We start from the raw sequence: 576,716 nt of genomic DNA, 5'->3' as shown, positions 1-576,716 counted from the left end.
GTGATCAACAGTCTCTCGCAGCAGTTACGGTGGAATCCCATCACCGTGTTCGTGTATAGTGGCCTTCAGATCAGGTAGACATCGAACGTGTCCCTGGTAAAAGAGTCCGTTTCGATATCTACGGAGCGAAAAGTTCAAAAAATGGGTCAAATGGCTCTGAGCACTATGGGACTCAACATCTGTGGTCATGTCCCCTAGAACTTAGAACTACTTAAACCTAACTAACGTAAGGACATCACACACATCCATGCCCGAGGCAGGATTCGAACCTGCGACCGCAGCAGTCCCGCGGTTCCTGACTGCGCGCCTAGAACCGCTAGACCACAGCGGCCGGCGGAGCGAAAAGTCACATGGATTCAGATCAGATGATGTTGCAAATCACACGTCTGTAAAACCTCTGGAGGTATCAAGTTCGTGGTTGCTTGCATTAAACAGATCTTTCACTTGGCGAGTGACATGGGGTGTTGCCACATCTTGCATGACACCAATGTTTCCACACAGTTGTACTCTTCCAAACTAGGAATCACATGTTGTAATAGGTGGCCTCCACAACGAGCGTACGTCACGATACACCTGACAAGCCCTCTGGGTGTATTCTCTTGAAACAAGAACGAACCGACGACTAAGGTGTCGGTATATCCTCACCACACACTCACATACGGCGAGTGCAGTGGCTCTCTGTGCACCACACACGGCTTAACAGTACCCCGAATTCGGCAGTAGTGTAGTGTAAGGTGTGCCTCTTCACTCCATAGAACATAGCACGGCCACATGTTACCAATTTCGATCCGTGCCAGAATCAGAGGAGCAATTTCACAACCTTTTTGCGGATCACTGGTTTCAGTTGCTGCCCCATGTGGATCTTGTGCGGATACCAGTGTAAACTAGATCGTAAGACTTCCCGTGCTGTTGATCGTGGGATGGACAACTGTCGTGACACCCCACGAGCACTAACACTATTCGGGACACGTGTTGCATTGTCACTTACAGCAACAGCAGCCCCGTTAATGGCTTCCACCGGGACAGGACGCCTTCCTCTTCCAGGTGCCACACCGAGCTCACCTGTGTTTTCGAATTTCGCTGTCATCTTCTTTAAACCATCTACTGACTCATAAAACAGGTTCCGTAGCAGCACATGGTCACTATTGCCACCAAGAATAACTCCCAAAGTATGATAGGAGCTGAAACGTTTGTAGGACAAAAGTTGCATGAGACAAGGAGGGCCATAATATGACGTTGGTTTTTGTTGATGGGTGGAGTGACTTCAGAGATATGAAGATCAACTTTGCTTTTTAAATGGGATTCTATAGTTTGTTACTTATTTTCTGGTAGCGGCTATAGAGACGAATCTAATGATGCGTAACAGTAAGCTCTTTGAGCGTCAGAGAATGTCACAAAGGTGGCATGAACGTTCATTTACAAAGGGTGTTCGAAGTGATGAACATTTGGTCAATGCAATGTTGGCAATCTTCTTATCATAGATTGAGTGGTATTCCTTACCACATCAGTACTTACCGCAGCACATGCTCTGACAATTCTCTCTCACATATCTTAAGGTGTAGTTGAAACGTCTTTACAATGTCTTTTACGAATCCCTACAAGAAATAATCCAGAGGCATCAAGTCTGGTGAACGAGACGCCTACGACACATCTTCTCCGCGTCCAATCGAGCGATATGGGAATTGTCTTTGCAATTTATTTCTAGCCATTAGCGAAAAATGTGCCGGACACCTATCATGTTGATACCACATTCTGCTCCTTGTTCCTAAAGGTATTTCTTCCACTAACAGACATAATGTTTCTTGCTGGGATGTGGTGTATCTACATCTACATCCATACTCCGCAAGCCACCTGAAGGTGTGTGGCGGAGGGTACCCTGAGTACCTGTATCTGTTCTCACTTCTATTCCAGTCTCGTATTGTTCGTGGAAAGAAGGATTGTCGGTATGCTTCTGTGTGGGCTCTAATCTCTCTGATTTTATCCTCATGGTCTCTTCGCGAAATGTACGTAGGAGGGAGCAATGTACTGCTTGACTCCTCGGTGAAGGTATGTTCTCGAAACTTTAACAAAAGTCCGTATCGAGCTACTGAGCGTCTCTCCTGCAGAGTCTTCCACTGGAGTTTATCTATCATCTCCGTAACGCTTTCGCGATTACTAAATGATCCTGTAACGAAGCGCGCTGCTTTCCGTTGGATCTTCTCTATCTCTTCTATCAACCCTATCTGGTAGGGATCCCACACCGCTGAGCAGCATTCAGTTTCACTCCAGAATGTTTCTTTTATTGCCATTAATGCTTCTTCGATGTAGAGATTGAACAGCAGAGGCGAAAGGCTACATACCTGTCATACACCCTTTTTAATCCGAGCACTTTGATCTTGATCGTCCGCTCTCATTATTCCCTCTTGGCTCTTCTATATATGGTATATTACCCGTCTGCCTGTATAGCTTACCACTATTTTTCTCTGAATTTCGAACATATTGCACCATTTTACAATGCCGAATGCTTTTTCCTTGTAGAAGAATCCTATGAATGTGTCTTGATTTTTCTTTAGTCTTCTACATCTACATCTACATTTATACTCCGCAAGCCACCCAACGGAGTGTGGCGGAGGGCACTTTACGTGCCACTGTCATTACCTCCCTTTCCTGTTCCAGTCGCGTATGGTTCGCGGGAAGAACGACTGTCTGAAAGCCTCCGTGCGCGCTCTAATCTCTCTAATTTTACATTAGTGATCTCCTCGGGAGGTATAAGTAGGGGGAAGCAATATATTCGATACCTCATCCAGAAACGCACCCTCTCGAAACCTGGCGAGCAAGCTAAACCGCGATGCAGAGCGCCTCTCTTGCAGAGTCTGCCAATTGAGTTTGTTAAACATCTCCGTAACGCTATCACGGTTACCAAATAACCCTGTGACGAAACGCGCCGCTCTTGCTTCCATTATCAATCGAAACGTCAGAATTACTTCTCTGGTGCTTTGCCTTTCTATTCTTCTGTATATTATACTCAGAAACTTGCGTGTATGAACATGTTAAGCTGATTGTTCGATAATTCTCGCACTTGTCAGTTCTTGCAGTTTTCGGAATTTTGTGGACGATATTTTTCCGGAAGTCAGATAGTATGTCGCCAGACTCATAGATTTTGCTACCTCCCCCAAGGATTTTAGAAATTCTGATGCAATGTTATCTATCGCACCCACCTAATTTGGTCTTAAGTTCCTCCAAAGCTCTCTTAAATTCTGATTCTAGTACTTGATCCCATATCTCTTCTAAACCGACTCCCGTTTCTTCTCCTATCTCGTCAGACAAATCTTCCCCTTCATAGAGGCCTTCAATGTTTCTTTCCATCTATCCGCTCTCTCTTCTGCGTTTAACAGTGGAATTACGGTTGCACTCTTAATGCTACCACCCTTGCTTTTAATTTCACCGAAGCTTGTATTTCTTTTCTTACGCATGGTTTCTTGGCAGTTACCTTCTTTGTACCTATGTTTTCCTTTCCAACTTCTCTGACTGTCCATTTTAGATATGTCCATTCCTCTTCAACTGTACTGTCTACTGAGCTGTTCTTTATTACTGTATCTGTAGTCTTAGAGAACTTCAACCGTATATTGTTATTCTTTAGCACTTTCATATCCCACTTCTTTGCATATTGAACCTAGAACCAAGAACGTTTTGATTACTTTTTAAAGACCCTACCCTCTTTTTTTGCATTTTGTTCGTTGTATTTGGTCATAGTGGACGTCACATGACATCCGTTGAAGTTCGTTGTTGAGTCTTTCACTGAGTTTTTTATTACAGAGGCCAGCCTGCTCTCTGACCTAACACGCTGAGGTACTATGCCGGCACCCCTAGACCCAGATGCCCACTTCAGAGGCGTTGTGGTTTTCCAAATGACGGTGTAGACGTCGTACTGTCATACAAACATCTTACAGCGTTAGATTTGCACCTCATGGTCAAAACTGCAAATAATTTTTTTCAGTGTAAATCGTTGTCACGTTAACACAATTGCACTCTACCACGTTTACCTGCCGTCAGATAATTACAGCCACATTGGATCTCCGTGAGTAACTGCGCTCTGACTATAACCACCCGTTAGCATTACGTGGCGCGCTGCGTGGCCGCGCGGTTTGAGGCGCCATGTCACGAACTGCGCGACCCCTCCCACGGGCATGGGTGTATGTGTTGTTGTTAGCATAAGTTAGTTTTAGTATTGTGTAAATCTAGGGACCAATGACTTGAGCAGTTCGGTTCCTTAGGAATCCAAACACATTTGAACATTTGAGCACTACGTCCGGTAAGTTTCGCGTGTCCTCCCAGCTAAGCCGACACTGAGACGCGTTTAGGATGTGACGAGACACGGGTAGAGCTGCGCGGGCTGAGACGCGTATGACTAGTGTGCCCATCAGTCGCATGCCAGACGCCGCTAACTGACCTACTGCTTGCCAAACTGAAAATGTGTGGTTCACCAATTAAAGAGTTATTATTATTAGACTTGAGTTTCGTATCGGAATCGGATACTACTGCTGAAGTCGAAGTATTGCTTTATTCATTAATGAACAAAAAAATTTAAATCAGCAGAATGGCTAGAAAACATTTTTCAATGAAGTACATTGTATCACGTAACCCAACACTGACACAAATGGATATAATGCACAGGAACCGATTGCATTTCAACAAAAATTGTCAGTGTTTTTGAGATATGTGATGTTCACTGACATCTATTGTCTTTGTGTAAAGAATTATTTTCAACCCCCAACTGAAAAGGTATCATAAAGCTCTATACATTCCCACACAATATCTATTAATTTTTCTTCTGCTATTGTGAAAAGTAAACTATTCATTCACCGCACAACAAGATGGTCTGTGTACTTTCAGTGGTATGGAAGCTAGCCAGGTGTGCTTTGTGAGGGGAAGAGCTCACGTCGTTCTTAAAAAATTGTCATGAATGGAGATCTGCCTTTGTTAGCAACACTTTTCAACAAATTACATATATCAAACAACAAGACCCTTTCAGGATATCTTAGTTATGTAAAGTTACCGCCGGCCGCGGTGGTCTCGCGGTTCTAGGCGCGCAGTCCGGAACCGTGCGACAGCTACGGTCGCAGGTTCGAATACTGCCTCGGGCATGGATGTGTGTGATGTTCTTAGGTCAGTTAGGTTTAAGTAGTTCTAAGTTCTAGGGGACTGATGACCACAGCTGTTAAGTCCCATAGTGCTCAGAGCCATTTGAACCATTTGTAATGTTACCGACCACGTCTTCATTTATGTAGTGTGTTATATAACTAATTTATTAATGCCGATACTGTGTCTGCAACAACTGAAACTCTTTCCCTCGTCACGACGAGCCCATTAAAGCGGTCATTTGTGGAGGTTCCTCTACTGTTTCTAGCTTTCAGTGGAAATGTGACGTACACATGCATGTAGTAAAATGTCTCTTATTAGATTCATATCCAAATAATCCAGTGAAACTTGTATACTTCAGATCTTGGACGTTTTTTACCAGGCGCATAAATTGTTCACACTTGTGGAAATTAACCCTTTTCGAATTATTGTAGCAGATCGTGGAGATACGCCAGCGTAACAGGCCGCACGTAGTTAACCTTCTTTTACTTTCCTGCCTTGCTGTTCGATCACATTCTTTTAAAATATTCTTTACTTTTTTTATTCACTACCCTCACGATGACTTGTCTGTCCCTTCGCGCAATCTGAAAACATTGTGGAGGCAGAAGTTATAATCCTAGTGGTAAATGACTCACCAGTTATGGAACTGTACATTATTATTGACAAAAGAAAAAAACAAAATATACTGATAAATAACTGAAAAACGTAATGTGTTAACGAAAAAAGACGTAGCGTTTAAACGACGAAAAACGGAACACCACTCAATGACAGTAAAATTCAGCGTAGATACAGCTATAATTTTCGGACTGCCAGTACCGGTACTGCCCTTATGCACGGTGACGCAGGTAGCATTTGGCAACACTGTCTTCGCGCTCCGCGCAACCCCCTGCCGAACTGCTAGTTATCGTGGCGCGCAGCGCGAGAAATTGTGCCACAACCACAACGCCTAGGGACCTGGCGCGTCCCCATGGCAACACGTCCCAATGTCCGTGGTCTCATTTGAACCTGCTGAGTTACAAAAACGCTCGCTGCACTGCTCCACGCCACACGCGCGATACTCGTCTCTATTTGCGCCTAGCATTGAGTCATCAGACACACGTTCTATGGTTTTTTGGCTGATATTTATTATTACCTCCCCCCCCATGAACCATGGACCTTGCCGTTGGTGGGGAGGCTTGCGTGCCTCAGCGATACAGATGGCCGTACCGTAGGTGCAACCACAACGGAGGGGTATCTGTTGAGAGGCCAGACAAACGTGTGGTTCCTGAAAAGGGGCAGCAGCCTTTTCAGTAGTTGCAGGGGCAACAGTCTGGATGATTGACTGATCTGGCCTTGCAACATTAACCAAAACGGCCTTGCTGTGCTGGTACTGCGAACGGCTGAAAGCAAGGGGAAACTACAGCCGTAATTTTTCCCGAGTACATGCAGCTTTACTGTATGAGGAAATGATGATGGCATCCTCTTGGGTAAAATATTCCGGAGGTAAAATAGTCCCCCATTCTGATCTCCGGGCGGGGACTACTCAGGAGGATGTCGTTATCAGGAGAAAGAAAACTGGCGTTCTACGGATCGGAGCGTGGAATGTCAGATCCCTTAATCGCGCAGGTAGGTTAGAAAATTTAAAAAGGGAAATGGATAGGTTAAAGTTAGATATAGTGGGAATTAGTGAAGTTCGGTGGCAGGAGGAACAAGACTTCTGGCCAGGTGAACACAGGGTTATAAACACAAAATCAAATAGGGGTAATGCAGGAGTAGGTTTAATAATGAATAGGAAAATAGGAATGCGGGTAAGCTACTACAAACAGCATAGTGAACGCATTATTGTGGCCAAGATAGATACGAAGCCCACACCTACTACAGTAGTACAAGTTTATATGCCAACTAGCTCTGCAAATGATGAAGAAATTGAAGAAATGTACGATGAAATAAAAGAAATTATTCAGATAGTGAAGGGAGACGAAAATTTAATAGTAATGGGTGACTGGAATTCGAGTGTAGGAAAAGGGAGAGAAGGAAACATAGTAGGTGAATATGGATTGGGGCTAAGAAATGAAAGAGGAAGCCGCCTAGTAGAATTTTGCACAGAGCACAACTTAATCATAGCTAACACTTGGTTTGAGAATCATGAAAGAAGGTTGTATACGTGGAAGAACCCTGGAGATACTAAAAGGTATCAGATAGATTATATAATGGTAAGACAGAGATTTAGGAACCAGGTTTTAAGTTGTAAGACATTTCCAGGGGCAGATGTGGACTCTGACCACAATCTATTGGTTATGACCTGTAGATTAAAACTGAAGAAACTGCAAAAATGTGGGAAATTAAGGAGATGGGACCTGGATAAACTGAAAGAACCAGGGGTTGTACAGAGTTTCAGAGAGAGCATAAGGGAACAATTGACAGGAATAGGGGAAAGAAATACAGTAGAAGAAGAATGGGTAGCTCTGAGGGATGTAGTAGTGAAGGCAGCAGAGGATAAAGTAGGTACAAAGACGAGGGCTGCTAGAAATCCTTGGGTAGCAGAAGAAATATTGAATTTAATTGATGAAAGGAGAAAATATAAAAATGCAGTAAATGAAGCAGGCAAAAAGGAATACAAACGTCTCAAAAATGAGATCGACAGGAAGTGCAAAATGGCTAAACAGGGATGGCTAGAGGACAAATGTAAGGATGTAGAAGCTTATCTCACTAGGGGTAAGATAGATACTGCCTACAGGAAAATTAAAGAGACCTTTGGAGAGAAGAGAACCACGTGTATGAATATCAAGAGCGCAGATGGCAGCCCAGTTCTAAGCAAAGAAGGGAAGGCAGAAAGGTGGAAGGAGTATATAGAAGGTTTATACAAGGGCGATGTACTTGAGGACAATATTATGGAAATAGAAGAGGATGTAGATGAAGACGAAATGGGAGATACGATACTGCGTGAAGAGTTTGACAGAGCACTGAAAGACCTGAGTCGAAACAAGGCCCCCGGAGTAGACAACATTCCATTAGAACTACTGACGGCCTTGGGGGAGCCAGTCATGACAAAACTCTACCAGCTGGTGAGCAAGATGTGTGAGACAGGCGAAATACCCTCAGACTTCAAGAAGAATATAATAATTCCAATCCCAAAGAAAGCAGGTGCTGGCAGATGTGAAAATTACCGAACTATCAGTTTAATAAGCCACGGCTGCAAAATACTAACGCGAATTCTTTACAGACGAATGGAAAAACTGGTAGATGCAGACCTCGGGGAAGATCAGTTTGGATTCCGTCGAAATGTTGGAACACGTGAGGCAATACTGACCTTACGACTTATCTTAGAAGAAAGATTAAGAAAAGGCAAACCTATGTTTCTAGCATTTGTAGACTTAGAGAAAGCTTTTGACAATGTTGACTGGAATACTCTTTTTCAAACTCTAAAGGTGGCAGGGGTAAAATACAGGGAGCGAAAGGCTATTTATAATTTGTACAGAAACCAGATGGCAGTAATAAGAGTCGAGGGGCATGAAAGGGAAGCAGTGGTTGGGAAAGGAGTGAGACAGGGTTGTAGTCTCTCCCCGATGTTATTCAATCTGTATATTGAGCAAGCAGTAAAGGAAACAAAAGAAAAATTTGGAGTAGGTATTAAAATTCATGGAGACGAAGTAAAAACTTTGAGGTTCGCCGATGACATTGTAATTCTGTCAGAGACGGCAAAGGACTTGGAAGAGCAGTTGAACGGAATGGACAGTGTCTTGAAAGGAGGATATAAGATGAACATTAACAAAAGCAAAACGAGGATAATGGAATGTAGTCAAATTAAATCGGGTGATGCTGAGGGAATTAGATTAGGAAATGAGACACTTAAAGTAGTAAAGGAGTTTTGCTATTTAGGAAGTAAAATAACTGATGATGGTCGAAGTAGAGAGGATATAAAATGTAGACTGGCAATGGCAAGGAAAGCGTTTCTGAAGAAGAGAAATTTGTTAACATCGAATATAGATTTATGTATCAGGAAGTCGTTTCTGAAAGTATTTGTTTGGAGTGTAGCCATGTATGGAAGTGAAACATGGACGATAACTAGTTTGGACAAGAAGAGAATAGAAGCCTTCGAAATGTGGTGCTACAGAAGAATACTGAAGATAAGGTGGATAGATCACGTAACCAATGAGGAGGTATTGAATAGGATTGGGGAGAAGAGAAGTTTGTGGCACAACTTGACTAGAAGAAGGGATCGGTTGGTAGGACATGTTTTGAGGCATCAAGGGATCACAAATTTAGCATTGGAGGGCAGCGTGGAGGGTAAAAATCGTAGAGGGAGACCGAGAGATGAGTACACTAAGCAGATTCAGAAGGATGTAGGTTGCAGTAGGTACTGGGAGATGAAGCAGCTTGCACAGGATAGAGTAGCATGGAGAGCTGCATCAAACCAGTCTCAGGACTGAAGACAACAACAACAACATTTATTATTAGAATTTTATAACGCATAGGTGGAGTCTGGACAAATAAATTACTGTTCATCACATGTTTTATGGGACCGTCATTGTCATAGTAAAACGTTGTTTCTCGTCGTAGACAAAATATTTTTTTAAAGTGGGATTCTATGTAAACTGTTGTTCGCCACTTACTCCTTATCCGACTATCCCCGTCTCGTGTGCCGGCGCGTCCTGCGCCATGTTTCTGCTGCAACCATGAAGCAGCGCAACTCAACCGTTACAGGAATTCTGGCTATTCCTCGTGTTTCTCCGTCATTTTTAGTGCATGCATGGTGTGCGTACTGTAAGACCTTCGGTACACACACCATCAGATTATTTGACTTGTCGCTCTAACGAAGTAGGCGAGTGTCAGAAATATGTCTCGTGGTCTTATCGTGGCGTGTTTATCTTCTGCCGTTAGGTCAGACGATAGAAATGCCACTTGCACTCTTAGAGTAGCAGATTGACGGTGACCAACTTTAAACAGGACTTTATTAATTTTCACACACATTTATTAAAATAGTAACAAGCATAAACCTTATGTAACTTGATTCTGGACGCTATTTACAACTGACAATCTGAAATTCCTTTGTTTCTTGGTATGTTAATCTTATTCTCACATATCTCTGATACTTGACAAAGTGTCTATACATTTCTCTTCATGGCTATGCACAAAAATATGATAATCTTATTAGGTGCAGAGTGAAACTTGACAATAGACAGGTACAGACTAATGCAGACTGACTAATCGGATGTCTGTACACTCGCTATAATACCTCACGTGTTCAGGTATCACTGTGTGAGTGTGATCCGTGAGGAGAAAAGGTTCTACGTTAGCAGCAATCTCATTGGCTGCATTACATATTAATATGCGGATCGGCGGAAGCAGAATTTGGTCCGTCTCTAAGGCAGCGCCATCTCGTAGTGCGGAGACGAACGAGCGCTGAGCCTGCGCTGTTGTGCTAAGCGGGGCGCGCTCTAGTGGGAAAGTTGTGTACGCGCTGACTACGCGAAACTATGTACACAACACCGAGTAAAAGCAAGTATAACATCTGCCTGAGCATTCTTTCTTTACGGGCAAGTAGAACGCTGTTTCTCCTGGCTTCCTGGCCACTCTTGTCGATCATTGCTTATAGCTGTCGCTATTGCGTGTACAGCGCCGGTTTTCCTGTTTGTGAAGGATGAGAAAAGTTCTCCAGCCTGGATATAGTGCACCAGTCTCTCCTTAATCTGGGTAAATCAGTGGTGGCCTGGGACGACTATGCAATTTTCAAAGCGAGTGGTTTCCGTTGGATGGTTGGTATTCCTGGAAGAGGCAGCTTGAAGCAGCACCTGCCCACATTCTACCCAGGAGGCTGACTGGCCGAAAGGACTACATGTCAAAATAATGTTGTAGAGCTGTTTTGTAACCCCCAAAATCGTGACCAGCCGGCAGCCGCTGGGAGGGTAGAATGGGAGAGGTGGTGCTGTGGAGCAAATACAAGTAGGGGTGGGAAAAACTGACCGGTCTAAACCGATAACAGTATTTCAGTTCTCAATGACTGACATTTTTTTATATTTATTTGTCTCGATTGTAACAGGGTCTTTCCAATTTTTACTAATGACTGGGTAAAAAAACGGCATATCAGTGCGCTGTAGTAGCAGTGCCTTCTGGGTTCTAAATAATACTTTTTTTTAAAAAAAAAAGAGTGATGTTTATTCGTAAATATTCCATCGCCCTCAAATACTGGATTGTTATAGAAACTGTGTTAAGCGATCAACACTATTTTAATACCAACACCCACAATTAGAAATTAGCAGCAAACACATTACATAAAAATCGTTACGGCACTACAGAGACAGTAATGTACCTGTTACAGTGTGGCGTGGCATGTAAGACAATGCACTGCTCGTTATTGTGGCAGCTTTTGCCACTGAATGCATCAGGATGACCACATGTAGCGGGAAGACCTCAAATGTAGCGGGAGGGTGCCAGGAGTTGCCATATTAAAACTCGGCAAACTAGCTTTCCCTATGCTGAACGGTGGTGCCGCTACATCGTGTACGTGCTGTGTGCAACACTCGCCCCCGCCTGGTCTATACGGTAATTTCTCGCTGCCGTCCTCGGACATCAGGTGAATAGCAGAACGGTTCCACCCGTAGTTTGAAATGCGGTGGCAATATAGTACAATGCTCCATTTACTTTTTAATATTAACAACGGGAAGAGACAAGAAGAGAAAAGAAAAAGAAACGTCAAATGTGCGTGAATTTCAAACGTGTGTGAATTCCTAAGGGACCAAACTGCTGAGATCATAGGTCTCTAGACTTATACGCTCCTTAAACTAACAAACCAACTTATGCTAAGAACGAAACACACACACACACACACACACACAGACACAGCCATGCCCGACGGAGGACTCGAAACTCGGGCGGGAGGGGCCGCACAATACGTGACATGGCGCCGCAAACCGCGCGGCCACACCGCGCGGCAGGAAGAAGGCACAACGAACTTACGTCGTCATATAAGAAACAAACGTTCACTATTCTTCTGGGATGAAAAGGTAATCTTCATTGATATACGTATAATAGAACTGCTTGCCAATGGTCTTGCCGCAGTAGTAACACAAGTTCCCTTTAGATCATCAAAGGTAACCGCTGTCGGGCTGGGATAGCACTTGGATGGGTGACCATCCGGTCTGCCAAGTGCTATTTGGCAAGCGGGATACACTCAACGCTTGTGAATCAAACAGAGAAGCTACTTGATTGATTAGTCACGGCTCCGGTCTCGGAAACTGACTTAGGGCCGGGAGAGCGGTGTGCTGACCACATGCCTCTTCATACGAGTATACGCATCCAGTGACGCCTGTGGGCTGACGATGATACGGCGGCCGGTCGGTACCGTTGGGCCTTCATGGCCTGTTCGAGAGAAGCTATAATTGTACTGATGTACCAAAAAAATGGGATAATAACTGAACTCTTCATTTCTTTGTCACTTCATGCCGGAAAACTTATCATCCAAAAGTGACGTTGTAGGGAAGTCGCTCTCGTTGCCGCCGCGTCTATCTCCTTCAATTTCGCAGTCTTTGCTGCAGATAGTGAGACCGATTTCCGTCTTAACTTTAACCTCACACACATTGTGATCTCCTATTCCTTCATCTTCATTAGAATTTTTTAGTCTTTGTGTGAAGTCTCCTTTTACTACTGGAAATAAGAACAATAAAAACCGAAAATCGATTATTTCAGAAATTGGTTATTTTGAGCAGTTTTAACAGTTGGGTTAAAATAGAAACCAAGTGACCGGGTATAACCAAAAACTGGCTGTTTCAGCGGTAACCACAATTCCTAGTAGTGCGTCCTTGGTGAGTCTTATTAAAGGTAAGGCACAGCCACTACTTTTTTTTTGCATTCTGCGACTTGAAGCAACGATTGCTCCCACAAGAAAGAGGATAGGCACATTCGAAAGGGTCGGGAGTAAATTTGTAGCTCTGCTTGGTTTAGGTAGCATCATGCAGTGGATGAAGTGGAAACGTGCGTTCGTTGGCGAGGCATACTTTTCTAAAAGTCGCTCAGTCATCGCCGCGGAAGGTGCATTCTATTACTCACTCCAATTTTGCTCGTATTCCTGACTGAAAGATCATTGTTTCATGGGTAACTGACTTCAGGGGAACTGGTGGTTAGAACAAAAAAACGGAATGCGGATCTACTGTTTAAAGTGGAATCTAAACCACGAGTTGTTTCTGCAGACTTCTCATATCATTGCGAGGTAAAAGCTAGTTTAAAATGAAGATTGAGAAATCCATGGTCTGACCGTGTTTCTATTCCGCTATCTCTCGGTTTCAAAACAAGCGCTTTATGGCTAGACTAACACGTACTACATACAGACAGTTCATCTCCAGGTTTTAATGAGTGACTTTGAGAGTACCGAATGCTGCATAAATGACCGTATTTTTCGACAGCATTGTCATAGAAGCTTAAATTTATTACAGCACCAGTGGACCGTAGTCCTTAGTGTGTGACATTAATATCAAACTCATACTTTTCCCCCTTTCTGTGAAAAGGAGTCTTAACAACTGGACGGACAGACAGACTGAGGGGCAACAAAGTGAACCTGTAAGAGTTCCGTTTTCACCGGCTGAGGTACGGAGCCGTGAACTGTGGACTTCCACGAACAGCAATGTCATTGAAAAAGGTTTTCTGCACTGCGGTCGCCTCGGTGCTCCGCCCGCAAACCTGCAGATGGTGTTGGGATGTCAGCTCGTTCTGCGAGGCAGATCGTTAATGAAGAACTAAAATTTGATATATACAAATTTTCACGGAGCAGGAACTGAAGCCATTCTATTTTGTTGCTCGAGAAAATGCATGTGGAGTTCTTCTTGGTATCCCTCGCAACACTCTTGTTTCCTTCAGTGATAAGGTTCACTTCCATCTGTAAATAAACAGAGATCTGAATACAATTTCGAAATAGTTGGACTGCCACAGAGCTTTGGTTAGTGGTATAGAAGAAGTGATAATTTTAAACCTGCCCCGTGGGCTTAAGCGAAGCTGGTGCCCTTATTTAGCATAACGGTACGGCAGTGTGGCAGTGTATAAAAGTAATCTAGGTCCGCCAAGCAATACGAAGCACGATATGCTTGCGCTTCTCAGGTCGCTAGAAGTGCGTGGACTCTCGTCGGGACTACGTAATCTCCGAGACGGCTTTCTTTTTTTTGTCATCAGTCTACTGACTGGTTTGATGCCGCCCGCCCGCACTTGCAACCTACGTCCTCAATTATTTGCTTGACGTATTCCAATCTCTGTCTTCCTCTACAGTTTTTGCCCTCTACAGCTCCCTCTAGTACCATGGAAGTCATTCCCTCATGTCTTAGCAGATGTCCTATCATCCTGTCCCTTCTGATTCTAAGTGTTTTCCACATATTCCTTTCGTCTCCGATTCTGCGTATAACCTCCTCATTACTTACCTTAGCAGCCCACCAAATTTTCAACATTCATCAATAGCACCACATCTCAAATGCTTCGATTCTCTTCTGTTCCGGTTTTCCCACAGTCCATGTTTCACTACCATACAATGCTGTACTCCAGACGTACATCCTCAGAAATTTCTTCCTCAAATTAAGGCCGGTATTTGATATTAGTAGACTTCTCTTGGCCAGAAATGCCTTTTTTGCCATAGCGAGTCTGCTTTTGATGTCCTCCTTGCTCCGTCCATCATTGGTTATTTTACTGCCTAGGTAGCAGAATTCCTTAACTTAATTGACTTCGTGACCATCAATCCTGATGTTAAGTTTATCGCTGTCCTCATTTCTACTACTTCTCATTACCTTCGTCTTTCTCCGATTTACTCTCAAACCATACTGTCTACTCATTAGACTGTTCATTCCGTTCAGCAGATCATTTAATTCTTCTTCACTTTCACTCAGGATAGCAATGTCATCAGCGAATAGTATCATTGATATCCTTTCACCTTGTATTTTAGTTCCACTCCTGAACCTTTCTTTTATTTCCATCATTGCTTCCTCGATGTACAGAATGAAGAGTAGGGGCGAAAGGCTACAGCCTTGTCTTACTCCCTTCTTAATACGAGCACTTCTTTCTTGATCGTCCACTCTTATTATTCCCTCTTGGTTGTTCAAATGGCTCAACTGCTGTGGTCATTAGTCCCCTAGAACGTAGAACTACTTAAACCCAACTAACCTAAGGACATCACACACATTCATGCCCGAGGCAGGATTCAAACCTGCGACCGTAGCAGTTGCACGGTTCCGGAATGCGCGCCTAGAACCGCGAGACCACCGCGGCCGGCTCTTGGTTGTTCTACATATTGTATATGACCCGTCTCTCCCTGTAGCTTACCCCTATTTTTTTCAGGGTCTTGAAGAGCTTGCACCATTTTATATTGTCGAACACTTTTTCCAGGTCGACAAATCCTATGAACGTGTCTTGATTTTTCTTTAGCCTTGCTTCCATTATTAGCCGTAACGCCATAATTGCCTCTCTCGTGCCTCTGACCGTCACCTAGCGCATTCTCAATTTTCTTTTCCATTCTTCTGTATATTATTCTTGTAAGAAACTTCGATGCATGAGCTGTTAAGCTGATTGTGCGATAATTCTCGCACTTGTCAGCACTTGCCGTCTTCGGAATTGTGTGGATGATGCTTTTCCGAAAGTCATATGGTATGTCGCCAGACTCATATATTCTACACACCAACGTGAATAGTCGTTTTGTTGCCACTTCCCCTAATGATTTTAGAAATTCTGATGGAATGTTATCTATCCCTTCTGCCTTATTGGACCGTAAGTCCTCCAAAGCTCTTTTAAATTCCGATTCCAATACTGGATCCCCTATCTGTTCTAAATCGACTCCTGTTTCTTCTTCTATTACATCAGACAAATCTTCAACCTCATAGAGACTTTCAATGTATTCTTTCCACCTATCTGCTCTCTCCTCTGCATTTAACAGTGGAATTCCCGTTGCACTCTTAATGTTACCACCGTTGCTTTTTATGTCATCAATGGTTGTTTTGACTTTCCTGTATGCTGAGTCTGTCCTTCCGACAATCATATCTTTTTCGATGTCTTCACATTTTTCCTGCAGCCATTTCGTCTTAGATTCCCTGCGCTTCCTATTTATTTCATTCCTCAGCGACTTGTATTTCTGTATTCCTGATTTTGCGGAACATGGTTGTACTTCCTCCTTTCATCAATCACCTGAAGTATTTCTTCTGTTACCCATGGCTTCTTCGCAGCTACCTTCTTTGTACCTATGTTTTCCTTCCCAACTTCTGTGATGGCCCTTTTTAGAGACGTTCATTCCTTTTCAATTGTGCTGCCTTCTGCGCTATTCCTTATTGCTGTATCTATAGCCTTAGAGAACTTCAAACGTATCTCGCCATTCCTTAGAACTTCCGTATCCCACTTGTTAGCGTATTGATTCTTCCTGACTAATTTCTTGAACTTCAGCCTACTCTTCATCACTACTATATTGTGATCTGAGTCTATATCTGCTCCTGGGTACGCCTTACAATCCAGTATCTGATTTCGGAAACTCTGTCTGACCATGATGTAATCTAATTGAAATCATCCCGTATCTTCCGGCCTTTTCCAAGTATATCTCCTCCTCTTGTGATTCTTGAACAGGGTATTCGCTATTACTAGCTGAAACGTGTTACGGAACTCAATTAGTCTTTCTCCTCTTTCATTCCTTGTCCCAGGCCCATATTCTCCTGTAACATTTTCTTCTACTCATTCCCCTACAACTGTATTCCAGTCGCCCATGACTACTAGATTTTCGTCCCCCTTTACATACTGCATTACCCTTTCAATATCCTCAGACAATTTCTCTATCTGTTCATCTTCAGCTTGCGACGTCGGCATGTATACCTGAACTATCGTTGTCGGTGTTGGTCTGCTGTCGATTCTGATTAGAACAACCCGGTCACTGAACTGTTCACAGTAACACACCCTCTGCCCTACCTTCCTATTCATAACGAATCCTCAGACAATTTCTCTATCTGTTCATCTTCAGCTTGCGACGTCGGCATGTATACCTGAACTATCGTTGTCGGTGTTGGTCTGCTGTCGATTCTGATTAGAACAACCCGGTCACTGAACTGTTCACAGTAACACACCCTCTGCCCTACCTTCCTATTCATAACGAATCCTACACCTGTTATACCTTTTTCTGCTGCTGTTGATATTACCCGATACTCATCTGACCATAAATCCTTGTCTTCCTTCCACTTCACCTCACTGACCTCTACTATATCTAGCTTTGAGCCTTTGCATTTCCCTTTTCAGATTTTCTAGTTTCCCTACCACGTTCAAGCTTCTGACATTCCACGCCCCGACTCGTAGAACATTATCCTTTCGTTGATTATTCAATCTTTTTCTCATGGTAACCTCCCCCTTGGCAGTCCCCTCCCGGAGATCCGAATGGGGGACTATTCCGGAATCTTTTGCCAATGGAGAGATCATCATGACACTTCTTCAAGTGCAGGCCACATGTCCAGTGGATACACGTTACGTGTCTCTAATGCAGTGGTTTCCATTGCCTTCTGCATCCTCATGCCGTAGATCATTGCTGATTCTTCCGCCTCCAGGGGCAATTTCCCAGCCCTAGGACAAGAGAGTGCCCTGAACCTCTATCCGCTCCTCCGCCCTCTTTGACAAGGCCGTTGGCAGAATGAGACTGACTTCTTATGCCGGAAGTCTTCTGCCGCCAATGCTGATTATTTATCAAAATTTAGGCAATGGCGAGGATCGAACCCGGGACCGAAGACGTTTTGTTTATGAATCAAAGACGCTACCCCTAGACCACGGAAAGATGGCATGCCACGAGGAATGTTCCCCTATCGTGCACCTAACAGTATTTATCTTCAAATTAGTACTGTCCCAGTGAATTGCGAGAACCACGTTTTCTCATTTATCATACTCAGTTTTCGGTTCATCCGGTGTTGTTTAGAGCAATGGCCAATGCACGCCATCTTTGACTGTCTTCCGTAACTCGAGTCTTAATGACCTGCGGTTCCTGGATAAATTGACAGGGACTTCTAAGTCGGCAAGTCGACTGTCAACCCTACCAAATCATTGTATTCGTGATAGATGATGACGGTAGATGTCCAGGTCATGTCTTCGGAGACGAAGCAGATAAGCAGCAGCGTTGTCAAAGCTTCATTTCTTTAGGTCTGCTTCACTTCTCTCTTTGGAGGATATTTCTTTCTAGATTTTCTGGATTTTTCATTGCTAACTGTGGTGAAACACACTCTATGAGCTGATAGCAAAATAAACCAGGGCATTGATGCACCTCACGCGATTTAGAAGAACATCCCCCGAACAAACAGAGAGGCCACGCGGAGTAATCATGGTTTGAAAAGATCCAACAGACAAATATGTCACCATCTGAAAAGTAATTCAGGGAGCTGCAGTAGATGGACAAGCCAGGCCATGCTCCAGGAAGTCTAAAAATGGTTCAGATGGCTCTGAGCACTATGGGACTTAACGTCTGAGGTTATCAGTCCCCTAGAACTTAGAACTACTTAAACCTAACTAACCTAAGGACATCAGACACATCCATGCCCGAGGCGGCGAACATAGCGGTCCCGCGGTTCTAGACTGTAGCGCTTAGAACCGCTCGGCAATTCTGGCCGGCTTGGCGAGTTAGATAGTCAATATCACGAGTTGGTTGAAGGGCCCTGTTTATAAGTTTCCAGTCGTTGTCAGTTTGGGAGTGACCCCATGATCTAGCTGGCCAAGGTAGAATTTGGCAAGCAGGAAGACACGCAGTAGAAACTCTCGCTTTGTGAGGGCGGCCACAATCTTGCTGAACCACAAACCGAGAATGGCTTGCCATGAAGGTCAAAAAAAACAGGGCGTATATTATCGTCGGCGTACCGCTGTGCAGTAAGGGTTCAGCGGGTGACAACCAAAGAGGTCCCATCTTGACATGAAATGGCACCCTAGACTATCACTCATGGTTGTCAGCCGTATGGCTGGCAACTGTCAGGTTTTCCACCGTTGTCCAAATCTACTCCAGATACGTCTTCGGCCTGGAATTTCATTGACTGGAGCGGAATTGACTTGAGTGATGATTTCCGCTTCGAACTGAGCCCGAAGACCATTCTGGGGACGCCCTTGGCAGTGGCGGGACACCAACCTGATTGTCGCCCGCCACACGGCCCTGAGGTGATGGTCGGGACTGCTGTTACTTTTCATAGCAGGACCCCTCTGTTTGTCATCTGCGGCACCCTTACAGCACAGCGGTGCGTCGTAGATATTATTATGTTGCCCATGACGCCAAGTCATCTTGGGTTTACATTGCAGCAAGATAATTCCCGCCTGCACAGTGTGAGAGTTTCTGTTGTTTCTCTTCGTACTTGCCAAGACTTACCTTGGCCAACAAGATCACCGGATCTCTCCCTAATTCAGAATTTTTGGGCTTTATGAGGAGTGCCCACAGAATTTGCTACGACATCGCTCACGAGGACATCCAGCAACTCTCTCATTCGACACCATGCCCAATAACTGCCTGTATACTGACTTGTTCAATTTTTGTTCATTTTCATGAAGAAATCATCCAATTTTTCTGCAGTTGTGATCGTTTGTTTGTCTGTCTTTTTCCAATTTTATCGGTATTATATTTTATTCCGGAAAACTCTAGCTTTAGGCTTATTTTTTAATGCTTTGAGTACCAGTTGTTTCTGCGGCAGACCACCATTTCATTAATATATTTCTTTGAAGTACCAGTGTCATTCGAATAAAACCACCGATGTTATTGCAAGACTAAGACATTTAGTTGTACACTGAGGTACTTCTACAGATGTACTGCTCGGCAACAGTCGTTTGTATCGTTCAAAGGCAACAGTCGGCCCGTAGATTGTGCTAGGTGGAGAAGAAGATAGTGACATGTGGTTCCGTTTGTAGTGATCACATACAGGACAACATTGACAGTGGAAGAAAGTACATCTATTTACTACTATAACGTATATTTCAGTTTGTATTACTTCTTTTATAAGTTGTATCCAAATGAAACCATTGAACCAGTATGTACTTTTCATATGATTTTAATAAATTTTAGGCCAATTTTTTTTCGTTGTTTACGACTAGAGTTTGTGTAATGTGTCTTATGCATTATGAGTTCATGGGAGTTTCGAGACGTGACCTGGGACCTAGCAAAAGTCCGAAATTGCTTTTAAATTTATTACATGTCATGACTGGTCCTTGAGAACTGTATGTCGCTGTAGTTCCGAAGTTAAACCACCTGCTTGAAGCAATTGATTGTTTAGTTTTCGCCAATTTCGTATTGTATTCGTTGCTTACTATGATGATAAAGGTTAGTTTTTCGAAAAAATTTAAAATTAATTCCGAAGTGAAATCACCTCCTTGAAACGTTACTGTTTGTTTCGTCTTGTATTCTTTGTTTACATGTTATGATAAGCCTAATTTTCTGAAAAATTTTAAAATAATGTTTCTTTTATATTTTTCGGGCTCAGAGGGTTAAATGGTGGTGGTTAAATGTTGGTCGCAAAGCGGCGCACTTTGTCCACTGCCATGACCATTAGGCATGTCACTAGCCTCTCAACTACGTTTTCTTCATACGCCAAGTCTACAATCCATCCGTCAGCATACAATACGGCTCCATTAGCGGAACTTGAGGATCCAGCGAGTACCACATTTGATGTGGTCCCCTTCTACTGAAAAAAGCATCAAGCTGTTAAGAAATCGGAAGCAGACAACTGACGCAGATGTTAATTCATCATCAACAGTGAGGCGACTTTGTACCGCTGACAGGACACACAAAAAATGAAGCTGTAACAAGCAGAGTCGCGAACCATGAAATTCGAGATGAAGGCAAAGAAAAGAATGACAGATAGGTTACGTGCACATTCATTAATAGGTAAGAAACTCTGAGAGACTTTCCGTAATGGTCGCATTTACACTGCACGAAAGTTTCTTGTCGAAAATTCAGCCTCGCTGGAGACTCAAATCTCCAGAGTGAAATCCTATTCACCGACCGCCTCCTGCAAGCCAAATTTCTGCTTCTAGAGAGAACAAGCTTCGTAAGCTTAAGAGTAAACAGTCTTCCGCAAAGCAGTTTGAGTAGATTTTTCGCTTGCGCCTCTATTAGCATGGGCAGTAAGAAAGAGTTCCCGTAAGGAGCCCGCATGCTGGAGCTTATTACAAACATCTGTCTTTCTAACGGTCTCTGCAGACACACTAGCTGCAGCGCAGGGCACTTTCACAGACCGGGCACTGTTCCAGAGCGCTTCCGAAGGCCATTACTGTGTGCTGCGACCGACACATAGTAGGAGACCAGTTCTTTCAAGCATATTTGCATTTTTCTTCGTTGCAACACATGACTCGTCTTCACACTATCAATTACGCTTAGCTCAACTTCATTAAAAGAGACCAAAAACATTTCTTTCGCTCGTGTTTGGCATTGTAGAACGTAATTATTCAGGGCCGATTCTGCCAGGTACCAAGTCGTGCAATTCCGATCTCGGCTCGTAGTGCTATTAAATTACAACAATGCTAACGCAACACTTTTTCTGACCTCGTCTTACGTGTTGGCATGTAGCTGGAAGTTGCTGCTCCAGTCTCAGGCAGAACAGAGTATATTAAGAATATTTCTACTTAAAAGTAAGATGGATTCAGAGCATCTTGACGGCTGCCGTTGCAAATCGTTTGAGCCACTGGTATCATGATGTTCCATAGAAATGGTACGTGCTGTCCTATAAAATGCTATATGAATATTGTTGCTGTTGCTGTTGTTGTTGCTGTATTGGTCTTCAGTCCGAAGACTGGTTTGATGCAGTTCTCCGTCTACTGTATCGCGCGCAAGCCTCTTTATCTCCGAGTAACTATTGCAATCTACATTTGCTACCTGTATTTGCTTACCGTGTTCATCTCTTGGTCTACCTTGACGATTTTTACAATTCACACTTCTCTGCAGTACTAAATTTGTGATCCCTTGATGTCTCAGAATACTAATTATAAATGATGCTGTCTTATATATTAGATTAACAGCAGATTTTTATCCCTTTTCCTCAAATAACAGAAGCATTGCAATTTGTCCTCTGATCATGTAATCAACCCTAAAAACGTCCTCAGTTTTTTAACTGACAGAAAAAGAGAAATTTCAAGAGGTAGGAAGCTAGTTATTAACAGTTACACAGGGTGTTTCAAAGTATTTGTACCAAATGTCTAGGGCTGATTGATCACGGCCTCATAGGGAAAAACTTTTGTTGGAGACGAAATGTTACCCGCGGCTTTCCACGGAGGCTGGGCTTACTCTGAGGCCGCGGTGCATATGAACTCTACAGCGTGCATATACAGTGTCTGTTGACTATAATCCAGTTACCTGTTCCATGTAAAGATCGTGAGTGGAACAAAACTGGAGTGCTTGATTAACGTTTAAAAACCGTTCTTAACACAGAGACACTCAATCTAAAAGTTTTCTTGTTGTATTCTATCAATTTACAGGGATAGATAGTATACAGAGACAGCGCAACTGCTCTGTAGACCCTGCTAGTTCGGTGAACCCTCGTCATCCCAGAAAATTCAGTGCAAACAGCTCACTTATTCCTACGAGATCTCCTTGCAGCTTTCCTCCTTCAAGGCTGCTTCTTTCCACTAACTTCCCGTGTGCTAAAGTGAATCCGTAACTTTTTCTACTAGAAAAGTAATTCTTCCGACAGTTTAAAGCAAAACTCTCCGGAATACCAGGATAATTTCCTCTGAATGAAATCAACAGATTGACTTCGAAACCAGGCATTAGGCTCCAGTTTAAGCACTGAAAGTCGAAACAATTTCACCATGTCTTTGCACTACACTAAGGTAACGAAAGTTATGAGATAGCGATTTACATATTGTGGGACATACAGATGGCGGTAGTGCCGAGTAGACAAAGTATAAAAAGGCAGTGCACTGACAGAGCTCACATTTGTATTCAGGTGATACATGTGGAAAGGTGTCCGAGGTGATTATGGCCGAATGAACGGGAATTAACAGACTTTGAATGCGGAATGATAGTTGGAGCTTGACACATGGGACATTCCGTTTTGCAAATCGTTAGACAATTTAGTGCTCCACGACTCACAGTATCAAGAGTGTTCAGAGTACCATATTTCAGGCATTACTTTCACTACGAACAACGCTGTGGCTGACGGTATTTAATTAATGACCGAGACAAGCGGCGTTTGCGTAGAGTTGTCAGTGCTAACAAATTAGTAACAATGCGTGAAATAACCACAGAAATCAATATGGGGCGCACAATGAACGTATCCGCTACGACAGTGTGCCGAAATCTGGCGTTTATGGGCTATGGCATTGTATGGCTATCTGGACCACACATGAGAAAACCGCTTCCTTAAAACAAGCGATGCCCCAGGACACAATAAATTCATGACAAAAGGAAAGAAATGTGCCATTCCTGGGCTCGTGATCATATCCATTAGACGCTTGCTAAGACGTTCCAATATCAACTGGTAACAGCTGATGATAGGGTTCGATGATGATCAGCAAGGCACTGTGCAACAAGGCAATGTCAAAAAGGCACTGTTGGTAGCTCCGTAATGATGTGGGCTGTGTTTCTTTGGAAGCGACTGGGTCCTCTGCTCCAACTGAACCGATCATTGACTGAAACTAACTAGAGACCATTTGCAGAAAATTCACGGACTTCATGTTCACAAACAACAATGTGCCACAGTTGTTCGCGACAGGTTTGAAGGTCAGCCTGAACAACTTGCGTGAGTGATCTAGTCACCCATATCCCTATACTTACAGCCCATCGAACATTTGTGGAACATAATTGAGAGATCAGTTCGTTCACATAGTCTTGCACCGGCAACACTTTCTCTATTCTGGATAGCTATAGATGCAGCGTGGCTCAATATTTTTTCGGGGGGACTTACTGAGTTCATGCCACATTCAGTTGCTGGGAAAATGGAAGGTTGGACACGTCATTAGGAACTATTCAATGATCTTTGTCACCTCGATGTATGGCTATCAGAACCACACACGAAAAAAGCGCGTCATTAAAACAAGTGATGCTCCAGGACGAAACAAATTCGTGAAAAAACAAAAAAAAACATAATTTATATTTTGTCGCAGCTAATGTATTCCTTGTGTCCTTGCTGCAGAACATTTAAAGAAATTAAGACATATGAAACTCAATATAACTATGGGAAAGGAAGTGTCACGTTGGTATACAAAACTTCCAATCCAGTCGTACACTACAAATTAGTCCATTTGGCTCTCGTCCACAAATGAAAATAAATAAAGCAGGTGCTCAAAGTGATGACCTGCTACGTAATTATAGGCATCGCAGTGCCGGTACAGCGTCTGGTGGACTCTCTCAAAGATATCAGGAGTCGTATGAAAGGGGTTACATGCTGCCTGTAATCGTTCGACGAGAATCTCCCGTTGTTCTACGGGCATACTCACAGGAAGAAATCGATTGTTGTGAGGTAGCATTATCTTTGTGACCATGGCACAGGACCACGTTACCCAGTCCAATTCACACTAAACGTGGCAGTGAGATGTTGCCGCTCAAAACCGTTAAAATGTGACGAAGCACCATGTAGCTAAAACCTCATATTCGCTCGTACGTCCACTGGACACCTTCCAGCAGTGTGAGTGCGTCATTTACCAGAACATTAAAATACATCTCGCTGTCAAGATAAGCTGAAAGAATACCGGTCAAATAATATGGTAACCGACTATACCAACCCACATCTTTTCTGAAAAGTGTTGGTGATCATGTACGGTCATGACGGAACGCAGGCTTTCTTCTGCTCACACATGGTTGTCGTGCGTATTTATGTAGACGTCTCTCATACAACATGCTTCGTCTGCAAACACACACCAGACAAACACTGGCTTAGCAATGCATTGCTGCAATAAATTGATATGTTTTCCAAAAAACTTTATTTAACGTTACTTGATCTTATAGAGCTTTCTACAGTCATTTTTTTCTTGATTAAGAGAACAAACGGAAAACAAATTACAGCCTGTAGCGATTCTGTTTTTATAGCTCCGTATTCAGGCCACGAGTGGCCTACCGGGACCATCCGACCGCCGTGTCATCCTCAGTGGAGCATGCGGATAGGAGGAGCGTGGAATCAGCACACCGCTCTCCCGGTCGTCAGATAGTATTCTTGACCGAAGCCGCTAATATGCGGTCGAGTAGCTCCTCAATTGGCATCACGAGGCTGAGTGCACCCCGAAAAAATGGCAACAGCTCAGGAATCGACTGAAGCTTCATGCACTTTCCGGACTCGCTTCTGAACCTGTTCTTCCTAACATCCACATTCTTAGGAAGGTAGGTAGGTAGGACAACAGGTACCTGAATCTGAGCCACTGTATCACGTAGACAGAGAAGAATATGATTTAGAATACCAATGGAATGCCATTGTTGGAAGATAAGCATTCAGACGGGGACCAGCTGTCTCGCAGCTTTGTTTACGGAGGGAAGTGTAACATCAGCAGCGGACAGCTGTTAGCAGTCGATAACAGAATGAATGACAGCGAGATAACGGACACTTATTATCGTGTGCGACCAGACACTGACACAGAGACCAGAGGGGAGATAAGGGCTGAAATGGAAGCTCTACGTCACGCTTGTAAGAGATCAACAGTGCCCCAGTAGCGACAACTCTTTTCAGTCAAAAACGTGCTATTCTCTTATACATGACGATTCTGTAATTGAATTTACAAGCGTAGGATAATAACTTCATATCATTTTGTTGTGAATTTTTCAGTTGTTAGGTCTGAAACAATTTTTTAAATCAGACGCTCTTCTTTAGGTACGTAGTACTTTTTTATGATGCCAACATAGCAGTTAACCCTATGTCGTAAGTATGTATACTGATGCATTGCGACTGCACTAATTATCACGCCTAACATGAACATCTAATACACGATTACAATGTTTCGAGAACGTAATGTGTCCATCAACAGTGTGAAGCCAGTTACCACCTGTTCTCAAATATTCGCGGACAACAAACGCCAACTGTCTGAGGGATACCATTACGTTACAATTTGTTTCTCAAAACGAACGTCTACAATGTTTCCATTTAAAAGGTCTTATATCCAAAAGGTTGAGATCAAATAAATGACAAAAGGAATCTCCATAGATTCTGTAATTAAAATGCACATATACAGTATCGAGATAGGACTGTACTCAAATTCTGAGTTGTGAAATTTAAAACTCTATCAGCTTCTCTTAATCCTGCGTTAAGCGTAATGAAGGAAGGAAAGAAGATCGACGATTCATGACTGTGCGGGTCGTTAGATACGAATCACAAACTTCAAGTGGAGAAGGATAACGAAGAAAACTGGCTTGTTGCTTTTCTTCTTCTTTTTTTTGTTTTTTTTTTCTTCAGAGTCAATCATGCCGGCACTCACCTAAATCAATTTAATGACGCTGAAAGGAAATATCAGCCCGGATGCCTGATGAGGATTCAAAGCGCGCAGTTGCCGAATATGAGAGCAGTTCCTTACCCGCTGCACTAATTCGTTGGAACTGTATGGCATGAGCTTGTTACCCAAAAACCAGGCAATCAGACGTGAAGAATTTAGAACCATTATTGTCGTCTGTAGGCTCTGAATGTCACTATTATATCTGTTTCGAATGCTATCAAGCACAACTGGGTCACGAAATAATGAAATCGTTCCTGCACATTTATCAGCGTTCCTCACAATAAGCTGTTACTTTTTTGGGTGACACTCAGCCACGTTTTATGCAGTGCTGAGTGGAAGTGACTTAAGAAACTTGCGTTTAGCTACCATTGAGCGGACCTGATGGATGAAATTTTTCTGCCCACTGACCACTGAAGCTGGAGAAGTACGGAGGACAATTGTTCTGCAAGCGATGAAGGCAGAGACACTACCTACTCCGGCCACCAAAGGGACTGCACTCAGAACTCTTCCGATGTCGATCTGTTTCACGGATTTGACAGCTGTGGCTGCCGGCAGTCAACATTGTGTATCATTACAATAATTAGTTATTGATTTTCTTTAGTTGACATACGATGTTATTACTATGCATCATTGCAATTATAATGCTTACACATTCAAATACGATCCAATAACAACTATTTGTGACTAAATTCTAACTGTTATTTAACGGCTACACATACAGCGAGTGGACCAAAATATGGAAATACCAAAACCGCAACATACTACCGCCCCTCTCACAGTGTAGAAAAACTGTTGGCGTTTTAAACAGCTTCCAGTCCTCTCTGAATGGATATACAACACGAACTGTATGGTTTTCAAGACAATCCTATTACATTGTTCTTTCAAACTAGTGACAAGGTCACGAAACAGTAAGGGGGGTGATCAAAAGGTTTCCGTTCTGAGGCCACAATAGCTCCTTACCTAAAAGACGGTCCTTGCATATCCGCATCGGTTTCACGCTGTGTTACGTAAAGGCTGCAGCAACGTACTCAAATGGAAACTTCTTAATTGCCCCTTATGTGATACAATGACGCTCCCTTGTCTCCAAAATACACCACAAAGAATTTTGAGAACTGGTGCCTTTAGTGACTAGGGGAGATTTCATCCTTGTGCTCAAAAAACCAGTTATCGTCGGTGTCAGCTGTCATCTTGGAAAACAGCATCATCAATGGGGATGGACCGGATCAACCAAAATGATCATATAACCTTTGGCAGTGATGCGGTCTTGCAGAGTACCCATAGCGTACCATGGACTACCATGATATGACTTCCCTAATCATCACCGAACTTCCACCACGTTTCACACTTAAGGCGTAAACGCGGGCAAAAGTTGGAAATAATGTGAAACAGAATTCATCCGAAGAAATAACATTCTTCCATTACTCCATACTCAAGGTTTTATGGCTTCACTCCATGTTTTCGTGTTATGGGCATTTGCATCACTGATGAATGGTTTCAGAATTTCGGCTCGCCCCGCAGTTCCCAGTCTGTGGAGCGCCCTTGGATTGTTGATGCTGACAGGGTTCGCGAGTTCGACATTCATTTGTACAGTGAATTTTTTAGCGTCATTCCTTTACTTTTGTCACACTTTCCGTCAATTACCGTTTGCGTCGATCAGTCAACACACACTTTCGTCCACGTTGTGTCTTAGCGAATGATGCTTTCGCTGTTTCTCTGTTCCCACTATAAAAGCACCAACAATTTGCCCACATTCGAATTCACATACTCCGACATAATGCATACACAACTACTCAGATCACTGTTATGACCACAACCGACACATGCGACATATTTGGAACACTGCACAGGTTCCGTTGGTTCAAATGGCTCTGAGTACTATGGGACCTAACATCGGAGGTCATCAGTCCCCTAGACTTAGAACTACTTAAACCTAACTAACCTAAGGACATCACTCACATCCATGCCTGAGGCAGGATTCGAACCGCGCAGGTTCCGTTGAAGGTCAAATACAACAGTGCATCCTGCAGGCTTGGCTAGTATCTGCATTTGTGTTCAAGCATCCATTTCTCGCAGTGTTTCCCCCCCGACTCCTGCATATGGTGCATATTTCTCTTAGTTCCGTTCCGTTTTCGAAGTGGCCAGCAGCCCCTCCCAAGTTGCCTACACGCAGGTGACTGGCTACACTGACAGAATGACGTAACCCTCGCCACTCTTAAGCCAAGTCCTCTTACTTGAAATACGCCAATAGAGATGGTCTAAGAAAAAAATGAATTTTTTGCTGTCCCAGTCTCATCTCTATCAGTCGGTCAACATGTAGCCCAAAGCTAACATATTGTCAGCATTTACAAAAACTATACCGCCAGTGTAACAGGCACAGACAGCTTTGCCAGTAGTTGCAGAATACACACTGAGTCGTTAGCATTTATAGAACGCACATACAGTTTCGCCGCTATTCACACACACTATGCAGATTTGCCAGTACGACACACGCGAGTACGAGTACACACACACACACACACACACACACACACACACACACACACACACACACACACACACATGAAGACACACACACACATACACATATACACACTTAAATCTCCCAGTCACAAATACTTTACCCGACTTTAAAACGAAACTGCCAAACAGTATATACCTCCGAGTTGGCCGTCGTACTCTCTGTGCCCCACGAGGCAACTATTTAAGTTCTATCATTGTACTTCACTTGATGCAAGAGATAATAGACCCTGGAATTAATTATAACAATGTTATTTCCATATCTAAACTGTATGCATTATTGTTCTGTAAAGTACAAAACACATGTGGCTCACTTTCTGTCACTACTGATGTAACTTGAGGTTAAGGTACTCTTGACGCCTAAAGCACGACTGCAGACCGTCAAATTAAGCACCCCGTGTTATTTCCATATCTATAATGACTATAACATTTATCGCAGTAAGTAAAGATATGTTCCATTGGTGTTACAAAAGCAAACTTTCATCACCTGACGAAGCATTACTTTAGGACGGGAAGAAGCTAACAAATCATGTTCTAAACTAGAAAAATATAACTGACATTACTGACTGGCTAGTTTACCTTTTTTTGTTGTTTTTTTATATCAGGCTTACTTGAGTTTATGTTTTCCTTTCACAATCTGCTACTGTATAATACCAAGCTCTATAGCGTCTTTAACTGCGAACATCTCATTTTACAACGCTTTCGCACAACTGATCATACTAAAAATGAAGCATTCTGGAGAGATCTTTAATGTTGTGTCTCACTTAAGCCACATATTTTCGCAATACCCAAGCAGAACTACAGGAAGCACCAAATACGATACCTTAGATTCATGAACACTTTGGTCAGCATGGTGAGTCTTCAGTTTCCTTTTATCAAAGACGTTCTACGTCCTTTTGGGTGTTCTACTACAAATCTCAGGAGTGGTAACTTCTTCGTAAAAGTTTCCACACATGAGAAAGTTCGATATCTGATCGTGGATGAATATAGTTCGATCTTTGCGCCACAGTAGTATAACACTTTAAGAAGCCAAACAAATTGTCTCTATTATTTTTCTACAACAGTGCAAAACACTCACGGTTCAATGGTTCACTTACAGGCACTTCTGATCTGACTTACAGGTTATCGTACATTCATCAGTAACAGTACTTCGACATTGGAGCAACTTAAAAAATAGTACCAAAAGTTGTATAATACATCAAAATACTTGAAGATTACTACAACAGTGCAGAACACGTGTGGATCACTTATGGCACTACTTTTTTAACTTACAAGTTTAGGTACAATATACGACGAGCATAATTCGATTTTTGTACCAAACTAAAAAAAAACCTGTCTGTGCCATTTGTCAACACTACAAAAGATCTGTCCTATCCCAAAACACATCCACTATAGTTTGATCTTGTAGGCACAATAGGCACTCAAAGTGAGTGCCTCAGTTTTATTCACACTGTGCTCACAGAGCATGATAGTGTATATGATGCAACAAGACCGAAGAAGGAGCCTGTGACCACTAGTGACAGTGCCACAGAATACGTGCCATATTTTCCACATAACTCCACAAGATGATGGACGTTTAACCTTTCTAAACAAATTTTTAAAATAAATAGTGACTGGAAACAATAAACCTGTTGTTTCACTCGATATCAATAAGGGTCTCGATAAAGCAGCGCCAAAATTCTTTGTAACTAAATATATTCGCTGATTTCAGTCCTTTGGCATTATCTGCATTTGGTGTAGATAAGCTACTTATTAGTGATACATGCAAATTGGTGCCGGACTGGGACACGAATCTGGATTTTCCACTTGCCACAAGCCATCGGATTAACCATTTCGGCTGTTTACGCATGCTCCTCAGACTGAGCCGAATCTCCATATGCTACACTGTCTACATCTACTAATGCTCGCAACTTTACTTCGATTCCCGCATTACAGTGAATGAGACTACATGACTACACGCTCAGTGCTATCACTATTGTGTCTGTCAAGGTACATGTTAATAGTTTTATTTAGAGACACGTGAGAGGTTTGAAGGAAGGGAGCGACACCCTTGAAAATTTGTAAACTGAAAGTTTTCTGTTGATCTGTAAGGTGTATTTGGATGGCTTACCTGGCAGCGTACAGCTCATGGAAGTCCAGAGTTTGGCATTAAGTTCTACTAAGGCGCACAGTTTAACTTGTCATACATTTAACCCATCACCCAGGTTAACTTGTCAAGCAGTTTAACTTGTGGCACAGTGTAGCTTATCATACAGATTAAATTGTCATCTAGAATAACTTGTCAGTTAGCTGTCACACACTATATTCAAACTATATGACTGAGAATCCAAGCACTTCAAGAACTTTACTGGAAGCAGTGTTCAACAATACTTTTGTCTGTGACACATGAAAGATCATATTTACATTTCAGTGGTAGCTAGTGATGTTTTCTGTGTATTAGCTTTTCCACGATTTGCAGTGATCAGTGCTTGGTCTGTTTCCATTTCATGTTTTCGAATGTCTCGCTTCAAGCTTCATTTTCTGTGACATTAATTTATAGATCTTGTGGTAGACGTAATGTTCTACACACCATTTATTTATTTACTGTGCTTTTGTGTGGGAAGACAACTCGCTGCACTGTCCAAAACATTTATACGCGACTACACATGCACACAGAGAACACTGGTTACGCACTAGACAACGTGTAGCAGTGTCGGTACGAAAAGAGCATCACACGTCCCACAGTAAATCTGCAGTCCTTCTCACACGATTCTACAGGAACTGTTAATTAAAATAATTCGATTTTTGCGCTACTTATGGCTTTGTATGTCAGCTTCATGGTAAAGTGCCCATCGTTTTGTTAATGGTCGTAGCTATCGTTATATTTCGTATTTAAGTAACACACTGTACGAAATATGAAAATCGTGGAATGAAAACAGGGGTCGCTATGGTTTTGCATTTGGTACATATTAGATTATCTAACACATTGACTTTTTCTTTTAACTTGGGAGAAGATCTATACGTACGTCTAATCTCAAGAAAATGAATTTTATGTTGTGGGTTCACTTACGCACACGTGCACTACGACACGGATAGATTGAAATATTCGTAACATTCAAAGAGTTTTTGTTTAATGATAGCATAATGCACGTGGCTAGGCCAGGAGACCCCCGTGGTGGAGGTCTTTTCAGTTGACGCCACTTCAGTGACTTGCATGTCGATGGAGATCAAATAATGATTAAGTTAACGCAACACCCAGTCCAGAAGTGGAGAAAATCTCTGACCCTGCCAGGAATCGAAGCGGAGCCCTCGTATGGCATTCTGCCGTACTGACCGCTCAGCTATGGGGCGGACAATGATAGCATGCAAAGAATATTTTTCCATATGCATAACATACGGAACTTTTTTATCTATCGCAGTACACAAATAACTGCAGACTTTCTCTGTGAAACAATTTAGTTTTCTAAGGGTAATCGATATCTGGTGTAACGATCATTAGTGTAGCTTTACAATAAAATAAGTCGAGAGATTACAGGTTTCTTTGTATACCGAGGGTGCGCTTTTTTTGTAAACTATTATTAGTAGTGTATCGGCCAACCGCCTGTCAGATCTGCAATCAATGTAACATCTTGGTATGCAAGCGGCCTGACCCAGAAGGAGTTACGTCAGCAGATGTCAGAATTTCAAGCACGCTGATTACGCCAGCAGGTGGCAGCGCGAATGCCGCTAGAGGTCGCCAGGTATGCGGACCTGTTTGATCTTTCTTCTTCCACGGGCCACGTTATCGCAGATAGTTCCTCTAACATCTCTACGGGGCCTGGATATTGAGGATAGCGCAATGACGCTCCAAGCGGGTCTTCTGTCAACCTCGGGGCTAAGCGTCGACTGCACCCGCAGTTCTTCAGAGTGCTGTTCCGAATCATTGCTACGTATGAAGCCCTGGAACATCAGCAACAGCAAACTGTGAGAGCAACGAGTGACTAACTTCACCAAAACCATGACAGAGCCTCGTCATCAGAGGCCAAAATCGCCTAAATAATGTACTATGAACTAGTAACTTCTGCAAAAACTTGAAACAGAGTTTCTTACTGGAGTCTAAAAATGTCTCTAGCTAACAGAAAACCTCATTTGCAATAAGGTAAGTGACAGATGTCATGTTTACTTTCGTGTTGGAGTCTCATTCCGGCGATTTTGAATTCGTGCGTCTGCGTGCTAGCTCCACACTTGGAAGGTGCTGATCCGCTGATAGCCGCTAGACTAGCGTGATCGCCTTCTCTGCTGGACATGTAGCGTATGGTGGAGGCGAGGAGGAAGTGATTAGTGTTCAACATCCTGTCGATGACGAGGTCGTTAGAGACGGAGCACAAGCTCGGATGGGGAAGGATGGGGACGCAAATCGGCCGTGCCATTTCAGGGGAACCATCGCGGCATTCGCCTGAAGCTATTAGGTAAATCACGGAAAACCTAAATCAGGATGATCGAACGAAGGTTTGAACCACCGTCGTCCTGAATGCGAGTACAGTGTGTGGAGACGGGGAGGAGTCAGCTCTGTGACTTGGTGTCCTTCAGACCTTCTGGTCTGATTACTGCGTTGTGTAGCTCGGGCATAATAGGGAAAATAGTTAGTGGTTGGTATCCCTGTACATCAATACTCAGCAGAATTTGAAAATGCATATTCCGCACGAGTCATCTGAATTACCAGTTTGCAATGATTGTATTACAATAGTGTGTAGGTTCGTTTATCCAAAATGCGTTATCCAGCTATTGAATAAACGCCGTCCCTGTATGTGGAGTTTGGTTTCTGTTTTACATCTACTGTTAACTGTTACAGTTAACGGCGTTGTCGTAGTAACTGGCTGCCTTTTGCAGGTAGCCTCTTGTGGACGAAATCGTGAGTGGCGTGCAGCTGGATTTTGTTCCATCGTTGCTGTTATTGCGAGCTCTTTGGTTCGCTGTTTTGCCGAGTGTCCACTATTTGCTTTGCGAAAGAATCTTGTAGTGAACAGATGTGCTATGGTGTGCAGTGGTCAGGACTGGAATTTTATGGAAACATTTGGACAGCAGACAGTAGAAACTAGTGCACCATCTAAGGATCAGCGTTGTCTGGATTGGTGCGAAGGGCATGCATGGAGTGTGGCTCACGTCAGTACGTTATTGATGCTGTTCGGTTTATTTTGCTATAGTATGTAGTGGATTATTCATAATCCCTCTCCGTGCTGATAACTGTAAGGGCATTCTGTAGGAACGTTTTACACTCTTGTGTGGGAGAGTGGTTCCAGCTAATCATGAAATATTGGAAGCAAGGGGTAAGGATCGTTGAGAAATCTTGATTTCTGGCCCCACAAGGATTTGTGGTAATGCAATGGCGAAAGTTGGAAATTTGTGGTGGACCAGGACTCGGAATCGGATTTGCCACTTCTCATAAGCGATTGCCTTAACCGCTTCGGCCATCTGGACACGGTCCCTGACTGACTCAGTTTCACATTGCAATGCAGCGTCCCTCATCCATTAATTTCTCTACTCGCAAATTCTGACTCCCGTACGAGTTCGGACGACACAAACGTCGAGTAGCCACTACCTTCTTTTTCATATATAGACAAAGTGGTTCAAGAATTAACGCATGTACAGGGATTGTGCACGACGTTATTGTATTTGGAATTCGTGTTGAGATTAATTTTTCTGGCATCACTCGCGGAATGAAAGCGTGGGGTTTGCCTGTTAGCAGTAGTGTCTGTCAAGGTTTTATACACTTTTAAACATTCTTGTGAAAAATGCCAGGTAGTGCATTTTTTATTTTGCCACATCAAGTGTGAGCAAACAACAGATGATTTTATAAGTTGTGATAAAGAATTTGAACAAGAATTTATCTTGCGCCTCAATAGGACCGCACCCTAATTCTTAGTTTACATATCATACACTACGGTCACAAATGCAAGTATTTGCAACCTAAAATAAGCGATACCTACGATAGTCTAAGGTTTTTTGAACTGGATTGCTTTAGAATAAATCTATCTGAAGGCGCCTAAACTGTTTCAATTGCTCTGCGCACAAAATAAATTCGTTGGGCTGCTGGTGCTTTGGGGTGTACAGAGAGCGCACGTAACGCTACACAGCTAATTCTCCGCGCTGGGCGCTAGTAGTTTTGTCTTATACAGAGTGAAGTGAAATTCGCACACTCGGGCTTCGCAGTTCGACTCCTCACACGCCAGCGATAAAAAAATGTCACTTACAAAATGTCGTCCTGTGAGTACATCCGGCAGATAAAGGACGTTAAAGAGTGACAATCTGGCAACACTGCAACCACTTGTATGCTAAATAACTCTCTCAGCACATCTTTATACTGCTGTACAGCTGTTGCAGTGGATAGAGTTTTGGGTTAGCATGCAGGAAGTCGATGGTTCAATCCCAGGTTGAGGCATATGTTTTTTATTTGGTAAATGTAGTCCAGGGGGGACGGTATCTGGTGTCTTAATCGTCAACAGCGATTGCAGCGGGTCCTCTAGAAAACATTTGCACTTATAAACTACAATCATAGAAATGAAAGATTGGTTAGCCCTTTCCACATCGTGGACATGAATTTATTCGCACCACTTCATCTACTAGATGCGAAACTTATTTTCTTTGTACCCTCTGCCAATGGTCCCATAGATCAGTACCAACTATTATTCTTGCCTCGTTTAGGTCCATTATCTTTCTTTAGGGCCTACGTTACCAGTAGGACTAGCAATGTGATTTGTGAATAATATCCAAACTCGGTTACTATTTGTATGTGTTATCACCATCGTCCCGCTAATTATGCCTTACAACATTGAGTCTGGTAATCGCATGCTGTTTAGTATGTATCTCAATGCATTAATATTATTAGTGTTACTATTATTCTATCGATGGAATTGTGGACACATCATGGCTATTACCGTTAGGGAAATAGTGTAATTCGAAACCGAACATTTCACAGTCAGCGGTTTTGGTATGAATCATGGAGAATCTGTCAGACGGGTAAGGCACGTTAGGTGGAACAGCCCGCAGGGCTGACGGCGTGTTTATACTGTATGCGCTCTCCACCAGATAGGGACTAGTTGCGAGCGGAGTAACTCGCCTGTAACACACTCCAATGATCATGGGTACAGCTATTGAATTTTCTCATTGTAATCCTCGAAACCACCGTGGCAGACGTATGGTATGCACAAACGATGAATATGTGGATATACTTCTGGTCATTGGTGCATCTGACATTGGGCCGCTGTTGCCGCTCGTGAATATGCTGCTACATATCCTCACCGACGCCATCCGGACCAAACTGTGTTTCGTCGTCTACAGCTGCACCTTCGGGATTCAAGTTCTCTCCTTCCACCACTGCATGGCAGAAGTCTCCACGGACTCGCCGTACTCCAGCTACTGAGGAAGCTATTCTGGAGGTCATACAACAAGAACCTCAGCGAAGTACACGCAGTGTACCAAGGCAGCTGCGTGTCTCGCGGCACACTGTCGTTACTGTGCTGCAAGAGCATGCATGGGCTGCACCCCTATCATTATGCTTTCACGCAACACCTGCATCCCACAGATCGCCATCAGCAGACGCAATTCTGTGAATGGTTCCAACAACAACGGGTAGCCAACTATGACTTCGTGAACACTGTCATATGGTCAGACGAAGCAGCATTCCCTCGTGAGGGTGTCTTCAATGTGCACAATGCCCATCATTGGTGTGATTTTAAGCCACACGTCACCCACAACCGAGGATATCAAGTTCGCTTTGGTATCAACGTCTGGGCCAGAATGTTGGGCGACAGGTGTTTTGGCTAATACATGTTGCCTGACGAGCTGGCTGCACGATGATATCATGCATTCCTCTTAAACTATCTGCCCGATGCGCTGTAAGGTGTTCCACTACATGTTCCGGCAGAGAATATGGTTCCAAAGTGATGGTGCACCTCCACACTGTGGTATTACTGTGCAACAGTATTTGGACAGAACATTTCCATGGAAATGGCTCAGATTTGGAGGTCCAGTTGTATGGCCACAGCGTTCACCCGACCTAAATCCAATGGATTTCTTCCTGCGGGGACATCTGAAGCAGCACGTGTATTCTACTCCGTCAACGAATGTGGAAGAATTGGTAGCGCGTGTTCATGCTTCTCTTGTTACTGTGGACGCTGCTTTGCTGGAAAGGGTCCAGAACTGTATGATCCAACGGGTTGTGCAATGTTTGGACATGCAGGAAGGTCGCTTTGAGCATCTTTTGTTCTGAGGACAACGTATTCTGTTGAGAAGGTCACGCAGTCATTAATATGAACATTATTATTGTCACTGGTTGCTAATGTGCGAATCTGAGTGCTCTTATTACATGTAGCATAAATGATAAGTAGACGTTGTGTTATTGTACTGGGGTATCATATTTAGCATCTCGAAATTGATATTGTATTTGTAGTTTTCTGTCCTATAACAGGTCATTTGTTTAAACTGTTTATTTATTTGTCTAACCATACATTTGCTACATGCAGTGTAACCAAATGTTGAGGATACATGTGAGCTAAGAAACGGTGTATATTGCAGTATGAAATGTCAGAATGAAATTAGGAAATTAAAAAAATAAGAGCCAACCCAGGATCGAACCCTTGACCTCCTGCATGCTAAGCCAAAACTCTAATCTACCGCATCAACTGTACAGCACTACACAGTTTTGCTGACAGTGATACTTATCATTCATGTGCACATGAGGTTACAGTGTTGCCAGATTGCCACTGTTTAACTATCTTTTTCTGCCGGATGTACTAGCCGGACGAAATTTTGTGAATGACGCTCTTTTATCGCCGGCATGTGAGGAGTCGCTGCTGCGAAACCCCACTGCACGAATTTCGCTTCATCTTGTATGTGCTGTGCCCCGTGGTGGCTTGTGATCAGAGTTCATTGGTCATTTGATGTAGATCTAAATTGTTATCAGGGAGTGAATTTCGTCAATCTACATGAACTGTAGATTCACTTGCCTTTGATTATTGTATGACGGTAGCCTGGTGAAAGAGATAGTTAAACAACGTCAATAATTTTAAAAAATTGCGTATGTTCTATCACATAGTTAAAGTTCAATTTTTTAAAATAACGTTACAATCTGGAGATCATTTTGAAATTTCTTTTTTTAGAATAACAATCTGCAGATCTTTGAGTGCTTTTTAAATTATTTTATTTCGTCAAGGCTATACAGTTTTTTTTATTGCAAGATTACAACAGTCAAAAGATTAAACTTTAATCTTGCAATACAAAAAAAAAACACTACAACGCTACAGCAGCGTTTGAAATCAGTGTTGAAATTTTTTATTAAATCAGGATCTGTCTGCTAAACTTGCAGGACTTTCAACCCTGGAGTATTGCGGAGATTTGCCTGGGAGGTGGAGGGGGGGGGGAGGAGTTCCAGAATGAAATGTTCAGTCTGCAGTGGAGTACGCGCTGATACGAAACTTCCTGACAGATTAAAACTTTGTGCCGGACCGAGAGTCGAAACTAGGAACTTTACCTATTGCGGGAAAGTGCCTTCCAAGTTGGCTGTCCCGGAACCATGACAGAACCTCAAACTGTAGCCTGTAAAAGTATTGAGGCTCTCGCAAATAAGCATTTCAGTAAATGATATTCACCTCAACCGTGTCAGTGAATGAAAAAGGAGCTTTCCACCCCCAACCACAAAATTCGGTTCACGAGCAGATTCTGCTTTCACTAGCTGTCAGTGGAAAGATTACACTTCTATAAGGAAAAAAAAAGTCAAAACTGTAACTGCTACTGTATCACCGAGTATAAAGAAGTGTTGTGGATTAATTATGTGCCAAGGTATTCTTCTCCTTGTATGGTATGAATTGCCAAAACAACGTTTTAGGGACCTGCTACACAAAATCTGTTGTTTTTACTTGGGGTAGATACACATTTCCTCAGTAGTTTAAAGAAAATTATGTTAGCTATATTCCATGTTACTACAATGTAAGATATGGTACGCATCAATGAAGAAATGATAGCGACCTCTATTTTTCATTAGAAACTTGTCGAATTTTGCACAGTTTGTTACTTAATTGCGAAATAGCACAATAACTACAACCATTAACGAAATGATGGGCACTTAACCACGAAGCTGTCATATAAAGCTACAGCTAGCTAGCTCAAAAACCAATTTCGTACCCAGTACTTCCTCCAAAATCGTATTTTTTCAGTGCAGCACGTTGTCCACTGGTGGTGCAGCCACTGGCAAACAACATCTCGAACATTGCTGCTCGCTGGCAAGCACGTATGTGCACTAGTAGGAGCCGCAACCCGGCTGTCATTGGTGCCGTCCCATTAGACAAGGTGGGGTCATTCTTCGAACAGGTTCAAGTTGTCACACGCTGGCCACTTTCCACTTTCTTTGCGGGCTTAAACCCTTAGCCTATACAGAAAATGACAGAATCAGAAGCGGATAAAATTATACCCCAGCATTGTGCATATAAGAGTGGCATAAACGATTAGATGACTCCTAGAAAGTGCATCTGCATGTTCTAAGATATTAGTGATTAACTTTTCCAGTAACAGTAGTTGTGGCGTGTTAGCTCTTGGTTAAGCATGTAGTGTTCATTTCAGGTGTCGATTAATTAATATCGAATTCATTAAAAGTATTTAAGACTAATTTAGAACACTAACGCTGTGCTGATGCATTTGTAGTGATTGCAGCAACTGGGACATGCTTCTCCCTCAAAGTAGTTGAGCGAGTAAGCATTGTTCACTCCTTTGGGTGTTATGGGCTTGTTAGTTCTGGCTTCGTAGGTACCGGTTGTAACGGAACATATTAAAGGCTTTACTTTACCGAAGTGTGCGATTCACTCCAAATTCAATCAGTTTAGCGAGTATTTATGATTATAGAAAAGTTACTGTGTATGTTAACAATGATTGCATAACATGTCTCCATAAACAGTCGACCCCTTAAATTAAACTAAATAACTAACCCACACAAAAGTTAATATCACTTGATCACTGATACAGCAAATGTCATCATGTAAAAACACTAAGTTCATCTTAAATAATTAATGTGAAGTACGAAAAATAGTGGTCAACTTACGTATTTTGGGTCTCCTTAAATAAAAATCACCCAGTGAAACCTATTTGTTCACTGGGACTGTTTTCACTCAGTATTCACGTAATCACTCCTATTTGAGACGAAAACCAATGTAAATCTTAATAATTCATGTTATTTACTTATTTATGAGAATTAGAGAAGTCAATTGACAAACTTCTAAAAAATGGCCTTTTTGTAGTAAAGAATTATTCAGTCAATTCAACAAATCTGTCTGTCTTTTTAATAACATGCTAAATTATGTCTCTTGATGTAAATTAATAACTTTTCTGCACAAATTATGATAACAGATATACATGTGACTTATAAACTATATCTCTTTTTAGTAGTTCTTTGACAATGTTATAAATACAAGCAGGAAGAAGGGTCGGGACGCAGTCGGAATATCACTTTGGTAAAGTGTGTACTATGTGTGTTATTGTTTGAGATGAATAAACAATGCAAATAGCATGTAAAAGAAGTACTACTTTGTGTTGTGTCATTGTCTTTGGTGGACAGTGGAATTAAGATGGCCACCAGAGTAATAAATATTTGAAGTTTAAATATTTGTGGGTTTCGCTCGTTATTTATTATCAAAAGCATATCAAAAATACGAGACTTCATCTTTTTACCCCTAGACAACCAGATTTAGAGCCAGCATCAACATAGAGACACAGCAGCGATCCAGCAAGCAGCAGCGATTACTACAAGGCATTTTAATGGTGCCAGCCTAACATCAAGTGCTAACAAGCTCCGTAAATGGGAGTGAAATAGTGCGATTACAAATGGTTCAAATGGATCTAAGCACTATGGGACTTAACTACTGTGGTCATCAGTCCCCTAGAACTTAAAACTACTTAAACCGAACTAACTTAAGGACATCACACATACCCATGCCCGAGACAGGATTCGAACCTGCGACCGTAGCAGCAGCGCGGCTCGGGACTGGAGCGCCTAGAACCGCACCACCACCACGGCCGGCAGAGCGATTACAGCAATTAGCAATATTTACGACCAGGCGACCTTTACACGGTGCAGGAAACTGAGGAATGGGCCCTCCAGTATCACTTCAGTAATAGTTACTCGGCAGGAACATTGTATATTACTTTCTGGACACTGTGCCATATTTCGTCAGCTGCAGCCCATGTGGCGTACGTGGAAGGTAGGCTGTGACTGGCTTATGCTGAGACAGTGGCAGCTGGTGGTCAGCAGCCACCTTCTGATTCACGAAATGCGTTGGCAGCTGTGAATATGGATAAACATGATCTGTACAATGGACTGAAGATACTGAAAATTTGTGCCGGACCGGGACCCGAACCGTAGTTCTGAAGTCCACAGTCACTGCAGTACCGTACTTCCTGATTCAGTTGTGTGTCGGCTTTGAGGCGTGACACTGCTAGGTGACTTCACTGGAATGCACAACCGGTGGACTGTGGAAGCTGGCAGAAGACACGCAGGCTGCACATGCAACCCAGTACCCTCGTAGACTGGCTGGAGAGTCGGACAATGGCATCCACTGGGTGGCTGCACCTCTGGGTATCTAGCTCGAGGTCCAAAACCATCAGGCCAGCTTCGCCTAGTTTCTGTTGCCGCTCGATGAGGCTGCAGTACACTAGCTGTACATTCAGTTGGAGACTGGACTGAAGACTGCATCAACTGAGAGCCCGGCTCCTAAGGAGGGCTGCTACCGGCTGAGCAGGGCCGAAAGCGTTACCACAGGTACTAGCTACTGTCACGTAGGTGGTTATGGAAAGGCCTCATTGTGCTACAGTATGTAGAACCCAGCCACGAGGCATGAGCACTATTGGGCCGACCACCTGTAGAATTATTTCGATTATTGGCCAGCATACGTGTTGGCTAGTTGCAAGGCTTCCCTGAAGTTCGTGCCACAAGAGCTTTAATACGCTGCTGCTGTATGGCGGATGAAAGTAGAGTTTTGTGCATCAGTTCTCAGTAACAACTATCTGTTGGCTTTCTCATCGATGCTCATCATCTCAGGCTTGAACTGACTTTGAAGTAGACGCTTTCCCCCAATCTCTAATAGAGGAGACATCATCGAAGGCTAGACAGTTGTGTTTGCCTCATGTTTATTCTCGTAGCTCTAGTGTTGGTACTTCACTCAAGAGATCTCGCCCCGTTAGTGGCGAATGCTCCGGGACAACCTTACACATACCACCACAGAGACGGAATATCCACTAACATAGTCAGGCACCAACAAGCATTAGAGTTGTAAATAAAAATTCGGAGTATACAATCTGGTACGCAATACCAGCATCAGGCTGTCTACCGCGAGAAGGATAGGGCCAAGGGAGATTGAACATCATTCGGGTTGTGAACTTCCTCTTTGTTTTAACAGTACATACTAAGTTTGAGTTATGAAACATCTATTGGAAAAATACCTACAGTTGCACTGGCTACTAAGAAACAGAATAATTTATAATAATAAGACTATACCAAATTGATTAATAGCAAACAAATTAAATAAAATAATAAAAACTCTAATAATGCAATAAGAGAGCTAAAAATTGTTTCTCGAAAGAAACTTTAAGATTTACAGTCCAAAATAGAAATATACTCCGCTGATAAGAACTATATAAGAAAGTTACTATATCGCCGGATAGCGAGAGTGCGCAAGGCACGCCAAAAGATATAACCAGACTAAACGGATGTTGAATACTGCGCCCTTATAGGTACAAATAGTCAGTGAGAACCTTGGTGAAATTAACAGATCTTAAATCTCCTAGTTTCTGGCCAGTTCAAAAACGACCAGTGCATACAATGAGTAAGTTTAATAACCATTCAGTTGTCCGAACCACACTTGCATAAACACAGTTAAGTAAATAAATCAAGTAATTACTCAATTGGCAAATTATCCAGTTAACACTTCAACAATTTACTTGAGCTAGAAATAAAAAAATTAAAAACAGAGCTGCAGTACACGCGCAATGATTAACGCACAAATAAATACATAAACGTATCGGCCAGTATCGGCAACGCGTAGTCGGCACGAAAAGATTAAATGGTGCAGGACCACCTGCAACCGGCTGGCCGTTCGGTCGGGCGCCAACTGGTTCCTATTTCGGACGTTGTGCCTGCTCTATCAGCCAGGCAGATTTCACCCTTAGTCCCACCAATAGGAACACATATGGTAGCCTAAGCAGCACAGGACTGCAGAATTTAGTACAGGAACTGGGCCAGGCGTCTGCAATAAACCTAACGCCGCAGCACGGCAGTTGAAATGATAGGAACAAGAAAAAAAAATGTGAATAATTTTTCAATGAGTTAACGGAGTCAGATGAATGAGGCTTGTTGTTGTTGTTGTGGTCTTCAGTCCTGAGACTGGTTTCATGCAGCTCTTCATGCTACTCTATCCTGTGCAAGCTTCTTCATCTCCCAAAACCCACTGCAACCCACATCCTTCTGAATCTGCTTAGTGTAGTCATGTCTTGGTCTCCCTCTACGATTTTTACCCTCTACGCTGCCCTCCAATACTAAATTTGTGATCCCTCGATGTCTCAGAACATGTCCTGCCAACCGATCCCTTCTTCTGTTCAAGTTGTGCCACAAACTTCTCTTCTCCCCAATCCTATTCAATACTTCCTCATTAGTTATGTGATCTACCCATCTAATCTTCAGCATTCTTCTGTAGCACCACATTTCGAAGGCTTCTATTCTCTTCTTGTCCAAACTATATATCGTCCATGTTTCACTTTCATAGAACGCTACACTCCATGCAAATACTTTCAGAAATGACTTCCTGACCCTTAAACCTGTACTCGATGTTAACAAATTTCTCTTCTTCAGAAACGCTTTCCTTGCCATTGGCAGTCTACATTTTATATCCTTTCTACTTCGACCATCATCAGTCATTTTGCTCCCCGAATAGCAAAACTCCTTTACTACTTTAAGTGACTCATTTCCTAATCTAATTCCCTCAGCATCACCCGACTTAATTCGACTACATTCCATTATCTTCGTTTTGATTTTGTTGATGTTCATCTTATATCCTCCTTTCAAGACACTGTCCATTCCGTTCAACTGATCTTCCAAGTCATTTGCTGCCTCTGATAGAATTACAATGCCGGCCGCTGTGGTCTCGCGGTTCTAGGCGCGCAGTCCGGAACCGTGCGACTACTACGGTCGCAGGTTCGAATCCTGCCTGGGGCATGGATGTGTGTGGTGTCCTTAGGTTAGTTAGGTTTAAGTAGTTCTTAGTTCTAGGGGACTGATGACCACAGCAGTTGAGTCCCATAGTGCTCAGAGCCATTTGAACCATTTGAAGAATTACAATGTCATCGGCGAACCTCAAAGTTTTTATTTCTTCTCCATGGACTTTAATACCCACTCCAAATTTTTCTTTTGTTTCCTTTACTGCTTGCTCAATATACAAATTGAATAACATCGGGAACAGGCTACAACCCTGTCTCACTCCCTTCCCAACCGCTGCTTTCCTTTCATGCCCCTCGACTCTTTCAACTGCCATCTGGTTTCTGTACAAATTGTAAATAGCCTTTCGCTCCCTGTATTTTGCCCCTGCCACCTTCAGAATTTGAAAGAGAGTATTCCAGTCAACATTCTCAAAAGCTTTCTCTACAAATGCTAGAAACGTGGGTTAGCCCTTCCTTAATCTAGCTTCTAAGATAAGTCGTAGGGTCAGTATTGCCTCACGTGTTCCAACATTTCTACGGAATCCAAACTGATCTTCCCCGAGGTCGGCTTCTACTAGTTTTTCCATTCGTCTGTAAAGAATTCGCTTTAGTATTTTAAGGTTGTGACTTATTAAACTGATAGTTCGGTAATTTTCACATCTATCAATACCTGCTTTCTTTGGGATTGGAATTATTATATTATTCTTGAAGTCTGAGGGTATTTAGCATGTCTCATACATCTTGCTCACCAGACGGTAGAGTTTTGTCACGACTGGCTCTCCCAAGGCTGTCAGTAGTTCCAATGGAATGTTGTCTACTCCGAGGGCCTTGTTTTGACTCAGGTCTTTCAGTGATCTGTCAAACTCTACACGCACTATCGTATCTATCATTTCGTCTTCATCTACATCCTCTTCCATTTCCATAATATTGTCCTCAAGTACATCGCCCTTGTATAAACCCTCTATATACTCCTTTCACCTTTCTGCTTTCCGTTCTTTGCTTAGAACTGGGTTTCCATCTGAGCTCTCGATGTTCATACATGTGGTTCTCTTATCTCCAAAGGTCTCTTTAATTTTCCTGTAGGCAGTATCTGTCTTACCCCTAGAGAGATGAGCCTCTACATCCTTACATTTGTCCTCTAGCCATCCCTGCTTAGCCATTTTGCACTTCCTGTCGATCTCATTTTTTAGACGTCTTTATTCCTTTTTGCCTGCTTCATTTACTGCATTTTTGTATGTTCTCCTTTCATCAATTAAATTCAATATTTCTTCAGTTACCCAAGGATTTCTACTAGCCCTCGTCTTTTTACCTACTTGATCCTCTGCTGCCTTCACTACTTCATCCCTCAAAGCTACCCCGACTAAATTCTGAACACACAGGAAGTTGGACTGCCAACCACAAATTGCATCAAACTCGTGCCACATGGGCGAGGGGTAAACAAGTAAACAAGGAACACTGAATCCCAAGGTAACACGTTCGATTAACTAACGAACCCATGGCTAAAAGAAGACAGGACTGAACGTTCTGGATAACGTTACAGCCATATATAAGATAGTAGTAATAAAGGCAAAATTAAGTCCTGAATCAGAAGCCCCACCCTTACAACCAATTTAAAGAAAAGTGCAGTCAAACTTGATAGTGTTAACACCCAAGAATACAACAGATGAAATTGTGCGCTCCGCTAATGGTACATGTAGGATTCACATGAATGGAGCCCACTTAATATATACATGCACGCCGTCATAAATATGACGCCTCATAGCAAATTACACTCTGACTGGAGCATTAAATAAAAAACAAATTCAGTATTTCTATAGGAGGGCACACACAATTCTCCTGCCTAGAGGCAGAAGTGTCATCAATAGCCAGAAGGGACCTGACGTGAAACCGAAACAACAACCAGAAAAGTAGCGAGCTAAACAGACGCAGTACCGGTACAGGACCTCAATTATAGCTGTGGTTACGCCGATACTGGACTCACTCGCATCCGATAAACCAGATCGCAGGCTCACCGTATATCTCCGTACAACGATCCAGGAAGGACAGCGTAGAACCGACACACAACTTCAACTCAGCGGCGGTCTGCCGACCGTCTCCAGAACCGGTCGGTCGCCGGAGTACACAACGCACTTCTTCCCTCGGTACGCGGCCCACACGTCGAAACCTTTACAGCCGGCCGCAACCGCCGTAATAATGGTTCGCATTCCAGAAACACGTCTGAGTGTGTGTCTTCTAGTGTCGCTGCTGCGCTCAGAGCCTGTGACTGTTGACTGCCGAACTTGTACCAGTCATCAACTGCCGGCACGCTACTCGCCTCACCGCCAGGTTCGAACTCGACGACGTCACACAGAGCGAACTGTTTTACCTTCCCGGTCTCAGCCACTGCCCTCGCCTCCGATCTCCGATGAGTGAACCACACCCCCCTAAGGCAAAGATGATCTACCAGAGACGTGGCGCGACCTGTCGACCGCGCAACTGTTCACAATCCCTTCTGGATTGTCCAGCAGTAATCACAATGTAATTACATTCACGGTTAGCGATAGAAATAACATGGTAATAATCTAATTACTGCAAAAACATTTTACATTATGAAGGAAAAGCAGTATCCAAACTCAACACAATATCAGGAAACGTAGATCGAACGACTCAACGAAAACGAAAGGCCAACTCCACTGTAATCATAAACCTGCCGTCACATCATTAAGGAAGATGCTGTGATCGCTTGAGATGATGTACATTACATGGCGCACAACGCTAACTAGAGGAGACTATCAGACTTCATCCACTGCAAACCAACTGACACAGTGCAGAAATCAGCCCCAGTACCAAGAATTGATTTATCAGCACAAACAGACGCAATGGAAAAGCCACCTCGGAAACCAGCTGAAGGATGATATGTTGAGTAAACAGTATAAAATACTGACAGAGGAAATAAAAAATTCCAACCATTGTATACACAGTGAAAACCGAACATGACTCTATGAACTGTGGATGAAGACAGTCAGCAGAATATCTGCTTGCCATGCTTCTCACGGACGACGATCAGGATGATAACCGAGTCCACAGGCGGTTCAGATACGCGATAAACAATAAATACAACAATAATTAAATAACAACACCTTTCGCTGAAGGAGAAGTAGCCATAGACGTTACAAAACTGAAAAACTTAAAAGCTCCAGGAGAACATAATATTAATGCCGTAGTTCTCAAACAAATAACAGTACAAACTGTTCCATTTCTAACCACACTACTGATGAGTTCCTAAACAGTGGGTAAGGTTCCTGTTAGCTGCAATTTAGCCAAAGTTGTTGTAATAAATAAGTCCGAAGACAAAGACCTTACTAACCCCTAAGTTATACACCACTACGTTTGTTTAACCGAGCTGCGAAGGTTCACCAGAGGTTTAGGAAAGGCTCCTGTGTGGCAAGATACTCACACAGGAAGCTTCATGGACTTAATCAGTATTAGGTCAATATTAGTTGGCATTGCTGAAGCTGTTGATAATTTACGGTGGTCTGCCTAAACAACGATGACACAGCGTCCTAGATTTCAGCAATTAAAAGAGCTGCCAGTGTGTGCTCATACTGGTCGAATTGCGGGCCTGTATTTTCGATTTAGCAGTTGTACCCCTCCAGTGCCAATTGCAAGAATGTAACCAACTCGATTGGGTAGTGGCGTATACCAATGATGTCTTCGCTGCGGTGTCGCGAAACGTAAAAAATGAGTTAAAGGAAATAGCAGTCACCTACCGGATACAGCGATGGTGCGTAAACATCAAATTAACCATATCTCCACAGAAAACAACAGGCACTCTCCTTAAAAGTCAATTTCGGTACATAGAAATCCTACAGTTCAAAACAGAAAGCATATCTATCATCAGACAAATAGCCATGCTGTGTTTTGGAGTCCAACTGCACGGAAAAAGTAATTTCACTCAACATATTCAGACAGTAGCACACAAAGTGAGCGAAATTATGCATAAAATTTTTCGCACCTTAAAACTGACTACGAACAACCTCTGCATGTGAAGAGAATCTGTCAAGATGGCATTGTCACGCTATCATTGGCTGCATAGCAAATGTCTTGGCGCTCATACTCCGGTGAGCGTGAAACAGGCAAATTCTGCGACGTGAACAGAAGGTTGTACTTCTCATTCACAAGGTCCGTTGGCACCACGCCTACCAATGCTTCACTGGTGATCCTCCGAATCTAACCAGTAGATTTTACTGTAAGATGTCTTGCAGCTTCCTACTCGTTCGGGAAGGGGATTTGACGAAAACTCAACAAATCTTAGACCAAAGCATAACAACCAACGCCCAACTCCTGAACTGGTGAATGGGTACATGGCAGAACGACTGGGAGAGTAGTGACATGGGGCGAAGAGTTTACCAACTGTTCTCGCGCATTCGAGAACGCGTCCTTATCAACCGCAATCAAGCACATTACCTAGCAGAACACGGCCCACATTCAGTTTAGATACACAGGTTCAGCAGCAAAGACGACTTCAGCCAGTGTGGTCATGCGGGAACACCCAACCACATGGTCCTTCACTGGGCCATAAAGTAGGGAGCCGACAGTGTGTGACCGAAACTATAGGAACATTTAATTATTTATGAATTTTGGATAATAATCTTGCTATATTAAACCACACTGCCTGACAAAATAAGTGAAGCACACTCAGAGAGAGAAGAAATGAAACGAAACTTCATGGGTTGCGAGGATGTGACGTTATGTCAGTGATTACAAACACGATTCAAATTTACAGACAATCTGGCAATATGAGGCCCCTTTTCTATGTAATGTTGCACAGCCTCTAGCATGGATGCACGCACTGATAAGGTTGGGAAGATTTTCACTGGGCTCTTGCTTCCTCTCCTGAGGCAATCTGGCCAATAACTTTTATAAATGGTCCTTGATATCTTGGATACGGTCACTAGGATGGAGTTGAAGTTCGAGCTGGTCCCACAATGTCCTATTGGGAACAGATTTGGGAATGGCAGCCATGGGAGTACCTCAACGTTAGACAGTTCATAGAGGCATATGTCATTTATGGATTTGATTGTCCTGTTGAAAAATCATACTACTGTCGCCTGAGAGGTGACACAGGATGTCCGTGATATACTGTTGAGCCATCAAAGTTCCCTCACCCTCCACCAGTCGTAAATTTAAGTCATTTCCGACGAACCCCCACATGAAGACGCCAGGAGTAACACCACTATCGTGTCTAAAGTAGGACGGCAGTACAGGTTTCTGTCAAATTAATGATTTCATTTTAAGGTCACTAATAAGGACTTCGATTGACTCATTGCTGTGTTAAACACTTGGGCGACTTACAGTCGAGGTCACTCCCCCACTCCCCTCCCTGCGGGGAATCACCGGCAATTGATCGAGGTCAACCAGAGGGATTCATAGACCTCCCCTCCTCCCCTCTCTCCCTCCCAACTCTTACCTGCTCCTGAACCAATGAAACTAAAGCACTGCTCCCTTGGGCAACTCGAGTGGGTGGCTTAACTCCGGCGTTGGACAGCATAGAGAGAGACTCAGGCTGTATCTGTTTGTTAATTACAAATTAATATTACACGATTTCCATCATTCAAGATACCAGCAAAGGTCACACCCAGGCAGATTTGTAAGTACTCTCATTACTTCACAAATTACGTATTTTTCGACATTTTTCGTATTTTTCAACATTTTATCCACTTACGCTAGTTCCAGCCCAATGCTCCCGATGTCATGTCAGCACAGCATCACATCACGTCGCATCGTTTTGTGACACCACTTCGTCACCAGAGCATGTGCAACATGTGTTAAAAACGAAGACATTGGTTGAAATAATGACTTCATGACATACTATGCAAAATGGCTGCAAATATTTATGTAGTTTATGGTGTAAGACCCTACGGTAAAGCAGTGTGTGGTTAAACTTACGATGTCACAATATATCATAAATTATAATTTTTAGCACAGCTTATGGTGTAGGTCACTATGACTATGAAGTGTGCGGCTGGTTTGATACCGTCACGAAATACTGTCGAAAATGGCGGAAAACATTTATGCGGCAAGATGAAACACTCAAAAATGCTAATTACAAAGTAATACATTGTTTCTAAATTTGGTTCTTGCGTGTTATTCGATGTTTTTGCGAAATGTTAGTCTATGCATGTATCTAGATGAATTATGTGCGCCCATCACCTCTGTGAGGTTAGCCTGATGGGAACACCGAGCAGAAATACCAAATCTCGATGTATAAATTCTTGCAAATAATGTCATTGCATATTCCAGTAAATGTTAACAAAAAGGTATGACACTAGTATGTTACATCGTAGCAAAATTCTACACAGATCAAAAAAAATTTGCATCACGTCAATTCCGAGAGCTCCGGAACTTGTACAGAAAATTGGAATAGAGATCAACATAAACATCGTTTCCGCGCTTTTTATTTCTCATTAAATCCACATATTGCGTGTTGTACCACCGTACAGCGAGACCGTCAGAGGTGGTGGTCCAGACTGCTGTACACACCTGTACCTCTAACACCCAGCAGCATGTCCTCTTGCATTGATGCATGCCTATATTCGTCGTGGCATACTATCCACACGTCCATCAAGGCACTGTTGGTCCAGATTATCCCACTCCTCAACTGTGATTCGGCGTAGATCCCTCAGAGTTTGTTGGGTCACGTCGTCCATAAACAACCCTTTTCAATCTATCCCAGGCATATTCGATAGGATTCATTTCTGGAGAACATACTGGATACACTAGTCGAGCGATGTTGTTATGCTGAAGGAAGTCATTCACAAGATGTGCACGATGGCGGCGAGCACTGTCGTCCATGAAGACGAATGCCACGCCACTATGCTGCCAATGTGGTTGCACTATCGGTCGGAGGATGGCATTCACGTATCGTACAGCCGTTACGGCGCCTTCCATGACCACCAGCGGCCCCACATAATGCCACCACGAAACAGGACGGAACCTCCACCTTGCTGCACTCGCTGGACAGTGTGTATAAGGCGTTCAGCCTGACCGGGTTTCCTCCAAACACATATGTGACGGCCGGCCACGCTGGTCTAGCGGTTCTAGGCGCTCAGTCCGGAACCGCGTGACTACTACGGTCGCAGGTTCGAATCCTGCCTAGGGCATGGATGTGTGTGATGTCCTTAGGTTAGTTAGGTTTAAGTAGTTCTAAGTTCTAGGGGACTGATGACCACAGATGTTAAGTCCCATAGCGCTCAGAGCCATTTGAACCATTTTTGAACATCTGTGACGTTTGTCTGGTTCAAGGCATATGCGACACTCATCGGTGAAGAGAGCGAGGTGCCAACCTTGAGTGGTCCTTTGGCATGTTATTGAGCCCATCTGTACCGCGCTGCATGGTGTCGTGGTTGCAAAGATGGACCTCACCATGGACGTCGGGAGTGAAGGGTTCCTCCAAATCACAATCTGTAGGTAGCGGTCATCCACTGCAGTAGTAGGCTTTGAGCGGCCTGAGCGAGGCATGTCATCGACATTTACTATCTCTCTCTATCTTCTCTATGTCCGAACAACGCTGTGGTTCACTCTGAGACGCCTGGACATTTCCCTTGTTGAGAGCTCTTCCTGGCACAAAGTAACGATCCGGACGCGATCGAACCGCGTATTGACCGTCTAGGCATGGTTGAACTACAGACAACACGAGCCGTGTACCTCCTTCCTGGTGAAATGACTGAAACTGATAGGCTGTCAGACACTGTCCGTCTAATAGGCGCTGCTCATGCAGGGTTGTTTATATCTTTGGGGAGGTTTAGTGACATCATTGAACAGCCAAAGGGACTGTGTCTTTGATACAATATCCACAGTCAATGTGTATCTTCAGGAGTTTTGGGAACTGGGGTGATGCAAAACTTTTCTTTATGTGAGTATAGGCGCATCAGTTTTACCGAATTCCAAGACTGTCGACCAAAAACATGTATAAATACGGTAGGGACGTTATCACACTGCTACGAATACGCCACTAGATTACAAGGAACTATCCCTGGAATTCGTCAAATGAGAGAAGTGGGATGCCGGCAGAGTATGGAATTTCTCGAGCGGCTGCAAACTAGAGAATTCCACATTACTGTCCAATAGAATTCGAGACCACCTCTCCAGGAAAGGCAAAGAAATTTGCATTATTTAAATTATATGTAAATACCAATAATGAGTAAATATCATTTCAAATTGAGCTACATGTAATATTTCTGTGATTTTTAACTGTGTATGTTTCATCTACGGACTGAACACAGCGTCAGCTGCTGGCTAAAGTTGACTGAATTTTCTTTATGTCACACTGATTTTCAGAAGCAGCTTTGGTTGTTTTAATGTAGGAAAACATTGACTAGACAGAGAGTTTACTAATTTTCCATGCGCCAGGGGTCTCTCTTTCTCGGGGCCCGCAAAGCAATGGCCCAGTTGCCAGAGCCTATTTAAACCCCTGCCGTTTTCCTTTCCCATCTTTCCTGAATCTGTGCGTGTCCTCCATCTCCAATAGCCTCTTTCTTCCTTCTTGCTTTACTGCACTCCACCTAGCTTAGCAAATATTACCTTACGTTGTATAAAATTTGCAGTTTCTAGTTTAATGTATCTGTAAAATCGTATATGTAATTTTCTTTATATTTTTTCTATGTTTAACCTGTAGGAGATCGCGAAATTTGCGTACATTTGGCTTGGTGGCAGCGGTGAGTTTGACACCTGAGAAATTGTGTGAGAATTCTTAATATCATCTGACAACAGCGTGCACGTATTGCGAGTATATAGCTGTACGTTATCGTGTATAACTTAATCCCTTTGTCTCTCAGGAGAGAACACTCTCTCCAGGACCGTGATGAATATCCAGAGAGATTCTCCGGTGATAGGGAAACTTGTTACGGTAATTCCACTTAGGCCGCACGGTCTCCCTACCCTGCCTCCTTCCGAGATCATGGTGCACAGATTTACGAACTTCTGGCTCGTTGGAAATTGCTCTGTAGGGAGCGCTCGTGCAGTCTCCTGCTCCGGATTTCCTCGCCAAGACGCTGTGAACAGCTCATTAATCACCAGCAGCAATTATTTTAGGTGCTTGCTCGGAGGTTAGCACACCTTGAACAGCAAGACTTGATGGAGATGACCCACGTGTATTCCAAATGTAAAGGTAATTTGTTTATATTCAATTTTTGTAACACCAGAACAAATTGGCACTAATGGCATGGCATGTATTGGTTGCTTAACCAGCCACTGATCTCGTTGTTTTATTCACGATCTCTTTGAATGTCGGTGTAAGCAAACGACGCCTGAGAAGTGTGGGCGCTGTAATTCGACTTGCAAAAGGGACAGCATTTCCCAAATTTAATGAGGGGTTTTTATGGGACTATGGCAACGAATGAAGGAAAGATTAGACAATGCAGTCGAGACTTTCAAAGTGGACGTACAGATATGTATAGCGAACAGCGGGGTGGCACGGCCAGTATCGAGACCGGAACCGAGCGAGGTGGCGCACTGGACTCGCATTCCTGAGGACGACGGTTTAAACCCACGCCCGGCTATCCTGACTTAGGTTTTCCGTGGTTTCCCTAAATCGCTTCGGGCAAATGCTGAGATGGTTCCTTTGAAAGATCAAGTTCCCATTTCCTCCCTTAATCCGAACTGCTGCTCCGTCTCTAATGACCACGTTGCCGACGGGACGTTAAACACTAATTTCCTCCTCCTCGAGACAGAAGAAATCGTGCAACAGACGAAGGAAATACTGTGATCTGGCCGACGATTGATGCTCATGATTATGAATTTCCTCATGTTCCACGCACCGTACTTGTCACGGAAAATCCGGATATTACAAACTGAGTGTGAGCTGGGTACCAGAAATGATTACCGACCCACACACTTCAGATAACGTTAAAAAGATAGACGCTTTTAGAGCCCTGTCAGTGAGATTATGATTTATTTTTACACATTTTTAAGGCAACGTTAACTGTGATACCCTACATCAACGCAGAACGAGAACATCGGTATAGTGGCACCATTCATTTCCGCAAAACAGAGAAACCAAGTTACCTCATAGCTCTACTCGTAAAACAATGGATACCGTTTTCTGGAACAATAATTGCTTTCTTTTGGTAGGTTTTTATGGTATGAGATTCAGCAATTACAGCTGATATCTAATGCGAAACACACGTAAAACAGAGACCAAAGATCCAGCATATTCCACCTCCACACAACTATGCACTTCGTCACATCACTGCCTATACCAAGGATAAGATACAGCATTTCCATTCGGAACCCTTTGACCATCCAACACAACTCTTTTTACATCTGAGACCATAATGAACGACAGGTAGACGATGCCGAGGAATTCTAGACAACCGTTGTCAACTGGTAGCTTTCGTAGTCAATAAATGTCAGTGCAGAGAGAACGAAGGAGCTGGTGAAACATTACAAAAAGTGCTTAAAAAGGAACGCTGATTGCTTGGAAAAATAAGATTTCTAAGAAATTAAAACAACCAACAAATTCATTTTCCAAAGTGTATGCCAGAAAAGTCCTTACTTTTCCAATACGCCTCGTAACTACAAGGCAAAATGCATAATGCACCATACGATCTGATCGTAGTGTTCTATGTGCCTTTCAAAATATAAATGAGAAGGGATACGCTCTAAACTGCCAGAAATGTGACATTTGTTCTGGATGGTGGACTGTTAGGCAACAGCAAAGGCCTTTTTTTTTGGTTTGTTTCAAGAAATTCGTAAAGACTGCCCACTAAAAATGGAACGTCATCTTTTTGTTCCTCGCATCCTCCAGTTTAAATGAAAATGAACTTACACTTGTGTGCGACAGTTAATAAAATAATACAGATAATTCTTTAAAGCTATAATATATGCACCATTATTAGTGGAACATTTGTGCTAATACATCTTTCTTCTGTAGTGGACTATGCAATTACAAAAATCCATTTTTCTTTGCAGTCGACTGTCATTTCTGTTATTTTTGTTGTCTGGTATTGGAACTCGATAATACCTACTTTATTAAAGACGCTAATGAGAAATAATTTGGAGTGGAGGTAGGAGTTAAATGTGGATGAAACATTGTAATCAGATACTTCCACAAGTCAGAGAAAGCTTGTAGAACATCGCGAGTAAAGTTTCCTGACGATTATATTATAATAGGAGGTGATTTCAAACTACCAGTTAAGAATGGAAGTCACGCTAGTAGCCTAAGGCAAATGCCCTGAGTGAAAATTCTTATCAGCTAGTCTTCCCTAAACTGTTTATTAGGAACCGCCTCTATAAGGTAACGTATTAGGTCTCCTAAAAATAAGTTGAGCACTACATATAGATTTAGTTACCTTTATGGTGTGAATTAATTACTTTAAGTCACTTACAGAATTAGCGACTACGGTATTAAAATGAATAGAAAGACGGACAATCATGTGGAGTTTAAACAGATAAAATTCAGAAGTGTTGCACAAATTCTTTAGATATGAATGTCGAGAAACGTTATGAAGGATGGGGAGGGTCCACCGTTGTACAGTAGCCATACAGCCATGTTAAAAGTTGATTACGGTATCAAGGTGCATTCATAGAATTGAGGAAAATCGAAGTCTTATTTACAAACAAAAGCTGAACGAAGCCCAGAATATCGTAAGGAATGTAATTCTAGAAGCCTTCTCTGAAACCGAAAGTAAAATTTTACCTTGTGATTTCACGAAGCATTCAAAGTAGTTCTCTTACGGAAAGTCAGTACACGAATAAAAATCGCCAGTTTAGTTATTGTCATCTGAAAGGAGTACGACAGAGATAAGACTGAAACACTGAATTCCGAAATTACTTCACATCGACAGAACGTAATACTGTTCCTCATTTCAACCACCGCACGGACGTCGAAGTGGCTGGTATGTGACCGCAAGAAACACAATCAACTAAAATCGCTCGACGGACGAAAGGCAACGGGCATGATGACATACCTGAAGGACGTTATGCAGATTATTTTTAAGACCTAGCCCTCCTTCTAACAGCAATTTAACGTAGATCACAGCAGCAATTAATGACGCCAAGCTCTTGGAAAAAAGGCACTTATGATAACAGGTGTAACCAGTTCGGATTCGTGTGCCTTGACTTCCAGAAGGCATCCGATACAATTCCGAATTATCACCTAGTGAACGAAGTACAAAATTACGAAATATCAGACCAGATTTATGGCAGGAACCAAGACTTTGTAGGACGGACCTCAACACGTTTTCTTAACAGGACGAAACTTTAAACCTAACTTCGTGAGTACTGCACTCCAAGGGAGTCTTAGAGAGCTGTTTTAAGTCTCAGAACGTCATTCATCCCGAGGAATTGCTTGCCATGCCTGAAACACACACAGTGTTGATGACGGCTGATGAAAGAATAAATCTTCTCACCACATGCCAGACGTGATCTATGGGTGAGAAACCAGGGCACCGCTTAGCTTATTGAAACGTACATTCTCAAGCTGCCTGTGTAAGTTGCATGAAGCGCCCTGCAATACACCGCTGCAATATGCTGTTTGGTACCCTGAAATATAGGACAACAGGGTACCACTCTTGCCGCACGTTAGGGAACATTCAGCCTCCTTTTAACAATTACCTAAATAGTCCTAATGTCCAACAGTTTCCCAAACCATGATTTTGTGAGTTGGAGAGGCATCAGTCTCGAATAATTACCGCTTCCTCTGACCTTTCACCATATCGTCTACGGTTATGCTGGTGTTCAAACAGAAGCGAGACTCATCGCTGAACAAATAATGCCACTCAATGTCCCAACTGAGTGGCTCTAGGCAAGCAAGTCTGCGTTGTCTGTGGTGTGCCGCCAGCTTCCAGTAATGTGTTCCCAACGGTCTGTGGGAACACTCCATCTGTGACCTCTACCCCGTCTTTCATCCGTCTGTTCGTCAGAGGCTGTCGAACAATCCTATGTTGGTGTCGGGGTTGTGTAGTCCTTGTGAAAGGACGCGTACCTAGTTTTCTTCGCGCACTTGTCCTAAGTGCATTTCGTCACTATTCGTTTGGTCAAAGCTTTCAAGGTGTAACACTTCCCATTTCCGCTAGTATAAGAAAATCGCAACAATAAAACAAGCTACCGAAACGTATGAAGACTTAGAGGATTAAGCTTATGCAACGACTGTAATTCTGAACGTACAAAAAGGTTACATATTGCACATAATTAAGGGAAAGGATTAATTGCTAATCGAAACCATTGGAAACAGTGAATTCCGAAAAATATAACTTTGCCGATCTAATGTCGAACAGCTATATAAAACTAGGAGTAGTATCATTTGGATAATCGTAAGAAAATATAATCCACCTACGAAAGAAGAACATCAAATAAATTCTAAATTGAGAATGACGACTACCATTAGCTGTACAATGGAATGGCCACAATGAAAAAGTGTGCCAGATCGGGACTCGAACCCGGTTGTCGCGAGCGGCCACATCACTTTTTGGCTATCCGTGCATGCCCGACGTCTAGATCCAAACTTCCATGTGTCGTCAACCACACGCCTGCGACCTCAACTCCTACATCCATTATGTATATTCCCGTTCAGAACAGACATTGTACTTGAAAGTCGCTTGCCCGGTAGAGGCACATAAATACGATATTGCATTGCCTGTTTCATTCTGATTACGATACAAAGTTCCTTTGGACATGCATGCATGCTTACAAAACAGGCGTTCGACTGATTTTTGTGTATTTCTTCTTAGTCTGAGACCTCTCAGGAGCAGTTAACAGAGGAGATACGGAAGATCCAAAGATGAGCTGCGTGTATCGTTACGGATTGGTTTAACAACCGCGAGAGTGTTACGTAAAACACTGATTAAACGTTCGCTGGCAGACACTACAAGAGAGGCTTTGTGGAATACAGAGAGGCTTACAATTCCGATAGGAGATGTTTCAAGGACTCGGACAAAAAGACTATTTTCCGTACATAAACCTCGCTAAATGAACATTACGGGAAAATCAGACGTCTGACCGACAGTTGTCTTTCAGAAGCTCTATTAGTGAATGACCCATGAAAGGGCTTGATGTGAGTTGAGGGGGAGGGGAAGGAAGGTAGGGGACGAATTCTCCTCCGAACACCGAGTGTAAATGCAGATTTGATGTTCTCCTTTTCAGTTCTATTTATTAAGTCACTGAAAATCTAATCAGCACTATTTGTTCATGAGTTGTAGTCAAATTCCCACAACTGTTTCACAACAGAGTAGATCGCGTCCGAGGCGCCCCACATATCAAGGACGCCTACAGTTTTTCATAAACATTATACGAATATGAAACACAGCTTTTCAATAAGTAGCAATACGAAAAGTGATGAAAATTTTATTATTGGTTAACATTGGTAATACTGATATCCACTGACACAGTAAAGTAACTGCTTCTTCTAAAGTAGGAAGAAACGCACTATTTTTAAGCCGCGTTCGGGAGTTATTTAAAAGATAAAAAGCCTGTGAAAGTTCACAGTGAGACATTTCTATGTGAGAGACAAGTAACGTATTAAGTATGGTAAAAGTAAGGCTTGCAGTTGAGAACAACTTCCGTCGCGATACTTAGTGTTTCAAATGGTTCTCAGCACTATGGGACTTAACATCGAGGTCATCAGTCCCCTAGAACTTAGAACTATTTAAATCTAACTAACCTAAGGACATGACACACATCCATGCCCGAGGCAGGATTCGAACCTGCGACCGTAGTGGTCGCGCGGTTCCAGACTGAAGCGCCTAGTACCGCTAGGCTGCAGCGGCGGGCTTGGTGTTTCCATGGCAATAAACAACGCTCTTTCTGCAGTATAAGCTTTCAGATATGGAATATTTCCTACTGCATAATTAACTAACTTTATATTACTGCACATGTATTTTCAGGAAATCTAGAACACCACGACAGAAAATACACTCCTGGAAATTGAAATAAGAACACCGTGAATTCATTGTCCCAGGGAGGGGAAACTTTATTGACACATTCCTGGGGTCAGATACATCACATGATCACACTGACAGAACCACAGGCACATAGACACAGGCAACAGAGCTTGCACAATGTCGGCACTAGTACAGTGTATATCCACCTTTCGCAGCAATGCAGGCTGCTATTCTCCCATGGAGACGATCGTAGAGATTCTGGATGTAGTCCTGTGGAACGGCTTGCCATGCCATTTCCACCTGGCGCCTCAGTTGTACCAGCGTTCGTGCTGGACGTGCAGACCGCGTGAGACGACGCTTCATCCAGTCCCAAACATGCTCAATGGGGGACAGATCCGGAGATCTTGCTGGCCAGGCTAGTTAATTTACACCTTCTAGAGCACGTTGGGTGGCACGGGATACATGCGGAGGTGCATTGTCCTGTTGGAACAGCAAGTTCCCTTGCCGGTCTAGGAATGGTAGAACGATGGGTTCGATGACGGTTTGGATGTACCGTGCACTATTCAGTGTCCCCTCGACGATCACCAGAGGTGTACGGCCAGTGTAAGAGATAGCTCCCCACACCATGATGCCGGGTGTTGGCCCTGTGTGCCTCGGTCGTATGCAGTCCTGATTGTGGCGCTCACCTGCACGGCGCCAAACACGCATACGACCATCATTGGCACCAAGGCAGAAGCGACTCTCATCGCTGAAGACGACACGTCTCCATTCGTCCCTCCATTCACGCCTGTCGCGACACCACTGGAGGCGGGCTGCACGATGTTGGGGCGTGAGCTGAAGACGGCCTAACGGTGTGCGGGACCGTAGCCCAGCTTCATGGAGACGGTTGCGAATGGTCCTCGCCGATACCCCAGGAGCAACAGTGTCCCTAATTTGCTGGGAAGTGGCAGTGCGGTCCCCTACGGCACTGCGTAGGATCCTACGGTCTTGGCGTGCATCCGTGCGTCGCTGCGGTCCGGTCCCAGGTCGACGGGCACGTGCACCTTCCGCCGACCACTGGCGGCAACATCGATGTACTGTGGAGACCTCACGCCCCACGTGTTGAGCAATTCGGCGGTACGTCCACCCGGCCTCCCGCATGCCCACTATACGCCCTCGCTCAAAGTCCGTCAACTGCACATACGGTTCACGTCCACGCTGTCGCGGCATGCTACCAGTGTTTGCGATGGAGCTCCGTATGCCACGGCAAACTGGTTGACACTGACGGCGGCGGTGCACAAATGCTGCGCAGCTAGCGCCATTCGACGGCCAAGACCGCGGTTCCTGGTGTGTCCGCTGTGCCGTGAGTGTGATCATTGCTTGTGCAGCCCTCTCGCAGTGTCCGGAGCAAGTACGGTGGGTCTGACACACCGGTGTCAATGTGTTCTTTTTTCCATTTCGAGGAGTGTAGATTGATCCACTTTCTTAACATTCCTACTTTGTTGAGAGCAAGGAAAAAATTACTACGCACTTTACGAAATATAGACTTGTCCCTTTGCTTAGTGTTGGTTAAAGCTTAACTTCACATCTTGGAGCCGTTGGTGAAATAATGAAGGCATTGACTTTACCTGGAGCGCACTGTATGCATGACAGTACGATGAGGTGAAAGCAGGACCGGTGAACCTAATAAGTAAGTATATCTAAAATGAACTGCTGTAGAAATATATCCAATTCAATAGCGAAAAATATTGGGTGATCAAAAAGTCAGTATAAATTTGAAAACTTAATTAACCACGGAATAATGTAGATAGAGAGGTAAAAATTGACACACATCCGTGGAATGACATGGGGTTTTATTAGAACAAAAAAAGAAAAAAAATCACAAAATGTCCGATAGACAGCAAAGCGTCAGAGACTGCGCATGACAATCGTGTACAAAAGGAGCTGTAATGAGAGAGAGAATTAGATGCGCCAGCAGTCACAACACGTTGACGTTACCTGAAAAGGTGATTTTAGTGAAGCTGTATTATCAGAATGGGGAATGTGCTAGTTCAGCGTTACGATCCTATCGCCATAGGAAGGGGGTTCGAATGGGTAAAGGTCCGTTGACAAATGCAGCTGTGGCGACATTGATTTCGAAGTTGGAAGCGACGGGTTGTTCAGACGATAGGCCATGTAGTGGCCGACCGAGCACAAGGCATAATGCTGCTAAGACAGTTAGGGAAGAAATGGATTGTAGCGGGTTCGTCTATGCATGGGGAAGTCAGCGCTCGTGCAGTCGCACGTCGCACCGGCATTCCATACACTACTGTCTGCTTGACACTTTAGCGTACCCTCCGATGCTATCCGTACAAAATCAATTGGCATCATGAACTATTACCTGGCGATTTAGTGGAGCGGAGGGCATTTGCGGTGTGGACGTTCCAAAAGCTGGCGGAAGATGACGATTGGTTGACTAACGTGTTGTGGACCGACGAAGTTTCATTTCAGGCTCCGATGGTCTGTCAACGGCCACAGCTGCAGAATTTGGGCTACCGAAAATCCTAGAACTGTCGTGGAAACTCCACTGCACGACGAGAAAGTCACGGCATGGGTTGAATTTACCACATCTACCGTTATCGGGCTTTTTTTTTCTTTTCGAGGAAATGCATGATTCTGGTTTGGTAACTGCTACCGTGACGGGTGACAGGTACGCCGATATGTTACAGAATCCTATCATCCCCAGCCTGGCTGATAAACACCTGCTGGAACGGACGATGTTTATGCAGGATGGTGCTCCACCCCATACTGCTAGAGGCGTGAAAGATCTCTTGGGCGCGTAGTTTGGTGATGATCGTGTGCTCAGCCGCCACTTTCGTCATGCTTGGGCTCCCAGGTCCCCAGACCTCAATCCGTGCGAGTATTGGCTTTGGGACTATCTGAACGCGCAAGCGTATCTAGGTATGCTGAAAGACAACATCCGACGCCAATGTCTCACCATAACTCCTGACATGCTTTACATTGCTGTTCACGACATTATTCCTGGACTACAGCTATTGTTGAGGAACTATGGTGGACATATTGAGCATTTCCTGTAAAGAACATCATCTTTGCTTTGTCTTACTTTGTTAATTATTGCTATTGTGATCATATGAAGCGCCATCTGTCGGTTTTTTTTGGTTCCAATAAAAACCCATGTCATTCCAAGAATGTGTGTCAATTTGTACCTCTCTGTATACACTATTCCGTGATTCATTCAGTTTTCATATTTAAACTGAGTTTTTGATGACCCGGTATATGACTCTTTGTTGCATAATGGTTGAGACTTAAGCTAACCGCTCAAGAAGCATCGGGATAAAAAGTGATTACGCTTTCGTGTTTGCTCCGACCAAGTAATAGCAATTTTTACTTTACGGGCCAAGCATACAATTTAAAAGGCAATATTAAGATGTTTACTGTTAATATGTGCCAACGAATAAAAACTACAAACAATCAGCTGACGTTAGCGGTATGGCTCCAATATTACTAGGAAAAGAGTCTATAAAAGTAACTTTTTTTTAATTAATCTGTATCCTTTGATTCTTTAGTTGCGCTCTTTAGAAACTAAACCTTATATTTTTTACTGATAATTTGCTGAGTGAAGTATTCGTACTATTCCTGCTTCAAAACGTTTCTAATTTCCAACTGCGACTGCCTACAAGCGTCCGAAGCTCGTGGTGTCGCTGTAGCGTTCTCGCTTCCCATGCCCGGGTTCCCGGGTTCGATTCCCGGCGGGGTCAGGGATTTTCTCTGCCTCGTGATGACTAGGTGTTGTGTGACGTCCTTAGGCTAGTTAGGTTTAAGCAGTTCTAAGTTCTAGGGGACTGATGACCATAGCTGTTAAGTCCCTTAGTGCTCAAAGCCATTTGTCTACAAGCTGTTTGCTACGTTCCGAGAAAAATCTTTGTTTCCGCCTTCTGGATGACGATGACCTGCCGTTTCTGACGTGACATTTTTGCCGCACTTCTCTGTACCTCCGACCCGAAGTAAACGCATCCAGAGAAGCAGTGGACCAGCAGTGTGGACCGCCGCGGACATGACGAGGAGAGAGGCCGCGGCGGCATCTGCAGGAGGTGTCGGCTCTGTTCCATCACGCAGGGCACTGCCGGAACTGGCGACCACCACTCTGCCACTGTGCGGCCTGATTTTGGAGCTATGAGGCCAGAACGACGTTATCCTGCGCCTCACACGGCAGCGCCGTGGACGCGAGGCGAGCTGCCTCCCCCTCCATGAGCGGAGCCCGGTGGCGCCTCCGGGTACGCCCACTCATCCCGATATCTGCACGGCGTGACTACTGCGCTCCCGTACCGAGAGAGATCTACGAGAGAGCTAAACTCATTGCGCAAATGGGGTGTGAGATACTTTATGAAAGACCGGTGTTGTTCTCATAAGAGTAAGTAATGCCCTGATTGCTTCACGGAAAAATTTAAGTAATTATTTTTATCCATTTCTTTCAAACAATAAAGCTTCCAGTTAACCTCTCCAGTCTTTTCATTTCACGCCACTTTCATTCTCCATCTCTCAATTATTGGTGCTCTGTCCAGTTCTTCTGCCCTTTATCTTTCTCGCACATCCCACCCACACAGACACATGCATACACATAACACAAACACACACACATCCTCCAAACACCCCTCGCCTCATTGTTGTTCTATTACAAAAAATATAAAATACATGGTCAGATGTAAGAGAGCGTCTCATGGCCCTATCTAACGTAACATATCTACACAGCAACAAAACATCTTTAAATTTTTGTGGTGTAACATTATAAATTCTTCCACATACATTATTTCATATAAATTTAAGTTATGTACAACTATACTGGATCTCTCTCCTCTGGGCCATCAAATGGTTCAAAATGCTCTGAGCACTATGGGGCTTAAATTCTCAGGTCATCAGTCCCCTAGAACTTGGAACTATTTACACCTAACTAACTTAAGAGCATCACACACACCCACGCCCGAGGCAGGATTCGAACCTGCGATCGTAGCGGTCGCGCGGTTCCAGACTGTAGCGCCTAGAACCGCCGCGCCACTCCAGCCAGCCTATGGGCCATCAGGCGCATTTTTTCTGATGTTCTACATCTACATGGTTACTCAGCAATTCCTGTGCCCGGCACAGGGTTCATCGAACCATTTTCATACTAGTTCTCTACCATTCCACTCTCGAATACTGCGTGGGGAAAACGAACACCTAACTCTTTCCGTTCGAGCTCTGATTTCTCTTATTTTATGATGATGATCATTTCTCCCTACGTAGGTGGGTGTCAACAAAATATTTTCGCATTCGGAAGAGAAAGCTGGTGATTGAAATATCGTAAATAGAACTCGCCGCAAAGAAAACCGCCTTTGTTTCAGTGACTGCCACGCCAACTCGCGTATCGTATCAGTGACACTCTCACCCCTACTGCGCGATAACACGAAACGAGCTGCCCCTCTTTGCACTTTTTCGATGTCTTCCGTCAATCCTACCTGGTAAGGATCCCACACGGCGCAGCAATATTCCAGCAGAGGACGGACAAGTGTAATGTAGGCTGTCTCTTCAGTGGGTTTCTCGCGTCTTCTAACTGTTCTGTCAACAAAGCGCAGTCTCTGTTTCGCCTTCCCCACAACATGATCTATGTGTTCTCTCCAATTTAAGTTGCTCGTAATTGTAATTCCTATGTATTTAGTCGTATTAATAGCCTTTAGATTTGTGCGTATACCCAAAATTTATCTGATTTCTTTTAGTACGCATGTGGATGATCTCACACTTTTCCTTTTTTAGTGCTAACTGCAGCTTTTCGCAGCATACAGAAATTCTCTCTAGATCATTTTGTAATTTGAATTGATCGCCTGATGATTTTACTAGACGGTAAATTACAGCTTCATCTGCAAACAATGTAAGGAGGCTGCTTAGATTATCACCTAGAACATTTATGTAAACAAGGAACAGCAGACGGTCTATGACACTACCTTCCGGAACGCCAGATATCACTTCTGTTCTACTCGACGATTTACCATCTATCGCTACGAACTGTGACCTCTCTGAGAGGAAATCACGAATCCAGTCACACAATTGAGACGATACTCGGTATGCACTCAATTTGTTTAATAATTGCTTGTGAGGAACGGTATCAAAAGCCTTCTGGAAATCTAGGACTGTGGAATCGATCTGAGATCCCTTGTCGACAGCACTCATTACTTCATGGGAATAAAGAGCTAGCTGTGTTCCACAAGAACGATATTTTCTGAATCAGTGCAATTTCGTTTTCGCAACGTGTTTTTGGTGTCAGCCGAAACTAATCCTGCTCCAAATGTGTTTCATACGACGCCCAACGCCGACAGAGTGAGTCGGTTTGTTTCCCGTTTCAAACTAAGTGTTTTTTAAATTGTAATTATATTTTCCCAAGAGATGGCACTAGATAGCGGGCCACCAGATTAGTGTAGTGGGAATTCGTTTTACCGGTATCTATCAACAGCAACAGTAAATCACGGACATTAACTAGTACTTCAGCAGCGACTGAGCAGCGCGCTTCTGTCTAGCAGCAGCAGGCACCGCAGGCCAGGGCGGTGCTGTCACCGCTGGAGTACTGATTAATCTCTCTGTGTTTTACTGTTTCTGTTAATAGATATATCTGAAACGAATTTCCACTAGACTAAGCTTCGACCGCTCTGTCGAATTGGTCAGTAAAATTCCATTTTAAAAATCATTTTGATTGTAAAAACGTGATGAGCAGCATTTGTCTTGTCGGCTCTGAGGAGAGACACGTTTTACATAGACTACTCTAACTGTAGTAACAGGACTTGTATAGAGATACATCAAAGAGAATTGTAATATATATTTTGGTGTACAAGCTTACCCTGAATAACGTCGATTGTCATGTACCTCTAACGCGGGAATATATAATAACGTGGAAAACGAAAAAAGTTAGCACGCTTGCTAGAACGTACTGAGAGACATATGACACAGCCTGAAGAATGTCTCCAATGGAACAAGAAGTAGTGAGCGTGGGCGCTCTGCGGGATCAGAACTTCCTGTAACCAATGTGCAGTGAGTTGTAACAAATCAGTAAAAGACTCATCAGTGGTCTGCAGTTATCAGTTTGCGCCAACTACGACACGAGTGCACGGATTAGAGGCAGTGAGGACAGTGCTCTCACAAAAGCGAAGCTGATCTGCAATGTAAGGCAAGAAGAATATTACCGCAAAAGTATTGTGGACGGTTTTCGCTCTAGATTCTAACTGCTAGTCTCCAGCATATTATCTTCATCACGCACAGCAGGAGAAGAATGAATGCACACTATGATTCTTCAAGAGGATAACATCCATACCAGTACATGATTTGTATTGCATGGAGCCATATTCAAGGGCAGTCACAAATTGAGCATAGAATATGTGCCGTACAAAGGATAAGACCTAAACATTTAATAGCTAATTTTAATAACCATTAATTTTTGCAACAGAATGGCCTTAAATGTTTTGCTAATTTGAACCATATAAACTATACAGTTATTTAGTGTTGGTCGTTTGACGAAAATTTACCTGTTAATCCTTTCACTTATCTAATTTTGTATATGAGTAGAAAGAGCTTTATTTACTTAAAAAGTTAATAGAGGTGATCATTGTGAATCATTTGGTGAAAAACTGTGTTGATCACTTAATAAATTTCTTTATCACGTCAATACAGCCAGTGCTATCGTCAGATATCTGCAGTTAAGTTAAAATTAACTTAGAGAGCAACAGGCGTTTGTAATACATCAAGCTACAAAAGATTAAAAATTCCAAAGATAAAAGGTGTTTACAGAAGTCACTCATCGCAGATCAAGAATCTGAAGAACAAGGTTCGGAGTCAGTATTAAGAACCGGTATCTACTCGAGGCGACAATTAACAACATGCTTCATAAATTTTATAAAGCTGCACTTTTTTTGCCCCTATGCGCAACTAGTGTGGGGAATGTATTCCAACTTCCACTCACTTTATTTTTATTTCATCTTTTATTCTCTCCTTCATATTTATAAAAGGTCATATGATCTTCGAATTATAAACATTCAAATTCAGATAAAAAGTAATTAAAACATGATACAAATGAGCATAGTAGCGTACTCATAAATTTAGTCATTTCTGATGGCAGCACCAAATTCATATGGAGCTCATCTAAACTTGGCAATAATTGTTCATTGAATCTACTACATCATAGGAAAATCATACTTTGAAATAGTGTGGGAACTAGGAAAAGTTAACAGATAGTCAGATAACTGGCAAGTGACCACAAATCGCTTTCTGATTTCGTAGAGTGAGTAGAAGATGATGACAACTGATGCACTAATGAAGACCAAAGACAATATAGGAATATGACACTATGATAACATAAGGCACTAGGAACAGTCGGTGAGTTAATATGATGCGACGATGTGGAGCAGGAGAATACTCAGAACGAGGTCTCAGTATTTATGGTAACCACAGGGAACACGCGTATCAGGGAAACTGAAGGACAGACATGTCATGAGCCTACAGAGTGCCGAAAGGCCAAATCCTCACATTGAATAAAAAGAGAATACATAAAGCTGGGATAAGGAAACGAAATAATAACTGGTTTTACCAAAAAAGAGGAACCAGAAACTAGGTATATGATTACACGTTAGCTGCAGCAGCTAAAGAGGATAAATATCAGTCAAAAGACTCTACAGTACAGGAAAAAATACACAAAAATAGGCAAAGTGGGGAAGGTGGCAAAGTAGTAAACGATAAGGAAATAGAAAAGGGGGATGTTTCATGGAGTTCGTTAGTGAAACAGCCTAATGAAGAGTAAATATAGGTGACAGCCATAAATAACAGAACAGTGTAGTCACCCACAATGAGGAATATTTTGAGAAGCTGGGGTAGATGTGTTCAGGTTTATAAGAATGGAAATCAGAGAGGAAGGTGGAAACAGAAAGAGACTGTAGCAGTGTGAGGAAGACACAACCAAATTTAAGTGTGAAAGAGCAAAAAAAGTAGGAAGAGTGGACAATGCAGTGATACATGTTGATAAAATTCAAGAGTATGATGCCTTTCATGAAATATAATACAGCACTGATCCACAAGCAAGTTGAGGAGAGTGAGTTCAGCAAAAGTTAATATGGAGAGGTAAAATTAATACAAAGCCACACAGTTACAATATGTATCAAGTAAAAGCAGAGATGAGAACGAAAGTCGTAAAAACAGAATTCAGTCTATAATTTCCATTAGCGAGTACCAGAATCATTTGCATGTACTATTAGACACCAGAGCACAGGCGAGAGTGGTGTGGAAGTATTTTTGAGGTATTTAAAGATCAACTAGAAACAGATAAGATGCCTGTGACGGAGGTAAAGGTTGCAGAACACCGAGCAAGATGAGTAAACCAATTGAGTATTAAATTCTAATGGATTTGTATGTAATTAATCGAATAAAGTTCCCTCAAGTGTTTCTAGTTGCAACTAAATTACATGCAGGAGTATTTGGGATTGACTGGTTGGTTAAGGAACAAATTATTATTGACTGTAATAGAAAACTAATTAAGACTGAAAGTGTAAAGCAAAAGCTTCAAATAAGATTTGAGGAAAATGATGATGAAGAACTAAAGCAGATAAAACCATCAAGGTTAACTGTGACTCCATCTAACAATAGCATTAGAGATGGTTCAGGAAACTATGATGTTGAGAAGTATGGGAATAGAATATAGGAAAGATGATTTTAGGGGGATTTTCGGTCAAATACTATAGTTTTCATCTAGACAAAAATCTGAGTTACATGAAGTGCTAGAAGCAAAACGGAGAAAGTTTTCAGACAAACAAGGATTAGAAAAATATTATGAACATCACTTAGATGTAATTGAGCATAGACAATTTTTTGTTGCTCCATATTCTGTACCAATGTTTCTGTGCCAATATCTAAAAGACATGGCGTACAGAGAGAAATACAATAAAGGAATAGGGAATTCTGGAGAGAAGTAATAACCTATAACACAATTAACTGATAGTCGTTGAGTAGAAAGAAGATGGTGAACCAATTGTTAAGGATGCTCGAATGTTGAACGAGGTAGTGCAAAAGGAAACTGACAGATCAGAAAATGTAGACGAATCTCTTCGGAAATTTCATGATACTAAATTTGTAGTCAGTCTGAAAGCTGGATACTGGCAGGTGCGTCTGCCATGAGAACTGACAAAATTCACAGTTTCTCTATTCCTAGGAAAATGTTATCACTACGTAAAGTAATGCTGTTTGATCTGAGTATTTCAGTTTCTACATTCACCCAAGCACTCGATACAGTGTTAGTAAAGCACTTAAGTTCTTACATAGCACAGTATGTGGACGATTTGTTGGTTTCCATGAAAACCTGGAAAGATCATTTAGAAATTCTGCACAAGATCTTTAAGGTCATAATTAATCGAGGAATACCATTAAAAAAGAAAAGAGTATGAATTCCTAGAGAATTAAATTAAACTTTCAGTACAGATTATTTCGACAAAAAGAATCATGAAAGATCCAGCTAAAATTGAAACGATTAAAAAATTTCCCACCCGAAAGTCTAAACAGCAATTGAAAACGTTCCTCAGTTTAGCCAATTTTTTTGGAAATTATGGAAGGTCAAGCATTAAATGATCCTAATTTGAACAATCTTGTGAGGAAAAATAGTGTATTCATATGGATGAAAGCATGTCAGTCAGCATTTGAGAAAACAAAGGAATGCCTGTCGGAAGAGAAAATATTATACCATTTATGGTACAAATAGCTCTGAGCACTATGGGACTTAACTTCTGAATTCATCACTCCCCTAGAACTTAGAACTACTCAAACCTAACTAACCTAAGGACACCACATAAATCTATGCCCGAGGCAGGATTCAAACCTGCGACCGTAGCGGTCGCGCGGTTCCAGACTGTAGCGCCTAGAACCGCTCGCCCACTCCGGCCGACATTATACGATTTAGATTTTAGTGAACCTTTTCATATAAGATCGGACGGTTACGATTCTGGAGAGGGACCTTCTCTATTTCAAGAAAATATAGAGGGGATTCAAATCAACAGTTGCCTATTGAATCTACAAATTAAACAATCTCAGTAAATAAAGCTTTGAGTAAATTGTGGGGGTTCAAAAAGTTGGTAAATGGAAATGATCGTATGGCGTTGTTGGCCATAAGGCCCAATTCGGGGGAGTTCATCCACCATATTACAAATCTTTTTAGATAGCGCCACATCAGCGACTTGTGAGTCAATAATGCTGATGATGAAGGACACACAGCACCCAGTCCCAGGCCAGAAATCTAACCCGGGCCCCCTGCGTGGTAAGCAGTAACGTTACCGCTTCGCTACGTCTTTCTTTTCATAAATAATAGCTCGATGTTTGAATATGTTTATATTATGCTTTACGAAATCAATTAAAAATAAGTTGATGAATTACTTATAGGGACATTAAACTATAAAACATACAGACCACAATAGGCTAATTTTTCTGAAAGACTGTAGATTACTTCATGGGCTTTTAACATGATGGACATTGTTCTTACAACAACTTAATATTGAAATTCAATTCTTAAAGGTATCGAAAATTGTGTAAATTATGCATTGTTGACGCCATCAGAAGGGGCAGAAAACGAAAATGAAGCTACTCTCCAGATAAGCTATATCAGCTCAGTAGAAGGGAGGAGGAAAATAATACACAGTTGTAAAAACATTAGATACTAGTAGAATAAGCACAAATAACCCCACATTAGTAAAAACAGATTATTACAGTAAGGATCCAGAAAACCAACTAACGAATTGTACTTTATGTAAGAAAAAGTGAAGATTCAGAAAAGTGGCTGTTACATTGGCCTATTGAATATGTGAATGATATTCTTGATCATATCCACACACCTTATGGCCACTGTGGAGCTTGGATATTTGAAGACAAACAATCAGGAGTTGTTTTCCATAACAATTATGCTAAGTAAGTGGCGGAGTGCATGAAATTGTACGACTTGCGTCAAAAGTCAAAAATAACGAATGCAATTAAAAAAAGTCTAACACAGTCTATCAAACTTTAACATATTCTAGAATTAATTGCAGTCGATTTCTATGGCTCATTGTCTAGAACAACCAGAAATTTTACATGCATTGTAGTGGTGTTTGACGTTGTTCTAAAATTTACAATATTATACCTACCAAGGAAACTCACCATGAAAGCGCTCTTTACTAAAATCACAGGAGATAATTTGGAAAGGTGGGAAACTGAGAAAAACTTGTTGGACAATAGACTCCAATTCTGTTCTAAGATACAGGAACAACGGATGAAGAAACAAGAAGTTGAAATTATCCATATCTGGCTCATCAGTGGTCGAGAACCCTAGGCGAGCGTTACATATGAGAGACTGCTGGGCCACACACAACTTACGGTCACGAAAGTCATAATAAAAAGTCAAAGTCATAATATTTCAGAATTCGAACCTCATAAAGCCTGACCGTACGGGCATCACAGCAGAAGAATTGTTTTTGGCCAAAAGTATAAAACATGAGTATCCTAGACCTGCTAAATGACTTGGCTTAAGAAAGCGATTCAGGGGGTATAATGCCAGAACCGACAACGAAATTGCGTGAATGCAAAACAATTTTTTATTTAACCATTTAAATATACTTATGATGCATGTACTTAAGTCTGTATGATATGATTTAAACATTGTTAGAAGTAAGGGAGCATTTACAAATATTTCTACCTGAATTTGAATATGTGAAATGAAATGAGACAGGTGGAGAAAAAGTAAGTAAATGGTTTATCGTTTTAAAAGCAATCGCTGTAACTGATAATACGTTTATCCCACTGTGAAGTACGACGATCAGTGCCCTCATGGAAAAATAGTTGCCGTTGCTTATGGAAACATATTGTACCCAAATGTGCATCTCTTCATCTTAAGCAAATCAGCAGCCACGAACGTCTTCCTTCAAGGCACTAAGAGTAAGGAAATAGCACCAGGAAAGGTCGCAGCTGTATTGAGAATGCATAAGGACTTCTAGGAAAAGCTTCTGCAATGTGCTCGAAACAACATTGGCAATCTGAGGGCAGGTATTATCCTGCCACAAACTGTGTCACTTGGTGCGTCATGCACCAGTGTGACACAAGGTAGTATAGTAAGACTGCTTAGAGCCTTGTTACAACTATTGATTAAAAACAATGTTGAAAATTTTATTTGTGTTTTTTTGTAAAAGTGTAAGATAACATTCTTGACATGATCCATATGCTGCATTGTTTTGTGAGAATTACACTAGATAATTTGTAAAACTATGCATGTGCAATTTAATATGTGTAGAAAGTAATCGTTTTTTAATACAAACTAAGAAATTAATTGAACAAAATGTCATACATACAGTTGTTATGTAATAATTACAAAAAAATTGTTGACAATTACACTACATAATTTGTAGAACAATGCATGTGCAATTTAATATCTGTAGAAAGTAATCGTTTTTTAATACAAACTAAGAAATTAATTCATCAAAATGTCACACATACAGTTGTTATGTAATAATTACGAAATAATGTGTTGACTGACGCTCAACTACATAAGTTGCACATCGTTATATTACCTTGTAGAAAGTGTAAAAGAAATGTGGGACATGTGTAACTGATCTACACTAATTAACCTTTAACGTTACCTAAGATAGCTCCAAATTTTTCCTGTGTGTCTTTAAAAATATTCTTATATAATTTCATGTAAATTCAAGATAGGCGCAGGTGTATACTACTGTATGAATTGTATACAGATAAATCAAAGAGAATGGTAATACAAAATTTCGTGTAGAATCTTATCCTGAATAGAATCGATAGTTATCTATGTCTGATGCGAGAAAGTACTGATGATATAGAGGCTGCAAAAAGTTAGCGAACATGCCAGAACACAGAGAGAGAGCGTGGTGGCTCAGCTGTCAAAATCTTGAATGATTAATAGTCTGATTATAAAGAAATGTGCAATGATTAGTAATAACTCAGAAAAGCACTAAGCAATAGTCTGTGACTTTTAATTTGTGCTCAAAATCAATATAGGGTAGCTAACGTATGAGTGCAATGGTTAAAAGTATCGTGACGTGTGCTCTCGTGAAAGTGTGGCTAGTCTACAATGTGAGGCAAGAAGAATATTGGAGCACAAGTATCGTGGAGGCTTTCTGCTCTTAATACTAATTACTAGCCTCTTTTAAATTATGTACTTTGACTGTAGCCGGAGGTGTGTAAAGAATATGATGATACTTCAAAGGGATAATGTTCATACTAGTATATGACTTACATTGCATGGAGCCATATTTAAGGGCAGCCACAAATTGAGCGCGTAACTGGCCGACAATAAACACCAAAAGGCAAGGATGCAGACAAATAGGTTTTGCTAATTTCATCAGTAGATGTCATAAATAAATTTAGTGTTTATCATTTAGTGAAAACTAATCTGTTAATCACTTAACTTACATAACTTAGTGTGTGATTAAGAGGAACTTTATTTTCCTAACAAGTTAAGAGATCATTAATACTGCTTCATAGTAAATGCGATAATCTGCGTTTTTCAGAGTGGTTAACATTGCATGTGTTTTGAAAACTGATCCATATACCAAAGGCCTTCAGTCATTCAGCATGACAACACTTTCATTCAAAATCTTCAAAGCGAGAAGCAGTTATTTTCATGAATTTGCTTCATGTTCAGACAGCAAGTACAGTAATGAGTATTTTATTTTAAAGCATCTGTCAGAAACAATGTTTTCCATTCCATTATCAGTGTTATAGCAGAAGTGGTTACTTCACTCTCTATTAAAGCTGATGACAGTTATAACGGACGCACACACTATTATTTGACAGAAGATATGTTAGCTATTGCTTTTTACTGTCAGAAATTATACACTAAAGATAAGTAATTTAATTATGACAGTAAAATAATGAAACTTTGTTTGATATTGTATTAAAATTAATGCACCCACAGTTGCTGAAGGTACTGTATGAATGTTGCTTTTGCTTAAGCATGACACGTTGTAGTGACTCTCAGAAAGTGTGTGAAGTACAAGTGTTCTTGTAGCTACACTTTCTTAGCTTTGTTAGTAAATACAAAATGTCAATAGTTTATTAAATTCATGCAGAAAGTGGACTTCGGTTGTTTACACAGAATTTGCATTACTCTTCAAATTAAAGTTAACTACTACAGTCAAATTCTGGCACAGTCACGGTTTTCAAGTCAAAATTTTTATGATATCTTTAGCAAGATTAAACTTTTAGGTGGATGGTTTAATAACAACTACCGGCAACCATTTTTATCTTGAAACTCTTCCATTGGTCTGTGTTTGCATACTAAAACAACATTACGGGATTGTGGGTCCTCCTTGATGCAAAACATTTTTGTTATTTATTAATTTACTCCCTGAAATTAGTATCAGCGACAAATATCGCCATTTTCAATGGGTTCTTTGATTCTTATGTACTATGCGTCAAAGCATGATTTATAATTGTTACCGCTCTTTCCGGTATATTTCTATGTTGTTTTTTTATGCCACTTTTCTCGGCAAAAAGAAAAGCCGGTAGGAATTGACGCTGTGTGTTGTGTCTTCGGGTACCGATTTCCTATGTGTTGGCTGGGTAGCGATCCTTGCAAACTGTAATCATTTCGTGGTTAGCTGCTGTGGGCAAGAATCTGCTCTCTGGTATTTGGTTACTGTTACAACCTGAATAGATTAACTGCATTACATTTATTATTTTATTAAACTAAGTGGTTTCTTAAAAACTACTTTGTAAAGGCTTGCGTGTATTCAAATTAATGGAAGTTTACTCAATTAATTAGTTAACTGAGGTTGAAAGATAATAGAAATCAGTATTAAACTGAACATCAGGTATTAAATAACAATAGTTAGAGTCGGTTTCCCGGTGACAAGGCTTATTATAAATTACATGAGAATGATTAGACTTGTCGTCGAGCTGACTGACAAAACTAATTACAAAGTTTGGTTACTGGATTTCTCATAGTAAACTTTTATCTCACCCAGAGGCCACAATGAGAAAGGAGAACGCTGCTCAATTTCTACTCTTGACAAGAGAAATTCTTTGACACAATGAGATTTCATAACAAACACTTCGTTTGATGGAAATAAAGGTACGAACTAAAAACACAGAATGAAATAAAGGCCAAGGAAAATTTCGTTGCACTTAGGTGGAAATGAGGGAAATTATTTCTGTTCTGACATCAGACGAACTTCCTGTGAACTTCAGGTATGGGCCGTTATTTCTTTTTGAACTGAAAATTCCTTAACCTTTAACATAAATGGAGTGGAAGGACTTGACCTATACAGTGACCATTTCATTTCAACGTATTTATTTGCATCATAGATAAATCATTAAGAGAATTACAATCATAAAGCAGATAATAATTTCTTTAAGAAACGCCGCTCAGGCAAACCTTAAAAACTGCTTGTTATAAAACCACAAATGAATTAATATCTTTGAAAACATTTAAAAACCCGTCACTCAGGCAAATTTTACAAACTGCTTGTTATATGAAACCACAAGCGAATTAATCTGTTTGCAAACATTAAAAGAAAAACGACATAGATTGAAAAGCAGCCCCCCCCCCCCCCCCCTTCGGGCGAGATATTACCAAACAACCTCACAAGGTTATAGACAGTTTTATCAGTGATTACTCAATTATTTCCCCATCAAAATTGATATACGCCACTAAGGCTGAATTGCACCGCAATTTTAAAAAACGGTTTCAATTAAGACAAATTCTTGTAGAAATTCCTAAAAATTCTGAAGACAAATATTTGAGACAATTAACCCGGGCAACCTTGCAGAGCCACCACAAGCTTTAAAAAACTGCAGCTTGTACAATAACTGAGACCCGAGATTGTGAGGCCACGGCTTGGCCACGAACTGTGGAGACGACTGAGTACTTATCTTCGAATTAAGATGTGGACTCCGTTTGTACTTCCAACCCGTTCAGAGCGCCGAAATCGGAACCAAACAGCACACGCGGGCTCAGGCGATGTCCACCGCCTGTACGCCCGCTAGTAATTTAAAAGCGGAGGCTCTGCACTTCGGTTGCCCACTGCTTCCGATCTCTGAAACATAAATCAGAAGCGACAACTGGGAACCAAACAAACCTTCCTTCACCTTAATACTCAAACTTATACAGAAAACTACTTCGATAAAATTGACAATAATAAAACTAATTTCATTAAGAAGAACCGCGGACACTAATGATGCAAACGGAACTGGCTCATTAAAACCCAGCATCACATGGAGCACATTATGTGGGCCTGTAAGGTACCACAACAGCAATCTTTAGACACAGAATCCCAGAAGATAGATCGCACGGTAAGTCTGCGTACACGTATATTTTTTTTTCTTTTTTTGACACTTGCCAGCTGAAGTAAGAACAATACTATTAAGGAGCGAAGCACACACTTAATAAGAGGCATGAAATATCACATCACAGTCCTTGCAACCCTTTGGTGCCTCAAGAGCAATCATCCTTATATTTCACTAATCGTTGGTAGGGCTTGAATTACTTAACTTGATGCCAGCTGCTGGATCGATGTGGCGAAGACGCCAGACGTTGTTTAGTCCGATAGTAACAGCGTGTTCCTTCACGGAAGCGAGCGCATGCATAGCTTCACGAAGAAGCCACAGCGCCGGCCCGCTGTTTCTGACCCCAGTACGATCAAGCACTCACTGCCGCCCGTACTCAGGCACACTGTGCTCCCTGTTGTCTATCCAACGTCTCGCTAATACTCGCACTTCCGCGTGCCGTGCCCAACATCGTACACCCCGTTCCACTCGGCACTGCCGCTGTATCCTGAGCCGGCCCAGGCTCCAAAGACAAACTTCTGGCAGAGGGAATCGATAGTGCCTAAGCCAAAGATATCCCTGGCACTAGTCCCGCCATGGCTCAAGGTATGCAACTGAACACTTTCCTATTGTCGTCAAGAAGGCGCTATTGAAGAAGGAACCACTCTTCAGAAGTGTGATGTCCTTAGGTTAGTTAGGTTTAAGTAGTTCTAAATCAAGAGGGATGATGACCTCATATGTTAAGTCCCTTAGTGCTCGGAGTCATTTGAACTACCGAGCGAGGTGGCGCAGTGGTTAGCACACTGGACTCGCAGTCGTGAGGACGACGGTTCAATCCCGTCTCTGGCCATCCTGATTTAGGTTTTCCATGATTTCCCTAAATCGCTTCAGGCAAATGCCGGGATGGTTCCTTTGAAAGGGCACGGCCGATTTCCTTCCCCATACTTCCCTCACCCGAGCTTGCGCTCCGTCTCTAATGACCTCGTTATCGACGGGACGTTAAAAACTAATCTCCTTCCTTCCTCCTTCCATTTGAACTATTTTTAGTGGTCAATTGTGCCCCACATATATATACGATGTAATTAATCTCGTAGTTTTCTTTCACAGACAAGTCAAGTCAACGATCAACTATGACTATGTTCGATGTCATGCCGTAACCCTCCCTCAGCAAGACCGGACTTTTCGCCGTGACAGGTACCGACTGCCTCGGTGCGAAATGACTGTCTTTCAGCCATAATTATAGAGAGTGTTTGTTTCCTTATGCAGCCGACAAACCTTCAGGACTTAATTAACAAGAAGAACTTGAATAGGAGTGCTTGATATTAACAGCCTTCTTTTTACAAATATAGTTACCCACTTTTTAGTTGTTTACTGCATTTGTTTATGTCTCCTAAATTTATTGCCTTGATATATGACTGATTTCTTAATCAACCAGTAGGTTCTCCTTACACACGAAACTTTGGTTGCCAGTTCGTACACTCAGTTATACTGTGTAGTGACAGAATCAGCGAACATTGTTGGCGAAGCCGTAGCTCATCAAATACAAAATGCAGCACGTTTTAAATGATTTGTACTATGAGAGGTAAAAATTTGCGAACGAGAGAGTGAAGTTATGATCCGATGAAGAATATTTCATGCATATGGGTGAAAGGAGTAGCAAATATGAGGGAGGGTGGAGGGGAGGCGGGCGGAGATAATGAAGACTGAGGAACTGGTCAAGCTGAGGAAGACAGTGCCTTGTGAATGAGTGACATTCAAGTGTTCATTTTTCCCACGCGCTTTCGGTGAGTGGAACGGTAGAGAAAAAGTCTGAAAGTTATTTGAAGAACCTTCTGAGATGCACTTAATTGCAGAACAGTCATGTAGCTATAGCTGAATGATAGTTTGGTAATATAACTGGTCAATATGCACGGTACCCGAACAAATAAGCGTCTGCCGTTGATAATGAAGCATATGAAATGACTTGTTCCTGTACGTGAATGTGTTAACAATGTTAGACATTCAATACCTGACGAAAAATCATTACGGGCAATATAGTTACATTATTGTGACACTCTCTGACCTCTCTGAGAAAGTTACCATTCAAACAAGTGTCGGAAATAACGCACGAGAGGACGTAACTCCTATGGTATATACGCATAAGACACCGAAGGCTCTAGCAGTCTACGAGCTTTGAGCTCGATTGGAAACGTACGATAGAAGAAACGGCTACAATTTTCTTAAAGGCACAATATTGATGGTTTTTGCCTGGAATGATGTAACAAAATAAAAGACAAACTAATTCAAGTCACAGTTGTTGTTTGTTGTTGCGTTCTTCAGTCCTGAGACTGGTTTGATGCAGCTCTCCATGCCACTCTATTCTGTGCAAGCCTCTTCATCTCCCAGTACCTACTGCAACCTACATCCTTTTGAATCTGCTTAGTGTATTCATCTCTTGGTCTCCCTCTACGATTTTTACCCTCCACGCTGCCCTCCAATACTAAATTGGTGATCCCTTGCTGCCTCAGAACATGTCCTACCAACCTATCCCTTCTTCTGGGCAAGTTGTGCCACAAACTTCTCCCCAATCCTATTAAGTACCTCCACATTAGTTATGTGATCTACCCATCTAATCTTCAGCATTCTTCTGTAGCACCAAATTTCGAAAGCTTCTATTCTCTTCTTGTCCAAACTATTTATCGTCCATGTTTCAGTTCCATACATGGCTACACTCCATATGAATACTTTCAGAAATGACTTCCTGACACTTAAATCTATACTCGATGTTAGCAAATTTCTCTTCTTCAGAAACGTTTTCCTTGCCATTGCCAGTCTACATTTTATATCCTCTCTACTTCGACCATCATCAGTTATTTTGCTCCACAAATAGCAAAACTCCTTTACTACTTTAAGTGTCTCATTTCCTAATCTAATTCCCTCAGCATCACCCGACTTAATTCGACTACATTCCATTATCCTCGTTTTGCTTTTGTTGATGTTCATCTTATATCCTCCTTTCAACTGCTCTTCCAAGTCCTTTGCTGTCTCTGAGAGAATTACAATGTCATCGGCGAACCTCAAAGTTTTAATTTCTTCTCCTTGGATTTTAATACCTACTCCAAATTTTTCTTTTGTTTCCTTTACTGCTTGCTCAATATACAGATTGAATAACATCGGGGAGAGGCTACAACCCTGTCTCCCTCAGTTCCCAACAACTGCTTCCCTTTCATGCCCCTCGACTCTTATAACTGCCATCTGGTTTCTGTACAAATTGTAAATAGCGTTTCGCTCCCTGTATTTTACCCGTGCCACCTTTAGAGTTTGAAAGCGAGTATTCCAGTCAACATTATCAAAAGCTTTCTCTAAGTCTACAAATGCTAAAAACGTAGGTTTGCCTTTCCTTAATCTTTCTTCTAGGATAAGTCGTAAGGTCAGTATTGCCTCACGTGTTCCAGGATTTCTACGGAATCCAAACTGATCTTCCCCGAGGTCGGCTTTTAGTATTTTTTCCATTCGTCTGTAAAGAATTCGCATTAGTATTTTGAAGCTGTGGATTATTAAACTGATTGTTCGGTAATTTTCACATCTTTCAACACCTGCTTTCTTTGGGATTGGAGTTATTATATTCTACTTGAAGTCTGAGGGTATTTCGCCTATTTCATACATCTTGCTCACCAGATGGTAGAGTTTTCTCAGGACTGACTCACCCAAGGCCGTCAGTAGTTCCAATGGAATGTTGTCTACTCCCTGAGCCTTGTTTCGACTCAGGTCTTTCAGTGCTCTGTCAAACTCCTCACGCAGTACCGTATCTCCAATTTCATCTTCATCTACATCCTCTACCATTTCCATAATATTGTCCTCAAGTACATCGACCTTGTATAGACCCTCTATATGCTCCTTCCACCTTTCTGCTTTCCCTTCATTGCTTAGAACTGGGTTTCCATCTGAGCTCTTGATGTTCATACAAGTGGTTCTCTTTTCTCCAAAGGTCTCTTTAATTTTCCTGTAGGCAGTATCTATCTTACCCCTAGTGACATAAGCCTCTACATCCTTACATTTGTCTCCTAGCCATCCCTGCTTAGCCATTTTGCGCTTCCTGTCGATCTCATTTTTGAGACGTTTGTATTCCTTTTTGCCTGCTTCATTTACTGCATTTTTACATTTTCTCTTTTCAACAATTAAATTAAATATTTCTTCTGTTACCCAAGGATTTCTACTAGCCCTTGTCTTTTTACCTACTTGATCCTCTGCTGCCTTCACTACTTCATCCCTCAAAGCTACCCATTCTTCTTCTACTGTATTTCTTTCCCCCATTACTGTCAATTGTTCCCTTATGCGCTTCCTGAAACTCTTTAGAACCTCTGGTTCTTTCAGTTTATCCAGGTCCCATCTCCTTAAATTCCCTCCTTTTTGCAGTTTCTTCAGTTTTAATCTACAGTTCATAACCAATAGATTGTGGTCAGAGTCCACATCTGCCCCTGGAAATGTCTTACAATTTAAAACCTGGTTCCTAAATCTCTGTCTTACCATTATATAATGTACCTGATACCTTTTAGTATCTCCAGGCTTCTTCCATGTATACAGCCTTCTTTTATGATTCTTGAACCAAGTGTTAGCTATGATTAAGTTGTGCTTAGTGCAAAATTCTACCAGGCGGCTTCCTCTTTCATTTCTTAGCCCCAATCCATATCCACCTACTACATTTCCTTCTCTCCCTTTTCCTACACTCGAATTCCAGTCACCCATGACTATTAAATTTTCATCTCCCTTCACTATCTGAATAATTTCTTTTATTTCATCATACATTTCTTCAATTTCTTCGTCATCTGCAGAGCTAGTTGGCATATAAACTTGTACTACTGTAGTAGGTGTGAGCTTCGTATCTATCTTGGCCACAATAATGCGTTCACTGTGCTGTTTGTAGTAGCTTACCCGCATTCCTATTTTCCTATTCATTATTAAACCTACTCCTGCATTACCCAGAATTGATTTTGTGTTTATAACCATGTAGTCACCTGACCAGAAGTCTTGTTCCTCCTGCCACCGAACTTCACTAATTCCCACTATATCTAACTTCAACCTATCCATTTCCCATTTTAAATTTTCTAACCTACCTGCCCGATTAAGGGATCTAACATTCCACGCTCCGATCCGTAGAACGCCAGTTTTCTTTCTCCTGATAACGACATCCTCTAGAGTAGTCCCCGCCCGGAGATCCGAATGGGGGACTATTTTACCTCCGGAATATTTTACCCAAGAGGACGCCATCATCATTTAATCATACAGTAAAGCTGCATGCCCTCGGGAAAAATTACGGCCGTAGTTTCCCCTTGATTTTAGCCGTTCGCAGTACCAGCACAGCAAGGCCTTTTTTGTCTAGTGTTACAAGGCCAGGTCAGTCAATCATCCAGACTGTTGCCCTTGCAACTACTGAAAAGGCTGCTGCCCCTCTTCAGGAACCACACGTTTGTCTGGCCTCTCAACAGATACCCCTCCGTTGTGGTTGCACCTACGGTACGGCTATCTGTATCGCTGAGGCACGCAAGCCTCCCCACTAACGGCAAGGTACATGGATCATGGAGTGTTAATTAACAGTGTTAACAGTAATTAGTGTTTATTCCAAGTACCGCCATGCCAGGTTTGTTATGTTGTATCCTCAAATGGTTCAAATGGGTCTGAGCACTATGGGACTCAACATCTGAGGTCATAAGTCCTCTAGACTTAGAACTACTTAAACGTAACTAACCTAAGGACATCACACACATCCATGGCCGAGACAGGATTCGAACCTGCGACCGTAGCACTAGCGCGGTTCCCGACTGAAGTGCCTAGAACTGCTCGGTCACATCGACTGGCGTTGTATCCTCAAATAAGCGATAATTACCAGATTTTATCCTTTTTTCGCGAACTGCAAACCGATGTAGAAACTTCTATATGATGCTGGAACAAGAGGGGACACATGCAAGAATGGCGTGGCGTACAAGGTAAAACGATTATCAGGTAAGATACTCGGACATAGGCTTCACATGTTGCTATCCAAGTTGTAAATTTTACGCACAAGGAAAACTTTAGAGAAGCGACCTTACGTAATTACAAACGCACGTGTTGTTCGTTGTGTTACAAAAGGAAGCAAGAGATATCACCCGTCCGGATGGTGTGACTACATCATAATCCAGTCATGAAGCGGAGACGCACGCAAACCGCTGCCAGCCGAGTGCTGACATCGCAAGACGCTGTGTGTATTTCATTTCCACAATCAAATGGTACAACATTTGCTACCTCGAAGTTTTTGGACATGTGAATCATCCCATTAGCAAAATTAAGAATGTCTCTGCTGGTGAACCTCTTACGTTATTTTATTTTCAAACAGCTGAGCAAAACTGAACGTACTCACACATTTCTCTCTTTATTTATTCTGATCAACACTGAACTGGCACATAATAATTTTTAGCGCAACGCAATCTTTCAATTATCCCTACAAAACAATGGCCCTGACTAACAATAACCTACACCTTTCATGAATTACTTACCTCACGAAAATCTTCGTCACTCGAACTACTGCAATACAGTGAGCACCAATACTGCCAGCTAAATAAAAATTCTAACTACTGAAGGCACTAACTACTGATAGGCATAGTTAGCAAATGAAAGATTTTGATGGAGAACAAACAATGTATTTACCTTAATCGTGTTCAAAAGTCATTCCTTTTTCTGACGGACACACTATCAGATCGTCCGCTCTCAAAACTCTGCCATCTCTTTCCCCACATCCACTACTGCTGGCGGCTCACCTCCAATTGCGCAACGCTATGCGCTGTTCACATCCAACTGCCCAACACTACAATAGCAAATATTCCAACAATGTAAAGCAGCCACATACTGTACATAGCACAGTCAGTGATTTTCATACAAAGCGCTACGTGGCGTTGCCAACATAAAAACCTAAAGAGCCTACTCACACATGGCTGCGTGGTCAGCGAACGTTTACAAAGTAAAATTAAAGCAATAGCAGCCCTCGGTCGCAAAAAAGGAGTCTTTGAGAAAGATTTCGGCACTAGTATGAGTCACTTCATTATGTTCACCTGCTAAAAAGTATGTTTCTCCGTCTTTGGAACGAAATACGTCACTGATTCTGCGCATCACCCACCTCCACAAACCTACCAGCGAACTGTCGGATCCCAGATAGGACAATCCGCTGGTAGGTTACATTAGATTTACATCAGGCGAATTAGATTGCCGAGACATCATCGTGAGTTTGCTATAACGCTCATCAAACCACTGAAGCATGATTCTGGCTCAGAGGCAAGGAGAATTATCCGGCTGCCAGATGGCATCGCCGTTGAGGAAGACATCAAGCATGATGGGATGCAGGTGGTTTGCAACTGTCAGGGTGTCTTCTATTAGTCCCATGCAAATACAGAAGAATGTCTCTCATAGCATAATACGGCTCCTACCAGTCTGCGTCTGTGCCATGCTCCACGTTTTGAGCTACAGTTCAGGTCGATGAAGGTCTTTGTGGAGACGACCATAATACACCTAGTGTAGCAAAAATGTGATTCATCCGAAGAGTCGACACGTTTCCATTGATCGACAGTCGAATCCCGATGGTCCCGTGCTCACTACAACCGTAACTGACGATGTCGGGTCAACATGTGAACACGCTGGAGTACTCTGCTACAGAGCTCTATGTTCAACAATGTACGTTGAACTGCGTGCTCCGGAATACTTTTCCGTGCAGCAGCATTGTGCTCTTCCGGCAGACATACCACAGATCATCATCTGTCTTACTTTCCAGAGCACACAAGCCTCTGATCCGCACGTCCGAGGATTAAGCGCCTAGTGGTAGTTCCACTGTCCTTCTACCTCTTTCCGTAGACGCTCCAGACAGTAGCACGTGAAAATTCGATCAGCTTCACCGTTTTCGAGATACTAGTTCACAGGTTCTGCTTAATAATAATCTATCCTTTCTTGAAGTCGCTTATCTCAATGGATTTTCCCATTTGCAACTCTTACCTTCGCTATGGTGATGCCCCGTCTCTGTCTGCTCCGTTTACATACCTTTGTTACAGCTTCTCGTACCCGCAAAACCACCTTGCGGCTTCCAACGTCGCGGTGGGCAGTGGTCATAATGTTTTGGCTGATCAATGTATATCACATCAGGGGGAACGGCCGAGAAGAGCTCGGTTGGAATTTCGGGGTTTGGCACACGAGGCGGTTGAGAGCTCGAGGGAATTTTGTTATATCGTAGCACACAAGGCTTGAAAATGTGTGGAAGTGATTGATACTGTCGCAGGAAACCGATTTTAGATTCTTCAGCACGGTACTTCCATATATGCCGCGTAAGTAAAAGCTTGTATTTCCGTAGAGGGACGGTACTTCATTATCATGCTTATTTGACAATTCAAAGTGAATCTACCCATTACAAAAGGCTCTAACTGCCTACTGCATAGCGATACGTCATTAAGAATTACAGAGATTTATTTATTTCAGCGAGATGACGCAATCTCACATTGGGTGTATGGAAGTTCGTACATTTCTAAACACACATCTACCAGGTTGTTGGATCGGTCGTTCTAGATATGATGACAATGTGTTGTGCTCTTGGCCACCGATATATCCGATCTGATACCCATGGATTTCTTTTTATGTAGCTATGTGAAGCATAGGTAAGACACAATTCTAATTCCCATATGCACCGTCGATGATTTGAATTATCGCTTGGACGTTGTCGATGTGGCAAAGGGAAGTCATATAAAATAACTATAAAGTATGTAAAAATGTATTTTCTTTTAGATTCTTGGTAATTCTTATCCAAGTAGCGCTAACCATTAAATGACGATAGTCGTTGAGTAACTGCTATTCCGAAACGCAGACGTTGACACAGAGGAACTCGTGGCGCGTCTCGTTACACCAGTCAGAAAACTGACCCCAAAAAGTCGTTTCTAATAGCTGTATTAATTTTGAATGACCCTGTACGTTTTTCCGAACATCAACAGGAATTTTCATAAAGTACATTCACGTATCCAGTAAAACTTTGGAGGTTATTGGACAAAGCAATATCAAAAGAAAAAAAATCAGAAAAACGTTGCACAGAGAACACTGACAAAATTGTCCACCATCTGTGTGAGAGGCAGTAATAAACGTCACAAGTGCTGATAGATGCAAAGCAATCATCATTATTCAGTCTCGATATGATTCAACAAGACAGCTGCCGGTCGACCAAAGGAAGTTACAAACGTCCCCTGATTACTATTGGTAATGGAACTATTACAACGTGCTCTGCTGGTTTCTTAGTTACGTTACACTAGAGAAAAGGGACAAATTTCGCTGCATCTCCTTTTCACACAAAAATTTTCTACTGTCTGAAGAGAAATTTACTTTATTTTTGTCCATGTTCTTGGCGTCATCGATAAATTACAGCTTAATTCCTGAATGAGGTGTCCGATGGGTTTGCGGAACACTCTGTAACTTAATGCCAAGCCCTTTGGCATACAACGTTTCCCTAATCATGTAGTTAGAAAAGTACTGAAACTGAAGATAATTTTCAAAAATTATTTAGAAAGACTGTAAAAACCATACCACAACCAAAAACGCACTTAACAGAGGATATGTTCTCCCCTGTCTGCTAGAGACGCTCGCTAAAGATATGACACGCTAGAGCAGGCTTGCTCAAACCGAGCATTTCGTCTCATGGGCGACCCTCTGTACATGGGCGGGCAGAGGAGTTGGAATCTTGGCTGCGAAAACAAACCTGTTGCCTCACTAGAGTGACAGTTGGTGCTACGAATACAGATTCAGCTGAGAAGAAACCACATTCTAATGCAAACAGCATGCAGCAGGAGCCCCAGTGGGGAAGGCAGAGGTTTTTTATGCCAATTGGAGAACGTGCTAAATGTTTAGTATGTGGACATTGCATTACAGCAAAAAATTTTGCGTTGAATGACACTTCAATTCAAAACATTGTGACATGTATGACAGTATTCTTGGAGACGAGCGTTTGCATCAAACTACAAAGTTAAAAGAAACCATTGGAAATGAGGTGAGCTCTTTTATTTCGATTAACTTGATATCAACTATTAATACAATCAGAGTTATATTAAAAGTTTATTTACCCGACAATTTCATTTCTAGGAATTTGAAGCTACAAACTACGGTGTAAGGAAGGCAGGCTTTAAAGTTGCTCACCTAGTTGCTCGGGAAATACGACAACTTCCATTGATTTGTGAAAGATTGTTTCGACATTGCCAGTGAATCGGTATGTCCTCTAAGGAGACCACAATGTAATGCATTTGTCTGTGACATTATACAATCGTACGCCGCGTAGAAGACCTTAGTGCAGATGTTGGACGACAACTAAATGTTGAGAAAGTAACAGTTCATTGTACTTTCTATGTGCCTCGATAAATTATCGACATCGTTGAAACAGAACAAATGGGTATTTTCGCCCGAGGAGTGGGTTTAGAGCTCGGTATCACTGAAGAGCTTCTGGATTTAATCCCCATGAAGATATATTTCTTGCTACTGAACATGCTCTTGAGAATATGAATCTGTCCTGGAGTAAGCCGCTTTCCGTAGCCACTTGTGCAACTTGTAAACATTAGTTGGATCCAGGACAGAAATTTCACTCAGCGTCTTATATGATTCACCAAGGGACACTTTTTATCAAGACAGTGCAATTTGAATGGTTATGAATGTTGTTACTGCGACTGTAAATTTCATATGATCTTCAGGATTGAACGACATTATTCCAAGAGCTGTGGGTTAACGAGAATCTGATTTCAGTTACATACACTATCTCCGTCAGATAAGATAGCTACGTATTGGTAAAATCTTTGAACGTTTTCTCCTTTGCTTGACCAGGTAAATCTTTTTATGGATATGAAAGGAAGGTCTATTTCTGCGCTTTCTGACCCTCAGTGGATTGATGACATTGCATTTATTACGGAAATAACGAGTCAAGCTTTTTTGAAGTGAAGAGGTCAGTTAATTGTATCTCTGCTTTACAAAATTCGAGCAATGCAAATGAAATTGGAGACACGGAAAAATTAATTCCAGGATGGTAATTTCACACATCTTCCTTACGTGACGAAATTCGCCCCTAACATTAATAATGACTTTCTTGAGCCATTCGTTCACTCTCTCTATAATTTAGACGTAGCTTTCGTGAAAAGATTCGAAGATTTGAGGTCGCTTGAGCTGGTTTTCCAGATCTTCATGTCATGACGTTCAGCTGAAGTCAGAACTGTGTCCGCAAAGGACCAGTTAGACTTAATAGATTTGCAATGAGATCGTTTCATTAAGGTAAAGTTTAGAATCGCGAATGATATTATTCAGTTTTATTCTTACCCTTCATGGGATGGATCTCCTAAACCACATACGAAAGCGGCAGCTGTAATGCGCATGTTTGGTTCTTCATATTTATATGAGCAACTTGTCTTAACCTTAAAGCTTTGTAAATCTAAACATCACAAATGACTGATAGCCACACCACTAATTTGTCCAGACATTCCCTCGCTTACAGTAAACCATGGGAAATCATAATATGTATAAATGAAAAATAACAGTGGCTTCATTTTTGTATGCAATGTAAACGCATTGTAAATAAAGAAAAAGTATTGGACTTAACGTAAAGCCACTGAAACCGCATCACGTCCAGGGATATGACACACTACTTGTAAAGGCTGCCCGGTTAGGCTGGGCACGTTCTCTCACTTCGTCTCGCTACCGGGGCCCACGAGAAAGGCCGCTGTGCGTACGGAACAGCACGTGACACTGCATGTGTTACTCGCGCCAGTAGCCGTCTCTGGTGGGGAGCGAGTAACTATTTCTGACGAGTTTAACAGTTCTAAACTGCGCGTTTCAATGCATGCAAGCTCTCGATAGCACATGACAAAGTTAAAATCTTTAGTGGGTATCTTTCCATTTACATTTTCTGTAGGCATCGCGTGGAGCTGAGAGTTGCGAACTATGGTGGACAAGTCGATTACAGTCATGTCGAATGTTCGTTGCGGAGCCCCCATTTCTCGTGGGCCCCGTATCGCTGCAGTGTGACGTATGCTTGATGGTGAGCTGCCCGCATTTACGTCAGTCCTGCACGGCTGCCTTGGGCTAGGGTGAACTGGTGCCCAACTGACCATCTCTATGCTAGTGTATGAGTTTGTCTATGAGTTCTATTGCCAGTATATCCTAGTGCTGACAGACAGTGCTCAGGGGCTTGGAAAAGCCCGTGTGGTCGCACGTGAGATGACGTTTGTCGCTCCAACGCGTAGCAGACATTTGCTATCAGATCCACTTTCGGAGACCTCACTGGCCAGCCCGTGTATTGAACATTTCCATCATCTCCATGAGGACAGGCAGCCCAACATGTGGTATCACGACGTAAACAGTTTTAGTGCTACCAGCAGCAAAGACAGTCTCCGTAAGCATCTCCACCGTGATGGCATCCCTCACCAGGACCTTTCCATTACCAAGCAGCTCACTTTGCACAACATTCCTATGCTGCCATATCACCCCCCCCCCCCCCCCGCGCAAGCAATATGTGCAATATGTGACGACAATTACTCAGCCGTGAATGGGACCCTCACTGCCGGACATCTGGCGCTCAGACCAGCTTGTTTGAGACTGCGATGTTCAGTTTAAAAAGAAAATGCGGTTTTTTAGTCATCTGAAAGCTCTCCGGACTGTCTTGGACATCACTGGATTTTGTCATGCTGTTAAGAGCACCGCTTCACCTGCTGTGTAGAGGCTGCACATCCTGGTATTACCTCACAACATATATGCGTCTGAGAAATTACCAAGCTTTGAAATTACGCTATGTGTTAAATTCAACGACATCTAACTAATTCAAAGCTGCTAAGGATTCTCACATGTAAAGCAGAGTCCAAATGGTGTATTTCTGATTGCACTGTGCTCACGAAAAAAGTGTTAAAATAACTAACGAGGAGAATACGGCAAGTTTCATACCTCGATTTCCCAGAAACTTCGCTCAATGGAAAAGGAGCCAAAATAAACAAACATGTGTCTCGGCTTATTCGCAGATTCTCGATCGCATCTGAGAAAACGAACGTCAAAGTTTTCGTAGTAATTCACATGTCTTTTAGCCACCAACTAGTGGTATGGTGGCTGGCGTTGCCGCCTCTCGCTTTCTGCGTTCCATGTTCGAAACCCAATTATTATATTTATTTTTATTTTTTCATTCATCTTTCCATGTCCGTGGAAGGTTACTACATGAACGTTTCTTATCATGTTAGGGGATACGAGGTCGTCATATCAATCGCAAAATTACAACTGGGTTTCACAGTAACTATCATACATTTATTATACACGGTCAGCATTAATAAAACCAACAAACGGCGGCGACGGATTCCTGACTGGAAATGGAAAAAAGGTCCTATGAACATTTGTCCGGGAATGGGCGGAGTGGATCCAACGACAGCAAATAGTCTCGGAATATATCCCGTAGAACTGGGTCCTGAAAACCTGGTGTGTGGACAGTCTGCCGCCTCCATGCACCTTCGTTTTTCTGAATGGACCCATGTTCACACAAACGGCCAAAGAGGCCTTGAAATGTTGTGTGACGTGGTTGGTGCCTGTGGGGGTACTTGTTTTCGTATAGTCGTGCTGCCTCTCGACCGTTTCCATCAGCTTGACTGTACGCATGCAAACACCATCTCTGCTTGTTCCCGACATGAACACCGGACCATTCTGCTGCTCTCAGTACGCTGCGTCAATCACACGGCCTGCAACACACAAAAAACACGTGACTCGTGGTCATTCGTTCCATGGCAACAATGCATTTCCAGACAATTGTTCAGAGGACCTTTTATCCTGCATTTCCAGTCAGGAATCCGTCCCTGCAGTTTGTCGGTATTATTAATTTCACCCTAAGCAATATACGTGTGTATTGCACTTTCAAGGGCTGTTCTAGGCTCTCAGTCCGGAACCGCGCAACTGCTACGGTCGCAGGTTCGAATCCTGCCTCGGGCATGGATGTGTGTGATGTCCTTAGGTTAGTTAGGTTTAAGTAGTTCTAAGTTCTAGGGGACTGATGACCATAGATGTTAAGTCCCATAGTGCTCAGAGCCATTTGAACCATTTTTGCACTTTCAAGGGCTACAATCTTTATAAATTCTTATTTTCTTATATTCAGTTCTTACATCAGTTCTTAATTCTTATGTTTCTTCTTCAGGACCATGTGATGCATTCACTTGTACGACATCGTACAAACATTCTAAACATAGAAATTCCGAACTCCACGAGCATCGCGCGAAGACAGGTTTGCCACAACGATGTTTCTTCGTATAAGTGTCACTCGGAAAAGAAACCTCGTTAATATTGTTGCAGATCTCACGCGTTGGCAATAGTTTCGCGACAATCCAGACTAACAGATCACTTTTCCGAAAACTGGAGCTTGGAACTGATTATGAATCGAGATACACTACAAGAATTCCACCAAAAACAATTCCATATAATTTTGCCACTCATTTTTTTCTCTCTTTTTTTAAATTCATTCATCATACATATGAATAATAGACGAATAAGAATATAGTTATTTTAGTATACACTGAATGACATTCATACCGTGATCCTGCTTGGGGGTTTGTAGTACACAATGTGTTACGCGGAAGCGTGACACAGGAGCTCGCGTTTGGAGGGTGAGGTGTTACAAAGAAGTCGTTAGAGTGAATGAATAAATGAAACAGAGAAACAAAATTAAAAATAATAATAGTGTTTCGAATGCGGGGCGCAAAAGTGTGAAACCGAGACGCTAACTACTGGGCTGCCGCTTCGGTTGACCTACAAACCAGCTAAAAGGCACATAAAGTACCTCTAAAACTCTGACCGTCGTTTTTTTCATAACGGTCGAATATCTACGGATAAGCCTAGGCACGTGGTCGCCTATTTTGACTCCTGTTCCACTGAGCGAAGTTTCTGGGAGAGTGGGTTATGGGACTTGCAGTGTTCTCCTCGTCAGACGTAATGGGTCTAATATACCGATTTTTCGTTTTCTGATGGCGAGCAGCGAGTACTCTTCCTATGCAGATATTACATTTTATGTTTGTGGAAAAAATTGTCGTTCGCCGAACGTTATTATCTTTTTGCTTTCATTTTTCCCGGCGGAGTCTCGAGTCCTCCCTCGGGCAAGTGTGTGTATGTTTGTCCTTAGGGTAATGTAGGTTAAGTAGTGTGTAAGCTTAGAGACTGAAGACCTTAGCAGTTAAGTCGCATAAGATTTCACACACCTTTTCTTTAGTTTTTCCCTTTTTTCCCAGTTGTACTGAGCGCTTAAATACAGAGTGGATTGTCAAGAGGTTAAACGGATGAATCTCGACCACACCCGCAATAATTCTCCTCTGCCAGCCGGCCTGCTCTGTTATTTGGCCGGCATCGCTGTAAGCACGCGCTAGCGTCACCGCGCGTGCCTGAAGCTGTGACAGCAGTCAGCGGCTTGTAGGGCTGTATGTGTTCCGCGGGCGTGTGGCGCAGGAGCTCGCGTGTGGAGGGTGCGGTGTTACCAGGAATCCGTGACAGTGGACGCCAGTCGCCCTCTGACCGCTGATGCTCCAACACTACAAGCAGAGTGAGATTTGCAGGGGGAGGGGGGGATTTCCCCCCATCTGCTTCAGACCATCCCCTCCTCTGGTTTTAGTTTATGCATCCCTACCTGGGATGTTTATTTCCCACGCACTGGAGTAAAACTTTACATATACCTTAAATTTGTGGAGCCGAACACTGAAAGTTTTTAATACAGTCTTATTATTAATACTATTAATATGTTTGTTTATTAATTTTGAATAAGTGTTATGTAATAAGTAAGCATTTCAAAACATTTAGAACAAACGACAAGACGACGCACGCCACATTTCCGTAGCATGCCACAACGTTGCAAGACGTCACCCCAGCGTACACGAGGCTGTAGAGCCAGATCTGTATTGTATGATGGATGTGATGTGCTGAGTGCGAAACTAAAACCTGCAATCAGATCCAAACGTCGTGGAAAACTGTGAAGAGGTGTGATCCTGCAGCAAGATAACGCTCTCCCACATTCTGCCAAACGGACAGCCGACGCAATAAAGGAGCTGAGATTCGAGGTGCTGGAACATCCACCATACAGTCCAGACCTGGCTCCAAGCGATTTTCTCATGTTTGGACCCTTAACGGAAGCACTACAGGAAAGAATATTTGAAAGTGATGAAGACGTCATTGCTGCGGTGCAAAATTGGTTACAGATGCAACCGACAAACGTATTTTCTGATGAAATGATAAAACTCGTAAAACGTCGGGAAAACTGCATTATTAAAGTCCAGGGAGGTTACGTAGAAGAATAACGCATGTTTCAGTTTACTGTCATCAGAATAAGTACAGCTTTTCGCAATTGTGCCTTTACTTTTTGAATTCCCCTAGTATACCTGTATGTAGATGATTTTGTAAAGAAGCTTTACCTATAATGTAGTTTTTAAGATAGACCCCCCCCCCCCCCCCCCCCCACTGGTAAAATCAGTCCACATGCCAGCGAGTACATGAGAACGGCTGTAGTGTGTTAATGCGCGCTCGACGCTGTGAGGCAATCTCGTCTGTACCAACCTCGTTGTTACTCATTAAAAATGCTGAATTATAAATCCCAATAAGTCTCTCTCAACACATATAGAACTCTTAAAAAACAAACACAATGCATGAAATTCAAAAAGTGTCGTGGCTAGAGGCTTCTTTTTCCCAAGTAATTTTCTAACTCCTGCACCTAGTTATGTCTTCGTAAGCATTAAATAGTCTCAAAATATGCCCTATAATCAGTTTCATTTGCCTCCAACAACGCTTCACGTTACCAGAAAACGTTAATATTCGTACTTATAGATTTTTTTTAATCATATGTGTAGGAAAGGCGGTAGAGCCGTAGGGAAAAAGCTGTTGCAAGCTCTGGCGCGGACGTGATATCCTGTTGACAAGTGTTGCTCTGTGCTGATATTGGCCGGCAGAATTAGTATGCGATCACAATTCAGGTTGGAAGGATGTGACATCGGCTGAAGGCATTACTGTCATTAGTGTATATGGTGAATCACCTAAAATTTGCACCGCAAATATTCCTGAAATGGAGATGCTATTGATGTGCGATTTTCAAAGAATGCATTATCAGTCAGGGGTTCGTATTGTTAGCCAATGATCAGATTGTAATAACACTTAGAAAGTGTATTATCTGTGCAAAGATACTCTTTTTTTAAATTGAACAATGCCTATTGACGTTAACAAACTAATAGTAGGGTAAATTAGAATGTCAGTAGTTTTTCTTGCAGGGTTCTAGTGTGAATCGCTTACGAGATGTCGCATTTTGAGAAGTTCCCAAACTGACACGTGTACAATACCTGTGGTACCACACACTACTGATCTACACAAGCGTATACACTACTTATGTGTTTTCTGACCAGTAACGAAATAACTGATCATTACTGCCACCGGCAGTGGCAATACACGATTCCACTTTGGTATGCTACGACTGCTGCATACGTGTTAGCATTACAGCGGATAATGTCCGAGCAACCTGCAGTTACACGTCCTTGTCTATGATCGGATGTAGCTTGTAGACAGCCTCTTTCAGCTTTTCCCACAGAAAAAAGTCTACCACGGTCAGATCCGGGGAAAGTCCGATTTGCGATTTGGAAACAATTCGTGAAGACATGCTGAAGTACTTTGTGCACTATCGGCTGCACAGCCGTCATGTTGGCATCGCAGTTTCCTTCTTGTCTGCAGAGGAAAGTCTTCTAGCATCCATGGAAGATGGTCTGTTAGGAGGCTGTGATACTGGTGCTGGTTATGAAGGGCCTATGAGCTGACGATTCACTATTCCACACCACTCGTTTACTCTCCGAGGACGCTGATGTCCCATCCGACCAAGCCAATGAGGATTGTGAACAGACCAACGGTGCATGTTATGATTGGTAAATGTGGCTTCATCACTAAACAAGATACATATGGAAATGGAAATGCCGTGTGGCTAGGGCCTCCCGTCGGGTAGACCGTTCGCCTGGTGCAAGTCATTAGAGTTGACGTCCCTTCGGCGACTTGCTTGTCGATGGGAATGAAATGATGATGAAAGGACAACACAACACCCAGTCCCCGAGCGGAGAAAATCTCCAACCCAGCCGGAAATCGAACCCGAGCCGTTACGTATGACATTCCGTCGCGCTGACCACTCAGCTACCAGGGGCGGACAACAAGATACGTGATAGATCTAGTGTGTCCTGTCTTAATATCAATGTACAGAAGTTAACACGATTCTCATAATCGTTTCCAAGCAGCTATTGATGTTATCAGGATGGAACCTATATCGATGGAGAACGCATAGAACACTTGCCTGACTTACGCCGCTTTCTAGTGCGATCGGACAGGAGCTAACGTAAGGATCAATTGCAACAGCAGCTACAACATTTATTTGCCCTCTTCAGTCGTCTCTTACTTTCTTCTGTTGTATTGTCTAGATATTATACAACCTCCTTCACGTAACTGGTTGAAGAGGGTGATAAATAATTGCCAAGGTGGTTGCGTCTATGTGGATATCTTGCCGTATACACCGTACAAAAACGAACAACGTTTTTTCTACATTCTCCTCACACTATCCATGAGCATGTCGGCTTTTTCTGCGTCGGTAAATCCTTTCGTCCACTCACGACCTGCTGTTTGAATTTTCACACTAAGTGACTGGCGCCGGTCGCTGTGACCGAGCCGTTTTAGGCGCTTCAGTTTGGAACCGCGCGACCGCTAAGGTCGCAGGTTCGAGTCCTGCCTCGGGCATGGAAGTGTGTGATGTCCTAAGGTTAGTTAGATTTAAGTAGTTCTAAGTTCTAGGGGACTGATGACCTCAGATGTTAAGTCCCATAGTTCTCAGAGCCATTTGAACCATTTGAACTGACTGGCAACTCGCATTGCACTAAAGAAGCACACGAGCACACTATAAGCAAATGTAACAACATTGTACCTAGAAACTACGCACACTGAATGGCACAAATAAGTGTCGGAGTGGAAACTTTTCCAAATGCGATATCTCGTAAACGACTCACATTAGAATCCTGCAACAAACACCACTGTCGTTCTAATTTACCCTACTTTTAGTTTATTAATGTCAACACGCACTGTTCCTTTGAAAAATGTGTATGTTTACACGAAAAATACACTTTCTAATCGTTATTACAATTTGTTTATTTGCTAACAATACAAGCCCGTGACTACCAAGCCATTCTGTGAAAATAGCACACCAACAGCACTTTCCATTTCCAGAATATTTGCGGTGCAAGTTTTAGGTGATTCGCCAGAATACGACAAATAATCACAGAAACTGTTGAATGGAAATCAACAAACTATTGAGCAAAGAATATCGATTCCAAGAAACACAGAAGTATTGGGCAGCAGCCGAAATGGGATAATCGACAAATTTAACATCAGATCTCGGAACCACGTAGTAGACGCATTGAAGGAATTCTGCTACACACGAACCAAAATAATTCATGATGGATGAAGCGAGGAGGATACCAGAAGCTGGTTGAAGTTATTAATATCACACATGGGCCTTAATTTGATAAATAAATTTCACACAATATTCTATAGAAAGGTATCGTTGACAGTGGGAAAACAGGAAAAGAAGAGAAACAAAGTGTTTGAAATGTGACGTTTTTGACGTTTCGGACCGATATTGAAACCTGTGTGGACTGATACGATAAGAAATGAAGAAGTTCTCCGCAGAATCGGCGAGGAAGGGAACTCGTGGCAGACAGTCATTAGCAAAACTGCCAGTATGACTGAACGTGCTTTAGACGTTACTGAGTAGCTTACATGATGTTAGAGGTAGCCATTGAGAGCAAAATTGTAGGGGGAGACAAAGATCGTAATACATGCAACAAATAATTGAGGACTCTGAATGTATGTGATACTGTGAGGTAAAGAAATGAGCGCAGTACGAAGACCATCCATTTTACATTGATTTCGCATACAAGGGCTTAGTAAATTGCGTGGCCGATTTAGTAAGTTCGAAGGCTGTGTTCTTATCTAGGAAGCGGCCACACTCTCATCGCAATGGCTGGTTACTGAGCTGCTAACATCCAGATAACTAACTGGAAACTGCAGGCTGGAAATGGTTGGCGATGTGAAAATGTTGTTAGTACAGTATGGGTACCGTTTAGTAAATAAAAATGATTATTTCACACTTGTTAACTGCTGTGAGCGCAATGACAGGTTCATTCGCGAAATCGATGAAGAACACATCAAGTTCTGCACATCACGCTGCTGATCAGAGTTGGAATCTGAAAACATCAGTTGTGGAAAACGTTTCTAAGTCCACGAACCTAAGCATAAATTTTGCATGTTCGAACCCTTAATGCATGAAAATTTGTGACGGTGTCTGACACACCGCACATCCGCATAGCTCTTGCTTCTACGAGCTCGTTCAACCTAACGATCATGGACAATAAGGCCGCCATCTATAACAGCCTTCCATCTGTCGTTACAAAACATACAAAAACGCATTTGCTGTACATATTATCGCTAAACCATAAATACTTAGCAGAACTCGTGTGTGTGCACTGATACGTTTGACAGGCTCAAATATTCCAATTGCATGGCATTTTTAAAGGCAAATCGCTTACAATGTCCTTCGTGATTACACACGCACTCTTCAAGGAATAAGAAAAATGTATCGAACTTAAAAATATAGTACATATCGTATAAACCCAGAATTTCACAAGTCTTACATTGTGAAATTACTTTCCTTCTGGGAAATTTGTTTGTGAGATATTTGTAATTCCTCAGGACAAAGTAGTTAATATTAGTGTCATTCATCATTAGAAATCTAAACTTAAAAACTATACTTCTACACTTAGATACTTTTCTTTCTTTTAGTCGTCAGTCTTCTGACTGGTTTGATGCCCCCCCCATGAATTCTTCTTTATTCCGCCCCCCCCCCCTCCGCAGAGTAGCAATTGTTGCAACCTATGTGCCCAATTAGTTGATGGAGCTATTCCAATCTCTGTCTACCGTTTTCACCCTCTACAAATCCCTGTAGTACTATGGAGGTTATTCTCTGATCTCTTAACACATGTCCCATCATCCTGTTCGTTCTTCTGCTCGGTGTTTTCAATATATTCCTCTCCTTGCCGTTTCTCCGGAGAATCTCTTCAATCCTTACTGAATCAGTCCACGTGATTTTCGGCATTCCTCTATAGCACTTCATCTCAAATGCTTCGATTCTCTTTTATTCCAGTTTTCCTGCAGTCCATATTTCACTAACATACAATGCTGTGCTCCAAACGTAAATACTCAGAATTCCGTTTTCATACAAAGACGTATATTTGATGCTAGTGTAAGGTTGGGGGTTTTGTCTTTTGCTTGCTTATCCTAGTATTGAGAACAACTGTGTGAGGTGAAATTACAAGTTTACTGTCGCACTATTTCTCAGCTTTTACACAGTTTTCAACTCGCCAGCATAAAAACAGTGCAATGGATAACACATCTTGCCAACTCAAAAAGTGAAATAAGTAAATAAGTTTATACACAACGATGTGCATTATTAACTTTCTGAAAGAACATTAATCTTAAGCATAATATTATTAAGGTTTAATTGGAAGTTTCTTTACGTTAATCCTAAGCACAATACTATGAAAGTTTAATTGGATATTTCTTTACAAAATTGCTCCTACACATACATTATGATGTTGGTCAGTACTACGAAAATCGTCCGATCCCGGTTCAAAGTTCGCTACTAATTAGGATGACAATCAAGTCTACCGTAGATGGTTAGTCAAGTGACAAATTTGAGCGCAAGATTCCCCAAGGCTGCTCGAGTTTACAGTGGACACAAGTTGGTGAACCAACTAAGTTTATGCCTCTGCATGCGGTATTTACCTTAAGCTGCGACGTGCTACTGTCTGCAAGGTCGATCTCTGCCACTGAAATTCCTACAAAACTAATCTTTCCTTTGCTGAACTTTCCAGCAGAAACTCTCCCTATGTTTCTCGTTATGCGAGAAAACATGTACCCAGCCCTAGTCTTATTATGTGGCGATATACACGCGCATGGTTGGAGCAGCGTGCATATTATAGTGCCCTCTCAGTTCTCGCAAGAACAATGAACTCATATCGCTGGTTCGTTTCCCCACAGTTGGAGCTAAACGTTGCTACAGCTAATTTTAGCTGGACTGCAGCCGTTGTGAACACAGTGTCCACACCAATTTCTTCTCTGCATTGTACGGCTGAAAAATTTCTCTCTTGTCATGGCAGAACTACCTCCCTTCACTGGGGTTCCTTTTTCACGTCACGGCTCTTTTCGACCAATAGGAGCGTTCCTCTTATTTTGTAGAAAAACACTCTACCAATCGCAACGTCCCTTCTATCAAACCGTGTCAAAACTTTAGTATTTTTCTCCTTCCTAGTGCGTTTCCGCGAATCGGACGCTTTGTGCCCGTTATAGGCGCCCTAAATTACATTGACCTTTCCGTGTTCACACTCGCTGGACGAAAATGTGTCACTTGCTTTTGTTCATATCCCGAAGAATTCCGAAACGAAGTTTTCTAAAGCTTCTTCTCTGCCCTTACAGATCCCTCGCTACAGGCGGTCCTCTGGTTTGAATCGCATGGTCCAGGTCGATGTCACCCTTCCTGCCACCCCTTTAAGTGATTTCCGGCGTAACTCCCATACTGCGGCTTCGCTACACTGTTGTGGAGATGGTTTTTCAAAACGAAAAGCGACTCGACTCGTGTTGCCTGTTCTACCTTCCGCTCAAAGACATGCATTGTATAGGAATGGTGTGTCGATTGAGTGTCACCCCTTTTTGCATTACATATTCATAGACAAATGTTCTCATAACTGCCGATTTACGTTAGATGTCATCCTCACCTTCTCATTGCGATTTGTAAAAGACTCATGTAAGGTGCGAATCTGAACATTTATTGTGCCACCTTACACCAACAGACTTCTGTTGGCCAGGAATGCCCTTTGTGCCAGTGCTAATCTGTTTTTATGTCCTCCTCGCCCCGTTCGTCGCAGGTTATTTTGCTGCCTGGTAGTAGAATTTCCTAACATTCGTATACTTGGTGATCTCCAGTTCTGATGATAAGCATCTCGCAGTTCTGATTTTGGCTACATCTTACTACTTTCTTCTTTCTTCGATTGATTCTCAGCCCTGATTCTGTACTCATTCGACTGATCATTCCACTCAACAGACCCTGTAATTCTTCTTCACATTCACTGAAAATATGTCATTGATATCTTCTCACTCTGAATTTTAATTCCACTCTTGAACCTTTCTTTTACTTCCGTTATTGCTTCTTCGATGTACTGACTGAAAAGTATGGGTGAAAGACTATATTATTGTCTTACAACCCTTTTTGATCTGAACATTTCCTTCTTGATCTACCACTCACATTCTTGCCTCTTCGTTCTTGTACGTATTGTCTATTACCCGTCATTCCCTACTGTTTACTCATACTTTTTCCACAATATTGAATATAGTGCACCATTTTACACTGTCGAACGCTTTTTACTGGTCGAGAGATCCCATTAACATGCCTACTTTGATTCAAGCTAGCTTCCATTATCAAGCGCAACATCAGAACTTCCCCTCGTGACTTTACCTCTCCTAAAGTCAACTGGTCTTCATCTAACACATCCTTAATTTTCTTTCCCGTTCTTCTGTAGATAATTCTTGTCAGAAACTTGGATGCATTAGCTTTTTAGCTGACTGTGGAATAATTCTCGCGTTTGTCGGCTCCCTGTTGTCTTCGCAATTGTGTGGATGATGTTTTTCCGGATGTCAGAAGCTACATCGCCAGTGTAATACATACTACACCCCAACGTAAAATGCCTTTTTGTTTCCACTTCCCACCCTCCTCGCACCCCACAGAATGATTTTAGAAATTCCGATGGAATGTTGATCTTAAGTCATCCAATTCTATTTCAAATTCCAGTTACAAAATCAAATGGCTCTGAGCACTATGGGACTTAACATATATGGTCATCAGTCCCCTAGAACTTAGAACTACTTAAACCTAACTAACCTAAGAACATCACACAACACCCAGTCACCACGAGGCAGAGAAAATCCCTGACTCCGCCGGGAATCGAACCCGGGAACTCGGGCGCGGGAAGCGAGAACGCTACCACACGACCACGAGATGCGGATTTTTAGTTATAATAATGGATGGCCTATCTCTTCCATTTCGAATCCTGTTTCTTCTTCGTCAGTTCACCAGTCAATTCCTTCCTCTCACACAGGCCAGTTACAGATCACACGTTCTGTGGAGACACATTGCGTCTAGTTTATCAAATGGTTCAAATGGCTCTGAGCACTATGGGACTAGTTTATCAGCCTATCATGACTCTACACTTATTTATTCTAATTATTTTCCACTTAAATTCCTTTTCTGATCCTCAGACTCAACATTCCGGCTTGTTACATAAATTTTACTGTTTTTATAAAAAAATCTGTTAAAGTTCGATGGAGCTATTCAAGTGCTGTCAGTTTGTTTCGATTGCTTACGGCAGTTTGAAATTTCAAGATAAAAGATATATATACTTCTTTCACTGCCTCCGGCTAAGATACATTGAAGTGCCAAAGAAAATGGTATAGCCATGTGTATACAAAAATAAACAGACAGAATACGGCGCTGCGGTCGGCAACGCCTATATAAGACAAAAATTGTTTGGTGCAGTTGTTAGATCGGTTACTGCTGCTACAATAGCAAGATATCAAGATTTAAGTGAGTCTGAACGTAGTGTTATAGTCGGCGCACGAGCAATAGGACACAGAATCTCCTAAGGTAACAATAGCTTCCGGATTTTCCCGTACGACGATTTCACGAGTATACCGTGAGTATCAGGAATCCGGTAAAACATCAAATCTCCGACATCGCTGTGGCCCGAAAAAGATCTGCAAGAACGGCACCAACAACGACTGAATAAAATCGTTCAGCGTGACAGAAGTACAACCCTTCCGGAAAGTGCTGCAGATTTCAATGTTGGGCCATCAGCAAGTGTCAGCGTGCGAACCATTCAACGAAACATCATCGATAATGGCTTTCGCAGCCGAAGGCCGTCTCGTGTACCATTGACTACTGCACGACACAAAGCTTCACGCCTCGCCTGGGTCCGTCAACAACGGCATTGGAGTGTTGATGACTGGAAACATGTCGCCTGGTCGGACGACTTTCGTTTCAGATTTTATCGTGCGGATGGATGTGTACGGCTATGGAGACAACCTCGCGAATCCATGATCCCTGCATTTCAGCAGCGGACTGTTGAAGCAACTGGAGGCTCTCTAATGGTGTGGGGTGTGTGCATATGGATTGATATGGGACCCCTGATACGACTCTGACAGGTGACACGTACGTAACCATCCTATCTGATCACTTGCATTCATTCATGTCCATTTTGCATTCCGAGGTACTTTAGCAATTCCAGTAGGACAATGCGACACCCCACACTTCCAGAATTACTACAGAGTGGCTCCAGGAACGCTATTCTGAGTTTAATTCCGTCCGTTGGCCACCAGATGCCCCGAACATGAACATTATTGAGCATGTCTGGGATGCCTTGCGACGTGTTGTTCAGTAGAGATCTCCACTGGCTCTTCAGTGTGTATTTTTATCTATATACACTACTGGCCATTAAAATTGCTACACCACGAAGATGACGTAACAGAGGCGAAATTTAACCGACAGGAAGAAGATGCTGTGATATTCAAATGATTAGCTTTTCAGAGCATTCACACAAGGTTGGCGCCGGTGGCGACACCTACAACGTGCTGACATGAGGAAAGTTTCCAACCGATTTCTCATATACAAACAGCAGTTGACCGGCGTTGCCTGCTGAAACGTTGTTGTGATGCCTCGTGTAAGGAGGAGAAATGGCAACCATCACGTTTCTGACTTTAATAAAGGTCGGATTCTAGCCTATAGCGATTGCGGTTTATCGTATCGCGACACTGCTGCTCGTGTTGGTCGAGATCCAATGACTGTTAGCAGAATATGGAATCGGTGAGTTCAGGAGGGTAATACGGAACGCCGTGCTGGATCCCAACGGCCTCGTGTCACTAGCAGTTAAGATGACAGGCATCTTATCCACATGGCTGTAACGGATCGTGCAGCCACGTCTCGATCCCTGCGTCAACAGATGGTGACGTTTGCAAGACAACAATCATCTGCACGAACAGTTCGACGACGTTTGCAGCAGCAAAGCTATCAGCTCGGAGACCATGGCTGCGGTTATCCTTGGCGCGGCATCACAGACAGGAGCGCCTGCGATGTTGTACTCAACGACGAACCTGGGTGCACGAATGGCACAACGTCATTTTTTCTGATGAATCCAGGTTGTGTTCACAGCATCATGATGGTCGCATCCGTGTTTGGCGACATCGCGGTGAACGCTCATTGGAAGCGTGGATTCGTCATCGCCATACTGGCGTACCACCCGGCGTGATGGTATGGGCTGCCATTGGTTACACGTCTCGGTCACCTCTTGTTCGCATTGACGCTACTTTGAACAGTTTACGTTACATTTCGGATGTGTTACGACCCGTAGCTCTACCCTTCATTCGATCCCTGCGAAACCCTACATTTCAGCAAGATAAAGCACGACCGCATGTTGCAGGTTCAGTACGGGCCTTTCTGGACACAGATGAACTGTGGTATCGTGTTGAAGCTGCATGGGCAGCTGTACCTGTACACGCCATCCAAGCTCTGTTTGACTGAATGCCCAGGCGTATCATGGCCGTTATTACGACTAGAGGTGGTTGTTCTGGGTACTGATTTCTCAGGACCTATGCACCCAAACTGCGTGAAAATGTAATCACATGTCAGTTCTAGTATAATATATTTGTCCAATGAATACCCGTTTATCATCTGCATTTCTTCTTGGTGTAACAAGTTTAATGACCAGTGGTGTAGTTGGGAGGGGGGAATTAGTTGACCTTTCTCGCCTAGTTTTTCCTTTTTATTTGGCGCCGTTACCGACAATTTAACGTATTTTGTATTGACTTTAATCAGGCAGCGGCCTTGTAACAATAGGTGGCCTCTGATTTTTCGCCATATGGACTACCACATGCCACGCACCGTATTGCAACAGCCACTCTTCTTGGGAAATCCACCCGTAGTAATCTTCAGTTAACCTGCTAACCTTCTGACAACAGCGGATTACTTTGTGGTAGGTACATACCGGGAATAGCAGAGACAAAGATGTCCTCTGCTGTAATCTGACAGCAGGAAGCTACCACTACGCATGTCCGCCTGTGTCCGGGATTGCACCGCGTCTCTCTGCCATCTCACAAAGAGAACCAATTGTGGCGCGCTGCATGAAATCGGTCAATAGGTTGATAAACCAAAAAATATTATGCTAAATTTAGTTATGTGTGTTCGACTCATACTTAGCTTCTAACGGTCCAGAATCGAAACTAATAATGATGTATACAAGCTGCTTGACTAATAACTCACAGAGATTTCGAAGGTCGTTTTCGAATAACGATTGTAATACTTAAATGTGATCTCCTTTGTTTAGTCGATGGCCGTGTAGCCTGTGGACAGTTTCCTCTCGCTTCTCTTACAGTATCTGTCGTTTTACAGGGCTGATGTCATTTACAATCCGAACACACTTCAGTGGAGTAAACACAACCCTCTGGCGTCGCCTCATATTAAAAAAAGGGGATACAATATCCGGGAAACAATACTGTTGTAACTTCCTTTGGACGTTTTGTTATTCTTTAGTGGGCACAGGAATGATGAATTGATAGGAAGATTTACAATTCAGTTAGTCATCAATACAATAACCATTCCCTAGATGACGAGACCTGACCGCTGTGGAAGACTATAAATGTTATAAAACAGCAAACGCACAAAATGTGGGCTGTGCATCGATGTTTGAAGTTAAGTAGACCCGCCACTGGAGCTCCGGAGAGGCGATGCTTGCGTCTCATTGGCAGCGGCCCAACCGACCGCGGCAACAACGTACTTGTGCCGCTGTGGCGGCTGTAGGAAAGGCGGCGGCGTGACAGGCGGCCCGCGTGTCTCGAAGTGCGGCCGAGGGGGTGGCGGCCGATGCCGCAGATATGACCGCTGTACAGGTAGGCGCGCGGTGCGCTCAGGCCGTTGCCCTGGAGGTGTTTCATAAACGGCGTTCAGCATTTACTGCGCTCATTTCACTGGAGCACCGTCCTCCGTAAAGCTGATAGGCTCCTGTTAGTCTTGAAACAGTTGACACCTGTTCGGGGAAATGTCGAGGTACATCGATGTTATGATGCTCCTTTTCAGGAAAACAGACGCGAAATGATCGACTTACAGGGCAGGCTCTCCACGTGCATACTGTGAATGGGAAACGCAAAAAGTAATCTCGCTGGAGAACATATTTATTATTTCTGTAAACGCTCACAACGTACAATTTTACATCTGTAAGGTCTGTTTGCATGTATAGTTCACAGTGGCTGTGGATTATCAGTTTTACATTCTTGTATTCGAAACCAGTTCCAGCAGTAACAGTTCCCAGGAATTTCGGCATCAGCCTCCTTTTCTCTGTTGCGATCCATGTGTCAGCTTGAAAAGTCACTTAGAAAACAAGCTACTACTCAATGATCTCGAACCCTTATTCTTTGCAACAAGTATATTAAATTCACGTTACACGTATATTTTGCACTTAACAGTTGCTTACAGCGTCGAGCTACAAAAAAATGGTTCAAATGGCTCTCACCACTATGGGACTTAAATGCTGCGGTCATCAGTCCCCTAGAACTTAGAACTACTTAAACCTAATTAACCTAAGGACATCACACACATCCATGACCGAGGCAGGATTCGATTCAACAGTTTCAAAAGGAAAACTTCAAACATTAACCAAAAATTGTGAAAAAATATAATATAAAATAAAAATATCGGCAATCGTTATTGCCTTTTGATATCGATATATCGTGGGGGAAAATATCGCCGACATATATATCGATATCTTTTTGATAAATATACTAAGACCTCTATTGAAAACGCATAACAGTAGGAAATTTTCTACAAAAAGATTCAGTTCATTTTTTCTGTAAGACTAGTAGGCTGCGAATAGCTAGCAATAGAATACAAAAATCTTGCACTTGGTGTTTGAGGCGAGAACTGTTTATACCATAAAACACTTCTAAACTCTCCTGAACAAACGCCGTTTTACGAAGATTTCTTGTATTACACAATTCAGCATACCAGCAATAAAAATTTCTTTTCCTCACATTCGTCCTAGCGAAGTCCTCTATCACATCCTGGAAGTCAAGAGAACAGATTACCTCATCTTCAATTTATAGCAAGGCGAGAGTGGGAAAGCATTCTATCGCGTAATTTTTTCTTGATACGGGCTACCTTGGAGAATTCTCTCTCAGCTCCACAATTCGATTGTGAAATTGATACTGACAGGAAACTTCGGTATGCAACCATCACATTTTGCAAAACATCACCAAGATCATTTTTAACCATGAAGTCATAAAATTCGACAGCTGAAATGTTTAGCAGACTTTCTTTGAGGGAAATCTTCAAATATTCATTACAATAAAGAATTCCACAACGGAAACTTTCTTCATCTAGATCATCACGGTATTTTTCAAAAAATCTTCTACTGTTGGATGGCCATGACGTTTTTGGCTTTGCTGTTGGATGTGATGTTTCAAAAATGGACTAGAATGAGCAGTTAGTTCAAGGGAACCTAAAAAGTAACCATTATTTCGTACTCCAAACATTTCGTTATCAACACGAAATGCAAATCCACATACTGCCAAATGTTTAACTGTTTCTACCGCCCGCCGAAGCACTTCTTGCCAGTATTTCTTCTCTGTTTCAATCATATGCTGCAGTTCGCTGTCGATACGTCTCTTGTTCTTCGATCGCAGAAGCCACGTCACTAAATTTATGCAATGATTAGCGCTGTTTTCACGCGATGTCACTTTTCTACCTTCTTCTTCCAGTCAGAAAATTCACGATCCGGAAACGGGGTACGCATGTTGTCTAAGTCCACGTTGTTACTGAATATTTTAAAGGAAAATACAAAATACATTTCCTTTAGATTCGGAATTTTCTTCTTCTTTGATTTTTCTCTTCATTTAGTAGTCTAAAGAATAAGTTTTTGGATGCATATCCTTTTTTGTGAGTTGTAGGTACGTTCAGATTTATTGCATCATCTAAATTGTTCTTAAAAGAGTCTAAACCTTTCACTAGACTCAGTTCCATGAACTCGTTTTTCACGTTCTTCTATTTCGCGCAATCTTTCTCCATTGTTGGATACTTAACTAATTCTCTATCATACTGGCACTGGTTTCGGTTTTATGATCGCTTAGTTCAACGTTCGCATTCATCACCGTCTCACTTGTAAAATACTGCTCCACAACAGTTTCAGATTCACCAGAATTTGTCAAACACTCTTTAGGAGAAGTAGGCACAGGTGCAGGAGGTTCTGGTTTAGTACAATGTTCATTAAAATTACCAGTGGAATAATCTTTCTTCGTAAAATATGTTTCTTCACAAATTTAGCATCATTGGAAACTTTCTCACACGATTAGACTTCATTTAGAATCCCGAAATCCAAAAGTGAAACTCAAATATTAGTTAGACGCCAGTTGATTAGAACAAGCAATTTCACTCCACGTAATAATAACAGCCAATCTGCAACTATACTGCATATTACAACGCTCTGAACAATACTGCCAAACGAACAAACACTTCAGCTCCACAAAAATAGACAAGCTATAAAAGCAGTGAACTAACGAAGAATGTGACGAGATGCATCTCAGAGCGCACAAAACAATTTGAAGTACCCCCCCCCCCCCCCTCTTGTTGCGGTCAAAAAATTCTGCCCGACTCCACTTACACGGATTTTGTAAATAGACGGAACTTGTTGGCATTAAAGGAATTTATCGTATTGCGCAACTAGCAGTTACTTAATTTTTCGCTGGTATGAGTTTGAGAGTTCTGGAACTATGTGAAACTGCAGACAACTTCTATTCACGGAGAAAAGATCAACATGATTATCACGCATTATGTTCGATCTTGTTTTTAAAACTGATTTACGATATTTTATTAGGACGATGGACGTAACAAGCGGAGAAATTTGTTTCACATTTTTGTCATATTTTCTCCTTTGATGACGACTGTGACTTGAATAATCCTTATTAGACAGATAGCTGAGAACTCGATCAGTATGGAGGCCCATCTTCCACCACCTGGAGGCCCGGTCTGAAGCCCCCTAAGGTTCCCCATCCCTCTTAATCTATCCGTGCATCAATCACTTTTACGCACTGGCATCAGCTTGGGAGCCAATATTGCGTGAGGATTAGTACGCAAGCCCCTATACGAATCAGTTGACACCAGTTCTACTTTAGTTACAGATAAGCCATATCACACGTATAGCAGCTCTCGCACATGTCACAATGAATTATCGAGCTGATAACCGGTTGCGTTAGATAAAAATTAAATCCTTAGAATACGCTAGTCATGTGAAGCTGGTACCCGCATTTCGAGAAATATACATTTTTTCAGAGTTCTCTGTACAAAATCTAAGTACTTCGGTAGAATTTCGCGAAGAAAATAATAATGCTTGCGATAGTTGTAATCTTGTAAAAAAATTAATTGCTGAATTTGCGAAAAAAAATAATAACCGCTATTCTGAATAGCTCTCCAAGTGCTCTACAGAAAACTTTAATGCTAATTTTTGGGCAGATAATATTTTGTGTGTTAATTGCAATAATGAGGGACCCGTATCCTCAGTCATGTGAAGTTGGCACCCGACTACGAGAAAAACACTTTTTTCGATGTTCTTGGTAGCTATTCTATAGTTCTATAGTACTATGTAAAAAAATTTAATAGTTCTGTAAAATTTTACAGCAAATTTTGATCACAATTCTGAATAACTGAATATCTGTGAAGTTGGCGACCTGAAATAGAAATTTTTTTCATAGTTCTCTATAGATAATGCTGCTTTTCTAGAGTTCTCTGTAAAAATTTTCAGTAGTTCTGTAGAATTTCGCAAAGAAAAAATTTTGATCACATTTCTGAATAGTTGACTAGCTGTGAAGTTGCCACACTACTTTCGAGAAACATAATTTTTTTCAGAATTCTTGGTAGATATTCTATAGTTCTACTGTTCTCTCAATTAAATTTCAATAGCTCTCCGAAATTTCACGAAGAAAACACTAGTAATCGAGAAAATTTTAATGTTGTAATAAAATATTTGCCGATTTGTGAAAATAAAATTGTGATCACAATTATGAATAGCTCTCCAGGAGTTCTGTAGCAAAACCTCAATTAGATTTTTTTTGTACAGATAATAGATAATAGATAACTGCAAAAACGAGGAACCCATTTTCACTACAGAAAATATACGAAATCGCATTAGATTACTGATGACAGTTCCACCACAGTTCTAGATAACAAGCCAAGTGGTTTCTTGTTGCAATATAAGGACAACTAACTCAGCGTATGATGTGCTCTTACTGCTATTAGACTGTTTCATGTTTTCAGTATTTTCTGCTTGCTTAAGCCAGTATTATGAAGTGTCCGTCTCGATAGCTGAGTGATTGTGCCGTCCTTAAAAAAATGGCTCTGAGCAATATGAGACTTAACTTCTGAGGTCACAAGTCCCCTAGAACTAGAACTACTTAAACCTAACTAACCTAAGGACATCACACACATCCATGCCCGAGGCAGGATTCTAACCTGCGACCGTAGCTGTCGCATGGTTCCAGACTGCAGCGTCTAGAACCGCACGGCCACCGGGCCGGTCTGTCCCGCCCTTAACACGTAGTCTCTTACACATTCTCCGACCAGCTTCTTTCGATCCACCGATCAATGTGGCATGTATTTCTCCTTTACTGTACCATGTCGCCAATAGTTTCATAGCACTCAGCTACGTTCGGACCGATCTTCCAGTCACCCGTCCTCCCCGTACAAAAGACTAGTATCGTTTGTTTATGCTGTCCAACCCTTGCGAGCCCATGGTGCTACAGCACCGTGACATTAACCGGGGAACGGTTTGGGTGTGTGTGCATGCACCCTTTTTACCCTGACTGTCAGCTCGAAGACACCGACCAGCACCGTCCTACATGCCCCCTAAAACGAAACGTCTGGCTCCTCATCCAACGAATCGTGGGGTTTTACCTCCGTCCCCCGCCCGCGACGATAACCCCAGATTTCTTGTTGTTGCCCCACACATTTCACTACCCTCTTGCTAAGCACCATATACTCATCTGGTTTCGAGGACAGACTTTACAATATCTCTTTCAGAGTGGTCAGCATCTGGTACAACGTTGTGACCGCGCATAGCACCCTCACCCGAAGACCATCTTACCGACAAACTTTTGCCGGTTATCTCCACAGCGTCTTCCTTGACCCCCCTCAAAGTTGGGTGTGCCGTTCCTACCCGTCACATGTTGCAACGTCCTTATCCACGTTCTGATGCATAAAAATTAAAAAAAGACAGAATGAGTTATATTTTGTTGTACTTAATGTTTTTCTGACATTTTTGTTAAACTAAGAATTATTTGTAGCTGTTTAAATTGTACCTGTTGTATTGTGTATACATATATACTGTTAGTTTGTTCAGTAAAAAATGTCGGTAGAGCACTTGCCCACGAAAGGAAAAAAAAAGTGGTCAGCGCGGCAGAATGACATGCAAAGGGGCTCGGGTTCAATCCCTGTCTGGGTATGGGATTTTCTCCCTTCAGGGACTGGGTATTGTGTTTTATTCGCCATCATCTCATACCCATCGACGTACAAGTCGCCGGTGTGGTGTCAACTAAAAAGACTTGCACCAGGCGACGGTCTACCCGACGGGAGGCACTAGCCACACGATGTTTCATTTCATGGTGTTAAGTAGCTTGTTCCGAAGTGTACAAGTCAGCTATGGCGTATTCCTTTCTCGTTAAATACCATGTATGACGTGTGAGGTTGTCACAACGGATATTTTTACACTGTGAAGATGATCAATGATAGAAAATGGTTGTGAATAAACATATTGTGGGAAGCACAGTGTGTACCATGCATTTCTAGTTTCCATAAGTTTTAAACACATGTTTAGTTGTGAACAAAATACAATGCAGTTACATTTTGACACAGGATCAGAGTTGATTAATTTAAAAACAATGTCGTAGTTAAAATGAAATTTGATAAGGATTTTTCACATTGAAATGATTCTGAAATAATTAATTTTTGGCATTCATAAAGCAGTGAACATATCTTGTAGCTACGAACAGTTGTTAACTCTTTAGCCTATGTATCTTTGAGGCGGTTTACAGATGAATAAAAGGCTTTTCATCCATGAGATTTATGAAGGCAAAAAAAACATAAGGATAAGCATTAAATTAACTGTATGCAAGGTTCCTGAGCTGTAACAGATGTTGTTTAAATACATTAATTAAATCATTGAAAATGATAATTAAGTCTAGAAATAATCTCTCCTTCAGGTTATTAACCATCGACAGGGACTGCTTCTGTTGAGTAGCGACAACAGCACATTGAAGCAAAGCAAGCGCTGTATCATGTATAAGATACAGAGGCGAGCGAGTGCACGGGACTTGCCCTAGTTCACTGCTAGTAGCGTCACGTCATCGTAACGCGCCTGCATATAGTATTGCACCACATTTAACATAAAAGTAAAAATTAAGATTTGTGTGTAAAACTTTGTTAAAGTATAGTTCTATGTAATAATGTTTCAGGTAACAAATCTTAATGTTATAAAATTAGTAGTTTACGTAAAATTCACGTTTTGAAAGAAAAATAGGAGGCGCTAAATAATGACGCTAGGAAGCCAAAATTTGGTGAGAAGGTGCAGTAAGAAGTCATTAATGAGTGGTGCTGGTTTCCAAAACCATAAAACTAAAATTGACTCCAGAATCCGCGTTTTTCGGAAAAATCAGAGGCGCGAAATAATAGAGCTACAATATTGAAAATTGGTAGGATGCTTCAGTTCACCCTAATAATAATAATGGAAATACCACAATCAGTTACCTCTTCTAGTTTTTTAGTAATTTAGTAAAAACTACTTTTGTGAGTAAAATGTACATAAGCATTATAGATTAAGTACTTTAAATTTTAATGATAAAACAAATTCTTTAAGACCAATGATCAGATAGGACAATTAACAAAGCTACACCAAGTTTTAGTCTTGTAGCATAATTAACAGCGATACAAGTCTTGATAAAGCTATGGTTCAGAGGTAACAATCTACCGTTAGTTCCATTGTAAAAATTCTAGAGAGTAAAGTTTTAATTTTAGCGGGCTGAGATTTTCTACGTGCTTTTGTACTGCTCAGATGTATGTATACAAAAATTGAGAAGTTTGTAAAGCTATTATTAAATGTGATATTTAAGATTATGTGCCTGAGATAGCGATCATTTGGAGGCTGCAGGCATCTGCATAGGAACGGAAAGAACAGATGCTCTCTTGGCGGTACGCGCCGGAGCTATATAAAAAGAGCGGCAGAGGCAGTAGTAAGCTCACTCCGCATTAGACCAACGCCTAGTCCACGCGAGCTTAACGTCCGATCGCGCCTCGCCTCGGGTGACGTCATAGCGGGCTGTGACATGCGCGTACTTAGCAATGTAAACGGACATTGAAAATCGCGAGGACTGTACACCGTCCTGGATCGTTTAGACTTCGGTAACAAACTGTTATTGTGCCGTCCGTGTGAAGTATAATTCCGCGTGGCAAGTGGTGACTAACTCCACTTTTAAGGCGAGCATTAATCTTTTTTTTAACATTATTGCGAACTATTAATAGAGCACCGTTAGTTAGAGTAATGAACTATTCGGGAGGAACTTGCTGTAGAAGTCGCCTCTGAACTATTAAACGATTGGCTGAATTAACAATATTTAATGTCTTTAGCATTTTCAGAAGTTTCGAGTAATTTGTGTGAGCCTTTAAGATAATAAAATCTTGTTTCGAAATTTAAATTTTATTGAAGCAGCCCTAATCCCGTGAAGAACTATGGATATTTTTCGTTTAGCTGGGCTGTACAGGAATGTGGCCGTGCAGACTGGGAACTAAGGTCAGTAAGTTTCCCTTCGCTTTCTGACTGGCCACCAAATTAGTTGCCAGGCTCGCGTGATTTAAGGTGGCAATGTTCAACTTTCATTCAACATTAAACAACGACTTCTTCGCCGTCCCACATATGTTGCATCGGCAATAGTCTGTTACGTGAAATGAACATTCAAACAACTCATTCGACAACTTCTTCGCCGCCCCACAACATGGAATTATAAATATGAATATTGTTTCTTCTGCTGGACTTCAGCACTCACTGTTGCATTGTCGCAATGCCCTGTGCAGCTAGAAGTCGTTCCTGTCTCTTTCCCGTCGCGTTTCCTTTCCATTTCCTTTACCTCAATTATTCCTGCAACACACAGTGCTAATGCTCCACGCAACATGATTCATAAGATATACAACGATCTAAATTTGAAATCATGGTATGTGCCTAAGAAAAACGATGTTTAAGTAGACGAAGCAAACCTACATCCATCTCTGTCATTAGTTTCCCAGTAAAACTGTTACCTTTCACGTGAAAAAAACCAGGTTTGAGATTGCGCATTTTCTCCGCTATCCAGTTTATCTCATTCGATTTTGAGGAAATTGTGTGGTAAAAAAATTATTTTTCCAAATCTTATAATCTCACATCACAGGTTGATAATGAACTGGTTTTCTTTTTGTTATTGGCTATATTTATTGTAATATTTCACAAATAAATAAACTACTGGCCATATTTTGGTAATACATCACTGGCCATTAAAATTGCTACACCACGAAGATGACGTGCTACAGACGCTAAATTTAACTGACAGGAAGAAGATGCTGTGATATGCAAATTATTAGCTTTACAGAGCATTCACACAAGGTTGGTGCCGGTGGCGACACCTACAAAGTGCTGACATGAGGAAAGCTTCCAACCGATTTCTCATACACAAACAGCAGCTGACCGGCGTTGCCTGCTGAAACGTTGTTGTGATGCCTCGTGTAAGGAGGAGAAATGCCAACCATCACGTTTCCGACTTTAATAAAGGTCGGATTGTAGGCTATCGCGATTGCGGTTTATCGTATCGCGACACTGATGCTCGCGTTGGTTGAGATCCAATGACTGTTAGCAGAATATGGAATCGGTGAGTTCAGGAGGGTAATAGGGAACGCCGTACTGCATCCCAACGGCCTCGTATTACTTTATAGCAGTCGAGATGACAGGCCTCTTATCCGCATGGCTGTAACGGATCCTGCAGTCACGTCTCGATCCCTGCGTCAACAGATGGTGACGTTTGCAAGACATCAACTATCTGCACGAACAGTTCGACGACGTTTGTTGCAGCAGCAGGGCTATCAGCTCGGAGACCATGGCTGCGGTAACCCTTGACGCTGCATCACAGGCAGCAGCTCCTGCGATGGTGTACTCAACGACGAACCTGGGTGCACGAATGGCAAAACGTCATTTTTTCGGATGAATCCAGGTTCTGTTTACAGCATCATGATGGCCGCATCCGTGTTCTCTTTTTTTCAAAAATACGCAAATAAAAATGAAACCTTCAATAGACGGCTTACAAAAGGTACTAATTTATATATTTATGATAGAATATTGCATTAATTAATATTTATTACGCAAAAAACACTTATCTTTATGCTAGCTCCGAATATGCACAACGCCGGCTGTTGTGGCTAAGCGGTTCTAGGCGCTTCAACCTGGAACCGTGTGACCGCTACGGCCGCAGGATCGAATCTTGCCTCGGGCATGGATGTGTGTGATGTCCTTATGTTTGTTAGATTTAAGTAGTTCTAAGTTCTAGGGAACTGATGACCTCAGATGTTAAGTCCCATAGTGCTCAGAGCCAAAATGCAGAACTCGTTAAGCAAAGATCTTCCGTAGGCGTCAAGTATTTTGTTGAGATTGGCGTTCAAAACAATTTCGATATGTCAGCAATATTTCTTATGCACAGATCAGCGTCTACATTCTTTGCTGCAAATTTTACAGAGTAGGCTATAGGTAGTATGTACACTTCTGGCCATTAAAATTGCTACACCAAGAAGAAATTCAGATGATAAACGGTTATTCATTGGACAAATATATACACTAGAACTGACATGTGATTGCATTTTCACGCAATTTGGGTGGATAGATCCTGAGAAATCAGTACCCACAACAACCACCTCTGGCCATAATAACGGCTTTGATTCACCTGGGCATTGAGTCTAACAGAGCTTGGATGGCGTGTACAGGTACAGTTGCCTATGCAGCTTCAACACGATACCACAGTTCATCAAGAGTAGTGACTCGCGTATTGTGACGAGCCAGTTCCTCGGCCACCATTGACCAGACGTTCTCAGTAGGTGAGAGATCTGGAGAATGTGCTGGCCAGGGCAGCAATCGAACATTTTCTCTATCCAGAAAGGCCCGTACAGGACCTGCACATGCGGTCGTGCATTATCCTGCTGAAATGTAGGGTTTCGCAGGGATCGAATGAAGGGTAGAGCCACGGGTCGTAACACATCTGAAATGTAACGTCCACTGTTCAAAGTGCCGTCAATGCGAACAAGAGCTGACCGAGACGTGTAAACAACGCACACTCGAAGCATGGTTTCGTCATCGCCATACTGGCGTATCACCCGGCCTGATGGTATGGGGTGCCATTGTTTACACGTTTGGTGATATTTGTGATCAGGCTCTGTGATAGTTGAGTGGGCATTGAGTTTGTCATCTCATGAAGGTGTTGAGATTACTCCAGGTGCCGAATTGTGGACTTGGAAAATTTTCTAGTGTGTCGCCAGTCAATATTCACAAGCATTTTCTAGCTGTGGACTTAAGAGAATTTTTTCGTCAGGGGACTACTGCGAACTCTGAAATTTTTCTGAACCAAAATCGTGGCTTAATATTTATACACCAGCGTAAGTCTCATATGTCATATCAAGTATATTTGCTTCCTGATCAAGTAAAAATATAAATCTACTGATACACACAAGTATTGTGTGTGAAACCACTTCTACATTTTATCAGTTTTTCATTTCTGAAATTAGGTTTTCAGGTCACACACATGTTTTCGCATAAATTTCACTATTACCATGAAAAACATTACTTTTGGTGATATGACTAAATTTGCCGATTTCGCAGCACGGGATATACATTCTGCCATATAGTTCAAAAATGTTAGTCTTTTTCACAATTTTGGTTTCATTATCTGATAATTCTCTAAAAGCTCTATCCACTGACACTTCGTTTGTCAAAATCAATGTAGTTGTCACCGAGTTACAATTTTTTTAAAGTTCATACGGTTTTTAATTTGTTTAGCACAGTATAAAATAAAAACTATTCATCGCACCAAGGACGCACTTATTCCCACGCTCTTGATATAATTTTCCCTTTATTTCCATGGTACTGGCTTTCCAGTATCTTATTAGAAAATATCTGATTTTTCAGCTTTTAACAAGAGCCTTTAGTTTCTCATGGCGGCCCTTTCCACCATTTTTATCCTCAACGGCCACATGCCTTCAAAGTGGGTTAGTCATCTGTTAGCATGTGAATTTCTCAGACATGGTGTCTGCTCCAGTAGCAGAGTTCGAAGAGCTCAGACATCTGGCAGACGAGTTATAAAACTATTGCAGCTAAGCCAGCACGTGGTTTGTTGCCAACCCCTCTTATCTGTCTTCTTAACCCTTGCTGACGTCAAGTATATGTCAGAACGCCAAGGGAAACTAATTAAGTATTTTAATTACAATTTCCGTAACTGATAACAATCCTCAGTCATTCATAAATTTCAAACTCAATTTTAAATTTGATAAACAGCATACGTTCTCCACCTCTGTCGATTCAAAATTCAAATCACATTATTAAATTCTAGTCTGAAATTCACAGCCCTAATCGATCAACAGAACCTGTGGACAATTCCAAAAAACTGCGCAGCATAGAAACATATTTGAATCGCTCCATTCAGAAAGGGCTTCAGTCACAAAATTGTGAAAATGAAATTATGATTGAAATCGTATCTTTGTGGCCGTTCCCATCATTCTGAGCAAAATTGTATTCCGTCCAGTTCTTGGATGTACACAAACTGAAGCATCTTGTTTTGAGTTATGTGCAGAAAGGAATTCAGTCGAGGACTGAAGCCCTTCTTGCTAAGCAACTGCATTTCAGCCACGAACTTCGACACTTCACACGGAAATGTTAACTTCAATGTGCAGAGAATGTTGGCTAACCTGCACAACTTACTCAATGGAGGGAAACAGCTGAAAGTGTACGTTGTTATCCTACACATTCGTTTGTTGACAATATATCCAGTTTTATTTCCAAAAGCGATGAAAGGCGCCACTGCATCACGACAAGTTTTTGCCCTCTACTGCTCCCTCTAGTACCATGGAAGTCATTCCCTCATGTCTTAGCAGATGTCCTATCATCCTGTCCCTTCTCCATATCAGTGTTTTCCACATATTCCTTTCCTCTCCGATTCTGCGTAGAACCTCCTCATTCCTTACCTTACCAGTCCACCTAATTTTCAACATTCGTCTATAGCACCACATCTCAAATGCTTCGATTCTCTTCTGTTCCGGTTTTCCACAGTCCACGTTTCACTACCATACAATGCTGTACTCCAGACGTACATCCTCAGAAATTTCTTCCTCAAATTAAGGCCGGTATTTGATATTAGTAGACTTCTCTTGGCCAGAATGCCTTTTTTGCCATAGCGAGTCTGCTTTTAATGTCCTCCTTGCTCCGTCCGTCATTGGTTATTTTACTGCCTAGGTAGCAGAATTCCTTAACTTCATTGACTTCGTGACCCTCAATCCTGATGTTAAGTTTCTCGCTGTTCTCATTTCTACTACTTCTCATTACCTTCGTCTTTCTCCGATTTACTCTCAAACCAAACTGTATACTCATTAGACTGTTCATTCCGTTCAGCAGATCATTTAATTCTTCTTCACTTTCACTCAGGATAGCAATGTCATCAGCGAATCGTATCACTGATATCCTTTCACCTTGTATTTTAATTCCATTCCTGAACCTTTCTTTTATTTCCATCATTGCTTCCTCGAAGTACAGATTGAAGAGTAGGGGCGAAAGGCTACAGCCTTGTCTTACACCCTTCTTAATACGAGCACTTCGTTCTTGATCGTCCACTCTTATTTTTCCCTCTTGGTTGTTGTAAATATTGCATACGACCCGCCTCTCCCTATAGCTTACCCCTACTTTTTTCAGAATCTCGAACAGCTTGCACCGTTTTATATTGTCGAACGCTTTTTCCAGGTCGACAAATCCTATGAACGTGTCTTGATTTTTCTTTAGCCTTGCTTCCATTATTAGCCGTAACGTCAGAATTGCCTCTCTCATGCCTTTATTTTTCCTAAAGCCAAACTAATCGTCACCAAGCGCATTCTCAATTTTCTTTTCCATTCTTCTGTATATTATTCTTGTAAGCAGCTTCGATGCATGAGCTGTTAAGCTGATTGTGCGATAATTCTCGCAATTGTCAGCTCTTGCCCTCTTCGGAATTGTGTGGATGATGCTTTTCCGAAAGTCAGATGGTATGTCGCCAGACTCATATATTCTACACACCAACATGAATAGTCGTTTTGTTGCCACTGCCCCTAATGATTTTAGAAATTCTATCCCTTCTGCCTTATTTGACCGTAAGTCCCCCAAAGCTCTTTTAAATTCTGATTCTAATACTGGATCCCCTATCTATTCTATATCGACTCCTGTTTCTTCTTCTGTCACATCAGACAAATCTTCACCCTCATAGAGGCTTTCAATGTATTCTTTCCACCTATCTGCTCTCTCCTCTGCATTTAACAGAGGAATTCCCGTTGCACTCTTAATGTTACCACCATTGCTTTTAATGTCACCAAAGGTTGTTCTGACTTTCCTGTATGCTGAGTCTCTCCTTCCGACAATCATATCTTTTTCGATGTCTTCACATTTCTCCTGCAACCATTTCGTCTTAGCTTCCCTGCACTTCCTATTTATTTCATTCCTTAGCGACTTGTATTTCTGTATTCCTGATTTTCCCGGAACATGTTTGTACTTCCTCCTTTCATCAATCAACTGAAGTATTTCTTCTGTTACCCATGGTTTCTTCGCAGCTACCTTCTTTGTACCTATGTTTTCCTTCCCAACTTCTGTGATGGCCCTTTTTAGAGATGTCCATTCCTCTTCAACTGTGTTGCCTACTGCGCTATTCCTTATTGCTGTATCTATAGCGTTAGAGAACTTCAAACGCATCTCGTGATTCCTTAGAACTTCCGTATCCCACTTCTTAGCGTATTGATTCTTCTTGACTAACGTCTTGAACTTCAGCCTACTCTTCATCACTACTATATTGTGATCTGAGTCTATATCTGCTCCTGGGTACGCCTTACAATCCAGTATCTGATTTCGGAATCTCTGTCTGACCATGATGTAATCTAATTGAAATCTTCCCGTATCTCCCGGCCTTTTCCAAGTATACCTCCTCCTCTTGTGATTCCTGAACAGGGTATTCGCTATTACTAGCTGAAACTTGTTACAGAACTCAATTAGTCTTTCTCCTCTTTCATTCCTTGTCCCAAGTCCATATTCTCCTGTAACCTTTTCTTCTACTCCTTCCCCTACAACTGCAATCCAGTCGCCCATGACTATTAGATTTTCGTCCCCCTTTACATACTGCATTACCTTTTCAATATCCTCATACACTTTCTCTATCTGTTCATCTTCAGCTTGCGACGTCGGCATGTATACCTGAACTATCGTTGTCGGTGTTGGTCTGCAAGAGTAAAAATCTATTTTTGTCCATTCAGAAAGGACTTCAGTCCTTCACCTAAAAACATTTTTTCCTAAATTAAAACACTTTAAATGGCTGTTAACTCAGCAAAGGGCATTGATACACGTTCGATAAACAACATATATATTTTCTCTTTGCTTTGATCTCATACTCTAGTGTCTAGATCGTGTTTTCTCGAATCTAGGTATAATGGACCGAGGTCCCTTCTGCATGGAGCGATTCATTTTGAAAACCTGTCCCATATGTTTGATGATCTTTTCACTTTCATGAGTAAGTTCCGTATGGAAACTAGTTAATCATTAGTTTGTAGCATTAAAGATATTACACTCTCAAAACAGTCAAAATTTCAACTTTACACAAAATTAACGTCATAACGACATATCATTCTCTCTCTCTATCTCTCTCTCTCTCTCTCTCTCTCTCTCTCTCTCTCTCTCTCTCTCTCTCCTGTTTTTCCAAAACGTTTATAGTTGTATTTGAGACTATCGCAAGTAGTAAATACAGTATTTAAAATACAATAAAAATATGCTTGAATAAAATTTGTGAGCTAAAAAATTTACTTTCACTTGTATTAAAATTACTTCACTACAAATGGGGACTGTACAAGCAACATGATCGTGTAGCAGCAAGACTACATACATACATATACGTTAACAAGCTAAAACAGAAATTCCTTGTCTGACACACACAATATGTAACAAAATGAACCTGTATAATGGTGAAGTATCATTAATTCCAAACTGTGTCTTAAATAAAGCCCTCCGAATATTGTGATAATTATTGTTATTATTATCATAACTGTTGTTATTAGTATTAGTATTATTATTACTATTACCAGACTATCAGTTTTCTTCCTTCGGCTATCAACTAGGGGCAAATAGACATACTCGCCATGGCACTGGAAGACGGAGAGGGGGTGGGGGTTTGGATTGTTTGGGGAAGGAGACCAGACAGCGAGGTCATCGGTCTCATTGGATTAGGGGAGGACGGGGAAGGAAGTCGGCCGTGCCCTTTCAAAGGAACCATCCCGCCATTTGCTTCGAATGATTTAGGGAAATCACGGAAAACCTAAATCAGGATGGCCGGACGAGGATTTGAACCGTAGTCCTCCCGAATGCGAGTCCAGTACGCTAACCACTGCGCCACCTCGCTCGATCTGGAAGGCGGTGTTTTAACTAATAACTAATAATCCATAGAATTCCAGCGGCAATGTAGAAAATCAAAAGGGAGGAAAGACATAAATTTTTCGTCCTGGCAGCGAAAAATCAAAAGAGAACTGATCTGTCAAAGATGTCCTAATAAATGTAGATACGCTTTTTCTAACGAGTTTTCAACTAACACCTTCCATGAGCGAAATTAGATCTTAAAGTCTGCAGGATACCTGCCAACAGCTGACACTTTCCGTTCATATGACGTAAACTATTTACCAGATCAAAACTTGCATAAATCTCTAAAAAGGCGGACATCAGACTGTAACAAATTAATTTGGTGAATGGAGTAGAGATGTCAGTTCTTGTGGGGTTTTTTTTTTTTTTCGTACTGATATTTCATAACACACTCTCAGAAACATAATATTTATTTATCTTGATCACAAATTATAGTTCAGATTGAAGGTTTCGATTTTTACATGATTATCTTTCGATCATAAAACACTGGATTCCAGTAGGTAAAACGTTTTAAGCTGTATTTACACATAATATATAATTACAAAATTAATAATGGCACTACTAGTATCTTAACTGTAAATAAAATGTGCTCTTAACGTATATTATTGAGCAACATTTGCTAATGTGATAAGAAAAGGAATTTGTGTTATGTTGACGCCATCACTGTGCAAGGATTGCAAACGCTTGACTTTGCAGAAGTAGGGATATTCCATATACGTTAGTCTGCTGTAGATCGAATATGACCTCAAGCTTCTGCATAGAGCTGCGATGCAAATCCGTAGCCGAACATTTTGGGTAGGAATTGTAGAATACAGTACATTCATACTGGTGATGTACTTGACGCAAGGTTTTACTTAGCCATATACTTGTGAGCTAATTACTTTGAACGAAACGAAGACATCTTCGAAGAACTGCGAAATATGTTGAAAGTTCAAAACGTCCTTAACACATATCCTGTAGTTATTCTATTCTTAATAACTAGTTATTCTTTGGCATATGTGTTGTTGAATAGGTGGAAAGTTATGAGCAGGGAAAGTTCTACCGGTTCTGCATATTTTTGGAAACAGACTCAGAGGAAACAGGAACCACCGCTAAATCCAAGGGAGAAAGTTTTACCGAAATTTTTCGTTAGAGAAAGCAATACGGCAGCGCAGTGGTAGAACTGTATTTCCCTCTAATGTGTTTCGTACTCTGGTTTTCGCAGTAATGAAGAACGGAGTAAATCTAAAGCTTTTCCGGAAATCAATTACAGGACTTTTAGTTCAAGGCGGGCGAACTAATATCAGTTTCCAGGAACGAACTACAAATAAACGCAAAGAAAGAACTGAAGTAATTTAATTTAAATTTTCTCTCAATGTGTAACCTTCAGACAAAAATGAAAGGATGAACTTGCTACAGGAATAAGTTTATTCAACGTAAAACTGCTTTTCATTTCACTATTAGCACAGAACATATAAAACTATAATTCGTGCTTTGAAGTTGATTTCAAATACAACTGTATCCTTAGTGTGCTGATCTGGATTGGAACACGAATGTTAACCTTCCCGTAATATTCCTCGTATTAACTGTAAATATATTTCTTGCTGCATTTCTGTGATGTGGTGAGATCGGTGTTTTTCTACGACATACGCGCTATGAAGTTCACAAGATGATTCGTTAACGTAATCTGCACGCATTGACCTACAAATGATCAAGATTTCATTCTAAATGACAGCTTTGCCGAAAATTACCCCATTTTCTTCATCACAGAGTAGCAGAGAGAACTGAGAGTCATGTCCTTGTACCTGTACCTTTCTGAGGGATTTGTTTCTGGGCTAAAATTTTCATAAGTTAGAGAATACATAAGTTTAATTTTGAGTTATGCTAATGTTTAAAAACAGTTAAAGGTGTTTGGTACTGCGTTATTTGCAGAAAAATGATTGACATGGGCTGTAATACATCCCAGATTCTCTTGGAAATTATTGTATTTCGTTTCATCTTTGCTCCTTTTTAATTTACACTGAAAAGCCAAAGAAAATTATACACCTGCCTAATATCGTGTAGTGATCCTGCGAGTTCACAGAAGTGCCGCAGCGCTATGTGGCATGGACTCGACTAATGTCTGAAATAGTGCTGGAGGGAAGTGATACCATGAATCCTGCAGGACTGTCCATAAATCCCTAAGAGTACCAGTGGATGGAGTCATCTTCTGAACAGCACATTCCAAGGCATCCCGTATATGCTCAATATTGTTCATGTCTGGGGCGTTTGGTGGCCAGCAAAATGTTTAAACTCAGCAGAGTGCTCCAGAAGCCACTCTGCAGCAATTCTGGACGTTTAGAGTGCCACATTGTCCTGCTGGAATTGCCCAAGTCCATCGATATGCACAGTGGACATGAATGGATGCAGTGTAACGTCACGAGTCAATACACGATAACTTTATTGCAGTGAGGTACTTTTCAGAACATCCTGTAGCATTGGAGCCGTTGGCTGTGAAGGAGACAGCCAGTTGTATCCTAGCAATGACTCATATGCAACTGTCGCTATGTTGGCCGTGGGAAGTGGTATCTGTCACTTCGAGAAACTGAATATTCAAACCCCTAAGAATCTAAATAAACTATATTAAATATTATTCAATCATTTTGAAAATTGGTACACTGTCTTTTGATATTCAAGAGAGCATGGTATAAAAATGTAAAACTTCTATCTGTCATAGTTTCGGAGTTAGAGGAAATTACCTAAAACACCCCAAACTGACTCTTACACCAAAAGTCTGTCCTTTAGCATCATTTGAAATCATTACTGTAGTTCAAAAAATGTCAGGTCAATTTATTTGGATTTTCATATTAAAATCGTTAACTCCTTTTCATTTTCGTAACTTAAAAATCAGATAAAATTCTTATTTGCGTCTTATGTTGTGGAAATAAAGGAGAGTATATGTGACAGTGTATGAGAAGCATACGTTAAATTTCAAGGTTAATTTTATGTAATGCAGTACGTAATCATAGCGTGGGAAAGATGTTGGTATCCACATTGCTGATGACGTATGTCTAAATGTACTAGCTTTTGTATGGAAGCAGCCAGAATATCGGTATAAAGTAAAATCGATTTCTAAATTTATTTCAAGATTAATTTTCTTTTCGTTGGTTTTATTAAATCTTATATTAGTATTTGCATATTGGAATGACGTAAATGAACCTGTGAATAGTTATTAGCGCAGGCCAGTTTTGACGCGAGAATGATCTCGAACAATTCTTCTGATTGGCCAGCCAAAATGATCGGCTAGTCAGAGTTAAGCAGTTCCCGCGCATTGCTAGACAGATATGCTGTGGTAGAAGCAGCATACAGGAGTCGCTGGTTAACTGTTGAATGGGCAGGTTATGTTGAACGTTTCCGTCTGCATGATGTGTAAAATGAAGAAGTTATTGGAATTTCGCGGGCAGATTACGTTTCCTGTCGTCTATGGTGCTCCATGTAACCATGAATTATCACACAGCAGCAGTGAGTCAGTATTCAGAAGACCACTACGTTTTCGTATCGCCGCAGGCTACAAGTTGTAATGGATGGAGATGGATGGATGGATGGATGAGTGGATGGATGGATAGGATTGTTTGGGCGTACTACAGCAAGGTACTTAGCGCCCATACGAAAATAATAAGGGACGAGTAGCAGCAAAATACACTAAAAAGGAGTAGAAAACAGCAACGTAAATCAAAAGTAACAAACTAGCGGCAGACCATGTATGCGTCCACAATGAAGCAGGAAAAGAAAGGAATTCGGTCTTGTAATCATTAACACTTTGACTAAAAGAGGAGAAAGTGGTAGGAAGAGTTAAAACAACGTAGCAGATGGCCGTGGATGGCCGATCGCAGGAAGAATGAGGATGAGCCAGCCACTCTGCAACACTCTAAAACCGCCAGCATAAAAGCTGAGGTCAGAACCTGTACCCAGCTGAGAAGTTGGCACAGCTGATACACGATTATTTGTACTTTCTCCAATGGCGGGGGAAGAAGGTGTCATTCTGCTGGATGCCAGGGTATGTCGGGATTTGGGTAAATAAAAATCCAATCGGGGCAACAAAGAGGCGGACTAAGAACCCATGTGTAAGGGGACAGTGCCCACTTGGAGGCATGTAAGTAACACTTCATCCCATCTGAGTGACTGACGGGAGGAACACTAAGAATGTGTGATTTCACCACCCACAGACTATTGTTTGTCACTGTCGACCGCTGCTCCTCCCACAACTGCATGGACCACTGATGTAGCACAGAAACGAAAGCCTGCCGGGAAATAGCGCAGATTGTCAAGTCATGTCCGCTGCAGGCCTCCTTATTGGCCCGATTCGCTTTTCCATTTCCCCAAATGACCACATGCCCCTACAGCGACTTCAGGACCGGATCGCGTGGAGCTCTCCTGAAAATACGGTATAGGAATGGAGAAGGAGAATATTGATAACACGGTCGGGCAACACCATGGAACAACCAAGGGAGTCCCGCTGCTTGCAGACGTCAGTGTACACCACAGAAAAACTACGGTGCCTATCTGGATTGGTAAAAAATAGGGACTGAATCGTAAAATCTGTGTTACAATCGTTCTTAAAATTCGTCGATCTAAACGACTGGGTCTCTGGAGGAGTAAAGGTGGAAATCTGCTCCAAATCCGATGTAAAGCATTAAAACGAGCCACAAAAGGCAGTCCTTCGTTTGAACTCCATAGTGCCTCGTCGCTCGTTGCTGATTACGGAAAAGCCTATCCAGTAAGGTCGAGAATGTGTATGCTGCGCAGACGTGTACGCAGCAGACAGTGCTTTATATACCTGGCGCTCCATGAGCAGCTTTCGCCTGGTATGAAGCGATGGCTCGGCAGCCTCAGCGCAAAGGCTCGGTATAGGGCTCGTTCGAAACGCCCCTGTGGTCAGCTAAATACCTGAGTGGTGCACCACATTCAATATCTTTTAATAGGAGGTTCTTGCTAACCCATACACTGAGCATCCATAATCAAACCGACGTCACATCTCATCTCAATAATGAGACAAGTGCTGTCTGCCCCCCCGCCCCACCATGATGTATCACTAATACATTTTAAAATACTCAGTGCTTTGAGTGCTTCTTAGGTCCTTAGGTGTGACAACCATGAAAGTTAAGAGTCAAATGGGAGGCCCAGAAACCTCAAAGTGCCTTGAAAATTTGAAATTTAAGAACTGTGCCCCACATCCTCAGTTCAGGAAAGTTTAAGGCAAAACTTAAGTGGTTGGAAAGAACGTTCACAAATTTCTCAGCTGAGAAGAAGGGTCTCTTCTCCACCCATTCATCCAATCGTCGAATAGTTAGTTGCAATTGACGTGTTGTCGTTGTAAGGCTTGAAGGGGAAAGAAAGACAGTGATTAATGGCAATGGCAATTAGTGTAACGCATAAAACATTACTTAAGGGACACTGTTCTCCTGCTCAAAATGATCAGAGAGGACGTCACCGACTATATATTGAAAATAAGTTGGCGAGAGGAAGGACCGAATAAAAACGGGAAGACACCCACGGAAACTTCATTTTCGGAGCTGCCCAAGCATGCAACGCCTCTAAGTAGTTCCATTGACCTTCTCGCAGCAAAAAAAAAAAAAAAAAAAAAAAAAAAAAGAAAGCTACCCAGCAGCTGAAGCCAGCTCAGAAAATCCTGCTGTGCAGCCGCCTCTAGGAAAGCAGGGCTATCAACGGTGGAGCAATACCTCCTGAACCCACACTGAAAGCGACTATGGAGCTGCGTGAATTCTAAGATCCAGGCAGGGCGGCAGTTGATCATCCATTCCAAGGTCTCCCCAAGCCACGCAAATAGTGAGGGCAACACTACGATAACTATTCAGGCATTTGCAGTCTTTCCTGGGTTTTAAAAGAAGAATTAAAATGCCTCTTGCCACAAAATGGTAAAGTCACCTGTCGCCCAAATGACATTAAAAAAAGGCAAGGAGGATTTCAGGATTTCTTTACTTCGCACTGTGGGGTGCCATAGCATACTGGGCATCTCCCACTTCTTCCAGAAATCCTCCTGATGGTCCCAATATAACACTACTCCACATGTAACGGTTATTGGTGGTCAGAATCAGTTGCCACGATTTCATCCTGCTCTCTCAAATAATCAGGCTACATTTATTCTTAGACCAAAAGTTTCTGTGCTGTTGGCCGGCACTTGGACCTATGCACAGCCACCTTCCTGGTGCTGATTGTAGAGAGGCAGTCGTGGCTCCACCAGGGGACAGGGAGCCTTTTCAATTGTCCAGAAAACTGTGGAATGGATCATCTACGTAATATGAATCACGAATTCCTCGACACTGACACACATGGATACTGCGACTCCTTGCAGGCTGATCGTGATGGAGACAGCAAGAAGTGGTAAGCAGGGTTGACAAAAATACCCACTCCTCCTCCTCTAAGATCGTCCTGTTTGTGGAGAACATAGCCACATAATGCAGTTTTGAAATGAGTATCCTGGAGACGTATACACCGCAGTCGACCCTGAGCAAGCAGATGTATTTTCTCCACACATATGGAACTCAACAGTGATGTCTTTACCCCTGTCGTTATGCCATGAAGGGGAATCTGCATCAGGGCCTAGGTCACCAGGTCCGATGGCTTCAGAGCGGATTGTTCTACTCTGTTGGTCCTCTTCCCCAGCTTGTAGTTTGGGGACAGTGGCAAAGCTGATGTAACAGAAACACTGTGCTGGTTCTCATGCAGTGTTTGCCATGAAGGGTTGCTATCTTGGCTGACATTATGTTCAGCAGCTACTAACCATTCAGCAATGGGAAGGTTCGGCTGCAGGACAACGGTGCAAGTCTGGCAGCTGCATTTACACGTGCACAAAGATGTGCCCTGCTCAGCTGTCACAGTATCAGTAATAATACTGATCTTCTGGACAGGCTGCTTCAGTGCCGAGGCAAATGACTTCACAAAACATGTTGGCTGAGTGAGCTTAAATTATTTCTTCACATCACGTTGGGTGACCATTATCTCCTGAATCTTATTTTCTTTGGTGCTCGGAAGAGGATAGACCTGGGAGCAATTAACACACATGGGCACGGCAGTACATTGATAATCTGGTCTGTGGGCTGCAGCGCCTCATGGTACTCATGGACCCCAATCGTTACAACCCATAGTGGTGCAACTGATGTGTTGATACCTGAAGCAGCGCATTGGATTTTGGACAGAGCATCTAACCCTAAGGCGTTCAGCAATATACTCAGGAAACTTCGGCAGATTGAATGACAGGATAAAAGGAACATTACAATAAAGAATTTTCTCCCATAGATGTGGTCCGCTGCCGTTAGTGCTTTACCTGACTTTCAAAGATGATTCCAGTGGACCAGCCGCACAAGGTTGGGTGTTAATACAGTCCAATGGATCACCCTAAACGATGGGAGTAGAAACGTTAGGTCTAGGCTTCATGGAGTTCCGACGAGCAGCCAAGGAAGGAAGTCCACCTACAGTGCTGCTTTCCTGGGTTAGCTGTATGGAGCTGAGGTGCGGTAGATTCTATTGAGGTTGTCTGCTAGCGACATTTCGTTCTCAACAGCGATGCATCTCATCAGCGAGCAGCTCACCTTGAGATTGAGGTTTTTTTATAGATGTTTTTACCAGCCCCGCGATCCGGGCTGTTAAGCCAAGTTTCCCGGTTCCCATGACACACAGTGTTCCACCGTAGCGCCGCACGGTGGTCGCTGAAGCGTGTCCAGAGTTTACCGTGATTGAGGTTTGGCGGCACTTACCAGTCCCCAGCTCAGGAATCTCGAGATCGACAAGTCCGTACCGAGAAATTGAACACTGAGCCTCTGAGGGTGGCTACAGGTAGCCGCTAGGTAGATTACAGCATGACTCGTTCTTTACTTCGCATCTTATAGGCATTTAATGTTCCTGGATTCCATCTCCAGGGCCTTAGCAGAGCATTGCATCACTTTTCTAACACAATGAGAAGTATTCAGTTTTTCGGCTTCGGCGAAGACAAATATGGCCTTTTCTTGCTTGTTCATTTAGCCCCTGACGGACAGTAGTATGCTCAGCAACAATTGCGATAATGATATCCTGTGACAACTGTGACTGTACCCCTGATTTCATTAACGCTGTAACACACACATTTAAACAAAATCTGTTCAACTCGTGGGTAAGTGCCTTAAATACTCTTCTGCAGCAGAATCCTTCGCTTACTGCAGCGCAGTGTGATCAAACTGGTACTCAGTCATACCTAACATATCAGTTTAGTAGTGTCACATGGAACTCTTCCAGTACATCATGATATGTTAAAAGCCACATTGTTCTGCTGTAGGAGCAGTGTCTGGATAGCCAGAGAGTTTTGTATCAGAGCTAACATTCCACTTTCAAAATTTTGTGCAACGTCTATACACTGAAGCCAGAAAAATATGACCAAAATTTTTTCGTGTTCTGATAAATATCTATTGATTTCTCATCGACACATTTCAAAAGTATGATCTGACCACATTGCTCTTCTTCAAGACATGGCTTTAAAGTCGCCGCTACGTAAGGAGCTTTTTTCGGAACGGCCATAGCCAACTACAAAGTCACAAAATGTGTGACAGTCCTTGCGCGGCAACTACCGTTAGTAAGCGATATTACGTTAATGAAACGGGTGTTCAACCTGCAGCTGAAGGCGCTAGAATACTTCGGTAAGGTGACTCAGACTGAACAGCAACTTTATAGCCACGTCAGCAGCGCTTTTCTCTGGCAGTAGTACAAGGGAACATATTTAGCGTGAATGCGGTACAGGCGCCGCACATTTTAGTTATATCACAGAAGAATTACTTTCAATTTTATTGAAACTTGTTACAGCGAAATTTTAAAATGTTTGCATTAGATCACAGATGAGCAAGCAGTCAGTAAATGAATGAGCGGCGCCTCTTCCTGTAACCCGTTACAGATGCCGACTATTCTCGAGGAAGAAGTCACATGTAACATAATTAATAACAAAATCAGTTTTAAGCTGATTTCTTCAATTTTAATGTAACTGAGCATTACAACATACAACTAGACATTTATATGGGTACAACTGCGTATAACATGAACTGAATCATAGTTTACAACATTAATTTATGTAATATTTTAATTTCTACGTACAGAGTACAAGGTATAAATTTATATAGCTCGTTAGTTACTGCTTTGTTCTCTAGCATCTCACCTGGCACAATCTACACACATGTGCACGTATCTAGAGCTTGTTTCGGGTAGCCACTGGCTGAAACTCACACGCTGGATCCAGTTACCTTTTTTGCGGTTAGGAAATAACTTTCTCAACATTCACAGCAACAGTGGCTGGTTTCTCAATTTATTGATTTCTTTCCAATTTCTGCGATGGTCGTCATAGCTAGTCGTATCCTGCCTCCTGCACAGACGGTTGATGTTGTTTTCACCTTTTCCTTCTGCCTTCGTTCCTTTGTTTCGTTTTGCCTTTGTTTTTCACGCTTCTCTCCAGTATTTGTGGCATCCGTCAGTAAACGCTTTGGGTTGAGCTTTCGTCTTACTGTCGTTGATTTGGGAAGTTTTGGTACCGGGCTTATTTTTTGGAAACGTTTTGTTGGTGTCATTTTATCGGATGACGTACAAGATGTGGAACGTTGTGGACAGTTCTGGGAAGAATCAGAGGGACTAGGTGTAGTGTCGATAGTGTGTTGTGCTGATGACGATGGTGATGATTCACTTGAGAATGAAACTGAGAAGCAGTGTTCAGGTCCTCGGTCTCAGTTAAAGCAATACATGCTCTTGGCTTTAAGGCTACTAAGCGTCATTCCTACAGACGTTGCTTTGCTACAAACTGCACCGACTTGTTGATCCACTTGAAACTTTTTTTTTTTAATTTTGGGCCATCAGTCCCCTGACTGGTTTGATGCGGCCCGTCACGAATTCCTCCCCCGTGCCAACCTCTTTGTCTCAGAGTAGCAGTTGCAACCAACGTCCTCAGTTACTTCCTAAAAGTATTCCTGTCTCTTTCTCTAGAGTTGTTGAGTCTTACAGTTCCCTGATCTCTTAACAGAAATCCTATCATATTGTCCCTTCTCCTTTTCAGTGTTTTCCATATATTCCTTTCCTCTCCGATTCTGCACAGAGCCTCCTCATTCCTTACCTGATCAGTACACCTAATTTTCTAAATTCGTCTATAGCACCACATCTTAAATGCTTCGACTCTCTTCTGTTCTGGTTTCCCACAGTCCATTTTTCACTACCATACAATGCTGTGCTCCAAACGTACATTCTCAGGAATTTCCTCCTCATATTAAAGCCTATGTTTGACACCTGTACATTTCTCCTAGACAGGAATGCCCATTTTGCCAGTGGTAGTCTGCTTTGGATGTCCTCCTTGCTCTGTCTGTCATTGGCTATTTTGCTGCCTAGGTAGTAGAATTCCTTAACTTCACTTACTTCGTGACCATCAGTCCTGATGTTAAATTTCTCGCTGTTCTCATTTCTGCTACTTCTCATTACTTTCGTCTTTCTTCGATTTACTCACAATCCACATTCCGTACGCATTAACTGATCATTTCATTCAGAAGATTATATAATTATTCTTCACATTCACTCTAAATGCAATGTCATCAGCGAGCCGTGTCATTTATATACTTTCACCTTGAACTTTAATTCAATTCCGGGACCTTTCTTTTATTTCCATCATTGCTTCTTCGATGTAGAGATTGAACAGTAGGAGCGAGAAACAACATCCCTGTCGTATACCCTTCTCAATCCGAGGGCTTCGCTCTTGGTCGTCCACACTTCTTATTCCCTCTTGGCGGTTGTACATATTTTATATGACCCATCTCTCCCTATAGCTTTCCCCCATTTTCCTCAGAATTTCCATATATACAAATCCTATGAACGTGTCTTGATTTTTCTTTAGTCTTGCTTCCATTATCAACATCATAATTACCTCTTCGGAGCCTTTACCTTCCTCAAAGCCAAACTGATCGTCATATAACACATCCTCAACGATCTTTTATGTACTTCTGTATATTATCCTTGTCAGCAACTTGTATGCATGAGCTGGTAAGCTGATTGTGCGATAATTCTCGCACTTGTCAGTTTTTTCAGTCTTCGGAATTGTGTGTATGATATTTTCCCGAAAGTGAGATTGTATAATACCAGACTCATACATTCTACACACCAACGCGAATAGTCGGTTTGTTGCCTTTCTCCTAAGGAATTTTAAATTCTGGAGGAATGTTATCGATCCCTTCTGCCTTATTTGATCTTAAGTCCTCCAAGGCTCTCTTAACTCTGATTCTAATACTGGATCCTCTTCTAAACCGACTCCTGTTGCTTCTTCTATCACATCAGACAAATCTTCCCCCTTATGGAGGCCTTGAATGTGCTCTTGGCACCTACCTGCTCTCTCCTCTGCATTTAACAGTGGAATTCCCGTTGCACTCTTAATATTACCACTTTTACTTTTAATTTCATGGAAGATTGTGTAAGTAGGCTGTTTAGTTTCTTTTATTGGTAACGCCACGTAGCGCTCTGTATGAAGATCACTGGCTGTGCTGTGTGCAGTCTGTGGCTGGTTGGCATTGTTGTAATACTCGCCATTGTAGCGTTGGGCAGATGGATGTGAACAACGCGTAGCGTTGCGCAGTTGGAGGTGAGCCGCCAGCAGTGGTGGATGTGGGGAGAGAGATGGCGGAGTTTTGAAATTTGTAAGACTGGATGTCATGAACTGATATATATAATATGACTTTTGAACAATATTAAGGTAAATACATCGTTTTTTCTCTATCAAAATCTTTCATTTGCTAACTATGCCTACCAGTAGTTAGTGCCTTCAGTAGTTTGAATCTTTTATTTAGCTGGCAGTAGTGGCGCTCGCTGTATTGCAGTAGTTCGAGTAACAAAGATTATTATGAAGTAAGTGATTTGTGGAACGTATAGGTTAATGTTAGTCAGGGCCATTCTTTTGTAGGGGTTTTTGAAAGTCAGATTGCGTTGCGCTAAAATTATTGTGTGTCAGTTTAAGCACCATCTTGTGTAATTGTTCAAAGGGGACGTTTCATATGGCGACCCTGCCAGGATTCGAACCTGGAATCTTCTGACTTTGTTTGAATTTCTTAATTTGTTCGAACTCTTCTGTGTCATTTAAGACTAACGGTTTTGTGTCATTCAGATTATCATCTACCTTCATAGATAAATTATTTAGCTGATATGAAAGTTCAAATACTTTCTCTGATAATGAACTGATTTCCTCCATGTATCGTTCTGAACCAATTTTCAGAGTTTCTACTGTGTCCTTTAAGTTTTCCTGAGATTTTGCAAGTTGTGTAACTAAATCTGTAGATGCAACTGAGTCAATTTTAGCTTTCAAGGTCTCATGATTTTCATGAACAATAGTCTGTAGTTCTTTTATGGCTGCTTCGTGATTCTGTAACGCATTTTCATGCCGCGAAAAAATTGGTTGGAAATGCTCACAAATTTGTGTTTTTATGCCATTACAGACTTTTTGACATTTCGATTCGATTTTATGTAATTCAGTAGTTAAATCTTCACGTGTTTGTTCAATCGTATGTTCCACTGAGTCTAACATTTGAAGCTTTTGTTCCATTGCGTCTAACTGTTGCTGTGTTTGTCTCTGGTGTTGCTCCATTGTGCCTAACTTTTGAAGCTTTTGCTGTGTTTGTCTCTGGTGTTGTTCCGTTGTGTCTAACTTTTGAAGCTTTTGCTGTGTTTGTCTCTGATTTTGTTCCATTTGTTGCATTAATTGCAATAATAATGTATTAGTGTCTGGAATCTGTTTCTCTATGCTTTTTGGCAGTACATTTTTACCAACAACATTCACATTTTGACAAGCAGAAAATGTGTCTTGACTCATTTGAGAAAACGGTGAGGACCCAAAACCTGAATCCACAGTATTTACAATACTCTATTCTGTCATTTCGGATTCCTGAGGCGAGCTGTTGCCGACCGATCGATCGATAATGCTTCCCTGTTCACTAATTGTTTCACTGCCTACACCATTACTTGCAGCCCACTCCATTTCCCTATGCACAATTACTAAATTACTACTTTGAACATTAGTTAATTCATTACTCGGTGGCGCTAACACACTGCTTTCGTCTTCACTGTCATTTCTCAGTTTAGTTTGGAGCCTAGTATTACGTTTTTCACACGCCATTATTGTCACAATATTTCACACGACAACACATAAAAACACAATTTGAAGAGCAAAAATAAGAGAACACTTTAACATAGCACTGAAAATAATATCTAGTTAACTGCAAGCGCAGCTGCGAAATACTTGGTGCAAATCTACATGCATGCCACAACCGTTTTACTGTACAACAATGAAAAACTACAACTACAAAGGAAATTCTCTCTATAATTACGCGTTAGCAATAAACAAAAGCTACACTGATTACACAAACTACAAGAAAAAATCAGAAGATTCCAGTGAGGTAGCCTAGGCTAAGGGTCACATATGAAACGTCCCCTTTGAACAATTATACAAGATTGTGCTTAAACTGACACACAATAATTTAAGCGCAACGCAATCTAACTTTCAAAAATCCCTACAAAAGAATGGCCCTGACTAACATTAACCTATACGTTTCACAAATCTGCCAGCTATATAAAAGATTCAAACTACTGAAGGCACTAACTACTGATAGGCATAGTTAGCAAATGAAAGATTTTGATAGAGAAAAAACAATGTATTTACCTTAATATTGTTCAAAAGTTATGACATCCAGTCTTACAAATTTCAAAACTCCGCCATCTCTCTCCCCACATCCACCATTGCTGGCGGCTCACCTCCAACTGCGCAACGGTACGCGCTGTTCACATCTTATCTGCCCAACGCTACAGTGGCGAGTATTACAACAATGCCAACCAGCCACAGACTGCACACAGCACAGCCAGTGATCTTCATACAGAGTGCTACGTGGTGTTACAATAAAAAACCTAAACAGCCTACTTACAGTTGTTTTGATTTTCCTGCATTCTGAGTCAGTCCTTCCGACAATTATTGCTTTCTCGATTTCTGCACATTTTTCATGCCGCCATTTTGTCTTAGCGTGCTTACCATTTCGTCTTAGCTGTATGGAACATTTGATATCGAGTGATTTTCCTTTGACTGTTCTGTGCAACCCACGCTAAAGCTTCTTTCCAGAAAAATGCTTTTAGAGGCTGGAAAAATGACAGGTCCAGAGGCTACAAGGCATGACTGCAGTGACTAAGCGCACACATCTTTATCACATCATTGTCAACAGTTGTCTGAAAAGCTTTTCCCGATGGCTAGTGTTTCAGGAAATGAACCCTGAACCACATTTAGAACAAATCTGTACTAATGTACAATGACTTTAGGTTCATGTAAACCTCAGGATCTCAGGCACAAATTGGCCTGCAGCATTACAAGAACTGAGAGCAGTTTCATTTTCGCCTTTCTCCTCTGACGTTAGTACATGAACAGATTTGATACCTTTTTCAGTTGTCACAGAACCAGATTGGTTGTTTGCCTGCAATCCGGACTCATCCATGCCAAAAATCCTTTCTGGCTTATCAATCAAATAATTTTCCTTCAGTACTTCAAAATAATTGCCTACAATTTCCTTACTGATTCTTGGCGCTCTTGGTAAGGAAAGACTCTCAGTATGGCATAGACTCAGTTCTGGATTTCCATGGTGGAAATAATTTAACCACTCGTAACCTGAAGTTTCAGAGTCGAGTCGTTATTGAGTTTGTTTATTAGTCCCACTTCCTCTGCCATTCGTTATGTAGCTTTTCTCACCGACAACCTGTCAGGCGCAAACACAGCTGCTGCAAGAGCATTAATATGGGCAGACAGTTTCTTCTCATTTCGTGGTCGAAATAAACCTAAGTTTGTGAAAGAAAAAGGAAGTAAATAAATTTATCGAACTGGACTAGTTATAAGAGATATTATTTATTTAAATGTCATTAATGTTTATTTTGATTAAATTTAAAGGTGTCACTGATTATTAATTGCATGATTATTCAAATAGCTATACCTGCTGGACCCAGGGTGCCTTTTTCCAAAATTGCCGAACTCCATTCTTCGTCTCAAGGCTTCTACCGGAATACCTCCATGAACAGTATTTCCTTTCCTTTCAGCTTGTCTACAGCTTCTCTTAAATCTTCCTCTGCCCACTGAGCTCTCTTGGCAGTGCCCTTCCTTTTGTATTGAGTCTCAAATATATGTGTGTTTTTACAAATAATAGAATTTACATAGTCACAATGACGTTAATAATGTTGGAAATAAAATAAATTAACAAAATCATGAAGTAATACTGGTATCATTTGGTAGTATGGAACGTTCTGAGATCACTTATAAAATCTTGTAGCAATGAGGCATCTCTACCACATTACTGTGCAGCGAATCTCCCAGTTGTCAGGTAGAGACGCAGCATCCTCCTGTTGTCGTATCTCAAGGCTAATACGGCCGAAAATAGGCTTACCCTGTACTACAGTCACGCTTATGACTTCTTCTAGACTAAGAATGGCTGAATCCAACTTGAAATACAATATATGAACACAAGGGATAACTTTGTCTGAAGGATACATGCACTAACCTCTATATATCGACTACAATCTGCGTAATATCCCAGCAACTTGAACCACACCCGCAGACAGTGATCATTACAAAGAAACCACCACAGCATTCACACTGCCGTCTAGTGGTCACTGTTGAAAACGTCTGTGTACAGAGATGCATCTGTACCGGATTTACCCTAATTTTTCCTAACAAGTACCATGAAAACAGTGAAAACTCTAAGGTGGTTGACTGAACTGTAGGGCCTAGACTGACGTTTAAAGTTAATTATAGAACACCAAACATACAAGATTACTATACTTTATGCTTTATGTCGTTTTCAAGCAAGCTGACGATTTGGACGATATGGTAAGCGGGAGCGAATTAAACGATAATTTAAATTGTAATGTTCCTCAGAAAATATACGATACTTCTACCACAGGTTTGACCGTGAATCTTAACTTGAGTTACACGTCGCCCAGAACATACCACTACAACGCCACATTACACGGACACCAAAAAGGCTCACCGAAGCTATGTAGTCTTGATAACAGGCAGGTGCCTTAAATGACTCTGAGCACTATGGGACTTCTGGGGTCATCAGTCCCCTAGAACTTAGAACTACTTAAACCGAACTAACCTAAGGACATCACACACATCCATGCCCGAGGCAGGATTCGAACCTGCACCGTAACGGTCGCGCGGTTCCAGACTGTAGCGCCTAGAACCACCCAACCTCTCCGGTCGGCAACAGGCAGGTGCGTTAATCCTTTCACTTTCCCGGTAAAGCAGTTGACATCAGGGTGCATGAAATCCAGAGCTAGACGTTGCTGCGTTCAGGGCCATACGGTAATGCCGATAACCACGTAGATGACTCCCCTACGGTGCCGGGTGGCCAACTGGCCGCAGCCTCGGCACAAGTGGGCCCCCTGTTCGCCGCGGTTTCACTTCCTGGCGTCTGGCCGAGCCCTCGTTACCCAACTGCCCGCCGCCAGACCGCACAGCCGTTATAACCACGCCTCCTCTGCGCACGACCTCCAGCTGGCACGCGTGGAGCTCAGGGCAAGATAACAGTCCCGTGATAAAAAAGATCGGTAGGAGCCTGCTCGGCTCACAAGACACAAATTTTCATATTTTGAGAAATATTTTTGCTTGTTCTTCAGCTCTTGTCCTGCCTGTGGAGGCAAACAGTATTGATCACCGAACACCACATACATGATACGTCAATTATTCCTGTTTATGTTCAATGAATGAATTACCTTTGTCGCCACAGTCATTGCCCGCATCTCGTGGTCGTGCGGTAGCGTTCTCGCTTCCCGCGCCCGGGTTTCCGGGTTCGATTCCAGTCGGGGTCAGGGATTTTCTCTGCCTCGTGATGGCAGTTACGTTTAAGTAGTTCTAAGTTCTAGGGGACTGATGACCATAGCTGTAAAGTCCCATAGTGCTCAGAGCCATTTGAACCATAGTCATTACTTATCGTAAAGGAAAAAACCGTGAGCTTCACTTATTTCTGTATCTTATAATCTGTTCCTTATATGACATTAAACTCGCTACGCGATCAGATTCTAAACATGGAGCTTACAGAACGAGTTAAAACAAGCGCAAGAGACTGGTCTCGCATTCGGAAGATCTGCCTGAGGGGAAACTGGGTATGGTATGGAAGGGCGCGTGGAGAACATACCTTTCTCCATACCGTTGCCACAAGGGCCTCTCCGTTTAGATTTTCTGCAGTTTCAAATCGCTTAAGGTACATGACCAAGCCGGCCGCGGTGGCCGTGCTTTTCTAGGCACTTCAGTCCAGAACCGCGTGACTGCTACGGTCGCAGGTTCGAATCCTGCCTCCAGCATGGATGTGTGTGATGTCCTTAGGTTAGTTAGGTTTAAGTAGTTCTAAGTTCTTGGGGACTGATGACCTCAGATGTTGAGTCCCATAGTGCTCAGAGCCATTTGATTTTTCGTAAATGCCCAGAGCGGGAACATTGAAACGTACACAGTTCATTTTCTTCTCTAGCCTTTTCTAATCCTGCTTCGCATTCCGTCACTACTAACTTCATCCCTGACGGACAATAAACTCTAATCTTCCTCCCTTCCTGCATCCAAGTTCTGCAGGCCGACCGCCGTGTCATCCTCTGCCTGAGAGGAAACTGGGTATGGTACGAAATGGAACGTGGAGAACACACAGTTCTGCATGCCGTTGCCAGTTATACGTTACTTTTTAGTCAAGAAAATCCTTACTATCATCAGGAGGCCGATGGCAATCCGATCCATTTTACGCAGGAAAACATCTAGCAAAATAGAAACCGAACCCTATGCTGCAACGCTCTTCTTCCTTTGTTGGTTGACTTTGAAGGAAGGACCGGGCCTTAACGGAGTTGAACATCATTGGTAACAATTGTACATATAAATATTTTTAATAAAGTCACAATTTCCTTATTACTGTAAAGCTAACTTAATTGAGAAAATGATTAAGCAAAACTGAATATTAATTTTAACCAAGTAAGGAAGCAACCTTAAACCTTTGTGCCCCTTCTTTCTTTTTTACAAAAACAGATGAAATAAAAAGTCAACACAAACAGAAAATTAAGCAACCTCTTAAAATTTCACAAGTTAAACAAAGATTTTGTATCCTTTTACAATTTCACAAGTTAAAGAGAAATTTTCAACATTTAAAGCATCAGTTGACCTAATCAAATTAATTCATCAAAAAATTTAGAACAAATATGGAAGTTTCTATCAATACTATGTAAGGTAAATGTTACAAAATGATATAAAAATGCTCAGGAATAGAGGTACACCACGCGATCAAAGCTATCAGAAAACCCCCAAAAACATACGTTCTTCATATTAGGTGCATTGTGCTGCCACCTGCTGCCAGGTACTCCAAATTAGCGACCTCAGTAGTCATTAGACATCGCGAGAGAGCAGAATGGGGAGCTCCGCGGAACTCATGGACTTCGAACGTGGCCAGGTGATTGGGTGTCACTTGTGTCATACGTATGTACGCGAGATTTCCACACTCCTAAACATCCCTAAGTCCACTGTTTCCGATGTGATAGTGAAGTTGAAACGTGAAAGGACACGTACAGTACAAAAGCGCACAGGCCAACCTCACCTGTTGACTGAAAAAGACCGCCAACATTTGAAGAGGATCGTAAAGTATAATAGGTAGACATCTATCCAGACAATCACACGGAAATTACAAACTGCATCAGCATCGACTGCAAGTACCATGACAGTTAGACGGGACGGAACCGCGCGACTGCTACGGTCGCAGGTTCGAATCCTGCCTCGGGCATGGATGTGTGTGATGTCCTTAGGTTAGTTAGGTTTAAGTAGTTCTAAGTTCTAGGGGACTGATGACCACAGCTGTTAAGTCCCATAGTGCTAAGAGCCATTTGAATTTGAAGTTAGACGGGAGGTGAGAAAACTTGCATTTCATCGTCGAGCGGCTGCTCATAAACCACACATTACGCCGCTTAATGCCAAATGACGCCCCGCTTGGTGTAAGGAGCGTAAACATTGGACAATTGAACAGTGGAAAGACCTTCTGTGGAGTGACGAATCACAGTACACAATGTGGCGATCCGACGGCAAGGTGGGTATGGCGAATGCCCGGTGAACATCTGCCAGCGTGTGTAGTGCCAATAGTAAAATTTGGAGGCGGTGGTGTTATGGTGTGGACGTGTTTTTCATGCAGGGGGCTTGCACCCCTTGTTGTTTTGCGTGTACTATCACAGCACAACCGTACATTGATTTTTTAAGCACCTTCTTGCTTGCTACTGTTGAAGAGCAATTCGGGAATATCTATTGCATTTTTCAACACGATCGAGCACCTGTTCATAATGACGGCCTGTGGCGGAGTGTTTACACGACATTAACATCCTTGTAATGGACTGACCTGCGGAGAGTCCTGACCTGAATCCTATAGAACACATTTGGGATGTTTTGGAAGGCAGACTTCGTGCCAGGCCTCACCGACCGGCATCGATACCCCTCCTCAGTGCATCACTGCGCGAAGAATGGGCTGCAATTCCCCAACAAACCTTCTAGCACCTGACTGAACGATGCCTGCGCGAGTGGAAGTTGTCATCAAGGCCAAGGGAGGGCGCCATGAACTTGTAATTCATTTTCAGTCAGGTGTCCGGATACTTTTGGGTACATAGTGTACCGTCCCTACGTCACCGGAAAAATTCGGGACCCGTTACAGCACGGGAAACCTGGAAGAACGGGGAACTCCCGCTTCTAAAACATACAGCAGAATATCCTTTAAATACGGTGATTATCGGTTTGCAAATCGATTTGTTCGAAACATAAATCGGAAGGCGTATACTCAATTGCTACAAAAATGGATTTACAAACATATCAAGTATTGGCTGCAAGTTAATAATTTCCTGCAACGAAAACAAAACCAAATGTTAATAAATGAAAGTAATGTATGAAGTCGCTCTGAAGTACTAAAAGGCGTTACGTTTTTCAGTCAAAACCATAGCAACGTTCTGAAGAAACCACTTTTAAAGATCTGGATGTCTTATGGAAGTTGAAATTTATATATCCCTTAGGGAAGTGTTACGTACTTTTCTCTGAAAGGTCGGTTTTGAGGAGCTGACGTTTACATTGGATATCTTTTATTTTGTCGACAATGTAGTTGAGGAGATTATTTTATTTTCGAATTTTCAGACTTTAACCTTATAGGAGAGCCATAATGTCTGCTAAAAATCCTAAATCAAGTACAAATTCAGGATCACACTAAAGTGGCTCCGGATGTCCTTGTCCTTCAAAAATTGAGCCACGGCGTCGCTTCGTCGAAAGTCGAAAAACTTGGAAAATTATTTTTCCTTTGCTCGACCAGCGTGCCTCAGCGTGATGAGGAATATCTGGATATTCCTCTTCAAATTAAATAAAAAATACTTTGAACTGACGATGAATGAGCCCATCAGAACGAATGTAGTTCACAGTACGCACCATTTCGTTCATCAAGTCTTGAAGACTGATAACTCTTACGCAAGGAGCCCCTTGGTGTTAAAAACAATGAACAGAAAGTAATTTCGGCATGTTAAGCTTTTTCCGCAGAAAACTCTTTTACTTTGCCGCGCATTGCACTGCATTGTTACGGAAAACAGCTTTCCCCAAGTAAGTCCTGTTTCCTCAGCTGGCATTTCAACGGCTTCTAAAATATCCGTCCCTGTAGCAGTGTCCTTTATCGAAACCATATCCAGCAGCTTTTCCTTAACACGAAGGTCACTGTCCACGCCACGCAGAAAAATGGCTAAATGAGCCGTGTCGATAGTATCCTTGGACGCATCAGTCTGGATGGAGTACGCAAGGAGGTTTCAAACTTTGGTTGCCAATTGCTTATGCCAGCTCCAAGCAATGTCACCGATTCGCCGAGATATTGTGATAGTGGTTAGTGGTAATCTGGTGTATGCGGGAGCTAACGAGGCATTAATTGTCTCTACTATGTCCAACAAAACACTCTTTGTTAATGACACTTCCACAAAATGCTTCTCACCTCTTGCTAAAAGTAGAACAACTTTACAACCAGCTCAAAGAGTCCTTTCTCACCATCTTTCATCTTCTTCTCCACAAATTAGAGAAAAAAGATTCTGTTAGTAATAATATGAGCGAAAACGAAAACGAATACACATTTGAGAGAAATGTAGACAAAGGTCTTTAACAAAAATAAACCTTCTGAAGTACTGGTTCCAACCTCATTTGTAGATGCAGAATTCTCTTCTGCAGGAGTCTGCAACTTCCGTAATTCTTCGTCTCTGACATTCCCTACGATTTTACGATACTTTTATGACTGCAGTTTGCTGTAGTGTCTTCCGGTATGCGGCTTTCTTACACACGTAATCAATGTACTGCAGATTAGACACTTGGCTTTATCTTCACAACCAACAAAAAAATTAAAAAGTTCAGACTCTGGTTTAAATGGACTTTCGAAAACTTTTGCTTTTTTTCGTTGCAAGTTCTTCCATTATTCTAGCAATTTTTTTGCGCTGAAATACTTCAGTGTTAAATAACCGTCCATCAACGCACTCCGAAGCGCACCACAGCGGCATCACCGTGCAAGCCGAGTTGAGGCGAATTAAGGCAAGTTGGACCGGTGCCCAATGCAGACAGTCTCTGCACCTCGATTTGCATTCGCGCCATTTTCTGTTTGTGAGAGGCTCTGACTTAAAGGTTCCTCAAGGCCAAACTATACAGGCTTACCAAATGAGAGGCTGAACAGAGCACCAGGCATCCACAGTCAGTTTCAACACAACACAAAACAATGTAACACCGTGCAAAAGTGCGCAAGGGAACACGGCACTGAAACCACTCAAACGGCAACGAATCGACGGACAGGCTAACATCGCGTGTTCCCCAAAATTTTGAGAAGGCTGAGCAGCTTGCGAATCACCGAGCAGTACATTACAACCTGCTCACCATCAGAGGCTGTGGAGATGCTCAGACACACAAGTCAGGACAAAACCGCGCAGCGGTTGTAATGGACACTGGCGCTAGGAAGGCACAGTTGACAGCAAGAAGCCACAGCGGAAGACGGCTCAGAACTTCACTGGGCAGGTGCGAGAAAACCAACCCCGGTCGAGGCAGCCTTTCCCGCGTACGCAAGGAATGACCCGCACGCCTCGACACAGTAACAGACTGCCGGCGCCGCACAGCTAAGTAAGGGTAACGCCCCATTGTAATCCCCCCCCCCCCCCCCCAACCGGATTTAGTGGTAAGATGGCCCATTGGATAGCCCGTCAAAAGCTGAACACAATTCAAGCAAGCAAACAGCAAGAAGGTGTAGTGAACTGTGAAAATAGAAGCAAAATAGAAACAGTGAACGGCCCAAGGTCAAAATGTGCAAATTAGAGCGCATTGCCCGAATCTCAGGGTCGTCTTTGTGTGGTCATGATGCTGGACAGCAAAGACTCCCTCGTGATCCACTTTTTTTCACAAAATTATCAGCTTTCCGTCCTATATCTGAGGCGTCTGTCATCCTCCTGTAGTCTTGGCTGTTCTTTATAGAATATGAGTCATGCGACAAGAACGTATTTCCGTAGCAAGTTAATGTGATGGATAATGAGAACAGGCGAAATGTCGCACAGACCTCTCACATAAATGAAAACAGCAAATAATAGCATGCGAACTACGTTACAGCAAAGCATTGCAAGAGTCAAAACTTCAAAACGGAATGCAAGAGTGACAACATGTGGTACTTGTGTAGAACAAACAGGAGGTACGGACGACTGTAGGTTCCTTCCTTACATCTCGCTGTTGCAGACGGACGTTACACCATGACACAGATCCGAATTTGAACTCAGTAAACAGGCACGTTAATGGCCGGACGAAGTTGGACGCACATTTTGAGCTTGTACCATTCACTGTCTCGAGTTTTCCTTTTTTTAAACATTTCCGTGTACTCTCTTCCCGTTTTCAAGCTTGATCTGTGTACAGTTTTTGACGGGCTGTCCACTCGGCCACCTTACCACTCAGTCTGAAGGGAGTGCGATGGGGAGTTTCCCTTGTCAGCAAACACGCCTCCGTCACACTTCCCAGGAAACAATCGTCCACCACCTCTGCTTGCTGCCCCCCGGCCTCTTCCACCTCGCTTAAGCAAAGGTATCATTTAAGGCGTGATGTGGGGAAGTGAGATGGCGGATTTTTGAGAGCGGATGATGTGGACGTGTGTCCATCAGAAACAGTACATTTGTAAGAATGGATGTCATGAACTGCTATATATATTATGATTTTTGAACACTATTAAGGTAAATACATTGTTTGTTCTCTATCAAAATCTTTCTATCGATGTTCGTGGCACGTATCAGATACACTCAGCTACGGTGGCTACACTCGTCCATATGAAATCCAATTCTTTTTTCGCAAATTGTTCCACTGGGAGAGATCGAAATACTCTTTTCAATAGTCGCACGATCGCCAAACTGAGAGATATCAGTACGTGGTCGTCGACGGCGAGTGTTCATCAGAGACTAGGGTAGCGTCACGAGCCCCCAGGGAAGTGTGATAGCACCGCTTTTATTCTCTATACACAAAAATGACGTGACGGGCAGGATGAGCAACAATTTACGACTGTTTGCTGACGACGCTGTGGTATACGGCAAGGTGACTGAATGTATAAGTATATACAAGATGACTTCGACAAAAATTTCTACTTGGTGTGATGAATGGTAGCTTGCTCTGGATGTGGAAAAATCTACGTTAATGGGGATGAGGAGGGAAAACAGCAACAAAGCAACATGAACTGAAATCAACACGCTAGATTGGTAGTACAAATGGCGATTGCTCGACCAATTTATTGAGAAAATCTAGGGCAATTGTAACTCATCCATAAAGAAGACGGCATTCAGAACGCTAGTGCGACCCATTCTTCAGTTGTGTTCGAGTGTTAGGGATCCCACCAAGGCGGATTAAAGGAAGACATCGAAGCATTTCCGAGGCAGGCTGCTAGATTCGTTGCCGGTAGGTTCTACCAGCAGGCAAATCTTACGGAGATGTTTCTTGAACTGAAATGGGAATCCGTGGAGGGAAGATGATCCTTTTTCCGCATGGTACTATTGCACAAATTTAGAGAACCGGCATTTGAAGCCGATTGCAGGACGATTCTACTGCCGCCGACATACATTTCGCGTAAGGGACACGAAGAATATATGAGAGCAATTACGGCTCGTACAGAGGCTTTTAGATAGTATTTTGTCCCTCGCTATATTTGTAAGTGGAATAGGAGAGTAAATATTCAGTAGGGATAGAAGTTACCCTCCTCCACGCACAGTACAGTGGTTTGTGGAGTATTTATACAGTTGTAGAGGGCAAAAACTCTAGAGGAAGACAGAGATAGCAATACATCCAGCAAATAATTGAGGACGTAGGTTTCAAGTGCTAATCTGAGATGAAGAGGTTAGTACAGGAGAGGGATTCGTGGCGGGCTGCATCAAACCAGTCATAAGACTAATGATATATATATATATATATATATATATATATATATATATATATATATATATATATATATATATATATATAAGAAAATCAACTAAAATCGCTCCCTCAAAACGAGGAACATGAATGGACCTAATGGGATACGTCTATGATTTTAACTAGACAATGAAAAACAACTTCCTCTTTTAGCAGCAGTGTGTTGCTGGAGGAACGAATCATTCCAAATGATTGCGACAGATCGAGGAGGCGCAAGAGTTAGCAAACTGCATCCGCATTCGGGGAGAAGACGCTTCAAATCCATCCAGGCATTCCGATTTAGGTTTTATACAGTCTGAGCTTCTGCTCAGTCTCTAATCATCTCGTTGTCGACTGGACGTAAAACTCTAAGGTTCCTTCCAAGTGACTGGAAAAATGAACACGTCATTCTCATTTTCAAGATGGATCGTAGATCTTTAGAGCTACACTATGTGATCAAAAGTATCCGAACACTTGGTTGAAAATTACTTACAAGTTCGTGGCGCCCTCCATTGGTAATGCTGCAATTCAATACGGTGTTGTCTCAGCCTTAGCATTGATGACATCTTCCACTCTCGCACTCATACGTTCAATCAGATACTGGAAGGTTTCTTGGGGAATTTCAGCCCATACTTCACGGAGTGATGCACTAAGGAGAGGTATCGATATCAGTCGGTGAGGCCTGGCACGAAGTCGGCATTCCAAAACATCCATTCTGTAGGTTTCAGGTAAGGACTCTGCGCAGCCCAGTCCATTACAGGGATGTTATTGTAGTGTAACCACTCTGCCACAGGCCGTGCATTATGAACAGGTGTTCGATAGTGTTGAAAGATGCAGTCGCCATCCCCGAATTGTTCTTCAACAGTAGAAAGCAAGAAGGTGCTTAAAACATCAATGTAGGCCTGTGCTGTGATAGTGCTGCGCAAAACAATAAGGAGTGCTTGCCCCCCTCCATGAAAACCACGACCACACCGTAACACCACCGCCTCAGACTTTTACTGTTGTCTCTAGAAACGCTGGCAGATGACATTCACCTGGCATTCGACATACCCACACCCTGCCATCAGATCGCCACATTGTGTACCGTGATTCGTCACTCTTCACAACGTTTTTCCGCTGTTCAATCGTCCAATGTTTACGCTCCTTACACCAAGCAAAGCGTCGTTTGGCATTTACCGGCGTTATGTGTGGCTTATGAGGCATGAAATCCACGATTTCTCACCTCTCGCATAACTGTCATAGTACTTGCAGTGGATCCTGATGCAGTTTGGAATTCTTATGTGATGGTCTGGATAGATGTCTGCCTACTACACATTACGAACCTCTTCAACTGTCGGCCGTCTCTGTCAGGCAACAGACGAGGTCGGCCTGAACGCTTTTATGCTGTAGGTGTCCCTTCATGTTTCCACTTCACTATTACATCAGGAACAGTAGACCCAGGAATGTTTAGGAGCGTGGAAATCTCGCATACAGACGCATAACACAAGTGACACCCAATCACCTGACCACGTTCGAAGTCAGTGAGCTCCGCGGAGCGCCACATTCTACTCTCTCACGATGTCTAATGGCTACTGAGGTCGCTGATACGGGTTACCTGGCAGTAGGTAGCAGCGCAATGCACCTAATACGAAAAACGTATGTTTTTGGGTGTTTCCGTATACTTTTGATCACGTAGTGCATATTGCTGACGTCAGTCTGTTCTATAACTATGAATTACGTTTTACATTCGCAAACTGTCACCTTTCTAAAGGGATTAACATGGATTTTACATACAGTGATCGTGTAAACCCAGCTTGCTCAGTGTATACACAAGGTCCAGAAGAGCGCAGGCACTGGCGCTCTGGTGTTTACCGTGTTCCTTGGCTTCCGGAAGACGTTCGATGCTGTTCTGCTTTGTTGCTTAATGATACAAAATATTTTCGTACAGAACATCGCACCAATTTCGTAATTGAATTAAAGTGTTCGTAGCAAATAGAACACACCATGTCATTATTAACGGAGGGAACTCTTCTATCGTAAAAGCCTTGTAAGACTGTTACTCTTCATAATGACCTTAGTGGTTAACGACGGAATCACCCTCTGGCTATTCACGAATGTTACCATTGCACAATAAGAAGTTTCAACGCTTAAAGATTGTAGTGGTGTCCAGTTTATCAACGACTAGTACGGAGATGAGTGGTTCATCCTCAACATTGAAAATACGACGTACTGTGAACACAAAAGAGAAAAAAGTCATTATTGTACTATTAAATAATTTCAGAACAATAACAGGAAGCAGTCACATCCATTAAATACTTTGGAGAACGCGTATAGAGCGAGTTAGGATATAAATCGCAGGTAAAGGTGGTGCTAAAGCGAGATTCATTGGAAGAATTCTAATCAGTTACAGTCTCCTCACGAAGGAGGTACATCAAAAAACCCATGTTTAACCGAATCTGGGAACCTTTACCAGATGAGATTGATTGAGGAAATACGGAAGACTTAAAGTGAACTATCACGTTTCGTCACAGTTTCGTTTGATATACGTTAGTGTCAGAGATTCTCATCAACTCCAGTGGCAAGCGTTGTGCATAAGGGTTGTGATTTACTATTAAAATTTCCGATATCTTACGTGCCTAGAAGGGTGAAACAGTATATAGCTTCCTCGTAGATACATTTCGCGAAAAGACTTGGAAAGTAAAAGTAGAAAGATTCGAGATGACACAATCGTTCTTCCCGTATGTCATTCCCTACTGGAACAGGAAACAGAGGAACAGATACAGGAATTGACAGTGGTACACAAATCACAATGTAAGGTAGACAGAAGGATGTACATGTAAATTAAGTATGTGTATATCCGTATTCTACTGTACACCTGTTGTATTTCTGATGCTGGGAAGTGTAGTAAACACGCAGTTTCCATACCGATGTGGTAAATTGGCTTGCAGGAATAAAACGTGGTAAAACTGATAGGTGTAACGGCCGTAAATCCATTGTGCACAATCAATGCGCTTCTTGGTCTTGTAAACTAGTGCGCTGCTCCATAACCTATGCGATTTGGTTTTTAATAAACATGTAAACATCCTCAACATGTTGTGAAAAATTTTCTTATTCCTTACATTATAAGTTTTGGAACTCAGTTTTATTGTCAGAAACATGATTACATTCCCTTACGTCCAAAGATGCTTATCAAGCTTAGTTTGAGTACAGGTAGTCATTGTCATGTAGCTGCCGATGTTATGTTGTTTCCATTATAACCATTTCTGGTTATGAGCACACAAAAGAATAGTATGTCATACTTATTACAAAAGAAAGTACTAGTAAGGAGTGAGTCTGAAAGTTAATCACTCAGTAGATAGTAATTTCTTTTTTAAGCACTTTGGATTCCGTTAAAAAACTCCTGGAGTATCCCTGTTGTCAGAAAATGATTTATTGGGCTTTTCTTCGTATAGCTAGGTTACATAAAATCAGTCTCGTACATAATTCAAACAGCACTGCTTCAATCACATCTGATTAACGGAATCAGTGAAGTGAGATAAGGAAGCCGTTAAGACGATAACAAATTAATCAAGACTTTTCAGTGGCATAATTTAAAGTTATCTGTGACATGTGGTAGGTAGTGACGCGGAGAATATCTGAGAAAGAAGCTGATACCAGCCAGTAATACGCTGACTCGCGAGGAGGCGTCAGCTTTTCGTCTAGAGTGCAGTGGCGAACATAGCGCGTGGCTGCAACGACTCTTCGCAATGTCGCTGGAAAAGGTGGACCATCTGGAGAAAATGGAAAGCATAACAACAAACGGAGAAAGTGCCGATGCGGCGGCCAAGGTAAGTCATAACGTTTGACACTATAATAAGCAAAGTAGACAGTGATATGCTGATACAAAACCATTCTATGTCTTTGGATACATTGATCAGTAACAATTCCACTGAGTCATCTCACTTCAAAATCGACACCAGTGTGCTTCTTGTTATGTACTGCCCCATACTTGTTAATATGATAAGTAAATATGTTTTGTTTAAGAACAAACTGATTTGTACATGAAGGTAGTAGATGTGCATACGACCAATCGAGATTTACCTATCAAGCCCTCACTACACATCCTAGCAGTAGCACGATTACTGCTGTGCGAGATGCTTAGAATGTGTACGGAATAACGTTTTCACAACAGACACAGAAATACAACGCTATAAAAACGGGGCGGGGGAAAGATACGGTTCAGCACACACATAGATGTTGGTCAACATCTCGAAACTTGCATAGCACAGAGGACGAATATCACAGCTAGTTCAAAACTATACGTGGTCAGGGCACTGCACTTGTAATCAAGAGACGGCGGTTTAAAATCTGATTCCCGTCATCCATTTTTATGTTTTTCGTGGTTTCTATAAATAGTTTAATAGAAATACCGGAACCTTACCCTCCTCATCTTTTCCTAAATGTGAATCCGTGCACCACATACCTCGTCGCTGAAGGAACGTTACACCGAAATCCTCATTTCCTTTCGGATGTTGTATATGATGCAGAGGGTCAAGGACGTTGCATCGAATGGTACGTAGGAACCTCGTAATATTTCGACCGGGCATGCAATCGTCGTATTAAGGGCGCTCGTGCTACCTTTTACCATCATCATCATCATTATCATCATCATCATCACCATCACTAAAGCCTCTTACACACTTAGCAACAAACTCGCGCAACGCTGTTTACGGACAGTCCCTACTGATTGTATCGCGATAGTTACTATAGAAAGTAACGCACCCACTCTCTCGGAGTTGTTCCAAATTCTGTCATCGGCAAATGTTAAAAGAAGTTACAGCTGGAATCAAGCGGCAAAGATAAATAACAAGAATAACAGAACAAAATTATCTATTACAACGTGTGGTCTTAATATGCGGATGAGGGATTTCCAATAAAAATTGTAATTTTTAGTCAGACAGCAAAATGTCGCCTAAGATTGTCGAATTTTCCTCGATTCGATAGGGAAACCTGAGACATGAGACTGAGACTTGCGACTTCCTTATCTCAATGGTCACGGAACAAGAGAAAAATGTCGCGGAACACCCTTAAACTTTTCCCGCGGCTCGTGTTCCGCGATTTTGTTGCTAGGTATGCACTAAGATAAGTTTCAGCGACACCATTCGACGCAGTGCCCAAGTATTTCATAACATAATGTTTAAATTTTTGATAGTTCAGACTGGACCTGTCTAGTTCGCAGAATGCTTGTGAAGTTGATGAACAAATGTGGATGACAGCAGAAGAAACTTTGCCTGTTACCATCAATCTTTCTTTAGACATGTCATATAGCATTTAAATAAATCTAAATAAATTTTTGTTTATTCCGGAAAATATATTTTATAATTCCTAAGTGCATGGAGAGTAATGGTTAGACTCTTTCTCTATCTTTCACATTTATCTATGAGCTTTTATTGCCTTTTGTGCCTGTTACAAAGACTGCGCCACGTGACACGTCGGCGACGCTCGTCCCAGTTACATTTGATGATTATACGGTTGTGTCTCAGTTAGCGATATTTCTGCTCCCCTTGTTGAACGCCAGTATTGATACTTTGTTCACACCAAATAGTTAGCAACAAAAAGCAGAAGTAGTTGTTGCTTTTATTATGTTGTTCGTTACACTCACAATTTCTTTGAAGCGACATTTTCTTTAGTCTTAAAGAATATCGTATAAAGCTACAATACATTGCTTCGCTTCGGTCATATGTACTAGCAACCACATTCTGTGAAGTAGAGACCGATTCAGGCAAGCAGCGTCTTTCAGCATTGGAGATAAAAACTAAACTCCTCCCGAGCAGGCCATGAAGGCCCAAGGGAACCGATCGTCCGCCGTGTCATCCACAGTGACCATTCATCTGACAGCAATTACGAAAAATAATGAGACTAGGCAGCCGAGGCAGTGGTTGGAACAATCAAGTAGCTACAAGTTATGCCCATTGTTGCCCAACCATTAATTCCATGTCCTAAAGGAGAATAGATAAAAACTACACCAAGGTAAAAAACGGTTTTTATCTTTGCTACATTAGGACATGGAATGAACGGTTGGGCAAGAACAGGCGTAACTTGTAGTGACTTAATTGTGCCACGATTGTCTCAGTTGCCAGGTCTCATTATTTTTCGTAATTGTTGTCAGATGTATGGTCACAATTCCCATTATACAAGGTGCAACAATAAAGTAATGAGACTGTTTTTCTTTGCAAGATGTCGTAGCCCTGCAGGCTTGTGTAGGTACAATAACTTTGACCTTGGTCTATAAGGTGCTTCTAGTCCAAGCAGCACATCGATGCAGCTGCTCAGTCGGGAGTTGTGCTGTAATAAGTTTACACGTGTTTGTGTCTCTCGCCACGAAAATGCAACCGCATAATATTTCGCAGCGGTATGGCATTTCTTTTTATCTTAAGTTGGGTGAAAACGCGACGACAACTAACGATAAGCTTCAGAAGGCTTTTGGAGAGGAAGTTATGTCAAGAGCTCAACTTTTTCGTTCGCATAAAATGTTTAGTGAAGGCAGAATGAATGTTGAAGATGAAGACCGCAGTGGACGACCATCAACCTCACGGACGGATGTCAACTTGGCCAGGGTGCGTGAACTCGTACTATCTGATCGAAGATTATCCGTGAAAATGATTGCAGAAGAACTGAACATCAGTCGAGAAACGGTTCGTGTAATAATAACTGAAGATCTTGGTATGAGAAAGATTTGTGCAAAAATAGTCCCCAAAAATCTCACACCACAACTGCGACAAATGCGGAAAAATGTGGCAGCCGACCCGTTAGAGCAAACGGAAATCAATTCACAATTGTTGAGCCGTGTTATCGCTGGTGCAGAAAGTTGGTATTTTGAGTATGATCCACAGACAAAACGTCAAAGCTGGCAATGTTGCTCACAGGGATCACCCAGACCAAAATAAGCTCGCATGCCAAAGTCAAAAGTGAAATGCATGCTTGTGTGCTTCTTTGATTCCAAGAGAATTGTTCATTAAGAGTGGGTGCCTCCTGGACAAACAGTTAACTAATAATACTACACAGAAGTTTTAGAAAGACTTCCTAAAAGAGTTCTTCGTTTCCGTGCCAACATAGCTGATAATTGGATTCTGCATCCGATAATGCCCCGTCCCCTACTGCTCTGTTAGTACAGCAGTTTTTAACCTCTAAACGAATTTCAGTACTACCACAGCCACGTTATTCACCAGATATCGCCCCGTACGACTTTTTTCTATTTCCAAGAGTCAAAACGGCGGTCAAGGTATACCATTTTCAAACAACCCAAGATGTCCAAAAAGCTGTGACGGGAGTCTTGGAGTATATGACAGAAGATGAGGTCCAGAAATGTTACCATCAATGGCAAAGGGCTGGAAAAAGTATGTGCAATCAGAAGGGAACTACTTTGAAGGAGATAACACTAAACTTGACTAAAACGGCAAGTAACATTTTTTTCACATCAGTATGCACCTCGTATATTCTCCAACTGATGGTTTACATTATAAAATGACGACGTAATTCGTTGAAACCATAAAATAACTCCTTTTTTTTAAAAAAAAAAGTTTTATGCACTGTGACTATAGCTTCACTATTGTACTGTCAAGTAAACATTTAGCTTATAGTCACACTCCTTTACAATTACGTCGGAATATAAAGGCTTTCTTCTGTACTAAAAAATCATGTCAACTTCATCTTTGACTTAATAACTCCAAATTTTTTAATTGTGGCCTTTGGACATGATAAACTCAGCTAATTTCCTAGACGTGCTACAGATTATAAATAGACCAGCTAATTCAAGGTCCTTGCCGAAATGGAGAAGCATTTACCCTACGACTGATTTGGCAGACATTGATGTAATGTGGTACTACTGTGCTGTATACTGTTATATATTTTGTTTCAACAATCGCCCCACTCAACGTTGTGACAGTTGTTACCCATTTACTGGAAAGTAGCACATGAACCCAACATTCTTTGCTGCTTTGAGTGCAGGTCAGAGTTACTGCTGCAGTAACCTCAGGAGTGGCTCAGATGAGGCAAGAGAACTGTTGCTGCGCCGCTTCATTGCCGAGTCGTTAGTTCTCGCCGGAACTCTTAACAGTTATCGTCAGCTGAGAGAGAAGTTTCTCGCCGCGTGTCGTACCGCATTGATAAGATATCCGTTGTCCACTGTCCGCTGTGAATGAGTTGGCACAAAAAGCAGTTGGCGAACAGGAATCGCTGATGACGCAATAACACGTCACTTTTTGTCAACCGACACATCCCGTTGCTACTGATAACTTAATCTAGCCAAATAAGTAGCGTATAGAGGAATAAGATTGAAGGAACTTTAACTACACTAATTAAAAATCTGTCCTTATGCTGCTGTTTCGTTTTAACACCACAATTCTTTACCAGCCGTGGTATAACTGGAAGTGGTAAGCCCTTACCTTACTCTTACCTGCATTTCAGTGTGGACTCTGAACCACAGTGCAGCTTGGCGCTTTCCACATATGGAAACCATTAACGGAGATAAGTTATTGTTAATGCACCGTAAGTGAAGGCGACTCAACCAATGGTCGCAAACTGCTTGTACGATGATGAGATTTTCACTCTGCAGCGGAGTGTGCGCTGATATGAAACTTCCTGGCAGATTAAAACTGTGTGCCCGACCGAGACTCGAACTCGGGACCTATGCCTCTCGCGGGCAAGTGCTCTACCATCTGAGCTGCTTCGGTAGCTCAGATGGTAGAGTACTTGCCCGCGAAAGGCAAAGGTCCCGCGTTCGAGTCTCGGTCGGGCACACAGTTTTAATCTGCCAGGATGCTTGTACAATGTTTGTTCCGTGTCTCCCTAAGTGTTGTTTGAGATTGTGAAAGTGTAGAAAAACTGATGAATTAAAGGAAGAAAAATGATAAATGAATTTTCGCTAACGAAGTCAGCACGTAACTTTTCCACAGTCACAGACTTTTCTACATCGTATACAACTGAAAGAAGATGCGATATACTATTACTGAAATACGTTCAGAATTTCATAGAAGTTGTTCATTACGTTGTCCAACACTGGGATTTACTAGTACACGAGCAACTGTGTAGCATAAGGTATTATTAGGTAATTGTTACAGACATTCCGATGACTTCTTCATTGTCAAAATGTCTCCGCAAATGTTAGTGTACTTTAGTTGTAATACAGGAATTAGTGACTAAATCACGAACACAGTTGGGTATAGATACAGTTTCCAGTACATGTGCTTTAAGCAAGAGAAGTCTGTATTGATTCAAAATCAAAATGGTGAATAAAATAAAGACCTAACGTGAAAACAGCATACAAGCAAGAACTCCTTATGTAAGTAAGAATATCAGAGGAATTAGAAACGGAAAGTACGCTTTTATTCAATAAAATGATGACGTGAATTACGGAAGAAGCAGAGATAGACTTTAAATTAAGCAATTTTTTTGTATAGTATCTACATATACCATGGTAGAACAATTAAAGAACTTCTTAAACAGAAGATTTTAAAGAGTAAATTTGATTGACGTAAGGAAGGCGCCACAGAATTTAAACACGGCGTTAACGCCAGTATCGCCTACCAGCATTACGTAGAAAATCTCCTTAGCGTATCAAAGTGGACGACTCATATTTGAATACCAACTTTGAATTTTAAATCGCTAACGAGCACTTTTGTGACAAACCATCACCAACATGATTTCCAGGGGAAATTTTGAGCAACATTTTAATGATGTCTCTGCATCCGTTTCATTAACTTTTCCGGATTTCTACCTTAACACTGTTTCCAAATTTAAGCAATAAAATTGCAGCTGTACAGCAGTATTTATGCGTATTGTTAACTGTTGATCTGTGATACTAGATATATTTCATCGTACTTACACCTCATTCCTAAAAATAAGAAAAAGTCTGAATTTCGTATTGTGGTCCCACGTTCTTTTATTCCTGTGCAGTAACTCAGAGCGGTTTACGTTCCCCCAGCACTTAATTGACAGGAAATGAACCACATGCGGAGCTTACTACCGTGTCTTTCTGCAGGTCGCTTTTCATATTTTCGGCACTCACTGCTTCGTATACGCAAATGTTGATACATTCAGGGAAGACAACTCAGCCCCTGTGGAAGGCCCATTACTTCCACTCTGGAACCGTGACTTCCTCACCGACGCTGTGGCCCTCAGAGAATACTCAGTGCGCTTTTTTCGTGCTCTCCCTTTCCCAAATCCATTCGTCTTATTTCAGCTTAACGAGCTGGAACTTGTTTCCAAGTAGAAATTCGTCATTTAGTAACAGTAATCCGCTAATACTAGGCTTCTTAGCTGAACTAGGTCTTTTTTAATATTGGTGTTTGTAACAGTTTTAAATTTTGAATTGACACTCCGTGCGTTTCTGGAAACAACGAACTGACAGACGCAATCCATAAATATTACAATTTTATTGGTAATCATCCACATAGAACGTTAGTTTACTCTAAGACAGATTGTAAACTTGTTCTTTATAAACAGATATTTTGAAGTTCAACCTGTAGATACTGTTCAACTCAATAGTATAAGAGCAACAGCTTTAACACTGTAACAAAACACCTTACATATGCGTGCACTGTGAAATATAAGGTATTTGTCTAATCCTGTGCAGGAGTGGCCCTGGAAGTTCCTAATGAGCCATAGTGAAAAACAGAATCAATATTAAAACAATCTGTTTATTACAATAGCACAAATAGCAGACAATAACTCATCCTTACTTACGTTCTTATGAAAATACATGAGTGAAAATGATACATGCCCCCTAAATGAAAGGTACAATATTCATGAATGGGATTTCGACTAAAGTACAATCTTCTCTTTTCATACTATTAAATTTAGCCCCATTAATATTAGGCATAACCATTCTGTAAAATAAAAAAGGAGATAGATAAACGTTATGATCGAGTTTTCGCTTCTCAGAATGACGAAACCTAATCATCACGACGGTTTTATTCAAAATGAAAAATGACAGTCAACTTCATTTTCTTGAAAGAAGTAGTTCTTTGAGTCATTGTCCAAAGTTTCGATGAAGAAGATACAAATTTCGTCTGCAGCAAGATAGTTACGTAAGGCTACTTTTAACAGATTGTACCTACATTTTACTGCTGTGACGCTTGTGATGTGGCTCTGCTGCTTCAGTTAATTAATTCATTAATTTATTGACATGAACATATCTGAAAAACTCAAATGTCGCAGCAAACTGCCGTTACAGGTAAAATCAACACACATACCTCAAAATTTTGCATAAGGCAAAACACAAAAGACTACTTTTATTACAATGAATATGAACATCGCATGTCATTGTAAAAGAACACCAGTCTTAAAACCATGTTCAGACATAAAAAAGCAAAGAAAAATATGTCCTATACGTAAGACTGCACTAGGATCACAAGTAGACTTTAACCCAATATACAAAAGACTAGCTTCACTCAAAATTCTTCATCTTTAGGTTTATGTGGTTTATTATTACCAGAAAATAGTATTTTCGTGAATTCATTATCTGACATAGTATACAAAATTAATCTTTTTCGGTTGCACCCCCTACTTTTGCAGTGCATTTTCACGAAACTATTTCTCTGTTCCATGTCACGTTCTGGTGAACCACAGCTTCTGTATCCAAATTTCCCTACCACTATCTGCTAAACTATTGCAATAAGCGGACGACATACGCCTCTACTCAATGGATACCTGCCATCACACTTGAGGTCTCACTAATACAAAATAGGTTAGCAGCCGCATATCTGAAATCTCAGGTAGTGTTCCTCGAAAAGACAGGACGGGCAGAGCAACTTGCTTACTTAGAAATTCAATTTAAGAAATACAGATATATATTTATTCTTTGAACAGTATGAAATAAAATATTTAATTGATGATATCAGGGAGACGGCCTCCATTACTCTCAATCTACTACGATAACCGAACTCGGAGATTTCGGTCATTCTTTCCAGCACACTGACTGGTATGTTGGCAACAGCTTGAATAAAATTGTTCTTCGTGTAGGCCAGGCTCCTAGCCCTGTTCTTGTAAACACAGGCGACCGTGCTGGCCAGTGCAGGTCGCTCCTCTAGGAGATGAGGCGCCCTGGTAACTGTTGCTGCAAAACAGTTATTGACACTCGCGCTGTGTGTGTCGTGGCACCGTTCTGCTGGAACCATACACGTCTCACATCCATCTCATTGAGTGTTGGCAGGAATAGTTCCTGAAACTTGAGGACATCATGGTCAAAAAAGTACGGACCAATTTTTACAATTCGCGATAGTGCATACCAAACAGTTACCAGTTATGAATGTAGTGGGCTCTGATGAAGTTGTCTTGGAGTATCGAGGCTCCAGTAGCGGATGTTCTGCTTATTTATAGATCACCGAAGCCCAATCACTGAAGAAAACAAGTGTGTCGTTAGGCATGTCAACAAGCGCCTCACATGTTTTCCCTCGAGCAACAAAATCGCGGGGATTAAGTTCCTGCACGCTAGCTAATTTGTAGGGACGAAATTTAGTTATTCATGAAGAATTCGCCTTGCAGAACAAGCGGACAACCCATACCAAATCAGAAAGCCTTATTATGTCAGTGTTTTGTGGCGACCTTATTTTCTTAGACATCCAGTTGTGCCGGCCGCGGTGGTCGCGAGGTTCTAGGCGCGCAGTCCGGAACCGTGCGACTGCTGCGGTCGCAGGTTCGAATCCTGCCTCGGGCATGGATGTGTGTGATGTCCTTAGGTTAGTTAGGTTTAAGTAGTTCTAAGTTCTAGGGGACTAATGACCACAGCAGTTGAGTCCCATAGTGCTCAGAGCCATTTGAACCATCCAGTTGTTTTTCACGTCACTAGTTTCCCAGAAATTGTTTACCGATGAAACAATCGACTGCCGGTCAGGAACACGACCACGGGGTCCAATATTTAAATGGGTAAGGAATGCACGTTGCGTGGAAATGACTGAGCGACTGCATGATGCTACGCAAACCAAGCGGAGCCACAACTTTATGCCTCGTCCCTTCGAATGTGCTTATGCCCCCCTTCCTCGGAGCAACTCGTTTCAGGACACCAAATTCAAGTAAGCAAGTTTCTCTGCCCCCCCCCCCCCCCGCCCCCGTCCCGCTGTATGTTCTGAAACGTCCCCTTTGAAAAATTTTACACGACTGTGCTTAAACTGACACACAATATTTTTAGCGCAGCGCAATCTGACTTCCAAAAATCCCTACGAAAGAATGGCCCTGACTAACATTAACCTATACGTTTCACAAATCACTTACCTCACAAAAATCTTCGTTACTCAAGCTACTGCAATACAGCGAGCGCCACTACTGCCAGCTAAATAAAAGATTCAAACTACTGAAGGCACTAACTACTGATAGGCATAGTTAGCAAATGAAAGATTTTAATACAGAACAAACACTGTATTTACCTTAATAGTCATAATATATATATATATATATATATATATATATATATATATATATATATATATATCAGTTCGTTACACCAATTCTTACAAATTTCAAAACCGCCATCTCTCTCCCCACGTCCACCGCTGCTGGCGGCTCACCTCCAACTGCGCAACGCTACGCGCTGTTAGCATCCAGCTGCCGCTGCCCGACACTACAATGGCGAGTATTACAACAATGCCAACCAGCCACAGACTGCACACGGCACAGCCAGTGATTTTCATACAGAGCGCTACGTGGCGGCGGCGTTACCAATAAAAAAAAAACTAAACAGCCTACTTACAGTTCTACAGTTTGCACTGCGGGCAATGTAAGGACACCATGAGGTAATAAGATGGCTATTCGGAAAGTAACGTCCAATCGGTCATGGAATGGAAACAACAGTGAAAATCAAGAAACGTTTTATCTGCAACAGTTAGCTACACCTTACAGCTACTTTTCTACACAGTCGCCTCTCCGACTTAGACATTCGTCGCATCGTTGTACCAGCTTTCCAATACTCTCGTCATAGAAGACAGCCGCCTATCGTTTCCACTATCTGTCTACGCTGATCTACAGCTCACTGTCTGCGCCAAAATGTTGTCTTCCTAGGGGGAGCCATTTGTGGGCTGTATTGTGAGTGATCGAACACTTCTCATCGGAAACGCCGCAGCAGCATCTCCTTTGCTGCTGCAGAGTGCGACCGAGAATTGTGTTGAAGAAGGAAATGCAAGACAGCTATGTTATATGGACTGGATGACGTCAGACGAAATCTCTGACTAGGCCCTCGTACGAGTCGGGAGACATTACTTTCTAAGCGTCTTTGCGTACTCACTTGCTCTCAGAACTGACGCGACGTGATGCGATAGACGGGCATGCTAGAGACATTGTCCAACACATCTGTACAAAGCTTCATCGCATTTTCGCTGTGGTTTCCATTTTGCGCCCGATCGGACCTCACTTTCAGAACAGCCCTCGTGTATAGTACCGTAGCGTCGACTGCCCGACTCACGACTACGACTGCGATTCCAACGGGCGACCTTCAGAAACTTGCTTCCGAGGCCGCAACATGCCGTACGCGTTCTCGGTGGGCTAGCCCATTGCAGGCGTGCACATTCGGCCACAATGCCGATCGATGTGTCGACCGATGATGCGACTTCAACCGGACTAAGCTATACTTTACCTCACTAACGTCAAACTGGCCTTTACCAAATTACACAAAATACAATTCCTCTGCTCTCTAATAGGATTGGAGTGAAACCTTCACACCGACTACTTCTCTGGTATTGCAAGCAAGGAACATTCTATTCCGTACTTGAAACCAGCACCTTTGGATAAATATAAGCTGCGAAGAACCCAAACCCTGGAGCTCTGCATCGGTCAAAAATTAACATACCTACTCTATGTTCTTAGTACAAATTAACATTTCTTTATTGAAACAAAGTTACGCAACTAAACTGTAACCACAACTTAACAAAAGCGTTCCTTTACTACATAGTGTAACCGAGCCGTTCTAGGCGCTTCAGTCTGGAATCGCGCCACGGCTACGGTTGCGGGTTCGAATCCTGCCTCGGGCATGGATGTGTCTGATGTCTTTAGGTTAGTTAGGTTTAAGTAGTTCTAGAGAACTGATGACCTCATATGTTGAGTCCCATAGTGCTCAGAGCCATTTGCCGTTTTTCACTACACAGTTTGTCGGACAAACGATCCAATTATCTTTTCTCTGCTACTCACTTCGTTCAACGGACGTACGCTCTCCAAGCGAGATGTATCAGACACTGGCGTCATATGAGATCGGGATTAAAATATTCACTGAGGGAACGAAAATATCTGATTAACCAGATTTGGTTAACGGCTTCTATTTTCCTGAGCTCCGAACAGAACGATTGCACGCGCTCCCTCAGAACGCGCCAGTATTTACCGCGCAAGCAGTAACTATCAAGAACGCTCTCTAGATCGTCACACTCCCTCGACAGATCACATCTAGACCGCTAACGGTACTATCAGCTCTCAGCACCACAACAAAACGGAGGCACATGTTTGTCTTGTGAACATAACGTAGTTAGTGTCAGAGTTACCTTCGGCGTACCTTCTCTGGATAATGTTGCACCAAGTTCTCCAACAAAATGAGTGCAGGAAGCTCCTAACAAAAGACCTCGCGCACAATGAGCACTGCCGTCAATCTGATTTCCGTTAATTCGTCTCTAAATTTAAACCGAGGGAATTAAAAGCGTAGCTACAAGAGTAATTATTTCGTGAGAGCGCTGTTGTGGTTAGAACGTCAGTCTAAACAAAAGGTGTGAGGTTTCGGTGTCCTCATACGTCGAGATAGGAGAGTTATGACTAGACAGTGGATTACTAGGTCGTTAAAAGTGCATTTTAGACGCCTAATATATGCTCTTTACTAACTCATTTAGGTTACATAAAATCTAAAACTGACCCTAAAAAGTATTACACAGAAAAACTAAACTTAATGTAAGATACACAGTAAAAAGTGAAGTCATGTGGTATGAATTGCTGGGAGATCCCGAAGACTAGGATCGGCCTCCTAATTGGTGCCACAAGCACCTTTCCTTCACGAAGTGTATGTAATCATATCTGTGAAGTGTAGGTGACTGCAATAGATGTGTGAGTAGTGTAGTGTTATGTTCGTGTGGAAGCAGATGAGAGAAGGGAGAGAGTGAAACCCGGTGCCGGCATATAGCCTACTTTTCTCGAAGAACGCCAAGGTAGCCGCCTAGCATGACATCCCCATCCGACGGACGGATGACCATCGATAGTGTCACATGCCGTCACTTCATGAGACACTGCAGAGAGGTTTGGAATTTAACAGAGGACATTGGCGCATAGAGTGATGATCAGAAACGTTATGGCGCCACCTCTCCTCCTGCTGCCGGCCAAATACTGAAAGTGAAAACTCCATAACAAGGATTCGAACCAGCTTTTTCTCCGGGTCGAGTGACACCTCACAATCGTGCGTTGGCGGGCTCGGCTACGTAAGCGGTTAATACACAGCGTTTGACATATGAGCGTATTATTCTTCATTAAAAACAAGGAAATTGAAATTATGCACAGTTGCACAACATTTTTAGGTTTTCAGATAAAAATACAACACAAAACACATATAACCATATGTTGAAATACGTGTTATATGAATTTAATAAATGCTGGATAATCTAGTGGTTTCAGACATTCAAACCATAGCTGGCGTCTCAGTAAATAAATAAAACTTTTCTAGGTTTTCCAGAGCAAAAGTATGGCACTTGTCAGTCAGCATTAATTTATAGGCCGAAAAAGGAAATTGGAAATTTGTGGTAAGGTCTTATGGGACCAAACCACTTAGGTCATCGGTCCCTAAGCCAACACACCACTTAATCTAACTTAAACCAGCTTACGCTATGGACAACACACACGCCCATGTCCCTGGGAGGACTCGTTCCTCGAACGGGGAAAGCCGCACTGACCGTGACAAGGCCCCCTCGACCACGCGGTCACCCCACGCGGCCCGAAAAAGGACATTCTACATCAACGGATGTGACAGGGGCTAACTGCATCGCATGTTGGCGAGCAATGCTGTAATCTGAGGATCTGGATTTTCCACTATCTATATATGCTGCTCATACAAGTCCTTCAGGTCGGTGTTCTTCTGCAAAACCTTACGTATTTTTCGCCGGCCGCAGTGGCCCAGCGGTTCTAGGTGCTTTAGTCTGGAACCGTGCGACCGCTACGGTCGCAGATTCGAATCCTGCCTCGGGCATGGATGTGTGTGATGTCCTTAGGTTAGTTAGGTTTAAGTAGTTCTAAGTTCTAGGGGACTGATGACCACAGCAGTTGAGTCCCATAGTGCTCAGAGCCATTTGAACCATGTGTTAAATCCCATACTACTCAGAGTTTTTATATTTTTTTTATATGTGCCGGTACTGTTATGTCCCATTTCAAGTCGCGCTTCATTAATTTTCTTTTTAACTTCCTCCAGTACAGAAATGTTGTAGTAGACTGAGCCTTCTAATTCGTAAATACGAGGGTCAGTCAAAAAGTAATGCCTCCTATTTTTTTTCTACGTTTAATTGTCAGGAAATTTAAATGCAATTACATAGGTTGAAAACCACAACATTGAGGATCATTTTGTCATTTTTCAATGTAATCTCCGCCCATCTCTACAGTTTTGGTCCATCTTTGAACAAGGGCATGTATCCCAGCACGGTAAAAATCACAGCTCTGCTTCCTAAGCCATTGACGCACGGATGTTTTGACGGCCTCCTCATCTTCAAAATGAATCCCACGATGAGCTTCTTTGAGTGGCCCGAACAGATGGAAGTCTGATGGTGCCAGGTCAGGGCTGTATGGGGGATGAGGCAAAACTTCCCATCCAATTTTGACAATCTCGTCAGAGGTGTGACGACTGGTGTGTGGTCTTGCATTGTCATGCAAAAGAAGAACATCTGCCATTGATTTTGTTGGGCGAACTCGCTGAAGACGTGCTTTAAGTTTTTTGAGGTTTGTGACGTATTGAACAGAATTTATTGTGCATCCCTGCTCCAAAAAATCAACCAGAATCACACCCTCTGTGTCCCAGAAAACTGTTGCCATAACTTTCCCTGCCGATCGCACAGTTTTGAATTTTTTCTTCCTCGGCGAGCTTGTGTGACGCCACTCCATTGACTGCCTCTTTGATTCGGGTTCAAAAAAATGCACCCATGTTTCGTCCCCGGTCACAATTTTTTTCAGAAACTCATCTCCCTCCAAACGGAAGCGCTGCAAGTGTTGGGAGGCTATTGTTTTCCTTGCCTCTTTATTCTGATCGGTTAACATTCTTGGAACCCACCGTGCACAAACTTTTGAGTACCCCAATTGTTTAATAATCGTGATCACACTGCCTTTACTAAGAGAAATAATGCGACACACTTCATCTGCAGTCACCCGACGGTGACCACGAATGTTGTCATCAACTTGCTGAATGTTGTGTGGAGTCACTGCACTCACCGGCCTGCCGCTCCGCTTTTCGTCAGTCAACGGTGTTTGCCCTTCAGCTTCCTTACAACGACGAACCCATCGTCTAACAGTGCTGACATCCACTGTCACAACACCATACACCTTCTTCAGTCTTTCATGAATGCGTATGGGCGTTTCACCTTCTGCATTCAAGAATTCAATCACACAACGCTGTCTCAAACGAACATCGATGTCGGCCATCTTACAAACTTCTGCTGTGCTGCCACCTGTTGACACAGAAAGTTACTACTGCAGTGGATTGCAGAAGAAGGTTTGAGGAATGGCGCCAAGTTCAAATTTTTCACTTAACTTAATTTTTTTAAGTAGAAAAAAATGGGAGGCATTACTTTTTGACCGACCCTCGTAATTCTTGTCATAAACGTGTAGTTGGCTCTAATATAAGCCAAATTTGGGTTAAGGCATCTTTGAGTAACTGTTTTGCTACAGTTACAGAGGCAGAATCGTCAGTTATCTTGAAGACTGCCGGTAGATGCTTACTGTAATATTTCGCTTCTCCTAACCACGTGCCTCAGCAGGTAACAGTAGATCCAGGTGGTAAAAAGATATCTAGTAGTTGCTCTTTGAATGCCTTAACAAAAATTTTATTTAACGTCGAGACTAATTTATTTTCCGTATGGATTCCTAGCCTTGCCTGCCCTGTTATACGATTGATACCATGTGCTACACAAGTTACATGCAGCATCACAGGTTAGAATGCTTGAAGCAATTGAGACGGTGCAACCATATTGCAGTGGCATCTATGAAAGCTAGAAGCACCTTGCTTTCATTCCACGCCATCTGGACAGTGAGGTGAAGGTGCTCTGTCCAGATGACGTGAAATGAAAGCAAAGTTTGCTGATTATCTGTGGCACACTTTTGAGCAAATCAAATAAGCTCTGGATGGTGCATCTTGTTCCAACTTGCCAACAATCTGATTCGCAATGTACCGGCCAAGGCCGTCAGTAGCTTCAACAGAAATCCATGTGCAAGACTCCCCAATGTTACCTCGGATTATGTGCAATGCATCAGTTTAAGTGGAATCCACATAATTTTTACGAAATACTGACTCTGCAGGAGCAGACTGATGATAGTACCTCTAAAGACAACTTTTGATAACAGCCTGGTTTTCGAAAACGGATATTTGCGCTTCACAATAGCGTGACACAAAATGGCTGCAGCATTGATTCTTTTTTGAAGTTTACTTAAATATCTTAATTAATAGCGTTTGCGTTTAACATTTGCTCCGTCTGCATGCTAAGTAGGACTTTTAATGACTAGAAACGTAATACAAGACGCAGTATAGATGTGCGTATAAAAGTTGTTTGGTATTGTTGAGGGACACCGGTACATAATTTTAACAACTAGAAAATATTTTGAACATGTCACATTTTATACATCGATCGGTACGTTACGTTCTGATTTAGTAAGGCAATAGCCTCTCTCTCGTGCAATGAGAATCCATGTGTAATCGATGAGGCGGGTGATTATTTGTTATTACAATGCTTAAACAGCTTCAACTCTCCTCTGGTGTACGTATTTTTCTTTTACTATGAGATCAATTCAAGGGCTTCTAATGTCTTTCTGGTCAATTCAAGGCCTTCGAATGTATTTCTTTGTGGATATAGACAGTTGGCCAGGATTCTAAGAGCTACGATATAGATTTTTTTCAGATATCGCATTCAGTCGTCCCGCCTTCAGTTCTTGTAAGCAGTTGCACTGAAAATGCAAGAATTTTATTTTACGTTAAAGAGATAGATAGTTTTTAGGGCTGCAAAGTGAAATAGACAAAATTAGGCGTTAACATTGAAATAGACTGTTTTCGGTGCTATAAACGGAACGGTTTCGAATTTGATTAGTCATGGAAACGCATAAGTACAAGTTTATTTGCAACTAGGAAGTCAGAGAAAGAATAGGTTTTAAACTAAAGACCACCGGTCTATTTATGACATACCGTACAGCCCCAATAACAAGCCACCGCCGTATACAAGCCTCACACGTAAATTTCGAGGAAGAAATTTAAAAATATTTGCGAAAATAAGCCGCAAAAAATGTGAAAATAAGCCGGACACTGATATAGAGGAGAAAAATAACCTAAACTTTACTTGTACATACATGTAAGGTGTTATATGCGGTCAACAGTTGTTCTAACATGCTGTACAACACATTAGCACCTGGCATGCCTTTACCATATTTCGTCTCACCCACTTTCATCACTATCAGTCTCAGAAGTCATTTCATCACTCTCACCCTCATCATTTTCGTTCTCTTCCTACAGTACATCATCCTCGTTGCCATCCAGCGCATTCGATATGTAGAATTTCTTGAATCCCTTAATGATGGACTCTTATAATATAATGAATCATGAAGCAAGGATCAACCCGCAGAGAATGGTGACTAATATTTTCTCAACCTTATCAGACCCGCGCCAACCTAAATAAATTTTCCGGATGCAGTCTTTGAACGGCTTGTTTATGGCCACATCTAACATCTGTTGTTTTGAGAACGTTTTTCCGGGTATTACGACAAGGACTGCCTTTTATGCAGCAATTTTACCTTTTAATGCAGAAAATCTGTAATGGTTCCCTCAGGTGCCTCAGGTCTGCGAATACAAAAAAAAAAAATAGACAGCCAATCAACAATCTGTTGCATTGTCATCCAGCCCTTTTCTTGGCAGCGAATCACTAAGGTCTTTAGAAAATTTCCTTTGGTAAATAAGGGGTAGCTTTTCCCCATCGGCAGTAACAGCTAACATAGCACTCACTCTATTTTTTCATTCACGGTTCCGCTTAATGGAATACTTGATGCGCCTTTCATATTTACTATCGTGTTGCGCAGCATTTCAAATAAAACTAGCGTTCCGTCAGCACTGACAATTTGATGAAAAGGTTATGAGTGACACTTTCGAAGGTGGATGACACACCGCTCGAAGTTAACCAGTTTTCCTCGAAATCTCCTGACATTCTCTGTGCTAATGTACTGCTTTGTTGGAGAGCAAGGTCATTTTTCCGCCCAAACCGAGGAAATCAAGCAATACTCGCTCGGGATTCTCTTACTGATATTTTAAGGAAATAACTTTAGCTGCAAGGTCCTCTGAATTAATTTCTCGTTGAAATAACCTCCTTTCGTCTTTCTTCTGAAGTAACCCAACGTCGCACATTAGATTTGACCAGTCCTCCGTTGATTGAGGTTCTGGCGTAACACACAACTGTGAGATTGGAGCTTGTATCCTAACTACACCGAATTCCTTGTCTTGTTGATTCCTTTCTCTCTACATAGTAATTCATATTGATATAAATCAGTCTTCCTACCAGTATCCAACTGAAGCTGAATTATAAGCTAACGAAATAATATTGATAGAGCTACACAATGTTTACGCCAGTGAACCATCTGTAAAAGTTTGCATTGTTACGTAATAAAACGACTCGGCGGCAGTTTCTGTTACAGACGCTAGTTGTCTTGTGATAAATTTTCACTTCGTTTTTACAACGCGGATATAAGCCGCACTCCAACATTTATAGGATGTAATTCGGATAAAAAGTGTGGTTTATTTTCGGGCTAGTCTGGCAAATGCGATATTTTTTATTCTATCTATTCGTTCATTTGTATCTCTGGTGAGTGGTGTGTCGTATCTGTCAGCCATTTATTTAACATTAATGGAATGTGGATTAAGAGTGTTGTGCGCAGCTGGCGAGAGCAGCAGCGTCCCGAAGTCAGCTTTGCCAATTTGGGGGTTTCCCCCTAAATTCGTGGGGAATCCGATGCCTTAAGGGGGAATTATAGGAATAAGTCCTTCAGGGGGAGTGCTGCTCCTGCAGCTTAAAGTGCTTTTGAGTTGTGGAGTACCCTCATTACGGTCACTTGGGCTCCATAGAGAGAGGAAGCACAGATCAAATAAGTTAGTAGCAGACGATCAGCAAAAAAGGAACAGTACAGTGAAGTTTGTGAACTGAGACATGAAAAGTTTTAATTGTATGTGTATATGCGTTAAATTAAAATAGCGCCCAGAGACAAAAAGAATTCCCACTGATACACAAAGATGTGGGAATCAGATCCGTTGCTGAAAGGTACGTTTATCTCCGGTTGTTTGATTTTAAGTGTATAGCTGAGCAGTGACGATGTTTATATAGCTTGTCCTGTAGCCTATATACCATGTGAAAACTAATGCTTTTTTTTATCAAATACTAAAAGTTTGCTATGTTTCTCCTAAGTACTTAACAAATGAATTCAGTAATACGTCACTCGACAAGATTTTAGCGAATATACCAATTCCAGCTATCTACGTGTTTAATGTGATGTTATAAAAGGATTGCTGTTAATTAGTAACTGCCTCCCCCCTTCAATCGTTGCTTTTCAGACTGTTGACCGCTGACACGTCTGATCAACAATCTGGAGCCTTATGCAAATATCGCCATTTACGCTAAAAGTACATAAAAACGATATACTAGATCATGCAAAAAATAAGAAGCACAAAGAAAAACGTAAAATGAATAAAATATCAGTGTCATTCCAAGCAATAAAGCCTCTACAAATCAATAACAATTTTAAAAGGGCACAATTAAAAATTGTCATTTATTATTTAAAGTGGAAAATTGGATTAGGATTGCCGTTTGCCTTTCGCTTCATTTTTGTGCAGTAAAAGGTGCAGCAATCTTCCCACGTTATTTGGAATTTCTTATGTTTTGGTTTTACAGACTAAGAGGCTGCCTATACAAACAGTTGTATAAAACTATGAATAATAATTGCTATCCTAAAAAAAAGTATATCAGTTTTGCAGAAAATAATAACACTTCACTCTTCCACTGCGACTTCCCAGCAGAGACCTTTTATTGTTCCACCTCTGTCTAACTTTAGAAGTTCGAGGGCGTGCTGAAAACTAATGCCTCCGAATTTTTTATGTGAAAGCTCTTAAGGATTATCAAATTCAGCAAACGTTAGTAAAATTCTATATATTTATTCTTAATCTGTACATATTTACTTCTCAACATAGTCACCCTGGCGACGAACGCATTTCCCTCGACGACAGGCCTGTTTGTTGGTACCACCGCTGCAGGACCTCCCTCTGCAGCGCTTCATCACTATGAAAGTGCGCTCGTGTGTGGTGCAGCACCGTCATGTTGAAGGAGAGGGTGCTCCATGTGTGCATAAACTCTTTGAATTCGAAACTCGATTACAGCTCGCTGTTCCTCGCATGCTGGCATCGTTATAATTTGGCGCCCTCTAGTGCCAGAGACCTGCAAATACGTAGACGCGAAGAATAAAGAAGTAGAATTTTGATAACGTTTGTTTTATTTAAACTGATTTAAGAGTTTTCACATGAAAAATTCGAAGGCATTCCGTATCACCACGTCCTCGCACAAAGATAACTGGTAAAATATATAGTATCATACACTACTGGCCATTAACATTGCTACACCACGTAGATGACGTGCTACAGACGCGAAATTTAACAGACAGGAAGAAGATGCTATGATATGCAAACGATTAGTTGTTCAGATCATTCACACAAGGTTGGCGCCCGTGGCGACCACTACAACGTGCTAACATGAGGAAAGTTTCCAACTGATTTATCACACACAAACAGCAGTTAACCGGCGTTGCCTGGTGAAACGTTGTTGGGATGCCTCGTGTAAGGAGGAGAAATGCGTACTATCACATTTCTGACTTTGATAAAGGTCGGATTGTAGCCTATAGCGATTGCGGTTTATCGTATCGCGACATTGCTGCTCGCGTTGGTCCATATCCAATGACTGTTAGCAGAATATGGAATCGTTGGGTTCAGGAGGGCAATACGGAACGCCTTGCTGGATCCCAACGGCCTCGTATCACTAACAGTCGAGATGACAGGCATCTTATCCGCATGGCTGTAACGGGTCCTGCAGCCGCATCTCGATCCCTGCGTCAACACAAGGTGACGTTTGGAAGACAAAAACCATCTGCACGAACAGTTCGACGACGTTTGCAGCAGCATGGACTACCAGCTCGGAGACCATGGCTGCGGTTACCCTTGACGCTGCATCACAGACAGGAGCGTCTGCGATGGTGTTCTCAACGACGAACCTGAGTGCACGAATGGCAAACGTCATTTTTTCGGAAGATTCCAGGTTCTGTTGATGGTCGCAGCAACATGATGGTCGCATCCATGTTTGGCTACATCGCGGTGAATGCACATTGGAAGCGTGTATTCGTTATCGCCATACTGGCATATCACCCGGTGTGATGGTATGGGGTGCAATCGGTTACACGTCTCGGTCACCTCTGGTTCGCATTGACTTTGAACAGTGGACGTTACATTTCAGATGTGTTACGACCCGTGGCTCTACCCTTCATTCGATCCCTGCGAAACCCTACATTTCAGCAGGATAATGCACGACCGCATGTTGCTGGTCCTGTAAGGGCCATTCTGGATAGAGAAAATGTTCGACTGATGCCCTCGCCAGTGCATTCTCCAGATCACTCACCAATTGAAAACGTCTGGTCAATGGTGGCCGAGCAAATGGTTCATCACAATGCTCCAGTCACTACTCTTGATGAACTGTGGTATCGTGTTGAAGCTGCATGGGCAGCTGTACCTGTACACGCCACTCAAGCTCTGTTTGACTCAATGTCCAGGCGTATCAAGGCTGTTATTACGGAAAGAGGTTGTTATTCTGGGTACTGATTTCTCAGGATCTATGCACCCAAATTGCGTGAAAATGTAATCACATGCCAGTTCTAGTATATTTGTCCTATGAATACCCGTTTTTCATCTGCATTTCTTCTGGTGTAGCAATTTTAATAACCAGTAGTGTATTATGTAAATTGAAGGTGGAAAGGTGAGAAAGGAAAGGAATTATTGATATCAGATACATCAGGACTTTGTTCGGCACCAGCGGCGATGAGTGAAAATGTACGTCGGTCTGGTATTGTACTAGGGATCTCCTGCTTACTCGCAGTTGCATTAGCAACTACGCCACCTGGACACAATGTTTATCACAGCAGCGCAGACTGTCTCAGCAAGCCTTTCGGCAGACCCGCACTCCCTCCTAGCGCCACCTACCCGCAGCCCCTGTCCCATGTCCTCCACGCTCGCTATTTAGAGATTCCCATAGGGGGTCGGACGTATCCGCACTGAATGCAGTGTATCCACTGTCCTTAGAGACAAACGAATTACGTGAATGCGTGGTATCTGCTCTTTCAGATACGTCCGAAAGAACAGTCACCACGCACTGATATAAAAGATAACACAATCTCAGAATGCCAAATAAACAGTAAAAAACCGTTTCAGATGTTGTAAGTTTCTGAACAGAGGTTTTGCAAGATACAGCTGGTAATTCCCGATTTTGGAATGCCGGCAGTTTTGCAGCAGGGTTACAAAAATTGCCTCTGTCAAATGCTGTAGTTGAACACGCATTTTCAGTATTTTTTCGCATGAAAGATAACCTCAGGAATATGTTCTCTATACAGTTAGTAAATGGTTTTCTAACCACAATATATTAGCTAAAAAGAGAAAGCATATGCTGTATTCGTTTTGAACCGTCCTCCAAAATGTTCAACGTATCCACGTACGACTAAAAACAAACATTATTAAACAAAGCAGAAGTAGAGATTCTGGAAGACTTTAGAGACTTCTAAAGACTACCAACTTTCCTTTGTGAACTACGCAAAGAGAAAATGATTTGTAAGTAATTTAAAATATCGTTACAGTTGTTGTTGCGTGGATAATGCATGATGGGAATTTTGTGATTACTCTTGGAGTAGTGACACACGGTATTCAAAACACCTCACTTCTTTCAGAAGGACTGCAACAACTCAGTTCTCTTGAGATGTTTACCACATTCTAATCCATTATAATGCTTTGCTAAAATTTACACATTGCTAGTGCCGTTGCTATCATGGTATCGTTACTTGCCACTCAAACATGTTTACACTCTTGAAGAGAGAGCCAATGAGCTAGAATTTGCATATATATATTATATACCTTGGGTGTTATCATAGGTATTACTCTCTCTAGTCGGAGACACTGTTCGTCCTACTGAAAAGAGTTAAATTCCATACTTCCTGCAGAAAAATCACCTCCACTAGTTACTGGAAACATCAAAATTTGGGACTGGTATCTTGCTTGTTTCATATGGAGTTCATCTGAAAGGTAACACAAACGCGGTGGAAGATGCTTATAAATGTAATGATTTAAACACTGAGGGAGGTCCTGGCATTTTCTGAAAGCTGAATCACCTAAAAATTGCACAGCAAGTATTCCGGGAATAGAACGTGTGCTATTGACTTTTTTTTCTCTGAATGGATTGATAGACAGGATCTCGTATTGCTAGACAATAAACAGATTATAATAACACTTAGAAAGTGTAATTTCGTACAAGGGTATTTACGGGCTTTTGGCCCGGTTTAGGGGGATTTAAAATGCGACGTAGGGGGATATTTTGCTTCAGAGGTGGCAACACTGCCTGTAGTACAATACAGTACATGTCTGTTCACGGCAGCGATAGGTACAGTTTAGAATGGGATGACGATGATTACAGATATGTCATTAATTAAGTTTATGGATGCGTTGGAAGTAAATTCAGTGTGCATTTGACTTTAATTTCAAAGGAATCCTATCCTGCTCATTCCGAACTTAAACAAGAAGAGTTACAATAATGCATAACAAATGGAGTCACGTTCGTTAGCTATGGAAGGCAAGGAATTAAAAAAGCACTTTTCAGCTTGTGATAAAGACAGGTAACGTTATACGTGGCAGAACCGAAACGAGGACTACGATGTGTAAACACATCTTCGAAGACGCAGCAACAGAATTCTGTCAAGTTTTATTAAAATTCTGCAGCCACGCACGAAACATTAAAAAGAAACAACCATGAACAAGGAGTGAACAGTGAACTTTCATTATTGGAAAATAAATTTAATTTTTGACAGTGTGTGTCGAGTTTCAGCCTAAAAACAAAGATCATTAATCAAAACGAAACTGTTGAAAGTTACAGTCTAGTTCAACGGTGTTCAAACTGACGTGTGATGAATACTATACAGAGATGTTACTGAAAATGTCTTCCGTTTACGTTACGGCATAAGTGCCTGGTGTTGATTATCTGATACACTCAAAACAACCAGCAGTTTCATAAATGATGGCTGCAGTTTCAGCCAATCGGGCAAGCAGCTCGTCTGGAGAGTGTGTCGTTGTCTCCCAAACCAAATACTTCATCTTCGTCCACGAAAGGAAATCCGTAGATCAGCAGCATCTCTAAAACAATGTTCATCACACAGCTCTCTGAACACCGTCTCTGAACATCAGCTAGTGTCAAAATCGTCATGAAACCTCAGCGGGATACATTTTTTGATATTGTTCGTTTTTTTCGCATAAAATGAATGTTTCTTCTTTATCTTCTCTAATCACTCTAAAGTTTTGATACGTATTTATTTGTACCGTATATAGACAGTTAACATTGGCATAGCTGTTATTACTGAATTAACAAACAGTGATTTTACGGCATTTAGTGCGTTTTTGTTTACTTCAGATTAATTCATATTTACTAATTAGATCGGTCTGAAGTGACAGATGAGTTGGAGTTAGGAGTACTATGAATTTGCATCATCCTTAGAGATCGATTCACCTTGCGGGTTGTAAATACAATTAGCCAGACGTCTGGCAGGAATTACTCCTAAGGTACTTAACAGTCTAGGTAGGCGTCAGAAGCATGTATCTACAATATTTTACAGTAGGGAAAGTAAAAACGTGCTTCGCAATTTTTTATGTTGTATGCAGGTGTTAAAGAAATAGTTCGGCCCTTGCATCGATTGAACGGTTCAGGTTGAAGGACGTCGAGCGTTATTGCAGGTAGCTTCAGCCTCGGTGTCATCCTCGTAGTTCCGCATGAGAACAGAGTCACAGCGAATACGAGGTTTAATAGGATTTGCAAAGTTTGGTAATGTAACGATATTCCACACGTGACGTAACAGAGTTACTGTGGTAGGGACGGGCCAGACCCTGCAACACACGAGTTCCGACGAGCTTAGGCCTACTAGTCGGGAGCCACTCAGAGGCTACTCCCGCGAATGGTTTTATTAGTTCATTAGGATGCCTTTTCGAACAAAATCGACCTCAGATGTTTTATCGCATGATCCGTTTTGAAATAAGGTAATTTTATGTATTGATCCCAGAGAGCTAATGGTTTTCGGGAAATAGACGGTTTGGTGATTTGCATTAGTAGCAGAATAGTCGAAGACGTAAGGTCTAGCTGGATGGTGGCCAAGTGGCTCATTGACTACGTATAGATCACAGTTTAATTTCGTACATGTTTCATCCAAGTCTCCTCGTAAGTCTGTCCTGTGCAAGCATTTCATCTCTGCATAACTACAGCTTCCTACATCCTCTTGAATCAAGCCGGGGTGGCTACCATTTTTATCCCCCTGCTTCCCCCCCCCCCCCCCCCTCCCCCATGCACACGCACTTGCGATCTGCTCTTATCAACAAACTGACTATTCCTTATCCTCTAAGGATGTGTCCTATCTCTTTTTCTGTTCTACCACACATTCCTTATCTCCTTATCTTCTAGTTTGATTGGCACCTCCACTTTAGTTATTCAACCTTCTGTAGCACAACTTTCAAAAGCTTGCGTTCTCTTCTTTATATATTTTTTATAGTCCAGGTTTCTCTTACATACAAAGGTACAGTCGACTCAAATACTTTCGTAAAAATTTCCTAAATGTCGGTGAAACTAAAAATAGCAAAAGTGTAGACTCCGTACCGTAAAACAAACACATGTTGTCAAAGTTCATATGCACTTAAGCTGATATCATTTTCCCTTGTTCACAATATATTCATACTTACTTAGAATAACAATTTATAATTTCACGTCACAGTTATCATTGCGTTGCCAATACGCAAAAAGTTATTGCAATAATCGCGATTCGAACCCAGAAGCATGGATGGTGACTGATCTTCACGCAGACCTTACAACACTTGGCGACTGTCTCAGTTGCAACGTCCTTCCTCCTCACACAGGCTATATACCAGCTGATCACACCTATTAGAGGGCATTTAATGTGGGACGTGCTCACAATTCAACTTGAACTCTGCTAGGAACACTTTTAATGAGGTGTCTCAACTTCAGTTGGGAATAAAAAGCCCATCCTTCCTCTGGAGCAGAAACCACAGGAGCTAGCGGAAACTGGAAATTTCTGGTAAGTTCCTGTGGGACCAAGCTGCTGAGGTCATTGGTCCCTAGGCTTACACACTACTTAGAACTACTCTAATTTAAACTAACTTCGCTAAGGGCAAAACACACACACACACCCATGCCAGAGGGACGACTCGAACTTCCTACGGGGGGAGCCGCGGGAACCGTGGCAAGGCGCCTTGACCCGTCGGCTACCGAGGGCGGCACAAAATGTAGCGATGTTGGACGCTGGAGTCTGTAGCGACTTGATGTAATGGCTAATCCCAAAGGTGTTCCGCTGAAGACATGTCGGGACTTTGGTTTCTCCAGTTCAGGAACATTATGGCACACAAACCACTGCTTCAATGTCAGGTTGTATCGATGTGCCGATGACAGTTATCTCCAATAAACTAAGCTACTACTGTACTCAGTACATAATGCTATAAAATGTGTTCATATCCTTCCCAATTACGCTTCTTGTCAAACACAATAAGAGGACTACTTCATAACCACAAAAGCCATTCCACACCGTAATAGTACATTATCTGTAAGCCTACTTCATTGTTGGCACTACAAATGATGCCGGAAGCGTTCTACAGACAGTCCACAAATCTCTCCATTACATCGGATTGACACAGGGTGTAGCTTCATCCGCTGTCCAACGAAATCGCTCTTTATACCACCTCATGCGTCATTTAACACTAACTACAGAAATTTGTGTTTTTATTGACTTCCAACGATAGTCAGTACGCTAGCTGGACGGCTGGCAGCACTTTAGAACTCATTAGTTATTGTTTTCGCTGTCTGCATGTGAATTCTTACAAACCCTCTTGGCAATGCTCGACGGCCCCTCTTTGTCAGCACTTGAGACTGCCTTGTTTTGGTTTAGCTGTTGTTGTTCCTTCACGTTTCCAACTCACACTCGCATCATAAGTAGTTGACTTGGGTACCCTTAGAAGGATTGAAGTGCCCCTCATAGATTGGTTACTCTAGTGATATCATATAACTAGTCTAATTCGTTCTGCTCTCCTGACCGACCCAATCTGCTGTTTCTCTATTGAGAACCCAAAACTCCCCGTCTCTTCCGTCGAGTGGAGATATTAAGCACAGTAGAACCTCCTGTACTAGAAAAAGCAAAGTACAGACCCTAACCAGACTTAACAACTTTCATCTCTTACCATCAGCAATGGACTCTACAAGCACCTGTTCCAATCATCCCCGCTAAACAGATGTACCAACACATACATTTCTTACCATCAACAATGGACTCTACAAGCACCTGTTACAGTCATCCCCGCTAAACAGATGTACTCACACATACATCTCTTACCATCAACAATGGACTCTACAAGCACCTGTTACAGTCATCCCCGCTAAACAAATGTACTCGCACATACTGAAGGATGGGTATCAATAAGTGCGGGAGAAGAAAGCTTTGTTACTTATATGGCTGGACAATCCCTTGTTATTAACGGTAGCCTGTCAAACAGACTATTGTATTGTTTGACTGGGTGGAACGACTAAAAACTGAGAAGGAACTTTTCAATGAAATCTATGCTGACAGGTAACCATCAAATGACATTCGGCATATAATTCTTAATTCTTATAAGAACTAAGTTTAATGTTGTACGTGTTTGTAACCTTATAGTTTACTAACTTTACTTAGTCTCACATAACCTAGATTTGCACCTACTTTACATACACTTAGGTGACAAAAGTCATTGTATAGCTCGTAACATCGGTCGGAGCATCGTTTGTCCGGCGTAGTGCAGCAGCTCGACGTGAAATGGACTCAGTAAGTGGTTGGAAGTCCCCTGCAGAAATATTGAGCAATGCTGCTTTTAAAGCCGTTCATAATTGCGAACATGTTACCAGTGCACGAGTTTGTGCACGAACTGATATCTCGATTTTGTCCCATCGATGTTCGATGGGATTCATATTAGAGTATCTGGGAGGCCAAATCATTCGCTCGAATGTCCGGAATGTTCTTCAAACCAACCGCGAACAATTTTGGCCCGATGACATAGCGCATTTACATCCACAAAAATACCATCGTTGATCGGGAACATGAAGTCGACGAATGGCTGCAGATGGTCTCGAAGTAGCCGAACATAACGATTTCCATACAAACACAGCTTTCACCGTTATGGACCCACCACCAGCGTGCGCACTGCCTTGTTGAGAACTTGGGTCCATGGCTTCCTGGGGTCCCCGCCACACTCGAATATTACCATCGGCTTTTACGAATTGAAATCGGGACTAACCTGACCACGTTACGGTTTTCCAGTCGTCTGGTGTCACGAGACCAGGAGAAGCGCTGCAGGCGATGTCGTGCTCTTAGCAAACACACTCGGGTCGGTCGTCTGCTGCCATAGCCCATTAACGCCAAATTTCGCCGCATTGCCCTACTATATAAGATTGTCGTACGTCCTACTTAGATTTTTGCTGTTATTTGACGCAGTGTTACTTGTCTGTTAGCACTGACAACTCCATGCAAACGCCGCTGCTCGCGGTCGTTAAGTGAAGGCCATCGGCCACTGCATTGTCCGTGGTGGCTGCTAACGCAAATTTAGTATTCACGGTATACTGTTGACACTGTGGATCTCTCAATATCGAATTCCTTAACGATTTTCGAAATTGGATGTTCCATGTGTCTAGCTCCAAGTACCATTCCGCGTTCAAAGCTCGTTAATTCCCGTCGAGCTGCCTAAATCACGTCGCAAGAATCATCTGAGTACCAATGACAGTTCCGCCAGTGGACTGCCTTTTTACAGCTTGTGTGTGCGATACTACCGCCATCTGCATATGTGCATATCGCTATCCTATGACTTTTGTCAGCTCAGTGCAGCGTATTAACTCTCTGGTTGGAGGAAATCAGTTGACTGATATGGATTCTCTGGCAAACTACAGTGATACTGTCTTAGAGGATGAAAATATTAGCTCGTGTTTGAATTGTAAATAAGACACTGGGCATGTAAACGGCGTTCAAGTTGATTCCGTCTTCCTTGATTTCAGTAAGGCATTTGACACCGTCCCGCATTGCCGTTTAATGAAAGTAATATTCAGAATACCACAGGGAAGCGTGAGCGTGATAAATTATCTGGCAGAAAGCGTCGGATGCTCTTCAAGGCTACTCGCAGATGCAGTTGTCTATACCAAAGTATCAACACCAGAAGATGTTATAATTTGAAGAACGACCTCCAGAGACTTCTTGAATGGTGCAGACTCTAGCAATTGACTCTGAACGTAAACAAATGTAACATATTGCGCATGCATAGGAAAAGAAATCCACTACTGTACAGCTATACTATTGATTACAGACAGCTGGAGACAGAGTGTGCCGTAAAATATTTAGGCTTAACTATCTAGAGCGATCTTAAGTGGAATGACCATATAAAACAGAGAGTGGGAAAAGCAGACACAAGACTCAGATTCATAGGAAGAATCTAAAGGAAACGTAACTCACCCACGAAATAAGTGGCTTATAAGACGCTTGTTCGCCCGATTCTTCAGTATTGTTCGTCTTTCTGGGATCCCTATCAACTAGGACTGATAGAGGAGACAGAGAAGATCCAACGAAGAGCGTTGCGTTTCATCGCGCGATCGTTTAGCTGGCGAGACAGCGCTTCTCAGGAGGAGTCAGACAACATACTATCCCCCCCACATACCTCTCGCGTATTGACCACGAGGAAAAAATTCGAGAAATTAGAGCCAATACAGAGGCTTACCGACAGTTATTCTCCCAACGCACTATTTGCAAGTGTAACTGGGTTGGAGGGATCAGACAGTGTTACCGAAAGTACCCTAAGCCACACACCATTAAGTGGCTTGCGGAGTATGATGTACATGTAAATACACTTCCTGATAAAGAAAAGCGGAGGAGCAAATGGATGATGCTTCATTCATTAAGAGGGTATGTGATGCTATTTTGGTCATTATAGAATCGAGTCAAATTTACAACGAACTTGGCAGTACGAGCTCACTGATCAGTATGACGTTGCAACTCCCTGGCCTTGATGTATGCATGGTTGTTTGAGAAGAGCCTCTTGAAGCCGTTGTATCCTTTCCTCAGCCAAGGTGACACACAGCTCTTGAAGTGGTCCTTGATAACCTGGATACTATTACTGGAAGGGAGTTCAGGTCTGCACTGATTCCCGCACATCCGATATTGGGGACAAATCTGGGGAATATGTTGGCCATGAAAGTCTCTCAACATCGTCCCGGCACTTCATACAAACAATCCTTTAAACGAAAACTTTCGAAAACTGTAGGAAGAAGCTAATGACGTAGTGAATAGAAGCAGAGATCGTAATAGTAAATGCATGCACAAACAGCTCTAATACAGCTTTTATCACTGCCAAAGAATTTCGACGAGTCACGCTACCAGCAACATGAGCATTAGATAGGAGTACGCGCTGAGAAATAGTATAGGTGATAAGAACTGTTAACATCCTACTTGTAACTAAGAAATAAAACGAACATTGAAGATCATGATGATTCAGACCCACAGCAGAAGCACAGCCGATATAGCTAACTCGTATTTGAAAAAAGTGGGTTCCTGTTCCACTCCACCCACCTCGCCTCTGTTTGTTCTTGGTTTACCTAAATCATATCATCCCATTCCAATAGTTCCCATGTACTGTATGGCCTTCCAAAGCTTCATAAGAGGAGCACATCCCTAGGTCCCATTGCGAGCGCCATTGGATCACTAACTTAAAGACTCGCAAAACACTGGCCAGCCTCTTTACTCTGCACGTTGCTCGTTGTGTGCACCACATCGAGAATTCGACTGAGTTCATCAGACGAATTAAATGCTCACGTCTTGAAGAAGGAGATACGATGGATAGCTTTGTTATTCACGCGCGTTTCCATCGAACTTTCTAAAGACCTGCTCTCCCAGTTATTTGATGACACTGCTATTTACTTAAGTACAGCCTGACATCATCGTACTTTTTTGTATGATGGAGAATATTTTAACCAGACGGGCGGCATTTCGGTGGGAAACCCGTTAGCTCAAGTTATAGCCAACGTGTTTCTGGAGTACTTGGAGGACATCGCCTCGGTCTCGGCTCCTGGAAAACCTAGCAGCTTTTATCATTACGTCAACAACGCGTTTGTTGTCTGCTCTCATGAACATGAAAAACTGGTAGAATTCTTGGATCACATTAGCAGCATCCAAGACAATATCAACTTCATTATCGAGGTAGAGGCAATGGTGCCTTGCCTTTTCTTGTCGTCTTCCTAAATGGTAAAGATAATGGGCGTCTCAGCCACAATGTTTACCGGGAACCTACTCACACAGATCGATATCTGACTGTTATCAGTTTCCACCATCCTTCGCATCATAGGTCTCTGTTTTGAAGACCTTGGTGCATCGAGCGGAAGAGAAAGCCTTGAGAAGGAACTGAGCCAATTACAAGGAGTATTCAAGGAAAACCACTACAACAACCGCTAGATATCGCAAGCCGTCTTGCCGAAGTAACGTATGCAGAAGGCCACTTGAGGAGGACACGAAGAAGCTTGCGTTTTTTGCCGCCTGTGACTCAGTAAAGGCCGGCCGATGTGGTCGTGCGGTTCTAGGCGCTTCAGTCTGGAGGCGCGCTACCGCTGCGGTCGCAGGTTCGAATCCCGCCTCGGGCATGAATGTGTGTGATGACCTCAGATGTTAAGTCCCATAGTACTCAGAGCCATTTGAACCATTTCTGAACTCAGTAAAGGGAAAGATTTGCCTGCTCCTAAAGAGGCATAAAAACGATTCAGTCTTCACGACCCCAGCTAAAAATTCGACAACTAATGAGGCCTGTGAAAGGCGACGTAGGTCTCGGAACGCCAGAAGTGTATGAAATCCAGTGTAGGTACTGACATTTCTGTGTCGAAACTACTGAACAGCGCCGCGTTGAATACGGAAGCTTTTTTTCTTTTTTTTTTCTTTTTTTCACCTACGATATCCTGAGAAATCAGCGGTAGCTGAATATGCCCTTGTAATCGGACACCGCATTGCATTCGCCGTGTCGTCATAAATGAAGCTATCGAGTTAAAAAGTTCTTGACAGCACGTTCAATAAATACGGTGGCCTACAGCTAAGCACAGCTTGGAACCCGGCCGTCGGAAGGCTCAAGCGGGAGCGGCAAGTGCGCAACGAAAATATTTCTACATACGGCGCTGGAGCAAACGCCAGTGACATCCACATCCATACTCCGCAAGCCACCTGATGGTGCCGTCACTGAAGGCAGCGCTGCTGTAAAAGGATGGCAGCAGCAGTCATCCTACAGTCACCATTCGTCGATGGCCGAGATGCACTCGACCGAAAGTTCGGCGATATTAAACCACTTGCGACGGCTGGAGGCCTGAGAAAGTTTTATCAGTATACAGGGTGAGTCACTAGCTATTGCCACTAAGAATCACTCCGAAAGTATGATAGTAGCTAAAAAGTTTGTAGGACAAAAGTAGCAAAGGACAAGGAGGGCCATAATATAACATTGCCGGCCAATGGTGGCCGAGCGGTTCTAGGTGCTTCATTCTGGAACCGCGTGACCACTACGGTCGCAGGTTCGAATCCTGCCTCGGGCATGGATGTGTGTGATGTCCTTAGGATAGTTAGGTTTAAGTAGTTCTAAGTTCTAGGGGACTGATGACCTCAGATGTTACGTCCCATAGTGCTCAGAACCATTTGAACCATAATATGACATTGGCTTCCTTTTTCTTTTTTTTTTCTAGGTGGGGTCGCGCCAGAGATATGAAGGTAAACTTTTTTTTTAATGGGATGCTATAGTTTGGTACTTATTTTCTGATAGCGGCTATCGAGACGAATCAAATGATGTATAACAATAAGGCCTTTGAAGGTAAATCAGTGCAGTGCTGCAATCTTCTTATCGTTGATGGTATTCCTTATTACATCGGTACTTATCGGTACTTATCGACTTTATAAGCAATGTCTTTTACGAATCCCCACAAGAAAAATTCCAGAGGCGTCAAGTGTGGCAAACGAACCGGCCACGACATATCGCCTCCGTGTGCAATCCAACTATTGGGAATTGTCTATGCAACTCATTTCTAGCCATCAGCGAAAAATGTGCCGGACCCCATCGTGTTGATACCACGTTCAGTTCTTTGTTCAAAAATGGCTCTTATCACTATGGGACTCAACTGCTGAGGTCATAAGTCCCCTAGAACTTAGAACAACTTAAACCTAACTAACCTAAGGACATCACACACATCCATGCCTGAGGAAAGATTCGAACCTGCGACCGTAGCGGTCACGCGGTTCCAGACTGTAGCGCAAACTGTAGCGCCACTCCGGCCGGCCTTTCTTTGTTCCTAAAGGTATTTCTGCCAATAATAGACCTAATGTTTCTTGCAGGAATGTGGTATACTTCCTGCCATTAAGATTTTCTTCGACGAAATAGGGACCTATAATTCTATCCTCCAGAACCCCACAGGATACATACACCGACCACGGCTTTTGGTGTGCAACTTGCCGCAGCCAACATGGATTTTCAGTTGCCCAAAATGTATTTTGTGCTAATTAACATTTCCATGGATCGTGAATGTAGCGTCGTCCGTAAATCAAATCAAATTAATAAATGTGTCATCCCTCTGAATCTGAAGTTGAGCCCATCTTCAGAATTCAATGCGACAGATACAATCCGTACCAGTTAATTCTTGGTGGAGACTGATATGGTAAGGATGATATTTATGGCGATGCAGAACACGAACAACACTACTCTGGCTCATGCCATATTCCCTTGCGATTTGACGCGAACTAACACAAGGATCTCGAACCACAGTGGCAAGAGTACCAATTTCCGTTTCCTCGCTAGTAATTTTCCTTTGCCGGATATCTTTCCGATGCGTTAAAGAACGAGTTGTTCTCAGTTTATCATACATATATTTAAATATACGACGGGTAGGGTGAGTACGTTGTGGATCTCTCACTGACTACCGTTGGCATTCTCCTTAAATGAGAAGCATATCGACTTGTTCTTCGAAGGAATACATCGTTCACATTCGCTTTATTCGACAATACTAGCCTTACCGTTCCTATTGGTGTTGTTTTGCAAAACCGTCTAATGGTGTTTACATATCAATTGTACATTAGATGGATACGCCGAATACGGTGAATATTTACTATTTGCACGATATACGAGAGTAAGTTGTCAGATCATGTGCTTCGATAAGAACCAAAGTGATAAGGAATACCACTCAATCCATGACAAGAAGATTGCAGCACTGCATTGACACCAATGGTCATCACTTCGAACACCTTCTGTAAATGGACGTTCACGCCACCTTTTTGTCCATCGTTGACCTTCAAGGACCTTACTGTTACACATCATTGGATTCGTCTTGATAGCCGCTATCAGAAAATAAGTACCAAACTATAGCATCCCATTAAAAAAAAAGTTGACCTTCACATCTCTGAAGCGACCCCACCTAACAACAAAAAATCAGCGCCATGTTATGGCCCGCTTTTTCCCAACATTTGTCCCACTACCTTTTCAGCTGCTATCAGACTTTCGTAGTTATTCTAGGTGGCAAAAGTCAGTGACGCACACCTCACACTGTATATCGCCACGAAACTGTGGATTCGTATATTCCCAATCGCAGTTTACGAAAACTGAAGTGTGCATGTCAGATCCGATTTTATGGAACCAAGGTTGGCCCACTACACGTTCTTCTCTACTTATTGCTAGCTACATTATCGTTGGAATCATCGCTTCAGGTAACGATCCGAACGAGTGTCTATATTTCTCTGGCGCCAACAAACAATGGAGAGAAAGAGAGAAACAGAATGAGAGAAAGAGAGAGAGGGAGAGAGAAGAGAGAGGGAGCGGGGGCGGAACAAACAGACTTTTCCTACGTGTGAACAATCAACATACGTTTTTCAAGGGTTCACCAGCATTAACACCTTACAGTCCTTTGTCTTCTGTTACTTAATTCGTTATTTATAAATAGTAGAAGAAAAAATACGTTTATGGAGGGATCAATGAAGACATGCCGCAACAGACACTCTGTCTGCTTTCTATTTCATCTGCAAGTAATCCTGAACTTACTTTCGGAGTTTAAAGTGAAGCCGCGATGCAAAATGCATCTGTGATGTGGACTGCACTTCGAACTCTAAAGGAGAGCAGCTGCATTTTGCGATGGACGCAGATTTTCACACAAGAGGGCCTGTGCAATTATTCTACAACGAGGGAAACAGTTTTCACTTTATAAGCAATACCACGGTAATTCGAGATCTTGTCGGGGAATTAAGAAGTAATATTAGCAGATTGGACCAAATCTATATTTGAAGCTGGTATCAGCCAAAGAGATCCTTGAAAACAGCAGAGAGATTGACAGAGAGAGGATCCTAGGTATGGTCACACTAGAGATAACATACCCTCGTCTTTCATCGACCTTTGAAGTGAGCTGCTTAACCGGTTACTTCGCGACTTGCAGTTTAACTTATACTCCTAATCGCGGCGTAGCTACCTGAGAACGCGGCGCTGGGCAGGTATGTATTTGTTTCAACTATCTATTAGTCCATCTCCTCTTCCTTCTCTGTCCATCACCTCTTGCCCCTTCTCACTGTCGATCTCCTTCTCCCCTCTCTCCCTTTTCATCTTCTACTCTTTCCTTTCTCTGTCCATTTCCTTGTCTCATTCTCACCGTTCATCTCCTGCTCCCCTCTCTCTGCGTATCTCTTCCTCCCCCTGTCTCCGTCCATCTCTGTTCTTTCTCTGTCCACCTCCTCCTCTCTCTGTCAATCTCCTCCTTCTCCCTCGCTGTCTGCTTCCTCCTCCACCATTCTCTCTCCGCGTTATCACGATCACTCCAATATGACGCTGGTGGTTCTTACCCTCACAGTATTTCTTCTTAGATTGTCACTAATATTTACCCAAATATGGCTGAAATTGTTCCAAAGGTTAGGATGAGATTTATACCCGTGGCTTTTCCCACGTACGCACATGTCTAATATATTTAACATATATTTAAGAAAATTCACATGTATTTGTACATTTTCTATATTCTTTACTGCAATTAGTAGTAAAGAAATAATAAATTAAAACGTCACGCTTCACGGTGCAGTTTTCCTGTTTTTCTTCGCGTCATTTTATGGAGGTTGTCAGAGAGGAAAAACTTTCGTAATGGTTTGAAATTGTGTGTAAAGTTTGTTCCAAGCCACTAATTGCTCTAATTTTGGAATGCTGGATAACTAAAGTACGGCTACTCGCGCATCGTTTGCTACACTGCTCTTTTACCCCCACCCCCCACCCCTTTGATACGTAGGTAGTTCTAAACCTTACAGCAATTATTTCCAGACAGTAGGTCTAAATTGGTTGAAATCGGTGCAGTGGTTTCGAAGGAGATGTAGAACACACGTAGATACCTACATGCAAGCTTACATACATGCATACATATCTATATACGTACATCCTTTCAATAATATTAATGGATAACAGTGTCTGAGGTGGAAAAACGATGATATACATCGTAATATCCTATTACCAACCGAGAATATAATCCCGCATGTTCATATTTGTTTACTAATTACTGACATCTCAACCTAGAATCCAAAATATCAAAACAAATCTCAATAACAGCTCGTTAACCGAGCAATTTGTGACTGTCTTTTCGTGATCGTACAGGCGACCTTAATATTGTCGCAGCTGTTTCTTTCTTAGAGACGGGTTGCCATCTGAACAATGCTCAGGCATTAGGAATATTATCGCACTGATTCTCAACGATTTATGATTCATAACGGGACACAAAGTGAAGTAGAAAATTATTACCGTACACATCTTTTTCAGTTACACAGTTTCATATAGTTCCTCCCGGTTATTTGCAGTTGCCACAGCAGTTGAGTGACGTTCAAAGAAACGTAAAATGACGAAGGGAAACATAGCTGTTATTATAAATGCGTTATCGTCTTTTTATTGAGTCTCTAGCCCTGTGTGTTGAAACGGGATCATAAGCAAACAAAGATATTATACAGAAATTCGAAGCCAGGAGTCATCTTTTTACATAATGAACCGGTTCTTGGGTGAGTACTTTTGACTGGGATCATGGCAACATTTTGTGATTTCAGATATCAGTTTTTTAAGGACTTTGTATATGTTTACTAGACCGGCGAACGTTCTCTGGCTTAAGTGGAACATGAATCGTGATTAAAGTCGTGCCGTTTATGAAGAATCGATAGTGAGTATATAACAATGGGGATAGTACTTCGAAGTTATCAATTACCGATATTCACATTGTTCAAATTAAGGCATAAACGTAGAGTGAATCAATGAATTTTTAATTTGGAAGCACACTCTGTGTGATTATAATTATTTTCGTTGTTAATGCCTTTCGTTTCAAGGGTAATGTTCCATTTCTATTTCTCTTACTTTTTATATTCAAGTTTTTGCTTAGTCTTCAAACATCTTGCGATTTCTGCAATAACACCACGATAAAGCTGACGCAAAATTATATGCAATATCTACAAGCAGTTGAAATTTGATTATAGCAAGTGCACATATTAGAAGAGGTGGCAAACATTTGTTCTCCCGGAACATGTCAACGTGGTAGATGAATTTATACCTTGATCACTGCAGGCTGTTGACGTCGCAAAACATTACACCTCCTGAATACATTACAGTTTGGTGTAATACGCCAGTACACATGATAGGAACCAACACATAACCACCATTCCCTAACAGAAATTTCAGTTTTTTAAAGTTAGCTTAGTATGTAAGCAGCGCTCATTTTATTCTTCATTTTCTTTCCATCAGACTTGAATAAACGTAGTCCGTTCACAATTATTTCTTATGTTTATTGCACGTCGGAATGGCAGGTCAGTAAACCCGATTGTATTTATGTCTGAGTACTTACGAAAAACTTTTGTTTACGTAAAACATCGGCGCCTTCTAAAGAAAACACATATTTGCGACTGATTCAAAACGTTCCTGACAAACAGAAGAAACCATGTGAAATTCCATTGAAAGTCATCTGCTGACACTACATAACATCTTGTGCCAAACCTACATATCTTATTCTGTAATCTAAGAGTTACTGATAATCGTATCTTTAATAAGTTAGTTTCCAAGCTAAAGCTCGTCGCCTGGCCAAGTCTGACCATTCATTGTCGACCTGCTGCCGTGTATTTTAATGAAAATGTGATGGTTCCTATCATTTACAGTTGGTATCCTCGTCAAAACAATCATTTTCGTGATCAAAATTGAGGCTTCCTTAGGATTATTTACTTTCCATTATCCAATATGATTAGACACCACTAAGGAACCTACGCGACTTTTTCGTCCAGGATACAAGCTGGAGACGAAAATACTTATTCGCCGCTCCATGGTCTCCGTAGGACGAGCCCACCACGTGCCACCAGATATACTAAATATGCCGTTATTGTGGTATATTCGTTACGGAAAACAAAATGTTGGTTGAACTGCAAGAGATAGCGATAGCTACACTGAAACGCCTAAGAAACTGGCATAGGAATGCTTACTCAAATACAAAGATATGTGAAAAGACAGAATACGGTGCTGCGGTCGGCAACGCCTATACAAGGCGACAAGTGTCTGGCACAGTTGTCAGATCGGTCACTGCTGCAGCAGATTATTAAGATTTAAGTGGATTTGAACATGGTGTTATACTCAGCGCACGAACGATGGGATACAGCATCTCCTAGGTACGACCATTTCAAGACTGTATGGTGAATATCAGGAATCCAGTAAAACATCAAATCTCCGACATCGCTGCAAAAACGAGACCAACGACGACTGAAGAGAATCGTTCATTATGACAGAAGTACTACCCTTCCGCAATTTGCTTTGATTTCAATGCTGGGCCGTTAATAAGTGTCAGCGCGCGAACCATTCAACGAAACATCATCCGTATGTGCTTTCGGAGCCGAAGGCCCACCCGTGTACCCTTGATGACTGCTCAACACAAAGCTTTACGCCTCGCCTGGGCCCGTCAACATTGACAATGGACTGTTGATGACGGAAAACATGTTGCCTGGTACGACGAGTCTCGTTTCAAATTCTATAGAGCGAATGGACGTGTACGGGTATGGAGACATCCTCATGCATCCAAGGGCCCTGCATGTCATCGGGGTACTGTTCAAGCCGGTAGAGGATCTATAATGGTGTGGGACGTGCGTAGTTGATGTGGGACCCCTTTTATGTCTAGATACGACTCTGACAGGTGACACGAACGCAAGCATTCTGTCTGATCACCTGCAACCATTCATGTCCACTGCGCATTCCGACGGACGTGGGCAATTCCAGCAGGACAATGCGACAGCCCACACGTCCAGAATTGCTACAGAATGGCTCCAGGAACACTCTTCTGAGTTCAAACACTTCCGCTAGCCACCAAACTCCACAGACATGAACATTACTGAGCATATCTGGGATGCCTTACAACACGGTGTTCAGAAGAGATCTCTACCCCTTGTACTCTTATGGATTTATGGACGGCCTTGCAGGATTCATAGTGTCAGTTCTCCCCTCACAACCAGCACAACTCCGGAGATTATTGCAGTCCACGTCACGTCGTGTTGCGGCACTTCCGCGTATTCGCCGGGGTCTCACACGAGATTAGGCAGGTGTACCAGTTTCTTTCGCTCTTCACTGTAGTAGTACATTTTGCAGACTATGTTAAATGTTCAAATATACAGAACAGAAAAGAATTTCATCTTGACATAGAGCCAGGAAGGCCTGTAGATGTCTAGATTTTGGCATGATTTGGAGCTGCAGACTTATTCGGATCGAAATCAGATGTATTGCCTGTAGCTAATTCCCTGTGACCACATAAAAACAATTTCACCTTTTAATCTACTGTTTCCTGAACCTTGGAGAAATCAGTCTTCATTATCTTTTGCAGGGAATTCTGTTGCTTGGACTAATAAAAGAGAGTGGACAGAAAACAAACTAAATACATTCAAGACATAAATACATAAATCGGAGGTACTCTTGTCGCAAAGGATGGATTTAGCCAACCCACAAATCGTGGAGAGATAGAGCTGTGGAAAAAGATGAATATACATGAAAACAGTGACAATCAAACTAGAAACAACGATAACTCGTCCAGTCCGTAGAGAGGGAGAGTAACAATCGAAAAAATAGAGATGAATTTCGGGAACTGAGAGCCACGAAAGTAGTTAGCCATGAGGTGTCACGTAATAGTGTCACGAAACACTAGCAAATAGACAACGCAAAACAACAAACTTTGCCGTTTTAGAATTAATGAATTTGTAATGGCGGTTGTTCATGCCGCCTCCTAATCATGGCTGATGTTGCAGCGACCGGTCTACAGCGAAACATCTTTACTTAACGTGATTGAATCTACTCATGATTTCTTCCAAAGCGATGGAAGAGAGCATATGTACAATAAAACAGCAGCAACTCTCGCACTGCTACTAATACTGAAGCGCAGGAAACCATGAACTACAATGAAATGGGGCTGGAAGAGTGTTTCTCCATAGTTTTGTTGCCTCGGATGCAGCACAGCAGTGTGCTTTTATAATGGTTTAAATCCAGTATTATCGTTATTAAAACTGAGTGCGAGAAAGAACGTGAAACCCCACATTTGCACAGAACCCCATTTTTTTCCCCCTGAGTCGGTTTTAACAGAATACTTATTCTCTGATATTCGAAAAGATGTACTGTATGTGTCGGTTCGAATTTTTCTCGACAGTATCGTGTAAAAATTTATAGCAATTCGGTCGAGAACTATTCGAAATTTTTGCTAACAACTTTTTCCTACATATAGCCTATGCCCGTCCATATGTATTAAAAATATGTAGTCTGTTTCCGTCTTAACGTTTGTAGGAGTATTGTGTAAACATCTGAAGGAAATCCGACAAATACTTCTCGAGATTTTTGGTAACAACTTTAAACAACAACTTGTTGTTTTACGCATATCTATACAGATGCACTCTCAGAGTTTTCGCAGATGTCACAGTTATCCATGGTGAAACTCTATTCAGTAAACTTTGCAGAAATATCCAACTAGCTCTTAAAGAAATATCTGCCTAGTGAAAACTCTGTCAAATGATCTTAATGTTGAAGAAATGCATAGTGTTGCATTTTATGAAACGTAATATCGTGGTATCCTATTACTACAGAATTTAGTCACACTAGAATAAGTTATGTCGTACAATTAGTTGCAATTAACAATGTGTAGGGACAGGATGTGGCACCACCAAATAGGTCTAGTAGAAAGTAAATCAAATTGCAGTCTACGATTCATTGATAGCATATAGGGAAACTGCTGTTTCCCTACAAAACACGTTATATGCAGAACGCTTCTAGGGAACGTTACGAGCGTCTGTCTGACTTCTGTAGTAGTGTGGGGGTGGAAATTGCATCTTGCTGGAGCCACAGGGTAAAGGGTACATCTCAAATTAATCCGTTGCACAGAATAACAGAACCTCAGACCAACTCCACGCTCACAATGTGTGTTAGAGCACATCAGCAATACAAAGCACAGATTCCATTTCTGTACCACAACAAATTTTTTTTTGTCACTTGCCCATTCTTATTTCTTATTCAGACATAATGCAGTATGCTGCCGGTAAATAATAGAGTATGTAACCACAATTGTGTAGTGCCGTTACTCCACCACATGAAGCTGATATCACCAGATATGTGGGAAATATACATTCAGATATAACTTCCGAAAGTAGCTCTGATTAGCACCAAAAACTCACAAAGAAAAGCCCTTTACTTGTTACATGCAGGTCTGCAGAGAGTCCTTCTTCGAAATAATGTGCTTAACATGAGAATATTAGGGTTTCCAATATAGCTAAGAGAATGCACTATGCAGGTGTTGTGTACATAGTTCCACGTAGTTAGCACATACACAACTTTCCCACTAGAGCGCGCCCCGCTAACCACAACAGCACAGGCATAGCGCTCGTCCGTCTCTGCACTAGGAGATGGCGCTGCCATAGAGATGGACCAAATTCTGTTTCCGCCGATCCGCGTATTAATATGTAATGCAGCCAATGAGATTGCTGCTAACGTAGAACCTTTTCTCCTCCTGGATCACACTTGCGCAGTGATACATGAATGCGAGAGGTATTATAACGAGTGTACAGACCTCCGATTAGCCAGTCTGCATTAGTGTGTACCAGTCTGTACGAGTTCCACATTTGTCTGTACCAGTCTATACTCAAGTTTGAGTCTGCGCCTAGTAAGATTACCATATTCCCGTACATAGCCATGAAGATAAATGTATAGACACTTTTGTCAAGTATCAGAGATATATGTGAGAATAAGATTAACGTACCAATACCAAAGCAACTTCAGATTGTCAATTGTAAATAGTATCCATTACCAAGTTAACTAATATTTATGCTTGTTATTATTTTAATAAATGTGTGTGAAAACTAATCAAGTTCTGTTTAAAGTTGATCACCGTCAATCTGCTACTCTAAGCGTGCAAGTGGCATTTCTATCGTCTGACCTAACGGCGGAAGATAAACACGCCACAATAAGACCACTAGACATATTGCTGAGACTCGCCTAGTTCACTAACGCGACAAGTCAAATAATCTGATGGTGTGTGTACTGAAGGTCTTACAGTACGCACACCACAGCAGGAATCTTCACCGATCTGCGCATGCGAGCTGGCTAGCGATCACGCCTGAAGAGCGAACAACCGGCCGGCTCACAGCGAGTAATGGTCGGTGTAGGGGAGGGAAGGGGGGGGGGGGGGAGGAATTGGAACAAGACAGCTCGACTCGAGAAGCTATTATCAACGAATCTGTGCTGAGGTCACTAATGTTAGTTCCACAGAGATGTATCTCTTCGCAGTGACGAATTAATGCATTTCAAGCCAAATTTAGCTCATAAGACTGTTGCCCTGATGAGGCAAAGAACTTGGGGCAGCTGAGTACGAAACCTGACACTGCTTACGACTGGTGCATCCCTACGATGAGTGTCGTTTCGGACGAAGTTTTTACTAAGATTTATATTTAGGGATTAATACTTATATTTAGTGATTAAACATAAAAACATTGTATGTCAACGGATGCTACATACTTTGCTTTTCACTAAAGTATCAATGTCTGGTGCCATTTTCCGACCACTGCTAATTCGAAGATAAGCTTTTAAGTTGTAGTCTCAGAGTGAGCTTCTTTGGAAGATTTCGTTCCCGACATCACGGGAAAAAGTTTTTGCCACAAGTACGTAGACGCAAACATCGACGTAATTGTACATGCAACCTTCTGAAGGGGTGGGAATTTATGTTGAGGAGAAATTTAATATGATTCTACAAGACTTATTTTATTACGAAATTTATCACCCAACTTCCGATCACACTATAGGTCTATAAGCTCTAATTATTGCTAAGCTTGCTGCACCAACGTCTTGTAAATTGATTTTTGTGTGCCCGATGTTCGCTTTGAAGTTCCTAAGCGGCCACATTATGCTGGTTTTCATCAATTTAAAAGGAGTTACGCTCCACTTTAAGCACTACGCCGTTAAATATAAACACGCTTGCGTCTAAGGCAAGTCTGTGCTTTAATCCATTTGAAAGTTTTCTTTCGCTCCTAGTAATTTAGAGCATGCATCGTTATGTTGCACAGTGAGCAACGCACTGGTTTTGCATGGTATTCCATGTCTCCCTGCCATAAGTCAAAGTTTTGCATGGTATTCCATGTCTCCCTGCCATAAGTCAAAACTCGTAATACAGGCAGATTGTAAACAATGCGTTTCAGACGCAGCGGAATCTTCACTTTAAAATTCCGTTTAACCTCTCAAGACATTCCAGGTCATTTTTTACTTTCATATATATTTATTATCCTATTTATTCACGCTTTCTCTTTAACTGTCCATTACACTGCAGTAAGTCGCAACTGGTTATACAGACACATGGTCATTCCTCTGAAAACAGTGCACAGTTTGCACTTCCCCTCTGCTAAATAACGACATTTAACCGTCCCATTTTTCCGCTAGTATTCAGCACCCAGGCGACAAGGGCGCATATGCACTCGTGCTAGCCTGAACAGGGCAGCATTGTAGAATACCAACGTCCTCAACAGAAGCGCAGATATCGACAGAAGTGTTTTTTCGCTCGATATCAAATAAGCTGTAACTACTAGTATTATTATGTTAGCTTACCTGTCACATTACGCTGTGTCAGAATCTAAAATAGTATATCTAAATTTTTCAAATGTTTGTAAATGCTATGTCCATGCTTACCATCTCCTAGAGTTCCATAAATTCATTTTACCAGAGGAGATGATGAGATATTAATTTATTTTTCTGATGTATCCCAGTCCATTCTGTTGTACGCACTCAGCTACTGTACAAAAATGTTCAGTTACAGTCTGCAGATCGCTTTTCTTTGTTTTCAAATAACTGGTTTCGGTCCAGATGCCCATCTTTCGATCTGTTTGACAAAAATAAATATCAATAGATTCTAGACTTACATTTACAAAACTTCATAATTTTAACTAATTAATTACATAATTAATTACAGTACAAAACGTACCATTTGTTACAGATACAGAGTAACTTGTCAATACAGAACTGCAAATTAACTGTCGTAACTAAACTCATACTAAACCCCTAATTTTTAAGAAACGTCGTTGATGCAACGCTTGTAGCGCTGAAAAGTGCCCTCAATCCGCAGAAAATGGATTGAAATTTAAAAAATGTTCCTAAATATACCACATAAACAATGTTGTTATTGTTGTTGTCTTCAGTCCTGAGACTGGTTTGATGCAGCTCTCCATGCTACTCTATCCTGTGCAAGCTGCTTCATCTCCCAGTACCTACTGCAACCTACATCCTTCTGAATCTGCTTAGTGTACTCATCTCTCGGTCTCCCTCTACGATTTTTACCCTCCACGCTGCCCTCCAATGCTAAATTTGTGATCCCTTGATGCCTCAAAACATGTCCTACCAACCGATCCCTTCTTCTAGTGAAGTTGTGCCACAAACTTCTCTTCTCCCCAATCCTATTCAATACCTCCTCATTAGTTACGTGATCTATCCACCTTATCTTCAGTATTCTTCTGTAGCACCACATTTCGAAAGCTTCTATTCTCTTCTTGTCCAAACTAGTTATCGTCCATGTTTCACTTCCATACATGGCTACACTCCAAACAAATACTTTCAGAAACGACTTCCTGATACATAAATCTATATTCGATGTTAACAAATTTCTCTTCTTCAGAAACGCTTTCCTTGCCATTGCCAGTCTACATTTTATATCCTCTCTACTTCGACCATCATCAGTTATTTTACTTCCTAAATAGCAAAACTCCTTTACTACTTTAAGTGTCTCATTTCCTAATCTAATTCCCTCAGCATCACCCGATTTAATTTGACTACATTCCATTATCCTCGTTTTGCTTTTGTTAATGTTCATCTTATATCCTCCTTTCAAGACACTGTCCATTCCGTTCAACTGCTCTTCCAAGTCCTTTGCCGTCTCTGACAGAATTACAATGTCATCGGCGAACCTCAAAGTTTTTACTTCGTCTCCATGAATTTTAATACCTACTCCAAATTTTTCTTTTGTTTCCTTTACTGCTTGCTCAATATACAGATTGAATAACATCGGGGAGAGGCTACAACCCTGTCTCACTCCTTTCCCAACCACTGCTTCCCTTTCATGCCCCTCGACTCTTATTACTGCCATCTGGTTTCTGTACAAATTACAAATAGCCTTTCGCTCCCTGTATTTTACCCCTGCCACCTTTAGAATTTGAAAAAGAGTATTCCAGTCAACATTGTCAAAAGCTTTCTCTAAGTCTACAAATGCTAGAAACGTAGGTTTGCCTTTTCTTAATCTTTCTTCTAAGATAAGTCGTAAGGTCAGTATTGCCTCACGTGTTCCAACATTTCGACGGAATCCAAACTGATCCTCCCCGAGGTCTGCATCTACCAGTTTTTCCATTCGTCTGTAAAGAATTCGCGTTAGTATTTTGCAGCCGTGGCTTATTAAACTGATAGTTCGGTAATTTTCACATCTGTCAGCACCTGCTTTCTTTGGGGTTGGAATTATTATATTCTTCTTGAAGTCTGAGGGTATTTCGCCTGTCTCATACATCTTGCTCACCAGCTGGTAGAGTTTTGTCATGACTGGTTCTCCCAATGCCGTCAGTAGTTCTAACGGAATGTTGTCTACTCCGGGGGCCTTGTTTCGACTCAGGTCTTTCAGTGCTCTGTCAAACTCTTCACGCAGTATCGTATCTCCCATTTCGTCTTCATCTACATCCTCTTCTATTTCCATAATATTGTCCTTAAGTACATCGCCCTTGTATAAGCCTTCTATATACTCCTTCCACCTTTCTGCCTTCCCTTCTTTGCTTAGAACTGGGCTGCCATCTGAGCTCTTGATATTCATACACGTGGTTCTCTTCTCTCCAAAGGTCTCTTTAATTTTCCTGTAGGCAGTATCTATCTTACCCCTAGTGAGATAAGCTTCTACATCCTTACATTTGTCCTCCAGCCATCCCTGTTTAGCCATTTTGCACTTCCTGTCGATCTCATTTTTGAGACGTTTGTACTCCTTTTTGCCTGCTTCATTTACTGCATTTTTATATTTTCTCCTTTCATCAATTAAATTCAATATTTCTTCTGTTACCCAAGGATTTCTAGCAGCCCTCGTCTTTTTACCTACTTTATCCTCTGCTGCCTTCACTACTACATCCCTCAGAGCTACCCATTCTTCTTCTACTGTATTTCTTTCCCCTATTCCTGTCAATTGTTCCCTTATGCTCTCTCTGAAACTCTGTACAACCTCTGGTTTTTCAGTTTATCCAGGTCCCATCTCCTTAATTTCTCACATTTTTGCAGTTTCTTCAGTTTTAATCTACAGGTCATAACCAATAGATTGTGGTCAGAGTCCACATCTGCCCCTGGAAATGTCTTACAACTTAAAACCTGGTTCCTAAATCTCTGTCTTACCATTATATAATCTATCTGATACCTTTTAGTATCTCCAGGGTTCTTCCACGTATACAACCTTCTTTCATGATTCTTAAACCAAGTGTTAGCTATGATTAAGTTGTGCCCTGTGCAAAATTCTACTAGGCGGCTTCCTCTTTCATTTCTTAGCCCCAATCCATATTCACCTACTATGTTTCCTTCTCTCCATTTTCCTACACTCGAATTCCAGTCACCCATTACTATTAAATTTTCGTCTCCCTTCACTATCTGAATAATTTCTTTTATTTCATCGTACATTTCTTCAATTTCTTCATCATCTGCAGAGCTAGTTGGCATATAAACTTGTACTACTGTAGTAGGTGTGGGCTTCGTATCTATCTTGGCCACAATAATGCGTTCACTATGCTGTTTGTAGTAGCTTACCCGCATTCCTATTTTCCTATTCATTATTAAACCTACTCCTGCATTACCCCTATTTGATTTTGCGTTTATAACCCTGTAGTCACCAGACCAGAAGTCTTGTTCCTCCTGCCACCGAACTTCACTAATTCCCTCTGTGTCTAACTTTAACCTATCCATTTCCCTTTTTAAATTTTCTAACCTACCTTCCCGACTAAGGGATCTGACATTCCACGCTCCGATCCGTAGAACGCCAGTTTTCTTTCTCCTGATAACGGCATCCTCTTGAGTAGTCCCCGCCCGGAGATCCGAATGGGGGACTATTTTACCTCCGGAATATTTTACCCAAGAGGATGCCATCATCATTTAATCATACAGTAAAGCTGCATGTCCTCGGGAAAAATTACGGCTGTAGTTTCCCCTTGCTTTCAGCCGTTCGCAGTACCAGCACAGCAAGGCCGTTTTGGTTAATGTTGCAAGGCCAGATCAGTCAATCATCCAGACTGTTGCCCCTGCAACTACTGAAAAGGCTGCTGCCCCTCTTCAGGAACCACACGTTTGTCTGGCCTCTCAACAGATACCCCTCCGTTGTGGTTGCACCTACGGTACGGCCATCTGTATCGCTGAGGCACGCAAGCCTCCCCACCAACGGCAAGGTCCATGGTTCATGGGGGGGAAACAATGGTGAAGGACATACTCAAAAAAAAAAAAAAAAATTTAATTTAAAATTTAAAATAATTTTTAAAAAACAGTTTTTACAAGATTTTGAAAAATGCATCGTCGCGTCTTTCCATTCAATGAAGGTAGAAAGAGCCTCCCCTGTGCCATGCTGCATACAGCGCCACACTGAAGTTTCTTCTGCTGCGTCCAATTCGCCGTTGCCATTACGCTAATGACAAACGTGTCTAGTTTTGATAAGTCAACTATTGCGTAAGTCAGATTTACAACTCTTGGACATGAACATATTCTACTTGCGAATAACGTTCGAAACATAGCCCAGAAATGACTTATATGCCATTAACAGAAAAGTAAGTAGCTTTGGCAATGTGACCGAGACTGATGGTAGATTTATCTAATATTGAATAATTCAGACAGCATTAAGGTATTTGGATGTTGTACTTATAATCAATTAATTACTTGTCCATATCGTCAGTCACATAGAGCTTAATGTAAAACAAACAGCGCCTCACAATAAAGTCAATACCGAAGTACCTGTGTATAAAAGTGTGAGCAAAGACTAACTTAGTGCAACACATTAAGAGGCTTGGAGCCTAAAGCTACTTAAAGCAAGAAATCCCCAACAACTTCATTGAGAAAGAAACAACCAAGACCTATATCTTACACATTTTAAGTTAAGTAGAAGCTTGGCACGTTTATTATTTACTTGTGGTAACACTTTATTAGACCAGTGTACCTGGTATACTACTCTTGAAATACATACTAAACGACATTTGTTATGTTAACTGAAGTGCAATGACCTGACGTGAAATATGGAACACAACAAGCACTCAAGTTTTTATAATGCACTAGGAGCCTCAATAACATCCAAATCACAAATGCTGAAATAGACCTACTCAGCTAATACAATATATAATATAGACCCCCTCCCACATAATACATCTGTAAAACATCTAATAGCAACAACTAAGGTTCAAATAGACACGCCAAAATTGTCTATCTGAAAACAGAATGAGCTTATGACAAAAATAGCAAAATTCAGAGAAAGAGAAACTCAAAACAGAAAATGCTTGTAGAACTACACACAATGAACATAATACACTTGAAAATATAATTAATAATCTGACGACATATAATGCAATAACACTGAATTCAGGTAATGATAATACTGTGGTTACTATGAAACATAAAAATTATTTACACAATGTCACAATAATAAAACACAATCCAACTAACAGATTCAATGTAAAGGTCAAACAGCAGTGAAAAAACGTAAAGTACTCTTCTCAGATTGAGAAAAAAATCACGCAGTGTTATGATCGCACAGTCAAATCTTCACAAACATAGCTCAAAATTTATAAATTTTCCATTTCAGTAGGACCTATAACCAATTGCATTGATAGCCCAACCCATAACATGTTATAAATCAGTTTATATACACACATTAAAAATACACTGCAAAAGTTGTAGGGTTCTGGTTCACGCTATGAAAGACATAAAGATACTCCAAAAAGGAAAATTTGTATCTTTCAATATAATCAACCACTAAACAAATATATCAGTGGCCGAAACAATCAAGAAGGTAAAATAGAACCATACAGGCCACGTGAAAGCATCCATTGTCGAAGTATATGAAATAACAGAAATACTGGAACATACCCTATCACAAAACTACGTTGAATTCAAAAACTACACTTGTAAGGAATGACATGGAACAGCAATTTCATTGCAGGCACAATTTCGCTGTTTATTGATACATTGAAAGAAAAAAAATCAGTTCAAACCATCTATTAACACAGATGACACCTTACTATTTGTAAATAGTAACAACAATGAGATATTAATGGTCCACCAAAACTTCAGCAGCTTGGACCATAAAATCAAAATCCAAATACAAGTAGACCAAAATAAGTAAATACATTTTTTAAACTTCACAAAAAGCATTTATAACAACTAAAATGGAACAAATGTTAGTACGGCATTGATGGCCAGATGACACCACATGGGGTGCTCTGACCACCGAAATGCAAGTCTTCCAGATGACGCCACACTAGGCGACTTGTGTGCCGATGATGGTGGAATGATGATGAAAACACAACACCCAGTCTCTGAGCAGACAAAATCACGAGCCCAGCCGTGCGGGCCCACTGCATGGCAGTCAGACGTGCTAAATCTCAGATAAGGTGGTGGATTAGAAAAGCTTTCATAGTCTGAGAATGGATAGGAAACCTTCCACGACAGATATTATTATTAATAATCGCTCCTGCCCTCCAAAATCACATAAACGCGCATTCTTCAAATCAATGACAATCGATTTACAAATTTACCACTTGACATTAATTCAAATGGAGAGAAACAGAAACATACAATACATAGCATAGCGAAATGCTTTTAACCCTGCAATAGTTCTCAGACTATATGATCAATGCACACGATCAAAAACACGAAACATAAGTACAGAAGTACCACTAACAAAAGGGAAATAAATCACAGAAAAAGTTACTTTGTTACAACATCATACGCTAGCTATATTTCAGGCAAAATCTATAATCTATATAAAAGACGAAAGTTAAAAATGGTCATTCGTAGAAGTAATACTTTACGTACAAAAGCACAATCAGGACAAACTAAAATCCCAATTCCCCGAATTCAGAAATATATCAGATCTGTTGCTTGAGGATTTCCCGACGTACGTGCTGTATATACGGTTCTCGGGCGGTACGTCAGATGTCATAGTGAAAACTCCACAATATTTCATCAGCGCAGGTGGCAGACATCTTCAGGTGCGACGGACACGCTGCTTAGGCCTGACTAGGGCCCTCTGCTTATGCCAGTCTTGGGCAGGAAGTGCGTATGCATGGTTGCGCCAAATACGATGTCCAATAGCGACGATATCAACCGATAGCTGGAAGGACAGTCGGCTCAAGAACTTACGACTCGCACCATCAGATGGAAGTTTTGACGTAGTCTCACTTTTTACTCGAGTACCATTGCAGGAATCGTTGTTGCTCGTTCACGAGAAGCTGGATGGGAAACTTTTATATTTATTTCAACATGTGCTCACCTCGACGTACTTTTTATTTAATGGAAAATGCTTTGAACAGACTGACGGCGTCACAATGGGTAGGCCCTTGTCACCCATTGTGGCTAATCTTTTTATGGAAAACTTCGAGGAGAGAGCACACCAGTCGTTGGATTTTAAACCTATGTGTTTTTGGCGATATGTGGAGGACACTTTTGTCATCTGGCCTCACGGCACTGCATCACTGAATGTATTTCTTAAGCATCTTAACTCGCTTCATCCGAACATCAAGTTCACTATGGAGATGGAGAAAAACGGCGAACTTCCATTCCTGGACGTGTTGGTACGGAGAAAAGAAGATGGCACATTAGGTCACGTAGTGTACCATAAACCAACACGCACGGATTTATACGTACCAGGCCACCAGATTTCACCATCATTCGCAAAAGTGGCGTATTTAGGACGTTGGTTCACAGAGCACGAGCCATATCAGAATCTGAAAGCTTATCCAATGAGCTACTCCATCTGGGTACCATTCTCCAACAAAATGCATATCCCGAACGGGAGATTCGCCGTGCCTTACACCCGGAACTGGTTACCCAACGTGAGGAACTGGAAGAAGGCGAAGAACAAAGGGGAATGGTCATCTTTCCATACATTGGCGGCGTCTCTTAAAAAATAGGAAGATTATTGAAGAGGCATAAAGTTAAATGTGTCTTTCATCCGCCGGCAAAACTTAGAGCTCTCTTGGGCTCATCTAAGGACAGCCTTGGCCTACTAAGATCCTGTGATTACGAGATTCGGCATGTCGTACATCGGACAAACTTGTCACGCTGTAAAAGAGAGATGTACTGAACACCGACGCTACACTCGTTTGGAGCACCCAGAGAAGCCTGCAGTGGCCGATTATTGTCTCAGTACAGGCCATTCTATGAAATATCAACACACCAAAATTCTCACGTCGACGAGTTCGGACTGGGACAGGGTTATTAAGGAAGCAGTGGAAATACGTAGCTCAACGAATCTTGTAAACAGAGACACGGGCTTTCAGCTCAGTACAGCTTGGGATCCAGCAGTGGCCATATTGAAGTTGCATCGAGCAGAGAGGAGTATTATTGGTCATACGACGGATGACGATTCGCCAGCAACATAAATATTCTGTTGACAATGGGAGGATGGTCACGAGCCAACGCGGACGCACATTTTTGCTTGCGACTTCCGACAGAGGTCGCTGGGGCGGCCGATGGCAGCGCAGAGTAGCAGAGGCAGCCTCCGCGCGTGCGCCGAAGTCTTTGGTTCTTCATCTTGCAGGTAGCGTTGCTGTCCGTCTAGCTATCGGTTGATATCGTCGCTATTGACCATTGAATTTGGCGCCTCCACGCATGCGCACTTCCTGCCTAAGACTGGCACGAATAGGGGACCTTAGTCAGGCCTTTGCAGTGTGTCCGTCGCACCTGAAGATGTCGGCCAGTTGCGCTGATGAAATATTATGGAGTTTTTACTATGACATCCGACGCCTGGCCCGAGAACCATATATACTATATCAGATCCCTTGTGATGACTGTAATCAATTTTACATTGGACAAACAGGTAGGAACTTCACAATTATGTTCAAAGAATCGATCTACATTTTACATGCGCTTACCTAACCATAAATACAAAGCAGAAGAAATAGGAAATGCAGTGGGTATTTTACATCGTGCACACAAAGGAAAGAACTCGAGATTTATACCCGCACAGACGCGTATCCAGAGGGAATTCTTAATGAACAATCAGAACTAAAGCACAAACAATATTTACAGATCTTCATTGTCTTCCTAATGAAAAAATAGTAAATTTCAGCGCCTCACAACACCGGGAAATAACTAAAAAATAGGAGAACTCTCAACCCAGTTATATCTTTGCACGATACATATAGAAACGTGAACTTCATAATGTAATTTCATATATGCTCCGCGGAGTGGACCTAGAGTGAAGTTTTTCTGTAAAACGAATGTAGACGCAAATAAAAAGTGAGCTTCATATTTTAAGTTCTGATAAACTGTAATCGCACGAAAACTGAGAAAAACTCATGAGGATTCCATACTAAACAAACACCGTCCGAACAGGCCCTGAAGGCCCAATGTGGCTACCGGGTTCCGTGTCACCCGCAGTCCCTAGGCGTGACAGGATGTGGTTACGGGGCGACGTGGGATCAGCACACCGCTCTCCCGGCCGTTATCAGTTTTCGTGACCGGTTCCGCTACTTCTCAATTGACCTCACGAGGGCTGAATGCACCCCGCTTGCCAACAGCATTCGGCAGACCGGTGTGTGACCCATCCAGTGCTAGCCTACCCCGACAGGGCTGAACTTCGGTGATCTGATGGGAACCGGTGTTACCACTGCGATAGGTCGTTGGCTAGGATTCCGTATTGTGGCATCTAAAAAGTAAAGCCAATTGTTAATAACATACGCGTAAGCTTTACTTTTATAGCTTAATACAAAATGTTTTACGACCACTAATGTTGCAGTCTCATTTGAAAATACTACAATAGCGTAAACAAGATTCGTCGTGTGTAATATAATGAATGAAATCAGTGTACAACCAAAACTAGAAAAATACATATCAAGGCATCAAAACGTTTCCTTTTGAGGGCGTTGCAGCAGCATATATGCAGCCCTATGCAACCCCGCGATGAGGGTATATACGGATCGACGTATACCTAAGGAGTTAGTATGCCCTTCGAATCAAGACTTTTTTAGCTCCCCTTGTACTATGTCATTCACCCCAGAGAACATTCGCTGAAAATAAATATAAATCGAATGTTCCAAACTTAGAAATTCTTGTCTGCCGATGACTGCCATGACAGTTATCTTGAGGTTTGCTTCACGTACTTAATAAATTAAGCTTCTTTCTTATAATAGCATTTATGGACTCTCAGCTACAATGTACGCCAATGTCTGACCTCCATTCAAGACAGAAATCATCTACATGGCTCACACATTTTCTGTTTAGCCAAAGCAGGATTTTAGTTACAACCCATCATTCTGTTCGTATCTTCAAAAGGACCAATACACCATTATCAGCAAGAACATCTAAAACAATAATAGAAGCACTATTCAGAACGTCTCGAAAATTGCTGTCGAGAAGGTCCTCCACTAACGCTCCAGCGAATCAAGGATCACGTGCTGTGTTTCTTGACCGCAGGTAATTTGCCCCTTATCTACCTCAGCTCCCTAACCTATGGCACGATTCGATCGGCTCACTTCAGAACTAAATAAGCAAGTCATTCTTTGTACAGCATATGTGACATTCCAGGAACCAAGGAAAAAGGCGACGAAAACAAAAGACAGCACCTACACAACACTAGAATCCCTTAACACTCGAGCTCTGTCGGCCGCGCCCGTAACAAATGAGTTTTCGCGAAAGCCGGCTTCCAGTACATTCAAGAAATACAGTACCATTCCCTAGTCTTTGTTTGCAGCTCCTGCTGTAAAGTCTGTTTTAACTGCATTTTAATCATTTATGACTTCTTTGTTTCCATTATTCACCCGAGAGTTGTGTTAACAATTTTTGCTGTCTTATAGCGCACACACCAAATTATCTTGTTGCACTGCCTTGGTTGTTTAGAGGGGGCCATATCTATAAACTACGACTTGCGTAAACCTAGCCTCAAAGAGCAGATAAACCACTCTGTATAATAAGTGAGAACACCGGCCGTCGCATGTCCGTGTAACACACTGCATCTGGGGGAACTAATTTTGTAGACTTAAAATGTAACAGTGGACAGACACTGACAAAACGAGTTCGTCCAGGCTCGGACTGTCAGACAAATATTCGCTACATATTTTTGTAATTGGGCTTCTTTTCACTGTCTCGTGTAATCTAGGATTAACATACTGTTTCTTTTTCATTTTTAGTGGTTTCAATAGGCGGATCACACGCTCTCTTCTATTTGCCAGTTTGTTTGCTGGAACGCACCAACTTCTTCGTATATGTCAGGCCCTCTTTAATGAAACTATTTTTTCTTCTCTTCCTTACCATATTTCCTCCCCAACAAAAGCAGACGAGCTAATTGCTCACTAGAGAATTTTTAAAGCATGGATCTGCGTGGATCCATCAAGCACGCGGAAGTAGAACTTCGCGAGTTTTTTATACGACATAAACTATAATTTTAATGTAGAGAGTCAGAGAAAAATATTTATAGATTTATCTCTGAATGTTTTAAGACGAACCGCTGTTAACAATATAACTGAATATTCCAGTCACTGGTATGATGTCCCCCATACAAAGTCCTAAATTTTTGATGCACTTCATGGCCTCGTCGTTATTTTAATGGTCTCTAATCCAAGAAGTTGAATGGCTTTTTTGTGGGGGGAGGGGGGGGGGGTGGAGAGGGGGCACAATTCGCTATTCACTACTGCTGAAGATAAGAATCTGCCCAAATTCGTCCTAAAGTTCATTCTTTTCTTTTTGTCTTTCAACGTGCTACATGCACGGAGGAGTCCAGAAAAATGTAGACAGTATTGATAGTCAATAGTAATGGAACAATATGACATACAGTTACAACGGGCCGAAGGTTACTTTACGTGTTCAAAATGGCCCCATTACCAGCCACATAACGTCGATGACTGAACTACGGCTGTCAATGTTGCTGGTGTGATAGCCGCACAGGGCGCCTCGATGGTTTCTCACAGCTCGTTCAGTGTAGCTGGCTTCTGTTGATAAACTATATTTTTCAAGGTCCCCCGTCGGTAAGAATCAAGAGGTGTAAGGTCTGGAGACCGTGGTCGGTACTCAACACTCTTTTTCAATCTATCCATTGTCCAGGTAGATTTTCATCCAAGTAGGCTCTGACATTGCTGTAGTAGTGAAGCGGAATTCCATCTTGTTGTAGGTAAAATCTTTCGTTTCCAAACACCTATCGATGGCAGGCAAAATCGTTGTTTGCAGCATATGAAGATACACCTCACCAATTTCGGTACCTTCAAAGAAGAATGTGCCAATCAAACAGCACGATGACAAATCACACCACACGTTAACATTTGTCAGATTAACATGTTTGTCCTCGAGAAAGTGAGGATTTTCAGGAGCCATTTTAACAAAGTGTGGCGGTTTAGAGTACAGTTCAGTTTGAATTGCACCTTTTCAGAACAGATAAAACCATCCCTGCAAACCGTTGATCCTCGAGAAGCATGCCATCAAACCACACGCAGTACTCCGATTCGGGCCGTCCCCGTTCATAGCCCGCAGCTATCTTGGAATGTGCATTTCCACTTTGTAGCCTTCAGAATTCATCGTTGATCGGCACGTGCACTCTGCTAAACAGATTTTTGAGGTGACCCAGTAAAATGTAGCAAGACAGCAACGCTGGAAGCTGGACTTGATGATGGGTTTGGTCTGCCAGACCTTCCATTATGCACATGCTGAACAGCACCGTCATCTTAAGATTTATTCCGAATACGATAAATTCTTGTACGTGTTGATGGCTGAGATTCATTCTTCCAGTACCACTTTAGTGCGGCCTTGTGTTGCTCAAATGACAATCTTACTTCATTCATTGCTGTACTGTCATTTGCTGAAGAACGTAAGCCAAGATCTGTTGAGAAAACAATGGACTACGCCACCAAACAAAATTGCAACATACGTCATTTTGCTCCAAAGATATTAACTATGAAAGAGTGCATACATTTTTAGGACCCCTGTATATATACATAAGCACGAATAAACAAAATTTTAATCATTATTTTTCAAGCTGTTCTTAGACATTTGGTAACTCTGCAACTACCCACACATTCCTTTGTGACCTACAACACTCTCTTCTCTAGAATGTCATTTGTGACTTGTCCATGAAAGTTATTAACTCCGAAAAATATAATTCCACTTGCGATCCAATGTCCTTATTAAATTGCACTAATTAAATCTCCCTGTTTCTAGCATTTTAACGTGGACGGTTTCAGTCACATGGTAAAGGATAAGCTACCAGCTTTCAATTTTCTTGGAACATGGCACCAACATTTAAGACCTGCACACTGAATGTGCAAGCATATTGTCTTGAGTATGCACTGACCATTGCTGCTTTTTTTCTCTCACGGCCACCTACTTGCCTCTTATTCTGTTATTTATTTTCTTGTGTTCCGTTTCTCCTTCATCTTGGTAATTTTTACTCACACCTTCCTGCTTTACGAAGTATTTTATTTATTTATTTAATCTTGTTTGATTAGGGCCATCACGCCCTCTCTTACATTGGACCATGGTTTCACACTTTACTTTTTTTACATCGTAGTTGCTTAAGAAATATGACAAATAGTATTAAAGTGATTTGAATGTGTATAGCGACAATGTGAGTAAATAATACTGCCTATGAACTAATAAAGTAAATGCTGACGATGCTCGCACTAGTACCGCTGCTGCTACCACTTATAATAGTAATGATAATAATAGTAATGACAATAATAACAATAATGCTAGTGCCAGATATAAAAACAACATGTAGGTGTGCAAAATAGATGTTTTCTGATAGTTCTGGGGAAAAGAAACTGAAAGAGGCTACATCAGCCAAGAATACTGACAAATGAGGAAAATCTCTTTGGAAAGAAAGATGTGCAACGGTAACGAGTGTGCACAGGGATAACAGTAATCATTATTGATGATTTAGTAGCTGTGTCATTAAATATCCTCTGAGACTGGAGATGGTATTCAGTCGTCTAATAATCTGAACATCTGTAAAAGCAAATAAAACTAGTGAATCTATTATCTCTATGTAACAGTATCTACAATAAACTGTGTTGTTCATGGTAAAAATAACATATGTTGTCTGTCCAACTCATTCTTTCTGAAGCAATAAAATTATTTGTGGCAAGATCACCTTTACAAATATAGATTGATCTAAACCTGTATCAACCTAACATAGACTTTACATTTTTCTGCAAACCGTTGAACATTCCCCAAATGACAGAGCTATACGTATTACATATCGCTACTATGTTATGATGATGTCATTTTAATCCAATATCAGTGTTTGACCAGTCACATTGAACGTATCTTATCAGGGACTGAATTTATGTGTGCAAGTAACTGATCAGTTTTGTTGCTTGTTTCATCTCTTATTCTATTACTGTAACGTGTTCAAGGTGGCGGGTAGGAATTACTTCCTCACATTTGTATACAAATACTTATAAAGCTTTAGCATAAAGCCATATTTACAAATTAATTTGTGATGTAAATGTAAAATGACTCGTTCCCCATCGTTATAATTTATCATGCAAATGATGCATGGAACATGAAACAGATTGACTAACTCTATGAGATACATGATACCGTCCATATCTCTAATCCCATGGAGGATGTTGTACCAATTAGGCAGTATTTTATTAAATATGATACGTTGTTCATGGTTCACATGTATGTCCCATATACTGGGGACCCCATTGGTAATCCTTCACTTTCTAAACAGAATTCCTTATTGAAATTGAAATAGTTATGAACTTTTATTAGCTCTAGCAAATTGACTGTTTCTTTGATGCATTCATGTAGCAATTATTTTCTTCTATGATGTGGACTGTTTCTGTTATTCAAGTATAAGGGCAGATAATCTCTGCATCAAATGGGAGGAGGGTGTCTGTGTCTGTAAGCTGCATTCCTTTATGTATTGAGTCAAATGCATAGTGTTTCTCATAGCTCTACCCTCTTGTATTTGTAGCTTTGTGATAACATTTTCTACATGCGTTATGCAAGTGGGTATGCCGGAGCAGTTCTATAGGTCACAATAGGTCTCGTTGCCAGGTCCTTCTTGTGTAACTCTTGTCGGCACTGGAGGTAAAGTAGAGTAGGATCGGTGAAACTTTTCTTTTTCAATTGTCTTCTGGTGTGTGTCAGATGTCTTTCAGTGTTCTGAACTTCATCTGGAATCTGTTAGTTGTATCTGATATTGCTTTTATAGTTTTATATTGTGTGACGGAATCTTGTGTCTTGTTAATGTACAGTCTTGCTTGCTTCTTGCTCCTGAGAAACGTTGTGTTTCCTTTATGTACTTGCATAAGATGGTGTTATGTTCCAAGGCTTCTTTTTGAGTTTTGTCACTGTTTTGGTTTACAGCGTTTCTTCATCTGCGTTATTACGCGTTTCATTTCACTGCTTACCAGCTCTCCTGCACGACGTGTCTGGTGAAAAATACTCCGTAGCTGTTCTGAGCTTAAGACACAAAAGCCAATAACAGTTGATAAATAATAGGCGTTGTGGAGGATGCCCGCACAAACAAACATATTACAATTTAATTACATTCCTGCAGCTGAGACAACAAATCCGATTTTAATTAATGGGAAATGCCAAATTTCAGGATTTTATTTCTAATTAATAAATTTCATTACAGCAAATTAATTTGTCAAGCTGGGTAATGTAATAGATTTATACCATATAAATAGCTTCCCAATCTTTACTGAGCTTGCCACTGATGATACATTAAAATCTGAACTGTTCTCTCTTGGATATACAGCTTAGTCCGGCATTTTCTCTTTTTTTTTTTCGACTGATGTCTTGGCTGCCGCTATTTTTACGCTTTGGCCACGAACTCTGTCCTCTTGTCGAGTCATGGATCGGGATTTTGTATTCGAGGTCCCACACTGTTTCAAATGTTTCTCCATGTTTGTTAAATACATGCCTGTCGTTTTATTACTCATAAAATAAACAAAGACTCGACTGATACACTTTCTGAGCCCAGAACGTAAATTTACTTCTCTGGATACTGAGTTACACTGTCTGACAAAACCCGAGCGAGGTGCCGCAGTGGCTAGCACACTGGATTCGCATTCGGGAGAACGACGGTTCAATCCCGCGTCCGGCCATCCTGATTCAGGTTTTCCGTGATTTCCCTAAATCACCCCAGGCAAATCCCGGGACGGTTTCTTTAAAAGGGCACAGCCGACTCCCTTTCCCATCCTTCCCTAATCCGATGAGACCGATGACATCGCTGTCTGGTCTCCTCCCCCAAAAAACAACAACGGTCAAACAAAAGAAGATGAAACACCCAGAAGGACGACATCGCAACCCATTTGACCTTTATTTGGTTGGGAATAGTCTAAAAAGCCTTTCTAAACTATCCTGAGGCATGTTGGCACTTAAGTGTTATAACTGGTCCTTGATATCCTGATACTACCACTGGGATGGAGTTGACATCCGTCCGGTACTACACATGTTCTACCAGAGATACGTGTCAGAACGTTTCTGGCCATAGGACTACCTGAACATCACGAAGACAGTTCATAGAGCCACTTCTCAAGTGTGGATGAGCCTTGTCCTATTGAGAAATGGCACCAGGGTCCGTAGCATGAGAGGTAACACGTGAGGACACAGGACCACTGTGACGTATGTTGTGCCGTCAGTGTTCCTTCGGTCACTACCTGCCACGAAGTTGTCCAGTTATATTTGACAGCTCCCCACATACTGAGGCCAGTAGTAAAAAACACAGCTCTCCAAAACATTGGAATGTCGGGCTTAAAACAAAGCCGCGGTTCATTGCTGAACACACTTCGACGCCATTCAGCAGTTCATGCTTCCTGGCTGCGCCACTTCTCCAGACACAACCGTTTGTGTTGTGGTGTTAAGGATAGCCTACACATGGGACGGTAGGTAGTCCTTTACTTGTTCTCTGCTGACAGACGAAGATGTGAAGGGCCTACAATGTGCTTGGTGCACAATACAGCGATGCTCCCTTGTGATGGTCAGATGTAGTCGCCCAGACATGGACGACGATTGCTCTTGCGCTCACCTTCCGAGCCAGCAAAACATCAAGCCACTCACATCCAATGCACAAGAAATCTAAATAATGCACGATACGGCCAGCCAGCCAAATGGAGACCCACAATGAGGTACCTTTCAAACTTTTAAAGGTGCTGATCAAACAACTGCATGGCATCTCTGTTTTCCTCATATTGATCGCTCAACATGTTAAGCTGTACACATCCCTAATATACTCTACCACGTCTGGTAACAAAACTAAATATGAACAACACTGATACACCGTGGTGGCAATTCTGTCTCAGAGAACTGCAACTCTCATAATTTACATAACCGCCCATGGTGATGATGTGTACCAAGTTACATTGATATCCGACTAAGTCTTCTACGTGTTTCACTTCTTCTTTCAGGCAGTGTATGTTCTACACAAGAATACAGCGCAGAGTTGTGTCTTTTTCGGCAAATGTGTTTTGTTCGATGTTGGTTCTGTTTAGATATTCTTTTCTTCCATCACAAGTCTTTTACTAATATTAGAGGCTGTTCCAAGACTATAGTCCGTCTGAACAGGCCTCGCGAGGCCCAGCAGTATCGACCGACCGCCGTGTCATCCTTAGCCCATAGGCGTCCCCGGATGCTAATATGGAGGGGCATGTAGTCAGTACACCGCTCTCCAAGCCGACATCAGTCTCCGTTATCAGAGCCGCTACGTCTCAGTCAAGTAGCTCCTCAATTCGCTTCACAAGGGCTGAGTGCAACAACAGTGCTCGGCAGGTCCGCATAGTCACCCATTCAATTGCTACCCAAGCCCAGCAGTGGTTAACTTCGGTGATCTGACGCCGTCTGTTCCAACAGAACTACAGGAAATGTGAATATCTTCCACGGAAACAAAACAATCATCGATTGTAAGATAATCGCTCTTATAATCTAATTCGGTGGCCAAGTTCTTCACGACTAAGTTCTTTTCATGACTCCCGACTAGCTAGCGTCAGAAGTGAAATAAAAAAAGACGATAGTACACCAGTAACTGCAAGAAATGATCCTGTTCATCCGCCAGAAGAGTAGTGTAAACAGTACAGGAGGACAATGCGGCCGCTGCTGTATCCACCTGAAGCAGTCGCAGGGATGCACACGCTGGGGCACCTCCGTGCGCCGAGTGTCAGCCGTGTGGCGATGAAGACGTGTTGGAGAGCGCCGAGGCACCGCGAAGCTACGGCGGGTCTACGCTGCGGTGCTAATCACGGTGAGTATCAGTTTCAATTTCTTTGCACTGCCGGAATAAATATTTGCAACTGTAAAAACACCTGAGTGTGCACTGCTAACAGCGTTTTATTTTGTCGGTTTGTCTTACATTTGCGACTCTCCGCGTAATGGGCACATACAACTCATGGATTTATTCCAGAGTAAAGTTTCATAATGTCTTGCGTTATAGAGCACAGGTTCATCCGCTATATTAAAGCACAAAATCTATTGACTCACATCATGATTGCAAACCATCCTGCAGGACATCATTCTCAGTTTTATAATGCGTAACCAAAATTATTGGAAAAGTGTTGTACTGAACAAAGTGATTCTACGGAATGAATCATCCCTCATGGACTAATGTAATGTTTCGCATCCAACAGGATCTACACCGCAGCTGTACGAGTATAGTAACACAGAAGATAATTTCAAAATAATGTTACAAAGCTGAACATCGTGACTTTACACGTAAGAGAGAGAGATTACAAGTTACTTTTGTCTACGGAATTAAAACCGTAAAATTGCTTCCATGTGCTGTTATAAAACCGAATCGGCCACAAAATAATGAGAATGCAACACAAGAAGTTGACGTTTAGTCTGTGTAGCTCTGAAGCATAGGTAAACCAGGGAAGAAATACTCTTGTCGGAACACATAAAAGGCGAATACTTTCCTCTTCAAAAGACTTTGAGAGAAAAATGGAGAATCTGCTTCCTTAATTGTCATTCCGCACTCCACACCAAAAATTTTGAGATGCGAAATAATCGTAATCTTTTATCATAGAACATGCGAAATTATTTCATCCCGTTTCTCTTTGTAGTTAAGTCGTCATACTCAACATCTCATCTCGCTCTCTCTGTCTAAATATGTCTCTCTCCGACTTCCTTTTTCTCCCCTCTGCCAATACCTTCTCTCTCACTTACGCTATCTCCTTTTGTCTTTGTTTCCCACTGTCATTGTCTCCATCATTCGTCGGCAGCTCAAAAATTCTGGTGGGGTCCAAATTACTTTTCCCCTATAGCAACGTGTTTAAAATTTCGGTCCAAAATGCGCCCTCCCTACACCTACGCGTTAAAGTTCGCCGTTCTGGGAGGGTCCTGATCCCCTAAGCTTTTTTGTGGTTTCCATCCATGTGTATTTTTCATTTTCACTATCTCATTTATCTTTTGCTCCCACTGCTTCTGTCTCCACCTACCTCTTTTTCTCTTTAAGTGCCACTGACCGTCAATATCTCCTCTCTCTTTGAGTCACACTGCTATTGTTTTCATCCATCTCTATTTCTATTTCACTGCCAGTTTCTCTTTCCCACCACCACTGTCTTTCTCTTCCACTGCCATTGTCTTGTTTCTCTTCCACCGTCACTGTCTCTCTGTACTCCCAGCACAAAAAAGCGCGAATACTGTCGCATGCCACAATTTTTGGTGAAGAAGGCGGAATTAGGATACAGGCAGCATATTTACAGTTTCTACGAGAGTCTTTTAAAGAGGAACATATTCACCTATTTTGTGCTGTGATAGGAGCATTTTTCGATGGTTCCCTTCTTTTCCTGCTACAGCAGTGTATGCTGCTTATGGAAAATGAATTCTATTGGTCATAAAAGTTTTGACAGTATATTTACATACTTCGACACATCTGTATACTTTAAATCATATTCACAACAAATAAATACACAGAATATAAGGTTATCACAGAATCGTTTGCTTTATATTTTTCATGTATAAGTATGGTAAATTTGGACTTCTGGATGTCGGTAACGGATAATGATATCGTAAAAGTTACAACGTTCCCCTAAAAAGTCATCTTATGAACATATGGTAAAAATGTCGACAACCTGCACGAATATAAATTACAGAAGTGGGTATCACCACGGTACTTTTCGCACCCAAAAACATAGTTTCATAGGAATTTTCTCAGGGACCACCCATGAAAAAATTGTCCTCTTATAAACCACCAAAGTTCGACCCTAAACCACACCTAAGGCACACGAACCAACCTCAGTTTCTCTGGGCTGGAGGGAATGTGTAACGTTTAAATTTTGGCTCTGTGTTGTAGGATAGCTACAGTAAGATTGTTCTTCAGATAGGAGGACAAATGGTCGTTAGCCAGGGGCTATCCAAAACACTTGACCCCTTATCTCTGTGATCAATAGAACCCGAGATATGACCGCCTGAATAATCGCATTTTCGCTCGTGGTATTTTGGAACATATTGGTACAGTGCGCTGTCATTCACGGACCAGTACGAGCAGCGTTCATCAAATGCATGAAGAAATCTGTGACCTCACCATATCTTGGGATACAGCAGGTTCAATGCGGCCATCTAGGAACACAGAAGACAAGCTTCTGTATTACAGCCATTCTAAGAGGGGCAGGACAATAGTAAAGTTTTGCTAGACACCACGACGTACTGTGAAATGGGTTATGGCGACTCGTGCCTGATTGGTGATCACAGATCAAAGATTCTCGAGCGACCAAGCCACACCTAGCGGTCTGATGGGCATCATATGAAACCAGCCAGCGCAGGATTAGTCGTGTTCAAAGATTTGTCGAAACATCGATTAGTAAAGATATTTCACAGAGTTGGATCTGTGCAATACAAACGAAGTTCTTCAGAACTAAATGATTTAATCGGAAATGAAGTAGAGGAATAAGGTACGGACTTGGATGTATGTAGAAAGTAGTTGTACCATTTAACAATTGAGACCAGTATGTCAGAAGCATCTGCTAATAGATAAGAGTAGAACCTCAACGTGAAGACTTACAAAGATATGGTAGTGTACAGAGTGGCCAAGTCAAGTACTGTTGCGGCTCTGGGATCAAAACTTTATACTAAATGAGGCACGAACTATCACATGAAGTATCAACATATGGATCAACAGGAAGACACCCAATCAAGGATCTCATTCTAGGGCCTAAGCGTTAAATACACGCAGCTAAGTCCAACACCGTAAGTGTACACCAGACAGACAACATAAATGGACAGACGCAATCTACAATAACACATTTACTAAATCTATGGCCTATAGCAAGGATATGAAGTAGAGAAAAATCAGCCTTATGCCTAACATATAATTTCAAGTCTAAAAGTGAGCTCACCACATTTTACCAAAAATACAATTCAACGAGACGCAGCACAGCTCTCCGAACTCCAGATCTAACCGTCTCCTTGCCATGTTTCACCATGGTAAACTTCTGGTTTTAGAAGAATGGCCGCTCAATGGTTTTCACAACCACTATACACTGTCTTCCACTTGTCACAATGGAAACCACACTTGAGCTAGCAGTTCCTCGCTCCCACCTTCATTATTTCCCTCGATGTCTCCTGGAAGTTTAAAGGCACACACCAACTGCTATTTCAGCTGGAACGAGGTCTCGTATTGACAACAATCAACACGCAGCCTAATGCCTTGCTGCTCAGCTCCACTACCGACTCCACCTCCAGACGGTTGCTTTCAAGCTCCACTTGCTGGATGTTTCCACCTTCGCTGGCCAATTCCAACTTCCTCTGCTCCACGACAGCTGTCTGTCCTCTGCCTACATGGAACAGCAATGACACCAGCGCATCCTGCGTTAGCCACACCGATATCCAAACAAGCTTGGCTGCCATACAACACGTGACCGCGGCGATGTATAGTGCGCGCAAAATGTCGTGGCCGCTTGACGCGCAGTCGGCCGGGGAAGCGTGGGGACAACGGCGGTACTGGCGAGTCGCTCAGAGCGGTGTAGTGAAATGTAGAGAGCTGGAGTGGAAGTGCCATTCTACCTGAAGCCTACGCTCACATTTTTTGTAGGCATTAAGAGGGGCATCTCCTTGCTCACACTTTCACGGTGACCATTCAAAAAGATCTACTGTCATCTCTGCTTTCATTAGTATCTAACAAGAATTCCACCGAAAATGCAACGATTTATTTTCGCCTGGCCTGTTAACCATTTGTAACTTTGAAGGAAGCGTCAAGAGTGGCGAATTTTGATTAATACCTAGAGATTTCTCTGTGTGTCATGTCAAAACTTGCTTCCTTTGCCAAAACACAGCAGGATTACACTCTCACCTCGCTAGCATATTGTTCAAACACAACTGCGAGAGAATTCTGAAACAGTGGTTTATTAAGGAACTGAGAAAAATTAAAGTCAGTAGGTAACGAAAAATCACATCCTCTGTACAAAAGAATCCGTAATGTCTTCTTTTGTTCCAAAACCCGTAGCATTTCTCGTTTCACCAGCTATCGATGGCCCTTAAAACTTACGTTCTTTCACCAAAAAAGTCTGTAGCTATTCGAATAACATGCAGATAATGAAGTTTTATATAATAGCGATATAGTAAAACACTCTCCTCTTTGCGTGCTATCATTTGCCAAAATTGTATTTCGATATCCGAAACCGTTTGTGAAATGGAATGTTGTGGATATCTCGCTCTGGCTTCATCGCTGGCGTCAATGTGTCACGTCAAGCCAATCTTCTCTAGATGGTGGCAGATAGATACCTCTACCCCAATCTAAAGAAAAATTGAATATGTTAGCTAAATTTCATATGCAACAAAATATTAGGGAAGTAATATGCACAAAAAACAAAATCATAGCGAACCCTGGTTTTCATTGCAGACTTTTCAAAACTTCGTGCAGTGTCTTACTTTCGATTAAATATCACAATAACAATGACTGTTAACGAAATAATAAAAACATCATCACGAATCTGGCATCCCAAGCTATCAGCAAAGCAAAAATGATTTTCTTTTTTTACCGAATAGTTCCTGTAAAATCGTTTGAGAAAGACTGCAGAGTGCACGCCTCGATTCTTTCATCTGTGACCGCCCGAAAGGTGTGAAACACTTTCCGGCCTCCCCTTCTGAACGAATGAACTCGCCCAGCGCTTTGGACGAAAACTGGTAACTGAACATCGACCATCGTATCCTGCGCGAGCTGTACTGAAGTCAGCAACTGCTCACGGCTGCTCGCCGCTGGCTCCAAGTTGAAGTAACCACTTCAGTTCCGTTCACCAGACTCCAATTCGTTCTGACAGTACGCCTCTTCTCACCTCACCTCCAAGTTACTCTCGAGGACTAACTGATGCATGCACTCTCTGGCATGTCACGAAAGCACGATCAGTGCTACATGGGATGGAAATTTAACTGTGGCGTCAGACTGCTAACTCACAGCACAACACGTTTTCACCCTTCAATGTCAAACGTTTCTCCCAATGATGGATGACTTGGTGCAGGCCTTAGTTGTAGAAGTCTGCATTTTGGCTGCTCTAGAAACGTTCCAAATTCAGAGCACCTCACTGTCATTATTGAAATTTTTGCATGCAATGGTTTCTTCAACCAAGGAAAGAAAAAGAAGTCACAGGGTGCCACATCACAAAAATACAGGGCTTATAAGCCACAAAAGCAATTCTGATTTCCTCCTATGCAGAACGAGGTGGGGTATTATGGTGAAGCAAAAAAAAAAAAAAAAAATCTGTGGACAGATTCCCAAAATGTTCCATTTTGACAGTATCCTACAAAACTCCTTTGACAGTTTGTCCCTTATGAACATAATGCATTAGCACTCCACTGGGACAGTCCCAGAAAGCTCTTGACATCATATTTCACGTTGACAGTTGATTCCTTGTCTTTTATGATTTACTCCTTTGCCCAATGATATTGCGACATATGATTGAAGAAGTCAAATGGATTAGCATGGCACAGCTGCAGTATTCGTGTTGCTGCCGCGATTCAGGGATCTTTTCGAATTGGTGGAACTGTAATGGTGTAGATGATTGGTGGAGGAGGGAGAATGTAGGTATCCAGTGACGAAGCTGTTTATTAAATTTCTCGAAAGGTATAGGAACAGTGTGCCTACTGGAGGCGAGAGGTAGTCGGCAGACAGTGAACCTCAGCATGGCGCAGAGCACCAGTGTCACTATTTCTCATCTGCATGGCTTACCTGCGACGTTGCTGGCAGCACATTGTAAGTTGCCCTATGTTGTGTAAGGAGAAGGTCCATGAGCAGTAGCTGTGCGTAGAGCGAGCCGACAGCTGGGTCCAACGTAGCAGGCTAAGTTTCCCAGGGTGAAACCCTGGATCAGTGGTTGGAGTGTGGCAGCTAAACTGGCAGACCTCAGCGGCGTGAGGCTGGGAGGATCTTAGTTTGCCCTTGCCCCACAATGGCTGCATCTGAACCACCAAGCTGGCGGTTCCATTGAGATATCTTCGAACGCTGTTGGACTCGTGGCGGAAAGTGAGAAAACGATGGCAGTGTGTGACCGATGCTTCGGTCATCTACCTGGCTGGATGGTCAGTACTTGCACATCCAAAAAGCGGGTCTGCTGTAGCGTTGGGGTGTCTGAAGTCAGGCTTGGCCGCATTCTGAAGGGATTCGACTACCACAATAGCTGGGGCAGCAGCTACAAGATGATGTGATGACACTGATTCGGTGAACTGTCGCAAGTGACATGCTTACAGCACCAGTGCTGTCATAACTGATCTGTGTCGCTTTAGTGAAGTCATGGGACTCAGCAGGCGACTAGCTATGTCATGTTCAAAATCTCGTGCAAGATGTTAAATTATTCCATTGATTTACACTTTTTCACTGCCGCTTGGATTGAGACACGATGGTGTGCAGTCAAGGTCATTTACTTATCTTCCGATTCTTCACAGAGATCGTCGTCATTCAAATTTTTCTACACTGAGAGCGTCTTCACCACCTAACCACTGTGGTATGCGATGGTGCTTGTTGCCATAAACTTCCACCAACTATCACAGATTGTTGCATTAGTTGTGCCGTTCAAATGCGACAGACAATTATTTCGCAATAGTTCACTTTATTAATGGGTCAATGGGCTCCACCACTTTGTTTCGGCATCCCTTGCGGTATGCTATGGTATAGTGGCATATCTGGACTATATACATATAACAGCGAACAATTAAAGAAATATACTCCTCATCATAAAAAGAGCTGCACCCAAAACAACAATGCAAATTGTGATCACTGTTAGCAGGCAGGTAGATGATACCATATATATGAAATGATTACACTTTCAACTAAGAAACAACATGTACATGTTAGTATGGATTCAGGACCCAAACAGTTGTGCATACAAGCGTCCAGGCGTTACGGCGTTGCGTTGCACAGGCTTTGGATGTAGTTCTGTGACATTTCATTCAACGCTGCTTGCATCTGGCGTGGATATCCCATAGATTGGTGGATGGTGGTGGAGTCCTGATGACATGCCACATGGCGCCTCACACATTATCGATCGCGGAGAGATTGGGCTATGTCACTGGCCATGGCAGCATTCACAGCAGCAGGGCACGCTCGGGAGACGGCAACGGTCTGAAGACGGAAGTTGTCCTGCTGAAATAAGGCATGGGCTTAAGCGTTCACGAATGGCAGAGCTACAGGTTGCAAGACCTCCCCCATGTACTTTGCGGCTGTCACAGAGCCTGGTAGGAATAGTAACGGGGAACAGACACTGTGCGATATCGCTACCTGCACCATCACGCCAAGCTGTCAGGACGCTCTCCACTGCGCTTCTGGGAATGGACCCTGTGGTTGTTGGCTCGAAGACAGAAGCAGGACTCGTTACCAAAAATGATTCGCCGCCAGGCTGCAAGGCACCATGCCTGTCCTTACGACACCAGGAGAGTCTGGCGCGACGCTATGGAGGGTGTGAATGACAGACGTCGTAACGGTCTGCATGCAGGGAATCCCGCGTCGAGCAGCCGCCTGCGAATGGCCCTAGCAGACAGGCCCCTATCGTTGCCGTTAGATCTGCTGGCTCGTGACGAATAATCCGTCGGTGCTCCCTCCTTGTGGACCCTGTCGGACGTCTAGATCCTACACGTATTTATGCCTTTCTGTATCCACTGCCAACAAAAACGGACAAAGGTGGTGTCCGTACGATTGGAGCACCCATCCTCCGGCGGCCTAACTCGTATAGCTTGGCAGGTGCGAATGGCACTAGCAGACAGGCCCCGATCGTTGCCGTTAGATCTGCTGACTCGAATAATCCGTCGGTGCTCCCTCCTTGTGGTCCCTTTCGGACGTCTAGATCCTACACGTATTTATGCCTTTCTGTATCCACTGCCAACAAAAACAGACAAAGATGTGGTCCGTACGATTGGAGCACCCATCCTCCCGCGGCCTAGCTCGTATAGCTGAGCAGGTGCCGTCGAATGTGTCGCCCGGGCAGAGTGCACACTCAGGTGACGCTCTAGTGATGATGTCAGTTGACATACTGGACTGCACCGCCGTTTGGGGCTCCCCTGTATCAACCGATGGGCACAACGTCACGGCCACACTCACGCTTCCCGAGTGCGCAGCCGACCCTGGAATAGTAATCACTGGCATAGCTGCTGGCATGCAGCATACCTACCCAGTTTACAATTAATCGGCCTGGTCCTTCTGACTGGATCTCTTGTTGTGATAATGAACGTAACTTTATTTTTTCTATGTTATAATTAAAATTTTACTGCTACGTCACATAGGATATATGGGCGCAGCCTGAGAGTAACAGAGCTGAGAGAAGTTCCCGAAGACCAGCCATGGACAGAGAGCTAATGTCACGACCAGACAGCGGCGAGCGCCGCAGCCGTAGTGGCCTCGGCGCGACCCACGCGGCCTCACTCCAGCCTGTTTGTTTGCTCGCCGCGGTTAATCGCTTCTGACGGTGCAGAGCCTCAGTGCAGACGCGATCATTTGGATAAGACTGAGCAAAATCACATATCTCATAAGGATATTTCAGTGTGTCTGTAATTATCCATTGTGTGCAGCTATCGTCTACAAGGAGACCGCAGTGTAGTTGTTGGAGATGTTTATTAAGTTGTGACGTCTCAGCTGCCTCGTTACCACTAATTTATTTCTTAATCATTCAGTGGTTCAGATTATGTACGATTGGTTACCATTTCTTATTACTTTAGGAAAAGACGAAAAGATACTAGCTTGACATATAGATGGCGTTGATACGAACAAAGTTTGTTTCTGATATGTTGGTACAGTTTACGCGGTAAACTATGCCGCATTCCAACTAAATCTACAAGTTAGTCTGTACACATAGCTTCTTCATTAATGAGCGTTTCGCTTAAATGGATAAACGAGAATCCATTTTCGTCATACAGCTCTCAGATTCTGACGGTTTATCGTCAACGAAGTTATATTTTAAGATACTAAACGTTTATAAGAGGTATGCTTTCTCATTGTTAAGTATTAAAATAAATAGCTAACTTGAAACGTGCAGTACTTTCGTTCCTTGACAGAAATGTTCTTTTGATAATAGCTAGGACACATGATGACAGAAATTAAGTAAAAATAATTTACAAATTTTGAGTTTCATTAACAGTGGAATCTGTTTCAGGCAGGGCAGGAGAAAGAAAGGAGAAAAGAAATACGTTGACTTTCTGTACCAATATTCTCGACAATCTACAAATTCCACTTCCCCTACAATGTCTCTTTTCTAGGAATATCAGTATTACCTAGTTGCTCCTTTAAATATTAATATAGCTTCGTTAACTTACGTCTTCCAATGGGAAGACTTATTTCGCCCTCAATTATTACCATTTCTCCAGATTATTTTTTTCTATTTTTAGCATTGTGATGGTATTTAGGATAAATCTATCACGACACAAAGTAATTTAAGGTTTAATGAAATTTTTCGGAGACTGCAGTTGTGTGCCAGAACGGAAATCTGACTGAGACCCATGGGTTTGGGGAAAATGTTGTCTCCAGCTGAACATCCAGACACACCTCACGCTCGTACCCAGACCTTCAATGCTTCAGAACTTCCACAATGTTTTAAGAATGTGTTATTAAGTCAGTGATTCACTTTCATAACAAAGATCTGTGTCTCAAAACACTTAAAGACGCGAAGGATATTCTAACAGTAGCAAAGAACATGCTGATATCTAACAGAGCAAGTTGTCGAAGACAGAAGTTTTAATCAGTGAGTCCGATAAAATTCGTTTCCTTGTAGTAGACTTTCTAGACAAACTTTTCTTCGAAATTTTAACAGAACCCCCTTGTAAATGGTTTTAGCCGATTAATCGAGAATTATAGGACGTTGTCTCCAAAACACATGCTGCCGACATTCGAAAAGCAAAAGAACAGTATACACTGACTGTATAATTAAACTGAACAAATTTACCACGTAATTTCCTTTAGATGAAGATTTTACTATAGAACATAAGTACGTACAGGGAAGGAGGTGAGTGCCTTAAAGTAGCTTATCCTCTACTTGAAAGTAGATAAGAAGCCAGATTCAATACTCTGCCATCAGCCCAACGAATTCAACAATTTAGTAATGTATACGTGTGACAAACTGGAACACCCATGCACTAGATCAGACCAGTACTTTCAATGCACACCAGTGTTCAACCGTTCAGAACTCTCTTCGTGTTCGAACGAAGGCAGATTGTCACTTAATATCTATTAAACGACTGCTCTGGATGATAATCATGGAGAATGATTTCGTCTATTTCCTTTTCAAAGAAACTTTAGCCTCAGTCAGTTTAGGGATACAGTGAGAAATCTGCACGCGGTGGGCTGGTCAGGGATTCCAGTTTCGCTTCTCACGAATGCAAGTCCAGTACTGTAAACGCAGCATCAGAATATATAGCACTCATGGTTCAGATTATATATTCCTTGTTACGACTTGGAGCTCTCTGAATATCCACACTCCCATTATTTCTGGGATTCACCTCATTACTACATTTTCTACCTTCTTCTTAAAATAGCGGGTAGATGCCAAAATTAATACAATAACTGAAAAACTGAAATAACTATAGCAAAGTCATTACATTTGTATAATTCTTTTATCAGTTTATGAAGTCCTCTTTCAGTTCGATTTCCGTTTCATTTATTAGCTCACTATTGTTTCATGTATTTTTCCTTCTACAGCAGCACCATTTTGTAATACTGCCACAGGGACGTTTTGTAGTGAGAATTTTTTAAATTATATACCTTTTTTGTACGCAGTTCTCGAATTCTCAGTTGCGGAAAGAAACTCTGTTCTTACATAGTGAACGAATTTTTGGTTAACGACTGCAGCGCTACGTTTGGCCCATTTCCATATTTATACAAAAATATAGCACTGAAATTACTTTCTATTGTGTCTTCATTTCGACAGTATAAACTTTTCTCAGTATTACATAAGTTTATGGCTTTCACTTCTGAGTTGGCTGGTATACAAAGTATGGGAGAGTGTTTTACCTTGAAGGAAAGTCGTTTTGCAATTTGTTTTGATCTTCTGTTGACCTCCCTAGGGCTCGTATTGTCTCCTTATTATAGATAAGGAACATCAGAGGGATTGTAACACTACCTCGGAGAACGTAAGAAATCACTTCTGTTTTACTCGATGACTTCCCGTAAATTACTACGAACTCTGACCTCACTGACAGGAAATCACGAATCCAGTCGCATAACTGATAAGATATTCCATAAGCACGCAATTTGATTACAAGCTACTTGTGAGGTGTGGTGTCGAAAGCTTTTTGGAAATCTAGAAATACGAAATTAATTTGGAATCCTTTGTCAATAGCAAAGAAGCAGGAGGGTTTCTACCTTCCATAACACGTCCCAGGACGCCGCACAGGTCTCTAGAAAAGCGTTCCGATGTGGAATTCCTTCAGGTTTATGCATCAGTACGACAAGAAAATGGGTGCCTATAACAAACTTGTGAAATGGATGCATTGTACGAGACAGTGTCAATGTACTGGGCGATATAACGCTATGTGGACACATAAACCTCCGTGTCCCACCACCAACAAATGATGTGTACGTACACACGCCCTCCATATGAGCTCACTCTATAAGAGATCGAAGTTCGACTACAGCGTGTTGGCCCCGGGACGAAAGTCTCCAATGGTAAACAACTCTGTGTGAGTCCCACTCGACCTCACTTCGTCATTCACATGTAATCTGTTTCGGGTGTTAGCGGAACGTGTTCCAGTGTTCGCAGTCCTCCCCCACATAACCTTTGCGGCACTGACACCAACTCAAAAATTCGAACTGAGATCACTTTATGGAGCTTTTCCGATTACTGTCAACAGCGTCGCAAATCAGTTTACTTGGTGTGCTGTTGCTTGAAGTAATAACAGTCCACACTGGCGTTACTTACTGTACCGTAACAAAGACATCAGATACCATGTTTCAAACTTGTCCACAGTTGGAACATAGATATGTTATGCATTGTTTTTCATATGTTTTATACTTGTACCACATACCATGAGATTTGATTCCAAACAGTATGAAACTTCCGGGCATATAAAAACAGTGTGCCGGAGTGGGACACGCATCACGACTCACGACCCGCCCTCACTCCTTGACCTCTCTGCCACTCTGCGAATTTCCCGATTATCCTGCGTACCTCGTTGGACTAGCACTCCTGGCGAGAAAGGTAATCTTTCACTCTGTTGCGAAGAGCGCTCAGTTTTTGTGATTTGTAATTCTGATGACCAGTGTAATATGCGTACCTAAAGCACTAGTAATCAATTTACATACAACAACATGTTTATACCTCTGACGATAATCCGAAAAATAAACTTCATGCGGCTCTCGGCAAGACTGTCTTACGTCATACCACCGGCAAAGTGTGATAGTTCCTCCAGTTGAGACGTCTGACGTCCTTGGATGTTGTCGCGGAAATTTACCAAGACGAGACAGTCGCGTAAGTCTCGTTGATTTATTGTGAGGACTTGGAGTCTGACAATACTTCCCATTGTCTAAGCCTTGTCAGACACCTCATTCACGATGAGCTTTTTTAGAATGCGGTGGATCTTCTAGTTCATTAACAAAGTTCTCATCATTACTCAGGACTCTAGAATCGCCTACCACCAGATCTCGTTTTATACTTTTTGAGCAGGCGGTAGTTCTGATCTATGCTCCATACGACATTTCATCTACATCGTATTGGTATATTTAAGACTGCCTCGTAGCTAGTTCACTGGCTTTTTAAACCTCAGTTTATGTGTCACTGAAGTTAGCGATTCCTTTCTTAACCAAATGAATTCTAATTTAATTTTCAAAGAGCCTTAAGAGGAGGCACCAAATGTTTTACCTAGGGGAGACCATTATACCCAGAGGATATTGTACCTACGGACATAGGATGTTTTTTGGATGATACTTCCGTGTAATAACTGATTTTAGAATCGTGTGAAAGAATGGGCAATAAAGAACACTACCCAGTTTCCGCTATTTTCTACAGTTGTTGAAATTGTTAGACATGAGGATGTCTTTTTTTGCAACGTTCGCAAATATTTCGAGTTCTGCACATTTAAGTGTTGTATGAAATAATAAAGCCATTCGAAATATACTGTTGACTCTTCAGTTTCAGATTTTTATCGCAAGAAAAATTCTGTAGATTTTTAAGTAGTTACATAACGTGTAGATTAGATTAGATTAGATTAATACTTGTTCCATAGATCATGAATACGACACTTCATAATGATGTGTAACGTGTCAGGCTAATAAAAGATGTCTGTACAAGATATTGAATTACACAAAAATTGCATGACGCTAATGTTTAATGTCCTGCACCATCTTGTATCTTGAAACATCAGAATGTCTATAACTATGAAACGTGTAATATTTGCAAATTAACTGAGTTTCGTTAATTTCTTAATAATTTTACCTATCTCCAAAATGGAAATATGTGCTAGTTTTCAGTAGCTTGAATTTCAAAACGTGTTGAACTTGTAACTGGTTTTAAGAAGACTTCTGCTTAGTGTGATTTCACTTATAGGTATGTAGCACAGTAACACGAGGGTGGTTTCATAAGTTTGGTAAATTTCCATTAAACAATGGAACATTTTTATTGGGTCTTCATGGTGGTCAGCTTGATTGCTCCAAGGTCAGTACAAAGAACTTCAACAATGCCTAGCGTACGGTCATCGTTGACAACCGTCTGAAGTGGTCAGTGTTTCAACTGTGATTGAAAAATGGGGGTAAACAAGCTTCGTGCTGTTATTGAACATTTTCATTTGAACGGCTGGACTGCCGCTTAAATCGCAAGAGAACTTTATCAAGTTAACACAAATTCGCACCATCATTGGAGACTCTTTTTTTTAAAAAATTAACTAATGTCAACGTGGTCGGACAAGTATCAATGACGAAGCGCGTTCTGGCTGTCCAGTTGCGGTTAGCACAAGGAAACCACTAACAAAATCCATAACTTGGTAATGCAAGACCGCAGAATAAAAATTTGTGAGATCGCTGAGACTGTAGGCATCTCAACTGCAAGAGTGCATAATATCCTGCATGAAGAATTGTCTATGAAGAAACTGTGTGCGAGGTGGGCCCTGCGATTGCTTACAGTCGACCATAAGCGCATCCGGCGCAACATTTCAACGCAACGTCTGGCGATGTTTAATCGGAATCTTCAAGACTTTTTGTGTCGATTTGCGACTGTTGATGACACCTCGATCAATCATTGCACATCAGAGTCAAAAAGGCAGACAAAACAATGGACAAGGAGAGGAGGAAGTGCATCAAATAAGGAAAAGACCGTTTTTTCAGCTGGTAAGGTAACGGCTACCGTCTTTCGGGATTCCCAAGGAATAACCCTCACAGATTACTCGGAAAACAGCAGAACCATAACTGGACCCTATTATTATTCATTGATGGATCGTTTGAAACTTGCGTTGGATGAAAAAAGACCAAACGCTTCACACACAAAAGTGTTCTTTCATCACGATAATGCACCGTCCCACTCATCAACCATAACAGTCGCGAAAGTTCATGAACTGGGATTTGAATTGTTTCCTCATCCACCCTATTCACCAGAATTAGCCCCAAGTGACTTCTTCCTGTGCCCCAACTGAAAATTTGGCTTGCTGGGAAGAAATGTCCATCAAATGAGTAAGTGATGGTTGCAGTTCTGCTGATATTTATTCAAGTGATCAGCAGGCCATGACTTATGCGCACTACGATACGTGGTAAATGATGTTAGCATTTAGAAACTGTTTATTACGAAATACTGTGTTTGTTTGTTGGTGTTTTATCTGTGTCGTGGTAGCGAAGAGGCAGACGCAAGGGTGACGGAATTCCGGGCACAGGTGCTGCAGACTGAGAGACTGGTCATTATTGTCACGCAATCCACAGCCACGCACCGGGGGAAGAAGTCGTCGGCATTGTGGAAACCTCCTGGCACTGTAATTCAGATACAAATTGGTGTTATTTTTATTTAACGAGAAAATGTTATGTATGTTTTATTAAAGTCAATTGATGTTTGTACCTTAACATGATTACAGGCATCATGTATGTCAGTGTTAACATGTAACAGCATATGCAATGAAAAAGTGTAGAACTGTTATGGGAATCATTTCCGTGATTTCTATGTTAATAAAGGCGTTGAATCGTTCTACGGAAACCTATTATCAGAAAGAGACGCATGTGCGATACTTCGAGTGATGTGTACTATAACGACATATGACAGATTTTAAAAAAATAATAGCTACCTGGACTCCAATTTATGTGATGTGTTATCCTGTTTGTGAATATATTTGATACGGAATCATTAATTGATTTAGTGAAAAATGTTAGTCACACATACCCTCCTCGTTCAGATGAAATGTGTTTAAAATATGCAAAAATTGCATATTAACCATAGAGTTTACGGTAGCAATTTCAAGCTTTAATGATTTCGACCCCCCCCCCCTCCTCCCATGAACCATGGACCTTGCCGTTGGTGGGGAGGCTTGGGTGCCTCAGCGATACAGATAGCCTTACCGTAGGTACAACCACAACGGAGGGGTATCTGTTGAGAGGCCAGACAAACGTGTGGTTCCTGAAGAGGGGCAGCAGCCTCTTCAGTAGTTGCAAGGGCAACAGTCTGGATGATTGACTGATCTGGCCTTGTAACATTAACCAAAACGGTCTTTCTGTGCTGGTACTGCGAACGGCTGAAAGCAAGAGGAAACTACTGCCGTAATTTTTCCCAAGGGCATGCAGCTTTACTGTATGATTAAATGATGATGGCGTCCTCTTGGGTAAAATATTCCGGAGGTAAAATAGTCCCCCCATTCGGATCTCCGGGCGGGGACTACTCAAGAAGATGTCGTTATCAGGAGCAAGAAAACGGGCGTTCTACGGATCGTGGAATGTCAGATCTCTTAATCGAGCAGGTAGGTTAGAAAATTTAAAAAGGGAAATGGATAGGTTAAAGTTAGATATAATGGGAATTAGTGAAGTTCGGTGGCAGGAGGAACAAGACTTCTGGTCAGGTGACTACAGGGTTATAAACACAAAATCAATTCTGGGTAATGCAGGAGTAGGTTTAATAATGAATAGGAAAATAGGAATGCGGGTAAGCTACTACAAACAGCATACTGAACGCATTATTGTGGCCAAGATAGATACGAAGCCCACACCTACTACAGTAGTACAAGTTTATATGCCAACTATCTCTGCAGATGATGAAGAAATTGAAGAAATGTACGATGAAACAAAAGAAATTATTGTGATAGTGAAGGGAGACGAAAATTTAAGTCATGGGTGACTGGAATTCGAGTGTAGGAAAATGCAGAGAAGGAACGTAGTAGGTAAATATGGATTGGGGCTAAGGAATGAAAGAGGAAGGTGCACAACTTAATCATAGCTAACACTTGGTTTAAGAATCATGAAAGAAGGTTGTATACATGGAAGAACCCTGGAGATACTAAAAGGTATCAGATAAATTATATAATGGTAAAACAGATATTTAGGAACCAGGTTTTAAATTGTAAGACACTTCCAGGGGCAGATGTGGACTCTGACCACAATCTATTGGTTATGACCTGTAGATCAAAACTGAAGAAACTGCACAAAGGTGGGAATTTAAGGAGATGGGACCTGGATAAAATGAAAGAACCAGAGGTTGTACAGAGTTTCAGGGAGAGCATAAGGGAACAATTGACAGGAATGGGGGAAAGAAATACAGTAGAAGAAGAATTGGTAGCTTTAAGGGATGAAGTAGTGAAGGCGGCAGAGGATCAAGTAGGTAAAAAGACGAGGGCTAGTAGAAATCCTTGGGTAACAGAAGAAATATTAAATTTAATTGATGAATGCAGTAAATGAAGCAGGCAAAAAGGAATACAAATGTCTCAAAAATGAAATCCACAGGAAGTGCAAAATGGGTAAGCAGGGATGGCTAGAGGACAAATGTAAGGATGTAGAGGCTTATCTCAGTAGGGGTATGATAGATACTGCCTACAGGAAAATTAAAGAGACCCTTGGAGATAAGAGAACCACTTGTATGAACATCAAGAGCTCAGATGGAAACCCAGTTCTAAGCAATGAAGGGAAAGCAGAAAGGTGGACGAAGTAAATAGAGTGTCTACACAGGACGATGTACTTGAGGACAATATTATGGAAATGGAAGAGGATGTAGATGAAGATGAAATGGGAGATATGATACTGCGTGAAGAGTTTGATAGAGCACTTAAAGACCTGAGTCGAAACAAGGCCCCGGGAGTAGACTACATTCCATTAGAACTACTGACAGCCTTGGGAGAGCCAGTTCTGACAAAACTCTACCATCTGGTGAGCAAGATGTATGATACAGGCGAAATACCCTCGGACTTCAAGAAGAATATAATAATTCCAGTCCCAAAGAAAGCAGGTGTTGACAGATGTGAAAATTACCGAACAATCAATTTAATAAGCCAGAGCTGCAAAATACTAACACGAATTCTTTACAGACGAATGGAGAAACTAGTAGAAGCCGACATAGGGGAAAATCAGTTTGGATTCCGTAGAAACACTGGAACACGTGAGACAATTCTGACTTTACGACTTATCGTAGAAGAAAGATTAATGAAAGGCAAACCTACGTTTCTAGCATTTGTAGACTTAGAGAAAGCTTTTGACAATGTCGACTGGAATTCTCTCTTTCAAATTCTAAAGGTGGCAGGGTTAAAAAAAAAAGGGAGCGAAAGGCTATTTACAATTTGTACAGAAATCAGATGGCAGTTATAAGAGTCGAGGGGCATGAAAAGGAATCAAGGTTGGGAAGGGAGTGAGACAGGATTCAATCTGTATATTGAGCAAGCAGTAAAGGAACCGAAAGAAAAATTCGGAGTAGATATTAAAATCCATGGAGAAGAAATAAAAACATTGACGTTCGCTGATGACACTGTAATTCTGTCAGAGACAGCAAAGGATTTGGAAGAGCAGTTGAACGGAATGGACAGTGTCTTGAAAGGAGAATATAAGATGAACATCAACAAAAGCAAAACGAGGATAATGGAATGTTGTCAAATTAAGTCGGGTGACTGAGGAAATTAGATTAGGAAATGAGACACTTAACACAGTAAAGGAGTTTTGCTATTTGGGGAGCAAAATAACTGATGATGGTCGAAGTAGAGAGGATATAAAATGTCGACTGGCAATGGCAAGGAAAACGTTTCTGAAGAAGAGAAATTTGTTAACATCGAGTATAGATTTAAGTGTCAGGAAGTCGTTTCTGAAAGTATTTGTGTGGAGTGTAGCCATGTATGGAAGCGAAACATGGACGATAAATAGTTCGGACAAGAAGAGAACAGAAGCTTTCGAAATGTGGTGCTACAGAAGAGTACTGAAGATTAGATGGGTAGATCACATAACTACTGAGGAAGTATTGAATAGGATTGGGTAGAAGAGACGTTTGTGGCACAACTTGACCAGAAGAAGGGATCGGTTGGTAGGACATGTTCTGAGGCATCAAGGGATCAGCAATCTAGTATTGGATTGCAGTATGGAGGGTACAAATCATAGAGGGAGACCAAGAGATGAATACACTTAGCTGATTCAGAAGGATGTAGGTTGCAGTAGGTACTGGGAGATGAAGAAGCTTGCAAAGGATAGAGTAGCATGGAGAGCTGCATCAAACCAGTCTGACTGAAGACCACAACAACAACAATTATCTCGACTTATGACATAGGGTCTATGGATATCCTAGCAGTCGATAACATTGAAACTGTATCATGTAAATTCTTAATGGGGGACCGGTACTAAAAGAATATTTCTCTTAATGCTGTTAGGTTGGTTTATGGCCTTGATCGGTTAAATATAAAGAGTTAAAATTTCTCGATGAGAGACAGAAGCCGAAGGGTTGAAGGTTTGCACGCTATAACCCAAGACGATGTTTAGAAATAGACATCGAAGACATAATTGATAGAGAGAAATCTTGGATGTATTTGGACTCACTAGATACAGCTTCGTGGAACTATCCAGTCCGTGTAAATGCTATGAATCTCCAACAAGTAGTTATACGTATACGGCGAATGTAACCAAAGCAAGTGCGGACGGTTAGCACATACGACCTGATGGATACTCTACTATGCGCAACCGCCGCATTGTCAATGGATATTTTGCAGAGTTTTTTACAGCACCTTTTTTCCGATGGGATGAAGAAGCTGGAGGATCACTGGACCAAGTGCATATCTTTCAAGGGCGACTGTATCAATAACTAAGATTAGCTGTTTACGAACAAACATTTTTTCTTGCTTTTGGACAAGACTTGCCCACACACCCTCGTAATGTAAGAGATGGAAGACTAAATATAGGATCTTATCGATTGCAGTGCTTTTAAATTGCATTCGAATATCTGTTCCTAGATACATGTACTTTGGAACATATGTTCATATTTGAAAACCTTAATTTCCAGGAGTAATTTTTATAATTTCTGAAAAAGACGACATTTCATTAAAAATGGACACCATCATCTAAAAACGGAATAAGAAAATACCTTAAATTTCATTAGTGGGCTGGACAGAGGCGAAGGGTTGAAAATTGTTCCAAGTGAGAAATGCAAGTATGTAAAAAGTTTAATTTCACGTTTAACGATTTTCATGAGTAAACTGTAATAAGTTAGTAAAAGTTGTTGAATATGTACCACATCATCATAACAGAATTTTGTGATCAAGTGTTTCGGGTTACTTGTTGAAACCTTCTTCAGGGAACTGGCTGCGTACGGTTTGTACAGCGTCCAATCAGTTCCCTGAAGAAGCTCGAAATGTCGGATCGCAAATTTCTTCAAGAATGATGCGGTATCAGTACCAAAGAACACTATCATAGACAATCGCCATAAAGTCCTGGCTTATTAATTAATTACTATATTTCAGTACACTATATTCTATCCTGTACTATATTATACTATGCTATATACTTTTACTGTACTATATACTTTACTATACTATACGTCATTATAGAACGAACTGACTGTGATGCAAAGATACGTTTGAAGCTGGACGAGGAGACGTATCAAAACTTATCAAGAGACCAACATCGAGAATAACGACTAGGATATCGGAGGGAGCTTCTCAAGCTGTCGTCACTGGAAGAAATTATCGTTAAAAAGCTCCTCCTTCAGTCACCTCGACTAGCTACATTGTACGGGCATCCAAAAGTTCGTAAAAAGAGCGAACCTCTACGTCCCATCGTTAGCGTCATTGCATCACCAACTTACTGACCCGCGAAACATCTGCCCAGCGTCCTTGTTCCGCACGTTGGTCATTGTGTACACCACATCAAGAATACGACCGACTTCACCAGCCGATCGTTCCTGCAAAACTTAGTTGGTTTTATCGTTACGTCGACGACACGTTCGTTGTCTGGTCTCAAGAACGTGTAAAGCTGGGAGGATTCTTACAGATGGTTCCTTGCCTTTTCTTGATGTCCACGTCCATGGTAGAGTAAATGAGTGTCTCAACCACAGTGTTTACCAGAAACCCATCCACTGGGACCGATATCTGCATCCTGCCAGCTACCAACACTCTTCGCAGTGAAGTTCTGTTCTGAGGGCCTTCGTACGCTAAAGAAAAGTCGTTTCAGACGCTGAAAGCTTTTCAAACGAACTGAGCCACTTGCGAGAAGTATTCAAAGAAAACGGTTACAACGACGACCAGATTTCCCAAGCCATCTTACCGAAGAAACGTAGGCACAAGGCCACCTAGGAGAACACGAAGAAGCTTGCGTTTTTACACGTCTGTGGCGCACTAACGGGAAAGATTAGTCGACTTCTAAAGAGGCATAAAAACGATCTGGTCTTCAAGGCCCCAACTAAAATTCGTTAACTAATGAGGCCTCAGAGGTCTCCGAACGCCAGTAGTATAAACAGTAAAATACCGTGTGGGTGTGGTCAATTTTGTGTCTGACAGACTGTACATACTATTTGGATACCGCCATGTAGAACATGAGGGATTTTTTCGCCTACGGTATCCTGAGAAAGCAGCGGCAGCAGAACGTAATCTAGAAAACGGACCCATTATTGCATTTGCCGAGATATCTCTCATTACATGGACTAATAGTTTTGGGACAGCGTAATAAAACAAGCGGGCAAGACAAAAATTTGTGGCGACACACTTAATAAAGACGGTCGCCTGCAGCTAAGCATGGCTTGGCCCTGGCCATCGGCAGCCTGAAGCGGCCGCATATCAATGACGTCACTAAAGGCAGCGCAGCTATGTATGTACGGCAACAGAAATCATTCTACAGTAACCTCTTGATAATGGAGCATTCGGCCGAAAGCTCCTGGATTTTAAACCACTCCACGAAGCTGATAGCTCGAGAGCTAATACACACATCATGGAAGAGTCTAATTTTTCAGCTGAGACGTTGTAAAGAGCTTCTTTGTCGACTACCCCTACTTCCTATCCTGCTGAAGGCTTTTCGAGAACGTAGCCGTTAAGTCTGCGAAGAAACTTTTGGCAACCTGTCGCATTTCGGTTAATGAATATGAGTACATGTGCAGAGTGTCTAAGACAATACATAGTTAGAGCAAAATACGTATTTAATTAGTTACATGCGCTATAGATGACATTCACAATGATACTTATGATGCAACATGTGCTACTTGAGTATCAGTTGCTTACAGTGAATCAAAATTGTACTGTTCGACATGTCCATGTTTGGAATTAAAAACTGACTTCCATTCAGGAATTTCACTAAGATATAGAAGGAGCTGTTCTAGGATAAACGATTTTTTACTGTACCTGAAGAAATTTATGCTTTCTGCCAAACATGGTATTTAACATTATTTTGTAAGATTATGGAAGGTCTTTACCACGATGTTTCATATTTGTCTATACCAGTGTGACATTCACTAACGAGACTTGGGGATCGGATCGTTTTTCTATTGTTGTATTTGTCTCTCACTATTTCAATTGAATTTCCAATGAATCTTTAACAACATACTTCAACAAAGAATAAATGTAACAAAAAGCTGTAGCTGACATTCCACACTTTTCAAGCACATGTCTACAAGACAGACTTTTATAAGTTTTGTGTGTACTTCTAGCCACGTTATGTTCTGTAATGAATGCTAAGTGAGATGTTACCCTAAAGTATCATCCAGTAGGAAGACTATTGATTGGATGCAGCAAAAATATTAAACTGCTGAGGTTGGCAATAATTCTTCTAGTCTATGCAGCCGACTCTAAACATTTTAGCTAGATTGCTAGTACCTTATTCAGTCCGTTTCGTTACCAGTAACATCCCACAGATAGTGTCGCAGAGTTTTGCCTGTTGAGCATGTGAAAAGCATGCATTACTTAATGCCAGATGACTCATGATAGGAACACGTGAATGGTCGTTTCGGACAATTGTGTGGTGAGTGAACCATCAGAACAAACACCACAGAATTATTCAAAGCTATGACTTACCACAGCCTCGTCTCCATACCCTCAGAACCCCTCAGCGGCTCTGTCATTATACGTAATATAGGGTTAGAAGCGGAGAAAGAATGGCTACAGCTGCGAGTTGGGATTAAGCTGATATACAATTCTGTAAATAATATTGCTATGAAGACACCAAGTTTCGAGCCAAAATTCATTCTTTTAGCTTGTTAGAAAGTCAACTCAGTGTACTCTCCGACTAGAATGCAAAATGTTATCCTCTGTAACTGAGTGAATACTTCTTCTTTATTTAGTTAGTAATGTGAAATAGTTGAATAATTTCTGCTCCCATGATAATGAGAACGTACTGAAGCTAAACACTTCATATGCCTCTTAAAGACTGTCCATAACAGGCGGTCGTTTTATTTGGGTGTGTTATGTCAGACCTCTATTCTCTCTGTTAGTACGTGATTCATTAAATGAGTAAATGTCTAGTCAATTAACACGTATCACTTAGTACAATAATATTCCTTAACCGATAATGGCTGCACGCTCGGTGTGCTCTGCATAGAACATTCTTGTTGGGTATGTGGCCAATATACTTGATCGTCTCCAACAATTGTAATAGAGATGCATATGTTGGCTTAAGGACGAAAATATGAGTAATAAAACAGATACAACGTGACAATGGCGAGGGTAGAAATAAGAAAAGAATAAAAATCATCTCCTACAACAAGAACGAGACGGTGGCGCTAAGGGAAAACGTGAGAATGCAGAAAGGCTTTATGAAGGCAGTGATGGATTTGACAGGTGTCAAAAATTGACCCCAAAGAAGTTTGGGTGGATGGAAGGAGAGAAGACTGGGAGCAGCTGAGCATTCGGACAAAATGCAGGAAAACCACAACAAAGACATCGACAGCCATGGAGGGCCGTACTGAAAGTATTTGGCAGTCCGGAGGGTCTCATCGAATAAACTAATGTGGATATTTATGAATTAGATTGAAGTCGCAGGTAATATTGTTCTTCATCTTCCTCGCCGATTTGAATGATGGGTGCTGAAAAGCTACCTTACTCCCAGAAAATTTGCAAGCCTCTTGATGGCGTTTCATGCAAAATGAAGTTTATTGTTGTTGCTCATATATAAAGTTGTACGAATATTTTTGTGTATCAAGTGCTCCAGCCTGACTATAGAAACTCAGTAAGCTTTATCACAATACCTGCAATGCGTATGTAAATGGAAAAATAATTTTTTTATCACTCACAACTCTATAAAAGTTACAGTTTTGCGTGTTCAATTAAGCGGGAAGTATGTGTCGCAAATGGACCCAGTGATAGTTGTATTATAGCTTCTGACGATGCGACTACGTGGTTCTAATATTTTGAATTGCTCAAAGTCGAAGGAAATAACTTATCTGGAACTGTTTGCATTGCTTACCATGGACCCAACACCTGGTGAGTATTGCGCTATGTTTAGACAATACTGAAAGAAGCCCCTTGGCTATTGGTTATTTTCACAGATCACACGCATTAAACACATGCTCTGATTTAACGAAACCACATTAATAGTTCGGACGAGCATGGACCAGAATTGTGCAGGAATATGAGTACCTTCTCTTCCGCATTCTTTCTGCAAGGATAATTAGCAGTTCGCTGTTAGTTTGAGACTGCTTTTGTGGTATGAATAGTTACTTATAAAGATTTTAATTTCTATGTTCCGTAGATCATTGACTAGATTTTTATCGAAATAATGTAGAAGAATTCAATTTACAAGCTATGTACACTCAGTTTGTTTGTGTTTTTGGCTACAGGCTGTTTACACGCTACTGTACAGCACAGCTCTATAAACTGAATAAAACTAAACTGAATGATAGTTGACACGATTGATACTACCAGTGAAGCGTACATAAATTAACAATGGAAACAAATAACTGCTTCTTCTATACAACACATGTTGCAGCAATGACATATTGTGCCACCTAGCCGCAAAGTACGTGGAAGCACGACCGCAGCTGGTCCAGCCCTCTGGCAAAGAGAGAATGTCCACACAAAATTCAATTAATACTTTTGCTGGCAGATTCAGATTTCTCTGTAAATTACGAGTCGATTTGTCTTTAAATTACGAGTCGATTGATTTAGAACACGGGCTAAAAGGCCGAGGAGTTTGAGAGTTTATTTAATTAAATGCCAGTGAAATCGTATCAAACGAATTTTCCGCAGCAATTCGGGACTTCCATAGCCTTTCACAACCAGAGGACTCCGGCTCAAGAAGATATCAAAATTTCCTAGTGCCTAATTTAATTAATACAGACTTTGTAAAATATAGCGTGTTTCTGTTCTGAATTTCAGTCCTTCGCTAGTGGCAGAGGAACACACCCAGCTCGCCGTTTCTGCAGAAGGCCCCACTATTCCAGGTCTCCCAACTTGTGGACTGCAGACACTGCCTTCCCGGGCTGGAACAACTTCTCAAGATGCGCAGCTGTTAGGTTAGTCAGCGAAGGAGATGCCGCCATTATGCATGGGTGTGCACGCTTGTCACATCGATAGTGGCTATCGATCACGCGATTCGCTACGGAGTGGTCACTAATTAGTTCCCTAATCGGTAATAATTCCGACGTGATGCAATGACGTGTGCACTGAACAGCAGGAGCGGTGATCGTATCGTTTCCGGCAAAAGCAGTCTAAACTGCCCTGCCTGGACCGGTCTCAACAATTCTCATAACTATTTGCATTTAAGGATCTCTCGGCATACTCTCTCCTTAACTCTTTCCCTCTGTAACCATATAACAATTAACCATAATTGTTTCCAGTTTAATTGTTTTAGTCTTCACGTGCAGCAAGACTTACTGTCATCAGTTTCTTATCTTAATTTGTTTGCAGTAAGCTTTATTCACTTGTAAAAAGTTACTTCACATTTAATGTGTTCTTCTGACAAAATATATCCAACATTTCAAAAGATTTGTCCCTTTTTCCTTGGTTAGTGGTTCCCCCTGTTGCCTCTTTTTACTATCAAATCAATACTGAAACCCCAGCTAGAGGTGATGGAGCCTGATGCCGGCTTTGGTTAGGGCAACAGCAGAACCACAGGTGAGGTTTAACATGGTCAGCTCATTAGGAGAACAAGGAAACTGATGTTGTTGTTATTGTTGTTGTTCAGTCCTGAGACTAGTTTGATGCAGCTCTCCATGTCACTCTATCCTGCGCAAGCTTCTTTATCTCCCAGTACCTACTGCAACCTACATCCTTCTGAATCTGCTTAGTGTATTCGTCTCTTGGTCTCCCTCATCGATTGTTACCCTGCACCCTGCCGCCCAATACTAAATTGGTGATCCCTTGAGGCCTCAAAACATGTCCTACCAAACGATCCCTTCTTCTGGTCAAGTTGTGCCACAAACTTCTCTTCTCTCCGATTCTATTCAGTACCTCCTCGTTATCCTCATTAGTTATGTGATCTACCCATCTAATCTCCAGCATTCTTCTGTAGCACCACATTTCGAAAGCTTCTATTCTCTTCTTGTCTAAACTAATTATCGTCCATGTTTCACTTCTAAACATGGCTACACTCCACACAAATACTTTCAGAAACGACTTCCTGAACTTAAATCTACACTCGATGTTAACAAATTTCTCTTCTTCAGAAACGCATTCCTTGCCATTGCCAGTCTTCATTTTATATCCTCTCTACTTCGACCATCATCAGTTATTTTGCTCCCCAAATAGCAAAACTCCTTTACTACTTTAAATGTCTCATTTTCTAATCTAATTACCTCAGTATTACCCGACTTAATTCGACTACATTCCATTATCCTCGTTTTACTTTTGTTGATGTTAATCTTATATCCTCCTTTCAAGACACTCTCCATTCCCTTCAACTGCTCTTCCAAGTCCTTTGCTGCCTCTGACAGAATTACAATGTCATCTGCGAACCTAAAAGTTTTTATTTCTTCTCCATGGATTTTAATACCTACTCCGAATTTTTCTTTTGTTTCCTTCACTACTTGCTCAATATACAGATTGAATAACATCGGGGAGAGGCGACAACCCTGTTTCTGATAGGCAAATTAATCATTGTTCATAGACTTTCCATTAATCTCATTATCTCACGCAATTACAAAATGCACTGGAGCCAGGGACATGGCGACCGGTAACAGGGCTCTTTAGGATTCAGTGATTTTAGATTCGTGTAGCTGTCTTGCTCACGAACTTCTTTAGAGTTTTGCCGTTACTACTTCCGAGTTCTTTCCGTTAGCCACCACTAGTCGAGCACTAAGTACTGTATGTGGTGTCGAGATTTCCTTAGCCCAGTCGCCGAGAGAGAGATAATTATTGTTGCTAAACGCAACTAAAAACGTCGTGAGACAGCGACTGTGATGTCGGGCATGCGGTCAGCAAGGGGAACCTATGCGGGCTGCGGCCCCGGGCAACGACCTTCCGGCTGCCACTGAACGCCAAGAAGCCACCTCCTTTGTGCCGGCAGCGAGTACCATTACGGATTCGCCAGGCAACCGACCAACCCCGTTCGTCGTCGCAACGAGAGAAGGTGCTCTCAGCGCTGAATTTGAGTCTGAAGAGGAAAACATGCCAAACAACAGCGCACCGAACCGGCGGCGGAGCCGAAGCCACCCCTCCCGCCAAACGATAATGACGCCGCAGATACCATAGTCTCCGTGGAGGCCGTGAGCTTTGGGGCAGTCCGTGGTCCAAGACTGAATAACTTAGTGCTAGTAACATTCACAAGCCGAGGATCGAGATTCGAGCACCAGCCCACCATGAAGTACCAAGCAAAAAATATTGATTTGTTTACTTACCTTGGTTCTACGCAAGTAAGTGGAGAACAGAAAGAGGAGTGATGGTAAATTACTGTAAGTGACCGACAACGTTTTCCCATAATTATCTATAGAGGAAAGAAGTACTTTCAGCGTCCAGCAGCCAATGGAATAAAATAATGTATTACGTCTTTAATATCTGAGTCAGTTTTGCACTTTCGTTGATAGAAGAGCAAAATTTTAAACTTAGTACCGTAATGACGTTATTTGGAATCAGTTTTGCGATGCAGAGTCGTCGAATGACATGAAGCGATTCAAGCACAGGCAGAGGTTTTGACAACGTGGAATGTGTAATAAAATGACATTTCGACACGGAAGATTTTTCTCTTTAGTCAATAAAAGATCGACCAACTGCAGTCACATCGCAGTATAAGGGGAGACGATGAAATCTGGTATTATCTGGAAGAGTGCTGCTTGCACAGTTTAGAGTTGCATTAGTCTTATCATTTTTCCGACAAACTGTGTTTCGGAGGCTCAAGCAGTCAGTCTGTAAGGACCATGTTAACGACAGTGAGCAGAAGCTTAGATTTATTGTGGCGCCAACAGGTTCGAGATTAGACCATGAATAAATGGAGGACAGTGCTCCCACGTATGATTTCCACTTAGGTTTACAGGATTATTAAGAGCGCAGATTCTTCTGTAGGGAGTATGGTAGCTGGTAGAAGACAGTAGTAACGTGGAAACATACCAGTTTGATGGCAGTGGAATCTTGGTCTGAGGGGTCACGATGTTGATGAGCGTGAGATGCTTCATACGCTCGTTGTTTCGATGAATACTGTTCAAGCTCACATGTACATCGATGATGTACAGCAACTTTGTTAGGTAAATATAACGTCTATTTATAGTTGTTGTGGAAGAGATTTTCCAATGTTGTGACTTCTTTTTTCTATGGGTCTCCGGTTTCGAAATATTTATAGGTACACGCATTAGTCACTGTTGTATCGGAAATGTCTGCTGATAGATCTTCACCACGTACTACAATCCTACATACGCATTGCGGACGAAATGTGATCTCTCTTCTTGATTTCAGTGAACTTTTACCCAGTAGCCTGCACAAGAATGAATGTTATTCATTCGCTCTGGTTGTCTTATAAAACTGGCTTTTGATATTTACTCGTAAAATATATGATTAGCGATGTCACTAGTACAAAACTTTTTCTCATCAGCACTGAGGTAGTGCCGTTTCTAAAACGTTGTTATGAGCCTCACTACTGCATTCCATCTATCAATTGTGCTTACTGTTTTTCTGTTGAGAATTCGGCCACTGCAATTAAATAACCATTTTCATTGCATAAATTTATTATTAAAGGCATTTAGTATGTAAGGTTCGTGTTTAATTGGATGTATAACACCTCTTATGTCAAACCGAGGAAGTGGGGCAGTGATTAAGACATTGTATTCGCATTCATGGTGATCGGGCTACAGTTAGCCATCTGCCTATACAGATTACATATTTTATCGTTTACCTAAACAGCTTGAGGCAAATGCCAAACTGGTCGCTTTGAAACGCACGCGGTCCATTGCCTTCTTCATCCTTCCCCAGTCCAGGCTTATGTTACTTATTGCAAGGTGCCACTGGCGTTATGGAAATTCCTTAATGTATTGCATCAGTGGTCTGTATCGAGCATACGCTCTCGATACGCAAATCGCTCCACTACAATTCAGATGTATGACAGTGAGGTGTGCGCAAGGAAACGGGGCAGGTGAGAGACCCTGACAAGTGAATCATAGTTTGTATTAAATTAATAGATATGAGTGTAAGGGAAGGTAAATTCATCTACAGAAATTAAAGTGGAATTCATTAATATCATTATTTACTGACAAAGTTTGGCTATATCTAAAACAACAAAGAAGAAGTTGCAGAGCTGGTTCTCTCACAAACCAGAGATGAGTACAGGACGGAATACGAATTCGTACAAATTAGTCTCTTAAGACACTGAGTCGTACAGGTTACACCAGGGAGGAATAGAAGCAGCTCTACCTAATGCACCTAACTGAATAAAAAATGCAGCGTCTCATTGATCCTAATGATTGCATCGATTACGAAAAGGGAAGGGGACAAGCATGCATGAAATCCAGATAGCAAAGTCATGGGCAGGACGCCACCTCATGATGATTGACCGATATAAGTCTCTAGTTATGTGAAACATACAAAAGCGCCAATTCCCATGTCATTGTTACTGACTCCCCTCATTGCTACATGGAATTACATTTAATATGTGGAGTTGGATAGTGAGCAGGCGCTGCAGCAGACAGTGGACTGCAGAAGGGCATTGCGCATATCTTGCATGATGGACATTGAAGCCTGAAGCTCTTACCTGAATCCGATGACATTTGTTGCACGTTAGAATCTAGCGTTGCCCAACATTGATTCAGGCTGCAGCTGACAAACCTAGGCTTGTATTTATACAATGAAGGCTTTCACGACCGGATGTTTCAGATGTCGAGAATTCTTCCATGCTGTATGGCCGTGGTCCATGGAACTCTTCTATCCCTGACGTTTCGTCCGAAGTTATGTTGGACATCTTCTTTTCGGAGGTGCTCCTGGTTGTGCTAAGTCTTCTTAATTTTCCCCTAAGTTTCCTTAATAGCGCTATTTCCAGTTTTTCAGCTTAGAATCCATTTCCTTCGCTATTCTAGTATTCCCCATAGTCTCTGAATCCATCCTCTTTATTTTCTTGGCATTCTCTTTTGCGCCATAATCCACTCTATTTAGCTCGCCCCTCGTTTCCTCCATTATTGTATTTCCTCTTTTGTATCCGAATCCATCCTCTTCATTATCTTAGTATTCTCTCTACGCATGTGAGTGTTCCCTGGCAGTATAGCACTGTGTTCTCTGAATGTGGATAACGATGATGAAGGCGAGAATTTTGTAGAGATGTGTTAGATGTTTGACTCGATTCTGAACTACAGCATCAAACGGCAAGGAACTATCGCATCCAGATCGTCATCAACTTCCTCTCACTTTCCACCAACTGACGAATCGTTATCCAGACTGACTGCAAGCACACTGTACATAAAACCAGAGATTCCGTCTGCAACGAGACCAGATCTCTGAAAACTGCCATTTCCACTCTATCACGATTCCCTTCTATATTCATCTGACTATTAAGCTTTAGAGCCCTCTCTCGTCTCGTCTGACTATGGGTTCGCATCCAACTAAGAAAATACGAAAAACTTCGCAAAACACACTTAATCCCTCTCGTTTCCTACTTCAGCTTACACTGACATTCAAGACACATAACATGAACCTCTCTAAAATCTCAATTTAATACAACGCTGTTCAATAACGATTGGAACAATACTAGAAAACACTGAACCTGTAAGGAAAACTTGTAATTAAGAAATTTACAGCCATCTAAATTAAATTTCTCCACACCTTTACGAATTACCGGAATAATTTTCTCCTTCCTTTGCTTTTCAAATTTGAAGCAATCCCACCATCACACTTATTTTCAGGCCGGCCGGAGTGGCTGAGCGGTTCTAGGCGCTACAGTCCGGAACCGTTAGTTCTAAGTTCTAGGCGACTGATGACCTCAGAATTTAAGTCCAATAGTGCTCAGAGCCATTTGAACCATTTTCAACTTATTTTCAACGCAGCCATCAAACTGATCTGGACTAAGTGAACGATAATTTTAAATGTAAGATTTTACTTTCTGAACTTGATTGGAAGACTAACTGCCAGCAAGATCCTTGGCAAGAGTCGCTATTTTAATAGAAGACACCACTGGGGTCATGGGAATATATGGAGATACTAAATCATTGATCTCTATCGAGCATCCCATCTCGATATGCAAATTACCCCATTACAATTCAGATATATGATAATGAGGTATGTGCTAGGAAGCAAACAAGTGGATGACCCTGACAAATGAATCATAGCAGAGGGTCTTGTATTAAACTAACAATTATAGGCGTAGGAGAGCGTACGTTCATCTACAGAGGTTAACGTGGAATTCATTAAAATCCTGATTTATTGACAAATTTTGACTGTAAGAAAAGCTACATAGAACATGAAAATGCATGTCTGATTACCTCACAAACCGGAGACGAGTGCAGGACAGAATCTTAATATGTTTAAATTAGTCTCTTACGATACTTGGTCGGACAGGATACCCCAGGTTGAAATGGAAGATATTTTGGTAATAAACTCGCGATGTCCTAATTGAATAGAAGATGCAGGGTGACATTGCTCATCATGAATACGAAAAGTGAAGGGCACAAGCTTACACAAAAACCGAACAGGAAACCCATGAGCGGGATATCGACTCACGATGCATGACGTTGTAAGCCCCTAGTTGTATGAAGCATAAGATTGCCTCATTGCTGAATAAACTTACTGTGGCTGGATGGTAAGGTGGTAGCGCAGCAGATGGTGGCCCGCAGGAGGCCATCGCACAGGATACGTTCAAGTCTCCAAGCCCAAAGCTCTAACCCGAAATCTGAGATGCCTCTTTCGTATCCCGAATCGTAACTTCAACCTAGCATCTCGAATCTTGAAACGCGGATAAAGATAAAACTTGCGCTCTGCCGTACCTATGTTCACGATTCATCCAAAATTATGCGTAGGCAAATTTGAAGGACTCTCTCAATCACAGTCTATGAGAGTCTATACCTCTGGCAAAGCAAGTAGAGGGAATCTGCTGCTTCAGTAACGTGCGAGCTCCAGCTAATGGCTGAACTCTTGTTTCGTAACTTCACGAGCTTCGACCAAGGAGAACACGGCCTGGTTTCTGTGTTCAGAACTACACGTAGACTGTCCGTAAACAGAGGCGCCAGCAGCACATTGGCAGACAACAGCGCTGCTACTTAATGGTGGTACTATGCATTTCCAGCGTCAAGAAATGACCTTATCGAGCTGGGCAGGCCGTAAGCTTTTCACAGACCGGCGTCCGGTCGCCCCCCCCCCCCCCCCCACCTTCCATGTCGTCGCCTGCAGCCATGAAACGTAATGTTGAGAAATGCCATAGCCTCGTGTGTGTGCTTCTGGCAGTAAGAGGACCGCGCTAGCTGGGTGTCCCCAGTTCGCCGAAACCTTAATCCCTTCAAACGGTGCTTGAGACCGCCCACCAGAGCGGACACTACGACACAGCGGCTGGCCACAGCCACAAATTAGTCCAGATCTCGGCCCTTTTGGGAACGCCAGTCCTAACCTGCCCCTCCTGCTGTCCTAATGGAAACGCCTTGGCCACGGCCCAGCTGCTATAAGTAGTAACTACATACAGCCTCACTATAGAAAGAAACATTACAAAATAGGGACTGATCATCGCAGTCATCATTCCTGCGTAAAACATTAATCAAATACTCATTACGGATGCGTTACTTATCACCAGAAAATCTGTATATCACATTACGAAATAAATTCAACTGATAATAAATGAACGTCAGTCTGGGTATAGCCGGACGCATTTCAATATCTAATGACCCCTCTCACTGTCGGAAGTTAAACCTTTATTTCTTCCAATCTTTTTAAAGTGAAATGATGAACTCAAAAGTAGATACCTTATTGCACAGTTTCAGTAGTCTATCAATACACACGAACACCTGAAGTATGTTCTCTGAAAGAATTAACTGGTAGAAATAGATACGAATGTATCTAGCATCCATCGCTTTAGTAAGATCTCTGACTAAATGCTGCACAAGTGAGCAGTCATTTCTAAGGTCTGTTCTCCACAGTTAGCGGAGAGAAACTTCGATGTTGGAGACGGCATGGCACGCCTAACGGTATACAACTGCCACTGTAGAAGGTGGGATACTAAAACATACCTGCTAATTTTCTTATTTCCCTCCAATAAAAACCCTTTCCCTCCTAACATTAACAATGACAATGCAAAATATTTCTGTCAGATGCATTTATCACAACACAGACTTACGGACAGAGGGTGCTACGTCACAGACTATTCTCATGCTGGTAAGTTTTTTCCCGGAATTCCGGCGCAACGCATACTTTTTGTGCAGCTTATACGAGTTCTGGGACTTCATTAGTTCGTTCCATTGAATAATATCATTATCTACAATCAATCAAGGCCTCCTGTTTAATGGAAGCGAGATGTAACGAAAGAAACCTCTCTTTCTTCTCTTTTTATTTTCAGTTCAGTTCTAGAGTTATCAAGCGCGTAGTCCAAGATACAATATATTAGATCCAGTTAGGTTAGAGATAAGCCCTCGAAGTGTTGACAATGGTGCCAAGCAGCGTTTTAAGCCTCTAAATGCAGAACTTTTCAAATTGTTCCTCATGGCGACGCCCTTTACGTGTTGCCTCAGGGGCAACGAATATCTGAGGACACTCGCACTCGCATCCGACGAGTGAAACTAGGCAGTAAACAGAATAATACTGTGACCTGTGGTGGTTTTATCTGTATGTTAAGGACGAAACTGTTTCGCAGGAAGGCTGATCCGACTGTAGTGTATGTGTGTGCGTGTGTGTGTGTGTGTGTGTGCGTGTGTGTGTGTGTGTGTGTATGTGTGTGCGTTCAGATCACTTCTATGACTGTCAGTATTCACATGCTAAAGTGCCTTATATTGGAACAGTTAACAGACGCACCACGTAGGAATTACAGGAATGGGACGGAAATCAGTGGAAGTGATGCACATGTAAAGACATCTCTCTCTCTCTCTCTCTCTCTCTCTCTCTCTCTCTCCTGAAGAAACAAGTGAAGCAGCAACCTCGACTTTTAAACTGGCACCCACGACTTGCTGCCACGAAAACAACTGCCAGGCAGCACGCCGCGCGTTATCGGTACGGGAGTGAAGGTTGCGTCGTGGTGGTCTCCCCTGCACGCCGTCCGTGCCTCGCTTACTTACCGCCTCACGAGGAAACAAAGCGCTTGCCTCTGAAAACCGGATCCCGAGATGCGCCGGCTGCGCCGAACAGCTGCAGTCGGGACCTTGCTTCAGCGTAAGACGTGAATCCCCAGCTCCGCGACTGAGGCGTAACTGATGCCTGAATGTATCACTGATACGCACATGACGCTAATAGCTACCGGGAGGTTATAATTACGGTCCAGCTCCTCACAGCGGTCCAGTGTGGGCCATAATTCGTGTATGACAGCAACTTGGTAGATATGCTGATGTGTTAATGCAGAACCGATTTGTGCTGACAAAAAGATTAGTTCCAAATTCAGACACTGTGTGCAAATCTGGCGCTGTACAGCATCTCGTAGACGTTTCCGGTGTACCATAGTGATCAAATTGTTTAAAAGGTGGTTAATAATAAAATCAACATTAAGCCTTTCTCACTTGTTTGACCTTTTCTGCTCACGTCCATTTCTATTGGTCACTCTTTGCTTTCCACAGCGCCAGATCTGCACCTCGTAGCCAAAATTGGAACTAATTTTTTTACAGCGTAAATGGGTTCCGCATTAAAGCAGTAGAATATCTAGTTATTTTTGCTGCCATACGGTAATTACAGCCCATACTGTACCTCTGTGAGTAGCTGCACTTTAATTACAACCAACTGGTAATTGGATTCAAACGTAAGCGTAATGAGAGTGAGTCAAGTCGATACCTTTGACTCAAAGCAAGGTCTGCAGCATTGAGAACTACAAATAACACCAGTTAGAATTTTTGAAAATTTGTAGTAAGTTGCTATGGGGCCAAATTGCTGAGGTCATCGGTCTCTAGACTTGCACATTACTTATTCCAACTTAAGCTAACTTACGCTAAGGACAACAACCACAGACCCATGCCCGAGGGAGGACTCGAACCTCCGACGGGAGGAGCACGTGAACCGTGGCAAGGCGCCTCAGTCCGCCCGACTACCGCGCACGGCAACACCAGTTAGATATTGTGGGTACCATGAAGCTAAACAATTTCGAAAACCATACCGATCACACTCGCTGTGAAATCAGGCTAAGCCTCCCAAGGTACATAGCGTCAATCTTACCGAATAGTGAAAACAAGAACGGATAAAAACATACAATAATAAAAATAAAATCGTTCTAGTAAGCATACACTATGTGATCAAAAGTATCCGGAAACCTGGCGGAAAATAACTCACAAGTTCGTGGCACCATCCAACGGGAATTGCTGGTATTCAATATAGTGTTGGCCAACTCTTACCGTTGATGACAGTTTCCATTCCCGCAGGCATACGTTCAATCAGGTGGCGAATGGCAGCCCATTCTTCAAGGAGTGCTGCACTGAGGAGAGGTATCGATGTCGGTCGGTGAGGTCTGGCACGAAGTCGACGTTCCAAAACAAAAAGGTGTTCTATAGGAATCAGATCAGGACTCTGTGCAGGCCAGTCCATTACAGGGATGTTACTGTGGTGTAACCACTCCGCCACAGGCCGTGCATTATGAACAGGTGCTCGATCGTGTTGAAAGATGCAATCGCCATCCCTGAATTGCTTTTCAACAGTGGCAAGCAACAAGGTGCTTAAAACATCAATATAGGCCTGTGCTGTGGTAGTTCCACGCGAAACAAGAAGGGGTGCAAGCCTCCTCCATGAAAAACACGTCCACACCACAACACCAACGTCTCCGAATTTTACTGTCGTCACTACACACGCCGGCAGATGACGTTAACCGGGCATTTCCCATACTCACACCCTGCCATCTGATCGCCACATTGTGTACCATGATTCTTCACTCCACACAACGTTTTTCCACTGTTCAGTGGTCCAATGTTTATGCTCCTTACACCAAGCGAGGTGTCGTTTGGTGTTTACCGGGGTAATGTGTGGCTTATGAGCAGCCGCTCGACCATGAAATCCAGTTTTCTCACCTCCTGGCTAACTGTCATAGTACTTGCAGTGGATCCTGATGCAGTTTGGAATTCCTGAGCTAGAAATCTGTATTCACAAAGGTTGTGCTGCTTTGCCACTCAAGATGTCCTCAATGTCTGAGGGAATCCTATATAGTACTGTCTGACGCTTCTGAAAGTCTGTCGCTGGTGGATGTTCTGCCGCAGTACGTATCCCTGCATAACCTTTCCCTTGGTTGTCTCTAGGCCTTGTAGACTGGCAGTTCATGACCTAATATTTTGGCTGTCAGCGAGTTCAGTTTGTGCCACAGCTCCTCATTCCTTATTATGTTAAAGACTCTTGTAATTTCAAATACGTCGCTATCCTGGTCGGTGACGTCTTGTCTACCATGTGGTCAGGAAAACCGATCACTCTACATCACAAGTGTCGGTGGTGTTGTATCTTCATTAAGAAGAGTATGGACCATGTCCCGACAGCCAGAGTGCAGCTGCCTTGGTCGGAAGGAATGTTCACACCCTGGATCTTCCTTTTCTTTATTTATTTTTTTATCGTATGGCGACAATAGCGAAATTTATGAAATAAATATAGTTTGCAGTTACACGTTTAAGGGACACAAAGCTAATATGTTTAAATTCTGAAAATTAATAACTTATTAATGCTAACAAGGAAAAGATTTAAGCTAGAAAATTAGGACTGTTAATTAAAATAGATATATTCAATCAGTGTTCAACATCTACGGAATGAAGCCAATTGATATGAGAGGAAGCAGCATTAATAAAGTCACTGAATAGTCCCGAATACTTTCTCAGAGGGCACTCTGACAATATGCAAACTGGTATGTTGCAAACTGGAGATTTCGGAGCCCCCCCTCCTCTCCCCCCCCCCCCCCCCCTCACTTGCGCATCATACCATTGCATCTGGCGTGACTACTTCTTATCCTGTTCAGTCTTGTCTACCCACTTCTCTTCTAATCAAATCTTGGTAGGATGACAGATGGACCATGAACATGTTGATGTTTTATTGTTGCAGCATTGCATCTCTTGCTCCACTCTTCACTAACATCTAACTTCTTGTTGTTTCTTCCACGTAAGAAAGGAACAGGCAAGTTCTCCTCCTTTTTTCTACCCTGTCTCAGACTTCTAGGCATTCTCTATAAGTGCATGTCTTTATTTCCTTATTCGATGTGACTCTTGTGCCCATTATCCCCTTCACTTTATCATATTCGCTCTTTTTGAGCCAATATTGTGCACGTCCAGAAGTAGCAGCGGAGCTTCAGTCGGTGGTGTACTGTACGCGCCTGTCGGGCGTATTAGTACACTTCTCTCCGTGCTCGCCTTAGAGCCTGTCTTGTACTTACTTCTCTGGCCATATGGGTCCAAACGCACCACAGTAGCCCACAACAGCCATTTAGACTGTGTTGTGGTACGTTCCTATTGGACTTGGAGGCAGCTGAAAGCTTCGTTGGTTAGTTACTGATATTTTGTTCACGATTTTAATGCCTCTCCTGCAGACGATATCTACGTGTACATCAGAGAATTAAAGATCAACCTGTGAAAAGGAAAAGAATTGCATAGGTAAGTTGGTATAAATATGGACGAAAATTAAAACTTTCATGCACATGTAGAAGGAAAATATGGTTATCGTGCTCTTAATGTCACTCTTCAGGGAAGGTTCCAAGAAAAGCTGCGTTTTGTTTATTTTTTAATGGTGTTTTTCAATGGGAGCTAAGAATGTAGAAGACGGAGAGGAAATAAATTAATTCCAATAAGAACAAAAAACGATTCTCCATGTATTTTATGAATCAGGAACTGACAACTGATTTGAAATTTACTTGCAGCTAAATGATTGGGGGCATATGTTCATTTAGGAGAAGCAGCTGTCCCGTTTCAGTGAGGCCTGAGTACACACAGCGATTTTACTACTCACTTTTGCGTGATACGTACGATTTCCGGAAGTGTTCTCGGCACTAAATGGGGAATGGAACCCAGTAACTGATGAAAGACATGTGTTGTGTGTAGTGTGTGGTAAAGAACATAATGTCCAGAAAATTTAGGAAAACTATTAAAAACGGGTTGAGGGGGCGGGGGCGGCGTGGTGGTGCGCTGGGGTTCTGGATGAAATATATGGGAAATCTCGTTAAACGAACCATCTCGTCATTTACGGACGTCGGTGACTAAGGAACGTGGTGAATGGCTAGTCTAACAATCGAAATAGACTACCTGATCCGATAACGCCTATGGCCCATGGAATACGACGAGAAAATCAAATATCGTATTCCATGATGGTGCATTTCCGACCTGTGGTCATCTGGAATATTTTGCTAGATTGTATGTCTCCTAACCACTCTAATCTTGTTATAAACGTTTTTTCTCCACCCTTTGCAGTTCTTAGGTCGATCACATATTGTACATACCAACATCATAAATAAAGACAGCCGCTAGGAACATTCCAAATGTAAATTGTTATAAAATAGAGGTTAACCTCCAAAGATTCAGTATAGCGAAACGCATAATTCAAAAAACTGATTTATTTGCGTCCTTCACAACTAACTTATTTTTGTGTTCTTATTTCAGTTATCGAGCGCATTTTTTTTCCTTTGTAGTTTTGGCAGCGTCAGCTTTGCCTCGATTGCTGACACTCTGCAGTCGTTATTCAGTTTTATGCCCTCTGTGCTCTGTAGAAGTGAAAGTTATTTTTATTGGTTTTGTACGCTGAGCGAAAATGTCTGCTAAAAGAAGATTGTACCGATAATGAAAGACATATTAAGCACTGATTTACGTTTGTTAAAAAAGATGGCGTCCATCTGGCACAGTGTGTAGCGTTTCATAATGTCCTCAATAACGACTCATTATACCCTGAGCGTTTGGAACGCCATCTAACAACAGCTCACCTGGCGTTGAAAAATAAACCGAAAAGGTTTTCTGTCGGAAAAAGAAGTTATTTGCATCGCATGAAATTGGACTCTACTGCAACCTTTCACGAGGAAAATGAGAATTTTATTGAAGCATCACACGAAATTTCTCTGTCAACAGCAAAATAAGCAAATGACATGTATTGGTGACACGTTACTCAAAGCTTCCAGTCTTAAAGCAATCATAATTAAATAGATAAAAAAATTTAACGTAAAAAACTTTTGATGTCTAGATCGCGATTTTGATTGGAAAGTGAAAGTAGAATGGTTGGTTTCGGTTGCTTTCTACAGCCATCTTCATATCGTTCGAATCGTAAAAGAGCAGTGAACGTGTATTGAAAAACATTATCATTATCTGTAGTTATGTAATGACATGCATTCGTATTATTGGCCAACAAGACTATAACAGTACGTAGTTAAAAACCAGATTGCAAGCCATTTTCTCACAAGATGACGGTAATAAAGGAAGAAAATGGCCAGATGCATTAGTAAAAATTGCGTCAAATGCCCACTGAAACAATGGGCGTCGTCAGGGCTTCTTTCCGATATGAACTACCGAAACTACTTCAAAAAATGGTTCAAATGGCTCTGAGCACTATGGGACTTAACATCTATGGTCATCAGCCCCGAGAACATAGAACTACTTAAACCTAACTAACGTAAGGACATCACACAACACCCAGTCATCACGAGGCAGAAAGAATTCCTGACCCTGCCGGGAATCGAACCCGGGAACGCGGGCACGGGAAGCGAGAACTCTACAGCTCGACCACGAGCTTCGGACCCGAAACTAATCATAGTGCTTTAATCGTATACTGAAAATGACGTTCGAGACGTCAATTTCTTTTACCTTAAAATAGTTTATTTAATGAATTACATTAAGAGCACCGTCTCCTCCCTTAAATTTCAGCCTTCACTAGTAACGAAAGTTGTTTTTGGAAAAGACAAGTCAGTGAAAAATGGACTAAACACGTCTTTCAAACAACATTGTACTAAGTCTGATCGAAGAAATGGCCAATGAATGTGAAAGAGCAGCCTAGCTGAAACACAAAAGTTCTGTATTACACTACATTTGATTAGCCACTTTTACTAAAATGTGGATTTTAGATTACTGTTGAACAAATATTTTCGAACAAAAAAAAAGTAGTAAATAAACATGGAGGACTTGAGATGCTCTAGGGTTACATAGGGGGCACCAGATAGATAAGGTTGGGAACTATTGATCTACGAGGTGTGGCTATAAAATAACGGGACTGAAGCAGTCACTGAGTAAGAATGCATGCGCCAAAGATGAAAGACCAATAGCTGTGAAGCCTTATCTTTCGAATGAGGCACCTATATTCTCAGTCGGATGCAGCACTTCTGGTGTCTGAAGACAGATCAGTGTGAAAGTGAACTTTGTTCGTGTAAAAGCTGTTACTTTATTTTGCTGCAACAATGATAAGTGTAATAATAAAGCGAAGAATTGTCATGAAGTTTGACATGAAACTTGGAGAAACTGCTATTTTTACTAAAAGAAGTGTATGGTTCAAGCGTTTCCAAGATCGCGAAGAACAGGTTGAAGATGACTCACGCGTGGTACGCTCTTCGACTTCAAAACCGGATGAAAATATCGAAAAACTAAGTACGAGTGTTATGATCCGATCTGACCGTCGGTTGAGTATTCCATTTATTGCTGAAACTACGAACTGACAAAGAATACGTAAGGAAAATTTTACGTAACGAGTTTAACATGAGAAAAGTGCATCGAAACTGGTGAAGAAACTTCTCAGGATCAAATAAAAAGAACCTGTGAAAGTGTTTGTACTGACACTATGAATGCCACTGAAAATTATCTCAGTTTCTTGGAAAGAGTGATAACGTGTGACGAATCTTGGTTTTTCACTTATGATCCAGAAACCAAACGCCAATCCATGCCCTGGAAGGACCCAACTTCACCGAGAGCGATAGAAGCTCGAATGAGCAAATGAAGGTTCAAAGCGACGATGATTGTTTTTACGGAATTGTGTGTCTTCACTGGGTTCCTGGAGGTCGAACTGTTTATCAACATCACTACCTTGAGGTTCTTACTCAACTCCATGATAAAATAAAGAACAAGTCATGGGTTCTGCATCAAGACAATGCATGGGCGCATGGCGTGTTATCTTAAAGAGGTTGTTAGCCTGACCTAGTACAATGTGACGTTTTCTAGTTCCTAAAAATCAAATGTGCATTAAAAGAACAATATCTCAGTCCGTTGAAGCAGTGAAAGAAAAGGTGATACGCATCACCATGGAGCTCACAGGGGAAGACTTCCATCACTCTTCCCATCAATGGAAAATTCGTATCGGTCGTTTTAGGGATATAGGAGGGGAGGATATTGAGGGTGACAATATGTATGTTTTGAAAGAAAATGTTTTACAGCAATAGACCCGTTATTTTGATGTTCACACCTGTTCGTTCGGGAAGTGAAACACCGCGGTCTTAATTGCGTTTTCGCTTTCGCACCTGAAGCGTATCGCAGACACTCCCCGTTCCGATGAAGCGAGTAAGAGAACGTCAAGGTCTGAGCCAAGGCTGGCACCGGCTCGGAAGGCAGGGCAGGGCAGGGCAGAGCGTGGAGTCGCCGCGCGGCCAGACGGCCTCTCTCCGCCGCAGCCGCAGCGAGGAATGCCACGTGTGCGCCAGCCGCCGCACACAAAGACCGCTGCAGCCGCCGTCACAGTCGGTGTCCCCTCCCGACCTGCCTCGCGCGACCGCGGCGTGTCGCACACTGTGGTAAGTTGACAAGCCGGCGCATGTGCCCAGTCACCAGTCAACCTCTAACCTGCCGTCCCACTAACACACACTGTCTCCGAATAGTCGCAATAATGAGACAGTACACTCCTGTACCCAAGTGTAATGTGTCATATGTTTGTATGTGATTTTTCAGGATGTCTGATGCCCGCCTGTGCCGTGTGTAGTGTTTTGTTGTGCTTCTCTTGTTACAGCAAACAATGCTGTAATTCAGTGCCCTCGGCAGTAGCAAAGCTCTATCCCAAGTGTTTCTTGAATTGACGAAAACAGTCGAGACAGTTTCTCACTGTCGTCTAGGAAACAAAATAGGAGCTTATGGACATTTTGACCACGTATGTTGCATGATCTGGAGCAGGTAATTCCGCGACATTGCTGCTATTCTCTTCCCGGTGACATCAACGTTGGCACTACCTTTTTAGATAAAGTTTGCAGTGACAAGCTGACCTCTTGCGCGGCGCGACACATAGGTCACGTTAAAACATGAGTTGGCTGTTAAAGAGGCTTACGAATGTGTCTTGCAGCAATCTTTTAAATGTAATATGTCGGCAGCAACTTCTCGATTGCCCGGAATAATGCGGACGTAAGATTTTGAGGATAACTGAAAGTCGCACATAATCCGAAATACAGTTTTGTTACCGGAAAATTCTTGTTCACTGTATTTCCAAAATATGCTACATCTCACATTTGAAAGTAGTTTGCAGTGACAAGCTGACCTCTTGCGCGGCGCGACACATAGGTCACGTTAAAACATGAGTTGGCTGTTAAAGAGGCTTACGAATGTGTCTTGCAGCAATCTTTTAAATGTAATATGTCGGCAGCAACTTCTCGATTGCCCGGAATAATGCGGACGTAAGATTTTGAGGATAACTGAAAGTCGCACATAATCCGAAATACAGTTTTGTTACCGGAAAATTCTTGTTCACTGTATTTCCAAAATATGCTACATCTCACATTTGAAAGTCCACTGCATTATTTACGCGTCATTCGCCGAAAACGGACAGTTTATATACATTACGCCTAGAACACACTGCACTTCGTATCTCTTGCTTCAGTGCACTTTCGGCGACTTATTGTCCATTCTTTTTATATGTTTAAGTTTTTCACTCGTTTTTTGCTGACGACTGCCCTCATTTTCGGGTGAGTTAAAACATCGATACATACAAACGAATTTTGTTCTGTGTACTTTAATAACGGATCAGTGGATTTCAGCGTCTCGTTTTGTGTGATGAATTGTTCCTCAATCATCTTGTTTTCGCTCTCTTGCTGTTCCGAATACACGTTGTTCATTTTATCCTCGTTACTTAGCTGATCTCATCCTGATTCACAGAAATTTAACTACTAGAGTTCCTTTTTATCCTCACCCTTGTAACCTACGTATTCTAACCGAAAACATTTGCTCTAATTGTAACAGAATAGGCAAACTTCGTTTTTTAATGTTTCAAACAGCATTAAACTGCACACGGATAACTTGCAAGCCGAATAACCTGCACCTGGGTAATCGTAAGTTTGCGCTCGCTCTCTCTCTCTCTCTCTCTCTCTCTCTCTCTCTCTCTCTCTCTCTCTCAAAAACATGCACGCGCACACACACACACACACACACACACACACACACACACACACACGCACGCACACACCGTGCATTCCATAGTTATCAGCGTCCCCGAGAAAACCTCTGATTTTTTTTGTTGCTTTATTCTGATATTTTAAGTTTTCAGTGTGTTTTAAGACGATAATAACAAAAATTACTCCGCCGAAAACTCCTCATATTCCCAGTGGTTTTCCAATCCTTCGATAATTGAAATATGCGGGACTGGGTGACGTCATAGTGTACTGGCTTGATGAATAGTTTTTCACCGGTCCAAGCTGACAACTTGAATCGTACTCGACACTACTTACGCCTGACCAAACTCTCTGCGCTGTAGCAGTGGTTTTCGTGAATTACTTGAATTGGTGTGTGCATCTGTCTGCCTCTACATCTATACTCAGCAAATCAGTATAAAGACACTATGTGGTAAATATGAAGGAGATTTCTCATTCTATTTCCCAATGGAATGCGGGAAAAAACTGCTTTCTTGCCTCCGCGAGGCTTCTTATAGTTTTAACTTTACCTTCATTGCACTTTTCGTAAGGCGTTCATAAAATTCTGGAGAATACACGTAGAATCCTGCCGCTAACCAGTTTTCCTGCTTCTCTAAATAAAATTTCGTAAAAAGTTAACCATATTTCTTAAAGTGAGGGCCAGTTTAGATGTTTCAGAACTTACGTTTCTGCGAGCAAGTAAGTCTTCTAAAATTAATATACTCTCTTCCGGTGATTAGGATGACCTACTGTGGTTATCAGAAGCTATTGCCGCATTTCTGTATGTGCAGCATAGCTATTTCACAAGCAGCCTCATTCTTCGATAAGTTACATCTTGCCCATTATTCTATCTATGAATCGAATCATGCAATTTTCAATGCCATAAAACTGGTACAAAGAGTCATTTTTCTTTCATATCCCCATGTGTATTCCCAGGCATTTGTATGATCCTAAAATCAGATGTAACTATATGGTGAGGCCCGAAACGGACTGAAAAACTTGTAAGGATGTTGCAGGACAGGTTGTGCTGAGAATTAACAGTTAAGTAAAAATTCGATACGTTGCGCCGTTTCCGAGTTAAATAGTATTGAACTCAGCCAATTAACCCGCTGCGCGCGAAAATTCAAGTGGCCCGCCAGATACGAGCAACACACTGAATTTTTTTTTTTAACTATTACTTTGCAACACCACCCACCCTGCGTTATTCCCCCAACCAGTTCAGACTGCTTTTGGCCACCGTGTATTTTAGGTTTCGTGAAGAGCGTGAAGTAACACTTCACTACATTAATAGTGAGTTGCATGTCTTTGCACCAGATGGTAATTACGTCTAGAAGCGATGTTATTTTTTCCCCATAATACTTTTCACAGGCTACAGCTTCAACGGCGAAACGTATGAGACTGCGTTTAATATTATCCGTTAAGTTGTTAGTATAAAAGTCATCAATAGTAATTACTCTACCAGCCACAAAAACAGATTGTGTTGGTGTGTCTGTGGATGACCATGCAGTGTACTGAGCTGAATTCCCCCTACCGCTGCTGCTAACAACATAACGAGAAATTCTGGACTATTAAGTGTGGGCAGAGACCAAGCATGTCGTGTTATTCCAGTCATAACTATAACTGTGGAACATCAGGCATAACGGATGTGTTGCTCATTAACAGTTAGTCTTAGACGTCGTCATTTCATGAAGGGCAGTTAATGTAATAACATGCGCAGCGCGTCTTTGTTGTGGATGCCAAGGTTTTCTGTTTATTCAATGTAAACAACCAAAAAAAGTCGAAGTGGCTTGCGGAGAACAACGATGTAAATGAAAGGAAGGACAGAATGAAAGAGACTTTCATGTATCGTAGTCTCTACGAGTAGTATCGCAAGGGCGACCGATCTTAATGTCACGTAACGGTGGAAGAATGGCGACCAGCGGTATCACATGCACTCATACGAGACTCGGCGAACAGAGTTGCGATCACACTCATTGCACTGACGTTTGGTATGGTTACAGAGATCGGTCAACCGTCACGTCTTCTCCGCTTGTCAACCACATGCTGGTAACGAACAATTTTTCCGCTACCAAGGCTCACCCTGGCTACCACGAAATTGAAGGCCAGCCACAAACATTCGTAAAGACTCAAGTTGCCAAAACAAATTTCCAAAAACACAAACGGTGTGGACAATTCTACACTCCTGGAAATTGAAATAAGAACATCGTGAATTCATTGTCCCAGGAAGGGGAAACTTTATTGACACATTCCTGGGGTCAGATACCTCACATGATCACACTGACAGAACCACAGGCACATAGACACAGGCAACAGAGCATGCACAATGTCGGCACTAGTACAGTGTATATCCACCTTTCGCAGCAATGCACACTGCTTTTCTCCCATGGAGACGATCGTAGAGATGCTGGATGTAGTCCTGTGGAACGGCTTGCCATGCCATTTCCACCTGGCGCCTCAGGTGGACCAGCGTTCGTGCTGGACGTGCAGACCGCGTGAGACGACGCTTCATCCAGTCCCAAACATGCTCAATGGGGAACATATCCGGGGATCTTGCTGGCCAGGGTAGCTGACTTACACCTTCTAGAGCACGTTGGGTGGCACGGGATACATGTGGACGTGCATTGTCCTGTTGGAACAACAAGTTCCCTTGCCGGTCTAGGAATGGTAGAACGATGGGTTCGATGACGGTTTGGATTACCGTGCACTATTCAGTGTCCCCTCGACAATCACCAGATGTGTACGGCCAGTGTAGGAGATCGCTCCCCACACCATGATGCCGGGTGTTGGCCCTGTGTGCCTCGGTCGTGTGCAGTCCTGATTGTGGCGCTCACCTGCACCGCGCCAAACACGCATACGACCATCATTGGCACCAAGGCAGAAGCGACTCTCATCGCTGAAGACGACACGTCTCCATTCGTCCCTCCATTCACGCCTGTCGCTACACCACTGGAGACGGGCTGCACGATGTTGGGGCGTGAGCGGAAGACGGCCTAACGGTGTGCGAGACCGTAGCCCAGCTTCATGGAGACGGTTGCGAATGGTCCTCGCCGATACCCCAGGAGCAACAGTGTCCGTAATTTGCTGGGAAGTGGCGGTGCGGTCCCCTACGGCACTGTGTAGGATCCTACGGTCTTGACGTGCATCCGTGCGTCGCTGCGGTCCGGTCCCAGGTCGACGGGCACGTGCACCTTGCGCCGACCACTGGCGACAACATCGATGTACTGTGGAGACCTCACGCCCCACGTGTTGAGCAATTCGGCGGTACGTCCACCTGGCCTCCCGCATGCCCACTATACGCCCTCGCTCAAAGTCCGTCTGCTACACATACGGTTCACGTCCACGCTGTCGCGGCATGCTACCAGTGTTAAAGACTGCGATGGAGCTCCGTATGCCACGGCAAACTGGCTGACACTGACGGCGGCGGTGCACAAATGCTACGCAGCTAGCGCCATTCAGCGGCCAACACCGCGGTTCCTGGTGTGTCCGCTGTGCCGTGCGTGTGATCATTGCTTGTACAGCCCTCTCGCAGTGTCCGGAGCAAGTATGGTGGGTCTGACACCGCGGTGTCAATGTGTTCTTTTTTCCATTTCCAGGAGTGTATTAGGATTTCATAACGTGTTCTTAAATTTGGGAAAGTAACACTTTTCGAATACACTTCTTAGGTTCCTCTTCACACGATTTGAACTTGGCCAGGCTGTAGCTTGTAAATTAGCTTTTCTTCAACCTGTTGTCTTAGTTTAGTTGCACGTTCGGTACTGCTTCGCGTGCTGTTACTTTCCTCCGAAAAGCAAAACTCATCAACCTTAAAATCGGCATCTTCCATTTTTTTCTTATTTCTGTAAATCATTCGTGTAACTACTTTGCAACCATGACTTATTAAACTGATGTTCTGGTATCTAACATTCATGGTGGTGTTGGGTTGTTCTATATCGTTTCTCCCTACCACTTTCGCGCAACGACGCTCTGAACGTGTTTTTTAGGGAATTGACTAGTTTGAACCTGGGACCTGTTGCTGGTAAGGAGACGCCAGACCACACATGACATGTAGAATTCAGAAGAGTTCAGTGAGACTAGCGATGACATAACCAAATACTTAATGATTTCAGCGTCAGCTCCACTGCACTGCCTGTAAAAGAATCTTAATATTAACTAAATTTAGTGGAAGGGGTTCAAGGCTTTCCTATTTTTAGTTAGCTGGTAAAATAACGTCGAAAAAGCAGTTAAGTTTACCATTGGTCACGAGACCAGGAGAAGCGCTGCAGGCGATGTCGTCAGCAAACACACTCGGGTCAGTCATCTGCTGCCATAGCCCATTAACGCCAAATTTCGCCGCATTGTCCTTTTTTTTGTCATCAGTCTACTGACTGGTTTGATGCGGCCCGCCACGAATTACTTTCCTATGCTAAACTCTTCATCTCAGAGTAGCACTTGCAACCTATGTCCTCAATTATTTGCTTGACGTATTCCAATCTGTGTCTTCCTCTACAGTATTTGCCCTCTACAGCTCCCTCTAGTACCATGGCAGTCATTCCCTCATGTCTTAGCAGATGTCCTATCATCCTGTCCCTTCTCCTTATCAGTGTTATCCACATATTCCTTTCCTCTCCGATTCTGCGTAGAACCTCCTCATTCCTTACCTTATCAGTCCACCTAATTTTCAACATTCGTCTATAGCACCACAACTCAAATGCTTCGATTCTCATCTGTTCCGGTATTCCCACAGTCCATGTTTCACTACCATACAATGCTGTACTCCAGACATACATCCTCAGAAATTTCTTCCTCAAATTAAGGCCGGTATTTGATATTAGTAGACTTCTCTTGGCCAGAAATGCCTTTTTGCCATAGCGAGTCTGCTTTTGATGTCCTCCTTGCTCCGTCCGTCATTGGTTATTTTACTGCCTAGGTAGCAGAATTCCTTAACTTCATTGACTTCGTGACCATCAATCCTGATGTTAAGTTTCTCGCTGTTCTCATTTCTACTACTTCTCATTACCTTCGTCTTTCTCCGATTTACTCTCAAACCATACTGTGTACTCATTAGACTGTTCATTCCATTCAGCAGATCATTTAATTCTTCTTCACTTTTACTCAGGATAGCAATGTCATCAGCGAATCGTATCATTGATATCCTTTCACCTTGTATTTTAATTCCACTCCTGAACCTTTCTTTTATTTCCATCATTGCTTCCTCGATGTACAGATTGAAGAGTAGGGGCGAAAGGCTACAGCCTTGTCTTACTCACTTCTAAATACGAGCACTTCGTTCTTGATCGTCCACTCTTATTATTCCCTCTTGGTTGTTGAACATATTGTATATGACCCGTCTCTCCCTATAGCTTACCTCTACTTTTTCAGAATCTTGAACAGCTTGCACCATTTTATATTGTCGAACGCTTTTTTCAGGTCGACAAATCCTATGAACGTGTCTTGATTTTTCTTTAGCCTTGCTTCCATTTTTAGCCGTAACGGCAGAATTGCCTCTCTCGTGCCTTTACTTTTCCTAAAGCCAAACTGATCGTCACCTAGCGCATTCTCAATTTTCTATTCCATTCTTCTGTATATTATTCTTGTAAGCAGCTTCGATGCATGACCTGTTAAGCCGATTGTGCGATAATTCTCGCACTTGTCAGCTCTTGCCGTCTTCGGAATTGTGTGGATGATGCTTTTCCGAAAGTCAGATGGTATGTCGCCAGACTCATATATTCTACACACCAACGTGAATAGTCGTTTTGTTGCCACTTCCCCTAATGATTTTAGAAATTCTGATGAAATGTTATCTATCCCTTCTGCCTTATTTGACCATAAGTCCTCCAAAGCTCTTTGAAATTCCGATTCAAATACTGGATCCCCTATCTCTTCTAAATCGACTCCTGTTTCTTCTTCTATCACATCAGACAAATCTTCACCCTCATAGAGGCTTTCAATGTATTCTTTCCACCTATCTGCTCTCTCCTCTGCATTTAACAGTGGAATTCCCGTTGCACTCTTAATGTTACCACCGTTGCTTTTAATGTCACCAAAGGTTGTTTTGACTTTCCTGTATGCTGAGTCTGTCCTTCCGACAATCATATCTTTTTCGATGTCTTCACATTTTTCCTGCAGCCATTTCGTCTTAGCTTCCCTGCACTTCTTATTTATTTCATTCCTCAGCGACTTGTATTTCTGTATTCCTGATTTTCCCGGAACATGTTTGTACTTCCTCCTTTCATCAATCAAATGAAGTATTTCTTCTGTTACCCATGGTTTCTTCGGAGCTACCTTCTTTGTACCTATGTTTTCCTTCCCAACTTCTGTGATGGCCCTTTTTAGAGATGTCCATTCCTCTTCAACTGTGTTGCCTACTGCGCTATTCCTTATTGCTGTATCTATAGCGTTAGAGAACTTCAAACGTATCTCGTCATTCCTTAGAACTTCCTTATCCCACTTCTTAGCATATTGATTCTTCCTGACTAATGTCTTGAACTTCAGCCTACTCTTCATCACTACTATGTTGTGATCTGAATCTATATCTGCTCCTGGGTACGCCTTACGATCCAGTATCTGATTTCGGAATCTGTCTGACCATGATGTAATCCCGTATCTCCCGGCCTTTTCCAAGTATACCTCCTCCTCTTGTGATTCTTGAACAGGGTATTCGCTATTACTAGCTGAAACTTGTTACAGAACTCAATTAGTCTTTCTCCTCTTTCTTTCCTTGTCCCAAGCCCATATTCTCCTGTAACCTTCTCTTCTACTCCTTCCCCTACAACTGCATTCCGGTCGCCCATGAGTATTAGATTTTCGTCCTCCCTTACATACTGCATTACCCTTTCAATATCCTCATACACTTTCTCTATCCCTCTTCAGCTTGCGACGTCGGCATGTATACCTGAACTATCGTCGGTGTTGGTCTGCTGTCGATTCTTATTAGAACAACCCGGTCACTGAACTGTTCACAGCAACACACCCTCTGCCCTACCTTCCTATTCATAACGAATCCTACACCTTTTATACCATTTTCTGCTGTTGTTGATATTACCCGATACTCATCTGACCAGAAATACTTGTCTTCCTTCCACTTCACTTCACTGACCCCTACTATATGTAGATTGAGTCTTTGCATTTCCCTTTTCAGATTTTCTAGTTTCCCTACCACGTTCAAGCTTCTGACATTCCACGCCCCGACTCGTAGAACATTATCCTTTCGTTGATTATTCAATCTTTTTCTCATGGTAACCTCCCCCTTGGCAGTCCCCTTCCGGAGATCCGAAAGGGGGACTATTCTGGAATCTTTTGCCAATGGAGAGATCATCATGACACTTCTTCAACTACAGACTACATGTCCTGTCGACACATGTCATGTGTCTTTAATGCAGTGGTTTCCATTGCCTTCTGCATCCTCATGTCATTGATCATTGCTGATTCTTCCGCTTTTAGGGGCAATTTCCCACCCCTAGGACAAGAGAGTGCCCTGAACCTCTATCCGCTCCTTCGCCCTCTTTGACAAGGCCGTTGGCAGAATGAGTCTGACTTCTTATGCCGGAAGTCATCGGCCGCCAATGCTGATTATTTATCAAAATTTAGGCAGTGGGGAGGATCGAACCCGGGACCAAAGACGTTATTGATTATGAATCAAAGACGCTACCCCTAGACCACGGGTCGCGGTGAAGCTTTATGCGCTCAATAATGCGGCATCGCATGCGTTCATTACCTTGTCGGTGTTTAGGCAGCGTCAGGGCGGCGGCCGGCGCACAGCTCAGCTCACATCGCCATCTCGGAAGCAACTCTCTTCTCCTCACTTCTCATTACTACCATTTTACAGAAGTTGGTTTTAAAAAAAACTATCTGACTGGGTTTTCATCTAACCAATCAGAGTCTCAATGTTAACCTTAAACTCCACCTACCAAAATTCTGTCTATCCAATGAGAAACGTTATACTTTTCGTGGTGGGGCAATGTTTTTAAAGTTTGCAACGTAACAGAGACGCGAAAAAGTCTCACGCTAAAACGTGCGGGTGGTGTGGTCTTAGCGGTAGGCTGGCGACGTGGGTGTCCAGTCCGTCCCTTATCGTAGGGCCTTCTAGCTTAACACGGTTCTGCTCTCGGCTTCTGTTCTCGTTTCTCCCCTCTGAACTGCGCCGGTTTCACGGTGGGCAGGTATGACATGCATTTAGGCATTCTTGAGTTAGTCTGTGGTATTCCATTTGCTCACTCGTTTCTCGTATTACTTTGGTTAATTTAATGTCACGATTTATTCCTAGCTATGTGACATACTGCTGGATTTGCTTATCATGTCAGGTTTTTCATGGAAGGTTTTGGATTTGCCTGACACCTTACAGGTAGTATCTTGTAACATTCAGTATCCAACTTTTTTGTGAATGATATTATTACATTTCTATTAAAGGCTGAGGATATTTCCCCTGTCTTATCTATCATGCATACCAGGTGGAATGTTGTCTACTGCAAGGTCTTTGTTTCGACTTTGGTAGTAACATTCGGTACGGATTTCCTTTCAATTATAATATTTAGTCTGGTTTAGTGTTATAACATCTGCATGTTCAAAGCAAAAGTTATTGACTACGGAAAAGTAATCGTACGACTCTCAGTGCTCCCACGGCGCTGAGGGTTGTAAACTCTGTAACAAAAAATCTCCACCCGTGGCAAGCAGCCAGGCCGCAACCTTGACCACTTTCACTCTCTGTAGCCCCCCCCCCCCCCTTTCTCTCCTGCATAGTCGATCGTAATGGACTCACAGTGAAGTAAAAATTTCTACCTCAGTATCACTACTCCACATCAACCTCAGCACTGAACAAATTGCCCTGAACAACAAAACCGAAAGAAGCCTCTCGACTTCGTGGAAGAAGATGAGTTCACATATAGGCGAATGAGACGAAGAAACTAATAAAAGTTGAACTGAAATAATTAACTACAGCCTACATAGTCGGCTCGAGACGATCAGCAACTGCATTGATAATTAAAATAGTTCTCATTTATTCTTCAGTCACAGCTGCACATTTTAATTACGAGGTGCGTTCAGTAAGTAATGCAACAAGTTCTTTTTTCTTCGAAAGCAGATTAGTTTTATTCAGCATTCTAATCGCATTATTCCCCACTCTTTTGTCTACAAAAAGCTGTTCTGTATTCAATGTGACAGCCCTACGCCACCTTACTGGAAGGGCCTGTGTACTCGCATGGGTACCACTCTACTAGTCGGCGTCGGAACGAACGTGTTGCTGCATCAACAAATTCCTCGTCATCCACGTACCGCCTCCCGCGGAGTGCGTCCTTTATTGGGCTCAAATACACTGAAGTGCCAAATAAACTGGTATAGGCAATGCGTATTCCAATATAGAGATTGGGCCAAATACACTGAATCGCCAAAGAAACCGCTATAAGCATGCGTATTCTAATACAGATACATATAAACAGGCACAATACGGCGCTGTGGTCGGCAACGCCTCTATAAGGGAAGCGTCTCGCGCAGTTGTTAGATAGGCTGAAACGTCCCCTTAGAACAATTATACATGACTGTGCTTAAACTGACACACAATTTTTTTTAGCGCAACGCAATCTGACTTTCAAAAATCCCTACAAAAAATGGCCCTGACTAACATTAACCTAAACGTTTCACAAATCGCTTACCTCACAAAAATCTTGGTTACTCGAACTACTGCAATACAGTGAGCGCCACTACTGCCAGCTAAATAAAAGATTCAAACTACAAAAGGCACTAACTACTGATAGGGATAGTTAGCAAATGAAAGATTTTAATAGAGAACAGACAATGCATTTACCTTAATAGTCATAATATATGTAGCAGTTCATGACATCCATTCTTACAAATTTCAAAACTCCGCCATCTCTCTCCCCACATCCACCACTCCTGGCGGCTCACCTCCAACTGCGCAATACTACGCGCTGTTAACATCCAGCTGCCCAGCACTTCAATGGCGACTATTACAACAATGCCAACCAGCCACTGATTGCTCACAGCACAGCCAGTGATTTATCGTACAGAGCGCTATGTGGCGTTACCAATAAAAAAACCTAAACAGCCTACTTACAAGGCTACTGCTGTTACAATGGCAAGTTATCAAGATTTAAGTGAGTTTGAACGTGGTATTATAGTCAACGCATTACCTACGGGACACAGCATCTTCGAGGTAGTGATGAAGTGGAGATTTGCCTGCACGACCATTTCATGAGTGTACCGTGAATATCAGGAATCCGGTAAAACATCAAATCTCCAACATCGCTGTGTTCGGAAAAAGATCCTGCAAGAACTGGACCAACGACAACTGAAGAGAATCATTCAACAGAAGTGCAGCCCTTCCGCATATTGTTGCTTATTTAAATGCTGGGCCTTGAACGAGTGTCAGCGTACGAACCATCCAACGACACATCATCGATAAGGGCTTTCGGAACGGAAGGCCCGCTAGTGTACCCTTGATGACTGCACGACACCAAGCTTTACACCTCGCCTGGTTTTGTCGCAATCCTTGCGGCTTCCCACTTCGAAGGTTTGAGCCCTCCCTCGGACATGAGTGTGTTTGTGTTGTCCATAGCATAAGTTAGTTTAAGTTTGATTAAGTAGTGTGTAAGGCTAGGGACAAATGACCTCAGCAGTTTGGTCCCATGAGACCTTACCACAAATTTCCTAATTTGCCTCACCTGGGCCAGTCAACATCTAAATTGGACTGTTGATGACTGGAAACATGTTACCTGGTCGGACGAGTTTCGTTTCAAATTGTATCGAGCGGATGGACATGAATGGGTATGGACACAATTTCATGAATTCATGGGCCCTGCGTGTATACAGGGGACTGTTCAAGCTGGTGGAGGCTCTGTATTGGTGTGAGGTATATGCATTTGGAGTGATATGGGACCCCTGATACATCCAGATGCGACTCTGACAGGTGACACATACGTAAGCATCCTGTCTCATCACCTGCACACATTCATGTCCGTTGTGCATACCGACGGACTTGGGCAATTCCAGAAGGACAATGGGACACCACATACGTCCAGAATTGTTATAGACTGGCTCGAGGAACACTCTTCTGAGTTTAAACACTTCCACAGGCCACCATACTCCCCAGACATGAACATTATTGAGCATATCTGGGATGCCTTGCAACGTTCTGTGCAGAAGAGACCTCCATCTCCTCATACTCTTACGGTTTCTGGACAGCCCTGTAGAATTTATGGAATCAGTTCCCTCCAGCACGAATTCAGACATTAGTTGAGCCCACGCCACGTCGGGTTGCGTCGGCAATTCTGCGTGCTCGCGGGGACCCTACACAATATTAGCCAGGTGTACAAGTATCTTTGGCTCTTCAGTGTAGATGATGGAAAGTGGGAGATCCGGGCTGTAGAGTGGCTGAGGAAGGTCCACTTAAGTTTTGTGAGCTCCTGTCGGATGAGCAGACTTGTGTGACTCTTTGCGTTGTCATGGAGAAGCAGAAGTTAGTTAGCATTTATGTGGCGACAAACACGCTGAAGTCGCTTCTTCAGTTCCCTGAGGGTAGCACAATACACTTCAGAATCGATCGCTGCACGATGATGGAGGACATCAAACAGTATGACGCAATGAATTTAACGTGACGGTGCGGCTTCGAACATGTTCTTCGGAGGAGAGGTGGGTGGTGCTACTCCATGGATTCTCGTTTTGTTTTCGGTTCGAAGCGATGATGAAGCCATGTTTCATCCCCTGTGACAATGTTCGACAAAATGTTGTCACTATCAGGCCCGTAACACACAAACAGTTCGGCACAGAAGGTCCTTCGGTGCTCGTTATGGTCTTCTGTTAGGCGGCTAGGAAGCTTATGATGTTTGGTTTGTGGAGCGCTGAACTGCGCGGTCATCAGTCCAAGTTTTTACACAGTCCAGTCTAGTCACGAATGATGATGATGAAATGATAATAACAACACAAACACCCAGTCTCCGGGCATAGAAAATCTCCAACTCGGCTGGGAATCGGACCCGAGAACCTGTGATCCAGAGGCGGCAACGCTAGCTAAGGCAGCCACTAACCTCTGAGTACTTCAAGTGGTGGAGAAGTGTGTGAGCACTTTCAATAGAGAGTCCAGTTGAAGAGCAAAGCGTTTGATTATGATCCATGTATCACCTCGAATGAGAGTGTGAGCGTGTTCCATTGCAGAGTCCAGTTGTGTGAGACCAGCTAGCACGGGGGAGATCGGACAGGTTTGCGCTACCATTTTGCGATGATGAAGTACGACTCGTCCAACGGCTCACCTTCCTTTTTTCAGTGCCAGTTCTCTGTAGACATTCTTCAAACGCCTATAAGTACCTGCGGTACTCTCGTTTTCCGCCAAAAGAAACTCTCTCTTTGTAGCACATCTCCATTTCTGACGCCATATTGAAGGCTACGTATAGCGCCAACACCTATCTGGCTGAAGGGGGAATATTCCGCTATGTCCCACAATAAACTCCACATTTTTTCAACCGAAACTGGCCCAGAAGAAAAAGTGTTGCATTAGTTATTACTGAACGAGCTTCGTACATTATATGCTACGATCACTATGGAGTATCTCCAGATCTAAGAACGAGTTGCGTCAGTAACTCTTCTTGTTTGTTAAAAACCTCATATCAGTTTCTGAAAAGGCAAGACGGGCTGCTGACGCCACCACTTTTATCTGAAGATGATCCAGAGTGATCGAAACATGTTATGTAATTTAAAATGTACAGCTGAGACTGAAGAATAAATGAGAATTATTTTAGAAATAATTAAGATTTACGTCTCCAGTAACAAGCCACAACGAAGACAGAATCGCTCAATAGGTATTTAATGTAGCTAAGTCCATAGGATGCAATTAATCTTTCACAGTTCTACGTAGTCAGAAAGTTCACATATTTGAAATTTCTTCATATCAATTTTGGCGAATTGATGTCAGGCACCTCCATACTTGCTTTTACAATGTTCCCCACATGTTCAATGAAATTTTACAACAGACATTGCGTGCAATTCAACAACAGCTTAAAGAGATAAGAAAATTAACTGTTCCAATAAGATTTTTAAATTCCTAACAACCATGTAAAGCAATTCTGCATCATCGCTACAGCATTAACGTCAGTTAATAAAACTTTCGCAGTAAGTCTTTGAATCTAAAGGGGTCGTTTCAAAAGATTGGCGGTATTCTCTTCCCCTACGTGGCGCGGTGAAAGGTAGCCATCTTTACTCGTGCTCGTGCGCTCTGGACGTTACGAGCTGGGTTAGCCCGTATTTCTGGATGGAGCCTCCAAATCGGCAATGGAAGCGTCGCCTCCAGTGGCAACGTCAGCTGGGGCAGGAGTCGCAGCTTTCGTCGCTGAGCCACGTCGTGAAACCTACTGCTGGCCGCCCTGTCTGACTCGCATATGGGTACGCGAGACAGCCAGCCCAGCAGTGGGTTACACACACAAACCTCTATGTCTGGCAACCTTCTACCTGCTTCAGTCTCACAAAGGATGCACTCTAGCGTCTATTCCACCGCTTGTGCCCCCGCCAAGAAACACACACACACACACACACACACACACACACACACACACACACACTCACTCACTCACACAAGCCTCTGTGTCTGGCACTATCTGCTTCCGTCTGACAAAGGACGCATTCTAGCGCCAATTCCATCACTCCTGCCCCCGCCAAGAGACGCTCTCGTTGATAGTGTTTCAACCTGCTTATTGATTTCACTATTTCTGGATCCTTGCGTGGTTGAGAATATTACAGAAACTTAGTATTCATTTTCTTTATTCAAAATAAAACATTACACTCTTATTTGGTAGTAAGCAAAATATCATAAGTTTTATAGAATAACATAAACAAGTCTTGTTTGAATTTGCCTCTTGGTTCTCCACCAATGACAACCTTCTTGTATGATCTTAGTGGCACTCGTCCCTCTATGTCTTTGTTCGTAGCGTAAAGGCGTCCATCTTTGTACCCTTCAACATTGTTTCATCACATCAGATAACACTCACCAAAAAATGTTACATCGATATTTAGCAGAATCGTTACTCCGTCATTCAGTGCTCTGACAAACTCTACTCAAGTATCATACCTACCATCTCATCTTCACCTGCTTCCTCTCTGTTTCTATAATAATGTCTTGTATTTCATTTCCTTTGTACTGCCCACCTGTAGAATATATTCCTTCCACCTTTCTGCTTTCCCTTCTTTTTCTTAGTGCTGGCTTTCCATATGAGTTCTTGATGTTCGCAAAACTAATTCTTTTTTTCTTCAAAGGTCCCTTTAATTTTCCTATGTGTGGTATCTATCTTCTCCATAGCTAGGCATGTTTCTATAGCCTTGATTAGTCTTCTAATCATTCCTGATTTTTCATTTTGCACTTTCTCTCAATCTCTTTTTGGAGGTCTGTGTGCCCTTTTGCCGGCATTTTTGTATTTTCTCCTTTCGTCGGTTAAACTGAATAACTCACATAATTTCCAACGATTGTTTTATTCTCTGCTGCCATCGATATTTATCTCTCGAAGCTAACCATTTGTCTTCTATTGATTTCCCCTGTTTAAGTCGCTGCTTAACGCTCGTCACCTAGGAAATTCTCAAGGCGTCTAGTTCTTCCAATTTATCCAGGTCCATCTCCATAATTTCCTGTCTTTCTCAAATTCCTTCGTTTATGGTTCAAATGGCTCTGAGCACTATGGGACTTAACTGCTGTGGTCATTTGTCCCCTAGAACTTAGAACTACTTATACCTAACGAACCTAAGGACATCACACACATCCATGCCCGAGGCAAGATTTCAACCTGCTTCCGTAGCGGCAGCGCGATTCCAGACTGTAGCGCCTAGAACCGCTCGGCCACTCCGGCCGGCTTTCTTCGTTTAAACTTTGCTTTTCATAATCAGTAAATTATGCTCAGGGTCAACATCTATCCCTGGAAGTATTTTCCAGCTTATAGCTGTTTCTAGTCTCTGTCTTACCATTAACAGGATGTAATCGATATTTGTTTACAAAGTACCACAGTACTTTACAGGTAGTCGAAGGAACGAAGCAAGGTTAGTGCTTAACATACCATCGACAGCTAGGTCATAACAGACAGTGCACAAGCTAGAATTAAGGAAAGATGGGGGAGAAATCAGCCGTGCCCTTTCAAAGAAACCATCTCAGCATTTGCCTTAAGCGGTTTATAGAAATCAAGAGCGGAAGTCGAGACGAACAATTTTGTACAAGGAGGGTCTATTAATTTGGGAGAAAACGGCAAATTGTTCTCTATTCTAAAACTATTAATCCTAATTGTAATTAAATTTTGCAGTTGGATACGTTTCCGCTTGAGAGCAAAGCAGACCTAATACGGGAAATAATTCGTGTAGTCACACATTTTTGTACAGTAGTAGTTGGAAGTTCCATGAACAACATACTAGAATACATTAAATGTATTCGCAATTGCGAATATGGCCAGCCATCAGCTACAGAGTGGAATGACGATAATGAAAAGGGCCGGCCACGATGGCCCAGCGGTTCTAGGCGCTTCAGTCCGGAACCACACAGCTGCTACGGTCGCAGGTTCGAATCCTGCCTCGGGCATGGATGTGTGTGATGTCCTTACGTTAGTTAGGTTTAAGCAGTTCTAAGCTTAGGGGACTGATGACCTCAGCTGTTAAGTCCCATATTTCCTAGAGTCCTTTGAACCATTTCATTTTTGATAATGAAAATTTGTGCGGTACCGAGACTCTAACCTGAATTGCGCCTGTGTTAATCCGAATTGCGGTGCAATGTTCCTTCACACACATGCACTATTATGTCGTATTTATCCGCAAACACCACGCTAGGGACTTTCAAGTGAACTGTCTCACCTGTACGGGAATACACACAGTGGGTGTATCAGTACAGGTTGTAGATTCATGGTTGGTGACTTACGGGTGTTTTGATCTGGCCGTGAGCTGCGCACGAATAACCAAATGGTAAGGCGACAGCTTGCGATAAGCGAGGAATCCGAATTCGAGTCCCGATCCGGCACAAATTTTCTTTGTCATCATTCCATTCTACAACTGACTGTTGTCCATATTCGCAACTGCGAATACATTTAATGTATTTCATAACGGCTGTAGTCACCGCAATGTCTTTTCCTTTGGACATACGTGCATGTCCAAATGGACTTTGTATCGTAATTCTGAATAACACAGGTACTATAGCGTTGAATATACTAAAGGTCCTGACCGGTGAGGAATGAGTATGAGTGTGTGTTCGTCTGAAGGTCAGTTTTATACGTTTTTCTTGAATAGCTCGAAATCTACGACCTCAAGCGAAAAACCTGCAGCGAAAACCCAAGTCCGCACAAAATTAAACTACGTTGAATTTCCTACAAAAGCGTCTGTTCACATTGGCTTTAGGACTAAAAGCTTGCACTTACAGAGGGATATAATAAAAAAATCTTGGGCGAAAAGCGTGCAGCATAGCATAGATCGTTTTCGTAGACCAGTTTGAGGTACTTTCCTGACTACTTAAATCACAAATGTCCTGTGTAAAATTCGTCTCGACTTCTTCTTCACCACTGTGGTATGTTGTAAACAATTATTGCTAACACCCCATATAATCTATCTGAAACCTAATGGCCTCTCCTGGTCGCTTCCAAGTATACAACTATCTTTCATGACTCTTAAACCAAGTGTTGCATATACATACTAAACCATGTCCTGTGCAAAATTCTACCGCTTGGCTTCGTCTTTCATTCCTTTCTGCCAAATAATGGTTGCGTACTGTTTTACTTTTTCTTTCTTACACCATAGTCAAAATCCAGTCCTCCAGGACGATTAAGTTTTTGTATATGTTAAATATTTTAATGATTTCTTGTATCCCATCACAGATTCTTACAATCTCTTCATCTGTGGAGCTAGTAAGCAATAAACTTGTCGCACTGTAGTGAGTCTTGAACGTTCGCTTTGTGTCAATCTTTGCCACTATAACGCCTTCACCATGCTCTCCATAACAGCTTATCCCCATTCGATTTTTCTTAGTCATTAATACGCCTAGTCCTACACTACACTAGTTTGATTTTGTATTTGTGACCCTACACTCACCCTGACCAATGGTCTTGTTCTTCCTGTCACTGCAGATCTCTTAACACCCACTATATGTAACTTCAACCTATCCATTTCATTTACAAAAATTTTTAACCTGCCGAGCCGATTTAGGGATTTAACACTTCACTCTCTGACGCTTAGAGTGCCAGTTTTGTTCTCCTTGATAGCAAAATTGTCTTCAGTAGTCTCAGCAAGGAGATCTGAGCGGAAGACTATTTTATTTCCGTAAATTTTTACCCAAGAGGACGCCATTATCCTTAAGTTACAGCTCCATGCCCTCGGAGGTATAACGGGTATGGTGCCCACTTGCTTACAGTAGTTTGCTGTACCAACATGACAAGGTCATGTTGGTTAATGTTACCATACCGTATCAGTTAATTATCCAAACTCTTGTCCTAGCAAGTACTGAAAAGTTTGCTGCCCTTCTTCGGTAATCATATGTTTGCTGGCCTAGAGAAAAACTCCATTCACCACCCAATGTTATTGCACCTGTGGTACACTGTTTTCAGTGAATGAAGAAATATTTTCGGATACTGTAGTTTAGGAAAATGCAGAATTTCTTGGACTACGTGAAAACACTGCAAACACTACAAATAGATTTCTCTAACACACAACAAGCAACAATTTGGAGAAATATTGTTGGTTCTATTTGCCACAACTTACAGGAGTGAAACTAGATATGCAACTATGATAGCAATGAAGGAAAAAACGACTGAACTTGGTACACGATGTACGATGTGCGTTGGCCGAGACCAAACTGCATATATAAGAACAATACCAACCATTTCATTGATTTTCATTACTTCTTGGTAACTCAAAAACGTGAAAGTTTTAATTGTTAAACGCTAATGAAATATTATAGATTTTCCTGTAATTTTAAATACAAGGATGTTATACGACCTTCCTCCAGCATAAATTTTATTTAGATACTAAGCTGACGTTTTCAAAAAGGTTGTTAACCACTGCTTTGATGGCTTTCACGTTATAGAATAAACTAATCACGTTTGATTTGTTTGGCACCTCTCGAGGGGGCATCGTTCTGAAGACTGCTTCACAGCTGGCGTTTGCTTGTGGAATCCTTTTCAAGCCAGAATATCACCGTCAAATAAGTGCACGTTTGTATGGTCCCACAGTCTTGTAAAGTTAAAACTATTGTGTAGAATTATCCATCAGATGCTCAAACAAGCTTGTAGAAAATAAATGATTGGAAAGCTTGCCTCGGAGTGTAGGCAGTACTGGAGGTAAATATGGATACCAGGCCGTTCTCTCGCCGTTAATGTCGAATATCTGGACCGTAGTGTCTGCATCTCATTCTAGCAGCCTTCAGATGCCCTATAGATGCTGAACGGAACTCGTTCCACTCCTCCAGGCATGGAAATTTCCTTAGCAGTTGCGCTGATCTAAGTGGGTCACCCGTGCGCCAGGCAGACGAACTTAGCTCTTGGCTAGAGATGCAGATGGAGCTGCAAGATCGCCTTAGAATTTGCATGATATGGTGTCCAAAGTGATGTGCTGGTTTAATAGGATTAATCCTCGAATGAACCAAGGCTATATTACAATCGTACGATTAAGCACAAATTTTCAAGCACGTTGAAATACTTGTCGGTATGTTCGTTTTTGGCACGACAGGCATTCAAATTTTCGTCCGATCGATCGTCATAGGATGATTTGAAGATGTTACCCTGGTACCTCGCCAGCTGAAGAAGGCCGGGCAGTCGGTCACAGCAGTCTAAACCGGCAACTATAGCACTTGTGAGACCTGAGACTGAAACACATACGTAAAAAAAATAATTACAAGACGGTAGCTGCCTAAGGCAGTCTGCCTAATCTGTGGTAATCAGATTTTTCTTCCTGCGTCCCTTCAGGCGATTTCCAGAATGATTGCTTCAACTACGCAACCGTCCTCGTCTGAGCTCATAACCTGCCCTTAATGATCTCAATGTGCACACAAAATTAAACTCATTCCTTTTTTCAAGTAACGTTAAGAGTATCAAATGGTTCAAATGGCTCTGAGCGCTATGGGACTCAACATCTATGGTCATCAGTCCCCTAGAACTTAGAACTACTTAAACCTAACTAACCTAAGGACATCGCACAACACCAAGTCATCACGAGGCAGAGAATAGTTAAGAGCATCCCATCCATTCGTTGTATCTCTCACTTTTGTAAACTACGTCAAACAATTTTCCAGGAAGAGTGTAGTTCGACTTAAGTGGTTATGACGTAACTCTCTTTGTTCGTTGTGTTCTTGCGTAGTGGTCATAACGATCGCAGTAGCCACACGTGGTTGTTTATGGCGCACTTACTCTTTTTGCAGCAGCATGAATCAGCGCCTGTGGCTCAGATGATGAACAATACGAGTACACGCTGCAGGGTCGTGCTCAACACACAGCGACATCCGACATTGTGTCACGTACGGTCCTAGGCTTCGTAAACTGAATATGCTTACCTGTTTCACGAATTCTTTCAAGAGGCTTGTTGCGAATCAGTAGCACCTTGGCTGGAAGTATCTGACATCAAGTAAAAACCTATAACGCATCGATATGAAGCATTACATCCCCTGTCTCTGAATTATCTCACAAAATAAAATCTTCACTGTGCATATGTAGCATTAAGACAGATGCACCCGCCAGTGACTTATGTGGCGTCATGAGCTCAGTTACCGCTCGTACAGGATAATCATTGATATTTTTTGTGACACTCGCAGACGCTCTTGCCGAATTCGTCGGTGTTCCCTAAAACGAAAGCATGCTGCGTGATTGTATCTTGACACCTAAGAAAGAATGAAGATAAAAGACTTAGCGTCCCGTCGACGACGAGGTCGTCAGATCCGAAGTACTATCTCGCACTTGGGAAGGATTGTGAATGAATTCCGCCAACTTTTCTTAAAACGCATTTGTCTAAAGCGATTTGGGGAAGCCACAGGAAAAGTAAAGCTGGGTGGTTGCACGGGGATTTGTGCCAGCGCAACTGCGCCAGCTCGCTCGATGATACCGTATAAATAATTTTTATAATATTATAGAGTCTGTCTCATTTTAGAATAACAGTGCTATAGTTTGCCTAAGGAAGAAACATCGCTGAAATGAAAGATAGTCTTTTGGTTATTTTCTGGAAAAAATTAGAAAGAGGCCTTTACTGCTAAAGATGTTTTGGCAGGATTGCGTAAGAGAACATACCTCATTGACGTTCTCACGGGACAATGCCGCAAACAGACACCCCGTCCCCTTCCAACCCCACCCCCACCTTCACTCTGGCATATTATTTCGCTTCACTGCCAGATGTCACTCATAAGTGTTCCTGGTGTGAGAAATCAGGTTACCGCTGTCTCGCATTGAGTGTTTATATATATCACAAAATGTATCAACAAAAATTGTTAAAGGCGGAGCAAGAGTGAAACGCAAATGTTACATATAGAGTTCAAAAGTCCAAGCAACACAACTGCTTCGATCTGTTTCTTTACGTCGCCTTACTGAGAATACCACACACTTGAACAGTTCTGGAGACTCTAGTCCGATATATTTGATTCCGCAATACAAATACACAGAATATATGGAGTATGTGCAGTACATATGAGGAACCTGATTCACCATTCCCCAAATGTAAATGTCAAATTTAATCGGGCTATTCTAACCTATACGATACTCTTCAATAATCAGCAGCACGTCACCAAAAAGTCTAAAAGTGCTTCCCACCACATAAGACTGACACACAATGAGAACATTATCGACTCACGCACATTACATTTGGTTCTGATGAACGGCTGCAGTCTAGATTAACGTCGAGATCTGTTGCCGTTAAGAATTTAGACTCCATACTATGAATCTGCATTATATGGCCAAAAGCCTCCAGACATACTACCTCAAGATTCCAAAGAAGCCTATTGCGTGTAAAACCACCTTCGCCGGCCGCTGTGGCCGAGCGGTTCTAGGCGCTTCTGTCCGGAACTACGCTGCTACAACGGTCGCAGGTTCGAATCCTGCCTCGGGCATGGATGTGTGTGATGTCCTTAGATTACTTCGGTTTAAGTAGTTCTAAGTCAAGGGGAATGATGACCTCAGCTGTTAGTGCTCAGAGCCATTTGAACCAAATTCACATGAAGCCAGCAGATGCTCAAATTCATCGAACAAATATTAAGATTCAAATTGGCTTTGATCAAGGCAGGTCATCAGATTCGTCTGGTTTCTTCAAAGCATCTTACAGTGCTATCTAATCGACAGGAGTATTATAATATTGACACAGAAAAAAAAAAAAACAGATTCAAAAGGGCGAGACAGAAAGAGAACAATTTATTGAACCAAAGTTCATGAAAATGGTCCGCGAACCAAAAGTAAATGTTGGGGACAATCATACCGCTTGCCCACATCATTGTCACAGTTCAGGAAAATACTGTTCACCAAGCAGCCAACATTTTCACACATGTCCATATCAGTGCTCGAAGTACATGTTACATATATTCTGTATATTTCTACTTTGGAATCAGTGATCAACTTGCACTGTGATTCATCGCTTCATGGGACCGATGACCTAGCAGTTTAGCCCCTTCCCCCTCTTTTAAGCCAACCAATCATCACTTCATAAAAGCTATCTGTTCTCCAGACCAATAACGGCGTTATTTCATAGTACCCTTATAAATTGCTATACGCTTTGTGTACAGGGGGAAAGGGGGGGGGGTTGCGCATGTCCGTGCGCCAATACGTGTATGTGTGTTCATTAGAAAGTTCATCGTCCTTGTTACTCTGTTTTTTTCTCTTTATAGTAAGTATCCAAGAGGATGACAAAGGGATACGAATTTCGTTAGGTGAAACGTTAAGTAGAGGTGAGAATGGACAGAAGCCTGAACGTTGATGGTTTGAGAGCTGCAGAAACGTACGAGAGGTAAGATGAGGGCTTACTAGTTTGGGTGGATTTATCATGAGCGAAGTGTGTGTTTCCATTCTTCAGTTCCAACTATTAGTCAAAGGCAGATGCTAGACTCAGAACCACTGGGAGAATCCTCAGGAAACGTAGTTTACCAACAAAGGAGGTAGCTTACAAAACCCTCGTTCGACCAATACTTTAATACTGCTCGTCAGAATAGAACCCGTGTCAGACAGGATGGATTCAAATGGAAAGAACAGATTTCAGTTGTTTGTTACAGACAAAATGTGAAAGATATAAACACTATGTGCATGTCACTGGATACAGAAGGATTCAGAGTATTATTTTAGCGCAGACACTAGACAATCCTCTCAACATCAGGACCTTACGGTAGTCAGTTTCAATCCACACACGAATCAACAGATCCCTGTTTGTTAAAGCAAGAGCTTCAACACTTCGATTTCTCAGATCTTGAAGACACTGTTTTTTTACGAATAGGGTCTGGTGAATACAGGGTTATAAATACAAAATCAAATAGGGGTAATGCAGGAGTAGGTTTAATAATGAATAAAAAAAATAGGAGTGCGGGTAAGCTACTACAAACAACATAGTGAACGCATTATTGTGGCCAAGATGGACACGAAGCCCACGCCTACTACAGCATATATGCCACCTAGCTCTGCATACGACAAAGAAATTGATGAAATGTATGATGAGATAAAAGAAATTATTCAGGTAGTGAAGGGAGACGAAAACTTAATACTCATGGGTGACTGAATTCGATAGTAGGAAAAGGGAGAGAAGAGAACATAGTAGATGAATATGGATTGGGGGTAAGAAATGAAAGAGGAAGCCGCCTGGTAGAATTTTGCACGGAGCTTAACTTAATCATAGCTAACACTTGGTTCAAGAATCATAAAAGAAGGGTGTATACATGGAAGAAGCCTGGAGATTTTAGAAGGTATCAGATAAATTATATAATGGTAAGACAGAGATTTAGGAACCAGGTTATAAATTGTAAGACATTTCCAGGGTCAGATGCGGACTCTGACCACAATCTATTGGTTATGACCTGTAGATTAAAACTGAAGAAACTGCAAAAAGTGGGAACTTAAGGACATGGGACCTGATTAACTGACTAAACCAGAGGTTGTACAGAGTTTCAGGGAGAGCATAAGGGAACAATTGACAGGAATGGGGGAAAGAAACACAGTAGAAGAAGAATGGGTAGCTTTGAGGGAAGAAGTAGAGAAGGCAGCAGAGGATCAAGTAGGTAAAAAGACGAGGGCTAGTAGAAATCCTTGGGTAACAGAAGAACTATTGGACTTAATTGATGAAAGGAGAAAATATAAAAATTCAGTAAATGAAGCAGGCAAAAAGGAATACAAACGTCTCAAAAATGAGATCGACAGGAAGTGCAAAAAGCCTAAGCAGGAATGGCTAGAGGACAAATGTAAGGATGTAGAGGCTTATCTCACTAGGGGTAAGATAGATACTACCTACAGGAAAATTAAAGAGACCTTTGGAGAAAAGAGAAACAACTTTTATGAATATCAAGAGTTCAGATGGAAACCAAGTTCTAAGCAAACAAGGAAAAGTAGAAAGCTGGAAGGAGTATATAGAGTGTCTACACAGGGCGATGTACTTGAGGACAATATTATGGAAATGGAAGAGGATGTAGATGAAGATGAAATGGGAGATATGATACTGCGTGAAGAGTTTGATAGAGCACTTAAAGACCGGAGTCGAAACAAGGCCCCTGGAGTAGACAACATTCCATTAGAACTACTGAGAGCCTTGGGAGAGCCAATCCTGGCAAAACTCTACCATCTGGTGAGAAAGATGTATGAGACAGGCAAAATACCCTCCGACTTCAAGAAGAATATAATAATTCCAATCCCAAAGAAAGCAGGTGTTGACAGATGTGAAAATTACCAAACTATCAGTTTAATAAGTCACAGCTGCAAAATACTAACGCGAATTCTTTACAGACGAATGGAAAAACTAGTAGAAGCCGACGTCGGTGAAGATCAGTTTGGATTCCGCAGAAATGTCGGAACACGTGAGGCAATACTGACCCTACGACTTATCTTAGAAAATAGATTTAGGACAGGAAAACCTACGTATCTAGCATTTGTAGACGTAGATAAAGCGTTGGACATTGCTGACTGGAATACTATCTTTTAAATTCTGAAGGTGCCAGGGGTCAAATACAGGGAGCGAAAGGCTATTTACAATTTGTACAGAAACCAAATATCAGTTATAAGAGTCGAGGGGCATGAAAGGGAAGCAAAGGTTGCGAAGGAAGTGAGACAGGATTCAATCTGTATATTGAGCAAGCAGTAAAGGAAACGAAAAAAAATTCGGAGTAGATATTAAAATCTCTGGAGAAGAAATAAAAACTTTAACGTTTGCTGATGACATTGTAATTCTGTCAGAGACAGCAAAGGATTTGGAAGAGCAGTTGAACGGAATGGACAGTGTCTTGAGAGGAGGATATAAGATGAAAATCAACAAAAGCAAAACGATGATAATGGAATGTTGTCGAATTAAATCGGGTGATGCTGAGGGAATTAGATTAGGAAATGAGACACTTAAAGTAGTAAAGGAGTTTTGCTATTTGGGGAGCAAAATACACTCCTGGAAATGGAAAAAAGAACACATTGACACCGGTGTGTCTGACCCACCATACTTGCTCCTTACACTGCGAGAGGGGTATACAAGCAATGATCACGTGCACGGCACAGCGGACACACCAGGAACCGCGGTGTTGGCCGTCGAATGGCGCTAGCTGCTCAGCATTTATGCACCGCCGCCGTCAGTGTCGGCCAGTTTGCCGTGGCATACGGAGCTCCATCGCAGTCTTTAACACTGGTAGCATGCCGCGACAGCGTGGACGTGAACCGTATGTGCAGTTGACGGACTTTGAGCGAGGGCGTATAGTGGGCATGCGAGAGGCCGGGTGGACGTACCGCCGAATTGCTCAACACGTGGGGCGTGAGGTCTCCACAGTACATCGATGTTGTCGCCAGTGGTCGGCGGAAGGTGCACGTGCCCGTCGACCTGAGACCGGACGGCAGCGACGCACGGATGCACGCCAAGACCGTAGGATCCTACACAGTGCCGTAGGGGACCGCACCGCCACTTCCCAGCAAATTAGGGACACTGTTGCTTCTGGGGTATCGGCGAGGACCATTCGCAACAGTCTCCATGAAGCTGGGCTACGGTCCCGCACACCGTTAGGCTGTCTTCCGCTCACGCCCCAACATCGTTCAGCCCGCTTCCAGTGGTGTCGCGACAGGCGTGAATGGAGGGACGAATGGAGACGTGTCGTCTTCAGCGATGAGAGTCGCTTCTGCCTTGGTGCCAATGATGGTCGTATGCGTGTTTGGCGCCGTGCAGGTGAGCGCCACAATCAGGACTGCATACGACCGAGGCACATAGGGCCAACATCCGGCATCATGGTGTGGGGAGCGATCTCCTACACTGGCCGTACACCTCTGGTGATCGTCGAGGGGACACTGAATAGTGCACGGTAATCCAAACCGTGATCGAACCCATCGTTCTACTATTCCTAGACCGGCAAGGGAACTTGCTGTTCCAACAGGACAATGCACGTCCGCATGTACCCCGTGCCACCCCACGTGCTCTAGAAGGTGTAAGTCAACTACCCTGGCCAGCAAGATCTCCGGATCTGTCCCCCATTGAGCATGTTTGGAACTGGATGAAGCGTCGTCTCACGCGGTCTGCACGTCCAGCACGAACGCTGGTCCACCTGAGGCGCCAGGTGGAAATGGCATGGCAAGCCGTTTCACAGGACTACATCCAGCATCTCTACGATCGTCTCCATGGGAGAATAGCAGCCTGCACTGCTGCGAAAGGTGGATATACACTGTACTAGTGCCGACATTGTGCATGCTCTGTTGCCTGTGTCTATGTGCCTGTGGTTCTGTCAGTGTGATCATGTGATGTATCTGACCCCAGGAATGTGTCAATAAAGTTTCCCCTTCCCGGGACAATGAATTCACGGTGTTCTTATTTCAGTTTCCAGGAGTGTAACTGATGATGATCGAAGTAGAGAGGATATAAAATGTACACTGGCAATAACAAGGAAAGCGTTTCTGAAGAAGAGAAATTTGTTAACATCGAGTATAGCTTTAAGTGTCAGGAAGTCGTTTCTGAAAGTATTTGTATGGAGTGTAGCCATGTATGGAAGTGAAGCATGGACGATAACTAGTTTGGACAAGAAGAGAATATAAGCTTTCGAAATGTGGTGCTACAGAAGAATGCTGAAGATTAGTTGGGTATATCACATTACTAATGAGGAGGTATTGAATAGAATTGGATAGAAAAGAATTTTGTGGCACAACTAGACTAGAAGGAGCGATCGGTTGGTAGGACATGTTCTGAGGCATCAAGGGATCACCAATTTAGTATTGGAGGGCACATGGAGGGTAAGAATCATAGAGGGAGACCAAGAGAGGAGTACACTAAGGAGATTCAGAAGGATGTAGGTTTCATTAGGTACTGGGAGATGAAGAAGCTTGCAGAGGATAGAGTAGCATGGAGAGCTGTAGAAAATCACAAGGTGTGAGGTTTGGTGACCGGGGAGGCCAAAAACAATCAACAAGTACTTGTTTTCCATCTCTCCCAAACCAGTGGTGTGGAATAGTGTTGTTAAGATAACGCCGCACCTCAAGGTGAACGTGAGGTGGCGCGCCGTCTTGCATAAAAGTGAAATCACTGGAATCTTCGTGAAGCAACCAGTTTTGCAGCATGTCCAGATAAGACATTCGTGTTACAGTTTCCTCCACGAAGAAAAAAAATCATAAACTCGATGAACAGAAACGACAAAAAACATTCATTTTCGGTGAGCGTCTTTCACGTTCGACGACGATGCCAGGATTTTGTAAACCCCAAATTCATACATTATGACGGTTTACTTTACCCGATAGATGAAACGTTGATTCGTCAGAAAACACGAGTTGTCGGGAAAAATGTCCTCAGCTATCTCTTGGAGAACTGAAATTCAAAATTCTTATCTTCTGTTATGGTTGACGGAACAAAATTGCTGCAGTAACCGCAACTTGTAAGACTTCATATGCATGTGCCATTTCAGACCACGCCACACCGTCGTCTGAGAAAGTTGAATTTCCTGGCCTGCCTTCTTGTAGACTACCGAGGCCTCCATGTGAGTGCGTCTCGAACACGATCGACATTTTCACCAGACAGGCATAGCCAACCAGTGCTTTTCCGTCTGCATATGCAACCAGCTTCCATGAATTTTGTATGCTACTCGTAAAAATCTGGCTGTGCAGAGACGGCTTCTTGCTGAATCGACGGCTGACTGGACGCTGCACATGAGCAGTGGATTGACTTTGCACAAATTCCAACAACAACAACAACAACAACAACGACAACAACAAAAATTCTCTTGCGGTGTAGTCGTCATTTTACTACAAACAACTGCGCAGCACTGTGAATACTTTGAATCTTCCACTCTTGAGTGACGTGCACAACGTGTTTCTGTACTTTACGGGTTTTTTGTAGTAAACAATTGAAATTAATCTTTTTTTTAATTGCCCTGTATAGAAGATCCAAATAAGAGCGGCGCGCATCGTTACAGGTTCCTTTAATAGCACGGAAGCGACATAGAGATGATGAGTCCACTCCCGTGGCAGTCGCTGCAAGAGATGCGTTCTACATAACGATGCCGATTATTATATTTAAGTACTGAGAGCGTACTTTTGTAGAAGAGTCAACAAAAATTTTGCTTCTTCCTGCGTGTATCTCGCGGGAAAGACCATTAAGATAAAATTAGAGACATTCGAGCACACTCCGAGGCTTACCGACAATCTTCCTTCCTGCGAACTATTCGCTATAGGAACAGGAAAGGGGGAGAACTGGCTGAAAATGGCTAGCAAGTTCGTGGTACCCTTCGTCGGTAATGCTGGAATTCAATATGGTGTTGGCCCACCCTTAGCCTTGATGACAGCTTCCAATCTCGCACGCATACTTTCAGTCAGGTGCTGGGAGGTTTCTTGAGGAGTGGCAGCCCATTCTTCACGGAGTACTGTACTGAGGAGAGGTCTCGATGTCGGTCGGCGATGCTGGCACGAAGCCGGCGTTCCAAAGCATCCAAAAGGTGTTCTTTAGGATTCGGGTCAGCACACTGTGCAGGCCAGTCCATTACAGGGATGTTATTGTCGTGTAACCACTCCGCCACAGGACGTGCATTATGAACAGGTGCTCGATCGTGTTGAAAGATGCAATCGCCATCCCCGAATTCCTCTTAGCAGGGGGAAACATGACGGTGCTTAAATCATCAATGTAGGTCTGTGCTGTGCTAGTGCCACGCAAACAACAAGGGGTGCAAGTCTCCTCCATGAAAAGCACGACCACACCATAACACTAACGCCTGTAAATTTACTGTTGGCACTACACAGGCTGGCAGATGACGCTCACCGGGCATTCGCCATATCCACACACTGCTATCAGATTGCCGAATTGTGTGCCGTTATTGGTCACTCCACACAACTTTTTTTCACTGTTCACTTGTCCAATGTTTACGCTCCTTACACCTAGCGAGGCGTCGTTTGGCATTTACCTGCGTGATGTGTGGCTTATGAGCAGCCGATCGACAATGAAATTCCAGTTTTCTCACCTCCCGCCTAACTGTCATGGTAATTGTAGTGGATCCTGATGCAGTTTGGATTTCCTGTGTGATGGTTTGCATAGATGTCGGCCTATTACACACTACGGCCCTCTTCAACTGTCGGCGGTCTCTGTCAGTCAACAACGAGGTCGGCCTGTACGCTTCTGTGCTATACGTGTCCCTTCATAGGAGTGTGGAAACCTCGCGTACAGACGTATGACGCAAGTGACACCCAATCACCTGACCACGTTCGAAGTCCGTGAGTTCCGCGGAGCCCCATTTTGCTCTCTCACGATGTCTAATGACTACTGAGGTCGCTGATATCAAGTACCTCGCAGTAGGTGGCAGCACAATGCACCTAGCATGAAAAAAGTATGTTTTTGGGCGTGTCCATATACTTTTGATCACATAGTGTAGACGTAGACGTCGATGTAGAATAGGCGAGCATGGAAAGCATCATGAAAACAGTCTTTCACCTGAAGACTACGAAAACAACTACAGTGTAATTTAAGACTCATGCAACGTTTGAAGCTGTTGAATTGTGGAATGGGTAATTGGTGAAAAAAAAGAAAAACGCGTACAAATCTTCACCTTTATAAAGCAAAAATCAGGGAGAATGAGAAGAGAAAACACTTATTGTTTTTAATTTGTACACTGTGTAGGTCATTTTTGGCTCAACGTACCTTGCTTTCAGTATGTTCCTTGGATATAATTCTCCTGACTGTACGTATGATATGGACACTCCTTAAAAAAATCTAGATAAGATGAGATTAGAAATTAGTCACACAGAATTAGGGTAATTCATTCTTTATCCAGTAAGATCGTTGACTTGAAAGCAGTGAAAATGCTTGTGAAAGTCGTGGAAAAGGCGAAATCAATGCAACGCCATCTGACTTTTCAGAAGTACTCCAGTTTTAAGCCTGGTTCATACAAGCAACTAATGTGGCGCCACAGCTTACATCATTCTGTAGTGGCATTAGCTACCGTTCACACAGAACGCCAGAAATTCTTAGTTGCAGAGCTTTCAGTACGGCATCAGATGAAATGACATGTACGGGTATGAATGTTGTAGCACGGATTATGGCATTAGAGCTGTGACAAGAGTTAAATACAAAGAAGACGAAACTCAAATTTTGGATCTGAAAGTAGATTAGGCTCGGAGGGCCCACGAACACATTTATAAAACAAAGAACATTCGTAGGCGAAAATGCTGTCTGTAGTGGCAAACTAACCAACAGTTGGCATGTAAATGTCATCTATAGATATGCCCCTCTTCCAAGATTTTAGAATCTTATTGTATTCGTTGATATAGGCATTTAGAATAATTAATTCTTAGTTTCACAGCTGCCACATCACACTCTGGAGCTAATCCCTGCATATAAGCCACAATTTATACAATGGTCGCACAGGTCTCGAAATTTATACGACTCATTTTTTTGGTTACATAGATTAATTTTATTTATTTATTCATCCAAAAATCTTGAAAGATTGTGGGATACATCATTGGTTTTCAAATAGTGCCCTTCGCCCCCCCCCCCCCCGCCCCCCTCAGACTCTCCCCTCGCCCGCTCCTGCCGGCCGGAGTGGCCGAGTGGTTCTAGGCGCTATAGTCTGGAACCGCACGACGGCTACGGACGCAAGTTCGAATCCTGCCTCGGGCATGGATGTGTGTGATGTCCTACACACACACACACACACACACACACACACACACACACACACAGAAAATTAGACATTGGATGCTTTTCCTGCAGTTCCAGAAGGTACGAAAGTGTACCTGCCGACCACTGTTTTCACTTTTCTCGGTAATAAAATGAAAGCAAACTGAAATCGAATGGGGTACAGCAGCTGTTACTCAACGATAACTGCGACGGTAAGCTCGTGTTTCGAAATACTGCCACCAGGGAGCAGTGGTGGAACGAAAGTGTTGCAGCAACGTACAACTAAGTTGAACTTTTTATGGCATGACAAAAGCTGCATCTCGTAAGTTGCGCCACTAAACACTGGGAGTTCAATCATGCAACGAACTGCACTGCAACTGCTTTTGTTGCATATATGAACCCAGCTGCATGGTAGTTTACAGTCTCTTTGGGGTTACTATACACGGTATGGAAGATCGACTTTGACAAATGCAGGGAAGGATTCGGCAGTGCCTTGTTCTCACTGTAAATAAAATAAAATCGGTCATTCGCCTCATGTGATTCATAAAAATCACGAGCAATTTACAGCAGTAAGACTGGATGGGGTTTAAGCCCTACTCCCTCGAATGAGTGCCTATTATCGTAACCACTGCTTTTCCTGGTTCCGTTTGTATTAACGGTTCGCACGGTACTAGTCGCGAACACTGGCGGCGGCCTATGCAGTCCGTCTGCTGTTCGAGGATTTTCCGCTGCGCCTGCAGTGTAAGGGATTTCACGAGTCACACCGCCTCGTTGCCTCCAGCGCCGCGGCACACTAGCTCTCGCTTCAGGTGTGGTGCCGTGTTCGCACATTAATGAAGCAGCGCGCGTATTTCGCTTCCGCAACGCCGGTGTCCCGCGTATACTTGTGCTCGATGCGTTCGTTGCGGCAGTGTTGGCAGCATTGTGGCCGAGACCTTGCTCGCTACAGAAAGGACCTGCCGGATAGCTGGGAACGCGTGGCGGAGCGTGGGATACTCTTCGCTGGCGCAAGTCGTTACGTGGACGACAGTAAAATGCTGACCGCAGTTCGCTTTACCCGCACCTACCGCAACAGAAAGACAGTGGAGGCAGAGGGGTTTCCCCCCACTGCGGAGAAAGTCTCTGGCCGCGAATCAAGTACTGTAGTCTGTTGCGACGTCTCAGTTCGAAAGGAGCGTCGGGTCGAACTGCCAGCTAAGCCTGCGACCGGAAGGACTTTTGTGCGCTACGGATGTAAAGGTATGCGTAATACTTCACTTTTAACCCTCGTTTCAGCATGTGTCCTGTTGCCTAATAGCGCGGGGTCCGCCATGGGCCTTGATAACATGCTCCATGCGTAATGACATCGACGCGTATGAGGCGAATTTACCTGCTTCGAAAGTTCATTATCGTCTATGTCACCATTCACGTTTCTTCCATTACGTGCATACTGAACTCAAAGTTATACGTCTAAAACGTCCCATCATTCCGTTAGGTCGTAGGCACGCACCTTGTGTTCGCGCAAAAACATATTCGTCAGATTTTAGCGTATTTGCTGCACTATCATTGTGTTATCCATAAACGATATCAGGATCAAGAAAATATTCCTTTGGTAATCGTTTGATACAGGCTAGTCAAGTTGTACGGCGCTTTTTTTTTGGCTTAGTGCTTAGCAAATTGCAGGACTTATTGAAGGCAGGGATAGTTGTATAATACGATCACGGTCAGAAAAACTGAACACCTTGAACGACTAGAAATAGGACGCTCACATTCACAGGACATGTACATTAGTATGTTCTGCAGAAATGATTAGCATTTCAGTTACCTCGTTTCAGCATGTGTCCTGTTGTCTAATAGCGCGGGGTCCGCCATGGGCCTTGATAACATGTTCCATGCACCGAGCGAGGTGGCGCAGTGGTTAGCACACTGGACTCGCATTCGGGAGGACGACTGTTCAATCCCGTCTCCGGCCATCCTGATTTAGGTTTTCCGTGATTTCCCTAAATCGCTTCAGGCAAATGCCGGGATGGTTCCTTTGAAAGGGCACGGCCGATTTCCTTCCCAATCCTTCCCTTGCGCTCCGTCTCTAATGACCTCGTTGTCGACAGGACGTTAAACACTAACCACCACCACCACCAACATGTTCCATGCGTGATGGCATCGACGCGTATAAGGCGTATTTACCTGGTTCCAAAGTTCATCTGTGGTGGGTGGCATCGGGTCACAGCGCTGCACCCGTCGTTTCACTGTAAACCACATATTTTCGATTGGCGACAAGTCTGGTGGTTTGGCGGGCCGAGGCAAAAGGCTGACATCCTGTGACACCAAGAATGCACGTGCTCGTGCAGTAACATGTGGTCGTGCATTGTCTTGCTGAAAAATGACGTCTGGGGTGCTGTTCAGAAAGGGTATGGCTGTGGGTCGCAGGATGTCATTCACGTAGCTCACAGTGCACACAGTGACCTGTACACGCACCAAATGTGATCTGTGGTTGTACTCAACAGCACACCACACCATAAGGCTTGGAGTTGGCGCTATATGTCTTTTGCGAATGCAGTCACAATGATGCCGCTCCCCGTGTCTACGGAGAACCAAAATGTGGCCATCATTTTCAAGCAAACATTATCTGATGCCATTCCTGTCCTCAGTGATGTCGTTCCATACACGTCTGCCGTTTAGTATGTATCGGCACATTCGTCAGTGGTAGGTCCGGAAGCAGACGACCCGCACATAACCCATGCCATTATAAACGGCGAAGGATTGCCACCCCTGATAGTATACGATGTGTTCCACTGTTGCGCCACAGTCGAGGAGAACGCAGATCTGTCCTGGCATGCCATTCTGACGAGGTGTCGATCTGCCCGGGGGGAGGATCCCACACGAGCATCAGTTTTCTGGATGGATGTATTACATCTCTCATGCTTGTAATGCACCCTCTGAAAACTCACTGATTTGACAGTTCGTGCATACGTCTGCGAGGCATCCTGCACAAGTCACACTGAATCATTATCTTCGGTTTGTAACAAACCTTCGTTTAGCGGTAGGGGGTGTTGCGCCGTGATGTCGATGTTGACCTTGAACCCGCGGGCTTACAAGGTTCAAATGCTAATCATTTCTGCAGAACATACCAATGTACATGTCCTGTGAATATTAACGTCCTATATGTAGTCGATCAAGGTCTTCTGTTTTTTTCTGAACACGAGTGTATACACGTAATGCGTTACTTTCATAACGTAAAGATTCATGAGGGAGTATTCAAGGTATAGCTATGCATCAGACACTGCTAAAAGTTTAACTGCAGTCGAAAGGCTACGTAATTCTGTTGAAAAAACAAGTGTACGAAAATGTATTATGTGAGATGATTCAAATAATGATTTTGTGTACGGCGATTTGTACAGGGCTAAAAAGTAGGTGTTCTTTAAGAATGTAGTATGTGCATTAAGAATATCAGATTAAAAAGAAAAATTGGGAAGTTCCGTTAACGTCTCAGCATACATAACTAAAGATACAACTTTCGTCTGTATTGTCTTGTTGCCGTCGCTGCAATTCATTAATGACAGCGCTAAATTGTTTATAGATTGCGCAGTTCGATTCCATGTCATAAAATACACTTTCGAAACAGTCCTATTTGTATCTTAATTTGGAAAAACTGTTGTCTCATTCTTATAGTTTGTCATTTAAAGACCTAAAGATTTTATTTATTTAATTTTTGTAGTCAAATTTTTTGAAACAAGTTAATAGAAGAGTTAAACTTCTACATACATCCGACCACGTTAGTCGATCGCTTGCAAGTAGTTTCATAACAATTGCAACCTCCATCTATTTGAAACACTCACTATATTCAAGCATCAACTACATGTACACTTCTTACCCTCCACTCTCCTATATTACTAAATTAATTATTCCTTGATGCCACCGGATGCGTCTTTTCAACGTGTCCTTTCTTTTAGTTATGTAGTGCCACATAGCTACCTTCTCTTTTATTCCCTATTAATAGGCCCAATCCCACCATTAGCTAGCAGCTCTAGTCATCTAATCTTCAGCTTCAAAAACCTTTATTCCCGTCTGTACTTTACGAGTGTATGGTCCATGTTTGTTTGAAAAGTTACTGCATTTACAACCTACTGAGAAGGTTTATTTCTGGTGAAACGCCTATCCACAACTCTTTTCGACTGTTTTAATCGCTTTCATGGTATAAAGAGCTATATTAGTGAATTAATAAACTTTCCTGGTTCTACTGTACGTGACTGAGATGTAACACAACGTCGCTTCCAAAATTCCCGTCAAGACGGAATCACGAATTACGCCGTTCTTGGTCATAAAAATGACTTTCTTGTGGTGTGAGCTGTTCCATTGTTTTCTTTGCTTTGTTTATTTGTTTTGACTGTTGAAGCGATCTATTGCGACATTGGAGAACAATCGTTCTACCACGCATTCGCTTCCGCGTTCACGAGAGTGATTCAGAGCTCACAGACAACTGAAGAAAAATGAGCGAGGCGTGTCAAAAAGAAGCAATATTAGAGTCTGACGTCCAGTTAATGACTTGGTCACTGTTGACAGAACACAAGCTCAGTCTAGGAAGAATGCCCCTCACAAAGGAACCATCCCGACTGTCATTAATTTAGGGAAATCACGGAGAACCTAAATATGGCTGGCCTGACTTAACCTAACCTAACCTAACCCATGAATTCGAGGTGATGCACTCCCGAATGCGAGTCCACTGCCATACTGTTGCATCACTTCGCTCGACGTAGGAGGTGTGTGAGAATAGTAGTGAGATTAAAGTTTTATCTACCAGTATTTTTATTTTGTCAGAAAACAGTATTGTCTCCTTCAGAGAAGTTCGCTTCGGCAGATACACACCGACGGAGTCGTTATACCAGCCTTGGTAGCGGCGCTGAAAGTCTTCAGTTGGTACAGCCTTCAACATGTCGGTCACATTCTTTTGAATGTTCTCCAAAGTCCCGAAATGAAGACCTTTTAAGACGTTTTTCGATTTTGGAAAAAGAAAAGTGTTACAGGGACTCAGGTCAGGTGAATAGGGGGACTGTGAAACATCAGGAAAGCCTTTTGACGTAAAAAATTCGCTGGTGGAAGTGGCCGTGTGACATAGGGTGTTGTTATGATGCAGCATCCACTTGTCTGGGATATCAGTTCTCACACGATTCACCATTTTTTTAAGTCTTTCAAGAAAATCTTTGTAAAATATTTGGTTGTCAGTTTTTCCTGAAGAAACAAATTCATTAAGCACGACACCGCTACTGTCAAAAAAAAGCAAATCAGCAGTGTTTTGATATTTGATTTGCTCATTCTAGTTTTTATTCGAACGAGGAGATGTCTTAGTGTGCCACTCCTCACTTTGCCGCTTTGTCTCAATATCGTACGAAAAAATCCAGGATTCATTATCTGTGATCACACGGCTGAACCATTCGTGGTCATTCGCGGCCCTCTCATGAAGATCAGTGCACAGGTTCCTTCTATTGTCCTGCTCAGTTCTTAGCTTTTCAGCGCCATTTTGGTACATACATTTCATATGCGCAAACCTTCGGTCAAAATGTGATGTACGGTAAAAGTATTTAAGTTTAATGGTCACCCGTCATCCTCATCATTAACCGTCAGTCTGACCTTACAAGGACACGCACACGCTCGTCGATTTCGTCGGCTTCTGACGTTGAAGTCTCGCTGAGCGAGGTTCATCTTCAATATTTTTTTCTGCATTCCAAAAATGATTTGTGCGAGCGAGAAACTCGTGCTCTTGATAAGGAATGTTTCCATACGTCTGTTTCATCTTTTTAAAGGCCACACCAGCAGATTCCCCTAATTTAACGATATACTTGATTGCATAACGTTGCTCTTAATTCCGTTGTTCCATTTTCGTATTACACTGTAAAAACGCAACGTCAATGATGACGCTCTCAAAACTCACACGGTGGCTGTATGGAGCTGAAACTCGGATTAAGCTTCTGGAAGGGATGAACACACCGGTCTACACAAAAACGACAACACAGCGTTGCCAGATCGACCACAGTGTTGTCAGTTTCATTGCTTTTCTCACATACCTCGTATCCACGTATCGGAGGCTCTGTGATTGTGATTGTTATACTGCAAATACCACTTCTAGCTAAGCGCATGCGAAGATCACAAAACGGACTTGTTAAGTAATGATTTACTCCGTGCTTCTAAATTATCGTTGGCAGTACTGAGGGCTCCTATTTAGGACTGATTACATATCATTTCGAATAGGAACTGCATTGAGTGAATGTTCCGACTTTGTAACTCACGAGCATTCATTTAAAATAATGTATTGCACTGTTATGCGTCTACTGTGAGAGTATACAGCTACTTTAATAATGATTGCATCTTCCACAAGTTAGCAATGTGGCAACTATGACTAATGTTAACTGATATTATAATCGAGAAAAAGGATACGGATCATCTGTGGAAGCAGATATTCTGATTCTATAATGTGATACATGAATATTACTATATATTTATGTTGTTTCCTGACATAGTCAGATTGGAGATACGCATGCTATGATTGTTAAAAAGTTATGGAGTCTTATAAATAGCCCTTTATTAGCCAAAATTGAAAAAATTATTTCGGCTTACACAGCTAACTATCCTCATATCTTAAATTTTATAAAAAATTGCAGATGAGGTAGAGTAATGTGACACAAACTGTCATGACAAAAGGTTACGCAGTCAGTAGAACAAACATTATTGTGTGTGTGATTCTTGAGTTTCTCCCGCCGTATTTGATAATCAAAATATCCGCGGATGTAGTGCCGGTCTACAATATTTCGCCGCCGCGACAGAACGCAGTTCCCCCTGAGCAGCCTAGGCGTACGGATCTCCGTGCCGGCACATTCACAGGAGCTCAGTCCGTCAGTTCACCTGATGATGGCGACATGTATGATCGCCGAAATATTGTGCCCGTTGGACACTGTAGACCGGCAGTACACCCGTGGATATTTTGATTATTGTGTGTAGTCGCCAAGCCGGTAGGAGACATACTGTGATCCTACATCGATCTGCACTTGTACAAAAAGTTGGCCTACGAACGCTATTAAGCACAAGAATGAATTTTACTGATGACAGTATGTCTACTACCGGTCTGGTGACTGCATACGGCAATGTTTGTCGTACTTGGTATGTACTGACTTTGCGCAACATTTGTCATAATGACAGTTCGTGACAGACTACTCTCAGTCATGTGCAGCTGTCTGTAATATTTCAGATCTGAAGATAGCTAGCCGTTTTAACTGAAACCAATTATCAATGATTATAAATAATTTTTGCAATCGTGGCTAGTGAAGGATTATTTATAAGCGTCCATAATTTTTTACCATACATTACATAAGCCCCTTACCATTAGATACAGTTATTACATTAGTTAGGTGCAAATGTGAGGAACCCTTGTCACAGGAAATAGCTACTGCTGTCTCATCAACGAGTAACTGTGTTTTGAAGTTCAGTGGTTACACTTCGTAAACACTGTTACTAAAAAAAGCATAGATAGTTTTTTGGCGCCTCCATCTACAAGACACTAACATCTGAGTGAAGACAGTAACAATGCAAGCTATTTCAAGTTATCTGAGTAGTAAATGAAGGTCCTACAAAGCCTAAACAATTATTAATTCAGGCCGGAATGAAATAAGACGCCACAAATTTGATGAAATATATTCGGACAAGAAAAGTATTGTGAGCAGCTTTTGTGGTTTGCATCAACAGATGGAATCGAATTCCTATAATTTGTTCTGAAAAGATGGCTGCTGTCAGAGCACAGAAAAAAATGAAGTATGATGAATATATTTTGAAGGTCCGAAGTGTCACTTAGTTGATTGACAGAATCGTTGCATTCTGTGGATATGATGTAACTCCCACTGCTGCCAATGTAAACAACTCTTGCGCGATACAACCACCTGTGTAGCAGCTGATTTTAACAGCGCTCAGCAATATATACGCACGTGTAACGTTGTGTACAGTTACACAACTTTATACCAGCTGTCTCTCGGCTGCCCTCCCCTCCCCATCTCTCTCCCTCCCTCCCCACCATTCTACTCCCTGCCACCGCGAATACCGACGCATAACGATCTCCTGAAACAGCTGGGACGTAAGTTTTCGCCTCATCCTTGACCACAACCCTTACATGGGCGGCGTGGCCGCACAGAAGGGCTGCGACGCAAACTGATGGTGCTGTTGACTCCTCTGGAATCAGTGTGCCACACGCAAATGTTTTTTTTCCTAACATTTATCCATTACAATGATTGGACAAATGTCTTCGCTACCCTGACCAAAACTAGTTTTTTTAAAAATAGACAGTAAGAGGCGTAACTTCAAGCAAACGTCATAAGTGTAGCAGAGTGAGGCAGTAGGTACTCCCACGGAATGCATCCTTCACCGAGCCAGACAGATGGAATTCGGAAGATGCGAGATCCGGACTGTAGGGTGGATGAGGAAGAACAGTTCAGTAAACTTTTATGAGCTGCTGGTGGACAAGTGTGTAAGCAATGCCAACAGAGACATCCAGCTTCTAAATGAGGTGTTTGTGATCCGTCGGTCACCTCGAATAAGAGTGTCCACACGTTTCAACATTGTACGAGTCACAGGTGTGTGGAACCGGCCTGTAAGGCGCTAGATGAGACAGGTCTGTGCGACCTTGCTGCTATGATGACAGCCGTCTCGCCCAACGACTCACCGCTATTTTGTTCACTCCCAGGTCTCCGTAGACATCCTGCAAGCGCCTATGAATATCTGCATTGCTCTGGTTTTCCACCAGAAGTAACTCAGCGACAGCTTTCCTTGGACCGCACCTCTGTTACAGACGTCATATATATGGTTTATATGGCTCTGAGCACTATTAGACTTAACATCCGAGGTCATTAGTCCCCTAGAAGTTAGAACTATTTAAACCTAACTAACCTAAGGACATCACACTCATCCATGCCCGAGGCAGGATTCGAACCTGCGACCGTAGCAGTCGCCCAGTTCCGGACTGTAGCGCCTAGAACCGCTCAGCCACCGCGGTCGGCTTGCATACGTCGTTTTGAAGCCTACGTGTAGCGCTGCCACTTACCGGAACTTAATGGAACTATGGGGGCTCAAGCAGGAATATTTACGATGCCCCACAACAAATTCGGCATTTTTTGAACCGAAAATGGCGGAGAATAAAGGTATCCCATGTATTGAACACCCCTCATAAAGTTGCCCGCGTCCGGCCATCCAGATTTAGGTTTTCCGTGATTTCCTTAAATCACTCCAGGCAAATTCCGGGATGGTTCCTCCGGAAGGGCCGGCCGCGGTGGTCTCGCGGTTCTAGGGGCGCTCAGTCCGGAACCGCGCGACTGCTACGGTCGCAGGTTCGAGTCCTGCCTCGGGCATGGATGTGTGTGATGTCCTTAGGTTAGTTAGGTTTCATTAGTTCTAAGTTCTAGGCGACTGATGACCACAGACGTTAAGTCGCATAGTGCTCAGAGCCATTTGAACCATTTTCCTCTGGAAGGGCACGGCCGACTTCATTCCCCATCCTTCCCTAATCCGATGAGACCGATGACCACGCTGTCTTGTCTCCTTCCCCAAACCAGCCAACCAACTAAAGTAAGTTGTAAGAGGAATCACTTTCAAATCTCCCAGTTCACAGCACGCACACAACGAAGAAAACGTGTTCTGACCTATGTTCTCTACAGGAATTCGTCACGTGGCGACCCGGTTGTTCCTTGCACCAGGGGCAAATGGGGCGCATTCATCCATACAAACGCTCAAAAAACCCAAGCGTCCTTTAAGCACCAAACTCAATCCTCCGAGCTGCGAAGGTACCATTCTATCGAAGTCGTTGTTGTAGTCGGACAAAAATAGTATGTCATAGACTGAGCCGATTCGGAAAATATTCTCGATGCACACGTTGAACAGCTCTAACATTACGCACCGTACCCTGAAGCGGCAGATTTTGAAGTAATCCGATCTTCAGTCTAAATTTATATGCAAAGGGTACATTTCTGAACTTAGGTTCCTCCTCCAAATTTCATCTACTGCCCCTGCTATGGCCCATAGAACTCTGTAATAGTAGTGCGGAACACTAAGTACAGAAAACATCATCACAACTTCTAATAGAGCTTTTGGAGTTGAGACTGAGACGTTTCAACTGAAGAAAATAAAAAACAACATAATTTTATAAAAAGAATAGTTGTTTTTCTCTTAAGTGAGATACAGTTTTTTGTTAATTGAGAAATTAATTTTTTACACAGTAGCAAAATATTCGTTTACAGTATAGACAACCTCTTCATTCGATGCTAATTCATTCCCTCCAAACAGTTTTCTTGACAGTTTGAAAAGAGTATCTTGCGTGGAGGCAGACCTTGAAAATGATGTGGGTGTGGAACTAATTCAAAGCACAACACACGGATGGTACTGTTACAATGGTCAATGTGCAGCGACGTGAATTGTTATGGTGGTACCCTTTTATTTGTGTTCTAGTTAATCAAGTTTGCTTCAGCTTTAGTTCCGTACATTCGTGTCAAACAGCAACTACTGCATGAATTTCTCCTTTTTTAAACATACGTATAGCTAGATTAAGTGTTAGCTAAAGGATACAGTGCGTAGTGGCTCCATTTAAGTGAATTAATGTACCGTCTTGCTGCGTACGAGCCTTGTTTCATTATCAGTGACACGCAGTGTGTCATATAAATTGCTTACAAACGGTACTCCACCACACTGCTTATGTACCGGGTGGTTATAATTAATGTGTAGCTACTCACAGAGGTCCAGTATGGGCTGTAATTATCTTGTTAAGTATGTGGGACTCAAGCAAAATAGGACAAGTATGGGATATCAACGTACACAGCGAAAGGCACCGGCACCCAAATGGTCAAAGAAGTGTTCGACCCTTGCAAGAGTATCACGAAGATGCTGAGGAAATTGGAGGTAGACAAACTATTCTCTGGAAGTCTACTTTCAAAGTTTTAAGGACCGGTTTTAAATAATGACTCTAGAAAAATTAGAAACATACTATTACGCCTTTACGTATCGGCCCCGAAAGGATGTTTGTTGTTGTGGTCTTCAGTCCTGAGACTGGTTTGATGCAGCTCTCCATGCTGCTCTATCCTGTGCAAGCTTCTTCAACTCCCAGTACTTACTGCAACCTACATCCTTCTGAATCTGCTTACTGTATTCGTCTCTTGGTCTCCCTCTACGATTTTTACCCTCCACGCTGTCCTCCAATGCTAAATTGGTGATCCCCTGATGCCTCTGACCATGTCCTACCAATTGATCCCTTCTTCTTGTCAAGTTGTGCCACAAACTCCTCTTCTCCCCAATCCTGTTCAATACCTCCTCATTAGTTATGTGATCTACCCATCTAATCTTCAGCATTCTTCTGTAGCACCACATTTCGAAAGCTTCTGTTCTCTTCTTGTCCGAACTATTTATCGTCCGTGTTTCGCTTCCATACATGGTTACACTCCACACAAATACTTTCAGAAACGACTTCCTGACACTTAAATCTATACTCGATGTTAACAAATTTCTCTTCTTCAGAAACGTTTTCCTTGCCATTGCCAGTCGACATTTTATATCCTCTCTACTTCGACCATCGTCAGTTATTTTGCTCCCCAAATAGCAAAACTCCTTTACTACGTTAAGTGTCTCATTTCCTAATCTAATTTCCTCAGTCACCCGACTTAATTTGACAACATTCCATTATCCTCGATTTGCTTTTGTTGATGTTCATCTTATATTCTCCTTTCAAGACACTGTCCATTCCGTTCAACTGCTCTTCCAAGTCCTTTGCTGTCTCTGACAGAATTACAATGTCTTCAGCGAACGTCAAAGTTTTTATTTCTTCTCCATGGATTTTAATACCTACTCCGAATTTGTCTTTCGTTTCCTTTACTGCTTGCTCAATATACAGATTGAATAACATCGGGGAAAGGCTACAACCCTGACTAACTCCCTTCCCAAGCCGCTGCTTCCCTTTCATGCCCCTCGACTCTTATAACTGCCATCTGGTTTCTGTACAAATTGTAAATAGCGTTTCGCTCCCTGTATTTTACCCCTGCCACCTTCAGAATTAAAAAGAGAGTATTCCAGTCAACAATGTCAAACGCTTTATCGACGTCTACAAATGCTAGAAATGTAAGTTTGCCTTTCCGTAATCTATTTTCTAAGGTAAGTTATAGGGTCAGTATTCTCTCACGTGTCCAATATTTCTACGGAATCCAAACTGATCGGCTTCTACCAGTTTTTCCATTCACCTGTAAAGAATTCGTGTTAGTATTTTGCAGCTGTGACTTATTAAACTGTGAGTTCTATAATTTTCACTTCAGGATACAGAGAATAAAATTAGATTAATCACAGCGCGCACAGAGGCTTTCTGTGTTCCGAGCGTGAAAAGAATTGCAAAGAGCCCTAATGACTGTTACAGTCGGATGTGTCGTATGGCATGCACGTCGCAGTGTTTTGCATAGTATAGATCTAAATGTAGATGTAGTCCCAAACATCAAGAATGAACCTGGAATTTTTGCCTTTCGCGTGCAAGCGCTGTATCGTCTACGCTGCCGAAGCAAGTTTCATGAGTCTCCCGACGCCCTCCAAGTCTTCCTCACAGCACACCTTTTGCCAGTACTACCCTCCTGCTTCCCTTAACTTCATGGTCTCTTGCCTAGCTTTCAGCACTAGGTCTCCTGGAAGAAGGGATACTGCGGAGAAGTTTCCGATCAGAGAACTCTCCGCTAGAGTTCACATTCATGCTGGAAACAGTCCTGAAGTCTTGGCTATTCCAACAAGGTACGCAGGATAAATTCTGCGAAGCGTGCAAGATAGGAGAGAGTTACCGGCGGAAGTGAAGCTGTGATGGTGGGTTATGAGTAGTTCTTGAAAAAGCCTCTCGGTAAAGTACTTTCCCGCGGAAGGCAAAGATGCCAGATTCGGTTTCTGGTCTTGCGCACAGCGTTAATGTGCCAAGAAGCATGCTCAGTCGATGTCACGTCAGCAGATGCCGCAGAGCATCCCATTCAGTTGAAGCCTAATCCTGAAATGACCCTCCGAGGCATGCTGAAAAACTAAATGGTGTACCCAAGTCGAGCTATCATGTTCACGATGGGAGACACAGCACACACTACTGAGAATGCTCGTTTACTATTACTTTCATTACTGAGGTGGCCGTACGTAGTGGTTTCCTCTGCTCATAAGAGTGTTGAAAAAGAGGTTTCTCATCAAGTAGAGGTTAACTGAGGGAAGGACAAAAATTTTTGAGCTGTTTACGTAAGTCTGATAAGACGATTCAGCAAGACGACAGACACCAGTTTAGTACTTATCGATCTCATTATTACACTCATTTACAGAGGAACGCGCGGTAGCGTTCTCGCTTCCCGCGCCCGGGTTCCCGGGTTCGATTCCCGGCGGGGTCAGGGATTTTCTCTGCCTCGTGATGACTGGGTGTTGTGTGATGTCCTTAGGTTAGTTAGGTTTAAGTAGTTCTAAGTTCTTGGGGACTGATGACCATACATGTTAAGTCCCATAGTGCTCGGAGCCATTTGAACCATTTTGAACCATACAGAGGAACGGTACTGATACAGTGTCTTCATACAGACACGATTGGCCGTTGCTTCATATGGGAACATTACAATTTGAAAAAATCACCAGCAAGGTATGGAACAGAGAACTGCAGCGACTTCGTTAATGTGCTGCTTCGAATGGTCATAAAAAAGGTAGAAGCCATATCGACGTCAGGGTCTCTTTTCTTTCGTTATTGCACACAACATTTTTAATGGACATTAATGTGGAGATGAATTCGTGGTGGGCCACATCAAACCAGTCAAAACACCGGTCACTCAAAAAATATGGCGGCTTGAGCTCTACTGGGGACACTTTCAATGAGTTGTCTCAATGTCTTCCTCAAAAACCGAGACCAGAGATGATAGTGATGTTGGACTCCGGGATCTGGAGGGAGTCGACATACTAACTAATCCCAAAGGTGTCCCACTTGGTTCAGGTCGGGACTGTGGGCAGGTCAGTCTGTTTCAGCAATATCATTGTCCATAAATCATTGCCTTATAGAAGGTGTTTTATGACAGGGTGAATTGTCATGCTGGTACCAGGTATTTCTTTACTGTAGCCAAAGACAGCGCTGTAACATGTTTTCTTAACTTTCCTCATTTAAAGTTTTCTTAACGGCTATAAAGAGACCACACACTATCCACGAGAAACTCCCCCATACTGTAATACCACTCCCTCGGCGCTTCATCTGACACTACATATGATGGCAGGTAAAATTCTCCAAGCTTTCGCCAAACCCTGATCCTTCCATCGGATTACCACAGGGTATAACGCGATTCATCACTCCAAATCACTCGTTTCTAATTATCCGCTGCTCAGTGTTTTATCTGTTTACTCCAGCCTGGGCGTCACTTAGCATTAACTAAAAAAATGTGCGGCATATGAGGAGCTGCTGTCAGTAAATGATGTGTGCCTAGTCTTCGTTTAGTTCTGCTTGTTCTTTCACCATCCCACTTTATGATCACATCAACAAAAACCGACTTAGGCAGTTTTAGAAGGATTGAAACGTCATTGACGGAATTGTTCACAGCTGTTATCCAGCGAGTAGTATACGGTCGAAATAAGTGAGTTCACCTGACTGACCTGTTCTGCTGTTATTTCTTCTCTACTTACAACACAGTAGTTCCCACCATCTTTCATACTGGCGGGTCCTACTCTCGAGACATCTAGTGGTCAGTTCCGTAAAATGTAGCATTATTCAAATACCTTTCATCAGATTACGTATGTGGAGCTCCAAAACAATACTAATATTTGTTATACGTGCCATTCATGCAGTCACTATTTTAGAGTTTTACATCAGTCAACATTATCAGCTGAATTAAAGTACTATCTATTTCGACATAGTTAAAGTGTTGCTTTGAATTCCAATAAAAGGGGTAAAAGCCGCATTGACGTAAGTATCGCTACTTTTTGATAAGTGAAACGTATACCTGCCTGCCTTATTACCCGTGTGGTTGACCTATGACTACATTCTTTCGACTTAGTACTGTATTTTATTTTATTTCGTCCGACTGCGTTTTCAGAAAAAAATATGTTCTGAAACATTAAAAGTCATTTGTATCACAATATCACAACACTAATTAACACACTGTAATCGTGTAGTCTGCTTTTATGAGAGCATTTATAATATTCTTCAGAATCATCAGTACCATTTCCATCACAAAGCGAACAAACAAATAACATTTCCATGTGTTCAGCATGACCGAAGATGTGCATAAGTGGGTTAAATACTTGAGGTTCCACAGAGCGGTCAGGCTCGTATTTTTTTAGGTTTAGCATTGTTAACTCGTATCGTGGAGATTCGCACGTTCGAGTGTCGCCTCGGTTACATGCGTTGGTTTGAAAGGCGTGGTCAATATATACGTCACGTGAACACGAAAGAATGCAAATCGTTTCTTACGTTGACCTAGAATGTCATGTAGATGCAGCGTGTAGTATGAGCGTATCTACAGATGGCGGAAATACGAACACCATTGTGTATTACCAAGGAATCGAAAGGTAAACAGAAAATAAAACGGAAAGAACTGTGAGACTTCATGTTTTAAATAAAGTCCTGCGTCATTCAGTTAGTAGAATAGGTTGTGTTGCTCAAATGTTTCACACTTATACAGCTAATACAGAGCTGGGAAATGACTGCATCAGACTCAGTTAGCCGTATTTCCACATCCAACTAAATTTGAACATAAGTTTATATGAACTTTTTCGGTCTTAACTGCCTGTAAACTCTACTCTTAAAGTCTTTACCACAACTCTTGAGGCACCTTGTGCAGTCACACATTACACTCTCTTGCCCCAAACATGAGCCAAGCAGCTAGAGTCCATATAGCTATTACTGCACTCGTATCATCGATTTCTTGAAAACTATGACTCTTGCAGCTGTAGCATAAAAATTATATTTGCGTTGTTAAATATTGGTAAATTTCGGTGACACGTTAAACTACTCAAAAGCTTTCAACTCAGCTAATAAGGATTGCTATTACGAGCAACTTAAATTGGAACGATCACATAGAAAATGTTGCAGGTAAGGAGAACCAAACACTGCGTTTCAATGTCAGAACGCTTAAAAGATGCAACAAATCTACCAAAGAAAACGCCTTCACTTGACTTGTCCGTGTTCTGCTGGAATTTTGCTGCTCGCTATGGGATCCTTACCAGATAGGGTCGATGGAAGACATTGGAAAAGTTCAAGGAAGGGCAGCTCGCTTTGTACTATCGCGAAAAAGAGAAGAGAGTGTCATTGATATGATACGTGAGTTGGTGTGGCAATCGTTAAAACAAAGGCGTTTCTCGTTGTGACGAGTTCTTTTCACGAAATTTCGATCATCAACTTCCTCCTCCCTATGCAAAAATATTTTGTTGACTCCGTCACAACAAGAGATATCAGAGCTCGAACAGAAAGACTCAGTGTTAGTTTTTCCCGCATGCTATTCCAGAGTAAAACTTTAGAGAAATAGTCTGAAAGTGGTTCGATGAACCCTCTATTAGGACTTAAGTGTGAATCGCAGATTAGTCACGTAGATACAGATGTAGATACCTGGTAATTTTAAAATTGCTATAATGATTTTTAACAGGTGTGGCAGACAAAGGAAGTAGATTTTCATAGGGACTGTCACTCTCAGCCTGGGTTTATTTTCAACAAATAAACCTGTGGAAGAAGGGACGAGGGGCAATGCCAGTGCATACCCTACTCCTCTCTTAACAACATGAAGACGACCACCGGGCTTAACGTCCCATGCGACAGATGGATCACCGTCAACAGTGTCATACACTATGTGATCAAAAGTACCCAGACAACCTCAAAAATATACGTTTTTCTTGCTAGGTGCACTGCGCTGCCACCTACTGCCAGGTACTCCATATCAGCGACGTCAGTAGTCATTAGACATCGTGAGAGAGCAAAATGGGGTGCTCCGCGGAGCTCACGGACTTCGAACGTGGTCAGGTGATTGGGTGTCACTTGTGTCATACGTCTGCAAGCGAGATATCCACACTCCTAAACATCCCTAGGTCCAGTGTTTCTGATGTGATAATGAAGTGAAAACGTGAAGGGACACATGCAGCACAAAAGCGTATAGGCCGACCTCGTCTGTTGACTGACAGAGACCGCCGACATTTCAAGAGGGTCGTGATGTGTAATAGGCAGACATCTAACCAGACCATCATGCAGGAATCCCAGACTGCATCAGGATCCACTGCAAGTACGATGACAGTTAGGCGAGAGGTGAGAAAACTTGGATTTCATGGTCGAGCGGCTGCTCATAAGCCACACATCACGCAAGTAAATGTCAAACGTCGCCTCGCTTGGTGCGTAAACATTGGACACCTGAGCTGTGAAAAAATGTTGTGTGGAGTGACAAATCACGGTACACAAAGTGGCGATCCGATGGCAAGGTGTGGGTAATGGCGATTGCCCGGTGGACGTCATCCACCAGGGTCTGTAGTGAAAACAGTAAAATTCGGAGGTGGTGGTGTTATGGTGTGGTCGTCTTTTTCATGGAGGAGGCTTGCACCCCTAGTTGTTTTGCGTGGCACTAGCGTAACACAGGCCTACATTGATGTTTTAAGCACGCTTCCCACTGTTGAAGAGTAATTTGGGGATGCCGATTGCCCCTTCCAACACGATCGAGCGCCTGTTCATACTGCACGGCCTATGGCGGTGTGGTTACATGACAATAACATCCCTGTAATGGACTGGCCTGCACAGGGTTCTGACCTGAATCCTAAAGAACACCTTTGGGATGTTTTGGAACGCCCACCTCGTGCCAGTCCTCACTGACCAACGTCGATACCTCTCCTCAGTGCAGCACTCCGTGAAGAATGGGCTACCATTCCCCAAGAAACCTTCCAGTACCTGATTGAACGCATGCCTCGGAGAGTGGAAGCTGTCATCAAGGCTAAGGGTGGGCCAACACCATATTGAATTCCAGCATCACCGATGGAGGACGCCACGAGATTGTAAGTCATTTTCAGCCAGGTGTCCGGATACTTTCCATCACTTAGTGTATTTCCTCACTTCATGAGACATTGCGGAGAGGTTTGGAATTTAATCCAGGTTGTTGACACAAAGACAAGTCATCAGGAACTCGACGCAACCACCTCTCCTCCCACAGCCGGCCAACAGACGTTAGCGACCCTGGCTATGAAAGCGGGTTTGAGGGATTGTCGGACGTCGTTGATTGGACACCAGACACTAGAATAACTCTCTGGCCTCCAGTTTCTTTCCCATTTGTCCTCACGTGAGTGATTGGACGCCATTCCTTCCATTACGAAAGCAATCTCAAAGCTGTACTGGCACGCCTTTACATACGGAGGCAGACATTATCAGAAAATCAAATTTACCTTTTAGATATACAGCTTAGGGAATGTACATCGTGTACAAGTATTATTATTCAGAAAAGACAAATACTTCTTCTGAGACTGTAGTATGATGTTTATGAAATGGGCCGCAAGGCTTGTTATTCCATTCATTGGAAGAACATTGCGAAAGCATTCAAAAATGGCTCTGAGCACTATGGGACTTAACATCTGTGGTCATCAGTCCCCTAGAACTTAGAACTACTCAAACCTAAATAACCTAAGGATATAACACACATCCATGCCAGAGGCAGGATTCGAACCTGCGACCGTAGCGGTCGCGCGGCTCCAGACTGAAGAGCCTAGAACCGCTCGGCCATTTCGGCCGGCGCGAAAGCATTCTGACTGCGCAGAACAAGGGGATATTTTAGGCGCTATTCCTTTAGAGATCTTGGCAAAAAAGGGAGTATGGCGTGCCAACATCAAAGTAATGTTATGTTAGTCTCTGAAACACCAAGAGAGATATTCATTGATTTGCGAAACGCTTGGTACATAATCAGTGCTTACCTCACCATAACAATGGATCCGTTTGTAGCTCTTTAATGTTTACAGCTTCACTGGATTAGCGCACAAGTTTCAAGCCCAGCCCCTGTGGTAAGTGTTTGCAAACAGCGTAATAAATTTTGCTATAAAGTGGCTGCAGCCTGCTGTACTTACACAGTGAAGTAAGGAATAATCAAATATACACATTCGTGCTGCAATCTCTGTGGCATTGTGCAACCTTGGCTGTTAAAGTACCGCATAGCAGTTAGGCCTGTGACCTTGCGGGTACTGTGTTTAGGAATTATAAACATCCGGTAAAAAACAATACTGAGAGAGGAGTAGTCAACGGTAGTTCGTGGAATGGCAAAACCCTCTTCTCGTGGGAATACTAGTACTTTTACGGGTGGACTAATACAGGAAAAAAACGAAAGCAACTACTTGAAGTTACATTACTAAAAAGGTCTTCTTTGTATTTTGTATCATCGTACCCTCTGGTGAAAAGTTCTTGCTGAGATGCTTTTTTTTTCTTTTTGCTGTCCAAGAAGAAAGTTTTTATCGCTAAGTTCGAAGTGCCGAAACAAAAAAACTTAAACGTAACTTGAAATCGATTTCTTACACGTTATGTGTAGTTTGTAGTTTATTTAAGGATCTGCAAAAGGCCTACAGTCTTACACTTTGTTCCATCTTCTACGTGGTCTCTGAAAATTCATTTTCCTTGTCGAATGGTATGACAACAGTTGTTTAGGTAATTTACCATTATCCATCAGCTCCAAATGTCTTGTCATTTCTCTCTCTATTTCGGTACTATGTCATTTAAAATATATACATGTAATTCTTACCTTATGTCCTCATTCTGCCTTGTGGGTTGCACCGGGCACTTCTCTCACCCATTTGTAGATTATTTCTGAAAAGGGACTTACTTTTCCACCACATTCAAAAATCTAACAGCGGAGACGGTATTATAGAATTCTAGCGGTGTGTCCCTTCTGGTCTTAATAGTTAATGTTCTCTGCATTGCATCAGACACATACTGAAATTATATATATATATATATATATATATATATATATATATATATAGTTTATGTCTCGCGGCTGTGGTCATATTCTAAATAGTTGAAGTGTGACATCTGTTCTGTCGTGACAATCAGTGCAGGTATTTGTCTTGATTATGTATATTCCTTTGAAACCTATTACTTTTGGCTTTTCTTTTGACAATTTTCAGTTGCATTTTTACTCACTACACTCAACTGCTTGAATATCATCTTCATAAACGATAATTTGATCATAGGAGAAGTAGAAAAGCGCTGATATATCTTAAACTTGAGCTGGATAATATCACATTATCAAGTTTTAATGTACAAGTTACAGTTCCCATTCTTGAGTCTTAAGCGTTGTACATTGTGCACGTTACTTTCAAATGTGAAGTCGTTAGTAGTCCTCCCTCCACATCGTATCCTATTTTCTGCAATTGACTGCTGTTGAGTATCGGAGTAAGAGATCCTATATGTTCCCAAAAATGGGTTGCATCCCAGGCTTGACAAATATAAGAAGTCCTGAGAGAGAGAGAGAGAGAGAGAGAGAGAGAGAGAGAGAGGGGGGGGGGGGAGAGAACGAGAACGGAAGACATTGAGTCTTTTTCGACATCAAGATTCTGACCATTAAATATAGATTTTTGACGTGTTTTCTTTTCATCAAATCAGTAGTATTTATCATATTTTTTTCTTAGATACAGGACAAAGAAAATTATGTCTCGTAATGCATTATGTTATTTTTGTTGTTCACCTTCTTTATAACTGATATTTGGATGATTACAGCAAATAAAAATGTTCTTGGTACTTGCACCTCAATTTAATTTCTTCGCTGCCTCCCCCCCTCCCCCCCCCCCCCCCCCCCCCGGTGTTACTTCCTCAGTTTCTTTACGTAACACTGTTCACTAAAACATACTGAGCAAGTGTTTGTCGTGAAATATTTATCTGCATCATACGTACATAGATAGTTTGTTACAATTAGTTTGTTTTAAGGGTTCTTTTATCGGAATGATGTGAAATGAGTCGGTTTACAGGATATTTGTAAATAGTTAAAGTTAACATTAATGAATCCATTACTTTTAGTACTACCCATGGAACTATATTTAAAAACAACGTTTACTTACTTTTTAAATAGAAATTCGTCCTTGGAATAGAAAGAGTTGTCCAGGAGAAATGATTTTAGGTTAGATTTAAAGCTTGCTTTGCTGCCAGTTAGACATTTTATATCATTGGGCAAATGATAGCAAAATTTGTTGTCTCATTTTGAACTCTTTTCTGAGCCGTTGACAGCTTTTAATAATGGTTAATAACGGTCATTTTCCCTCTAGTGTTGTAGGTATGGACATTACTGTTATTCTCAAAATGTGATCGTTTATTTATGACGAATTTTATTAACGAATATATGTCTTGTGACAATGCAGTGAAACTGCCTAAGTCCTTGAATAGGTACTTACAGGATGACGGCGGGTGAACACCACATTATTGTTACAACTCGCTTTTGTGCAATCTATACTTTCTTACTAAGTGGTGAGTCACCACAGAAAATTAATCCAGTACGTTATTGATTCCGCCGCAACAAAAAACGCCTTTGTTTCAATCATTTCCACCTCAAATCCTGTATCATGTCCGAGACACTCTCTTCACTATTTCTCGATAATACAAAACGTGCTGCATTTCTTTGAATGTTCTCGATGTACTCCGTCTATCCTATCTGGTAAGGATACCGCGTCGGGTAGGAGTCCTCCAAAACGGGACGGACAAGGGTAGTGTAGGCAGTATCTTTAGCAGACCTTTGCTACTTCTAAGTATTCTGCCAATAAAACACAGTCTTTGGTTCGTCACCCCACAAAATTTTCTATGTGTTCTTTCCAATTTAAGTTGTTCGTAATTATAATTCGTAGGTATTTAGTTGAATTTAAGACCTTTAGATTTGATTGGTTCATCGAGTAACCGAAGGTGAACGGATTCCTTTTAGCACTCATGTGGATTACCTCACACTTTTCATTATTTAGGGTCGATTTCCGACTTTCACACCTTACAGATATCTTATTTAAATCGTTTCGCAATTCTTTTTGATCTTCTGATGACTTTATTAGAGTACAAACAACTGCATCATCTGAAAACAACCTAAGATGGCTGCTCAGATTGTCTCCTAAACAAAAAAAAAAAAAAAAAAAAAAAAAAAGATCAGATGTGTGTGAAATCTTATGGGACTTAACTGCTAAGGTCATCAGTCCCTAAACTTACACACTACTTAACCTAAATTATCCTTAGGACAAACACACACACCCATGGTCGAGGGAGGATTCGAACCTCTGCCGTGACCAGCCGCACAATCCTTGACTGTAGCGCCCAAGACCGCTCGGCTAATCCCGCGCGGCCTCCTAAATCGTTTATATACATAAGGAAAAGCGAGGGCTCATAACAAAACCTAGTGGAACACCAGAAATCACTTCTGTTTTAATGATGACTTCTCATTAGTTACTACGAACTGTAACCCTTCTGACGAAATTACGAATCCGGTCACATAACTGAGACGATAGATACTCCATAAGCACGCAATTTGATTACAAGCCACTCGTGAGGTACGGTGTCAAAAGCCTCCTGGAAATCTAAAAATACGAACTAAATATGAAATCCCTTGTCGAGTGCACTCAACACTTTGTGTGAGTAAGGAGCTAGTTGTGATTGGCAAGAACGATGTTTTCGAAACCCGTGTAGACTGTGTGACAATAGATCGTTCTTTTCAAGGTAATTCATAATGTTCGAACACAACATAATATTCAAAATTCCTGTTGCATGTCCACCTCAATGATATGGGCCATTAATTTAGAGGATTACTCCTATTGCCCTTCTTCAACACTGGTGTCACCTGTTCAACTTTCCAGTCCTTAGGTTTGGGTCTTTCGCTGAGGAAACAGTTGTATATAATTGTTAAGTATGGACCTATTGCCTTAGCATACTCTGAAAGGAACTTAAGAAGTACACAGTCTGGGCCGGAAGACTTCCTTTCATTGATTGATTTAACTTGCTTCACTACTCCGGTGTTATCTACTTCTAAATTACTCATGTTGGTAGCTGTTCTTGATACGAATTCTGAAATATTTACCTCGTCTTCCTTGGTGAAGGAATTTCCAAAGGCTGTATTTAGCAACTCTGCTTTAGCAGCACTGTCATCGATAGTATTAATTTTCCGTTGCTGACACCCAGAGAATGCATTTATTGTGTCTTGCATGCTTCAGATACGATCAGAATCTCTGTGGATTTTCTGCCAGGTTTCCGAGACTAAATTTCGTTCTGAAAACTATTACAAGCGTCTCATATTGAAGCCCGCGCTAAATTTCGAGCTTGTGTAAAAGATAGAAAATCTGGGGATTTTGTGTTTTTCTAAATTTGACATGCTTTTTCCATTGTTTCTGCAAGTGTTCTGACCTGTTTTGAGTACTATAGGGGATCAGCTCCGTCTTTTGTTAATGTATTTGGTATAAATCTCTCAGCTGCTGCAGATGCTATTTCTTTCAATTTAAGTCATATCTGGTCTCTACTTACACTGTTAATTTAGAAGACGTGGAAATTATCTCTCAGGAAGACGTCAAGAGAATTTTTACCTGCTTTTCTCAATAGATATATTTTTCGTTTGTTTTTGGTGAATTTGTCGTATTCAGCAACAATCCTGTGCTCACTGATTCCTACGCTTGTTTGATCCTCGACTTTAGCTCAGGATTATTTGGTAAGAAGTCAAGTTTACTATTTTAGTGGGCCTGTGATCTAACTGCTAAAAACAATTTCCAGAGAAAGCGTTTAGCACAATTTCAGAAGACGTTTTATTTGTACCTCCGGATTCAAACATGTATTTTCGCCAACATATCGACGATAAACTGAAGTCACTACCAACTATAATTGCTTGAGTCGGTGTTTGAAATTACATTCAACATTTCTTTGAACCTTTCAGCAATTGTAGCATCTGAGTTGGGAGGTCGGTAAAAGGATTCGATTGTTATTTTGTTCCAGTTGCCAAGAATGACCTCTACCATACTAACTCATCAACTTCAGTTTCGCTGCAATGTAAACCATTGGGCATTACTTACTGAATTGGAACATTTTAGAATTCTATTTGAAACTCCGTCGACACTATACGATTATCTGTTTTTAGAATGTTAATAAATCTATTAATGTCAGTGAAGGAAGTTCGTGTTATTTCTAGCTGCTTAACATTTTGCGGCATGATATTAAAAACATATGTTATTGCCTCTTCAATTGAACCATTTAATCCTATTTTTATTACTTCATTCGAAAGTGATTGTTAAAAGCACTAGCAACTTGTGAATTGTCACTCACAACATTGTCACTGAGTTTCATTATTTTGTTGTTTCGTGCATAAGGCAAAAATTAACTAGTGTGGAGGAGCAACGATATACTACAACCACTCCTTCACATATACGAAGTCCATGCACATTATTGCATTTTTATCACATACTAAGGTGAAAAAATCTTTACACTGTCATTCCTGGTTTAAAATACTTGTTGTCCCAGTAATCTCTTTGAGATTATTGTCTTTAATGTACTGTTTTAGCTTCACAATAATTCAGTCGAAGTTAGGAATCAAGAAGCAGCTACCTTGTATAGCGACAAAATTTAAATCAAATGTGCAAAAATGGCTAACAAACTACCATCTGTTGCAAAGCATATTTTGTACGATGGATTGTTTGCAGCAGTGAATGACGATGATCTCAATGACAATTTTGTTATTTAAATGCGTAGTTATGGTGATGAAATATCTGGCATTTAGAGCTGGAAATGGACTGACGTCCACCTGCTGTACAAAAACTGAATGAACAGATTACGGGAATTAGTGTTTTCACTGTCATTGCCCGTGAATAAAGCGTTTGACGCACCTGCAACTCCTTTCCGAATACACATTCTACTTCTTTACATGTGAGTTACCTCACCGTAACAATATTACCCAACACCTACATTACTCTGACACACATTCCTAAGTTCGTCCTTTTTGGTCAGCTACAGTTCTTTCATTCTCTCTCTAGAACCTAATTAATAACTACCGTACGTATGCAAAATTAGAGCTGTTGTTATTCTTGTAGTCGGTTCCGTGGTAATGAATTTTTTTTACTAAGGTTTAACAAAAATACTTGCTATGGCATAAATACTCGTTACTTCTGTTAAGTTCATAATCAGATTTGTTACTGCTGTTGAATTCATCATTAAATCAAATACATATTGTGGCACAGCTGAAAAAATAACATCTACAGCTATCGGTATTGCTCACAACTAGCAGAACAGCAACACTAATTATAAAACTACTTTCAGGCGACATTATTGTTACAAAAATAGTCGCCTGTGCCTGTCCATTTTGTGCTGGCGAGCAGTATGCCCATTTTGTTGTGACGGTTCAGTGTTTGTGCGAATTTATTACTATTAGACGAACGTGAGCCGGGAGAATTCCGCGTTTAAGACTCATAGGCAAGTAGATGACAATCCCATCTTGGTTGCCAACGTCGTGTAGCGCAAATACGCGTGCGATAACGAGTTAAATGCAAGCATATGACTTTCACGTGAATGGATGAGGTACGTTCCACAGCTCTAATTATAGGTCGAAGATATTCTGGGTGACTAAGCGATATAAACAGATCGATTAAAATCTGAGTTCGATTGAGGATCCAGTCTATGTAACTTCTTCGACGATAAGATCTACTTATTCATTAGGAGTTCTGCTGCAGTTAGTCGTAATCTAAGGAATTCATCCGTCTGAATACAGATTTCACACTCTACGCATTGCTATATGATATCTACAACGGAAAAGTTGTATATGAACTACAATTGTTACAGCATACTGCCTGCAATGCAAATCACGAATATGATATGGTCAGGACCTTGGGTACCTGAAGAAGTTTACCTGTTTAAATACGTCCATTACAACCACAGATTCAGCAGATTATTGAAGTTCCTCCTCAGTTACGAAAAGTTTTGTGATACCAGTAATTATGGGCAGATGCTAGACACGTCTCAACTTTTCTTCAATTGATCTTTGGGAACGATCAACACAAAAGTGTGGAAAGACCGTCCGGGTTTGGTACATTGATACGTTATAGCGAAACAGAACAGCGAATTTCCTGGTAATGGAGCGCTGCCTATACAGTGTCGCAAATCGTTAGGGTCAAAATGACACAAGTTGTAGACGATCCTAAACTGGGTATGAGGTTACGAGAAAGTAATGATTGGAAATGAATGTTCAATTTTTATTGATATTAACTCCGTGCACAAACAATTTCAATGCATCCGTCACAATGGAGCATAAATATTGCCACACTCTCACAAGTATCCATGTTTGTTACACAATGAGACAGGCACATAGTACAATACTAATCAGTTTCTCTTCAGTTCCTAAAGCGGTTTTATATGACAACTATTTCATTTAACACACAACTGTCGTAACTGCCATTGACATTGACACTGACACATCAATCCTAGGACGCAGGACGAAATACATGGGGTATGCAAGTCACATAGGGTGGTATCCGGCCTGTAAGTAGGATGTTCCAGGACCTCCCATAGAAATATTTGAAGGAGCTCGAGCGTCTTCTTGGCCACATACACCCCGCCTCATAGCGTCGAGACCGCTGAAATATTGCACATAATTGGAACGAATTTATCAAGCAACGAACTGTGGAAGCAACTCTCCAGAAATGAGGAAATTGCTGCGAAGCCGTTAATTCCGCTTGTGCAACTGGGATTACCACCACCACTCTGAAAACACATTCTTCTATTGGGATTACATACAACGTGGCTGCAACGAAGGTCTCCATTTAAACTTTACATCCCTAATATTTTTACAATGTGTACAGCTGTAATATGTATAACGAAAAGTATATTCGCATTAAGCATCAACTGTTGTATAAACTTCCTTAAAATGCCTTACTAGTTTCGGTGTAAATGGACCATTTTCTAGTAGTGGACAAAAAGTCATGTTAGCATCTTGCTTCTGATATATTAAATATAGTTGCCTTAATATTGACGCAAATAGGCAAACATGAGCATTTACTTCGTGCAAATCCATAGGAAAAAATCAATAGAGATGCGATATGATGCTCGCGCTGGCCATTGGACAGTACTATCTCTTCAAATTCAGTGATAAAGGTATGTGTTACCAAGGCACTAACGAACACTAACATCTGAGGGAGCGGTGCATAGTCGTGTTGGAATCCATTCTCTCACAGGCAACAAGTGGGAAACATTCTCCAATAACTGTAGCAGCTAATCTCAAACTAGTAGACTCTGCAGAATTCCAGCTCATAACTTAATAGAAAATCGTTACTGGCGAATGAGAGCAGTGTGATGTATGAATTTTCATTACTCCAATCGTGGCTGCTATGTCAGTTAAAACCATAACCATGGTTGGAGTAGGCCTGATCTGTGAACAACATGAACTGTTGGAAGTTCGGCACTACAGCAGTGCGTTGCACAACTGATTGATGGAACTCAGCTCTGGTTTCAAAAGCGCTTCGTACCATTACTAGTGCGTGTTTTCTACGATATGTACTGTGCGTTCGATATTTTGTCGAGAAACTGGACCGGCTCTCTCTGGCTATGTCGGGCACATTTATCCAGACAAGCAGTGTGCCTCAGGGTTCCGTCCTCTTTGCTATCGCTATTAAGCCTATAATGGTCTGTCTCCCGCAGGGCATCTTCGGCTGCCTTTTCGTTGACGATTTTGCGATCTATTGCAGGTCTTCACGGACTTACCTCCTTGAGCGGCGTCTTCAGCGATGTCTTGGTCTCCTTTACTCATGGGCCATCGACAATTTCCGCTATTCCACTGACAAAACCGTTTGTATTTATTTCTGGCGGGGCAATGGGTTTCTTCCACTGCCTTTATATCTTGGGCCTGTTGTTCTTTCGTTTGTTGAACCTACGAAATTCCTGGGGCTCATGCTTGATAGGTAACTTTTTTGGGCCTCCCACGTGTTTTACCAGGCCGCCCACTGTATACGGTCCCTCAATGTCCTACGTGGCCGGCCTGGGTGGCCGTGCGGATCTAGGCGCTACAGTCTGGAACCGCGCGACCGATACGGTCGCAGGTTCGAATCCACCCTCGGGCATGGGTGTGTGTGATGTGCTTAGGTTAGTTAGGTTTAAGTACTAAGTTCTAGGGGACTGATGACCTCAGAAGTTAAGTCCTATAGTGCTCAGAGCCATCTGAACCATCTGTCCTACGTGTCCTCAGCGGTACTTCCTGGGGAGCGTATCGGACCACCCTCCTCCGTTTGCATATGTTCCTTGTCCGTTCGAAATTATACTACTGGTGTTTCGTTTATCCATCTGCACGTCCGCCCTCTTACGCCGTCTCAATACTGTCCACCATCGCAGCATTCGTTTGACCACTGGCGCCTTTTACACTAGTCCGGTTGAGAGTCAGTATGCAGAAGCTGCCGAACTACCGCTGTTATACCGCCATGACTTTCTCCTCAGCAGGTACGCATGCCGTTTGTTTGCCATTTGTGGTCACCCAAGCTATGCTTCCTTCTCCGTTTACTCCTCTGATCGCCAGTATGAGGCGCGTCCATGTTCTCTGTAACTTCCTGGAGTTCGCTTTCGGCTCTTGCTCGCAGCTTAACTCCATGCTGCTTGCCACTTTCCCTATGAGTGTGAACCCTTTATCATCGTGGCTTCGTGCGGCGGCCCGTGTTCACCTTGGCCTTCATTCATTTCTCAAGGACACTACTCCAGCCTCGTTCCATCACCGTAAGTTTCACGACCTTCGCACGGAACTTCGCGATAGTATCTTTGTGTACACCGGTGGCTCTCAGATTTACCGAGGTGTCGGGTGTGCCTTCGTCATTGGTACCGACAGTTTTCGGCTCCCGGAACACTGCTCAGTATTTACAGCGGATCTTTTCGCCCTATATCAGACCACGCAGTACATCCGGTGAGACTGGTTTTTCAATTGCGTCATCTGCTCCGATTCCCTCAGAGCCTCTGTGTGCTGTACACCATCCATCGGGTACCTGGCCACGTCTGTCTGACAGGGAACGAGGCTGCTCACGCTGCTGCCAAGGCTGCAGTCCTCGTACCTCGGCCCGCTAGTTCTTCCATTCCGTCCGACGATCTCTGTGCTGCCTTGTGTCAGGAAGTGGTGTCCGTTTGAGTGTCACCACTGATCTTCCCATCATGGAAACAAACTCCGGGGAATTAAACCTCTCCCAGCGGCTTGGAGAACCTCCTCTCTCGACACTCGCAGCGATATCGTTTTAGCTAGGTTATGTATTGGGCACTGTCTTTGTGGCAATTGCCATTTGTCAAGAGGTGCTCCCCCACTACTTTGTGTTCATTGCCCTCAGCCTTTGACGGTTCGTTATTTTCTGATGGAATGCACTTTTTAACCTCTTACATTCTAATTTAAGTTTGTCGGCTGAGTTACTGATCGTTTTAGCGAACGGCGCGCGGGCTGTAAACAACGTTTTACCTTTTTATCCGTCACAACAATATGGCGAGGAACATTTAATCTTCAGTTCATGACCTCCATTTCTCTATGGCGTATTTTATGGAACCGGGTCCCTGTTTTTAGCTACCTTTCCTTTCGTTCATTGGGCTTAACGTGTAGTCGTTTTTAACTCCATTTTTGTCTTTGTTTTCTACAGTTCTGACATGGGCGGGTATGACCCTAGTTGTTTTTGCGTCGTAACACAAAAAGCAAATCTCTGTGGCTAGAACGATCCAGTTTCTCGTTCAAATGTCTCTGAGCACTATGGAACTTAACATCTGAGGTCATCGGTCCCGTGGAACTTAGAAGTACTTAAACCTAACTAACCTAAGGACAGCACACACATCCATGCCCGAGGCAGAATTCAAACCTGTGACCGTAGCAGTCGCGTGATTCCGCACTGAAGCTCCTAGAACCGCTCGGCCACAGCGGCCGGACCAGTTTCTCGCAATTTATATCCATGGTGATAAATTTCTTCCATATATAATATGCTGGTTGTAAACCATCTGTCGGCACATTCATTAAAGTTTGCCTATCTACATACTGCTGCATCATTAAATGTGAGTCTGTAAGTTGCTGTAAGAAGTGATAGTCCATTTTTCACAAGCATTCATCATTCAAGACATCGCACCGCCAAAAATATTCATATTTGACTGTGGATTTCTGATCTCAATATACTTGATTTAGAATATTCCACCATCTGAATACGCTTGACGCTGAATATCTGGGACGTCTTGGAGATAGGCCCCAGTAACTGTATTGGTAGTTAGAAAGCGAAATTTCAAGAGGTTTGTTGACAAATGATAGCCTGTTCCAAAAGTAAGGACCAATGTGGGCGGGGGGGGGGGGGGGGGGGTGGAGGCCTGCTGGAACTGTGGGAAGCATGTTGGTAAATCAAGTTGAGGGCCTCCAGTTGGACAGCAGACTGTATGGCGAAAGAGACACACATTAGGGTAAAATACCGTGTGTCTCCAATTATTTAACAGCAGTTTAGAAAGTGGCAACTAAACTCGGATGATTCCATCTAAACTGCATAATTTGCTGGAGCAGGCCTGTCGTTCACTGTATGAAACTGTCCGAACAGACGTCGGAAGACCCATCGGTACCAACCGACCGCCGTGTTATCCTCAGACGCTAGCGTTACTGGAGCAGGTGGCCACAGCCCGATTACAAACAAACGAACACCGTCCGAACAGGCCTTGAACGCCCGATGGCAGTGTCTGACAGCCGGCATCCTTAGCTCTTACCGAGCGAGGTGGCGCAGTGGTTAGAAACTGGACTCGCATTCGGGGGGACGACGGTTCAATCCCGCGTCCGGCCATCCTGATTTAGGTTTTCCGTGAGTTCCCTAAATCGCTCCAGGCAAAAGCCGGGATGGTTCCTTTCAAACGGCACGGCCGTCTTCCTTCCCCGTCCTTCCATAATCCGATGAGACCGATGACCTCGCTGTCTGGTCTCCTTCCCCAAATCAACCAACCAACCTTAGCTCTTAGGCGTCATCGGGTGCGGGTACGGAGGGGCGTGTGGTCAGCACATCGCGCTCGCAACCATTGTCAGTTTTCGTGACCGGAATAGCTACTTCTCAGTCAAATAGTTCCTCATTTGGTCTCACAAAGGCTGAGTGCACCCCGCTTGCCAATAGATCTCGGCAGATCCAGACGGTCACCTATGCAAGTGCTAGTCAAATCCGACAGCTCTTAACTTCGGTGATCGGAGACGGGAACTGGTGTTACCATTGCGGCAAGAACGTTGGGCGTCGACTGTGTGGCCTGTCAGTTATTAGAACTACTCTCCTCGATAGTGCGATTCCAATGTGGTAACCATTGCTTACCAATCATACAATTAATGACTAGGTGTAGGGCAGTATAACTACCACCACTGATGAGACAAAACATTATAACCATGTGCTTAATAGCGTGTTTGTCCCCCTTTGGAACACAACAGATTCTGCATGGCATGGATTCGACAGAAGTATATGGCACCAGCTGTCTATGAATAAGTCATGCAATTCCCTTGTTTTGTGGGCGTAGAGTTGGCACTCGATAGCATCTCAGATATGCTCCATCGGGTTCACATCATGCGAATTTGATGGCAAAGACATCAACATGACTTCATTATCACGCTCCTCAAATCACATTTCCGCTATTCTGGCATTATGAAACGAACAGTTATCCTGCTGGAAGGTGCCACCGCTGTCGGGTTCCGTAATAATATGAACCTTCTTCACAGCTGTCTTGATGGTTTTTATCACTTTCTCATTCCCAGGCAAGCCCAGATGAATGTCCCCGACAGCATAATTCTTCTTCTACAGGCCTGTACCCATGACATTGCGTATGTTTCGAGCAACTGTTCACCTGGGTGACGGAGCATCTGAACACGAATCTCGATTTGGTTACCAGATGACACTTTTCGATTGATCCCCAGTCCGATCTCGTTGATCCAGTGACCACTGCAGTCGTAGACGGTGATGTTGTTGGTTCAAGGTGGTATAACGTGCGGTTTTGTCTGTTTTTGCAGTTTTAGTTGACAATGTCGTTGCATCAAGATGGTAACACATAGGAGTCGTCTGCTTTACACAGCGAGCAAGCCTCCACATTCTATGATGAGGCCTACATATAGTTTCACCATTACCGCTTTCCACAGTTGCTCATACCAGATGCACGCGAACAGCCGATTAGGTCCGCCATGTCTGGGTGCCTAGTTCTCAGGCGCCAGCCTTTGTCAAGGTTGCTTATGTCATTAGAGTTTCCCATTTGTCCGTATGGTCGCTAGAATGATTGCGTGTTCGTGTACGCACCGCTTATGCGTACCCTTCCCTTACCGCATCACGTGGTCGTAACGACTCTATGTGGGATTCAGTTTGACGTCGGCAGTGCTCATAAAGTTTTGGCTTATCAGTGTATGATGAACGGGAGAAACAATGTGGGACAGCTGGGTGTCATCTTAATATCGGTGCCTTGGATTAGTGACTCTTCTTCGTATACATATACTGCAGAATGCAAACACAGTTGACAATAGATGATTCAGGCAATAGGAGAAACCAATACCAGCAATAATGTATCAAATGGACTTTTCTCTTTCTTTTGGGCCATCTGTCTTCTGGCTGGTTTGATGCGACCCGCCACAAATTCCAATCTCTGTCTTCCTCTACCGTTTTTGCCCTCTGCAGCTCCCTCTGATACCATACAAGTCATTCCCTTCATGTCTTAACAGATGTCCTATCATCCTGTACCTTCTCTTTGTCAGTGTTTTCCATATATTCTTTTCCTCTCCAATTCTGCGCAGGACTTCCTCATTCCTTATCTTATCAGTGCACCTGATTTTCAACATTCGTCTGGACTTAGCACCCAAGTGTGCGCCGTCCATTCTCGAGGAGCTCACTTATTCACCTGATACGAATGAATCGAGAACAGTGCTACGAAAAAGCTAATAATGAGTGTTTGGCATTGGTGGGCGGGAGACCCCTCGCGGGGCGGTTCGGCCGCCACGCAAGTTCTTTAATGCCACTTCGGCTACTTGCGGTGAATGAGGATGAAATGATGATGAAAGACGCACAACACCCAGTCATCTCGAGGCAGAGAAAATTCCAAGACCCCTCCGGGAATCGAACCCGGGTCGCCGGCTCGTGTGGCCGAGCGGTTCTAGGCGCTTCAGTGTGGAATCGCACGGCCGCTACGGTCGCAGGTTCGAATCCTGCCTCGAGCATGGATGTGTGTGATGTCCTTAGTTGGTTCGGTTTAAGTAGTTCTAAGTTCTAGGAGACTGATGACCTCAGATGTTAAGTCCCATAGTGCTCAGAGCCATTTGAACCATTTTCTGAACCCGGGTCCCCGTGCGCTGGAAGCGAGAACACTACCGCAAGACCACGAGCCGCGGACACGAAAAGCATAAATCAATCCAATGGCTGCTTATGATATAATTGCTTAAAGTATACCTCGCTCTACGCTCCATTTCAGTGATTGTTTCTGTTGAACATTTGGTAGTCAGCACGCATCTTGTTAACAGCGTCTTCGTGTAAGTAGAAACATCTTACGGCGTCGTGCGTCATCGGCATTATGCGAACGAGATTCAACATTTTCACCTAAGACTAGAGCTCATTTTCGTAAACCCACCTTGAAGAAAAAACAAAATTTTAGTGACTGGTTACGTAGTGTTTTAGTTGCTATAGCAGATATAATACCTCTAAGTTCTTAACTCAATTTTTTAACTACCAAGTATTAATCCGTTGCACTTACACCTTATTATTCTGAACTCTAATTCTACCTTCATCATTATGATTGGCATCTTCAAGCTGGTCAGTAAAGTTCTATGGAGAATGGCATGCTGGTTAACGCCGTTAGACATTGGTTAACGTCCTGTCTATAATGATTTTAACTTGCGAACAAGTGTACAGCGTATCCGCAGAATATCCCCCCCCCCCCCCATAAGAATAAGTTTATTACGTTGCTAACATTATAGATATCGCGGAATTTTTATTCTACAATACACAAATTTTATTTCAAACTAAATTTCAATTGACGTTTAGTAGCCAGAATTTGAAACCGGGCTGCAGGGCTGCACTACTTACGAAACGTGACGATGTTTGAAAATCATATTCCATCGAATTACACTATCTCTGGCATCTCAGGCACATTGTTTTGGTCTTAAAAACCTACTGTCTTTCGTGTTATAGTTCTGTAACTGTTGAATTTCTGCGATAAAGATGAAGATGTAGCCATCAGCGCAAAGAATAGTGTTTTTCCAGGCATTATTTTATTGAAGGTGGTATGCCGCTGGTTTGCTTCGGTCTGTGTCCGCCTGCGTAGCTGGGTGGTAACGTGTTCGCCTCCCACGCAAGCGGGCCCGGGTTCGGTTCCCGGACGGGTTTGGAGATTTTCTCCGTTCGGGGACTGCGTGTTGTGTCGTCCTCATCATCATTTCATCCTCATAACCGGCGCGCACGTCGCCCAATGTGGCGTCGGCTGAAATAAGGCTTGCACTTGGCGGTCGAATTTCCCGGACTTGGCCTCCCGTTCAACGATGCCATACTCTCATTTCATTTCATTACTTCGTTATGAATTGGCCCCCCAAGCGAGTAAATGTTTTGTTACGTAGAACACATATACACTTCTATTTTCAATTTTTCAACCCATCAAGCAATTCCTGAGATGAAATTAAAAGAAGTGGGCTATCTAAGGGCTCAAAAGGGAATGGGGTGCATTATGAGGAAGAAATGCTGACGAAAGTTACATGGAGCACAACTCAATCATTTGTTGTTGTTTGTAAGCCTGAACTGAAATTAGCCAGAAACCCTTACCATTGCCACCATACGGCGTGTGGTGAAGGATGTTTAGTATGTCGGTATCTCCCTCCCATTACAATCCTTAAGCTTTTGATAAACAACTGTTGACGCACATTCGTGTAAGTTCGTGAAAATATATTTTTCTAATATGATTGCTGTGTTCGTTGGAGGTAGCACAATTTTCTAACATAGTCTCTCGCAATTGTAACACAGAACGATATTCTGTAACAGTTCCCACTGGATATTATTCAAAATGTTTATAACAATCTCACTCTTATCATTTAAACCAGTTCTTCTCAAAATCTTACGTTAATCCATCTCGTTAAGAATCCCAAAGCGATTATTTCTCAAAATTTGATCTGATTCTCTTATAGTTATCGTAAAAGACTCAAAATCAAGCATTCTGCAAACGGTTATCGCAGTGATGTAGGCTATACAGTGCCGGAAACGAAGGAAATCATTCTAACCATGTGATAACGACACGTGCAAGAAGTCCCCCACTTGCTCTAGATTTCCAGGAACATCTCGGTTTAGACAGCGAGTCCGTAGAGTATGGCATAATGAGAACTTTAGACTGGCCGTACTTTACCATCCCAGTTTTTCGCAGATTAAAGCAATCCGTTCTTAGACCATCTTCGTGCGTCGTCGTGTAGGATTCTTTCTGCCTGTTTTGTCGAGAACCTTTCAAAGTTTATGTCCCTCGCAGAAGCAGTATCAGCGCGGGTACTGGAATATGATTCCTGACAGTGTGCGTTCTGCAGTACCGATTTAGTTAATCAATGCTGCGTAGTATCTGCAGGCGCGATACAAAATTCTAAAACTGGAGAATAAGTAAATAAAATTTGGCTTGAACAAAATGGGCGCCTTACACTCTCTCTTTCTTTGTCTCCTCCTTTCTGTTTCCGTTTCTTTTATTTAACGGAAAGCCAACCTACCTGCAAATATAAGACGAGAGATTGACAGGTAGTTGGACAACTCGACGACCGGCAGTGCCAAGCAGCGGCTGATCACTTGAAGAAGATTGTCCTCCCTGTCACCAAGTAACTGACAAGCGTTAAAGCGTGATGTGCTAGAAATGAGAATCAACCATGTGTAACTGTAAACAAGATCGTGTCGTATGTCAACAGAACCACTTAGAGCAAATAAAATTCTGACGCACTTGTCGCATCGGTGTCATTGCGATATTGAAATGTGTGCCCCCTCGTTGATTTCGCACGCATTCGTCATTCTCTCTGTCGCATATTACATCGCCGTTTCCAGGAACGGCACGTTGCAACAGTCAACGATAAATATCCCCACCCATTTCCCCGGCTGCTTCCCACAAGACTGTCAGTTGTACCGTGGCGTCCCTACACGCTGTAGCCGCAGGTAACATAAGTGTAAGAGTGGGGAGCCAACTGTTGGCATAAGCTATCTGTAATATACTTCAGTCGTGTTCCGCTTGTTTTTGTGTCAAACAGTCACATTTTGGGTGTTTGTGGAACTGCTCCATTATCTGAGTGGTTTGATTCTTAACTTTATTGGTTGAACGGGCATATATATTTCGTACTTTTGAGAATCATCTTGTCTCCTAAACAAACTACTAACATCCTGATATTTCCAGCTCGCCAGTTCAGGCATCTACGAACGAGAAATTAATGCGCTAATCTCTAACAACGTTTTATAGTAATGATTACGTTAGGTTAGAAATGCGAATTATTACAAAATATCGACACTAGTTGTCTTTAAAGAAATTATTTCGTCGTGGAAATATGAAAAATGAGCATATCGGTTAACGGTGAAGTGATAGAGGCAGGAAATGGCCTTAGCTTTGTCATATCATGATTAACAGCAAGTAAATCGTGAAAATCACAGGGAAGTTAGATCAGCTGATCTTCAATTGAAACCAGCTCCTAACTACTGACAACTAGTGTATGACGTAGTTTTTCGGTTGGCACCATTTAGTAAAACAGCGTATAATTGTGCGTTGTCTAGCATGCTGATTGTATCGCAAATTGAAGGAAGGCAGCCAGTGCACGGATGCTATGAGAAATGTTGTATCTCTGACTTTATCTGCGTGACACTTATTACTTCTTTTCAACACGGGGAAGATAAGTCCATTCCGGTGGAGAAACGGTAGAATTATGGCACGTTAAGCCCTGTATTGGACTAGCATTCGAGAGGAGCAGGCTTCATGTCCATGTTTGAACAACCGCATTTGACTTTCCGTTGCCCTCTAAGTTGTTAAACGCAAATGCCTTTGAAAAGAAGACGGCTGCAATATTCTCGCCTCCCCCCCCCCCCCCCCCTCCCAAGTGAGCTTTTCCTTCGTCTCTAATGACGCTGTCGTCGACGGGGTCTTAAAAGCCGGACTCCCTTTCCGTTTCTATTGACATGGATGTCGGCGGTAGGCTAAACTCTAACATAACGGCACTTTCTCTTTCCACTTCAATTATCTCTGAAAGTTGCATGTCTACTACGCAGCAATAACGTCGCTCGCGTTGCATAAACCGCTTCCCGGGCGTTGGGAAGTTTTCGTTGCAAAACATAACGCCTCGAGGAATCGTTTCTGTCTTCGTCGCCATTCTCTGTAGTCACCTCTTACAGAAAGTGGGTGACCGTTCATCTACTGTGTAAGCAGCATATATTCGATGTTCATTTAACGCTACAACTATAGTGCGTTAAGCACGGTATTGGTCTCGCATTCGGGAGGTGCAGGCCTCGGATCCCTGTTTGACAAACCACTTTAGACTTCCCGTTGTTGTCTATGTCCTAAAGGCAAACGTCTTTAAAAAAGACAAAGCTGCCTATGTCTTCGTCTGCTAGTCCGCAATTTTTCAGAAGCTGTTGTTTTTTATTTCTACTTATCACGGACTATTCCTCTTTCTTAAAGTGTAAAGAGCTATCTTCAGACACATACTGGGTGGTTATAATTAAATTTTCCCTATTTAACACGTTATAACACGGAAACTAATTACCGTACGAAGACCACATTTGGTAGTATTAGTGTCGTGGACATGGAGAGGAGAAATAATACAGAATCAATTCAATTGAAATACTTTTAATGTACTGCTACGGTAACCATACCATTACATACCGGTGCGGTGGCATTACTGCTACAAAATGGGCTCAGTATGGGACCCACCACTCTCCAGAGGAGTCTGAAAACTCAGGACTGCATTCTGCACAGCAGAACGAAGCATGTCCGTAGGTATGCCGGCCGGCCACTTATCGTGATATGCTGCTTCAGATCAGCACATATGTGGATGTTCCCCTGGTAAACTCTGTCCTCAGGTAGCCCCACAGCCAGAAATCACACTGAGTGAGATCAGGTGATCGTGCCGGCCAAGCATTTGGAAACGATCGGCTGATAATTCGATCGTTTCCAAATTTGTTTCGAAGAAGCAGGTGAACTTCACGAGCTAGATGCGTTGGGGTCAGCCACATCTTCCATGAAAACTGTTGAGTTCAATGCCTCTCTCTCCTGTAGAGCGGGTACGACATGCTGGCAAATCATATCGCAGTAACGTTGACCAGTCACGCTGCACGTCTTTGGTCCTTGAGCGCCAGCCTGTTTAAAAAAGAATGGGCCAATGATGAACGTAGCCGTGAAGCCCCACCATACGATGACACGTTCCCCATACAGAGGAACTTCATGCACTGTGACTGGAGGTGAAGATCCCCACACGCGGCAATTATGTGTGTTCACCTCACCCGTCAGAGAAAAATGTGCTTCGTCTGTCGATAGGATGGTCCAGGACCAGCCCTCGTCAACTTCAACCCTTGCGAGAAAGTGGAGAGCGAAGTCAAAGCGTCTTTGTGCGTCCTCTGGTGAAAGCTGCTGTACGATATGGATCTTGTATGGATATCATTTGAGAAAGGTTCGAAGCACCTTCCAGACAGTGGTTCACGGCATGTTCAACTTTTGCGACACAGCACCCACGAGCCTGACGATCGGGAATTGTGCGCATCTTTGTCTGCCGTAGCAACAGCAGCCGCGCGGTATTAGCCGAGCGGTCTGAGGCGCTGCAGTCATGGACTGTGCGGCTGGTCCCGGAGGAGGTTCGAGTCCTCCCTCGGGCATGGGTGTGTGTGTTTGTCCTTATGAAAATTTAGGTTAAGTAGTGTGTAAGCTTAGGGACTGATGACCTTAGTAGTTAAGTCCCAGAAGATTTCACACACATTTGAACATTTTTTAGCAACAGCGAATAAATCGACCACCTGTGGTGCAACCGGTGTCGGCCTCCTCTCGGAGTGACGCCCAGTTCTCCAGTTGATTCGAACTTCATATACTCCGCACAGCAGGTGAAGAGATAGGACCCTTCCATAATCCTTTCAGCCGGCGATATTTTCGAAATGCAGCTGCAACATTACTGTTGTTTTGATAACAGAGCTTCACCAATAATGCCCTGCTCCTTTTGTCCAAGCTCATACTGACGCGGCAACAAATGCACTGCCATCGGTCAGACGTGTGAATCACAATGACTAATCACGGAACCTGGTGGCCATAGTAGGAACTGGACGGTGGCGCTGTGACGCATGGAAATCATGCAGCCCGTACTCTGGACATTAATGCTACCAAGTGTGGTTCTCGCACGGTAATTAGTTTCCGTGTTATAACGTGTAAAAAAGGGAAAGTTAATTATAACCACCCAGTAAATGAAACTGACCAGGTTGAACCTGCGGACAGAATTATCAGCCATAGCTCTGTCACCTCACATGCCTGGTAGGGTCCGTCGCACTTACACCAAACCCTTGTTAGCGAATAACGCCCTAGTTCCACATCTCCACTCCGAAAACATACCAAACAGTTACAGCACGCATTCGAATGACGCTTAGCCAGCGTCTGAATATTGACTGTGAACTGGATGTGTACTGATTACAGCTAAATTAACCTTTGAATAGCAGCTTGTATATTTGCGTGCAGCTGCACATCAAGTCTTGACATCATATGCATGTTACAGATAAATTGTCACTTACCGATCATTTGAAAATCGTCGTTGTGGCCGTAATCAGCTACTATTCTCTGAGATGGAGACTTCTGTGTAATTAGTAAAGGCAATGAAAGAGCAACGTCATTTACTGACAATGAAAATAATTTAAAATACTCATTAACATATATCGTACATGACTTTCCCTCCAATCTTGAGGTAAATGACACTGTGGTGCCAAGTGTGAAAGGAGGGAGATGGGTTGTGGTTGGAGTGGGGAAGGGGGATGAGACACATGTAGAGACCACTCGTATTTATTTTACGTCTGTGCAAGATGATATAATTCTGCCATTGGGGTATCGTAGCTAACTGCTTCGATACGTATCACGTCATCTTAAAACTATCAAAGTATTTTTACCATTTCTTCAGCAAACGCATTCTTATACCTAATTTTATACTTCGATAGTTTTAGGTTTTTTGTCGGGGTATTCATCATCAAGTGGACAAATCACAGCATCTACTTGTCACACTCTTCTAGTCGTTAATAACTAGATACGGATTAATAGATGCACTAAGTAACACATTCGATTTACGACTCATGTCTTTTTGTGTCTTACTCCGCATTGCATAATCGATACCATCATATGAGAACTGTATTGTTATTTAAGTAGCGTCGGAGCAAGCATGAAATACAGTGTGGTTGTAATTAAACTTTCTCTGCTTGAGCCAGTGCAGACGAAAAACTATTTACCGTATAGGTATCCAACTTCATACGAATGGAGCTCAGGCTATGTGCTGCAGGGTTTACATTAAAGTAGTGTTCGTTAATGTTACTAGTTGCCGTTAAGCGGCGGTACTTGTGCGGCGACATAGGATTGAAACGTAAGCATTAGTGTGCATTACAGTTGGAGATAGGCAACATGGATCTGGGCAAGGTGAGCAGGGCTTTACCCGTCAAGGTGTTTTACTAAAACAACAGCAATAGTGCTCTTCACGAGCATCGATATCTTAAAGTGATCCGTGGAGATCCTCTTTCCGCACCAGAGTTGAAGAACATCATTCGGATGTTCTAATTAACTGGCGACTGGGGAATTTCTCCTGGCAAGAGCCGACGACCATTTTCGCCACGAATTGCTGCAGTTAATGTTGCTATGGCTGAGTATGCTCGACGCAAAAAGTGCTGCGAACAATTGTGAAATGGTACCCTTACAAACTTTCAGGCTGTCGTGAATTGAGATGGTTACCACATTGAGCGACGTTTTTAACATAGAACGTAAACAAGGCACGCAATTAACATGTGGAAACTGGAATGTGCTTCTTTCAATGGTTGTTATTTCTCTTCCACATGTCCTTACAAATGTTTCCACAGAATTCCATTGTTCCACGATCTCTGGATTTTCAAGGGGGCCCTGTCGTGAAACGCAAGTTTAGTTATAACCAGTCTGCACTGATAGTGTCTGTAGTCGCTACATTACAGAGCTTGCTATCGAACTAACGAATTTACACTCCTGTCTGCTCTCGTATAATGGGCTGTCACTAATTGTAACAGGTAGATCCAGAATGGTTTTGTCTCCCTAGACAGAGTGAAACCTGTTACTGAAGGCTTCGTAATGAACTGGGTAGGCATAGAGTCGTCCACGGCTCGGGAATAAATATTCCAATCACGCGACTATTCATCCAAGCTATGTGGGGCATTACATACGTCGTTCTGACAAATTACGTTATCTCCTCTGCCATCACGTAAGGTCTCCATACTGCACGGAAAATGAAAAGTGTACACCGTGAAGCGTGAAGTGATTCAGGGGGGAATCTCTGTGATTCTTCGGACCTTTGACACTAACAATGAGCATATTGCTGACACCAGTTGTCTAACGTTTTGAACAGTTCCTCTAAAAGACCATCCATTGTCCCGGAGGTCCAGTGGAGTCACCGGCGCTGGCATGGGACACATAATATTTGCTGGTCCACTACGATCGCCGAAACAAGTGATTATTATTTCAACATGTAATTTCGTTAGGAAGTGGAGTCGTGAGCGATACCCGTGAAAAACAACCGCCAGACTCGAGTTCCAATACGACATACAGTTTTAATGTATCAGCAAGTTTAACAAAATGAACTCTTCACTACAGAGTCAAACATTCATTCTGGAAATGGATCACAAATATTTATGCTCAGTGATTTCAAGCGCAGATGTTTCTCCAACACTGTCCAGATGAAGGGAGCATGAATCATGGTCTTCATTGCACTCTAAGAGTGTTCCGTACAAATTTGCCACGTCTGCTTACTGCTTAGAGGCATTTAATTTCTGTTATACAGTGTGCTCCTAGTACAAACGCTGCTAGGTGCGCTAATTGGAGCTATATTTTATTTACGTTAGTATACTCTTATTACAACTGTGTACTATGGGTTTACAGCAGCCTAGACACCACTGGCTTGTTCGGCGTTTGGAGAAGATGTACGGAACCCAGAAACAGGGGTTAAGTCATTTTGCACAGTGTACATCATTTCTCTGTACGCATGGAACCTCATTTGGGAACGACTATTGAATGATACCCACCAGCCCGCATACAGCCAACAGTGTACACTGAAATGCAGACTTTTTTTCCCTTCTCTCTCTAGCGATGCACCGTTTGGAAGGAATTCAATGCCGATTAGTCAGTTGCGTAATTGTGATATTTTCCTACTCCTTCTCGTTGAAAGTGTTATAAGGTCTCACTCCAAACGTTTTACAATTATATACCGTCAAGAATCAAGCTTCTTGATCTTAGCACAGTGCTGCTGCCTCGTAAATTTCACTATAAAATTGCACTAAATTGGCCTTGAGTCTTATTCGTTGAACTGTAGCTGAAGCGCAAATAAAAGATAATTAAACAACGTAGTAAGTGGCTGGAGAGGTTAAAAAACGTAGTAAATAGCTATAGAGGTCTTTGGATTAACTGTTTCGAATAAAAATGTGTCTCTTAAGTGATGCGTCTTTTATTACATGCAATTCTTCTTATGCAACAAATAAATGCTGTTCGAAATAAAACGAGGTCGTAGAGGCAAGGTTTGTGATTGTGTGATAAAACTTATTCCAATGCCTTGTCTTATTAATAGTGTATTTTAAATGCCTGTCGTGATCAAATTAGTAATCACCTGTACATTGTTTCAGCATCCTGTACGTGCGGAGGCAGTGAAATATACTCTGGGAGTGATCGTTCAAATCTACGCTGCTTCTGAGACGCGCCACCGTACGAACTAGAAAATGTACACACTTCTGACGAGGGAGCAGCGTGAGGTGGAAGAAAATAACAATGATAGCAAAGACAAGGACACCAACGACGAGGACGTGGATGGGTACGACAGCAACAATAGCAACGAGTACCGACACGAAGGGGGCAACAATGAAGATGAGGACAATCAGGTATGGCCACAGTTCATCACTCTCACGAAGTGTTTTCCGTAGCTCCCACATTTCTCATCATTCATCGACTGAATGAATGTTCTTTTGTTCTTCTCCCCCCGTCGGAGGTTTGAGTCCTCTCTCGAACATATGTGTGTTATCCTTAGTGTAAGTTGGTTTACGTTAGATTGCGTAGTGCGTAAGCTTAGGGACCTATGATCTCAGCAGTTTGGTCCCATAAGACCTTACCACAAATTTCAGTTTTTGTTTTGGTTCATGCATTATTTCTTGTAACAAAAGGTAAGTAAATCAAACTACCTAATGTTATATGTATATAGACATGACTTTGTTACTCAGCTGTACAATCTTCGTTAGAAAATAACGTGACTTTGCCAGACAAATGTAACTTTTTAAATTACGGTGTTTACTGTCAGAAACTAATAAAAATGGCCCCGAAAAGTATATTTAGAGACAAATAATTTTGTTTAATCCATTCGTGGATCAGTTGACAAGATGAACCACAGCATCAACATTTTCGGGAAAGAGCAGCAGCGTACTTATCTCATTCGATCTTAGACGAGTTCATGAGATGTTCATTGGGCAGAGAAATTCAGCAGAGCTAATAAAATTTTCTGGCCACAAAGGTCACCTGATTTCTCTGCCTTTGATTGTTACCTCTGTGGGGAGCTCAAGACCACGGTACTCAAATAATCCTCGCCTACGAGAAGCGCTCCAAGAAAACATTGCTGCCATTCCTCAGGCAGGGCTATTACGCTTGTCTTATAGTTTGATAAATTACGTACAGCGCTCCTATGACGATGACTGGAGACGTTTCCAATATATTCTGTAAAGAGCAGTTCTCTTGTTCATAATGCAGAGTACCTCATTTATGTTAGATTAATTTAACCCCAAGGTCTTTTGTATTGTTGCCAACCTGTACTTGTAATTACCGTAAAGGAAAGGCTCGTCTTATACACTTCTTTATTTTCAGAAACCCGAAAATAATGGCTATTAAGATATTCGTTGGCATTTAATATTACCATCACGAAACAGTTGCTTATCTAACTTTAAATACATCTCCGATGCTGAAGAGATTCAAGAATTACTATAAGAAGAAAATTGCCCAAAAATGTCATTTTTAACTTACGTTTCGATATATAAGATTTATAAAGTATTTCATAACCTCTGTATCTCAGACATGAAGTTCTGAATGTTTTCCTTTACGATCACTGCATATATTGCCTTTGCTTTGATTGACGTTTATTCTCATGGGATATCTTTTGAATTACAAAATTGTCATTGGTCGTCACGATGATATCCTTTAATTCTTCTCCCTAATTTTCTACACCACCAACTCTGGTCATCGAATCGATGCGTCATGTCATACAGAAAAAACTGCAAGAACTCGAGATTTTCGGTGCCACAACTCGAGAAAAAGATATCTGTAAAATCTTTATTTGCTGCAGATGAAGCATATGAGACTTCCCAGTTAGGCAACAGTATCATGGTGAATCGGAGAGACCAGAATGAGGAATGCCGTAACTACACAGATTGTTCAGCGGACCGCAGCAGGCTGTCTTTCATCCTTAGTCATTCTTTCTCCATCACAATAGCAACCTGACTGCCTGCATTTGAATATCCAAATCGAGGTTCAATGTTTTGCCTGCAGACTTCTTCAACCCCCTGTGAAATTCACCTGTGGCAAATTTCTTTCCTTGATGATGCTCCTCTACATAGAAACTGATAAACAAGCATACAGAGTGTAAGTAGTCTTCGCAGGTTTGCTGCCAGATAACGTTGTGCAAATTGCATAATATTTCATCGGAGCTACTGTCAGACGTCTCCCGGTGGTTATTGCTGGGGGATACATACGACTGACGGTATCCGCACATAGATGCCTCTGTACATAGAACACGCAGGTGCGGAAATCACCTATGCACATTGATTTGCAGACAGATGGCGCCGTACTCAAACGCCCTCTGCCGGAAATCGCAGAGCGGCCCTCTTGCGCGTGGGCTGTACGCTGCGTTTACTAACAATGCGGCCAGGCTTAACTCACTAAAAAACCATACTACACCAATGTTACGACGGGCCTCTTATTGAAAAATCTTGGTTTTCACGTCGTGGTTTAATAGCAGCCAGTGTAGGGTTCCAGTCTGTGCTCAGTTGATATCCCACATGCCTATTCTTGAGATTATCAACTGTACGGATATGTATTGCTTCCGTGATTAAACACTCCCAGAAAGATGATGCCGGGATAAACTTCCGTCTTGTCATAAATCATGCGATGTCCTGTATTCAGACAGTGTCTTGCAATTGTCGACTTCTCCGGTTGGCGCAGGCGTGTATGACGCCGGTGTACATAGCAGTGTTCTTTCATGGAGGGCTTTGAAGAAACAGCACTACACTCAGCCATTATCAAACTCCCTTGTTTTCTGCGGATGATACATTTGTCGTGTGGCCACATGGACTTGATACTCTACCTACATTTCTTCAGCATTTAAATTCGCTCCAACCGAATATAAATCTTACAATGGAACTGGAAAAAGATTGTACTTTACCTTTTCTTGATGTTTTGGTGCGAAGAAAAGCAGATGGAACCTTGGGACACAGCGTCTGTCTCAAGTCAACGCATACAGATCTATACTTGCAAGCCTCAAGATGCCATCACCATGTACAATGCGGTAGTACATTACGTACGTTTGTTCATAGAGCGCATGTTGAATCTGATCCTGAAAGCCTGTCGACTGAGATACAACATTTGAAGACGGTGTTCGAACAGAACGGTTCTCCTGAGAGACAGATACGTAATGCACTCAGGCCCAAGCGAGTTTGATCACTGGAGCAAAATGAAGATAAGAAGACAACCACCACTTTGGCCTTCTTGCCGTATTTTGGTGCCATGTCGTAAAGAATCGGATGAGTCCTCGGATGCATTGACATTAAGTGTGTCTTACGACCATCTGCAAAATTGACGAACCTTTTGGGTTCTGTTAAGGATGATCTTGGCCTGAGGAAACTGGAGTGTATAAGATTCCTTGTCAAAGTGGAGCAGAATATATAGGCCAGACATGTCGCACACTACATGAACGCTGCGACGAATATCAGCGTCATACACGCCTACGCCAAACGGAGTAGTCGGAAATTGCAGAACACTGAGTACAGGACACCGCATGATTTCTGACAAGACAGAAGTTTTATCCCCAGCATCTTCTTTGTGGGATTGCTTCATCAAGGAAGCAATACACATTCGTATTGCTGATAATCTGAAGAACAGGGATGTGAGATTTCAACTGAGCACAGCCTGGAACACTGCACTGGCTGCTACTAAATCATGACGAGAAAATCTAGATTTTTCGATAACACACCTGTCATAACATTGGTCAAATATGGTTTTCTAATGAGTAACGTATGGCCGCACTGTTAGTAAACATAGCGTACAGCCCACGCGCAGGAGGGCCGCTCTGCGGTTTTCGGCAGAGAGACTATGAGCATGGCTCCATCTGTCCGCAAATCATTGCACACGCGCCATTTCCGCGCCTGCGCATTCTTTGCGCACGTGTTCCACATACAGGGGCGTCGACGTGCAGACACCGTCAGTCGTACCTAGCCACCAGCGAGGTTCAGCCACCTGAAGATGTCGGACAGTTTCTCTGAGGAAATATGCACAATGTTATCCGGCGGCAAACCCGTGAAGACTATTTACAACATATCCACCGGGAAAGCTTGATGAGTCACAAGCATGCAGAGTCTTAAAAGGAGCTACCACGTCTAATGGCCAATTTGTCAGTCAGATACAGTACACTACTGCTGTCTATGCTATGCACCTGCCGTTCGTTCATCGTTAATATGGACTCAAGGGATACTTGTACCATGACGCTCGACTCATTCTGGTGCACGAAGGAATATCTGCTATCGCTATTTACGAAGCGAATGAAGGTGTGCCTACAGTGTAAAATCACTTACCGTCGCTATTTAAGTCAACAGATTAGATTCCAAATTTATGCACTTCGGATGAAATAATCTACCATGGTGGATCTGTCCATCGGATGGGCACTTCAAGTACAGCTGGAACAAGGATCCACCCTGACTCCCTCTCGTCGTCAGCAGCACACACTCTTCTGGGTTCTCTCGTCACGAGCAACATCGTATGCGCGTGCCCCAATGTGTGGCTTCCCTTGTCTAAACGCTATACACTTACGTTACTCTACAGGCTGCGTTTATGAATTTGTGTATTGAGTTCGGATAGCTTACAAACTGATGCTTTTCCACAGCTTCCTTATACGTCTTACTGCTTTCCCGCACGCCTGCGACAGTGAACTTTTTTTTTTTTTGACCGTGAGCAGAGACCAAGATAACAACATCGGCCTCCAAAGCAACACTCTGTCTGGCGCCGGGTGCAGGCTGAGATAAGCTCTGCCGTTTGCCCCTGCTACCTTTCGCAGTTTGCGCTCCCACTCAGAACGCTAGCAAAGTGCTACGCCGGAGCTCTATATTCACTTCCATATTGCTCCCTTCTGCCGTTCTGAGACCCGCCTCGCGATGGAGGCGAGGTAAAATATCATATTGTATGCTTACAAAGGTTTCATGGGTTCAACGAACTACACGAGCAGCTATTCGCAGCGTTTACACAAAATGTGACACACATTTTCTTGCATGGAAATTACGCTCTTGGTACCAGAACGAATGTAAATAATTTTTAGTTATAGGCTAATTAGTTATTTCAACAAAGCTCCTTAAGTTCTGTCAGTCCATCACAAATCGAGCGCTGCTTATAGTATCTTTTATCGACGACGTGTTGTTCTCTCTTGGAAGCATTCGAAGCGTCTATGCCTGTAATTTATGTACTCGACAAGCTGTGAAATAATGGCATAACCTTAGCGCCACATCCACATGTGTATACGCGATGATAATAAATGACAAATATTTTACCAATAGGATTACTAATTAAACAACAAAGAAAATCGCTTTTTCCTCAATAGTTAGCCAGTCAGCTGAATTTCATAACATTGACAAATGTGTCGGAACCTTTCTTCTATAGGTGTGTTCCATAGAAACTAGGTTGAAAATGTGGCAAGGCTGCACAAATGTAGTGTGATGTATAGGTTAACATGCGAGCGATGTGTCGTTGCAGGACGATCTGCATGAGTGAGTGAGGGCAAGGACAGCATTCACTTATCTAGTTTTCCTCTTCAGCTGGTCTTTTGTAGTGGTGCTAGCTGGTAAGGGGAAGGAAACTCGTTTATACTGAATGTGTTTCTGTTGGTGTTCATGTAAAAAACGTAGACAAAGAATCACTATACAAGATACAAATAATGATTTATCTCTCGGCTAAACAAAACGATTGTGGTAATCGTCGCCATTATCATCAGCCATTTGACATCCACCGCTGAATAAATACCTCATACAGATTTTACGGTGTTTATGGTTTTCACCTATACGCGTCCATATTACTTCCGGCATGTTTTGTCATGTCATCTGCCCGTCTTCGATTTTTCGTAATCTTCTGGAATTCAGCACTCAATCCCTTTGGTTCATTTACCAAACACTTGGCTGACTACAAGTTCTACCACTTCTATTTCATTCTGGAACAGTCATAATTACTTCTTCCACTTCAGTGAATTCCCTGATACATTTGTTCGTTTTACTGAGCCTCCCAGTAATTCCCGTATCGCATCATTTGAATGTTCGTTGACAAGCTCATGCTTTTAGAATGGTTATCGCAATAAAAATCAGTATGTCTATGTCATGAGTAAAACATTTTGATGAGCACTGACTATAGACTTCCCTTTTCTGAAATACAGAATCTTAATTTATAAAACCTTATTTAATTAACAAAGCCACTCTAAGCTTCTGGTTATTTCTGTTACCGTTAGTACGATTTGCTATTCGATAATTTGGAAATACGTTTAGTCTTATTACATCTAAAATGACGCATTAATACAAGAGTTGAATAAACCTCAGTCGGAAAACCTAGACAAAAAAGTTATTCTTTCTCATTATCCTAGTGAGAATGCTTGTTATGCAAACACTGCATCAATCTGGAAAAGTTGCAGCTCTAACACCAACTGCTACAGGAATCTTCCTATGAATGATCCCACCACCGCGCATTGCACTGATGATCATCTAATGCCACTAGTAAACATTAACGGGAGTGTTTCCATCTTTCGCTTTTGCCGAGAACAATTTCAATGAGGCTTGAGAATGTCTGTAGAGGAATGGCAGCCCATTTTTCCTGAAGAGCCGAAAGCAGAGATGCTGAACGCTGGGGCCTCGAGCAAAGTCGGTGTTGTAACTCATCCCAACGATGTTTCATTGGTTTCATGTCGTGCCTGTGGTCAGACCACAGGCTCCTCAATTTGGTCCTACGGAACTTGACGTGTAAATAAATAAAAAAACTGTGATACTTAAAGAATCAGTCATTGTCTCTGAACTATTCGTGTACTGTACACAGTACACAATGCCGTGAAAATGTGTTCATATCCTTCCGCATTTAGCATTTCCATAAGTGGGATGATGGAATCATACCCTAACTGCGGAAAACATTCACTTAATGTAACACCGTCTTCTCTGTCTGTACCATACATGGTGGTGGGTAACGTTTTTCAGGCATTCGCCAAACCGAAAACCTTGCACCTTATTGCCACAGAATATAACGCCACCATCGTTCCAGAACATTCGTGTCCTGTATCCACTGTCAGAGTCGTCGCCCTTTACATCAGCTCAAGCGTCACTTACCTTTGACTGCAGAAATGTATGCAATTGTATCCTATTCTTTTTAACTCTATGCCGGCCGCGGTGGTCTCGCGGTTCTAGGCGCGCAGTCCGGAACCTCGCGACTACTACGGTCGCAGGTTCGAATCCTGCCTCGGGCATGGATGTGTGTGATGTCCTTAGGTTAGTTAGGTTTAAGTAGTTCTAAGTATTAGGAGACTGATGACCACAGTAGTTAAGTCCCATAGTGCTCAGAGCCATTTGAACCATTTATCTCTCTGCACGCAGTCCTTGTGCTAACTGGACTGCTGGCAGCACTTTGTAATTCACGAATGAGCAGCTAATTTCATCTTATTTTTTACATCCAGTCCCTGCAATGTTCGACTTACCCTGTTCGTTAGTGCGTGAGGTCTGCCTGGTCCTCCACACGTGATAGCCGCGTGGTTTCAGACGCTATGTCACGGTTCGCGTGGCTCCCCCAGTCGGAGGTTCGAGTCTTCCCTCGGGCGAGTTGTCCTAAGTATAAGATAGATTAAGTAGCGTGTAAGCGTAGGGGCCAAAGACCTCAGCAGTTTGGCCCCACAGGTTCTTACCACAAATACCCAGATTTCCTGGTCTTGATTTAGCTGCGATTCTTCTTTCACGTTTCCACTTCGCAATCATTAACAGTCGTATTGGGCAGCTTTAGAAAGGTTGAAGCGTCCTTGATCTATTTTTACCCAGGTGACATCCAATTATTAGCCCGTGTTCGAAGTCACTTAGCCCTCCCGAGCGACCCATTCTGTTGTTAGTACTTCTCTACTTTTTTATACTGGTGGCTCCACCTCTTGTGACATCTAGTGGTCAGTTCCACATCATATAAGGATGCTTGGATAGTTTTGATCAGATAGTGGATGTATCTCTTAAAGATTGTCTGTTGACGGAAAATGGCATATTTTTAATCGAGTGAACAAAAAGTACTTGATCCAATAGAAAAGTTTTCAGGAGACGCTGCACTCCCAAATTAAATTAAAAAAGGATGATTTTTTCGCTCTGCAGTGAAGTCTGTGCTGATATGAAACTTCCTGGCTGATTAAAATGGTTCAAATGGCTCTGAGCACTATGGGACTTAACGTCTGAGGTCATCAGTCCCCTAGAACGTAGAACTACTTAAACCTAACTAACCCAAGGACATCACTCACATCCATGCCCGAGGCAGGATTCGAACCTGCGACCGTAGCGGTCGCGCGGTTCCAGACTGAAGCGCCTAGAACCGCATGGCCACACCGGCCGGCTCCTGGCTGATTAAAACAGTATCAGATCTCGGGATCTTTGCAAGTATCGAAGGAAAACTTTTGTGATATTTGGAAGGTAGCGGTTGAGGTATTGGCGGAAATAAAGCTGTGAGGGAGGGTCGTGAGTCGTGCTTGGGTAGCTCAAACGTTAGAGCTCTTGCCTGCAAAAGGCGAAAGTCCCGAGTTGTTGTCTTGGTCCGGCACACAATTTTAATCTGCCGGGAAGATTTAAATCGAAACATTCCTACATCCTTTCTCGACTTCGCGTAAGTAATTTTGTTCTTTCTCATTCTCATGTTTCCTCGGTTCGGGTTTTTGGTTCGAGGATACAGCATGATAAACAAGTTTCAAAGGTGTTTCAGAACGGGTTCCGCCTCCTGGCGTTTCGTAACTGTTTAATTTATTAGGCGATGTGAGAGGAAGCTGAAGATGGTGTGACAGATACTAGACTTGTCCTCGCATAGGAAGGAACTGACCGTGGCCTGATTTTCCATTAAGAGGGCTACAGCCGCATTCCAGACTCAAGATTACTGCAATACCTAATATACACCTCATAGCACAAAAACAAACGCACGTGTAGTACGAGCAAGGTTCTTTTACATAATACATCTCATGGAAACAGAATACACTTCCTGCAGGATACACAGGCATGCGTGATAGTGAAACTGAGTTAGGATCTGCAGGACACGTTATATTCTTGGCCGTAATAGCTGAAGTAGCGGTTCGAGATTAATCTGGTTACCAACGATACTGTAAGAGAAATTTGAGGGCTAGTGATATCAACATTAACCTTGTTTTTATTTACTTAAGTTAATCTTACTCATTTGGACATTGTGTTTTAGTTTTCATTCTATACTGCAAGCTGTAGAGGGGGCTGTTTAGCAACAGTTTCTTTGTAGTGTCTCAGTTCTTTTCATCTAAGTGGCAGACAAGCTGGCAGGGAGCAGGGCGATCCCAGTAGGGAACAAATTTAAAAGTAATCTCGAATAAGTGAGAATATAAAACAAATTACATAAAACCGACTGAAAGAGAACAGGACAGAATAATATAACGTAGAACTATAACTGTCAATGGACATAAGAGTGAAAATAATAATAAGGACCAAATTAATAATAAACACGAGATAAATGAACTTTTTCGGCGTTAGTAGTTTCCTCCATTGTTTCTCGGAAAAACAGTCTCATATTTAAAGGGTGAAAAGTAAACAAAATTCGTTTTCGTCCTTTTCTTCATTTTCCGTCGTTCCTCGGTTGCTTCAGAATTCATGGAGGTGTGTTCCGTCTATGTATTTAGTTGCATACACGTGAACATACCTCCATAAAAATACGTTTTGTTCTACTTATGAATTTATTTCATTTTATGGGTCTAAATGTAAGAATCAAAAACTGCAGTGCATTAGTAGGCGTGGTCCTATTGGAGCTCATGTTATCCTACCTGTTTTCGACCTATGAACTGAGTTAACCAGTCGCAGAGGAACCCACGTTTTAACGTGGTTCCCTAGACCATTGTGTAATTTTCATTCTTTTATATTAGCAGAGCTTTGCTAAACATGAAATGACACGTGACAAAAAAAAAAACGACAATCATGGCTTATTAGTAGCGATCATTCCAGTGTTCACCTAAAATAATTTTGGAAAAGCGAAACCAGGGTTTCTGTGCTTGGTAACGAACACACTCTCCGTCTTCAGCCACGAGTGGCCTACCGGAACCATCCGACCGCCATGTCATCCTCAAGGAGGATGTGGATAGGAGGGGCGTGGGGTCAGCACACCGCACTCCCGGTCGTTATGATGGTATTCTTGACCGAGGCCGCTACTGTTCGGTCGAGTAGCTCCTCAATTGGCATCACGAGGCTGAGTGTACCCCGAAAAATGGCAACAGCGCATGTCGGCTGGATGGTTACCCATCCAAGTGCCGGCCACGCCCAACAGCGCTTAACTTCGGTGATCTCACGGAAACCGGTGAATCCACTGGGGCAAGGCTATTGCGCGCCTGGTAACAAGCTTGCATCTCTTTTCACTTGACCAACTTCCGTACTATCCAATGACTTAGAAACGTACAGTAATTTTTAACATGGTCAAATATACCCCAGATATTCTAATCCTGGTATCCCGACCTAAAGGAACTAACGCTCCGACTCAGACGTCGATACTGAGAGAGCACAACCGATGACACCTTGCGGCACGCGCTTCGAGGTGCTTCCAACACGTCAAGTGCTTCCCTCAATTTACAGCGCGTGGCCAGTATACAGGTTGATTCCCTGATGCTGGAAATGTACTAAGGGGTGCTAGAAAATAATGCCTCCGATTTTCTCCGTGAAAACTCTTGAAGATTTTCAAATAAAACAAACGTTATTAACATTCTGCATCTTTATTCTTCATGTCTACATATCTTTTTTTAAGCAGTCACCCTGGCGAGGAACACATTTCTTCCAACGAGAGACCAGTTAGTTGATACCGTGACTGTAGAATCACCTCTGCTTGCACTATTTTACCGCCGTCAAAGCGATGTCCTCGAATGTGCTCTTTAAGTTTTTGGAAACTTCGGGGTGATAGAGAACGGTAAAAGTGTGAATCCGAGGTAAAGGACCCTGGTCCAAAATGACCAGATAGGAAGTTAGAAGCGAAAATTGTTCTGATACATCTGACATTGGAGTAAATGTACAGGTACTTAGGGCAGGCAACTTTCCAAGGTAATAGTAAGAACTTAAACAAGGAAAAAATGTCTAATAAACATGGGCTCTAAAATGTGTACCTTAAGAGGCACACGTTTAGTAGCAGGGATGTGTTTCATACCAGCGAGTATCAACAAGTGCTCTGATCTCTTAAGCTAAGCACTTTAGAATCGTTGTTGACAGGACTTTTTTTTTCTTACTTGGTCCAAACTACCACCCCTATAAGCTGCGAACCGGTACTTGCATTCCGCTATCAGAAGTATCAAAACAATGTTCGCTTATAACTTCCTATCCGGTAGTTCTGGACCAGGTTCCCTTACCTCAGATTCACACTTTTACCGTTCTCTATCACCCCGAAGTTTCCAAAAACGTAAAGAGCACATTCGAGGACATCGGTTTGACAGCGATAAAGTAGTGCAAGCAGAGGTGATTCTACAGTCACGGCGTCAACTAACTGGTCTGCTTAAAAAAAGATATGTAGACATGAAGAATAAAGATGCAGAATGTTAATAACGTTTGTTTTATTTGAAAATCTTCAAGAGTTTTCACGGAGAAAATCGGAGGCATTATTTTCTAGCACCCCTTAGTACATTTCCAGCATACATTCTGTGTGGGCGACCAGGAGGATACCTGCTCTCAGTTAGCGCCTCGCTTGGAAGTTGCTCAAGGTCGCACGAGTGCGGCACGGCAGGGTCTGCTGGTGACTGGAACTCGCCATCTGTCAACGCTGACTGATCCTCGCTTCGGTTGACAATCGAGTACCATACATATATGTACCAATTCAGTGTCACGAGACGGGAAGGAGACTGATAAATATGGCTCGATATATACAATGACTGTCGTAATTCTCATCATTTGAATAAGAAGTAATGAGTTGATCGGACTGCACGTTAATCAGTGTCTGATGTGATTTGCATATAAAGAAATGAAAAGTGTCAGACTGGGAATGGCTTGAAGCATTTCAACGCAAAGCTTGTGCAGATTGGCACTGCGTGCACCAGGGAGCATGTAATGCACATAGGTCATCTGTTAGAAGAGATGTTCCACAGACTGACCATTGCTTGAATTTTGTCTGCATTGAAAGCCAGTCGCTACTTCAGGGATAAGAGCTCGGATAAAGTGCTAGAAGTTCCCACGCCATCTGAACGCCTTGTCGTCTGTATGCAGTGTGCGCTGGATGCAGTCAGTAACTGGAACGTCGGCTGTGAAAAGAATGTTCACGATCGGCCCCAGCAGCGAGAATTGCGGCACACCGGCATTAATGCTGCTGTCTGAGAACATACCATTCAGAACACGTGTGTAAACTGTTCTTCTTTGCAAATATACCCAGAAGAGACATCCTTGTGACGTGGACCCTTGATTCGAAAGTTTGAAGAGGAAGCCATCATTCCATACCTTGTGGAAGAAACGGGAGGTGTCCAGGATGATGTTTCAACGAATTCCAGCTTTCTGTTGCGTCCATCACCTCCTTCACCAACAAAAAAGTTGATGAGTTGTAGACTGCCCGTGCATGACCTACAATACTCTTCAGGGATAAGATTTTCTGCTTACGTATTTCACAGTAGTCCACACATCTATAGTCTCTCAAATAGTTTAGAGGTCGTCAGTACTAGGGTGCTTACTCCCTTCATGATATGCTGACTACCTCGGTATGTTTTTATGCATGGTACAGTGCCCATTCAGTCTACGTCACTGAAGGGAGCTGTGATATAGAGGGCAGAGTTCAAGGACAGTAGCCTTAGGTCTGTTAGTCATGTCCTGAATCCTTTGGGATCTCAATACGCTGAAGCTTGCGGTCCATGTCTTTGGGTGTAATTGGGTCAGTTGCATCACTGACGTCCCGTAAAGCCAGAAAACATAAATGGTTCGAATGGCTCTGAGCACTATGGGACTTAACGTCTGAGGTCATCAGTCCCCTAGAACTTGGAACTACTTAAACCTAACTAACCTAAGGACATCACACACACCCATGCCCGAGGCAGGATTCGAACCTGCGACCGTAGCGGTCGCGTGGTTCCAGACTGTAGCGCCTAGAACCGCCCGGCCGCTTCTGCCGGCCAGAAAACATAGCTGCTAAATAGACTACTGTTCTACCTCCCCGCACATGGTTTTGTTTGCTACGCTACTTAACAGTAAAGACCGTCAGACTGTGGTCACAACGGTAACATCTGATACATGTACGGGCAATATTGTTGGAAGGTTGAAGTGGAAGGCGCTTATCGTAGTAGCAGCAAGTAAGAAGGTAGGTGCTGCGTATTGCTGTCAGCACAGATGAAGACGGAGAATTCTTTGCTCTCTGTGTTTCTGAAGCATATCGCCTTCAGTTGTATATGAACCATGGCCGGTTTCGTGACGTCAAATCACATCTTCAGGTGTACATCTACAAGAAACGATACGTGCAACAGATATATACGTATCCTAATAATCTGTTGTCTATGACAACCAACATAAAAAACTCACAGGTCAGTAAAACATTGAAGTCCTAAAATGGGAGAGAGGGGAAACCAAGATTTTCAAAATAAAGTACCATTACCCGCAATAAGGAGGGCGTCATAGTCGAAATTGACCTGCTGAAAAACTGACATGTTAAAAGCGCGTTTAGCTACAATGTAAAGAGCAATATAAGGAAACAAGAAAAATTAAAATGTCCCAGCTAGCAACAAGGAAGTTCATGGTTAACAAAATTCATTCCATAACAGGAAGCGGCGGACAGCAAACCTACAAACGCATCGTCGTACAGGGCCACACTGCTAGTCAGTATACCCATGCGTGTCACAGAGGCATCATACACATAGCGGGGAAAGTTACAAGCATTTTCCCGAGTGTCCAGATGTGATGGGAATGACTCAGACCCCCGTTACACAGCACACTCATATAAACTATAAAATACTTAAGTGTAAAAATCATTAACATTAAACAGACCAAACGCAACAGCATGTAACAACCATTCCAGGAGCAATAACCACGCGATGGCATAATTACAACGTTATCTCCTTGAAAAGCAGGCAGAATTCGACAGTATACTGTAATGTCGTAACTCCACTGACTGTTAAGGGTTTGTTAGAGGTACAGCTTTAGATGCTGCATAATTTCAATCTCTTCCAGAATGTGTAAGATCTTCTCGTTTACTTCTCTGTGTAACACTTTTAAATTATTAACTACGCCTGTCATGGAATGGCCAGAATGACGTAAGTGGCTAAGTAAACTTCGAACTCCTCTGATTCTAGAGTTCTTGGATGCCAATACCATACCCTTTGCCAGTCTGCCCCAAACACTTGGAAGGATAATTGTCGCAACTGGTGCAACCTTCTTTGGTCAAGATTCTGTGGGATAAAAAACGATGGTTTTATCTTTTTTGTCATTAACGCTTTGCATACTTTCTGTGAAGTCGTGCCAAAGTATAGTATCCCATGGTAACCAATGAAGTCGTCTTCTTCCTCGTCCAACCTCCAAAGTGTGATTTCATTTCACTAACGTTTGACCTCTGCCTATTCCTAACGAATTCTTCTGTACGCAGTATACCATTATTAATATTATTTATGTCAGTGGAATCGTATCCATGGACATGTATAGTGTGCAGAATACACTGAAATTATCGATCATGTGTCTCCTTAGACAAGGGTACACTGTCAAGACGATACATCATTAATCTAGAAGCTGCCATCTTGTTCGCAAGAGGGTTGATTAGAACTGCGGTGTATGACAGCATCCGTCATTGCGGCCTTTCTAAAAATGACATACTCAATCCTTGTATCCTGTAAGGAAATTTTTGGTTCTAAATAAGGTAGCCATCCTTCCTCGCGGTGTTGTGGTAAACTGGTCCTTTTCGTGTACAAAATTCATTTTATCAACAAAATCACAGCAAACCACCTTAGGACCGTTGTACAGCATCTGCATCATAGTACAATTTTGCTAGCGTATGAGGGAAGCCGACCAGCAATATCACTTTCAAACTTAGTCATAAATATATTAGTAACCCAATATAACAACTGTGAGTCCATGGGCAGACCATGCTTCCGAAAGATTTATTTCAGAATCATGGACTACATCAACTGCGGTTATAATGAACAGAAAGCTATTTGACTTGGGTCTCGTGCCACTTGCTCCAGCTGTTGCCTACCCTGGTAACTGGCAAATCTGTGGTAACCAGAGCAATGGGGCCCTGTTTCTGCTTCTGACTCTCTCTAGATAGATTTGCATGCTTGATAAACCCTCTCTGTCGCTTGTTAACATAATACCGCTCGTGTTTGCTTTCATGTCCGCCCTGATAATCGCTATACTAATGGCTAGAGCGTTACGTGATAAACCGCTCATTGTTATTGCGCATAGTCGTGCCACCCTCTTTGTTACGTGCACACCACTATAGCCTAGAACAACAAGCGGCGTTACTGGTGGGTCCGGCGAATAGTGGCGCCTTACAGCCTAAAAAGTGGAAGCTATTAGCCGCCGGCAGCTAGCGACGCCACCATGCTGCTTGTGGCGGGGTCCGACCATTGCCCTGGCAACTTGGGGTGTCCGAAAACCGTAACATGGCGTTGCAGTGAATTCAACGTGAATGACGGGTGGCGCCATTACTCGATCCATAGGCTGCGCGTGGTCAGCCCTATTCTTCAATAACTTGTCTTCTACAATACGGTGTAGAGAGTGCTTTTCGTAGTGCGCTAAGAAATTGTTGTATTTTTTTATAAATATGGGAATAGCAGATAGTACTGCACGTTTTAACATATCAAAATTGTACTGTTTCTTGCGGTATACATAAACATATTCAAATAAATATTTAGTTGTTTTACCCACCTGATTTAGTACTTGTTACCGGTATGTAACAATATTTTTCAAAAACTGTCAACAGCCAGAGACTGTGGTGATGTGTGTGTGAGTTGAGATTGCGTGAATGTTTTTGTGTTTTTGTGTGTGTGTATGTTGTCTGTTTTCGACGAAGGCCTTGTTGGCCGAAAGCTCGCTTTCCTACAGTCTTTTCGTTGTGTCTGTCTGCGACTCGGCATCTCCGCTATATAATGAATAGCAATTATCCTTTCCATTATAGCGTCACATCCAGTCGTGAACTTTCCATTGTTTGATCTAATTAATTACAGAAGATAACTTATAATAAGTGAAGTAACGACTAATACATGAATTACCTCTCACTTTCCACCAGTCTTTTCGTTGTGTCTGTCTGCGACCCAGCATCTCCGCTATATAGTGAATAGCAACTATAATTTTCATAATAGCGTCACATTCAGTCCTGAATTTTCCATTGTTTGATCTAATCAATCACAGAAGATAACTTATAATAAGTGAAGTAACAACTAAAACATGAATTATCTCTCCGCCCGTTGTAGCCGCTCGGTCTAGGGCGCCTTGCCACGGTTCGCGCGGCTCCCCCCGTCGGAGGTTCGGGTCCTCCCTTAGGTGTGGGTGTGTGTGTTGCTCTTAGCGTAAGTTAGTTTAAACTAGATTAAGTAGTGTGTAAGACTAGGGACTGATGACCTCAGCAGTCTGGTTACATGGATACTAACAACCAGCACCATGAATTACCACAGTCCGTGTACCAAGTTTTCTTCTGCTGAAAACCTCTTGTTTAGTTCTTTGTTAATTCACATTATATCTTATTTTATGTAGCCAAGCCAAGCAATAAGGATTTTGACATTTAACTGAAAAGTGTAGTTTCAACCTCACTTAGTCAAAGTACAGAGCAATTAAAAATTAATGTAGGCATTACAAAGACCGCCTAAGGGGTGACGAAAGGGTTGCCTAACACTATGGCGATAGAACAGTAAGGGGCTGCATTGGTGTCTCAGTTTCTGACAGGCATATTTTGAGCGTGTTCACCAAAGGTGCGTGGCTGTCACAGTGCGTGTTGCTGAAGTGAGGGATCTTAAAGAGACCGTCTGCCGTTTTACTCACGCACATGTTAATGTTGCATCCCCCCTCCCTCCGTGATCACGCCACAAGAGGGCGGAAAAAGCATACGCACCCATTCCTGCTTCGGATCACGTTCAGATTTCGTCAAATGGTTTCGAACGGTCGCTAGTGGTTCATTGAGGATGCGGTCCCATAATGCTCTTAGAGAACGGTTCAATCACTCAACGGTGTTAGCAGTGTGATAGATTGTCCAATACGTCTTCCTGTTGCTCATCGCACTACGAAGTGACTTTTTCACCCGCAAAATATGTGGAAATCACCGCCCAACTCCATGAGGCATTTTTGTGTCGATTCTGAGCGGCCACGTGTCTGAAATGTTTTCCGCGGCCATCCATAAGAAAACGCTGGGTGTCGCTGTTCTGACCTCAGTCCCGGATTTGTTTTCAGCATAGGAGGCAGTATGTCAAAACAAGGCGTGAGACGTGGATAAGAGGCTCTTTGACGACATTCTCATCGTGCAACATGTCCACCGTTGTGTTGGACAGAACTGTGGTGAGATTTGGTGCCAACGTGAGATCATTAACCTACCTTTTGTTGCGAATAAATTTTGGTTGTAAAGAGGTAGTAAAAAAAAACCTTGCAAGACGCTGAAGATTTACAGCATGAAAACGGCATTTGTAGTAAGCGATAAACATTTTTCCTTTTATCATTTTCTGAGGGGTTCAACGAGAAAAAGTACCGTAATGGTTTGAAATTATGTCTAAAGTTTATTGCAACCCACATAGTGCCTCATTCTCAATGGATGAATAGAGTCTGGGTAATTTGCGCGCTTGACGTTCCACTGCCTCAGGACGTATATATAGTTTCCAGCTGTAATACTTGTTTCGCTGTGATGAACCTTTAATGTAAAGTTATACCACTTAATGAGTAGATTACATAGCATTTTAAATTTTTAAACTCGGTCAATAAGTATATTAAATATTGAAAATATTTCTCTTTGTTACCCCTTGAAGTTATGTAGCCATTTAGCAATAGCGATACCTCTCGTCTTGTTCACACGGAAAATACTTAAGCAACAATCCATTTCATGCAAAAAAAATGGTTCAAATGGCTCTGAGCACTATGGGACTTAACATCTGTGGTCATCAGTCCCCTAGAGCTTAGAACTACTTAAACCTGACTAACCTAAGGACGTCACACACATCCATGCCCGAGGCAGGATTCGAACCTACGACCGTAGCCGTCGCGCGGTTGCAGACTGTAGCGCCTAGAACCGCTCGGCCACACCGGCCGGCCACTACTAGTCATAAATGTAACAACAATCAAATCATTGGATGGAAATCGACACTGTTGCACTAAAAAAGGCGAAACTGGTTTGATATGCTGGCACACACTAAGGATACAAAAAGAATCGATTATCCTTATTCATTATCTTCCAAAAGATAAAAAAAGTACTACGTCAGTCAATTGGACCCACTGGATGAAGAAAAGCGGACGACACTTCGACTCTAAAATAAAAACGTCACTTTTATCATGACAATACACCTCCTCACAATGTTGCTTTCTCAAAGGGAAATGTGATGTATACACTGTCCGTCCAAAAAATTCCGAGACCGACTCTGTTCCTTGTATATAGTGGACCCCAGCGCAGTAACTATCGAGGCAGCTTGAACTAAGAACTGTAAATAGTGTGCATTCATATAGTCAGTTGTGAACCGGCAGTGTTAAGTAATGGACGTGCGGCCATAGCATGTCAACGTTAATGTATCACTAATCGCAATGGTGCAACATCTGTAAATCAAGTATTCAAGACACTCTCCAAACTGTTTTGAAGGAGAGAAAAGTGTGTACAAAGTTTGTACCATAGACCCTGACTGCCGAATAAAAACAATTATGTGCTGGTCGCCTGCCACGACTTGACTGAAATACAAAGCACTGACAGTCACGAGTAACGAGGCGTGGTGGTATCAGTACAAACCTATCACAAAACAACAAAGCGCTGAAACTCACATGAAAGGTCAAAGCTTTGACGAGATAACAGACATAACCACCATCTTAAATTACCTCCGTTTTTATAAATCTAGTCTCGAAAGTTTTTGAAATGATTGAATATGAAGTATAAATTAATGAAACAGCAATCCCATTCTGATTTCCACTTTTTTCCACAACTCAAGAAATTTGATGCTGGAAAAAAGTTCTGAGCCCATAGGAAAGCTATAGAAGTCCTTGGAATCTTGAAAATGTGCCAGAATCGTTCTTCACGTAGTGTACCTACACACTCGAAAAACAGTGGACGAAGTACATTTAGTTGACGTCGAAAAACAAATGCAATTGGGCCTACACGGCTGTTCTGACACCGTAGGAACTCGGGTAGTATAATTCTAGTCATACCGTGACGGATCTGAAGACAATCTGTCGGTTTAGTGGAGCCATTTCCCTATAATAAATTCATCATTATTTCCTACCCCTATCTCAAACACGAGGAAACCTGCTCTCCCCTTTATCCGACATACACATCAGCTGTTCTAGCGTTAGGTAGGAGAGCGCTCTCCCGCGTCATAAACTTTAACGTAGCATTGGGCCGCTCCATAGACTTTAATGTAGTGGTAATACATGTCGGAATTTAAAGCTGGTGTCCTCAGATCTAAAATTCTCACACTGTTGTAACCGGAATATTTTTATCAGTGCGACTGTGAGAAGACTGATTAACTGAAGTATTGTGTACTACAAATTTACAATTTGAGAAGTTCCTGAAATTATATCAAACTGAAGCAGGACTTTAAGCCTATTCGAGGGGTCGTCATGTGATCAGTGGCTGATCAACATTAATGATTTGATTGTTATTCTTGATATTTTATTGGGTAATGAGTATTCTATACAATTTCGGGATTGTACCTGGATGATGTCGACATCGACGTCAACGTCATCCAGCTCCAGCCCCGAAACTTTATGGAACTGTTATTTCATTGTTAGTCTGGTCCTGGGAGAAGGGGGGGGGGGGGGGGGGAGAGGACTGTGTTTAATTGAGGAGTAACTGAAAATGAGAGGCGTTGAACGAAACTAAATTTCTTGTTGTGTATATTTCCTTTACGCTGGGTGTCGTACAAGATGGCAGTTATCAGATATCCTGACGTTCTTTCCACTGTTGTAGATGGAAGCTGGTAGATTTATTTGTATAATGCAGCGATTGTTCTGACTTTTAATCTGGACGAACAAAATTTGTTTCCTGTAGCATCCAATACATTATATTTCGTCCAAATTTATACTGTCAATAATCCTTAATTTCCTGATTTATTATTACGACTTTCTTCGGTTGATGTAATTGCATTTTATCATTACATTTTAAAATACTTTCAAACTTTCATGTGATAATTATGACAATAACAGCGGTGACCACTCTTTAAGTTGCCATAATAAATCGAAGTCTACTTGGGAACAGGAAAAAGAAGCGACAAAAATTACAGAAGTGTAAGGTTATTAACAGTACCATTGTAGGAAACACAGAAAGTCATAACATCATGTAACTGATACATACAGGTACCGCAAGGTGCAGTTTGTTAAAAACGGTAAGAATGATACAAAATTAATTTAAAAATTCTATGGATGGTTAGCTTTGTATCATTCATACTACTGTTGACGAACTACACCTTACGACGCCAGGTATGTATGTGTTACATAATATTTCGATGTTTTTTATGCTTTCTCTGATGGATTTGTTTATAATCTTACAGTTTTGTAATTCCTGTTGCCTCTATTTTTGTTCTAATTAGCCCTGAAGATGAAGTAGCGGGCTGACGCCTTGTCATACGATCCGTGAATCTTTGATTATAAAAATTAAATGATCGAGCCTTTTTTTCATTTTTTATTACAAAGAATCACGGATTGTATGACAAGGCGTCAATATTTAAATTGCTTTGGACACTCCATACTCTGTCAATGAATGTATTGGATGATATGCCTTCTTGCTTTGTTTCTCAAAGAACCTTCAAGTTGAGACCAGTTGGTTTTTTAATTACATACATCCGGCTTATTCTCGGCCGGGTACTTTTCCTCAACATTCCAAGAGTATGAGGGATTCTTTCAGTGCCTTTCCTCTTCTCACAATAAGACACAAATAGTTGTGATTTTCGTTGTTGAGATCTATTTCATTCAGAACCGAGCCAGATGATATCCTCGGAATTAACGATGTTCTCAGGACTCATCTTTAGATATAGAATTTGTACGTGTCAGTTCTTCGACACTTTGTCCGTATCACTATCCAACTTCCATGTCAGAAATGGAACAGTGCATCCCTGTTCGGACCATCGTTTACGTTGAAATTTCATGGTTACAAGTACGATGCCCACTGTTCATTAACCCCAGGAAGATTATATGAGAATTCGCTTCCACTCATTCCCATTCTATTTTAAACCTTCAATTGGCTCTGGCGAATTGCGAAAGAATGAAATTTTAGTTCCTTGTACGCTGAAGAAGAAAAACGCAACATCAAAAAATAATCGGAGTAATAAAATTTTGGAAATACATTTTTCTAGGTAACATAATAAAGTGATTAACATTGCAAGATCACAGGGTAATGTAAGCGCGAGATACGCCGCTGCAAAATCGAAATGCTCGAACATTAATAATCGGTGCAAACGCCACAATGTCGAGCGCAAGCATGCAGTCATGCATGTATTGTGATATACAGGTGCCGGTTGTCAGTTTGTGGCATCGGATTCCATTTCTATAGCATTTGGTCAGACAATATAGGGACGGTTAAGGTGGTTGTGGAGGACGCTGGAGTTGTTGTCTGCTAACGGCCCATAGTGCTCATCTGGAGAGCGATCGAGCATGCCAAGGCAACATGTCGACACACTGCAGAGCATGTTGGTTTCCAACAGCGGTATGTTGGCGAGTGTTGTCCCGTTGGAAAACACTCCCTGGAACGCTGTTCATCAATGGCAGCACTACAGGTAGAATTACCAAACTAACGTACAAATTTGGAGTCAACGTGCGTAGGATAACCGCGAGAGTGCTCCTGATGGCATACAAAATCACATCGCAACCATAATATCAGGTGTAGGTCCAGTATCCAGCATGCAAACAGGTTGTTTGCAGTTTCTCAACTGGCTTCCTCCTACCCAACACAAGGATGTCACTGGCACAGAGGCAGAACCAGGTTTCATCAGAAAACACAACGGACCTGCACGCTGCCCTCCAATGACCTCTCGCTTGACACCACTGAAGTCGCAAATAGCTGTGGTTTGGGTTCAGGGGAATGCACGCTACAGGGTGTGTGGCTCGGAGCTGTCTTTGAAGCAACCGATATGTAACATTTCGTTGTGTCACTATAGTGCCAACTGATCTCAAGTTGTTGCTTCAGATGCGGTACGGCCAGAGCCAAACGCCGAACACGATGGTCTTCCTTCTCGGTAGCGCCGCGTAGCCATCCGGAGCCAGGTCTTCTGGCGAACGTACATTCCCGTGACCACTGTTGCCAGAAGTTATGTACAGTGCCTACCTTCCTGTCAAGTCTCGTTGCAATATCGCGTAAGGAACTTCCAGCTTCTTTCAGTCCAAATTCCCGACCTTATTCAAACTGATTGAGGTGTTCATAATGGCGACAGTGTCACCTTAAAGGCATTCTTAACTAACATCAACTCACCGCTTCCAATCTCGAAGGTAACTGACGCTCACGTGCGCTCCAGCGTGTATTTAAAGCAAACCTGATTTACGTCTTCATAGTGGCGCCACTAGCACGACTTTTATGAGAGTGGAGCGAAATTTGAATAGACATCCTGTTTCACATACAGACACACGTCTACCAACTTTCGTTTATGTCACACGACGCCTTCTTGGTGTTGCGATTTCTTTTCCGTCAATGTGTTAGGATACTTACACGCTTAATAACATTTATCGTGTAATATTGATAATGATAAATGTCCGCTCTATCTAATCATTTCGATTACTATCACCAATTATCAAATGAGTATAGTTCTTACCGCCTCCGATCCATGCTCTACACGAGGCACAATGCGCCTAGGGAAAACAACAGGCGCGCCCTGTGACGTCAGAGCCTAAGCCTACAACGTGCAGTGCTAACAGAAGACATTCACCATTCGGCTTCCAGATATAATTTCTTATGCAACGCCACAATGAATTACAATCGCGGCAAGCATTATTTGTGTTGAGACACAAGCGGTCTGAGGATGCTTAATAGGGGGAAGGTGGGGGAGAGGGGCGGCAAGCGCCTGCGCAGGACGCAGACGCACAAGAAGGCGTGACCGCTCTGTTGTGCCTGTACATCTTCGGCGCGCTCACTCCTCGCCGGTGGCTCCAGAGACAGTGGACGCTGGCGCGGAGGAGTAGCCTGCCCTTCTGCTAGTGGCCTGATCACCATTGTCGTCTAAAACTGTCATTGACAAGCTGCTAGCTGATATTTCAATTTAGGAAACGATATAAGGAAGATATCGTAAAGCAAAGGTAAGTGGACTAACCAAATTAGTTGCAAGGTACATGCAAGTGTGTACTATGAGACAACAGCATCTTGTGTTATTAGTTTTTGCCAGACTTCCATAAGAAAACCTACTCGTGATGAACTGCAAAAGATACGATCTGCTTTCTTCCTGTAGTCGTGCATGAAAAGTCTGCTTGCATAAACAAAAAAATTGTTGTGAGACCCCCTGTCACCCGACATCAGTCACATATGTGTCTGTTTACACGTTATTAATACCGTCCAAGCAATAATCGTAACTACAGCCTTTTTTCGAGGTTTATTCCAAAAGCAAATAAATCACAGAAAATATATTTATACCTCTATACTCAAGTATTTTGTCAGTTGTTGTTATGAATGTACTCTTTATTTTATTTTTCATACAGTCTCTGCAGATAACCATACTTTTCGTTTTTTACGCGAATACAGAAAGCCCAGGTTCGTTTCCCGTTCCGAAACCCAGTTTTAGCTTGCAAGGAGAATTGATTAATGTGTTCGTTACAGTGCAGAGTGATGTACGCACGGATAACAGCCTGTTATTAGATGAAACATTGAACTTTATTTTCTATCGGTTGCTTCTTTTCTGTTCATGTCGCTGAAAACTGCTCGCGATCAGCTGCAAAAGATATTATCTGCTTTGTTCGTGTAGTCGTGGCAGAAAAAGTCTGCTGTTATCATAAAGATATAATAAAGTCAGTTGTCAACCGTCTTGAACAATGTTTTGAGGAAAAAAATATATATTGGTTACTTTTCATTGCACCAATAGGATTCTGATTGCTTTCCGGAGAATATACGAACAAGCTTTCAAGTTCACTTTTATCTGTCACACATCTTTGTCAATAAGTTAACAGTAAAACAAACTGCTAGTAGCATCAGTCTCCCTTTCTGAGCTAAAGTTGATTTTGATGGAGACGGGGGAAGATAATTGCTTGTTTCGATATTATAACTACGAAAATCGTTATTACATCTAAACCATAATGGCTTACACTCAGCTTCAGTCATCAGAAACCTGATTACGAAAAGTAATAGTCTCTAAGACGATCATGGATATTATTATTCTTAGGGCGCGCTTTTTTCAAATGAAACATATCTGCCTTAAAAGTGACATATACTGAAATATTTTCTATAGGAAATTATTGAATAAAAATCAGCAATCCACCTAACTTCCTGATTTGTGTCCCTGTGCGAGTTGGAATTATGAGAACTGCAGAACTGGTTGACATGAGTTGTTAAACTAATTCCAAAATACGGCTTTTTTCAGTTTAAATTCTCATCTAAAGTTTTTAAGATCGTGCTCTTAATGCATTGCATCCCACAGTGCGCTGAACGGAGTACTCTGTCTAACTTAAGTATGTATGAGGCCACTTGCAGAAAATCAGTCAGTCACTATTGAAAAGTCCAATTTATAAGAATTAAATTAAGCTCTGTGAAAGTTAACAGATTAGATTAGCGTGCCTGGCTAGGACTCAAGCACAGGTCCTTGCTCGCAACAAAGGCATCCCAACAGTACTTAACATGTCAGGCACTTGTACGTACTTCAAATTTCTTCTACTGATGAATATCTTCTGGGAATGATTATAATGCTCTTTTCATTTGCAAAAAAGAGCTAAATATGCTGTGTATTAATTGGAAGATCATTTACACAGATCAAAGACAAAAATAACGAAGGATTGTGCGTTATGGAATGCTATTAATGATTACAGAAAGATCTTGCCTTCTACGTTTGTTGGACAACGTAATTATTTTCTTTGAGTTTGATGTGTGCCACGAGTCAGCTCCACCAATAATTCCAAATAGAACGAATACAACAATATAGAAACAATGACTGGTGTCACATTGTAATTTTAAATGAATGTTTGGTAAGTGCATGAATAAATAAGAGATAACGGAAGTACAGAAAGTTCCACAAATGAAATGTAATGTCAAAAAACAGAAATTTTTTCATAGTTCTGTCTTCGTCCACGTTTTTGCATTCCATTTATAGCTCCTTTCCGGAGACTTTCTCCGTAGTCAATAACTTCTGAGCACTTTGCTTTCAGTGTACATCGCTGGACAGAATAACTGTAAATTTCATAGCCACTTCACAAACTGGGAGAGGACAAAGATGCAAACTCAGCACATTGCCATCTCCAACACGATGTAGTAAACCAATTGGCACTCAAAACAGCTTTCATCCGTCTCAGAATGGATAAATAAAGGTCCTGTGTTGTTTTTAAGGGACTCTTATGCCAGCCTTCCTGCAAAATAGTGGCAAGTTCAGGTAACGGCTATGGAGGTGGATAGCGATCACCCGCCAAACTGTCCGTAGACGATCACAAAAGTTCGACAATACTGGGATCTGGTGGTGACGAGGAGGGGTCGAGGGAGGGGAGGGGGTTGCGACATTTCATCTTCGTGCTCACAAAACCAGCCCTGGACGAAGCAAGCTGTGTGAATAGGAGCGCTGTTGTCTTGGAACACGGCATCACCTTTGGGGAACAAACATTGTACCATGGGATGGACCCCATTAACCAAAATGATCGCATAATGCTTGGCAGTAACACAAGCATGCAGAGTAACCATGGGGCCCCATGGAATACCACCATATGGCTGCCCAAATCATCAGTGAATCCTCGCTGTGTTTCATTCCTGGGTCGCAGACTCGACCAGAAGTAGGAAACAGTGTGAAACAAGACACATCCGACCAAATCACTTTCTTCCATTGCTCCATAGTCCAGATTTTTGATGTCTTCGTTACCACGTTCCCGTTAAAGACATTTGCATCACTGAAGAGTGGTTTTGGAATTCCAGCTCACCATGCAATTCCCTGGTTATGGAGTTACCTTCGTGTTGTTTGGGTGCTGACATTCAGTTCAGCAGTGACTTTTGCAGATGTCGTCCTCTTATTTTTGGCCACAGTTGACTTCGCGATCACTCAACACGCACTTTGCGCAGTTGGGTCGACGTCGTACAGTGCCGCTTGGAACACCAAACACTTCAGCAACCTTGGTTATGGAAGCTTCCATGATACAAGCACCAACAATATCCCACGTTCGATTTCACTTGGCTCCTAAACAATACACTCACAGCTACACAGAAAATTATTCTGCCACGACTGACATTTGCAATTTGTTGAGGTCATTGCACAGATGCCGTTCATGGTGAAATATAGTGGCACAACCTGTAGATCTGTCTAGCATTTGCATTTACGTCCAAGCATGCATTTCTCACGGCGTTTCCGTACTTTTGTCCAACCCTTGGACACTACAAAAGAGAGCTGTCGTTCAGCCATAGACGCAACAGCTATATTTCTCTCTACGTAGTGCTACATGTCAATATTTAAAGTACACCAGTTATGTTGTATCGCTCTTGATCTTTTTTTCACAAGTTACTGTGACATATACAGCACATGTATGTATGAGGTTTTCTGTCGGTGATGAACCCAGTGCTTTGTTGAAGAAGGCAATTCTCAGTACAGTTCCGTCGTTGGAAATGAACTTTATGTAGAGACTGGTCCGTAGTTTGTAGCGATGATTACATTGTGGGTATCTACACCGGTATCCACGTTGACATGAGACGATCACCAAAATGCAAATTATAACGAAAGTAAAACGTATGAAGACTCGGGAAGTTTGTATGGTAAATTTAACCAAAGTAAGACAAGACCATTGTTCACTTGCATGAATTCTATCGGAATACGTCCGTTAGAAAGGGATAACATTCTGACTTTCTGGTTTCAGTTTCAGTATGTTATCAGTTCCAAGGTATACCTAACATGTGTAGAGCTACCGCAGAGGTTTGTGAATGAAACATTCTTTTGATAAAATCTGATCCAACAGCACGATGTCAAGGCATTTCTTGACGGCGATCATACTATTACACTCTCGAGTCCGTCAAAAAAACCTATGTTTGCCGCCAAGTAGTAACGTAGGTTAAACGAGCAGGCTCCTAAAATAAGATAACTTGTTCACAGAACACTGATTCAGTTACACAACGTTAGGAAATTAAATACCGTAAAACTTTTTCTTAGTAAGCCACAGAAAGATCTTTCCTTTTTAGAAAATTATACACTCATAATATATAAACTTGCACTAGCACAGAATGACAACGCCCAGAATTTTTCTGCGAATAGTAGCACAGAAAGAAGCAAGCTGTATGCTGCATTGGAAACAACTGTACCTTTGTGTTGCTTGAGGTTCTCGGCTACACTTCGAATGTTCTTCTGAGACACCCCACAGTATTTCATTAGCGCGACTGACAGGCGTCTTCAGGTGTGACCAACACACAGCTGAGATATGGCCGAAGCCTCCAATTTAGGCCTGTCTAAGAAGGAAACGGGATGGGGTGGAAGTGCTAACTTCGGTACTCAATAGCGAAGATTCCCTGGTCGGTAGCGGAGAGAACAGCTACGCTATCTGTCGGGCGATGATCCAAGGACTCTGGCGCATGAGCAAAGGCTGTTCCTGGTCGCCGTCGTCAGTCAGCCCAAAGCCCTCTGGCGGAAGCCGCGATCTGAAATACGCGTCCTTCGTCGTTGCCATCGGAATATTCGGCCACCACCGAAGCGTCGTTCCTTACATGACAAACAGTGTTCCTTCGTGATCACCCACAGCTCCGGATACGATTATGTGTTAAATTGTAAACCTGTATCTCTTATCACAAGATTTGTTGATTTGCAAATTTTCACCTCCTCTTTAACTACACTGGGTCAGTACGAAAACGTCAACTCCGTTGTAGGCCATATTGTGCCCCGCACGGAGACAATGCTCGGCCACTAGCAGATTTCTCTGGTTGATCCAGACATTTGTGTCGTCGACGTTCGACGCATCTGTCTTCCACAGTGCGACAAGCTTGTCCGATGTATCACTTCTTGCAACTGCAAGGAAGCTTATAAACATCGGGCCTTGTCAAACCAAGACTGTCCTTCAGTGAGCCTAGAAAAGCTCGGAGTCTCGTCAGAAATAGAAACATATAGTTAAATGCGTCATCCGTCCGTCAGTGAAACTCAGAGCTCTTCTATGCTCTTGGTTTGAGAAGGTCCGTAGTTAATAAGGTACCTTATTGTTGCTACAAGTCATACTTCGGTCAAACTTGTCGCACAGTGGAAAACAGCAGCGTCGAAGGAACAGCCAGAGAAATCTAGTAGTGGCCGAGCATTGTCTCACTATGTGGCACAATATGCATTACAACAGTACCAAAATTCTCTCGTCAACGTCTTCGTTCTGCGACAGTGTAATAAAAGAAGCGGTGGAAATTCGCAACTAGACAACTCTTGTGAAAAGAGGTACAGGTTTTGAACATAGCACAGTATGGTTCCAGCGTAGGCATCTGGGCTGGCAGCGGCCATAATGGGAACTATCAGCGATCGAAGGGATGACGCATCGGTGGAGACACAGATATTCGGATTGCAACGGGGAGGATGGCTACGGCCCAGAGCGGATGCGTACTTCGGCGTTCGGCTTCCGGGAGAGGACGGTGGACTGACCGACGGCCTTTTGCACATGCGCCGGAGTCCTCGGATCATCGTCTGACAGATAGCGTAGCTGATCTTTCCGATACCGATCAGGGAATCTTCGCTATTGGGTACCGGATTTAGTTCCTTCACGCCTGCACGTTTCCAAATTAGTCTGGAATAATGAAGGGGCTTCATTCATAGCCAAGCAGTGTGTCGACGCATCTGAAGATGTTGGCAGTTGCGAGGATGAAATACTGTGGGAAATTCAGAATGTTGTCCGATGCCTCACCCAAGAACCTTTTCTGCAAGTTTGTCTCTCTTTTCTACCGTCCTACTGAAGCAACTACTTCTAAAAAAAATGGTTGGTTCAAATGGCTCTGAGCACTACGCGACTTAACTTCTGAGGTCATCAGTCGCCTATAACTTAGAACTAATTAAACCTATCTAACATAAAGACATCACACACTTCCATGCCCGGGGCAAGATTCGAACCTGCGACGTAGCGGTCGTTCGGTTTCAGACTGTAGCGCCTAGAACCGAACGGCCACTCCGGCTGGCTTAAAAAAATAAAGCGACATACTTTTTGACATTCTATACCTTTTCGGAAAACAAGTTCAGCAAGTTTGGTTAAGATTTACAGTGACATTTACGGCACGAAATCACGAACTTTCGACTGAGACATTAATGTTTGATGTTAACTGCAGATGCATGCTAACAAGAGTAAAATCGTTTTGTTGTTATGAAACACTAAAACAACCATTTAACCTAAATGCATTTTAATAGTCCTAAACAGAATAGTTGCAATGGAGGTCGAAACTTCAGTTTTACAATTGGCACTGCCTAGTACCCGAAAGAATTTTGCTCATATTGACACCATACATCAAACAAGTCCTAAGTTCTAAATATTGTAATTTTTCATAATCTGACTGCAGGATTTGATATTTAGTACACTACCCACAGAAATGGTTACAATTCACATTCAAAATCCGAAGTTGAACCTGTATTTCCGTACATTATGTAACTACCACGAGAGACTATACATAGTTTTGAGAGATTGCCTAACAATTCATCCGTGTGAAAAACAGAATCTCTTATACAATTCCGTAAATATTTGAGATGGACAGCTTAGTGAAATAGTACTGTACATCCGTATTCACAGAGTCACAATTCCGTAAATATTTTAGATGAACAGCTTAGTGAAATAATACTGTACATCCGTAATCACAGAGTCACACGCGCGCAGATTGTGTCTTGGAGGCCAATTTCAGTATTTTGTGCAGCCTCGTCTAGCTACAATTCAGTCCTGCAACCGTGCACAGAGATGGCCTCGCAGGAATCAGATGTCATCGTAAAATGTAGAGTTACCTCTACTTCCACTTATTCAACTGATAAATTAATTAACTGTTAAAATAATGATTTCGAATATTAAAACGATGATGTACATTGTCCTAACATAAATGACATGCAAACTAAAAACATTTGTTATTAGAGTAAAATCGTTTACAGTGTGTTATGTAAGCTTACATTAAGACACCGGGTTTCTATACTCTATTTGAGAGGTCTCTCAGCAATAATTTTACCTGTAATTGCGAACAAATAAATTAGTTCATTTACTCATCTTTTGGATCTGCAGCTCTCGTCCTTACCGTCCGCATTTTCAGTTAAAGTATGGGGCATGGGTTCCGCCTTTTTGCAAACACACACCTTTTTCTTTTTCCTAAATATGTTCCAGCACCTCTTTGCCGTCATCAGTGGGTTCTCTGTTTATCGAAAAACGCTGTTTTACATTATGTGATTTTGCAAGACCAACTCCATAATGTCCTGCACTGATGGCTTGTCATGTTTTGTTGTGACTGTTCCTTCTTCCTTTTGATTCCGAGGACACTGCACACACATATTAATGTAATTTATTTCTTTATAAACTCCTTTTTACTTCGCAAGATGCGGTAAGCACAGTTTTGTGTTTACTAACCCCGTTGTGGAAACACAACATAGTTCTCACTGCATCTTGCGAAGTAACAAGACGTTTATAAAAAATTACATTAATATGTGTATTCAGTGTTCTCAGAATCCAAAAGGAGGAGGATCAGTCACAACAAAACACAACAAGGTATCAGTGTAGGGCACTATAGAGCTGGTCTTGCAAAACATATAATGTAAAACCACGTTTTTCGATAAACAGAGAACCCACTGATGACGGCAAAGAGGTGCTGAAAAATGTTTGGGTAAAAAGAAAAAGCAGTAGGTTTGCAAAAAGGCTGAACCCATATCCTAAAATTCATTTACAATTCTAAATGTACGAGAACAGTCAAAAACTCGTTGATGTTGGTTGGGTTCTGTGGGGGAGGAGACCAGACGGCGAGGTCATCGGTCTCAGCGGAATAGGAAAGGATGTCGGCCGTGCCCTTTCAAACGAACCATCCCGGCATTTGCCTGGAGCGATTTAAGTAAATCACGGAAAACCTAAATCAGGATGGCCAGACGCGGGATTGAACCGTCGTCCTCCCGAATGCGAGTCCAGTGTGCTAACAAATGCGCCACCTCGCTCCTCGTTGAAGTATCAAAAACTTCAGCAAAAAGTGAATAGTTAGATATGGTGTCGATTTTTCTTTAGTGGAACTTGTACGTTTTCTGTATTAAATCTTGCTTCAGTCTGGTAAGACATATCCCCTTGCGTACATGGTATCATTAGCTAGTTGCCAAAATCCTGTACCGAGTACGGGAGCAGAGTCGTCAGTTAAAAGCAACAATTAATACTGAAAACAAAGTTATTACCATAACACATCGCAAGGTACAGACTAAATTGAATAGATTCTTGAACAGATATCTCTCTCTTATTGATATACGACATTGGATTTTCTCGCTTCTCTACAGAAATTTCCTTAGCAAGAAATTTTAGCAATCTTCGAGAATCCTTAAATGTTCCATTTATTTTAGAAAAACGGCAGGAGGTCGGAACCGAGTCTGAGGCTTGTAGCCAGCCAGAGACTCAAACCGGTACGATCCACGTGTCGATGAATGGGCAGCAGCAGTACTCGTGATTACGACCACGGTGCAAGGGCGTTCGGTCTGCTGGCATCCATTCGGTATCTGTTGTGCAAGACGAGGCAACGGCCGTCATAAATTCTCGCTCCCTGCAGCTGTCGTCACACGTAATTGGTTTTATTGGTATAGACGGGAGTACGTGGAGCGTCCTTCTGCTGTTCCGAACGTATCGGAAAAAATCTTACCTCCAACATGTGTCTTTGACCTACTTTGACGCTAGCGGAAACGATGTGAAAAAATGTCTAACCCACTCGAAAAAATAAGATATTATCACAGTCTGCTGAAGGTCCTAGCGCACATTGGAAACGCTGTAAACCTACTCGTTTGTTCCGTTCATGGACAAGAAAAATGTTACCTGAAGATACCCACTGCAAGAACAGCACCGTAGATGTTTTGCAATAGGGCTCATCAACCAAATAAAACCTGCAAAACTGTCTTGTAAAGTTTTTTCCTCACTGCATCTGTTTTTCTTGTTGAGAAGTCGCTGGGAACTGGAAGACGCGTTTAACATCGCATGGAGCTCTGCATGGTTACAGATATCTGAGGATACTGGCAGTGAAATTAATATGTGTATAAAATCCTGCGCTGTGCAGATATCTGCAATGTACCTGTGGACATCAACGAAAATGATTGCGTTTATAAATGCTAGTATATATACATTACGATTTTTGTCTATTACAGTTATATGCAGATAAATAAGATTTGGTATAGTGTGAGGGATTTGTCAAAGTTGCTCTTTCATGCATTTATAAGTAAAGAGTGCAAGTCTGGTAAGTCATCAACCGTTTTGGTGAATAAACATGTCTTTTATGAACGAGCTATGTGGCTAGCCATACGACCAGATGCAGAGACGGACAAGTGGAGATATGGTCACTTTCTTATTATCACGTGTGGAAGCCCTGGGAAGTTCGGAAATCTCTTCACAGACTGCGTACAGGAAAAACAAAGTCCAAAGTAAATCTTCTAAAATGGAGACGCAATGGACCATCCACCGTGTCAAGTTGTGATGAGGGCCAGGTATTCCTGCCCCGATCGCCCCAACCACAATAGCCTCATTCACAAAATCCTGATGTAATTGACGTTGCCTGCTCCTGAACTAAACTAACAAAGATTGTTTGTAATATATCACTTTTAATATTTAATTTCTGTAGCAAGCTTTGTGAGTGTAAAACAGTTCTATTTCCGAAACCTGTACTTTCTTTTTCATTTTTTAATGTGTAAACTGTTTCTTCTGACGGGAATAAAAATCGATGTGGCAGAACATTTTCTGTTTTATCCATTACAAATAGTTGATGAAAGCCTGCTGCTGTAAGAACAATGGATGTGCTTGTAAAATAACTTTTTATGCTGTGAGTCACGATTTTCTTTTTATTTATTCATCTCAGGCACTATGTGTTTTTTGAAATGATTCGCATTTTCGAAGCTATAAATTCAACTAAATACTTAGGGATTACAATTACAAATAACCTAAACTGGAACGATTCGCATAGATAATATTGTGGGTAGAGCAAACCAAAGACTGCGATTCATTGGCAGAGCACTTAGAAAGTGGAACAGGTCTACTAAAGAGACTGCTTACACCACGCTTGTCCGCCCTATTCTGGAGTATTGCTGTGCGGTGTGGGATCCGCATCAGGTGGGACTGACGGATGACATCGAAAAAGTACAAAGAAGGGCAGCTCGTTTTGTATTATTGCGAAATAGGGGTGATAGTGTCACAGCCATGATACGTGAATTGGAGAGGCAATCATTAAAACAAAGCGTTTTTCGTTGCGACGCGATCTTCTCATGAAATTTCAATCACCAGTATTCTCCTCCGATTGCGAAAACATTCTGTTGGCACCCACGTACATAGGGAGAAATGATCATTACGATAAAATAAGAGAAATCAGGGCTCGCACAGAAAAATCTAATTGCTCGTTTTTCCCGCGTGCCGTTCGAGCGAGGAACGATGGAGAGATAGCTTGAAGGTGGTTCAGTGAACCCTCTGCCTGGCACTTTATTGTGAATAGAAGAGTAATCACGTAGATGTCGATATAGACATATGTCTTTTTCATGTTCCACTGAGGATGTAGTCTTCTGGTGTAGACTGTGGCAGGAACTTCGAATTCCACCATATTCCCCTATTACTGTCAGGAATGTGTCACCCACGTATCTGCTATAAAATATAATTTTCTGTAGCCGAAGTTCTTGCATGTCAAGCAATTTTTGTATGTCAGCTATAGTACCAGGTATACGTACATGATACCATAGGTAGGCCATCTGACTGGTTATAAACGGTGACATTAAATGTAAAATAGTTGTAACTTAGGGTTAGCTGAAGGAGTTCTGTCAATACGACATTATCTTTGTGTGTAAGTTCCTTATGTTTCGTAAGGTTTTTTTGGGTTACTGCTAAAGCTCCCGACATAGGTATGTTTGAGTATAGACTGGCAATGTTCAGTGATAAATGGTGAATTGGGGACGTTTTGCGGCTTATAGTTTCCAAGTAATGCGATGATGGTTTTTATTGAATCTGTAGTTTCATATGGATAATTTTTCATGAGTATTTTACTTAGCTTCTGTGAAAGTATGTATGCTAGAAATTTTTGGAAATTTGTGCTAAGTTCCTATGGAACCAAACTGCTGAGGTCATCCGTTCCTAGGCTTATAGGCTCCGTAATGTAACTTAAATTAACTTCCGCTAAGAACAACACAACATCCATGCCCGAGGGAGGACTCGAACTTCCGACGGAGGAGTCGCGCAACCGAAGCAAAGCGCCCTAGATCAAGCGGCTACCCCGCGCGGCATGTTTGCTGGTCTTATTATCGAGATGACTGCTGGTTTTAGTAGATATCCTTCTTTGTGTGTTTGTGGCTATGCTCTTAAACGTGGTCGTTTTGGGTTCACAAGGTAATATATTTCTTTTCAGTTCAGGTGAAGAGGAAATGTGTGTTCTTTAAGTACTTCTTAATTTTACTTTGAAATTGTTTTGTTGGGTCTTGTTTTATGAGCTGAATATTGTTAGTATCAAAGAATTCATGTGCGCTTACTGTGTCTGCCTTCATAACAATGGCCTGAGTGCTTTTCAGTTTATTATTTATGAATTTTAAGGATTTTGGATCTTTTTTTTGTATTTTTATGTCTATACATTTCTTCCTAATTTCTTTTTCATCATGCTTGCGTACTTTATGACTTATTGCTGCTTTTGTATTCGCATTGAATTTAGCAGCCTCATCTGTATTTTTCGTTGCAACTATGATTTGTTTTGGTAGCCTATATGATTGTTTAGACTCGTTCTCATGTTGTATCGTAGTCCTTCATGAAGTGCCTTTATGTATGTATGTGTGTGTGTGTGTGTGTGTGTGTGTGTGTGTGTGCGCAAATTATTCTAACTATACACCCTCTTCCTAACAGAGTTGTGTATCGTCCTCTGTGGACGATATATAGTGCTACCTCTGTTGACTTTATGAAAAATATTTCTGTGGCTGTTTGGTTTTTGTGCAATTGGTGTTTACATACGCATACTATACATCGCAAATTGTGTGAATGTTGTTCAATATGATTGAGTTTCCGCTTAAGTGGACTAAATGAAAACGGTAAGTAAAAGCTTTTTTCTCAAATTTGCCGTTGACTCTGTTAGATAACATCGATCCTTACTTAGAAAATTGGACACTTTTATATATTACAATAATAGAAAGCAGAACAACTCAGCACCTCACACACAGAAAAATTTCACGAATGAATGAAGCACTTTAAAATGGGAATCAATCCTATAACGCATGGTGCAAGAGATAAATAAATGAAAAGAAAATCGTGACAGGCAGAAGAGAAAGTTACGTTATGAACAAAGTCTTGAAAAGCTATTATGGAATTCAGACAGCTGTCTCGATTTCGTTCTTCACTACGAGTGAGTGTGGTGTTATCTATAATTGTGTCATCCTGAGCTAAGAAGGAAGATAAAAAAAAAAATATATCATGTTCCCTAGAGAATTCTCCAACTATCATCCATGGCCTAGATGGGCACAAACCTGTTCTTTTAGTAACAGTGAGCAAGTGATTCAGGTAGAACCTTAGCCTCAGCAGGAACCAGAATACCTTGGCCCCCTGGTAGCTTTGAACTGTCTATGAAAGATGTGCTACCCCATCTTCTCAGTGGTATATGCTAGCTCGGCTAACTCTGTCGTTATCTTCTTTGAATCTGTTAATGGAGTGTGAATTATGTAACTGTCACAAGTAGAAAGGAATATCAGAGCTCAGTGACCCATCAACGTCGAGCACTCTTGCACTCTGGTGAGTGCTTATGGAGTGGAGTACGAATTGTGTTTATAACATTAGAGCAAAGTAATGGATAAAAAATTAGTGGCTATCGTATTTCCTGGAGAACCGGACAATACCAATGTAAACTGTGAACTTGGTATGTCCATCCGATGGACGAGCGGGAGAAAGAAGCTCCTTTTGCCCTCTATCCGCAATAAAGTGGAGAGAGGTCTATAACTTAACCATGTACGTTGACACATAATCTACTGAACAAGAAAAAGAGGAAATAACACCACAGTTTTTCGTTCTATGCTGGGACATTTTCTGACGGTGAAAACTTCTTTTAACACCAGCTCTCGAGCCAGTTACAGAACCTTCGTGATCGGATGACCCTGTTATATCATGATTTAACTACGTCGTCTCCGTGGGCTGGCCATATTAAGTAAACCGCGACTACACAAAATCTAAGAATCATCGGTATGTCGCTTTTGGTTTGTCTTAAAGAAATGATTCCTCTATAAGTTATCGCTATGGTGATAGTTCTCAATCAACGCAAGTAAGTATGAATGAGTTCCGCTGAATAGCAGCCGATAACACGATATTCTTGCAGAAGCACGAATTATGTAGTATTTAACTGACTGCTTGTTCTAGGATGTGTATTTCTCTGCAGATCACATTTATGCAATGAAACTTTCGGAAGAAAATTCAAATCATTTCAGATTTAAGTTTGTGTATCACATCTCATGGTTTAAACAAAAACAGTCGCAAAACCATTGATAACAGAACGTGCATTGAAACATTTATCCTTTTGACGCGATCCTTTACACTCCAAATACTTTTTGCCACTCTACAGAGAATACTCTTTTTTTTTAATTTTTGTCATTATATTATACACATATAAAATTCCATAAAATATTTCTGTCATTTTTGCATCACATTCTCCACACCTCCAAGAATTCGGCTGCAGCAATCAACATTATTTGGGAAATGGCTCTACCTACTATTTGTAGATTTGAATAAGGCATTTCACATTCAGTACAGCGATGACAGCGTTAGGAATCTCGCAAAAGATCATCAATTAAGTAAGAGAGAGTTATAGGAATTCAGATCCCATGGTGAGCAATAGTATATGATTTTAGGTACGTGCGTAAACAGTACAAGATTTACTTGCTCTTCCTGATGACGTTTCTTCTTATGCTGAAAACTACGGAGAAGACGTTACGATCCAACCGAACAGGTGTAAATGAGGTCTCCATAACACTCTCAAATATCTAAACTTTTAAGACATTCAACCTTTTCTCAACACGCTCCAAAACATGACATCAAAACGTAAAAATCTCAGCAGAAAAATACGCAGTAGAGCCTAAGATAAACGTCAGAAGTATCGAAGAAGTGTTAGTAAACAAAACAGAAGAGGAGAAATGCTCAGATACTTGGAGTTAGTCTAACCTTTCTACTAGTGTGATACTGCTAACAAAGTGCGATGTCAAATGCAGAGGAAGTAAAGCACGAGTTCTCACGTCAATCTTGAAGGTCGAGGGTGCTAAGCAGGACAAAAAGCTCAGCATTTTCTGAAATAATGCTCATTTCTTATCACTCTATAGCTGTAAATCAGTTAAAGTAACGAAAATACTGCGTCTTTTATAAATAAATGTCTCCGTTCCATTGGCTGTGTGAGGTGTCAAAACCTTGTATAAAACGGAAAGCCCTCCATAATTATACAGAGCGATTTAAAGAAATTATATCGATAAAGAGCAAATGTCTGGGGGGTGGACATACTGTAGCCGAGCGGGCTTAGCCGAGCCGTCTGAAGGCGCTGCAGTGATGGACTGAGCGGCTGGTCCCGGCGGAGGTTCGAGTCCGCCATCGGGCATGGGTGTGTGTGTTTGTCCTTAGAATAGTTTAAGTTAAGTAATGTGTAAGCTTAGGGACTGATGACCTTAGCAGTTAAGTCCCATAAGATTTCCCACACATCTGAACATTTTTTAACATACTGTAAGAACAACCACCTCGGGGTTACTTCACTAAACTTAGATTCGGTTGGGACTACACGAAGGAGGACAACTGTGACGAAAATCAAGGACGGTGGCAATACCTGAGCAGATGTCAAGACCTTTGCACAAGACTGATCCAGGTGGAAAATAAACTGATTTGTGTTGCTTCGTGATTAACCATTTATTCATATGCTCATTGCCAGTTAAAATGTGTCTTTTTCGGAAGTGATAAATTTAAGCTAGGTGCACAAAAGCTACATTTGTTCGCTCTGAGGAAACCAAATGAAGAAAATGTTTGGCGACACTTTCTGTGACAGGCTGCTTGAATTTGCGCGCGTGACGTTCTGATTGGCTAACTTCAATGGTAAATAATTAGGAAACGGTGCAACGTATCGAATTATTTTATTCACAGTTGTTTCTCAGCATAGCTTACACCGCAATACACTTTCAAGCCTTTTAGACTGTTTCTGACCACGCAGTATAGTTGTACACGCAATTATTATCTCAAAATCGGCGCGAACAATATTTTGTGTTGTGTATCCAGCCACACAGATTACATTTTGGTTTGGTCTCACATAAATCCAAAGTATTACTGAAGAATTACATGTCACTACTCACAACTTTTCTTGAGAATGTATGCACGATAAAAGTACCATTTCATTATCTTCACCACGTGTGTGAGGAATTAACTAATTAAAAGCTCACACACAGTTTACTCCGTCTTTCAGCTTTGTCATTGTTATTGGTTTCTGTCGTGACGTATTTCTGTGCTAATACAATTATCTTGTTGTGGTACGGTAACAGACGACCATTCATTCTCTTTAGGAACCGCAGTCGTATTTCTTTCAGCCTTGGTGTTTTTATGTAATGCCTCGTGATACTCTTCCACTGACTTCTTAACAACCACTTAACTTTAGCAAGCGTCCCCCTCATAGTAAAACCGTCTTCCTGTAAGGATTATTGGCCGTTGGCAGTGAAATATCCGCCATTCGTTTCATGTTTTAGCCTGCAGAGAAAGATCAGCTACGTTTTTACGTCGTTTGATTGGTATTGAATAATGCTTATTACACAAATCTGTATTCAAATGCGACAATGACATAAATCGTAGTTGTCGATTTATCCAGTATTGGGCCTTTCTTGGTATCAGTCAATCGACCGCTCTGACACAAATTCATACTTCCTCATTCTTGTGTCACTCTCCTCTGTTACATATTTGAAATCTTCGTCAGCCTCTGTAAATTCTAGTTTTATTGCTTCCTACAGCACTAGATTAAGCATGTCTGTCACGTCTGCATGTTTCAGTAAAATTAAGTCGATTGCTAAGTTTGATAAACAATATGCGTTTATTGATTTGAATAACAGAAAAAATCCTTGAGATAATCTCCCCTGAGCTTGATGTATTATGGCCAATAAGATTAAAGCTTTTTTCAATATGTATAATAGTTGTTTGCCACTCAATACATCCCTTCATTCGACAACTTTATATTTGAGGTTACGAAATAAAAAAATGACAAATGGATGACAATTGGATGACAAATATCGAAGTTGTGTTAGTGCTCTTTTTATGACGTGTTCAATGTAGAAACGGAAGCACTGTCCGCGTGCAAGAACACATTTATGTCCCCCCCCCCCCCAAATTCAGGTCGCTTCTACTTCAATTCATTATGCAAACAATCCAACAGCGTCCCACAATTAATATAGTTAGAATTATTTCGGAATGCTGGTCACTATCCTGCCGGGTTTTAATGATCCCCTCACAAACCTACCTCACATTCACCACTACAACAAAAGAACTGATGGAATGTAGGACATTAACTGCGGTGCCGAAGGGCTCCTCATCTTTCCTCATGGAGTAAATCACCAATTCTATTTGATGTCATTCGGCGATGAAATAATGTATAATAGCAGATATTGCAGCAATTTGAGCCGGCGTTCCAGTCATTGTAACAAGACAGCAGCAAAAGACAAGAGAAACCCTAAATAACGAGATAACGATTGAAGAGGAGGCAAGAGTTTCAAGCAGACTATTATAGAATTATGAGATAATATGTTTTATACATTTTTTTTTTATTCTTTCGAGAGGGTGTGCAATGACATAGTGAACATTTGATCAGAAGGACCATTGATTACAAGACCTCAACATCTGCTCAGCTCTTGCTAGTGTCCTTGATTTTCGTCACACTTATCCTACTTCCTGTAGTGAGACTTTTATTGTTATGGAACTTTTATGTCCTCAGTTATTTGCTGGATGTATTCCAATCTCTATCTTCCTCTACAGTTTTTACACTCTACAGCTCCCTCTTAATACCATGGAAGTAATTCCCTGCTGTCTCAACACATAGCCTATCATCCTGTCCCTTCTTCTTGTCAGTGTTTCCCATATATTCCTTTCCTCGCTGATTCTGCGGAGAACCTCCTCATTCCTTATCAGTCCATCTAATTTTCGACATTCATCCGTAGTACAGCTCAAATGCTTCGATTCCCTTCTGTCACAGTTTCTCCGCAGTCCATGTTTCACTACCCTACAAGGCTGGGTTCCTATGTTTGACACTAATAGACTTCTCTGGGCCAGGATTACCCTCTTTGTCAGTGCTGGTCTGCTTTTTATGTCCTCCTTGCTACGTCTATCATGGGTTATTTTGCTGCCTAGATAGCAGACTTTCGTAACTTCATCTACTTCGTGATCACCAGTTCCAACGTTAAGGGGCGTTAGAACGGAATTTTTTTCACATTTTCGGATTTTTATCTCCTTATAAAATTTTGCAATTTTGCGAATAAAATGATACATTATAAACAAACATGGAAAGTATTATACTTTGTTTTTTAAATATAATCTAATCCAGTTGAAAGTTTAAAATTTTTACGTGCATTACTTCAAGACCTGATAAAATCGGCAATTTTTTTTTTATATAGAAGGCTGTGGATTGCTCTTTTATAGAGGTTAAATTACGTGTTTCTATTGGTAGCACTGTTAAAAACAGTATCGTATCGTTTCACAGTATAACAGGCGTTGTTTGTCGAAGTGCTGACTTTTTTCCGGGGAAAAGTGATGAATAGAGTAATAAATCTCTCAAAAAGTAAAGTATGACGCCAAAACGAAGTTTTTTTAAGAAACGTGGGTTTCATGGTAATAGATCTTCGAATAAAGGGAAACATTTTGTTCAACATGTGGCGTGTGAAGTTACAGACAATGAAATACAGGCAAACTCATCAGTATCTAGAGAAACACCCATTAGTGCTTCGAAGATTAAAATAGAGCGTTGTGATACGCAGTTTTCTCAAAACGAAAGCGATGTAAATGTTAGGTTAAGGTATATTCTGATAGATTTACACATCCTAACAAGGGTGTTACGTGAATGTGTGTGTTGTAAAACATGTGGAGGGCCAGTTGGTTTACATGAAGACAATGAACTCTAATTCACTAGCCAGGAAACTTATCATTAATTGTGCCAGTTGTAAATATACTCAATCATTTTGGAATTCTGATAAGTGTAAAGATAATTATTTTGAAGTAAATGTTAGGTGGTTTTATGGATTGAGAGCTACTGGCGAAGGACACACTGCAGCAGAAACAATGTGTGCTGTGATGAATATGCCACGCCTTGCTAGTGAAATTGACAAGAATGCAAGATCTATTGGAGCTTCTGTGGAATCTGTTGCACGTGCGCCAATGAAGGGTGTTGCAAACGAAGCTGTTGGAATAAAAGATGGTATGACTGACATACCAGTAGCTTTTGATGGCACTTGGTGGAAGTGTGGCTACAGTTCTAAGAATTCTGTTGCTACGGTTACCAGTGTGGATCTGGAAAGGTAATAGATTTCCAGATTTTAACCAAAGATTGTTATAAGTTTAAATCAGGGAATGAAGAAGGGCATATCTGTGACAGAAATTATGAAGGAACAGGTGGTGGTATGGAGGCCTCTGCAGCTATTGAAACTTTACGACAATCTGTGAACGAAAGGGGAGTGTTTTACAATAAGTTCTTAGGTGATGGAGACTCTAAAGCATTTAATAGTGTAGTAGCCGCTCAGCCTTATGGTGAGAAGATTATCACAAAATTGGTGTGTGTTGATCATGTCCAGAAGAGGATGGGCACCAGGTTGAGGAAGTTGAAACAAAGTTTGAGAGACAAGAAACTTTCTGATGGTAAAACCATAAGAGGCAGGGTGACAGACAAAATGATTGACGGACTACAGCAGTATTATGGGATGGTCATTAGAAATAATACTGAGGATTTGTTGACAATGAAGCAGGCAATATGGGCTACCTTCTTCCGCAGACGGTCAACTGATGAAAAACCAGTACACCTCCTTTGCCTTCCTGGACCTTATTCATGGTGCAATTACTGTAATAGCCAGTACTCAAACAGTAAATGCAGCCAGAAACATTCCATCCCAGCAGCAGTAATGGATATCATAAAACCTATTTACAGGGACCTGGCAAATCCTTAATTACTGAAAAATCCCAATGACTCATTGAATAACACTAGTTAACAAATTTAGACTTTTTTTTGCATCTGGTTTGTAAATGGGTGGATTCACCTAATTTTGGGGTGCTGAATACATTTTTCTCTATGACGTCATGTTTCCTAGATACACAGCAGAATAAAAAATGGTAATAGCGAAAATTGACACAATTAAGTCAAACAAAAATACACATTCAGAACGTTTGAAATCAATATTATTTTGTATGTATATATGGGCCTGGTGCCAGTAAAAGGTCCAAATTAGTTCAGAAGATGCTTTCACCTTTAATCGTCTTTGGTTTTTGAAAACTGCGACGATGGAGGTCTTCTTTTGTTTGCCGTTTTATCGCTCTCCCTAACAAGACTCCGGCAGTAGTCACCCATCATCGAAGGGTTCCAGTGGCCTTGGTAACGGTGTTTCATGGTAAGATTGTCTTGGTGAAGGCGTTCACCATGCTCATAGTTTACGACTCCCAAATTTTCCGCGAAGAAATCAAGGTGATAATGTAAAAAGTAAATTTTAAGCGCCATTCTATACCCCATATAGTTGTCCGACAGATCATTCACAATGGTAACATAGTTTTTGTCTTTTCTGTTACCAAAAAGGCCTTCACAATTACTTTAAAAGAAGACGAAGCAGCTAATTGAATATCTATGAGTTTGGTATCAAAGGTTGAATCTTTCAGCAATTTTCTTATTTGTGTTCTAATATATATACCCTCTTTCAGCTTTGCCTCATTTAATTTGGGAAACTTTTTTTTTCTTTTAAGTGATTGAAGGCCTCACTTTCTTTATCCACAGCTTTTACAAAGTTCTTGATAAAGCCCAACCTGATATGAAGAGGAGGCAAAATGATTTTATCAGGTTCAGCCGATGGGGTATTGTTCACATTTACGTTTACAGGAATATATGAATTCCTTATAGGCCATTCCTTGACTGTATAGTGGTTCTTGATGTCACGACTGCCCCAAAGACACAAAAACCAGCACTATTTCGTGAATCCAGCCTGTAAACCTATATGGAGTGCAACAACTTTTAAATCACATCAAAGCTGCCATTCATGATGCTTATATTTGATTGTCACTATCAGCAATGCCATGGTTTCATAAGTTTCCTTCATGTCTACTGCGTATGCCAAAGGTACCGATGGAAATACATTGCCATTATGCAATAGTACTGCTTTCAACCTGGTTTTACTGGAGTCAATAAACAATCACCACTCCTGCGGATTATGTTGTACACCTAGCTGCATCATCAGAGCATTGACATCTCTACAAACACACACTGAATTCTGCATGTCGAAATACTGAGCGAAGGACTCTTGATCTGAAACAGCAAATTTTCGTCCCTGGAGCTAGAAGGTTCCGTTTTTGCAGTCTCGACACCAAGAGTTCAGCTTGCTGTTTCGGACGTTTTAGATCGCGAACAAAATCGTTCAGTTCCTTTTGATTAATGAGCTGAGGTAAAGTGTCATGATAGTGAGGGCAGTACTCTTCTATGTGTTCAATACTTTCTGATTCACTTGACATGGTGTCTGGTTCCGTGGCTTTCAACTTACGGACAGGAACAGGCAACCCCTCATCACGAGGCACAGGCAGATGCACTGAAGATACATCTGGATACTTCATTTTATGTCTAGTTTTGCTTGAATGTCCCGAGATATTTGCAAGACAGAAGTAACCGTCTGAATAATGGTAATTAGGCTCACACAACGAATGGCATGCCTCGGCATTTTCCTTTCAACCACTCGGTTAAGGTTGTGGTACAGGTGATGCAAGCGATATTAGGCGCAATATGTTTACCTTGATCACCAACAGGACAATCAAAATACAGTTTATATGCCTTCTTAATAAAAGCAGTGTTGGTTTTCTTTGGGCTTTTGGAGTGAATTTCCCACACACATAATAAAAGTTATCGGGGTGGTTTAGACAGCAACGAGATTTATCAGTTGCCATTTTTCTTAGTGTAAGTTTTAAACACAAAAAGTTTGTACTATCTTTCACTGGAAACTGGATTACCGCACCAACCATTTACTGACGATTTGTAGATCTTATAGCTCTCCTATGCAAATCAAAAACAAACAACTGAACATCAAAACAGAAGGACAGCAAAAAGCGAAATACTGAATACGAAAAATAAAAAACCTTTAAAAACTCAAAAATGGTACGTGTTAGAACATTTTTCAAGGTTTATTCGGGTTCTACACACCAAAGTACATACTATTTGATGTATCACATACCAGATGTAAAATAGCTGTTGACTAATGTAATCTTATATGGACTCGCTTACAAAAATATGTTTTTGTTGGAATTAAGACACTAAAGTGGGGAGTCAGTGATGTTGTTATTGCTTTTAATGATGGCAACATTGGGGTGAAAGTGCTACAGCATATGAGAATTAATCCTGGAGCAAACTGCATCAGAGAACTTGAACAGATAGACAAGGTTCGCATTGATAAAGCAGAGTAAGCAGCACAGTTGGCCACTAAGGAGTCCAGAGAGAAGAAAAGAAGGAAAAACTTGGAAAAAGATCAAGAGGATGATATACAATATGATGCAGGGTACTTCTGAGTGAGTTACAGTCTTCTGAAACTTTGGAAGCCGTTCTTGAAAATTTACATTTTCTGTTGCATTTTTCTGTACGTCTCAGAAACCACTTTTACTAGAGTATTCGAATTTTCAGGGAGTAATAACATACGTATCTTGAGTCTACTGAACTAGAAGAAGAACATAATCTTGTGAATAAATAAAACTATTTATGATAACGTACAAAAAAGTACGCAAAATTTCAACCGAGTAACAAAAAAATTATATTTCCGAAAGCAGTGGCTGAAATGCAATTATTATAGTTCAGAAGACGCAGAACATATAGATTAATGTCCTGTAAAAGTTTCATACCAATGGCTACAGCGGTTCCTGAAATACAGTGATGCCAAGTCACCAAATTTAACATTGTTGGGATAGGGCGTTTCAACTTCCCTTAAGTTTTTCGCTTTCCTCATTTCTGCTACTTCTCATTACTTTCGTTTTTCTTCGATTTATTCACAGTCCATATTCTGCACTCATTAGACTGTTCTATTCAACAGAACCTGTAATTCTTCTTCACTTTCACTCAGAAATCAGAATGACAGTTTCATTAGAGAATCTTATCACTGATTTTCTTTTCCGTTCTTCTGTATATTTTTCTTGTCAGCAACTTTGATGCATGAGCTGTGAAACTGGGTGTGCGATTATTCTCGCACTTTCGCCTCTTGCTGTCTTCGGAACTGTGGATGATGTTTTTCCGAAAGTCTGATAAAACATCGCCAGCCTTCTAAACACGTGCATAGCCGTTTTGTTGCCACTTCGTCCAATAATTTTACAAATTCCGTTGGAATTTTATCTACCCCTTCTGCTCTATTTGATCTTATATCGTCCAAAGCTCTTTTAAATTCTGGTTGTAATACCGGATCCTCTATCTCTTCCCTGTCAACTCCTGTTTCTTCTTCTATCACGCCACCAGACAAGTTCTCACCCTCATAGAGACATTCAGTGTAATCTTTCCACCTGCTCGCTCTCTTATGTGCATTCAACTTTTTTGTACTCTTTCGTCGATCGACTGAAGCATTTCTCGTTACCCATGGTTTCTTCGTAGTTACCTTCCTTGCACCTATGGTTTTCTTTCCATAGTCTGTGATTATTTTCTACATACGTCCATTTTCAACTGAACTGCCTTCTAAGTCATTCATTATCGCAGTATCTATAGCCTTACAGAACTTCCAACGTATCTCATCAATCCGTAGTACATTCATATCCCACTTCTTTTCGCATTGATTCTTAACTGACCAGTCTGTTAAACTACAGCCTACTCTTCATCACTACTAAATTGTGATCAGAATCTATATGTGCTCCTGGGAACCCCTTGAAATCCAATATCTGATTTCGAAATCTCTGCCTGATCATGATATAATCTAACTGGAATCTTCCTGTATCTCCCGGTCTTTTCCAAATATACCATTTCCTCTGCTGATTCTGGAACAGAGTATTCGATATTACCACCTGAAATTTACTGCAGAACTCGTGTAGTTTTTCTTCTCTCTCATTTCTGTTGCCAAGACCATATTCTCCCGTATCCTTTCTTCTGCTTCCTTTCTTCTATTTCCTTTCCAGTCCTCCAAGACTATTAGATTTCGTCTCCCTTTACGAACTGAATTACCCGTTCAATATCCTAATATACTTTTTCTGTGTCTTCATCTTCTGCTTGCGACGTTACCACGTACACCTGAACTATTGATGTGATGTTGTTTTGCTGTCCACTCTGACGAGAACATCCAATCAGTGACCTGTTCACAGAACTCACTCTTCGCCGTACCTTCCTACTCCGAACAAATCTTACTGTCGTTATACCATTTTCTGCTGTAGTTCATATACCCTGTACTCATCTGACTAGAATTCCTTGTCTTCTTTGCATTTCACTTCACTTACCCGTACTATAACTAGATTGAGCCTCTGCCTTTCCCTTTTCAGATTTTCTAGCTTCCCTATCGCGTTCAAACCTCTTTCATTCCACGCTCCGACTCGTAGAACGTCATCCTTTCATTGGTTATTCAATCTTTTCTCATGATCTCTTTCTCCTTGGCAGTTCCCTCCCGAATATCCGAATGGGGGACTAATACTGGATCATTTTCCAATGGAGAGATCATCATGATAATTTTTCAATTACGGGCCACATGTCCTGTGGATATAAATTATGTGTCTTTAATGCAGTGATTTCCATTGCCTTCTGCATCCGCATGCCGTTCATTATTGCTGATCCTTCCGCCCTTTAGGGCCAGTTTCCAACCCTAAGGGCAAGATAGCCTTGAACCTCTGTCTGCTCCTCCGTCCTCTTTGACAAGGGCTGCGGTCCGGGCGGCTCCACCCGTCGGAGATTCGAGTCCTCCCTCGGGTATGGGTGTTTGTGTTGTCTTTAGCTTACGTTAGTTTACATTAGGTTAAGTAGTGTATAGGCTTAGGGACCGATGAACTCAGCAGTTTCGTCCCTAAAGAATTCACACACATTTGAACATTTTGAAAAAAGCCGTTGGCAGAACGTGGGTGACTTCCTGTCCCGGAAGTCTCCAACCGCCGTGGCTGATGATTTTCATTCACAATTTAAGCAGTGGTAAGATTCCAAACCGTGACCGAGGATGTGTTGATTAGTAGTCGAAGAAGCTATTCCTTTTTTATCTCATTTTGTTCGTTGTTGTTCGTTCTATTTATTAGGGGCGGACGTCCCATGGCGCTTGTTCAAGTTCATCGTTGATCCATTAACCCAGGTTTTTATATTGCAGAGGGCAGCTAACCCTCTGACCGAACACGCTGAGCTACCGTGACCCCTAGACCACGCGTGCGCCTCCAGTGAACTGGCAAAATTGAAGGTGTGAAGTTTCAGACATTAGGAAATGGCGTTGATTCAACCGTTCTTAGTACATTGAAGACGACGGAAGTCAGTGCTACAACTCCCATTAGACGCCACATTGACATTAAGATTCCATATCACCATAACTATTAGTAGTCATAGAGAAGTTTTTCACAACTTTAAACTGGAACAGTGAAGAAGGACTAGGTTCGATGGGACAAATGTGAAACTCCTACATATTGCTGCCGACTTTGCACTGTTCGCATCGTGTGCAAATAATTTTCAACAGCGATGGAAAACGCTAACACTAACATTTGAAATTTATCCTGCAAGGTAAGATTAATATTACAAGCAAAATGATGAACACATTGAAATTAAACTCGGAGGCTTATCTCCGATCAATCGCTAAATTAAAGCCACGGTGAAAATCTGGTGAAGTTTTGCACAGATGTAATTCCGTCATGAGTTGACACAAACGGTGTCTACTAGTAAACCCTAAAGACGGAAACTGTAAACGTAGCTAAAACATTGGTTTCTCTAGTATAGTTTTTTTTACGCTATTAAGTGATACCAGAAAACGTTTTTGTCAATTACACAGGTGTGTTGCGAAGTGCCTCTAATATGTCCGTCTATCGCGTCATGTCGCGTCATGTCGCGTCATGTCAGTTCACGCTGCACAGCAACCACATAAAGGTGCTTCGAAAAATTTGTCTCCTCTCATGTGTGAAATCCTGTTGAGGAGTTTCGTCTGATTTCATGCAGCCCACATAAAGTAACTGTCTTGACTTTCCATCTTCATGACAATTCTCGGCCGCGCGGGATTAGCCGAGCGGTCTCAGGCGCTACAGTCATGGACTGTGCGGCTGGGCTGGCGGAGGTTCGAGGCCTCCCTCGGGCATGGATGTGTGTGTTTGTCCTCAGGATAATTTAGGTTAAGTAGTGTATAAGCTTAGGGACTGATGACCTTAGCAGTTAAGTCCCATAAGATTTCACACACATGTGAACATTTGAACAATTCTCGTCAGCATACTGCAAGCGCAACGAAGACGCTCCTGTTGCGTTATCGATTGGACGTGTTTGATCACACACGGTACAGCCCGGACTTGGCTGCCTCTGATTTTCATCTCTTCGTTCACACGAGCCGCTGGATGAGTTAACAGCATTTTGGCAGAGACAACAAGCTGCAGAGCAGCGTACGGAATTAACGGAAATCATAGGCGGGTGCTTTCTGTGATGAGAATGGCGGGGAGTTGGTACCACGCTACCACGCTACGACAAATTTCTAAGTCAGAGCGGCGACTATCAAGACAAAGAGCCGGAAGACATAGCTAAATGTTGCTAATAAAATAATTTTTATTTCCACTGCGACTTCCATTACGCGACCGATCGGTGACTGGAAAAAAATAGCCCTTGTACTAAGAATTTACAACAAAGTTACAGAACCAGCTGAAGAGTTTTTGTATTCGGAACAGTTGAAGAGAACGGGAAAGATAAAAACATGAAAGTAAGAATGGTCCGAAATTCTCTTGAATAGTTAAATAAGGTTTCAAAGCGGAGAATAAGCGCTGTCTGAGACGAATAGTTTACAATCAGTCTGTACTACCAGTTTTGACTTATGGCAGCGAGACATTTAATTACAATACGAATACCATTCAAAACCTGTGGGTTTCTCACCGAGCAACATATTGATGCTTGTTGTAAATTACTAGGACTGACAGGAAAATTGGCCGGCCAGTGTGGCCGAGCGGTTCTAGGCGCTACAGTCTCGAACAGCGCTACGCTACGGTCGGAGGTTCGAATCCTGCCTCGGGCATGGATGTGCGTGATGTCCTTAGGTTAGTTAGGTTTAAGTAGTTCTAAGTTCTAGGGGACTAATGACCTCAGAAGTTAAGTCCCATAGTGCTCAGAGCCATTTGAAACATTTGAACAGGAAAACTTGGATTCGAGTGGAAGTCGCAATTGTTACTACAATAAAAATAATATTAATTTGATCGGGGCATGCAGTCAGACAAATGTATACTCACTGAATCAAGTAAGTTCTCTCGACGACGTAGTGGATTATGGGTAGGCCACATTAGAAAACATACGACAGCAACATGAATAATTACCGGAAGACTGTAATGCGAAGGATGAAAAAGTTGTTTATTTCAATTATAGCTACAAAGTAATAAAGTCATGACTCAGTAGCTCCATTAACGGCTACTTTAATATCTGTACTGGTTCGTTAGATTCTAACACATAACACTAGTACTGTGCATAGCAGCTTCAATATTAAAATACTGGACTGCATCTCTCAAACCTTTCTGTCTTTATAAAACATTTTCCTTTTTAGATTTTGTTTGTAACTAACAATATTCCAGCGATATTATGCCTGCCCTTGAATGCTAAGAAAGTACAACTGTAAAGTTATATATAAAACGCCAGCAAGATACAAGGGCGTTATATTTCGGCCAAGGATGCTCGCCTACCACTAACGAAATGAATGAGTATACAGAATATCACGTACATGCGGACAGTAATATGTGGGCACTCTGAAGACAGCCTTGGATGACAAACGAATACATGAGAATAAAAAAAAGGGAGAATTCGTCTATCAGCTGTGGTAGAGAGCACTTTGCAATCAGGAAACCACAGGAGACAGTGTGATAAGACAGAGATCCTGGTTTCCACATGCGAGTACTTTGATAAGCTCCACAGAGAAGCAACACAGATTGCTAAATTCGACAAATTATTCTTTCGGAAAGAGGAAGATGTTATATTCAGCGGCACATGATTTTCAGTAGTGAAGTGGAAGCGTAGTGGTCTCCATCCAAGCAACGATAGCAGCAGTGTACGATAACAACCGACAGCAGCCAGCTGCATTAGAATTTCAAAAACATGTGACATCGCGCCTCTCCGTTGATTCAACTCGCTGCGGAATTTCAGCTCAGTCTTTAGCGAGCCGTTGTGTGCAGTGGATGAAAGCCACGACTCCTTCCCTGAAGATGTTCTTCGCATGTGGGTAAGAAGCTTTGAGTTTTTCAAAAAGTTCACCAGGCATAATAGCTCGGGACATTTTCATAATTGTGGGATATACTGTGCTGAAAGCTCTAATTTTATGATGCAAGTGCCACTGTCATTTTCCTCTTTTTGTGTCCCGTGGTGCTTGGGAAGAACAACTAACTATAAACTTTCGTATGAGCTCTTCAATTTATTTTATTATTCTACCGCATATTCTATCGATTTGTATTGCGCTGTTCTGCTTGGCGCGCTTGAGTGTAACAAACATAAAGTGCCAGTAAATAATGCGCTACAATATTACTAGCAGGATTGGCTACCCGTAGATGATGATTCTAGATATCTTTGGCTGCACCATAACAGTTGTCCGTATGTTATGGTACGGCAGCTTTCTGCACGTGAATTACTTTTGGATGTAATCTAGTGAACTATTGGGTTATATTTGTGCTATACGCGCACAGGAAAGGAATGGGTGCCTTTACAAATGTACTGGCTATTTAGTCGGATGCGATGTGAAGCTTGAAGCTTGAGGCTTGTGATAAGTATGAGTAACTAACTTCTTTTATGAAGTATACATGTATACCAGACGTTCTCTGTAGACAGACAACGTATAAACCAATGTCACAATTTTGGTGGATGTATTTCTGATGCTTGAAAATGACTGACAGTCGAAGTTAGCTAACAGCACGGACAATAAATGTATTCCAGCTTGTTTGAACCATGTTTTCTTCCTCAAAAGTTCCAACTTCCCTTTGTGGCCATCACATTGGAACTAAATGATGTCAGTATCTCCGTATCTGTTCTTTCTAGCATAAATACTCTCGTAGCATTCTTGATGAATTTATTAACTGTAATAACCATTGTCGCTAAGACCACCTCATAATCACTAACCCCTGTCTCTATACTGACACAGTCGATAAGGTCAGGCCTGTTTCTAAGCTACGAGATATGAAATATTTCCATTGCGCGTGGGCAGTCCAACGTACACGAATATCGACAACACCCAATAAATGCTAGATTGTGCTAGTATCAGGTGACCTGGAGAGCCAAGCCATGGTCTTGAGATCACTGGAATGTTCATCAAGTTACCTCCGTGAATCCAAATAGGTTTTACATGTGGCATTGTCCTGTTGAAGCATGGTATCTCCAACAGGCTACTCCAGTACCAGAAATAGGTGCCGGTAGTTATCAAGACTGTCTACATAACGTGCCTCTTGCTTTGTCTCCTGCAGCCTGACAACGGGACAGTTCTGGGACCATGTGGACACGTAAGACCTTGCTGACACGCAGGGAGCATAGATATATGGGACACACGCCTCCCTCTCACGAACCCGTCATCTCTGTTCAACTGAAACCGTGGATCATCGGACCATGCTACACGCAGCCACTATTCCATGGCCCATGCCAGTCGTTGATTTCTGTGTCGAGGTTTCATCAAACGCACGCAAGGTAGCCAGCAGCTGCTGAAGTCTATGCGGTGCATGTGCTTCTCTACAATCCGGGTAGAAATTGGTTCCTTATGCTCCACGTCCAAATCGGCAGCGATCAGGCACTGCAGACCGTCAATCGGGCACTCCAGAGGCGACGTAACGTCCATTCGTCAAACACTTGTGGTCATTCTGTGCAGTGGTTTACGCGTGTAAGAACTTTGTCTCTGCGATACTGAAAATCAGCACTGGACACTGTTGACCTTGAAAACCAAAATTCACATGTAATCTCCGATACATAAGGAGGCAGTCAAAGGACAGCGAGACTGATGGAAAAAAGTAACTAAACTGATAGTTGTTTCAAAAGTAATTGCGTAACTATTAATATAATTATCGCACTGTGAGACAAGACGGTCAATGCCTTCACGCAAAAATATTTGCGGTTGCCTACCTAACCATGATTGCAGCCGGGCGTGCACCTCTCCGTGCGAAGCAAATCGACGGCCACGAATATATTTATGGAGGCGTCCAAAAATATGGATATCGCTTGGGGAGAGATCGAGGATTGTATAGAGGATGTGTAAATTAAGTTTACTTACTGTTTTCCATCTATCTCGTTTTCAACTGACTCCCCCTTTCACTATGATCCATGAATCTTGCACTGATTATCCTTCCTTCGTCCCAACTCAACTAACGCGCGACGTGTGCAGTGTTCATTGCATACTTGTTTTAAGAGACTGCTCATATACCGTGCTACGCCGCATCTCGCAGCAACATTCCGGTGTCACATAGGGAACATTTCCACATGGTATAACCATTAGCGAGACTTTTGAACACCAGTTTATATTCACCTTTTTTTTGTTTGCGTTTTAGGCACATCAAACTAAGTTACTGTACCTTACAGGGTGAAATCGAGTATCCTCACTTGCTTGCTCATGCGTGAACACCTTACAGTAACGGTATTCTATACACAGGGTAGGCGAAATAAAACTGGCCCAGAAAATATTAAATGCACCTTAAGATAGGCAATCCATCATACGTCATCTACACATGAGGCTGATTGTGTAAGTTGAGTTGCCTATCTTATGGTGCAGGTAGTACTTTCCGGACCAGTTTGTTTTAGCCACACTGCATATTGCCTCAGTCTTTATCCGAAAGCCGAAATTCACATCATTCAGGTGCATACATTTTATGACGTTGAAGTTAAAATTCAGATTGCAAATGTAACACCTTAGGGTTAATCCTCACTAGGTCCTAGAATTTTCTATGTCAATGTATGCACTGGGTGGTTACAAATAAAGTGCAGCAACTCACATAGATCCACTGTGGGCAGTAACTATCGTATGGCAGAAAAACTTGATAGATATTCTAATGCTTTAACGAAGAACCGGTTTACACTGAAAAGGTAGTTCCAGTTTTGAACACCACGCGCCACAACTGGGGCTGTACAGCATTTCGTCGACGTCTCCAGTGCTCATATTGACCAAACTTTATAATCAGTGGTTAATATTATCAACATTAAGCGTTTCTCACTTATTTGCCCTTTTCTACCCATGTCCCGTTCCTAACGCATTACATTTCGAAACATTTCCACACGTCTATGTTGTATTCACAGCGCCAAATTTGCACCTGGTGGCAAAAATATGAACTAACTTTTTCTAGCATAAATCTGTTCCATACTAACGCATTAGAATACCGACCAAGTTTAATCTCTGCCCGTGCTGTCTCTGTTTCCTAGTGTTTGTTCTGCGGAATAAGATCCACTGTTTTCATGATATGGCAAATCACTTTTATTTTGCCCTTTTTGCCTAATGTCCTGACCGCTGCCACGGTCGTCAGTTAACCCAGGGGAAGGAAATTGTTTGCGCTACCTGTCTGTGAATCGTATAAATTTTGTTCTGTGTGTTACCGTATTTTAATTATTCGTGGATCGTATTTTCCGAGACGGTCTAGGGAACAGCTCAGTATTCGCCTAAAAGAGCATAAAAAACCGGCTAAATGCCACACTTAGGCTGGCATATGTGCGAATGCCATAGAAATAAAAATAAATGAAGAAGACGTACATGTTGCACAGTTATTCGTAATCTACAGTAGATGGTGGGCTCTTAACAGACTGGGTAAGCCAGGTTGGATAATGGTAAGTGCATGTCTCGTACAGCACTGTGGTCTTCGAACCTACTTTGGCGTTGATGATACCTTTACTTTTCTCATGTATTTCTTACTAAGTACATAAAGAAACATCAACCATAAACCGGTATAATTACATATAGTGCCCTTATTTAAGCATTTCATTGACACTGCCATTCGACTAATGTTTTTCACCGCGCCCTAGATCGATCAGAGAAGTGGTGGAGATTTTATAAAAGCAGAATTATAATTCTCTTTTGTACTTCAGTAGTAAACACGTCTCATAAGTGATGTTCAGTAAAATGAGGGGAAGGCGTTGTTCCTTTTGTTGATGCCATTTCTGAAATAAGCACTCACAAAATTAAAAACCTTTTTTGAAGGAATTAGGCGTGGTTTTCTCTTTCTCAGTTCGGACTAATGTTCATGGAAATTTTTCACTGATTCTATGTAGCTATATGCAGGTCAGGGACTCCGGGTTCTATTAAGAATGACGAATACGCTAGCAAACAAAAAGGTGTAAGCTTCCGTTAGTGATCGTAGACACTTTATATTCAACGTTTTACGGACGAAGCAGCAAATACGCAAAATGTTCTTTAATTTTAATCATTAACCACGTAAGTAACTAAACTTTCACCTCAGCGGCTGCGTTCTATGGACATAATATCCTTGAGACAGAACGTTAGGCATAGTTTATCCTTTACAAAACACGCTGATACTGATACTTTCCTGAGGTTGAGAACTGACCCTTTCTATGATTTCCCGATCTAAAGTAACAAACTACCAGAATGAGATTTTCACTCTGCAGCGGCGTGTGCGCTGATATGAAACTTCATGGCAGATTAAAACTGTGTGCCGGACCGAGACTCGTACTCGGGACATTTGCCTTTCGCGAGCAAGTGCTCTACCAACTGAGCTACCCAAGCACGACTCACGCCCAGTCCTCACAGCTTCTCTTCTGCAAAGGTACCGAGTTCGAGTCTCGGTCCGGCATACAGTTTAATCTGCCAGAAAGTTTCAATAAACTACCAGTTATCGTACCTGTACAGGCAACGAAATTAGAACAACAATGTTGGCGAGTATGACGAGTAATACCTCAGTACCCTATTGAACAGATCTAGAGAAAGTAATAGATAATCTAATAATAGCAATAATGTTCGAAAACAAAACTGTTGTCGACAGCAACATTTCCCGACTACATTTTTCACTTTTTCGCTTGTTTCAAGAAACGAAGCACATCATTCCTGCGTAAGTCTATAAATGGAAGTTAAAGTGTTGACACAAAAAAAACTTTGCTGAATATGGTAAATGTGAAAAAGCATCATTAATGTAGAAGTTGAAGCTGTCCTTAGAACAACGTTGGTTTGAAACGCTTTACTAGGCATGTTCAATTTGGAAGTGATATGTTTTCTTATTCCACCGAACTGTTATCCGACTTTTACTTCATTATGCATAATAGCCTACAGTATCACGTGAAAATTCGAATTACCGTGCAGCCGACCATTTAACAAACAGATTCAGCAATGTCGATGATTACACAGTCGACAAAACTGCTGCTTTTGTTGTTGTAACATGTCAAAATATTTCACGGAAGAAAGCTATTAATTGACGATAAATTAGGAAAAGTCGACGTTAATGAAGAACAGAAACAAAACTTGAAGAAAAAATCATGAGCGAGAAGCTAATATTGTACACTGAGTACTTGAAAGCCATAGAAAATCCAGTTGTGTTGAAGGAAGTGAGAAAAATATTTATGAGGACTTTTCTTGCTGTAGATAGCATCGTATTTATAGAAATGATAGTAAGAACTCCTCTCTTCTTGTCCTGGAAGGAACAACAAATCTAAAGAACCTTAGATGATACAATTAAAATATTGTTGCGAATCTAAGTATTATAAAGGAGAAAATTGGTTTGGAAGCTGTTTCGAAGCCCAGTTGCTGACGCAGGAGCACATTCTGCGTACCAGTCGTAATCTATTTGCTTCAGGTGACTACTCAAACGGTTCAGTAACTCTGCACAATAACGCCCGATTACTGGTTTACCGATTTTTCTGATAGTCACTCATTATTTTAAGATGGGACACTGAAATAAAAGACGCCACCACTTTTATTATATTTCCCGTCGAACAAAGGCTTTTACATTTTTTCGGTAGTTTCACTTTCGTAAATCTATTTTTATTTAAACTTTTCCTCCACGCCTTAATAACATATCCGTTTTCTTCATACAGCCAGTTCTTTAGATTTTCCTTTATCTTTACTGAAATAAACTTCCTTGAGGATTTTTGGTCTGGGCCTGACAGGCTCTCTTTAATCATTGCGGAACACCTGTCTCTACACATGTGTATGAAACTTGTGACAATAGTCACTTAAAATACCTGTCAAATAAGAACTACATGCTGTTTAGAAGTTTGTGCAAAGCCTTTACGAGATCTCTCTTTTCAGAAACCATGCTGATTAACAAAATTTCCGACTACTTCGTAGATATTTCCACATAAGTTTCTATTCACTGCCCACATACGCTGAATAATGGAATAGTTTCTCCATTGTCATTGCCCTTTCGTTTCTCCGTTCGTGTAATCACCGAAACAGTGCTCTGCTTTTGATAATCTTGCTGCCTGTAAGACGTTTACGTAATACACCGTTGCCTGGCTTCTGACCTTTTAAGAGCAAGAGAATTGAACTTAAAGCTGCCAACTTGCCGTTGAGAATCATAAATACTAAGAAAACTCTTCTCCAAAATTACATGCTTCTTTTTAAACACAAAATTTCTGCCAATTCATCCAGAGAATTTTCTCCGTAGTCTGATGTTGATAAAAATTCGGCCAATACGAAATAAAGAACAGTAAGGTCACTTCATGTGTTAATATTGCGGAGTTTACACCGTAATATAAGGTGCTATTGGAATCGAGCACAATACAGTAATCCATACAAGTCTACGGCAAGAGCTGACATTCTCGCCAGCTAATGGAGCGAGGCGCTGGCGTTGCTACCCCCCGACTGATTCGAGCGACACACCGCCAATTGACCCATAGTTCAAAGCTTCGATATGTCTGGGAGCGCCGGTCCATCAGTTCGATTGCCTTGAGCCCTTGAGCTTTTGATTCGCTTCCATTCTCTCATAGTCCGTACAGCGCGCGCAAGGCGCTACAAAGAGCTCGCCATAATACGACAGCTCGTGTCTGAGACAAACGTCAGTCGACAACCAATGAGCATCTGATCGATGGTGGTCAGGGACGTAGATTACGTCACGGTGACGCCTTTCAGTAGTAAATACATTGTGAAAAGGTCGTGTCGGAAGTGTATATCTGTTGCTAAACAGCAAGTGGCCCCATACCTTGACGTTGGATAAAATATTTTTAAGACATTGGTGCTGATAATGAAGACCAGCCTCGATTATGCTGCGCCAGCTTTTCTGCTCTAAAGTAACAAGCATAAATAGGCGAATGACCTGTCATTCTATGATAATGCGATTGTCGAACAAATACTAGAAACTCTCACATCCACTGAATATCTGGCGGTGTGCGTAATGAGCTATTTAAAGTACAACGAGCACATAAAATTAACTGTAGGAAAGGCAGCTGCCAGAGTGAGATTCAGTGGAGGAATCTTAGGGAAGTGTAGTCCATGCACGAAAGAGGTGGTTTATAAAATCCTCGTTCCACGATAGCTGAGAATTACTCGTCTGCCTGAGACCCTTCCCACATAACGATTGACCGAGAAAATAGCAAAGATCCAAAGAAAAGTGGCGTGTTTCGTCACAGGTTCATTCAGCAAGAGTTACAGAGATGCTCATCCAATGATAGTAGCAGATGTTACAAGAGTGGGACGTTGTGCATCCGAGGGCGTACGTTTTTAAGAGAGCCAATCAGTGCATATCTCGCGAAATGACCTTGAAGGTATGCCGCGCGGGATTAGCCGAGCGGTCTGAAGGCGCTGCAGTCGTGGACTGTGCGGCTGGTCCCGGCGGAGGTTCGAGTCCTCCCTCTGGCATGGGTGTGTGTATATTTGTCCTTAGGATAATTTAGGTTAAGTAGTGTGTAAGCTTAGGGACTGATGAACTTAGCAGTTAAGTCCCATAAGATTTCACACACATTTGAATATTTTTGAACCTTGAAGGTATAGTAGGAGAGATTGGAGCTTACTCGGAGGCTAACCGACCACCATTCCTCTCGCGCACCGGTCGCGACTGCTACAGAAGGGGGAAATGACAATGACACCGGAAGTATCTTCGTCTCATACGATTACTTTGCTTACTGAGTTTGGATGTAAACGTAGGTATAGATATAGGTCCCGTTATTCTGCTAATGGGAAATCTCTGGCGTTAGCAGGGATAAAACAAGGTCTTCCGTGTTACAATCGTACATACCTTCCGCTCAGCTAGGGAAATGGTATTAGTTTTCTGTAATATTCAAAAATAAATTTAAAACCCAATTATGTGACATTATGGGCGTTGGAAAGAGTACGTCTTTCTTGCCATGTATGTTATCCCCGTTTCATTCACGGATGGTATGTATGAAGGGTGTCAGATGTAGTCGTTTTGAAACTACCTTCAGAAGTTCGTCGGTGGTCTCATAAAAAGTTACACAGTACTCTCAGATTTTACACTAAATATCGCCTTTGTCTGACATCTGCGTCGTTCCTTTTCTGAATACTTCCTGTGACAATTATGAGAAAAAAAGCCTCTGGCCAACAGTGTGCCGTTTTCCATTATCCTCCAAATGACCGAAGCGCTGAATTCGCTTTGCTCATGTCCTGACCTATGTGTTAGACGGAGTACCATATTCCTGTGCACTAATACTCTCAAGAATTCGTATAACGTGACTGCATCCGATGTAACTCATTAATCTTACATCGGAAGGGTACTTCCTTTTCACCTTTAACAAGCTGCATTATCCTTCGTTCAAGCCACTTGTCAGGCCGAAATACAAACACTCCAGTGTCATGCTGTTTTGTACAGATAACACTTCGTCAAACTACATGGCGCAAAACTGAGACGTTAATACCACATAGGATGGAACTAAGACACCATCCCGCTTCATTATGGAACACTGAAATTACTATTAGGGGACGGTGAAAGTTTTGCGTCATAACATAACAAAAAGTTATTGATATCACGAAAAATATTTTTCTTACGTCGACACGTAATGCCAGTTGGACAGCAGAAGTCTTTTTTCCTTTATCCTTCTTTTTAAGATAGCCACGTTATATGTCTTTCGTTTAAATGAATAAACGGGTATAGGGGTTGTTATAAAATTCTGCAATTCCAGACAACGGATTCCACCTGCGTGGAAATATCAATGGAAACTACATGAAATCAAGTAACTAGGTTTACACACATTGCTTAACACCTTTAACATACAAAAACTTTGGCCTTTTCATGTAAATTCGACTAGCAGGAAAAATATCAGCATGTCGCTCTTTAAGACTAAGAGTTCTCACCTTGACCGAAAGCGCTGAAAAGATTTAACTGTTGACGCCTTCAGGAGAAGCGCAAAAACGCAGCTCATATTAAAGTATGACTTCCTTCGTCGTTTTCACGTTACATATTGATATATAGATACTGAGTTTTCTGTTCTTTCGATTGACAAATATGTTTTCAGCCTTACGAAGGTTCAGCAAAAGTCAATCACTAATTTATCAGTGCCACAAATGACGTTATGTATATCACCGTCACCGAACACCACGCGACACGAGCAAACAATATCTAAACGGCGGATTTTGATCGCTGTTGGAGATACTTCTTTTCCATTTCCATCTATTTTCCGCGATTTCCTTAAATCACTTCATGTAACTTCTGGTACGGTTCCTTTGAAAAGGACATGGCCGATTTCATTGCCCCATCCTTTCGTAACCCTAGCTTGTGCTCCGTCTCTAATTACCTCGCTGTCAACGGAACGCTAAACTCTTCTGCTTCCCTTTTATTTGTCTGCAGCTAAGAGCTTTCTACAAGGATTTAAGATCTCATTTAAGGAGTTTATTGACTTTATCGCTTCCCTTGCCTGAAGTTCAAGTGTACCCAGAATCGTAAACAAGGTGTCCCTGGATTCAAGGCGCACCTTCCAAGCGATATTACTGCTGATACCTCGGAAACATAGTTAGTAAATCATTTACTTCATGTGGTAGTATCTGTTCCAGTATCGTGCGTCCCTATTTTCAAAATAAGAATTCTAATAATTATACAGGATAACAGGAAATTTTCCATTGAACTCATTGTGTAACTCAACTGCCTCCATACCCGCAAAGAAATCGAACGCCTTTACGAGGGTATGTTTTCCTAACCGCTTTAGTCGTTTGCGAGATTACTTCCTTATTTACACGATGCACATGACGTTCATACCTACACAGGGCTGAGTAAAGAGCACTGTGCATCACTGCAACCAAAAAATGCTGAACGACAAACTAAACGAAAGCACTGCGAATCGTGTATCGTTAACTTGTTAGCGTAACTACTAGACGGATCTGGAGTCTTTGCACCACAACATTCTCATACACAAAAAACCACCTGCGTAAACTTCTAAGTGGTTTAAATCTAAAGATCGTTGTGGCAACGCTGTCTTTGAACAATCCCTCAGGTGGATGGCTATTCCTCACAAATTTAGTGTTCCATAGCAACCCAAAACCCCTTGCAGCCAGAACGGTGTAACGACTACAAACATTCCTCCATGAAAGTGTTCTGTGTTCATCAAATGCACTGAATCTCGCCAAACGATTTCCACCTGATTCATCTGTTGTTTTATTTATCCGTTCATTTTATATTTATGCTTGTATTTTTTCGCGAAAAGGTTTTGCTAATGATTAGGTACCGCAAACATCGTTCAGTAAGTTACTGAGTTCAGATAATTGGCTTCTACCTCTGAGAGAAGTGATAAAGTTAGCTACATGCTTAATTAAGTTATAAGTGCACAACATTTGACGTTTGGCATTTGCGGAATATTTTACACATTCTGTTTTTTAATACGTGGATGTGCGTTTGCCACTTAAAGGCGAATAAATAAAATGTATAATCATTAAATTTCGGTCATACAACCGTGAATTTACGTGGTTGCATGCTTTAAATGTAATGGGTTATTCGTTACGTTGTGAATCTTTGAAAATGCTTATCAACGTACCAGTAAACAAAAGAGTGATAATTATATAGTATATTAGTATTAATTTTGTTCCAAAATAAAAATACATTAATGGAACAAGATAATTTTTCATTTTGTTTTTAAAATTAGCTTTACTGTCCTTAGGTATACTCAAAATATTCGACTATCCAAGTAACGTAAAAATTTGTATTCAGCTTAATTCTCACTTTCTGGCCAAAAAGTGAGTATCACCTTGTCATCCAATATTTCTTTTCAGCTAAACTGCTGTTTTGAATGAAAAACTTCTTAAGATCGAGGTACTGCTGTTTCGTTCCACAACGAAATCAAACCTTTAAAGTGTAACAACTTTCATACGCGTTTGCCGACAAAACTTCTACACATTATCAACAGTCAAAAGTGAAGAAAAAGAAAAGCCTTGCCTTGCATAACAATTGTTCACATTTCAGGGCAAGAACTGCCGCACTTGTTATTGGACATGTCCAGGGATCGATCTTATCTATGAGGAATGAGTAGCCAATGAGAAATCAAATCACTGAAGATATCTGTAAAACAGATCTGCAGAAAAGAAGTATTCACAGTACTGAACGTTGTGACATGAGAAAAAAATATCGATGGCAGTGTATAAGAAACTTCAAGTAGAACACACTGGCCTCTATAAAAAGTGGAGGGCCAGAGTTGGCGATGAGGCTATTGGTCACAAATCAGTGTTGTTACAGCATTTCTTGCTTGCTGAATGAACAGCAGAACCAACCTTCATCTTGATGTGGACTAGCACTTGTAGCACAACCACTTAAGTTCCCTAAATTAACAAATGCGAAGCTATGTCAGGTCACTGCAAATAGGAAACTAACAGCTGAATAATTACACTGCTATTTATGTTAATTACAACACCTATAAAGGATTGTGTCTAGAACGTGAAATCTGTAGCATGGAAACGTATCAAAGACAGATATTAATAATCATCGATAGTTTCGCTGTTAACATCAAAAGTCTGCAATGAAGATAATGACTGAGCATTTCTGTTAATTCAAGTACCAAATAATAAAGTTTTTATATGAAAACATATCGCCGTTGGGAATTTTTTATTTTCTACCAACGGCTTTTGACTGGACAGATGCAACATTCTTTCGGAGCAAATCAAATTTTATGACACTGAATGCGCACATAATGCTAATTTACATCATACGTAACTAACTGGAAAGAGTGAATCGAGTAATATAGCTCATCATTTTGGATAACGAGTGATATCCAGGTGAGACAAATCTCTGCTAGTCTGCCACAGGCCCCGATGTTGGGTCCAGTGCGATTCTTGTTACATTTGAATAGCCTCCCGCCTTATACGGATGAAGTTGAAATAATTCTCCTGGCTGACGATCTAGGCGTTATGAATCAAGGTCACCAGAGTTGTACTGACCGAAAGAGAACTAAAGGAAATTTTTATGAAAATAGGCTGTGTGCAACTGTGGCAATAAGAGTGGAGTATGATGGAAAGACAGCTTGAAAAACAGAGGTCAGTGTATGTGTTACCGGCGTACACCACTGAAAAAAACATCTCAGTTTTCTAGTTTGGTTATTCTGCTGAGATACTGTGACGTTGCGACTTGTCATACTTGTCATCCTTTGACGAACGTCGCGGTATCCCAACATTGCCACCAGGCTGGAAACTCAAATGCTTTTAGTCAGTGAAACACAGAATATTCGAAAACGTTAGAAACAATGTCTTCTGGAACAACTGTGACTTCTTTTAAACATAACTTATCAAAAGACAGTAATTTATTTTGTTTCCCCTTACGGTTCATTGGCCCATTTCCAGCCAGTGATCAGATAGGAGACCATCACTGCTACACCTTCATCAATTTTTAATGATAACATTGTTCTATACATAATTATATAGATTTAGGCTATTTAAACACAAATGCTTGTTAGAATGACAGAAGTGTCTGGAAGTACGTATTCTTTAAAAACTTGATATGGGTTGACAAATTTTGTTTTACGTGTGATAGCTGAGTCTGGGGATTAAAATGTTTAAAATGTGGTTTACTTTGGACACTTTCCTTCATTAATATCAGATGGGATAGTTATTTACGGCGATTCTGTATTTGGACATAGAGAAAAACAGCACAAAAAATTCTGTAATGCTTACATATGACACACTTCACGGCTTCTGTGTACTGTTTTAGAAGCAACTGCACGTACTACAACAGTTCCAAATTCCTTCCTGATTTTCTCGTTAACAATAGTTCATAACTTTAAAGCAACAACAGTATTCTTGAGTATAGCAGAAGAATAAAAATTACTTCCACAATTCTTGACTTAACTATTGCACAAAAATGTACAAATTGTCACATATGTTATTAGTGAGCTGTAATACTAATCATATAGTGTGGCTCATAATCTTATAAAATCCTATTACTAGGCGACGCGTCGGCAGCTAGCGTATTATTGGTCTTAAATGCATGTGTGGTAAATGCAAGTAGAATTTAGTGACTTGTTTCAATAAATGATGACGAAAGAATGTTCAAATGTGTGTGAATTCCTAAGGGACCAAACTGCTAAGGTCATCGGTCGCTAGACGTAACACACTACTTAATCTAGCATACGCTAAAGACAGCACACACACCCATGCCCGAGAGAGGACTCGAACCTCCGACGGGAGGGGCCGCGCAATTAGTGGCATGGCGCCTCTAACTGCGCGACTACGACGAAAGAGCAGGAAGAGGCTAAAATACGGCACTTCACACGCCTCCTCCTCTGTAATTGTTTTAAGATGGTTGGCGAGACTTATATCCCTATTTGTCAGATCGATTTCGACCGACATTGCAAACTCTGAATGTCGTATAATATCGTTGAACAGATGTCAACTATACCGGGCTATATGATTCACATAGTCCATTAGTATTTTCTTTCGTAAGGATCGGTACGATACTAAATCGATAACTTTTTGAAAATATAGGGATATCAAATCATCCTTGTTACGTATATCTGTGGCTTAAGACATCATTTAGGAAGGTTGAGGACCCACCCTTTACCGCCAGCAGGAGCCGCAAATTCTGGCTTCACGTGGTACGGATTTCGGCGGGACGGAGATTCGCTGTAGAGGAAATAATGTCAGTGAGTGGACGCACGAAACGAAATGAAGTACATATTTCATTTCCTCGTTTTGGAAGCAGTTCTGAACCGATATTGTGAAGTTAGAAATATATGTTTCTGTTGACATGGTTTAGCTTATAAATTACGATATTACATACTATTATTTTTCATACGAAATAAAGAATTACTATTACGTAACGCAAGGGGGACATGTTACTACATCTCAGGTCTAGAAAGCAACTTTCAGCTACACTCCATAATAAAATATGACTGAATCGATCAGTTCTGTAAAAGTGAGTGTATACGTCAACCAAAATACATCGTCAGAAAATTAAGTAATAAATGAAGAAAGGAAGTGACATTTTGATGAGATGAACTACATCTTATAATTCTACATTTATAATACAGTATCGCTTAAATTTTTTTTTATCTCGTAGTAAACGCACTTATTCGATAGTCCATCATAATGAGAGGCTTCGTGTTGTGGACAAGCCCTTGTTGGTTCGTCGTTGCTTAATGGGTTAAGAATGATTTATACATCGGCGTTTATTTTACTAGATAACATCTGGTGGTAGGTGATGAAAGGAACACCAATCCGAAATCCTACTGGCTTTCCTAAGCTTCCTCCCTCATTCCCGTGGATAGCGAAACGGTAGTTAGAACGCCACATGTCTCGCGGCTTGGAACTCCCTAACTCCCTCCCTTCCATGCCTGCCTCGGGTCACGCCACCCAGCCGGTTACTCTCCCCCTGGCTTTGTGGCCGAGGGAACCCCGCGCTTGGGGATACTGGCGCATCATGGCGGCCACAACTCGCAGTCATGTAAGTAGCACGCTCATTTCTAGCGTTTCTGCTCGCCACAGATATCACACACGGCAAAGAAACGACTAGGCGTTTGCCTTTATGCCTCTAAGAATACCGATGTAATTCGTATGGTATGCCTGTTGCCATTAATGGTGAATATGAATAGTGCATTTTTTAAAGCAACAATTTTACGGAAGTTGCCGCATCGTTTTCTTAACTTAGACACCTAGATATACCACACGTTATGAATAACGCGACGTTTTAGGAGTTAAACGTCGCATGCCGGCTACACGCAATATTGTTAACGTAGTTTCCTTTGTAGGGAGCGTGGAAGCCACCACTTGGTTCTTTACAAGGAAGAAAATGGGCTCAGGCCTATATGTCCGCGTTACGACATGGAAGTCCTTCGGCTATGTGAGTTAATTTTAGTACCGTGTAACCACATCTTAAACCCCAACACTGTGTCCATATTTCTTACATTATTTATGGCACAACATTTGCGTTAGAAATGCCTGTGTAGCCTTAGCCTGAAAGAACAAAAATACACCACAGTGCTGACTTTTACCGAACTCCAAAGGTTGGCGCACAAAAGGTTTGTGGGTAAGGTCAGGGAAAACAATCGGCTATAGTGTAATGGAAGGAACAATCTCAGAATATATATAAAATCAAAGTGTGCACTCACAATTACCTATATTTCACTAAGCATTTGTATTGGTCTGTGCGAACGCACAAATACAGGAAAGGGGGGAGGGGGGGTGCTGTTCCTTTCAGTTGTTCCCTCCTGTATTCTGAGTAGTCAATCTTTGTTATTTGTGTCTTAGTTTCTCTTTCTGTGTTTTTCATCCAACTTCCAGTGATTTGCTGAATCTAACAATGGGCTCACGAACTGAGTTGTTGATAGGTACGATCCGCTTGTGAATCGGCACCTTTACGTCACTGCAATGTTTTCTGCAGTCAGACCGCAGGCCCATCCACATGGAAAAGCGAGTGAAAGGTTTCCTGCTTCAAAAACAGCTGTAAATTTTCTAGAATTGCTTGCCATTTTCATGATATTTTGTTTTCGTATTAATTTATTCTCCAAAATCTGAGAAATTCGGAAACTGATGCATGTTAAAATACTGACGCTTTTTGTAATTTTTTGTTCGGGGAGAGGGTAGGGGGCGGAGTGTCACAGTCCCTGGACTGTCACGATCCGTTGACTTCCGATATCTCCCCACCCTCTCCGCCCTTGGTGCCGCTCCTGGATGCAGTCTTTGTACCGAAGGGTACGATATTTCGTCCGTCAATTGTCATCGTGCTATTCCCGACCAGGTTTAAAGAGACCTTTTCACTGTTACTGATTTCTGATTCCCTCGTATCTCGCTCTCATCTCTCTTCGTCGCGGCTCATCAATAATCTCGCTTTTAATATTTTCCTTCAGTTATGGTTGACATCCTCTCAACTAACATTAATGTCACATTTACTTTATCTATGACGTGCTTGTGGTCATATCAATTTTCATTTATACCAGTGATCGGCAAACTGTGAATCGTTAGCCACATGGGGCTGTCTGGCATCATGAGTGTGACTCTTGCACAAAATACCACGTGCTGGTGTGATACACAGTGAGTTTGCAACTTCGGTGCAAAAATCGATTTTCGACCTGGGCGAGTCCATTTATTTTGTTGTAGGCGTCACGTTTCATCTAAATGAACTTTATTTGAAACTACAGGAAAAAAGAAACTCAGTTTTGTTAATGTTACAAGAAGCTACTCCATTTGAAAACAAATAATCTCTTTTTGCTCAAGATTTTGAAAAAGAAACTTTCATTCACTTTCCAAGCCTGTTAAAACCTCGACAAGAAAATAACGTCACATTTACTTAATCTATGACGTGCGTGTGGTCATATCAATTTTCATTTATACCAGTGATCGGCAAACTGTGAATCGTTAGCCACATGGGGCTGTCTGGCATCATGAGTGTGACTCTTGCACAAAATACCACGTGCTGGTGTGATACACAGTGAGTTTGCAACTTCGGTGCAAAAATCGATTTTCGACCTGGGCGAGTCCATTTATTTTGTTGTAGGCGTCACGTTTCATCTAAATGAACTTTATTTGAAACTACAGGAAAAAAGAAACTCAGTTTTGTTAATGTTACAAGAAGCTACTCCATTTGAAAACAAATAATCTCTTTTTGCTCAAGATTTTGAAAAAGAAACTTTCATTCACTTTCCAAGCCTGTTAAAACCTCGACAAGAAAATAACGTCACATTTACTTTATCTATGACGTGCGTGTGGTCATATCAATTTTCATTTATACCAGTGATCGGCAAACTGTGAATCGTTAGCCACATGGGGCTGTCTGGCATCATGAGTGTGACTCTTGCACAAAATACCACGTGCTGGTGTGATACACAGTGAGTTTGCAACTTCGGTGCAAAAATCGATTTTCGACCTGGGCGAGTCCATTTATTTTGTTGTAGGCGTCACGTTTCATCTAAATGAACTTTATTTGAAACTACAGGAAAAAAGAAACTCAGTTTTGTTAATGTTACAAGAAGCTACTCCATTTGAAAACAAATAATCTCTTTTTGCTCAAGATTTTGAAAAAGAAACTTTCATTCACTTTCCAAGCCTGTTAAAACCTCGACAAGAAAATAACGTCACATTTACTTTATCTATGACGTGCGTGTGGTCATATCAATTTTCATTTATACCAGTGATCGGCAAACTGTGAATCGTTAGCCACATGGGGCTGTCTGGCATCATGAGTGTGACTCTTGCACAAAATACCACGTGCTGGTGTGATACACAGTGAGTTTGCAACTTCGGTGCAAAAATCGATTTTCGACCTGGGCGAGTCCATTTATTTTGTTGTAGGCGTCACGTTTCATCTAAATGAACTTTATTTGAAACTACAGGAAAAAAGAAACTCAGTTTTGTTAATGTTACAAGAAGCTACTCCATTTGAAAACAAATAATCTCTTTTTGCTCAAGATTTTGAAAAAGAAACTTTCATTCACTTTCCAAGCCTGTTAAAACCTCGACAAGAAAATAACGTCACATTTACTTTATCTATGACGTGCGTGTGGTCATATCAATTTTCATTTATACCAGTGATCGGCAAACTGTGAATCGTTAGCCACATGGGGCTGTCTGGCATCATGAGTGTGACTCTTGCACAAAATACCACGTGCTGGTGTGATACACAGTGAGTTTGCAACTTCGGTGCAAAAATCGATTTTCGACCTGGGCGAGTCCATTTATTTTGTTGTAGGCGTCACGTTTCATCTAAATGAACTTTATTTGAAACTACAGGAAAAAAGAAACTCAGTTTTGTTAATGTTACAAGAAGCTACTCCATTTGAAAACAAATAATCTCTTTTTGCTCAAGATTTTGAAAAAGAAACTTTCATTCACTTTCCAAGCCTGTTAAAACCTCGACAAGAAAATAACGTCACATTTACTTTATCTATGACGTGCGTGTGGTCATATCAATTTTCATTTATACCAGTGATCGGCAAACTGTGAATCGTTAGCCACATGGGGCTGTCTGGCATCATGAGTGTGACTCTTGCACAAAATACCACGTGCTGGTGTGATACACAGTGAGTTTGCAACTTCGGTGCAAAAATCGATTTTCGACCTGGGCGAGTCCATTTATTTTGTTGTAGGCGTCACGTTTCATCTAAATGAACTTTATTTGAAACTACAGGAAAAAAGAAACTCAGTTTTGTTAATGTTACAAGAAGCTACTCCATTTGAAAACAAATAATCTCTTTTTGCTCAAGATTTTGAAAAAGAAACTTTCATTCACTTTCCAAGCCTGTTAAAACCTCGACAAGAAAATAATTTGGATATAGACATTTGTTACTTCAAAACAACACTTTTAAGTATGAGGCAAACGTTTCTCAACAAGTTCCTGGGATTCAGAAACCTCAAAGCGACATTAGCCTTTGTTAAGAAAAATATGTTGATGCTGCTGTAACAGAATTAATTTTTTTTCCCTTTAATATTGACATTTGGAATTTTAAATTGTACGCGTAACTGATGGATTAAAAACAAAAAAATGTGAAGCTAGAAATTTGGACGTCTTTGTGCTGATGCAGAAACAATAGCACTCCGTCTTCAGGCCACGACTGGCCTACCGGGACCATCCGACCGCGGTGTCATCCTCGGTGGAGGATGCGGATGGGAGAGGCGTAGGGTCTGCACACCGCTCTCCCGGTCGTAAGATGGTATTCTTGACCGAAGCCGCTACTATTCGGTCGAGTAGCTCCTCAATTGGCATCACGAGGCTAAGGGCACCCCGAAAAATGGCAACAGCGCATGGCCTGGGTGGTCTCCCATCCAAGTGCCGACCACGCCCGACAGCGCTTAACTTCGGTGATATCACGGGAACCGGTATATCCACTGCGTCAAGGCCGTTGCCTGCAGAAACAATAGAGAAGAACAAATCCGAAATTAGTACACAGCGCAAGGGGTCTGCTTTGAAAAACCTGGAGAAGGAAGATGTGTTGATTTTTAATACCTAGAACAATATTCCTGACAAAAAAACTAGTGTTTGCTTTTCTTTCCTCGTTCGAATCTACATGTTCATGCGAACAATCATTTCCAATCACAAACCTTGTCAAGAGTAAATTGGGAAGTCATCTTATTGATAAGAACCTGGAGTCGTGAGCACAATTAAAACCAAAAATATTCAGTTTGCCTTACCGAAACTTTCCACGGGGTTCCAAGGCCACTGTTCACATTGGTATCTGTCAATATTGTAATGATTTAATTTTATGGATACGTTACTAATTAATTTTATCAGTAAAATATAATATTGTTATTAAGTACAATATCAAGTTTTATTCGACACACCTACAATTTAACTAAGACGCAAAACTTTAATTAAATTTTATTACCTTCATTTTAGAGGTCGTTGTGAAGTGAAAGAAGTTCTAATGTTGAGTACTGAGAAAGTTACGTTGCGATGGTCTGAACACGGAAGATGAATAAAGGGGAAGCAATTATACGGGACGTGCGTCGATGGAAGAGTGGGAAGGTGTCGACATCAACAAACATACCTCAGTCAGACTGAAGCTGTCTTTAGCATACGCCAGATTAGGAGTACAACGGTGTACCTGCCTATATAGCTCAAGTTCATAAAGTTTGGCTCTCAAAAGAAATTTCATTCTTTGTACGACTGATATTTGGCTCTGTTGACTAACGAGTTTCCCGGCCACTGATTTGAACCAATTTAGACTACTAAATCCTGGTCTTAATGTCATATGCCCTGTTATTTTTAGAGGAGTGCACCAATTTACATTCTTATAGTATATAATAAGTAGCCACATTCGATTAAATACGCTGCTCATTCCGTAGGCCATTGCGCTTAAGTTCCTTTAACAGGTCCTAAGTGTGGTTATTATAAAAGATAAGTAATCGTAGTTGGTATACACCTTTCTCGAACAGATTTCTCTCACCACGCTTTTGAACTAAGAAAACTTTTGTTTGGCGTGATGAGATATCCCAAAATCCACCATCTTATGATGTTAATGGGCTGAAAGTAAGTATAATGTACAGGCTTGTGATATCCAGAGCGCGCTATTCTCGTAAAGACCTCATAAAAATTCTCATATTTTACCAAAAATTCTTGTAAGTTTCGAAAAATGTTTTCATGGTATATTACAGACTACATGTACTGCCTAAAAAACTTATTTACAAGATAAATAGAACAAAAATACAAAATTTTTGTACCTGGGATTTAATTTTGTAGTACACTTCTTCTTCTTTTTCTTCTTCTCCCGTTTTATACAAAGTAACCGAAATTATTTTCTGGTGCATTTGCTGTGTTGGTTGGAGGGTCATACTTGTGTCGTTTCTGGGACCTCTTTAATACATTCTGAGGCAAGAAGTACTCCATTCAATGGGTTAGTTTCCACGAGGTCTACCTGAAATTTAACATAAAATGTTAATAACCTAAGAAGCTTGGACACGTGTTATTACGAGGTGCATTCAATTTCTAAGGCCACCGAAATCGATGAAAATGGCGTTACTTCTCGACGTAATCGCCCTGCTGACGTACACATTTTTCACGACGCTGACGCCATTATTCCATGGCAGCTGCGAAGGCTTCTTTAGGGGTCTGTTTTGACCACTGGAAATGTGCGGCCACAGAGAGTGTCTTTCATTGTTGGAAAAAGCCAAATGTCACTAGGAGCCAGGTCAGGTGAGTAGGGAGCATGAGAAATCACTTCAAAGTTGTTATCACGAAGAAACTGTTGCGTAACGTTAGCTTGATGTGCGGGAGCGTTATCTTGGTGAAACAGCACACGCACAGCCCTTACCGGACGTTTTTGTTGCAGTGCAGGAAGGAATTTGTTCTTCAAAACATTTTCGTAGGATGCACCTGTTACCGTAGTGCCCTTTGGAACGCAATGGGTAAGGATTACGCACTCGCTGTCCCAGAACATGGACACAATCATTTTTTCAGCACTGGCGGTTACTCGAAATTTTTTTGGTGGTGGTGAATCTGTATGCTTCCATTGAGCTAACTGGCGCTTTGTTTCTGGATTGAAAAATGGCATCCACGTCTCATCCATTGTCACAACGGACGAAAAGAAAGTCCCATTCATGCTGTCGTTGCGCGTCAACATTGCACGGCAACATGCCACACGGGCAGCCATGTGGTCGTCCGTCAGCATTCGTGACACCCACCTGGATGACATTTTTCGCATTTTCAGGTCGTCATGCAGGATTGTGTGCACAGAACCCACAGAAATGCCAACTCTGGAGGCGATCTGTTCAACAGTCATTCGGCGATCGCCCAAAACAGTTCTCTCCACTTTCTCCATCATATCGTCAGACCGGCTTGCGCGAGCCCGAGGTTGTTTCGGTTTGCTGTCACACGATGTTCTGCCTTCATTAAACTGTCGCACCCACGAAAGCATTTTCGAAACATCCATAACTCCATCACCACATGTCTCCTTCAACTGTCGATGAATTTCAATTGGTTTCACACCACGCAAATTCAGAAAACGAATGATTGCACGCTGTTCAAGTAAGGAAAACGTCGCCATTTTAAGTATTTAAAACAGTTCTCATTCTCGCCGCTGGCGGTAAAATTCCATCTGCCGTACGGTTCTGCTATCTCTGGGATGTATTGACAATGAACGCGGCCTCATTTTAAAACAATGCGCATGTTTCTATCTCTTTCCAGTCCAGAGAAAAAAAATCGGAGGCCTTAGAACTTGAATGCACCTCGTAATCAGTTTATGAGTTTTAATCATGTACATACTTTAGAAAAATCTGTTTTGCAATCAGCATTTGAATGCGGTAAACTCAAAACTGAGAGGACGAAATCGCTTAGTTTCTTGAATTTTTCACTTTTATGATTGCTCCTTTTGGAGTGAGTATGGGAGTCAAGCCAAAATCAGGGGGAGACGCATCTATTGGTTGTCTGTAGTTTTTGCTAAATCAAAATTGTGGGAGGAATAATACGTGGCAATAGTTTTTACAATGGCATAAGCGAAGATCTTATATCTCTGAGATTTTGTGACTGAGCATTTTTAGGATTCAGAACTGCTAGTTTGGACAGCACTTTACCACCCATATCAAATCTTACTTTGATCTCGCACGAAGCTGTCTGTAACATTTGAGAATTAATAGTACTAATTAGGTGTGCCAGATATAAATATACAAATATATAAAAAAGACGAAACAATAAAAATATAAAGTCACGTATGAGCAGCTTTTATATCTGCAAAGATCATGTTATTCATACCTACACGAAAGGAGAAACATTACATTGCAACTAAACAAAATTCTTTGGGATATTTTTGCTTGAAATTCATTGGAAGATAAAAATGAACTTACCTCATTTTCTATAAACTCTTGATAAAATAAAGACACAGTGTACTCACCACAAAAAGTCCTATATCGATGATAAAAATCCTTAAGGTGTTGGTGATTCTTTATTGCAGTGCCCCAATGCTCTTCAGAATTTTTGCATCTAAGTACAGCTGTGATTCATCCGGATGATGAGCTGCATTTTTTGGGTCAACATCATTCGGATTTCTTCCCATGACATAATAACGTTTCATCAAATGCACAAGTATTTCTCTATAGAGAGTTCTAATCGTGCCACGAAGATTAACCATACTACTGTTGCAGACTGTAAAAATTTGTTGAAATTAGTAAATTTTGGTAGAATACTCTCTAAGAACATATAGGCATTGTGTAAATAGTTAAAAACTTGTTCATCACTTATAACTCGCTCAGAAAGCTATTTTTGTTTAAAAAAACAGCATTAGAGCATCCCATTTTACAACACTTTTATAACAACCGGCATCATTGTAGCCAACATGTCTGCGAAGGATGAAGCAATTAATGTGGTTCCTAGTTTAAAAACACTTGGAAAGAAGCATTATGTTTAGCCGATTTCCACTCAATATGACGTAAAATAAAATGTATGGGATACAAAATGCTGCAATATCTGAAATTCTTTGAACTCCGCCTGTCTCTTGGCACTAACTTGAAAAAAAAAAAAAACGTAAATATTCCGCGCGAGGTATTCACAAGCCCTTGGAAGGTTTTTGCGCGTCTTCCTTGCGCATACATGCGCCGATTGACAAAGCAGTTCATTGCAAAACTTCCCGGGCAAGTATCTTGGAATATGCTTGCCACCGAATTATGAACTTGCCAACATCGTATGGCAACTATATACTGCAAATCAAAAAACATTTCCAAATTAAATGTTTGGCTGTTGGAACATTTATTCTAGACCATTGTAAAGATTCTCTGCAGTGGAAGTTTTCTCAATATTTACGTCTGCATCATCGTTAACTTCAAAATTTTGTATTTGTGAGTATTCATATAACTCCCACAGCTTACTTTCAGAAGTGAAACAAAATTAAAGCTTAGGAGAAACTTTTGTTCTGGAATTTAGTTGATCAGTAGTTCAAGAAAAATTCTTATTATTACCCACCTGAATATCTGTCATAAAAACGGACCATTGCACAGTAATGTTCTGCAGTTCGGACATTGGTGGACTCGTCCGCCATTATGGCAAATTTGGCATTCTATAGCATTTTCACCCTCACTTCTGCGTGTGCCACTTTAATCAGATTAGAAGCTATAGCCCATGCTTCGTGCCGTTAAGAGTCATGGCCCGTGTAATAACCGAGTCTGGAAACGTTTATTTCAACAAATAGGATAAATGATCAACTGCTAAAAACACCAAATTATGTTCTTCTAAGAATGCTGAAAATTTAATTTCAGCAATAGCAACCTTCCTCTTAAATGGTTGCGCGTTTGAGACAAACTGAGAAACTGAAGGTCGTCGTGCAGCAGCAAACTACACCACGTTAAGGTACTTCTTACATTCTGAATGGCTTTTAATGTTCTGGAGTTCAGAAACCAAACTTACATCGCGCTCTGTACAGATCATATCAGCCAATTACGGAATTCTTGTGTATTTCGTGGTTCTCGAAATTTTTGCAATTTATGCACAGGACGTTCAGTTTCAGAGATTTGCCTCTCTTTAGCCTTTTATTCGGGCGTGCGCGACCGCGAGGTGCTTCTGTTTTCTTCTAACTCACTGTCACTTCCCATTTTTGCATATATCTCAGCAATACGCAACGAAATGAAGCACTTCTTTTGTAGTAACTGGACAGTAAATGAAAGCAGCTGAGCGTACAGTGACTGCGAAACACTTGCTAAGAGTAGCGTTTGTTGAAGTCCAAACCATCCATCATGATGCAATGTCATTATAAAGTTATTATTACTATGACAGTTGTTTATATTTAACAATTCCACTAGGGACACCCGGGTATGGCAGGGCAAATTACTGTTCATTGTTTTCCAATTGCATGAGAGTATCGTCTGAAAACATTTTAGCGCTTTGAAATTTAGGTGGTCGCTCTGTTTCGGAAACTTAGTTCAAAATTTTATACAAAACAAAAGTGATTCGTTATTGTTAGCGTTTTCTAATTTTTTCTAGGGTCAGGCTTTGAAGCTTCATTCTAGACTTCGATTGTTGAGCCAGGATTGGCGGCTAGGCGGTGAGTGTCTCTGGCTGAAGCTGATGAGAGGGACCGTATTGTCCTTAATCATGCCCATTTCATTAAATATAAATATTTCTCCAACAAATGTGCATAATGTATAATTGGTAAGAACTTGGGCAAAACGTTTGGGTACGATATTCGCTTTTTCCTCGTACCTCATACGAACGATGAAATTCTCATATGCCTACGAGAATTCTCTAGAAATCACAACGCAGATATCTCCAGATATCACCTATATCTGGCAACATCTGCATTGTTGTGGCACGTCGACAGTTCACTGGTATGTTCCTCCTAACTAAATCTTTTGTCGAGTTGCAATTCGAGTTCTCTGTCAATCTCCTCTGTGTACTTGTCATCATATTTGACGCATATGTTTTGTGAAATCCTCTTGCACAATTTTGCATATTGTATTTTGACTTTTTAAATTGGCAAGAAATCATTTATTAATGTGCATTACCAGCTCTTTCTAAAATTATATTTGGTTTACTGTTCACTGCTGCCTCTGTGTCACTCTCAAATAAAACAAATTTCACGTCTGTGGGGTACTGCTGAAGAAGCATTAATATACAGAAAAGTTTAAGGGCTCTTACATGGAACGTTATGAGGCACCCACGTAATTTTTTCCCATCCTGATGACGATTGATGCTTAGTCTCCCGTTAGATACATGCAAATTGAATTATTTCAAGACATTTCTGAGACACAATAATAATTTAATTTATTTGCTTCAAAGGATGTTCTGATTTACGCAATGAAATGCATTCAACAAATCATAGGTTTTGGTGGTAGGCTATAATTTATAGTCTAATGGACTAAGATTATCATCACTGTGTAAACAGCCTTCTCAGTACAAAATTTCAAATTGTGATTTAGAAGCATATTATTAACCTTTAGATGATTAAGGAGCCACTCATACATTTACTTTTCCAAAAATTGTGACAATTCTGTTAAATGTGAATTCGGTGCAGGTTTAGTGGTATTTCTGTATACTCGTTCTTATACAACAGCTGAACTTAAGTATAATTCAGTCACGAAATATCCTGCTGGCAAGTGGTTAGTTACGCAAATAACTTAAGACGTTACTAAAATCTTGAGAAAGTTCTTCATTTAACTTCGCCGATAGTTCATGATAAGTACTAGAGTTGTTTGATTTTAAATATTTTAAAGCAGTCATTACTTCTTCTGAGTGACAGTCATGTTCGTGTTAATGATCTTACCTTGTAAAGGCTGGTCTTGTAATGAGTCTCAGGTATTCCAGGACAGCATTTACTGCCCCCTGTCAAATCTGTCTTGTTCATTACCGGTGTGAAGTGCGGGCTAAAGAGCTTTGGGACAGTACACACATTTGTTAGCAAAATATCAGCTACCTTTAACCCTTTTAGACATGAATTTTTTCTGGAGGAAAGAAAATGTTTCTTTATTTGTTAATGCTCTTAGGTGATTTTGTAATGGTTTTAGGTGCTAGATATAAATAAAAATATGTGCCTGTTTTTAAAAAGTGCTTTGTACACCTGGTTTCATTTTATGGACTAAAAACCTAATTACTAAATATTCTGTATTGCAGTAAAAAGAAAATGATCGTTCAATAACAACCTTGCAAAATAACAGAATTTCACTACACAGTGGAATATAGCGAACCAACCACGTGCATATATTCTGGTGGTCACGAGCTGCTGCGCTCTCCTATATTATATTCACTTGCTGATATTTTCATAGTAATGCCGGACAGTTGGCAACACTTCCACATGATAAAAAGGTTGAACAATCGCGAAAGTGAACCTCAGATTTAAAATGGAGAAAAGACCCTTATATTGCAACTAATACACAGTAAAAGTTAAAATTCATGATTTTAGCCAGAAGGGCTACAAGTTATATATTCGCTCCTCTCTATGTCAACTTGTACCAGTCTTTTCCATCACTATTTTCTGTAGTGCCTTTGCTTTGTCGTCTGGCATGACTATTCTTTTCTCATAATGCATTTGCTTCAAAGTGTGGATTACTTTCTTCTCATGTAATGGCTCAGCTTATGCAAAATTTTTACCGGACGTGTGTGCGATGTTGCTCCTCGTATAGGGTTGCCAACCGTCCCGATACATCAGGAGCGTCACCGTTGTGGGTCTTCTTCCTCCGACATCCCGCCAACACCCATATTTTGCGAAGTACTGTTAAGAGCTTGGCTCAGGTACGAAAGAACACCATCTGTTAGCGCAACAAATAAATGCAGCCTCAGTTAGTTTTAGGTATGTCAACAATTCTATGTTGAAAAAGTCGTCTCATAGATGGGTTGCATGTTGCATATCGACGATGCAAGCAGTTTCTAGATCTAGCGCTGTCATTTGAGAAAATGCCAAGACTTCCCCAGTAGTAGGAGGCGGGAACTATTCAAGCAGCGCCACGTGGAAGAACCGGGCAGTTCCCATTTGAATAGCGATATGATAAGACGATTCTTTCTAAACTTAATACGAACGATGAGTGCAAGTTAGTAACATTTGAAGTGTTTACTGCTAGTATATAGAGCGTGAAGTGTATAGTGACGTGTACTTCAATAACTAAAGTGTTATTGTCGACTATTTAGCCGACCGGTGTGGCCGTGCGGTTTTAGGCGCTTCAGTCTGGAACCGCGTGACCGCTACGGTCGCAGGTTCGAATCCTGCCTCGGGCATGGATGTGTGTGATGTCCTTAGGTTAGTTAGGCTTAAGTAGTTCTAAGTTCTAGGGGACTGATAACCACAGCAGTTGAGTCCCATAGTGCTGAGAGCCATTTTGAACCTTTTTTTTAAGTAGTTCTTTCTAGGGGACTGATGACCTCAGATGTTGAGTCCCATAGTGCTCAGAGCCATTTGATTTGTCGACTATTTATAGTCTAATCAACTTATCATAGCTGACGAAAATGCCCAAGAGTGGGAAGGAAAAGTGACACTTTTTGGATAATTACACAAAAGAGTGGTATTTCGTCAAGAAAGGACGAACGGATCAGGAAGCGTTGTGTGAGAGTTGCAGCTGTTTCATCTCTGTAACTCACGGAGCTAAAGCAGATGTGAGGCATCACATTTCTACAAACTTATTCGCCGTAGTATCAACAATAAAGCCTATTCCTACATACTTGATTAAAGAAGATACCCAAGAAGAACTGCTCGCGTTGCTGCTGAAATAACAACAGCTTATAAAGTTGTCAAGTATCATCAATCATTCAGTTTCTATTGACTGTGCCGTAAAGGTGAATGACGCAATGCATCCTGACTCTAAAAGTCGTCGCAAAGCGGTCTCCAGCCAGGACCGAAGCTATTGCGATTGTTAAAAATATTTTTGCACTTCACCTCCTGTCCGAATGCATAAAACAATTGCAAGAAGTTTCGTTTTACGACATGCGAACCGACTCGTCGAACCACAAGGCTGAAAAGATGTTTCCTTTAGTTGTTCAATACTTTTGACTGAAACTGAAGGAATCCAACAGAAGCTGTTGAAGTTTGAATCGCTGCATAACGAAACATCGGAGACAACTGCAAAGTTTTGTCTAGACACTTTAAGAAAACTGCAAATTCCGTAAGATAAGTTAATGGCATTTGTGGAGACAATACCAACTTCGGAGGGCTTCATCGACACCGCCAGCGGTATATTTTCCACCAGATTAAAGAACTAGAAGAAACGTAGAAGGAATTGAATGTCTTGCCCATATTCTCCAAAATATTGTATCAAGCACTGCTAGAGTCTTAACTATCGACATCGAAATAATCGTCATGAAAATATTTAATTATTTTTCAAGAGGGCAAGGACAGAGAAACTGAAAGTGTTCTGCTTATACGTTGATGCAAATCATCAGACTCTCTACCTCACTCAAAAACAATATGTCTGTCGTTAAGCCCGCATTTGAGAGAATTCTTAAGCTTTGGGTTCCATTAACACAACTTTTTGACGCCGAAAACAGGCCAACGATGTCTCAATGAAAGGAAGACTGCCAATTTTATTGGCATGCAAACCAAAATGAATTTGAACAAATTAACTAATCCGAACCCTAACCAAGAAACAATTAATTTGGTTCGAAATTTGAGGAAGAGACAATGGCTTTCTGTACCATAGCATATGATTACTTAGAGAAACGGGTTATTTCTTTTAAAAAGTATTGGTACACTATCTGAAACGCCAGATTGATTGATGATTGAAAACACTATTATACACCTGACTAAAAATGACGTGAAGATTTCAGGGGACAATTATTTTCAGGAATATATGTGTATGGAGAGCTTTTTTGACACTAATCGTGACTCGCCAGAATGGAAGTCGAAACACTGTGCAAGAAAGGTGGACTTACTTTCTTAAGGTAACCGAAAATCCTGAACGCAAATGTCAACTGCTAAAATTGTGCGAGTTTTTGTTTTCTATTCCCGTACACAACGCTACTGTGGAAAGAATATTTTCGTTTATGTCGGCCCAATAGACTGATGGAAGAAATCGACTTCTGCTAGGAACTGTGGAAATAACCTTACAGTCCCAGTTTAACTACAAGCTGACATGCATGGAATTTTACAAATACGCAAATGGGAAAAAAGACTTGCTGGAAAAGGTGAAATTTTCCGAAAAATATAGTTTATCAACTACTTTGGCAGCAACAAGTTCCATGTAAGTGTGTTCTATATAAAAGGTAATCACACTAAATGAATTTTTTACTTCATTTCTATACCCCTATCTAATTGTGTCCCGATGAGATCCCAGCTAGATATGGCAACACTGCCCTCGTGACAAATAGTAAATTGTGATGTTTGATTACGCAAGTCTGTCTTGAGCACTGCAGTGGGAGCAGCAACTGTCTATTTAATTCTCTTTCATGATACACTCTCTTCAAATTACACATGTCTTCATTGATGACAGCATACTTCATTTTGCTTGATCTGAAATCCGTGCTGGATTATGCTGATTATATAATGTTGACATTTTTGAGCTCAGATTGATATTTTCAGGTTGTTATCCGTGCCGATTTTTTCACAAACTGAGCCATTTTCAACAAATTCCAGTCCTGGTGTTCTGCAACCCTTTTTGGAGATGGACTAAACATGAAAAATTTATTTTCGTATTGGGCCCTGTTTGTTTTTATTTTTAAATTAATCATCTGACCTCATTTGATGTTATCTTTCATGATAATATATGAATTCCCTTTACGTTACCACGGTTATTACTTGAATTTGAAGAATATTAACGTTACACTTCATTACCAAAAATTACGTTGCGGAAGTCCCAATTCAGTATATGGTATCGATCTTTTCGAAAACTCTTGGGGGTTGCAATGCCATCAATGATGTGATGTGTTGGGATCCAGGTATTAAGTTGCAATGACAGTAATGTTTTTTGTTAAAATTATGTCATATATTGCCTGACGAAAAATGAAACATCCAGAAGACGTCAGATGTCAGTTTAACTTTGTGCTGATCATTGTCAGGTGAGTAAATGATTAGTTTCCATTTTCTGTAAAGGTGGAATGGCCACCTGAGTGCAGCAGTATTGTTATCAAGCCTGGTAGGATATTCATTCGGAGAAACCATGCACTCATGTGGGTCAATGAAATAAAGAAAATACAGCAGTTTGGACGGGGTCTCATTGTGGGTCTCCATGTGGCTGGCTGGTCAAATTGTGCAATATCCCAAGGTTTCGGGCATCTGGATGTGACACTGGCCTGATGTTGAACATCATGGGAATATGAGGGCAGACACAGTCGTCGTCAAGGTTCTGATTGATCACAGTAAGGGAGGATCACCATATCATGCACCGAGCACATTGAACCCCTTCGCTTGCCATCCAAGTACAAGTAATAAACTCCCAGCAACAATCCATGTCATCCTGCACCATTGGTCAGATGCTAGCAGCTGCTGGACTAGGGAATTACTGGTCCACATGTAGCCTGCCGCTAAAACCACAATGCAAATGGCTACATTTGGAGTGGTACCGTGAGCAGGAAGAATGGACTGTTGATAAATGGTGTCACATTGTTTTCAGCAATGACTCGAGTTTCTGCATTACCCTGAACAGCCACCGCCAGTCAGTATGATAGCAACTTGGGAAGAGGTCCCATTCTTTCATTGTTTTAGCACAGCTGTGTGACTCCTGGTGTCATGTTGTAGACATCATTTGCGATGTGCCCATAAGGTCTTGCGTTTGGGTAATACTTCAGGTTATGTGATTGAGAGTACTCAGGTGAAACAATTTTACATACTGACATGCTGTATCCTCTTGTGTCACCTCTTCATGATACAGTATCCTGACACCATTTTTCAAAAGAACAATGCTCATCCACATGTGACATGTGTGTCAATAAATGTCTGCGAGACACTGAGGTACTTTTGTGACCAGGAAGGTCTCCAGATCTATTTCCAATAGAAGATGTGTGGGACCACATCAGACATTAACTCTGTCCCAGTGCCAGTTTGTGGTGTAAAATCTTGCAATGGACTTGGGGGGAAGAAAAGGGGGTTGACATCATAACCCGTATGAAGTCAAACAAATGTGAAATTGCTCTTCAAACTTATTTTTTGAGACTTAAAACTGATAGCAACATATAGCCAAAACAGTATCACACTTGGAAAAACAACTTACAGTGCAAGAATCTACCTTTGTATATCACTGTATGATGCTCAGAGCCTTTCGTCAATGGATTGAGTAAGCAGTACACAGCACATGACTCTTGCATTTTCAGTAGAAGAAATATGGTATATATTTATAATATATGCGTAACTACTTGTTGGTAATTTGTAATGCAATGTGTCTGAATTTGGCTCATAGTTTCTGTTACTTAGGCCTATACAAAAGAGCACTAAATATTCAGCACATGTTGGCTGCAATGAACTCATAACAAAATTAAAATGAGATGAACTAGTCACAAAACAGGATTGACAAGGTGTCATTATGATGCACATTAAATATGAAGCTAATGTTTCCAACAATTGTGCTGTGAGATCAGACTGTTGTGAGAAGTTTTATTTCATATTCACATCTGTTGGCTTTGCTACCTTAAAAACAAATTTCCAACTTGCAATCTAATATGAATCTATTTTAAAGCGAAAGAGAGCTTGGAATCATTAAGATACTTTGAGTGAAAAACACAGTAGAAAACAAGTTCTGCTAATAGGTAGCAGTTGTGGGATAGACGTAGCCCAACAGTTTCAGGCTGCCAGGTCACAAGTTTTGTGACACAAAGTGGTAGTCTTAGTCAGTTACCTAACAGAAATCTTAGGACAGTTATGTAAAGATTTCAACAGAGATGACCAATTGCTCACAGTTGAGGGGTGTCTAAAGAAACTAGCTAACAAGAAAGAAGAAAGCCTCAAGGTAGATGTATCTCGGATTGCTGTGCTGCAGAAAATGATCATTGCATGTGACAAAGTGAGATCCACTGCTATAATGACCAGGGAAAAGACAGCAGATGTTGTGTGAGAGGTACATATAATCTCTGACCATAGGCTCAGCTTCAGTCCATCACCAGAATGGAGGCTTCAACTTTCACAATGCCAGGATACAAATGCACTTAAATTTAGTGTTGTGGTAAATTCAGACTGACAACAGGAAATCAAATTAATGGAGACTCCCACTTCACCACCTAAGATTACACAGAAACTGAAATCTACTTATTTCATCACAATATCAGGGAATATAAAATAAACTAAATGGACTGCCAGTTGCTAGTGAGTCCTCAGCAGTTGGAAAGAAATTTGTCATTTGTCTGTCTGAGCACCATATAATCATAGCAATAGAAAACCTTAAAGTGACAATAAACTGTCACATTTTCATAGATGACAAAGAAGAGGTCACTTTCACAAGAAACAGTAAATATATCAAATCTAAATGTATTCATCCTCATGGAGTTATTGTGATCATTACTTATGTCCAACCTCAGCCTACAGATCACTTTCCTTTACTTCCATTTGACCAGTTTTGGACTAGCTGCCCATCTTCAGACCTATTACAGCTGGTTCAAATTATAAATGGTTTCAAATTCAAGTTAGCAAGCTTCAAGAGTTTTGGGAAATTAGTTGTAACATGAATGTACATAACCTACCATTTGTCATATTTACAGATTTATAAAATTAAGAAACCTGATTGGTGCAACACCTACAACACTGAGAAATACACTGTGTTTGTAGAGAATGGTCTGATGTAATTCATAATAACTGCATCAATCACAATGCAAAATTTAATAGAATTAAAGAAGTTTAAAACAACTTTACAAAATCATTATGAAAAATTTGTAAAATATTTTGTAGAAGGATCGTTATTGATGGGAAGTTTGTAGCACTCAAAAGTGGCCTGTATGGGCTGAACATTAAAGATGTTGCTAATTGTAGCAAATGAAACATTGATGAAGAAGTTATTATTAATAAAAACTTTGAAACAGCTTTAAAAAGTTCCAAAAATGTCTTCTTCCATTTGCCATTACATTTGAAGCATTTATAATATGAGTCAAGTGTAATTATAAAATAATTTTTTGTAATAGATTTGAAGATGGACAGCTGGCCCAAAACCAGTTTTATGTAAAATACGGAAACCAAAATACAAAAATAAGCACATTTTGTGTAGCATTTGCTTTTGAGTTAACGCTGAATAATATGGTTCTTGTTATGGTTACAAGCGAACAGGTTCCCACAAGATAATTGAGAAATTTTCATGAAAACATTTGAAGCCCTATTGTTCTGTATGTCAGGCAGAAAGATTTGTGGTGATTTTAATGTAGACATCTTAAAAGAATCTGACAAGAAAAATGATGAATAGATGCGATTAGCTATGTGCCTGCAAAAAATGGATTGGCAGATCACAAGGTACAGTTAGTCACTTTAAAAAAGTCGGCTATATGGACAATCTGGAAACCTTCAGAGAAAATGATGAGAGTAACCAATGATTTGGGAAGATTTTAGGAAAAGCTAAAAAAAGTTAAGTGAGGTCAAGTTTATGATGAACTGAATGCCACTTCATCATATTTTTTCACAAATTTGTAACACTTTCGAAAACAGTTTTCGTGAAAAAATACAACAGAAAGTTTACGAAGAAAGACTATCGTTAGAACAATACTTTCATATTGTAAACATGAAGGTGTAATGCAACATTTTAATAAAAATAGTTAAAATCCAGGAGTATGCACATTTTGCCAGACAATAATATGAAATCTTTATAGAATGTTTTAAAAGAGAGGCAGAGAAAGAAACTTAGAAAATGACACTATTTCTATTGAAGAGAATGGAAAAACTACAAAAGACAGTTAATGTGTAGCAATATTAAGAAATAAAACAATGGAAAATCTAGAATGGAGTAGTGACAATATTATGAAAAGGATAGATTGCTACTCACCATATAATGGACATGTTTAATTACTGACAGGCACAACAAAAAGACTCCTAAACAAGTAAGCTTTTGGACAAAAAGGTGTTTTCCTGAAATAAGTGGGGCCAAAAGCTTACTTGTTTAGCAGTCTTCTTGTTGTACCTCTCTGTGAGTCAGTTTATCCACCACCTGTTCACATATTAATAAATTCTTTTTGAAAGTGGATGAAAGCATTGATTCAAGAACTTCAGAATGAAAGCAGTGAACAAATATGGAGTAAAATTAATGAAGTAAATAATTCACATACAACCCGATCTGAAACACAAAACGTAACTATCCTGCAAGTAAAATTTATTGTGGAGTTGATAATATGTCCAATAAAGCAATAAATGGTTCTTGCCATTTAATGTGTAACATTCTTGGTCATATTTTTAATACATCATTAATTCAGGGTATTTTCCAGACAGATTAAAATATGCTATTGTTTGGCTTCTAATGAGGAAGATGACTCCACATATTAGCTGGCTAGTCTCACTTCTTATACCATTTTCCAAACTTTTTGAGGAGACAGTGTAGATCTCCAGAATTGTCAATCACATGTGTAGTAATGAGGTAGTAAGTCAATTATAGTTTAGTTTTCAAAAGGGTTGCTCTGCTGAGATGGCTATTTGTATTTACATATTTTACTGGTGTGCATACTGTGTTAAACAGTAAAAAATGTAATCTTAACAAAGATAATGAGCTGATGTATGAAAGTGAAAGACCTATATCTCAGTGAGAGCAAAAACTTTAAGCTTCTTCCATTACGGAAAGGAGTGTTCAAAAATCTATTAAGAATTCTGTTAAACCTACTAAGAAAATTTCCAGAGCACCTGATGCAGCCAGAAAGGTTACCTCAAAGAATGTTTTACACTTTATCTACATCACATTTCTGTAAAGCAGATGAGAATATTTCTAACAAAATGTATCCCTAGTAAACCTGGAAATTTACTTAATTCTTTTACATAAAGTTACATGATCTTTCTTATGATACTCTTTCATCAATTTTATCAGAAAGTAAAAATACACTTGAGAAAACTATAAGCCTATGAGAGAGCGTTTCTGGTCGTAAGTTACCTTCAAGAGACAAACGTTTTAGCCCTACTGAGAGACACTTATAAAAGTAAATCAAATCACCCTAGCTTTTGGAACTATTAGTCCTTCCCTAGAGAGGAGAGGAATAGTTTTGGGGTGATTGCAAAGGAAGAGCAGATTACTCAGAACTCATTGTGAGAGGGATTCACTTGTTGTAAGGAAAGAAGCCAGGCAAAGATCTTTGTGAAAGCCAGCAATTCCATCTCATAATTTTGTACTACTCTCATTAATGTGCTACGTACACTATGCTTGCAATTACTTTTGAAAACCTAGAGAATAGTGACAGTAGTTTACGATCTTGTTGTTCATGTCTGTTATTCTACTCTCCAAATTCCCTGCAGAGGAAAAGTAGGCATACAGTAGATAAAGGAAAAAAGTTTAGACCATATCACTAAATCATCTTCAAAATGTATGTGGAAACTGTAAAAAGAAAGGAAAGGAGCATCACATTAAAAGCAATTAACAGTACTTTATCCTACAACTGTCCAAGAAGTTCTTCTCCTAGTTTTGGAAGGAATGAAGCTTAACATTAAAAATGTCATTGGCAATGAGACCACTACCGTTGACTGGAGCTTATTTATCATACTAACAGATTACATCTATTCTTTTATTATTTTGTACATCCCTAGAATCTCACTTCATGTTACCAGTAATTGAAGTGTGTGCCCATAGAATTATTGTGACATACCTTGTGCTGTTTTAGCACAAATTAATTCCATCTTATTGCCCCTGTCTACTCAGAGTTTAATATATGGCAGGACATCAACTATTTTAGCCTGAAATGATTTATAATTTGACATGGATCAAAAGAAGGGAGTGATACTGGAGGGATCTACATATTTTATAAACAGAAATATGCCACACCAGCATGTGAATGAAAAATCCACAGAACAAAAACTGATAGACTGCATGAAGCATGAAAAGCATCACATAGTATATTCCCACTGTCAAGATGATGTAACTTCATGTCACATTGCTTCTGCTGCTCTGACTGCAACAAAGTACAGGAAAAGGGTATTATATCAAGTGGAAACCAATTTCAGGTTACATGAGTGGATGTCTGTTATTACAATGCTTGTGAGAATTATGTAGATACTTGTCACAGAGATGACGGTTATCATATTTCATGGTAGAAATATATTTGATGTACCATACTCTGCCACTCAGCAATAGCCAAGATTCTTTAATACAGTTATTTATCCAGCTCCATCATACTTTTTGTAATCTGGCGAACTTTCCATTACTAATTAACTGGCAGCATTAAAAGCATTCCTCTGTTTTTGGACAGGACCCACTGCTGGATGTCAGAATGGGAAGGGAGCACAAGAAGAGACAACCATGGCACATGTTCCTGCTTCTGGCTCTTGTGAAAATTCCCTCTGCCTGGCAAATGGCCAGCATTCTTGTGATTGGTCCAGATAAACTTCCTGGAACTTACTGGTGTAGTTCAGGACAACTTTCACCTGAGGTGAGTGCTACCTAAGAAATCGGAAATATAAATATCTATAAAATTTAAAACATACAATTTTCAACTATTAAAGTCTAATGACACGTACTTATTGTGCATGCTAAATCAGTTTTGATGTGTTGTTCCATACGAAATAAATCTGTTTACGCATTTCTGTCAATTTCCTACACCGATAATTCTTGTTAATGATTTAGACTCAGATTAGATGCTGGCAGTCATAGCATAAGACAATACACTGTAATAGATGAGTTTCTATTCAGCTCTCTTTTAAGATATTGATATTGCATCATCAATTTTGAGATTATACAATTCAGATGTCCTTATCGTCACAAAACTGATAATGTCAAAGTGAATGCCTTAAATGAAAGACATTTACTCAGTATAAAGTTAAAAAAGTACTACTGATGACATAACAGAATCAGAACCAATGTTTTATTACACTGGAACAGTGCAGGAAGGAAAATTCATTGTAAACAAAAAATTTAAAACATTATGGATATTAGGAACCTAAGAGAGAATAGCATTAGTAATATGAAGGGGGGGGGGGGGGGGAAACAGATATTTCATGAAAATTTTTAACAACCATGCATCAACATGCTCACTTTTCGATAAAGAGGTAGAAGATCTCTGAAAAAAAGCTACAAAAGCTGATAAATGGCAAGAAACACACTCTAGGGGGGGGGGGGGGGGGGGGGGGGGAAAGAAGCACCATGATAGAATTATCTGAATGAGATGGAGTCAGTAGATGTGATGTACATGTACCAACAAACAAATGATTAGAATTTCAGAAAAATAGGATGATTTATTCAAGAGAAAGAGCTTCAGAAAATGAGCAGATCAATAATGCATTGATCCACCTCTGGCTGTTACACAAGCTGTTATTTGGCTTGGCATTGATTGAGATAGCTGTTGGATGTCCTCTTGAAGGATATTGTGTCAAATTATGTCCAATTGGCGAGTTAGATTGTTAAGATGCTGAGCTGGTTGGAGGCCCTGTCCATAATTCTCCAAATGTTTCCAATTGCAAAGAGATTCGGTGATGTTGCTGGCCAAGTTAAGGTTTGGGAAGCATGAAGACAAGCAGCAGAAGCTCTCACAATGTGTGGTTAGACATTATTTTGCTGAAATGTTAGCCCAAGATGGCTTGCCATGAAGGGCAATAAAATGGGGCAAAGAATAGTGTTGATGTGCCACTGTAAGGGTGCCATGGATGACAACCAAACGAGTTTGCTTAAAGATAAAACAGCACACTAGGGCATCACTCCCAGTTGTCAGGCTGTATGGCGGGTGACAGTCATTTTGGTATCCCACCACTGTCTGAGGCATCTCCAGACACATCTTTGGTCTAGAATGCACTAGAATTGTCTTCAATGATCAGTCTTGCTTCAAATTGAGCCCCAATAACCAGTCAAGACATGTCAGGAGATGCACTAGATAGCAGTGGGCTACCAATCTGACTGTTGTGCACCATAGAGCCTGACTACCAGGAGGGATAACCTGGAGTTCCATTTCCTTTCATAGCAGGACCCCTTTGATTTCATCCAGGCTATCCGTAGAGTACAGTATGTCAATGATATTCTGTGCCCAAATTTGTTGCCCTTCATGGTAAGCCATCCTGGGATTACATTCCACCAAGGTAATGCCTGCTCATGCAGGACAAGATTTTCTACTGCTTGTCTTCATGCTTACCAAACACTACCTTGACCAGCAAGGTCACTGCATCTCTCCCCAACAAAGAACGTTTGGAGCATTGTAGGCAGAACCCTCCAACCAGATCAGGCTTTTGATGATCTAACATGCCAACTGGACAGGGTCTGACACAATACCCCTCAGGAGAACGTTCAACAACTCTATCCATTAACACCAAGCCGTTTGCATAAGGACTAGAGGTGGACCTTTGCATTATATTGTGCTCAATTTGTGACACTCTTTCTCTTGAATAAATAATCCAATATTTTCTGAAATTATTCAGAGCATTAAGGGAGACAAAAATTGTGACTGAGTACAGGAATTCGACAATAGGAAAGTAAGAGAAAGGAAAATAGTAGAACTTGGATTGAGGAAATGAAAACATGAAGCCACCTGGCAGAAATGTAGACAGAGCATAAGTGCATTATTTCTAACACTTGGTTTAAGAATCATAAAAGAAGGTTGAACAATATGTTAACTGAAGGTTGGCTGATGTCTGGGGTGGGGGGTGGGGGGGGGGGGCTATTTTGGGGAGTAGGAAGAAGCAAGTCCATCTCCCTTATAGACTGTCACGAGCCTTAACTGCCTCTCACAGCTGTGACACCTTAACCTGTGGTTCATGCTTCAACAAAAGCAGAAGTCATGCACAGAGGTAAAGATTGCTTAAATATTGTTCATAACCAAACCTGAAATCATCATTTATTGACATGTTTAATAAAGAGACTAACTGGAACAATTACATTCACGTATCACCAAAAAGGAAACAGTATCAAATAAGAGCAAAGCACAACACAGTAACACAGCAGATGACAGTGGCTACATCACACAGTAGTTTCAGCTAGATTTAACCTGCCAGACCCTTCTGACATTTGTTGACTTCTACTGATTTAGGACTAGGGAGCAGATTGGCTAACTTAAAATTAATGTGATGTACATGTGGAAGTGACCTAGATTTATCAGCAAGTTTCAGACAGATTATATAATGGTAAGAGAGAGATTTTGAATGCAGTTTTTAAATTTTAGAACATTTCCAGGTTCAAATGTGGACTCTGACTATAATTTATTGACTATGAACTGCAGATTTGAGAGTTTAAAAATTGTGCGGCAGCAAATTTTGACTGCAAGATGGGAAAGGAATTCAGCATGAGTGGGTATGCCTCTCTCTTTCCTTCTTCAGTTTCCTTATACTTTCAAGCAGTGGAGCAACCTTGCTCTGAGTCAGTAGTTTTTAGAAATAAAATAGTAAAGGCATTAGAGGACCAGGCAAAAAGACAAGGAACAACAGAAAACCATGGATAACACACAAACCACTAAATTTAACTTACAAAAACAGACATATATAAAAATGACCTCCAATGAAAGAGATAAAAGGAAATACATACATCTAAAACATGAAATTAGCAGAAAGTGTAAAATGGCAAAGTATGAATACTTAGAATAGAAATCCAAAACTGTAGAAACATGCATGACTGCAGAAAGGTAGATGACAGCTGTACAAAAATTAAAGAGAACTTTTGATAAAAGAGAATCATATGTATGGCAAGCCATAATAAACAAAGAAGGGAAGGCTGAAAGATGGAAGGAATGTATAGAACAAAGGAAATAAACTTGAAGTAAATTTTCTAGAAGAGAAGAAGTAGTACATGAAGATGACACTGAAGATATTATAATGCAAGAAGAATTTGACAGACCACTGAAAGATTGAAATAGAAACAAGGCTCCTGGAGTAAACTGCACTTCCTTGGAGTTATTGAGATCCTAGAGATCATGACAAGACTATTCCACCTGCTACAAACAATATATGAGACAGGACTAATACTCTCAGATTTCAAGAAGAATTTATTAATCCCATTTCCAAAGAAGACAGGTGCACAGAGATGTGACTATTACAGAACAATCAGTTTAATAAGTCATGATTGCAAAGTAATGACATCAATTACTAACAAAAGAATGGAAAGGCTAATAGAAGCTAAGCTGGGAGAAAATCAGCTTGTGTTCCAGAGGAATGTAGGATAATGCAAGACAAAACTAGTCCTACAAATTTTGTTAGACAACAAATTTGAAAAAAACATACCTTTGTTTACAGCACTTGCATATTTAGAGAAAATGTTTGACGGAGTAGAATGTCAGACACTCTTTGATATTCTGAAAGTAGCAGGTTTAAAATGCAGGGAGAAAACTGTTACCTGCAACATATACAGAAACCAGGTTAAATGACAGGAAAGGAAAGCATTAGTTCATAAGGGAGTGAGATGGGGTTGTAGCCTATCCCTAATGTTATTCAATGTGTTTGTTGACTTAGCAGCAAAGAAAACTAGCTGTAAGAATAAATTTGGAGGTGAGTTAAAGTTCAGAGAGAAGAAATAAAAACATTGAAGTTTGCTAATGACCTTGTAATTCTGTCACAGATACCTAGGGTGTAGAAGATCAGTTGAACAGAGGGGACAGTGTATTGGGAAGAGGTTAGAAGAGATATATCAAATAAAGTAAAACAAGGGTACTGGGGTGTAGCCAAATTAAATTAGTGCTGAGGAAATTAAATAAGGAAATGAGACACTAAAAGTAGTAGAAGAGTTTGCTACTTTTGCAGAAAATAACTGACAATGATTGAAGCAGAGAGGATACAAAGTACAGACTGGCAATAACAAGAAAAATGTTTCTGAAAAACTCAAATTTGTTTATATTAAATATAAATTTAAGTTTTACAAAGTCTATTTGCAAAGTACTCTGTCTGTCAGAAGTTAAATGAAGATTATAAATAAAACAGAATCCATTTAAATGTAGCACTACAGAAGAATTCTGAAGTTTAGGTGAGTAGATTGGATAACTGTAGAAAAATTACTGAATCTAAGTGGGTAGAAAAGAAATTTATGGCACAATTCGACTAAAACAATGGATTACATGAAAGGGTACACTATGAGGCATGAAGGACTTTTCCGTTTAGTTATGGAGGGAATTTAGGGGTTTAAATTGAAGAAGATTCAATGGCTTATCCACAATATGTAGGTCCTAATAGATGTTGGATGCAGAGCTGAAGAGGTCTGCACAGGACAGACAAAGAATATTACAGTGCAGGATTTTTGCTTTATTTATTACTACCACTAGTGCTGCAATGTATGGTTTTTGCTTTATTTTGGTGATACAGTAAAGAATTTTGTAGTATTGCTTGTAGTGTTCCTTCATGTCTTCACAACACCTAGACCTCTGCATTAAATAAAGCACTCTTGCCCTGACACAATATACTTTGATCCCAGATGCTAGCAGCCCTTTCTGTTGACTTCACTATTGATGTCCCTGTCAACCTTGTGAAGAAAAGCTAGATACATAGTGCTGTAAGATATTTCTGAGTGTAACATATGCTGACCTGTGCAAAAAAGAGATTCAAACATTCAGCTGTAAATCATTCAGAGGAGAGTATAGTTATCATCTGGGTTCTGTCTGTCTGCTTGTGTCACCAGTAAACATTACATTTTTTGTGTTATTATGTATGTATATGATGTGTTTCTCTTTGTCTTAAGCTGACATATCCAATGTCATTGTAAAAGGATTCTTGGATGAATAAATTACTAATACCAGTCCTTTGGAGTTATTGATAAGTCATTTCTGATTCACGTCTGAAGATGTTATGTCCTATGGGCCCTGAAACCATGCACCAACATGGAAGCCGTTAAAAGTGCTTACCATACTTGTATTCTGTTACATCTAAACTATGGAGCAACGTTCAGGAGAAGCTCTCTGACAGTACTCAATACATTTAAATGAAAACATGTCTTCACACTACTTAACTCACTTCCAGTATGATGCATTTACCTAAGAGAATCTGATTTATTTTTGAAAAAAAGTGTAGTAGATAAAGACAAAAGTCTTCATAGGAACTGTGTTGTCCACAGCCATGACACCAAACTCAGGAATAACTTTCACACTTCACACACAAATACCAGAATGTGTCATTCCACTGAAGTTTGAAACTTTTTAATAAACTTTCTATGAAGAAAACACTATACAGGATATGAACTCCTTTAAACAATCTCTAAACTTGTATTTACAGTTTCACTGTTTCAACCCAGTGAGTGAATACATAAATATATACATTTTGAAGTTCAGTGATTCACATTTTCTTTTTATACACACTAGCCAAGTTTATATCATATATTTAATTTAATGTTATGGATCATAATCTAGATTTGTATTACTATTTAATGTTTATATTTTTGCATTTTACCATTTCCACTGCATGGTTTTGCATTTATGCTTTCCATAGTCAATGTTTTGTTACAGTGAGGGTGCAGAATTTACATATTTAGTTTCCTTTATGAGCAGTTTAAGGTGAAAGGTTCTGTATGTTGAAAATACCAAACATCTTCTGTTGTTACAGATGTGCTATCCCATAGTAAAAAATTTAATGTAAATTTATTATTTTGTGTCATCTGCCCTATATCTTTGTTGACACACAGTATGATATTTCTGGGCTTCAATAAATAAAATATACCAATAAATCCAATGTAATAGCTAATATTAAGAGTAAGTCTCCAACAAAACTTTGTGGAACTCTTGTTCTATAGCTTTCCATTCTAAATTAAGTTTTATTCCCATGGTACTGGCCAACAAGACCCTCAGCTTCCTAGAATTAATGTAATCTCAGTCCATGGAAACTAGATGTCTTTGTTGTCATGAAATTTAAGTTTTTCCAGCAGAATTTTATAATTCACACAAATGAAAGCCCTGGCTAGGTCACAGAATTCCCTGAGACAACCATTTGTACTTTCAATGGCTGGCTCCCAAGCTGTGCTTAAGTGGAAGCTACTGTCTTTATTGAGGGTGTTGTCACAATTTTTTACCTTAATCACTTTTTTTTGCATTTTCCCACAAACTGTTAGTCTGCATTATTACAAATGTCTTACTGCATGCAATGCAATCTCCATTTTCTAGAGTATGCTCTGCTACCTCTGGTTTCTCAGGGTGCTGATGGCAAAAACTTCTCTAGTGTTCTACACTGCTGTGTTCAACTGTATGCACTGTCTGTCAGACACAAAACTTTCCACACCCACATAGTATTTTATATACTCCTGGCATTCTGAGTCACACTTCGGGCATCACATGTTGTTAAATTTTTACTGGAATCTTGAAAACCAAATCAGTTTTGTGCCTCTGTAGGAGCTAGCTAATCTTTCCTGTTACTGAGCTACAGAATGGTATAAATGCAAGCTTCTACATGTCCTACTTGGTGTCCTGCTTACCTGTTTTCAGAAAGGTGGTTTGTGTTTTTGCCTTTGTGAGACTCAGCAACAGGAAAGGTTAGTTAGCTACTAAGGAGGCATACAGTCAATTCAGTCCTCAGGTCTCCAGTGCTACTAAGGAGGCATACAATCAATTCAGTCCTCAGATCTCCAGCAAAATTAAACAACACATGAGGCCTGCAAAAGATGATGTTGACACGGGAAAACAGGAGTATATAAAATACAATAGCACTATGTTGAAAACGAGAGATGCTTTTGCCTTTGGTTCCCTGAGTTTGGTACCCTAAGAAATGTGTGTGTGGACACTTTTATTTGGATAGCACTGTTTAGAAAATGAGAGATGTTCTTGCCTTTGGTACCCTGAGAAATTAGCAGTAGCAGAGCACTGAATCACGTGCAACAAGATATTTGTATTGCATTCAAAGAGACATCTTTATTACACAGACTAATAGTTTCTGGGACAGCATAATAACAGAAACATTTGAGATAAAAATTTATGACAACAACCTCAATAAAGACAGCAGCCTGTAGCTAAGTTTGGCTTGGGATATGGCCATTGGAAGGTTGCTGCAGGCACGGTGGGTGTGCAATGAAAACTTTACCTTATATGGCACTGTAGCAGTCACAGTGATGAAATGGAAGGCAGCACAGTTCTAGTCACATCAAGTGGTTTAAAATCCATGAGATTTTGGCAGAACTTCATTTGTGGAGTAAAACATGATTTTCTCTGTAGAGAATCCTTTATTAAAGGCAGACAGTGTATTTAGGAGAACAGACCAGGAGAAATAAGTCAATATTGTATGGTAGGTAACTTCCTCAAAATCTCACAAAAGAGTGACAGGAGAGAAATGAATCTGTTAATGTAGACACCCCCAAAAGCAGTAATACAGTGGATCTGTAAATGTAGGCAGTTTCTTATCACCATTTTTATATATGGGTGTCATGCTTTATATTTAAGTCACAGAAAAATCACTTTAGCCACTGGTTTGTTATAAAGATAGGACAATATTTTTCTTATCAGGCCAGAATAAGATTTCAGTGATAAAATGCCCTTGAGCTTCTAGTCACATCAAGTGGTTTAAAATCCATGAGCTTTTGGCAGAGTACTCCTCAGCCATTGTCAAGTGGCAACTGTCTTTCGGTTGCTGCTGCCAGCCTTATATAACTGTGCTGCCTTCCATATCATCACTGTGACTGCTACAGTGCCATATAAGGTAAAGTTTTCATTTGCACACCCACCATGCCTGCACCAACCTTCTAATGGCCAAATCCCAAACCAAACTTAGCTACAGGCTGCTGTTTTTATTGAGGTTGTTGTCATAAATTTGTATCTCAAATGTTTCTATTATTACGCTGTCCCAGAAACTATTAGTCTGTGTAATAAAGATGTCTCTTTGAATGCAATACAAATATCTTGTTGCACGTGATTCAGTGTCCATTTTCTAGACCATGCTCTGTTACTGTTGATTTCTCAGGGTACCAAAGGCAAAAACATCTCTCATTTTGTACACAGTTCTATCCAAATAAAAGTGTCCACACACACATTTCTTAGGGTACCAAACTCAGGAAACCAATTCTAAAAAACGTTTGAGGGTACTCTGACATTGGATATAATGCAACTAAAACTACTTATTACTGAAGCATGGGATACCACCCGTCTGCTTTTAGCCATGACATCATCATGTCGAACTAAAAAAAAAAAAAAAAAAAGAGAGGAAAAGAAAAGAAACGGTATCAGCCTCTTCAGTTGACTTTACTACAGCTCAAATGAAGCAAACAATACCAAGAAACACCCAAACATACAAGAGAATGTGCTGTCAAACACTTCAGTTTATATCACCTCAAATGAAACATGCGATTCCCATCAACCCCTGAACAATTAAAGAAATAGGTATTGTACACTTCAATTGACCTATAATACACCTCAAATGAAACAGGTGAGTCCAATCAACCCTCCAACATACAAAAAAATACATGGAAATATTACCGAACACATATTTTAACCTATAAAACACAACTAAAAGACACAATACAGTAAAATAAATCTTTGGCACTCTTCCAAGTTCTCAACATCATAAAAAAATTACTTTGTCGATGAATAAGTTTAGGGGTAAGCTTCCCCCAGTGTTACCCCAGAAAAACAACTCTGGATATATCAGATGTCCCACGTGTACTGAGAGATCCAACTGTCGAAATCTGCATGTTGGAGGGTAAGTGGCGGGATTGCAAATAGTGTCCACGAGGGGACAATGATTTGTGGAAATTGTTATATTCCTTCCTTCAATGTCTGTGCAGAAATATTTAATGGCCTCTTACACTACCAGAAGTCCTCTGTCGAAAGTTGACCACTTATGTTGAGCCACAGATAGTTTTCTTGAGGAAAAAAAGAAATGGAGTGGCTGAGTTGTGTTACCAACGTGTTGTTGAAGAACCGTACCTATGCAGAATCACTTGCAACAGCTGTAATAAGAGTTGAATGTCTGGAAAGGGCGGGCAATAGTGATGGCACATTCAAAAGCTGTTTTGAGATACTCATTATATCACCAGATCACTGTATCTGGCAGTTACTGGATAAGGGAGGCTTGGATAGCTGCCACCATTGGCAGGTTGGATCTGTAAAAAATTATGGTCCACAGAAACTGGCTCAGTTTGCAAAAGTCACAGGGAGTGGTGGACCATGAATGCAATCGATCTGATCTTGTGGAGAACGTATACTCTCACAGAAGATGGTGTACCCAAGAAAGATAACAGAGATGTGCCAAAGTTATGATTTATCATGATTAATTTCAACTCTGGTACTTGCCTGCACCAAGACCAGGAGTAGCTCATGTTCCTCATAAGAGGAGGAGAACATGAGAATGTCATCTAGGTCGCCCTTCACTACCTGAATAATTTATTTTATCTCAGCAAACATTTCATTATTTTCTTCATCATCTGCAGAGCTAGTTGGCATATAAACTTGTACTACTATAGTAGGCATGGGCTTCATGTCTTTCTTGGCCACAATAATGCGTTCACTATGCTGTTTGTAGTAGCTTACCCGCACTCCTATTTTTTTTATTCATTATTAAACGTACTCTTGCATTACCCCTATTTGATTTTATATTTATAACCCTGTATTCATCTGACCAAAAGTCTTGTTCCTCCTGCCACTGAACTTTACTAATTCCCACTATATCTAACTTTAACACATCCATTTCCCTTTTTAAATTTTCTAACCTACCTGCCCGATTAAGGGATCTGACATTCCACGCTCCGATCCATAGAATGCCAGTTTTCTTTTTCCTGATAATGACGTCCTCTTGAGTAGTCCCCGCCTGGAGATCCAAATGTGGGACTATTTTACCTCCGGAATATTTTACCCAAGAGGACGCCATCATCATTTAACCATACAGTAAAGCTGCATGCCCTTGGGAAAAATGACGGTTGTAGTTTTCCCTTGCTTTCAGCCGTTCACAATACCAGCACAGCAAGGTCGTTTTGGTTAGTGCTACAAGGCCAGATCAGTCAATCATCCAGACTGTTTCCCCTGCAACTACTGAAAAGGCTGCTGCCACTCTTCAGGAACCACACATTTGTCTGGTCTCTCAACAGATACCCCTCCGTTGTGGTTGCACCTACAGTAGAGCCATCTGTATCGCTGAGGCACGCAAGCCTCCCACCAACGACAAGGTCCATGGTTCATGGGAGGACTCCACTAAGAAGTTGGGTGAAATCCTAAATACATGGAATAGGATAATTGTCTATTATGGTACGCACATAAAAACGACAGCAGTCACCACAGAGGTGCATTGTGCCACCCCTTCTTGGGGACTAAGTGTATGGCGGAAGACCAGCTACTGTCCAACAGTTGAAAAATTCCTGCCCACAGAAGTTCATCCACTGCAGCCTTAATAAGGCATATTTTGTCTGGAGGGAGGCGATGTGCTTAAAACACTCTATCATGACAATTTTATGAGTGTGTTTTATTTCATAATAGTATTCATTTGTCCTGATGAACATGGCAAAGGGACTTCTCAAGCAGCAGTCAGTAGAACACTAGGGTCACAAACCTGAGATGCCATTGGTGTGGGCGAGGGCGAAGATGCCAGAGTCATAAGAGGCGCATTGCTTCTGTCGAGATATGGTGGCATAGACAGTTGTTGTATGAGGTGTTGTACACCCACGAGGGCCTGCTTAGCTATCAAGATGGTGTAGTTCTATTCTTCATTGTGAGTGTGACAATCATCAACCACAGAACACTCGGGTTGGACATGAGCAATGAAGTGGCGAGGCAGTGTACCACAAAAGAGCACTTGATGAGAGCTGTGTCAGTATTGTCAGAGATCTGAGGGGGAGAGAGAGCCGAGGGAATGACTGATCATGCAAAGTGTGTACCCAAAGCATGGTGCACTAAAGCAGATGACAGGGGGTCAGGCAACTGGTCAAAGTGAATCAGGAAATCAGTTCCAAGTACCAGGTCTTCAACATTGGCGATGTGGAAGGACCACATGAGTGGTTAACTAGGGATGAGTTTAATAGGTAACCTGAGCATTCCATCAATTTGAAGAGATGATTTATTGGCTGGTTGAAGGAAAAGTTAGGTTGGTGTTACATCCACTACTGTGAATGAGAGTGGAACAACACTAACTTCAATTACCGTGTCGACAAGGAAATGACGAAGCAAGCATAAATCCAAGGTGACAGACATCCTCATAGATTAAAAGATCAAACAGAATGGAACATCTGCAGGCACCCTTCATCATCCTCATGAGCGGTGGCATCTACTGTGGCCCATGCAAAGAGTTTAGTAAAGTGGAGGGAGGTCAGTAATTGTGGACAGTGTTCCTGAAAGTTACGTGGAACCAGCATAGTGGATATACTGGGTGTGGGGCTGCACGTAAGTCAGCTGGAACTACCGCTCTTCCTGTGGCAGCAAGCATGGGGAGCAGAGGGGCGCTGGCTCGGCAGCAGCCAGAGTACCTCGGCAAGAAGCAGCTGGTGGTTCATGTTGCTAGCTGCTAGGTGCCTGTGTTTTTTTACATTGCTTGAGGTGAGCCTGCGCCCAACCTCCATCAGCCAGCGGAGGAGGTATAGGTGCTGGCCTATCAACCTCAGTAGCAAAACCTGCACTGTATGAGGGAAGTAGGTGGTGGTGTCGAATAATGGCATATGCCTGGTCAGTCAATCATAGTTTATCCTCACGTGATGTTGAGGTATGAGGGAGCAATTGTAGTTGTATTTTCTGGAGTAGCTTAACTAATCACAATGTCCAGAGCGCTTAGTCTGGCATGAACTCCATCGTGACCTGAGCTCAGAGGCATTTCCATAGCTGGGAACCAGTTCTATCGCCTAAACTTTCATCATAAATGATACCATAGATAGCATGTGCTGGCATACATGAAAGATGGTTGATGGGGAGTGTACTAGCAGAAGCATATTTATTACGCTCGGGTGGTTTAGCAACAAGTCACTAATAAGATCAGTGTGGTCATGCAAATGGCTCACCAAACAAACAAATCAAGGGACATCATCCATGATTCCAAGTTTATCCAACAAGCTGTCCACCACGATAAACCATGTCATAGGGTTCTCCATTTTCAATGACTGCAGTTTCAGAAAAAAGTCTGGAGGCAGAGCTTGTGGAAGAGTTGGTAGGGTGCGAACCGCATGAGGGTCAGAAGCTAGCATCCACTGGCTTCGACTATACAATGGTGACAGGAGTGATGTTTTGATGAAAGCCCAGTATTTGTGTTGGTGCAACATAATGCCCACCACTCACAGATCTTGTGGAGAAGGGGACAGCATGGCCCCACAAGGAACACATCACAGCTGGCACAGTAAAATCAAGAAGCAAGATGGGTGAAATGAAAGCAGCAGTGCTGCAGTGTGCTGCCAGTGATCTGTTGTCCATTATCTGTGTAGGAGGGACAGGCACATGACCCTTAACATGACGCAACATTGAAACATCGACAACTAATGTGCATGGTTTGCTGAAGGAAGTCACAAATTTGCAATTGAGTGCCAAGTGTTGGTGCATCACCTGTGGTCTAGGCGGTGTGATAGGTTGAGTAGATGCAGGGGTATTCCAGTGCAATTGATTCGAATGTCCCATGTGCCGATGCAGAAGTGGGCACACTAAATGGCATAGCATGATCAGCAAAAAAGTCAGTGTCGAATGTGTGTGACACGTGGTTTTTCTATTGAAATATCAAGCTTCTGGATATAAATAGCCAACAGTTATAATCAAACACTCTTTATTCATGCACAATACCCAGAAAATAAGACACTCGGAGTAAAAACGAACACAATCCAAACAACATCCAAAGCTCACTGAATCCCATGATAGAATACTCATCATTCTAGAGTAACTGGCAATTGATGGTTTTATGGTTGCTGCAAAGCACCTTCCCTCCACTCCCCTGCAGTGTGGAGCCCTGGGGAGTGGAAGAGTGTCTTGTCGAATACTGAGATGTTGTGAGCTGCTCGATGGGTATTGGTTGATCGTGCAGAGTAGCATGACCACCCATGCTGTGGGTGGTCTGAATATAAGGCATGGGTGGACCATTTGTCATGTAGTTGGGGAGGTCCATGCAGGGTGGTGTAGAGAGAGTATAGTCTGCCATCCAGTAAGGAGAATGGACTGGTCAACCTTTATGTGTGAATTGGGCCAGCATAGGAGCTGACAGTGTTGGAGGTGTGGAGAAGAGGAGGATGGATATCCCGAGCATCCCATTGATGCTGAGTGTCACTGTTACTCCAGCTGCATCCATCCCATCTGAAATGGAGACTGTATACAGGATGGTTATATGTGAAGGAGGTGTGGCCTCAGGCAAAACATAAAGGATGAAGAGTGATTCATCTTGGAGCTGTAAGGAAAGCTCATTGCTGTGTACAGTATCAGCCAAGTGTGCCCTGTTCCCTAAAACCTTTTTCTCAAGTTCTGTCAGTCCACTACACCCAATATTCCTTCACTTTGGCTGGTATGCCAACACACCAGGAACTTACACATGTCAATTAGACCTTGTATAATGATACCCATATTGTGCTAGCTCATCAGAACCCAGTGATTTTGATGAAACATGTGTATAGTGTTAACCCTTGTCATACTTATGCTTCCCACAATTTTAACCATGGTCAGCATGCTTATACATCTTAGAACAAAGAATTAACATAATCAGTTCTCATGTTGAACGTGTAGCACCAGAGAAATTGAGTCTTCCTTCTTTCTTTGTTATTTCAGTTAAAGAGCACATTTGAACTTATTGGCTTCGTCTGACAACTTCTTTTTCTTCTTCTCTTCCCAAAATCTGTTCATTAATTCACTTTCTTGTTTCCCATGTTCCTCTGAGTCCTGTTTTCCAATGGATTTTCTAGCTTTCTCTGTGAATGTGTGATTTACAATTAGGATTCCAAAAACTTTGCATTCTATGGTGGTATCTTCTTTGGCATTCATTTCTCAGAAGTCCTGCTTAACATCTTCAGATAAAGTGATTTTTACCTTTTCTGAATCTATTATATTAAATAGATTCTTTCAATGTACTTATCTATTGCTTTGTACAGGTCTGTGGTTATTCCATTCACCCATATGCCATTTATGTTAAGGGGAGCATACATTTTCCTGAGAATTTTTCGCTCTTCTTTTGAAATTTTATCAATTATTTTTGAATGACACCCAAAACAACTGTCTTGTGATGCCAGAGTTTCCCATTACAGCATATTACTCATTTACTGTAGTGATGCCATGTTATCCTGCACCCCTTTTGGAATGTGGTGGCTCTTCCTAAATTGGCTTTACTGCCTAGTCCACATGGTATTATGAGTTCTCCAAGGTCTTTAAAAGAAGAGACACATATAATTGCCCTACATTTCATTTATACTGGTCATCTTGTGATATTTTTATGTAAATTTTCTATCAAATGAGTCTTTGATGCTATGTCATGTAACTTCTCTACGACGTACCTGGTTTCCTCACTAGTCTTAGTGGAGATAGCCAGATTGGCAGCAGAGAAATCAAGCCAATATTGTCATTTAGCAGTTTGCCACACAGTCTTGATGTGACCTGTATTTCACTAAAAGCCTGTACTTTTGCAGATTTGAGCCCTTTCATATTTGGTCCTAACACAGGAATATTCAGGACTGTAGCCTTATGGATACTAACAGCTGCACAAAATGAATGTCTAGATAAGTAATTGGTATCTACCCTTACTTTTCTTTTTGATCTACATTAAGATGTAAAATACCAAATCTGTTACTTTTATATATTAAAGGAAGAGAAATCTCTTGAAAATGAGAGATTAAGGAAATTATTAGTCTTCAAAGTTTTGGGAAACTTTAAATGACATATAAAATAAAATAAGTACAAATTAACTTATTTTGATGCTTTGTCAACATGTTCTAGAAAAATTAAGCTCAAGTGTATTGTGTGTACTGTTATTTCATTTCTGTTACAGGATATACTAAAAGACCTATGCTGCACCTATTTAATATCGACATGTTGCCACATTTCTGTTACAGGATATACTGAAAGACCCATGCAGCACCTATTTAATATCTGACATGTTGCCACATTTCTGTTACAGGATATACTGAAAGACCCATGCAGCACCTATTTAATATCTGACATGTTGCCAATCAGCACAGTAAATTTTACAGAAAATGTAGATGATTCACCCTGTGGATATACTGAGTTTCCTGTGGAATATTACCACACAATCAGTCAGGTAGATTAGAAATTTAACATCTCAATATTTAAATGCAATGTTAGTGTTTATGCTTGGAATATAACAATGTGATATTTGTACATCCTTCAATTTACAAAAGCACTATTGATATATTTGTTTTCATCTTTAAAATCTACCTCTTCCTAATTGTAAATACTTTGGAAAAGGAAGTTTCTTAATTTGACTCACATAATTTTGAATTCCTGTATCTTTCTGATTACATATAATTGTTTGGAACTACTGAAAATGTGTGACTAAAATCATTGTTAGACAGTAAGTTACTAACTGTATATAAAAGTCAGTGTCCTAACTGACTGCCTCACTCACTCACTATCTCACTCACTCACTCATCTTCGCCCAGTCCAACTGTTAAGGATAGAAACATGAAATTTAGCGAAGTTACTGTAGGTGTTGTTCAAGACTGTATTTCCGAAATTCCAACCCAAAGGGGGTGAAATAGGGGTTGAAGGGATTTTTTTTTAAATGTCACTACTCAGGTAATTTTGAAGATAGACATATGAAAACTAGTATTTGGTTTCTTGGTCAGAAATAAAGAAGTATGTTTTTCAGCATTTTTGGAAATTTAATGCAGTGGGGGTGAAAGCTTCTTATGAAAATATATTATTATTGAAGAACTGCTAAAGTGGTTTTAAAGCTACATCTGTGAACACTGGTATTTGACTTCTCTGCTACAAGTAAAAGAATATGTGTCTTTGTTTTTGGAAGTTGACCCCCTAAGAGGATAAAATGTTTCATAAAAAAATATTTCATTACGAAAGAATTTTTAAAGCTAAATCTTCAAAAATTGGTGTTTGGCTTTTCAGTTAGAGGTGAAAGAAATACATGTTTTGGTGTTTTTGGAAATTTAACCCCTGAGGGAGTGAAAGAGTGTCAGACTGATTCACTGACTCACTGTCACCCAGCCCAAACAGCTAATGATAGAAACTTGAAGTTTGGAGAGGGTGTGGATCTTATACTGTAAGCATCACTTAAGAAGGAATTGTTTGAAATTCCACTAGTAGGGGGTGAAATAGAGAATGAAAGGCTTTTTATAAGTATGTCTCTATTAAGAGAATTTTGAAGCTAGAATTATGAAAACTGCTATTTGGTTTCTCAGCCAGAAAATTATAAAAATACATGTTTTAATGCTTTTGGAAATTCAACCCCTAAGGGAGTGCAATAGGAGATTAAAATTTTGAAGAAAGTATTTCATTACATAAACAAGATTTAAAGCTAAATTTATGAAAGCTGGTATTTCACTTTTCAGACATAAATAAATATTTGTTAGGGGGATGAAAGTTGCTATGGAAATATCTTCCAAAGAACAAAAAAGGAATGATTAACAAAAACTGTGGACTCCAGCTACCAGAATCACTTTTTAGTCAGAAGTCCATTCAGAAAATACCATGCTTATATGACCATAATTAACGTGAAGAGATTAGTAGGTGCTGCAATTTTTGAACAGCATAAAAATTCGATTAAATAAAAAAAAAAGTAGAAAAAAATTGCTGTCTGCAGGTCAGTCTACACGAGTGAAGCAGTGGGTGTTAAGCTGGTTTTATATAGAGGTTTAAAATGGATGATTCAAACCAACCTCTGTTAAAAATGTTTCGTATTTAACTTCACACAGAAGAGAGTAATTTAAACCTTACTTGTAAAATTTGCAAGAAACAATAATGGAACAAACAAGGTTACAAAATGTAAAAATCTATAATATTCCTATCATTATCTCTCCTAATATGCATCTACACCTAACCCTCTCAGGTTATACGGTGCAGAAAGGGATATATAGACAGTTACAGCACAGAGATGAACACACTACACATAACTAGCTAGCATCATGGCTTCATAAAACATTCTTCATTATTAAAGTGAAGTGTATGGCTATCAGTGAGGAAATAAGTAATATGTGTAGCTTGTGAACTGAACAAATGTAATTATGTATTTTGGTGCCAAGTTAGTCTTTAATACCTTGATAGATGCTCCACTGATCTGCTTTTCCTCTTATATCTATATTTTCAAGTCTACTATACAATTTCCAGTTAAGTGCCTGGCAGAGTGAGCTGCCACCTTTTGAACTTTTTCGAAGTCTTCTTTCAGTGCAGTCTGCTAAGGATCCCATACCACACAGCACTACTCTAGTAGAGGGTAGACAAGCATAGTGTAGGAAGTCATTTTAGTAGAGTTGTTGCATCATCTAAGTTTTGTGCCAATAAAATAGTCTTTGGTTTCCCTTCACCACAACATTTATGTGATCATTCCAAGGCTTAAAATTTTGTGATTTATAATGTACCCTAAATTTAATGATTTTCTTTTATTACTCATGAGGATGACCTCACACTTTTCATTATTTAGTGCCAGTTATCACTTTTTGCACAAAATTCATATCTTTTCTAAATCATTTAACAACTGGTTTTGATCTTTCTGGTAGCTTTAAAGGATGGTAAATGACAGCATCATCTGCAAACAATCTAAGATGGCTGCTCAGATTGTCTCCTAAATCTTTTATACATATTAGTAAGTTCAGAGGGTGTGTAACACTTCCTTGTGGAATGACAGATATCACTTCTGTTTCACTCAATCACCTTCTGTTAATTAGTCCAAATTATGATCTTTCCAATAGGAAATTATGAATCAGTTTACACAACTGACATGGTAATCCATAGGCACACAATTTGATTACAACGTGCATGTGAGAAACAGTGTCAAAAGCCTTCTGGTAATCTAGAAATGTGGAATCAATTTTAGATCTCCTGTTGATAGCACTCATTACTTCTAGAGAGAAAAGAGTTAGTTATTTTTTTACAAGGATGATATTTTCTGAACCTATGCTGGCTGTGTGTCAACAGAGTTAATACATAATCTTTGAAATAAGTCATAATGTTTGAACACAATATAGGATATATTCCAAAATCCTATTGGAAGGAAAGTTGCTACTCACCATATAGCGGAGATGCTGAGTCACAGATAGGCACAACAAAAAGACTCTCAGAATTATAGCTTTCGTGCGTTTAGGCCTTTCTCAACAATAGACAGACATATGCGTGCTCGTGCACATGTGCACACACACACACACACACACACACACACACACACGACTGCAGTCTCAGTTTTATATCTACCACTGACTTTAAACATGCAATTTCATCAATATGTAGAAATATTGGAGTCACCACCAAGAAGTCTTCTTTGAACTGTTCAGCATCTTTATCATGTGAACTGGGAGAGAAAAGAACTAATTATTTATTTATTCTGGTTTTCAAGCATAACTTTACGCATACTAACTCACAGGAACTATTACTTCAATTTCGCTACAAGATAGGCAAATTTTTAAGTAAAAAACTTGCAAACACCAACTGTATTTAATCTTGTTCTTTCTGAACACCATCAGGTCCTTTGTAAAAATTTCAAGTGAACTTATCTCCGGTTTTTACCAACTTTTGGTATCTATAGCAATTTGCTTTTCAGTGCTTTCAATTACCACTTGGAGCTCTGGTTCTTTCCCAACACAGCTATGACAATTTACTACTATAATGCTCAAGCTTCCTATGTCCACCCTTGTCCTGTGTTTGGCCTGCGCCCATTGAGACTGAAACCATTATTGTTCTTCCTCGAGACCCTCTAACTTAAAAAAACCACCCAGTCCACTCCACACAGCCTCTGATACGCATGTAGTTGCTTCCTGTGTGTAGTGGACCCCTGACCTATGAAGCAGGACCTGATACCTCACCACTCTATGGTATGAGTCAAGGAATCTGCAGCCTACATGGTTACAGGACTGTCTGAGCCTCTGATTCAGACCCTTCACTTGGCCAACTGTTAAGTAAATACAATCTAAGACAAAATCTATGATGCACCACAAGGGAATTAGCTGAATGGGACAGAAACCAGAAGATGTGAAGCACATGTACCGACAAAAAAAAGATTACAATTTCAGAAAAATTTGATGATTTATTCAAGAGAAAGAGCTTCACAAATTGAGCAGGTCACTAACACATTTGTCCATCTTTGGCCCTGATATAAGCAGTTATTCAGCTTGGCACTAATTGATAGAGCTGTTGGACATCCTTCTGAAGTATATCATGCCAAATTCTGTCCAACTGGCATGTCAAATTGTCAAAATCCCATGCTGATTAGAGGACCCTGCCCATAATGCTCCAAATGTTCTCAGTTGGGGAGAGATGTCTCGCCATGTGCAGGTAGGCATTAACTTGCTGAAATGTAAGCCCAGGATGGCTTGGGATGAAGGGTACAGAATACTGCCAAAGGACCACTGTGTTGTAATGGTGCCATGGATGACTACCAAAGGGGTCCTGCTATGAAAAGAATGGCATCCCAGACCTCGCTCTTGGTAGTTGGGTCATATGGTGGGCAACAGTAGGCTGGTAGCCCACCACTATCCAGGACATCTCCATGCTTGGTGGTCATAAGGCTCAGTTCAAAGGGGGCTCATCACAGAAGACAATTCTACTCCAATCAAGGAGATTCCAGTCCGAAGATGTAACTGGAGATGCCCTGGACAGTGGTGGGATACCAACCTGACTTTTGCCCACCATACAGTCCAACGACCAGGAGTGAAGGTCTGGGGTGCCATTTCTTTCCATAGTAGGATCCCTTTGATTGACATCCATGATGCCCTTATAGCAGTAGACGATTCACTACATCTTGATTTGATGCCTTTCATGGCAAGCCATCCTATTCTTACACTGCAACAAGATAATGCCAACCCACGCATGGCAAGAGTCATCTGACTTGCTCTGCATTCCTGAATGCCTTTGTTCACCATGTAATTCATAAAACATAACATGTGTCTGAATGAACGAATGAGCAAAAAATAACTCCATATAGACTTTGCTTCATTGTCTAAGATTCACAGGGGGTTCTGCATATTGGTGCAAAGATCTCCAAGAAATTAATTACATGTAGCAGTTTTAAGAGCTACTAGCAAAGCAAAAAATTCAGTTATAAATCTCTGATTTGAAAGAACACAAATTTGATATGTTTTGTCAAAACATACAAGATCATATGATTGGAAGAAGCTGATGTTATAGGCCTCTCCTTCTACACATTACCTAACTACCTGCATCGAACTGAATATTCCATTTGCTGTATGACAAGCAGTAATGCTGATTGTAACTAAGCACATAGTTAAGTAAAATAGGTTAACAATGAATTATGATTAGCTTAATCTAATTACAATGAGAATTATAGAAATTTCTCCTAATTTACTTCATGTAAATGTAAAAAAAAATCAATTACCAAGAAATAAGTTACCACTCCTATTCTTACACTATTCAGTTGCTGTTCTTATTTAATATTTCAGACTAAGCATATAATGTACTTTTATACAAGTAACTACTAGCTGTCTGTATACTAACAAGGAAAGCTGTTCGCTAATATATATACTAGAGTTAAACATAATTTAAATCCATGACTTCCAATGTTTTGATAAATTACAGAAGTATCTAAGAAGATAGTTTTTACTCTGTCTTTGACTATCTATGGATTTTGAGTTTCCTGCCTGACGCCTACCAGCCAACTTTTGCACCACAATGTAATGGTCCATTCTCAGTCCTAGATCAAAATGCAAAGTCTCGATAGAAATTATTTTTACTCTTAATACTGTGATTGAGAGTAGCCCAGTTCACTTAAATTTACTCTTGTTATTAACTGCAACTCCCCACGGACCATGGAACTTGCCAAGGTGACGTGGCTTGTGTGCAGATAGCTGCACTGTAGGTTTAACCGCAGCGAAGGGGTATCTGTGGCGAGGCCAGAAAAATATATGGATTCTAAAGAGGGGTACCAGCCCTTTCTGTAGTTGCAAGGAAACAGTTTGGATGACTGACTGATTTGGTCTTATAACATCAACCAAAATGACTTTGCTGTATAGGTAGTGAGAACGGATGAAAGCAAGGGCAAACTATAGCCATTACTTTTTCAAGGGCATGTAGCTCCACTGTTTGGTTAAATTTTGCTGGCATCCTTTGGGTAAAATATTCTGCTGGGAAAATATTCCCACATTCAGATCAACAGTTGGGGCTACTCAGGGAAAACAAAACTGGCATTCCATGGGGTGGGACATTCATCAAGTAAGTAGGTCAGAAAATTTTAAAAGGGAGAGGAATGGGTTAAAGTTAGTTGTAGTGGGAATTAGTACAGTTTGGTGGCAGAATGAACAGGGCTTCTGGTCTGGTGAATTCAGGATTCTAAATACATAGTCAAATAGGAGTAATGCAGGAGTAGGTCTGATAGTAAATAATAAAATAGGAAATTGGGTATGCTGCAAAGAACAGCATAGTGAACGCATTATCATAGCGAAGATGTACATCAAGCCAACACTCACCACAGTATTACACATTTACATGCCATTTAGCTCCACAGATGATGAAGAGATTGAGGTAACATATGATGAGATAAAAGAAATTATTCAGGAAGTTAAGGGAGGGGAAAATTTAATTGTGGCGAAGGACGGGGATTCAGTAGCAGGAAAAGGAAAGGAAAGAAAAATAGTAGGCACATACAGATTGGGGGAAAGGAATGAAAGAGGAAACTGCCTGGTAAAATTTTGCACAGAGCATCATTTAATCATCACTAACACGTGGTCTGAGAATGATGAATGAAGGCTGCATACACTGATGTCTTAAGCACCTTGCTTCCCACTGTTGAAGAGCAATTTTGGGATGGTGACTGCATCTTTCAACACGATCGAGCGCCTGTTCACAAGGCACAGTGTGTGGCGGAGTGGTTACATGACAATAACATCCCTGTAATGGACTGGCCTGCACAGTGTCCTAACCTTAATCCTATAGAACACCTTTTGGATGTTTTGGAACGTCGGCTACATGCCAGGCCTCACCGACCGACATCGATATCTCTCCTCAGTGCAGCATTCCTTCAAGAATGGGCTGTCATTCCCCAAGAAACCTTCTAGCACCTGATTGAATGTATAGCTGTGAGAGTGGAAGCTCTCATGAAGGCTAAGGGTGGGCCAAAACCATATGAATTCCAGCACTACCAATGGAGGGCACCATGAATTTGTAAGTCATTTTCAGCCAGGTGTCTGGATACTTTTGATCACATAGTTTATGTAGATTTAAAATTTTTTTTTATATTTATTCCCGTTACAGACCATAATACTTTACATCATGTTATTAATTTTAGTCTATGATGAGCATCTTCTGACCTAAAGAACAATAAGCCAGAGTTATTTTGCTGTGCAGAGTGCATCCAAATTGTGAAGTAAGGCATTTAGAAATCAGTTTATGCATAAATGACACTTTCACATAGCTGAGGCAAATAATTTTGTCCTCAAATCAAGCCAACATATTTAAATATGGTACAGTCAAGATAATAAGCTAAATAAGCTTTTTTCTTTAATTTATAATTCTAAGTACAGCGTACCATATTCTAACAGACTTGCAGATGATTTATATCTTAGCAGTATACATGTAGCAACAACTGCAAAACATGCAGTACCATGCACCAAGTACTGCTACAGAACATTCAATTTACACAAATTATGCACCTTTCTACAAGTGTGGTCACCAGAATGCTAGCATATTATAATGTGAAGTTGTGAATTAACCATGAAAGGAAACAAGGATGAAATTTTGGAGAGAATATAAATTTGTCGGAAATTTTTTGTGGTGTATGTGACATAATTAGAAATTGGAAGTTTCCTGCTATAGCAAACATCATGATATACAAGTCATACTGTCTGCCAATTTTGACCTATGAATCAGAATGTTGGACTTGAAAAAAAGAGAAGATTTGAGCAGAATACAGGCAACAGAGATGTGCTTTCTATGAGGGATCCTGAGTAAGATGAGAAGGGACAGTTTAAGGAATGAAACAATGTGAAACACTCTGCACATCAAGTTGCTAAGAGAAACTATGGAGAGTAATAGCCTTAAATGGATTGACCCCATTAAATGAATGGGACCAGAAAGACTTCTGAGAAGAGCTCTAAAATGAACAGAATCTTGAGAAAGGCCAATTAGAAGACTATGGACAAGACAGAGAGACTAGGTGAAGCATGATGTGAACTGAAGGGGATTGCAGTGGGAGAAAAGAGAAGCTTCTAAGAGGCTCTGTGAATGACTTGCATTAGCAGAAATGTTTCTGGAAGAAGAACAATATAGAAGGAGGGAGACTGTAGTTGACAAAATATTGCAAAGCAGATTGTGAAAACATAACATTGCATTACTAAAATGGTTAGTCAACTAAAACCAGCATTTATTTTTTTATTTATTCATCCATGGAACAATATATATTGTATGGATGTCGTCAGTTTATAATACATGAGCAGACATTTACATTTACAATGAAACAGATTTCTCATATTTTGTGTAGTTTTTATAACTAGTCATACACACACTTTGGTGATAATGTCATATGTTGCTAATAATCTACATCTATGTTAAATATTCTTTTACAGTTTAACAACTTTTACTTACTAAGAAGGTTTTAAGCTTTTGTCTGAAAGTGAGGGGCTCTTTTATTTTTTTAATTTCCTGTGGTAATTTGTTATAGTTTTATCCCATTATAAAACATACTTTTTTGCAAATTTGCCTTGTTCTTTCTAGCTAGATGGAGGTGGCAACAAGATCTTGTTTCATGGTCATGTATTAGGCTGTTTGTGCTATACATGTTGAAATTTTTCTTAATGAACATTGTGTTCTGAAAGATATACTCACAATAAACAGTTAGAATGCGTAGCTTTTTAAATAATTATTGACAGTGGGTCCTGTTGTTGCTGTTTGTTATTATCCTTATGGCTCTTTTTTGTACTTTGAATGCAGTTTGTAAGTTACTGGCACTTGTTCCCCAAAACATGATCCCATAGCTGAGGACTGAGTGTAGATATCCGTAATTTGTTATTTTAAGACAGGTATTATTGCATACTGGTGCAAGGATTTTAAGAGCATGGCATGCTGTGAATAATTTCTTTGCCAAAATGTTGACATGGTTTGTCGATTTCAGTTGGCTGTCTACATTCATCCCTAAGAATTTGGTATTTGTTACACATTCTAATTCATTATTATTAACTTTTATTCTAGTGGCATTGTGTTCTTTTGTTCAATTGGAAGTTAATATAGGAAGTTTTCTTTACATTTAGGGTTACTTTATGTTTTAATGACCAGTTGTGGACATCATTGAGACCTCGTTTGCTGTTTCTGACAGTTGTGTTGGATTTTCACCTGTTATTACTATGCTGCTGTCATCAGCAAAAAGTATTTTTTCTCCATATCTGATACTTTGTGGGAAGTCGTTAATGTACATAAGAAACAATATTGGGCCTAATACACTTCCCTGTGGGATGCCTATATTCACATGTTCTGGGTCAGACAGGTGTTTTACAAGGGAATTGTTTGAAACTTGTGATATCTCAACTCGTTGAACTCTGTTTTCCAAGTATGATTTGAACCACTTCTTTGTCACACCTCTTATTCCTATTTGCCCTAATTTATGAAGGAAGATTTTGTGGTCAAACTATTTTAGTACAACATGAAAACAATTTCAAAACCTGATTTGTTTAAGACACTCTAGTAGTAAGTCTTAAAAGTGAAGCTTTGGCAAATCTATATGCTTAAAACATCCTGCCTTTAAACCAATGACATGAATATTCTTTTCATAACCAAGCAAAAAAAAAAAAAAAAAAAAAAAAAAAAAAAAAAAAAACTTTTGCTTTACACACCATCAAGTGGATGGTGGTGAAATGCTACCATCTGCTGGATTAATCTGGATGCTTCTTAATGCTAATAAGTACTGTTTATTCATTGTGGACAGTATTGAGTGAAACTGAGCAAAGTGGTGGCTGCTGAGTCAAGGCACTGGACATATATTTGGGTGGACAGTAGCTCAAATCCTCAACTGGTCATCCAGCTTTAGGTCTTCCATAATTTCTCTAAAATAAATGGGAAAGAAGGAAAATGCTGAGATGGTTCCTTTTAAAAGAACACAGTCAGTGTCTTTGCTCATCCTTTTCCAAAACAAGCTTGTACTCTGTCTCTAATGACCTCATCATCAACAGGACATTAAAGTCTGATCTTCCTTTCTCTCTTTTATTTCTGAATGTAGGCATGCTAGCAATCCTGCCACCATTATAATGGGATATTTTATAGTGCAAAGGGGGGCATAACTGAACTTTTTGGTTCACTTTTCCTTGTGCTGTTATCATGTTAGGTACATAATATTTGATGAGCTGATGACCTCAGATGTTAAGTCCCATAGTGCTCAGAGCCAATATTTGATCAAGACAGAGAACAGTCACAGATGCCAAGCAAATATCTTCTAAAGCCTTAAATAGTGATCACCAAATATTAGTAGTAATAGGCAGAGAGATTATTGTTGTGACTCACCGATCATTCAAAGTGCCACCATGCAATTACGCGCATCCTCTACATGCCGCGCTGTCTGCCAGCCATGCTGCAGCCGCGCCACCTAAGCGGCCAGCCAGCCAGCGGATGCTAGAGTTGGACTCGGTGCTCATTCGAATGTTATTGTGTTCACTTGTCCTGCTTGTCAACTTGCTCAGTGACTTATATGTATTGTGTCGTTTTGAAATATATGTGTTCAACTTGACATTACAACAATTGGCTACGAGGATGGGATTTTTCCTTTTCATCGTTGACCCACAGGTTTCCATGGCTACTGTTGAGCAACTATTGCAAGGTCTCATTGAACAGCAAATGCTTCTAACATTGGCGATTCGCGATTTTGTCGCGGCGTCAAATGTGGGGTGTTTCTCGTCGTTGGCTATACCTCCTTTTCCTCCTTACGATGAGACGGTGGAAGACTGGTCTGATTATGAAAAACGTCTTTGACAGCACTTCTTGGCTTTTCATGTCACGGATGAATGAACATGTAAGTCTCTGTTCCTTTCCTGGATTTCACCTCAAATGTATTGGTTGTTGTCGCAACTGGCTCCTTTGAAAGATCTTGCGTCTTTGTCCTTTGCTGAAATGTGCCCATTTTTGTCTGTCTATTTTCAAAAGCAAACACATGTGGTACCCTCTCGTGTTGCCTTTTATCATTGTCAAAAACAACCGCATCAATCCTATCGCACTTGGCCTGCTGAACTTCACGGCCTCAGCAGAAAGTGTCAATTTCTTACTGACGTTCACAAAGAATCCTATGCCGATTCCATGGTACGGGATGCTATTATCCGTTCAGCACCCGACAAAGAAATTCGGCAACATGCCCTTCAGTTGGCAAATCCAACTCCAGATGAAGTCCTATCCATTGTGCAGTCTTTTGAAATTTCTCGCGCCGCCGAGGCTCAAATAGAGCCGTGGGTGACGTCGGGGAAATACAACCTCTGTGCACTGTCGACGTGTGTGGCGTATCCCCACCGGCCGACATGGCCACAGTACGCTCCCACATGCAGCCTCGGCCTAACCATAAACAACCCTCTAAGAAACAGCAGCAAAACCTGAGGCAACTTCCTTCGTGTCCGCGATGTTTTATGAAATATTCATGCGAGGATTGTCACAATTGCATAAAGAAAGGTCATGTGTCTTCCGTTTGCAAATCCGACCACATACATGATGTTCATGAACATGATGCTGATTCTGATTCTGTGTTGTCTGTCAGATGCACTTCTTCCCTTTCAGGGAAGTTATTCCTCATTGTCCAAATCCTTGGTCAGGATGTTCGCATGCAGGTGGATACTGGTTGTGCGCCTGTATAATTAATTCTCAGACGTATCTTCAGTTAGGTTCTCCACTCCTATCACCTGTCACTCGGCAATTACGGATGTACAATAAACAGATTTCTCTCTTGGGACACTTTAATGCTGAGGTATCTTACAAATCCGTCATTCGCACTGTTCCCGTATTTGTGGTCGACCAGAGTAACGCGGAGAATCTTTTTGGTTTCAATGCTTTTCGCGTTTTTGGGTTCTTCGTACATGACTCTGTCAATATCATCTCTAATACTGTTCCTTATGCTCAATTGGATTCCTTGTCGACGACATTTTTGTCCCTTTTTTCTCCTGGGTTAGGCTGTGCAAACGACTTTGAAGCTCATATCATGCTCAAACCCACTGCTCGGCCTAAGTTTTTTCGGGCTCGACTCATTCCTGTGGCCCTTCATGATTGGGTAAAATGGGAGCTGGATCGTCTCACTACTTTACGGGTCTTGCTTCCTATCACTTCCAGTGAGTGGTCCTCTCCTGTCATTGTCGTTGCTAAGACCAATGGTGATATTCATCTCTGTGGTGATTTTAAAGCCACTGTAAATGCACAATGCCTCATCGACACTCACCCTATGCCGCGACCTGAAGAATTGTTCACTAAACTTGCGGGAGGACAGTATTTTTCTAAAATTGACCTGTCAGAAGCTTATCATCAACTTCCTCTCGATGCTGCTTCCCAGCAGTTTCTGGTCCTTAACACACCTTTCAGCCTCTATCAATACCAATGATTGCCATTTGGGATTGCCAGCGTCCCTGCTCTCTTTCAGCGATTCTTGGAACAATTATTGCTCACTGTCCCTGGGTGTATAAATTACATGGACGACATTGTCGTCGCTGGATCCACCTCTGAAGAACATCTTCAGAATCTCCCCACACTTTTTCATGTCTTACAAACTGCCGGTCTTAAGTGTAATCTCCAGAAATCACAATTTTTTAGCCATCTGTCACGTACTTGGTGTTTCAACTCTCTTGGGATAGTATTCGTCCGCTTCAGCAAAAATGTCACTGCGACCGGTGCCCTTCCTCCCCCAACATCTGTTAGGGAACTGCAGGCCTTCTTGGGGAAAATAGCAAACTATGACAAGTTCTTAACATCTGCTGCTTCAGTGGCTCAGCCGTTGCATGGCCTGTTGCATAAAAATGTGCCTTTTCACTGGTCTGCATCATGTGATGCTGCTTTCCAGAAATTGAAGACTATACTGAAACAGGCCCGTGCCTGGCTACTTATTGACCTGGCCAACATCTTGTTCTTGCCACAGATGCCTCTCAATACGGAGTCAGTGCAGTCCTTGCGCACTGTTTTTCTGATGGCTCTGAACAACCCATTGCTTATGCCTCCAAAACGCTCTCGAATGCCCAACAAAAGTATTCTCAAATTGAAAAAGAAGCTTTGGCCATTATTTGTGCTCTTCATAATTTTGATGTTTTTCTCTATGGGTCCAAATTTCATCTTGTTACGGATCACAAACCGCTTGTTTCCTTGTTTCATCCATCATCGTCAGTTCCCGACAAGGCTGCACACCACCTCCAGCGTTGGGCTCTTTACTTGTCTTATTTCAATTATGAGATTCATTTCCTGCTGACGGCTCAACATGTGAATGCTGATGCACTGTCTCGCCTTCCCATGGGTCCTGATCTGGCATTCGATAAGGACGAACTTTTGTGTTTCCATCTGGATGTTGCCGAGTAGCGGGTTGTGGACAAATTCCCGGCTGGCGACTGCTGCCGGTTCTGATCCTACCCTCTCCCAGGTTTTACACTGTATTAAGAATGGTTGGCCAGATCGTCTGTCCGCTAAGACTTCTGCCACTGAAAATGCTTCGCCACGTGTTGTGGTACCTGCGTCTTTGCATGCTTCGGTATTGCGCCTCCTTCACCAAGGGCACTGGGGTGTGTCTCGCACAAAATCTCTGGTGTGCTGTCATGTGTACTGGCCTGGCAACGACTCTGAAATAGCACACATGGTTGCTGCGTGCGGCCCCTGTGCGTCACACGCCACCGCCCCAAATTCATCTTTGTCACCGTGGCCTTTGCCTGAGACGCCCTGGGAGCACTTTCATGCTGACTTCGCGGGACATTTTTTAGGTACTTATTGGCTCCTCGTAATTGACGCCTACTATAACTGTCCTTTCATTATCCGTTGCACGTCGCCTACCACTGTGGGAAACCACAAGTGCTCTCTTGCCTTTTTTTCTTTTGAAGGCCTTCCCTCTACTCTTGTTACTGATAATGGTCCGCAATTTGCCTGTTACGAATTTGTGGATTTTTATGCTTGTCACGGCGTTATGCATGTCATGGCCCCTCCGTTCCATCCACAATCAAACGGTGAGGCTGACCAACTGGTCTGCACATTTAAGGCTCAGATGCGGAAACTCCTTACTTCTTCTGCTGTTGATGATGTGCTTCTCCAGTTTCTGGCTTCTTACCGTTTGCACATTTAAGGCTCAGATGCGTAAACTCCTGACTTCTTCTGCTGTTGATGATGTGCTTCTCCAGTTTTTGGCTTCTTACCGTTTCACCCCCATGGGTGACCACAGCCCGGCTGAGCTCTTACATGGCTGACAGCCCCGCACGCTGCTTCACCTTCTGCAGCATTCCAACTCACGGCCACGGGTGTCTTAGCTTGGCCGGTTCACCACCGATGACCTTGTCTGGGTATGGGGCTATGGCAGGTGGACAAAATGGAGTCTGGGCTGCATCTTACGACACTGTGGCCGAAGCCTGTATGAAATCCAGATGGACATGGGTGTTGCAGTGCATCATTCGGACCAGCTTCGACCTCATGTGCCGCCAATGCCCATTCCGGATGCCACTACACTACCTTCAAGCTCTACCTGATGCTTAGGATCTTGGCACCTCTCATTACTCACAACGCAGCCCTTTCATCGTCATCCCGGTGTCAGTACAAGAATGGATGCCACCAGGAGACGTGCCCATGCAGGAACCGGATGACCATCATCTGTCGCAGCCAATCTACTTGCCTCCTTCTCCTGCAAATGCCGACACATCACACATGTCTCCTGTTTTGTCTCCTGTTTTATCAACTGGACTTGCCGCAATGGGCAGATTGGTGCACGGGGCCCTAGCAGATTCGACCCCTACGTCTCCTTTCATCTCGACCCATTATCATCAGGGACACTTCCGTCCGTACGGGAAGCCTCCACCTCGAGACTTTATGGCCAGTCAAACAACGCCTATGGACATTAGAAATCTACAGGCCACCTCCATCAAGACCAGTGAAAGAATTTCAAAGGGAGGGAAAAGTGTTGTGACTCGCCGATCATTCAAAGTGCCGTCGCGCAATTACGCACATCCTTTACATGTGGCGCTGTCTGACAGCCATGCAACCTAAGCGGCCAGCTAGCCAGTGGCCAGACAGCCAGCGGCCGCTAGACTTGGACCCAGTGCTCATTCATATGTTACCGTGTTCACATGTCTTGCTTGTCAACTTACTCAGTGACTTATATGGGTTGAGTTGTTTTGAAATATATGTGTTCAACTTGACGTTATAACAATTATAGTGGGCTGAAAGATAGGAAAGAAGGATAAGAGTGTGGAAGTTAAAATACGAGAAATGAAAAGTAAATAAAAATTTCAAAAAATATTGAAGAGCAATGTAACATGGGATGAAAAGTAGTCAGTAGAGAAGAAATGGACAAGGTTCAAAATAATGAAGTGGAAGAAACAGGCAGTGTAAAGAAACATCCTGGTGGAATGATACAGGGTGAGGTTGCAAAGAAAAACAAAGCATTCCATATATGTGGCAAGATAGAAAATAAGCAGGAAAGCAATACACTGAGAAGAAGAAGGCAGCTAAGAGATTGGTAGCAGGGGAGAAGAAGACATGGATGGGAGAGTGGGAAAAATGACAGAAGAGGACAGTGGATGGACTAACAAGGTCTGTGAAAAGAGTAACATATTGCCAATTTTTAACAAGGGTTTGTTGGAAACTACGCCAAAATTATACTCTGATGTTATGCACTGCCAAAGTATTTGAGAAGATACTGGAAAAAGGAGTGTGGGAGATACTAGGAGGAGTCCTGAGACAAGAACAACATGGTTTAAGACCAGGAAACATCAATAGCAGATCTAATGTTTTTTATGTAAGGCAGCTCAAAGAGAGAGACTATGATATGGTAAGGACTTAGTAATCATGTTTTTGGACATTGAGAGGCATATGACAGTGTGAAAAGAAACAATGTATTCAAAGACCTTCAGAAACATGGAATTGGAAGGCTACTGTGAGAAGAGTAAAGGACACATATAAAGGAAGTGTGAGTTGGGTGGAAGTAGAAGGAGAGAAGACAGACCGGTTTGGGGGAAAAAAAAGAAAAAAAAGGGGGGGGGCTGAAGCAATGACTTGCACTATCCCCACCACTTTTCATCACCATTACCCCTGAGATGATGGCAGGAGTGGTGGTATGAACAGGGACTGGAAATAATGAAAACAGTGGTGTCTGGAGACAATACAGTGGTGTTTGGGAATGGAGAAAAAGAGGTACAAAAAAGCTAAATGGTTGGGAAAATGTGTTGGGACAGCATTGATTGAAATTTAATGCAAAAAAGTGTGAAGTAATGGTGACAACATGAAATAAGATGAGAGTAGCGATGGATAAAGTACTAGAGGGCAAACAGTAAGGAAAGTGGAAAATTTCAAGTATCTGAGAAGCAAACAGAAGACAGATGGAGGATATTAGTGAAAGGAGAAGATGACAGAATTGATTCCTGCAGAATGTAAGAAGCCTGGTATGGAGCAAGGATGACCACCCAAAAGCAAGAAATTGTTATTCTGAGCATATTATGCTCCAGTAACCACATATTCAGCAGAAATGTGCATAATGAAGAAAAGGTAAGCAGGATACAGGCTCATGAGATAAAATTTCAAAGCAGCTGACTAAGACTTACTAGAATGGATACAGTAAGGAATGAGATGGCAAGAGAAATAGTGAAAGAGAAGCCCATGTAAGAGACTGTAGAGAAAGCAAGACCAAGGTGGTATGGGCATGTTAAAAGATTGGGGGTTGATAGACTACTGAGACAAGTTCATGAATTGACAACAGGAGGCAAGAGACATAGAGGTAGACTGAGAGACAGGATGTTTGAGTGAAGATATTTATAAAGAAGAGTGGGACAGAGTGGAGAAAGAAATGTTGTGGTAGGACATGAAGAGATGGAGAAACCTATTTTTCAAACAGCCCCAGCCAGGATCTGGAAACTGTAGGAGGAGGAGGAGGAGGAGGAGGAGGAGGAGGAGGAGGAGCAAAAGAAGAAGAAGAAGAAGATGATGATGACGATTTGATGAAATAAAAGTTCAGCACACATGAGTCTTTAATTTTCTTAATATATTCATAGGAACTGTGCCAAACAAATATTAATTGCTGTGCAATAATTCTACTGTAATTCACAAGCTGCAACTGAATTTTGACAACATGAACCTTTTGCAGTAGTGTTGTAACAATGACCCTTCATAATTTACAATGGATAAAAATTTGAACAAATAGATTTATATATGACAACATACCCAGCAGGAGTTAAAAATATATTTTAAACAAATCATCTTGTAAAACACAGTATCTTGCAGAACAAGTCTTTTTAACAATTACTACTGAAACATGAAAATTTCATCAGAAAGAAATGAACCTTTTATCTCCAGCAATAGTGGTAACTCTATTGCTAAAGTTTTATCGTTTTATACAAGAAATACCATTCCAATGTGTACTGAAGATTTGTAAATTAAAAAGTGTTTGTTTTATGAACAATGAATTATTCTCTTCAGTTAATTTCATTTGTGCACTAATTATTATTTCTCATGCCATTATACAGTGATTAGTATAAATTGAATATTCAGACATAACCATACAAATACATTTGCATAAAGCAATTATTGTGTATCGTGTGTTCCGTAATCAGCTGTATTATGCAGTTCAACAGGGAAAATATGGTCTCTCATATTATACTTGGTATTCATGTCAAATAGAATTAGTTAGACAGTACAGAATTAGCTTTTTGGAAGAAAAAACGTCAGGTAAAAATTGTAGATAAAGCTGTTAATTTGTAAACATGAGGCCAAAATAATTGGTTTCCTGGCCAGATTCTTTTGAATGGATGTGAAGTAAACAGTGAAAAGAAGTCATACATATTATTTTTGTGGTACCGGTATGTCAGTATTAGAAATGTTTATTTTAATTATAATATTAAAGAATGTAATGCCACAACTGTGATACTGCCACTTTTACACTAAGTTGATGGACAGTGGAAGTGGAGTGGGATGACAACCTCTTTCAGCTAAAGTATTAGTTGTGATTGGTCAATTTGACTTCATAAGTATAAACATGTAATTTTATTCATTTCTCCCAACAGTATATTTGTTGTTATTGTCATTTTTAAACCAATTGTAAAGAATTCCACTCTGGTTATAAGGTCCCTGCTCATGAATCTGCCATGCATGTGAATCATTGCCACTACATAGTAACAGATCTCACAATTAAAATAACAAGTTACATACAAAAAATAAGGACAGTTTGCTTACATTTAAACGTAGGCAGCTCAGAAGAAAGCTACATAAATTCAGCAGCATCTACTGATAAATTATAAGTCTGCAGAAGTCATTGTTTTGATACAGTTGCTGTTTGACTACAAGTGAAAGCAAGGAACAATGACTTAAAGATCATGTTTCTCACTAGATGCAAGGGGTGAAAATCATTAAAACAAAGACTTTTTCATTGTGGTGGGATTTTCTTACAAAATTTTAGCCACCAAATTTCCCTTCTGAATGTGAAAATATTTTGTTGATGCTGACCTACATAGAGAGAAGCAATTATCATAATAAAGTTAGGGAAATCAGAGCTCACACAGAAATGTATAAGTGTTTATTTTCTCCTCGCTCTGTTTGAGAGTGGAATAATAGAGAGTGTGAAGTTGGTTCAATGAACCTTCTACCAGGCACTTTAGTGTGATTTGCAGAGTAGCCATGTAGATTTGATAGTAAGCTACATATGCTGTCTCATGCTCAGACCTTTGCATAACAATAGTGGCATATTGTCAAAAGAGTGTAAATATTCTGAGTCTCCGGTGGACACAGGTCTGTTGCAGTACATATAACAGATGCATTACAGTGTGCAATTGAAATTACAAAGCAACTGGAAACATTCTCTGAAGCTGAAGGATGTGGAACAGTATGATACTTGGCAAACCATCTTAATTGCACACAGATTCTCCGTAATATTTTGGTGGTATATGAATCAAATGCAATGTTGCTTGCAGCCAATTGACCAAGGCTGCACAGGTGTGGGTGATGCTGATTAGAAAGACCAGATCTTCCACCATGCAATTTCCAACTTTTCAGAATGCTGAAAGAACAGTAGGAGGGAGATACATTTGCCAGTGATGTATATTCCAACAATGATTCTTAAATTTTTTTGTGACCAAGGAACAGATTTCTGTTGATGAGTAACTGAATGAATGGTAGAATGTTCCAGTCAGTGTTTACAGACACTTCATGACCATGTTGAAAATAGTGTCATTTATCTGCATCACTTTGAAATATAGTGCACATTTGAGAAACATTACTTGGTTGTTGTTGTTGTTGTTGTTGTTGTTGTTGTTGTTGTCTTCAGTCCTGAGACTGGTTTGATGCAGTTCTCCATGCTACTCTATCCTCTGCAAGCTTCTTCATCTCCCAGTGCCTACTGCAGCCTACATCCTTCTGAATCTGCTTAGTGTATTCATCTCTTGGTCTCCCTCTACGATTTTTACCCTCCACCCTGCCCTCCAATAATAAATTTGTGATCCCTTGATGCCTCAGAACATGTCCTACCAACTGATCCCTTCTTCTAGTCAAGTTGTGCCACAAACTCCTCTTCTCCCCAAATCTATTCAATACCTCCTCATTAGTTATGTGACCTATCCATCTAATCTTCAGCATTCTTCTGTAGCACCACATTTCGAAAGCTTCTATTCTCTTCTTGTCCAAACTATTTATCATCCATGTTTCACAACCATACATGGCTACACTCCATACAAATACTTTCAGAACGACTTCCTGACACTTAAATCAATACTCGATATTAACCAATTTCTCGTCTTCAGAAACGCTTTCCTTCCATTGCCAGTCTACATTTTACATCCTCTCTACATCAACCATCATCATTTAATATGCTCCCCAAATAGCAAAACTCCTTTACAACTTGAAATGTCTCATTTCCTAATCTAATTCTCTAAGCATCACCTGACTTAATTCGCCTACATTCCATTATCCTTGTTTTGCCTTTGTTGATGTTCATCTTATACCCTCCTTTCAAGACACTGTCCATTCTGTTCAACTGTTCTTCCAAGTCCTTTGCTGTCTCTGACAGAATTATAATGTCACTGGCAAACCTCAAAGTTTTTATTTCTTCTCCATGGATTTTAATACCTACTCCAAACTTTTCTTTTGCTTCCTTTACTGCTTGCTCACTATACAGATTGAATATCATTGGGGAGAGGCTACAACCCTGTCTCACTCCCTTCCCATCCACTGTTTCCCTTTGATGTCCCTCGACTCTTATAATTGCCATCTGCTTTCTGTACAAATTGTAAATAGCCTTCTTTGGGATTGGAATTATTATATTCTTCTTGAAGTCTGAGGGAATTTCGCCTGTCTCATACATCTTGCTCACCAGATGGTAGAGTTTTGTCAGGACTGGCTCTCCCAAGGCTATCAGTAGTTCTAATGGAATGTTGTCTACTCCCGGTGCCTTGTTTCAACTTATCTCCCATTTCATCTTCTCTACATCCTCTTCCATTTCCATAATATTGTCCACAAGAACATCACCCCTGTATAGACCCTCTATATATTCCTTCCACCTTTCTGCTTTTCCTTCTTTGCTTAGAACTGGGTATCCATCTGAGCTCTTGATATTCATGCAAGTGGTTCTCTTTTCTCCAAAGGTCTCTTTAATTTTCCTGTAGGCAGTATCTATCTTACCCTTTGTGAGATAAGCCTCTACATCCTTATATTAGTCCTCTAGCCATCCCTGCTTAGCCATTTTGCACTTCCTGTCGATCTCATTTTTGAGACATTTGTATTCTTTTTTGCCTACTTCATTTACTGCATTTTTGTATTTTCTTCTTTCATCAATTAAATTCAGTACCTCTTCTGTTACCCATGGATTTCTACTAGCCCTCATCTTATTACCTACTTGATCCTCTGCTGCCTACACTATTTCATCCCTCAAAGCTACCCATTCTTCTTCTTCTACTGTATTTCTTTCCCCCACTCCTGTCAATTGTTCTCTTATGTTCTCCCTGATACTCTGTACAACCTCTGGTTCTTTCAGTTTATCCAGGTCCCATCTCCTTAAATTCCCACCTTTTTGCAGTTTCTTCAGTTTTAATCTATAGTTCATAACCAATAGATTGTGGTCAGGGTGCACATCTGCCCCTGGAAATGTCTTACAATTTAAAACCTGGTTCCTAAATCTCTGTCTTATCATTATATAATCTATCTGAAACCTTCTAGTATCTCCAGGGCTCTTCCATGTATACAACGTTATATCATGATTCTTGAGCCAAGTGTTAGCTATGATTAAGTTATGCTCTGTGCAAAATTCTACCAGGCGGCTTCCTCTTTCATTTCTTACCCCCAATCCATATTCACCTACTACGTTTCCTTCTCTTCCTTTTTCTACTGTCGAATTCCAGTCACCCATGACTATTAAATTTTCGTCTCCCTTCGCTACCTGAATAACTTCTTTTATCTCATCATACATTTCATCAATTTCTTCATGATCTGCAGAACTAGTTGGCGTATAAAGTTGTACTACTGTAGTAAGCATGGGCTTCGTGTCTATCTTGGCCACAATAATGTGTTCACTGTGCTGTTTGCAGTAGCTTACCTGCACTCCTATTATTTTATTCATTATTAAACCTACCCCAGCATTACCCCTATTTGATTTTGTACTTATAACCCTGTATTCACCTGACCAAAAGTCTTGTTCCTCCTGCCACTGAACTTCACTAATTCCCACTATATCTAACTTTAACCTATCCATTTCCCTTTTTAAATTTTCTGATCTATCTGCCTGATTAAGGGATCTGACATTCCATGCTCCGATCCGTAGAATGCCAGTTTTCTTTCTCTTGATAACAATGTCCTCTTGAGTAGTCCCCGCCTGGAGATCCAAATGAGGGACTATTTTACCTCCGGAATATTTTACGCAAGAGGACGCCATCATCATTTAATCATACAGTAAAGCTGTATGCCCTTGGGAAAAATGACGGCTGTAGTTTCCCCTTGCTTTCAGCTGATCGCAGTACCACAACAGCAAGGCCATTTTGGTTAGTGTTACAAGGCCAGATCGGTCAATCATCCAGACTGTTGCCCCTGCAGCTACTGAAAAGGCTGCTGCCCCTCTTCAGGAACCACACATTTGTCTGGCCTCTCAACAGATGCCCCTCTGTTGTGGTTGCACCTACGGTACGCCTATCTGTATCGTTCAGGCACGCAAGCCTCCCCAGGAATGGCAAAGTCCATGGTTCATGAGGGGAAGAGTTACTTGGTATGCCATATTAAAATGTATCTTACTTTGTGAAGTCTGTTTGAACTTGGTTTCTGAGTCTGAAGTAGTGCGTCAAGGAATGGCTACACAGTGGAATCAAAACTTTAAAAGTAGCTGTAAAAATGTGCACAATGAAGAGCAAAGTGGGAGGCATAGTATGCAGACCCCCAAATTTGTGCAACAAGTGGACTGATGAATTTTACTCATGTTGGATGCACCACTATTTATATGGGTGTATGAGAAATAGCTCCGATGCCACAAATTGTGTGAAACATGGGTACTGATAATGCCCACTGACTAACCAAGGATAAGGTCAGCATTCTTGATGGAAATGTCTTAACCTGTGACCCTTTAGTCATGAGCTCATATCCAGAAACTATTAACCCTTGAGCAGGTGTGCCTACATATAAAGTGCACCAACCACAAATAACATTGTCTTATACCATTCCATTGTTTTTTGCAATTGCAAGCCCATACATATTCCTTCATTATTGCTTCAGCTAACATAGAGCTAAGTTGTGATGTCATATGTCCAAGTGAGCAGCAGTAATATAAAATATATAAACAGCTAGCTAGCTGAGAAAAAATTTGTGATTTGTGCAAGAAAATGACCCCGGTCCTGAGCTAGCAGCATAATCCCCCAGTGACACAGCTGTCTAAGAGATAATTAGCATTTGAGTAAGCGGCTGGCTAGGATCTGATGCAACTGCACTGTTTAATGCATAAAGTGGGACATGACTGTGGGGTAACACTTATACATGGCAACAAAGTGATGTAATGGAAGTTTATTTTGTTATTGTTTAATTCAACAGTGATTTAGCTCACATAATGTAAGTTTCTTTTGTCATTGTTTGATTAAAATATGGTTAAACTGTAATATATGTTTATCTTGGCAACATAAAGATAGTTGTTCTTTACATTTTTACAAAGTGTGCCACACGCCCACTCATGTTATAGAAAATGGCGCATCCACTTGAGGGTTAACTGAAGTGGCATCAACATGTGAATAAGTTAACCAAAAGCTCAGTTCTGCCTCCTTTGTCCTCAGAAATCTCTCTCACTATTTTGAACTACAGGCAGGATTGCTAGCATACTTTGCACACTTTGACTCAGTTCTGTCCTTCCACACAATCTTGAGGAGAAGTGCAGTTAAAGTGAAAATTGTACATACTCTACAGAAGTACATGTCAAGAATATTGTAAAAGTGATAATTGAACATTTTGCAGTAGCACTTTCAGGGACTGAGGGATCCTTACACTTACATGCTAATATGTATGCCCCCTGTAGGTATTTGTAATTAAAGGCATGCTTACATCATGACACTAGGTTGTGAAATTGGTTTCATGAATCTGAACTGTAGACACTTCGACACAAATGTAAAGAGTTTCATCATTTTATGAGTAACAGAGTCATGTCTGAAATCAAAGTTTTGGCTGCTGCACAAATACTGGTTGACTTAAATCTTCTCTGCACGAAATTTCTACATAATTAAAGAAATAAGAGATGTGTTCAGGTTCAAGATTGGATAAACAAAAGATGCCAGATCGGCTGCTCGATAGATTTCCTGAAAGAGTTGTTGTGGAAGACCCAAGAAGTTATTTCAGCCATCTGAGAATGTCGCAAGAACAATTGACATTTCATCCTAAAAGAGTTGATGTTGCAATAAGGAAGGAAGATGCAGTAATGTTGAAGCACTGTTACCAGAATTGAAACTGCTGCTTGTTTTTATAATCCACTCAGTGAAAACATGCAGCACAGATACCCAACAATCAAACAACTTCCTCCATTCCTCACTTCATATTTAAGTTCATTTATATGCTACTGACATAACAACTTACCTCAAAATACATTCAAATACTAGTTTCTGGCTTTCAAAGTTGGGACAATTGAAACTATTTAGTTACAAAAATAACTTGCACATCCTCCCCCCCCCCCCCCACACACAAAACTAGCTGTTTTCTCCTACCATAGGTCTATAAAGTAATTACCACAATTATCAGTGGCTCAATAGCATAGTTTCATGCAGCCTTGTGTTGTCGTGAAGCTAGGCTTATTAATGACAAGAGTGAATTGATGATGGACTTTGCAATTCACAACCATGATAATGGAAGTAAAAATAATTCCCAAACAAGACTACCAGACCCCACTTTAGTATTCAAAGCAGAGTTTTATATTTTGGTGCAAAGTTTATAAAAAGTTGCTGATAGATATCAGACAAAAAATTCGAAATATTTAAAAACAAAATAGAAGAATACCTCATTAGCCACTCATATAATTAACAGAATTTTTGGCCACAAGAATGGTTGTAAATTTTGTGTAACTCTAATATTTGTATTAGATAGGTCCTGACTTTACCAGTACATGCAAACCTCATAGTGGCCTGCATAAAGTAAAACAAATGCTTTGAAGTGGTAGGTGAAAACAGCAGCTGATAAGTATAGGAGGAGGAGCCATGTAACTCCCCCCCCCCCCCCAAAAAAAGTAGTCTTTTCCTCCTATTGTACATCTATAAAGTAATTACCACACTTATCAGTTTGATTAAATTAGTGCTCTTCATAATCTGCCATTCGTGTACTACACAGAAGTAGCCAGTAGTGGTTGCTTCTGTCTGTTAATGTATCGCTTGACTCTTTCCACATCCACAGAGGTTGTCTGTCATGAAGGAATTTATGGAAATGGAATACTATGTGTGACTGAATGAATAAACCTCTTCTTGCACTTGAAACAATGGATGGCAGACAATGGTTTGAAGATAATGAGGAATTTCATACCCATGTTGTCATTTTTTTCTTGCTTCTTCAAATATCCCTTATAATACTTCACTACCACAAAAATTCAAATAGATATGAAATTACACCCAGCAATGCTCAGTGATATCAAATGTACATGTAACTCTAGTTCACTCAGGTCTGACTATTTTATACTTTATTACATTATTTAGTATTGTAATTAGCCAATATGTTCATATATACCAATTAAATTAATATATAATCAGTTGGTGTACAATAATTTTAAATTGTTTTATGTTGTTTTGCTTTGTAGGATCCAATGAATAGTTCGCTTGGTGGTGTGCATAACTTGACTAATATGAGACAGACTACTCCTTCATACTTTTCTAAGAATGAAGACACAGTATTCTCTGACAAACCAGGTGTACCCAGCGATAACTACAATATTACTGATCAGGTAAATGTATGAAATCTTTGAGCTTGTCTCTGTTTAGTACCATTTTGTAGTCCAATTTGTGCAGAACAATCTTTCTTAAACTTTATTTTCCATGTGCATATGTTTTGATATACAATAATCTGTTAGTTCATTATTTGCTAAATATTTCACTCAGGTAACATTGAAACTGGCCATTTCTTAAAGTGAAAGGAAGCCTGGTAATAGGTCTCAGGCTTTTTAAATGAGGTTTCTTTTCTGAGTGATAAAGGGGGAAAAATGAAAAACTGTAAGAAATTTTGTGCCATGCAGTTTATGATGTCAAAGAGGGACACAAAATTTACAGAGATATATATGATGTGATATTATATGAAGGCAACACTAGACTTACATAGCAATTAATAAAGTGGCATATAGGAGTTATGTATAGGATGTCACTGCATACACTTAAGTGACATTGCTTTTATTATGTGAAACATTCAGATGTTAAATCCTTCTCCCTTTGTGTTACTAATTAGTACTGCAGGGGTGGGACTACTTAGCATACACTTGTTTCCAGTGTCTTCTTCCAACCAGGCTCTTCTGCTGATTTCTGTTCCCATATTCTCATATTTCTAATGCAGTTTCACCACAACCATCACTCTTTTGTGTTCCTACTGCCTCAAAAAAAAAAAAAAAAAAAAAGGTTCAAATGGCTCTAAGCACTATGGGACTTAACATCTGAGGTCATCAGCCCCCTATACTTGGAACTACTTAAACCTAACACATTCATGCCCAAGGCAGGATTCAAACCTGTGACTGTAGCAGCAGCACTGTTCCGGACTGAAGCGCCTAGAAACACTCAGCCACAGCAGCCGGCTGCTGTCTCCCATACCCTCCTTTACAGTATAAGTTATTCATTAATTTCTTATACTTACCTTTAGTGTTGGATAATTTAGCACCTCTTCCTTCATTGTTTTCTTCATCCTTCTTTCTCGCTTATATTTTGTGTGGTTTATGTAGAGAAGCATTTTAAGTGGAGTCCTTCCATTTTCTGAAGTGGTGGATATGCAGTATTTTGTTTCATTTTCTCCTGAATGAAGTTCATTCCTGTTCTAAAAGCAATATCTTTTTAATGCTGTCACTTTAGTTAGAGCTGTACAAGTTCCATTAACATTATTTTCTAATACTTGCTTCTATTAAGCATACTCACTGTGCCTGTTTTTATTACAGGGAACAAGACGACAACCCTGCAAATCCAGTGTGGACTCAAATGCAACATTAATGTCATCTTTTGAAGCCCGTGATGCCAAACTGACAGCAGCCTGTGAGCATTTTGAATTTTCTGATGGCTTCTACAGCATAATTGATCAGGTACCATGAATTTTATCATTAATGCCATAGTTGATAAATGTTTCATAGAACTGGTGAGATACTGGTATACTGGTGCTACTGTATCAGTTGTAACATCAAGCGACATTATGAATTGTCATTTTTTTTATCCAGTTAATCCACGTATAAAATAGGAAACTATAGCTTATATATGATGAAATCTTCTTGGGCTGCCATCCAGCTTGCTGTGTCAAAATTCCTCAATGTTTCAATGAGTTCCATTCTCACCATCCTCTGATGAAGTGTCGAGATGGAGCTGGTGTTCCACATAACACATGACAGGCAGCTGTGTCTCCCTACCCTTCCCCCAGGTGCAGGGTCTGCCAACTGGAGGTAACAGCACACCACATTTCAGCTCTTGATATGTTCAGTCTTGCCCAGACTCATGAAGTGTCAACTGATGAGTGCATTCCTGACTTATAGCTTGTTTTCTTCATGATGCTTGGTTCCATACAAAACGTAATGGGCAGCCCTCATCCTTGTTTATGAGTTTGTCATGGAGACTTATCTTGATTGATTCTTTGATGATGCTCTCCCTAAAGCCACTAGCTGGGCAAAACATTTTTTTTTTTCTAAAATTCAAACATATGCCCCTGACACATTCTGTGTTCTGGCACTGCTGATTTATCTTTATATCCCAGACATACACATCTAATGTATTCCATGCAGCATTGAAAGATGCAGTGCTGTGTTTGCCTGGTGCACCGGTAACCACACTTGCAAGAGATGCTATTTATACCAGATATTTGCGGTTGTAGTTTGTTCTTTACCAAGCCAAACATAATTTTTTTTGTTCTTATTGGTGGTCAAAAGATGATAGTCTTGATGTTGTTTTTCCACCAATTCTTGCAATTTTGGCTGACAAAGGCCCAATATAGGGGGTAAAGGAGAGTTTAACTTCCTCTTTCTTCACTTCTTCTTTGCGGATGGAAATGTCACTTATTTATTTTAGTGTACCTCTAAAATGTCCTTCACTTTACCGGTTTTGGCAAAATACATTATGTTGCAGTTCAGCTGGGAGGCTGCCTTTGTCTCAGACTGTGAGTGCCCTGCATACTAGAGCCATTAGAACTACATACCACTGCACCAGATAATGACAGATTGTTGCATAAAGATACAGATCTGTGTGTGTCTTCTTTCTATTAACAGCATCTCCTAGAGTTCTATCTGCTTTTCATTTTACTAGAATGTCAAAAACTGGAAGGCTTCCATTGTCTTGTAGCTCCATAGTGAAGTGTATGTTTTGACAGACACTATTCAGGATCTCTCTACAATGTTCCACACAGCAGATGTGACATCCATGTAACAGGAAAAGTTTTAGGTTTGAGCTGTTCAGCTTTTAGTGCCATCTCCTTGAAGTGCTCCATATAGAGACTGGTAATCCTGAGTACAAGTGGCTAGCACACAGTTTCTCCATTGACCTGTTCATAGAACTCTCCATCACATTTGAAGTAGGTTGTGGTGACTACATATTTAAACTGATTCGCTGTTTGAGACTCAAAATGATCTGCTAAGAGTACCAAGGTGTGTTGATGTGGTACTCAGTTGAAAAGAGATGTTATGTCAAAGTTCACCAGCAAATAGCCCTTCTGCAGCCACATCTCTTTCAGTAAGGCCACAAATATGGCAAAGTTCCTCACATGACAGGTTTTAGAAGTGAGGCTAGATACTTGGTCACTCAGTATGTGAGTGCATTAATGGTTTCACTATAGGACACAGTGGAATACCTTCTGTATGAATTTTAGGCAGTCCCTACAAGTGTGGAGGTCCTGGATCCTTTGGATAGAGCTGCTTCATATCTTCCTTTGTTAGAGCTGACTTGGAAAGCAAAGTTACTGTTTTTATTGTCACCTTCTTAAGCTTCCTGTAGGCTGGATTCTGTCATTTTGAATCACAAATAGTGATTCTGTTTCAATATGTACTAATATACACTGAAGCACCATGCATATTCAAACACAGAGATATGTAAACTGGCAGAATATGGCACTGTGGTCAGCAACACCTATATATGACAACAAGTGCCTGGTACAGTTAGATTGGTTACTGCTGCTATAGTGGCATGTTATAAAGATTTAAGTGAGTTTGAACGTGGTGTTATACTCAGAGCATGAGTGATGGGACACAGCATCTCCAAGGTAGTGACGAAGTGGGGATTTTCCATACCGCCTTTTCATGAATGTACCATGAATATCTGGAATCCGGTAAAACATCAAATCTCCAACATTGCTGTGGCTGGAGAAAGATCCTGCAAGAAAAGGACCAAAGAGGACTGAAGAGAACCATTCAGTGTGACAGAAGTGCAATCCTTCTGCATATTGCTGCAGTTTTCAATGCTGGGTCATCAGCAAGTGTCAGCATGCAAATCATTCAATGAAACATCATCGATATGGGCTTTTGGAGCCAAAGGCCCACTCATGTATCCTTGGTGACTGCATGACACAAAGCTTTATGTGGTGCCTGGGCCCTTGAACACTGACATTGGACTGTTGATGACTGGAAACGTATTGGCTGATCGTACGAGTCTCGTTTCAAATTGTATCAAATGGATGGACATGTACGGGTATGGAGACAACTTCATGAATCCATGGAACCTACATGTCAACAGGGAACCATTCAATCTGCAGAGTCTGTGTGATGGTGTGGGGCATGTGTAGTTGGAGTGATATGGGACCCGTGATACATCTAGATATGACTCTGACAGGTGACATGTACGTAAGCATCCTGTCTGATCACCTGCTTCCATTCATGTCCATTGTACATTTCGACAGACTTGGGCAATTACAGCAGGACAATGTGACATCCCACACATCCACAATTTTTGCAGAATGGCTTCAGGAACATTCTTCTGAGCTTAAACACTTCCGCTGGCCACCAAACTCCCCAGATATGAATATTGTTGACATTATCTGGGATGCCTTGCAGTATGCTGTGCAGAAGAGATCTCCACGCCCTCATACAGATTGATGGACAGACCTGCTTTCATTGTGTCAGTTCCCTCCAGCACTACCACAGATACTAGTTGAGTCCATGCCATGGTGGCACTTCTGCATGCTCGCGGGGGCCCTACGTGATATTAGACACATGTACCAGTTTCTTTGACTCTTCAGTGTATGTACTAACCTACTTCAGATATGATTGGGAGTTCTATGGACGAGTCAGTGGAGCAGCAATAGGCTCACCATTTTCCCTCAGAATTGCCAATTTCTGTTTGGAGCTCTTTGAGAAAATGGCACTAAAAATTACACAGCTCAAACATAAACACCTCTTCCATTACATGGATGACACCTTTGTTGTGTGAAAAAATGGCAGAGAAACTCTGAATGAGCTTCTGGTCCACCTGAACAGCACCCATCAAATAATACGGTTCACTATGGAGCCAGAATACAATGGATGACTTCCAGTTTTGAACACTCTGTTATAACCTTTAATCACCAATATTGCGTGGATATTCAAACACTCTCACTTAGGAACAATCTGGTTACATGATATCAACTCAGTATCTCGTATTCGACTGCCGTGCTGTGACGTGCGGCCGGCGCCGTTCGTAGCTAGGTGGCGCTCCCACGCTCAGCCAAGTTGTGGAGCGCCTCTACCGCCGTTTGCGCGTACTGTCATGGTGGCACTGTTAAATGTGGTGGCACTGTCACAACACACTCTAATAAGAAGAAAATCAAAGGGTACAGTAGAACATGCTGTCTATAGAAAGGAGACCTGTACAGATCTGTACTTTCACACAACAAGCTTTCATTGTATGGTACAGTGGTACACATTTCGAACAACTCTAGCTCACAGGGCACATGCCATTTGTGACAAAGACAGCAACATCTTAGAGATGTATTTCACCGAAATGGGTGTAGCAAAATACAAATGAGATTGCATTGAAGCAAATGAATGATACAGCCATCTGTAAAGGTGAAGTAGAGAGAATGGAAGAGAAACTCACTTTTATCCCCTATATTGAGTCTCCCTCAGCCAAAATTGTGAGACCTCTCAGAAAGAAACATCAAGGCCATCTTTTGACCACCATGAAAAATGAAAGATACACATGCCTTGATATAGGACAAACTAAAACTGCAAATATCTGGTATACATAGCATCTCTTGCAAGTGTGACCACCAGAACATTGGGCAAACACACCACTGTGTCTTGGAATGCTGCATCGATCACATTAGATCCAAATGTGTGAGGCATAAAGATAAATCAGTAGTGCTAGAGCACAGCTTCAGTGAGAGACATACATTCAAATTTGAGAGAACTACGAATGTTGTGCCTAGCTATTGGCTTTAGGGAGAACACCATCAAAGAATCAGTTGAGATAAGACACCATGACACTCTCATCAATAGGGACAAGAACTACCAGCTATGTTAAGCATGGAATCCAGCACTAGCAGCTATGAGCCAAGAATGTGCCCAGCACTTAGTGAGTCTGCGCAAGACTAAATGCACCAACAGTCGAAAGGCGGCCCACATTACCCATATATACACTCTGGTGTATACACTCTGGTGTATACACTCTGGAGTATATATGGGATGTTCGCACCATCTTGACACTTCACCAGAAAATGATGAGGTTGTCACTCATGGAAATGTTGCAAAATTTCATTGCAGCCACCCAGTCTGAGAATATTTCGTCAGTTGTACATGCCAGGCAAGCCTTCAGTCACATATTTATTGTTGCGAATGATTTCAGCTGTGGAAATGGAATAACTAGTTCATAGATGCCTATGCTTGCAATGAATTAGACCTAACATCACAAGGAAATGGGAAATTTTAAATTTATGTCCTATTCATAAAAGGTAATAGGAATAAATTACATGCATAAACTACACTTAAGAACAAATGAAAACTATTAAGGAATATATACCTAACATTACTGCTGGGAATGTGAGTAAATAAACTCACTTATAAACTACTAAATGCTGATGTTCACTCAATCTCCTGAGTAGTCTCACCCAAAATGAGCAATAAAAATGGTTCCTTCATCTTGTACAGAACATGAAGCGCTTGTTTCAAAAATTTTGACTGTAACCAATAAGAATGAAAGTATCAATAAAGTTCTTGGATGATGTAAACTTGACAATAGAATTTAATACTCAACTTTTGGATCTTAATGTCTGCTTTACTGCTGATGTCTTATTTCCATAACATGTTGCTGTAAGAAACTGTACCAGCTTTGCCACACTGTGGAAAGCATCAGTGAAAGTTCAGAAGTTGCAAATAATTATTTTATTATTGGGTAGGTGGTGTGTAGTTATGGACAATTGGCATTACAAATTGACATCTTGACTCTGAAAACTGTCTATGATCTGCATAATGAAAGTGCTGTTGAAAATCCATTTATACTTTTACTATCAACCAACAGTATTGTTTAAGATGCAAATTTACAAAATTACAGTAGGAAATTAATGTGCAGAGATGAACTGTGGACAGTATGTATGTATAGGTAGTTTGTGGAATAAAGAATCTAGAAACATGAGACGCAATAATACCAATGCAAATTATATTTCTTTAATTTATACACAGAATATAAGTTCTGTTGTTTTCCTAACATACCTGGGAGTTTCAAAATAAAAATGCTTTCATCTAATAGTAGCTACAGAGTTCAAAATTATTGCTAGGGCTGAAATTTCTCCTGAATTACAAACTTTTGTATGCTGCTACTAGTGCATGTGAGTGTTAGTGCACTGAGTGTGGTGTCACTGTGTGTATATGTTTGAATCGGACGTCAAGTGTATCAGTGGGGAGGGGGTGGTCACTGGAGGCTACTTGTGGGTGACGTGCGTGTGGCGTGGTCTCTGCTGTGCTGTCTGCCAGCTACTGGTGCATCTACATGTGTGAAGCAGAGCTGACTTAACCCTCTCTATGTTCACCTAGTTGTACCATTCACATGTTCTTCAGTGTCTCATAATGTGTGGATTCACAAGAGGCTTATGTCTGTTATTGTTCAGAAGTTTATGATTAAAGCCATATTTGTATTACTTGGATCAGTTTTATGTATTACATGGTTACTACAAAGCAATGTTGCAAATATAAATTCTAGTGAACATTGGTAGTCATGAAAGAATTTGACTAATTAGGGGCTTCAGTGTTAAGAAAAACCTACCAATTACAGAGTAAATATTAAGCATACTTGAGTCTGATGTAGTCATGAGCTTTATGTTTGGCTCCTAACCAGAACTTCCTTTTTAACTGCTGCATAATTCACATAGCAGTTAGTATCAAACTGTAATATTCGACAGACTGACAATATTTTGTATGCATATCTGAGGCTTAAATGGCTCTTCAGAGGGTGTGCTGTAACACCACCACCCCCAAAGAGGCTTGTGCAACTTTTACTGTTGGACAAGGTTCTTTGTGAATACACATAACCATAAACAAACACTTATAATAAATTATAAATTCAAGTTTACAAACAGTATTACATACTTTCCATTATGCAGTATTTTCTTCAAGAAAGTTTCATGACTTTGACATTGTCACACCTTCTTTGGTCCTTCTGTTGTGCTGTTTGATCAATATTTTTTCTGAAAAAATCTATCTCAATTAGTTCTGTCACATTTGTGATTTGTCGTTGTTGTTGTCTTCAGTCCTGAGACTGGTTTGATGCAGCTACTCTACCCTGTGCAAGCTTCTTCATCTCCCAGTACGTATTGCAGCCTACATCCCTCTGAATCTGCTTAGTATATTCATCTCTTGGTCTCCCTCTGCGATTTTTATCCTCCAAAGACATATTCAAACGAGATAACAAGATGAGTAGTGATGAATTACAAACTTGGATAGTGGAACTGCAGACCCTATCAAATTTGTGCTGATGCAAAACTAAAACGTCATGCAGTTCTACTAACCCGATTTGTAATTCACCACTGCTCATCTTGTCAAACACTCGAATATAAATAAATATATATAATAGAAAGAAACATTCCACATGGGAAAAAATATATTAAAAAAGATGCTGTGACTTACCGAACAGGAAGGTGCTGGTAGATAGACACAATAAAAAACACACAAACACATATATTGCGCGCGCGCACACACACACACACACACACACACACGCACACACACACACACACACACACACACACACATATATATCTATCTGCACATATACAGACACAAGCAGATATATATATATTAAAAATAAAGATTCCAAGACTTACCAAGCGGGAAAGCGCCGGCAGACAGGCACATGAACAAAACACACAAACACTCACACAGAATTACAAGCTTTCGCAACTGGCAGTTGCTTCGTCAGGAAGGAAGGAAGGAGAGGGAAAAATGAAAGGGTGTGGGTTTTAAGGGAGAGGGTAAGGAGTCATTCCAATCCCGGGAGCGGAAAGACTTCCCTTAGGGGAAAAAAAGGACAGGTGTACACTCGCGCACACACACACACACATATCCATCCGCACATACACAGACACAAGCAGACATATTTAAAGGCAAAGAGTTAAGGGCAGAGATGTCAGTCGAGGCGGAAGTACAGAGGCAAAGAAGTTGTTGAAAGACAGGTGAGGTATGAGCGGCGGCAACTTGAAATTAGCGGAGGTTGAGGCCTGGCGGATATCGAGAAGAGAGGATATACTGAAGGGCGAGTTCCCATCTCCGGAGTTCGGATAGGTAGGTGTTGGTGGGAAGTATCCAGATAACTCGGACGGTGTAACACTGTGCCAAGATGTGCTGGCCGTGCATCAAGGCATGTTTAGCCACAGGGTGATCCTCATTACCAACAAACACTGTCTGCCTGTGTCCATTCATGCGAATGGACAGTTTGTTGCTGGTCATTCCCACATAGAAAGCATCACAGTGCAGGCAGGTCAGTTGGTAAATCACGTGGGTGCTTTCACATGTGGCTCTCCCTTTGATTGTGTACACCTTCCGGGTTACAGGACTGGAGTAGGTGGTGGTGGGAGGGTGCATAGGACAGGTTTTACACCGGGGGCGGTTGCAAGGGTAGGAGCCAGAGGGTAGGGGAGGTGGTTTGGGGATTTCATAGGGATGAACCAAGAGGTTACGAAGGTTAGGTGGACGGCGGAAAGACACTCTTGGTGGAGTGGGGAGGATTTCATGAAGGATGGATCTCATTTCGGGGCAGGATTTTAGGAAGTCGTATCCCTGCTGGAGAGCCACATTCAAGGTCTGATCCAGTCCTGGGAAGTATTCTGTTACAAGTGGGGCACTTTTGGGGTTCTTCTGTGAGAGGTTCTGGGTTTGAGGGGATGAGGAAGTGGCTCTGGTTATCTGCTTCTGTACCAGGTTGGGAGGGTAGTTGCGGGATGCGAAAGCTGTTTTCAGGTTGTTGGTGTAATGGTCGAGGGATTCAGGACTGGAGCAGATTCGTTTGCCACGAAGGCCTAGGCTGTAGGGAAGGGACCGTTTGATATGGAATGGGTGGCAGCTGTCATAATGGAGGTACTGTTGCTTGTTGGTGGGTTTGATGTGGACGGATGTGTGCAGCTGGCCATTGGACAGATGGAGGTCAACATCTAGGAAAGTGGCATGGGATTTGGAGTAGGACCAGGTGAATCTGATGGAACCAAAGGAGTTGAGGTTGGAGAGGAAATTCTGGAGTTGTTCTTCACTGTGAGTCCAGATCATGAAGATGTCATCAATAAATCTGTACCAAACTTTGGGTTGGCAGGCTTGGGTAACCAAGAAGGCTTCCTCTAAGCGACCCATAAATAGGTTGGCATACGAGGGGGCCATCCTGGTACCCATGGCTGTTCCCTTTAATTGTTGGTTATTTAGGGAACAGCCATGGGTACCAGGATGGCCCCCTCGTATGCCAACCTATTTATGGGTCGCTTAGAGGAAGCCTTCTTGGTTACCCAAGCCTGCCAACCCAAAGTTTGGTACAGATTTATTGATGACATCTTCATGATCTGGACTCACAGTGAAGAACAACTCCAGAATTTCCTCTCCAACCTCAACTCCTTTGGTTCCATCAGATTCACCTGGTCCTACTCCAAATCCCATGCCACTTTCCTAGATGTTGACCTCCATCTGTCCAATGGCCAGCTGCACACATCCGTCCACATCAAACCCACCAACAAGCAACAGTACCTCCATTATGACAGCTGCCACCCATTCCATATCAAACGGTCCCTTCCCTACAGCCTAGGCCTTCGTGGCAAACGAATCTGCTCCAGTCCTGAATCCCTCGACCATTACACCAACAACCTGAAAACAGCTTTCGCATCCCGCAACTACCCTCCCAACCTGGTACAGAAGCAGATAACCAGAGCCACTTCCTCATCCCCTCAAACCCAGAACCTCTCACAGAAGAACCCCAAAAGTGCCCCACTTGTAACAGAATACTTCCCAGGACTGGATCAGACCTTGAATGTGGCTCTCCAGCAGGGATACGACTTCCTAAAATCCTGCCCCGAAATGAGATCCATCCTTCATGAAATCCTCCCCACTCCACCAAGAGTGTCTTTCCGCCGTCCACCTAACCTTCGTAACCTCTTGGTTCATCCCTATGAAATCCCCAAACCACCTCCCCTACCCTCTGGCTCCTACCCTTGCAACCGCCTCCGGTGTAAAACCTGTCCTATGCACCCTCCCACCACCACCTACTCCAGTCCTGTAACCCGGAAGGTGTACACAATCAAAGGGAGAGCCACATGTGAAAGCACCCACGTGATTTACCAACTGACCTGCCTGCACTGTGATGCTTTCTATGTGGGAATGACCAGCAACAAACTGTCCATTCGCATGAATGGACACAGGCAGACAGTGTTTGTTGGTAATGAGGATCACCCTGTGGCTAAACATGCCTTGATGCACGGCCAGCACATCTTGGCACAGTGTTACACCGTCCGAGTTATCTGGATACTTCCCACCAACACCTACCTATCCGAACTCCGGAGATGGGAACTCGCCCTTCAGTATATCCTCTCTTCTCGATATCCGCCAGGCCTCAACCTCCGCTAATTTCAAGTTGCCGCCGCTCATACCTCACCTGTCTTTCAACAACTTCTTTGCCTCTGTACTTCCGCCTCGACTGACATCTCTGCCCTTAACTCTTTGCCTTTAAATATGTCTGCTTGTGTCTGTGTATGTGCGGATGGATATGTGTGTGTGTGTGTGTGCGCGAGTGTACACCTGTCCTTTTTTTCCCCTAAGGGAAGTCTTTCCGCTCCCGGGATTGGAATGACTCCTTACCCTCTCCCTTAAAACCCACACCCTTTCATTTTTCCCTCTCCTTCCTTCCTTCCTGACGAAGCAACTGCCAGTTGCGAAAGCTTGTAATTCTGTGTGTGTGTTTGTGTGTTTTGTTCATGTGCCTGTCTGCCGGCGCTTTCCCGCTTGGTAAGTCTTGGAATCTTTATTTTTAATATATTTTTCCCATGTGGAAGTTTCTTTCAAAACGAAGATTCCAAGACTTACCAAGCGGGAAAGTGTCGGCAGACAGGCACATGAACAAAACACACAAACACACACACAGAATTACTAGTTTTCGCAACTGATGGTTGCTTCTTCAGGAAGGAGAGGGAAAGACGAAAGGATGTGGGTTTTAAGGGAGAGGGTAAGGAGTCATTCCAATCCCGGGAGCGGAAAGACTTCCCTTAGGGGAAAAAAAAAAGGACAGGTGTACACTCGCACACACACACATATCCATCCGCACATACACAGACACAAGCAGACATGTCTGCTTGTGTGAGTGTAAAGATATATTGTGAGTGTAAAGATGAAATACGTGTAATCACTATATATATATATATATATATATATATATATATATATATATATATATATATATATATATATATATTTCCAAGTGGGAAACACAAATAATTCAGCAACAAACAATGTTTCATGAATAATGTAGTGTATTACAACTTCAAATGAAACTGTTTACCAAAAATATTCAGAAAATTAGGTCAATTCAGTTCCTACCTTCAAAACAAGCACAGCAAAGCATATTATATAAATTATGTCATAAATCAATGAGGTAATTGTTCATATATATATATGTAGTTTTTTATTGAAGTTCAGCTTGGACTTTGAAAATTATGATGAAAACAAGTAAGTATATGTATATCTCTTCTACAACTTAAGTCTTGTAGTACAGATACTTTATCAAATAAACTCGGAAGGTTGCATTATATTCATATTTGGTCTTACATAGCAATTTCCCAACTCAATCCCTGGTTAATCCTTCACTAGACATAGTATTCTTCTGCTAGCAGGCTATGATAGACATCATATCTTCATAAAGAGTATAACAGTATCTAATGTCAGTTCATATACCCATCCAGACATCTTTTGGATATGACCAGTTTCTAGTACTTGTCTTCTACCCTAAAGTATATAAATTTGGATGAAGTGAAGAAGGCATAACTGAATCAATTGTACTTAGCTCTTTGATGATGAAGTTTTGATGATAGTTCGTAAAGCTGCCGCTTTTTCTTCTTCTTGGGCAAGCTATTAAAAATAGGTTCTGGTAGTAGGTTTAAGTTGCTGTTTGCATTTAAAAAACAATCTTTGCCATGATGTCATTTTCCATCAGATGATTTAGTTGTAAATTCTGATACACTTTCACAACTGATTACAGTATTCACATATATTAGTGATGACAAAGGTTTATAAAGTGATCCTTTAATACACTTCTGCTTTCATGCATCCCTGACAACAAAGTGCATTGTCTGTCACGATATGTTGAAGATCTCGTAACCTTCCAGGTTCAGGCTGGAGTTGTTATTCTGATTTTAGTTTATAGACTTTTGAGACAGGTTGATGTCATTTTAAAAACTAGAAAATGGTGAAACATAGAGCTTGCGAATAATTCCTACAATAACTAATGTTAATTATTTATGGGAATATGATGTATATATTGTGTTGACAATGGTATACTTAATTTGATTTGGGCGTGTTTTCCTCTCTGATAGTCAAACAAGTGTTTTGCAGTTTTGGATTTTCTATGAATAGATTACATCTGTTTTATGTTCCCTGTCAGGATATACAAATAATAGCAGTAATTTTGGTGTGAACAGTTTTGAGAATGTACTGTGTTTTTGAATTCAGAATTATGAAAAGCAATTTTCATATTTCAAATTTGGCTATTTTTTGTTTGGGGTAGAGCTGACAAAAACTAGGAAGCATTTCATTGTCTTTGTCTCCTAAATTTTTGAGTGAGCATTATGTTCCAAAAGATAATCTAATAAATACTTCAATGTTATTGGACTATTTGTAACTTTTGTCTTTTAGTTTCTTATTGAAAATAACATGGCTATTTTTTAATGTTCCTACTCAGAGGTTTGTTTACATGTAATATCTGTTTTGCCTGTTTCAGAAATTTATGTCTTCTTGATAACTGTTCAGTTGCAAATTTAGTTGTAAGCTTCATTGAAGATAATTTTCAAAAAGCTGAAAAATTTGTATTGTATTTCTTGTCTATAGAACTTATAGGGTGTCTATGGATGATACCTATGGAAAAAATATTGTATGAATGGTTTGAACAGATTGTAAAGATAAACAAGAAAGTCTTACTGAATCTATTGATACCATATCCTTAATGTTATAAGTAGTGTATAAATGTAATATAATTTATTGCATCAATGTGCATTCTGAACTTGACACTTTTTCACCAGGTATCGAGCACATCTAGTAGTGAATGTCATATCCAATATAAATCTCAAATTAACTGATCCAAAACTTTTACAAGACTAAATAAACAAATTATCAAATCATTTCAGTATACATGTACTTAATCATAGATACTGGTTAAGTAGTCACTGTATATCTGAGCATGTGTGTGTGGATGTGACATTGATAAAGTGTAGCTGAAAAGACAATGTCATATGGCTTTGGCTTTGCGTAAGCCCCTCACATAATACACAAAGAGTGTGTATCCCCCTGATGGCAAAAATCCAGTTTTCACACACATTACTGATGGTATGTCTGCTACCACGCGCCACGGAATTTGAATCCCCACCAGATGTCATGGACGTCGAAGACCCCTAGAGGTCTCTGCACCATCTTGTCATAAGCAATGGCAGCGCGAGCCTCCTGGCCTGCATTTAGTGTGAGGGCATCACAGTGGAACACATGGTTCCAGCAGCCAATAGCGGTGCCCTTGATAGAGTATTTAAGCGCCTGCCTGTCGCTCAGCCAGCGAGTCTAATTGTTGCGTTAGTCTTGACATATCGCCTCGACAACAGACAGCATATTTACCATACTTTGTTTTCATTACTAGTGGACATCTTGGATTCATTTAGTTGTCTCTGTCACTCTCTTGCTTCTTGTGTGTTGTCATCGTAAGGTCTCTCTCCATTGGCCGTCATTGTTTTGTGTCCGTCCATTCCGTGCATTTGTTTGTTCATGGGCCACTCTCTGTATGGTCCCGCCGCACTTTCTCAGCCACCCCGCGACCAGAACAGTCGCGGTTACAACAGGTTTACATCAGTATGGTTTCAAATGTGTAAGATTCCTGAGTCCAAACAGTTTCCAAGTCTGTAATCATTATGATGTGGAACTCCTAAAATTTCTAGTGGTGCTATATAAATGACAACAGATTTTTTAATCTCTTGATTTATAGGCTTAGATTTCTCATAACTTTTGTCAATGCCAAGTCTCCTATTCTAAATTGTATAGCTTCCAAGTTTCTCTCATGTCTCTGCTTTCTCTTACTGTGAAATAATTGCATATTTTTCCTAGCCATCTCTTCTCTCTCATCTACAGACAACTCCATACGAACAGAATAACTAATCTGTTTGTTTAATAAATTAGTAGGTATTTGGCATAGTGTGCTTCATAGGGTGAAAATCCAGTTGTAGAGTGGTGTAAACAGTTCAAACTATCTTCAGACTGACTGATGTAAGAATATTGATTAGTGAAATCTTTGCTACAAATGTTCTATGTAAATGTGCATTTCCCTCACATATCTCTCTGTTCGATTAAGTGAAGGTGAATGAACAGAAATAATTATGTGCTTTATATTCATTTCTCTTACAAAATCATTTCGAATAATTGATGTGAACTAGCTTCCATTATATGACAAAATAGCTTTTTGCGTTGTATCGTTTAAAAGAAATCTTGAGTAATACCATGAATAATCTTCTTATTAGTTGCCTTTTCAAATGGCGAAGTTCAGCTAATTTTGAAAATAAAGCTACCTTTACAGATAAATAACTATAACCCTCTTTTGAATGAGGCAGTTGTCCAAATAACTCCACTCCAATGAGTTCTAGCTTGTTCTTTGTTATAATGTTTGATTTGTAGTCTTAAGCCTTTGACATCTGTCACAATAAACTAAGCATTTTTTTCTCTCCTACTAATATTGTTAAAATAGACATTTTCCTGGCTTTTGGTGAATACATTTCATAGTGCCTCAGTGACCACAGCTCTGGTGTATGTATTTAAAAAGATGCCAATGTATTGCTCCAGCCAGCAGATTTTCCAATTGTCTGAATTTACAATGTGTCTTCTAAACAAAATTCCTTTATATACCTGGTAGTACTATTTGACTGTATCATAACTCATTTTGTTTAAATAATTTTTTACCATCCTCCATTATTCATCATCATGATACTGATTTCTCCTTAGCGATTTGCAAATTTTTGTAATCTCTTTCTCTCCCTTAATACCCCGAATGCACATATTATGAAATTTCTATTGCTTTCGTTATTGTCATTCCCATCCCCCCTCTGCCCCCATCAGTAGTCTAGATAATGAATGCGTCTGCAATTACATTCTGTTCTCTTTGATATACTGTACTGTGTAACTAAACTGTTTTAGAAATACTGCCCCTCTCAGAATTCTACTTTGATATAATAATAAATATTTCTTGAATATACGGCTTTGTGGTCTGTACATACAATTACTTTTTGCCCAGCTAAATAACTTCTAAATTTCTTGAATCCCCATACAATACCTAATAACACCTCTTCTGTAATAATTCAATTTCTTTCATGTTTTTAAGTTTCTGGTAGCAAAACTTATAGAAGTCTTCCTTAGTCATTTTTTTTTCCCTACACTTAACTTATCAGCTGCATTAATTTTTTCAGTAACGATATGGGCGTATGAATCATTTACAATATTATCATCACAAAATCTCCAATAGTTATCAAAACAATTGTTATCATCCATAGATGCTACTCCTCTTATCTGATTACCACAATTTTCATTAAACATTATATGTAATTTTGTTTCTTTAATGTTACCAGTCCGTGGTTTAACAAACAATAATTTCATGTTCTCCCAACTAAAACTAGCATTTGCTTTCATAATACAGTCCATACCTAACAATATCTGTTCATTTAGTCTTTCATCACGCAAACATCCCAGACCAAAACTAGTGTTCTCAATGCTAAATGTCATCAAAGCTTGTGTGTTAATTAGTTTGCTAAGTTTGCCTGTTGATCCTTTGATTCTAACACCTGTGATTGGGAACTTAGTGTAATTCTCTGTAGATTTTATTCTGTCTCTCAATTTACCTGAAATACCACATATTGGACAACCTGTGTCAATCAAACTAAGTCCTTTCCAATTACCAATCTGGATGTTAGTATAGGGACTGCTTAAGTCTTCATTATCAAGACTTTCATTCTCAGATAACAAATCATTTTCAACTTCTCTAAAATTTAATTCAGTACTTATAGGTGACGCAACTGATGGCTTTAAGCCCCTAATGGCAGCTTACAACTAATTTCAATATTCTTTTGTACAGACAAATTATCTTCTCAACTTCATCATTCATCAAACTTATCGACCCAAATTCATCAACATCTTTAAAACTGCTTACGTTAGTTGATACATATTATCTCCAGATTCATCAAGAAGGTTTGTCAACACATCATCACTTAATTCAAATTCCTGATTCACTTTCTTTTCTTCATCTTTGATCACCAAAATAGTCCAAAAACTTTCTATAAAAATCAACTCTATTTACAAAATAATCTTTATTACTTCTTTGATGACAACTAGCTTGTGAACAGTAACTCCTTGTCCCAACTCTGTTCTGACTAGCTTGGTTTCTGTATCTACAAAAATCAAATGTTCAAATGTGCGTGAAATCTTATGGGACTTAACTGCTAAGGTCATCAGTCCCTAAGCTTACACACTATTTAACCTAAATTACCCTAAGGACAAACACACACTCCCATGCCTCTCACCTCAGATTGACAGGCTCTCAATGAGACAGTTACCCATTTACCGGGTTATTATTTCTGTGCTCTCCTATCATATCCGCATTTCTCCTTTCTTCATTCCCCCATTGCGTGTTTCTCAGATCATGACCTCTGTCATCACCTCTTCCGTCTTGTCTGTCATAATTATTGCTTTAATTATTATGTCTGAAATTATTCCCATCTCTTCTCCTGTTTGTATCATCTTTTTGGTTATGACAGTGCCCCCGATTCTGATAATGGCTGTCCCACTGTTTACTATTACTGTTACTGTCATATCAATCATTTCTCTCTCAGTCCCTATTCAGTTTATCTACGTACTTCAAAAATTACTCTGTTAAATCATCTGGCCCTTAGACCGATCCCCATTAAACTCTATTTGGTAATCTACATTTTAATGTGTCAATGTGACTCACCTCAGCTAGTGGTTTATCCAAATGTGCTAATGTTCTTAACTGTCTCTCGCAGAACTCCCTTATTCTCAGGTTACCTTCTCTGTAACTGGAACGATTTAAAAACTCACTCTTAATCCTAGTTTGCTTACTCTCTGACCAAAATTTAGTAAGAAACAGCTTTTCAGAATCTTCAAATGACATCTCTGAGTGAACATGTAGGTTAGCCCAGGATAAAGCTTCTCCATCTGAAAACTTCTTAACTAACTTGACTTTTAAATGATCTGGTATGCTGTGTGTGAAAATCCCCATTGACACAAAAGGTCCGCAAGATGGATCTAACAATCTTGCAGGAAATATTTTAAAATCATGCTATTGAACATATTACCAAACAAAAATTATTACTGAAATTATTAGTGTAAAAATTGCTTCCTAGTTTATTGACTATAAAGTTAACTTCATTTATATTACAACCCTCAACATTCCCACTTACAATGGCTGGCTCTTTCTTTATTGTTTCCATTGTTTCTATTCATCTTTCCTCAACAACAGTAACACACTCATCCATTACTTTCAATTCCATATCAGTAAATTATTGTATTATATTATTATATTTCTTTCTGTTTTATTTAATTCCAATTTTTTGTCTAAATTCAGTGACTTTAACTTAAAAAAATATATGCATATGCTTGAAATCCTGATCATTCCTGTCTGACTCTTTAATTATTGTTTCCTTTGTTTCTATTAATCTTAACTCAATAACAGTAACCCACTCATCCATTACTTTCACTTCTATATCAGTAAATTATTTCAATGAACCTAGTTCAGCATATGCTTCATCAGCTCTCTCATCAGTACAGTTAAGTTTTTTATTACCCTGTGTTAAGTTTACCTTTATTTCTTTTAAACCTATTCCTGTTTGCTCAGGATTTTTATTTATACTCTTCTTCTGCTCGATAATTTGCCACCAAATAATGATGTTAACTGATCAATAAGGTCTTTAATAGATCTGGCTGCTGAAATTCCTGAAACGGTGAACAAGTACTGCTTGCATTATTTTCTTGATCCTCTTCCTCCCCAGTAATTAACTCCGTATTTGATGACTGAAGTTGCTATACTTCATTGTTATTATGATCCACACTAACACTCATGTCTATCTTGCTTACATTGTTGCTCATTTTGAAAAAAAATCTACAAATTCATCACACAGGTTTTACACATGGCCTAACATGGCTTAACAAACCAACTGAAAAACATTACTGATGAAAGTACTTACTTTTTTTTGTTGCAATGCCATGCAGTGGTCAGGCAGGCAGTTAACATCCACTGGATTCTCCACAGGTCCTTTCAGTAACTGTCCACAGTCATCCACAGTAGAAATTGTTCCAACATTTTCAAACCTGAAACTTTCAGACAATGTTAGCACTGCAAACTTATACACATTCCAGCTCCTATCAACACTTTGTAACATTACTGCTGGAAACATGAGTAAATATAATTATTCAAAACTGCTAAATAGTAATGTTCACTTTGAAATCTCTTTGTTAGTCTCACCAAAAATGAATAATAAAAACATTCCCTCCAGCAGGTACAGAACATGTAGTGCTTGTACCAACAATTTAGACTGAAACTAGTAAGTATGAAAATGTCAACAAAGTTCTTGGTGATGTAAACTCAATGGTAGAATTTAATACTCAACTTTTATATCGTCATGTCTGCTGTGCTGCTGATGTCCTGTTGTCCATAATATGTTGCAGTAAGAAGTTGTATAATCTTGCCACATCATGGAAATCACCAATGAAAGTTCAGGAGTTGCTATGAATTCTTTTATTACTGTGTGGGTGTGTGCAGCAATGAAAAATTGGTATTACAAACTGACTACATCTTGACTCTCTCAAGAGGGGAATGTATCAAATCAAAATCCTTTCATGTGAGTGAACTTGGCTTTACTGATCAACCGTAAGATAAATCACACACCTGAGGTCAAATAGCTTTGAATTTCACAGGAGGACACCAATGACTGAATTTCAGATTTGAAAATTGCTTACGCCATTTGTTATGTAGCATGGTACATGCTTTCTTCCTGCTGAAACCATAAGGTTTTCATGTTAACATAGGCATATTCTTCCAGCTTCTGCACTAACAATCCTTTTTGTTATATTAGAAAATTGTGATCGTTTTATTATGATTTACTGATGTCATCAAATAAATAGAGGAGCAAAGAGAGTAACAGTAGAAGCTAATGACATTGCACAACAAACATAGTAAACAATACACCCAAGACCATGGAGATTGTGTGGAAGATTCTGTGTTCAGCAATAAATATTCTCTTTGATCAGATATTCATGAAGGTGAAAATGGTTTTCTCTGTAATGTTAATGTGTTATGTAATCAATTGTCAAAGGAGTTCCTTCCTACATAGTTTTAATTAGAATGAGCAGAACTGATTTCATGCAGATTTTTTTAAAATAAATAAATTAATGTCCACACTTTACTATTTCAAGTTAAATGTCAATTGCTGCCATGTGAATGAATGTTAAAAGCAGTAACTGATACCAACTGACACAGTATGAAAGTTATGTTGTGTGTTTCATGAATCCCACGAAATTCTATATAATATTCTCATGAATGAATGATATGTGATCAAAATATCTTAGATCATAATAACATCAATATTTACTACCTGCAGCAGTCTCATTATCACTGTAATTATGAAATAGTTTCCATTTAACTGGTAAATGTTACTAAGGGCAACAGAATAAACTGGAATGGGTGTATTACATTTTTTTAAAAAAAGTAAGAAACATTTGTTGGAATAACACAAAGTTGAGGATTCATATTGATACTGTTAAGATATCTAAATGTATTCTTTTACACTTGTCATTGTTATGTCTGTAAATGTATAACAATCCTGAGTTATTTGTAGTGTGGAGGTTTGTTTTAATACAACTGCCACTGGATGGGTGTGGAGACTTTCTTCTATTGACAGGATGGGGTGGCGGCCCCCTACCTGGGCATTCTGCCAAAGTGCAGGAACCAGTGAGAAAGATGTGTTCCACTGTGTTTAACTCTTTGTTAACAACAGGTTCTCAAATACGTTTGCCAGAGACACATAGGCACCCTTGTCTTGCAGACGTGGTTGGATGCCATACTCTGAATCATATAAAACATGGCTGTCCTGCTGTACCTGGTCCTGTTGGTGGTGGGAGGCTAGGCCATGACTGATGCAATGCTTGCAGGATGCTACTGAGAGTGGTGCAATGCTATGCTGGGTACACCTGACAGTGAGTCAGTGGCAGTTGAGCAGCTGGTGGTCAAGGCCTTTCAGTTTGGCTTACACTGCAGTGTGAAATAAAAGTACTGGGCTGCAGAAACTCCATACTCCAGGCCTCAGTGTATGACTAGCATTTGGTGATGGTTACCCAGGAGATGCTGGGTGGATGGTGGAACTGGCCATTGGCTCAATCGGATAAAGCACAGCAGCTCTCCAGTTATTGGGGGCTGTTAGTTTGATGCCTTGGAGGTTAGATGGGCATATTTGTTTGGCTGCTGCTGGTAGTAACATCATGCGCCAGCACTGACACTCTGCTAGCTCAACATCCTGCTGCATGTCGAGTTGCAACAAGGCCACTGTAATACAAACAATAGTTAGTGCTCTACTGGTGTCATCACATGTGAAGCAACTCACACATTAAGAGCTAAAAGTGTGTCACTCTGGGTCATAACTCTCCTCTTTACTTCAGAGAATTTGGTCCTCAAATTCAGCATCCCAATTGGTACCAAAGACATTTATACACTTGGTCTCAAATTGTTACCATTGCCCACACTTCACCCACTCATTTCAGCTATTTACAGGAAGTATTTGTTGCTTGAGCTATAATCCAATTAGTGATTCATTCCTTCATTTTGATTCTTCATTAATTCTGTCACTGTTGCTATGGGTATGTTGGTGAAAGAATGGGATTCGGATTGTTTTCCATTTATGGTGGGAGTAAGATGGGCCTGCAATGAGTAGCATTAAGAAGGTGGCAAGTCACTGTCATAGCCCTTGCACCATTGGTGCAGATCCTGAAACAATCATTCCATGTTGATTTGACTGTTTTGAACAGTGTTGGATTGGTCAATGGTAGCAATAAGAGTAAGCTATAAGATGATGTTTATGTTGTTTATATTTTTGGCAGACAAGATTTTAGAGGGTAATTATTGACAAAGTTTGCAGTCAGTGTCTTCCCAAATTTACAGTGGTATATCATGTGACCCCAGTGCACATCAGTGACAACTGGGAGAATTTGCTCACTTCACTTTGCTATCTTTGTTCTTCTCTCTACCACTTTCCTTCTTCCTTTCAACACAGATGTTGCTAGCAGTGACAGTGCTTCCTGGGTGCCTCTGAATGTGCAAGCATGCCCCTCATGTACCATAGCAGTTTTATCAGATGCCGTAATTTTGTGTTCAGTCAAGACACTGTCTCTGCTATAGCTGGAGTCATGAATGAAGCTGGTAGTGTGTTAGGCTTGTTCTGTGCACATGATGCCATGCATTCTCTTAGAGCCAATGAGTGTTCAGTATTTTTAGCCAGTGAAAGCATTGAACATGTAAGAAGTTATTTAGTGAAGTTTTATTCCATTTGTTATGAGTTGTCCTGCTAATGATGGTGGTAAATGAAAAATTCACACAAAGATGCAAGAAACATAATTATTGGGATACACACTTTCTTCAAATGTGAAGCATAAAATTATGAAAACTCCAACACCTCCATCTGTGTGGACTGCCTTCATTTATGAATCTGACTATATCTGGCAGGGACCTGGTATCCTCATGACAAACTTACTCATTTTCCTTCTAGCTGTGTATCAACTAATTAGCAGTACCCAGTGACCTATGTGTAATTTACAATTCCTCTCAAAATTCGAATGCTCTTGTGTTCCCTTCTGAACTTGGTACCACACACCTTTTAACCTATTTGCAAATCTGCAGACAGCTGACCGTAATCCCTTGGAGGTAATTTGATTGGCTCGAAAGGTGAAGCCATTTTTTTGTCCATATGTGACCTCATATAGCAGAATCCCTGTGTTCTCATATATCTTGGAGTTGTACACCACTTTAACATTGCAGTCACTATGATGGCCATTCACATAATGACTTAGCACCTTATCATCTCACTTAAGGTTCTGTGCACCCACTCTGCTCTTCCATTAGCTTGTGGATGTAACTCATTGGTTCATGAATTCTGATTTCACAGGAGTCAACATAAATGAATCATTTGGTCCAACATAAAACTGATGCCTTGATCTATTATAAGAACTTCCAGTGTCTCAAATTTTAATACCCAATTGTTGACTGTGGTTTTTAGCCACTGTTTTGGCTTGCTGGTCAGGTAAGGCAATCATCAACAAATAATGCAAGAAGTGCTCAGTCTTGATCGAGACACAGAGATTTTCTGCAAGTGGTTACCCAGAGGGTCTAAGAATGTCCATGTCAATAATTGGGAAACATTAACAAGCCTATAGTAGTCTCTGCAAGGTCAGCCACTGATGTGATGACAAATTCTGATCTTTGTGCACAAGGTATGTGCATTCTTCATATATTGCTCTACATTTAGCTTCTGGGTCCTTCACCAATAGTTTTCTGTGACATGTAGTACTGTACCTTGCTGCCCTTCATGTCATATCAAGTTAGAATAATGGACAAGCCTTAATTCACTGGAACAATTATACATTTGCACACTTGGTCTATTTGTGCAGTGCCCATAATTAGCACAGAACTGTGTTTGTATTCCAAATCACTGACAGTCTGGTCAGAACACAGTACTTTTCACCATTCATTTGTAGGAATGTTAACACATGTTTTTACAAACGCTTTCTAGCTGAGGGCATCAGCACTACTGTAAGCTTCCCTAGGACTAAGTATAACTTCAGACAGTTTTTCTAAGACCCACTGGGTCAGGTGCCTAGTCAGATCCTTCCGGCCCATAACCCATTTTAATGCTGCATGACCCATGACTACTTTAAAGTGCCTGCTGTACTAGTAGCAATGGAAATATGTGATACCACAAATAATGCTAACCATTCATTTTTTATGGTTGAGTAAATGAACCATTTCCATGAACCATTTCAGACCAGTTTTAGTGTGATTTATACTCAGAAATTCCAGTACAAGTAAGACATCATAGAGCTGTTGCCAACTTCAAGAAGCACTTCCACGCAAGCTCAGAAGTCTTTCCTTACCACCAGGAAGTTGCCTACTACAATCAGCCTACAATTAACAATCTCAAGTTTTGTTCTCCAAGTACATCTTGATTTGCCACAAAGCTACCTGTGACTCCATATGCTAAAGTAACTTACATATTCTTCATCTTATAGAGTCAGTCATACACCGATCTACCACTGATTCTGCACACATTTTCCTGTGCTTACATTTATCACTTATGGAAAACACCGCACAGTGCTCTCAATATTCTAATTTTTGCTTAGTGGCGGAGATGAAATATAATGCATGGCCACCAGCCTTCCACATGTGTGAACCTCTGATGACACTTACATTCCAAATGGCCAATACATTTACAATTGCACACCTGGGTTCTCTGCAGATGCACTGACTGCAACCATGCTAGCCACACTGATAACATGTTACTTTAGTGTGAGATACTACCCTTCATCATTTAGGTCTGATCACTGCTTCTCTGTCTCCCAGGATCATTGCAATTTCTACAACTTTGTTCAATGATTCTAGAAATTGCTCATTCCTTACAGGAAACTTCAGTAGGGAAATTCCAGATAAATGCATCTGGTGCCCTTGGTTCATCTTCATCTAGAAGGTCTTTGTTAGTGTTGTCCATAAGTACATAGGTATCGATATTCAGTGTATAATCCTATCAACAAAATTTTCTATGGACTCCCCTTGTCTCTGAGATATGCTGTTTAGGCATTTCCAGTAGTACCTAAACATACAGGGGCTGAACAAAAGTATGGAAACAGTATGAGCAATGCATTCTTGAACATATGTGCAGATGCTAATCAAGTCTGCAGTTGACACTGTTGTATTTCACCATGAATGGCCCTATGCAATGTCATGAATACATTGCATGTGCCAGCCATGTTCACAACAGAGTTCTGTGTAGTTGTGAGTGCATTATGTTGGAACTACTGAATGTGAACAAATTGTCAATGCTTCTATGATGGGTGCTTCCCCATCCAAGGTAGGCGAAGTGTTTGGTGTTTCAACAGGCATCATATCAAAGATTTATACAGCATACAGGGAAAGGAGAAAAGTCAAAACACAAACAAAAGTGTGTTTTGAATTAAAATGACAGCTGGTCATTGAAGAGTATTGTGCTGAAAAATAATAGGACAAGAGCTGCAAAAGTCACCACTGAACTGAATGTCACACTCTTGAACCCTCTCAGCACCAAACAACATAAGATGGGAATTGCAGGGCAAGCTAGAATAGCAAATCCACACAAAGTGTTGCAAATTCCAGCAACAGAAAATGTGGTGCCATATGCTTAAAATTTGGGAGAAAGTCATTTGGTCAGATGAGTTTTGTTTCACACTGTTTCCAACTTCTGGCCAAGTTTATATCTGCATACACTGCCCCAAGCCTATGAGGCAGATTGTTTGCTGCCAAGAATTAAATGTGTTGGCGTTCATTTATTATTTGGGCACTCATATCATGATATTCCATGGGCTCCATGGTTACTCTGCAATGCTGTATTACTGCAAAGGGTTACATTATGAGTTTGGTTGATTAGGTCCATCCCATGGCACAATATTTGTTTCCCAATTGTGGTTCTGTTTTCTAAGATGACAGGGTCCCTGTTCACACAGCACACACCATCCAGTGTTACTTTTGTTAACACAAGGATGAAGTGTCGCCACTCCCCTGGCCACCACAGACACCAGATCTCAATATTATTGGGCCTTCATGATCTGCTTTGGAGAGAAGGGGTGTGATTCTTATCCATCTCCATCTTCGTTACCTGAACTTGCAGGAAGAATGGTATAAGATTCCCTTAAAAATCATACAGGACCTATATGTATCCACTGTGAGGTGACTGGGAGCTGAAGATCAAAAGCTATAAACCAATAAGGCAAAGAAAATTAGGGCAGACCAAGGCAGCATTGGTGTTATAGTAGGCATACAATCAATGTGTTGACTATGATGATGACAATTATTATCAAAATGTTTCTCTGACGGGGTGAAAAATAAAATGAAATGATTGTATGGCATTGTTGGCCGGGAGGCCCCATGAGGGGGAGTTCGGCCACCGTATTGCAAGTTCTTTTTAGTTGACACCACTTTGGCGACTTGCGAGTCAATGATAATGAAATTATGAAGAAGAACACACAACATCCAGTCATCATGAGGCAGAGAAAATCTCTGACGCCACCGGGAATCAAACCCGGGACCCCATGTACAGGAAGCAAGAATGCTACCACAAGACCAAGAGCGAACTGTTTCTCTGTTTCATAAGTATTAAATGACAAGAGATTTGCTAAAAGTTCATTATTACTGACAATTCATTGCACCCTATGTATCTGATTTACATAATAAAGACTGAATTCTCCTTCTGTTTAGTCTCTCTTCATCCTGATCTTTCTGTTCTTATTTTACATCTTTCCCTTTCTCAAACACTCTTAATGACACAACATTCTGCTAATATGTAGAAGGCAATGTCCTGACTGACTGATTAATCATCAGCCAGAACTAACTGCTAGGCACAGAAATTTGAAATTTGGAGATGGTGTTGATCTAATACTGTAGGCATTGTTTAAGGTATTTTTTTAATTCCTTAGGGGTGAAATAAGGTTTGAAAGGGTTTTTGAACCTAGTCACTATTAAGGCAATTTTGAATCTGGACCTATGAAATTTGGTACTTTGTTTCTGAATCAAAAATAAAGAAATAGTGTTTCAGTATTTTTCGGAATTTAACCGCTAAGGAGGGCGAAGCAATTGGTGAAACTTTTTTTTAAATAAATTATTAAAATGAACACTTGAAGTATTTTTTAAAGTACATCTATGAAGAATAGTATTTTACTTCTTGGTCACAAATGAAAAAAATATGTTTCACTGTTTATGGAACTTCAACCCTTATGGGGCTAATATAGGGGATGAAAGTTTTTATTGAAATATTTAAAGCTAAATCTATGAAAATTGGTTTTTCATTTCTCAGTTAGATATAAAGAACTATGCATCAGGGGATGAATGCTTCATATAAATATCACAATAAGAATGCAAAAGGCAGGATTAACAAAACCCTTGGGCTCCAACTACTGAAATTGCTTCTTTGTCAGAAGCAAATTTGGAAAAGATCATGCTTCTACGGCCTTCATAAGTGTGAAAAGCTTAGGAAACGTCTATGAGAGGAAAGTAGCTGGTGCTAAGCTAATATTCTGTTTTGGATGTAAGACTTCAGCTGCTCAAGGGGCAGCAGTACCATTAATACACAAATTCTTTCTTTAGAAGGTCACACAAAATGCCAACATCAAAATTTTTCACATTTATTGCTCCTAAATTTTAAGTTCTGAGATCTAGCATGGCTTTCTAAATCAATAATGTTTGCTGTGGTTACATCTGAAAGATTGTGAACAAGTTGATGTCTGAAAAGTGATACATACTTCTTGTTGTAGTAGTTGTTGTTGTCCTCAGACTGAAGACTGACTTGATGACCTCTTCCTGCTTCTCTGTCCTGTGCAAGCCCTCTCATCTCTGAATAACTATTACAGCCTTCATCCTTTTCAACCTGCATAGCATATTCATCTCTTGGACTTCCTCTACAATTTTTCCCCTTTATACTTCCCTCCAGTATTAAACTGGTGATCTTTTGATGTCTCAGAATGGATTCTATCAACCAATCCCTTCTTTTTGTCAAATTGTACTACAAATTTCTTTCCTCCCTAACTCTGTTTAGTTCCTCCTCATTAGTTACATGATCTATCCGTCTAATCTTCAGCATCCTTCTGCTGCATCTCATTTCAAAAGCTTCTGTTCTCTTCTTGTCAGACCAAGTTTTACTTCCATATAAGACTACACTATAGATGAATACCTCCAGAAAAAAATTCCCAACACTTATAACTATAATCAAATTTCTCTTCTTCAGAAACAATTTTTTTGCAATTGCCAGTCTACATTTTATATTCTTTCTACTTTGGCCATATCAGTTATTTTACTGCTCAAACAGCAAAATTTATCTTCTACTTTTAGTGTCTCATTTCCTAATGTAATCCCCTCATCATTGCCTGATTTAATTCGACTACATTCCATTACTCTTTTGCTTTTATTGATGTTCATTTTCTATTCTCTTTTCATGACAGTGTTCACTCTGTTCAACTGCCCTTTAAGTCCTTTTCTGTCTCTGACAGATTTAAAATTTCATCAGCAAACCTCAAAGTTTTTATTTCTTCTCTTTGAACTTAAATATCTTCTCCAAATTCTTCTTTGGATTCCTTTAGTGTCTGCTCAGTGTACAGATTGAATATCACAGATAGGTTATCAAATGGTTCAAATGGCTCTAAGCACTATCGGACTTAACATCTGAGGTCATCAGTCCCCTAGACTTAGAACTAAGTAAACCTAACTAACCTAAGGACATCACACACATCCATGCCCAAGGCAGGATTCGAACCTGTGACCGTAGCAGCTGCGTGGTTCCGGACTGAAGTGCCTAGAACCACTCGACCACCACGGCCAGCTGATAAGTTGGTATCATCCTGTGTCATTCCTTTCTCAATCACTGTTTCCTTTTCATCCCCTTGACCCCTATGATTGCCGTCTGGTTTCTGTACAAGCTGTAAATAGACATTTACTCCTTGTATTTTATCCCTGCTACTTTCAGAATTTCAAACAGTGTATTCCAGTTCACATTGTCAAGAGCTTCTTTAAGTCTACAAATGCTATAAATAGACATTTTCTTTTTTGTAAAATATTTTCTAAGATGAGTCATAGAATGAGAATTTCCTCACATACTCTTTCGTGTTAATATTTTGGAAACCCTGAATTGTTAAACAGATAGTTAGTTAATATTCACATGTGCTTTAATTGAAATTGGAATAATTATATTCTTCTTGAATTTTGAGGGTATTTCATCTGTCTCATATGTCTTGCACACTAGATAGAACAGTTTTGTCATTGCTGGCTATTCCAAGGATGTCAGTAGTTCTGACAGAATATCGTCAACTCCAGGGTCCTTGTTTCGGCTTAGATCTTTTGTGCTCTGTCAAATTCTTTTCATGGTATCATATCTCCTATCTTTATCTACTTCCTCTTTCCTTTCTATAATATTGCCTTCAAGTTCATTCTCTTGTATAGTCCCTCTATGTATTTCTTCCACCTATCAGCTTTCTCATCTTTGCTTAGTATTGGTTTCCCATCTGAGCTTTTAATATTTGTACAGCTGTTTCTCTTTCTCCAAAGGCCTCTTTAATTTTCCAATAGGCTATATGCATCTTCTCCCTCATTATATACACTTCCATATCCTCTCATTTGTCCTCTATCTCTTCCTGCTTACCCATTTTGCACTTACGGTCATCTTATTTTTAGATGTTCATATTCCCTTTCTCCTGCTTTGTTCATAGTTTGGTTATATTTTCTCCCTACATCAGTTAAATTCAGTTTCTCCCAAGATATCCAAGGATATCTACTAGGCCTTGCCTTTTTATGTATATGATCCACTGCTACCTTCACATACTTCATCTCGCAAGGGAACCTATTCATCTTCCACTGTATTTCTTTCCTCTGTTTTAGTGAATCATGGCCCAATGCTCCCTCTGAAACTTTCAACAACCTCTGGTTTAGCAGCTTATCAAGGTTCCATCTTCTTATTTTCCTGCCTTTTTGCAATTTCTGCAATTTTAATCTGCGGTTCATAACCAATAAATTGTGGTCAAAGTCCACATCTGCACCTGGAAATGTTTTACAGTTTAAAATCTGGTTCCTGAAATTTCTATTTTACCATTATATAATCAATCTGAAACATTCCAGTTTCTCTATGTCTCTTCCACATATACAACCTTCTTTCATATTTTTTAAACCAAGTATTAATGATGATTAAAGTATGCTCCATGCAAAATTCTACAAGGTGGCTTGCTCTTTCATTCCTTTCCCCCAGGCTAATTCACCTACTATTTTTCCATTTCTTCCTTTTCCTTATACCAAATATCAGTCCGCCTTCACAATTAAAAACTTTTTCATTCCTTAACAATCTGAATAATTTCTTTCATTTCACCACATATTTTTTACAAATTTCTTCATCCTCTGTGGAGCTGGTTGGCATACACACTTGTAGTACTGTGGTGGATGTTGGATTTGGGTCTATCTTGATAATACATAATTATTGTAGTGGATTTTCTTGAGAATTTCAAAAGATTACTGGACAGTGAGATAGCTCTTTAAGTATCATAGAGATTACTTGACACTCTCCAATTATACACCTATCAGTAAATCCTCTTTTAATCATTGAATAGTTGAAAAGATTGCATAACTACAGGTGGAGAAGGCAGCATATCAAATTAATGCAGGAATTCAGTGCTCTAGTACATAAAAATTAGCCAGAAAATATATAAATTTTAGCAGTCTTAAAACATTTGTAATTTGTCTACTGTTTGTATTTTTGAAAATGATGTGTCTCCAAGATCTGCATTCCATGTTCTCCAATTTAAGTGCAAAGATTTAGCAACTGATTCACACAACTACTGAATATTGTAATGTATAACATCTCAGAATTTTAATTATGACAAGTATGTTAAAAGAAATATTAAACTCACCAGATTTCCACCTGGCACTCTACATTGCAGTATATATTACAACAAGCCAATAGTGCAGGAAATGGGACTCCATTTGTTGCAGTGAATGTTAAGCAGAAAATGCTGCAAAAAAGTAACACTGTAATTATCAGATTCTCCTCTTCTTATCAGTCTGATGTCATGATAGCACATCCATGCTGTGGCCCATCCACTCTAGGTGTTTACATACTAACATTCTCAGTGTGTGACACAACTGGGACCCTCCTCCCCTGTCAGTGAAGTATCAACTGGAGGACCCAGATAACTGAAATTTTTGTGCAAAATAGCTTCTGATGCAGGTAGGTAGCATCTCTTTACCTGCAAGATAAAGTTGTATGTTATAATGCTGACACAACTTATCACCACCCTACAGCAATTCAGCTGCATTTAGGTAAATCCAAGTTCCAGCCAGTGGACCAGATATATTAACAATCTTTCCCCCTCTTAGTTCTTTTCAGTGTCCTCAGAAATCTCAGCAAATAAAAAAATGTCAGAATACCATTTCAAAGAAATGTAAAATCAGGATGCCACACCAAAATTAAACACAACAGTTGCATTAGACACATTGCCATTGGTCAGTGCATTAATAAACTTCACTTACAAGTAAGTCCATTTTTTCAACAGTACCTCCTCCAGCTATTTGCCCACTGATCTAAAACAAAACTGCACCAAATAATGTCAGGCCAGGCTAGATCATCTGAATTGACTGTGAAATTCAAAACAGCTGCTCAGCTGCTACTGCTGCTACTACTACTACTACTTCTTCTACTACTACAAAAAAAGCTGCTACTCCATGTGAATGCACTACGTGATGAAGTCCACATACAAAATTCTGACCTACCAATAATATTCCAACTGGGCCAACCTTCTTCCGTTCATGAGGGTCTCCAACTTGTCAGTACTTCTAAATTTTGTAGTATTAGAGCAACTTGTAAAATTTGTTATGCATTTTGGCCCATTAGCTGCATTATGCGTGGCTTGTTTCTCACCCAAGAGTATTCTCATTTGTTCATCTCCAGACCTCCAATAAAAATTGTGAACTTGTTCCTCCAGACCACTAATTTCAACTCTGAACAAAAATTCCCATGGTGTCATGAGGAACTACCTTAATACTCTGTGCAGTGCGATCATTCCCAACTGTCACACTATGCTCATATTTGGAGGAAAATCCCTCGTCCATCTCCCAGAGGCTTCTGACAAACAGAGTTTCCCAGCTTCTATGCAGCTAGAAACATTTTCCAAAAATCCTGTGGAGGCTCATTTCTGTCACATCTATGGGGATTTGTTGCACCAAAATTAATACATATTGAAGTCATTTTTTTAATTGGAATCTGACTCAAATAATAATTCCTTGGAGAACTTAACCCTAGTGACTTGGAAAGGACATGTCATACTCTATGCTTAGAAGTCTACTATGTTGTCATTTTTTTTAAAGACAGTGATCGTATATGTAAATGGAAATGATGGGAATTATAAATATATTTGATGAAACAGTTGAGTATTGGGTGCAGAATTTCATGCACAGTCCAAATCATCAGCAGTTGCCACAGTGTACCATTAACCAACAACACCCACAAAAAATATTTTTAGTGTTCCAAAGAAAAGTTCCATATTGTTATAATTCTTTTTGCAGTTCAATGATTACTGTATTAGTATATTACTTATAAGAGAATATTCTGAAAACAGACAAATAATTTTTAACTGTCCTGTGTTAATTAATTTTTTACTGCCATTACTTTCCATTACTGGTACAAAAAATCCCCTGGTTTTAATGACCAAAGATTCCAACCTCTCACTGTATTGACATAGTTACTGTTAGGAAAATGAAACTTAATTATATGATACTTTCACTTGGTTTAACATTAAGCCTACCAGAGAAGAAGACTTTCAATTTATTTTTGTAGACTTTGATTTCTATTTATATATTCATTGCTGTGTTCAAGATTTAAGTGACAAAAATAAATTTGACATCAACAAAGTAAAAATACATATAGGGAACTTACAGATGTGGTGACATTAGGTTTACCATCTCTTAGGCAAAGGTTTTATTGGTGATGAAAATGATGCTGAATAGAACTGGAAATATACTATTCCACTTCATTGACACTGTTTGTGACTATCACAGCAAATGAAAATGGGAGTGTCAATGTGGAGCCACAGTGTCCTTCATTTCATTGCAGTGTGTCTTATTTGTTACATGTAACTTCAACTCATGTCACATTTGTGTATCATTCATATGGTGCTACACATCTGAAAATTTGTGTTGAAGTATAATATTACGTACAGTATTGAAATAAATGTAGTTGTTATTAATGGATGACAAATTGTTCTGCAATAGAACATGTTTCCTGTCCACATTCTGATGCAGTCCACAGCTTTAGATGTTACACATCTGATCTGCAGAAACAGTGTCTAGGCTGCTTTTATAGGTCATTATGATTAATTACAGATTTCTTGTTTAATTCTCACACCTATTTGTTAGTTTCCTTAAATCTATTGCCTTTATGTTCCTGTCACAATGGATGTATTTCACAATTAATTGTTAAAAATATTGTAATGGAAAGTTTGTTGTCTTTATAAGTAAATGTTTGTCTCTGTCCATAATCTATGTGCTAGATGATTTTAATCCCTTTCTAAATTCGGTTTTGAACTAAATAAAGACATGTCAATCAAATTAAGATATATCTACTTAAAATATATGCAGCTGTAATATTACCATATCTGTTACTGCTACATCTGTGAAACATTCAGCCTTCCACAAATTTATCATTTTTTTTTGGTATACATTGTGTATTTCTTATTGCAGGCTTGTCAGAAGGTGAATTTTCACTGGCTTCCTGCAATGCTCTAAGTTAAGATGTACATCCATATAAAGAAAATTTTAATATCACCATTTCTTTGTTTTTGTCTGTGTAGAGTTCCCTGATTTGAAGTATGCACCTGCACTCAAAGGTGAGTGGCAAGATGGCATCATTACATTTGCCTGTTCAAAACTTACTTCTTATGCACACAAACCTGTACCCTTCTTGTTGAGTGTGCAACACATAACCTAATTTCACTAATAATTTTGTTGTCATGCCACAGCTCCAGTTTTGTTAATGTAATCAAGTTAATTTTGAAATTGTTTTTTTATTCTTTGATACTTCCAATCTCTCGGAGACCATCCAATTAATTACAATTTTATTCTTTTTTTAAAAGGTGTAATTTATCTGCTTTTGGAATGATAATATAAAAGTTAATTTCAAAGACTACACCTATTTCATATGCAACTTACATGTCATTTAGTTGTGAATGACCTATTAACATACAGAAGTAGTGAAGAAATATTGTCAACAGTGAGTCACATTTATACAGTTATTTGTTCCTCAGATGTTGATGGTATACATTGTCTATTTCTTATTGCAGGCTTATCAGAAAGTGAATTTTCACTGGTTAGCCCATATTTTTTGTCCAGATGATAGTTCTGTATATTTGTAGTAAATAGTTACTGTGACAAGTTCATATAAAGAATAAGTGGTGCCATAAAGTAGCTCCAACACTCTATACTGCTTTTGATGTCCTTCAACAACTATAGTTCCAGCAGTATTTGTTTATTGTTATCCTCCACTTTGTCATTTACAGTTTGCTCTTTTCACATAATTGTCAAGTTTGTCACAGATTATCATCCTATACTTTTCCCCACTGTATCTAGCACAGCCTGCATGCCCCATTTCAAGCATCATACTGCTTTGTTACCCTCTCATCTCCCAATGATCCACATTATGGTGTTTCATACATGTGCAGTAAATCCATGTTCCCTTATAATAAAATTAGCTTTGGTTACTGTTTACAAGCCTGAATTATTTTATATTCTTTATTTAGTTTCTTGTAATGGTACATCACTTCACTGTCCCTGGAGTTCTTTTTTTTATATGTGATTGCTTCTTTTCATGATTTCCCTTGTATTTGAAGACAATATTGTACACATCATGCCCTTTTTTAATATTTATTTTGACATTTACATGACCTCTGTTTTCATTATTTCATATGTGGAAATTCTTCCTCAAAAATTTTTCATAATCTTCTTTAATCTCTCTCTCTCTCTCTCTCTCTCTCTCTCTCTCCCCCTCTCCCTCTCCCCCTCTCCCTCTCCCTCTCCCCCTCTCTCTCCCTCCCCCTCTCCCTCTCTCTCCCTCCCTCCCTCCCTCTCCCCTCTCCCTCCTCCCTCTCCCTACCTCCCCCCTCCCACAAATTGATTTTTTTGTAAGACTTAAAATGTAGGTTCTTGCCAGACATAAGTATTGATATAGTTGCTTCATTCCTATTTGCAGCTCTTTTCTGTACTCTGCTAACATTTCATGATCTGCAAAAGCCAAGTGCAGATCTACTGTAATTAAATGAAAGGAAAGTAACCCTGTATGTTCTTCCTCCTACATAAAGACTGCAGATTAGTTACTTTGAGTAGTTACATCAGTACTAAAAAGAATGCCCAAATTTATTCGATTTTTATTCTTTATTAATGTTACACTACAGGCAACAGTAAAATGGACTTTAGCATAATGTGTTAACTTGAGAATGACATGACATTAACTGATAACTGATCAGAACTGCTTACTGAGTAACACTGGTTAGAAAGTGTTGATGCAAAAAAGAGTTCACTCGAGCTATAGCACCGTGGCAACAAGTGGACAGTGAAAAAGAGCAGAAGTTCATAAGCTGAGCTATAAGAGTTAAGATCTTGTTCATATGCTTATCCACAGCTCTTGAGTCTCCACTATACAGGACTTTTTATCTTTATGTATTCCATAACCTGTAGAATATATATAGGTAGACTGCACAACAGATATTCTAGGTATCCATTTTTAAAGACCACATGATTGACATTATGGGCTCCCTCTGCCAATTTTTATGGGTGTTGAGAACATCATCCATTTTTGTTCATGAAAATTTTTATCATAATAGTTCTGATGATGTTCGGCATGCTTTTCTGGTAAATCAATCTGATCACCTTCCTGGAAATGTAATTTCAATAAATACGCAGTATATTTATAAACATTTTAAAATGGTGTAGTACAGTGAGGGAGAAGATTGGGTTTATATGAAAACATCAACATTTGTTATTTTTGACTTCATCATATTACTATCTTTCACCTATGCTGTACATAAATTTTTCACTTAGATACTAATCAAACAATGGAAACTCCATGTAGGAATAATCAACAATGTAGGAAAAGATAGATTGCTACTTACCATAAAGAAGACGCATCAAGTTGCAGACAAGTATGATTAAAAGACACTCTCATGTAGTTTTTGGCCAAAGCCTTCATCAGTAATGTTCACACACACAGACTCACACAACCAAGCAAAATGTGAGTTTCTTTTAATCGTGCCTGTCTGACACTTGACATGTCTTCTTTATAGTAATAGCAATCTGTTTTTTCCTACATTGTTCACTTACAACTACATGAAGGAAGCTTTCCTCATTTCATTTCTTCTAGTGTTACAGTGGCGTTGAATGATGTCCTGTCACCTGAGGAGATACTAGAGACACTATTTAGTGGAAGTTCATAGAATGTAACCAAATGTGAGGAATTCTCTTGTAATGTCATTTATCGTTAATAGATTTATTTCTGTGATGTAGAACTATGAAATTCATATTGACAGCCATGAATTTACATTCCAAATCTGAATCCACACACTTTAAATCATGTCTCATCATATTTGGTGCCTGTTCACTATGGAATAATGTGAATGAATTCTTTAACTGCAGCTGCAGCATGCACTGCTTCGGGCAAAAAGAAAGGACAGTTAAAGATGGAGCACAAACTTGAAATGGGGAAGGTTTGTGGAGGCAATTGGTTTGTCATTTCAAAGGAGCCATCCTGATTTTTGCCTTAAATGAGTTACAAAACCATGGAAAATTCGGTTGCCGGATGGGTAATTGAGCCCCAGTTCTTCCAAATACAAGTCCACTGGCTCAACCTCAGCATCGCCTCACTTAGTACTGGCAGAGGGGAACTGCTGATTGCAAGTATCTCCCTGGTTTCAAATCGTGATTGCAGACATGGCATAATGTATTGCATCAGCTGTTAAACAGGCATGACAGTTAAGTAAATGACGTACACAATATAGGAATATACAGTTTTTTACCCCATGCCATTGGCCCCCCTACCCCTTCCATCAAAGCTTTCAATCTGTACACAAGTGGTTCACAGGCTGAACACAGCCCAAGATTAGCAGTTATCATTTCCATCTTAATCTGTCACAAAACTCTTAATTTCTCACATACAGTCAGCACAATGTCCTTTGTAAGGAATCAACACTTTCCATCTCAGTTAAAATATGTCAAAGAGCATATGGAATATGTATTGTGTCATTCACTGTCATTTAATTTCCATTGAAACTGGCTATTTCATTATAGATGCAAATGCTGTTATAAGTTCATAAGACACAAATAATAATAATAAAAATAAAAACCAGTGCATTCATGCTTCCAGTATGAGTGGTGGTAATATGAATAGTGCTATCAGCAGTTCTATTAATAAATAGTAGTAATTAAATACATTCAACCTTAAATCACTCAGCACAATCTATAATTACTTGTTATGCTACAATTTAGAGTATCATAAAAATATTCTTTGGAAGTCTTCATGTAGCTTGTTTAAGTTCAGAGTTATGAATTAACATTCAATGGCTATTACATTTTCTCATTTATTCAAAAGTATTACTTTTCCTGTTGCAGATACCCAAAATGTTTTTCATGACCAAGTTTAAAACACATATGTTTGTAAATTATGCTTAAGCTTTTGTTTATTTTGTACGAAGTCACAGAATATAAAATACATAGGATTTGCAGTGAGTGTAACAGCTGGTCAGTTCACTGTCTAACTTTGAAGAAGTATATTATTTATATAATGGTTTTCTGTGATTATTTACAAGATATTTTGCTTTATTTGTGGTGTTAGTTTGATGTAGTTCTTAATTCAGTTTTGAATATTTGTATTTGACAAACAACATCAACAATAAAAGGCACAGATTACAATTATTAGCAAGCCTAATCTTCTGGAACATGTCACAACATTACTATTGAGATTCATTTCAAAGATACCATCAGTCATTTTTCTGCATTTTCAATAATATGTCTGAATCGCCCTCATAAAAATAAGTAACATATTAAAAATATTGTTTTGACATTTTGTCATTAAGGTGATCCTAACATTTATTGGTTCCATTGACCAGTTTTAAAATGTTCTTATTACTGTCTATTTCAGTGGCAGCTTGTATGTAAAAGGAAGATGTTGGTACCAACATCTCAGTCATTCTACCTGCAGGGAGTTTTGTTTGGCGGAATCCTTTTTAAATATTTAAGCCAAGTATGGTCACCTCGTCTGATTCTCATTGGAGGAATGATAGTACAAATTATTTCTGGTGTTGGTGTTGCAGTTTCTCCATATTTCACTCTACACTGTGCACTCCGCTTTGTCACTGCTCTTGCTTGCACACAAATGTTCACTGCTGGCTACAACATCTGTGAGTACTGTACATGTGATCACTGGATAATTTAATTTTTCATTGAATTGCTTGAAGACTGTGACATGTTATTGTTTATTAATAGGCACATCATTAATGGAAGGGAAAGCAAGAACAGTGGCTGGATGTTGTTATGAACATCTTTGGTCTGTTGGTGTCATAACACTAGCATGTATTGCAAGCCTTTGTAGAGACTGGCGTCATTTGCAGCTTGCTATCTCATTACCAACTGTTCTCATTCTCTTACTCTTCAGGTACTGTATAAACCATGGTCATAAGAAATTTCTTAAAATATGTAATATTATAATGCAATATAATGTCACAGTTATGTTGCTCTGCAAACTCTGGTATTGACTGGTTACAGCCAGCTGCAGATGACATATGTGACCAGTAACTCGAATGTTGTTATTATTTTCTGCCATTTCTGTGTTTGCAGTTCTGATTTACTAAACTTCTTTGACACTTATCAGTTCCAATTTCTGGAAGCTCCTTCTTTATCTGAAAGCAGTAAGGGGACGGTGAGGAATGGTAAACTATTGGGCCAGATACAGTTACCAAAATTTAAACAAATCACTTTATTTAAACAAGCAAAAAATAGCTTTCACTCAAGACAAACTCTGAGACAAGCTTAGAAAACATCAGATTAGACCAGCATCTACCACCAAAATTTATTAATGAGACTTTACCAAAAGGCAACTACTGGCAAAACTTAATAATAACCAAAACACACCAAAATTTTCTTCTCTGATTTTATGAAAGCAACACTCTGCACTTTTAATTAGTATTAATAATCACTGCCAACAAGATTTACTACTGCAACTTAAGAAAAGAAACTGTTACCACAACAAATTTGAGCAACCACTGCCAACAGAATTTACTACAAAAGCTCAAGAAAAGAAGCTGCTAGCAGAATTTAATAGACTGATCAAATGGGCACAACCTTCAGCAGCAACTACCATAAACAGGACAATAAAGAACTATCGATGTAATTAAAATTTTGTGTAACACTGCAGTTTAAACTGAACTTTAAATTTAATTCAGACAGGGCTAGTCCACCAAAATACTGGAGCAAATGCAAGGGATATTCATAAAGTAAGTTCCAATCAACTGCAAAATGGAAATCGCTGTGAAAATGACAAAACTTTATTTGCAGCTACTTATCTACATAGTTGCTGATCCTACTTAAGACATCTGTCATAGCACTGCCAGTGCTTTCTGCCAATTCTCTGTGCTGGTCTACAGCTAATTATCTGTGCCAGAAAGTTGTCTTCTTAGCCAGCTGTTCATGTCAGCAGATATGAAATTCAGAGGGAGCCATTTACAGACTGTATTTTGGGTGATCAAACACTTTCCATTGAAAACTCTGCAGGAACATCTTCATTGCCCCTGCAGAATGTGGCTGACCATTGTCTTGAAGAGGGAAATGCGTAACACTTATGTTATGTGTGCTGCATAGCTTCAGCTGAAATTTCTCATCAGGCTCTCGTACCTGGTGGGAGACACTACACTCTTAGCATATTTACATGCTCAGTGTGCACTCAACACTGAGCAGATTGATTTGATGCAATTGACAGGTGTATTAGAGACACTGCCCAACACATCTGTGGAAAGCTTCATCAGATTTTCACAGTGGTTTCCATTGCGTGACCAATCAGAACTTACTTTCTGAATAGCCCTTGTATGTTTCTTAGTACAGAACCAGCAGGTTCAATTAAATATTCAAATTCTAGCCAAATGGTACAAACTTTATAACACATAAAACAGATGAACAAGCTTAAAAATTGCTGAAATATACATATACAGAATAGAACAACTTGAGGTTAAAAGAGCGACTTATACTCACAATGTGTGATAAACAACCTTAAATATAATTTAACTACACATCACAGTAGTGACTTAATTCATTTTAGGTTTAAATTTTGAACGGGACTCTCAAAGAACATATTAGCATTTTTCCAGCCACTCCACTAATACTGCAAGGTCACTTACATAGAGTTACTAGAAAACCACTTAATAAACAACTTGACACAACTAATTCACTGATTATACTGTGCTTCCGACAAAACTGGGAGTAGCCAGGATGGCTAGGAACATAGGTGACGAGATCACATAATAATATAATGCCTGTTAAAATAAGGAATGAATAAATGTATAAGCTCTTGAGCTTTAAATCACCTGAAACAGAATCTAAAAGATGGGACAGCTCTGCAGCTCCTGTGGTCAGTCCAAAAGGGACTCAGTCGTACTCAAATTCCAATCCATCCAGGAAGTGGTCAAGGGCTTGGACTCTTCTGCTAGTGGTACCTGATGATAAGCCTGGTTAACATCAAGCACATAAAAGTAGTGTGCATCTAAGAACCAGGTGAAGCAATCATGCAAATCTGGAAGTGAGACTGACTCTAAGATTACTTTCTGATTTGTTTTGTGGTAGTTGACCACTCGATGGTGTCCCTGGTCACTGGCCTTGAGCACCAAAGGAATTGGGGATGCATAAGGGGACACAGATGGATGAACTATGCCATTGGCCAGGTGCTCATTGATTATTACCTTTCTAAGTTTTTTCCATTTTTGGGGGTGAAAATCAATAAAGCAGTTGATGTGTTGGCTCCTTATCCATCAACTGAATGTTTAGGACGGTTGGTAGGGACAGCACATCGAGTGACATTATACTGAGTGCACTATCCGAAAATTACCTCAAGCAATTAAACAGAGAACCGACTCATGGAGATAACATCTTGGACCTACTGATAACAAACAGACCCGAACTTTTCGACTCTGTATGTGCAGAACAGGGAATCAGTGATAATAAGGCCATTGCAGCATCCCTGAATATGGAAGTTAATAGGAATTTAAAAAAAGGGATGAAGGTTTATCTGTTTAGCAAGAGTAATGGAAAGCAGATTTCAGACTACCTAACAGATCAAAACGAAAATTTCTGTTCCGACACTGACAATGTTGAGTGTTTATGGGAAAAGTTCAAGACAATCGTAAAATGTGTTTTAGACAGGTATGTGCCAAGTAAAACTGTGAGGGATGGGAAAAACCCACCGTGGTACAACAACGAAGTTAGGAAACTACTGCGAAAGCAAAGAGAGCTTCACTCCAAGTTTAAACACAGCCAAAACCTCTCAGACAAACAGAAGCTAAACAATGTCAAAGTTAATGTAAGGAGGGCTATGCGTGAAGCGTTCAGTGAATTCTAAAGTAAAATTCTATGTACCGACTTGACAGAAAATCCTAGGAAGTTCTGGTCTTACGTTGAATCAGTAAGTGGCTCGAAACAGCATATCCAGACACTCCGGGAGCATTGAAACAGAAGATGACACGCGTAAAGCTGAAATACTAAACACCTTTTTCCTCACACAAACGAAAAAATGGCTGACATCGAAATAAGTGTCCAAGGAATAGGAAAGCAACTGGAATCACTCAACAGAGAAAAGTCCACTGGACCTGATGGGATACCAAAACTACAGACCTATATCTCTGATGTTGATCCGTTGTAGAATTTTAGAACATGTTTTTTGCTCGAGTATCATGTTGTTTTTGGAAACCCAGAATCTACTCTGTAGGAATCAACATGGATTCTGTAAACAGCCATCATGTGAGACCCAACTCACTTTATTTGTTCATGAGACCCAGAAAATATTAGATACAGGCTCCCAGGTCGATGCTATTTTTCTTGACTTCTGGAAGGCGTTCGATACAGTTCCGCACTGTCGCCTGATAAACAAAATAAGAGCCTACGGAATATCAGACCAGCTGTGTGGCTCGATTGAAGAGTTTTTAGCAAACAGAACGCAGCATGTTGTTATCAATGGAGAGACGTCTACAGACATTAAAGTAACCTCTGGCGTGCCACAGGGGAGTGTTATGGGACCATTGGTTTTCACAATATATATAAATGACCTAGTAGATAGTGTCGAAAGTTCCATGCGGCTTTTCGCGGATGATGCTGTAGTATACAGAGAAGTTGCAGCATTAGAAAATTGTAGCGAAATGCAGGAAGATCTGCAGCGGATAGGCACTTGGTGCAGGGAGTGGCAACTGACCCTTAACATAGACAAATGTAATGTATTGCGAATACATAGAAAGAAAGATCCTTTATTGTATGATTATATGATAGCGGGACAAACACTGGTAGCAGTTACTACTGTAAAATATCTGGGAGTATGCGTGCGGAATGATTTGAAGTGGAATGATCATATAAAATTAATTGTTGGTAAGGCGGGTACCAGATTGAGATTCATTGGGAGAGTCCTTAGAAAATGTAGTCCATCAACAAAGGAGGTGGCTTATAAAATACTCGTTCGACCTATACTTGACTATTGCTCATCAGTGTGGGATCCGTACCAGATCGGGTTGACGGAGGAGATAGAGAAGATCCAAAGAAGAGCGGCGCGTTTCGTCACAGGATTATTTGGAAACCGTGATAGCATTACAGAGATGTTTAACAAACTCAAGTGGCAGACTCTGCAAGAGAGGCGCTCTGCATCGCGGTGTAGCTTGCTCGCCAGGTTTCGAGAGGGTGCATTTCTGGATGAGGTATCGAATATATTGCTTCCCCCTACTTATACCTCCCGAGGAGATCACGAATGTAAAATTAGAGAGATTCGAGCGTGCATGGAGGCTTTCAGACAGTCATTTTTCCCACGAACCATACGCGACTAGAACAGGAAAGGGAGGTAATGACAGTGGCATGTAAAGTGCCCTCCGCCACACACTGTTGGGTGGCTTGAAGAGTATAAATGTAGATGTAGATGTAGATTATATTCAGTTTTGTTTGTGACACCCAGCCTAGCCATCAAAATCTCAGGATACTGTTCTAAAATCTGTAATGAGGTCTTAGCCTGCTTCAGATTGAAATGAGACAGTCGAGAAGGAAACCCACTTTCAATAACCAAAAACATCCCTCATTGGTGCTTATGCTGACACAAAGGATATTTCTCCCCAGGAAAAATTTAGACATAATCTCTGATCAGTGTAATTTAAAATACACCCAGCACATTTTAAAAAAATTGCAGCCTAACAATACTTCGGTACTCAAACCCTGTAACACAGTGATCACAATCAGCCACAACCACTGCAGAATTCTTAGATAAAATACCACCTTGCTGACAATGGAAATCATGCCCCCATTGACATACCAGCACCTAACATGAGGTTTCTGAAGTAAAAGGAATTTCCAGATTTGAGCATACCTACAACACCGGGATACATCACTTAGTGAGAGGTTGCTTCCAGAAGGTGCAAACATATTCATGGCATACAACAGTGCGGGCAGATCAGCTTGGGAGAGCACTCTGGTTTTTTGAGTTCTTTTGATTAATTAGTCCCTTAAGTTGCCTTACCTCTGAGAGCTTTACAATTGTTTATCTTTTATTTATAGAGAGCGTTTAGTCATTGTTTGCTTTTGTTTTGGTGTGAATATTTTGTGCACAGTGAAGTAATTGTGTGTGTGAGTTTCTTATTGGGTGTGTGAGTTTCTTATTGGGTGCATGAGTTTCTTATTCCACTTCAAATCAATGGGAAGAATTATGAAATTCAGTGTCAAACAACATAAATTTTATGGAAATCGGTTCACCAAATGGATTAACTGTACCGATACTGAAATACAACGCGTTACAACAGTTGAATCAGCTGCAACTACTCCAAGTGCTTTGAAGCTAAAACTTAAATATTTGTACAATGGACTTGACATTATTAATGCTGATAATATAGAAATGGCTACTATCAATTCAGGTTGTGTTATTGTTCAACTCTCTGCTCTATCTGAACTAATAAATAAAGCTTTGCAGTGTAAGGAATGTGGCAATAGTGGTGTGAAGGTAGTTGAGGAGATACATGCAAGAAAAGGTTGTGCATCAAAATTAAGAATTGTTTGTAATTTATGTGATTTAAGCAAATGTGATTATACTTGTGACATGATTAAACAGAGAGTGTATAACACATATATTTATCTTGATTATGCTATGAGGTGTATAGGCAAAGGGTACATAAGTGAACAAATTTTCTGTGCTGTTATGGTCTTACCTCCCACTACAAGGTTTGACAGGTACAATAAAATTATTCTACAGACTTTAGAAGAAGTAGCAAATGATAGTATGAAAAATGCTGCTCAGGAAAGTGTAGACATGAATGACAGCAATACATGTATGTCTGCAGCCGTGGATGCATCCTGGCAATGAAAAGGCCTTAGTTCCCCAAATGGTATAGTGACAGCTATGTCCTTGGAAAGTAGTAAAGTCATTACCAAGTATTGTCATGGCTGTTCTAGTGGAACTGAAAATCATATGTGATTGATTAATTTTAATGGTTATAGCGGAGGGATGGAATCTATAGGTATTGTGAAGATATTTCACAGGTCAGTGGAGAAATATGGTGTGATGTATACATCTTACCTAGGAGATGGAGATTCAAAAAGATACCAAACAGTTTATGAATCCAAACCTTATACTGTCACAAAAATTGATAAAATGGAATATGCTCGGTGTGTCCAGAAAAGTATAGGTGCAAGGCTGAGGAACATGAAGAGGAATTTAAAGGGAAATAAATTAGCTGATGGTAAGTGTATTTATGGACATCATTGGCTTACAGACGAAGAAACAGAGAGATTGCAGTATTATTATGGACAAGCCATGAGGCAAAATAAAAATGACCTGGGGGAATGAAAAATTCAGTATGGCCTACCTTCTTGTCTAAATCCTCCACAGATGACAAACTATGTCATGCAAACTGCCCACCTGGCAGTGAGTGATGGCGTGGCTACCAGAGGTCTGTTACTCAAGGTGAGATCTACAACCACAAACATTATTTGCAATTTGCTACAATGGCAGTTATAAAACCTATATATAGGGATCTTAGTAACACAAGATTATTAGAGAAACATTTACGTCGTAGGTCTCAAAATCCAAATGAAAGTTTCAACAATTTCATATGGGAACAGGTACCAAAATCTGTCCTAGTAGGACTACTTACTTTGAAAATAGGTGTGCTAGATGCTGTTCTATGTTTCAGTGATGGTGCATTGTGAAGGCTTAATGTTATGGAACTGATGGGAGTGCCTGGTGGACTAAATATGCAAAGAGTTCTAAAGCTCAAATAGCCATTGACTGAAGGAGACTCTTCAAAGCAGAAAAATCAGTGTTGGAAGCCACTAAAGAAGCAAGAATAAGGAGGAGAAGTGTGAAAAAGATAAGGGAGGAAGAACAACACAGGAAACAAGATGAATATGGACCAGGGGTGCATTAGTGCCCTGCAATTTTTATAGAGAAAGCTAGTTTTAACTTTAACTTGAATTTCCCAAAAGTTAAATTATTTCATGTTCTGGTTCACTTTGGCTAAAAACTATTAAAGGCAGAGAGCTGAAATTTTGTTTACTGCCTTAAAACATGCTTAACTAAAAAGTAGACTACACTTATGATTTAACTTTGAAAATAAAATTATCTTTTGAAGAAAAACCTGAATTCATTTTCAAAATTTTTGATAATCATACTTAGAAATTTTTATACCACAATTTATGATAGCACCATCTTTCCCATAGTCTGCTTTAAACATAATAGTGTAAAGAACTTACAGGAAAAACTAAACCTTCTATTATGTTTGTATTTTGAGTAATGTGTACCTATGGTGTACATAAATAATTAGCATGGTTTATTTCACTTGCGTCACAAAAATACAATAAATAAGTGTGAGAGCTAAAGCTGTGGGTCATACATAAAAATTTTCCCAAAGGATGTCTTAAAAGATGGTAAGCATTATATAGGCTTACAAATCTTATTCATTGAGCTACACTGTTGAGAAAACTGACAATTTTTTCAAGGTTTCCTATGGTATCCATGGGCAAGTGTCCTAAAGAAATTCCTAACAAAAACAACTTGACAAGTGACTTTCCAATAGTCTTTGGCAGAATCTACTCAATGACATTCCTTCCATGATGGCATTAGCAGTTACTCTACTTAGTTTCTGCTCTGAGACAAGGGATACATGACCTGGAATATCATAGTATCTGTAGGGTGCAACACCATAGCCTGATTCTGCAAATTGGACCATTCATAATAACAAATCAAAAATTTGCTCATCAGTGTCCATAGTCAATCTAGAAATCCCTGAATTACACGCAGAATAGGATTTGGCAGTTTGTTAAACAAATTCCAAGCATGCAACCTATCCCCTTCTCTTGTACCAACTGATTTTGAATCACCACATTCCATAGGATCAGAATCCATTTCTCTAACCACATTAATTTTCCCATTCAGCAAACTTCCTTGAGTTGCAGCTTAATTACTTTATCACATAATGGTTAAATTACTAATTTTTATTTAGGATCAGAGATAATGATGGTGAGGTCTTCAAAATGGTTAATGATATGATTTAACTGCACCTGAATCTCAGCGCTTGTGCGCGAATGGTGGTACTACTCTACAATAACTGGAGATTGGCTTGTATACTATCCAGAAGGCTGTCATAAATAGAGCAAGCACCACATACCTCATCTACAGTGTTTGAGGTGACAACAAGCCCATAACTTAGTGCCCCGTGCAACCGCAGCACCAACTTGGCCATGCTGCCTTCCACCTTTTCCCTGCAGATGGCAAGCTCATCTTTCAGTTGATCTTTAGTGAGATATGCTGAGGACTGGTCACTGATTGATGATCCACCTTATATTCTTTATAACACTTGTAACAAAAATATTTAAGATAGCATACTGTAAAAAAAAATAAAAAATTACACTTACATTTTAAACCTCCCATTAGACAGTACCAGAACCCTGCCACTGAATTACTAGTACCATGGTCTGCTACTGCTGAAAGTGGTTTGGAGCTGGTTTAGAGAGGTATAGTACTGGGCCAGACTCTGAAAAAAGCTTAAAACACACTAGATAAGAACAGGACCTACCACCATAATTCATGAATGAAACTTTACCAGAAGGCAATTGGTGACAGAACTTACTAATATCTAAAATAGAGCAAAATTTACTCTTGTGATTTTATGAAAGCAACACTCAGAACTTTTAATACTACCAAAATAATGAAATTAGTATTAAGCATCACTACCAACAAGATTTTCTATTGCAACTTAAAAAAAGCAAGTATTGGTACAATAAATTTGAGCAGTTGCTGGCAAATATATTTATATACATTATGGTTAGCAGCACTAGACCAAGCAGATGGCTAGCCATGCAAGTTTTTTAATTCAGCCCTGTTAGTACAGCTTAGAAACAGCATTAAGCTTTATCCAATTGTAAGTGTCAGCCTGTTTCAGCAGAGGCATGGCAAAGCATGTTTATAGAGTGAGTGCACTGTGACCATAAAGGGCTGTGGTTTTTTTTGTTTTTTGAGGGTTGGCACACAGGAAAACTATATGTAAACTCAGTTTTAGTGTCCAGGTGCATGAAATATGTCGATAAGAAATTCCAGCACGATGTGTGACTCATGTGCTGTGATCTGCTTCCTGCTCATGGAAGGAATAACACCCATTGAAATTTTCTTGCTTATCAAAACAGTTTACAAAGAAGGTTTTATGAACAGAACAAGTGTGGTTAAGTGGCATAGGAAGTGGAGGCAGAACAAATGTTCATGATCGACAGAAGAGTGGTAGACCTTTCATTTTGACTAATGAGTTGGTGCAAAAACGCAAGGAAAATATCCATGAAGATCACTGATTGACAGTGGATGAAGTTTCTGTGACACTACTATATGAGACACTCACAGAAATGCTGGGCTACCAGAAACTGTGTGCAAGATGGATCCCAAAACAGATGAGAGAGCAGCACAAGAAAAATCAGTTCAGTAGCACCTGCAAGTTTCTTGATTAGTGTGAACCAGAAGGTGAGGATTTTCTGAGCAGAACTCAAAAGGAGTATTCAAAACAAAAGGAGGTAAATGCTAATGAGAGGAGTGTGCTTATTGCACAACAGTGGCTGTTGTCACACAACCTTAGCCATCAAGTAACACTTGGACTCATTTGTTTGTGATGTTTTGAACCAACCCCCCAACTCTCACATTCCCCTGACTGGCATCTTGAGAGTACCATCTTTTTGTCACCTGGAAAGCACACATGAGTGGTATTAAAGCTTCAACTGATGAGCAGGTGCAGAAAGAGGTTCTGAAGTGGAGGAGGGAGCTGTTTGAGGAGGGGATGAAGATGCTTGTGCCATGGCTCACCACACACACTGAACCGGATGGAAAATATGTGGAAAAATACCTTGTAATTTTTTCAAATAGACTGTTTCTAAAAAAATATATAAAAATCTGGCACACTTGCTTTTTGAACATGCCTCACACTTAAGGTACACTGGCCCCAGTTCCGGGGTCCATGGATACAAAAAATAAGAGAGACAGGATTACAGAGCCCCCTTCCTATAACACACTTAACACAGATGAATGATGTTAAAAATTACCAAAATATACATAGTGTAATAACTTCAAGTTGAACAAATACATTTCAAGGAAGACACAATACATGAAAGTCACAGATCAAGTAAACATAGTAAGATGTTTGTACACTTTAACAGTCAAATCATAACTGAGTCCAAGTCTAGCAGCCACTGGCTGGCTGGCCACTTAGGTGGCACTGCTGCTGCATGGCTGGCAGACAGCACCGCATGTAGAGGACGCGCGTAACTGTGCGGTGGCACTTTGAAAGATCGGCAAGTCACAACACTTTTCCCCCCTTTGAAATTTTTGCACAGTCTTGATGGAGGTGGCCTGTAGAGTACTAACGTCCATAGGCGTTGTTTGACTGGCCGTAAAGTCTCGAGGAGGAGGCTTCCCGTACGGACGGAAGTGTCCCCGATGATAACGGGTCGAGATGACAGGACACGTGGGGGCCGAATCTGCTGGGGCCCTGTGCATTTTCAGTGGAAAGGAGGATAACCCTAGCCATGAGGCGGTAACGTAAAGCGTAGTAGTTCCGCAACGGATCAGAAGTCTTAGCAGATGGACAATCTGGCCAACCCTTCTGAATACAGTGTAAAACCTGGGAGAGGGTAGGGTTATAGCAGCCGTCAGCCGGTCCCCGGTGATGGGGAACCCATCCACAACCCGCTGCTCAGCAACATCCAGGTGGAAACACAAAAGTTCGCCCCTATCGAATGCCAGATGAGGACCCATGGGAAGATGAGACAGTGCATCAACATTTGCATGTTGAGCCGTCAGTTGGAAATGAATCTCATAATTGAAACAAGACAAGTAAAGAGTGCAACGCTGGAGGCGGTGTGCATCCTTGTCAGGAAGTGGCATTGATGGATGAAACAAGGAAACAAGTGGTTTGTGATCCATAACAAGATGAAATTTGGATCCATAGAGAAAACACCAAACTTATGAAGAGCATAAATAATGGCCAAAGCTTCATTTTCAATTTGAGAATACTTTTGTTGGGCATCCGTGAGTGTTTTGGAGGCATAAGCAATGGGTTGTTCAGAACTGTCAGAAAAACGGTGCGCAAGGACTGCACCGACCCCATATTGAGAGACGTCTGTGGCAAGAACAAGATGTTGGCCAGTTAGATAAGTAGCCAGGCACGGGGTCTGTTTCAGCATAGTCTTCAATTTCTGGAAAGCCACATCGTATGATGCGGACCAGTGAAAAGGCACATCTTTATGTAACAGGCGATGCAACGACGAGCCAGCAAAGCAGCAGATGGTAAGAACCTTCTCCAAGAAGTCCTGCAGTTCCTTAACAGATGTAGGGTGAGGAAGGGCATGGATCGCAGCAACAGTTTGCTGAAGTGGACGAATACCATCCCTAGAGAGTTGAAACCCCAAGTACATGATAGATGCTTGAAAAAATTTTGATTTCTGAAGATTACACTTAAGACCGGCAGTCTGTAAGACATGAAAAAGTGTCCAGAGATTTTGAAGATGTTCATCAGTGGTTGAGCCAGTGACAACAATATCATCCTGGTAATTTATACACCCAGGGACAGTGAGCAATAATTGTTCCAAGAATCGCTGCAAGAGAGCAGGGGTGCTGGCAACCCCGAATGGCAATCGTTGGTATTGATAGAGTTGGTATTGATAGAGGCCGAAAGGCGTGTTAAGGACCAGAAACTGCCGGGAAGCAGCGTTGAGAGGAAGTTTATGATAAGCTTCTGACAGGTCAAGTTTAGAAAAAAACTGGCCTACAGCAAGTTTAGTGAACAATTCTTCAGGTTGAGGCATAGGGTAAGCGTCGATAAGTCATTGAACATTTACAGTGGCTTTAAAATCACCACAGAGATGAATATCACCATTGTGCTTAGCAACGACAATGACAGGAGAGGACCACTCACTGGAAGTGACAAGAAGAAAGACCCCTGAAGCAGTGGTACGATCCAGCTCCCATTTGGCCTGATCATGAAGGGCCACAGGAATGGGCCGAGACCGAAAAAACTTAGGCCGAGCAGTGGGTTTGAGCGTGATATGAGCTTCAAAGTTGTTTGCACGGCCTAACCCAGGAGAAAAAATGGACAAAAATGTCGTCAACAAGGAATCCAATTGAGCATAAGGAATAGCATCAGAGACGATATTGACAGAGTAATCTATGGAGAACCCAAAAACGCGAAAGGCATCAAAACCAAAATGATTCTCAGCATTACTCTGGTCGACCACAAATATGAGAACAGTGTGAGTGACAGATTTGTAAGATCCCTCAGCATCAAATTGTGACAGGTGCCAGGATTGGAGAACCCAACTGAAAATACATCTGAGAATTGATGATAGTGGCAGCAGAACCAGTATCCACCTGCATGCGAACATCTCGGCCAAGTATTTGGACAGTGAGGAATAACTTCCCTGAAAGGGAAGAACTACAATTGATAGACAACACAGAATCAGAATCAGCGTCATGTTCATGAACATCATGTATGCGGTTGGATTTGCAAACGGATGACACATGACCGTTTTTTTTGCGTTTGTGACACTCGGCCCAACGTTGTGGACAATCTTGTCGTGAATGTTGCCGTGGGTTTTGCTGCAGTTTCTTAGAGTTTTGTTTACGGTTAGGCCGAGGCTGTGTTTGGGAACACAGTGCGGCCACGTTGGCTAGCGGGAACGCGTCACACGCTTCGTCAACATCGCACAGAGGTTGTATTTCCCTGATGTCACCCCATGCCTCTATTTGTGCTCCAGTGGCATGAGAAGTTTGCTGTTCTATGAGACCTTGCAATAGTTGCTCTAAAGTAGCCATGGAAACAAGTGGGTCAACGATGGAAAAGAAAAATCACTACCTCGTTGCCAATTGTAATAACTTCAAGTTGAACAAATATATTTCAAGGAAGACGGATTACATGAAAGTCACAGATCAAGTAAACAGAGTAAGACATGTGAACACTTTAACAGTCAAATCATAACTGAGTCCAAGTCTAGCAGCCGCCGGCTGGCTGGCCAGTTAGGTGGCACTGCTGTTGCATGGCTGGCAGACAGTGCCGCATGTACAGTAAGTGCGTAACTGCGTGGCGGCACTTTGGAAGATTGGTCAGTCACAACACATAGAACAACTTGAGATTGAAAGAACAACTCATACTCAACAAGGTACAACTTTAAATAAAATTTGGATATCACATTACAGTAGTAACTTAATTCACATGAAGTTTATAATTTTAAATGAGGCCACCAAGCAACATGCATAACAAGCAGGAGACTCAGATTCTATAGCCAGCCTTGGTACAAATTTCCACTCACTGCTTCAGTCTATATACATAAAATCATACCTGTATGAGACCAAAAAGTCTCTGAAATTGTCATTTCATTTGTATAAGTATTCTCACCTGGGTTTCAGACTGCATCCATCATTTACATTCGATGCTGAGGAGCTATCCTGGAACATGGAGAGCCTCGAAAATTCTGTTAATGTGTAATGGGGAATGTGAAATAGACCGGGGTGGCACTGAAAATTTGGATCAAGGAGGTAGGCATCCCAGGGTAATCTGTGCTGCTGTGTGAACCACAGTGCCAAGGCTGCTTATTGCCTAATGCACCTGCCTAGTAAGCAGGAGACCCAGGTTCAATACCCAGCCTTGATACATTGCTTCAGTCTCTATATGTAAAAATGTGACAAGACTTTGCCACATGGCTCCACTAATACCACAAGATCAATTACAGACATCACTAGATAACAACTTAATGAAAAACCCTTACACAACTAGCTCAAAGATTCTACTGTGCTCTGACAAAATTTGGTAGCCAGGATGGCAAGCAACATAGATGATAAGATCATATAATGACATATCATCCAGTAAAATGAAAAATGAATGCTAACTGTAAATTCAGAGTATTGGTGTATAAATCAACAACAGCCCAAATAACAGATACTGCAAGCAAGTGGGTGTTTCCACAATATAAATGTTGTTCAGGAAGCAGCAGGATGTAACCCACAGGCAGCCCCATGTGCAGTGACTGGAACTATCTGACAGGTAAAAAAAAAAAAAAACTGAACTGGCATCACAACTAACACAGATTTCAGACAGATACTTAAACATTGAGCAAAAGTAAAATGTCTAACTGTCCCATCGGGATAAGTTTCGCATAGTACATTTTCAATTGGCCAAACAACAACAATCGGCACTTCAGAACAGCACTGACTATTGTTTTGAAGCTGCCATCCAAGCATACCACTGGCCACAAAGTCACTGCTTTGCTACATGTAGTCCGTTCATAACAGGAAGAGCGACTACCCATTGCAATCATGCTTAAATCACTAGTCACAAGCTGCTGCCACCACTGGTGACAGGGTTACTGGGCTTATGAGTGCTTCACAATAGCCTTCATGTGCCAGCTCTTTTCAGAGTTTCCTGTAGGTCGTTCACTGCTACCACAGCAGTCACATGGCAAAGGTCACCAGTGTACTCTGCCACTATGGCAGTCCAACATTACATGCCATTGCCCATACATCACAACTTGAATCAGGGGTTGCGTTTTGGGAGGTAAATGAACAAACAATAAAATCTAATAAAATTATGATAAGTGAGAGAGGAATCGTATAGAACAGAGAAGCCACCCAAAAAGTATGCAGGTAATATACTAAACGTAATATATACCAGCTCTGTTGATTGCTGCAGAAACTTCTGGGTCCTGAAGAAAAGGTAAAAAAGTAAAATTTCCAATGAAATGAAATTTTTCAGAAAAATGTAATGATGAAAAATTGAAGTGTTAGGGAGACAACACATGAGTAAACCCCACTAGACAAGAAGAAAAAGTTATACCAAGATAGGCATGTGAACAGAATGAGTGAGATAAGGATGCCTAGGAAGGTGCACATATCAAAGGTGGGTGCCAGAGAGTAAGGAGAAAATCATGGATCAAGTGGCTAAAAGTGGAAGAAAGCAATTAGAAGAACAGGGAAGATTGGGTCAGACTAGTGACAGAGGGATGGTGGGAAGACTGGAGAAGAACAAAAGTCTTGTGTTTCATACAGACCATGGCAGAGGTGGGATGCTGTACAATATGCAATATGAAGGTGATGAATCTATGATGCTGGCTATAAAAAATGTAAAGAAATATGATAAGGCTTTAATGACTCCACAAAGCAAACTCAGTACTGTCTGCTAACAAGAAAATGTTGATGGATCCAGTGTGGAACTACACAGCTGTTGTTGCCACAGCCATATTATGACCATATTAACAGCAAACAATGAATGTCATCCCCCTCCATGGTCGGCTGTCAATCGCTTTGTTATTCTGGTCTAGGTAAGTAACTAATTAAGCTGTGTTATTCATAGCTAAAACAAGAAGAAATGTACACCTTAACATTTAATTGAACACAAGAATGAATTATGTAACTGACAAACTTCTTGAACTTGATAGTTAACAGCAGTGAGACAGAGGCAAAGCATTTTTGTAAACCAGTAAATTATACTTGTATCAGTTGCAACTGTAATCATTAGGTCATAGAGAAAACACAACATATGAATAAAAATACTCATGATTTCTGTTATGAATTTTGTTGCACATTAGTAACTGGTACAGACATTAAAGTACATCACATGTTTTAGAAAAACAAATACATTACAGTAGTTATAGAACAGATTGCATTTAATCTGTACTATTATCAAATTTTGTGTAATTGATAGCTTTCCTGTAGAAGCTCATCTACAGAATGGAAACTCTGTATATAACAGGTGATGTCCTGACTGACTGACTCATCAGTATCCAGCCCAAACTGCCAAGGATAGAAACTTGGTATTTGGAGAGGGTGTTGGTCTTATACTGTTGATGTTGTTTAATAAGGAACTTTTGAAATTCCATCCCTAAGGGGATGGAATAGAGGATGAAAATATTTGAGAAATTATATTGTTATGTAAAAACATGTTTAAAGCTAAATCTATGAAAATTGATATCAGACTGTATTAAGGAATGAAAGTTTTTATGGAAATATCAGCACAAAACCTCAAATGGAAGGGTTCACGAAGTCCTCTGACTCGGGCTACCAGAATCATGTTGTGGTTAGAAGCAGATTCAGGAAGGAACATGCTTCAATGGCCTTGGTAACTGTGAAAAGTTTAGAAGGTTTTGCAGTTTGTGAATGACATAAAAATCTTTGCAGATCATAGAGTCTATGCAGTTGAAGCAGCAGGCACTAAGCTAGTATGACATTAAGTACTGTGTATTTGTTTGTTTGTGTTTGTGTGTGTGTGTGTGTGTGTGTGTGTGTGTTTACATTACAAAATACATTCAAATATCAGAAATAGTCCCAGAGTACTTACAGTTAAGGCAATACATAGGAGTAGTTTACCATTGCTTACCTAGTCTCCCTCCCTACAGTTTCTCTTTCATTTCCCAGTCTGTTCAAGTATTTTTATCGCTTATCACTAGCTTCATCTTCATCAGTGGTTGTTGACATGAAAAATGTGGAATTTCAGCATGCCCCAGAGTACATATTAAACTGTATGGTCTCCTATAACTGGTTGGGAAAGCCAGTTCAGTGGTCAGAGGAACCCAAGGCATACCATCTCCAGAACTATCACATCTATTAAATTACTGTAGCGTTCAAACCAAAGTGATGACAGCTTTAGCTTTTTTAATTTGGGAATACTGAATATACACCTGTTTGAGATGTAATGTAATTTGGCTTCCAATTTCAGATACATTCCAGAAAGTCCTGAATGGAAGCCTAAGAAGAAACTAAGGAAGAAGAAACAAATACCATTTGAAGATGATGGCCTGAAAACAGATAAAACTACTAATGAAATACATGCAAATTTAGGAGGAAGGTAAGATGTCATAACAAGTGCCAACTGTAAGTGATAGATTAATCACTATTATTCTACAAAACAAACCATTTTGTGTTATAACAACAAGATAATGGAAACTCCAGCAAGAAAACAATATTTTTTAAAAATAATTAGCAAAGGTAACTTGCTCATTTGCAGCTGACTGATGTGTGGCCCATAGAAATACATAACAGCACAGGAACACCACAAGCTTTAGAGCTGTCTTTCTTTACTAGCAGTGTCAGTAACTCATTGTGTGTGTGTGTGTGTGTGTCTGTGTGTGTGTCTGTGGAAAGCAGTAGCCAAAATGCTAGTAATTTCTCAGTGCTGTTATGTGTTTCCAGACACTATGTTTCAGTTAAATACACATGAGTAAATAAGTGGTTGCCTTTCCTCATTTTTGCTTATTTTCATGTTCCAATAATTATGATTTTACTTGTGAATTTTTATTTCTCTATTACCATAGGATGACTATAAGATACAGAGATCCGTGCCAGAAAATTAACAGTTCTGTGTATTGGGCATGTATGTAACCAATACAAAGCAATTTTCTCATAATTAATTGCCTCTATAGCTATGCAGTGGTGCTGGTTCAAATCCTTATGGTGGAAGAAATTTTTGTCACATTTGAGTGTTTTCATAACAAAAAACATTCCCATTTATTATAGCAGGCTGGTTGAAAATAGACTCGATCAAGATCAGTAAAGTGTATAATCTCTTAATCTGTCTGTGTTACTTAGTATTCACTTAAAGAGTTACTGATCATGTTGTTTGGATTTTATCCCTCAGAAGTTTAGAAATACGACCAAAATAAAGAACAAATGAGATATGTACATAGATCTAAAAATGGGTTTAATTAAGGAATATGATTATCCAAAGTACAGAAAAACTCTTCACTAAATTTATTATTCACATCTAAAGATTTATGCATATGCTAGTCATCTTTTTAGAAACTGAAATGTTATTTTCAAATTATTTTTGTAGTATTGTACCTGGGATCTTCCTTGGGGGTAAAAGTTAGCTGAGGTGATGGGCTCTCTACCCTCCCCCTCCTAGTGCCACAGTGCAGAAAGTCTGTATTCCACCTACAGTCAAGTCAATAACCATGAAGCAGGCTTGCACTGCAGACTTTATTTTCAAATTATTTTTGTAGTATTGTACCTGGGATCTTCCTTGGGGGTAAAAGTTAGCTGAGGTGATGGGCTCTCTACCCTTCCCCTCCTAGTGCCACAGTGCAGAAAGTCTGTATTCCACCTGCAGTGAAGCCAATAACCATGAAGCAGGCTTGCACTGCAGACTTTACCTTATTCTTTACTAACACTGAAGTACCATGTTGTTCGTTTTTGAGGTCTTCAGTCCAAAAACTGGTTTGATGCAACTCTCCATGCTATATTATCCTTTGCAAGTATCATCACCTCCAGATAACTACTGAAACCCACATTCACCTGAACATGTTTGCTGTACTTGTTTCTTTGTCACCCTCTACAATTTTTACCCTCCTTCCACTTTCTTTAAATACTAACTGATAACTGATACTTCCTTGATATATCCGAATTTGTTCTATAAACCACTCCCTTCTTTCAGTCAAGTTATGCCAAAAGTTTTTTTCTCTCCAATTCTATCAGTACCTCCTCATTAGCTATGCCATCCACCCATCTAATCTTCAGCATTTTTCTGTAGCACCACATTTCAAATGGTTCTATTCTCTTCTTGTCTGAACTGCTTATTGTCCACATTTCAGTTTTATACAAGGTTACACACCACACATATGCCTTCAGAAAAGAGTTCCTAATACAAAGACTTATATTTGACATTAACAAATACCCTTCTTCAGAAATGCCTTTCTTGTCACTGCCAGTCTACATTTTATATCCATTCAACTTTGGCCATTATCAGTTATTTTACTGCCCAGACATAAAAACTCATCAGCTACTTTTAGTGCCTCATTTTATTTACAAAATCCCTCAACATCACCTGATTTAATTCGACTGCATGCCATTACCTGTCTTTTGTTTTTGGTAATGCCATCTTATATCGTCCTATTTATCCATCTAACTGCACTTCCAAGCCTTTTGCTGTGTGTGACAGATTACAATGTCATCAGCAAGCCTTGAAGTTTTTACTTCTTTTCCTTAACTTTGATTCCTTCTCCAATTCTTCTATGGCTTCCTTTACTGCTTGCTCAGTGTAAAGATTAAATAAAACTATTTCACTACTGTTTCAACCACAGCTTCGCTTTATACATGCTTCTATAGACTTACATTTGTCCTCTATCCTTTCCTTATGACCATTTTGCACTTTCTGCCAATCTCATTTTTTTTAGACATTTGTAATTTTTTTTTTTTTTGCCTGCTTTATTTGCTGCATTTTTAGATTTTTCTCTTTTCATGTGACTCTCTGCTGCCTTCACTATTTCATCTCTTGAAGTTATGCATTCGTCTTCACTGTATTCCTTTCCCCTGTTTCAATCAATTATTGCATAATGTTCCCTTTGAAACACTGAACAACCTCTGGTTCTTTCACCTTCTTCAGGTCCCATCTACTTAATTTCCTACCTTTTGCAAAATGTTCCATTTTAATTTACAGTTTACACAGGGTCATCTGCCCCTGGAAATGTCTTGTAGCTTAAAATCCAGTTCCAGAATATCATTATATAACATATATGAAACCTTCCACAGTCTTCAGGTCTCTTCCACAAATACCTTTAATCTTATCCTTCCACTTGTCACCAGTAAGGTTTTTAGCCTCTTCATAAAAATTTACTTGTTTCAAAAGAATCGAGAGGTGTAAGATGTACAAATAACTCTACTTATATTCATTTTCTCATTGTTGGTTGCAGTTTGTCATTTCCAGGAGTACATTCTTCAGGCTGAATTTTTTTTTTAACTTTGTGGGTTCCAGATGACTAGATAAATTTTAAGTAAGACTGTAGCATGATTTCTGATTGCACCTGTTTTTTATTATGTCCCATTCTTCTACATTACACTGTCTTTACAACTTCCATAAAACAGAAATTTACATTGTTATCGCCAAACATAAAAACACACCTGATTCCATCAGACGAATGTCCACTACGACTACATTCTGCAGTACTAACAGTATTCCAAAGAGTTTAAAAACCAAAAGAATTTTCAAACTCTATTGACAATAGAAGGATCTTCACCAAGTTACATAATTATTTTATAAACGAATCCAGAAACAAATTTTATAATTAGAGTCAGATTGTAATTAATAATAGGCATTTAAGGGTGCCATATATTTAGAAATTTCAGATATTTCTAAAAGAAGAATAATTTTAGCTGTACATACAGAGTTAGTACATATTGATTGTAACAAATTAATTTTCTTTATACATTTTAGCCTGAAATATAATACATTGTACACAACATGATATGAAATTCTTTTAGTTATATAGCTGAGATAATGTTCACCTATACAAGATTCAAAAAATTCCTGGTATCAATTATTCCTATTAAAGAAAGCTAATGTTAGAGCATAGTGTCCCAATACAAACCTTTTTCATGGTTCTTTCAACAAGTGTTAGTAATGATTCAAATATACTCTGTGAAAAATTTTACCAATTGACTTCCTCTTTCATTTCTTTTCACTTCCTCTTTCATTTCTTTTCCTAGTCCATATTCTCCTACTATTTTACCTTCATTTTCTGCTAAAAATTACAGCAACCCATCACAATAAAATTTTTGTCTTCCATAACTATCGGAATAATTTATTGTATCTCATCATACATTCTTTCAGTCTCTTCAATAGCTGCAGATCTAGATGGCATATAAACTTGTACTACTGTGGTGTGTGTTGGCTTTGTGTCTGCCTTGGTTATGATAATGCATCCACCATGCTGCTCATAGTAGCTTACACTGACTCCCATTTTTTTCATACATTATTAAACCTACTATTGCATTACCTCTATTTGATTTCATGTGTATAGCCCTGTAGTCACCAGACCAGAAGTCCTGTTCATCTTGTCACTGGACTTCAGTGATGACAACTATATTTAACACCAATCTGTCGATTTCCCTTTTTAAATTTTCTAACCTACATACCTGATTGAGGGATTTAACATTCTGTGATCTAATCTGCAGAATGCCAGTTTGGTTTTTCTTGATGGTGATATCCTCCTGAGAAGTCCCTGCCTGGAGATTCAAATGTGGGACTGATGATGATATTTGGTTTGTGGGGCGCTCAACATTGTGGTCATCAGCACCCAAATGGGGGACTATTTTACCTCTAGAATATTTTATCCAGAAGGATGACATCATCATTTAACCATACAGTAGAGCTACATGTCTCTGGGAACTACTTTCTGCAGTTTGCAATACCAGCAAAGCAATATCATGTTTGCTGATATTATAAGGCCAGATCAGTCCATTTCTGAAACTGCTGAAAAGACTGTTGTCACTCTTCAGGAACCACAGGTTTTTATGCCCTCTAAATAAATAGTACTCCATTTGGTTGCCTCTAACTGCAGCTGTGTGTATTGTTGAGGTTAGCAAGCCACCCAACCTTGGCAATGTCTGTGGTTCATGGTGCAGTGCAATGTATAAGTACCATGTACAAGAATAAATTTATATCAGTTTTGCAAAGCAAGGAGGGATAACAATGTTATATATTACTCACAGTTAAATACAAACGTACAACTTGTGCTTAACTGGTAGCAGAAAAGACAGAAAAACAGAAATTTTCGCAAAATAACAAGCTTTCAGAAACAGTGGTTCCTTCATCCATCAAAAGGGAGAAAAGAGTTAGAAGAAAAAAGACTACTCATCTATTAACATCTATTAACCAGAAAAATCAGCTCACTCTTGATCCACAGAAGATATAGTATGAAATAATAAAATGCTAGCAACACATGAGTTTGGAAAGTTTGAGTTATAAGTGAGATAGTAAGCCAAACCATAAACAGAAGCATAGAAGAGGCACAAAAGGGAAGTAGAACTGGAAAAGGAAGGAACAATGGAATAGTGAAGATGAAGCATTTAGGAAATGAGAGTATCAGTTGATGTCATTAGGAGATAGTCTGAAGGGAGAAATTACTACAATTTAAGCCCAAGTTGGAGGCTGGTACCTAACATGTTCTAGAGCAATTTTTCATCTGAAAAGTTCTAAATTACTGGTACTAGATGAAGTATTGATTTTGTGTGTGTAATAAAGCAGTGCTTAGATTATGGCTGCTGTGTTGCAGGACTTGCTCTTTGTCAAGGTCCTTGGGGATGAAAGAACCATCTGAAATCCTACTGCCACCTCACAGTTTGCTTCTGTCATCAACATTCTCCATGAACATCATTCATCTGTTGAACACTTTCTCAATCTATATCCTCCTTTAAAGCAAACGTCTGATGTATTTCCTCTGCAGCTTATTCAGTTTCATACTTTACCAGACCAGTAATTGCATGATGTTTAAGTATTTTATGTACAAATAGATGAAGGTTACTCTCATGGGAACCAGGATACTGTCCACACTTTCCATAAGCCAGTAAAATGGGACTTTCAGGTGATATACTGACCTTTAGTCTGTGTCTTGTTCAATCTAAAACTAAGAAGATGCTGGACTGCTCTATTTTATATGCTTTTTTATTTTGTGCTCATTTTATTTATTTATTTATTTATTTTTTTAATTGTGTAGACATCTCTGTTTTTCATTATATGGCAAACCACCACCAAACTGATGTGTATGAGGAAGTCATTTATTTCCAGATACAAAAATGTATTTTCTTGTTTTGAAATTTATTCATTCAGATTGTTTTCAAAACTATGTTACAAAGTTCAAATGAATGTCAGCCAGTTATTAAGAAGAAATGTTTACTTGCAGCAAATTTTGTGTCATACATGGATGAATATGCAATAGGAATACCAGTTTATAAAGAAAAACAAATCATCTCAATCACAGATACATTTCACTGACTCCAGTATTCCCAAATCTTTTTGACAAACTAGCCTACAATGGAAATCTGTTTTGCACTTCAGGGTATAACTTGCTAAATGCCACAGCTGTTTGTAAAGGATTCTTTAATGAGAAAGCCATATATGCTCTCATAAATAAAGTACTGGCTGAGCATAACAGCAAAAACTACCCTGTTGGTATATTCTGTGACTCAGACAATGACTCTGATTTTGTGGGCCATGGAATTGTACTTCAGATACTAAAATGTTATGGAGGTGGTGGCATCCATCTCATATGGGTGAAGCTTATAACAGCAATCAGCATGGAATATTCAGCTTGGGAATAAAACTTGACTTAGGAGGGAAGGTCCATACAAGGTTCAGTACTAAGTCTACTTAAACAACTTTCTGGTTACTGTCTTTGAGGTAGCCTTCACCCCTCTCAGTAATATGTTTTTAATCTCCTCTGCATTTGTAAAATGTTGGGCCTTGAAAGTTTTCTTAGTTTTTTCAAACAGAAAAAAGTCACATGGGCCCAGGTCTGGCAAATATGGGTGCTTGGGCATTGTTTTAGTATTGTTTTTGACAAAAATTCATGAACAAGCAATAAAGTTCAAACAGGTGCATTATCTTGGTGCAAAAGTCATGATTTTTTTTTATTCTTCCACTGGGATTGTTGAGCCTTAGTTTTGATCTCATGTCCATAAACACATGTTTCTGTGCCTGTTGTGGCACATTTCAATAGTTCCCCATCATCTACATCTACATCTACATCTACATCCGTACTCCGCAAGCCACCTGACGGTGTGTGGCGTGGCGTTGACTTAATCCAGTGACTCCTGACCAAATAGCATTTGTCACAGTTTTGGAACAGAGTTAGTTGTCACCCATTTCATATCTAAAATATCTGAAAAAATGTCATGGCATCAGCTAATTGATATGCCATCCTCAACAAATTACACTAATATAACATACAAAATTCCCATTGTTTCTAACATTCCTTCTATTGTGTAAAGCAGATCATCCCCACATCTTGCAGAAGCGTTTTTAGGGACTGTGGAATTCTTAAATTCACTTCCCAATGTAATTTCTACTTTCCTGATACATTGTCGTAAGATTGAAAAATAATTTCCATATACACCTTGCCTCCACATCTAGGATTCAGAATGGAGTTACACACTCTAGCATGAAGGGATTCAACAAGCTCTCACCTAACATAAAGCAAGAAATTGGGAGTCCATACCAGTTCAAATTAAGATAATAAACATACCTCAATTAGCCATTCTTTCTACAAATTATGTGAATATCTAAATTGAGAGATAGAAAAGCTGTGATAGCTACATGGAAAGTAGTAATGATCATTGTAAATCTGCACGAGTAGTAATGTACTATACAAATGATTAATTTCCCCTGTTAGTTATATAGTTCCATATCCCATTAATCATATGTTCAATTAATTGTAATTATTTGGAATGATGTTGGTTGCTTTTTTCTTCCTAGATGTAAATTAATATTTCCTACCTACCACCATTTACTTATTATATAAATTGAAAAATACCATTGTAATCAAGTAATAGGAAGCGACCAATAGCTAGCAAACAGCAGCTATAGAATAGGCTACAGTTGAGATGTTGGTAGCTTTTTTCAAAGGACCTTTCTTTTTAATTTCCTCAATAAAATTTAGTTCTTATAAGCATTAATAGCATTATCATAGATTAAGTTTATGTGATTTCCATGTCTTTTTTTTAATGTACACCTTGACTCATTCTACGTTCATGGAAGTTCTTCTTCATGACAGGATCCATGGAATATGGGGATTGAAAGAATGAATAAATTGGAAAATCATAAAGGCTGAGGGCTGTAATAGTCACAGCAAAATAATAAATCAAGCAGTAAAGTGGAGATTGTACAGAACCTGATAAAATGTGAGACCAACGACGATACAAAAATCAATCCAAACAGGAATATTTGTTACACTGTTAATTTAGAAAAATCTACATCTGAAAGTAACAACCACAAACTAAACTTAGTTTTGTTCACTGTGAATGAAAAAAAAAATGCAGAAAATCAACAGCTTCAGATAGAAGCAGTTAGTTACTCAAAAAGAAATAACTGACAGCAGGCAATACTTTTAAGGTTTCAACTCACAATCAGAAGTGAAATTATTAGTATCTGTTTCAAGAACACCAGTTGTTCTTATTATTAGTAAGTCAAAATTATATACAACTTTGATACATAGCCATATCTCCCCAAAGAGAAAAAAAAAGTATTTCATAAATACTAGCATGGACTGCCTATAGAAAAACTTTTGTCTGCATTGTAGAAAGAGGCCACAGCATCCATTACAGTTTTGCTTCCATAATGTATATTATCTAGAAAATGTCACTTTGACATTTTAAGTGATCTAAATAAAATGATTTTTCTGTTATCTAGTGAAATATTTTGTCTGCATAAACTACAATTCCCCACTGATATATTATAGCATCAAGGAGGTACATCTTTCTGTTATAAACCTGTATTTTATCCAAACTGCAGGAAATAAATATATGACATAGCAAAGGGAATTTTAATCATCATATTTTTTCTGGATACATAGACTACTGGCAGCACACTTCTTTTTCAATGATTTGCCTAGGCACACATTGATATACTGCTAAAATAACTTAATAAGAAACGCCAAGATAATTATGTTTTCTATAATTACAAGCATCTCGCTAGCATCAAGGCTATCAATAAATCCACAAATGATGAATTTAAAAACATCAAAAAGCAAAACAAACAAAATCTATATTTGAGAACTGTTTGTGTTTTATCCTATTTAAAGAGATTGAATGGTATGCAGGAAAGTTATTTCAAAGGAACAGTGAAGATTGGAGCATTCTAGAGATAGAGTTGAAATTGAAAATAGTGTAACATTTAAAGTTTAAAAACACATGAAGGTAGAATCTGCCATGGTTCCTATTCATACATCACTTATAAGGAAAGAATAATGTGAGCAAAAGAGGTACAACAGGTGGACTGTAGGTTGTTGCAAAGCAGGTTTCTGTTTAAAAAGTTCAGAGTTAGTTTTTTTGAGTCATCAGTCTTCTGACTGGTTTGATGCAGCCCACCTCTAATTTCTCTTATGTGCCAACCTCTTCATTTCAGAACAGCACTTGCAACCTATGTCCTCAATTATGTGCTGGATGTATGCCAATCTCTGGATTCCTTTACAGTTTTTGCCCTATACAGCTTCCTCCAGTACCATGGAAGTCAGTCCCTGATATCTTAACAGATGTCCTATCATCTTGTCTCTTCTCCTTGTCATTTTTTTTCCAAATATTCCTTTCCTCTCTGATTCTGCAGAGAACCTCCTCATTCCTTACCTTATCAGTCCACCTAATTTTCAGCATTCATCTGTAGCACCACGTCTCAAATGCTTTGGTTCTCTTCTGTTCTGGTTTTCCCACAGTCCATGTTTCACTACCATACAATGTTGTGTTCCAAATGTATATTCTCAGAAATTCCTTCCTCAAATTAAAGCCTATGTTTAAAACTAGTACACTTCTCTTGGCCAGGGATTCTCTTCTTGCCAGTGCTAGACTGCTTTTGATATCCTCCTTGCTCCATCCGTCATTGGTTATTTTCCTGCAACAGGTGGCAGAATTCCTTAACTTCATCTACTTCGTGACCATCAATCCTGATGTCAAGTTTCACGCTGTTCTCATTACTGCTACTTCTCATTACTTTCGTCTTTCTTCGATTTACTCTCAGTCTGTATTCTGTACTCATTGAACATTTCTTTTATTTCTGTTAGTGCTTCTTTGATGAACAGATTGAACAGTAGGGGTGAAAGACTGCATCTCTGTCTTCCACCCTTTTCAATCCAAGCATTTCGTTCTTGGTCATCCACTCTTATTATTCCCTCTTGGTTCTTGAACATAGGTATATTAATGTGCCTCTCCCTATAACTTACCCCTATTTTTCACAGAATTTTGAACACCTTGCACCATTTTACATTGTTGAACACTTTTTCTCAGTTGACAAATCCTATGAACGTGTCTTGATTTTTCTTTAGTCTTGCATCCACTATCAACTGCAATGTGTGAAATGCCTCTCTGGTGCCTTTACCTTTCTAAAGCCAAACTGATCATCATCTAACACATCCTCAGTATTTGTTAACCTCACTAAGTTATTCTGTTTAACTCTGCCATCAGTACTGAAAATTACCCACAACCCTTAAGAACGAGAACCATATAACATCATAAACCATTTTTCACAAATTATTTCATGAACTGAATGATCCAGTTGTGTTAAAGGCCACAATTAAATTTAATAAAACTGTCTTACTTTATGTTTCTTAAACCATACTTGTGTAGATTATAAATTACACTTCACTGCCAAGTTTCATATCTTTTCTGATACAAGAGTCTTAAGATAAACTATGTTCGCACTACATATGATAACGTGATACACAAAAACTCAGATTATTTTGCTGCAACATACAAACACGGACAACACTGTTATTCTTGTGTGTTTGCATGTGTGATACACATTCCACATAATTACACCATTATCATGGAGAATCTCACATATTTTGTTTAAATCAAAAGGATTCAGATATTTCAATTATCTATTAAATTGAATGCTCTGTTTTCTACATTTCAGAGTGGAGAAAATTAAGGCTCCACACCAGTCTCTGCATAAGGAATCAACACAGAAGTTTAAGTACATTGGTCTTCATGCTGCATGGGCCTTCACTGTTGTAACATACTATGGAGGTTTACTGAACACAAAAAATTTAGGCCCAGAGTTGTTTCTTAATATAGCCACAGCTGGTATGTATATTAATCTGAAGGTGTTTTAAGTATAAGTTTATGTATAAAAGTGAAAAAAATAAGAGTCCATTTCCATAGGCAAATAGTATGAGCCAGATTTTCAGTAAAAAAATTAACTGAACGATAACAATCTTTGTGCCTGCAAAGATTTAAAATCAAAAATAAATAGATGACAAACTCAGCCATATGTGAACAGTGTAAGGCTACTTATCAACGATAATTTTGAAATCAGGGGTGGTAATGGGATGCGAATGCACCAAATGCATTTTTATGTAATGTGTGCTGGAAGCAGTACTATGAAAGAATAAGAATGGGAATGGTGCTAACGTATTCTTTAGTCATTAGACAATGAAGCAGTCAGTAAAGATGAATAGAAGTTTTAATACACCATTAAAATAATGTGACCAGAACTGGAATGGAATTTAATATATAGTACACGGAAACACTGCCATAGGATGTAATTCACTCTTAGCAGTGATAGTGGTCCACATATATAGCAGTGGCAGATAGTCTGAGGCCAGTCAGAAATTTAGTTAGGAGGGAGACCTTCATTGTGGTATAGCAGCATTTATTTATGTAACAGGCTCCATTACCTAGTAATATTACACATTTGTAGGTTAACTTAAAATGTTATCTATGCCAGTAAAAATAATCAATTTTTTACAACAAAATATAATTGGATAGGTAAAAAACCTAGTCACCAAGCAGGAGCAGCATAACACACATGTAAAAGTATTACAGTTTGCAAGCTTTTGGAGCCAGTGGCGCCTTGTTCTTGAAGAAGGGCTCAAAGAGAAGGAAGAGGAGTGAAGGCTAAGGACTGGTAAGGTTTGGGGGAAAGGGGTAGAGTTCTGAAAAGTCACCCAGGACCTCGGATCAGGGGAGACTTACTGGACGGGATGAGAACTTTCTTCTCATCCCATCTGGTAGATCTCACCTAACCCAGGGTTCTGGGTGAGTTTTCGGAACTCTACTCCTTTTCGTAAACCTCACCAGTCCTTTTCCTTCATCCATCTTCCTTCCTTCTCCTTCTTCCAGAAGAAGGAGCCACTGGCTCTGGAAGCTTGTAAACTTTAATACCTCCCCATGTGTGTTCTCCTGCTGCCTCTTAAAATGTTATCTGTTATCTTAGAGTAACAAAGATAGAACAACTCCTACAGTAACATCTTATTCCTTACTTTCCTAATACAAAATCAGAACACATCAGGTCTTATCAATTTACTTCAGTATGACATATGTTGTTGTTGTTGTTGTTGTGATCTACAGTCTGAACACTTGATCTGATGCAGCTCTCCACACTAGTCTGTCTTGTGCAAGCCTCTTCATCTCTGCATAAATACTGAAACCTACATCCATTTGAACCTGTAATCAAAACGTGCTCTCCATCTACTACAATTTTTACCCTCAAACTTCTTTCCATTACCAAAGTGATGTTTCCTTAATTTCTCAGGATGTATCCAAGCAACCAATCCCTCGTTTCACTCAAGTTAATATTTTTAATGGAAATTAGCAGTGCACTATTGGTATGTGCATGTTCTTCTGTACGACAATCTCCTGATTAACAGACTATCAGCCTATATGATACATTCAGGTGTTTCAATATATTTTGTCTTGATTAGCTTTTTCTCATATTCTACAAACTTACTGTCTTTTGTTCTTCCAGCTGTTGCAATAAGCATCTAACTTCTGTACTGTTTCCATTATCTTCATCTCCTTTATCCATAAAGTGCTTGAAAATGCTGGAGGTATTGTGGATTCTGTTTAGTACTTAATATTTTTTACAGTTTCTGATGGTATTCAAATCAATTAGTCTCATTACAGTGATCCAGGATCTTCATCAGAGTGTTTATTCTATTAGGCACTGTAGCACGAATGACAAAAAGCATCCAGTCCTACAAGTATATAACAGGGAACCAATATTTCTGTCTGGTTTCAACAGAAGACTTCATGAGCATGCTTGTGCATGCGCTTCAAAAAGTCTCAAATCCCCTCATTCCATGAGACACTGTGGAGAAGTTTGGAATAGGGTATTTGACTGTTTTCTGGAAATAGTCTTGAATGATTAATTACGTCATTTTATGCTCCTAATATGCTTTTATCTTCTTTAATTTCAGTATTCTTGTATAAAAATGGAAATGAAATCCAAATTATTTGAAAGCCCACTAAAATGCTTGATTCGAGTCATTTGATACCTGTGATGTCACTGGCTAGCTCACTGCTTCTCCTGTCACAATGCTAATTTACTGTGACATCTTGTTTTGGAAGTTACATTTTGGAAAATGTGTTACAAATATTTGCAGTACCATACTTTACAAATACATGAATAAAAACTCCTGAAAAGTTGTTTTAGAGTGTCACAGAGAATTAGAAGATGCATAAAATGTAGTTGCACTACATAAAATGTAGTTGCCATCACATTGGCGAACAAGTTCACTAACTTAATTAAAAATGTGTTGCACTGTGAAATTAACATTAATTTGCCCCTGACATTTGCTCTCCCACTGTTACAACAAAGGATAGTGTCAGTCAATGAAATTAAGCTACTAGTGAAAATTGTCGTTTCACCCAACAAACCTGAATTATTTGGCAGCTCAGCTGTTAGAGAGGTAGACCATCGAATTTTATAAGATGATTTTCATAGATCGCTGAGTCGAATCTTAACTAAAAGGACATTTAACTTACTTGCAGAATGACTTGACAGTCCTCTCATATGAAAACCAAATCACAATTATAAAACTTCACCACACCTATCAGAAACAGAATATTGTTATTCTCCCTGCTGTCTACATGCACTTACATTTTCAGCCACTGTTAACATATGTCATGTTCAAAAAGATATTTTCTAGTTAATTTGACAACAAACTTTTTACTTTATTAGAAACAATGTTTTTGTCTTAATACTATCCTTAATGTTTAAAATTCAGGAGTTTCATAATCTTACATAAAGATGAAGTAAGTCTGCTTCAGACACTAACATTAGTTTACACTCATGTTGTACAGGCTTTATATCTCTCTGTATAACCTCATTGTTCTTCACCTCGCTGTACTGTGAGCATAGGATGATATCTTCACTACTAGATACGCTTTCCAAAAAGTGAATTGCTTCTTCAGAAAATAAATGCATTTACCCTCTGTTGTCCATTATTCAGACTAGACTAACGTGAAGCTCCCACGATCAAAACAACTACTACACTCAGTTATTGCTAAAGCTATTTTTGTATTTCGTGTAACCATTTTAAAATGCATTGATCATTCAAGAATTTGAACATTTGACCACTTAATCTGCAGCTGGATGCACTATCCATGGTACTACTGAACACCAGCTGGATGCAATAGCTGTGCTGAGTGCTTTCTAGAAAGGAAATCAGCATTAAGTTTTCCAACAATAATTTTATTATGTATTGGGTCACAGCTCATGACTGATAGTCAATTATCTAGTTATAATATATGGACCTATTTGCAAAAGTTCTACAATTCCTTAGTTTTGAGCGAGTTTAATGATATTGCAGGGAGCAGGGAAATAAATGTGCATTGTTGCACATATCACTGCTCTAACTGGATGGAGCATAAACACATCTATTTTTGCGACGCTCCCACTATCACCGTTCACAAAATTCCTTTCTGTTGTTATGTAAAAATTGTAACTGCACTTTTGATCATGACATAGCTAAACTCCAGAATGAAATTTTCACTCTGCAGCAGAGTGTGCCCTGATATGAAAGTTCTTGGCAGATTAAAACGGTGTGCTAGACCAAGACTCGAACTCAGGACCTTTGCCTTTCGCAGGCATGACTCACACCCATCCTCACACCTTCAATACTGTCAATACCTTGTCTCCCACCTTCCAAACTTCACATAAGCCCTCCTGTGAACCTAGCAGAACTAGCACTCTTGGCAGAATTGGAGCTGTGAGGATGGGTTGTGAGTCATGCCTGGGTACCTCAATAGGTAGAGCACTTGCCCACAAAAGACAAGGGTACCATGTTTGAGTCTCAGTCTGGCACACAGTTTTAAACTGCCAGGAAATTTCATAACAGCTAAACTATTTGCAGAAAAAAGTATGTAAAAACCTCATACATTTGGCTAACACTCCTATAGCACACGTATAGCTTCATCTTACTTGTAATCTGCAATGCCGGCATAGCTCAGCCAATAACAGATCTTGATATTTAATGATTTTTAGGTTTTAATTACATTAATGTAACAGATATTTAGTGAGAATATTGATTGTAAATGCTGTGTAAATGTTATAATCAATCAGAATAGCGCCAATCTGAACCATTTTTAAACATAGAAAACTAGCCTATTCAATGCAGGACACCAGCATAAAGTGTGGTGATCAGAAACCTTATGCCATCACTCCTCATCCCCTTTGCTGGAAAGGCAAAGGGAAAACTGCTAACAGTGTGTGACACCTGGACGGACATCATCCAAGTACCAGTCACTCACAGTGTTGCTTAAAATCAGTGATCTGTTAGGAATCAATGTATTCAGTGAGGCAAGGCCATTGGCATCTTCAGTGATACAACGTGTATATTTCAAACAGGATTTATGTGAGAACAGCCATAATGGTTACTTGCACATCCATGGGAGCAGCCATATCTAGACATGTGATTACAGTTTGAGCCATTAGGTATAAAAGGAAACACATCTGAAAAAGAAAACTCATGTGCCTGAATTCTTGAAATGCCTGAGTGCTGAAAAGGTCCTCTTCATTGTTGCCTTCTTGCATTAATCAATCATGTCTAACATGTTTAATGAAAACACAGACATTTGCACCTATGATGTGAGAACAGTGCATAATATCTGTATCACCTGTTTCAAGAACTGCACTTTTTTATGAGTACTGATTTTTCTGCAGAGATGGTGTTGTCAGGAGTGACAGATTATTGGTAACACAGTTGTAACCACCCAGCAGTGCATGCACCTGAATGCCCCATTATTGCTTTGATGTTGTTTCACACAGCACCTGTAGCATCACCACATAGCTGACTGTGGAATCATACTTGGCTGATGACTAACCTTTTCAGTTGTTTACATCTGTTGTTTTTTTGTTTTTGTTTTTTCAGTTTTTTGTTTTGTTTTTCAGTTTTTTGTTGTTTTTCATTTGTTTTCATTTAATAGAAACACCACAATTAACTATACAAACTCTGTTATCTATTCACTAATAACGAATTAACTGACACACAGACTCAGTAATAAAAGAAAACAAGACACAAATAGAGAATCACAGTCACTTAATCCTGGAAGACAGACATATCCATTCACTTCCATAGTCATTGACAAAAAAAAGCATTTGGATTATAACATCATCAATGATGGTCTAAAGGAGAGTTGGAAGGAGAGGAATTTAATAGCTATGGACAGGGTAGTAAATGAAATGGAGTGACACTGTAGTCAGAGAGTATTGGATTGAAAAAAATTAAAGAAATTTTGTACTTGTATGAATCTTCAGCTTGTTAGGAGCACATTTATGTACTCACAAAGAAGTGACCAAGTATTAAAAAACAAACATTTTTGGAATAACAAGAGTATTTGATTTCAGAAAATCTCCCATTAAGAAGTTTCCAATAAAGCTGAGTCACGTAAGATGGAATTCTGACATTACTGAGGACATAAATGACCATGAGGCTGTAGTGATGAGAATACACTTAAAAAGTGTGGGTTGATAAAGAATAAAATAAATACCATTTGTTGCTGATGATAATTCTGAGAGAAATAAAAAAGTGTATAAAATGCACATTATGACACTATAATCTCAAGGGGGGAGGAGGGTGGGGGGTTACTCTCTGTGGAAGCAATAGAAGCTGAATACACATCAGCAAAACCTGTAAATAAAAATCAAGACCTTGTTTATCAAGCAAACAGGCCATCATAGAAGACTGAAATAAAGACATAAAAAAGATAATACTGAGACTTAGCTCATCTAGCCAACCACAGGAGCCTACAGTTTCATATATCTCTTTCAAAGTGCACTAATTTCTTTACCTGTACTGCACATAAGTTTTTAAAAGGCATTTTATAAGATATCTAAAGGAGTGTGTACAAGAAAAAAGGTCACAATGAAATAATGCAAGTGGTGTTTGGAGTATGGATGCAGATGTAGAATTAGGGAAGGGTTTTCATGTTGGAGTTAGTGAATAGGTTTCTCACAGGTTGATTCAAAATTACTTAATCAGAAAAGACAATTAGACTATGTTGCCACAATACTGCAGAACACATGACTATGCTAAACACATTGACATAGTAAATCATGAAATAATACAAATTTTATTATAGCTTTTGTTCTACAGGGGAAGTAACAAATGTAGACGTGTTTGTTAAGTTGTCATTATAGGGGAACTGGGAGGGGGAGGGGGGGTTGATTTGGGTGTGGTTTGTAGCCTTTTTTGTATAGCATCCGTGATCTCACCATCATCCAGGAACTTCTTACTCAGCAAACATTCTTTATAAGGCCTCAGAAAGGAAAATATGAGAGTGCCAAGTGCAGGATGTGTGCTGGATATTTAAATATCTTAGATTTCAGAGCATGTGAAGTATCCATCTGCTCTACATCTATCCCCTTCATATCACTGTGAAGTGAATGGCAGAGGGTACATTCCACAGTACTAGTTATTAGCTCTTTCTCCTGTTCCTTTTAAGCATGCCTCTGTGTGTGATGTAGTTAATCTTATCTTGTCCTCACGATCCCTAAGCAAGCAATATGTAGGGGTTTGTAGTTTATTCCTAGAAATCATTTAAGGCCAGTTCCTGAAATGTTTTTAGTAGAGTTTCTCCATGTAGTTCCTGTCTACCCCCAAGAGTCTACCAGTTCAGGTCATTCAACATCTCAGTGACACTCTCCTGTGAGTCAAAAAAACCTGTAATCTTTCATGTTGCCCAACTCTGTATAAGTTCAACATCCTGTTCTAGTCCTATCTTGTGTGACCCCCACACACTTGAGCAATATTCTAGGGTAGGTCACACCAGTGATTTGTAAGCTGTCTTCTTTGTAGACTGATTGCATCCATTAGTATTCTACCAATAAACTAAAAACTGCTACCTGCTTTACACAAGACTGAGCCTGTGTGATCATTTTCTTTCATATCCCTACTAGGTGATACACTCAAGTACTTGAAGAGTTTACTGATTGTAGCTATGACTCACTGGTATTGCATTCATAAGATAGCATAATTTTTCGTTTTGTCAAGTGTACAATTTATGAACATTCAAAGCAAGAATCCAAAATTTGCACCATTTTGAAATCTTATCAAGGTCTGACTGAATATTTGTGCAGCTTCATTCAGACTGTACTTCATTGTAGATAATGGCATCATCTGTAAAAAGTCTATGGTTACTATTAATATTGCCCACAAGGTCATTAATGTACAACATGAATAACAAGGGACCCAACGAACTTCCATTGGGTACACCTGAAGTACTTTCTACATATGTTAATGATTCTCCATCCAAGATAACATGATGCATCCTCCCTACCAAAAACTCCTCAGTAATGTCACAAATATCGCCTGATACCCCAAATCATTGTGCTTTTGATAATAAGCATAGGTGTGATACTGAGTCAAATGCTTTTCAGAATTTGAGAACTATGGCATCTATGTGACTACATTGATCCGTGGTTTTTAGTTTGTCATGTGAGAAAAGTGCAAGTCTAGTTTCATATGATCCACATTTTTGAAATCTGTGTTGGGTGGCATGGAAGAGTTCATTCTGTTTAAGATAATTATTATGTCTGAGCTCAGACTATGTTCTAAGATTGTACAAGAAATGGATTTCAAGGATGTCAGACAGTAGTTTTGTGGATCATTTCTGCTGCCCTTCTTGTAGACAGGTGTGACAGTTCGATTTACTTCATAATGCAAATCTCTTTTCCTTTCAGTGTTGTATTTGTGAGCACCTGTTACTCTCAAACGCAGATGAGTTGTGGACAACAAATTCCGTAAGTGAATAAATGTACAGTGTTGTGGTTAACATTGTCAGATGGTTAAAGATATGCCTGGAAGGTGTACATGTGTGAAACCCACACTCGGTACTAGTTATTCTTGTGTGTGCAGTTAGCATTCTGCCACCAACCAGTGTGTCAGCAGTGTGCAAGTAGCAGCAAGTGGCTTATTTAGCGTTCATATAAGTGTTGTAGTCAAGTTGAAAATTTGTTTGAGTGTTCTTAGTGCAACTGTTTAGTTAAATCCACCAAATCATTGTGTAGTTTTGTATTTAGCAGGGGCAGATTTGCATTTTAATATCTGTGACGTGTAAAGTCACGTAGTCGTCTGTCATTTGTTTATTTCTTTCAAATAGTCTTTGTACGTTACTGACAGTACAGTTAGCGTTCTGCCTCTGAGCAGAGTGTCAGCAGTGCACAAGTTGCAGCATTACTGCATTTACTAGGCAGTCTTGTTTTTAATAATGGTTTAAATTATGGGTCGAATTGTTTATCCTCTCTGTAGATTACTTCAGATGTTCTTTGAACAACAGTATTTAGCATGGATAGGGACTGTGACTGCTGTGTTCAGATGCGGGCTGAGTTGGCATCCCTTCACTCCCAGCTTCAGGCAGTGTTGGCTTTGGTCACACAGCTTGAGGCTGTTGCCAATGGGCATCACTGTGGGGATCCGGACAGGGGTTTCTTGGGAATGGCCAGCTCGTCCCACGCATCCCCCGATTGCACTACGGCTGTGGCTGCCCAGGGATACTGCCCACACTGAGGCTGACCCCTCACCCATGGTAGAGTGGGAGGTTGTCTTGAGGTGTGGAAGGGGTGAAACACATTCCAGAGGGCTGAACAGAAGGCCTCTCCAGTTTGTCTGACGAACCTGTTTCAGGTTCTGTCTCCAGCTGATACTGATCTTCAGCCGGACATGGCTGTTTGTCCTATTCCAGAGGTTGCCTTCAGTCTACAAGATCTGGGCGGTTGCAGAGGGTGGGCTTACTGGTAGTTGGGAGCTCCAACATCAGGGGGACTCATTCCAGAGATGGAAAGGGTCCTTCTGGATGCCATGAAGGGTACAGGATGCACCTATCTGCAAGTGGTTGCTCATGTCGGCACCAATGATATGCGTCGCTACGGATCAGAGGAATTCCTCTCTGGCTTCCGGCAGCTATCTGGTGAAGACTGCCAGTCTTGCTAGCATGATGAAAGCTGAGCTCACGGTCTGCAGCGTCATCGACAGGACTGACTGTGGACCTGTGGTACAGTGCTAAGTGCAGGGTTTGAATCAGAGGCCGAGACGGTTCTGCGACCATGTGGGCTACAGATTCCTCAACTTGCGCTATAGGGTGGTGGGGTTTCGGGTTCTGCTGGATAGTTCAGGAGTCCACTATGCACAGCAGCCGCCTACATGGGTATCAGGGGTTGTGTGACATGGACTGGGCAATTTTTTAGGTTAGATGGCCTCAAGCAAGTACAGAAAGGGCAACAGTCTCAAAGGGTGTGGGGCAAAGTCTGAATTTGTGATTGGAGGGCAGTGTGGAGGGTAAAAATCATAGAGAGAGACCAAGAGATGAATACACTAAGCAGATTCAGAAGGATGTAGGTTGCAGTAGGTACTGGGAGATGAAGGAGCTTGCACAGGATAGATTAGCATGGAGAGCTGCATCAAACTGGTCTCAGGACTGAAGACCCAACAACAACAACAAGCAGTAATTGGTTTTGTAATTTTAAACTGTCGAAGCTGCGTTGGTAAAGTACTGAAACTTCAAGTGCCGATAGAAAACACCGAAGCAGAAATCATTATAGGTATGGAAGGCTGGCTGAAGCCAGAGATAAATTCTGCTGAAATTTTTACAAAGGCACAGACGGTGTTTAGAAAGGATAGATTGCATGCAACTGGTGGTGGCATGTTTGTCGCTGTTAGTAGTATTTTATCCTGTAGTGAAATAGAAATGGACAGTTCCTGTGAACAGTTCCTGTGAATTACTATGAGTAGAGGTTATACTCAACAACCGAGCTAGGTTAATAATTGGCTCCTTTTACCGACCTCCCGACTCAGCAGCATTAGTGACAACTGAGAGAAAATCTGGAATACATTTCACATAAATTTCCTCAGCATGTTATAGTCTTAGGTGGAGATTTCAATTTACCAGGTATAGACCGGGACACTAAGATGTTTAGGACAGGTGGTAGGGACAGAGCATCAAGCGACATTATACTGAGTGCACTATCCAAAAATTATCTCGAGCAATTAAACAGAGAACCGACTCATTCACTACCATACAATGCTGTGCTCCAAACATATATTGTCAGAAGTTTCTTCCTCAAATTAATGGTTATGTTTGATACCCATTCATTTCTCTTGGCCAGGAATTCCCTTGTTGCCAGTGCTTTTGATGTCCTTCCTCCATCCATCATTGGTTATTTTGCTGCCTATGTAGCAGAATTCCTTAACTTCATCTACTTGGTGGTCACCAGTCGTGATGTTAAGCTTCTTGCTGTTCTTGCTCCTGCTACTTCCCTTTACTTTTGCCTTTTTTTAATTGACTCATAATCCTTATTCTGTGCTCATTAGTGTGTTCATTCCATTCAGTAGATCCTTTAATTCTTCTTCACTCTCACTGTGGATGGCAATGTCATCAGCGAATTGTATCATTGATATTCTTTCACGTTGATTTTTAATTCCAGTCTAAAACTTCTCCTTTAATTCCATTATTGCTTTTTTGATGTATAGATTGAACAGTAGGGGTGAAATACTATATCCCTGTCTTATGCCCTTTCGAATCTGAGCACGTCATTCTTGGTCTTCCAGTATTATTGTTCCCTCTTGGTTCTTATGTATATTATGTATTAACTGTCTTTCCCTAAGAATTTCAAACATCTTGCCCCATTAGACTTTCTCAAATGCTTTTACCAGGTCCGCAAATCCTATGAAAATGGCTTGATTTTTCTGTAGTCTTGCTTACATTATCAACCACAATGTCAGAATTGGCTATCTAGTGCCTTTACCTTTTCTAAAGCCAAGCTGATCATCATCCAACACATCTTCAATTTCCTCTTCCATTCTTCTGTACATTATTTTTGTAAGTAATTTGGATGCAAGAGCTGTTAAGTCTGATTGTGCGATAATTCTCACACTTATCAGCTCTTGCAGTCCTTGGAACTGCGTGCATGATGTTGTTTCCCGAAAGTCAGATTGTATATCACCAGACTCATACATTCTGCGAACGAACATGAATAGTCGCTTCGTTGCTACTTCCCCAATGACTTTAGAAATTCTGGTGGAGTTATCTATTCCTTCTGCCTTACTTTATTTTAAGTCTTCCAAAACTTTTTAAAATTCTGATTCTAATTCTGGATCCCTAACTCCTGTTTCTTCTTCTATCATGACATCGGATAAGTCTTCCCCCACATAGTGACCTTCACTGCATTCTTTCTACTCACCCACTTTCTCCTCTGCATTTAATTATGCAATTCCCACTACATTCTTAATGTTACCAACCTGATTTTCATTTCACCAAAGATTGTTCTGAGTTTTTTATATGTTGAGTCAGGCCGTCTGACAATCATTTCTTTTTGCAGTTTCTTCCATTTTTTATGCAGCCATTTTGCCTTAGCTTCTCTGCACTTCCTATCTATTTCATTCCTAAGTGGCTCGTATTTCTGTACTTCTGATTTTCCCTTAACATTTTTGCACTTTCTTCTTCCATCGACCAACTGAAGTATTTCTTACATGTGGTTTCTTTGCAATTACCTTCTTTGAACCAATGGTTTTTCCTCCAACTTCTGTAATTGCCCTTTCTAGAGGTCTCCATTCCTCTTCATCCAAACAGATATTCCTTGTTGCAGTATCTATAGCCTTAGATAACGTCAGTCTTATATCTTCATTCCTTAGTCCTTCCATATTCCACTTCTTTGCACACAGATCTTCCTGACTAGTCTCTGAAGCATCGGCCTACTCTTCATCATTACTATATTGTGATCTGTGTCTATATCTGCTCCTGTGGTATGCCTTACAATCTGGCATCTGATTACAGAATCTCTACCTAACCATGATGTAACTTAAGTGGAATCTTCCTGTGCCTCCCAACATTTTCCAAGTATACACCCTCCTCTTGTGATTCTTGAATGGAGTATTCACTATTACAACTTCATGGGGTCCTGGGTTTGATGCCTGGCCGGGTTGGGCATTTTTCTATGCACAGGGTCTAGGTGTTTGAGTTGTCCTCATCATTTCACCATTGTCATCATTCATGATGGTGGCTAATTTTGATTGTGTAAAACGTGGAACGTGTAAGAATTGGGGCTTTATATGGACTATAATGACCATGCAGGTGAGCACCCTACAAACCAGACATCATCACTATTACTACCTAAAATTTACTGCAGAACCCAATTAGTCTTTCTCCTCTCTCATCCCTAGTACCAAGCCCATACTCTCCCATAATCCTTTCTTCTACTCCTTCCCCTACAACAACATTCCAATGCTTCTTAACTATTATAATTTAATCTCCCTTTGTACTGAATTATCCATTCAATATCTTCATATACTTTCTCTCTCCCTTCACCTTCAACCTACAACATTGGCATGTATACCGGAACTATCATTGCGGTTTGCTGTTGATTCTGATGAGAACAAACTGAGCTGTTCACAGTAATTCACACTCTGCTTTACCTTCCTATTCATAATGACCAGAAAACATTTCCTTCTTTCCATTTCACTTCACTGAAACCCCACTATGTCTGCAAGTTAACTTAATGACTTCTGTATCCCCACAGTTGGCAATTACTCTTGTAGCAAAAGTACCTGAACCCAAAAATTTTAGCAGCTCTACCATACAGTTTTTCCCACTTAAGTTTTCACTAATTTTCAAACATGGTAACTTGGAACTATCTACTCTCTTTATCATTTATTGCTGCATCATCTACAAAAATGACTAATTCTGCCTCCTAATTGATTCAAATAAAATGACAGATAATAAACATAAATCAATAATAGCAGAGAGTCTATGACCAAACCCTGTGGGACTCCCATTGTAATTTCTCCCAGTGCAGATTATGTGGTGTCCTTTCTATTACTAGAATATCCAATGTAACTTTGTTTCTTGCATTAGAACTAAACCAAGCAGGTGATGAACTATGCATTATGTGAAAAGTTTACTTCTCTAATGCAATGTTATGATTGACACAACCTAATTCGATAATTCTCAGATCTCAGCTCGTGATATTTTGTAGCACTCAGTATATGTATAAATAACTGTTGTAGTAGAGTGGTCCTTTTTAAATCCAATGTCATTAGCTAATTATTCCATTACTAAGCACATCTTTGACAAGGCTGCAGAACATTATCTTACCAAAAATTTTGCAAATCAACAGCTCTTGAGTCACCCTTCTTAGAGGCAGATGTAACAATGGAATATTTTAATCTGTCTCAGAAAATACCCTGAATTAATGATGTATTTTGTAAGTGACTGATAACATCACATATCATAGGGACAATATTAAGAGGATAGGCACATGCTTCTTTAACTTCAGCTCTTGTTGCATTAACACATTACTGCTTCTGGTATGGAAATTTATAATCGATACTAAATTATAAATGGTTGACACCAGTGCTGGATCACATTTCTAGTTATAGTCATTCAAGAAATTTACATTAAAATCATAACAAATTAACAATCCTTTCTTTCTGCCTGACAGGTAACACAACAAACCATCAACATTTTTCATGAAAAATTCCTTGTTACCTACTGAAAACCTATGTTCTCTAATAATCACAAGTATTTTTACACTTCTCAGTATTAACTTACATGCAAGTGCTTTATATCCTGATTTACAAAGAATTTACTAATATTTCTACACTTTTGTTTATACATTCAAACATCTGTATGTAACAGCCAATGAGTTTATTTATTTTTTTACTTATTTGGAATTTTTACCAGATAAAAGTGTTTATTTCAAATGATAAATTACAAGAAAACATAATGGTTCAGTAGTACTTACCTTCTGAAGGACGTATTCACAACAGATGGGTCTCTCTCAACATGACATCTTAGGGACTTGTCCTATTTCCCCATTGTCCCTTCCAGAGGAAGGACCTAATAGTTTTAAAAACAAGGTGTAATTTTTCCAACTTTTACACCTGTCTGTTGTCAGTATTTGGAATATTGTCTCCTCAAAGTAAGTACCTGCCAGCCATTCTGCCCCCTTTTATTTTTTTCCATTTCGTCAATGGAATTTTCCTTTTTATACAATTATTTAATGTTGTGTGAAGTCATCCACTACATACATATTTCAGATTATTTTCTAGATGAGTAGCAATGAATATTTAATGTCTTGTATTTCTTTACTTTAAGTGTATTACTGCAAAAAATGAGTTTAGTCTTTATTATGTTTCATTCTTCAATGTGTCAACTTAGTAATAATTTTTCATTGTTTTAGGTGTGGCTGAAGTTGCAGGAGCACTCACAGCACTTATAATTCTATTAAGGAAGTCTAGGATATGGCTGTCACTGGGAATCATTAATATAACTGGTGGACTGTGTTGCTTTTTAACATGGGCCTTACCAGAAGGTAATGGGGATGCTACTTGTTCACTACAGATAGTGTAATACAGTCATGATTAAAACTATGTTGTAATATTAAAATTGTGTGATTAAGTCTCATTTCTTGCTAACACACTCTGAAATACCAACAGAAAATGTATGAGAGAGTATATGAAAAGTGCTGTTAACACTTGTAAACTAATCAGTACAAAATTGTTACAAGTGTTACTATTGTTACTGTGTGTGTGTGTGTGTGTGTGTGTGTGTGTGTGTGTGTGTGTGTGTACTTAGAACCAATTCTTACATTTTCACACTTTTTATTTTACATTTAAATTATTTTTTATTAAGTTAATTTCCTGTTTTGTTTCCTCAGTGCATTATTTTTCCAGCATTTTGAATGATCTTTTACCTCATAACTTGTACTTTATCTTGTTGGCCAGGGTTATTGTAATGATTTTAGTTAAGTGGATGTAGAAGTGTCAGTTTTTATTACAGTTAAATAAAAACAAGCACCACATAAGTCAGACAGTGCTACACTGGTTTGTACAACTAGAGAGCCACTTTGTTTTGGCCCACGTTAGTACTGATGATGTAGGAAGTGAAGTAAAACCATGTAGTCATAAGTGTAAAAGAACAAATGGCTATTGAAGTTTGTACCATGTTCACTACACACCTGTGCATGAGTGAATACAATGACCAAGCACAAACTCATCAGATGCCTGTCATACTCTGAATCAAACTGTCTCTCAAGGACCTATGGACTAGCTTAGTGACCTCACACATTACAGTTACTAGTCCACCTCAAGGAAAGCAGGTCATTATGATGACATTATGAAAATAATATGGCCATCACAGTTACTAACCAAAACACAAGATAGTATTGTGATATCCAAAACACAAGGGAGTATTATGATGTGTACTGAGAGTATTAAATCTTCTTACAATGACGGTGCACCACTTTATAGAAATGTATCTCTTCACAAATGTTACAGCCATGTTTGTATGAGCAAATAGCTGGTTACCAAGAGAAGTGAGCCTGTCATTCCCTGTGACAATAGTCTCTTCATAAGTAGATAACACTCACAATATGTGTATGAAAATATTTGCTAATGTAAACAAGATAAACAAGAACTTGGAGAGGAAGCTCATCAGTGTTGTCTACAAGGAACATATTCGAAGTTCTGTCCTTGGTGTAACTAGGACTGGATTTTAATAACTGCCTTCTACTGCAAAGACAGTGTCTACAACATAAGTAAATAAGCTAACCTCAGATGCTATACCCATGATTGACATAGAGGTAGTTTGCTGATTATATCATTCAGTTTTTGAACCAATTTATATTATTCAGTTTTTGAATCAATTTCAAATATAGCTTCATTGTAAGAACTAATGAACATTATATCAATCCAAAGAATTTTCTCTGATACATGAAACTATTTTGCTGAAGCAACAGACTTTTCTCAGATGTTGCAATCTCATATTAAGAAGTTTCACCAGATTGAATCGAAGGAGCATGGTACAAAACACTTAGTCATTTTCCATGACTTGTCAGTGTCTGAACAACTTTTTGTTTGCCATGGTCATGCAATGATACATTCAAGATGCTTATGTATCACAAAAAGGCTTTCAAGCATTGGTATACCAGCTATTAGTGCAAAGCACTCATGATTGATTCGATAACATACTTCAAATTGATATACTTGATCATAGATTCTTGAGCAAACACTTTCCTTTATTTACATTTCTGTAAATGGGAGGCACTAAAATCCAAGAGACAGAAATCCATTGGCCAATCACAGACCAATAACAATCTACTGTTCTTCAGCTTCAGCCCTTTGGGCCATCAAAATAGCAGTCTCTCAGTAGTTGTTAATAATATACTCTTATTTGCTGTTATTATAGTATCCACATCATGAACGGTAAATATGAAGACATTTCATATTATCAGTGTTGTATGGTTGGATTCCTCATTAAAAGATAGTTTCTTGTTTATCGATTCCCAGTGGATATGATTTTATAGTTCTTTGCTTTCAGCCCACCATTCCTACTGAAATTAGAAAAATAATAAATTCATTCCAAGGTAAAAACTCACATGAAATGTATGGCATTTCCAACAAAGTACTAAAACCTTGTCCCCAACAGATAAGTAGGAGTTTCATCCATATATGTAGCTGCTCACTGAAACAGGGCATTTTTCCAGGTAGACTGAAATACTGTATGCTACTGTGAAAACATTGCATAAAAAGGGGGATAGGTTTGATGCTGACAACTACTGCCTGTCTCACTCCTATCAGCATTATCCAAAACTCTTGAAAAACTAATGCATTCAAGACTAGCTTCACATATTGATAAAAAAGAAGTATTAACAAAATGTGAATTTGGTTTTGAGAATGGCTTTTTAACAGAAAATACTATATATGCTCAAACTGATCAAATATTAGATGCTCTGAATAACTGAACATCAGCCCCTGGGGCTTTTTGTGATCTCTCAAAGGCTTTTGACTGCATGAATCATGACATTCTTCTAGATAAGTTTTAAGAGATGTGGTAGGAGTGGGACAATGCACAAACAGTTTAATTCATATTTAACTGGAAGAATGCAGAAGGTTGGCATTAACAGTGCAGATAGCCTGCAAAAATCAGCAGAGTTCTCTAACTGGGGAGATATCAAGAACAGTATCCCAAAGGGTTCAGTCTTGGGTCCCTAATTGTTCTCACCATACATTAATGACTTGCCACTCCATATTCATGAAGCTGCAAAGCTAGTTCTTTTTGATGATTATGCAAGTACGGTATTCACATCCAACAAACAAACATAAGCTAAGAAAATTGTAAATAATGTCTTTTAGAACATTATTAAATGGCTCTTGGCAAATGGACTCTCATTAAATTTTGAGATAATGCAGTATACACAGTGTTGTGCAGTAAATGGCATAACACCATTGATTAATAAAGGCAACAGAAATCTGTTGCTAAGGCAGAACATTCAGAATTTCTGAGTGTGTACATTGATGAGAAATTGAATTGGAAGAAACACATTGATAAACAATTGGGTTCAGCTACTTATGCTATTATCCTTCATGCAAATTTTGGTGATTAACATACCAACAAATTAGCCTACTATCACTATTTTCATTAACTGCTTTCACATAGCAGTCTATTTTGGAGTAACTCATCATTAAGAGAAAAAATACTCAATGCACAAAAGCATGTAATCAGAATAATAGCTGGTGCCCACCCAAGATCACCTTGCAGACATTCATTTTAAGAACTGGGGACATCCACAGTACTACCTTCACAATACATATATTCATTTAGGAAATTTCTTATTAATAGCCAATGTCAGTTCAAAAATAAAAGCAAAGTGCAAAGCTACAACATTAGAAGAAAGGATCATCAGTATCCTGGGTTAAATCTGACTTTGGCACAGAAAGAGGTGAATTATGTTGGTTATTTACCAAATAGAATTAAAAGTCTGACAGATAGCCAACCAGTACTAAAATAAAAATTGAAAGTGGCTTTTGTCAATAAACAGCATCCTTTAGTGTTTTGAAGACAGCAAAGTGGAAGTGCTACATCCCATGATTGCTACACGTAATGAACAAGGATGACCCAGATCATAGAATGGAATACTGCCAGTGATTTACTAACATGGTGCGCAACAATGAGGAGTTTCCAGAGGCGATTGTGTGGTCTGATGAGGCATAGTTCAAACTCAATGGTGCAGTAAATGGCCACAATTGCATCTACTGGGCTGCCGAAAATCCGAACGCCCATGTAGACAAAGCCATGAATTTGCCAGGAGTAAATGTGTGGTGTGGTTGTCTTACCGGGGCTTGATTGGGCCATTCTTCTTTGACGGCACAGGTACCGGTGAGGTGTTCCTTCAGAAGCTTCAGACATCCATTTTGCCTGCCATCCAAGACCTGTAAGGAGACGGAAGAGTTTACTTTCAACAAGATGGTTCCCCAGCCCACTACCAAAATCATGTTGGGACATATCTTGACGAAAATCTACCAGGAAGATGGATAGGCCATAGAGGTGCTGTGGAGTATCCACCACATTCCCCAGACTTAACTCTTCTGGACTTTTACCTGTGGGGGACACTAAAGGATGTCATTTATTGACAAAAGCCACGCACATTGGATGAACTTCGAGAATCCATCGTACATTTATGTGCAAATATCCAACTGAACACGTAGTCAGTAGTTTGTCAGCATTGTTTGTGTGCGGATGTTAAATGGTGACCATTTCGAACACCAACAGTGATATCTTTAAGTTGGACTGCAAGTTATGGACTTTTAAACAGTGGATATTATATTCACATACAAAGTAGTGTGGAATCATTACAACAAGAAGCTATCTCACAAAAAGTCAAATTACACCACTACGACATGGTGGTGCTCCCCGAGGCACTATATGCTGTAGAGACCACACTAATCCTAGAGCATACACGTATCAGACAATTAGAAAAAATAGAAAGGAAAATACTTAGGAAAATATTTGGCGCAACTAACAACAAAGGAATATGGATCAAGAAAACTACAGAGGAACTATACAAACATATGGAGACAATCACAGAAAAGATTAGAAAATGCAGACTACAGTTCTATGGACACCTGTACAGAGTGCCATCACACAGACAGATCTTTGTCTGGGTAACCATTAGAAACAACAAATGGGTGGCAGAGGTAAAAAACTACCTGTACCAACTCAGCATAACAGCAGACACAATAAACAACAGAATAAAATTCAGAAACACCATTAAGAAAAGTAAACTACATGAGATACACTGTAACAAATGAACAGGCATAAAATAAACCGAAGAACGCAAGCAAGATCACAGTTGGAAGATGAAAGAAATATGGGCAACCAGAAAGCCAATCAAGATGAAGCTGCAGACACAAAGCCGACAAGAAGCATGGACAGAGGACCGGAAACAGAAGCACAGCAAGTGAATGAGGGAAGTTTGGGCAGCAAGGAAGGCAACAAAAGGAATTGTCCATGTAGTTTAGTCCAACTGCACTCTTTAAGGGAAACACACACACACACACACACACACACACACACACATATATATATATATAAAATAGAAAGAAACTTCCACATGGGAAAAATATATTAAAAACAAAGATTCCAAGACTTACCAAGCGGGAAAGCGCCGGCAGACAGGCACATGAACAAAACACACAAACACACACACACAGAATTACTAGCTTTTGCAACCGATGGTTGCTTCTTCAGGAAGGAGAGGGAAAGACGAAAGGATGTGGGTTTTAAGGGAGAGGGTAAGGAGTCATTCCAATCCCGGGAGCGGAAAGACTTCCCTTAGGGGAAAAAAAGGACAGGTGTACACTCGCGCGCGCGCGCGCACACACACACACACACACACACACACACACACACACACACACACACACACACACACACACACATCCATCCGCACATACACATTGTGTAAGTAATGTTGTAGGGAGGCAGATGTACAAAAAGATGGTGAGAGGAAATGCATTGTAACAACTCAACGGCAATTGCATCAGCTAACACACCATAAACTTTCTGGTCAGTTGTGCAGCAGTGCTGTCTTTGGAGTTAGTTTAGCACGTACTCGCATTTTTTGTATTGCTGTCAAGCAATAAAGTGTTCTATTATACACTTACTGTCTCAGTTACTTTACCTGGAGTGTCCTTACCTGGGTCTTCTCCACAATTGCTGATACTGTGACAAACATCAGCACCTACTATAGATTGTCCTGTGTTTATTGTCTCATCTTATACACAACAACAATGAAACTTTTATGCTGGAGAAGTATGAGTACCAGATAGTGACTTACATAGTGCTCAGTTTAGTGCTTTGCATCAACAGGAAAAACCTATGCCTTTTGTAAGACGTGGAAAAGACACTTTATTAAAAAGTGCCAGTGGTATTGATGAAACCTCCAAGTATCCAAACAATATGTAGTGACTACCAATCTTTTGAGTGACTTTGGTAACAAATGCAACTTTTTTGCTGTTCAAAACCTATCACAGATAGACACAGTGGAATTTTGCTCAATTCTGTCATGTCTACCACACCCTGTACGATACTGCCAAACTCATTTTCACTGCCATACGGAGTCTATCCATGGGATGCCCTTCTGTGCCGTAGCCAGCCCATGAGAGCTCTTCCATCATTGCTGTCCAACTAGCTTTGGTGCTTCAGGACCCTGGGTAAAGACAACAATAGTACAGTGTGAAATACATAACGAAAGGGATGGTGTAAGTATTATCTACAGCAGCAATGACAAACTGTTCAGTGAGTATAATCAAAGTTAAAAATAAATTAAGGAATAAAATGAGAAAATATTTGCACACTGTATTACTATAAACTAGGAAACAAAATATATATGCCACATAATCGTATAAAAGAAAATACTAAACGGAGGTCAACATTGTATGTTATGCATAGATAATCATGGTGTAATGCTGATGTCAATGCCCATGGAACATCTGAAGCAAAACAATCACAGTCATATTCTGATGAGTGCAAACCAAACAAAAAATATTTGTTTGTATGTTGTCATATACTGGTAAAACATAAAACCACTTACAGGAGATCAATCCCACATTAACTATCTGTATCAAAATGTTTCTTGACATACATATTCTCATTTAACCACCTTCTTATGAAGGTACCAACACTGTTTGCCCAAATAAAATAACTGGAAATTTAAATAGCTTTGATTCAATGGATTAAAACTACCATCTTTCCACCTGAAATAACTGGCTTTGTGGTTCACTATTGCTGACTGTGTTCTCTGCAACCATGGCATTTCTGAAGACAGCTCCAAGTTCATCATATTACTTAACCATCTAGGTGAGCATGTTGACATTATTAGTGACATTGTTTGTTTTGCCCCTAACTACCAGAAAATACCACACACTGCTCCTCCAAGGCCTCAGCAGAACCCCAAATAGCAATTACACTGAGTTGTTTATGATTAATGTTTAGCCACCAAAATGCCATCTCAACTCTGAAGACCTTCGAACATTAATCAACATCACCCTCAATGCCAGATTGCACATTGTGAACAGTGTGGGTAGGGAAGTTAACGCCATGTTACAACAAGCAATGATCTCTCATGAGCATGAGTCATGAGAAAGGAAACTAATTTTTGCAAATAGATGCCTAGCTATGTTACATCATCAACAGCACATTAATTCAGCAAACAATAATGTTCATTCAGCAACAATAATGACCAGCTGCACTTTGATCATTGACCAAGCCATGACGAGTTGTAGGGCACAGCCAAGCAGAACCGTGAGAATAGACGTTAGCACACAACTGCACAGCACCATACCATCACCCAAACGGAAAGAACAATCCACAATAGGCACTCTGGATTATTGCTCTACTACAAGCGATCCATCTTCTCAAAATGTGAGCCAGTCAAGCTGTACACCATCCCTATGCAATGGTAGTAGACCCTACATCCTGGATCATACTCAAAACCAATATTTTCTTGTTGATTCTGGATCTGAAGTGAGTGCCATGCCATGTGAGCTACTGCCAGTGGAAGAAATTTTTTCCATTTTCCAAACCTGTGTAGCAAATGATTCACTTATATTATTTCAGTACAAAGGACCACATGTTGAACCGTGGACCTGGGTTTAGAAAATATGTTTACTTGGCAGTTTTTCATTGCCAACATCAAGGAACCCTGTATTGGGGGCTGAATTTCTAAGGCTTTTTCATCTCTTCCTGGATTTGGCACCACATATTAAAAACAGCCATCATGTTTCATGGAGAGAAAAGGACAGAACCCCTACCAAGGACTCTCTTAGGCATGCATTCAGTGTATAAAGAAGACCTGAGCACATCTCTGGAGAACCCCTAACTCTGCCAGCAGACTTCACAGAGCTGTACCTCTATCAACAGAGAAGGAACTACTTCTGTTCATCTATAAGTGAAAGTGGTACATCCCTAGTCTCAAACCGAGTAAGGTGGCACAGTGGTTAGCACACTGGACTCGCATTCGGGAGGACGATAGTTCAATCCCGTCTCCAGCCATCCTGATTTAGGTTTTCCGTGATTTCCCAATATCGTTTCAGGCAAATGCCAGGGTGGTTCCTTTGAAAGGGCACAGCCGATTTCCTTCCCAATCCTTCCCTAACCCCTTCTCTAATGACCTCGTTGTCGACGGGACGTTAAACACTAACCACAACCACCACCACCACCTAGTCTCAAGATACGTGGCACACAGCTCACATAAAATCTTTGTCCATTAATCCCTAAGGGACTTTGATGCCTCACTTAAGGGGAAACAGATGACTGTTACCATCAATAGACTCAAGCCTGTGTTAAACCTGCAGGATGCCTCTAACATGATGGTAAATAGCACTGACAGCATGGATGACACTACTCTCATCAGTCAGGTTGATGATGGAGCTATAGTATGAGTAGATGTGCAACAATTTCAACCTGAAGAGCTGACAGCTAGACTCATCAATGGTCTTCTCACTATGGAAGGATATCATGATGAATGGCGGAGCAATTAAGGGACACCTCCAGAAATATGCTCTCACCCTTACAAACTTCCGCAATCCAGACTCCATCTCTTTTTGGTTGCTGGCAGAAGGAATCAGTGTGGCCACAACTGCTGAGAATCAACCACAGCCTCAGCACTTGCAAATGGAACAGGATATGTTTGTATTCACGGTTTTGCTGCCTCCACTAGTCATGGCATTAATGTTGAACGGTTTACTCTGTGGTGTTGCATCTTTCAATAGGCTTTAGTGGGAATAACAGAAGTGAATTAAAGAAACAGGTAAGTAATATTATCGCACTTTATTCATGGAACCAACCAACAAACAACTAAGATAAATCAAAGAATAATAAGGGCAAAAGCTCCATCATAATAATAATTCCATACTCCAGCTAGCAATCATCTTCTACTGCATCACCCACTTGTCATTTACAATCATCCATTGTTATGCCAGACCCCCTCACCCATTTCTTTAAACCTGGTGCTCCAGGTATGTTAGGGTATTGGTGCTTGATATGACAGCTCCTCATGGCGATGAAAGCCTGTGGTTTCTGCATGGGAATGTCTTCTTCTTGTTCAGAGGTTTTATCTCCTGTATGACTGTCTCTTCAACTTGACACTATTGGCAATTTGTCCCTGTACTTGTAACGTGGCTTCAACCATTCAGTTGTTACTGTCTCTTGCTTCCCATTCATGTGTAATGTAAAGGTATTGCTTCCTTGTGTCAACACTTTATAAGTACCCATATAAGGCGACTGTGGTGGTGGTCTCACAATTTCATCACACAGCCAGATGAAGGGGCATCTTTGTAAGTCCTTATGGAGAAAAACCCCTTCATCCCTATGTCTGATGGACGGCACTGCTTGTAACTGTCTAATGTGCTCACTGAGATGCCTAACAAATTCAGTTCTTGGCTCTTGTGTAGCTGAGGGCGGCATTCATGAATTAGTTCTCCAAGAACTCACAACTCTTCTCCATACACCAATTGTGCTGCTGAAACTAGTACATCTTCCTTCATTGCTGTGTGCAAGTCTAACAGTGTGAGAGGTCACACCTCAGTCCATGTTGTTTTGTGCCCATAAGCACTGCCTTTAAAGTCTTGTGAACCTTTCCACTATTCTGTTACTTGCTGCATGGTAATTGGTTGTATATAGATGGTTGCATCCACCAATATTCATTACTTCCATGAACAGTTGTGATTTGAATTGATGACCTGTACTGCCAAAATTGAGTGTGGAATTCCAAAATGTGCAAATCATTTATGTACTAATACTTTCCCCACAGTATCTGCCAAGATGTCTGCTATGATGCTGCTTCCCACCATCTTGTCAAACAATACACCATTATAACCATATACCTTTGTCCATTAGAAGGAGGTACAGGGTGACAGTTATTGAACTATATGAAACAAAATCATCATAACTACTGAACAGTTTGCATTCAGACATTCAAACTCCATAATTGGCCATGGGCATGATGGGAATAAGTATGGTTTGGTTTAGCAACGAAGCCTGCTTTCATTTGATTTGGTTTGTCAGTAAGCAAAATTGGTGCGTTTCACGATCGAAAAGTCTCTTCACCCTCAACGTGTGAATGTGGTGTGCAATGTCCAGTCACGGAATAATCAATATGATTTTCCTTGATGGCAGGGGAACTACTGAATGGAACATAAAGGCTATGAAAGGTGATTTCATCCCCTGAGGGTGACCCTGATTGCAACAAGATGTGGTTCATTCAAGAGTGTTTGATGTCCTAGGGGAGCACTTTGGGGACCGCATTCCGACTGTGGGGTACCCAGAGGCCACTGGCAAAAGGCCTCGATTGGCTGCCATATTCTCCAGATCTGAACACATGCGACTCCTTTTTGTAAGCCTATATTAAAGACAAGGTGTACAACAATAACCCCAAAACCATTGCTGAGCTGAAAACGGCCATTCAGGAGATCATCAACAGCATCGATGTTTTAACACTTCAGTAGATCATGCAGAATTTTGGTATTCATCTGCACCACATCATTGCCAATGTTGGCACAAATATCGAATGTCTTAACCTAAATCCCATCATCTGTGGTGACGTTTACATGTTGCATAAAGTGTGTGCACACCATAGTTGGTAACTAACTCACATTTTTTTTCATATATGTCAATAACTGTCACCCTGTAGCAGCCCTACTAAGTCCACATGAATGTGCATGAATATTTTAGTTGGTGTTAGAAACTGTGAAATTGGTGGAAGGGTATATCAGCTTATTTTGTTATGTTGACGTTCTAAGTTTGCTCATGCCCAGTTTCTGCAGTATTTTTTATGCCTGACCATACGACTTATGTTTACCACTAGGTTTGCAGTTGCTCTAATACCTGGGCATGCAACCTATGCAAGTTCTGAAAAATTCTCCTTGTAAACTCCGTTATAAAAAGTGCTTGGTGTTGACCACTTGATGAATCACATCAATTATGATATCACCGTAAAGTCCCAATATGCACTGTAGCTGTAATGCCTTGATTTTATTTTGACTTAGGTCTTGCAGCTCCATATCATCTTATTGTATGTCGGCTATTTCTTCCCACATAATTGTACTTAAGGTAGCACGGTTTCATGATAGACAATCTGCCTCTATGTTTTGTGCCCCTAAAATGTGTTGGTGTCGGTAGTAACTGTCCATTCTGAGAAACCTATGTAATTCTTTGAATGTTGTTGATAGTCATATGTTTTATATTGCTTCTCCTCAGTTTGGAAGTGGCAACAATCCTTTCTCATATACTGCATATCCAAGGAATTGCACTTTGTTCCTACCTGGAATGGCGACATGGACCACTATTCCATACTCCTGCAGCTGTTGAAAGAGTAGGTTTAAATGTGACCTTGCTCTTCCTTTGATGCCAAGAAAAGAAGTACTTCATCCATGTACCTGAAGAGAAATGAAAAATCATGCAATACCCCTTGCATGAATGTTGTCACTGTGTTCCTTAGCTCAAATGACATGAAATTATACTGGAACAAGCTGAAGGGTGTAATTACTGTAGTTTTATGTATATCCTCTTTGGCTACTGTTATCTGTATATATGCTTTCACACAATTTGTTATGCTGAATTCTTTTCGCTGTGCAATAGTGCTATCAAAATCTGTGACATTAGGTACTGCGAACTGTAGCTGCGTTAAGTGCACTGTAGTCACCACATAGCCAGCTAAACCCATCTTTCCTAAATACCATGTTTAATGGTGAAACCCAAGGACTGTTGAAATGGGTTACAATAACTGTAATAAGTTCTTCAAAACCAGCTTGTGCTGCTTGTAGCTTTCTGGTGCCGTCTTGTCAGTCTGGCTGCTACCAGTTGTCCAGGTGTTGTGTTGATGTGGTGCACTACTTAATGTTTTCATCTTTTTTCCATATTAAATGGCTATGTGATCTCTGGGTATTCATGCCAGAGATAGTTGTCATTGCTTTTTGTTTTATTTGTGTATCCATTTGCTGAATCTGTCAGGTGCTGCTGAAATGCGCAGACCCCGCATCAGTTGATATGGTGTTCTATTGTCTAATGGCTCATCCTTGAAAAATTTCTGAAGCCAAAGTTTCAGTGACAAATATATTGCTGTATCAGCACTTCCTTCAGAGCCATGTAGCATTGCTGTGATAACACATGTTATACTTCTTCTATAACTGCTCCATCTACATGTCCCATGGTGATGATAAATCTGCTTTCATTATGCACACACTGTGCTGCTGAAAAATACATTAAACACATGTAATGTAGTGGTCAGCTTGGCCAAAAGTGTAGCAGTTTGATGTGGGCCATATTATTTACCGGATGTCTTTCTGCCTGGATCATCTCTGCAGTGGTACAGGTAGGCCATCCTTTACATTGGTTTCTGCCTCTTGTGTATCTCCTTCTGCTGTCACTGTGGAGAAAAAAGGTACATTGTCTTATAAATTTTCTTCCCTTCCTTCACCAGCTCATCACCTTGACAGGAATAATAATACAGAATGAAAGAAAGAGGTAAGTAATTATTCGCATAATCAACAAACAAACAACTAAAGTAAATCAAAGAATAACAGGGATAAGAATTCCTTCATAATAATAATAATTATTCCATGATGCAAACAGCAGTCACCTTCTGCTGCATCACTCACTTGTCATTTACACTCTTCCATCACTATAGGCTCTTTGGATTGCCATCAAGAGAACGTATATGCTTTCCTCTGTTTTCAAGGCATCTCTAGTTCTGAATACATGTAATTTGTTGACAGTGTTCATATATCAGAACGGTCGTTGCCACACCTTCATTTGGTAGTAAAGATGTTAACGTCTGGATCAAGACAAAAATGATGTAAAGAATCATTATTTCTATAGTGCAAAAGTCATTGAACTATTTGTTTGTTATTTATGTCTCAATGAAATTAATTATTTTATTAATAAGATGGACCATAATTAAATGTTTGTGTTAATGTGTTACAACTTTTATGATGCTTTGTTCATTCTGCATCTCTCAAGACTTTCTCAGCTTGATTTAATGGTGTGCCATGAGCTTTATATAGATTAATTAAAAGGATGGTGGCTGTGATACAATTCACTAACACCTCTTAGAAAATTGAGTCGTTACTCATTCTGTTATGTAGGTTTACACAACATTTGTAATTGCAGATTTACAACAGTGGTACCCATACCTGTTATTTCTGGCTATGATGGGAAGAATTGCTATAGCCTGTTCTCTCACAATCTTAACAGTGGCCTCTGGAAATCAGTTCACACCTGCACACAAGGCACAGGGTGTTTTCACTTGTGTGACAGTTTCACGGATCTTTCTCCAGCAAGCACCATTTGTTGGAACTCTGGTAAGTAGCATATCTTGCACCAGCACATGAATGAAAAACTCTTGAAGACACAGTTATGACTAAGATAGGAGTCTGTATTGGTATATGTCTCTGCTTTGGCTGTTGAAATTCACATACCTTCTTTCCTTTGTCAACTACCCTTTTAAGATATATCTTTTCTGTAATTATCTCTCGATGTTTCTTTGTTCCCTCTGCTTAACAACAGCTGGTTTATTTCTCCAGGCTTTTATTTTTGCTTTCTGGATATATTGGATGTAAATTAAATTCTAGTAGTCTTTAATGGCTACATAACAAATTAAGACAAGTAAATTTTCAGTGGAGACACATTTCTGAAGAAGTTAACATAAATTCATTGACGATACGAGATGCTGAGGGATAGTGTGTTTTACCACACATCAGAAACATGTTGTCAATTGTACAATTTCTGAATCCACAGAAGACCAGACGTTCATTCTACTTAATTAAGTTTTAAGTAAAGTGATATTGATTTACAGTGACTAAAGCTGGTCTAGTGAATTTTTCTTTGAAGTGTGCAGAACTCAGAAGGCTGAGATAGTAGATGTCATTCTCTTGCCTGTAAGAAACACTATTTTAATTTGCTGTACCACATATTTTTATTGAAGGTATCACATACTTATTTCACCTTCAGATGCCAAAAGACCTTTTGAGTAGTACATGACTGGACAAAAAAGTTCAGCTCATTATAACTTATTTGCCAGCATCATTCATACAAGACAATTCATATGCCTTATCTATGTATGCACTATTACTATACGGATATATGTTTTAGCCATCTGAGATGAAGGTCAGTATTTGTGGAGGTCTGTTTTAGTTGCACAGAAATAGAAAACCAAATTGAGTTTAGTCTTGAGGAATGAACCAACCTATCATTCCTTGATAACAGCAGAAATACCTGTAATTCAGGGTTGTTGGTTGACAATATGAATTTACATCCTCCAGTAAACAATTCCACTGTCTAAGGCAAAGCTACCTTACACGTATCTGTTTTTCACCCTTAATTTAGCAAGTCAACTAGTGTAGGGACCAAGCATTGGAAATGCAACACATTTGCATTCAGGATTCAGGAGAAGGGAGACTGAAATCAATAATCGGTCATCAAGATTAAGGTTCGCCATGGGTTGTCCATATCACTTTAAGTGAAGTTTTTCCAAGTGTATGTGTGTGTGTGTGTGTGGGGGGGGGGGGGGGGGGGGAGGCACGCGGTGGCGGTGGTTTATGATGCTCAACAGCAAAGTAATTAGTGCCCTTGCTAAAATATCTAAGACAAATGTGATTAAAACTGTTAGAACCAAAAAAATGCATAAAATATCATTTTCCCTATAATTACAATGTAGTCCATGTACTATTGCAATTGCTGATGCTGGGGAGTCGAATCCGGTATTTGGCATCAGACTTTGTACAACCATAGTCAACAGAAGTATCTTGAGGAGACACAACTCAGGAAGGTGGGGCATGGCGAAACGTGGTAGCACTCCTCTTGTTAAACAAACTGCAACAGAATGAATGCTGATGAGGGTGGGATAAGAACTGTGTGGTTTGTGTATACCCCAGCGAAATGTGGTGGATGACAACATGAGCCACGTGACATTGCGTGGGTGAGCTGCTGAGAGCATGGCCGGGGCTGTTGCCTTGTCAGAGTAGAACAAGAGATTGCTCAAGTGGTGGTTTGGCATGCCTCACGTCTGGGAAGTGTGGCCGTCTAAGTCCTCCTCTGGCAGAAGTGACCAGTGAGGATGTTGGGGGCTGGTTTCCAGTCTACGCAGCCTGTCGTCTGCTGCTACAGATGGGGGCAATGGAAAGAGTCGCCACTTCTGAGGTGACTGCACTACTTTGTTTTTAGTGTGCACTTTACTGTATATTGAGTGTTGAGAGGGTGCACAAGTTTGTAGCAATCTCCCATAATTAATAAACACAACAGATCCACTTAAAAGAGACTTTAGTTATGGGGTAACTTTTTGATTCTGCAAGTGTAGAAATCGTGTGGTTTTGGGGCAAAGGACATGTCAAGCCATGTTTGGGGTGCATTTTTATCTGGAAAGGAAGTTCCTTGAAGGTTGTTTGACAGAGAGCTGGAAAGGTGAAAATCTGAGGGTGCCAAACAGGTGAATAAGATGGGTGTGGAATGATTGCCCCACCCAACTCCCGTATAGTGTTTTTTTGTCAGTCTAGCAGAACGCAGGTAGGCATTATATCGTGAAGTAGTATCAGTTCACACAGTCTTCCTAATCATTGTTCTTGGATTGAGTCTGCAAGATGTTTCAGTTGTTAACAGTAAACATCAATGATGATGTTTACATCATAAGGAAGAAATTTATAGTACACTACACTGTCACTGTTCTAATAGATGTGTAACATTATCTTTGTAGATGGATGCAGATCTTTGTTCAGTGAGCTTTGTTTGGGCTCAAACATTCCTTTCTTTTCTTGTCACATGTAATAATACCGGATAGGAATGGCTGGTGTTGTTCACAAGCCAATTAATGATGAGCAAGCAGAGATGCACATATGACCACCTGCTAAATTTTTGTGATTTTAGCTTAAGAGTATGTGGTACCCATACACCCAATTTTTGAACCTTTCCCATTCCATGTAAATGTTGCATGATGATGGAATGATCACATTTCATCACATCTGCCAATTCTTGAGTACACTGGCATGGATCATTGTGGATTAATGTGTTTAAACAATATTCATCAAACCCCTAAGGTCTTCTTGAATGTATGGATTCACTAATACCAAAGCAATCCTCCTTAAGAGGGGGGGGGGGGGGGGGGGGTTATGTTAGGGCGTCAAACGGACTGACTTGGAGCAGATAGTTAACTAAAAAATTTGAGTTTTTTTCTAAACATGAAGTTTAAAATGTAACAGCTCATTCATTTTTTCATAAATTAAATAAATTCTAGAGTTCCATACACCTGTAAGTATGGTTTATATGCTGTGCAGAATTCTTCGAAGAATCTCTCTTACTTATGAAGAAAAGTGTACCTGTATCAAGAAATGCAGCCAATAGTAAGAGAAAAAAGCTGGAATTTCACCTGTAAAAAAAATTATTTTGTTATGTTTTTGAACTTCCATTGCTATGAGTGTGAATCCTGAATCCTTTCTGGTCATGCTGACAAAGTTTTATGAATTTATTTGTAAAAGTATAGACAGTGGAAATTAAAATGTCCTGTGGTGCCCCTTCTACTCCATGTCAGCCTGTTTGATGTCCTACTTCCCTTAAAATCAGAAAACCATTTTCTCACCTTGCTCAGTCCATTGGCATTATCACCATACATGGTGCAAATATTTATGGCTGCCTCCACTGCTGTCTTCCCTCTATTTAACTCAAACAGAAGGATATGTCATAAATGTTCCATTTTCTCCACTTGGCACCACATTTTCTTGCTTCCACAGCTCCAAGCACTATCTCCAAATGACAAAATGGCAATATGTAAAATAGCAACAGTGAACTACAAATAAAAATGACTATCAATAAATAAAGCAATAGAAATCAGAATACCAACATGCAAAACAAAACAAAACTATGGACTTATGCACCAAACTAATATATGTTGCTGAAGTTGGAAGTTCACAGAGCAACTGACCTGCTTTTTGCATGCTTGACAAAGAACAATCTCTCCATCAGTAGTGAAAGCATCGTCTCTCATAACCCAACATCTTAACTATGCAACAGATGGCAGCATGATCAAAAACAGTCATGAACACTTAAGAAGTACTACATTGTCCAGTCACATTTAATGTGACCACCAGTCAGAAGCCTGAATAGCCACCTTTTCAGCACAGACTGCTTTCAGACATATAGGAAAAGTGTCAATGAAGTTCTGGAAGGTACTGACAGGGATATGGAGCCATACTGACTCCAATGCCATAGCCAGATGCAGGTTTCACAGTTGAGGATGCAGGGTCCCACAATTCTCAATAGGATTTAAACCCAAGGAGGTTGGTGGTTAGGTGAGTACAGTAATCTGGTGCTCTTCAGACCACCCCACACACACATGGCAAGCTGTGTGATATGATGCATTGTGCTGCTGGTAGATGCCATGATACTGAGGAAAAGCTAACTGCTTGATGGAGTGGACGTGATCCCCAAGGAATGGTGCATTTTTATGTTGACCCATTGTGCCTTCCAGAATGTTGAGACCACTGCAGGAATGCCATGAAAACCTTCTCCGGACTATAACACTCCCTCTTGTTAAACACTTTATGTGGCAACAGCACAACTTACTTCAGGCACAGGAAATTCTGGCAACATCTCCACCGCCTCAGCATGGACACATCACATTCATGTGAATGCATCAGCAAGGAAGATTATCACATTTTCTTCAGCTGCCATAGAGGTATCAAGAAACTACAAAACTATTACTGCATCTGATGACTGCTGGAAATGATGATTCACCCAAACATTAAAACCTTTTGAGCAACAGAAGACACAGAAGAGTATAAGCTGCTATACAATTTTATAACAGACTGTCAAATAAGAATATACAAACAGAAAAATTTTAGTATATGGTAGACATGCAAATTTTCTTAGATCATTGACTTAAATTCAGTTTAAAGGGATGTAACAGCTAACTGTTGATTTTTATGACCTGAGGTTGGCTGTAAGTGTGATTCCAAAAAGCTATTTAAAAAAACAAACCGTTTTCTCCTCAGAAATATTTTGTTGGCTCCAACCTACAAAGGAAGAAATGGCCACTTTAATTAAGTACAAGAAATCAGAACTCATAATGAAAGATTTAGGCATTCATTTTTCCCAACTGAGGCACTGCAATATTATATTTACTGACCAGTTCCAGGCTAATGACTTTTAACTAAAATGCCTCACCTGTACAGGAATTACATGACGGTTAGGAGTGCAGTGCTCAGATAGCTGAAGCGGTTAAGACAACCTCTTGCATGAAGTGGAAAATCTGGGTCTGAGTCCCAGTTTGGAGCAAATTTTCATTGTTGCTATTCTGTTATACAGCTGAAGGTTGTCTGTATTTGCAGCTGTGAATACTTTCATGTATGCATGCACCAATACCACAACTAGATATCCACTGAGTGGTGACTAGTGGCCTTTTAAGAAGAATTTTATGCTACATTGAACAGATGGTTGTTGGCATGTATGGTGTAAAAAATCTGAAAGCAAACACCCTGCAATGTTTGTTGGAAGGTTCCAGGGCAGAGGAGAGTTCATTATGGTCTGAGGAATGTTTTCATGAAATTCCTTTGGTAAACTCAATGGATCAACACAAGTACATATCTTTCCTTGGGAATTGTGTGAACCGCTTCATGCATTTTTTTTCCTTCAGTATGATTGCATCTACCAGCAGGTCAATGTAACATGTCAGATGGCTTGCAGTGTAGGTGTGTGGTTCGCAGAGCACCAGGATTAGTTTACTGTAATCCCCTAGCCACAAAACTCCCATTAAAGAATCTGTGTGACCACCTTTGTCGAGATGTGTGTGGCATCGATCTTCAACTGTAAAATCTAGTGCAGCTGCCTGCAGCACTAGAATTGGCCTGGCTTCACATTCCTTCCATAGACTCTCTTCCTGTATGTATTATAGTGGTTTGTGCTGCAAAAAGTGGGTATTTAGTCCTTTAACATGTAATCACATTAATGTGACTGGACAGTGTATTTTTGACCCATAGTTTCCTTGCAGGCATTTGAGTACAATTGAATTAAAAAAAGTGCAGACCAAATATGTGATGTTACACGTTTCCATGCAGCAAGTGAAACATTTTCTGGCATGGTGAAGAAGCCTGCCATAAAGAGTCCACGACAAATGATTGTGGCAATGAGTCTCAACAATGAATCACAGTGTGTAGTAAGTTTCACACACATACACCCATGATACGCATACAATATTTATATTTGTTGGAAACATATTACTTGCCATGGGATTTCTCTTCAAACACCATTTGAATATGGAACAGTAATATTCATGCCTCCAGGCTACTTTCCTGGCATGAACTCCTTATGTCACCTAAGTTATATGGAAATAATGACATTCACTTACTTATTGCTGTTCTATGAATTTTATTCATAGCCCCCAAACAAAATACGCCACACCAGTCAAGTTGCCTAGCTGTAGACACTTAATGCTGCATGTGTGAAGCCAGGGCACATGGCTAGTACTTGTCTAAGAGAGTGGCCTACAGAGACTGAGGGGGAAATATGAAAAATGGTAAAACAACCAATAATGTGTAATTAAAATATGTAAAATACATGCAATTATACTTAAATATGCAAAATTAAGTAACAATAAAGTGAAATAAATCAATGTTGTCACTGTAAGTTGGGAATATTTACACTTCTCTTATGTGTAGAAGTGAAGGAAAAGATTATGTCATTGCATAAAAATCTGAGATCTACTGATCTTAAAAAGTCATGCCATATTGCTATTGTTGTCTGCTAAAACAAAGGACTGATCAGTTAGTAAACTACCCTCTATCCTTTTGTCTGACTCTGTGCTAGAAGTGCTAACACTTTAGGGCCCTGCCATGGAATCAGGAAGCCATGTGTCATTGGCCTGTGCATGGCGTATTTGAAGAGGGCATTTGCTAGTATGTGGTGGTGCTCTCTAGTGTAGCTTGCTGGCTGTATTTATATAGTGTCATGTGAGGAGCATAAACATGAAGTTGACTAAACTTACTGCTTGATTCTGTTATAGTTCAGTTTATTTTGAAGGAGTATGTGAATTAATTTGTGTTAACTTCTTTTTTTTTTTTTTTGTTTTTTTACTTGAATGGTGGCTTTTTGGCTAAACCTGAGTAGTCATCTGGACTGAAGAAATGTTGGCAGTGTTAACTATGGACTGTACTAGCACACAAACTATTGTCACAAACCAAAAGAAATAGTGACTCTTTAAGTAGATGTGATAATTGGCATGGTACAAAACAGGATGTGGTGACAGACTTACCTGTGGCATGAACCAAGGTCTAGGTAAAGTTGGAATATTACAGTTTGGCTTTGAGTTGGTAGAGCTAACTAATATGAATCAAAGAAAACTGGCTGCGATGATATGATGATAGATGGATATTTAGTGTAGTGTAAAGTCTAGGTTAGTTTTGGATGTGACAGTTTGGTTGTCCACTCACAGCAACTGCTTTTAAAATGATCTTTTCAAAAATGTGGGGGGTATTTTCAGTATTTCCAAGTTTCTGGGTTGGTGGATGGGGAGGAAAGTAAAAGTACAGCTTAAATTTTATAGAACATTCCATTTTGTACTAGTTGTACCTAGGCACACTTTGCTGCATCTCAGTCTGCTTAAATGATAAAGAAATAAAACAGAAAACATGCATTTGTAATATATATGAAAACTAAAACTATGTCCTTGTCTCCTTCTCTTGCCTTTCTCTGTCCATTTCCCCCTCCCCCCTCCCCTTTCTTTATCCATCACCTCCTCCCCCTTTCTCTCCATCCATCATCACCTCCCACCTCTCTCTCTGTCCATCTTCATCTTCTCCTCCCCCCTCCTTCTCTCTCAATCTCCTCCTGCCTCCTCTCTCCTCTCTCAGTCCATTACCTGATCACATCCTCTCTCTCCATCTTCTCTTGCCCCTTTCCTCTGTCTATCTCCTTCTTCCCATTTTCTTTGTCCATTTCTTCCCACCCCTTTGTCCATCTCCCCTCCCCCCACCCCTCTCCAACCTTGAGCCATGTTTATTACTATTGCTAATTCAGATGTTTTAAGAGGGAAATGTTGCTACAAAATATGTCAAAAAGTTTATGTATATAAGAAATAGGTACCTAAAAACACACCTGTATTAGAATGCAATGAAATGGAAATGAGCATATGGCATTGTTGGCGAGGAGGCCCCAATATGGGGAAGTTCGGCCACCAAGTGCAAGTCTTATTTCATTCAACGCCACATTGGGTAGCTTGTGCACCTGTGATGAGGTTGAAATAATGATGAGGACAACACAACACCCAGTCCACAAGTGGAGAAAATCTCCAACCCGGCTGGGAATTGATCCCAGGCCCGCTCTTATGGGAGACAAGCACATTACCACCCAGTTAAGCAGGCAGATGTTAGAATACAATGTTGTGTCAAAATTTGAAAGTAATCAGTCAAGACTGCCTTTCATTGACAAAACACTTGAAGATGCAAGAAATTTGCTAAAGAGACTGACTACATACTCTTGTACATCCTCTGCTAGAGTATTGCTGCACATCATGGGGCCCTCACCAGCAGGACTGAAGGCCATCGAAAAACTTTGAAGAAGGGCAGCTTGAAATAAAGGAGAGAGTGTCGTAGATATGATATGCAAGCTGGGGTGGCAATCATTAAAACAAGCATTTTTCATCACTGCAAAATCTTTTCACAAAATTTCTGTCACTAAATTTCTCCTCCAAATGTAAAAACAGTTTGTTGCTCCACCTAAAGATTCCAGGTGTTCATTTCTCTCATATGCTATTCAAGTGTGTAACAGTCAAGAAATAGTCTGAATGTGGTTCTGTGAACCCTCTGCAAGGCATGTTATTGTGAATTGCAGATATTAGTGAAACTATGTGTGATTTTGTGGTTTACTTGTTAATAATGTTTACTTATGGTTGGTGGTATTGTGAAGTTTGTTCTAGCTATGCAAGCCAGTTGAAATTTTCGATACCAATTCTGGCACCAAGTTTTGGTTTTTCAAAGTTTATTTTAGCTATAGGCCTATAAATCATGAGACATCTTCAACACCAGTTTTCACAGCAAGTTTTGGTGTAATGGTGTCATACGATTCATTCTGGCTATATAGACCAATTTGAGTTTTCAATACACGCATGTATTGGGTTATGAATTCATTTGTTTTGTTTCTTCCCATCCAAATCTCCTTAATACTCACAGGTAACCCATTAGTGCCATGTTCTTCTTCATATTATTATGATTCAGTTGTGTATTTGATTTCATTCTGTTAACTGTACTGAATCTTTGTAGTTATGGTTGCCATATTAGATAGAGGTGATAATGACTGTGTCCACCATCTGAATGATGTCACAGGTCAAAGGTCATGCCCAGAATCTGATATTCGGTTATTTCCCACTTCTTCCACGATTAAGATACTGTACCTCAACAGTGATGGTAAAGTATGTAAGAGGACAGCACATTGCTTGGCCTGATTTAGAATAAATCATATCCACAAATACTCTTGTACCAAGGTAGCCAGTTGAATGACACCTTCTTCCCCAGCCTTTTCAGAAGCAGTAAGGAGTCTTGGATGTTCTGGATTCTACTCAGTACATTCGCTAAATAGATTTAAGTGCTGTTACAGAATTGGAGAAGGAGTTTCTCATTGTGGATACATCCCATCTGCTTCAGAGCCCTCAAGATTGCAAACAACTCTATATCAAAAACAGCAACAGGGTGAGGGAATAAATCTTGAGGACAACCTGAAGGAAAACTACTGAGAAGCCAACAGTATCCCCTCTATTCCACCTCCTAATGATGTCACTGTTGACGGGATATTAAACTCTACTTTCTGTTTCTGTCTTTTCTTACTACACTGTCAAAGTTTTGGAACATATGAGCTGAATTTGGAAACAAGTATTTTACACTATGTAATACTCCCTTAAATCCAATCTTATTTCTCAGTCTGCTTACAGTTTCTGTAGCAGCTGTAGCCGAGCAGACTGGTTGTGCAATGCTGTAATTTGCACTAACATTAGCTGACAAGCAAGGACCGTGGCACAACCCTACAGTTTGATTGCTATGGAATAAAGCATTACTGTGGAAGCCACTTCAGAATTAACCATTAAGCTATAAAACAAACAAAAAATCTAGGTCAAAGATCAAAGCATGAGGTAGGACCATGCCCTGCTGTCAGGTTGCCATGTCATCCTCTTCCCTGTAGCATAACTGAATGTGACATGGATGGGCATCTCCCAGTCATAATTTATAAAATTTTGCTGTCTATTTTCTATAAGGAATGCCCTATCCCATGAAATTCTCTTTCAGGAAAGTACTTCTTCACCTGCAGCTGATCCAGTTAGAATGAAAAAAGTAATATTTACATCACAGATTCCTGCATGGAAAGAGGAAAATTCATGTATTTTATTGTTTTCAAACAGATTAGTCACATAAAACCAATTAAATGTGAAGTATTCTGTAAGAAGTGATGTTCCCTGCCTAGTCACAAGTTTCTGTAGTAGGTTTTCCAATTTATGATAAGGCACTATGTTGGTGGACTGAAGATAATGCTCAAGTTGTTCCTATGATGATGCAAATAACATAAAAGATGTTCACTGTACAGCAAGTATTTAGAATAAAGTACTTAACAATTGGGACGCTGGTCCTTTTTAACATTACTTCATTTTGTAGTTAATTTGTTTTCTTTAACTTTTTGCAGGCAGTATACGGAGAAAGGGTTTCACTGAGTGTGTTTGGGCTCTATACTTTCTTAGCAGGAATTTCTGCTTTGACACAGACTATGAAGACCGAAGAAATCGAGAAAGTTGGAAGAGGTAAAAACAGGTTTGTAGCATCACAATTTATTTACCCTCATTTAAGCACAATGATATCTGCTAAAAATGGTAATGATTATTCTTTTCTTTGACCTTTACAGTTACGAGTTGGGTAGTTCCACACATCAGATGAAGGATGATGGATATCGTGATGTGTAATACCTCACTTCCCCAAAACATTGTGTTACACAGTTAATTTTCGAAAGAGTGAACTAAAAATGCTGAACAGCAAATGCTAGAAAAGTGCACTGAATGGACAGAAAATTGATGCAGCCAACTGACTGAGGGATTGATGAAGTTGCTGACTGAAAATGGTGCAAATGAGTTTTGCAACTCAGATTATCTAGTCGCCTTAACAGTATTTGCAGACACTGACAACTGGAAGAAATGGAACAAATCTTACACCATAGGATAATTCCGCACAATAAATCTATTTATTTACTAAATTGTATACTTGCCTTTTTTATTCACTAATTATGCTTAAAATAACGAATCTTTGAGAATGACAAAGGATACACTGATCAGTGTGCCAGCAATAAGGGATTAAGACTGCATTAAGGTGGAATACACTTAGGTCCCAAGTTTGTTATGATATTTGTATTAGTACTTGCTTTGTTATGATATTTCTATTAGTACGTGTTATGTTAGCAAGATAGTGATGAGTGGGTACTCAACCATGCACTGCGACAACAGCATGATACACATCTCCTGCATACTTAACCATCCACTGTGATGACAGTACATGATGCTCATCTTCTGACTGCATGGCCATAAGGAACTATACAGTTTTGTCTACTGTGTTGGCTCAAGACTGGAGGGCTGCACTGAGAGTGAAGCTCTGTGCTATAAGTTGGTTTGTTTACACATTCGTCAATGTGTCATCTTCCAATTTCCAGTGAAGACAATTGCATAAGACTCCAATGAGCACACAAATACCATTATTGGTGTGGTGGGTGACTAAATGTGTTTTTTGTTCTTTTTGTTAAATGAGTCTCACATTAAACTGTCTTTCAGATGTGGAGATGTTCGGTTTGTGGGGCGATCAACTGTGTGATCATCAGCGCCCATACAAAGTCCCAATTTTTTCACAGTCCAATTTTTTTCATGATCCAATCTAGCCACTATCATGAATGATGAGAATGGTGATGAAATGAGGAGGACAGCACAAACACCCAGTCCCTGTGCAGATAAAATCCCCAACCCAGCCAGGAATCGAACCCTTGGCACCAAGATCCATAGGTAGCAATGATAGCCACTAGACCATGAGCTGCGGACTACTGTCATTCAGTGAGTGGTAAATTGGAATAACGCCATCAGCTTATGGTCTCAACTCATACACATTGTCAGGATCTGAGAAAGAATTGTTGTCTCAGGTAGGTATTTGTGTTTGAAGTACATTCATCCTTCAGACAAATGTACACCTCATATATCAGCAGGATAACACAGATGGAGAAGAAAAGCCTTCTATGAGGAACAACAGTTTCTGCTGCATCCGTGGCCAGCACATCGGCCCGACATTTTCCAAAGTACACATTTGAGGTCCTGTTTGTCATAACCCTACAGCAAACACTATTGATAGTATGGCTGGATGTTATGAATGGCTGGGAGACCATGAATGCCTGGTTCAGCCACCTAATAGGAAAGGTTTCTCCTATCCTTTGCAGTTGTAGACAGTTTCTCTTTGCCTATTATAAGAGCTGTGTATGTAAGTGTATCTTGTAGGTGGCTGTATGTCTGTCTGTGTGTGTGTGTGTGTGTGTGTGTGTGTTTTTAGAGATGACTAGAGAATGGGGGGGGGGGGGGGAGACCCTATACTGGCAGATAGCCTACTCCTCACAGAGATCGTCGAGGGGGCTGCTAAGCTTAATGTCCCTGTTCAACAGATGAATTACCATCAACAGTATTGCATGCCCTCATTAATGAGACACCGCAGAAAGGTAATCAGGGACTTTACGCCACCACCCCTTCTGTCCTGCCCCTGCTGTGAGGGCAGCTGTACTCTGATGGGAACCAGTGTATCCACCATGGCAATGCAGTGGACAACACTGTTGACAATTTGTAGACTTGTGACCAAATCACATGGAGGTAAATTCCTCAGAAACATATCCATGTACTCTGATTCCATGCCAAGACATTTAGTGGTCGTGATTACAGCTATTGTGGACTTCACTGCATACTGAATTTTCAAAGTACAGGATCAGTTTTGTAATCATAATCATTTAGATACTGCCTTGTACCCATCATAGAAAGTTCATTATGCTTACATGTTTTCTTCTTGGTGCTACAATTTTCATAATTTTTATTTTATATACAGAGTGAATCTGAGGAGGCAGTTTTAGAGAGAAAAGAATCAGAACACAATGTGTGTAGTAAAACTGGGTATTGTTACCATCAATGTAATACATCATCCCTGATTTCAAAAGTGGGACAGATTAGAAGAATACTGACTGCAGTGGCACACTGCACAAACAAATCAATGTTTCTATATCTACAGAAAACTGAACAATGTACAGAAAATGATGAAAAGAATTGAAAATTTAGGTACTAATTTTCACACAAAATTGATATTTATGGAGGTACTGCAATTTCTGTACAGGGTGTTGCAAAAAGGTACGACCAAACTTTCAGGAAACATTCCTCACACACAAATAAAGACAAGACGTTATGTGCCCATGTGTCCAGAAACACTTAATTTCGATGTTAAAGTGCATTTTGGTTTCGTCAGTATGTACTGTACTTCCTCGATTCACTGCCAGTTGGCCCAATTGAAGGAAGGTAATGTTGACTTCGTTGCTTGTGTCCTGCACATTTCAGTCAAAGTGTTCGTACGCTTCTCAACAACAGATTCAGTGACCGATGGATTGGTAGAGGCAGACCAATTCCATGGCCTCCACGCTCTCCTGAACTCAGCCCTCTTGACTTTCATTTATGGGGGCATTTGAAAGCTCTTGTCTACACAACCTCGGTGCCAAATGTAGAGACCCTTCGTGCTTGTATTGTGGACGGCTGTGATACAATACGCCATTCTCCAGGGCTGCATCAGCTCATCAGGGATTCCATGCGATGGAGGGTGGATGCATGTATCCTCGCCAAAGGAGGACATTTTGAACATTTCCTGTAACAAAGTGTTTGAAGTCACGCTGGTATGTTCTGTTGCTGTGTGTTTCCATTCCATGATTACTGCGATTTGAAGAGAAGTAATAAAATGGGCTCTAACATGTAAAGTAAGCGTTTCCGGACACATACCCACATAACATATTTTCTTTCTTTGTGTGTGAGGAATGTTTCCTGAAAGTTTGGTGGTAACTTTTTGTAACACTCTGTATAGATCACAAGCAACAAGTAGAAAGAACATTAAAGTAACTAACTCGTACATAAAAATGATAACACATAAGGTTTCATGGAGTTCCTTTGTCTACAGGAAGCACATTGGTCACAACATTCACAGCTGAAGACGTTTGTATCTCCGGAAACTGTATTTTTTCTGAGTCATACTGGCAGCAGAACTTGTAATGTTGTTGAATGAATGTGGCACATTTTATTACATACTGTCAACACAAATCAATAAGTTTCCCACCTGGCTGAATGTTCTAGCATCCTGAAGGGGCTGCTTATTCTAGCAACAGGCATTATCTGAAAGTTGTAGCTATAAAAAAAGCTTTGACATTAATAGATGACTAAACTTCTGCCTACACAAAAAAGAAAAAAAGAGTGGGGAACTTTCATTTGTAAATTACCTGTGCTCTCTGCAGAGAATGTTTCTACAGGGCTATACGGAGGGGGCGGGTAGATAGGCAATTGCCAAGGGCACAGGCATAGAGTAGGCCATGAACAAACCAGGAGAGGTACACTAGTAAAAGACCAGGAGAGGCATATGAGTTATTCCACCCCCTTGTGCTCCTATCTTCTGCCTATGAGGAGAGATATTGTTGCACCACAGCTAGTGAAAAAAAAAAAAAAAAACAGCTGCTTTCTAGTGTCGGGTCAAAGAGCTACTGAAGAGCACTGACATGGCTTTCTATTCGGATATTTTGATGGTTTTTCAAAGTATATGTTAACAGATGTTTGGATATACATCAAAATAGCTGTGAGGATATTTATAAAAATGCCAGTGACTGCAGCATCTTGTGAACACAATTTCAGAAAATTAAAGACGATAAAAATACTACTTAAAGTTGAGATAACAGTGAAAGCAGACAGTAGAATTTAGCTATCTTCTCAACAGAATAAAGCACAGCTACTAAATTTGACTTTAATGGCACAATCAATGTGTTTGCTTTGTTCAAAGCAAAGAAATGCGAAGTAAAATTATACGCACATCAAAAAAAGTTTTGCATCACCCTAGTTCCCAGAACTCCTGAAGATATATGTTGACTGTGGATATTGTATCACAGACACAGCCCCTTTGACTGTTCAGAGATATCACTAAATCTTTCCAAATATGTAAATCAGTTCCAGTCATTCCACCAGGAAGGAGGTACATGGCTCGTGTTGTCTGCAGTTCAACCAATCCTAGATGCCCATGCAGCACAGTTTGATCACATCCACAGTGTTACTTTGTGCCAGGAAGGGCTATCAACAAGGGAAGTGTCAGGCGTCTCGGAGTGAAGCAAAGCGATGTTGTTCAGACAGTGAGGAGATACAGAGACATAGGAACTGTCAATGACATGCCTCACTATGGCCACCCGAGGGCTACTACTGCAGTGGATGGCCGCTACCTACAAATTATGGCTCGGAGGAACTGTAACAGCTACGCCATCATATTGAATAATGCTTTTCCTGCAGCCACGGGACGTCATATTATGACTCAAACTGTGTTCAATGGGCTACATGATGCAAAATTCACCCCCGACGGCCAAGGTTAAGTCCATCATTGCAACCATGACACCATGCAGCACGGTATAAACGGGCCCAACAGCATGCTGAATGGACCGCTCAGGATTGGCTTCACGTTCTCTTCAGTGATGAGAGTCACATATGCCTTCAACCAGACAATCGTCAGAGATGTGTTTGGAGGCAACCCGTTCAGGCTGAATGCCTTAGACACACTGTCCAGCGAGTGCATCAAGGTGGAGGTGGCCTGCTGTTTTCAGGTGGCATTATGTGGGGCCGACATATGCCGCTGGTGGTCATGGAAGATGCTGTAATGGCTGTACGATACGTGAATGCCATCCTCCGACTGATAGTGCAACCATATCGGCAGCACTTATGGCGAGGCATTCATCTTCATGGATGACAATTCTCGCCGCCATTGTGCACATCTTGTGAATGAATCCCTTCAGGATAATGACATCGCTCGACTAGAGTGGCCAGCATGGTCTCCAGACATGAACCATATCGAACATGTCTGGTATAGATTGAAAAGGACTGATTATGGAGTATGTGACCCACCAACCACTTTGAGGAATCTACACTGAATCGCCATTGAGGAATAGGGCAATCTGGACCGACAGTGCCTTGATGAATTTGTGGATAGTATGCCACAATGAATACAGGCATGCATCAATGCAAGACGACGTGCTACCGGACATTACAGGTACCAGTGTGTACAGCAGTCCGGACCAACACCTCTGAAGTGTTTTTTTTTCATGAGCAATAAAAAGGGTGGAAATGATGTTCATGTTGATCAATGTCAACAACGAATGAGTTGTCGGCTTGGTTTCGAGACCAGAAATCCTAATGCCCATCTCTTGTCAGAGTAAAATCTTTTAAGAAGGTAGTGGTAAACACGTTTCTAAATGTTATCAATGACAGGTCGATGATGATAAAATGGAGACTACCAGAATTTACAACATGGGTGACATTCTGCTGCTTTGCAGAAACGGCAAGAAGAGTATGCTGTGGCTGCACAGATGCAGATTAGTGGTTATCAAGCCTGCTTCACATGCAGACCATTCCTGGTGGACTCCCAGCTGCGTACACACTGTTGTTCCCTATTTAATATGCCTCTTCTGCGAGCCACCTCATGTGCGCACCTGCTGCAGTTTCTGTTGTTTGTTGTGAACAAAAGTAAAATACCTGTGTTGTGAATGTCTACAGAGGTAAGTGATTTTTATACTGAAGTGGCAAACTTTTTACAAGTTCCACATTAGATGCAGCGGTTGATGTACTGTACAGTAGCAGTTTCTGTGAACCACCTCATGTGTGCATCTGCTGCAATTTCTGTTGCTTATTATGGAAAAATGCAAAATACCAATGATTTTGAAACACAGACTACCAAAATTGCGAACTTCCTACAAACTCCATATTAGGTTTACTGGTTGATTTTCAGTTACTGTGGTGTAGCGGTTATATCATCTGCCTAGCAGTTGAAGAAGCTCCTGGTTCGATTTTGGGCAGAAAAACTTATTCATCACACTTAACAAGGCACTTCTGCCCGAATTCATACAGCGTTAGCAATGTTTCAGCGCTGGGAGCGATGTCTCAATAACTTACCTTTATATCTAGTTCTGTCAGTGAAAACTGTGCTACAGTACTGTTCTGCTTTTGGCCAGATATCACCTAGTTTTACCCTGGATATGGAAAAGACTCAATTACATCTGATCGCTGTCTCCAGAAATAGTTCTATTGACGTTTAATGGATTCGTAAAATTCAGTCAATATTAAATAATGTCTTTGTAAGCTAATTAGTATTGCGTTCTTTGTTTATGGTGTGACAGATACTGAATTTATCACTTTCTTCATCAATGAAAATCTACGACAGTTCTCAACTATTAACAGTTGTACTGTAGACTATGAATTTTCAAATTTTGGGTAAGTGTTCTAGCACGATTATAACCATGCGCAGATATATAGCATCCAGTTCCTGCTTTCTTCCAATGAAATGAACACAGTTCAAAATAAAGTACGCCCATCTCTTAAAAGCGTTGTCCTCTACCTACTGTTGACGACGCTCAATTATTCAATGCATTGCGTATCCAAAATTAAAGTAACAAATCGTATCAAACTAAGTAGAATGACATCTAAAAAAAATACACGAAAATATCAAAATCATTAAAATAGCTTCAAGAACACAACTTAGCAAAAAACTGTTCAGCCCACAACACCTTCGTACCTAAAAAATGAAACCGACGATGCCCCCTGGCGTGTTCAGTATCCACAAGCTAAGTTGACACTCGGTGCTGTGGTTGCTGGGGCCGACCATAAAGCCATCTCCTGTTCACAGGCGCATCCATCAGACACCGCACCGAGCATCAATTTTGTTTGTGCATATAATCCTTTTATGTGTTATTTGCCAGCATTGTCTCATTGCATTTGATACTCTGTGAACTGTTTGTCACCTCGGAGCGCAGTACGTCGTCTTCCCAAAACCACCAGTTTTGAAACTTCAGGGCACATACCATGGAAGGGCTTATACTCTACAGCTGAGGTATTTTGTTGCTAACCAGACAGGTAATTTGATAGTCTCGTCACTGATGGAAATTGAATAACGCTAGCAGGAGGGCCTTTTTATAGTCGAGGTACTTTCCTTGCAGCCTCTGAATGTGCCATACAACAGTTCAGGCTTGAACAGCCTTTGATAATTTGCATTGTAAAGTTCTTCCATAACAGTTCTACTTGTTGACAAAATATAGGAGAATCACGCAGATGTGTTCAAGAAATATCTGAGAGCATAACAACTACTAGAACAAATAACGTGAAACGGTGAAATGCAGCTATAAAACGGTAGAATTTTTATATATCGGTGCCGAACTTTCAAGCACTATAGCACAATAAACTGAGAAAAATAACGTTTCTTGGACAGGTCTTTAATGCGCCGTGGCACTGCAACTGCGTATTTGCGCAGTAAGCAAGTATAAATACGAAATCGATCAAATTCGCACGACTGCTTCGGAAACTGAATTCGAGATTGCGATATGCTTTTATTACACGATCTGGGCACAGGACACGAGGTCTCCTCAGTCAATTAGAAGGCAGAATAAGCGCACATCAGCCAATCACACCATGCGCGAAGTACAAACGACGAAACAATGTGAAGAATAAAATACGAATAGATATTCGAATGTAATGTACAGTACCAAGCAAATTAATGCTGTAACCTACCTGTAATGTTTAGGAAACAGATGGCGCCGGTTTTTCCGAAAGCCACGTAATTGTAGTCACTAGTCGTGCTTCGCGCTTTGAAAGAATGATTGAATCCCAGTTCTGCCGGGCGGTTAACGTTTACCCGCTTCAACAAAGAAGTGAAGTAATATTTCTTCCTGCCGATGTGCGCGACGGAAGTATATACTCAGCTAGGTAACATGCGAAATGTTTGGTCTTTCTCCCATATCTTGGGATGGCGCCTCTGAGATCCTGCAAAATTCTGTCCATGTTCTGCTCGTGAACAGAATGATCTGTCATATCTACATTCAGACTATGGTTCACTCTAAGATACTGAAAATCTGCAGTACCTGGAGTTTTGTATGAACTGAAGCAGTCATAAGCGATCGTCGTTCCAGGGTGGATATTTTCTTTTATAATTCTGAAAAACACTTTCTTGGTCAGAAATTCAACCGGCTCAAGGAAGCGTTTTGCCAGCCATCGTTGAATTCCAACGGTCTTACAATTTCCTATGATTTCACGGTCTTAGCTGTGTTCCCAAATTTCGCTTCGCCAACTCACAACCAAACTGCTGGATTCCAATCTAATCTAGGCCTTTGTCTACACTACAGATCAATCTGTCACCACACCTAGACTTTTTGCTTTCACATTCGTTGGCTTCATAACTGTTGCATTCCTACCTAACCTACTCCTCTGACTACACTAATATCAGTCTGTCAACCTGTCACCACAACCAGATATTTTCCGCCAATTGAAGCTGTGCTCTTTATGTGCCATCCTAATACCACCTTATGAGTCGCACAGTGCTCAGAGCCATTTGAACCAACCACCTTATGAAACCGCGATATATACGGAAAATGCATCCGAAAACAGCTTAACCATACTCCTGGAAATCGCGAACAATTCGTAGAACAACAGGGAAGTATTTATAACAACAAAGAATATAAAAGTCACTGCTTCACTACCAGCAGTTTAACCCTGGATCATTAAACCCTCCAAGAATTTAGGGTAGGAGTTGGTACAAATTCGTGGTTCCCACCAACATTTTGAGATGTCTCTATAGGGTGTAAAACAGGATTTTATACTTATTTTGTATGTGATATACCACTGGAGACCTTGTAAATGTAATTAACTAGTGCACAAACTATAAATTACGACTTCCTTTGAATAAAATACAGAATAGTAAAATTTAAGGTGGTTTAATGGCAATGTCAGAATGTCCCCTCTTCCTTTTATGTTCTAGGATTAAGTTCTGTTGCTATGTCCAAGCAGTGCCACACCCTCGGAAATCGCTGTATGGAAACCATAACATATTCGGAATAAAAGAGCCATATGTTTGTCGGAAACAAGGGTAGAAATGTCATTGTTTCATTCGTATCAGTTTCATATATCATTTTACACCCTAGCCCAACCACATCTACGACGAAAACAACGCAGAGCCAAACTTATACATGAAGCCATAAAATCCTAATCCGTGTGTGCGCGCGACGAAATAGTCACGTTGCCGTGGGCTGAATAGATCACGTCTAGTGATGGGGAGCTCGTGAATCAGTCGTTCAGATGAACGCTTCACTCCAGTGAAGTGTGAACTAACCACTCAATTTCAATGAACTGGTACTTCAAACTCTTCACAGATAGCACACTCCTCACTTTTTTCTAGTTCACTTGCTCGCTTCCCCTCTTCCTCTCCCAATACATCGGCGGCCAACATGAAAATAAATGGTTTGTTAATAACACTGAAAGAGGGATTTTACTTGAAATCGTACCAATGACTACAGGTGACAGTTTACGTTTTGAAGGAGGGTTATTATTTTCAACAAAAATAAAATCTACAGGAAAACTTCTGAAGAATTACTTAACGTAGGTATATAGACTTTGTGACGGTGGTAAACATACTCATTCTATTTTGGGTTAAATTTTAAAAGGAACACAAAATTGGTCTGCATTTCGTTGGTAGCCCTAGTTTTCAGTCCATGAACACAACAATTAATGTTTCATTTGGTAGATTGTGTCTTTTTTGAGCGCTTCATGAGAAAATGTCGAGCAAGGTTAAATGTAATACCCTCTTTATATGTGACAGGCTTCTCTGTTTATCTTCCTTTGTCCTCTTCGACCATGCTCTATTTAACTAAGACGCTGTAAGTGCGTAAAACGTTGCGTGCACGTTACTGCATAGTTCGGCCATCTGTTGGTAAAATTGTGAAGTATTACGAAGCTTTATTATACGAGCGAGGCGAAGCGAGCGTAGCCGCGGCTGAGCGGCGAACTGGGCAACTTCGCCAGGCTTCCGTACTTCATGAATGAACTACTTCATTTGAACGCTTCACGGCAAAGAGTGAAATGAATGAAGTAGTTCACGGGAATGAACGAGTTCGACCCATCTCTAATCACGTCTGCTAAGCTCTCTGTATATTACGTATCCTGTGTTCAGAATGCGTAACAAAAAGACATCGTACAGCGCAATCCCGATTTCACAGTTCGCGAAAGGTGTATTGCCGTATTTGGTGGATTTCGTATTTATGCTTGCTTATTACGTAAATATTCAATTTCAGTTCTATAGCACATTAAAGATCTACCCGTACTCGGGAAACGTCACTTTCTTCTCGGTTTGTTGTGCTATGGTGCCTGAAAGTGCGATACCGATATAAAATATCTGACAGATAGCAGAAATGTTTTCAAATGTTTATTTCTCCGTTATAACTTCAATAACATAGCGGTTAAATGTTTGTTAAACAGTGACGTAAGTTACTATAATTCACTTTCGTAGTCCTCATATTCTAACCTCTTCTCTAGCAACGCACAGTTCGATCTTACAATATGTAACTACAGTTCACCGACTGTTACGGGACAGAAGTGTTATAGCTATTCCGTACCGGTATTCCTCGACAATATTGACGAAAATCCATATACCGCTGTAAGCCTATGAGCTTTCTGATTGAAGTCAGTTTTTACTGATAACATTTTTCAGCTGTAACTCTTTTGGTTATTACGTTTCTGGCCCTGAAAACGTGTTTTTTTACTTATTGGAAATAAAAAGTATTATATTTGGCATAGTGTTAGTTCGAAGAAGGTTATTTAAAGCGATTTGCTTTATTTAATATAGTTCTTTCACTGATTGTCAGGTAATTTCGAAGAATGTTCGCCTATCGAAGCCGCGGCCCCAAACGATAGATATCTAACGTGCGATTCTACATCGACCACGTGACTGCGGTGACGGGAGTTGTGAGCAGTGTTTAAACTGTAGTGGTCCTCAAACTGCGACCCGCTGCCCGAATCAAATATTCGTGTGGCTCGCGATTCTCAGCCGTATTTCATAACAATATGCATCTCACAACTAACAACCGAATCCAAAACGTCAACTAACGTTAAGAGCTGTAGTTTTCCTGCTTAGAAACAAACGTTACTTACACTGCCAGTTACGATTTTAAGATGTGCTTAATTTTAATCGATATTGATGAATTCTTTCATGAGCAAAGTAAAGTTGGCCGCTTAACTCAGGGGTATAGGGGTCAAGTAGCGCGGCCACTGCTGTGTTACAGCGGGAAACGTTTATTGTTTTGTCTTCCAGTACCGACAACTCACGTGTGCGAGCGACTCGTAGCGATCAGCTGCTACGGTATGAGTTCTGAGACGGAAGTAACATGGATTTGTGAATGTGTGTTACAGAGACGGTCATCTTCAAATGTGGTACTTAACTTGCAGCGAGGAACATTACATGAAAGATCTTATAATACAGTGCAATGAGTAGAAGAAAAGTGACATGCAAATCATATGCCATAGTGTCTCATATTGAATAATGGTTTGAAACATAAGTACAGTTACTTTTATTAACAAATTAACCATCCGTTCACACAGACAACACAAGACTTAGGCTAAGCGGTGCTACGACTTTGGGGTCGCTGAGGGTGCAACAATCTGAAATAGAGAACAGCTGACACAGTGGTCTGAATGGTACCAATTTGTAACGATCACTACATGAGGGACAGCTGCAGACTCATCGCGACCTTACCACAACTAGTCTACTGGACGCTTGCAACTTACCGATTTGTACAGCTTACCAATTAATAATAAGATTGGTACATATGCGTCCCGAGATGTCGTCCCTTAATGTTAATACTGGCTCTCGAGCAAAAAGCTTTGACGATCACTGGTTTAGAGTGATCACTAGAGCCACAACAAAAGAAGAACGTTAACTAAATTACTTGTAATTACAAAAGAAGTAACTTACCTCACTCGTTATCGACGCTGTCGTCAAAAACAAGCCGATTTGATGTGTATGCCACAGGGAGCATTCCGGTTTTGCCGTAGCCGGGGTAGACTGCCTACGTCATGTAAAAATATGGGTAGTGTCACATACGTCAATTTTTCCTTGCAACCGCAAGTTATGGAAACACAAATATTGAAACAAGTAGAGTTGGGTCTCTTTCTCTTGGACGCCCTTCTCAATTAATGGAAGATTTCACAGATTTCCATAGCTGCTCGATGTTCTGCGTGTGCACACACTGGAATCATCGGAAGACACGAACTCTACACAATGGTTCACGTAATCGTGGTAAAATCCTTCTGCTTTAAATGTCTTGTAGGATTAAAAGACGTCTGTAATCACTTTGCTACCGGGCAATATAAAGTGCTTTATCAAACGCAGTAAATTCACCTTGTCCCCGGAGAATTCAAACAATTCTCCTCATTACATAAGCCTGGAATTGCATTTTTCCGAGTCCGCATACATGTCTAAGACACCAGATATTCCAACTCATTAAAATCGTATAGGTTTGTAGCAAAGCACAAATGATTTATCGTAACTCCGCCACCACAGTCAGGTCGTCAATTTACAACCACAATTTCGTTATCTATCGGTTGGGGCCCGCAGCTTCGATAGGCAAACATTCTTGGAAATTACCGAACGCCAACTAATATTTTCATGAAATACATTTTAATTCAAAATTTATAATCGACCTTACCTGTGAATATTACAGACTTTATTAGAAGCCACCATTTTGTTTTTCTGTGGAGCGAAACATTTACATATGAACTCTGTGATTCTTCCACGTAAGCAATACACCATATTTGCTGCCTTTTCTGCATTAATGCTGCATAACTTCTCAGTTCAAAATTATCGGTTCTTTGTAAGCGAAACCACATAACATTTTTCAGAGTTAACGTCATTTAAAAAACCTATCCTCCTCGTCTGACGTCACAGAGTTTATATAATAATCGTATCACAAATATATTATATGATTTTCAACACACCTATTTACAGTTATTCCAAGGCCACTTCATGGTAGAACTTGCTAAAATTATTTACAACGCAGTCAAAATTTGCATCCAAATATTTCAAATAACAACATCTACATAAATTAAAAATAATTTGTATATCTACTCGCAAACGCCAGTTTACGCAGGTTTCGTAATACAATTATAGTGATATATGCTGTCCGTGAAATACAAGTAGACAAAAACTTAAAACATTTTTATGTAAAATTATCTACCGTTTTCGCAGATTGCCACGTTGTGCGTTCTTTTGGCAGAACCGTTCGCAAAAAAAAAAAAAAAAAAAAAAAAAAAGTGGGCAAAGATGTGAAAACGAAAAGTAGTACACATTGTTACTGCAATCCCAATGCGCCGTCGGCTATGGCAAAAAATTACGACAGCTGTCTTGTGCCCTCTAGTCAGGTCTAGTGTCTTATCGAGCAGTTAAGCAACTGCAAGCGCACGCGATCTATCCTTTCGCGCACGTATGTCTGTACAAGTTGAAATTTTTTTCTTGAATATGTCGAAAGTTTTGACGATGACGATACTATTGCTTTATTTTTATGAAGAAAAGGAGAGGAAATGTGATAGGTTATACAAAAACTGGATAATACAAAGAAAAGATTGTTTTCAGCATTACTCAGTGAACTGTTGAAATATCCACATGATTAGCATTATTATCTCTGGATGAATGAAGAACTGTATATGAATCTTCTCTCTGTCGTAAGTCATTTGGTTAAAAATCGTGATGTAGTTATGGGAGAAGTCATTACGTACATACATACATAAATACTTCTTCCATAGATCATAAATACGACATTTCGTAATGATATGGGACGTGTCACGTTAACATAAGGGTTCTTTATACAAAATTATAATTAATTTTTTTACAGTTACTACTTCATATCTGAAAATTCATCTAATGAGTAGAAGGAGTTGTCATTTAGAAACTGTTTTATTTGCTTTTAAACGTCGTTTGGGTGTCAGACTTTTAATGCTATTTGGCATATGACCAAATATTTTTGTGGCAGCATAAATCACCCCTTTCTGTGCCACAGTGAGATTTAATCCAGAATAGTGAAGATCATCCCTTCTTCTAGTGTTTAACTATGCACTTCACTGTTAATTTTGAATTGGGATTGGTTATTAATAACAAGTTTCATAAGTGAACATATTTTTTGCGAAAGTACTGTGAATATTCCGAGTTCCTTACATAAATGTCTGCAAAGCGATCTTGAGGGGGTTGCAGATATTATTCTGATTACATGCTTTCGTGCAATGAATATTTTCTCTTTTAATGACGAATTGCCCCAAAATATGATGCCATATGAAAGTAGTTAAAAAATGGTTCAAATGACTCTGAGCAGTATGGGACTTAACTGCTGCGGTCATCAGTCCCCTAGAACTTAGAACTACTTAAACCTAACTAACCTAAGGACATCATACACATCCATGCCCGAGGCAGGTTTCGAACCTGCGACCGTAGCGGTCGCGTGGTTCCAGACTGTAGCGCCTAGAACCGCTCCGCCACTCCGGCCTGCCTATGAAAGTAATGAACGAAAATAGACATAGTAGGCTAATTTACTGATATGTTTATCGCCAAAATTAGTAATAACCCTAATAGCATAAGTAGCTGAACTCAAACGTTTCAACAGATCGGTGATGTGTTCCTTCCAATTCAATCTTTCATTAGTGCACACGCCGAGAAATTTTGAATATTCTGCCTTATCAATAGATTTCTGTTCATAGTCTATATTTATCAATGGTGTTATGCTATTTACTGTACAGAATTGTATAAACTGTGTTTCCTCAAAATTTAGTGAGAGTCCATTTGCGCAGAACCACTGAAAGACATTATTTACAATTTCCTCAACTGATTCTACATCTGCATCTACATCTATGTGATTACTCTGCTATTCGCAATAAATTGCCTAGCAGAGAGTTCAATGAACCACCTTCATGCTATCTCTCTACCGTTCCACTCTCGAACAGCACCGGGAAAAACGAGCACTTAAATTTTTCCGTGCGAGCCCTGATTTCTCTTACTTTATCGTGACGATCATTTATCCCTATGTAGGTGGGTGCCAACAGAATGTTTTCGCAATCGGAGGAGAAAACTGGTGATTGAAATTTCATGAGAAGATCCCGTCGCAACGAAAAATGCCTTTCTTTTAGTGATTGCCACTCCAATTCATGTGTCATGTCTGTGACACTATCTCCCCTATTTCGCGATAATACAAAACGAGCTGCCCTTCTTTGTAATTTTTCGATGTCATTCGTAAGTCCCACCTGATATGAATCCCGCACCACATAGAAGTACAACAGAATAGGGCGGACAAGCGTAGTGTAAGCAGTCTCTTTGGTAGACCTGTTGCACCTTCTAAGTGTTCTGCCAATGATTCGCAGTCTTTGGTTTGCTCTACCCACCATATTAGCTATGCGATCGTTCCAATTTAGGTTATTCGTAATTGTAATCCATAAGTATTTAGTTGAATTTACAGCCCTCAGATTTGTGTGACTTATCGCGTAATGGAAATTTAGCTGATTTCTTTTAGTACTCATGTGAATAACTTCGCACTTTTCTTTATTCAGGGTCAATTGCCACTTTTCGTACCATACAGATATCTTATCTAAATCATTTTGCAAGTCGTTTTGATCATCTGACGACTTTACCAGACGGTAAATGACAGCATCATCTGCAAACAATCTAAGACGGCTACTCAGATTGTCTCCTATGTCGTTAATATACCGGTGACCAAAAAGTCTGTGTAAATTTGAAAACTTAATAAACCACGGAATAATGTAGATAGAGAGGTAGAAATTGACACACGTGCTTGGAATGACATGGGGTTTTATTAGAACAAAAAAAGTATTGATAGACGCGTGAAAGATCTTTTGCTCGCTTCGTTTGGTGATGACCGTGTGCTCAGCCGCCACTTTCGTCATGCTTGGCCTCCCAGGTCCCCAGACCTCAGCCCGTGCGAATATTGGCTTTGGGGTTACCTGAAGTTACAAGTGTATAGTGATCGACCGACATCTTTAGGGATTCTGAAAGACAACATCCGACGCCAACGCCTCGTCATAACTCCGGACATGCTTTACAGTGCTGTTCACAACATTATTCCTCGACTACAGCTATTGTTAAGGAATGATGGTGGACATATTGAGCATTTCCTGTAAAGAACATCACCTTTGCTTTGTCTTACTTTGTTATGCTAATTATTGCTATTCTGATCAGATGAAGTGCCATCTGTGGGACATTTTTTGAACTTTTGTATTTCTTCGGTTCTAATAAAACCCCATGTTATTCCAAGCATGTGTGTCAATTTGTACCTTACTGTCTACAGTATTCCGTGATTTATTCAGTTTTCAAATTTATACTGTCTTTTTGATCACCCGGTAGATTAGGAACAATAGAGAGCCCGTAACACTTCCTCGGGGAACGCCGGATATTAGTTCTGTTTTACTCGATGACTTTCCGTCTATTACTACGAACTGTGACCTTTCTGATTGGAAATCACGAATCCAGACGCACAACTGAGGCGATACTCCGTAGGCACGCAGTTTGATTAGAAGTTTGATTCTTGTTTGTTGGGTGTAATTACTATGTTTGTATCATCAGCAAAAAGAACTAGCTTCGGATATTCATGAATATAGTGTGGCGAGTCATTAATATACATTCAGAACTATAAGAGACGCAAGACTGAACGCTCTGGGACACCATTCTTGATACCTCCCCATTAGAGGACTCTGCTGATTTTTGCAGACTACCTGTACTGTTAATTCCAACCTTCTGCATTCTTGCAGTTTAATGTGAATTAAACCATTTGTGCACTGTCCCATTCATACCACAATATTTGAGCTTATCTAGAAGAATTTCATAATCAAAAGCCTTTGAGAGATCACAAAATATCCTAGTGGGTGATCTTCAGTTATTGCGTTTAATATTTGGCGAGGGAAAGCATCTGTAGCATTTTCTGTTGAAAAGCCTTTCTGAGATTCAAACTGACATTTTATTAGTCCTTCATTTTTACAAATATGTGATGTTATTCTTTCAAGAATTTTGGATAAAGCTGTCAGAAGTGATAATCGGCTGCACTTGTTAGCATCACACCTATCCCCTTTTTTATGCAATCGTTTAACAATAGCGTATTTCAGACCATCTGGAAAAAAAATGCCCTGTTTCAGTGGGCTACTACATATGTGGCTGAGAATCCTACTTATTTGTTGGGAACATGCTTTTAGTACTCTGTTGGGAATGCCATAAATTCCATGCGAGTTATAACTTTGGAGAGAATTTATTATTTTCCTAAATCAGTGGCAGAGGTGGATTGAATATCAGTTTTATCAAATTGCATAGGTATTGCCTCTTCCATATGCTGCCTT

General features: G+C 41.0%; 1 protein-coding gene across 6 annotated transcripts; it reads left to right on the top strand.

Annotated features, from left to right (window-relative positions):
- The first annotated feature begins 251,709 nt into the window (after positions 1–251,709).
- On the top strand, positions 251,710–559,483 carry LOC126337083 (organic cation transporter protein-like). 6 transcript variants are annotated; one of them, XM_050001432.1, is made up of 14 exons: positions 251,710–251,866; positions 326,396–326,647; positions 413,459–413,638; positions 429,126–429,266; positions 454,548–454,691; positions 455,880–456,020; positions 492,587–492,845; positions 492,931–493,099; positions 509,904–510,032; positions 520,578–520,747; positions 535,119–535,250; positions 548,387–548,577; positions 558,923–559,047; positions 559,139–559,483. In XM_050001432.1, exons 2-14 carry the CDS (start codon positions 326,489–326,491, stop codon positions 559,194–559,196), a joined length of 1,998 nt encoding a protein of 665 aa, XP_049857389.1. In that variant the 5' UTR covers positions 251,710–251,866; positions 326,396–326,488; the 3' UTR covers positions 559,197–559,483. The 6 variants fall into 6 exon arrangements, with proteins under 6 accessions (XP_049857389.1, XP_049857394.1, XP_049857390.1 ...); XM_050001433.1 differs by lacking the exon at positions 251,710–251,866 and adding an exon at positions 284,689–284,899; XM_050001431.1 differs by lacking the exon at positions 251,710–251,866 and adding an exon at positions 319,636–319,702.
- Positions 559,484–576,716: the final 17,233 nt, after the last annotated feature.

The sequence above is a fragment of the Schistocerca gregaria genome, chromosome 2 (assembly GCF_023897955.1).
Source record: "Schistocerca gregaria isolate iqSchGreg1 chromosome 2, iqSchGreg1.2, whole genome shotgun sequence".
Lineage (NCBI taxonomy): Eukaryota > Metazoa > Arthropoda > Insecta > Orthoptera > Acrididae > Schistocerca > Schistocerca gregaria.
The sequence above is the reverse complement of the archived record's forward strand: the minus strand, read 5'-3'. Positions and strand labels throughout refer to the sequence as shown.

Excerpts from the sequence above, each read along its gene's own strand:
- LOC126337083 (XM_050001432.1), top strand. The coding sequence starts at position 326,489 with ATGTACACACTTCTGACGAGGGAGCAGCGTGAGGTGGAAGAAAATAAC. Across the intron at positions 429,267-454,547 it reads ATTACCACACAATCAGTCAG|GATCCAATGAATAGTTCGCT; the intron begins GTAGATTAGAAA and ends TTTGCTTTGTAG. Across the intron at positions 456,021-492,586 it reads TCTACAGCATAATTGATCAG|TGGCAGCTTGTATGTAAAAG; the intron begins GTACCATGAATT and ends TGTCTATTTCAG.